General features: G+C 44.4%; 10 protein-coding genes across 17 annotated transcripts; 5 read left to right on the forward strand and 5 right to left on the reverse strand.

Annotated features, from left to right (window-relative positions):
* Positions 1–1,809: 1,809 nt before the first annotated feature.
* On the forward strand, positions 1,810–201,035 carry SYN3 (synapsin III). Of its 2 annotated transcripts, none has more exons than XM_072342582.1 (15): positions 1,810–1,825; positions 2,329–2,468; positions 21,997–22,488; positions 35,805–35,862; positions 45,852–45,943; positions 59,050–59,206; positions 64,944–65,033; positions 164,965–165,027; positions 174,041–174,183; positions 178,074–178,148; positions 181,013–181,115; positions 187,858–187,992; positions 192,991–193,075; positions 194,448–194,745; positions 196,391–201,035. In XM_072342582.1, exons 3-15 carry the CDS (start codon positions 22,172–22,174, stop codon positions 196,521–196,523), a joined length of 1,749 nt encoding a protein of 582 aa, XP_072198683.1. In that variant the 5' UTR covers positions 1,810–1,825; positions 2,329–2,468; positions 21,997–22,171; the 3' UTR covers positions 196,524–201,035. The 2 variants fall into 2 exon arrangements, with proteins under 2 accessions (XP_072198683.1, XP_072198692.1); XM_072342591.1 differs by lacking the exon at positions 1,810–1,825 and adding an exon at positions 1,829–1,863.
* Positions 67,114–104,564, reverse strand: TIMP3 (TIMP metallopeptidase inhibitor 3). Its single transcript, XM_072342618.1, has 5 exons — positions 104,189–104,564; positions 80,181–80,263; positions 73,290–73,401; positions 72,501–72,622; positions 67,114–71,852 (listed from the first exon to the last, which is right to left on the reverse strand). The coding sequence occupies exons 1-5, from the start codon at positions 104,310–104,312 to the stop codon at positions 71,655–71,657; spliced, it is 639 nt and encodes a 212-aa protein (XP_072198719.1). The 5' UTR covers positions 104,313–104,564; the 3' UTR covers positions 67,114–71,654.
* Positions 201,036–201,760: 725 nt separating the features above from the next.
* Positions 201,761–213,738, reverse strand: FBXO7 (F-box protein 7). Its single transcript, XM_072342603.1, has 9 exons — positions 213,456–213,738; positions 211,528–211,825; positions 209,899–210,126; positions 208,467–208,608; positions 207,195–207,278; positions 205,989–206,081; positions 203,815–203,991; positions 202,932–202,969; positions 201,761–202,720 (listed from the first exon to the last, which is right to left on the reverse strand). Exons 1-9 carry the CDS (start codon positions 213,575–213,577, stop codon positions 202,322–202,324), a joined length of 1,581 nt encoding a protein of 526 aa, XP_072198704.1. The 5' UTR covers positions 213,578–213,738; the 3' UTR covers positions 201,761–202,321.
* Positions 213,576–237,580, forward strand: LOC140249522 (bactericidal permeability-increasing protein-like). Its single transcript, XM_072331342.1, has 16 exons — positions 213,576–213,858; positions 219,880–220,005; positions 222,018–222,129; positions 224,005–224,133; positions 226,770–226,928; positions 227,649–227,712; positions 227,800–227,860; positions 228,891–228,982; positions 230,291–230,464; positions 231,543–231,596; positions 232,459–232,629; positions 233,248–233,315; positions 234,836–234,878; positions 235,914–235,977; positions 236,884–236,960; positions 237,512–237,580. Exons 1-16 carry the CDS (start codon positions 213,576–213,578, stop codon positions 237,578–237,580), a joined length of 1,746 nt encoding a protein of 581 aa, XP_072187443.1.
* A 6,478-nt stretch (positions 237,581–244,058) lies between these two features.
* On the forward strand, positions 244,059–255,606 carry LOC140247348 (BPI fold-containing family C protein-like). The gene is made up of 15 exons (XM_072326941.1): positions 244,059–244,164; positions 244,400–244,511; positions 245,356–245,484; positions 246,161–246,316; positions 247,113–247,176; positions 248,103–248,163; positions 248,848–248,936; positions 249,444–249,617; positions 250,308–250,361; positions 251,878–252,048; positions 252,506–252,573; positions 253,613–253,655; positions 254,224–254,287; positions 255,384–255,460; positions 255,565–255,606. The coding sequence occupies exons 1-15, from the start codon at positions 244,059–244,061 to the stop codon at positions 255,604–255,606; spliced, it is 1,410 nt and encodes a 469-aa protein (XP_072183042.1).
* Positions 255,607–255,953: 347 nt separating this feature from the next.
* On the forward strand, positions 255,954–266,829 carry RTCB (RNA 2',3'-cyclic phosphate and 5'-OH ligase). Its single transcript, XM_072333265.1, has 12 exons — positions 255,954–256,157; positions 256,239–256,317; positions 257,037–257,104; positions 258,356–258,455; positions 259,635–259,791; positions 259,988–260,144; positions 261,093–261,252; positions 262,063–262,238; positions 263,125–263,313; positions 263,612–263,722; positions 264,575–264,694; positions 265,745–266,829. The coding sequence occupies exons 1-12, from the start codon at positions 256,065–256,067 to the stop codon at positions 265,850–265,852; spliced, it is 1,518 nt and encodes a 505-aa protein (XP_072189366.1). The 5' UTR covers positions 255,954–256,064; the 3' UTR covers positions 265,853–266,829.
* Positions 266,830–283,215: 16,386 nt separating this feature from the next.
* ASCL4 (achaete-scute family bHLH transcription factor 4) lies at positions 283,216–283,782 on the reverse strand. The gene has a single exon (XM_072326851.1). It carries the CDS (start codon positions 283,780–283,782, stop codon positions 283,216–283,218), a length of 567 nt encoding a protein of 188 aa, XP_072182952.1.
* A 5,299-nt stretch (positions 283,783–289,081) lies between these two features.
* On the forward strand, positions 289,082–305,220 carry PRDM4 (PR/SET domain 4). Of its 3 annotated transcripts, none has more exons than XM_072334948.1 (11): positions 289,082–289,218; positions 290,371–290,504; positions 291,158–291,343; positions 293,749–294,549; positions 297,266–297,415; positions 298,649–298,788; positions 299,587–299,672; positions 300,390–300,517; positions 300,998–301,312; positions 302,446–302,614; positions 304,038–305,220. In XM_072334948.1, exons 1-11 carry the CDS (start codon positions 289,208–289,210, stop codon positions 304,342–304,344), a joined length of 2,427 nt encoding a protein of 808 aa, XP_072191049.1. In that variant the 5' UTR covers positions 289,082–289,207; the 3' UTR covers positions 304,345–305,220. The 3 variants fall into 3 exon arrangements, with proteins under 3 accessions (XP_072191049.1, XP_072191067.1, XP_072191058.1); XM_072334966.1 differs by having other exon boundaries at positions 298,670–298,788; XM_072334957.1 differs by lacking the exon at positions 289,082–289,218 and adding an exon at positions 289,567–289,638.
* A 504-nt stretch (positions 305,221–305,724) lies between these two features.
* Positions 305,725–319,161, reverse strand: PWP1 (PWP1 homolog, endonuclein). Of its 2 annotated transcripts, XM_072334978.1 has the most exons (15): positions 319,050–319,161; positions 318,903–318,961; positions 317,604–317,788; positions 317,129–317,214; positions 316,038–316,134; positions 315,400–315,510; positions 314,633–314,763; positions 313,737–313,810; positions 311,992–312,088; positions 311,032–311,093; positions 310,208–310,319; positions 309,633–309,723; positions 308,414–308,535; positions 307,851–307,956; positions 305,725–307,169 (listed from the first exon to the last, which is right to left on the reverse strand). In XM_072334978.1, the coding sequence occupies exons 1-15, from the start codon at positions 319,113–319,115 to the stop codon at positions 307,054–307,056; spliced, it is 1,515 nt and encodes a 504-aa protein (XP_072191079.1). In that variant the 5' UTR covers positions 319,116–319,161; the 3' UTR covers positions 305,725–307,053. The 2 variants fall into 2 exon arrangements, with proteins under 2 accessions (XP_072191079.1, XP_072191087.1); XM_072334986.1 differs by lacking the exon at positions 317,604–317,788 and having other exon boundaries at positions 319,050–319,140.
* A 5,628-nt stretch (positions 319,162–324,789) lies between these two features.
* Positions 324,790–499,944, reverse strand: ABTB3 (ankyrin repeat and BTB domain containing 3). Of its 4 annotated transcripts, XM_072328563.1 has the most exons (18): positions 498,771–499,944; positions 407,001–407,150; positions 393,928–394,132; positions 384,348–384,500; positions 371,059–371,224; positions 367,826–367,915; positions 364,531–364,632; positions 363,313–363,406; positions 363,068–363,203; positions 362,493–362,516; positions 361,154–361,374; positions 359,330–359,508; positions 348,241–348,346; positions 347,395–347,497; positions 345,874–345,955; positions 344,826–344,894; positions 341,586–341,699; positions 324,790–338,232 (listed from the first exon to the last, which is right to left on the reverse strand). In XM_072328563.1, exons 1-18 carry the CDS (start codon positions 499,744–499,746, stop codon positions 338,023–338,025), a joined length of 3,180 nt encoding a protein of 1,059 aa, XP_072184664.1. In that variant the 5' UTR covers positions 499,747–499,944; the 3' UTR covers positions 324,790–338,022. The 4 variants fall into 4 exon arrangements, with proteins under 4 accessions (XP_072184664.1, XP_072184681.1, XP_072184673.1 ...); XM_072328580.1 differs by lacking the exon at positions 364,531–364,632; XM_072328572.1 differs by lacking the exon at positions 362,493–362,516.
* Positions 499,945–556,015: the final 56,071 nt, after the last annotated feature.

The raw sequence follows: 556,015 nt of genomic DNA on the forward strand, positions 1-556,015 counted from the left end.
CCTCTTTAGCCAAAGCTTGTCTCCAGAATATTAAACCCTGTCAAGGAGGATTTGATGCTAGGAATTAACTTGAAAGAGATTTGATAACCAAGGGCCATACTCATAATGCAGAGCTTTCCATTGAAGAGCTTTCCCCCTCCTGAGCATCTTCTGAATTTTGAGCAGATTTTCTGGTTGCCATGGCAACAGCCTAATTTGCTCTCTTTTTGTGATTTAAGTAAGTATCATGTAAAAACTCTCCAATAAATGATGCTAAAACACCCCGAGTTTTGGTAGTGACATTGGGCATCTTGCCACGTGACTTAATCACTCTGAAGCTATCAGCAAGTGCATAATTCAAGACTTCATTTAGCGCAGGAGCTCTTAAAAGTTTGGAAGGGTGCAAGGGAAAGGGGGAGAAAACAGCAGCTGCCGTTCTTCGAAAGTATAGAATCTTCAGAAGCAGGAAAGCAGTTTTTTGGGAAAACCACTGGTCTGTCTATCTAGTGATCTGTGTTTGCAGCCAGGCTGGTTACCTGGGGGTAGCTTCATAGAGGTTGAGAATTGTGCTGCCTCTAGAGATAGAGCTGAGGGCTGTTCAGCCAGCCAGTCCTAACAGATGAGCCAGGAATAACAGCTGAATGAAGGGGTTTGGGTTTTGGTGCAAATCTGAACCTCATACTGTTGTGGTAGAATCACAGAATCATTAAGATTGGAAAAGATCTCTTAAGATCACCTAGTCCAACCATCAGCCCATCCCCACCATACCACTGACTGTGTCTCTTAGTGCCACATCCACACGGTACTGGAACACCTCCTGGGATGGTGTAGTGGGCAGATAGACACTTCTGGGCCAATGTTTACACTCACAGGGGAAGCTGAGTAAAAAGGATGCTCTTGGATGCCAATAGAGGTAAGCTCATGTAAGAAAAATAAAAAGGTTTCTTGGTCTCTTCATGTGGATGTTTCATTCCTGTAGGTGTTTAAGGCCAAGCTGGATGGAACCCTGAGCAATCTGATCTATTGCTTGATCTAGCAGTTGGCAACCCTGCCTGTGGCGGGGTTTGGAACCTGGTGATACCTGAGATCCCTTCCAACCCAAGCCATTTTATGATTCTGTGATTCACTGATTCATCCTGCCTGTTTAAATTAGAGTCAGAGAATATCCCGAGTTGGAAAGGACCAATAAGGATCATCAAGGTCCAGCTCCTCCGAGTCACAGTGCAATGATATGATTTGCAAGCACTGCACTTGTAGGCAAGTTATTAGCTGTAGCTTTCAACATTGCTGTGAATGGTGATTAAAAACACCTGTCTGCTTGGTCTGGCTGTGATAGTCCCACTTAGCTCCTCAGCTGCCAGTGTTGGTCCCACAACAAACCCTTCAGACGCATAAGGGGCTCTGATGCTTGACATAGAATGTAGTGTCTGTCACTGCAGGGGAAGCTGCAGTGCTTTGTAACTCTTAAAATAAAGCTTCATTTGTAGAGGACAGCATTCATTTGGGGGAAAACTGCTTCTCAGGAAAGAGATGTACTATTGGTTTCTGCTACGCTACAAATTTCTGTTCAGAAGAGTTAAAAAAAATAAAAATAAAAGAAACAGGAACAGAGCAGCTTAGTCATTTGTTCTGAGGGAAAACTGCCGCTTTGGTGGGTTGTTTTTTTTATGGTGTGAGGATGCAGACTCCCACCACTGGAGTGTGAAATCACAGTCCCTGAGCGATGCGTACATGAGCCTTTCAGGAACCACGTACTTGCATCCCTTGGGTGTCTGAGCAGATAGGATGACGGTGCGGTTGATGAACAGAGGATATCATGGAACAACGCGGTCTCTCCTATTTCCTTGTAATCTGCTTGTCTTGTCACTCCCTTCTGCAAAACAGGTTTTTGTTGTGTTTGTTTTTTTATTTCTTCTTTTCTTATGTCTTGCATTTAGAAGAGATGTGAAGTGACTGATGCTGTGTGTGGTACTGCTTTGCATGGGCAGAGATCTCTGCATCCACTGAGATCATGATGACCATTCACAGGGAAAATACAGTGTTGTGGGGTGATAGAACAACAATAAAAAAGGGAATTCTGTGGCTCTAGGGAGAGGAACACAAGTCAAGGCAAGAGAGGCAGACGGGGGACCGCAAGCAGGTAATGTGAGGTCTCCTTTTCAGCGGTGACAGATTCTGGTTTCTTTACCCACATCTCTGATAAGAGAAAAGCCTGCCAGGGGGTGTGAAACTTGTGATACCAGAGCCTGTGCACCCTTGTTGTTCAACTAAATTATTCATCCTGTTCCTGTGATAATATAGTTATAAGGAGGAGCCTAATTGAATTTACTGTCTGGCTTTGGCCAATAGGGCGATAAGGATCCAGCAGAACGGGATGACGGTGAATCCTGCCAGTGTGCTGTGAATGTGAAGCAGGAGAAACCAGCAGTTTGTGTGCAGAAGGGAAAGCGAACAGGTCCAGGGCCCCTGGATTACCAGCCCAGGGAAAGGTAAGGGGCGAGTGGGAACAGAGCTTGCTAGAATCCGACCCTGTGCCACTGGGTTTTTTTGTTTAGAGCAAAATACTCTGCAGGCAATGCTTTCCTGCAGGGGTTGGAGGGAATAGGAATGCATGTGGTAGCACTTGCTCAGCATGTGAAGTGTGTGCCTTTGTCTTTATATGTGCTGCAGGGCTTTATAATATCTCATGTTTGTTATGCATGTCTGTGCAGAGATGCCTGTGTTTTGTACGGATGCTGCAGCAACCCATGAAGCCTGTGCGTTATAAATGCAAGGAGAGAGTGAAAAAGAAATTACCTCATGGGTAGCCTGGAAAAAAACAGTAGTGCTTTCTGATTTGATTGAAAATGGAAATGCAGAAGCTCTTAGTGATCCGTTTGCAATCAGAAAAAGAGCAAGCGCGTGTGCATCTGTCTGTGCATGTATCGAATCTGCAGCGAGATGTGAAAACGGGAAAGAGGAGGTCAGACTGGAGTATTAGTCATGGCAGGTGGAGATAAATGGCAAGCAATCTGTGTAATCAGATTCTCAAACATGGAGAGAAAGTGCAAGTGAATGGGGAAGTGGATTAATCCTATCTGCGACGGAGCTAGCTACACCTGGAAAGTGAGACTGGGAGGCTCAGAGCAGGCTATCTGCCTGGCTGGGAGTACTGATGATCAAAACGTCCTGCCTGCTAGCTGCTCAAGTGATAACCCATTGCATTGTTTCCACTGATTTGCCATCTCCCTTTTCACCATACAAAGAGAGGGTGAGCAACTCCAAGGATCAGGTTGGAGGCTATGAATTAACATGATCTTGAAGAACAGGAGCACATCAAGCAAATTAGCCTCTGCTCTTCCTTTTGTTTTACTGCCATTGCTCTGATAACAAGTGTCTGCTTAATAGGAAGGGCAGGCTGCGGGAGTGACAAGTGTCACTAAGCCATGTATGATGATGCTACAGACACAGAATCATATAATCACCTGAATTGAAAGGGACCCCAAAGGTCATCTAATCCAACTCCCTCACAATGAACAGAGAGCTAGGAAGGTTGCTCAGAGCAGTCCCACTCTTGCAGCTTATATCTTTAACAGCAGGTGATGGTGAACCTTAACCCAGCCACTGATGAGATGGAATCTGCTGCAAGATGGTCACAGGTTTAGCTGCTTTATATATGTCTTAATCACCTTCTTCTTTTAAAGCCGGGTTCCAAAGGGAGGTGTTAAGCCAAAGAGTACTCAGTGTTGTGGATTTGTGGAGGTCTGATCTTGGATGGAAATAAACTATTAGGGTGAATGCTGAGGGGAGTAGGTTTTCCAGCTTCTTCAGAAAGGAATAGCCAGAGGGTTCCTCCAAATAGAGTAGCAAGGCAGGATGCCCCATAGGAGCAGCACACAAAATGGCTCATGTTGGATTAACTCAACCTGTTCACTCCAAGGAAGATCTAACCTTGAATAAGTTCTCATTCTGCCATGACACTAAATCTCTTACACTGGGGATTAGATTTGCCTGGCAAAAGTTCTTTGTCTTCTGAGGTTTTCCCAACTGGCCCATAGGTGGGAAAATTCATCCACAGTGGCTATTCCCACTGGGGAGAATCTTCCTGCTCATCTTGCTCCTATTTACAAGCCCCTGTGCTTTGATTCTGGAATGGTGGGCTCATCCTGAAGCTTGTGTGTACACCCCAGGTGGGAGTGAAGGAGATAAAAAGTGTGTACTGTCACTTCACACAGGTACAAAAAGGCTCCACCTCACAGATGATGTTTGTATTTGCTGATGTAAAATCCAGAGGGAGCATGCTGCAGCTTCTGGTAGGATGGAGTCATGCTCTCCCTCTCACCAGAAACAGCTTTCAGCAAAACAGGCCCAGGATACAATAAGTGCTGAAAGCTAGCTTTTATTTTATTTTATTTTATTTTTTTCTCTTGATTTTTCATGCCTCTTTCCCATCCTTCAGCTCCCTCAAGTCAACAAAAACATGGCAATTTTTGAGTTTGCCTCCAACTTGCAAAGCACAGGTAGCAACAGTGTGAGCTGGAAAAGGAAGAAAAACAAATCTGGCTATCTGGAAATAAATGCTTTGGGAAAGTCTTCTTTTCTTCCCTTTCCTCTGCCCCAGAAAAGGAGCAATAATAGCACATATATTCTCCTGCTTCAAAACGCTGTGGGGCCTGTAGGTGCAGAGCAGAGGGCTCTCCTACAAAAGGGGGCACGTACTCAGTGTGCCTGGAAAGCACACATGAGAGAAATGAACCTACCATAGGAAACTTGCTTTAGCAGGGGGTTGGACTTGATGATCTCCAGAGGTCCTTCCAGCCCTTATGATTCCACGATTCCTTGAAGCTGTGTACCTGCCTGTTTGCACCTGCATGTTTCAGGTTAACAGCACCTTCCCCAAGAGATGCACTCAGGGTTCAGCAGAGCAGCATCCCTCTGACACTGCAGTGGAAGCAGCCAGCATGTAGCGCTCAGTGCCGGTTGGGTGAGTGCATTGTTTGCCGCTGCCCTCAGAGTCAACAGTGAGGCTCAGAAACGGGCAGAATGCCAGCGTATTCCCAGGGAAACTGACGTCATTGCCAGCTCGCCAGTGCCAGACACAATGCTGGAAACCTGAGGTTGCTTTGGTCATTAATTGCCCAGATGATTAATTCATTCAATGATACCATTTTCCTGAGTGGAGGTTACAAGGTTTTGTACTCTAGTAATGAGGGGCACGATGGGATGCCGAACTTTGCTCTGTGTTGAGGTTAATGCTAATTACAAGAAGTCGGCCACAATATCCTCCGGATCATCCTTCCTCCACCAGAAAGGGAATCGTTTTTAATTGCTCTTCCTTCTTTCTCCTTGTGATTTATTTTTCTTTTAGTTTTGATGTGACGTGAGGAATTGTTTTTATGAGGTAAGCAGTACTGCAAATTCCACCTCATACACTTAGCTTTCAGAGCTCCTTCTTAAGAAGGTTTGTTGCTTTAAATTTAGCTCTTGTTTATGGCTTCTTCCACCTTGCAAGTCTCATTCCACCATCCAAGCATTCCTTGTATTTATGTCATTTATACTGCACAATCTGGCATACATGTACAGATGTACATATATAGATGTACATGTGTGATACAACAGGTTTGGATCTCAATGTGCAGTAGATATTATTCTGTTATGTGGCTTCCTCCCCTTGAAGGATGCTGCCCTGCCTATAGGGGTATGCAGTTGCTTTCTAATCAGTTTGGAAATTCTCCAGAACATTGGGTTTTGTGCTAAACTCTCCAGGACATTTTATTGTTTTACAACTTTTTAGGCTAAATATCTCCCTCCTGCCACATTAACAGCTAAGGAAATAAGCACGGAATTCCCAGGAGGACAATACAGATTGCGGCCTTGATACAGATACAGCTATTAGCTGATAAACCTGAGGTGACTTGATCTGATAATCTATCAGTAGGTGAAATTGTCAAATGTCGAAGGAAACACTCAGAGTATTTTCAGAGCTACTGTAAGCCATTGTATTTTCAGAGCTACTTTCAATCAACATCAGATCTCTGCTTCCTGTATCTCTCCCTCATTCACTCCAGCATTCCTGTTCTTCCCTCCTTCCTCTGTTTTCAGCTGGCTTTTGTTCCCAGAGGTATATAAAGCTCTGCATCCTAAGTTTTCAAACAGACTTGGTAAGATCAAATTGAAACCTTACAGTTTCTGGATAAGCTTGTTATCTGTGGGATAAAATGGTTTCCTTTCTCTCGAAGCAGTGGGTAAGCCATACTGTCTATTCTGGATAATTTTTCACTTCTTCCCATCTCTCATAGTTTGCTGTGGTATTCTCCTGACTCACTGAAATACTAGAAAATGTCAAGGAATTTTTCTGAAGCACTGACAAACAGTAGAATTCTGATTAGCTATTGTTGCCAGTTAGGCACTAGTGTATATTTACAATAGGGTTATCAAGGAAAATTAAGTAATTATGCAGATCTAACAATGTCTGTGTTAGTGGCTGTCAGGCTCCAGACTCATCTGTTGTCTGTTTAATGAGAAGTAAGTCTATGCTGGCTGCACAGATCAAACACCAGAGCAAGGGTGCAGCGTGACTTGCTAACATTAGCAGGCTACAGTGGCCACAGGACAGGTGGCCCAGGGCATGCACCTGCAATTGAGACCCTGCTCTTAAATAATGAGATGGTCTTAGTTTTAGTGAAGCAATAAAAAGTCTGTGATGCAGCCTTCAGGATGGAAATGATATTTTGTTTGGGTGACAGCTCTCTGTTGCAAAGAATTGAATTCTGCATTGCCACTACAACAGTCCAAAGGAGAAGGAAGAATCACTTGCATTCCATGGTGATCTGTGCACTTGTGGTGGGCTATCATGAGAGGAAACAAAGCATGAGGTGGGAAAGACCCCTTATTCAGGCTTACTGAAGCTATTGTGCTCAAATCATTTGTGCTAGAGCGGCAGACATTTTTAAAGGGAAATTCAATTTGCTGTAAACTGTCAGGCTGAAATATGAACAAGACAGACAGCTGTTCAATAATTCATCCCAAAGAACCATGACAGTGGTGTTGTCTTCCTATGGGCCACATGCAGAAGTCTGAGTTCAGTGTGAAAGGGAGAAGTAATGAAGGGCTGGAGAGAAGGGGGAAGAGCTATAGAAAGCAGGGAGGAAAAGTTGTCTTTTTTTTTTTTTTTTTCAAAGAAGAAAACTTCATTTTATGAAACATTTCAGCTTTTGTGCTGACTTATTTCCTGCTCTCAACAAGAACCACAGCCAGCATTTCTTCACTCTGTACCTCAGCTGGGAAGCTTAGAGAAGCCCTGATTTACTTATTTCATCTCACACACAAATGAGAGCATATAATAATTCCTTTCAAAGTATTAAGCCAATGTATTCCACAAGGTCTTCATCATTTGAAACAGTTATTTGTTCAGCTCCCTCAAGTGTAAAAAGAGGGTTAGCTCAGGCCTTACGTTTTCATTTCTAATTTTATTGTAATTGGCAATAGCACAAATGTAGAAGGAATATATATTTTTCATATATATATATGAATTATTTGTAGAAGGAATATATATTCCTTTTACAAATGTAGAAGGAATATATATTTCTTAATAATATATATATATATACAAGTATATATATATATATACAAGTGTATATATACAAGTATATATATATATATATTTGCTAATTCTAGTCCTTTAAAGACAGCAGTCTGCATAAGAAAAGATTCTAGGAAAGCACTTTTTTAATGGAGGTGACAGCTAAAATCAACATTATTCAGAGCAGAATAAGGATTCCACCAACACATCACTCCCATCCAAGTGAATAAAGAAAGTCACACTTCGCTGGGACCCAGGACACCCAGGACTTGTGCAAGGAAACAACCAGAGCTGCTTGCACCGTACTTCCTGTGTAGCCAATACAAGATACTTTTGATAAGGAAGGGCTGGAAGGCTCTCACCAACTGTGTGTGAACTTCATAAGTAAATGCAAGAATATTTACAGAGCTCTATTATAAAAGCAAAACCAAACACTGCAGAGCATTCAGCTCCAAGTTGAATCAAACCTTAAAAATTTGCCATTTAAAATATAGTGGCTCTCTCTGTCTTTTTTTTTTATTTTTTATTGTTTATTTTTTATTTTATTTTTTGGCACATTGTATTATTTTTAAGATAGGATATATTTGCCCTGCATGGTTGTACATCACAGTAAGCCCATCCACTACACTGCTGTCATCCTCCCCAGCTTTCATCTGTTTCTTGCTGGGCTTACAAGAAGGTTGAGCAGCCCTGTAGCACCTATAGGAAAATGTCAAAGACTTTCTTAGCACAGAAGCACTTTTGCTTGACATTGCAGAGTAAACTGGTAAATACCAGGGGAAGGTGTTAAAAAAACAGAGACTCCTTGGAGAAAGAAGTTGAGAAAAGCAGGTGTTTTCTCATTCATCTTAGCAGCACAGCACGGTTGGGATTACCCACAGCTGCGGAAAGTAGGAAAAAAAATGTGGGAATCTGGGAAAAAGAATGATCATGTGGGCCTGGAGGTGACAGACTGAACACACCACTGATGTTCTGTGCCTACCATAGAATCATAGAATCACAGAGTCATTAAGGTTGGAAAGGACTGCTAAGATTATCTAATCCAACTGTCAGCCCATCCCCACCATGCCCACTGACCACATCCCTCAGTGCCACATCCACATGGTTCTGGGACACCTCCAGGGATGGTGACTGCACCACCTCCCTGGGCAGCCTGTGCCACTGCAGCACATAGGGACCAAGTGCGCAATGCATATGGGTGGGGAAATGCACCCTACACCCTTTCTAAAGTGGGCCTCACAAAACCAAAAACTGAAGGACTGATGGGTTAGGAAGCATTTATTCTTTCTTAGCCCTGAAATATATGGTTTTGCTGCTTAAAGATGAGACTCAATGTCTGTATTTACTGTCTGTTTGATAAAGCATTAGAGCACTTTGGAGAGAGGTGTTGGATGAAATGCTGCACTCCCTCCAGCAGCTGAAGGCTGCCATATTTAGCTCAGTGCATCTATCTAAAATAGGCCATTGTGTATTTAGTTAATCTTGCAGGCAGGCTTTCTTCCTTCAGCAGCCTCGTGAAGCTTCTTTTAACAGCAGAGAGAGGAGTAGGCGAGGTATAGTGTGCTGTTTTATAATAAAACCAAAAAAGACTGTCAGGAATTAGCACTGTGGTTACTCTGTTTTACTCTTGGCAATCTTAACAATACAACAGAGCCTCTCAGCCAGGGCTTTCTCTTCTGGTCCCTGGGGGATAGTTTCATGTGTGAGAGTTTCTTTTCTTGAGAGCATTTAATGCTCCAGCTCCACAGAAATGTGAGGCATAGGAGAGGAGGGTGCCTATCAAGACCTCAAGCTGTCAGCCCCTATTAATGCACAGAGAGATTTTTCCAGGAAGATCCTTTGATGTCTCAAACTGCTGGTCACAGGTCATAGACCTCTGTCTTCTCATGCCGTACCTCTGCCTTGAGAGAAAGTGGCAGTTCTCATGCTGAGCCCTGCAAGCAGATGGCATCACTATCATCCCCTCCCTTGGAGCAGCCCACAGAGTGAGCAGGATGATGCTTTTGTTTACCCTCAGTGTTGACACATCTTCTGAAGTCACCAGGTGCCATCACCTGAACAAGCGATGCCAGCCATACAAAATCATCTGCCCTTCACTGTGATCAGAAGGGGAGAGGGATCAGATCTGAGCCTAAAACATTTAATGACTTTATTGAGAATCCTGTTCAAGCTGATGAGAATTTTGCTTGAGCTGGAAGAGAAAAAATGGACATTACCAGGGTTTAATCTGTAGTGTGACATCTATAATTGCAGCCTTCTCCAGAACTGCCTACACCTTGGACTAATAGAAGTAATACTTGGTTATTATGCTCTAAGAACAGTATATTTTCTTAGAGTACAGTGGAAAGACTCTAGGAGTTCTCCATAGTTGTTGAGCCTTCTGAGGGTACATTTTTGTGCTTAGTGAGTGATAGAGCATTGAGGGCAATAGGTGGGTAAGAAAATAATGGTCATTGCTACCAGCTGGGAGGAAGGTGGAAAAGCTGTCAGCAGGAAGATCTGTGAGTCAGGCTCTGACTGTCCTTGCAGATGATGCACAGGTAGCAGCTGCTACTCAAGGCCTAGCTGCCCAGGACACCGCTGCTACTTTACAGTATGAAGAACCTAGCTCTTCTGAGTTGCTCAGGGAATGTTCTTGCATTAGTTTACCATCAGATTACGTACTGCCCACTGAAATTTGGGGAGCATTACAGTCAGACAAAATGCTGTCTTCTTCACTTGAGCTTTCAGGGAGATGTTGCATTGCTTTTGCTGCGGTAGAAGTGGTTTGGCCTCAATACTGGTTTGGACCAAAGTGATGAATGGTTACAAACTAGAGATGGGGTTGGTTTGTGAATCAGGAGTTATAAACTCGTGGCAGGGATTATTGGGAGAAACCACACACACTGTGCTAAGTGGGAGGCCAAGCTGAATGATTTTTGCCTTCAGATCTGAATGATTTTTTACAAGTACTCTACAGTGTAATTGAAGAGATCCAGAACAATTATCCTCTTTCAGGATTGAGTTACTGATGATGGGGAGCTGAAGTGAAAAAAAAGTATGTGATTAAGCTCATAATAGTGAAGGGGTTTTATGTACTTGGTACTATGCAATATGCATTATTATTAATGCTCACGTGGCCCTCTCTTGCTCTGGCTTCACATGGAGATTCTCATATAAAATGAATCACAGAATCAGTCATAGAATCATTAAGACTGGAAAAGACTTCTAAAATCTTCCAGTCCAAAAATCAGCCCACCCCCTCTATGCCCACTAACCATGTCCCTCAGTGCCACATCCACACAGTTTTTGAACACCTCAAGGGACACTGACTCCACCACCACCCTGGGCAGCCTGTGCCACTGCAGCACCACTCTCTGAGATGGTTCCTAATATCCAACCTCCTCTGGTGCAAGTTAAAGCCATTACTAATTGGTTTAACCAGAGTTCTTCCTGCAGCTTTTAAGGAAAAGTACATGGATGTGCAGGTTCTATCACCAACTTGTGAGGGTGATTTTCATTTTCATGGAGTTTATTGATAGTACCAGGTTTACATAACCTCACTGCATCATGTTTAGATACTGTGTTTGTGTTGGAGCTGAGAGGAAAGGGGACAGAGAACCTTGTGTCTAACCTAGATTATTTATAAAAGGTCACTCGTACACCACCTTCTTACACAATTAACCTCTTCTGAGTATACAAAGTTTTTGCACTGACTGGCTCTGAAACTGAGTTAAAGTGACCTTAGCAGCTCACTGCTGAACTAAGAACTCTATATAATATTCTTGCATAGTAAAAAATAATAGAGTTTTCAGTTTTCAAGTAGAGTGAATTTAAAGCAGCTTCCATACTTGCTTTGTGTGTTATTGAACACCTCTGTAATCTGTATTTGTATCACTGTGCAACTCAGATTCTCTCAAATCTAAATAAACCATTTTAACATTTTCAAGCTTTATTTTAACAAAGAATGTCATTACACAGACAGGCAGACAAATACACAAAGCATGTTAGTGATCTGCTGAAAGCCAGAAAGTAAATCCATAGCAAAAAGAAAAAAAAAGAAAAAAAAGTACAGAAAAGGACCAGTTGGTCCTATTCCTATTCAAAGGAAAACCTATGATATTGGTTTTCCTTTCATGTGCAGTCTTGAAACAGAGAAGGATGTTTTGTATACGTTAACATGCTGATTGCTATACCGTTTCAGGATGGAGGATGAGGTCTGCACTGCACCTATGGAAAATGCTGTATATGCACGTGTAAGCACGAGCAGATTTGGCTGACTGTCCTAGTTGGAGGAAACTGGGCTCCAGGAGTGTGCAGTTCGGTGCAAAGCTGCAGAGAAGAAGCATACTTCCCCAGCCTGCTGTCGTTAGCACCCTGCCATCTATGCCAGCTACCAAATGCTTGATGCTAAGAAGTTGTGCCCCAGGGTTTGTTTTTTGTTTTTTGTCTTTTTAGCCTGCTCTGTGATGGCGTAGGGGTGACAAAGCAATGTAGCTGTTGCACGGTGGCCAGTTACAAAAGGCAAGCTTTTGAACCTAAGCTCAGACATTCCTCCTGGGGAGAGTGGAGTACAAACCCAGCAGAGCAGAATAGCTTTCCAGCTGTCTCTCAGAACATTATGGAGTTTGTTTTGGACTCTTCAGTTGATCTTAGAATATACTTTTGGTTGCATCTTTTTTTCTGCCAATACATGTCTGCAGTTAAAACAGCTTTAGTCAGTAGGGTACAGTCACATGCAACTGCATTGCTTGGCTCTTAACAAATTCGTAGAATTAAGGAATCATTTGAGTTGGAAGGGACCCTTAAAGACTAGTTAGCCTGACTCTCCTGTGATGAAAAGGGACACCCACAGCTAGGTCAGGGTGCTCAGAGCCCCTCCAGTATGACCTTGGATGTCTCTAGCAACAGGACACCCACTGCCTCTGGTTCCGGTGCCTCATCATTCTGTAGTCACAAGTAAATAGCTATGTTACTGGACCATCAACCAATCTGCTAGTCAGGACACTAATACAGAAGATGAGTTTGCAGAATGGCTCCCAGATAACTTCTGTCAGAGACTTGGAGATATTTTCATTGCAGTGCTCCCTGCCTTTGAAAGCTCTGGTGGTTGGATTCTTAAACGAGGCTGGCAAGTTTTGTTAACCTTAAAATCTCTATAATTCAGCTAACTGATCAGCAGGGGAATTAGAGCTCTTGGCTGGTCAAAGCTGCTCATGCGTGGTTTGTTGGTGCAGCAGGTGGGCATGCAAATTGATCCATACAGTGTCTCTGCATTTTAAAAACTCCTAAATGAGGAAATCAAGGCAGTGATGTCAAGTGACCTTTCCTCAAGCTGATGGCAGAGGATGCTATTAAAATCATGCTGTGCTTTATTTCCACTTCTGTGCCCAGCCCACTCGCCTACTGTCTCAGGATGTTTTGTGGGTACAGAACCTATTCCAGTACCCACACTAATGGATCATATTTTCTGGTGCTTTTTGCTTAAACATAGTTCTGAGTTTAGAGCCAATTATGAAGGGCTCCTATACTGTTCAGCATGAATTCAAAAACTGGATGGGTAATCAAACAGGAATCAGAGGAGAAGACATCTTGATATCAAGACAGCCGAGTGAAATGATTTAACATTAAGTTTTTGAGGCCATTTCCTAATTATTGTAGTAAACCTGAGTATACAACTCCGTGAATACAACATGCCTAACTTCATAAATGGCATCCAAAAGCTGACTAGATTCTTTACCACGAACTCGGAGCACCTGTCCCTGACTGTCCCAAACAGGATCCTGCTGGCACCATGAATATATCTGCCTTGCAACTCCAGCCTCCACCGAGACAGAGCAGGATCTCATGGATGTTTGTGGGCTGGAAAGCAGCAGCTGGCTGGGGTGCAAAGACTGGAATTATAAATCCAGGTCTGAGAAAGGGGGTTGTCACCCTTGTTGGGGTGTGAAGTTTGTGGGTATGCAGTAAAAAGGATGTACTTACACAAACCCACACAGCTTTTCACTTGTCCCCATGTGATCAGTAGTAATCACATGAAGAAGTAAAGAAAACATCTCCTGGAAGTACTCAGCACAGTTTGAGTTGGTTATTACAGAGCCTGAGTCAGACACAGCCAGCTGGTCTCCCACAGTGCTCCAGAAGCTCTACCAATCTCTACTTTCTCTGCTTCTTTTGGGGGATAGTCTAGGCAGACAGTTTCCTACCACTTCAGTATCTCATGGGTGGATTTGGCATGAAGCTATCTTACAGTTGTGCCAGAAATCTTCCCCAGAGGGCAGTAAAACATTACCTTTCCCTCCCATCCTTAAATCAGTAAATATGCTCAAATTCCCAGCTTATTTTTTTTTTTGTATTAAGTGCTGCTACATTAGATGGGCAAATATGCTTGGAAAGTAAACGAGCATCTTGCCACACAAAGGCAGTTTGTAGCCTTTTTTTTCTCCAGGTATCTTGTTACTCATATCATCCGGTCAAGTGCATCTCAAGTATCAAAAAGGGTTCCCATTCATGTGGGAGAAATCTGGAAAACTGTGGTATGGTGATGTCTGGAATGATGCAGGAGGTAGAAAAAGGGTGAAAGCAAATAGCAGCAAAACTTAGAAGGACTATACTTGTAGTAGTGATGATTTAGAGGACTTCATATATTTGAAGGAAGAGATTTTGACCTTCCAAGGCATAAAACATTTTGGGGAAAAAAAAGAAAACTTTTTTTAGAACAGTATAAAAAAATAATGTATTTTTTTGTGGCATTTTAAAAGGAACCAGAAGCACTAATGCCTGAATTGTAGGGTTGTGTTTAAAGATAAGTTACTTGAAAATATGTTATTCATTTCTGTCTTATAAGCCCATGAAAAGTAATAAAATGACTTCAGATATAAAATTCTTTTTACTACCACAAATTAATTAAAAATTATCTTCATTGCCTATTATTATCTTGCAGTGAACTGTTTCTTCCCTTTCACATCCTGAAGCTTTTTTTTCTCCAAGACATCTAGTTAGCTCTATAGTAGCTAAGTACTTTTTTTACCTGCAATTTGAATAAACAATATACTGAGGCAGAACCGAAATGCTCTGGAAAGAAAATGACGTAAGAATGAGGAAGTGTGGGTGATCATTACCAAGACCGGAGCTCCATTAGCTCTGGGAAGATTGCTTCAGTTTCCTCTGAGAATCTATGAGCTGTCAGTCCCTTAGGCACCTTCTATCTAGATGAACTCTAATGCATATTGGCATGATCTACATATTAAATACATCCAGCTTCTTGATTTTATTCAGATCAGCACTCTTCAAAGCAGTCTCTCAGCTGGAGGAAATCCCTGCTCTACTAATGTCATGCCTGATGCCACTTTCACTCTTCTCACCATGAAATCACAACTTGTATGGCTACTTCAGGAGACCTGGACACAAACACACAACATGAGCTGTGGTCATATCATGACTGGAAAGGAAAAAGATGGGCAACAGAGCCTTGCTTTCTTCTGTCCACTTAATATACAGACCTATAAATTCTTCAGTTTGTACTGCTGCTTCCTGTTTTTCTTTAATATAATCATGAGAAGCCCCTTTGGCATGTGTGTAAGCACTAGGTTTGATGGAGTGTCACTGTTGGTCAGGTTGGGGATGGCCATGATATCCCAGGGAAATGAGAAATGGAGGCAATATGCCAGTTAAACTGACATCAGATTAAAACCATAGAATATAATCTTAATATCCAGGTTTATTTTTCACTAGAAAATATGCTACTTTATTACTCATGGTTTTAGCCATCTTCCTTGGCAATCTACTTAAATGTCTGACAATCTTACAATGACATTTTGCTATTTTAAAGTCTTTTCAGTTCTTTCTTTTCTCACCTGACATTAAGAAATAACAGGGAAAAGAGGAGAAAAGGCAAATTCTTTTCTAAGCTGGGTGTAGACTTTTGTGCTCTGATGACTACATATCTATTATCTTCAGGCCCAGACAAAGCACATATTCTATGGTGAAAATGGTATACAGAAAACACTGACAGCTGCAGACTGAAAAAATAAGTAAGATTTGTGAAACCTAGACTTTTCCAGCTCAATAGCCACCCAAGAAGGTGGCAAGGTCTGCAAGAATGCAGCAATGGGACATGAGAGTTGTGCATTTGTATACATTGGTGGTTTCATGAAGCATGTTGGACAGTTTAAAGTGATCCATTTCTGACAAAGAAATTGCCTGGCATCTCTGAGGATGTCTCTGAGCAGATAAACAGGATGGATAAGACACTGCTTTCCTGTGAAAGTCCTTAGAGGAATCATTTCCAAAGGAAATCACTGCTGCTGTTGCAAGATGATAAAAAGTTTGTGAAGTAAGTGGAATTCTGATAAGCAACAGCCTAACACACAACAGGGATCTGACGCCCTGAGTAGCACCCTTGTCCATATGATGTGCCATCTCCAGTCCATTGCTCTGCCACCTCTGCCAGCTACAGCTTCCCACAACCTCCCCACAGAGGCTGAACAGCTCTGATGGTTTCATTCACAGCACACACATCATGTTGAGGAGGGCCCCTGGCACCAGGATGCGCAAAGCCTACTGGGTTCATGTGGAACTTGTGCTGTAATGTTGCATGCTTTGGAAAATTTCCACCAGTGTCTACATAGACTTGTACTGCATTGCTGGTATTTGGGAAAGCTCTAATTTTTTTTGTATGCATCATGCATTTTGGTGGGGTATTCTTTCCTTCCTCTTTCCTTTCCCTTTTTGTTTTCTTTTCCTTTATTCTTTTTATTTCCCTTTCCCCCCCTTTTCCATTTTTCTTTTCTTTTTCTTTTCTTTTATCTTCATTTATTCTTTCTTCCTTTTATTTTCCCTTTATCTTTTCCCTTTTTTCCTTTTTCTTTTCCCTTTTCCTCTTTTTCTTTTCTCTTATTCTTTTCCTTTTCACCCCTTTTTGTTTCCTTTTTCTTTTCTCTTACCTTTTTCCTTTTTTGCCTTTTTCCTGTTTCTTTTTTCTTTCTCTTTTCTTCTCTTCTCTTCTCTTTTTCCCCTTTTCCCTTTCCCTTTCCCTTTCCCTTTTTCCTTTCCTTTTTATCTTTTTTCTTTCATTTTTATCTTTTTTTCTTTCTTTTTTTTCTTTCTTTTTTATCTTTTTTCTTTTCTTTCTTTCTTTCTTTCTTTCTTTCTTTCTTTCTTTCTTTCTTTCTTTCTTTCTTTCTTTCTTTCTTTCTTTCTTTCTTTCTTTCTTTCTTTCTTTCTCCATTTTCATTCTTTTCTTTTTTCCTTCTAACACCTGTTGTTTTAATTTACTGCTTTATGGCATTTTGACTTTTATAGACAAATCCCAAGAAACGTCCAAACACGTTAACCTCTTGAGTCCTGTCACTGTGTCAGGTGACATAAAAACTTAGCAAAACTTTTTAATTCATTTCAGAACTACTTGTTTTACTCTGTTTTCAATTCCTACACTGCAACAAGTTTGGGAATGCTGATGCTGTTCAAGGCGAAACACTGAGAATCTGACTAGAACAACTAATCTCTTGCTTTCCTTTTTTTTTGGAAATTATGTGCAGAGAGCCATGCAGCTGGACTTAGAGATCCTTAGAATGGCTGTACCTCCACAGAAGCCTCCTCCCATGCTGTGCAATGCACACAAAGGCAGAAAAGGAAGCCTGGGAATATCTTACACTGAGCATGTATACTACAGGTTATCCACAAAGCAGATGTAAGAGTTGTTAGTTGGTGGCCATTTCCAGATGAGGAGCATCCCCTCATCTCTACATCCCCCCCTAAGGACACACTGTGGTAGGATGGGAGGATGATCTCCACCATTGATATCTACGTTGGATGTTCCATCTTGCTGCCCCTAGTTGTGCTGTCAGGAGCAGAATCAGATACCAACAGAGAAGGTTGCATTAGTTCATTACCTCATGGCATAAATAACAAACTCGGGGGAAATCTAAGCACACTTAAATATGTGCAATTGAGTTGGGTTCCCTCTGGAAGTGACTGCACATTAGAAGGTAATCCAGGGGGATGGCAAGAGGCTTAAGTGAACGTTTTGTTCTTGTTTTCAAACACGTCAACAATTTTTTGAGATAACTTGCATCTCTGTGGAGTATGCCCTTGGGAGAAAGCATCTAGGTGCTTTGGTGCTATCAGCATACTAAGGGAACAGATTGTTTTCCCTTCCCTGGCCTTCCAAAAATATCAGCCAGGAAGTTTAACTGCGTGTTAGTAAGGAGCTGATGGTGCCAGCCTCTTTGCTGTTGTTTCCAAGGTCAACTCTAATTGACCTTGCTCTAGCTTCATTTCGTTTCTCACATCATTTTCTTTTGATTCTCTGACTGTGCCCACATTGTTAGAATTTCCACATGCTCCTGTGTTGTGTTTTGGTTAAAATGATTCTTGTTCGCTTCCTCTCTTTCTGCTTGTGCCTTTTTGTCCTCCCTCCCTCTCCTGCTTTCTTTCTTTTTTCAGGACATACTCATTCTCCTACACCTTATTTATTATTCCCTAATCCCAAAATGCAGCCAATAGCCCCAACCTGCACCTCCATGGCCCAAATGCCCACTGTTTTCCCAGTGGCAGGTTATTCCTGCATGGTGGGAGGCAGCCCAGAGACCTTGGCAGGAGCTTCTGCCTTGCCTGGAAGCAGCCCATGGGTTGTATTTCAGCCGTGGGCTGTATTTTAGAACTTTCTATAAGCAGATTTGTGCTTGGAATGGCAGCAAGCTGCTGACTTATCTTCATGTGAGCCATAGGAAGACGGGTGTACACAGAAGCAAGGTACAACTTGGTGGTGTAGAGCCTGCATCCCTCCTACCTGTGGCTACAGAACAGAATATGACCTAGCAGCTCTGTCTTGTTTCTAAGAGACGTGTTGGCTCCTGGCTTTGTTGAAGTTACAGCCCATCTTGTCTACTAGAGTAGGAACTGTATGTACGCTGGGTGGATGCCGAGCTGCATGCTGTGAGAGCTATGCAGAGCCAGATTTGGTATGACGTGCTGAGCCCTCAGGATTTCCACAGGAGTTTCAAGCAGCGGGTGAATGAAGTCCTAACCTATTCAGACTGTGTCTGTAGGAAAAGTTCTGTTGCTGAAAGTTAATAACTAGCAAATGTGTGTGATGCAGAAGCAGATCAGGAGGTTTTCCAGTAAGCAAAAGAATCTGCTGGCTGATTGCACTACCCCTATTGCAACCATCCCGTGGTGACTGTGCTAGCGGCAATAAATTGATACAATGAAGCCAGTACTAAACTCATAAAAAAAAAAAAAAAAAAAAAAAAAAAAAAAAAAAAAAAAGTGAACATTTGTGAACATTTTGACTATATTACTCATCTCCTTAGGAAAAAAAGTTGTGTGATAAGGACAGCCTGTTCCATCTCTTCAGCAAGTCTAAAGTAAAAGTTCCTATTAAAGCCAAAGTTTGTTATCCCTATTCCAGTGCAGATCCAGGTGCCACTTTGCTGCAGCAGCAGCATCTTCCAGAATGTATCTGCCTCATGTTTTGCTGGAGGGAGATTTCCCCATGACATCAGTGTCTTGGGTTTCCTCTCCTTCCTTCCAGAGCCAAGGGCACGCAGCCCAGCCTTTGCAGCAAGCGGAGACAGTGCCAGCCCAGCACAGCATCCCAAACTCTCTGGACAAGAGAGTTTTATCATCCTGCAGTGTCTCCTGGGCAACATCTTCCACTACCAAACCCCCAGTGGAAAAAACGATGAGGCACTGTAAATATTGCTGTTTGAAAGAGTCCAGGAGGCAGGTGGTCATGGGATACTCTGGCCCCTATGCCAGCCCTATGATGCCCTATACCACACACTTTCATGCCCTTATCCTACAGGAGGTATTTTCCCATCACTTCACTTGCTGATGAATTGCAAGCAGCCCATGTTCTTTAGCAGACTGAAAACTTGCAGAGGAGGAAACAGCCAGGCGAGAACCTGGCAGTGGGAAGAAACAGTTCCAAGAGCATGCAAGACCTACTGGACCCTGTCCCAAGGCAACAAGCTAGTGAAATCAGCCTTCTACAGCCTGTATGGCTGGGGCCAGGTTCCCTCCTGTGGCTGAGAGCTGTCGCAGCAGGAACCAGCAGCTGGGGCAGTCTGGTGCTAAACTTCTTGTCCTGAAGCTGGTATTGAAATCTCATTTTTGTTCTACCTTTTGCGAGCTTATGCCAAGGTTCTCCAATAGAGCATACCTAATTGCTGTGCACAGTCACCAGATAATTATTTGAAGCCATTCTGATGACTTACAGGTATCTTGGATGCTCCTCCCGACCAGGACTGGAGCAACATTTAAATGGGCTGCTCTTAAAGTGAAGGGCTTGTTCTTACATGTTTTACACGAAGTAAAATACATGAGTTCCTGAAGAGAGAACAGCACAGCACGTTTTTATCTAGCCTGTAGTATATAAATGACCCAAAGTCTTTGTAGGACTTACCACTATGGTCATTCTGGACAGGTAACTGTGTATGTCTCTGTGCTAACACTTATTTACAAGAGTATGCCAAATGTGTATGGAAATATGTATGAGGTATCTGGATCATAATTCATGTTACCTTCTTTTTGGAACAATTGATGCATAAGCATAGAGGGCATGCTGGTGTGCATCTACTGATTTTGTGCAGTTGACGGGCACACCAGGATTGGGTGGGAAGTCAGCACAATGCTTTGAGATACATTATCAGCTGTAAATGTGGCAGGAAGTCATTAAAGATTTCCTTAGCTGTTCTCTGGGAAAAGACTACCCCCAGGCTCCAGCAAGCACAAAGGACTTGTACTGCCAGAGCTGAGAACCTAAAAGAAAAATTGCTCTAATAAGGTGACGTGTCAGCAGCTTCAGCAGAGAGCCCTCTGCTCCAGATGACTCCTGTGCCCATGAGCTCAGGAGGGTGATGGATGCCTACAGACTCAGAGGACAGTGCTAAGGAGCTATTTGTAGATCTCTTACTCCAGCCAGGCTCCTCTGAATGAGTTCCACTAAAGTTCTGGGGGACTAAGAGTACTATGGATGTAGACAGGACTGAAGCCTATGTCTTTAAAGCTTTGTAAATCCGTGTAGATGAAATTAAATGACATCTTATTCTAAAACTGGTTTGGTTCTTCATGAACTTTCGGACATAGCTCCATGAGGGACAATCTAAGTGTTGAGCTCTTTTGGATCAATTGGGAGGAAACAATTTCTTGCCATCTGGAGGTAGTTGGAGACTGGGACAGGAGTGCAAGCAGTGAAGGAGGCCACTGTGGGGAGGTCAAGGCAAGGAGTCCTCACATTTGTAGGGGATTGTTCAAAAGGATATGTTTTAATAGAGATACCAGAGATTCACTTGACTCAGCTCACTTGATGTATGAGGTACATTTCATGTCTGTTGTTGCAAATATGACTGTCTTGAAAAACATTCATATTTTACCAGAAATATCCTTCTATTCTTTGGTTGTGTTTTTTTTTTCCCTAAACCTCACCAACCAGCTTCTGGTCAACAAGACTCCAATGCTGTGTCAGCAGAGAAACAGTCTTGGGGAATTACTGTGGAAATCTCATTTCTGGACTGTGCACACAGGTGCAATAAGGAAAAAAAAAAAACTATCTGTACTAATTCTGTGGAATTATTTAACTGCTGAACAACTTAATGTTCTTGGTAAAAACAATGTCGTCATACTATGGTCAAGGGAAAAGAGCCAGATAGTTACATTCCACAGTGTTCCTTTTCTCTCTGGGAAAGATGAGCAGAGGAACAGACCCTTCCTCTTATAGAACAACACAAACAAGCAAACAAACAAACAAACAAAAAAAACCCTTCCAGGTTTGAGTACCTGTAAAGATCCCACTAGTAAAACTTGAAAGGTGGGTAGTTTGCTGCATTTGCCTATAAGGCACCAGTATGCTACTGGCTCTGCCTAATAATTTCAAATGCAGGGAGCAGCAGGGACAAAAAAGCGTATTTTGAAGATTCCATTGAACTTGATCAAGATGTGTGGGAGGATTTTTCCACTGCTTGTTTTTTTCATGCTATTTCAATGTAAGATGTTTGCTTCTTAATTGTGGAGCCTCACTAACAAGCCTGCCAAAGATGATACAATTCTCTATTCTGCTGGATCATTCTCTGGTTATTTCGTAATAAACATAGTATGCTTATTACACGTATTAGGACAATATCAGAAATAAACTGTCTCTCTTTTAACAACCATAATTTATAGTCAGGATTATGGGGAAAAAACCTTTAAGTATGCTGGGAGTTTTATTCCCATTTCTTCTGGATTGTTAATGCCTAAGCTGGTGTAAATTGGTCAGCCCCGACTAAAAAGTGTCTTAGGATAGGCAAGAAGCCCTGAAATCTATTTTGCCACACCTGCTTGTCTGTACCAACGCAGCATGCAACAGAGAAGCAAGCACTCCTTTACCCTCACACTGTTGATTAATGTACTCATTTAAAAGGCCAGGATAGTCTTCCTTATGTAAAATTCACGGTATGTATCCCACATGTATGTGTTTGACTCTCTTTCCACAGGAAAAGAAAGGAAACACAACTGAAAAACAAAGGCGTATTTCTCCAGCAGGATTTCAAGAAAGAAAACCTACCAGGACAACAACCAAGTTCCCTACACACACAAAAGTGTTTCTCCAGGACTGGTGATACCATCAGAGTCTTGTTCTTGCTGAGGTTTCCGCACAACACTTCAACAATGAATTTCCTCCGGAGACGTCTGTCAGACAGTAGTTTCGTGGCAAATTTGCCCAATGGCTACATGATGGACTTGCAGCGTCCCGACAACTCCACGAGCTCCCCAGTTTCTCCTGCCATGGAGAGAAAACACCCACAGCCACCGCAGCCCTCACAGTCTTCCTCTACTGGCACCAGCATCTTCAGCTCCATCTCCAGTGCCATGAAGCAAACCACACAAGCAGCTGCAGGACTGATTGATCATTCGACAAGTTCCACACCACCTGTGGCTCAGAAACCCAAGATCCTCCTGGTTATTGATGATGCACACACAGAGTGGTAAGTCATCATAGCTGTCCTTCTGCCTTCAGCTTCACCATGTTTGGGGGATGAGAGGGATCTAGGAGACACAGGGTATCTGTTGGGGAATATGTAAAACCTTTCACATCTAGGCCATCAGCTAGGTTGGATGGCCTCAGTGAACAGCAGACCAAGCTTTCCTCGAATATTGTTTAAAAAATGGCACTCATTGGCAAACTCCTTGACAGTTTCAATATATAGACACAGAGAGAGCATTCTTGGCTCAGCTGGCTTAGCTGAGCTGGCACATCAAGCATCAGCCCTAAGAGATTGTAGGATTGTAGCTGAAGGTGTTTTAATGACATGGTAAAGAAATTTGGTTTACTATCTGTGCCAGATCTAGAATTGAAAAGAGACTCCTCTCTCTAACTCTTTCTCTCTCTTTCTCAAGCTCTTCAATGGGTGCACATTTATTAATAAATTAACAAAACAATTCCAATCCTCCTACTACCAACAGTGATGACTAGAGCTTGTTGGTTGGTCAAGAGTCCTTCACCTGTTTATCATTGTGATTATGGGCAAAAGATTCTCAGGTTCACATTAGCATTGTTTGTCTTGATCCTGCAGGTCTTTGTTTACAGACAGAAGTTTGGAAGTAAGTTTTCTGTGATATTTGGTAACGGAGGACTCTTTTCAAAGGGAAGGACAGCTGAAGTCTTCTGAAATGTTGGAGGAATGTTTCAGTGGTTGCAGTGTGCTCCTTTTCAAAGTCAGCTGGTTTGAAAAGCTAGTGGAGGGACATACATTAGGGAAAATCCAGACCATGTGTTAAGGAGATTGATGCTCACTGTTTTGTCTGCTAGCTTATCTCAGCACAAGCTAACATAGGCAAGGGGACCAAGTGAAGACTTGGGAGTGAAAGAAAGAAGTTGGCTTACCAGGTCTTAACCAGGGGAGATTATTTAATTGTTCTTTTCACCCCACTCTACTCTTCAGGAATGTGGTCGCTTTTATTTTCCCAGGAGCAATAAGACAAGATGGGAGCTACCTCCCTGGAGGTATCTGCACAAAGTAAAAGTCCCACACTCTGCTTTGCTCCCTTCCCTTAGATAAAAGGGGCAGTGACTGAGCACAGCTAGCTCAGAATTCTTCAGACAGCTTGAATTAGAAAAGGGAAAACAGTGGGATTTTTCTCAAAGGAAAAGCAACTTTTTGAGTGAGTGGGAAAGTCCCAGATAAGACCAGAAATTGTATCAAAAGTTTCATCACATACTGTCTTTTATCACAGTAGCAACATGTTAATTCAGGATAGTGCAATCTGCAGCATCACTCCAGTTCAACTCTGATCTCTCTTTCCTGTGTGCACCTGTAAGTTTCCCAGCAGGTTCACTGACCTTCGTCTCTGCTCAGCCTTCTGCAGTTCCTTTAAGATACTGCCAGGTGGCAGTCACCTAACATAGCATCCTCCAGCTGGGGATGGGAGTGCCTGTAATGCACTGCTAAGGCAGCTGGAGTTTAGCCGGCACTGCTTAGTCCAAGCAGTGTAATCAGAGAGGAAAGCCCTAGCTCAAAGGCCAATCCAGTTTTTCCTTGAGATTAATGGTGCTGAAGGTAGTCTGGGCAGGGAAGATGATGGGGAGGGGCTGGACTCCCTTGCAATGTTTTCATGGTTTAACACACATTGCATTCAGTTCCCTAACTTTATATCTCCCAGCTGCTGGACTGTCATGCAGACTTTGTGCTCTGCAAACTGAGCTTGTCCAAGGAGCAGCAGCTGGGAATTATAAAGAAGAGGTATGGCTACCCATGCTGTCTTCACTCCTCCACTTGTATGTAAGCACTCCCTGCATCCTCCTGTCTTGGCTATCCCTCAGCTCTCTGTAACTCAGCAGTTTCTACATATGATTTCTACACCTTTTCAATGGCATAAACAGTGGGGTTGGATCCTCAGCAAGTTTTGCTGTTGACACTAAGTTGAGTGGTGCAGCTGACACAAAAGAAGGGATCAATGCCACCCAGAGGGACCTGGAAAAGCTCAAGAAGTGACCACATGAGAATTTAACAAAGTTTAATGAGGCCAGATATCTTAGATATGAGCATAGACTGGGAGAAGAACACCTTGAGAGCAGCCCTGTGGAGAAGGAGTTCTGAGGGACAGAAAGCTTCATGTGAGCTCTTGCAGCCTGGAAGGCCAGTAGCATCCTGGGCTGCATCAAAAGAGGGGTGTCCAGCAGGGAGAAGGAGGCAATTGTCCCCATCTGCTCTGCCCTCATGAGGCCCTCCGACCTAAGCCATTCTATGAGGATTCTGTGGTGGAGAATCCCATTCAGTCTTCCCAGTTCTCTGCCTCTATCCACAGACTTAGATATCAAACAGTGCTGCTTGAAAAGGCTCCCTGCTTTCACTCTCTGTCTAACATTGTGAGGACACTGACGTAAATAGGCTTGTGTATTCATCACACTCTTTGGCATATGCATGGCATGAGAACTATGAAAATACTACCAACCCTTGTCTACCATGGCTCTCTGTAATATGGACAAAAACACATGCTTAGCCTATAGACTTTCCCAGCCTAAATGTAACATGGTCCTTTCTGAATCAGAGTGCCAGTGCAGTCACCTCAGCAGACCACAAGGGTGATGCTAGCAGTTGATTCTCACCTCTCCAGGAAATTCAGAGAGCCCTTGACAGCAGTGAAGAGAAGTGGTTCTGCGGATGTTTATTCTTGGTAAAGTATGTCTGAGTAATGTCAATCATCTTGGTCTCAGCCATGGTGTTAGGTGAGCTCAAGCTGACCAGCCTGAGGTTAAAGGCAGCAGTGTTTACCTTGTGAGGGCACGTCCAAAGAAGCTGGTTATCTGGCGATTCTGGCTTGTCCACTCCACATCACTTATAGAAACACTTCAAGAATTCCAAGTGTGAACAACAACAACAACCTGTTGTTATTCCAGTGCTGGTGACTTGGGTTTTGGAAGAAGCATCATGTTTGCAATGCATTTCACTTCTGTTGGCTCTGATTCTTGTTACTTTTGAAACCTTTGTCTTCGGTTTTCAAGAAAGAGCCTTTTCCTTTGCTATTTTGAACTAGTTAACTAATCTAGAAAAGATCCCCACCCACCCAAAAAAAGAAAGAAAAGAAAGAAAGCTACTGAAGTGCTACCCTTATCTTAAGTGCAGGAGTCTTCCTCCCTTGCAGCAAGTCACACAGTTGACAACAAGGACTAGTTTGCTCAGAGACAGGAAGAGTGAGAGACAATGGAATCTGCCATTTGATTTATCTTTTCTAAATGAAAACACTTTCTTATAATTGGAGACTGTAGCAATATTGCCAAGCCAGACATTAATTTATCATCACTGTTTGTATTACAGCAGAGGGAAAGAGCTGCAATTAATGGATCGGGACGAGGTGTTGCACAAGTGCATGACGAAATGATCTAACAACCTCAATAGGCGTGTGCATGCTGAAGGCACTTTAAAATGACAAATGGCAATCCTTTCTATTTTTAAGGAGCTACTCTGTTCCTGATGGCACAGTATAGCACTCTGCATATCTTGGAGATCTGGAGGAAGTGAAAAGCACCCAAGAGAATTCATGGCCTGTCTTCCTCCATAAAATCCTTGCCACTCTTGACATGCAGCATGCTCTGGTTTATTCCAAAGACAAAGCACTATAAAAATAATGCGAGCTCCACAGAATATCATCAGCTGCTTTCTGCATTAGCAGCAGTCAAAGAAAGATACACACTATTAAAGGCAGGGGAACTCACCCAGCTTTCTGTTAAAGTGGCAATGTTTGGACAAATTTTCCATCCTTCTCCAAGACTCTGCTTGAGCACATCACAGGGAAGCACTCAGCTAATCTGCCCCATGCAGGATGTACGCAAGAGGAAAGCACTATCAGTGCAGCTCCTTCATGCTCTTGTCTGTGACAGACAGGGCTCAGGGGCACCACAGGAGTGACAGTATCCATGCATTGACTTATTAGAGGAAAGCTCTGTTTCTCCTCAGCCAGTAATAGGGCACAGCTCTTACTGGGTGCATCTCTCTAGAGAATGAAGCTGCTTCTTGTATGCCAGGCAAACAGTAACTGTGCTTTGGGAGGTTCCTGAAAATGTATCCGCAACCCACCCAGAGCAGCTGCTAGGAAAGGGGAGCTCAGACATGAATACACACATACACATGCAAACACACAGCTAAAAGCAGCAAGACCATGAAGGAGGAGGATGGCAGGACTCCATGTAACAGCAGAAGGGCCAACTCCAGCGGCCTGACCTCAGCCTGGAGGAAAGCATCCCGCCTCTGGCAACTTCCTCACTCAAAGTACCCTTAAGTAAAATCATGCTCTTGCCGGATTGAATGTCTCAGCAGATCAAGCAGTATTTAGCATTGTGAATTGTTAACCCACCTCCTCTGCGAAAGTGCTCAGCTTTTGAGTCTAATGCTTGGCATTTAAACAGATTATTTGGGAAGCGATCAAGCACAGCTAAGGCTTCCATTAACGACATGTGCTAAAAACATTGCTTTTTGGACCAGACAGCATAACAAAGTTGTTCTTGCTGCATTGGTTATATATCTTAGTTGTATTCATTAAATACCTCATGCCAATTGTAAAGCCAGTGGCATGTGTTGTCCAAATTTCAGGTTGTTTCAAGTGCTAAGAGTGGTTATGCTGTACTACAGAAAAGGCATGTGCCCTATGTGATGTTGTTTTGTGTGCTACGATTGTGCCATGTTTCACTGAAAACAAGCTGCTGAGGATATTTTAAGAGACACAAAGTTGAATTGATGTTTCCTATTTATTTTAAAGCCAAATCAGCCTAAACATATTGTCTCATAAAATTTAATTATGAAAGAAGGGAAAAACTATGATTAATACTGAATGAAATCCTCTTAATACATCTGAAATGACTCTTTGTAAAATAATAATGTCTCGACTCAGATCTAATTATGGGCTGACCTGACAGTATTGCTGTTTTTCACTGTATGAAGGAAATTATCAACATTTTTTCACTGAAATAAAGCTGTTTTTCCTTCTGATACTATATGATGATATTGAACCTTAAATATGTCATTTGCCCAAAAATGTAATGGTCAAATATAACAGCCCCATAGAACATTTTAGTTATTTGTGAATTTCCAAGGCCTTATTTTTTTGTAAAGAACTGCTTTTCAAAGATATTCCATGAGTGTCTTGCATGCCATGAGTCATTCCATGCTTTCAGTAGACTGAAGATGATATGTGAAAGCTCACACAGAGAGGAATGTTTCTGTACTTCACTGAGTGAAATACAACGGGAAGTCCAGGACTAGCTTTTAAATTTGGACTTCACTGTAATTTATCATTTCTATAACTCATTTATCATTGTTATAACTCAGAGTTGATACTTCAAGTTTGCTCTCACAAATCTGTGGGTTCAATTGCGAAAGTTGTTAGAATTTCCTGGTAAGAAACCCACAATCATCTGATATGGTGGTAACTGCCTATTAATTATGAATTTGCCTTTATTGCAGAGAGGTAACCTTCTGATGTTTCACAAGTTCTGTGCAACGACTCAGCTATAAATTGAACAACTACCTACTGAGATCTATGTTTTCCAAAACCTAGCTAGAAGCCTTACATTTGCATTATTTAATGATGTCTAAACCAGGACTGAATATTTCTGTTTCTATAACCCACACCAAGTGTGACTTGAGGGCAAAGTTCCATTTTAGGAACAGAGGAGGCATGTTTGTATTAAACCATGTGTGTGTATGTGTGTATGTATGCATGCTTGGAAGCAGCATGAAGATTTTCAGAATTAGAAATAGTCCTCAGCAGGCAGGCATAGGGGTGAAAAAGAGGTAAGGCTGTTGGAGGTATTCAATAAGTCACATTTATCACATTGCTTTTCAGTCTGTTTTAGGTACATCACCAGCATGTCTGCCTGTATTTTTGTCCTGCATATGCAAAGTGACTTGGGATCTAGTCCTCTTGCATGAAAGGTGATACAGAAATGTAAAGGATTAGTATCATTACAAAAATAGACACAAGGAATATGGAAAACATTCCCCACCAGGTTATAAATATGCTAATGCAAGTCAAATCTGAGACCTTAATTTCTTTACCAGAGATCCTATAAATGCATAGAATTTAACCTCAGAATGTCCTGCCTAGTTCTGTGCACATTGAAAAAATAAAACAACATTTCTCAGATGTGTTTCTCAAAGTTCGTGAGACAGATTTCTTCTGCTGGAAGCCAGGAGTCCTGTCTCTAAGTTGCACCAGTAAGCCTACATCCCCAACTCCTAACATTCAGAGAGGGCAAAAAAAGGTTTTATGTTCCAAGGAGGAACCAGGAAAAAGCATTGCACAATCCCCAACAAAATGATACCATTTGCAAACAGCTCCAAGCCATACTATCTAGATTTAGCAAGGCGGAAATGTGCTAACGGTGCACTGTTTTGAATACTATGCAAAACAGAAAAGTTGCCTCATGTTGTTCTTAAAGCACACCTCTCCAGTCCTGGCTCTTTGTTGCCAACAGAAATGTGAGCATGAGGGAGTGTACCCTTTGGAGTGTAGCCTGGGGGGGATCAGACCTACATCGAAGTGTCCTTCCTATCCTGGTGGCTTGAATACAAAAAGCCTTGCCCATAAGTAATCACGTCTCACTCACCAGTGCTTCTTCTCTTGGCCAATTGCTTTGATTACCCTCATGTCATGGGCATGAGGTGATACAGGAAGATGCTGGGGGGCCAGCATTGTGTGGGATTCTGCAGTTGAAGGAATAGAAAGAGTGCCTGAATAATGGTGTCTCTGATTGTTAAAAGTGATGTTTGTTTGCTGGCTCAGACCTCCCTGAAACCAGGCCTTTGGTTCCATTTGTCAACTCCTAGTCTTAAGTGAAAGGAGATGTAAAAAGCCCTTCTCCCTTCCTACCCCCACATTTCCCTTTCTGTACGTGTTCAAGCCAAGAACATACATCTGACCCTATATGGTGGGGTCTGGGACCTCACAAAGAATCACAGAATCATAGGGCTTGGAAGGAACACTTCTGGGGATCATCTAGTCCAACGCCAAAGGATGTCACCATGAGGACTTCCTTTGTCCAAAAAAGAACCAACCCCATAGAACCATCAGAGTCTGACATAAACTTCTTCAGGTGTGGGCACAGAGGTATTTCTTCCTGTGTAATCCCATAACTAGTAATGTCCTGGGGGTTGTTTGAATAACCAGAGCAGGCTGGGCTTGTGGTTGTTCCGAGAAGGTAACAGAGGAGCTCTGTTTCCATTGATTTGCCATCTGACCTTGAGCACTGAGGGCATCCCTGTAGTGCAGCAGGGCTGGCTCTGGATTAGGTGGCTCCAGGAAGCTAATTCCACCCCATGGAGCCCTGGGACTGGCTGTGGCAGCATTGCATCCCAAGCTGGGTCTGAAACTGCTGTGGAGCTCCTGGCAAGGTATCAGTGTATTTAGGGCTACCTTTTGTAGCATCCTAAATCTTCAGTGTGCCTCTTAGTCCCTTCCACCCTACCTGTAAAATGGGTTCCCCTTCTATTTATTTGTTCTTGGCTCTGGTCTGTTTAACCCGTCATTAAAACTTTGTAGTTCAAGATGCAAAACATACACCATGCTTTTCCATCATCTTCAGCATCCTGAACAACCCACTAGGAATTACTAGGTACCCTACCTAACAAATATTAACTGTGAACCAGCTGTTCAATGTGTAAATGTATCTGAGCTGTAGCAGATGTACACAAGAACTTGAGTAGGTTGCAAACCCCAGCACTCACTCCAGTGATTTTTCTCTTCCCTGTGCTCTGGGCAGTCAGGACTTGACTGTTTCAAAAGTCCTTGTTTGCAGCTGGGAATTGCTAAACCAGGCAGAAGTGGGGAATACGTTTAGGGCTGGTCCCTGAAACGAAAACTTCACTTGTTTTTACCCCTTAAGAAAAAAATGGCATAAATGCACCTCTTCTCCCTCCTCCCTCCCCACTGCTTTTACAGCCTGTTGGGGGCTGGGGGGGTCGGGGCATTCCAGCAGCTGCTGGCCAGTATCCTAGAAACTGCCTTCTTTTTCCCAGTCCCGGCCCCTTTTATGAAGGAGACAATGCGGACATACAGTGAGTGCCTTGTGCATCACTTGGGCCCCCAGGCCCTTTGACACAGGGATTTCGTACAGTGTCTAACCCCCAGCCTCTCTCCATGAGGTCCCCCCACACTCAATCCCGGGGACACCAGCTCAGCCTTTTCTAAGCTGCTCCTGAAAGAAATGCCATGCTTCATTTTCCCAAGGGCTTGAGAGAAATATCTGTGTTGCAATTTCAAGGGAAATAATTCAGATAATTCTAGAACATATCCACCCATCCATTTTGGCTTATTTACCCATGTCTCTTTCTCAGGACCTCTCTCCCTCTTTCTTGCTCCCACTCCCTCAAGCTCCAGGTAAGAAGTGGTCTCCACCCAAAGGGTGGCTTTCCTTCCTTTCTTTGTTGTGTCTTATCACAGAGGCACAAACCCCAGAGGGCTCAGAAAGAAGGGATTGTCCCACTCTACTCTGTGCTGATACTGCCTCACCTAGAGCACTGCACGCAGCTTTGGGCACCACAGTTCAAAACAACCATTATTCTAAATTCTATATATTCTATTATAAAATATCTATGATTTAATCTGTGGGAACAACTTTAAGCTTTTGAATCACTTTGCTCCTCCAGTCAGCTCTCATCTTTCCTGGCTGATTCTTATGTTGAGGCCAGTGCTATGTGCCTTTTCTTGCTCAGAATGCTGCTGTCTAGAGGCACTGTACCTGAGGAAGAGATTCTCAGGTAGCTTCTCCAGCTGATAGTTGATAGCTGTACCTCTCCTGTTCCTGTTCACCTGTGCAGAGCATTTTCCAGCCTGGCTGAAGTTACGCAGTACCCTGCTGCATCTCTAATGTTTCCCTTTCACAAAGATTCAGAGGAGAGTACTGAAGCAGCCCTCTGAATCAGCTTTGATGTGCTTCTTTGCACCAAAAGAAAGCAGAGGGAAGAGAGGAGAAATAACTCCAGGAGAGATGGCATTGAGCTCTATACAAGCAACACATCCACAATTCCTTTGCTCAGTGTGTGTAAATGGCATGGGTGCAGGGGGCACAGAGATTTGGGCACGCTCTCATAGCTGCAGTATAAGTCAGCCTGCTCACAGGTGGGTAGCATCAGAGGTGTTAACTCCACTGCTGAATATTTGAGTGCTTCACAAGTCTATTAGCAGCCTTGCATCAGTGCTTGCATCTCTTGTTCAGAAGGATGTTTCACAGGCATCTAAGTAGTAAAGTTATGGGTTTTCTGAGAATTTTCCCTCTGATGTATGTAATTCAAGGTAAATTGATCAAGCCATCAGTTGTTTTGTTTTTTCCCTGCTGCTATTCAGGATACACCCTGTATATAGCAGAAAAAAAAATGCATATATGCTTCCCACAGCCACAGTCACTGAGGAAAAGTGGGACTGTTTCATGGCAGCTCTGGAAAACAAGCTTTTATTCTTTCCAAATTACTTCATAAGAAGAGGCATCAGGTTTCCTGTGGTCCTGCTACCATTCCAGGCAGAAAGCAGAAGTAATGCTTGCCTGATGCCTTTGTGCCCAGAAAACTTATCCTTTTCCAGGGTATGCATCTTCCTTGTTGAGAGTTTCAAGGAAAGCTCTCCCCCTCACAGACAGAGCAAGCTTCAGCTGTTTATTACAGTGCTTCCTTTCTCCCGTCTCCTTATGTGAACACATCTAAATGCACTTCCTAGCACTGTGAATCCCACCCAAGAACTGCTCCTGAGTGCGGCCCAGCAGTTTTCATCAATCAAAACATGTTTACATGCTAATTTGCTGAAATCAACACAACTGTACCACCCCATCTGTGACCTGCATTGCCAAATTATAATGCTGTGTTCTAGAAGAGTAAACATCTGATGTGCTTTAAAACTAAGAGCTGGACAACTGATCATTGATCAACACTGAAGGCTCCCTGAGGTGGACTCATGGCCAGTGCTTGTCCCAAGCTGGTGGTGCTATGAGGCAGCCTCTACCCCAGGCAGTGAGCCAATCTGATTGCTGGTGGCTGGCTGTGATGGAGATGAAGTTAGACACTTCCAGGCTCCTTAGAAAGACTTCCGACTGGTCTTCTGGGTGAGGCTCACAGCTGCACTACAAGCTGCCTAGGTAACTCCAGAGGAAGTGAATTCCTGGGCAGAGGCCTGGAGGAGCCCATTACCTAGCAGCTCATGTTGATTTAGGAGAGACACTATTCACAGATGTTTTGCACACTGTCCCATCTGCAAGAAGTACCCATCTTTCTGCTGCATCCCCATCAGTCAGCATGCTCTTTCTTCCCACCATCCATTGCCTGCTGTACTCTTGAAGGGAACAGGTTGCCTAAAGTTGTATATTCTGCATCCTTGGAGGAGTTCTAGGCCTGGTTGAATGGGACCCTAGGCAACATGATCTGGTAGGTGGCAATGCTTTCCACAGCAGGGGTTTGGAACTGGATGATCTTTAAGTTCTCTTCAACCTAAGCCATTCTATAATTCTGTGATTCTATAATTTTATGATTCAGTGATTCTATGATTCTCTGACCAGAAGCCCTTTCATCATGTGCTGTGCAGTACTGACCAAAAAATACTCCCTCTTGCCATAGAGGAATCACGATGTTTCCACAACATCAGCAACAATTCCAGTTTACTTAAAAAATCAAGGACTTCAGGGCAAGGCTAAAGTCATTTATCATTTTGGCATGATAGCCATTACAGCCTGGGGCTCTGAAACACCAGGTGCAAATTGAAAACATCATCCATTTCAGAAATGTTTTCAGTAAGGTTTCATTCTTACCCTGGACTGTATCAAAATGGTGGCTTGACGTAACTATTTGTCTGCAAACTGTTCATCACCTGTAGTCTTCAGAGACAGTCAGAATAGGTTAACCCTCCTGAAAGCTATCTTTGAAAGAAAGTGATGTATTGTTCTGGTAACAGATACTGTCCTGAGAAAAGGGATGAGGCAACATGCATGGAAGGAGGGATAAGAAGGAGAAGAGGTTATTTGGTGTCTAATTTGATGTGCCTTGTCCTGCTCCAAGGAATCCTGGTGCTTAATGTGCCCTCTGTGTATCCATGAGCAGAGCCACTGTTAATGGGATCACAGAATCGTGCAGGTTGGAAAAGACCACTAAGATCACTCGGTCCAACCACCAGCCATCCCCACCATGCCCACTGACCACGTCCCTCAGTGCCACATCCACACGGTTCTGGAACACCTCCAGGGATGGTGACTGCACCACCTCTCTGGGCAGCCTGTTCCAATACCTCACCACAGGAGAAAACACTTTTTCACTGTGTGAAGGGTAATTTCTGGGAGTGGAAGTCTCTTAGCTCCATCTGTGTCGAGCTGAAGACCACAGCTAATCACACTTCATTACAAGCTGAAGCAAAGCAGCACCAAGGAGTCTGCAACCAGCTGGTCGGTAAAGTGGGGAGGCTATGGAGGGAGGAAGTGTGTCTCTTAAATGTGGGTAAGGAGCATATATTATGAGCGTGCTGGGAATAAAACAAGCTTGTACCAGTGAATAGCGTGCCTCAAATTTCAGACCAGTTCCTGTGGGCCCACTTAAATCTTATTCCAGTCTTTCAGAAGTTGCTGGTTCTAGCAATATCCTCTGTACTTAGGAGTTAGGAATGTTGCCAGACCCAGCCATACCTCTAGAAATACGATGGAATTATTGAGTGTATTTAGCATTCCTGTTTATTGTTAGAGGTGTGATGTATCAACTTGTCTGAGTGAGTTGCTGTTTTTCATGCAACACATAGACTCAAAAGAGGGTAAGAAGTGGCCAGAACTCTGCTAGTTACACTAGACAGGGATTGTTTAAACCACATTTAGCCACCTGGCTGTTACAGTCCCTTTATGTATGTCCATGCAGAGGTCTTATTAGGACCATACTGATGGATAGGCTGCCTGGGAAGGGGAGTGGGGTACAGCCCTCAGATGCCCTTGTTATAACCACATGGAAAACTTCTGACTTTTTTCATATCTATTCCTAATAAAACAAAAACTTGATTTGGTTTTGAGCCAGGATCGCAAACAAAGCATCTTTACATTTCTCGTTGCTGGAGGAGGGGAGAATTCAGTTCAAAACTGGTGCATTTCAGCCATGGGGGAAATTGCCTTCCTACTGTCTCTCCTTTTTTATTGGAACAAATAGACACATAGTAAAAATGTGAGCCAGATTCTTATTTTGCTAATACTATAAAATAGGGAGTAAAGCCGACTTCCCTTCATTTTCCTTTACTTTTTTATTCTGTCCTGTCTTTGCCAATTGGAAACAGAACTCAGAGAGTTACTTTGTCTCTGGAAACAAATCTTGCAGGGCTTAACTCCGTTTTCAGCACTTTCCAAACAGAAGAGCTTTTTGGAACCTACATGATCTTCCTGAAATTTTGGGGGGTCTGAGAAAATGATCTATGTTCATGTTTTCTTATGTGAAGCTTGTTTTATGAGGAGCAGAACCAGGGAGAAATAGAATCATAGAATTGTTTGGGTTGAAAGAGACACTTAAAGGTCATCTAGTCCAACTCCTCTGCAATGAACAGGGACATCTACAACTTGATCATAGTGCTTGGAGCCCCTCCAGCCTGACCTTGGATGTTGCCAAGGAAGGGACATTTACCTTCTCTGGGCAACCTGTTCAGCAAATATCCACAGGGGAAATTCTATTGGCAATTTCCCTGCTGACTGATCAACCTAACAAGCATCGTATACAATAAAAAGACTAAAACTTTCTGCCTTTTTCCTATGCTTTCTTCACCAGCACAACTGTCAGCCTTTTCGTCTCTGAAAGTGCACATTTATGACACTGTAGATGCATATACAATTTCTCTAAATTAGTAGTAGAAAGATAAATAGTGAGAAAGCAGCTCTTCGGTGAGTGAGCAAGAGAGAAAGCTTTACAGACTGTATTGATAAAGATCCTTGGCTAACATCAGGAAAAAAAAAATGGTTTGATGCCATGCCTTGCTTTGTTCTCCTTTTACAGAATAGATATTGGGTATTAAATGAGATTAGCGAGGAATCATTGATTAGCACTATTGCTCTGGAAAAGATTAGGAGAACATGTGGTTTTCAGTTTGAAAATAGAATGAAAAAGTCACAAGCCTTGCAGGAACTTTCCAATGTGGTTTTCATCTGGCTTTCATCTCCAGGTTTCTCCTGAAGAACAGAAGGCTGAAGAAGATGGGAATTAGGAAAACATGCCATGACCCGGATAAAAATGGAACTGCTGAAGCAAAATAGCATGCAACAAGAGCCACAAAGTCTCTTTAACCATGTCCATCTCTCTCATTTCTTCTGCAGGGCCAAGTATTTCCAGGGGAAGAAGGTGAATGGAGAATTTGATATCCGTGTTGAGCAGGTCAGTGACAGCTTACCTGTAAGAAATGTTTGTGGGCAGAGCTAAGGTCTCAACAACAGATAGCCTGTGGATTTTCTCCAAGAGAAGAGAGGAACTCGGGACAAGTTTTAACACTTGTCCATTTCAGACAATGATGCATGACCTAAGTGAAAATATCTTATCTTCTCTCCCTGCCTTTGCAGAATCAGTCACTAATTCAACTTAAAATTAAGTTTTCCATTTTGGTGGTGGAACTAGCATTTCTTCTGTTGGAAGAACCTCACAGTTCCATATCTGTGTCTGTAAAGAGGAAAAGCAAGTACACAGAAGTGCATCTTAGTGATGCTATATTCTACATGGGAGTTACTGAAGTCTTCCAACTTATTCTGATTTAAGTTTTTGTTCCCACATGCAATATAACTGCACACAGCATAATCTTTTCAGCATTGACTGATGTTCAGAGTGTGATTGTCACAGCAGAAATGACTGTTAATAACCATCTGCAGGTTTGAAAACAGGAATTACAATGTAGAACTGAGTCAGTGATTGTGAAGAAATCATGTGCTTAGCTTTTTTTCACTTTGGGACTATAAAACTCCTTGTATGGTTAAAGAAAGATGGTGAATACTTGAATGACAGGGTGTTTTCTGTCTTTGTAAACCTGGTGATTCTGTGTCATATATGTGGATGTGCATACAGGTTTATAAAGAAGTACTCATGAGGTGGTTTTGAAGACTTTCTCAAGATCCACTCTCCATGACACCTTATTCCTACTCTTTTCAAAGGGATATTGTCCAGTTGCCTAAGTCTGTGTATGTGGATACACAATCTGATCAAAATCTGTGTCTAGGACAAGAAGGTCAGCAGGTCGTCTTTTGCAATTGTGATATATGAATGCTTAGTTTTCCTCTTTTCATTTGATCTTGCTTCAGATACACACAGATCACTGCTTCAACCACAAATATAGTTTTTCTTAGAATTTTTTGTACATAATAGGAAGAAACTCTTGATTTGAAAAGCTAAACAACAAAACAGTTTGAGTGGGAGAAAAACATGAAGGGAAATATCCCGATGTTCAATAGTCTTGAAAAAAGATGGTATTGGGGAAAAAAGAACTACCCTATTTTTTTTTTTTCTGACAGAACTAATATTTTGCTGTTCTTCTAGAATGCTCAGTACTTGGTTTAAATTGAAGGAAGAATCTGCCTTTCTACTTTCCTTTTTCACCTCCATCTCTATCACATCTTTCTTCTATCTTAGCAAGCCATTTTGGAAGGTTGGGGTGTGGAGGAAGCAGAGAAGGAAAATAAGAGTATTTTTTTAAGTCAAAACACCACTTATTTATAGTGGAGTAGGAGCACTGAAAACTACACAGCCTCTCTCCCTCTCTGCAGTGGGAAGAGAGTTATCTAATCTGGTTAAACTCCCCTACCATCTCTCTGAGCTGCCTCTCCCCGTTGGCTGTTGTTCGAGGAATGCAAGACATATGTGATCATGCTGTCTCAATGTCTATCCCCCACACCCAAAGCTGTGGAAGACATTGGCTGATTTCTGCTGAATTTGAGAAACAGACAGAAGTTTCAAAATATTAAGTTTCAACAAGCTCCTTCAGCAGAGGTTCAGTTATATTAAACACTGGGTAACCTACAGGGAAGAGACTGTTAAATACCATCCAGCTGCTCAGGGAACTACTTCTAGAAGACTTGGCTTATATGAAAATAGGTTTTATGGACTCTTGAAGAGGGTTTTCTGTTTGTTCACTGCAGAAATGAACTGGATGACCTCAATGCCACCTCCAGGCCCTTGGTCTTCAGCTAACCACTAACTATTACCATGAAAAAGAGTCAGTATTTTCTCTGGCTCACCTGGTGCCAGTGAGCAGGAGAAGGAGCTGTCAGGGACACTGCAATCAATGTATATACTGTGTAGCCTCTACTTTCTTCTTCTATTCAATTGAAATGAATATGAGGGCTGACTTTTTTCCCATCTTTTCTTCTCCTCTTCTAATCTTCATTATAATGTCCAAAATGTATTTATTAATTTGCCTTAGAGGCTGCAGAATTTGTTATCACCCCTCCATTACTGAAACTCAGGGGCACAACTTCATTTTTAGATACATCATGCTGAGTACTGGGGTGCTGGGAAGCAACCACAGTCCTGGAAGGATGAAGGAGAAGATGAAACATAGGAAGCCAATATGTTAAGTGAAAGAGGAATCAAATGCCATTGGTAGTACAGGGGGATTTAGTCCTGGGCCTCAGAGAAGCAGTGGACATGAATGACTTTTATTGTCAACTATCAAGTGGAGACTGGGGGTAGTAACAGTTTAGTATTTTCAAGTAAAACTAGTGTTGGCACAAAGAAGGCTGATTGACATCACTAAATCATGTCTTCAGCACTAAACGTCAGATAGAAGTATAGTGCAGTTCTACAGCTTTCTCTCTTTAGCTCATCAATACATCTCCAGCCTATTCCTGCAATAATTTTTTCCCAAACAGAGAAGTAAATTTGATGTAAGTCCATTTAAGAGACCATTCAACAAAGCAGGTATGATGCATTTATAAGCAAAATATTTCCACTCAGAGAAACACATAACTTGATTTTGGCATAAAACTTAAGTTTGCACAAGATAAAACTTCCATGCAAATTCTCTCTTGAATTCAGACCCCATTTACTTTGGAGTCCATTTCCATTACACTGCCTTTATTTGGGTATTTTTTTCACTACACATCCTTTTGTAGCAACAGTAGTAATTCATGAGACTGAATGAAACACTGATCAATAAGTGAAAATCTCTTTGACCTATTCCCATTTAAATCCTGATGGTTTAAGTCATACTCAGTGTGGGTTTAAGCTTACTCAGTATAGCTGAGTCTAAAAATACTTTTGCTAGTTTATGCTTAAAATAAGATCATAAGATTTTGATCTATGCTATTGCTTTTACTTGCCTTATGATCTCTGGCTTTGGGAACTGCAGGGCATACATCTACAGCTCTTTCCCTCTAGAAATAGAACAGCTAGTGATTTTTTTTTAGAAATGAATGGTTTGATTATATAAAATGGATATATCGTTAATCTCAGCATTGAGAAGAAATTTAAAATGCCACGGGAGTTGACAATGCTGTTTTTAGTCTCTCTTGAAATTAATTTTGCTTTTTTCTTCTCAGACCATTTCCTTCCTTTACTGGCCAGAGGTCATGAGGTATTAGGAAATAGTCTACTCAGGAGGAGAAGGAATTGTACTTTACTTTTTCTGTACAAAAATTGTACTTATGCTCTTTCATTTTCCATCACTGAAGGCAACTGGTACTAATTTAGCACCTCTTCCACCACCTTCTCTGCCTTGTCCCAATGAAAACTAAACCATGCATTCTATAAGGATGTCATATGACCCTTGGGTTTCCCATATGGATCATAAAATGCCCTGGGTTGGGGATCTCCTTGTGAGTTATCCCTGCTCCGTGTGCAAAGAGGATGCTGTATGGCTGTGTGTCACCAGCAGAAGATGGGAGGGGAGCTGGAGCTGAGGCCTGGACAACCACAGCTCCATCGGCCAAACAGTGACACTGTGGGCATTGGTCACATCCCACATCTAGGATACAGATACCCACGAACAGGAGATGCGCAGAGTAAGAGATGTGCACAGGGATGACTGTACAGACCTGACTCATGACAGCAAACAGAATGAATTGAGCTTGTTTATCCTGACACAACGAATGGATGCTGGAGGAGACATGACTCCTTTTAATAAATGCACCAGTTTAAGAAATGATTTTGTGGCACGGTACTGACAACAGCAAGGGCTCAAAACCTGTGGATCTGGTGGTCTTTTTCAGCCCCACGTCCTACACTGACTGAAGAAAGTATATGAGGGGAAGAGGAGAGCACAAACCTAACTGGCAACAGCAAACAGCACTTCTCCCAATCTGAGTACCTTTCCTTTAGATATTTGCTAAAGGCATTTCAATGCATTCAGAAAAAGTATTTCCTGGAATTAGCTAACGGATGGTCTCTGATGAGGCCAAAAGTCTTATCTCAATTTTGATTCCTGTTGTCTGTCCACCCGTCTTCTTCCCACCATTTCCTGCTGTGACGAGGTGGGTCCGTCTCTCTGTCTGACATGCATTCTTCTCACACAGCTCATTCACTTGTTCCCACTGCCTGGTTTATTTTCAGGGAATGATTATTCAGTGAACTCCTATGTACATGCTTCTGGAAAAGTATTGTGGTATAGATTATGACTTCATTGGCAACACTGTCAGGAAAAAGTTGTGCTTGGCTCAGACAGAAGATAATTGCAATACAGATCATGTCCTCTATTTCCATTGTACCTCTCATACTAAAACAGTGTTTTAATGTGTGGCCATTTCAAAAGGTAGAGTTTGATAGGACCACGTGTGACAGTGTAAATTAGTCTCTCTTCAAACAACTGTATAATTTTTATTCATTACATATTTAAAGTTCTGGGTTGGGGGGGGGACTTTGTTTTGTTTTTTGTTTTATCCAACTGAAAGCCATCAAGCTGTTCAAGAACAGTAATAGCAGTTCTCATAACTTTGCCACATACAAGCATTCCTAAACCACAAATAAAGAGAACTGGAAAAAATAGGAAGAATGACTTGAAATCATTAAATAGTATCTTCAAGGGTACTTTTGTTGTTTTTATTTTTTATTTTTTTTTCATTTTCCAGTTGGTTTTGGATGGTTACAGAGTTCTTGCATTTGATCTGTATCCTGGGATCAAAAGGTTTAGAAACGTGTTTTTACTAACTAGGACTCCAATTATTTTCAAGCAGTCGCTTGATTTCTGAAAATAAAGTTTAAGAGGTGGTTCCAAGTACCATCAGGGTGAATGCTCCAAACTGCACTCACACAGATTGAGGCACTGGGGACCTTCACCACTATCTGTAGGTTAGGAGCACACATCCTGAATTTGAGCCTTGTCAGGAGTAGTTCCCCTTAGAGCTGCACAGGAACGTTCCCCCTCTCTGCTGGACCCTCTCCATCCTTTCCTCCCAGGTAAAAATCCCACTACTGGGGGCAGGGTCCACCCCAAGGGACAATGTCTCAGTGAAGAGATGTGTGGAATCAAGTGGTGACTAATCTCCAATTCTGCATGCATGCATGCACCAAGTACATACTGCCCTAGCTCTCCCCTCCCCCTACCCCCTCCCCTTTCCCTCGCTCACTTCCAGATGATCTGTTCGCTTTTCTGCCTGTGCAGGGATTAGGGACTGCTTACCTCCCCCGTGAAATGCTTGTAATGGTTCTAGTGAAATGTGCTGTTACTGGAATGCAGTCTGGCGTCTGCCAAAGTCTGTCTTCCCTTATGCATATTGGAAGGTCCACCAAAAAAAATGAAGTATAAAATCTGCTGAGGAATGTGTGTGATTCGATTAGATGTTAGTAATTCCTCATTCCAAGTGCCCAAGTTATTACACAAACTAGCCTGTCACTCTGACTGCATTTCATGTCACAGGGCAGGGGAAGAGAAAGAGATCCATAATGATAATTGGTGAGGAGGTTCAGGAGCAAGCCTAGGAAAGCAGAGAGCTTTGGTCAGAGGCTGTTTGTAGCACAGTTGTTTGAGATATGAGACAGACTGTCTCATATAGACTGGTCAAGAATCTCTGGGGAGATGGATGGTGATTTCCAGGTGGAGACCTGGCTGTAGAGGGAACAAAAAATATGGAACAGCAGTCATCTTGCTCAGACTGTGTCCCTTGTGATACTGCCTAGTATTTGATTAATACCACATTAATCAGCTCTCCTTGTCAGTTCATTTCCAGAGCTCCAGGCATCCAGTGACAGCAGGCTGGGAACAGGAAGTCCTCTGAAAAGGATATGGCAACATCCAGACTTGGATCTGAAGTGTGCAAGTGTGTATACACACAGCAGGGATAGCGTAGGAGAAAAGGAGCTCAGGCACACAGCTTGGGTGTGGATGCTGAGCATCTTGTCTCACTGACACAGGAATAGGACCAAGGAAACCAGCCTTCCCAGGCCTATTGGGAGGTGGACCATCATCAGTAAGTAGGCAAGAGCCTGAGGAGACTGGGGAACCAGGGATCAGTCAAGGAGTAGAGTGGCCTCCCAGAAGACCACTGCTCCCTTGAGGATGGCTGGGGTGTAACACTGTGCTGGAACATAAGAACAGGAGCCATTTCTGTAAGGCATTGATCAGGTCTCAGTTAAAACACCACGGCAAATTTGATCTGTCACAATCCAAGGACACTGTAGTCCCAACAGACAGGAACCCAGTGACTGCAACATTTACCACTGTGTTGCTAAACACCACCTACAAGAAAATCTTACAGGAATGAGGTTGTTCTGTCTACAAAATAAATAAATAAATAAATAAATAACCAAATAGATAAATAGATAAATTAAAGGGTAACTCTTCAAGCAGTAAGAATTGCTTCTGCAATGGGCTTAAGAAATCAAGAGAAATTTAGGTTAAACTTCAGGACAACTTCCCAAGGTTGTTAAAGCACAGATTGTCTGTAGAGGATCCTTATCCATGGAAGACACAGAACTTTTCTGCAACATCTGCCCACAATGGCAGAGGTAGAACTAATCCTGCCTTAGGAAGGAAAAGCAGTTTGCATGATACCTTGAAGTCCTTCCAACCCAATGTACTGCCATTCCATGAAAAATACTTTAAGTCTAGCCTGAACGTATGTATCCAAGGAATCTTGAAAATCTGTGGCCTCTTTGTTTTATTCTCAGCAAACAGAAACCCTAAAAAATCTCAACAGAAAGTTCTCTAGTATCTAGATAACACTAATAGGAGAAACTGAGATTAGCTTGAGTTCAAGTGAACTGGAGAGATCTGTGATTCCAAACACCTGAAATAGTAGGCATTTTTAATAGAATGGTCCTCTCAGATCTGGGTCTCACAAAGGTACAGATACACTCCCAGACCCACGGTCTGTATTACATTATCACTGCAATTAGGTTGTGTCACATTTGTCACACGTGGTTCGCTCTCTCTCTAAATGTTTTTGCAGCCACTGGCACCATTTGCAGAGCAAGTATAAAATACCATCTGGCTAATGTGTTGCTGCCTTATACTTGATGAGTCCTAGCACAAATGACTCTTCAAGGCAATGGAGAGCTGTGCTCTCATGTTCTGGGCACAGTTACCTGTCACTATCTGCATGGGCTGCTTTCAAAGGTCTCTTTGTCTGCAAGGTAAGAGCAGGCTGGGGATGATCTCAGACTTAAAATCCCAGCCAGGGGAAGTCATCAGGCTACAAAACCCACAAAGTTAAAAATACAGGGAGCATTGGAAAATCAACAGGAAACAATTTCTGCTGACTGAAATTTTCTGCCTTCTTCCAAACACCAGCTAGCAGCAGGCTGTCAGATGGGACAAAGAACAAGAGCAGCGGTGGTCCTTAACTTAGTCTGTTGAAACAGAAGTGGATGCCAGAGTAAGGTTAGGGCTCAGCTGTGTTGTATGTTGAAGATTTTTGAGGCTGGGGTTGTGCAGAGGCCTGCAGACCCTTTCTCTGCTCCTTAATCCTTGCCAGGGTGCCCAGTACAATGGTTGCCAAAGGGAATTTCTCCCTTTCTTCTGGCTCTTGACATAAACAGGCCTGAAATTGGTCCTGGCAGTTTGGTATGAAGTACTTACCAGCTCAGAGGATTCTCAAGCCTGTTTGGATGTCAGGTGTCTGAACGTGGCTTTGTTTGGTCTGACTGCCGTGGAACAACGCCTGTCAGGCTGACTTAGTTTGGCTGTATGTGCCAGACATCAACTGAGGAATGCCCATTTTCTCTCCTGGCAAATCCAAATGTTAAGTTCTTTAGAACAGTACCACTTTGGAAGAAGAGCATAAAAACTATGAAAACGCAGGCCCAAAACTTGCCTCTCTAGAGCTGGCTTTCATGAATGATGACATGTCCCTCAGCTGCATAAGCCAAAGGTGCAGAGTAACACTATGAGCGGGACATCTCTGAGACATACATAGCCACAGAGATGGGTAACACATCCTTTCCCCAGTTTACCAAGCCCGCATGTAAGCCAGCAAGCAGATGTGCTATGTTGCACTCTCATAGACACCCTGAGGACATTACTGATAGTACTGAAGGCATCTCCTCTCCTTGAATTTGTTCAAGGTGAACTCCCTAATCCCTATGTCTGTTGAGATTTTCAAGGATATTAAATGCAAGTATTTTCTTCTCTCTGATCCATTATAATCGCTGAAGATCAACTAACCTAAGTGGTGTGGCTGCAGTCAAAACAGAGGTCATGCAATCTCATGAGACAAGGCCAGCAAGTCACATAAACCCACTGCCCCTATGTGTTTGTGTGTGTGTGTGTATGTACGAAGTAAGATTTAATTCTTGGCAAGAGGAATTTTCCCCCTCCTTCCGTAATAACTGGGAGTTACAGTGATGTAAGACCATGTAAGGGCGTTGCTTTGAAAAGTTTACACAGGGCTGCAGACATGAAATTTCATTACATCATCGGGTCACCAATCTACAGTCACTGCTTTAAAATTGCACGGATTATAAAAAATGAAAGTTGGAAGTGATTTTTTCATTTATCGTCTGGCCTACAAATCTATACAGGTGCACGAGTTCTCCATCTACAAGCTTTTTCCATGAGGACGAAATGTGGGGTTTTTTTCTTCTTTTTTTTTTTTTATTATTTTTGGTGGGTTTTCTTCTGTGTGAAAGTTGTTCCTGGCACAGTCTTCCAGTTCCAACTAGCTGAAATTTCAGAAGAGTATTAAATACTGCAAGGATCTCAATAAAATCACAAGGATTAGCAACACCACGTTAGTGCTCTGTAGCAGCCACAGGTTAGAAAATGATTAACTGCTGCCCAGTCCCCACAATACTAATTCTGAAAGAAATGCATTATTGAGAAGGGGGAAAATATCTGTTAAAAGAGAAAAAAAATAAAAATAATAATAATCAAATACAAAGAAATACAGCTTTCTGTCTAGAAAACTGAAATCTGATTACTTGTATAAACAGGCAAACCTCAGCCTGAGCAGGAAAACACAGTAGTTCAACATAGGATTCTGGATCCATAAGGATGTGTTTGCATTGTGATGGAAAGCAAGACATTGTACGGTCCACCAGTGAGAACAATTAATGAATAGGTTGTGTAAGTCCAAAGTCTTGCTCACAAAGGACAAGTTTAGGGTCTGGAGCCCAAGTCTTGTGCAGAGCAGCTAAACCCAACATTCTTCTCTTGCTCCAAATGGTTTGAACCCCCCAGCCCTTGCTAGCACTCCTGCCTGCTGGGAGCATGGCCAGCTGCCACACCACAGGTCACCACGCCTCTCACCCCGTTAATCACTGTGATTTGTGTCTTAACTTCCACTGACACCCTCTGCAGTCAAAATCACCTGGTGCACATTTGCCTTTTGCTCCCCGAAGCTTAAATATTCCTTGCCAACCTTCCCAGACTTGTAAATTGCACCTCCTTTAGAAGATAAAGTGTTTCAATAACTGAGCAGCACCATTAACAGCCTACCTGGCTTTTCTAATCCTTTAAGAATTAGAATCTTGATAAATGAATTGCATCATGTGGGTGCATCTGCTTATCACTTCCCTACCGCATAATGAGGATTTTTAGCTATTTAAGGAGGTTCAAACCTTTTGTATTATGTTTGTGGCTGGCCAGCAGCGCAGCAGCCAGCCCAGACATAATTCTAAATGAATGTTTCCAAGTGGAAACTTGGAATTTGAATTCAAATGACCTTACCTCTTTTTACTATTGTTTTTATTCTTTCCAGTGTGTGTTTTTCATCTTGCTTATTCTTAATTCCTTCAGTACTTATTACTGCAATAAGCCTAATCTTGTAAACTTGCTCACCTCAAGTGTGGGGCCCATAAATATTTCTGCAGCTTCTCTGGGGTAAATCAGATGGAATTTGATCTCCCATTGCCTCGTGGGAGAAAAATTAAATAAAATAGACTATTCAGTGTTGATGAGTTTATGTCTCTGCTGCCCTTGAATAATGCTCTGTCCTTTTGTTCCACTCCAGGCTGAGTTCTCTGAGCTGAACCTTGCTGCTTATGTCACCGGTGGCTGCATGGTGGACATGCAGGTCATGAGGAATGGCACCAAGGTGGTAAGGTGAGGAGCATCAACTTTTCTTGAAAACCGGGTTTTCTGGAGAGATCTGGGAGCAAGCAGGATGATCTCAGGCTCTGGCTTAGTGTCTGAAGGAGAACAATGCAGTTATGATGATTTGGAGGTTTCCCAAAAGAGATGGAAAATTTGACTTGATACTGGTGGTTTTGTACCAGGTCTCAATTGCACATTATGCCATCTAGTCATTGCTTCCAGTCCAGATCCTTCATCCCTCATTTTCAGGTTATTTTTAGCCTTTCATCTCCTAATAGAGGGAGAGATTATTAACCTTTATTTCTGTTGATTTATGTCTCCTGTTCTGCCAACTGTCTTCCACTGTAAACAGTGCTTTGCACTCATTAGTCTACCTATGTTAGATCCTGACACTGGTAGACCATTATTGCAATAAACACAAAGCCCTTCTATGAATGTGTCTTCTTATCTCAGTTTGTCCCATAAATCTCACCTTTTATTTGCATGAGATCCCCCATACTTTAGCCTTACCCTGATGTATATCTCACAGGTAATACCTTATCATTTGGTGATGATTTTCCCTGCTAACATTACTTCATAATTTGCAGTCACTGCAAACAAAGACTCTTCCTGAGCAATGCTTTCCCAATCACAAGTCGAATTCATTTTCCTAAAGTAATATTTCTTTTCTTTTGGACACCAGGGTGCCTGCAGTTTTGACTCATTCTTACCGGTCCTATACAAAGAGCAGTGTGGGAAGTCATATTTGTGTTTGATGGAAAATTGCTCCTGTTTACAGAGCCTTGATATTACTTTCCACTTTATTATTCCCAAGCCTACATTTCTGTCATTAAAACTTTCAAATCTGTATTTCACTTTTGGACACAAAAGCTTTTCTGTATTTGATTGAAATCTCATTACCGTTCCCAATCCATTTTCCTAATCTCCCTAAATCTTTTTCTGCCTTTTCTTTTTTGCACTTTTTGGTGTATATTATATCTTGAAATTTAATAATGTTCTCACATTTAATCGACACTTTTGTTTACTTGATGCTTGTTCAGAAATAGGTATACAAATATCTCAGATATCATGCAGGGAGATTTTTGAAAGGGATTATTAGAGCATATGAAAAATGGTGATTCTGACAGTGCCGAGCTCAGTTTCATTTCTCAGGACATTTCCAAAACACTGTCACTGTCAGTTAGCTGTGACTGTGGTCCATGAATTCATTGCAGGCCTTGACATCTCTTAGAATGTCCACAAGTCTCCATTCTTTCTTTGGCACAGTTACAAGAGTGTCTGCAAAAAAACTGTAAATGTCAGGTCTGTTATATCCATTTGCTTTCTCTCAGCCCATGAATGTCTGTTTCTCAGTTAAAGACAGCACACATCCCGTGAACCTACCACTGGAGCATCCATCAGACGGTGCACAGCATTAATGTGCTCTTTTGTTCACTTGCTCACAAAGCTGGAAGGCTTCCCAAGAACCATTTCCTAGGCTGATCACATCTTCATTTTCATTCCCATGCTTTTCCTCCCAGAGCCATTCATATGTCTAGTAGAAAGTTCATCAGCTATTAAACTGAAACTGAAGACAAAATTTATTTCACAGGAGCATCTGAAGCATGGTGTTCATGTTTCTGCTCATGGTTAATGCACATACATAAAAACTAGCCTCATGTGGCTATTTATATATGAAGTATATATTTACATATATATAAAAATGTAAATTTTTTTGTGAGTGGCAGAAGTTCAGCTTTTTATGTTTACATCTGTGAGTGCCTATGGAAGAGGATTTGGCTCTGCTTATGTAGAGATGTGTATACCATTTCAACACATCAAGCTACTGTCGATGCTGTAACCTCTGGGAGCACAGAGAGGTGGCAGATTGGTCTAAAAATAGCAAATATGATACAAACCAGTGGATTTTAAATCAGTGAAAAAATAAACATTTTTGTTATTATTACTTATAATAGGAGTAATAATGATAATAATAATAATAATAAAGCAACTGCTTGGATTTCCTCTCCAGTTAATTGAACTCTTAGCCTACTCAATTGTGTCATATTGCATCAGATCTCCTAACTCCTCCTTTAAACAGGAAGCTTCCTATCATACGGTAAAATGAAAGCTCTTTCCTTGATGATCTCTTGAACGTTTCTGCCACTTTGGATTGAAGTCGTTCTCCTACACCTTGTACAAACTGACTTGAGCTGTGCAAGGAAAGGACTTTGGCTCTTTTACCTGGAAAATAAATCTTCTTTTGTTGAGAAGATATAAGCATTGTTGTCAATTACAGAGAGCAAGGAACTGGAAGTATGTGGACCTCCATGACTACTAGTCCACATATCCTTAAACAAGAAACTACTAGTAAGTTTGCAAACAACACAACTGAAGCAAGCATTACTTTCCTTGCTTAAATTTAGTAAAAATGTGACTCCCAGTGTTTAATTCTGCAATGATGAAACTCCTTTATCTGTCTATTAAGTTCTGCACGTCTGTAGTATAGAATGATTGATAGTCTCATTGAAATGTGGTGCTGGAGATAGGGGATATTACCTAACAAATCTGCAAAATTGCATGTGTTTCCCTGTGCCATTTCCACTACAGTACACAGTGCCTCCATCAGCACTCCATTCAGCAAGTTTTATTCACAGTTAGAAAACAAAGAGCTTGTGGTGGAACATCTCATGCATTTTCTACCATTTCCCTGTTTCAGTGTGTGACCTCCTGCCTCTTGTGTCTTGACTGGGGACAGAGCAGAGGGGTGAGCAGGGTACTTGGGGCTCAGTCAGAAGAAACTTCTATGTCTTGGTCCTTATTATCCCAGCACATGTTTGGGTACAGTTGGCATCAGAGATTCCCCACTGAAATCTCAAATATGGGAAACAGGAGATGGCACTTGTTCATCCCAGAAAATCTCTCACTGACTTAGAAAGAGTGACTCCTGCAACAGAGAAGGAGCCGTTCTGTGTGCAATGAATGGACCATTGTGGAGTAATTAAGCAGAGTGAAAAAAACCAAAAACAAAAACAACAACAACAACAAAAACAACCACTAAGCATGGGTGATGTCTGCTTTTAAATCGTTTGGGTGAATCCTTAATCTTCCTTTCACAGCCTCCTCAGCTTCCTGTTTTACAGATCTACAGACATAGATGCGCACACACACACACACACACACACTCATACTGAACTGTCTGGAGTTTAACGTACCTTAGAAAGCTCTTAGGCTGTCTCATCTCTGGTGAGTTTAGATGAAAAGAGTGGGATTTTTGTTTCCATTTGTTCTTCATTTCCCTGAAGGGCCTTTTTTACCAACATTTCCACAGTGCGAAAAGGCTGTCAGTGCTGGCACTGCACCCATTCTGAGGTGCATTTATACTTTCAGGATATTATAAAAGTGTCTCAGTATAAATGAGAATTTGAGCTGTCTCTGCTTCTGACAACACTTAGACTACTAAACTATGATCTCAGCCTCTGCATTAGATTAAACACAGTTCTGTGTTTGCCTTTTGGGCTTTACAAGGCTTCAGCTATTAATTCCAGTAGATGTGAGACTAAGGCAGGGAAATGCTGGAAATCTGGATGGTTTTCTTATATAGGGAATACTAATGTCTCTGAGAGCATTTCAGACTTTTAAGGATATAAATTAATCATGGGCTAGACTGCTCTCATCTCCTGTCTCCTCGTGGAGCTGGCTCTTTTGCCATTGGGGATGATCATCAAGGGCAAAAAGCACATTTTGGTATGTCTACATGGGACCTACCACTGTGATGCCCTGTTGCAGACCTCCTTGTAGCACCACAGTACAATGGCTGATGGACTAAGAGGTGCCCATCATCTAAAAGAAGAGGCCCTGTGTGGAGCAACAGCACTAGCAAGTGGAAAGGAGTGACAAAACTGACAGAGAAGCAGAGTGAAGCCAAGTATATGGGACAAACCCTTCCTATGGGAAAATCCCTGCGATGGGGTGGCATTTAATCTTTCAGGCCTTGCCTAAATGTGGCTACTCAGTGTAAAATGGGTTCCAATGAGATGCATCCCAGAATTCTGAAGGAATTAGCTGATGTAGTTGCCAAACCACTCAAGGTTATTTGAAAAGTCGTGGCAATCAGGCAAATTCCCTGGTGACTGGAAAAAAGTCAACATCACACCCTTTTTTAAGCATGGTAAAAAGGATGACCTCAGGAACTACTGACCTGTCAGTCTCACCTCCATAGTGGGAAAAAAGCAGATCCTCCTGGAATCTATGCTAAGGCACGTGGAAGAAAGGAATGTGGTACGGGAGAACCAGTATGGCTTCATCAAGGGCAAATCCTGCTTGACCTGCCTAGTGGCCTGTTTTGATAGTATGCTGCATTAATGGACAAAGGAAGAGCCACTGTTGTCATCTATCTGGACTTCAGTAAGGTCTTTGACATGGTACTCCTCAACATTCTTCTTTCCAAATCAGAAAGATATGGATTTGATGGGTCAACTGTTCAAGGGACAAAGAACTGTCTGCCAGATTGATCCCAGACAGTGATTGACAATGGCTCTAAGTCTGGGTGGAGATCAGCGATGAGTGATATCTCCCAGGGTTTCATGCTGGAACCAGTACTCTTTAATATCTTCATCAATGACACTGACAGTCAGGTTGAATGCACTCTCAGCAAGTTTGTTGATGACACCAAGCTGCGGGATGCAGTTGACATACCTGAGGGATGAATGCCATTCAGGGAGACCTAAACAGGCTTGAGCAGTGGACCCAGGTGAACCTCATGATATTCAACAAATCCAAGTGTGATGCCTTGCACCCAGGTTGAGGCAATATCCACTGCCAGTACACGCTGGGAGATGAAAGGGTTGAGTGCAGCCATGCTGAGAAAGACCTGGAGGTGCTGGTGGATGGAAAGATGGACACAAGCCACCAGTGTGTCCTCACAGCCCAAATTGCCAACCATATCCTGGGCTGTAACAAAAGAATAGTGGTCAGCAGGTTGAGGAAGGTGATCCTTGCACCTCTACTCTGCACTGATTATGACTCATATGGAGAACTGAGTCAAGATTTGGAGTCCTCAGTGCAGGAGAGATGAGGACCTGTTGGAGTGCATCCAGAGAAGGGCCACAAAAATGATCCATGGAATGGAACACCTCTCCTATGAAGACAGGCTGAGTGAGCTGGGGCTGTTCAGCACAGAGAAGAGAGGGCTGTAAGTGAAGAGAGTGTGGCCTTTCAGTACCTAAAAGGGAGCTACAGGAAAGAAGGGGACAGACTCTTTAGTGGGTCTGTAGTAATAGAACAAGGGGAAATGACTTCAGGCTTAGAGAGGGGAGATTTAGGTTGGATATGAGAAAAAAAGTTTTCTAAGTAAGGGTACTTAGGTCCTGGAACAGGTTGCCCAGTGTCATTGTTACTTTGTCCCTGGACACTTTCAAGGTGAGGTTGGATCAGGCTCTGGACGACCTGATCTAGCTGGGGTGACTCTGTTCTTTGAAGGTGAGTTGGAATAGATGACCTTTAATGGTCCCTTCCAACTTTAGGTCTTCTATGATTCTAAAAACCTGTGTGTGTTATCCACCTCACATCCTGGGTGCTGTGCCTTCATCACTGACAGCTGCAGTGGGGTCATGAATGCGTTGTTTTTTCTATTTGTTCTTTGAATTAGCACTGGCTTTCCCGTTGTTTTTAGGTACTCAGTGCTTATACTAAACTATGCTCACCTTCCTGATGCAACATTTCCCATTGCAGTGGGTTCACCTACTCCATCAGGCCAGTGATAAACTGCTCTCTGAAAGAGACATTTGAGTTTTCTGCTCTACAGAGACCATGCTTTCTCACTACACAGTAGCTTTTCAAGGTTCTGGACTGATTTGGCATAGTTCTGTGACTAATGAGGAGGGACCCATACCTCAAAAAAAGGGGATAGGGGAAGATAGGGAGATCAGCTCTCAGTCCATTTTATCTTTCCCTCTGAACAGAAAACAGAAACAGAATAAAGAGGTCTTTGGGAGCTGTAGTTCATCTCTTCTCTTCTGAGAGAAGGTCATGACGGTTGCTACTGATCCTGGTTGCTGGTGTAGGACATACACCAGTGGGTTGTAGGTTTCCACCCAGCTTCTTGCCTTCCAGGAATTTCGTGTCAAAAAAGAACTTTAGGCTCTGTGTGGACCCTGTGTTTTAAAATGTGACTGTGTCACAAGGTATAGGACAATATATGCTACCTATTTAACACTGAACAACATTTGGGAGATAATTCTGTATCACTGGCATGGCAATTTGTAATCTAATTGGGGAAGGGCGTGTAATCACACCTGAGCTTTTAGAAGTGTACTTAAGATAAAACACCGAAGTCCCACATGGCCATTTCCCTCACCAACATATTGTGAGGAGATCATGGGCTGGCACAAAGAAATAAGTAGACCCTGGCAAGTCACAGTCATGCATGAGTCAATTAAATCCCTCCAACAGATGTTTACAAATGGAAAATTGGTTCCTATGTCGGTGAGGATAATATCTTCTTGCTCCTCACCTGTCTGTCCCTCTTCTCTATTTTAAGCCGGAAATAACAAAGAGCAAAGAAGTTATGGCATGATTATTTATTTATTCTCAGTTGCCTCCATCTCAGCTCCTGCTGCTGACCAGCTGCTTGGAGGCCTGCTTCTCCCACTGAGGCTTACTGATCTCCCAGATGAATAATGTCCCCCTTCACCTCCCCAGCAGCTGGCACGCATCTGACATGCAAGCGGGATGCTGACAGATATTGGGAAAACATTTGGCCTGCAGACAGCTGCCAGAAAGCAAAAGTCACTCTGAGCAGACAGGGGTGGGGAGCATCTCCGAGACTAAACTGTTCCCTGGCCCCTTTCACATTTACAGCAATTCTTTCCAATAAGAAGTGTGTTGCCAGGGCCTAGAGTGCTCATTAATTAGTTAATCCTGGACTGGACACAGGAATGATTAGGAACTGTTGTAGATTTTTTCAGCCTTGATGAACTATTTTTTTTTCCATTTCTGCCTTGTTTTGTCTCCTTTCTGCATGGGTTTTTACTATGGCTTCATCTAGGAAAGGACAAATGGAGATGTTAAGGGCAAAGTCATGCTGCACCTGCACAATACTAGTCGAGTTGGAGCCTCGTTAACTATCTGTTGCTTGGACAGAGTGCAGCCTCAGCAAGCTTTTGGATGGCAGCAAGTTGGAGGGTGGGAAGTCCTCATGGGCTAACAAATCACTAGGCACTAGTGGTGAAGTATCCTAATGGCCCACCGGGCATTAGTAGCAAGAGTGTAGCTAATGAGACACTATTCACATCTGGAGTACTGTGTCCAGCTGTGAGCACCCTCTAGTCTAAAAAGGACACTGATAGACTAGGGTGATGATGACTGAAAGGTCATAAAGATGATTGGCCAAATACTGGAATAAGTGCTCAGGAATATTTAAAATTTGTCCAGAGAAGACCTTGATCAACCTTGTGTAACTTTAAATGTTGTCCTTCAGTGAGCAGAGTACTGGACTATATGATTACCAGAGTTTCTCTGACCTAAATTATGCTATAGCTTGAATGTGTGCTCTTGGAAAATGCCTGGATCTCTTCCTATGAACGCTTTGGATCGCAAGTGTTTTAAAGGCAAGCTCTTGCTGACAAATGTGGCTTTTATTTCCCTGAGTCATCAACAGGATCTACACACTTTTCTTTGTCAAGGTAAATCAGTATTGAAGTAAAATATGTAACAGACTTCAGAGATTGCAACAAAAAAGGTTGGAGAGTGCATGACATGATTTTATAGCTCATTAACTATTGGTCTGTTGCTGAGTAGTGAATCAGAGCCTCTTCCAAGGTGTCCTCATCTGTATAAAGACTGTATAAAGACCACGATTCCTGTTTCCTTCTGCTTTTTCTACACTGGTCTCTCCCATATCCTATGGCTTTCTCCAAGACATTTCTTGATCATATTGTCCCAAAAGACTCCATGTTCCTCTCCTTCAGCCCAGTAAAGTTGGGCCTTTCTCTATTCTGTGCTTTACTTCCTTGTTTCTTAAGAACCAACTCTGCCTACTCTTACATTCATTCTTTCTTTGAATAACCACAGCAAGGTTTACTTCTTTCTGTGGAAATTGATGTCATGAGGTTAAGACTGAAAGAGATTTTTTTTTATTAGCAAATTACCCATTGCACCATAACACCCAACATAACATCAACACGTAAGTAGGAAAAATGTCGTAGATTTCTTATTACTTTTCAGTAACTTAATACCATTAACACACAGGTAAAACAAAAATTAAAAAAATAAATGAAACACTTGCTCCTATTTATAAATGCCATTTTGATTAGCTCTCAGATACCTGAGGCGCTGCATATTTGGAGGGATTACTGCTCTTCTCAGGTAGTGGCAGTCCCTTCGTGTTGGACTTATGCCACCAAATCTTGCCTGAAGGCTCCATTAATTCCTAATAATGCAAAACTTATTGTATTGTATTGCATAATTACACACTTTTCTTCCTCTCCATGGCACACCAAGCTGATAGGAAGGCTGTAGGACTTAGTAAAAAATGTTTTCATTAGTAGGAAGTGTCAGCAAATTGCATAAAGTCTCTTTGAATAACAGAAACGGCAGACCCTGAATTAAGGATGTCCTTCATCAGTGTTCAAAGAAGATCTTTTCCTTTTGATATGAAGTGCCTTTTAAGACAGGAAATCTTAAAGGAGAGAGCAGGAGAGCGCATCCTTCTCCCAGAGCATAGGCAAAAGTTGCTCTGAATTCTTCATGGTGCTGAGGCGTCTGAGTTGGCTGCAGATGATTATTCACCATTGGAGATGGAAGGGATGCTTAAAGGGTATTTTGACAACATCATCTATTCTTGTACGTTCCTTCCTCATGCCCATGAAGCCTCTGTGCTTCAGAGACAATAGCTGAAGGGACAGGAAACATGCTGGATTCCTGTCTATAGTCAGAAATAAGAAATAGGAAATCTCTTTATGGCACAAAGTCTCCCAGCAGGATTTGCTGTCATCATCTCTTCTCTATCCATTCACAGTTGCTGAAGACTTGTTTTCTGCAGAGAAATGTCAGTGTTCAGAGCTGATTCTTTTCTTATTTTTCAAGAAGTTAGAGCCAGAGTCATCGGAATATCAACTCCTACTCCTGAGATGTTTAACATCCATAGTCATCATCAGTGATCTCTTAAATTATGTTCTTTCACTTGTGATGACACCATTATCAAGACAGCTAACACTGTCACAGATTTAAGAGTACATGAGTCCAACCTAAGAAATTATATTCTGTAGTCAGATCTCTTCCTTCCTGTAAAGCATTAGGCATTTTGGATCTGGGCTTTGTACTTGGATTGGTCACGGAAGTATAGTTTTACCACTAAGAAAGAAAGAAAACTTCGGAGTACACTGGAATGAGTTTTATAGAGAGTTTGTTAAATGAAACTAGCATCTTGCACAGCTGCATCAGAGTCCTGGCTCAGGATTGGCAGAACCAGCAACTCCCTCACAGAAACTCATCAGCATCCAAAGTGACTAACTTTGCTGGTCTGGTTTCAGTTACCAGGAGGAAAGGCAAGTTGAGTGGCTGCCATGGTCTATGGCTAGGTTCTGGGACAAGGAGGCAATCACTGTAAAGGGAGAAAGAGTCATGGACACCTCTAAGAATTGCTTCACCCAAGGGGTGGCTGATCCTGTTGTGCACCACTGACAGGCTTGTGCCATCCGTGGCTGTTCCATCCATCAGAGCCTGCAGCCACATGAATTGAAAGGATTTCTCCATTCCAGAGGAAAATAAAATCTGAGTAGTTATTTCCTAGAATCACTAAGGTTGGAAAAGGCTTCTAAAATCATCCAGTCCAACTGTCCATCTATCACCAATATTTCCCACTGAACCACGTCCCCTAGTACAACATCTAAACACTTCTTGAACACCTTCTGAGACAGTGACTCCACCAAATCCCCGGGCAGCTTGATCCAGCACCTGACTCTCTCGAAGAAGTATTTCCCAGTGTTCAACCTGAATCTCCCCTGGTACAACTTGAGGCCATTCCCTCCGGTCCTATTGCTGGTTACATAGGAGAAGAGGCCAACCTCCACCTCACTACAATCTCCCTTCAGGTCTTTGTAGAGAGCAATAAAATCTAGTGAAGACAAAGGGCTTGTGTTCCTCTTCTAGACCTGATGGGCTGGGGTGCTTAGGACCTCAGCACAGGAGGTGGTACTGAGTTTGGCTCTCACAGTGTTTTTGGCAGCAGTGTTTCAAATGTGGGACTTCTGCCTAACCCTTTTTCTGCCAAGGTTCTGAACTTTCTGTCGTGTGAGATACTATGGGCTTGGTTTGAACTAGCAAAAAAAAAACCAAAAAAACCACTTATGCTGTTGGTTGTTCCAAATCCAAGACTCACTATGTTGAAGATTTGCACATTGAGAATGAGGAGTAGCTTGCAAAAGTAACCTACAGAAGAGCATGAATCCTCTTGTGTGAAGCAATTAAGCCTTTTTCTCTTCATCTCATGTGTACTCCCATTACTCAGTTTTCACACTACCACTCCTACTGCGATTATTTATTTTCCTTTTACTGCCTCCTATCCTTCCTAGCCCCTCCTCACATATTTTGCCACTGGTTTCAGCTTCCACTTTACAGACATCTACAGGCTCCGGGCTCTCTGGCTGATGTTTATTCGCAGCTAGTCCCAGACCCTGCACTCCTCTGCCTTGTTCTCAGTATCCATGGGAACATCATCATTGTCCCATAGTGCAAAAGAGAGATTCAGCATCCACCTTCACTTTAGAGATTCACTCCTCATCTGCTATGTGAAAGACTGCCCTGCCTTCCTATACGATGCAGAGCTTGAGAACTGGCTTTTCTACTTCTATTCTGTATTCTTGTGTCCATCTTCTAAGCTGAAAAACTCTTTCTTTGCCAGGATCTGAAAAGACAAGAGCTTTTTTCTAAGCTTTTGGCTGGCAGAACTGAAGCTGCTAAAGGCAGCTTCCCAGCCGCTGTGTTCTCCCCTCAGCGGGTGACACTTCCTTGCAGGCTTCCTTCCCAACATGGCACCACGTGCGCAGTCTGGGATTCTGGGGAGATGTTTAAAGGCAAAACCAGGTTGGATGTTAGGAAAAACTCCTCCAAAAGTGTGGTGATGCATTGAAACAGGTTGCCTAGGAAGGTGATGGAGTCACTGTCCCTGGAGGTGTTCAATATCTCTATGAATGTGGCACTGACGGACATAGTGGGCATGGTTGGACTAGAAGATCTTAAAGGTCTTTTCCAACCTTAATGATTTCATGTTTCATGTGAGCAGTGCAGCAGCCTTGACCGTTACATGTGTGGCTAATGATAGCTAATGATAGAGTCAAGTCTGGGGAAAAGACTTGAGCCCCAACCAGGACTGGTTCCTTCCTCATCTGCTCTGTAAGCCAAATGAGCTAAGGGATGTGCCTGAGGCTCCTGATATAGGCACTACAGCTCTTTTAGCAGCTCGATGGAGACATTGAGTCTAGTTCATAGGAAGCTGATGAATCCCTCCTGAGGACCTGTGCCTGCCTCCAGGCTGCTTTCTACATGGCAAGTCCAGAAGAATGGAGTAGCCAAAGCTTTCCAAGATTTGGATTTGCTTGCTGTTTCTCAGCAGGGAGTCAATGCTTGCCTCAACCCCATTGACACCAGGGAGGTTCATAAATCAGCTGCACAGTGATAGCACAGCCCTCCTGATGCTCATTATGCATCTTGCTGCTGGAGGAAAGTACCACCTTTGGTGCCAAGTACATTAGGGAACATGCTGGGGCTTAAATACTCCACAGGAGGGAATCGCAACATTTCCAAAAGTTGGCCTCTTGCATCACAAAAGCAGAGCATGCTCCTTGCCATGCCTAGAGCAAGAACAAAAGCCCAAGGCCAACAAACAAAAAGAACAGCTCTAAAACAACAAAGCTGCACTGAGTTCTGTATACAAAGTTTGTTGCCACAATCTGGCCCAGACTTACCATCTCCAATTTTCCTGCCAAAATGATGGAAATATAAATAGGGACCATAAACCCAAAGTATTTCCAGCTCATATATCCAAAGGATTGAAATTATAGTCTCTTAGCAAGGAAAATGTTCGAGGGTAGTGAGGTAATGGGACCTGGTTAAAGAGCTCATTTCTCTGAAAAACTTTAATACAGAATGGAATTTTTTCCAATGTCCTTGATGCAACCTTTCTTAAAGTATAAAATAATCCCCCATTTCAGAGGCAAAGACCCTTCTATGCCTTCAAGAGTGAACCACTGAGCTCCATTTTGGAAACTGTTTCTTTCCAGTTGCTGAAATCCAGAGATTTCTGAACGGCTCCAAAGGCACAGTATTGACAAGGAATGAGATCTGATTGTTTGCAAGCAAATCTGTGTCATCTTGGCTTGCCTAGAAAGGGCCTTGCTTTTCTGTTGATTTGCTGAGAGCTGCTGCTGTTGAACCATAGGAGTCCTAACTCCAGACTTGCTAAATAATATTCTGGAAGTCCGCGCCATGAATCACAGTGCTGGATTCTGCTCTGGACTCTGCTCATTTGATTAATTACATTACCATGCCTGTGCTTTATTTATTGACTCACAGCCAAAAGAGCCTGGGATGTGCTGTGTATGTAGTCAACTGATTAAAGGGGGAATGTATGTTAATGCATGGACGTGTACAATAGCTTTTTGAAATCCCTCATGGTCTTCCCACCCACTGGGCATTGCTTCAATATCAAGTTCAATCATCAGGAAACAAATTTGCTCCCTCATCTGCGTAGCACATTGCAATGAGCTTGCCAAATATGGCCAAGCTTTTTGAAAGAAAAGAGAATCCCCCCACCAGTGAATTTATGACCCTTGGCTCCCACGTGTGCCTTGTTCCTGTGCATGCCTCAGCAACATGGAAACTGCAGCAGATCTGTTTGACCTCTTCCTACACTCTCATATTTGCGGCTATATTGAATTTTTGCTTTTTTTTCATTAATACTAGGATTTTTTAAAATTTGTTTTGTTACTTCCTAGCACAAGCAACACATGAGGAGAGGCCCAAAGATGACAACATACATTCATGAAAACTAGAGGGGAAAAATGGAGAGGAATCAGGGATAGGCTGGAAGTGTTGCTGAGTGTTAAAAGTAGTGTTATTCCTCTGCTCTCTTTCAGGTCCTTCAAGCCCGACTTTGTCCTTATCCGACAGCACGCCTACAGCATGGCATTAGGAGAAGACTTCCGCAGCCTCATCATTGGTCTCCAGTATGGTGGCATCCACGCAGTCAACTCCCTCTACTCTATCTACAACTTCTGCAGCAAACCGTGGGTGGTAAGTAATGACTCAACTCTGCTAGATGCCAGCACTGTGAAGTAGATATCTGGGACCAATAGAGCAGTGTAGTAGAAATGTCGAGTCACAGCTTGAAGCAGTGATTGAGCACTTGGTGGGAAGGCAGGGCCAACCCAGGGGAGCTCAGGTGCAGCCTGGTCTAGAGGGAGGTGTCCCTGTCTATAGCAGGGGGTTGGAAATGAGTGACCTTAACAGTACCTTCCAACCCAAACCATTCTGTGATGGTATCGTATGCTGTGAGCCTCCTTCACCTGTTGTTTAAATTTTGTCAAGTTCATGCAGAAATCTCAAGAAACATTAAAAAAAAAAATTCTAGAATTGGTGTATCTCAGCCCTGAAGTTTGCAATAATTCCCCAGATCTGTTTTATAACAAACTCAAAGTCATCAAGAACTGAAGGAGCAGGAGAGCCTGAGGAATAAGACTGGCTGTCATAGCACCTGCAAGAAAGATTAAGATACTGGTGCATTTCTTCAGTGCGTATTTGGGTCTTCCAAGCAATTTCATTCCAAAGTAGTCTCCCTGATCACTGCTGCTCCCAGAATGGGAAATTTTCCTGCACTCTTCTAGGTCTGAAGAAGGCAGATACAACCTATGCGGATGTGGCAAGGAGATGCTTCTTTCCAATGTACTCCCCCATAGAAATCTTTCAAATGTTTGTAGGGATTTCTGCTATTCATTGACCAAATATAGTTGGGGATGGGATTTAATTAGCTCATGCTGTAAACAGTGTCTTTCTCTTTACTTCAGACTTTTTGGTTCTTGTTTTCTTGCAATAAGAAGTCTATGAGCCTTCAGACCCATGGTTTAAGTCTAGGTGAGGTGTGTAATAAATCAGACTTTTCTTTCATAGTGTTGGGTTTAACCCAGTTTCTATCAAAAAATGGAACTGGTTTTATTCAAAGTCTTCTCAGCTTTCAACCTTTTGCAATATTTGGATATTTGCAATATTCATTGAGACAAAGGTAGGCTTCTGCCTTTTCTGAACCTGTTGTGGTGTAGTAATGCACTAGGTAACTTAGGTCCTCACATCCAGAGAAAAAATAGAATCATATGTTGTCAAGGTTGGAGAAGACCTCTGAGATTATTTAGTCCAACCACCAGCCCATCCCCACCATGCCCACTAACCGTGTCTCTCAGTGCCACATCAACACAGTTCTTGAACACCTCCAGGGATGGTGACTCCACCACCTCCATTTTACCTCTCACTTTTCCATCACTGCCCTCAGTCCCTATTTGAATCATGAGGGTTGTTGGGAAAGGAAAAGAGGGATCAGCAGTAGGTTCAATTCAAGGTGTTTTCTATAGTTAGTCTGACTCACTGTGAGCATGCTGACCCCAGTGACCAGACAAGAAGCCTGTGTGCTTTTGCTGAGAAGACAGTCACGTGGCCTATTCCATCTCATTTGTGGTTGGAGTCTGTCAGGTATCAGTCGACAGCTTTCAACTCATTCGTTGTAATTATGTTTCCTATGGCGTACAGGGGCCTCAAGCTGTGACAGGCCTATTTTTAAGAGTCTAAAATAAAACAAGCTCAGAACACTGAGAAAAAATAAAAACTAAAACTAAAAAAAAAAAAAAAAATGTAGAGCTGGCAAGGCAGTGTGGGATAAATTGGTTCTGCCAGTAACTCAGGTCTAAATATGCTCGCTCTGGTTGTGCTGTGCCATGCTTTCCTCACATGGAATACAGCTGGCTCAGACAACCATCCCAGAGAAGTCAGAGAAACCACTTCTAAACACTTAGGTTTACAGAATGCCTCCTTTATTTCTCCACTGCCCCCGTGCACGCATCACCCTCAAAGACAAATGATTGTAATGCTCTGCAGTAATCTAACACCTCAAATGGATCTGAGCTGGCATTTGGCACCACTGAAATTTTATCAGATTAAGGTTAGCCCAGGTAGAGGTTGCACTGGGCCATTTGAGGGCAGAAAGCCTCACTGGCTGGAGAGTCAGAAGATTCTGTGATAGCTGGGGAGTGTGAGATAGGGACAGAGCACTTTGGTGCACGTTCTACTTCGATTGCAAAACAGGCATCTTGAAATAAGGCATCCGCTTAACAGAGATTACTGGAAAAATTTTGGACGTAGCGGTTGAGACACATGAAGAAATGAAATTAAACCCCCTGGGAAAAATGTGCTTTTCACTCTCCCTTTTATTTTTCCAAAAACAGTTCCATTTCATAGAAATGTTTATGATTCTGTGGAGGGGGATGGAAGGGAGACTGCTTTTCCTTGGCAATTTGCAACAGTGTTTTCTCAGCAACTGTAATTACAATCAGCTGAGTTTGGCCTTGAGTTTACTCAAACACGCAGCCCTGCTTTTTAATGACAGTTTCCAGTACTACACTTTTCTTCAAAGGTTAAAATTTGCATTAAGCATAGGCACGGTTTGACATGCACGTTTCTGAAGGAAAAAAAAAGAAAAACACAGCAAGAATCAAACGCTGTGAGGGGACCTCACACAGCGAGAAAGATCTAAGCAATCTGAGTTTTAAGATGATCACAGAACTATGGAGAAATAATGCTCTACAATGCTTTAACCATTCATAAGAATAAAATAAAAATTGTTATAAAAGTCATGATACAAAATCCAGTGGGAACAATGCTCAAAGTGGCTGCCTTTGGCCTGCAGAAAGGTCTGTAACTGTAAGACGGCTTTTGCATCTATAAGATGTGGGTAATTAGAAGTCTTGATATCAGGCACCTATAGAGTCCAAGTAGACTCCTATTATGGGCTGCAGAGGGATATAGGCTCCCTGGTGACCTAAACATTTTAAAAATATACAAATGGACTTGAGATGTTCTGAATGGATCTTCTTATTTCTTTGGAGATTCCCTGCAAGTACCTTGAAACCAAGCAGCCAAGCAAAGTATTTCACTTTCTTGTCTGTTCCAAGTGCCTCAGACTCTGACTTTGCCATGTTGCCTTGCGCCGTGTTTTGCTCTGCAGACTTGGATGCAATCTCATTAAGATCAGTGGAGCAACAGGCAGTAAGAATTGACACCAAAATGTGTAAGGGGCATTTATTTCTAGTTAGATCGCTGATGAGAATATTCCTACCCACCTAAAATGAACTAGGAGTGGTGACTTGAGCTCTACCATCAGGTATCCGAGAGGCTCCTGTACCATGCAGCATGCACTTCTCTGCCAAGGTCTTGTCCAGTAAGCATCAAAAAGGAAAAAAGAAAGGAAGTGACTCATGAAGGTCAATACCAAAGGCAGAGATTTTGTATATCACTGAGACTCTCGCTTGCATGCATCAAAAGTAAGCCCAAGGAAGAAGTTAGGATGCCACCCATCAGCCACTCAGCTGCTCCGGTTATTATTCCTAATGTAACACAGATGTCACCTCAACATCACGGTGTCCGTAGTTCAGCAGGTCTGCATTCGCACACAGAAAAGGACATGTGCTGCTCCCAGCCTGGGTGTTTTTCTCCCTGTCTCTGTCACATTGTAAGTCCTGTTTCCTCACTTTACTTGTCAAAACAGAACTTTGTTTTTTCTTCTCTAAGATGTGCAGGTCTTGTACAAGTAAGGAGAAGAAAACTGTCCTCCATCCCCCAACATCAATACCCTTCTTGCCAACAATAATTATTCTACACAGGGAGTTTTTCTCTTATCTACTGATGCATATGAACGGGTGGTGGTGTTAGTGATGGGATATGCCAGCTCTTGATGTTTCCTGGGCTTTCTTAAATGCCATGTTTTGACACATGAGATTAGTGAAAGAATTCTTCCAATTTGTCTGCAAATCTGCTGGCAGCTGCTGCTTCAGCACGTAGCCTGGGTCTGGCACACACCCTGCAGCCAAAGTTCTGGTGTTTTTTTTTACGTGCTGGTTGCATTTTTGTTTCCTCACATAGATTGCCCTTTAACTCTCAAAGGAGGATTTCTTCTCACCTACCAAGACAAGTTCCAATTTCTTGTAGAGAATTGCTTTCGCTTAGACTAGCCCAGGAAGTGGGACAGGAGCCCTATCGCAGTAGCTCTATCTTTATCTGCAATCTAACCTTGAGTTTGAACCTGTATTTAGCCATTCCCCTGAAGTGCCTAGAATGTGTAAGATCAGGCAGCCCATGCTATTTGGAAGAAAGGGGGCTTTCTCTTCTCTTCCTTGTTCTCTAGATGTCTGTTCCACTAAAGTATGCCACCTTCCTCCACTGATAAAGGTGACACAAAGATTGCCTTCAAGATGAATACACCCCTAGCTTTAATGAGAAACTTGGAGGAACTTACATAAAGAACTTACAGTGAGACTTGGCCCAGGCCGAGGGCCTTTTGTTAACTTAACTCAATCTTACCACGTTTCAGGGGACTTGGAAACTTGATGCTGTTTCTAAATCACTTTGCAAATAGGACACTGATGAGGAGTGAGTTCACCCATGTCTACCAGCTCAGCAGGAGCCAAGATTCTCACTTCTTGTCGAGCAATCCCCCATCACTTTATTCTCTCAACATTCATGAAAATAATCAAGCTACTGTATTCAGCCTCATTCCTTTCCTGTAAGACTGGTCTTGCCACATCACTGACAGCACTACCAGTTCAGCACTGTCCATGGGAACAGGGCTGTATCTCTTCAGAGGGGGAGGGGTGTAGCTAGATGCGTGATTGTGAAGAATCCATGCATTTGCTTCTAAGATTTGTAAGGTTTCGAATATGTATGTCAATTCTTATTCCCTTATCTGTACTAACTCTCATACTATCTCAAGGTATCAGGTTTCTCTTAGACAGATCTGGTTGTTTTTTCCATCTGATCAATGACAGATTATGTAGGGAGGCTGCAGACAATGTATGGATTAGTCTGATTATACAGAAATCATCATTTTAGAGCAGGAACTCGCTGTGCTAAACTTCTGTTGGATCTCTGGAACATAACTAGAAATCAGAATACTCCTATTGTGGGAAACTTTCAATCTGGCTGGGCACAATCCTTAATAACAAACAGTTTATGAGGATGGTAATAATGGTGATAATGATGAAGCTCCAGCTGACAGGCTGGGACAGTGTCTACCTGGGACATGTAGGTGGGGCATGGCTAGGAGATGATGCCTCCTTTCTCCTGCTCTGCTTGGGTGGATGTTGGGAAACCCTCAGTGCATAATAAGTGCCAGTTATGATTGACAACAGTGTCAATCATGCTTCCTTGGTCTGGTGCTCAGACCTGGTGGTCTGCTTGTCATCTTTCTCTCTTAGCTATTTTCTCTCCCTTCACACCATGGGTAGATATGTCTTGCTTTATTTTGGCTGTGGGACAGAGATACAAAGAAAAGCTTTGGTTTTGTTTCTCTCTGCTCAGAAGTGTGGCACTGATTTCCTACCTGGTCATGCCTCTAAGCCCTTTCCTCTAACAAGAAGGGCACCAGCCTTTCCCCAGCCACCTCTGGGAATTTAATGCTTGTTCTTAGTAGATTTGTAACTAAACCCAAACCGACCCTCTTCTGGATCCTGAACTCCATCTCTTGGTCCAAGGTTGTGTATACTGTTCAGTTTGGCCCTGGGTAACTAGTGCAAGTTCTTACTTGCTGCTTTTCTCTTTATTCAAGAAAGCAAGGTGGGAAAGCCATAATAACATTTTTTCACTCTCTTCCTTCACCAGTATCAAAACACTTTGCAAGCTTTTACCTGTTGCACAATAAACCACTAATATCTACTCTCTCCATTTTGTTGTTTGTTGTTTGTTTTTTTTTTGGTCCCCCTCTGTCCCTCCCAAGTTTTCTCAGCTCATTAAAATCTTCAACTCGCTGGGTCCTGAGAAGTTCCCTCTCGTGGAGCAAACTTTCTTCCCAAGCCATAAGCAGATGGTGAGTACTTGTGCTTTCTTCTGATTCCAGCATGGGTGGGAGAGAAGCAATAAACGTGATTTGGGCATGAGAAAGTGGTAGGTATGATGGGAAGAGCCTCAATTTTTGCTTACAGAGAATTGCTAGCAAGAAAGCTCATCTCAGAGAGTACAGAGAATTACTTTGTTCAGATGAACTGTTTCCCCTCCTGTCAAACTAGAGTTGTTTACAATACATAAAAAATCTGGGATAGGGGCAGAAATAGTTGTTTGTCTCACGTTTGCTTGGTCTGTCATGAGGATGCCATCCATGAAATACTTATCAGCCTTACGGGGCAGTCAAAGAAAACTGGAGTTCCAAAAACAGAGGTTGTTCTCAGCTTGTAGTGTTTCCTTTGCCCTGTGGGTCTGGTCCTCCTACCAACACCTGGTGTGCCACATGGCTGCTGGGCACCATCCCAACCTCTTAGGGCACCTTCCAATGGGAGATGCAGAAATGCCCACTGCAAACTTGGTGTTAGTTTTTATTGCTGCTCTGATACTCCGTGCTCTCTAACTAACTGTGCTGTGGGGCCAACAGCTCTTTCATATTTCACATGTACATGGTGAAGGTAAGTACAGTCATACTGTGAAACTCTCAAGTATGGCAGTGATGAGAAATGCGTGAGCATTTAAGACAAAGAAATGGATGGTCCTTATGTACTGGGCAAGAGTTGGTTGCAGATCTTTAAGACAAAATAATCGATACATCCTGTTGCATTTAATCCTCATTATTTAAGAAGAGGGATTTGTGATATGCATACTGTTTTGGGGACAGTTGTGACTTTGGCCATCACTTCAGATATGATATTTTTGGAAGAGCTGATTAAGCTTCTCACTGCAAATGTGTTACCTGGCAATTTATCATTACTTTTTTTTTTTTGTCTCAAAATCTGATTCCTTTGCATGTAAACACATTTACAATCAGTATCGTAGTTTGGTTTAGTGAAGCACTGATCTTAATTAATTTCACTTATTTGTCATCTCTGTAACTTATCACCAGCTTGCAGATGCTGTTGCTTACTTCCCAAAGAATACAGGAACCTTTTAAAACTGTAGATAATATCATCTGAGCACGCACTGTTGTTGACGTGCAAGTTGAAGTAATCTGATTTAAATCAGTCACTTTCCAAACATTTACACAAGCAACAATCTGCTTGGTCAAATTACAACCTGCCCTTCCCAGATGTAGGGGTGGTTGGGAGGGGGGTCTGCTTCTTTCTTCTGCCTCGGGGAAAAATGGAATGAGTCTACATAACTTCCTAAGATCTTTCTAGTTGTGTTTTCAGTATCCAGAGCTGAGAGTGTAAGCACTTAAGGCAAGAAAGCTGTAGTCAGCACTCAAGCAAATGTATGTGAAACTTGCACACTGCTCATCAGCTTCTCGAGGTATCAGGAATGATAACAATATCCCTTCCATGGTCTTTCCTTTCCTTTCCTGGAGGTGTTTTCAAGTTATATGAGTTAACATGGGTGCTTTGGTTGCTGACCCTGGATTTGTATTTTAATTTAGTTGAAAATGCTTTCTCTCAAGCTTGCTTCTCATAACAAGAGGGCATTTTTACCCAGCCTTCAGCAGTAAATCTATAGAAAAGATGCACGGCTCTGATATTTCACAGGAGAAAAGATCTATGCAAGGAATCTCCAATTCCTTAGCTATGGGTGTGTACCTTTCAACAGTCCCCTGGCTTGCTAGAAATAAAAGCAATCAGGCAACTGTTCTTCTAAGGCCCTACTGGTGCTAAGTGACTTAGTCATTATGACAGCCCTGATCTGCAGTGACCCCCTATGGCCAATTAACAAGTAGGATACGTTAACTTCTAAAATGATTTCTTGCTCCTCCTGGGCTTATGACAAGTCATCAAGAGATCAACCTCTCAGAAAGAAGGTGGGATTACAGGGTGGTGTCTTCGCCAAAGAACAAGAATTGCCAGAGGTGGAATGTCTGCTTTGAGCCCAATAAATGGTATCAAGAAAGGGAAGGAAATGAATAAATCCACTTGCAAATCCATCTGTGTACATTTAAATGGGCAGAAACTAACATAAGTGAAGCAGAGACAGAATGTCTGTGATAGAAATAAAACCACTTTACTGTTTAGAATAAAAGGACACTATAAAAAGTGAACATTATGCAACATTACCTTAAAAGACAATATACATTCACTGAATATAAAATTTATAAATAACATGGAGGAAAACTGTAAACAGTGCTAGAAAATTTAGCAACAAATACATTCCTTCTGGACAAGATTTTTCACGCAGGTTTGGTTCCCTCCCCAAATTTCCATGGCTATCAGGAACAGCAGAGTGGCTCTGTGAAGGAAGGGTAGTGTCAGAGAGAATGGGAAACCAGTACAGGCAAAGCAGCAGTGCTTAGAGGAGTGGTAAGCTCGTTGGCAAGACTGGTAACACCAAAAGAAACTTATTCCAACTAAAAAAGGGTTCTGCAAAAGTTTTGCCCTGCCTTCCTAAGCTAGAACAGACATTTTCAATATCTTTTTCAAAGGCGTCTGAAAGAATGGAGGTTTGTTCCCATGGAGGCTTTTACTTCGAGTCCTTAGTGTGAAAAACACTGCAGTGTGTTTGCTGTTAATCACCCTGAGATAGTACTCCAACCAGCATGAATGGGATATGGTGATACGTTTAGGTTTCCAAATAGTCCTGTATAAAAGGCCATGAAGATTTTCAAAACATGAGAATTTTAGTCCTAAACTTGCAGTTCTGTCCTCCAGAGGGGTGAGGGAAGCCTACCACAGAGGGGGACCCCAAGTATCTCAGTGATCCCAAGAGGACTTCAGTCAAGGTACTCCAAACACAGATCTCTTCCTGTTCTCCATCTCTTCCCTTTTTGGAAAGGAAAACTATTCCCTAGGCTTCAATATAGTTTTCATACTTTTTATAATTTCTAAGGGGAAAACACTCTCAAGCAAAAAAAAAAAGGGAAAATATAAATAATTATAACTTTAAAAGGAAGAGAATTTCTAACGATGTTGGCATATAGAGTTGCCTTCATCCTACACGCGCCCGAAAATCATGCTCATATGAAATGGGCAGTTGATAGTTTCCATCTAACCTCTGACTGCAGGGTGAAGTGAGGAGCATGGGAGAGGTGACTTGTGTGAGCCACTATATGCTCCGGTACCCAGTATTTGGGGGGAGAACTTCATACCTGCCTCCTCACATCCCGTCTCTCAGTGCCCACATCCCTCATGGTGTGTTCTAACAATTGAGAACAATGATAGAATCACCAAGGTTGGAAAAGACCTCCACGATCATCTAGTCCAACCATCCATCTACCACCAATACTTCCCCACAAAACCATGTCCCTTAGTACAACATCTAAATGTTTCTTGATCACTTTGAGCTTTGTCTCACAATGGGAAGTAGTGACTTAGCGGGATAGGAGAAAGGAGAGCAGAGAGAGAAAGGAATAAGTCTTAGAGTCTGAGTTAAAGCCCATACAAGCCACGTTAAGAGCTCCCTTCTACTCCAAGGGAACCTTCAGGCAAGTCCTTAATGCAAGCACAAACTAAAGCTTAGCCCAAAAAGCACATGTCCCTGATAGCATGCACAGAAACAAAATTAAGTAGCTTCCCAAAAGAAATGTATTTTTACTGGATTCTTCCCCCTCCTTTTGGCTCCACGTTTTTAAAAGTCTTAACTACTGTTTCTTCACACAACAAGGGAAATGATTTGCTACCAAACCCCAACCCTTGCTGGTCTAGCTGTATGCATCTCAGAAATATTTTACCGTCTGCAATATAACATGTGAATTCAATTTGTTTTCTGGTAATGTGGTTGCTGTTTTGTTGTTTACAAAGCACATAGCTACGTTATATCCTACTTGGGGACACAAGCCCTCATAGCATTAGAATGAAAATATTTTCACAATAATTTGAGTGCAATACTGTGATGTCTCAGCTACAGCTACATGAATCAGTGACAGGTAAAATACGCAGAGCTGCAATTACATGAAAAATCAACACCTCACTGCTTTGAGGGGCATTCTCATTCAGCATCCGAAGCCATGATAAGTGGCTGCAGCTCAAAGAAACATCAGCTTTGCGAGGTCACTTTGAGCTTGAGGAGCATCTCCAGAACCGCTGACTCCACACAATGTGGACAGTGAGGGTGGAAGCATCCCTGCTGGCCAGGTTGGCTCCACTCTGCACTCAGAACTGAGATGGAGTCCTCGGAGATTTTGTTGGCAGCTCAAACAGAGGTTGCCCCACTGTGTCCAAAAGCCAGATCCCATACTCTGCTAAAAGGGGCAACGCTCTTGATCTGAACCTATGATGGATGCTATGAAGCACCCTACTCTCCCTCTCATCTCCAACCTATAATTTAGGAGTAGTCACAGGGAAGAGGACTTTTTGAAAAGCGTTCCGAGCCTGAATCACAGGAAAATCCAACAGATTTTCAGTGTGTTGAGTTCTGTATTGCCACTCAGCAGCTGGAAAAAAGAAATACACAGCAAACCTAGGTGCCTCCTATACCAGCTCTTTGCAAATGCCCTTTAAAGCTCATGCTGAAAACAAAGCTCTGACACTTTTTGCTGTAACAATTCATCTAGTGAGTGGGGCATTTCAAGGCACGTACATCTGTTGGAGCACTGGTAGCATAGAAGAGCCATAAAAATGCATCAGGATCGATCTTAGACATCCATTCCTTTCCATTTAGCAAAGAGGCCTCAAACAACTCTTCAATAGCTGAAAAGGTCACTGACTATAACATGCTGGATTGCCCTGGGCTGGGATCGCTGCAACACTTTCTCCTGCTGGTGGCAGCTCTGCTTTCTAAGTGGAATGAATTGAAGATATATGGAAACTTAAGATAAATAATCATAATAATACAAAAATGAAGTTAAGCATAATCTTCTCCCTGCCCAAACCCTCCCCATTCAAAACTCAGTCACCCATTTTGTCAGAACCCCTTCTTCACCATCATTAAAACTTAAAATACTTTTATTTGATAAGAAAAATTATATTATAGTTTTCTTAATAAAAAACAAAATAGAACAAAAAAACTTCTCCAGTCAACAGCAAAGCACAAGACAGTAAGGCTCCTCCTCCCACATCACTGCAGGACACAGTATGAGCACATGCACAGATCTATGCTTTACAGTGCCTAGAGGGGGAAAACAGCACTTGACACAGAAGGAATCCTCTGGGCAGCTGAAATGTTGTGATCCCAGCCAGCGCTTATTAGGAGACCACTCTTCCTTGCCTAGCTCCCCCCCCCCACATACTTCCTCTTGCCATATAAACAAACACAGCAAGTGTAGCTGCAGGGAGGAACTGTGGTGCTGGGGTACAGAGGAAACATTGACTGTAGCCGCTACTGCAGGTACACTGGAGCTTCAATATCTTAAGAACAACTCACTGACTCGGAATGTCAATATTTCTGTCTTTAAAACACAATCAAACCATTCTTTTGTTTCTAACACCAAAAAATTTCCACGTCCTGTCAAAAATAGCTTATGTCATTACGTGTATGTATTTACATCTTAGTTCAGCAAAACACTATTTTGGCAATAGATTTTTTTATAGTAAGAGCTCTAGCAAGTCTCCCCTTTCCCTCTCCCGTGTGATCGATTTACAGTTGGTATTTTTGCATGTTTGGCTTAAGGTGTTTACAAGCTGTTTGTGCTGTTGAAGCTGAGCTGCAAAGAGTTCAGGGACCGACACTGTTCAAAACAGGATGCCACAGTATTTTATCTGCTCTGCTGCAGGTGGATTTACCTCCCTGAACACAGGGGACGGGGCTTTTGTTTTTTAAACAACAAAAATACAAAACACTCTCTCCTTTGTTCTGGAGAAAGCCAGAGCTTTAAATGTGCTGTTGCAATCACGCTGTGACTGCATTAGATAGGACAGTCAGCCAACAATGCTTTTACCAGATGATGCGGTCAGACACACCAGGTGAATTTCTCCCACTGCTGGAGTCAATCACATTGCCAATCTCTTCCATAGAGGAGGATTTCTCTTGGATGTCATTTTTATCCAGAGTTTAAGCTGGGTTTCTTTTCAGTTTGCTTCATCTGCCAATCTGATTAATGAAACCTGTTCTCCTTTAAACAGATTTGTCTACGCATTTTCAGCATTTAGTGCATGAGGAGGGGCGAGGGGAAGCCAGCGCACAGAAGAATACAGTGCCTAATTGGCATAGTTTTTAGATTTTTGTTTTCCTAAAAAAATAGAGATTATATTGCTACAGCTAATGATACGAGTAAGAGAGCAAGAGCTCCTTGGTTTGTTTGTTTTTTTCCTCCATTTTTCCCTCTGGTGTGCAAAAGTAAGCTCCCAAACGTCATCTGACCAAAACGAGTGGTATCAAAAATGGAAAAGGTAACTACTACAAATTCAGTAAGGTAGCACAGACTTTTTTCTTTCCTTCTTTTCTTTTGTTTTTTTTTTTCTCTCTCTCTTTTTTTTTTTTTTCTTTTTTTTCTTTTTTTTTTTTTTTTTAAGTGTTCGAAGTGCTAGAATTTGCAAGAAAACAGGCACTAATTTCATTGTCATCATCATGATCGGGTAAGAGTTAGTGTCCAAAGGAAGATCAGCCACAAGTAAGGGAGAGGGAAGATAAAGAAGGTACAGCGTGCTCAGGGATCTGTGGCATTGATGATCGTTTTATCTGGAGGTGCCCATCCTCTATACCAGCTGCAGTAACCTTCCACCCTCTGGATGCAGGCATAGTGCTTTGCTTGGTGTCCTGAGTGGCCAAAGTTGGAGAGCATGTCTGTCCAAATGCACTCATTCTTGGAGGTGGCAAAGCAGGGCAAATAGTAGCAGGGCCGAATCTGCAATTGTAAAGAGCAAACCAGTGAGGCGACACAGAACTTCATATAAAATGCCTTTCTACCAGAAGCAAGGGATTAAAAATTCCTCTCCTTAGAACCTCGCTTACTAAATCAAAATTCAGCCTCAGTTTAGTAAGTATGTAAACATGTGCTTAACTTCACACACACAGGTAACTCCAGAGTCAAAGAGGCTTCTTGGGTATAGAAAAGTTGAGCTTTTTAGCTGTTCTTTTGCAGGTCTGGGGCCATGAGCAAAATCTTGGTACCACCACCAAGCTGCCAGGTTTTAACTATTCAACTTGTCTGTACAAGATAAAAAAAAAAAAAGGGAAAAAAAGCTGGCCATATCTTGCCAAACATTTGGTAACCTGATTTCATTCATCTGCAAACGATCCTGTGTGGCTTCTAAAAGGCTTCCCTAAGCCCAGTTAACCTCTAATGTGGAGTTACAAAGGTATAGACACAGCACTGTTATGTATCTCTTCTCTAGTCTCAAAACTAAAGCTGAGCTGTTCCATTTTCCTTGCAAAAAACGTTGTCCTTTATTTCCTTCGCTGGCTATTCACTATTATTGGTATTACCAGCTAGAGGAAACAAAACTCTAGGGTTCTAACATCTTAACACTACCTAAATAGAAACACCACTTACCTTGCATCCACAGCCCAGATGATAACGATGATTCAGTCCTTTACGCTGGGACAGAGTCAGTCGGTCCCATTTCTCATACCAGTTGCACAGGCCAGTGTAAACCTTCCCTTCGTACACACGGCCTTGAAAACAGACACACAGTCACAAGTTAGCACTTCTCAGCTCAAGCACTTTGCTCATTTCCTGAGACCGCTAATGCTCTCAACATGTTTGGCTTCAGTCCCTGCTCAACAACTGCTTTCTTTTTATTAACTGGCTCGGGAATTTCTGACCAGAAAGTTTACAGCACTTCTGTAAGTTAGGAGTGCTGTGCCAGCTGTAAGCACCAACATACAGGTGAGTAATACTGACTGACAAGTTTGTCTCAACAATAGAGCAAAACTAAGTGAATTGGCACCTTCAAAAGGACATGGCAACTATCATATCCCTTATCTCCTTGCATCTCTTATCTCAGCTGACTGTACTCAGAATAGGATGGGTTGGAAAGGACCTCTTGGAGATCATGTAGTCCAACCTCTTGCTAAAGCCTGTGGAGACACCACAACCTCTCTGGGCAGCCTCTTCCAGTGTTCCGTTACCCTCAAATTAAAGAAGTTTTTTCTCATATTCAGATGGAACTTTTCATGTTCCATATTGTGCCCATCAACCCTTGTCTTTTCACTCCAAGACACTGGTGAACACCTTAACATTTGGAAGGCTTTTAACAGAGCTGTGTACACAGCTGCCATGTCTTTAGCAGCCATATGTATAGAATGGAAGATTTTGATTACAAAGTACATTGTCCTTTACCTGTAATCAGATACTGGTACTTGTTGACCTCCAGTTTCACACCACAAAGACTTTCTGAGGCTTCTGTGTAGATGTACTGAACGTGTGGCATTATCTGGAAGCCCCTGTACATCTAGAGAAAGAATAAAAAGGCATTAAGTCATCCTAAGATAACAGCCTTTCACTCAGATTCTTTACAATCTATGCTTCTGGACTGTGGCAGCAAGCAGTGAATTTTACTGTTTAGGGTGAAGGACTGACAGCACTAGCTGGATTCCAAGGGAAGTCTCCCTAGCAATCTTCTCACAGGACAGAATACTCACCTGTACAACTCTACAGGGGGATCCCTTTCCCTGCTCTCATCAGTTCCAGTGGCACGAAGGGAGTAAAGAAGTATGAACGTTGCAAGCTCTGCCAACATCCTCAGCAAGTTTTTGGTTTTTTTTCCTTTATGTAGCTTATAATCAGGGAGAAATTGTTTCAAGTTTGGCTTCTTTCTCCTTCATGTGACTTAAACAATTTCTTGTGAACAAGGGGATTATTTTCTTTTAAACAATGATCTTGTTTTCCAGTATCAATGCTGTAAGAGCTTCAAGCTTTTGCTGCTTGATCCAAGTCATCAAGCCAGATGCCTACTTCTCAGATGCCTAGCACACACAACTCCTGCTGACCTCAGCAAGGATTTAATGTTTCTCTAACTAAATGAAAGCAGAAATAGAATTTTACTTAAAATTAGCCTGTTACTGATGGCTGCCATGAAAACAATATCATGTATACATAATTTCTCTATGCTTCTTCTCCTTTTTCATAATCGTTAAGTGGAAGCCAAGATGCAGTTCAATTTAATTGAAATACGAACCCACAGACACACTGGCAGTTGGAGTCAATCAGGAATTAGCACGTGTCCTTATCTGACTTGACCTTACCACTGCCATCTAGGGAAACTTATACATACCTGTTTAGTAGTATAAGGAGACTGTGCATGGCAAAGAGGTAACCATTACAAGCATACACTGAACCCAATAAATCATATCCTATTTTTGAAACATTGAGGATAATTTTCCTCCGAATTTCAGCTTTAGAATTTGAATATTTCAAATTATTCAGGCTCTTTTTCCTCCCCTCCCCCAAGCTGCATGAGTTGCCAACATTAAGAAGTTAAACAACAGAGGGCAGAGAGAATCACAATTTCACAGTCTTTCTTAACCTATCCTTTTCTCTGTTAGCTTTGTTGATAGAGAAGACTTTCATATTCATTTTAACTATTAACATTATAACGAGGCATAAGGGGAAAAAAATCCCAAACAGCCCCAGAGCTACAGATCCCTGCTGCTGATCCCCATCGAAGTGGTAGAATTCTCCTCCATGCTGTATTCTATTCCTTGCAGTCCCCTATTACCTCAGGGTATGAGTTCACTCCCATTTGCCCATCTATCACTACTCCTCTTTGCTTTATTTAAAAAGCAACCCTTTTTTCTTCCACATAATTCAACAGTGCTACTTTTTCTGGTTCTAGGTGCCTGACTCAAACCTCCGTGAAGTCAGTGAATAGCTCCCAGTAGATGCAAGGGATATTATGCTAGATCCAGGTACTGCGTATACAAACAAACAAACAAAAAGCTACCGTTTTTCCATGTGCATTTTTCCATCTCAAATCACCTCATGGTTATCCAGGGAGTATCCTTACTGACAGTACTCCAATCAGCCTTTTATGCAGTTATCACAGTTCAGTAACAGCACTGCTGTGTACAGTAAAACACATTCCAGAGGGTTTCTATTTTCCAGCCTGCCTTCTACGCCCAATAAATATGCAAGGAAAGCATTTTTTAAAAATTAATCATACCGTAAGAACAGAAGCTCACAGATCATGTTTGGAATAAAGCACTGTATTCTTAGGTCAGCAAAGCCTTACACTGAATATAGAAGAACTGAACCTTGCCTCATCTCTATTCCTGCAATTTTATTGGTACGGGATGATCTACTCAGATTTTCCAATCACCTCTGAGATAGCTGAAGATCTAAGTTCTGGCACAGGCATCCTATGTGTCCTTGGATGAGTTATTTAGTCTTCAGTGCATTTTCATTCCTCGTCTGCAAAACAGCTCTGCCTTGCTTCACAGGGGTAGTACTGTGGGGAAATGCATACTGACTGAAGATCGTGTGTTCAGACCCCAAGATAGTGATTGTCACAGCAAGAAGCTATGATTGCAGCATCTAAGCAGATAAGACTAGCTAAGATAATGGCTGGGGCTGCCCAGTCTTTCCCACCACTGAGAGCTGAAGGCCTGGCCTACGCAATACAAGTGACCGGTCACTCTGAGTGCTAACCTTCAAGGAGCATAGGGCTAATTAAGGATCTGAGCTACCTGCACAAGCACCTCTTGTGAAAGGGCTTACAACCTAGATTAATCATTCTTCAGAAGAACATCTCAGTCCCATCCTACAGGACCCCTGCAGTCCAACTCCTTGCATCTTCTGCACCAGCAAGCTCAAAATAATTGCCTCTGAGCTAACGCTGAAGTGGCATCTAGTTTTTTACTCCTGTGCTTAATTTCCTGTTCACATTAGCATCAGGGACAGCACTGCCAGGGTTGCTGAAGGCATCATGCTCAGCCTCCCACAAAGCCCTCAGCAACAACCACCATGCTAACAGGCCCGGGGCTGGGCCAGACAGGGCCTGCCTCACCCTCTGACAACTGGGAGGAAACAGAAAATTCCACAATCTTTTACAGATGTCCCCTTTCAAAACAAATAAAGCATTTTCTTTTTTGGACGAGCAAAATATCCTGGAAGTCCTATTAGGCCAGTCAGAAGAAAACCAACCACTAAACTAGCCTTTCTTCTAACTGCTACCCTCGGAGCCCTCCTGTCACCACAAATGTGTATTTTCGGAAACAAAATGACAGGGAACAAAGTATTAGCAAGTGTCACATGGTGATGCCTGCTAGTGCTGCTCTATTTCCAGCTGTGTCAGCATTCCCTTCACAGCCCCCATACTACCCAACACACATGCAAGTACTGTGGTGGCTACTGCTGCATGACTAACTTCTGCCTGTGATGTGATGGTTCTCTTCCATTCCTCCCATATGAGGTTGTGCTAGATGCCATAGCTTGGAGTCATCTTGCCAAAATTCAGCTGCCTAAAATTTAGGTGCTTCACAGGAATGAAACACCCTCTCTAGCCAAATGCCAAGCAGGTGCTTAGGGAAGTGGTGGAGTAACCATCCCCAGATGTGTTCAAGAACCACGTGGATGCGGCATTAAGGGATCTGGTTAGCGGGCATGGTGGGGATGGCTTGATGGTTGGACTAGGCAACCTTATAGGTCTTTTTCCAACCTAGTGATTCTATGAAAGGCAACTCCAGAACAACTCAGCCCATTGTAAAATAGTTGCCTACAACTGGTGGGCTAAATTACACTTTACTGGTTCCTATCTCTCTCCACTGACAACCATGAGAGCAGGGAAGTCTCAACATCTCATTTTAGTCCATCTAAAATCAAACAAAATGAATCCCACCCCACTTCTTCCCTCTTGTGACTATCAAACTTCACCCCCTTTGGCTAATTTTACAGATAAGCAACAAATCAAAGAAAGCCTCCTTGCTTCTGGCAGCTTGTGCTAAGTGCTGCCATGGTTAACCAGCACTGCGTGTGCACATGGAGAAGAAGGATCCTGTCTCCTTGTTTCCTTTGCCGTTTCCTGAAATAGCTATGGGACCATGCTTGGAATGCACTGCAGCAGCACAGAGCATACAAGGGTTAGATCAGTCCTGTACAGACTTCTGATATCTGATCTTGAAATATTCTTACATTATCTGAGAAAGTAATAAGAAGTAGGGAGTGCTAGAAAAAGCATAAGGCCCTTTCAGACAACAAGCCTGAACATTAGAAAGCCTGGCACTGTTTTAAGCCTGAGGGCTGACCTTGTGCTCCTGTCTAGGCCCCAATCTGATTTAATTATGAAATTCAGCAACGAGTTCAGCAGTGTTAGTGAGAGCAAGAATCAGTCATAGCAAACTCTAGGAAGCCGTGAAAGAAATATAGTTGATTTCCTTTTAAGGCATTCAGTGCTTTTCACAGGCAATTCAGTGCACACAACTAGGCTTAAAAGGCTTGTTTATTTTTCATCTGCAGGTGCAGGCAGGTTTATAGGTGGCCAAAAAAAAACCAAAAAAACACTAACATGTTAGTTTTCTCTTCATAATTGTTCCCATTCAGCTGCACAGAGCCATAGGCTGCCTTCATTTTCTTTTCAGCAGGAGGACAGACAGTTTTCACTGGGGCAAGCAAGAGATATTTGCTGCATAGTTCTCATGTGGTGCTAAATCCTTCTTCAAACTGAATCCTCTAAGCTCAGCAGAAAGACAGCAGGGTTTTGGAGAAGTCACTTGGTTTGTTTATCAAGAACAGTGTCCTTGGGACATTCCAGTTCTACTCAGCACTTCAACTGCTTCAGGTTCCTTTCTGCCAAAGGTCTGTGTAATGCAGCATCTCACCAGCCCATCATTAGTGTAGCAGGGCATAACATGGCAATAGAGGCAGCTTGCCCAGTACTCAATCTTCCCTTTAAAGTCACTCGTGTCCTTGCTGGACATGCAGCTTCCCAACAAAATGCTGTGGGACTTCTACTGCAAAAAGACAATTGTTCTCTTGTGGTCTTGGCATGAGGAAGTTACAGATTACTGCGGTATCTACTATAAACACCATAGTGCTGTGCCGCAGGCTTAATTCAAGGAAAACAGCCAGGACAGGCTCCCATGTTTTAAATAGTGACACAACAGTGTCTGTTGACAGTAGAGTGGCTGCTGCTCTGCTCACCTTGCCTGGGCTTGTGCTCTAACCCTTGTCAACAGAGACAAAGTTGCCTTTTTTATTCATTGCACTGACACCATTGCAAGCACCTAGGTAGATGAAAAGCACTTATTTAAGGCTGTTCGAGATATTTTTGACTGTCTGACAATAGGGTAGGCTGCATTGTTACCAGATGGAGCATCCTCCAGCTGGTTTCATCCTATGACAGTTTCCAAGGCTCACAGGAACATCAGTGTGCCTCTTACACAGTCAACTACATTACACAAAGATGGATCACCTTCTTTGTTCTGACAGTGGAACACCAACCACTTGGACTGAATTCTGAGGGAGTTATTAGCGTTACACCACCATCTTATGACAGATTTCCCAGAAAAATGTGTTGCACTTTTCTGAGCCATAATTATTTCCCTTCTTATATCTTGGCTGTCAAGATATCTTCATGAATGTCATCTGATGTCAAGGTCATGCTAACCTTGTTCCTTAGGTGAAGCTGGGAGGAAAACTAGTGGCTCTTTCTGGGTCAAGAAGAAACATTATTTTGTTCACAGTCTTGCAAAGCAAGTGCTTTACATCTGAAATTTTTGTGCTCAGGCAGAAGAGCAGTAATGATAAATAATTAAACTCTTAATAATAATTTTTAAAAAGAGGGTAATAACTCACTTCAGGACTATAGTTATTCTAGATCACCACTGGAGTTCCTCCATAGCCACATGTTAGAAATGAAGCACTGAACTGAGAAAGAGGGAGGGTAAGGGCGCTGGACAGATGAGGATGAAATCAGGAAAAGAACAGCTGATGAAGTCAATGCAACATAGTTTTGTGAAGTATACCAGTTGAGCTAGAGAGTAAAAGCTGGAAAAGAACAGCAGAGAGTGCTGCAAGCCTGGTAAAACCAGGGACAGCCATCAAAAAAACAGAGTGGCAGCACTGTCCTGCTGCTGCCAACATAACCTGTTGCTTTTATGATACTAATAAATAAAAACAAAGTTTATCAAATATATATTCCCTTTTGAATCTTAACAAGAAATTTTAAAGATAAAGAAAATAGTAAGCCCAGTACCTTGTGTCCTCTTAAGCAAAGTAGAGGCATTCCACTCTAGTGGAAGGGCTGTGCCAGAACCAGATTTGGCCACGTGTGCAGTTTTGCGATAGTTTATGCAACAGGCTTTGAGCCTCCTCCTCCCAGTTTTGTTGCTTAGCTATAAACTGCCTTATAAAGAGAGTTACTGTTATGAGGCAAGCAACTGTTTTTTCTGAACCTTTACTTTGTCTAATATGTTTCAGATTTCTTCAGAGTCTGCCAAGCTTTTCCTTTCCCTTTTTTTTTTTTTTCCTCCCCCTAAAGACATAAACCAGTCTTATGACTGGAATAGCACAGCCAAGAAAAACAACATAGAGCTGATTTTTAGCATTACATAACATGGGGGTCAATTTAAGAAAAAAAAATTCAAAGCAACAGGTTAAATGCAGTTTCTACACCAAAGGCATCAGGGCTCTGAAGACAGGAAGTAGAGAAAGCAGACAACTGGTGGAGGAGATCCACCTCTTTCCACTTACAGAGTCAAGAGCACTTCCAAGCTGATGATACTTGAGAGCAAAAATGTTTGCTTTAGCTTTACGTAAGAGATTTTGCTATGAGATTCCTTCACTCTGTAAGCGGAAAAAAATTGCCATTGTGGTAACTGGTGATCACAAAGAAAGCAAGGCAATAAGAGCACATTTCCAAGACCGGCAGACCCCCCAGCACCATATCTTGAGCTTAATAAAAAACACTGCACTAAAAAGCTTCTGTTTCCACAGTCGTACACTGTTGACATTGAACACAAACACGACTCCAGCAACTATCATCATCTACTACCAGATACATTAACAATAAAGGAGAAATACAGGTATGACTGTGTGTCAGAAGTGACCTCTCCCTGCTATTTTCCCACACCTCAGGCAAATTTCTGTCAGTTGCTGGTTAACTTCCATTCTGACTGACAAAAAGAAAGTTGAGGGGCTGTTTCCTTAAATACTCACACAACCTTATTCATTCTTACTTGTTACTTATAACCATTATTTTATCTCAGCACCCATGTGAAAAGTCTGCAAACATACCTTCATCTGCTTGACTGTGTATCGCATTGTTCCAAATGGTCCATCTTTCATGAGCTTCTTCCCCACAACTTTAGCACGGATCACTGTCATGAGAAAAGGGAAAAATACAACTGATAAGTAACTTTGCATTTAGATACAGAAACCCTCACAAGATTCAGGCTGGACCCTCCACTTCAAAAAAGCCACTCAGAGAAACTGTTTCGTAAAACAAAACTCCAGGCCAACATTCCTTTTAATTTATTCTAAAATTTCACATGCAACAGAGGCATGTAAAATGGGATGCCAAAGAAAGTATTTATTTAGAGGAAATCCAATTAAGTGTGAAGACTAAGAACAAGCATTATTTGTGTTGAAATCCCTCTCCAATTTGAAAAACAGATTATAGCTGGGACCAAGACAAGGTAAAATGTTTGCCCCAAGCCAGTGGGATTAGATTAATATTGAATGCCTTGTGTCTCAACATACAGAATTGCACGATAGGTGCCCCATGCAGCATCTGTTTCCCAATAGCCCAACAACCCAGTACAGCACACTGCAATGTCTCATATCTGGGGACTTCCTACAGCAGCTAGTCTCGAGGTATCACAAGACTCCCAATAAACAGCTCTCTCAAACAAACAGTTAAGGATTTTGAGGTCTGACAAACAGATCTAGCAGGTAGCTTACAGTCAGTGCTTAATGAAGCGCTCTCCCGCTTCTGTATTCTTTGGGCATACCACACAAACTACCGTTATATATATCCTCTTCTTTGAAATCACCTGATCATCACAGGAGGAAAACAAAGCTTAGTAACAGGGCAGGAATTATTCAGCTAAAACCCTCTACCATAGAACAATCACATTCTGTTATAAAACCACTAGAAGTGGCTTAACTTTTACAAGAGCTGCAAAAAATGAGATTTGAGAAGACTGGTCCTGAGAAGAGTCGCTGCTAGAAAACCTGTACCCCAAAAGCCACTCAAGCCAACAAAAACAAACAAATGAGGAACTCAAAACTCTATGAAGAGTAATATCAAAACTACAACATGCCCATGTAAATCCTGCCTCTGAAGTTATGCGTCTATTGGGCTTCTCACCATGAGGGCCATGAAAATTCTTCCAGTAGAGTAATCCAAATATTGCAACATGCTCACAATACTGTCTAATAAAAGATCATTTTTTCGTGGGAGGAGGTACCCAACGTTTTTGCATGAAGCTTATAGTGGTACAACACAATTGCAAACACATCCCTGCTGAAAATACAGCCCAGTGTTTCCAGGATACTGAAATCCTGCAACTAAAATGGACTACATATATCCCTCCTCCTGAGCCTACAAAGGTCCTGATCCTAACTCCCTGTGCAGGACAGAGGTATTCCTTTTACAGAGATTGTACTAATGCATCACAGACAACAATTCATAGAATCATAGAATGACCAAGGTTGGAAAAGACCTAAAACACCATCCAGTTCAACCGTTCACCTATTACTCTCACTAAACCATGTCCCTCAACACAACATCCAGTCGTTCCTTGAATACCACCAGGGTCGGAGGGCATTAAGAAGTAGGAAAGCATGGAAGAGGGATCAACAGGTGGAGCTGCTCCTTAGCAAGTAGGAAAACCCAACAAGCTATTATATGCATTACAGCCATATATGAAAGCAGTAACAAAGTTCACGGACGCATTTGCTAGGCATACGGGATATAAAACAAACACTTTGTTGGTTCTTGTAGGTTTCAGACAGCTGTAGAAGCACCTAGAGAAATGGTAAGAAGAGGAGCACTGAGTTTTGTTTGCTACCTCGATCAAATTAATGAAAGATTAGGAAACTGGTTTTCCTCACTCACCTAAAATGGTTCATTCTAAATAATGTGAAAAACAGATTTAAAGAGACAGATCTAGTTATATGCACCAGTCCCTGGAACTTGTTCCATGAGGATGGTGTGAAACGAAGACAAGTCCATTCTGATCCAATTTACATTCTGTGCTTTAGCCAGACTTCTCAAATAAACTTTAAATTCAGTAAGACAGTGCTGTTGGCTTTGATTCAAAGGTCCAACAAAACTTCTGTTTATTGAGTATCAAACTTCATTCTTTTTTTTTTCATGATTCTATTTTCCGATGGCAGTAAAAGCACACAAATTTGTACTATTTTGTTGATTCCACTATTTAACGAGCTGCTCAGAGTTCAATAGACTCCCTCCTTCAAAAACTTCATAGCTACACTGCAGATGTCCCCGAGGATTGAAAACAGCTTCATAAAAGGAGGTACTTCCCTTTGCTTCCCCCAACCACCACTGCAAGTGAAACTGCTGTAAGCAGACTGCCTAAGAGTCAATGAAAAAGAAGAGAATTTTGTTAATGCTCTGTGAATTCCTGGGTACTTCATTAGTAATACAGCCCATAGCAAGGGGTATGAAAGGTCTTATCTTCATCTGTTGCTTATCTAACACACCAAAACTGAAAAAAAAAAAAAAAAAAAAAACAAAAAACAAACAAAAAAAAAAACCCAAAACAACTAGTGTTTGCCTAACATAGGATTATTAAATTCAGATAACTAACTGACAATGGAAAGAAATATATTAAAATGCAATTTTGCAAAACCTTAACGTTGCCAAACCAGAGCATGGTTAGCATTAAAGATGACAGGCACATTCCCAGTTGCTGACAAAATACCTAAAAATCTGTTTTCTTCATGTACTTAACTGCTAGTTTGGCAGCCCTTTAACTTTCTGGTTAAAGTAGCACAGCCACTTCAGAAAGAAAGCAGCTTTGATTTACGGACTAATCAACAGCTTCACCACAGGACCAAAGATTCAAAACACACATCTTCACTACCACATAACAGCATCCTAGTTCCAACGCTGCTACCCTTACAGTCAGGTGGAAGGATCTGTGACTAGGTTAAGGTGGCCTCATCTCTTCAGATTATTACTCTCCAGTAAGGATAGAAAGGAGCAATCATACCAGCACATTCACCTAGTGAAAGCCATTAAGAACCTTAGCGTAGGCTGTCACTCCAAGACTCTAGCAAAGCGGGTCAAGTTGTGTGTACCTCAGAGAAGTTGTTTTTATCATCCAAACAGTAAGCTTTCAGATAAGTTCCTTCCTCTACCAAAAAGCTTGGAGGCAACAAGGAATTTGCCCTACCTCATTTTTCCCCATATTAAAGGAGAAATCAAGCTGTTAGCCAAGGAGCAAAGGATGCTCCAGTTTCCACCACTTGAGGATCAGACGCCTCTGAGTAAGAGGAAAACAATGTTTGATGGATGGGACTGCTCAGAGGCTGCTCTTACACATGCAGCTTCATCAGCCATGCATGAAAACAGACCACAAACCAGCCCAGAACAGGGCTCCAAGCTGCAGAACTGCAGCCATGTAAATGCTGCAGATTCAGTCCCTGTTACATTGGAGAAATCAACTGTTTGCTTCTGAGGACTCCTACTGTTTCATCAGAAAAAGGCAAAAGGTGCCGTGAGTGCTCCCCTGAACTCCTTTCTCCCTGAAGCTCTGTTAAAGTCCTGCTGTTACTGATGGGAAACTTTATCCCACACAAGTGGTCACCAAAATAGCTGCATATTTTTAAACCACAATTCCTTTGATGTACTGCCTATAAAAATACGCCGAGATTAATGTTTCTCAGTACTTGAGGGTTTTGGGTCAGGTCACTTTGTGGGACTGGAGCAGTTGGCAAGGTCTCACGAGTGATTTGTAATTGTTATGAAAAGTTAAATTAAATGGGGATATAAATCTTGATCAGATAAGCGTGGCTGCCATATAGTGATTCAGAGAGGAGAAACTGTATGGGCTGCTTGTCTAGCAATGATACAATTTTAAATAATGATGGGTAGCAGAGGGCGTTATGGTCACAATGTGAAGACTAGGACCACAAGTGAGAGAAGTGGGCACACTTCACACAACTATGAAGCCGTTTCATCCAGGCATAAACCACTACTACACATGTAGCAGGAGCTCTTCTTTCCCCAGCTGAAAAGCAAAGGCATATTTAGTTAATTCAAGCCTGTCTTTTATGAGGGTCAGCCACTAGATGGTGACACTATCACAAATCTCACATGAACGAGAGGGCAGCTGTACGTGGGGGAGCTAACACCCCGAATCCCAGTTGTATGTCCAGCCACACCATGAGAACCAGATGCGTCCATGCAAGCTGGCTTCTTTGTCATCCATAAACAGCAGCTTTCAGTGGAGGCATACTGCCTTCAGAGACCAGGATTTGCTCCAAACCCATCTCCCTTGTGACTAATGATTATGGAAGTCTCAGGAGAATAACACATGCTACAATTCTATTATTGTTTTCAGGATCTCTTACTGGCGTGCAATTGGGGTATTTTTAAGTGAGAAGTTTGGCTGAGCTGTACACTCATTACATTTAAGCAAATGAAGGATGTGGAGGATTCACGTTGTTTACTAATGAAGACATAGGGGAGAAATAATTCTCTCAGCCCATTCTTAGGCATCCAAATAGCAGCAAAATAACATATATGCAGAGCATCAATGTGACCAGGAGGCTGAGAAAGGCTGTCTGTCCTGAGGCCACTAGCTACCCCAGCAGCTGGGCTTAAGAACAACCCCTCAGCAGAAGGGTGTGCTTGGAAATGCTGTCTTGACACTAAAGGTGGGACATCATGTTGTGTTCCTTTCCCCCATATGACCTGTTAGCATTTATCACCAAGACTCCTTGCTTCCCTAATAACAGAGAGCCATAACTACAAGAGGATTGTGTCCTTTGGACTGGTAGTCTGGCCCAGCTGTATGCAACCTCTTGGGAACCTGTTAAATTGCCTGGTGGCTGTAAGCTTGTGTGAGAAGCAAGCGGGTGGGGATGCCCCTGGAATAAGAAAACACCATCTCACCCTTTTCTCCACTTCCACAGCACAGCAGAACCACAGGGAAGATGATGATGGCAGTGGGGGGGTTCATGAAAAGGCAAAAACAGATACAAATCCCTTGTCTGCCTGTAATTAAAGTCTTATCCTCCTACGTAACCAAAAGAGAATTATTAACATATTGAATTTGAAGGCTTCTTGCAAAGACTGAAGCTTAGAAGATGATACAATAGAGGAGCTTTCTCTTGCCTTGTTCCACCGCGACCTCCAGCCAAAGCCACATGAGCAAAGAAAACATTTTTGCATTGCCTTGGAATAAGCCAAGGCCAGCAGAGCTCCTGGAAAGCACTGCCAGAGAAGCTCATCAAGAAAGCAAAAAAATAACATAGAAAATAGCAAAGTAAGCAGTTTGCTGCTGGCTGCCTTCCTCTTATACCCCTCACCATTAAACTAGCGCCCAATTAGCCTTCCCAACTGGCAGGCTAAATCTCCATCTTCTGCCTTTTTGTAGTGCTCTAAGGAGCACTGACAGAGAAGGAACAACCCCTTGACCTCAGTCACCACCAATTATCAGACCATTGCAATGATAATACCACAGCAGAAAGAAACTCACACTTATTTCAGCAAATTAGCTGCCAAGTTTGTTGGAACATTTTGACTGACAAAAATCTAAACAAAAACAGGAAGGAAAACACCCAGATATCTATCGCTCCATTATTATTATTTTTTTAAACTAGAACTATGACGTTTACTTTTGGCTTTTGTTTAACAGATCAAAAAAGCCCTTTCCATGTTGAAAAGGTTTTAATTGCTGTTTGAAAGCCACCCCAAAAAGCAGAGGGCAATTAAGTGGCTTCACCCAGGCCCAAGCTATGCCTGAACCAATTGATCTTGACTGCAATTGCTAAACACTAACCAGGTTTCCTTTATACTCTGCAAAATTCCTAGCCTCTGAGATCCTGTTGGCACAACACACTGAATTTTCTCATTTCCAACACTGCAAAACAGGAGCGATGCACACTTTCATGCAAGATCAATTGCATCAGACCTCCCATCACTTCAGAAAACTATAAACTGCTCTAGAAGGGCTTTTCCTACTTGGGAAAAAAGCTAATCCTCCTAACAAGACCACAAATTAAGGTTGCAAGGTTGCATGAGACAAGCAGAACTTGGGTTGCACATGGCATTTCTCCTGTAGTTTATTCACTGGATATAAATTTTAACATGGCACCAGTAACAAGCACTTTATGCCCTCTCTGTATTGTGCCTCTCAGCTTATGCAAGTCTAAGCAGGATTGTCTTTGAAATACATCAAGATCAAAGAGGAAGAGAGGTCTCTCTTAAATAACAAACTGCAAGTTCAATTTTAGACCTTTCATTCAGATTCCTGTATCTGGTATTGTTGAAAACTCCTCAGCTACCCAGAACTACATTCAGCTCCTGCTACCTTTCTTGCTTTCCCATCATACCCAGGTAGCTTGTTAGGAGGACAGAGGAAAGATCGAAAGGAGGGGAAAGAAAGAAGAGATTTAAAATGCATTTCCATCCGAGTAGGATTCTTATGATCTATATGTGGATGGTATGTTTCGTGCCAAGTGAGACTAGTTTCAGGAAATACCTTGTGATAAACACAGAAAAACCAAAGTTGTGGGGGGAACAAAAAAAAAAGCCATTTTGTTTTACTAGCTGTTACACCTACTGAACTCAGAGAAGTCAAGCAGGACCAAGAAATTAGCTAGAACAGGCAGAGTATATCTAGTTGGGTCATAAAAGTTACATGCATCACTAGGTTAAACTCACAGCTTGCGTCAACACCATGTTCTAGGCTTGCTACAAATGTAAGCAAATAGCACTGCTGCAGGCTGCAGAATGAGTGTGTTTTACAGTTTCAGACTCTTTTGGCAAAATGAAATGAGGAACAAAACACGCCCTCGTGAACTAGCCTCTTTGCTGCCTCCTTTTTTTGGCATGCTTCTTCCTCCTGCCCCTCTTCTCCCCCCACCCCCTCTTCCACCTAACTATTTAAGTAGTTACTGACAGATGAATTTGGTCTAGGCAGTAGTTGAGTGACAGAATGAAGGAAGAAAGAGTGCTGTGAGTGGAAGAAATGAAAGAAGCCCCCCCATGAACACAGCACAGCACAGCAGCACCTTGCCATCCTCTGTAAGGGATGTTTTCAGCAGAATGCACTTTGCCTCATCTTCTGTCATCAACAGCTACCCAAGAAAGAACTGCTTTCAGCCAAGGTTGGCAGTGCTGGAAGGAAAATCAACATGCAAATACATTTCCAGAACCATCTTACAACAAAGGATAGAAATGACATGTATGTGACTCAAAGCTGGTCCACTCAAAACACCTTTTCCATTATATTTTCGTTTGCATGAGATTTGGGGAGTAAAATGTAACTCGGTCCTCATTTCTAGATCAAGTACTTCTAGACACAGTATATGAAGGGCAAGAGGAAGCTGAGTTGAGACAGGCAAGTCTCTGGCTTCTCAGAGCTCTTTGGAAGCATTCAAAGGAGCCATAAGTCTAAGTGTTCCACTCAGAGAATATGGCAAAGCTGAGGTGAGACCAATTAGGGGCAAATGGAAACCATATGTGGTTTTAATAAAACAAGGATCTGGAGTGCATGGCTTACTGCTGGAGGAACATTTACTGCCTGAAAGGAATGCGCATCTGGCATTGATCGTTTCCCAACCCATCAAGTGAGCTGTAACATGGAAAGCAAATTGGAGTGTATGAAGAAAGATTAATTGCCTGAAGAAGTACAGTTAGAGGAGCAGCCTTTGCAAGAAGGAAATGTGTCCTCTGGCTGTGATTTAGTGATATGGTTGCAAGTGAGACTGATCTTGCATTTCCACAGATCATGATCAGGAGAACAAACTACAAAGAACAATTGTTAGAGTGACTGAAGTGGATTGTGTGGTATTTGAAGAACCTACTATCATAGAAACCCCATTTCATGTCTCACAGAGTAGACTCTTATTCTCAAGGTAACGGACACTACTTAAAGAATAAAGTACTGCTGACCCTAGGCAAGGGTAACAGAGTCCTCAAATGGCATGTGAGTTGCTGAAGGGGAATGAGGTTGCTTTTACCTCAAAACACGTAGATGGGAGATTTGAGGCTAAGGAGGCAGTGCAGATATGCCCTTTTTTCCCTTTTTTTTTTTTTTTTGATGGCAAATTTCCTAAGACATTTCAATTCCGCCCTGAAAGAAAAGTCTTTGGCCTGCAAAGCTGCAGATAAGCTGCTCTGCTGGGATACAGTCACTTCTTTTGCAAGCTGTTGTGTTGCAGCTTGATATCTGGTTCTCAGAACCAAACCACTATCTTCAGCAAGCAGGCAAGAGACTACTCAACAGACATCAGAAGGCAAGAGAGAAAGAGAGATGCCCTCATCCAGCACTGAACCACGTATATAGTATTAAGTCTTCCTTAACCCACTGTGCAACCCAAGAATTCACTACAAGCTCTCAACGAAATAGACCAACTGGAGTAAGAGGAGGAGGAAGGAGAGTCCTGTAAAAAAAAAAAACAAACAAACAATAAAAGGACATCTGAAAGCAGTCTTCTTCTGCACACTGGAAATAAGGCAGCTCTGACAGCCCACGTAAAGCTTTCAAAACAGGGAGTACCAAAAGCCGCAGGCCTGGACACTCCCCACCGCAGTGACTTACTTCAGAGGACTTCTTCCTTCAGCACCTCGGCTGGCTGGGATGAGTGCCAGGCTCTGCAAGGAGGCCACACTCTGCTGATCACATGGTTTACACATGGTTTACCCTCTATTTTGCACGTAGAGCTAGGGAGGAAGAAGTGCTCGGGAACATGTATAGATTTCAAGGGTACTGGGTGGGCCTGCAAATTCCTTCCCACATTAGAAAACTTGCATTAAACTGATAGACTAAGCAGCTGTCCATGCCAAAGAGGTATACATATTTAACCAGGTCAGGTCTATAAGTGCTGCTCTGCTGTTCCTATTTGCACAGGACCTTACAGGACCTGCTAGTACTGAGCCTGCTGGATGCTGGGATTAAACCTGCATTCAGTTTCTTCTACCAGAAGCCACTATCTTTGCCCACCATTATAGTATAAACTGTTCAGAAGCTGACAGCCTCTGTAGACTGTTCACAGACACTGGACGTACCCGTGACACAGTTCTGGTTTATCATAACGCTTAAGAAATTTAATAATTACCCATCGTAAAAATGCATTATCCAACCACAGTCGTCTGACAGTATGGATTAAATCTCTGAGGATAGCTACGTTAAGAATTTCACCCTGAAGTTCCGACACCATTTAAAGACAGGGTGCAGCTCACAGGTCCTCATTCAATGTTCATTGTAACAAGTGAACTTCCTGTACTCTGAGTCAGCCCCTTGTGCCACAACTCCCATTTCAGCCATGGCCAGACCGGTCAAGGTCAGGACACTCCATGCTGGCCAGCTCACCCACCTGGCCAGGAACCATCCAGGATCCCATAGGGTACCTTGTGTTCCAGAACATCAAGTTTCAGTTTGATCCATCAGAGGGACACCAAGGGCCAAAGGGACTCAATGTTGATTTGTTGGGGAGTAAAGTAGTAAATAAGTAATAGGAGAGTGATAGAAGCCAGCTCATGAAAGAGGTAATGAGATGGCCTGGGAGTCTAACAACACCTGTAAGCAACAAGTGACTACATGAGTAACAATTAATGCATGCTGCATATCCTCTGGCTTTGAAGACACCAGATTTTACCTACACGCAGGTTTAGACTGCTGGCAGCAGGGAAAACAGGCAGACACCAGCCAGTTACCTTTTGTTTTTCAGAGCTCAGGAACTAGCTCACTGTCCTGACAGTCTGACCAGATTTGCTCCTTAGAGACCATGGCAGAGAGACACAGTATAGCCACCTGGTTCTTTTATTACTTTCTTCATCAAAGGGAACTTTAATCAAAATTTCAAGTTCGCAGACAGCCCAAAAGGCTCTCTGTCAAATAGATTTCCAGAAGTTATGTGCTACTACCCTCACACTCACATACAACCTGGTGTTCCCTATGAAATACTAATGAGACACAGCTTTTGGCTAGAATTCTGCAAGCACAGAGAACACCACTCAGTAGTTAGTAGTGCCTGCCCCGCCACCAATTGCTGTTGTTATTTATTTATGCATTTATTTATTGACACAAATTCAAGACTTACACGGTGTTTTATCCCTCGTCAGTATTGCTTATTGTTGCTTTTTACACGGAAATGCTCAAGTCTGACCATTCAAACCTGATGTGATTTAATGGAAGTTAACCTACCAGTCAGTTAGCTTGCAGTGCTACTGGAGTTTGAGAGCTCCATAGAAAGACTTAGGTTGGAAGTGATCTTAAAGATCCCTGAGTTGCAGCCCCCTGCCATGGGCAGAGTTGCCAATCACAAGATAAAGTATTCTGACCGAAATCTTTCATTAATCTCCGATTTAGGTGAGCTAAGTCTGCATTCCATTATCAGATCTTAAGTATTCGGGTATCTTCTTGGGAAAAAAAAGTGAAATGCCATAAGCCATGGATGGTCAACCCTTTCACAGCCACTCTGGCACAGTGATTGCTATTTCTGAAGGTTGTAAGGCCCATTAACTGTTTTGAGAGGCAGATGTTCTCTGGACACTGCCCTGCTGAATGTTTACAGATAAGGGTAATCATTTCCAGGGTACACACCAGGCCTGGCTGCTTCCTGCCTCTGCAGAGCTCTGAACTGTAAGCAGGCTCTACTGCAGTGCAGTCATGAACCTGAACTAACTGCCAAGGAGCCAGCTTGTAGAGTTTAGCTTAAGCTCACACCTGGAACACAGGTGTAAGCAACCTTAAGCATTTTGACAGGGAAATAACTGAGAAACAGAGGGGAAATGCCTCATCTCAGCTCACTGGCAGCAGCACGGCCACAAACTCCTTTGTTCATTAATACAGCAAACCCGAGGAGAGCTGTCTACTGCCAAGGAACAAAGTGAAAGGTGGGTACACGTGCACTAAAGAGAATGCTCAGCACTCAGGAAAAGCAAATTGTAAACCCAGAGGACCAATGACCCGGAATCCGTTCCGGCTGGAGGGGCAGCACGTAACCTGATCAGAATTTCCAGAAGGGAAGGCTGTTACTGTTAAGCCATCAGGGATAGGGCTGGTAGAAACGGTTCTGGAAACACTTTTTCCTGTCAGGAAATATGGTTTTACTTAAGTCACAAATTTATAAGGAAAAGGATCAACTTCAGAAAAAAATGTATATTATATATATATTTATCCTCAAAAATGACTGAAATCTATTTTCATCCTGAATCAGCATTTCTCTCCAATTTCACTTGACATCTAAATGTTAGCATGACAGCTCTGTTCAAAACAGATATCTTAAGTTAACCCTTCAAACCATTAGTTTCAGATGCATGAGAGGATCTCTTTTTTTTTCCCCTCAAAATTTCATTCTGAAGACTTCTGGTATTGTCATTTTTCATCTGGTTTCATTCTGAATAAAATTCTACCACTTCAAAATTCTCTATGGAACAGAAACCCTAACCCTCTCCAACACGTGCCTGGATTCCTCCTTCTCCCTATTAATCAGAGGTGACAGCAACAAGCTCTAATGACAGAAGCAAGAGTCCCTTCCATTTTTCCCCTCGTTTTTCAGAAGCAGCAAGTAACAAATTCATACCACTGAGAGCTGTGGGTGCTTCCTTTCAAGAAGTAAACCCACTACCCCTTATAATCGCATAGAGTATCTAAACTAAAATGAGCACCCAACATGAGAGATCAGTCCTTTAATAGAGCGCGCCAATAAAAGCCTGTCAACACTGCAGACAGTAAATGAATGCAGACATGCTAGAGCTGTCTTTAAAAAACCACACAGGACACCACAAACACGGTAATCTAACCTGTTCCTCAAGCAGAGCACTGAGCTGCTGAGTGCTTGTTCTTCGAGACTGCAGGCAAATCAACTCTGTGACAAATGTCTTCCTACTCTTTTTATGCTTCCTAGCTGTTCCCAACATTTTGGAGCAGTACTGTGTGATTGCTGCTTCCTGAAGCCTCTTGCTTCAACTGCCTGCTGGACCCAGCGGGAATCTTGCCTCCGATTTTAAGCAGAGCAGGATCAGGCCCTAAATAAGTAGTGGTGGAATCCCCAGACTTAGGGACTGAACAGCTGCATCTGCCCTTCCGAAAGAAGAGGGAAAAGTTATTCCTGCAGCTGTTTTCCCCTAAGTGCCTTCACTCCAAACTGTAACAGGGCTGGAGGGGGGGGGGGGGAAAGAAGGTGGAATTTTAATAACCCATTAAAAAGGAGAACGGGCCATTGCGCAGCAGCTCTTTCAGTTCTACTCAAGAAGGGTCAGTGCTGCCAGGCTCAGACAGCCCTAAGGGCACGGGAAAAGTCGTCTTCTTGTTTTCACATCTCATTCACAGAACGGATAATGAGGGGGAGGGAGGAATCAGCTTTTGGGTTAATTAGCACCATGAACAGACAGCTGCATTGTCATTAGAAGTTCAAGAAGTCATCGGGGTCACCACTGAACTGCAAGATGTACACACACGCACACGAGGCACACGTCTGAGCCTGGAGTTGTAGCAGCCTTGCGTGGCTCCGATTTTCCACTACTCCAAGGGAAACTCTTAAGTTCTAAGAACACTGAGCTGTTGTAGCTCTGAGGAGAAGCCAGAAGCACAAAAGCACTCCCTCTGAATGGTAGTTGTTCATCCCCCTTGGAACTGCTTGATTTCACACTTAATATACCAGCTAGGAATAGTTAAATGGCTTTTTCCCCCTGAGAAAAATCAGAGGCTGAGCTTACCAGAGCAGTTTCATCTCTACTTCCAATGTTCTGCGGGATAAGCAGACAAAACCAGGGTACCAATACACGTGATTTCCTTCCCCTGCTTCCTTCCACCAAGCAAAGAAGCTGAGGAAGTGCAAGTGCGTATTAGCAAAACCAGAAAACGAACATATATGGAAAATAATGAGAAGATAAAACCTCCAAAATGACATGGACTACCATTAACAAGATCTGGAGCACTGCTAGTCTCAGAGTCATGGTTTGGCTTAAAAACAAAACTAACAAATTATCCAACTATGCAAAACAGCCGCAGATTGCTTTCTCACTGCTTTAGCTGTCCAAGTAGCATTTTCTGGTAAGGGATCTCAGTGAAAACACACCAAGAGAAGAAAGTATTCCCCTCTCACTTTCTGAAATAGGATAAGAAGGGAACTTCAAACCTTGAGTAGCGGAAGCAGTAAGAGAAAGCAGGCTGGCATCACCTGGTCCTGTTAGCTGTAACTTTGCTGTCTACACTCTCAAGGCAAAAATGGGGCTGAAAATACTATCACTGCAGCTCCCCCTCACAAAAACATGGGTCTCCTTTACTTGGTGTAAAAGGAACACAGATCCTGTTTGCTGTGGCTATTATACTGGCAGACCAATCGGATGCATGTAGCTCATAAGTGTATAGTTCCATTCAGAGCTTGCTCATTGCCAAGGGAAATTACTCCAGGAACACAGAAACTAGACCATTATAGCTCTGTCAATTCCCAGGTACATGCACTGTTCATGGCACAAAACTTCAGTATGCTTATGGCCATAAAGCTTTTCTTGCACTTCAGCTGGAGATGTTCTCGGGAGGAAAAAACAGAATGAAGAGATATAGTCCAAAATTCCAGTTTGGAGGGGAAACAACAGTCATCAGCTTTTTGGTTCTAACTGCCTACATTAGGACAGCTGCTGGAAGCTCTGAAGGATTTATTTCATCACCAAAGCAAACCCAAGTGGTCTACATAGCAATCCTTATAATACCCCTTTGAGCACCTTCCCTTCCCTCCTGGACTCAGATTACTTTTAGGAACAAAAGCTGCCCTTTCTGTATTTGACTGTGGTGTTAACCTGTCAGTGTTCCCTTGTTGGTCCACATATGTGTAGAGGAATATATGCTGGAAGGAACTCTACTATGGATGGACTTAATGGTGGCTAGATGAACAAATAAGAGTCTGAAGAGAAACGTGACTGCATCAGGTATGCCAAGACAACCACCAGCCTTGGATCCTGTTCTGTTTGCTCTCTTGCCCTTCCATGAAGAAGACAGCCTAGCCAGGACACATGTAGGCAATGTTGTTGAGTTCAGCAAAGGGGAGCTTTGAACAGCACAAAGGACAAAGTTTACGTCAAAGGCCCAACCTGCCATACTGTGCAAAAGACAAACAGGAAAAGGTCTCTGTACAGTTTCTGGGGCTGGAGGAAAAGAAAGACCCAGCATTAGCACCAGAGGAAATCACTTTTAGAGAAGGGCATTCTGAAACAAACATGGAGAACCAGCATGGACAGGAAGGAACCTATTGGCTTGAAAACTTTCCGGTACTAGTGAAAGCTTTGTTTCCCATCCAGTCAAGCACACAGGTGCTGTCTGCTTTTATCAATCTAAACTATTTCTTCAACCAATTTAAGTATGAATGAAAGGCATGGGAAGAAAGGTCAGTAAGAACCAGCTTCCCACTTTGCTGTGCTGGTTTTTTTGGGGGGGGGTTGTTGTTGTTGTTGTTTTTTTATAGGAAGTCGCTCTTTTGGAAAGGAGAAACATCCTTGGCATCAAACGCATTTAGTCCAATACAGCCTTAGCTCAAATAAAGCCCTTCCCTGCTGCTGGATGCCTCAAGATAAGATAGTGTAAATGGCAAAAAGTTCCCTCAAACCTACAGTGTTACCTCTCTTAGAAAGGCTCAGCAGTTTTTCCTAACACTGTGAGCAGTATTCATGACTTCACATCTAGGGAGTAAGTGTGAAAAGCAAATGAGAATGACAAAAATAGCATTGCAGACCATGCAGCAATCCCTTGAGCCATTCTTCTGCCAGAGCACAGGCAACTGCACCCCTGCACCCCAGGAAACACACAGCCCCATGTCTTCAGGGCTCTGAATCATGCAACTCAGAACTTGCAGAACCATCCCTGCAGAATCCTGCTAAGACACACAAGAGATGTAAGGCTTTGCAAGCACAAGGACTTACTATTTCTAGCCTTGCAGATCCTTAATTATTTGATGTCAGAACAAAATTGAATAAACACATAACTCCCATCCTGTGGGCTAAAGAGAGCAAACCAGATTTCGCTGGGAATTTCAAGAGAGAGCTGCATCTTAGAGTGCACATGGAAGGTGGATTTGACATTCACACAGATAACAAAACAGACTCTCCAGAGTTAAAATAACAAATGCCTTGAAAGAGTTTTGAAAGGAGTTAAAAACCACAGGGTGTGAATCAATCTCTAACCACAGGGAATTAGTATGACAGAAGCAGGCTATGGGAAAGTCAAGACTATCCCACATCAGACTTCTGGGAGGTGGATTCTAACACCACTGGAAATCCAGACTAGATGGATGATGCCTCTGACTCACAACCACAGTCAGGTTCTGTTGCAGCACACTTGTTCTGAGGGGAAAGTATAAACTGCAACCTACTAAGAAGGGTCATCAGCTGTTTGCCACCAGGTCTACTTGAGATTCTCTCCAAATGGATAACATCCCATTCAAACCTTCCTGTGATCATTTGGGGTCTCTCTAAGTGCTGCCTAAGAATTCAGTCTGATGTTGTGGAATCCTCTATTTCTGTGCTTCTATGCAAAGCTAGAAACTGCCATACAGCGGAGAAAAGCAGGACAGCTGTTTAATTCTATTGCACATACACCGTCTGTAGAGAAATGGAAGCAGACTTATTGAAGTCTCCTTTTCATCTTGATCCTCTAAGGAAATAACCAACTAAATCCTTAATCCTCTGCTCCCTTGGGCACAACAAGAAAGAAAAAAAAAAAAAAAAAAAAAAAAAAGAAGAGATAGGTGCTACTCTTCATATTTACAAAAGTAAAACAAAGATCTTAAGAACTCATCTTGCCTTTATCCCCAGCACAATCCTTGCAATAGGAACTGCTGCCCTTGACTTCTCACACTTCTCGAGGTTGGTGATTTTGTCCCTGCAGGATGCTATGGTGAGGGGGCCTAGACTTTCTGGCTATGGCAGCACTGCACAGGATGGCCTCTTACATGCCCCAGAGTTCATGTGACTGCTTGCTTTCTTGTTAGACTGGCTCTCTTCACCACTGCATTTAAGGTACTCATTGATGCAAATGTGGTACTTTCCCATAGTGTGGTCTCTATGGTGGTATCACTTGTTCCTTCTTAAGTCTCTACTCCAAACCTTCCCTTCTCCCAATTACACGTTCCAGCTTTAAGCTTTGTGCCATATGCAGTTTATCACTTACTGCAATAAACCATGTACTCAGAAACAGGCCTGCATACCCTAGTCCAGAGGTGAGCGAGATAAACAAGAAGGCTGTGTCTGTCTTAAAGGTCTCCCTCCATCTGCCAAAAGAAATTCAAAGCAGACGATCCAACAACCCCACACGTGCCAAGGGCTGGGCTGCAGGCTGTTCTGTACCGTCACCTCAATCCCCTTTAATCTGCAGCGTGTGTATCCCTGGGCTGATGAAAGGCAGGAAGATATTTATAGCAGTGTCAGACCAGGCAGGAAGTAGGAAACTGGGGCGGGTGTTTGGAAAGCATATAAAGAGCCTCAAAGAGCAGGGCCAGCCTGGAACACCTTCCCCAGAAGGACACGGAGCTAAAGGAGAAGCATCAGGGGAACAGATATCCTCTGGCTCTCTCCTCCCCTACCTGTTGCCTTTCCAGCACCAGCCATTTCCCGTTTTTCAAAGTCAAGTGGAAGTTTTCCATTCTGTGGTTTTCCTGTCTTGGTACAAGTAAGCACTTTTTTGTTTTCCCTAAATATTTTTAACTGTTTGGAGACTATGTCCAAAACCGTTTTACTAGAGGAAGGAGGTTCCTATTTACAGTTGACCCCAAAAATCTGAGAGAGCTGATTAAACCTCAGGGGATTGAGACCCTTGCTTGTTCCTGCATCCCCTGAGCAGGAGGCATTGAACTTGCTGTCTGAGTAATTGCTCCAGTGCTCTTCCACAGAAATAAACGCTAACACAATGCCAGCAGGCCTCCCTGAAAGGCTGCACTGCAGTAACACCCATTACAGAGGGAAACAGTGAGAAAAGGAAACAGATGTTAGAGTCCCAGTACTGTAATTACAATACAGCACAAGGGAATTAAAACTCATGTCTCTCAGCCTAGGCCAGCAGGAGCTTTGGACATTTTGAACATGGCCCTGTGGAACAGAAGCATTCCCTTTTCCTATGTGCTGTTGTAGGATTATTTACTTTTATTTTTAAATGAAACACCCGAGAGCAATAAGTAATAATGCATTACCTTCACACTGCTGCACCTGGTATAGCTGCTGCTGTCTGCACAAGTATTGTGTAAACACAGCACAACTTATACCTGCTTTGCTGAAGTACCAGTGATCGTGCAGGTCAGGAAAAACCAATGCCTTTATATGTTAAAGTCAAGTAAGTAAGGAGGAAAAAAATCTATGGGAAAGTTTTTTGCAGCCTTAGACCTTTTCATATACCCTTACCTCTTGTATCAACTTGAAACCAGCAGGACTACAATACCCAGCCACTTTAACAATAGAGCAACTAAGGAAGATCGTGGATTTTTTATTAGCGTACATTTTTGTCCAGAATCCATAACTAACAGGTGCTAATCATAGCAGCGAGTTGGGCTGCTACTGCCTGTATATGAGAAGTATTTTTAGACAACATATTATGCTTGGGTCGATATATATATATATCGATATATATGCCTCTCCTAAAGTGTAATCTGTATCATTTTCAAACTATACTCTATTTTCCCTATAACTCACCTGGGGAAAAAACAAAACAACAAAAGACATACACTTTCTTACAGTTTTTTTTGGAAGGAGCTTTGCATTCTCCTACATGGAGACTTCTTGAAAGCCTAAGCCTTGCTCAACACCAAGAAACAAATGTGCTACAGGCTGTTAGAGCTCAATCAATAGACCACTGGGTTGTTTTACATAGGTTCTACTGCCTAATTTTTCAGTGAAGTCAGGTTAGCTAGCTTTCCAGCATTACTTCCATACAGTCCTTTCCCCTTCTCCAGTAATACTTCTCTCTAAGAGTACTTTTTGAAGGGTCTTCTGCTCCTTTGTCTCTTAAATACCTTTCCCATTACAAGTTCCCAGTTGAGCCTATTGCTGCAATCATCCTCCTCCCCCATCAGTAACAACGATAAACTTTTTTCAGACCCAAGCCCATGGACACAGACCATCATTTTCCCAGTAGCACAACCCAAGACCCAACCCCTGAGTTGACAACAGTCTCCCCAAGCACTGCTCTATGCTGGTTCCTGGTGGATTTCAGTCCCAGCAAAGATACCCCAGATCAACTCCTTTCTCCCTAATACAAAATTGCCAGTCTACATCTTAGGAAAACCAGTGCTGACATTTGAAGAGGTCTGATGGTATTTTTTGCATAAGCGTCTCTCTATTTAACTTGTTTTATTGTCTGTATACTGTTTCTAAGGGCTGAAATTGCCCTCTGGAAAGGTCTTGTATAAACACAAGAAGGAATTTGGACTATTCATAGTCAACATTTATTTTACCAGCATGAAACTCAAGAGACTTCTATCTTGTTTCCAAAAGACTCACAGAATCTTTTCAAGCTGGCAGAAACACTGAATAAATAGAATAATCAGGGTTGTGTAAAACTACTTGCATTTTTATGCTATTAGGCACTGTCAGTTAATGCACTATATCTTCAGTCTGGTCACTCAAGGGAACTACTTCACATTACAGTAGGAGGTTAACTATTGTGGTGGTGTTTTTTTTAATATAATAGCTTTATGCACTCCAGTGTTTATAACATTCCTCCTAGAAACTTGAAACCATCACCTGAAATCCAACTCTGATAAAAGCCACTGAAATGCTGCTGAGACCAGTGGCACTACACCTGCTTTCTATAAGTCGTAAGCATGATGTTGGCCCAGCATTCCTTTTCCATATCGACAACTGGGCCAGATTTAGAACTAGTATAAGAGGGTACAAATCCATTTAACCCGCATTGGTCTCACCTAATATGTTCAAACAGTAGAAATTTGAAATTCATATGCTTCATTTTTACTAGCTGTCACGTTAATCAACAAGTACACAGGTTAATAGCCTTTTCTCAAGTTATTCCAAAGCAAGACCAGTTTAACCCCACGTTTAAAGAAGCACTTATCCCACTAGGGCAAGATAACACTGGTAGCAGAGTCAGCAGTGGGCAGATAGATAGGCAATTTCAATACACTCTCTCAGACATCCATTTTAAAAAAGAATTCTTGGTTTTAATAATGCCTCAGCAGCAAGCAGCTCTCAGACACAGAGGGTTATTATAGAGGCTGGCCTTCAGCTCTGCTGTTGGCAGTAAATGCTCAGTGGCTCAACGCTAAGGAAAAGTTGGGATGGTCTTAAATAGTTCCCAATACAGTCAACTGCTTTTGTCAACTTTTCCTCATTGAGAAATCTACAGGAGGTGTAGTTAGCTTAAAAAGCAGTATCAATCCATTAAAGTTACATCAGTAAATTTCCACATATCACATGCAGAGGTTCTTTGGAGGTTTAGATGAGCTTTAAGTTCAACAAATTCTGTATTTGTTTAACTAATTTGTGCTTGAAGGCCCAATTATCTTCTCATATCTTTCATACTACTGTCCTTTCACCACTAACATTTGTTTCCAATCAATAACATCATGTGAAAAAGGAGAATCATACCCTTAGAGTCAAGAGTAAGGATACTCATCACTAAAAGGAAACTCAGACACATGCACCCCGGGCATTAATAGGGCTGAAATAGTTTAGTTTTGCTCAGAGCTAGCAAGCAGAGCATACCCAGCCTTGCCTGCTAACTCACACGAAACTGTCATCTCAAGTTTATTAGCTCTTATGAACTTCCATCCGGTGCAGCCAGTGGAAGTTTCATTTAATGACAAGACCTCCTGCACAGACCACATGGGCTCCTTTTCTCAGGGAGTGTGCTTGGTTGAGCTACATAAGAGCACCAGATGGTACTGGAGTTGTTTGGAAAAAGAAATATGACCTCAGTCAACATTGTTACAAGGAAAAACTAGGTTTTCCTCTTAGCCTTAACATCCAGTTATGGCCAAGGTGACTCACTAAGTGCTCCTCTTGAAGATTCTTGGTCCCACTGTGACTGTCAGAGGGATTACAGAGAGTACAGATACCCATTCCATCAGATGCCAATCCAGTTGGCATATCTAAGAGATTGAAAGGCCAGATCTAATCGCATTTGGTGTCTTGGAAAACATATTCTCAGCTTCACCAGTGGACTTAACAATTTGCGATCTTGAGCCACTTCTTCTGTGATCAAATGACCAAACCTCCACAACCTGAATCATATAGACATGAACAAGGCACACCCTTTCCCACCCCAGGTAAAAATCTTTGCTGGGCTAGAAAATGCTAGTGCTGTACATAATTGTACATAATTGTGTTCCCTCCAGCCTGCTTCTTCTTCTCAGAAAGGCTAGAGGAACAGTTGCCAGGTAGAGTTCTCTGGAACGGGTGGGAAATCAATGGAAATAAGAACTTAAAAGGCATCTGCATTAAGCAAGGTGCTGTAAGACTCAAGGTTGGAACATCTGGTTCTCAGGTCTTGGTGGAGTTACTTCCTGCAGGAAATCTGGAGTAAATACATGCAATAGTAACGAGAGACCAAAGGAACCTTATATAATATTCTGCACCGCAGCTTCCAAGCAGTGATTTCCACCACATATTTTGTTTTAACGTTTTGCATTTGTAGATGGGACTAGCTCCACATCCCAGAAGGTCATCTCTTTCCTCAAGCAGAGCAGGGTTTACTTTAACTGTAAGGAACCATACAAAACAGCAAATAAGAAACTTGCATTTCCATTTTTCCCATTTTCCAACAGGATCACCAGTTTACAATGGTGATCTTTCTGCCAGAAGACAAAACCAGGCACAAAGAACTCCATCTCTCACCATGTTTTTGAACGCAGACATTGGAATTCCATACAAGTTAAAACACTTCCTCAATTTCTTTAAGATCTCATCTATGATGAAGTTGTTCTGCATACCTCTTCTAGTTTTCTAACAAAAAGGCAGAATGATTGTAAAGAAAACCAGTGAAAGAAAAAGGGCTGGTTTTCAAGGGGTATGGCACAGTGGAGGTATGAATGGCATCCTTCACACCAAGGCAATCCAAGAGCTTGCCAACTCCAGCTTAACCAAGAGTGAGGCTATTTAGAAGGCAGAGGGACACTAATCACAGCTATCCTTGTTGAGACACTTCTTCCCCCAACCCAACCTACAGAAAAGAATGCTATTCCAAACTCCTTTGAACTTTTAAGAGACAGCCAGTACTGCCATAGCTCTTTCTGAAGTATATGCACAAGATGAAATTGAGATAAGCGTGGATTTCACATACTTTTCCTTTTTTTTTCTTTTGAAGGGGATGTTGGGGGGAAAGTTAGGGAGGAGGCGTTATTCCCAACCTGCGAATGCAACATTCAGCAGCCAAGCTGAAAAGTTCCTGCTGCTCCTGCAAAAAAAGAGGACAAACAAGCCCTTTTCATGTCAGCTATGTCCTGCTGGAAATGTCAGGGCTTTGTCACAATGGAACAAAGCATGCCTGGTGTCTGTTCTTTCAAAAGGTCTCTTAATTCAAACAAAAGAAAAATATTCACATCTGGAAGGGGTCGAAGGCAGGGGGTGGGAGGGGAGGAAGCAAAGTTCAGATGGCATGTCGTAGGATTGCTGTTTGTCTAATTACTGTACTGTCCTGGCACTTATCGATCCAGTTAAAGAAAGAAAGCCAGGAGTTAAAAAAAGCAATTTTTTTATTGACTGACCTCAAGGGGTCAGATGAGACACACCTCTTCACTTTTGCTCTCTTCATCGCTCTGCAACACACAGGCTGAGAAAAAAAATGGACCCTTTTAAATCAGTCTGGGAGTGGTTTCTCTTCTTTATTTTTTAGAGGAAGAAAGTAAAATCGTTGTGTATTTAGCCCAAGCTTGCTTTAGAAAGCTCACTTTGACATGCACAGGACATACATCCTAAAGGGCTGCCCTTTCCAATGGGTTTATTTGAGCATCTGTTCCTGCAAAGATTAAAGCCTTCTAATGACTGCAGAGCTGGGAGGCTGCATCAGAAAGGAGCCATGGGAAAATTGAAAACTAAGTGTCTAGTGATGTGAGATCAGAGGGGGAGAGAATAAACTTGAGAGCAAGACTTCACTGCCTAGGCTCAAAAAGCCAGCAGCGAGAGTTTGCATTACAGTGCTAGACTCTTTCTCCTTAGGCGTTCAGGGCTTCCAAAGATGAAAAGCCTCTCCAAGGCTGCCACCTAGCTAGTTAATTCCTTGTATTGTTTTAGGAGCTATTTTAAAATGCTCTTCTGCTCCAGCTCTTACAGCACTGACTCCTCCCTTCTGAGCTGGTATTTTGTCAGGAGTTTCAAGAGCGATAAAAACTTGCTGCCAAGTCCCTTTCTTCCTTGCAATGTGTTTTATAACCCAGCGTGTAGTTCAGCCTGTCCAAACAACTACACCAGTACACTGCCACCAGTTTCCATGGAAATGGTTAACTCCTTCACAGCCTGAAGGCTTTAACATGCATCTTGTCATGAAGAACATAACAGCGTGCACAAAAATCAACCTGCAGAAGCACTGCATTTTTCCAACAGTTACAGAAAATTTAGCTAAGGATTTACTTTTGCTTCAACCTATCACACCAAACTGCAGTCTTAACCAAAACCTGCATTTAAGTCACCCTATAACATGAGCTGCTCTCTTCCCACATGTATCTTGGCATTGCCATCGTGTCTGAAAGCACAATGAACCCACTGACATCAACTTTCTGAATGTCACACCTGGGGAAAAGCCAAGGCATGAGACACAAGAACTCCAGCACAGAGACAGGGGAGATGAAGGACGTGGCTTTGAACTCAACCAGAAATCAGAGCAGCAAACAGCAAAACTCCCTGCCCTAAAGTTTAGGAGCGCTGCTGCATGGAACTGTATAGTTAACTCTGCTCCTAGTTCATTACAAACTGACAAATATAAACTATGCATTCATAACAAAAACTTATTTAACATCATTTTTTCCCCAAAAATTAAGTTGACCGAAAACTACCTTTAATCTACTACAAGATGACCTAAACGGAGCACCAAAGGAGATCTCCCAAAACGCAGCAAATGAAGGCCACGTTATGTCAGCAGCTTTAGCTGTGGAAAAGTGGGTTCTCATCCTTACTGTCACAAAGGCTGTCACTCCCTGGCAGCTGCCCCTCGGGTGGCACGCCTGTTAACCCAAACTGAAAAACAGAGGCAGAAATATGGATATTCAGCAGAATTTTCAACCGCAGTTTCCTGGAAGGATTCCCCACTCTAAAACTATTCTATAAATATTTTCCAGGCTCTCATCGCTGAGCCTTCCCAGCGCTTTTAACATGTAATGTTTTCTTCTGGCATTCAGACACTCTACAGAAACGAGAACTGAACAACCAGACACAACCACAGCTTTTGTATAAGTTTGGCTACGAGCAAAGTCACTGGCAGGGAATGCAGCAAGAACTCTACTCTGTTTGACTTCCACAGCAGCCGCCTGGAGGGTTTCCTTGCAGACTCTGCTCGGTGACAAGTGGGAACCAGCAGCCCCCCCATACACCGCACTACTACAACAGCCAAAGGAGGTGCAAGAAAACTCCATGCACACACTGCGCTCACAGCTACCGAGGTGACAGCCCGTGCAGACTGTCAGGCGGACACGTGTCCGGCTGCAGCACAGAGGACACCACTGCTGGGTTTCGTACTTTTTGCCACTTAGCAAACAGCGACCGTATTTGGCTAAGCAGCCTCAGCTACAAACAAAATAGAGAACTTGGACGAAGAGGTAATGGAAACTCTAGTCCCGAGACAGTTTGGGTGTCCCCTATCTCACGTTCGTGCAGGGCTGATCGTAGGGATGCTCAACCCCACAACAAGGGGGGGCCGAGCGAAGAGTTCCAGCCTTCCAAAAACACACGTGTCCTCACGCTTATGAGATCGCCCCAAGAAGACGCAGCGTCCCAAAGGCGCGGTGACACCCGTCCCTGCCTCCCCAGCGCTCCCCGCTGCTGCTCCCGGCCGCCCCCTCCCCTCACCCCACGCAGACGGCGCCGTGCGGGACGCCCCACGGCGAGGCGCTCCCTCCCGCCCTGCAGCGGGCAGGTGGCAGCCCCGCAGCCCGGGGACGGAGCCACTCACCGATGTCGGAGTTGCAGAACGCGTCCTGCGGGTGGATGGGGACGCAAGTGCACGCCTCCGCCACCAGGTCCCGCAGGCTCCAGCTGCACAGGAACACGGCGAGGAAGCCGAGCCACGCCGTCATGCTGCCTGCTCCGGGGTGCGCTTCGAGCTGCAGCCGCTGTTCTAGTCGCCTAACTCGAGCCTCGCTACTCGCTCGCTCCCTCCTCACACCGCGTCTCTCTCGGCCTCGGCAGGGCAGCCCTCGCTCGGCAGCACGGAGCAAGCCCGAGTGCGCAGCGCGGTAAGACTGAGCGGGGCTGAAGCGAGCCGAGCTGTGCCGCGCTGCCCGGTGCGCAGAGTTATAGCCTCGATCGCGCCCTCTCCGGCTCCGGGGGCGCCGCCGCAGCCGACCAATAGGAGCCCCGCATTACCTCATCGGCGGGAGAGGCCAGCGGGACGGGGCGGGGCTGTGGCCGCGGCTTCAGCGCCTTATACGGAATAGAGCGGGGAGCGCCGTGCGCGGGCGGGCGCTGGGTTGGTGGTGCAGGTAGCGGCCCCTGAGGAGAAGTTCACCCCTTGGGAGAAGTCCCCTTGAGGAGAAGTCCCTCTGGGGCGAAGTGCTCAACTCGGCTTGGGCTGCGGCTCGTAAAAATGCAAACATTCGTGCCGGCTGCCTGCGCGGCTCTGTCCCACACAGCCCCGTCCGCCCCAGTGAGGCTCTGCCTGCCCTGACGAGGGGAGAAGAAAGAGGCACCTCAGACGGTCGTGGAGTTGCTGTTTGCTCTCAGAGCTCGGGGTGTTTCTCTCACAGCCATCTCAGTTGGCTGTAAACTGACTTTTGGCTGCGGGCGATGGAAGGAAACGGCACTGCGAAGGGTTTTCAGAAGCGAGCAGAAAGCAGCACCTCACCGCTTCTCCTCCTTCAGCGAGCAGCGAAAGGAGGATGGGGGAAAGGACAGGTCCCAGCTGAACCCCTTGCCATGATGTTGCCCTGTGGCCCTTCATCCTGCCCTAGTGCCCCTTCTGCCTCCCCACCACTCCCCCTTCTCGGGATGGCAGTCAGCAAGGGCTGGAGCTGGGGAAAGCAGTGTTACATCTACCCAGGCACACCCAGCATTTAATCTCAAAGTGTATTTTAGCAGAGCAGCTTTAGAGGAATTTATAGAAAAGTCCTGCTTGTTTTGTTTTCCCTTATCCCCTTTTGGAAGAGTACGTTTCTATCAGCCAGAGAAATGTAAATGTTATAGTAGAGCTGGGACAGCGAGGAAGGAGATTGCCAGCTGCAGGATGCAGACAGCCTTATTATCCTGCAGAGGGGACCGAGGGGTGATTAATCACTGTATCAAACCAGTGTATGTAATGTCAGAGTACTTTCCATGGGGTTTACAAGATTTAAGCATGTCTAGTTATAAATGATGCTGGTATTAAAGGCCAGGGACCAGCTGTCCTAAATTTCTAAATAGTCAGCTAAGTCTGTAGATTTACAGTTCTGTTCCATCTGGGTGAACCACAGTCTGCCTACACCTTTTCTTTAATCATACCACCCCTATAAAATTAAAGCATCCAGTTCGGTAGAAACACAGGCTCTCATTTAGGGCACAGGTGTACAAAAGCTTGAAGATGGGTGTTGCTAGCAGCTATCAAAATAACAAAGCAAACAGCGGAAGTCATAGAATAATAGAGCATCCTAAATTGGAAGGGACCCATAAGGAACATCAAATCCAGCTCCTGGCTCTACAGAAATGTAGGTCCCTCTCCTTGCTGTGTGGTGTTGAGGTGATAACAGGTTGTACAGGTATACACAAAGCAGGACATTAAACGGGACATTAGACGTAGGCATGCTAGTGTCAGAATCATTTGGATTCAAAGTGCAATATGAGAAACCCCATGCAAAAAGCTCCTTAGGTATTTGGGCTGTCAGCTCCATGTACTAGGGCTGAGGTTGAATCTGTCAGATCGGGCTGTCACTTCGATCTCACTGAGTGTAAACAAGGACTAATTCCACTGACCTCAGCAGAGAAACACGGAAGAAAAACGAGGTGTGTCTGGCACTTTCATTTTTTCTTTGTTGTTGTTAAAAAGTTTGATATCACCAACATCATGATGCACCTGATCTATCAGCATCTCAGATCAGTACCTGAGAGAAGCAGAGTTAGTCCATAATCTGACACTTATGTAAATAAGAGAGACTTTGGCCCACACACAACTAGATATAATCACAACTGCAGCACCACCTGTCCAAGTAGATCTTCTGAGAAGGTTTCTTCATGTCTATAATAACACCTTTCCGGTGCGTTCCGAGGACTAACAAGCTGAATACTTTATAACAAGCTTTGAAGATGCTGGGTGTTGTGTAAATGTTGAGTGCCTGTAATGCACAGACACGAGACACGTTCAGAGGAGGCTGAAAAACAAACCCTTCAGTCACCTTGCTTTCTGCAAGGGGAGAAGGAACAGGGCTAGAAGTTACTGAGATTCCTTCCTTCAGGCATGGCAGTAGCTCATTTACAATGGGACCGACCAAGCTTGTTAAACACCAAGTTTGTGTTGATTAAATGAACTAGTTAACCTTTCAGATGTAACCCAGAGAAGTAATCTGCAATTACCTGTCATGCTGAAAAGGAATGCTGCAGTCTGACCTAGTGGCAAGGCACAGCTCTTTGGAAGGGATGATGCTCGGGTTGTCTGTGTGTCATGATGAACCATTGTTTTCTCTGCTGCAATTTGATAGGTATGTACCTGTGTCTGAACAGGAAGGGCTTAACTGATTTGTCTGCTTTTTTGACACCTAGGCATTCCATTTCAACAAGTTCAACTTTCTTGTAGTAGTAAGGATGCAGGATTCTATGCAATAATAACAGCCCAGTAGGACTAGATATTGTGCAGTAACTGTATTTATTCGCCACTTAGCATACACAGAAATGAGAGTGCTTTATCTTTGTAAATCACAGGTAAACAGTACTCAGGAAAGCTCAGTCTGGCCCATGGCCTGCTAGGAGGCTTCTGTTCAATCATTTTACCTGCTTATACATTAGTTTCCTCAGAAATAGAGCTATTATGTATTATCCTCTGATTATATATATTAGACGTTCAATGTTAGCCTCTCCACCTTGAGCCCTGCCACTAAAATGTGCTCTAGAGTAGCCAGGAAAGAGTTCCGTTTGTTTATTTATATGAGAAAATTTTGATACGTGGTCAAAGTTACACAAAGTCAATTAAGGAACTGAATGGAAAACTCATTCTGGGTCCCTACCCTCTGCCCTGTCTGCGTGGGAGTAACTGCAGGGGGAAAAATAAAATTAACTAGCATTCAGCTCCTTTGGCTAGACAAAACTTTAAGCCTTATATGGCCATTAAAAACATAGCAAGAAAAGAAGGAGAAAATAAAGACCTTGATCTTCATATGAGAAAATTAGAGTTCACATTTGATTTATGTCACCAAATAAAGAAATCTATGTTATTTCAGTCCACCACCAAGAACACACTGTTGAACACAATTAAGGAACTCTCTGCTTTACTGGGCAGCCACACCACTTCATGCTGTGATCTTGTCGGATCCCACAAGCTAAGCATGACTGGGCTGGGTCAATAGTTGGTGTGAAATTTCCCAGGGAAAGCCATGTCCTGCAGGTGTTGGCTGAGTAAAGTGGCATTCTTCTCTCAGCCGTGCACGAATGTGTAGAGACAGTGCTAGGGGGCACTGCGCTGCAAGAGATGTTTGCAACTCACGTGGATGAAGTTAGGTTCCTTGCAGTATCTGAAGAATTCACTCTTCACAGAAGGAGCGATGTTAAGCTGAGTGTCTCGTTTAAGTGAGGAGAGAGAACTACATTTGCTTCCATGGGTACTCATTGAAGGATACATCAAGAGCATAACTAATATCATTTTCCTTCCACAAGTCCTGTTTGTGACTGGAAAGGATCAACCCAGAGCAAGGCATAGAGGCTGAGATAAAAGCACTTTGGGATGGTCCTTCAAGAGGCATAAGGTGTTGATGTAAATGAACTAAAGGTGTATTCTCTTCCATTCTGATCACCTTTCACGATGAGCTGTGAGGGTTTTCCAGACACTGGCAGAAAGCTACTTCTGAACTGACAAAAGCATCTGAATGTAATTAGTACAGAAAGGCTAAATCAAACTACAGGAAATTTGGGAAAAAAAAAAAAAAAAAAAAAAAAAAAAAGAACAAAATGAACAAACAAACAGGAGAAATACACACTCACTACCACCAACTTCAAAAACTCTGAAGACAACCCAACTCCTCCCAGAGCTCAGCTGGCTTAAACCAAGCAGAGCACAGATTAAGCCAGGAGAGTTCAGCCTGCAGTTCAAACAATCCTGCCACCTGCATGAACAGCACATCAATTTTAAATGTTACTGAACTGTGGGCATTTTTTCATTTTAGATTGCCCATAGTAACTTGACTAGATTCATGGCTGTAGAGCCCTTCCATCAGCACTCCAAATTGTCTAGCTGCCAAGTTGCCTCATCTTGTCCTGAAAACCTTTCTTGAAATTAATGACCCTTATATCCTTTACATCAGCTCAGCATCACACCCTCTAGAAGATGTCACTGCTCTTCTGCTTTTATATAGCAGGTAGGAAGGGACTTTTTACACATCTGATGTCCTCTTTGACAGCACACCCACACTATGTCATAGAATTGTAGAATCATAGAATGGCCTGGATTGGAAGGGACCTCAAGGATGATCAGGTTCCAACCCACCTGCCACGGGCAGGGCTGCCAACTGTTAGATCAAGTACAAGACCAGATTGTCCAGGCCCCATCCAACCTGACCTTGAAAACCTCCAATGATGAGGCATCCACAACTTTTCTGGGCAATCTTTTCCAGCGCCTCACTACTCTCCGTAGAAAACTTCCCCCTGGCATCTAACCTAAATCTCCCCTCCTTTAGTTTGAAAACATTCCATGTTGTCCTAGCACTATCCACCTGTGTAAGAAGTTGATTTTATAATCTCCCTTTAAATATTGGAAGGCCACAATGAAGTCTCACCGCAGCCTTCTCCAAGCTAAACAAGTCCAACTCCTTCAGCCTGTCCTCACTGGAGAGGTGCTCCAGCCTCCTGATCATCTTTGTGGCCCTCCTCTGGACCCTCTCCAACAGCTCCACATCCTTCCTGAGTTGGAGGCCCCAAGCCTGCACACAGTAATGCAGATAGTGCCTCACAAGGGCAGAGTACAAAGAGATAATCACCTCTTCTGATGCAGCTCAGGATACCGTTGGCCTTCCAGGCTGCAAGCGCACACTACTGGCTCACGTATTGTTTTTCATCTACCCCTAAGTCCTTCTTGGCAGGGCTACTTTTAAGGAATTCTTCTCCCAGTCTGTATACATATCTGGGATTACCTTGACCAAAGTGCAGAACTTTGGTGCACTTTGTTTTGTTGAACCTCATTAGGTTCACATAGGCCCACCTTTTGAATTTGTCTAGGTCCTTCTGGATGGCATCCCTTCTTTCAGCCCTATCAACTGTACCAGTCAGCTTGGTGTCATTAGAAAACTTGCTGAGGATGCACTTGATCCCATCATCTGTGTCAGTGATGAAGAAGTTAAAGAAAACCAGACCCAAGACAAACCCCTGGGGGACACCACTCGTCACCAAACTCCACCTGGATGTAGAGCCATTGACCACGACCCTCTGGCTGCGACCTTCCAACCAATTCTTTATCCACCAAATAGTCTGCCCTTCAAATCCATATCTCTCAAATACAGAGATAAGGGTGTGGGAGGGGCCTGTGGGAGGGGCCTTGATATGTCATAGGCAGTCCTACTGAAATGGTCACACACTGCATTAGCAAAAGATGCTTTTGTTTCCTAATTATCTTTTTCAGCAGGTTTGTTGTTGGTTGGGTGTGGGGTTTTTTTCAGACACTTTCCTTTGAGAAGACTTTAATTTGTGTATAAAAAAGGTTGAAAACAGAACTTCTCTATTAATAACTTTTGTATCAATAGACTTCATCTGCTACTTAAAATGACTCTTTATTCAGAAATGCCTTTGATTCTATTTATACACATGAATTTTTTTATTTGATCTCTTTCTCTGAGGTCACAGAGGAATTATGTCACCTTCCTGCCTGCAAGCCAGATGCAGGTAACACTATCCCATTCCCAAGCTTTTAATTAGAGATACACCATTAAACTTCCATCAGCTCTAACAGTTCTGTGTTGTATTTAATCTTTATGGATCCTTCGCAGATTGTGCTTGCAGAGAGCACCCAGTCTGGAAGCAGAACACAGGCACTGTGTGCCACCAACAGCATCGCATTGTAAGGGACTGTTAAATATGAAATCACCCTCTCGGTAAAGTGGGGATCCTCCGGTCAGGCTGTGATGTGGCATCAGCTGCAGAAAGGTGACCAGGAAATATCTTCTAACAGCCTTTATCGAGTTGAAAATGTTTCATGCACATGACTCCGCACTTTGGCCCCAATCCAGCAAAACACGAAGGCACGTGTTCAACTTTAAGCACACAAGATGGTCCACTGAAGTCAACAGGACCATTTATATGCACAAAGTTAAATATAAGCTTAAGTGCATTTCTGGATTCGGGCCAAAGGGCTCAGTACCATACAGGGTTCAAGCCAGGAGGCTGTGATTAGATGGCCTGACAGAGTCGGGGGCGGGGAGCAGGACGTGATTTGCTTGGCTCTACCTGCCTATGCCTCATTCCAAAGCAATTAATTTTCCCTCATTTTTGTTTAAAATAAGTTGGTTTTGTTTTTTGTTGGTTTTTTTTTCCATTTTTCTTGCTTTGCTTTCATGCTGCTGTAGCTATTTCCAAATTGAAGTTTTGTTTTGCTTTTAAACCCCTTCGAAACAGCATCAATAGCTTTAAGTGACTGAACAAAGAGATTTCAAATAGATGAGGTGCTTCAAATGGTAATAAGAGCTGGTGTTCACAGAGCTTTGGAGGCTGGCACTGAGAGGAGAGAGAGAGCAACTAAAATCACTTTTCAGTCGTTCCTTTGTATGAACAATTTTCTGGCTTATGCAATGCACAGTAATTAAAATGATTGAAATGCCTCACATTTTTAAGAGAGCTTTAAGGCAGCTCTGTGGCGCTGTGTCCAGCAGAGTTCACGAGCTGTAGATTTGTGACTGTAATCAAGGTTTGATGTTTCTATCAGTGTAACTCGAAGAAGACAGTATCTCTGTAGAGGCCTAGGAGGGGAGCTTGAGGAAGAAGCAGTAACATCTGGTCTCTTCACAGTTGCATGAACACCTATTGAGCAAGCTTTCCTTGCTGTGAAATGAGAGCCTGAAGGTTTGTCTGAACGTCAGAGATCCCATTGCTTTCATTCACTGCAGCCTTCTGTCCTGTCCAACTTCAAGAGTGGAACAGCACTTCCACAACCCTATCCTAATGACAAGTACTCATCTGCCCCCTCCAATGTGCTATACATTTCCAGGAGGGAGGGTACTGGCCACTGCAGTTGTTCGATGAATTTGTGGAGGGCCAAATAACTCCCCAGTGTGAGCAAGGCAGACAGACAGGTCTCTCTGCTCACAACCCCCATTCTTGTGCTACTTGACACAGATAAGGGAAAATCTTGTTGATTTTTGGTCCCCTTGGGAAGCGATGTGGGGGGAAGCCATGACATCCCTTGCCTTCTCTCAAGGGTTGGCCTGACTGCTGGCAGGTATGAACAGCCATGGAGAAACAGGGGAGCTGAGCCCAGTCTCTCTTGGGATGGGAGATAGGACCTTTTTGTCATGCTGAGCATCAAGGTCCTTCTCCTCTCTCTGCCTCTTACCAGCCTTCTGAGGACACCTACTGAACTCCCTCCTCTCCCAGCATAGTCTTTCTCCCCTTTTCCTACACATCAGAGACACTGAGTATGATACAGTGGTCTCCACAATACTGTGGTAAGGTAGGAGACAAAGATCCCAGTCAGGAAATAGTGGCTCTCTATCTTGTACATTACCCTGAGTGTCATTTGAGGTTAGCAGAGCTGCAGTACCCCCACACCTAATAGGCCAACCAGTCCCTAGGATGTACCACTGGTTCTAAAGAATGTTGGAGTCCTTTGAAATCACTGTACACATGAAAAGCAGAAAGTTGAGCACCAAGGAGCTGGCGTTCCTCTTTTTGTTACATTAATGAGCCAGGAGACAATGTCAGGCTGTTGGGTCTGAAAGAAGTGCCTCGTCTTTATCTGCATAACAGGTGCAGCTGCAGGAAAAGTTTACTGTCTTGCTCTCTTGCATAACCTACAAAGACTTCCCACAAATATAAGCCAAATCGCTTCATCCCCATAGTCCAGCTAGTTTCTTACTTGAAGTTGCAAACAGAGGTGTTAGTTGCAAGGACGGTCTCTAATGATGGGACAGTGTCCCAGAAGGGATCAAAGTCAGCAATTCCTGTTTGTGTCTGTCAGTGAATAGGTGTCAAAAGTGAGAAGTTCCTCTGTGTGTAGGTCCCAATGGAGATCGTTTCCTCAGGGTAGGACTTTTTAAAACCCAAATTGACTTTTTTCAGTGCTTTTGTCCATGTATTCCCAAATTACTGATGTAGTGTAACAGTAAGCAACAGCCTCACTTACGACACATCTCTCCCACACAGACTCACCATCCAAAGCACAAAAAGCTGGGGATTTCTGATGTGAAACATCAAGGACAGACCTACTTCTTCTCTGGAGCAAAAGGCAGCACTTCTGTTTCCTCATTGTACTGGAATTTTGCTCCATAAATCTTGGCACACAGTGTGAGACAAAAGATAAGGAGATGGTAGGTCTGCAGCCGGGAATGAGGAGGATTCTGTCATTTGTTTATTGTCCTACTCTTCCTGAGTGACAAATAATGCACTCATCAAAGGACCCTTTCAGATCTGCAGTGTAAGTTCCACACCTCAAATATTAATGCTGGCAGTGAAGAGATCAGTGTTTGATTTAGCACAGTTTGAAAATAATATTCTTTCTCCGCTGAAGAAAGCAAGAGAAGTCTACCGTCCTCATTCTCCTTTATGCAAAGAGCTTGAGCAGACCCCCGGTTGAGTACGAAAGCACCTTGGTTTCCATTGTGACTGGTAATGGTCATTGTATGCTAAGAGTTAATCTGTAACCAGATGCAGCACAACTGGAGGTGAAGCCAAGAAAGAGGAACAGAGCAAACTTCCTCTGTTTTTCCTTCACACTGAACAAAAGTATCTTTACCAGGAACCACAGAACTAGGATTACAATATCTTTCATTACTAGCATAAGCTCAAAGAAACAGTGTTCTATACTTGCAGAGTTCAACTCTTAATTTAAACTTAGTTTGTAGCAAGAGCAACAGGTAGACACTGGGTGCAGGGTGCTCATTGAAGGGGAAGCACATAGTATGGATGAATGTTCTTTCACCCCACTGGTACTGCCCAGAAAGAAGGACTTCAAATGTGTATCAGAAGCAGCAGTGACAACCACCCAGAGCAGTCAGGATTCATAGAATCCTAGAATCACAGAATCATAAAATGGCCTGTGTTGAAAAGGACCACAGTGATAAACCAGTTTCAACCCCCCTGCCATGGGCAGGGTCGCCAACCACTAGACCAGGCTGCCCAGAGCCACATCCAGCCTGGGAATGAGGCACGAAGGTGTTGAATTCATGTATAGTTTCCACAGCAGGAGCAAAGCTATGAGGGTATCACAGCTTGAACATGTATCCTGAGCATGAAAATACCTCTCTGTATCTCTGTTCCACCAAACCTTGCTCAGAGTGTTGGCCAGGAGTGCAGTGTTAAACCAAGTGCCTGACTGTGGGAATCTGGGCTGCTCTAGTGCAGTGGTTCATCAGAAGTGCTACAAAGCTGGAGAGATACATTACTGGTGGTTACGGATGTCACCTCTGTCCTCCTCTCTCTTCTCCCATCCTCCCTAGTGCTCCACAGCACAGCTTCCATTCTTCCATTCTCCCAGTATATGCAGCAGTGATTTGAAGCAATGCTTAAAGCTCTCCCTAGACACCCAGCTGAGGACTGGGAGGAAAGGGCTCTCAGTGTAAAGTTTTGCACTGCACAGGGGGGATCTACAGAGAGATCTACTCATTGAATAACCCATAGAAAAGGGCAGTGTGAGCAGTAACAGGTTCTGCCAACTGAGAAGTGGCTCTCCATGAATCTTTTCTTAGCACTAGAAAGTATGAAAGTTAGATAGACAAGGATTTTAGGCTTTTTCATTTAAACTGTACCTTCATGTTGCGTGGATTTCAACCAAGCATTCTTTAACTGAAATCTTGCTCCAGTTCAAGGTCAGCAGAACCACCACCTCAGTGAGTGGAAAGGGGAAGGAGGGACTGAAGGTCTTACTAGTGCAGAGAAATCCTTACTATGGTCAGAATATAAGGCAGTAGTTTGATATGCCATATCTCACAGCATAGCTATAGGGATATCTTCCAAAGGCACTGCAATTCTCTCTCTCAGTTTTCAGATGAAATGATCTATTGCAGCATCAAAAAAAGCACAGACTTGCCTCACAGAGGAGGAAGGAACAGGCTAGAAAGGGAAATTTTTACTTCATCTGAAATTGCTTGCCCCATCCGGAATAAATCTTCACACTGAAAATCATATATAATTGTGACTTAGCCTAGAGGGGCTAGGATAGCGTTAGCTTACAGCATGGCTGTAAGCAAATAGCACCACAGAGAGTTGGCTGGAGGAAGTAAAATCTTATTCCCAGTGAATGCAAGAGCTTTTCCTTCTCCTTCCTGCAGAGACAGAACCTAGCTCCTCAAATTAGACAATATCTCCAACTCCCCTGAGGTGTTTCCACAAATGTCAATGTGATTAAACAGTTTTTACTTCCTTGAAGCTACAGTCTGAAAGCAGACATAGCCATTCAGGTTTATTTTGAGATAAGTCTTCTGAGAATAAGAAAGTGAAGGAGGGAGAAGCTGGTGCTGCAAAACTCTTATTCTGTCAGTCATTAGTGGGAAGGAGGAGGGAGGGCAGCAGTAAAGGCATGCTTATGGCTGCATGGAAGGGAGAGTTCTCAAAGGATTCCTTTAATCAGATTCTGCAGAAGATAGGCTCTCTCTGTAATTCACTCCACGTCTTATTCAAAGGCCATATGCTCTGGTCATGTGGAGATTTACAGTCTCCAATTTACTGGCCTCAGAGAATCTAAAAGAATTATGCATGAAATCATGTTCTGTGATAACTGAGGCTTCACACAGCCATGCTTTCTAAAGGCTGCTTCTAGCTCAAGATAAGACCCCTTAAGGGCTTTGGAGCCCTTTCGGGGAAGAGGGTAGAGGAGAAAAAGGGGGAGCTGCTAACCATTGCCATATGTGAGAAGCATCCCTGTCTGCACATGGGTGTGACGTTCATGTTATCATAGAGACTGAGCTCCAAATAGGCCCCCCGTTTCCTGTTTCCAGTCAGCAACTTGCTGCTGGAGCAGGAATCCCATGTCGCACTGTACTGCAGTTACAAAAGAGGAAAACGATGGCCAGTGGAGAGAGAAAGGGTGGGGGAAATCCTCTAAAATAACAGGGATGTGAGCCAGAAGTCCTGAGAGGCAGCAGAATAAGTGGGAGTTTAGCAAACAACCATTTTATTTCTTTGACTAGCGTTCCTCAGAGACCAAAGTACTCCAGTTCTCAGAGTTAATTTTAGCTATTTGTGGTTGGCCCGTTCCTAATGTCCCTTTCCTATCTCTCACACACACTGAACCTTGGGATACTCTCTGTGGGCTGACAGATGACGTGAAAACCTCTAATCTGCGGGTCAAATATCAGAAATGAAGTGGGATCAGGAAACTGGAAGCACAATTTGTTTTCTTCCAAATAAGGGAGATACATTCATATTAGAAGTTCTTAGCATACCAAGTTCGTGGGTTTTTTTGTTGTTTTTTTTTTTAAAGAAGTGTATGAGAGGAATGACTTATTCATGAAATTTTTATGGTAACCACCAAAGATGTTATCATCCCATGGACATCCCATGGCCTTTCCTATGCAGACGATGACAGACATGCATTTATTACTTCCAGGCTCTTCTGCAGGAAAACCAAAACCACGCTGTCCCAAGTACTGTACTCAGATGCAACAGGCAGAGTACGTCCCTGCCAAAGGGCACTGAGTACACATTAGAGAGAGTTCAAAACGAACACAGTGACAATAAAGCTGTGGTGCCAGGAATTAACAAGTTTGCTATATGTAGTATTCATACCGTAGGTGAGTGATGTTAACAGAAGTCTGCGCCTTACCTGTGCTGATGGGCTGCCTTACCTGTGCTGATGTGCTTCCAGTGTTTTATGGTTCACCAAATTTGCCCTACAGCCTGTGATGAATCTGATGACCAGAGGCACCACAGGATGCAGAAGCAAGTTAAAAGGTTTGAGATGATGCCTCCCATCTCAGCCAGTGTTTCCCATAAACTTCAGCAACAGCTGGGTCTGTTCCTTGCTCTGAATCTCCCATCCTTTGCCCATAGAAATCTGTAGAGGATGCTTTGCTCTTTATCTTCTCAGAGTGATATATGTGTGGAATTGAGGACAGTAAAAAGTCATATGGTCCCCTAAGGAATCTGGAAGAGAAGTTGGCTCTATAAGAAAATTAAGTTCAGGGCTAAGAAATCAGCTCAGGCCCCTTACTGTCAGTTGATAGATTTAAGGCTTTGAGTCAGGTGAAGAACGTGAAGGTCTCTCATATAAAAGACCTTGGCCCCAAGAATCTGTCTGGGAGGAGGAGAAGGTAGTTGCTATTCTCCTCAAGAGTGGAAGCTCTTCCACTCAGTAGTCCCTGAGCTGACAGAGAGCAGATTTCTGTTATGACTTGGCCAGACTGCACTGGTTTTGATTTGGACCAGAAACAAAAGACTTACTAGGACATCTTAGAGAAGGATGCCTGTAGCTCTCTGTGCTGGCTGGCAGGACATGGTCTGTCTGCATAAAAAAGAAACCAAGTGAGATGCTAGTGTCTCTTTTTGATGCACTGCAGGTATTTCTCAGGTGAGCTTATGCTACTCAGGTAGCTATTTTCCACTATACAGAGATGCAGCAGGACTCTGGCAGCTGTAACCAGCACTGCTGGCAGCAGACACACAGCACAGCTAAGCTTTTTGGAGAAATCTGGCAGTGAACAGAGCACATGTGGGGGCACAGGAGGCATCCCAGATTGACTTTGGCTTCCCACGGACTTCCTGGAAGACCTACAGATGTCTGAAGGTCTCCTTCATTTTTTAAGAGCAAAGCTGGCAGCTTGTTTCCGTTTCAGAAGGAGAGGCTAGTAGGGACTCATCTGCTGGATAGGAAGATCTGTGGAAAAGGAACTGGGTGTCCTGGTGGGCAACAGGTTGGCCATGAGCCAGCAGCGTGCCCTTGATAACCCAGAATGCATTACAAAGAGCATGACCAGCAGGTTGAGGGAGGTGATTCTCCCCCTCTGCTCTGCCCTGCTGAGGACACATCTGGAGTGCTGTGTCCAGGGCTGGGCTCCCCAGTTCAAGAAAGACAGGGAACTTCTAGAGAGAGCCCAGCGGAGGGACTCCAAGATGATGGGGGTCTGGAGCACCTCCCTCATGAGGAAAGGCTGAGAGCCCTGGGACTGTTCAGCCTGAGGAAGAGAAGGCTGAGAGGGGATCTTATCAATGCTGTGTCAAGTGGATGGGGCCAGGCTCCATCTTCTCAGTGTTGCTCAGCGACAAAACAAGGGGCAACAGACTCACACTGGAGCAGAGGAAGTTCCATCGAAATATGAGAAAGAACTTTACCTTGAGGGTGAAAGAGCTCAGGAACAGGCTGCCCAGACAGGTTGTAAAGTCTCCTTCTCTGGAGATGTTCAAAACCTACTTGGACACTTTCCTGTGTAACTTACTGTAGGTATCCTGATTTAGCAGGGGGATTGTCCCTTCCAGCTCTAATGATTCTGTGATTTTGTGATTCTGTATGTCCTGTCCAAACCAAAGGAATGAATAGTGGGCAGCTCCCTCCCAAAAACATCTACAGGTTTTCCTAATAATGCCTGGACAGATGGACAGTCATGTGAGTCCTTGAAACTGTATTCACTTTGGAGCAGTCCCGGGTGTGGTGCAGTGGACGCAGCCCTTTACAGACAAGCCCTCTGTCTTGCAAAGACTGAATATCAACAAAATCCTTCCGGTGGGGACTTCCAGCTCTGCCTAAGCCAGCTGTAAATTCCTTTGAGGCTAAAGACTAAGAAAACTGGAATCCTGGGAGGACCTTGGTTACAATCCCAAAACCATTTCCACTGAACCTTCCCAAAACTATGGTTTCTCTGACCCAGGAATGCAAGCTCTGTAACAATGGCAAAGCTGAAGTCCTAGACCATTGGCATTAACTAGTATTAGCTCATTATTTCTGTGCACTCCGTCTGCCTCAGCTAATATGAAAATCATTCATGTGATTTTGAGATATGTCTCCCTCTGGGAAACAGACTCTTTGTTGTGCTATTGTGCAGCACCTGGCATGATGAGGTTGCTATTTTTTTAGTGGGATGCCACCTCCACATAAACAAATAACAAAGCTTGTGGGACCCCTGGCTTCTCTGTCTACTGCTTTCTTTTTGAGGTAGTTATTATGAAGTAATTATAAAGCATCTGAGTTAGCATAGCAAAGCTAACAGCTGTTCCAGCAAGAAAATGGCTGAGAAGGGATGACAGCAGGAACAGAAGCCATGAACTGATGCAGTGGCTGAAGCAGTCAGAAAGGTATCTCCATATGCAGAGAGCCCCTCAGTCGGTTTCAGCAAAGCTGAAAGAAAACTACATTTGCTCTAGGGCAGGTGAGGGCACAATCCTTCAAACCCAGGAAAGCCAAACAGCCTGACCACAGGACCAGCTGCTGCTTCACTTGCCAGACCTCCAGTTTCTGTGCTCTGTTCCCCACTACCTTCATTCTCATATGGGAGTGGTGCCCACCAGTTGTCACCCTCTGCACGAACCAGTTGAAAAGTTTGACTTCCCTTCTGTGGCAGGTTTCCTGCACGATTTGGGTTTTTTTATGTTTCCTTCCTCGACACACTTTCTTTTCTGAACGTTTGTAGGTCTCGCCCTTTACATGCAGAAATTCTGAAGGGATTTACCACCTCTTGGAGGGAATGCATTCTCCAAAAGTCTTCCCCGCTATGTTGTGGCCCCACTTGTCAACACTCTTCTCTCCAAGGAAGGAGAATGCAATCCAGGCCTCCCTCCCCTGCCTGTGGTGTCTTCAAAACAGCAAACTCTCCAGCAAGCAGCCTTTCAGAATTGCCACCAGCATGCAGGGAAGGGCATGTTAAGGTTGGGAAGGAAGAGTGGCTACACCACATTGTGTTTCAGGCACGTTTTGTTGGCTGATGGTCCCCAAGGGACTATTAGATGCTGGTGTGTGTAAAGGCAGCTTCTGGGCTACTTGCACTCACACTGCTGATGGAGTTAAGGCAAAACGAGGCAGCTGAAGATGGCTCTGAGGATCTCTCTTATTTCTCAGTGCTTGTCAGCAAAGCCTGATCAGAGCAGAGTACCCAGACCCACATCACACCATACACACGCCAACTTCTCAGCCTCCTCTTCCCACCTGTCAAAGGAGCAGGGTGGGTGTTTCAATAAAATCTTCCACCCAGGGTAAGAAAAACAGCAGATGAGGAACAGCCAAGCGGTGTGCTGTACTCACACACTTCCTTGTGCCCCAGACTGGACCCATAGTCTCACATGCATGATCTTACACTTGCTCACATGAAATACCGAAGCACTGAAGGGAAGAAGGCTACGAGGCCTGATTCCAGCTCCAGAACATCCCTTTGATAGGACTGGACTTTTCTTTTCAATTTTATTATTTTATTTTATTATTTTTTCTTTCAAAAAGAGAGGATGGACAACACCACCACTAAACTCACCTCCACCCCCAAGCAGCTGTTTTGCCAAAGGGTGGAGAAGCAGACCTCCTGATTGAGGGTGGAGCAGTTTGAAGGAGAGGAAAGCAGTGACTTCACTGTATATTAAGTAACAGCAGAGCAGGGCGTGCGTCATTCTGAAAAACAAGATTTTGGGTGGGGGCAAAGGCTCTCTGCAGCATCTTGCACATGAAGCCTTCCCCTTTGTGGGAAATAAGCAGAACATGCTGTTCTGAATGGGGGAGCTCAGAAAGCTGTACATGCGGTAGGCTAGACACCTTATAATCTCATTTAAGGGGATCCAGCAAAAAGGGCACATAATGGCATAGAGGAGATTGCTCTAGACTTTCTTCTGTGAGGGACAGAGGAGCGTGGCTATAGATCAAGTCCATGTGAATGGAATGGCATGGGAATAGATTCAGGTCTATCTAAATAAAATGAGAGCTGAGTGAGTGGGCTGGATGCAGTAGTGTGTCCAGCCTTCAACCAGGGCAAGGCAGGGCAGGGCAGCACCAGGGTTAGCTGTCTTCTTGCCATGGGAGCTGGTCAGCCTTGGCATGAGCACTAGTAACACTGCAGCTCAGAACACCCTGTAGTCCCCTCGTACTCATCTCTGTAAGGGTTCTGTAACTCCCAAAGTGTTTCTGTCTTGTCTCTTCCTTGCTGCCTACACATAAACTACTATGCAAATGGAGCAGAGCTGGCAGATTTGATTCTAGTGAGGCTTCCTGCCCTGGATAGGGAGTTCTGTGTCAACATCACTGAGCTCCCACAGAAGTATACAGCAGTCAGCATCTGTGGGAGCAGAGGGCACTGGGCTGCAGGTGCAAATACCAAGCAGGGTGATGACAAAGTAGGTAACAGAGTCCTTCACACAGCCTCTTCTCAGCCCTGTGCTAGTGGACAGGTATTGAAAGAGGCCGGATGCCTTCTCCCCCATAACCCCCAAGCAGTCCTTTGCTTGCAGCTGAGTCCTGCAGGGCTGTAGGGTGAGCTCAGGCCAGTCCATACCTGAATATGCTGTGCCAGGATCCAGTGGGATTCTGCTTATCCTGATTATGACTGAAGGAGTTTCTCAGGCTTAAGGGCACTCTGATACATTAGGGCCCATTTCAGGCTGTTTTCACCTTCACAAGTTTTAAAAGCAGTCTTAAGACTCCAAGGAAGGCAAACGTAACACACATTTTTTACACTGCTTATACTGTTTGTACTGCTCTGGGAGCACAGTCCTGAGAGGGGCCATAGGAACAGTAGCTTTTTCACAAGTGGCCATGGGCTGGCAGAAAAAAGCCTTCCTGCTGGCTCTGGGCAATGTTGATGGTACCATCACAGCATACCTCCACCCCCATTTGCAGGGGGAACATAACCGCAACCACTTCCTTCCTCAGTCATCCCAGGTGAAACTCAAAACACTCAGAACACTATCCTCCAGGGACAAGACAATGTCATGGGGACACGGCTCACCTAATATTTCTCTAGCTAGCCCAGGTAACAAAGTGCAGTGCCTTGGTGCTGGTGTGTGCTTCTCCTGCTGGAAATTTACCCAGGATCTCATCAGTGCTCTTTTGACCTATACTGAAGTCCAGGCCACAGATTTTGTACTTGTGCTATTGAGTTTGCTCTTCAGGATCTCCTGGCCACCTTTGTGTCCCATATCCCCAGAGGTTTTACTTGGTCAGTATCCCCTGGGGAGAAAACATTCCTGTGCCTTTATATGCAGAATAATGTGTTTTCCCATAGACAACACTGTCTGGTCTACAGCATGAATATCCAACAGTACAGTGAATACATGGAATAAAATCAAGCAAGATGTTATGAGTTGGACCTAGACAGGCAGACAGTTGGGCAGAGAGGAACCGGATGAGGTTCAAGCAGGGAAAGTGCAGAGTCCTGCACCTGGGGAGGAGTGATCACATGTATCAGTACAGGTGAGGGACTGACCTGCTGGAAGGGAACTCTGTGGAGAAGGACCTGGGTGTCCTGGTGGGCAACAGGTTGGCCATAAGCCAGTAGTGTGCCCTTGTAGCCCAGAAGGCCAGTGGTATCTTGGGGTGCATTACAAAGAGCATGGACTGCAGGTTGAGGAGGTGATTCTCCCCCTCTGCTCTGCCCTGCTGAGTGGAGTGCTGTGTCCAGGTCTGGGCTCCCCTGTTCAAGAAAGACAGGGAACTTCTAGAGAGTGCCCAGTGGAGAGCCATTGAAATGGTGAGGGGCCTGGAGCATCTCCCTTATGAGGAAAGGCTGAGGGCTCTGGGACTGTTCCGCATGGGGAAGAGAAGGCCAAGGGAAGATTTTATCAATGCTAATATCTAATGGAGGTATGTCAAGTGGATGGGGCCAAGCTCCATCTTCTTGGTGGTGCTCAGTGACAGGACAAGGAGCAACAAAGTCATACCAGGGCAGAGAAAGATCCATCAGAATATGAGAAACAACTTTACCTTGAGGATAACAGAGCACAGGAACAGGTTGCCCAGAGAGGCTGTGGAGTCTCCTCTGGAGATGTTCAGAACCTGCCTGGGCACTTACCTGTGTAACCTACTGTAAGGATCCTGATTTAGCAGTGGGTTGAACTGGATGATCTCCAGAGGTCCCTTCCAAGCCCTGTCACTCTGTGACTTGATATCTGGTTCCTACACACTTTCACATACTGATACCACACTTGGTAAGCATGCCTCAGATGCAGAGAACTCAGACCCTGTTTAGCAAAGGTGTAAAAAGCTGCTAGACTGTTAGATGTTCAGGCCTTTTATCTATCTCTTTTTGTTGTATATAAAAACCGAACCCCCATTTCTGTGGTACGAAGGGAAAAAAAATGAAGGAAGGAAGAAGTGAATTCTTTCATCTGGACCTCGACAGAGGCAGAGTTCCATTTCTAAGGGTCACTAATAACCAGAATTTTGTGTTCCCTCTCCCCATCTGAGAAAATTAAAGCGCATTCACAGAGCTCTGCTTCCTTGCCCACAAATCATAAACGGTTTAACAGAACAGCATTGAAGAAAAATGGGAAAAGGACAGAGGAGCATATACAAAATAACCAGTATGGATACACATTCCTACAGCAGGGGGGTACTTAGCAAAGCCATCTCTCATTGCCTTCTGAAGTGTCACTACAGCAGACTATCACTCCTGTAAGCTCTGGAAACTCTCTGCACAGCTGACAGTTTGGGGCCCCCACCACTCATCCACTGGGCAGCAGTGGGTTCTCCTGAGCTGCAGCTGAGCTGGAGTGGGAGCCACTGACTGATCTTTGCAGCTTGCTGCTTTCTATAGCTGTTGTGGCTCCACTAGCTGCTCCTCTTGGTGGTCCCAGCTGAGCATGTCCCATCGCTTGCAGTTCCTGGCTTTTGGCTGCTTAAAAATAAGTTCTTAAACAAACTTAGCTGGCCTTCTAGTTTGCTGTATTTCTGCCTCTCGAGACTGCAAACAATTGCTTGAAGCTAAGGATGGTCACCTACAATGGACACAGCTAATCCCAGTTTTTCACACTTAGTGAAAATTGTATTATCCACATTTTTATGGTGAAAATATTATTGTTTTCTTATACAAAATTCTCTCACTTACAGTGACATGTGAAAAACAAAATGTATGCTTATTAGGTCTGGCTCTTTCAGCTCCTTTTATTCAGAGAGAAAGCCAAGCAGAGCAATCTTCCTCTTCCAGCTCTCCACCTCTCTGGGCCTCCTTGCTGGCAGCCCAAAGAAAGATGAAGGAACGGGTGGTGTTCAAAGTCAGTTCTTTGCATCTTGCAGTCAGCTTAAGCATCTCAATAGGATTCACCAAAAAATAACAGTTATCTTATATAAGCCTCAAGACAGTCCCCTGTTTATAACAATTTAACAACTTGCTGTTGTTTCTGTGCTACAGGTGAGTGAACTCAGACAGGTCAAGAGATGCCAAGGAGTTTGTGACCTGTTCCCAAACTGTTTGGCTCTTCCCTGTTTTCTTAGAGCAGGCAACACCACCTCCTCAGAACAGGGCATTGCATTAGTAACACTAATGACGGGATGTATCATCTCTGCATGCTCAGCATGATTCACAAAGTCAATATGTCCCCAGCAGCTGAAAAGAACAATGCGGTGTGTTCTCAGTTACTCCTTTTGGCTACACCATCACCGGAGCCCAGAACAAGGGCAGTGATGTCATGTCCATAGGCTTAATGTGTGAGTAACATATACAATGCTACAAGCTCTCTGTGATCTATTACTTCCACACTAATACAGCTTAGGGCATATATACACAATCAGTTGCCAGAGCCAAGAATAAGTCATTTGGAAGAAATTATTTTATTTTAGGCTTTTAACAGGAATAATTCTCAGTCCCAACAGGCTAGTTCTGGAAAGGGAGTACCTAGCTAAACGTGGAGCTATATAATTTAGCCAAGAACTCAGCTTTAAAGACAAAAGTTTGGAATGTAGAAATGGGCAGACCAGAATCCCACTGAGAAATAGCTTACATTTCTTTCTGAGAATTAGCCATTGTTGGAAGTATTTACATAAAAAGAAGAAGGAAAAAAAAAAGATTAAGAAAAAGCTCTGAAGCAAAGAAAGAAATTATTCCCAGCCATTTTCAAGAAAATGACTTTGGAGCCTTTTCGTGCACTTGTGTTTGAACAAAGCTTTTCTCCATTTAGCCTCTGAGTGGAGGGAGGGCATTATTCTTTCCTTTTAAAAATGTGTTATATGTATTCAATGGTCTGCCAAAAGAGCCAGCACAGAAGAGGGCTCAGGGGCTAAGTGTACAGCGACACTGCAACCAGAGGCCAGTCCATGGGTCAGGCAGACAAGTTCATACTGGCTATAAACTCCATGGTGAGTGTGCTGATAACCGCAGCCATGGAGCTCATGGTAAGCTCTTAGCCAGCATACTGCCCTAGATGCTGGTGATATCTTGTTCAGGTAGCCCCAAGCCAGAACCCAGCTGCTATGTGCTTTCACTGTGGATAGATGCCCCAGGGGTGACTCTCCCTGCCTTATAAAACCCTTCCCTCATGCACTGCCAGGTGGTTTGCAGGAACCTCAGATGACAAGGCCTGCTTGTGTCCTCTGTTTTGGGTCCCTTCCATCATTTGCTGGGTTAAGCCAGGATTCCTCTGGCCAGCAAAACAGGGGAAGCCCTGAGAATGCATAACACAAAATCTTATCTCAAGGGGAAATAAACAGAGGCTTGTGTGTAGAGGCTTGTTGAACTGCACATTCCTGTAATAGTTTCCCAACGGTGCGTACGGATGGGACAGTCACAGGCTTTGCTATGTGTTCCCAACAGGCTGGAAGCTTTATCTCCTGGGCAGGCTGGGGCTGGAGCACTGCCAGCCTCCCCAGGGACTGCTTTGGCCCTGTAGATGCCTGTGCCTCCGCAGTGGGCTGTGGATTGGCGGAAGCTGGTGCAAAGCTGCCTGTCCGATTAAATTTGTTGTTCTGCAAAAGGATTTAGCTTTGTTTGCTGGTTATTACCGAGGAAAAAATCCTAAGCTGCTGCTTTAACCTGTGTTAAAACCTCTCAGGGGGTGAAAGAACCTGGCTCCTTTCCTTCAAAGTTGTAAACGAGGAGGAGAAAGCTAAGAGGAGGCACAGAAAACAAGCCCTAAATAAATAAACGAATAAAGTTTAAAATGCTATCTTGATGACAATCAAAAACATTTCTAGATTTCCTGTGCGAGGGGGCTGCCACATCAGAAGCATAACTGAACTTATCTTCTGAAAATAAAAGCCAGTGATGGGTCATCCGCCACCATCTCGAGTGCACTCCAGCTCCCACACATACCTGCTGTCTCCCAGGGACGTGCTCCAAGCCCATCCAGAAGGGTCTGCACAATATTAAGCCGAAGAGAGATGTCTGAGGTTCTCGTATTTCGTCATTCAGTCCTGCACAAACAAACCAAAGGCGGCCAAATCAAATAAGTAACTTATTCCAAAACAAGATATCTGTACACAAGGCTTGCTCCGGTTTAATTGAGTTCATGGCTCACTACTACTACTTAAAACAATAAAATGATAGCTGTAGATATCTAATGCATTTTAGGTCGGCAAGCTACAAAAGATGATTGTGAATGTATAGTCCAACACTGAGCTAAAATACTACCATATGTCCAGAGCCAGGAAGGGCCACGGGAAGCACCCTTACACTGCCACTGAAGTTTTAATTTCCCTTGTTCTAGCCCTGCAACATAGACAATTGTTTTTAAAGGATTCCTGCCTCATTTCTGCAGTTAACAAATTAGTGTTTCATGCTTTGCTTTATCCTTCTGCTTAGTGGGTAGACACAGATCATCTCTAGCACTCAGGATTTAAACCATGCTCTGAGAACAGAATGACTGAAAGCCCTCTTGAGTTCAAGGCTTTCAGCAAGATATCGTTATCTAGCTGCTTCAGGAACATCACAGCACTGCATTAGCTATAATGGATCTTGTACATGAGAGGTTGCCTACTGAAAACTGTAGAGTCAAAAGACTTTGAATACCTTACAAAACTAGGACTTGGGTTTTCACAGTGTCTAGCACACTGCTGCACTTTGTATTCAAAGCATGAAACCAAGATGCAGTTGCGAAGGCTCAGTCCTTTTGCAAGCTGGCTGCAGTTCAACTATCCAGAGGTTCCAGCTGCAACACCAGCTGCAACACAAGGGCTTGCACCCCTGCCCTGCATTCATCTCTTTGTGGGGCTGGTCTGTAGACGGAACCAGAGAAGCAATTCTTATTAAAAATAACAGTTACTTCTGGAAAACTGTCTCAAACCACTGGGTGAGGCATCCAGAAAACAAGAAGCAGCCATGTCACAATCACCTGCAGGAATTCTGGCACAGGGTAACCTGCCCCACAGAGCTGCGTGGCTGTGTCAGGGTGCCAGCTCTGCGGGGCAGCAGCCCGTGGCCTGAGTCCCACAGTGACTGCAGTTCTACCTTCAGTCCCCTACCTCACTCGGTGCCCACCTACTTTCTGCAACACTTCAGGCTAATGCAGAAAGCAGTTCTGATGCTTTCGCAGCCCTAGAGCAGTTCCCTCCTGCTTGTGGAGCCAGGGAGTGCCTGGAGGAAACTACAGTCTGTAGACCTTGAAATGAAGTCTGCATCATAACCCATCTGCACAGACGTTGCCTGGGTAACTTTAGCCCCGGATTTCCTAAGTTTTTTGAGCACTTGAGTCCATAGTTTTCATGCAGGCTTTTTGTGTGTGAAATATGTCCTTATTTAAAGAAAGCTAGAGTACACAAAGAAAAAGCAAGAGGGGAGATAACTATCTGGGCTATGCCAAGGATCAGAACAAATGTTTTTTCCTTGCTCTTTAAACTAGATTATTTGGAGATAAAAGAATTCAGAACAATTGCCATCCGGGGCTTGCTGCTCTCAGAAGCTGCTCGTTGTTGTTAACTGCAGAGTTGAACGATATCCTTCCCCATGCAAAGAGATAGTTTGTATGGGCGTGAGGTGTCTGCTCTGAAGTTCAACCCGGGAAATAGGACCACTGCAAACACCAGAATTGGTGACTGTCTCATAGCATGTGTGATGGGATTTGCTCCATAATGCTGCTGAGCAAATTCTTTTTCTCCTGTAAGCAGAAAGATACAGCAAAGGTAACAGTTTTTCTTTAGTTGTTACTATCTCTGGGGTGACATGGGAGATGCCATTACTGACCCCTACACAGGACCACTTAGCTCCCTTCAGTAGGGCTCAGTCCCGGGCATAATCTAGAGAAGCCTCAAGGCCATTCTGACAGCTGTCATGATATGTGGGATATCTTTGTTCCTCCTCACTGAGACCATTTTAGCAGAGGTTGGGACAGCAACGCTGGAAGATTTGCTTTGCCTACATGCCCCAAAGTAGTTCATCACCAGCTCACTGTGTCGCTTTTAGTTCAGGTTTTCATGACTGGAGCAGCATAGGGGCCAACTCCTGGCACAGAAAGACTAGCTATTGTGAAGTGCACTAAAATAACAGGCTTATATTACATCTGGCTTCCTTTCTTTCACTGCATCAGACCCAAGCTTCTTGACGTTAGTTTTTAAGATTAGAAAATCTGTGTCTTCCTACTCAGAGTACTAGTCCTTTGTTTTTTAGTACTACCTTTGTTTTTTACATACTCCCTCTCTGGCTTACTGTTTTCTTTGTCCTGTGCTGATTACCCATCTACAGTTCCACAGAGCAGACTCATCTGTGGCCAACCGGCTAAATGAAGGCTCCCACCCAGCAGAAAATAATTGGGAAGCACACTGTATTGAAGCAAAGTGACAGCAACCTACATTGTGGAAGATTATCTACCATTAGCAGAAATTGTGCATATCCAGGCTAATCAAGCAGCAAACCAATCCTACCTGTTCTGAGCCATGCCCCTTCCTGTAGAGTACCAACTGCAATTGTAGGGTGGCACAGCTGATAGTCCTTTCCCTCAGACAAATTCCTGCTGGGTGGCAGCCACAGTAACAAAGATCTATCACACACGGGAGATTGTTCATACCTGAAACAGCTAGCTTTTACTTCCCATGAAATATGCACCCTTCTCATTTCTTTAAAAGCCTTGACCGAGATTCCTATGCTGCTTATAGGTTTGATGTGACCTGCCCTCCACCTGGATTTTCTTATCGTATCTATGCTGACAGTCTGCAAGATACTGAAAGGCAAGCTTGATATGTACCTTTCCTCTAATGATCTCTCCATAAACATTTCAGTGTTAGTGACAGTAATAACCATAAAGATAATAATGATAATGGCAGGAATAATGATTGCTATAAGGTGTGTGATAGAATTACTCTTGAAATCATCCTTCTATTTGAAGAAAATGTAGTAATATCCCTTCTGGAGAAACCAGAAGCACTCTCCTTTTGCTGGATGAAAGGAGATGAGGAATGTTGGTTGGCACTGCATCCCCATCCTCTTGGGCCTTTAATGGGTTTCCTGCTCCCACAGGTTCAAAGAGCAATTACAGTCTCCAGCGAAAGTACAGCAAATGGAAAACAGATTCTTTGGCTCTCACTAAAATGCCAAGAGAATAAGTAACCAAAGATGAAGGACCTGAAGCCACTTCACTGCAGTAGCTTATTGAGCTGAAGGGAAATTTTCCTCCCTGTACTTGTGTGGCCAGAGAAAGCCCCTAACGCAAAAGGTGGGTGATGGCAAGCTGATGAGAGAACCGTGTTCACACCCACCTCCTTCGAGATACTCAGAGTGGAGTGGAGGGAAGGTCTGCAGCACTCTGGGACTGCACAGCACGATGCCCAGGGGGTCCAGTTCCTTCACCTCTCTGTTGTCTCGTGCCTTTGAATTGGCCATCAGAGAGGAATGAATGCAAGCACTGAAGGAAGCAAGGGCAGGGCAGTTTCCTTCTTGACAGCAAATCATTATAAGGGTCTGTGGAGGTACATATCCAGAACAGAGAAGCAGAATAAGCAGATGGTGGCTGAGGAATCAGCCTTGGGTATCTCCAGCCTGAGAGCGGTGATGCTTCCTAATGCACCAAGGGATGACATCCCCATGCTCTTTGCAGAGAAGGAAAACTTTGAAGAGAAGGGAAAAAGAAGGGCCCAGGTCATTCAGACCCGGGATAATCCTCTCAGAGAGCTGCTGGATGTATGTACAACAGTGAGTTAATGCTCAGGAATTTCATCAGGAGGGACCAGCAGGCACAAGCACTGTGAGCTGCATACTAATCTCCTGTGAAGACCTGCATAGGCCACACAAGATGGCCTCCAACAGGGCAACACCGCCCAAGCAGTTCCACAGGGGTCTGCACAGTCAAGCACTAAAGATTAAAAATGAAATCCACAGGAAAAGCAGGACTGGATTTAGGACCAGAATAGCACGTGTGGTTGTTTTGTTTTGTTTTGTTTTGTTTTTCCGGATCTGGGCTTTGATATAATATTTTTTCCTTTTTTTAAATGGAGGAATTAATTAATTAATGGAAGACACTGAAAATACATTGTCTGTATAAAAGACAACCTTGCACTATTGTCATCGCCTACACCTGGTGCTGGGAAATGCTTTCATGTGATCAGCAACACCTGCAGTATGAACACATCACAGCACTGGCATGTAGCGAGTGAGGTTTCTCTTCCATCTCTGAAAAGAGTTGTCACTTGACCAGCACGTTTCTGATTTGGTATTCAGGAAGCTGTGTCATACATGGGAAAGTAAATAAGCCGGTCTGAAGCAGAAAGCCCTTTGGGTTGCTTTGCATTGTGTTTCATTTCCACCTCAGATTACTTGAGATTATATCCTATCACCGACAGCAGAGAGAAATAACTAATAAAGCAGTACATCAGCAATAATACCAACTTTGTGCTCAAACAAGGATACTCAGTGTCCAGCGACAAGTAGGTCACCTGGCCAGCTTAGCAAGCAGAGAAACTTCTCCCTTAGAACTTACGTCTGGCACCATTCAGTTGTACAGCACAAAGATGGGATGCAGCTCAACACTGCAGCTTCTCAGGTGAAGAGGGGAAACTGTATACTCATAATTACACAACTGTGATGTAATAATTGCTAAGGATTTCCTTGGCAATCTTGTATTACAAATTGATGCTTCCTCTGGTTTTCCTTACTGACTATAGAGGGAGAAGGCATCCATTCTCTCTTTACCATATGGATGTGTAATTCCCCTTAAGCTAACAGGAAGCAAAAAGAAATTGAACCCTAATGAGGAAGGGTGCAAAGACGCGAATGAATAGAAGAATTCTTCTTAAAAGCTCTGATCTGGACCTATGGGGTGGTTTTCATTTCTGACCTCCTGCTGAGAGGTGTGGACTACAGGCATAGAATTTGGATATGAAAACTCTAAGTCCAGAGCCATGCACATTTAGACAGAAAACATTTCTCATTTGGCCTTGTCTTTTCCACCCATTAAGCATTTGCAGCCGATGCAAAAAAATAAAGACATTGATTTAATTTGTTCACCCTTTGAAATTCATCCAGTCTACCTGGGATGGTGGGGAGAAGGCTGTTGTAATTAAATGTTTTGAAGGAATGCCAAATATTTTTCTCCTAATAGAGGATCTTTTGAGTTGACAGGTTTGGACAATACAAGGTGAAAGTGATTTTTCCCTACTGCAGTTTGACTGGGTTTCTAGATGCAAGTTATCAATATCAGCTTCTCCATTTTTCCACACCAAGTTTCATCCCCTCTCCTTAAGCTACAAAATTAACCTGAATTTCAGTTTCTGTTGGTAAGGAAAGGAACAAAGGTAGAATAAGATGGGAAAAACAGCAGCTCTGGAGCTTCCATGACAAGACACAGCCACCTTGTCCTCCAAGAGTGCATAATTTTAGTTTGAACATTGTCTTTCCCTTATCAATCCCATACTGTCGCGTAGCATTCTTTTTCTGATGAATCAATATGAATGCATTCAGGAAAGTTCCTTCAGTACTACTTCAGCAGCGATAATGATCTACTGCCTTCAGGACTCTTCACTGCCAAAGCTAGAACAAGGAACTTCTAGATGAGTAGAAAATAAGCTAGACCACCAAGCTGAAAGGGTAACAACAAGCAACACCTCAGCACCTGCTCACAGCCAAAAACAAATGGTGTACTCCAGAGACTGACCCTGCAGCCCATACAGTTCAGTCTTCATAACTAACCTAGATAACATAAAAATGCACCCTCAGCATATCTCAGGAAGGTGCAATCTTATGACAGCTGACTGACACATACATATAACATTCAAATGAGAAGGAACTCATGCAACTAAGTTCTGTGCCACTGAAATTTCACAAAGACCAAAGTTCTGCACATGAACTAGAATAACACACTACAGCCCTGCAAGCTGAGAGCCAACTGGCTTACAACCCTGAAAAGGATCAGGAAGTTACAGTGGATGCCAGCCTGAATGAACTGACAGGGCATTGTAAGGCTACTGTGTACTATGCCACACTAGGAGGAGCGTGGCTGGCAGAAAATAATTTTCCCTGCTGCCTGACACTGGTGAGATTGTATTTGGCTGTCCAGCCTGAAGCTCCTCCATTGCTGAGGGATGTAAAGAAGCTGAAGATTGGCCAGCTGAAGACTACCTCTGACTACAATGGTCAGAGGTCTGGAGCACATCATCAGCAAGGATGTGTAGAGAGATCATGTCTTGTTTAGGCAAGTAAAAGGAAGACTAATAGCCTTCAGCTACCTTAAGGGTAATTATAGACAGACCCACATTCTTCTCTGTAGTATCAAATGATATAGCGGAGAATAACAGCCACCAATTGCCACCTGAGACATTACAAAAAAGATTTTCTTTAAGGGCAGCGCAGCACTGGAACACACTGGTCATGGATTATTCCATTTAGGAGGCATTCAAGACAACGATTCAAAAGTTAGCACTGACCTATCCTGTGGTAACTGTACTTCAGCAAACAGGTGTCTGGACTAGATGACTTCTACAGCTGCTTCAACCAAGATGTTTATTCTGAATTTTTTTACAGCCAGTAGATTTGTCAAGGATTTATCAAAATACACTGCCCAGTTAGAAGCGTGTCCTAGCAAAGTCTATTATCCTTGCATGCCTAACAGCCATTTTTCCTCTAAAATATGGCAAGTAGCATTAGAGTTATGTTTCCTCATGCTCACCACTGTGATTCCCACATCTTTTTTTCTGTCTATATGGTTGTCCATTGGTCATGTTTAGGTAAAACTTGAGGTTGAAATGTGGGCTTATTGGAAATAATACTGGCATCAGTCACACAGTCAACATTTCTCTAACTGTTCTTGGTCAAAGGTAGCCTCACTAGGCAGAAAGGCAAGATTTTAACAGCTTACACTTAACAAGTCAAGTCTTGTGGCCAAGCTAAGATGTATTCCTTATGAACAGAGATGCCTTTTGGATTTTACCCTTGGTTCTGAGAATATATAAAGACATTTCCAGAGGTATCCAGCCAGGCAGAATGAAGAGGTGCTGCTCCCAAAGATCCCAAATGCCAGCTGGCTTTAAACATTTTACCATCTAAAATGTCTCCAGAGACCTTTGCCTTCCTTCCGTGTCTATAAGACAAAGTTAATTTTTTCAGCTGTCAGGAACAGGAGAGCCATTCCTTCATTCTGGCATCTAACATGCTAAAGCTATGATTTTCTCTTTTTCCCAGTCTATTTATCATAGAGTATCCTGTGAGAATCCCAGCTATGTACACAGAACAATGACAGCCAACTATCTCTAAATCTGGGAAGAGCCAAATCACAGCCCACATTTCAGTCAGTGACCTCTTAGCTGAGTGGTACCAAAGAAAAACCCAAACCCAAAGTGTTACATCTTCACAAAGAATGCAATGGTTTTACTCCGCTGTTCATGACTAATGAGTCACAAGGATTCAGTGAACCAGCAGATAATTTGTAATAATATTTGTGAAACAGAAGAGGGACAGCTCTTGTGGTTAAGGCTGGACTGACACGCAGGATGTCTGGGTGCAGTTCCTAGTCTAGCACAGATTTTCCTTTGTAAGCACTGGCAGGCTGCTCAAACTGCCATCTTCAGTTCCTTGCCTATAAAATTTTTCCTTTCTTTGAGTTTTTTACTCTGATCTCTTTTAGTTCTGATGTATCTCTGTAGTTTCTGGCATCCAGGTATGTAGAGAATATAATACAACTTGTGCTATGATCTGCAAGTAGCTCAAAACAGCCCATGGGCTAAATGTATTCACTTCAGCCACCTAACAAATGTATTTAAAGAAACTAGCCTGGACAAGTGAATGGTTAGCAAACAGGCTACACTCAGAAGTAAGTGTTTATAATGAATTTTGTTAAATGCCCGCTGCTGCTCCTACTGTTCAATCAAATACCAGCACAGTCATCTCTGCTACCATTTAATGCCAACCCAGTTTAAGGGATGGCATGGGTTTTCACTGATGTTTATATTATCTTGCAACAACAGAAAGGGAAGGAAAGGGAAGGGAATAGGAAAGAAAAGGGAAGGAAAATGGAAGGAAAAGGGAAAGGAAGGGAAGGAAGGAAAAGGGAAGGAAAAGGGAAAGGAAGGGAAAAGAAGGGAAAGGAAGGAAACCATACAATCTTTTCAAACTACAAAATGTGAGGCAGGAATTTTATGTCTGACATACTAAAATATTTTTTTCGAATTGCAACATTCAAAAGCCTATCAGTAATGTCTCCCAGGACTGATAACTTTCAACTTTCAACACAAAATAGTTTTAAAATTGAGCTTACTACTGATTAGGTTGCTTTCTAGCCTGCCATTTTCAGAGCATGATTAAAATGTCAAGATACAAATACAAATATGGACACAATTATCTCTATCTTGCTGCTGAATTTCAGAAGAACCGCCTTGGCACCAATAGGTCTATATTGAAAGAAATAAAATCAAGTATAACCAGGTTACATTTTAATCATTTGACTCTTTGGACTCTTGACTGGAAACACATGGATTAAAGAGTATCAAAACTAAAAAAAAAAAATCTTCTACCATCAGAGTTTTATATCCTTGTAAACATGCTAAGAATTGTTCTAAAAAAGTTAATACACAAGAGGGATTTAGTTCATAAAAAATGCCAGACTCATGAACACACTAGAATTAGAACGTGGGTATCAATGGAAGGGGGCAACTCTGAGAGAAAAGGTAGAAGGCTGACAGTAAGGGCTTCTGGATTCCAATAAGGTTTGCAATAATAAGGGGAAAATCCATGATGCAGAGCATATAAGTTTTCACACTAAGCAAGCAAAGTAATATGGTCCACTAAGTCCAGCAGTCCAGTCAGATGTACCAACTTTTTCCCCTCATTGGGAAGGCAATCGTTGTACAAGCTGTAGATCCTTCATTCTCAACTGGGTGAAACTGTGGGTTGGAGTTCATGGGATATTGTGCCCATTCTGGAAAACAGAAAGAGCTAGAAAGGTCTTGAACTGTAGAAAAAGACAACCAAAGAACCCAATGGAGCTTTGCCCTCCACAGAAGATAATAATGACTGAATGGAAAATAGCTGCATATGCATTAGCTCTGCCTGCAACACTGAAAACAATTCTGTGGTGTGCACTTGTCATAATACTGGTCATTGTGCCCAGTAAATTGCAGCTCTTCATTATATTCAGCTTTGAATGCAGTATTACTACCAAGTTCAAGGGTCTGCTTTTCATGTAGTTCTGTGTCTACTTACAAAAACAAATCCTGAGAGACAAAGGATCGAGCCCTCAGGGAATTTTTCAGACTTAGTGGTGGGAGGTGATGGATTCAATGAGTTAAAACTTGATGTGCACTCTGAAGTCTGATGAAAACTAGAGATAAGCCTTGACCATTTGCCAGATTTTACCGGTATCTGAGAGGTCCTCTCTGCTGGCTGTTCAACATTCTAGGAGTTGATGAGGACTTTTTTCTCCAAAGTCATTATCACGGTAAATATACCTTAAAAGTACCCATCTTCCCCTTGTCATGGTTTAATTCTACTCAGAAATAAAGCATATTCTCAGTGCAAAAAACATCTGAAGAGAAGTTATGGTTGCATAGCCATCCTTCATGACTTCGGGCTGGCATCAAAATGGTACAGCTCAATTTCTAAGGCTGTAACAAACACCAGCTGAATCTCCCACCTAGGAACATGGAAGAACTACAATGGGCTAATGATGGGCTAGTCTGAGAGCTCAGCCTCCCCTCCATCATATGGTAAATCTAGTGACTTACCAAAACAGCACATTGACAAAGAAATGGAAGATAACAAAACCGAACAGAATAGCATAAGGGGCAGGTTAATTAATTACCCCTTTCCTACAGCACAACCATCATTTCAAGCCTTCTGTTTTTGGTGAAACAGATGCTGGAGCTGCTTTGCTGTTAACTGTTTGCAGGTTCTGATTCCTGGTGTTTGTCAAAGCTGAGTATCGAGGGCTATTTCAGCCAACCACATACTGTTCCAGGACACTTCAGCCAGTCATTCCTAGCCTTTTCCCATCCCTGCCATTACTGCAGCTGGCCACCAGCCTTGACTTTGAAGGCTATTTCTACTCTTCAGTAACACCTATGCTTCAACAATGTAGACAGCTTACAGGCATATATATAATCCATTCTGCCCACAGTAATGTGTTTTTAAACAAGCTATTCTGATCCATTTCCTGGACTGGAATGTACACCACTGCTCACTGCACTTACACATTTCTGTGCTTGCACCAACTTTTGGAGACCACTTATCAAGGATGGCTTCAAACATAACACTTTCCTCCCTCCCTTTCTAGACTGACCATTTTTGCTCCCCAGCTGATTTTTAATCCGACTCTTCAGGTATCAGAACATTATCAGAAGATAACCAAGTACAAAGGACCAAGATGGGGATCAACCTCACCCAGCTAGTGATTCGCAATCTGAAATGAGACTGTCAGAGCAGCGTTGTTTTGTCTTGGGCCCTGAGGCAGACAGTGTGGCAGTCTGGTAGTGGTAGACACTCATCCTGCCTCATATGTAAACATGCACCAGGCTTCTTTTTACCACATTTTGGGAAGCATCAACAGCTCTTGGCAAGAAACAGGAAAGAGATTACTAAGAGGCTGCTGGCATGCTCCTTGAGTTGATGTCATCTTACAGCCCGACTGGTGCTGGGTGCACACACAGTCATGCATACACACAGCTACCAGTCACCAAACTTTTGTTATGGCTGAAAAAATTAAATTAGTTATTGTTGGCTGGAGAGTTCTCCCTCCCCCTCACCCTTATTACAGCTGCTTTCTGTCTCCTGCTGGCAAGGCAGTCTCCCCTTTTGGAGTACCTGACATCCAAACTCCAGGATATATCTGTCAGGGGGCACCAAGAGCTGGACTGCTCCTTAAAGGGAGGTGAGCCAAGAACCATGATGGAGCCTTGCCAGCCAGGTCTCAGTCCCAGAGTGCCAGAGAAAAGTGAGCAGGACAGACTCTGAGGCCAGGTCCAACCAAGAGTTCAGATCAAAAGGCAGTATCATTGTGATGAGACAAATCAGAGGACAGGGAGTCAACATGTAGGTCAGAGGTAGGATCAGGTCCAGTGATCACCAGGCAGGTCCACAGTGACAAAGCAGGGAGAAAAATAAGCCAGTCTATAGGTTGACGTCCAGATCAAGCAGCTCCATAGCCAGAGAGCATGGCTGTGCTTATAGTGGAGATCAGCAGTCCGCCATTATAGCATATGTAAGGAGAGAAGGCCCAGGGCTGAGCTTAAATAGAGCTCCTGGGCCCCATGGGTGTGGGCCCTGGGTGAGGCTCATCAGGGTCATTAGTGCACTGTATTTGTCAGGGCTCTGACAAATTTAGAGGCTCCATGAAGTCTGGGATTGTTTTGTATTTACACACTGCCTCCCAGTCATTAACTCTTTACCCGCATGGGAACTGACACCTCTCCTTCAGCTTGAGCCATTCTTCTTACTGTACCTCCTGTCCTACCTGCACTGAGACATTTTTCCTCTTTAAATCCAGATGTGGAAATCACATTGGCTTCTCCTTCCACCATTTTTCTGTCTTCCTCTGTCACTGAGATTAGATTTGCCAGTGATCGGGAATAAGTTGCTGATTTTTCCTAGCATGGTCTCAAAGGTGATACACATGAATTAATGTCAAGCTACAGTTACATACTTTACCATACTGCGTTTTCTTTTCTGTGTCCTATGGAGGGCATATCAACTAATAAACTGAGGAGCACAGACAGAGAACTCAAGGTTGCTTTGGAAATGCCAGGATCAGGGTGGATTGTTCAACTTTATGTATCTACACGTCAGTCCTTGGTTACTGGATCATATTCTGTGGTTTGTATTGTGTTTGCTGTTGTAGTTTCATTTAGTTTTGTTTTATAGTTTTCCCCACAAGACTTCTGCCTTATTTAATACCTAGCCCTTACTAAGTTAGTTGTTATCTCCTCAAATATTTTGTCCGCTATTCTCACGCTACTCAAGTGCTATCCTGTAGGGAGAATTACTCTTCTACCCTTGAGCATTTCAGTAGCTTGCATCACTGAAGTTTCACAAACGATAATCAATGCCTACTCAAAACATCTTTTCCAGATAAGGGGAGAATTTCAGCCTCATTTTCTAGACAGAAAATTGAGCTTGTAAGAGATTAAGTTCAAAAGTGTCTTACGTGAGATACCTAAGACCCTATTTTGTTCTGTCTGTGTAGCAGTATTTCATATTTTATATAATCATACAGAAGTTTTCCACTGACTTCAGCTGCAACCATGACTGCCTGGCACTTGAGTTAGTAAAGATAAGGGCTGTTAGGTCACAGTCTGGCTTCCTGGATTTTATAGACCTTTATACACATTTCACTCAGCTCTATAATTAGTGCAATAATTCAGGATCAACCTAAGTGAAAGGCAAGTAGTCCAGGGAAGCAGCTAGTCTCAGTTTAATGACCTCATGAGATAAAGAGATGATGCTGTGCTAGGGCTGATTTTTCTATTAATTCTCCTCACAGTTAAAGCTTAAGGTGGAATTCCACATCTGAATCTGCCTGGTTTAAACTCACAGACAGAGATTCTTGTTTCACTTTTCTCACTGCATTAAAGATTCTTTATATACCCGGTATTTACTCCTCAGTAAGGTATTTGTAACCTGTATCCAAGTCACTTGCCAAAAGTTCAGAAGGGATCTCTTTGACAGATATGTTCTTCAGCTCTTCAGTAGTTTCAATTGCTCTTTTCCACTCCATCTCCAATTTTAAAATATTTCTTCTCTTTTACATATATATATGTATAAACAGCAGACCAAGATGTCATTTTCAGGGTTTAACCGTAGCAGGATATAAAAATTGCAAATCAGTTTCCAGTGTTTCAAACTGAGAAGGCCGAGAATTGAGGAGCAAAAAATTACTGCCTACAGAGAAGTGCGATTTAAGTGATTTTCTCAGCATTTCACATGGATCTTTAGGCACAGTTAGGGACAGAATCCGATTCACTAAGATGCCTTTCAGCTGCCTTAATCCTCAAAGTACCCTTTCTTCTCCTACTATTCCCTGACTCATAATTTATGCATTTTCTGACTTTTGGAAGAAATGAAGCAGGGGTCCTGCAAACAACCTCCTCCTTAAGTCCAGATTTAGCCTCAGAACAGGTTCACCTGACGGACCCTTCTGTAGGAGATCTGTGGAAAAAATAACCCATGGTCATATAATTAAAGACTGATTCATAATGTTTGTGTACAAGTAAAGAAAATTAAGGCTGCATTTCCTAACTTTTGGGTGCTTGACTTTTCGACCTTAGTAAGGTTCTTTTCACATGACATATTGGGCATGACAATTCTTGCGTTTACCACAAAGTAAACTGAATTAAAAAAACACATATTCTTTCTGGCAGGCATAAATTGGCACTTGCGTGACTTACCAAGACTGGTACTTTGACCTGCACTGCATGAAGAGAAGGCATATGTTTGTATTCATTTCCTGTGGTCATACAGACAGCTTTGCAAATATTAGGAGAGAATTTTTTTCTGAAGGGAAAAGGCCACAGTGGAGACAGAATTTCCTCCCCTGTTCCATCCAGTTCATTTGTATCTCCCTTCTGGGTCTGTTCTTCTCCTTAGCTATGTCCCATTCTCCTCACACAGCTGGCTTTAATGTATGCCCCTTGTTTTGTTCTTCCTTGTCACAAACATCTTGACTATACAGTTGTCATATTTACCACCAGTTTTGGTCTGGTGAGTTTATCCCTGTATGGTTATTCATACTGCCTCCCCTTCTTGCAAATATTCTGCCTTCAACCTGATTTTCTCTATTGGACTCCTTCCCCATGTGCTGGGCTCATTCAGAGCATACTCTCTCTTCAACTGGTCAGTTATCTATCTGCGCTTTGATGCAGATTTGTTCTACCGTTCCCCATAGATTCAGCTCTTGGCTCCCATCTAACCCACCCAAACTTAGCATAGAATCAGAGAATGGGCAGGGCTGCCACCCACCAGCTCGGCCTGCCCAGGGCCCCATCCAAACTGGCCTTGAATGCCTCTAGGGATGGGGCACCATCTTTCTTGTGCTCAGGGCCCCAGGCTTGGATGCAGTATTCCAGTTGGGACCTCAGAGGGCAGAGTCGAGGAGGGCAATCCCCACCTTCTCCCTGCTGGCCACCCCTCTTTTGACGCAGCCCATGCCCTGTCAACTTCCTGGGCTCCAAGAGCACACTGTTAGCACACATCCAGCTTTTCATCCACCAGGAGCCTCAGGTCCTTCTCAGCAGTGCTGCTCTCAATGAGTTCTTTCAGTCTATACTCATATCTGGAAATGCCCCAACCTAAGTTGAACCTCACTAGGTTTCATGAGCCCAGGTTTCAAGTTTGTCAAGCTTCCTTTGGATGGCATCCCTTCCTTCTGCCATAACAACTTAACCACTCAGAAACTTGCTGAGGGTACACTCAAACCCTCTGTCTATGTCACTAATAAAGATGTTGAAGAACAAAGGTCCCAGGACTGACCTCCAGGTGACATCACTCATGACCAGCTTCTGCCTGGATTTATTGAGCACAACCCTCTAGTTGTGACCATCCAGCCAATTCTTTATCCACTGAATAGTCTAGCTTTCAAATCCATATCTCTCCAATTTAGAGATAAGATGTGGTGTGGGATCATGTCAAGGGCCTTGCACAAGTCCAGGTAGATGATATCAGTTGCCCTTCCTCTGTCCACCAATGTCATCACTCCATTATAGGCCACCAGATCAGTCAGGCACTATCTGCCCTTGGAAAAGCTATGCTGTCTGTTTCAGATCACCTCATCACATTGCATGTGCCTTAACATAGCTTCCAGGATGATCTAGTCCATGATCTTCCCAGGCACAGACATCATGCTCACCAGCCCGTAGTTCCCTGGATCCTCCTTTCTCCCTTTCTTAAAAATGGGGGTGATGTTTCTCTTTTTCCATTCACAAGGGACTTCACCTGACAGACACAATTTCTCAAATATGACTGAGAGTAGCCTGACAGCCACATCAGCCAGCTCCTTCAGGACCCTGGGTCCTTTCTCATCCATGCTGGTTTCCTGTCTCCTCTGCTTGATTTCTTTTGCTGGATGGTGGAGAGCTATTATTCTCACAGAAAGTTGTTGTTAAAGAGGTGCCTGTTCTGTTCCATTCCTATATCCCTAAGGACAGTATCCCAGGGGATCCCATCCAATACTTCCTTAAATAGTTGACTTTAAGTTCACAAGTTCACTCTTCTGAAGTTCAGATTCCTGACTCTGCCCTTTGCCAAGCCCATGTTCCTCAGGATCAGGAACAAAACCAGGACATGGTCACTATAGCTTGGACTGCCTCCAATATTAACCTCTTTAATGATCTCCTCTGCATTAGTGAGCATCAGGTCTAGCAACACTTCACTTCTGGTTGGTTTGTCTAATATCTGGACTAGGAAGTTGACCTCAGTTCACTCCAGCAGTCTCCTGGATTGCCAGCAGGCATCCGAGTGGTTGAATTCTCCCACCAGGATGAGAGCCTGTGATCTGACACCTCCTGTAGCAGATCAGAGAAAGCCTCAGCAGCAGCTTCCGCCAGTCAGGTGACTGTGGTAGACCCCGACCACCAGATGTCATTTATTGGTTATAAATTAATTAATTTTAACCCATGAGCTCTTGTCCTGATCATGGTTGGTTTTTAGAAGCAGCTCTTTGCAATCTATGCACTTCTTAACATGGAGGACAACTCTTGCCTTGTCTGTTCCTTCTGGAAAGCCTGTAGTCTTCAATCCATAGTATTCCACCACATTTCTGTGATAGCAGTTAGGTCACAGATTTCTACTTTCATCGTTCATTTCCCTTGCTGTGTGCACTGGTCTAGAGACCATTCAGCTGGGCTATTGGCTGTGCCACTTTCTTAGAAAAGCCCTCACAAATTCCTTTGGGAAAACGTGAGGTTTCTCCCTTTTGCTTCCTAAAGACTTGTTTATCTCTCTCATAGCAGGCCTTCAGTCCCAGTGTTACCACCCAGGTTTCATTTATCTCTGTCTCTGTCCAGAGATGGTTCTTGTTTGTTTCTGTGTTTGAACTGCAGGTCCTGACTCTGGCCCAGCACAGTTAGTGTGAAGTGCACACTGGAAAAGATAAGCACACAAAAATGTCACCAAGTAATATCACGTCTCATCAGCTTTCCATGACCATAAATAGGTATCTGCCTGAGTGAAGATCTACCATGCCCTGAATTATCCCCCAGACTATACAGGAGTAACTGCTGCCTATCAGTTCATACAAAGACATTTGTTTTCCTATGTTTGTTCATGTTTCAGTGCTCACGGATTCCTTTTTGTCAGTTCAGTACTTACAGTACCTACCACTTGAAACTGCAGGGAAAAATCTTGGTGAGCATCTGCCCTTCAGCATCTAACAGAGTGCACATAGGTACTTTCATGGCCTTGGGATAGATTTCCCCTTCTTTCCTGTGGCTCCCCTTTAGATACTGACATTCGTCTGACAATGCTGCCATGTTACAGGCCAGCATGATGGGTCACAGAGACCTGATGGCAAGTGTGCATGAAAGTTGCACATAGAATATGTCGTCAAACATATGTACTATTCAAAGCATATATATTCACACTGTGCAGTCGGCTGGAAACAAAGAACAGTCTGTCAGTACATCCATGCAATTTCCAACAGAAACACTTGTGATCTAAAATAACAGCAACAATAATAGAATATGATGATAATAATATTATGCCTGAACATTAAATACTTTATGTTTATGCAAGCTCAGCTCTGTTTTCAAACATACAATTTAGACAAACTAATATATGTTAGCTTAATATAAAGCTGGGCTGAGTGATAGGAAACACATGTTATTCGATACTTGTGGTTGCACAATGACACACACACAAAAAAGAGTCCTAACATTCTATAGGCCTCTGGACAATTCTGCTATTGATGTGATGTGAGTCACCACAAATAGGCCATCCTATGTCTCTGAATCACTTCCTGCTCCAGGGGTTCCTCTGCTTCTTCCAGAGATTGTGTGCTGGGGAGGAATTCACTAAGCTAAATCCATGGAGACCTGTTCTAAATGCTTTCCCTTTCCCATCCTTCTCTGTGCAGCTGAATGACTCAGAGAGGGGGTGACACCTTGAACTGATGTCACCATTCCCTTGATGGGATGGGAGAACCCTATGGGGAGTCCAGAAGGAAATTTAATTTTCATGATTTATTTTAAGGAGATCCTTCTTCCTTTGTTTTTTTTTGTTTTTTTTTTTTTTTTCTTTATATTCTGCTGTTTTGAGGTTTATAAGGGTTGGGGAAGAAGGTGTTTCAAAATTAGAACCTGTCTAATTAGAACCTGTCCTTTATAAAATAAGGAATGTTTCCCCTATTTGCAGTACCACTGCAATGCTTTGCCTCTCGGTCTCAAACAGTTGTTAAGACCTATACCACAGAAAGAGGAGTTACAGGTGTAAGTACCTCTGAATCCTCATTAACTTTACAATTACTAGTGCTTCCCACCACCTGTACTGAGGTTCCTGGAACAGTCACACTTTCCTCACATAAATCCATGCAGTTGAATTGATGGTGTTCCAACAACATGAGCGATTGCAATCCCAGCAGAAGACAGCGAGTAGATCGTTACAAAATTCAAAGCTTTGCATGATTTGAATGTCCCAGTAGTACTGCTTTGCATAAAAAGAAATGTCGATAGAATATTTTAATGTATTTCCACTGGAAAAGAAATCGGCGCATAAGGAAAATTAAATGTTCTTTTGCTATTCAAAATGCTCCTGCTTTCATTTGACATTTCCACTGGAAAACACTGGCTTGCTGGCATTTTTCACAAGAAAGCTAAGCCATTGTGAAATGCAGAAACTTTCTGGTTTGTTTTTCCCAGGTTAGACCAGATGATCCTCTGGTAAACCACTGTTGTGATGAAAGCACAATCAGTTTCTGAGTAATTCCAAAATTATTTTGACTTTAAGAGATACTTATCCGGAATGCCAGCTGATGCAGTACTTTCTCCCTAACTGATGGTGAATAGTCTTTCTGAATGACCCCTGCCTGGAGTTCAGAAGTCTCTGCAATGAGGCGTGATCTTCTCCTATCCATTAATGTATAACATCAGCCTGTGATTAAGGCGTCCCTGCTGCCCTGTAATTTTGGAAATCCTCTTGAAAGTTCAGTTTTCCATATGCATCTTCATGAGCAGCAATCTAGCATAGAAAGCCAGACACATGTAAGCAGCTCAATAGCTAATATTCAGTCTGTTTCTGAAGTACCCTGTGGAGTTGTAGGGACCTGTCCTAACCCCAAATCAGCACAAAACCACCCACAATTACTGATGAGCACCTCTAAATTTCTTGTGCTATAATCTAGGCCGCAGGTGCCTCACCTAGCTCCAGTCATCCTGTGCTTGAGACCTTCCCAAGCAAAATAACTGACCTTGTGTTCTTCATTTCTCTGTCCCTAATGAAAATTAGAGAAGCCACTTCAGGTTTTTAGAGATCAAATGTCTGTTTGTAGAGGTATCCTCATGAATTCAAGGCTGCTGCTCCAGATCTCACTCCTACTTGCAACTGTTCTTTTTTCTTTTTGCATGGATCATCATCTTGGCTTTCGTGTAGGAGTAGATGCTTCTATGACCTTGCACCTTAGTTCTTAAAGGTTTCTTTTACCTCATCTGCTTCTCTGTAGATGTGCCAGGCTTTGGTGTCATCAATTTCTAACACTTCAGGTATTCTCACTTCTTCAGATTTTTGCTGAAGGAAATCTTAATAGCCGTCAAACCACTCATCTTCTGTGCAGTCCTATAATTTAAGAATGCTAAAAGCAGGTCACAGTCAACCTCCTTACTCCTTTCCAGTGGGTGGTTACTTATTTAGATATTGCTTTCTACCAACCTGTTGTACTGAGTGTAAATTTGGATCAGCAGTAAAATGTCTCATACTGCGCGTCACCACTAGCTGCCTAAATTCATGCCCACTAAACTGTAGGGCATTTTTAGCTATTATGTGTTCCAAGTGGCTAGATCTAGAGAAAATGGATGCAGTCCCCTTTGGGACTGTTTAGTAAGGCTACCTCTGAAATAAATACTCATTTCTTCGACATAATGTAATTTATGCCAGACTTCATCAGCCAACCAACTGTTTCCATTCCATGGGAGTTTTTTACTTGACTGGCCTGTACTTTCCATGTACATGACAAGTCTTAACAGGTTCCTTTTCCCTTGGAAGATATCCTCAAACTCTTTTTCAATTGTTTTGATCTTCTGCTTCTTTGGTGAGTTACCTCTTTATTATGAGATGAAGGGAGTGGCGTGTTTTTATTCATGGATAATTTTTTCCCCTTGGTGTGATTATAAATTATGCTTCTTCCAATTTGCTAATCGCCCATGAATTTAGTCACAACTCTGATTGGAATTAGCTCACCACAATGCGTCCTGAGCTTCACCTATTTATGGCCAATTGTCTGTGGCTTTGCTCTCCATGCTAATATCCCTGCTCCTAGCAGCATATCAGCTTGTGCCAAAGTCCACTTCCAAGGCACAGATACTCAATTTGATTCTGAGATGATAATGCTTTAATCCTCCTGCAGCGCTGCTCACCGGTCTCATAAAGAGTCATCCGAGGACATGGTGCTATTGTCCTCTTTGTCCATGCTGAGGAAACTCTTGGAAAGTGATAGGAATTACTGTGGTTCTCGAAGGCTTTTCCAAATACCAGCCATTGTCCTTGTGTTGTTGTAGATCTGTGCGCCTCTTTTATGAGGACAGCAGCTCCGTGCCCAGTGTACCATTCTGCTTCCAGTTTCTTTTCTGGTAAAAGCCTACGTCCTCTGCAGTGTGATAGCAGTGTTTATCTTCTGTAGGTTTCAGCCTGAATTAGGCAATTTCCTATGGCTGGCAAATTCAGGTTGCATTGCCAAAGAATAATTTTGGCTGCTCCAGTAGATTTTCACAGCTTTGTCTGAGGTCCCAGCCACATTTGCACTCTTACTGAAGTCTCAGCTCCTCATAATCAAGGAGACTGGCTCTTCAACCCCTTGACAACCACAAGCTCTGTTGTATTTTTGCCTGCTTATTGTACTGTTTAATGACATACAGTTCACATGTTGTCTTTTTATGTGGGAGCCAGTATTCTTCAGATTGCTGTGATACAGTGTCCTGGTGAGCCTCAGATGTCAAGTCTAATTCAGAACTATTAGAAGCATCCAGGATTTCAGCACCAGCTATTGTCAAAAATAAAACTACCTCTGACTGTTATAGAAGCATTCCACTGAAAAGTCACTTAGTAATGTTTCCTAGTGTCACCAAGGGTCACATACAAAGAGTGGATGGACATCACTGTAGACCACTGCTCAGCACCTCAGGGTGAACCAGGCTCCTTCTTTTCTTTGGCGCATGGTACCAGCTAGCAGAAAACAGTAGAATACAGATGCATGTGTTAAATTTCCTCAAGTTACCCTCCATACTCCCAGAGAGCATCAGGTCCAGTAAGGTGAGGCTTTCAGTACCTCCAGTCTTCCAGTCAGAGCATTTTATAAGATTTTTTTTATTCTTTTTTCTTTTTTTCTCCCACCTCTGGATACCAGGGTGCTGCTCACAGTCAGTTACGCTGAAATCTAGGCTTCACCTAACAGAATGCAGACGTGTCCTATAGATGTGTTTTATGCAGGCATGTATGTTTGCTCTAGTCACCAGTATTGCCTTTGCCATCAGTAGGAAGAAAACCAAGCATTGCTGGGGAGCAGCTATTCTCAGCCTGAGATGCCTTAGTCAGATAGTTTTGACAAATAGTCTACTCTGTGCTGATGAGACCTCACCTGGAGTACTGGGTCCAGGTGTGGAGTTCACAATACAGGAAAGACCTGTTATAGTGTGTCCAGAGGAGGGCCACAAAAACGATCCAAGGGATGGAACACCTCTACTATGAGGACAGGCTGAGAGAACTGGGGCTGTTCAGCCTGGAGAAGAGAAGGTTTTGGAGAGACCTAAGAGTGACCTTTTGGTGTCTAAAGGGGGCCTGTAAGAAGGAAGGGAACAGACTTTATCAGGTTCTCTTGTGACAGGACAAGGGGAAATGGTTTCAGACTAAAGAAGGAGAGATTTAGGTTGGACATAAGGAAGAAATCTTTTACAGTAAGGATATTGAGACACTGGAACAGGTTGTCCAGAGAGGTGATCGAAGACCCATCCATGGATACATCCAAAGCTGGGCTGAATCAAGCTCTGAGCACCCTGCTCTAGCTGTAGGTATCTCTTTTCATTGCAGATGAGTTACACAAGATGGCCTTCAAGGGTTCCTTCCAATTCAATGAAATAAGGCTCTGAAAACCCAATTTCTCTCCACAGTTTGTAAAGTTTGTCCAGACTGGCTGCTACAGATGTAGCTGAGATCTAGATGTGTCTGATATTAACTGAGAAGCATCTCATTGGAGAAGTCTGACAGAAGTCTGCTTCACTGATGTCTCTGTTTTCCAATTTTTCAGCAGCAAACAACATAAACTGGGGCACAGGAGTGGGATCAATCCTCGCATGCCATTTGCAAGGCATAGCCCTTCTGAATGACACTGCTCCTGACTGGCATCTACTCACCAAAACAGGGTACTACTGCCGAAGCCTATCCACATAATGACCATGAAATGGAGCCTTTGCTTTGAAAGGTTTTCAAGCTTCAAAGAAAAGTAGGGTGGAGCAGGAGTGGTGTGTCAGGTGTAGGCCTTGGAAGGATGCAGCCTCTAGGTTCCAGATTGCCAAAGTTCTGCCTCAAACTGCTATTATGGACATAACTCTGGGTACATTACATCAGGTATCTCTAACATTTTCCTGACACTCCTCACAGACAAAAAAATAAAATAAAAATAAAAATAAAAAGCATACATTTTACTCATGAAAATCAAAATTGGGCTTGTGTAGCACAGAAAGAGAGAATTGTGCCTTTTAAGCTCTGTAGACAAAAGCCAGGATGTTGCCAAACTGTCAAGTTTCACTTTAACTGCAGGAAAAGAAATGCTGAAAAGACTCCAAGACCATAAGAGCTGATCTACCTACCAACACACAGTAGGCAGGTTTGCAGTTCAGCACATGATTTAGACTGACCAGGAGATGCCCGGTCCCCGTGGCACAGCACCAAGCTCCAGCTGATGTGCTGTCAGCAGGGGCAGTCACTCCAGGCACAGCACGGTGCTGCCTCAGACAGTGGTATTACTGGGAGCTGGGAGCATGCAGCATGCACACACATGGCTGGGCTTGCTCCATGCAATACAAGAGTGATCACCACAAGAGCTGTCGCCTTTTGACCTTCTCCATGGATCTGGGCTGACCAGGGCTGCACAGCCCTTGACTGGTATGCAGCCCTTGCTGAATAATCTCATGTTTCCTCGTGAATGCCATCCCCATTGATCAGTTTCCAGCTGGCTTATATAGATGTAGACTAATTCAATGCAAGTGTTTTGCGTGTAGAAAAGGCTCCGTGAATGTTCCCATGAGGTCTAAATTGGTTCCTCTCTCTTTTCTTTCTCTTTAAATCCTATTGTCACTTATGTGTAGCTTTCCTGCACTCAGTACATGCCTATTCCTGGGGGGAACAATTGGTAGGGGCTTAATTTTAGAGAGGAATGCTCACTCTGCTGTCTGGGAATGAAGCCTGGCGTAGTCAGCTTCAAAGAGCAGACAGATTTGTAGAGCTTAAAAGACATCTTCCCCTTGAGTGGGATTTGCTATTGTATCTCCTAGGCTCTCATCTCCCTTTTCAGTGCTTGGGAGGGATCAGGTGCTATCCAGACTCCTTCCATCTTCGGACTCTTCCGAATGCAGATAATAAGAGCTAGCAAATCCTCAGCTCTGCCTCCTGCACAATGAACATCATTTAGCAGACTAAGGATGTGGCAGATTTGACAGGATCTGTGCTTAAGGTTCCCAGCATTTGGCTCTTCTGTGTACGCAGAGCCCTGGCGTTCAGACAGTACAGACCTAAAAGAAGGATTGTTTTTAATCCCAATAAACCAGCACAGAAGGAGAGGGTTCTTTGCCTTCTTCCTTCGCATGGCATCGCATCATGATTTTAGTCCTAACAAAGGACTTCACACCAAATATAATAAAGCACAACGCTATTTTTCCTTCATGTCTGTTATTTTTCTGACAGACATATGTGTTTGTTTATTTTTAGATTACAGAATGCAATTATTGCGTTCTCTGAAGTACCCATGAAAAATTAAAAACACGTTGTGTCAACTTGCTGCTTAATTTATGTTAATTAAACTGTTCAGTGGGAAGGATGTTCCTGGTTAGGTTGTTTTAGTAGGATCTGGATCTCATTCTTGGTTCTGCCAGAAACTGCTTTCTTGATTCATGGCAAATCACTTAATCTCACAGTGTTACAGTTCTCCATTCTCAAAATGAAGGCAATAATTAACCTACATCTTGTCCGCATTGACAGCAAGTGCTTAAAGCGGGGTTTGTTTGCACTGCGTTTAGCATGAGTTTCATTTGTATTTGTATACATTGATAACTGACCGTCTTCTCTCCAGGAAAAACAAGACCTCTGCAAGTCACATCCTGATGCACAGATTTTGCAGACATAAATTTTCCATCCCACTCAGAAAGGCAGCCAGGCTGAGCTTTGTCAGATCACACTCAAAACTGGGTTTTCACCAGGGTAAATAAGCTGAGTTCAGGTTTCTAAACACTGCCATTTTATTCTGGAAGTTGTGAATTCTTCTTCAAGGAGAGCTTAGTTCCCTCAATGCATTCCTCAACTTCTCTCTGGGAGAGTTTTACTACAGATCAGGTCCAGGCCTGCAGGTTAGGTAAGACAGAAATTCTGGCTTGGGCACAATTGGCCAATGCACCTGGGAACACTTTCTGTTGTGTGAGTGGCAGAAGGACCTGCTTGGCCATGATGCTTTCTCATCTTTCTGTGCATCAAATAATCAATCTCAGAGTAGGCTCCGTTGGGTGAGTAGAATCGGATCCTGATTAGCCTGCTACCTACATAGCAGCAGTGATGGTTTTCTGTCAGAAGTTAATGTGTTCTTGTTTGTCCTCCTTGCAACACCAGAGGCCCAGGTTCAAATCCCCCCTGTGGCGCAAGTGGTAGAAGTGCCACTCCGCTACACAGAGGGCTCGAATCCTGGGAGTTGGACTCGATGATCTCTAAGGTCCCTTCCAACTCACATGATACTGTGATACTATGATCTTCTGGTTTTTTCCACCAGTCATGTTTTGTTGGGATTTTGCCTTGTGGTTTTGTACAATGCTAGTGCACTCAGGCCTTCAGCCAGATGCTGGCATTGCTGAACTACCCATTATTGGAGGCAGTGTAATCTATTTTCAAGTCAGTGTTGGGTTTACATAAATCATTTTCTCAAAATGATCATCTCTACTGAACTCCAGATTTAAGCACTTGTTTTCCTAAATCTGGGGAATCAGATTACATCTGCAGTAAGGAGGGTGAGCAGGAGATAAAGCATGATGGGAATACACTGTTACTTTAGCTAATTATTTCTACCTGACAGCATTCAGAGTGCTTTTCAGTGTAATCTACAGCCAGTATAAACCCCTCATTATGAAGAGGTAAGGTATCTGGGGGGCTTCCTTTCTTCCTACTGCCTGCATCTGCTCTAGAGCACAACGTAGGCGCACTTCTATCAGCTTCCTCCTTCACTTGACATACATAGCACCACTTCCCAAGTATAACTCTGACCTATCAGACAAGAGCTTCACTGAATGGCCAATGCTTTATATGACCAGGTGGGCCTGGACTGCCATGTCACCAAAGAGGAAGAGTCCCAGCCTTGCACTGCTACATGTTTGGGCCTCACACTCCACACTGCCCATATTCAAGTTTGTGGTATGACCCACGCTTAAAGTATGACCCAAAATGCTGGAGTACCACGTCCCCAGTCCAATCACGTGTGCAGAGAGGTATGCTAGAACAGCTTAATGTTGTTCGGAGTCAGTATAAACTCCTCTCATTATAAACATTTCATGCAGTTTACATCTGTCCCTCTTCTTGCTGGATACATTTGCCCAACAGCATTGCAAGCTCCATGATGCAGACTATCCTGTTCTTGAACACGATTGTGCAATAGACTTGTTTGGCGGGCTATCCCTTGAGAGGAAAGTTCTGGCTACCAACTGACACTCCCCAAAATAATAAGTCTGAAATAGAGGTCATTGAAATTCAGTTTGCACCTATGTGTTTAATTTTTAATGCCTCTGATTCCCATTAATAAGCTGTAAGCAAAGAAGAGCGTTCAGGAAATGGGAGTGGTAGGAGCCAAGGATTGGGGTATCCATAAGCATCTGCCTCCCATAACATTCACATTGAATTAAAGCAAATAGCCTCTGCTTCACCTCATTTAGTAAACTCATTTACAATTCACACCTATCCCCTACAATGATTTCCTTTTTCATTTCTTCCCCACAATTCACTGAAAAATTCTCCCTCACTCTCTCCATAAACTCAGCAGCCTGTCTTCTGCTGAAGTTGCGAGTCAGATGTTAGCTTAGGCAGTGATTAATGCAGCTCTTGAAAAGGTCAGCTTTGAATCTTATTGCCAAGTTCACCCACCTCTTTGGGCAACTCCTTATACCTCCTCTCTTCCCTTTATAACATATTTGCAGTGGAAAATAATTAAAACTGTTATGCTGCTTTACAACTTGAAAGCACGTTAGTTGTTATCTTTCTCTTGGGTATTGGGAAATGTTTTGAAGCTGTGATTCAAGAAGCAGGATCTGTTTAATCCATCTCTCGCACGGGTTGTTTGAAGCTAGATATGAGATCTCCAGTTGTCCATCGAGCTCTAAGTACCACCTAGCCACCTCTCAAAACAGCCTGGTGGTTCTGACAACAGTATAATTGTTGTCATCTATTGGCAGGGACACAGAAGAATCACATCAGTATTTGCAAATAAACTGAAGGGTCCTCATTCTCCCTCACACCTAAGCCAGTCTTTTTAAGTTTGAACAAGTAGACTGCATTAAGGATTAAGGTTGGATTTGTCGTATAATGTACTGCTTATGTTGTGCCCATTCTGGGTATTTACACGTACAGTGTCACCAAGGAAGCTCTGTTCTGCATCAACAGAGTCAAAATAATCCTTTGATAGGTAATATTTTAGGAAATTTGATCTCAAAGCCTCTCACATGGAGAAATACAGCGAAGAGCAAACAGATTTTTGCTGTGCGTGTTTTTGTTTTCTTGTTCCTTTTGAAGTAAAAGAGAAAATGTGGGAACCATTTCTAAATTACCCATGCACCAGAGTGACAGAAGAAACCCAGAAACAGATAAAGACCAACAGCTGGAACATATTGTAGTACAAGGAAGCAATTAGCTTATAGCATAAAAGAATGAAATCACATATAGAAATGATTCGTGTCTCCTACTGTTACCTTGGCAATGTGAAAACTTTGGGTCAGACTAGGCTCACGGCTGCAGGCCAGTGTTGGTGTAGTACAGGCACATGCCTCCATAAAGGCAACAGTCACAGCCTTTCCCCAACAGCTCCTGTGCCCTCATTGTGCATCTGGCACCACTTGACGGAGAGGGTCATGCTTGGGAGAGAAGGGAATGCAAGGAGCAGGGCACATTTCTGAGAACTGTGGAAGAAGCAGGCTCCACATCCCTCAAAAGCTTTTATCCAGGCTCTTTGATCAGTGAGTGTGTTATAGAACATGGAAGCTGGCTGAGAGGCCTACTCGACCTTGTGAGGTCCATCCCTGTACACACGCCAACACTATTGCTCCCCTCCAAGAGGAAATCATAGCGCATTTGGTTGAGATCTCACGCAAGAATCATAGAATCATCATAGCATGATAGAATGGCTTAAGTTGGAGGGGGCCTTAGAGATCATCCAATTGCAACCCCCTGCCATGGGCAGGGCTGCCAACCCCAGCTCGGGCTGTCCAGGGCCCCATCCAACCTGACCCTGAGTGCGTCCAGGGATGGGGCACCACAGCTTCTCTGAGCAGCTGTGCCAGCGCCTCACTACCCTCCGAGTAAAGAATTTCTTCCTAACATCTAACCTAAATCCTCAGAACCTTCTCCAAGCTAAATAAGCCCAATTCCCTCAACTTTTCTTCATAGGAGAAGAGAAAGACTACATGGTCCATCCCCACTTTCTGAGCTTGCTCAGTGCTGCTCCATGTTCACAGAGGAACTTGCTTCTCTTTGCCACTGGGGTGCCTCGAGGCAGCCATGACCCACATCCCCCTGGGACCTCACATCAGGAGTGGCTGACAACAGCATCTCAGCAGCCCTCCTACTCTCAGTCAGCCTCAACTTTTGGCACAAAAGGCCACCCTCAAAGGGTTGCTTAAAAGTTTCGCCATCAAGCAATAAAACAGTGAAAATATCTCAGGGAGAGAAGAATTTGAGATAAACAATCTTTACCAAACATTGCAAAAGAAACCATAGTCTTACTGAAATGAATAAGCTAACTCCCAGCTAACTCCCATTGCCTTCAGTGAGGCCCGGGTTTCAGTCTTTACGTGTGAGATGCCACGCTGCCATAGAGATGAGGTCAGGATAACATAAGCCACATGATGTCAGATGGCTGGATTGATAGACATAATCAAATTTCCTACCTCATTACAGTTTTACTGTGCAAAGTCTCAATTTAATCAGCAGTCGTACTCTCAGTGGGATTTGTTTCAGGAGGGACCACCTTTACCACTCCCAGATTCTGAGAGCTGGTTAATCCTTTCACGGGGCAGGGTTTGCGTATCATGCCTCATAAACTCCCTCTGTGAGGGTTTAGGAAGAAAGGGCAGGATTTTTCATCAGTGCTCCGTGAGCACGTCTTCACAGCAGGCACAGAGATACCCAACCAGATGGTTTTGCACCATTAACTTCTCACAGGTGGAGGCCAAGGTGCAAAAACAGGCAGGCACTCAGACCCATGTGTGCTAACCCCTGTCCCCCTCCCTAGAAAGGTCTGGGAACAGAACTGACTGAGCTGTCCCTTCATAAGCCACCTACATGTGGCTTTTTTGCCACATTCATCCAACCGTAAGTTTCCCAGCTCCATACTGGTGAGTTTGCATCACAATGTGCATCATGAGCCAATCAGCCCAGAGGATCTCCATGCAGTGCCCCACTGTGTGGAGCAGGTGTTCCAGCTGTGCTTCAGTTGAGGTTACTGAAAAATTCACTACGTACAAAAGGGGCACAGCAGCATTCATGCTTTGGGGAACCCTTCCTACCAAGGTCCATCACTAGCCCTGTGTGCAGTAGGATCAATTTAAAATAACTTCACTCAGAGCCCTTGGTGGAAATCCTCTGCCAGTCACCCTCCTCACGTGCTTCTTGTTCTGAGAACCAAAAGCCCTCAGAAAGCAGCCTCAGAAGGGGCCACATCTGTACAGAATTTGCTTTCATCCCCACAAGGCTTCCCAGACAATGCCAGCGCTAGCCGGAGGTTTGCTGAATGGTACGAGAACCAAAGGCTTCCTTTGCTTTCTCTTTATCCATTAAAACCTCGTGAGTCAAAATTAGGAGTGCAGGAGTGGAAGCTTTTGGAAGCTGCGGCTTCTCACAAATACCTGAAGCTAAGTACTAATGAGAATGTTAAAGTCTCCAACCCATCACCACAGCAATATCACAATTAGAGACAAATGCAGTCTGTTCTGCTTTACATTTACAATGCAGACAAACTAACTTAGCTAATTAGGGCTGTCTGCAAAATTCTTGTGAAATGGTACCCTGTCCTCAAGGTCCGGTACCACAGAGTCGTTATCGAAGTCCAGAAGTGCACACATGCACTCGGACCACCTGCTGCTCTCATTGAGTCACCTCTGCATGGGAAGTTTGAACACCTCCATTGTCCTACCCACAACTGATGGGTAAAAGCCCATCAACTGAGAAGACCAGCAGGATCCATGTAGAAAAAAGAAACAACTCTCTTTGACTTCAGAGTTTCAGAAACAAAATCAAGAACAAAGTGAAAAGCCCATTTGGCTTCTGCCACCTGGGACTAGTTTTTATCTCGTGGGTTCTGAGTAGTCCACACAGTCTGAGGTATGATTTAGCTTCTTTGAGTGAGCAAGTATTTTTTTTTCTTTGTGAGTTACAAAGGCTTTTCTTTTTCCTTCTCTGTTTGAAAGGAGCTCCCACTCCCCTGAAGTTTTGTCTATACATTTCAATAGCAACTGTTCTTTCAGCATGGTGATCGGAGTTCAACTGCTGCATTTCTGAGGTGCTGGCACTACATCCATGAGAAACGAAACAAGAACCACCATGAAAGACTTCAGCAGCCAGTTTGGAGAAATAATGTAATGGCGTGAAGTCTGATGGGAAGAAAAGAGGTAGAATTGTAACAGGAAAACGAGTATCCATCTTTCAGGACTAGTCCTGGGCTTTGCTCTAAGTGAGCTCCAGGATGGTGCAGCAATGCAATAGCAGGCAGGGACAGCAGTGGAGGTGAGCAGTGAGCCTGTTCCTTTTTATTCTCGTACTTGTCCCTGTCTTCAGCTGGCCAAATGCCCTTCTTTTGAGCACATGCCCATGCACCTCCATGTTGGCTCCTGCCCACATTCCAAAATCCTACCTGTATCCCATGACAGCCTGGGAAAGAAACAAATACCTTCCTTCGCTAGGCGTGGACCAGCTCACTCACATCTGCCTCATTTATCCCGGAGAAGTGGAGATATTGCCTCACAGATGGAATCAGCTCAGGTCTCCACCTCTTTTTCCAGTAAAGGGTGAAGCCTTTCTCTCCAGACAAAACAGAAGGAGTGGGCTCATGGAGACCACAGCATCCTTTGCCGCTCCAGGCTTGCCCAGGCTAAAGAAGAGGGTCTGTGTGTTACTGCGAATGGAATTTCTCTGCTTCCTGCTGCTCACTGTTCCTGGCCGCTGCAGCCTGCCATACATCAATGTGTGTGCTCAGCTGGGAAAAAAAACACTGCTGACCGAGGTGGTGGCTGTGAGATGAAAAAGGCTGACCCACACAGTGGTTTCTTCTGTTTCCTCTGAGTGCATTTGCTTGAGGAGCCCCTTTCTCATTACAGCTGGGAAGGATGTCAACAGCAGCCAGTCCCGGCTGAAAATAACCCTGCCCATGTCCAATGTGCAGCCTGCTCAGCTCCTTGGCCCCTTTTTTACTCAAAATGGCAAACTGGGTTTCCTCTTACTGCTGAGGTGTAGCCAAAGTCTGCATGCAGGGTAATCACACAGAACACCCCCATAATGTCTTTCTTCCACTTCATTGAAAGCTCTGATGTCTTTTTAGGAAATAGATGTAGCAGGATCTTGTCTTATCTTGTGGAAGGAGCCACGAGAGGGAGACAAATGCCCACACGGTGCCATTCTGGGCCTACGCCCTTACAGCCTGGGTAGAAGGTTTCTTTGGCTCTAGAGAGGTTTCAAAGCTTCCCTAACCCAACGTCAAAAATCCTCACGAATGAAAGATGCAGCAATAAACTGCACATTGGAAATACTTTCCTCTTACAGGTTGGAAGCATTTCATTTCCCCGTTGGACTAAAAATGTTGATTGGTGTTCATTCACAGAACCACTGAAACGTGAAACTTTCTGCTACAAAATTGGCATTTAGAACCATTTTTTTTTGTTTGTTTGTTTTTCTCCAGATAATTTGGAGAGTTGGTGGAATGGTTCCCTTCCTACATTTTTTGGCTCCTACCAAAAACTTGTCATTTGAAAGACCCTAAGTATTCTCAAGCGACACAGAGCTAACTCAGTCATAGATTACAGCGGCTGCCTTTCATGCCCTCAGTGTCTATGCCATAAGGCAAAAAATTAGTCTGGAGAAAGCTACAAGATTGTTATCTGAAGAAAGAGTCTTGAAACTATGAAGCACGAGAATGAGAATATGGAAAAAACAAAGCTCACACTTGGCCTCCATCTGCTGTAGGTGCCTACAAAAGATGTTTAGAAGTTCAGGACTCTGAAGAGTTGCTACCAGGGTTCATTAAACCATGTGCAGTCCACGAAGGAGATGTGTCCGTGGAATATGCCTTTGAAGATCTTTACTTGCCACTTTTAAGACCCAGGGAGCCAGAATGACCACAAAACACAGGGCATGTGTATCTCACTGCCAGGCCGCTTGGTAAAGTATTTGGATTCCTGCATAAGCCTAAGGGCTCAAAATGCTTAAAATAAGATCTGGCTGTAGAATAGGACAAGCTGGGCCTGTGGCATAAACATTTCTCATGTGAGGTAATACTTGACTTTCCAGGTCAGTGGACAAAAGAAATGAGGACTAAAGAAATGCAATATAAATATTTGTGGTTGCAGGTAAAAAAAAATGAAGCCACTGTGAATTCAGTATGAAAAAGGTAACCTGTGAAAATTATCATGTGGACAGTATGTTGTATTGCAGCTTAAATATACTGGGCACATGATAGACCTTTCATCTGTACAACCAAAATAGAAAACGAATGTGGGAGCATACACAGATAATGCATAATGTGAGATAAAAACTATTCTGCTGCACAGCCCTGTGTGACAGACATATGCTGTGTTGACTGTAGCAAATCATTCAGTGCCAGGGCAGCTCAGGCATGGTCTGGCCACAGTTGTACTATCAAAACTCCAAAATATCCTGCAGAAAAAGGCTGCAGACACGTGCTGGTTTCCATGTTGTGCTTGGGAATTGTTTGGGGATTTATCCCTATGGGCAATTCAATGTCATTGTCCTTGCTATGGCATTGCTTAATTTATTGGTACAGGTGTAGCTTGAAATACCAGTTGCAGGGTGACACTTCCCATCTTCCTCATTCTTTTCTATGCCCAAAGTCTTTTGTGCTCTGGAGCCTTAGTTAAGGCAATCTGATCTAGCACTTGATCTAGTGGTTGGCAATCCCACCTGTGGCAGGGAGGCTGGAACTTGATGACCCTTGAGGTCCCTTCCAACCCAAGTCATTCTATGATTCTGTGATTACTTGGAGGGATGTGATTCCCTGAGCATTGCCATCAGGGTATGTGGCTTTACTTGGTGTGAGAAGTGGGAAAGCACCTGCATTGCCTTTTGGAGGCATCTGCAACTGGACACCATCTGAGGTTAGAGGCCCATGCTAGTGGGTGAGCCATCAGCTCCAGCAAGGCCTCCTTGCTACATAAGGCCTTTTCCTGAAGGGATTTTCCATTGTGGAGACCGTGGAAGTTTTGTTCTCACCAAAGAAACCCCATCCTGGTCATTATGAAATCAGTGAGAAATCAGAGCTTGCTCCAAAAAAGGGTCAGGTTTCTGAGTGAAGGAAGAGATCCGTTGGCCAGCATCTCCTGATCCCCAAGGGTTCTTGGTTGAGGGATGGCTTTGAAGACTCCACCGTAATTTCATAAAGCATTTTCATCCCTCTACTTCCTTTCTGCAGCTTCTACCACACTTGAAGCACTGCAGTTTTCCCAAAGGTAACTCATCAAAAGCAGACTCCTAGATAGTTCTCCACCTTGTCAGCAGCTGGTGCTCACCATTTCTCCCCGTGCAAGACAGTGATGTGGGGAAAGGAAATTTCTGGTTTGAGAAAAACAAGGCAATAATACCCAGTTCAGGTCTGGGTAAGGGAGACAAGGGAGAGTTTCCTCCCAGCCTTCATTTTTTTCTGTTCCCACTGCATCTAGCAAAAAAACATTGACAATTTTTTTTTTTTTTAACATCAGAATGCATTCACTCTCCTAGCAAAAGAGGAAACACGAGAGGCTTCCTTAATGGCAGCAGTGACAAACAGAGGATAAACAAACCCCAAACATTAAGCAACTACAATTTCCATGTACTCCTAATGACCTTTACAAACCCGCCTGTATTCCTCTCAGAGGCAATGGGGATGTATTGAGCAGAACCGCTAGATATGTGTGCATGTAAAAGCACACATAAATAAATATGCTACATTTTTATTTTTTTTTTGCTGAGCATCTGTTTGTCTGGCCTTGTGCATAAAATTCTCACACTGGAAGCACCAAGGGAATGAGAATAATATAACATGCTCACGCTCTTCATCCTCCAAAATGCTGAGAGGGACCAATGGGAACCCAAAGGCATCCTGTCTCAGCTAGAAGAGAAGTTACAGTAACATTAGAGGTAGCATTAATGCAAAAAGGTTCCGTGTTGTGTTTAACCCTTTCCATCTGCTTCTAACCACAGTAAGCATTACGAGCCCCAAAACACTGGTCTGTGGTCAGTTCTCTTAAGAATGTGGGGACTAAGTCATGCTGCTGTTAGGTTTTCTTTTTGTGTGTGCTGTGCTTTTTAGAAGTAATGCTAGGATCAAAGGACAGGTTTTTACCACTATGAAGGGTCTTCTCAAACCAAGGCACTGCTGACCTCACCTCATAATGCATGCTGAATACTGCCATACCTCCCTCTAGTTACTCGGCACATTCATTCTATTTGAAGCTAGTGGTCTTGGCTCCAGCACTAAATGAAATGAGCAGAAGTCCATCCATTTAAAGCATCTTAGATCTAACCCTTTGCTTTTCACTTGTTCCTGGTCCTCAGTCCTGTAGCAGTGATGTCCCCACCAAATTAGTGAATGTTTTTTCTCCTTTCAACCTCGTTATTAGCAACCTCATTCTTGCCTATTCTTTGCGACACCTCCAAAACCTTACACTTGCTTGCTAAAATGCTGGTCTCTGGCCTCGCAGTGCTTTGTGCCATGTCTTAGTTTATTCCCATTTGATCCTATGAGCTTCCCTTCCAGACTTCCCAAAGTATTTCCAAATCATCCACCTTGCCCATAGCACTGATTTCATCACCTCAGCTCAGTAAAGCTCTGCAAAACTTACCCCATCCTAAGAGGCAGTGCTGTCTCCCCTTATACTATAAGCTACTGCCTTCCAATCTACCAACCCCCCGTAGTGCTTTGGCCCCTACCTTGCACAGTGCTTCTTGAATATGAATATGAATAAAGTCCTTCTATCACAAGTATCTCAGCACTTATTCTTCCTCAGGGTTTAATTCAGCTGGTATGGAAGCAAAGGGCCTCTTTCCCTAGCTAATGATTTTTTATTCATTGGGCTGCAATTATTATACAGTAATGAAAACACACGTGTGTGCTTTGAAGGAATCTGTATCACGTGTCTTTAATAGAGCACAGATGTGAATGCTGGCAGCTCTTATTGCTCAATATGTTCTCCTATTGTTGCTCAGTTTTTCTCACACTGTTCCTGATCTGGCAAACAGCGGAGGACTTGTCTGTCATACATTGGTCTCCACAAACCTCCATGGGGCCAAAGTGTTAATCCACTGAGTCAGCCATTCTGCATGGATTTGGTGATTATATGAGTGAGCAAAGGAATAACAGGGAGCAGTAATTCTCCTCCTCCATATTTCACTGCACAGCCCTGACGCTGCCACATCTGGCAAGGCCAACATGCAATCAGTGTTGATCTTTAGCTTAGACCTTCAGTAAGATAGTTCCATAAACACAATGACATCATGTCATGACATCATTACTTTCCTCTGTGTTTGAATCAGCTTGAGTGCTTTTACAGAAAATCATATACATTCATTGCTCCTCCAACTTAATTGACACCAGGGAAGTGCCACACACATTACTTTCAACATTCAGCTCTCAAGGACATGAGCAACATTCCCATAACCCATTAGGTACCCGCCCAGAGCAGACTTTGTCATCCTACAAGTAAAGACAGCTAAATAAACAGAAAAGTCAGTTTCATAGTGTAAAAGCTTAAAATAAAATAAAATTAAATGAAATAAAATGAAATGAAATAAAATAAAATAAAATAAAATAAAATAAAATAAAATAAAATAAAATAAAATAAAATAAATAAAAAAGAATCCCAGGATTATGTCTGGGGGAAGGGTGAAGGAAAAAAATTTGCAGTACCTTGTGCATTGAGACTGCAGGCCTGATTTGAAAACACTGTATGCTTATGGTGATGCCATACTGGTGCCAAGAGACTAAAGCTTTGATGCCCCATTTCCCACCTGCCCCAGACCTTTCCCATTATGAACCATGATGCTACTGCTCCATGGGGTATTAACATTAGCGTTGATTGGAAAGTCTCTTCAGTAGAATAACCCCTGGAAACTAGAAGTGGTACGTTGTATGATATGGATAATGTGAACTAATGCACGAAACTGAGCATGGCTGAAGGATTCAGCATTGTTTATGGACAGGACAGTATATTAAACCACAGACCTATGGACAGCATCTCTTGAGAGCCTCAGTGAAGGAAAAGACTTGAAAATAATGTACTTACACAATAGATCAGGTTTTGTCTATGGTGTCCTCCTGAAGGATGGTTTATATCCATCTCTCTTCTGCGTCTCCACCAGAAATAAATTCAGAAGACAACTGTACACTTACAAGAAGTACTGAAAACCCCATTATTTGTTGGAAAGGAGGGGCAGAGAGTAAAGGGGAAAGTGTCATAGTTTACAGCCATGTGTTTTCAAATAGGGGCTAATGCATGCATACCGGCACTCAGTTTCACACATCATTGCCAAAATACTGATTAACTGCAGAGTTATCTTTGCGGTGACACTACACAAAGAGCACAGCCCATAAAATCAGGTGCTACAATGACTTGCTTTAAGCCATCGAAGTCCTCCATCCATGTCTCCCCAACCAAAGTCCCTAATTTAGGATTTGGACTCCTGCTTGAATCTATACACTGAGTTCTGCACACACCTGTAAACATCGCCATCTCAAAGCTTTTGTGTGACAGCATCTAGGAATGCATTTATAGGATTTTAATGCAGTAATTCAGCGGGTTGAGTTGTGCGTATGAAGTGACGCTTCCATGCCTGATTGCTGAGCTAGGCTCACCCCAAAACCCACAGGCATCCTCTATCCCAGCCTGTCAATGATACATGCACATTTTAGAAGCATCAAAGCTTTTTTTTCCCCCACTTCTCCAAGAAAAAGAGCCATTACAAAGCATAAACATAAACACATAGAAAGACACAGACATTTATTTGCATCTTTCTTTTAAAAAACACATGCCTTTCTTATTAAACTCTGGTGTTATCTTTCGATTATAAGCATCTCCCTTCCCAGGAAATCTATGACTATGTGTGTGTAAACCCACGTCTCAGGGGTCTGCTCTTGTGGCAGTTGTGGCCACCCCCAAAACTTCTCACTGGGTCTGTGTATGCACCGTATTCACACATGTAATACATCCTCTCTTCCTTCAGCTTCCCTATCCATCCACATGCTTGCCAAGTATTCTGGCTGGCCACCTCATTACAACAGAAATCCCAACCAGGATGTGGTGGAGGCTCACAATATCTCCACTGATTGGTCTTGCCCACATCACTTCCACCACTTAGAGTCACAGAATTGTTTGAGTTGGAAGGGACCTTCAAAGGTCATCCAGTCTAACTGCCCTGCAATGAGCAGGGACACCTACAGCTAGATCAGGGTGCTCAGAGCTTGGTCCAGCACCTAACCAGCAGCATCCTAACTCTCATATCAGGTGGCTGTGGATTCTGGCTTATTTAGTCCCATGGATTATTGAGAGCATTTGTTCACACTTAACTTCAGCGTGGTCTAAGGGTGCTCCATTATCACTAGATAAACTCTGTGAAGTCCAGCCAAATGCATACGCTCACTTCTCTCTTTGCTTTCCCATAAGGCAGGTTCACATACACAGAAATTATACCAGTGTGGGATTTCAGTGATGGAAATAAATTTCCAGCAAGCCCTGTGCTGACATTCCCCCAGAGCTGCAGCTTTCCTGGTGAGGCTGCCACGTGTTTGCAGCCCCACTCCCTGGCACCACAGTCAGCCCAAGCAGCTTGAGGCTCCAGCCTGCTCCAGCACCAGCTGGGATGAGGCAAAGCCTTACCAAGAAAGCTGACATCACGCTTCCAAGAAGCAAAGAGAGAGACTTGAGCAGAGCTTTTCTATTGCCTGTGGTTTCTCCCAGGCTAGCATGAAATTAGGGTTGTTTATTGGATTCCAAACTCTCTTTGCATGTACACAGGAAAACAGATGCTTCCCACTCCCAGGCCCTGTGCTCAATCCAGGCTCCCTAAGCAGAAGCTGCAGGTAGGGCACACAGCCGGGACAGCAGGGACAAGGCTTCCTGCCTCACTGCTTGGACCTGACAATACTGCGTTATCTATCTCGTGCACTTATTCATCCCCTTGCCAGGGGCACAAAACTTGTGGCCTGCTTTTCCTGCATGCTGGGAACAGCCATCGCCTTTGGCTCAAGCAGTGTGCACGGGGCACAGATGACAGAGCTGGGAAAAAAGCCAGATCTCCCTAAGTCCAAACAGGCAGGTGCCCTGGCTGCTGGGCTCCCTTTCATCTTCCAGAGCTAAAAGGCTGTCACGGTTCACCCATAGTCCTATCCTCAGGTGCAGCCCTCTGAGTCACAGGTGCCAGCAGCTAATGAAGTTTCAAGCTCTTACAATAAATTAGAGAGGCAAAGGAGAAACAGAGCGTAAACTCATGTGACTGGATGTATGCTTATCTTAACTGTGGGGCGGTAGGAAGGCTTCCTGTCAGGGTCTGTTGTCACAGGACTGCTGGCCTGTTCCAGCACTATGGCATGTTGCTGCTGAGGGTTCCTTTCATTCATGAACTGGAGTAGAATCATAGAATCATTAAGGCTGAAAAGACCACTCATATTACTTAGTCCAACCACCAATCCATCCCCACCATGCCCACTGACCACAGTGCCACATCCACGCAGTTCCTGAACACCTCCAGGGACGGTGACTGCACCACCTCCCTGGGCAGCCTGTGCCACTGCAACACCGCTCCTTCTGAGAAGAAATTTTTCGTAACATCCAACTTGAGGCCACTTCTCCTCATCCTATCGCTGTTATCTGGGAGAAGATGTAGTGAGAGGCACAACACTGAATACGGCACTTGAGGTGCAGCCTCACCAAGTCCTTCAGCTTTCCGCCTGAAGAATGTCTCCACGAGTGCCACAGGTTGTCTGGGAGTACGATGCACTCACTGTTCCCCTTTCCCATGACATTTCTTTACACAGGCAGCTGAACAGCAAAACATCGGCGCTGGTTACTAATTTTGTTATTTATAGCAGGCTGTCGCAGATGGAGACAGCAGCACCATTCTATCTTTAGGGCGTAGTGCCTGCCTGTCCATACAGACAATTGGTAATTAGCACAAGAACAGTTTGTTTATCTGTTCTCAAATAAATAGGAGAGCCATTTATCTGAGTCAAAACTCAACTCCGGATCTCCAGGTTAACTGCTTGATGAATAGAGCTCAGTGCTTCAGGTATTTAGGTAGACAGAAGTTCCTTTTAGAGCACTTCCCAAGAAAGCAAATAAAAATATGCAATAAAAATGAATGTGTTATGTACCAAAGGGATAGTAGATAGATCAGATAGACCTGGTCACTCTCCTGGTATGGGCACTTCCTACGTGGCTGTGCAGCCCAACTCACAGCCAATCCCTACAAGTGAATCCCTGCAGGAGCTGAGGAACGGGAGGCAGAAAGGATAGTTCTGCTCTCTCCAAGTAAAATCCCACATGTACATTAAGATGCACTTGCATGGCTCAGATGGCAGGACCCTACCCAATGTAAACACCACAAGAGCCAGAGCGAAGACATGACATAATTTTTTTCTATTTTTATTGCTGATCCCAACCCTTCTTTGTTCCCTTTTATTCCCTACACCCACCCCTACGCTAGAGGAGAAAGGGAGAGGCTTTATGAATAGATGGACTTTGTGAGTCGTACCCAAGGGCTGGCCCCTGTTCCCCTCTCCTTCCCCTACCACTGCTGGAAGGAGGGGAACGGGAGCTGCAGAGGGACTGCTCACACTCATGCTAAAGGCCAAAGCGGTCTGTGTGAAAAGAGAAACAGCCCTCACCCTTCTTAGAATTCAGATATTTTCAGGGTCTGGAAGTGTCTGTGTATTCACGCTGGCAGGTTGAGTTTTTTTACATGCATGCACACATACATGCATATCCACACGTACACAGTGGGGGAGAAAAAACAGTTCTAGAGGTTACGGTTATCAGGCAGCAAAAGAGGGTCAGATCTGAAGAGTTTTGCCTGTCCTCTGTTTCCGACCATGTGCGTCCCAGCAAAGAGCCACTTGCTTATTGTGTTGCCACCTGGGCAGTCTTTATTGGACCTGTTTATCTTCCCATCAGCATCTAGGCAGGGGATAAAAGCTACCGAATGAAAGTAAACTATTTCAAATACAATGGCTGGAAATAAAGACTAATGAGTTCCTTCTTCTGTCTTTCAGCTCACAACTCCGAATTTCCCTGTAGTGGTGAAGCTGGGACACGCTCACGCCGGAATGGGGAAGGTAAGTAAAGGAAAAAATACATGTAGTCCAGGAAAGAGATATCTGTGTGGCACGGCCTCCTTGCGTGCGACCAGCCAGCAGGGAGTTAAACCTTCCCACAGCCTATCTGGGTGGCACTGGCTGTTCCTGTGGGAGAAAAGGCCTCCTGCTGCTGTCACGCACAGAGACAGGCAGTGGTGTTGGGCTGAAGGCTGCCAGGGTGTGGGAGGGGGTTCAGAAGGGTGGGTGGAAGGCTGGCTGGGCAGGAGCCATTCAACTTGTCTTTTATACATTTTCTGCTATCCCGAAAGTAGTGGTGTTGTTTATTCAAGCACCTGCAATATGCAGCTACACCCCATGGCTCGCACAATGAGGCACAGCAGCGCTGGTCCTTCTGAGTGCATGACGATGACCTTATTCAATGAAGTGGGAGCCCTTCAGCTATTTTTTTCCTCCTTGCAAGGAAGAACAAGACCTTACAAAGCAGAGTGGCTGGTTGCCTGCCAAGGAATCCTGAAAAACAGTTCGCTCTGCAGAAGGACCTGTTTGTTTTTCCCAGGCTCGCTGGGATCTTTATTCCCCCAGTGAATTGCCAGCCCCTGTTTCTGGGAGTGCCTGAGCTCCATTTTCGGCGAGCTATCACCAGTATGTCCCTGCTTCACTTTCGCCTCCTCTTTCTTTCATAAACCACTTTTAAAAAGCATCCCCTGCCTGTTAAAAACATGATCTGCTCAGAGTTAGGGAATTCTGGTGCATCATCTCTGAATCCAAATGGGGTGGCACGTGAACTTTGTTAACTGATATCCCTGTCACAGCACTTCCCTAGAGCAGTCCGTTCTTCTCCCTGCCTCACACTATTTGCCTGAGAAGTATACATAGGTACAACATACCTAAGCCTAGTACAGCCTGTTTGCTTGCAATCCATAAACAAAAGTGCTTTCTAGCCTCCTGGATCACACACAGAATCTCTCGTGATCATCCTTGCTTTGGTTGCATCGTTCCTTGTGTGGATGGTAGCTGCTGGAGCGGAAGTGGGCTCAGATCCCTGGGCAAGTGGTGGAGGTGGCTGTCAGCATCAAAGAGCAAACATTTAAATAAGCAGGAAAAGTTTATTAAAATATTGGTGTTTCGTATTTTAAACAGGCAGAGGTGTCACTGAATTAGACTACTCTCACGCAGACAGCTTTGAGCTGCTTGCAGTGCAAGCTGCTGAACATGTCCCCAAGAAGGATTTCATTAGCAAACTCCTAACAGGATAGAACAGGGGGAAGAAGACTCTCCCTGATGAAAGGCTTCAAGTTCTTTGAGGCCCTGTGGGGCTTCTTAGTCCTGCTGCAATTCTGGGTCTCTCTGACCACTACGCAATTTCATCTGTAATGTAAGGAGGGATTCATGTCTCTCTCTTTGCAACACAGACCCTTGGGTGACTACAGCTATGAGGAAAGAATCAAAGGAAAGCATCCCACCCTGAGCAGTGTATGCAGACAAAACAGTCCACAGAAGCTGTTGTCTTCTGCACCACTGCAGATCTTCTTCTACCTCTCACTTTCTCTTCCATTTTACTCTTCTTAGTACTTGCTGTCACAAGATATATTCAAATTAAGATATATTCAAGATATATTCAAAGTGCGGGCACAATTATATGCAGTGGTACAAGGGAGTTACATAGGAAGTTATTCCAGATGCAGATTTGTTGAGACCCAGCATCCTAGAAGAAAGAACTGGTCTGAGGCCAAGTTTACTTTAGTCCGTTACGAAATGTAGGGACCAGCAGAGTGTGGATGTGACACTGGGCACTTCTCTCTTTAGTTAATGGGGAAGGAAGGTAGGAAGGAAGGTACAGGAAGGAAGTGCTGTTGACCTTATGGTTTTAGTTTGGGCTCTTCTCCAGCTGCAAACAGCCTGAAGGTAAGTTGAGGCTGATTAAATTAGATTTCTTGAAGTCCTGTTTCATTTCATTGCATTAAGAAAAAAAAAAAAAAAAAGAGAAGAGAGAAAGTGAAAATAAAGAACAAGTCAGTTGGTTTAGAATACAAGTAACAGGAATTTGTTTTGTTTTGTTTTTAAGACAATAGAGTTCAAGATGGGGCTGACAGGAAAAAAAAACAAACAAACAAAAATGTCAGAAATACAGATAAGCAGAGCTATGGGCTGACTGGAAAAGTAGCACCTAGAGGTAAAAATATAGAGAAATAAATAAGAATAATCAAATGTCAGTGTCATCTTAAGTAACTCAGAAGAGAAATGCTCCCTGGAGTCATGATGATTTTAACCATCATAACATAAGAGTAAGAATCGGTGATGATAAGGAGATTATAGAGGTTAATAGAGAAATTAGAGAGAGATACAAGATTTCTTGGTCTTCAGAAATAAAGTGACAAAAAGAAATAGCAGGTCATTATCTCTGAAATATATGTAGGGAGAAAAGAGAGAGGTTTGCTCTTGGTTTGGATGAGAGTAAGAAAGTGAAAGTTAATAAAGCATCAGCATCGGGTCATGTTTTGTGTAAAAGCAGTGACCGAAGAAACAAAGGATAAAGTAACCAACCTATTAGCCAAAGCAGCACACATTTGTACATTAAAAATAGTACTTACTGTAGCAAATGATGCCAAGATAGAGAGCCATGTACCCGTACCTGTAATGATGTAAATCATGCCCATAAGGCTCATAGCACCCTAAGAAGAACTGACTGTTTATTATGTTGTCATAATGTCTAGAAAGAGTGTAATTGTAACAGTCAGACTTTCACTTTCAAATATCCTGTGTTTTCATAACATATGTTATAAATTCATTCACCTCGTTTTTTAGTGAAAGAGTTGAGCAGGGAATCCTTAAACTTAAAATGGAAAATGGCTGCTTTAGGACTTGTAAGAAACAGGCTCCGATCGTTTCATCTTGGAAGAGGAACAGTCAGTATTCAAAGTCAGAACTAAGAGGGCTATACCAGCACTGACAGAGCTGCTCTTGCCAAGTGGTGTGTGCATGTAAGGTGTGGGTTGGAGATGAAGAAAATAAAACCAGAATAAAAGGCATTCCTTGTAATTTCTATTGAGAAATGCAGAAACAACAACCTCTGTGTTGACTTGAGCAGAGGCACCAGGAATAGCCTTCACCAAGAGAGAAGAAAGGACCCCAGGCAGTTTATTTATCTAGAAGCCGGATACATGCTCCTCAGCCCCTTGCATGACTATGATTAACCCCCTTCCAAAACTTGAAGTCACCCCTTATCTTATGGGCACTGGAAAATTGTAGCAAGTATTCTGTTCTGTTAGTCCAATACCGTATTAATAGAGATGCAATATCAGAAATATTACATAGGTGATGGTTTACAATGGAGTCAGCAAACAGCTCTCTCAAGCTGTATTTAAGCTCCTCAGCAGTACCCGAGGTCTTTTCCAGGGAAATCACAGATGGGTGCTGGGAGCAGTGCTTCCTCATGTTGCACTGAACTGTTATTCACCCAGCAATTCACAAGAGGTCAAGGCATTTTGAAGCATCCTGCAGTTTGAGCCTATCTACCCTAGATGTGGTTGGGGGGGTCTCTGTTGAGTAGGGTGAGTGCTACAGTGAGAAAGAAGCAGTACTTCTTCCTGACTCCAGATCTTGTAATGCCAGAGGCCACTGGAAGAAATAAAGCTCTGAGTGTGTTAATATCTGGCATTTGTATGCTAACATGACCCCAAAGTGCCCTAGGAACAGAGCCCAGCATTGCAAAGTCACTCAAAGAGCCTCTTCACCTCTTCCTGATCAGATCATGAGAAAGAGACAACCGCCAGATCTGCAAAGAGAGGAAAAACAGTTTCTATTCACGTGGCTTTACGTATATTTATATGAATTTAATAAACATATGCATATATTGCTACTCCTGTTTTATTTTTAGATCTCTCTAATTAGACCAGTTCAAGAGTCACCTCCTCTCTATGCCTGCCCCGTAATTACGAAAGCACCTCCTCCAGTACAAATCCTGGCTCAGATGAATTTATTACACTAGAGAAGAAAAACTTGTTGCTCATAATAATGTGGTCAGAGTTATTTTCTCTCTTACTGGATGGGAGAGACTTCTCTTTTTTTTCTTTCTTTCTTTTCTTTTTTTTTTTTTTTTTTTTCTTTCTTTTTTTCTGGTATAAATATAGCGCCCACTAAACAGAGCCACTATGTAATGTAAAAATACCACAAGCTTTTTATCAGGAAGGACAGCTCATCACCTCGTCTCTCTCGGGACTGGAAATAGAATGTTCTAAAAGTGAAAGCTTTGAAAATCCAATGCACTAAAGAGGAGAGGAAGGGGAAAAGGCTGCCTTGGTTTGTCAAGGAACAAATATTTTCTTTCACAGAGGGCAAATACAACATGTAACATTCAGAACAGAGAAGCCCAATCAATGTGTTCCCACTGACTCATGAGCGAGGAGGTACCACCCGTCTTGAAAATAGCAAGAGCATCCTCCTCATTTCTTGCACAGCAGTCTGCAACCTTTTGCTGGGCACAGAAAGCAGTGACTGAGCCAGGATACTGGGGTGCAGAGCTGCCAAGGCCTGTGGTTGAGAGCAGCTATTCACTGGGAAGTTAATAGGGATTGTAATGTGGTAGAGACAGTGTAATATTCTGAAAGCTTCACTTTGAGGATAATAAGGAAGTGAAGACTTTAGTACATCTTTATTATTTTGAAATGGTTCAAAGAGCAAACCGCATTTGGTTAGGCCTAAACTGAATGTGTGTCAGCTGCTTGAGTATCTGTGGAGAGGGGGGGTGTGACATGGGGAAGAGGGAAGCAGAGAGGCAGGAAGCCCTCTGTGCAGAGCCAGCTGTCCCAAAATGGCACCGTCACTGCAGAAAGGTAACGTGCAGGTCAAGGTGGATGAAAACTCCCAAGCTCCATAAGGCCAGGCCAGCTCCTATGAAGGAAAGCAGTCAGAGGTTGCATTTGCACAAGCCTATTAAGGCTCGGTTAAACCCCACAGATCCAAATCCAGCCCTGACTCAGTTTAGGACATTCACCTTGCAGCCGAACCTGCTTCTAACTCCAGTTTGGATGGAGAAACTGCATCTGCAAGCCATGTCCCAAGTAGTGTGGGTTTAACCAGTGAGGCTGAGCAAACTCTGGATGGCACTTGGCAAGGCAAGGCAAGGGCAGCCCTTGCAGAATACTGTAATTCTGACACTTCAGCCAACTGACTGTTATTTTTTCATGTGGCCACATCACTAATGAAAACAAAAGGGCACAGTGAGGCAATACATGCAGTGCTTAGGTTGAAGAGAAAAGGAAGGCCACAGCCCTGGCATCATGGTGTGCAGGAAGATGTGAGGTACACGAGAGGCAGGGAGGAGATTTGGGGCCTGGGAGACTGAGGCAGTAGAAGTTTAGAAGGCTTTCAGTACCTAAATGGGGGCTGTAAGATGGAAGGAGACAGACTCTTTCTCAGGGTTTCTTGTGATAGAAAATGGGTTCAAACCAGAAGAGGAGAGATTTAGGTTGGATACAAAAAAAGAAAAAAAAAAAAAAAGGTTTTATTATAAGGATAGTGAACTGAACAGGTTGACCAGGAGTGTGGTGGAAGCTCCATCCCTGGTGACATCCAGGGTCAGACTGGAGTGGCTCTGAGCACCCTGCTCTATCTGTAGGTGTCCCTGTTCATTGCAGGGTAGTTGGACGTGATGGCCTTTAAGGGTTCCTTCCAACTTAAACAATTCTGTGCATCCGTGAAGTTTCTACCCAGTTCTGCTCAGGAAAAGCTAGATCAGTATCTGTTGGGAAAGCTGCAGATGGGAATGGGCACAGTATCTTCTTCTGAAGTGCCACCGCTAGTAAGAGGGTACGGAACACCTATGTGAGTGTATCCCTGGGGATCCAGGTCACTCTCCTCTGCAACCAGAAAAGTGTGATGGGGCACTGCTGGCACCCACATGGAAGAAGAGAGCCAGAAGGGAAGTGGGGACTCTCCCGGGGAGATTTCTTGCTCAGAAAAGGCATTTGTCAGCACACTGCCCCAAGCTCTTCACAACAGGTCACTAAAACGCTACAGCAAACAGCAGCTGATGGCTCCAGAATGAGCCTATTGCTGCTCAAACAGCCAGCACAGCTAAGCAAACACGCTGGCAGGGCAGGGGCTGTATTTGCACATGCTGTTTGCACTCCTCTGCGCAGCTAATGGGATATTGCGTCTATCCTAAGAAGGATGCAAAAAAAAGTGAGAGAGAAAGAGAAAATAGCTTCTTGCTGATTTCTTTCCAACTTCTTTTCTCACTTCCACACTGTGGCCAGCCTGTCATTTTAGAAAGCAGATTTATTCCCTACTAGGTAAATCGATAGCTATTTGATCAATAATCATTTCTAACAGTCCCATTTTAAATGATGCCCTCTGACGTCACGCTACTTACATTCTGCCTTTGGTTATCTTCCATGGGTTTTTTCCTCTCATTAGAAGAATGGATATTTTATCAGTGTGTAAAACAGTTACAAGTCCGGAGGAAATGAATTATAAAAAATGTAAAAGCAGAAAGCTAATAAAATGGCGGACTTGATAGATAAGGCAGGAAAAATAAATCTAATTTGACTGTAACTGGAGTGCTTCCTGTTTATGAAGTAATAACCGCATCCAGGCCTAAGCCAGCATTAACCCAGGACACAGTTGTTATTCTGTCAGATTTGGCTGGCTCTAACAATTAACAAGGGGCAGCTCAGATTTCAGCTTTGGTGTGGTGATTATTTTGATGCCCAGTGGGAAACAGGGGCTTGGCCTCCCAGAAGGGGACCTGGCAAGGTACTTTCTCTGAAAAGCCCATGGGAATGTCTGCGGCACATACATAATGACACAAACTAAAAGACAGGAGGTTGGATATAAGAAAAAAAGGTGTTTGTTTTTGTTTTTGTTTTTTTATGATAAGGGTAGTGAAGCACTGGCACAGGTTAGCCATAGAGGTGGTGGATGCCCCATCCCTGGAGACACTCAAGGTCAGGCTGGCGGGGGTCTGAGCACCCTGATCTAGCTGTAGGTGCCCCTGTTCATTGCAGGGGATCTGGGTTAGATGGCCTTTAAAGGCTCCTTCTAACTCAAACTATTCTGTGGTTCCGTGGTTCTATAATGGCTTTTGTCTTTCCTCATTACTAAAGTGTTCTAGAAGAGTGTGGCAACCCCCTGCTTTATCCGCTCCTCTGGTCCCTCCTGCCATCATCTTCTTGGGGTGGCACTCTCCCTTTGATGTCACACATCCTAGCCGTTCTTATCTGTATAGCAAAAGCATCTGGCACTGCCCAGCCTGTATGCCTCCCTTCCTCAGGATTCTGCAAGCTGTGCCCAGCCTTGGGGCTCCCTTGGCCTGAAGTGCTTCCCATCAAGACATAAGAGGCAAAAGCCCAGCCCAGAGCAAGGCACCTTTTCTGTACAAAATACAAAGGTTTACACTGACTCTTTCAGTTTTTTATTCCCTTTTTTCTTAGTTTTCCCCCATTCTTCCATATGGCGGTAGTCTTCCTCTACTCCATTTCTCATTCAGCCCTGAATAGCAGGAGCCCAACCCTTGCCACAGAAAAAGGGAAGAGGACAAGGAATATTCTGCATTCAGCCAGAGGAAAATCAGACATCAGACCTTTTTTTCTCTTTGTTCAGGATTCTAGAAATATCAAGGATAAGACTAGTTGTGATTTTTACCTTCCCCACAACCTGTGCAGTTCTCAAGAGCTTCTCTACACCAGAATGTGGAGGCATCTTTGGCTTCTGGTACTGGAGCTTGCCCAAAGCTGTTCAAACAGTACAACAGGTTAGCCACAAGCTTGTTCTCTGTTCTCTAGTGAAGATGGCTCCTGCCCTCTCATGGCTGAAGGCAGATATGTATAACAACTTGTTTGTTCTTCACAAAGAAAAACCAAATACCACTGTATGTGTTTCCTTCATCCGGCTCCACACAGTCTGGCATCTCCCTTCTTTAACATACACATTGACGCAACTGGGGTGCTCTTCTGGGGCAGAGACCATCTGCTTGCTGCAAGCAAGCACTCAGCAATGCTGGGCTGCAATCCCCAGTTGTGATATCAAGATGTTACCAAACTGCAAAGGATGGGTAATATCTAAAGAGATGTACTCCCTCATTCACCTTTTCCACATGGTGTTGCTTTTTTTCTTCCACTTAATCCACCTTTCCTGCATTTCTCCTGGTCTGAGGAAGAAGAATTGCATGGGTTTCTCTGATGCACAAAGCCTATTTTTACCAATACACTAAAGATTATGATTGGTGATGTGAATGAGGTGAAGTTGTCCATCATGTCCAGCTTGTTCAGTGCTCCTCTCCAAAACCACATATCATTAGATATGATATAGATATTAGATAGATTAGATATTGTACTGTTTTGGTTCTTCCTTTTTTCTCTTTTTCTTTGTTTTTGGATAAAGTTCAGAGTGTTTCTCATCAGTGAACACAAACCCATGAAAACTGAGCTTCTCAGAATATCGCTACTTCATAGGCTCTTGCCATCTCATCTCCAAGTGTGACTCAAGCCCAACGCCCCACCAGCTGCCCTGCGCACACCCATGCCACGCTGCTCTCACAGGTCTCTCCAGGCACCAGGGCTTCCCCATAGACCCCCTTTTCCTTCAGAGCTTGCTTCCAGCCAGGAGACCTGCACCACTCCTCAAAGACAGTCAAGAAGGGGCAATGTGAAATGCCAGAAAACTGAAGCCTGGAAGTGGCAGACAACCAACTCTCTTGATTTCTTGGCACCGATTGTGATTTCCTGGCCACCCAAAATGCTCAGTTTTCCTCCATCTCGACATGGGAAATAGCCGTTCTGATGTCTAAATGAAGTAATGCCCCTTAAGAGATGAAATATTTTTTTTGAAGCATCATAAAAGCAATGGGCATTATTAGCAAGAGCCATCTGGGCAAAACTCAAGCTCTCTCCATGATGCCAGCTTCACTTTCCCTCTTCGTTCTTAATTCTGTCTGTGCTGACTGACATTGTGTGATTCAGGCATGGAATTTCCACTTACCAAATACTCTTGTTCTTTTTGTCATGTTTCTGCTGAACTTCTGGTAATCAAGGTCAAGGTTGAGAACCAGTATGACTTCCGTGACATAGCCAGCATCATCGCCATGGCAAAGACCTACGCCACCTCTGAGCCATTCATTGACTCCAAGTATGACATCCGAATCCAGAAAATTGGCAACAATTACAAAGCTTACATGTGAGTGTGTGGCTATGTTGGGGTGATATGTGGGGAGACATTGCCGGGAATGCAAATCATTCAGTATCTGGGCAGGAACAGGAGGCTGACTCTGAACCCCGACCCCGCTGCCACTTGTTACCCACCATCATCGTCATTGGAAAATAAACCTTTCTCTATCTGTTGCTGAGCTTCAGTTCGTTTCCACTATAAAAACCATGTTCTACCACCACCTCCCACCTCCACCTTTCCTTGCAAAAGGGGTCATCATATCCGGCCATTTAGTAAACCCCTCCATCTCCCTATGTCTTCCTGTGGGAGCCAAACCCACCATCTTCCCAGCTGGAGACACAATAAAAAAGGGGAATCAATAAAACAAGAGGGGTGTCCCAACAGCACCGGGGAGCTGAAAAGTTTATTAGAGTTGGTTGCCCCTTATGGAGTCCTGCAGTGTCCAACCTATAGCAATGCCCTGTCCTCTCCCAAGCCAGTGGTCGTGGCACCATGCTCACAAGAGGGCATGAAGAGCAAGCAGCTCCAGGTAAGGATGGTCTCAACTGTCTGGAATGCAGGGTTTCCATCAGCATTTTGCATGATTGCTCCCTGTGGCATACAAAGGAGGGGAAGGAGGAGGACAGACACTGCTGCAGGTGCCCCACAGCTCCTCCCTGCTCTGCAGGGTAATAAGGGAGTGGCACGAAAGCAACACTCAACACTGGTGTGTCTGAAAATATTAAAAAGTGCTCGGCCAAATTTCAGTAGTCGTCAAGTCAAGCTCAATTAAAGATGTAACCACATGACTCAACAAAACACCTGTTTCCTTTTACTGCAAACCAGTAGACAAGCAGAGCCAAATAGCTCCTCCAGCAATACTACTCCTTACCCAGCTGCAGAATTGGGGATAAGTGGGCAGCTCCAGCAGTGCATTCTTCAGATCCCCAGGTACATTTCATGTGTTACCTAAGACCTGCAACACTGTGAGTTGCAGGCCATATAGCTCTGGTGCAAACATAGTTAAGTAAGATAATCAAAAGCATGTGCTCACACATTTTTCAGTTCGAGCTGCCTGGTTGGATTCCTAGCACAGAGGTATTTAAATAAGCTAGATAATGACTGTGTTCTTCTTGGGAAGGACCTGTGGGACACTCAGCTACTTCTTATGAACCCAGAGAGAGAAATGTTTTAAGTCTGATCAGGTCGACAACAGTTCAAATTGGCCAAAGGAAATAAAGTATTAAATGTCCATTAAAATTCTCTGTTCCTGCCAACCTACTCAGCCTTGGGTACTGAGTCTGCTCCCAGCCCATCCCTGTGTGAAATAAGGACCCAGTTAGGCTGACATGCCCTGTCCCTGTTTATTATTCGCACCCACCACACTCTCATCCAGGCAGTGATCAGAAATAGTAATTGGGATAATTGAGGAATGAAAGCAGTCACACTAAAAGCTAATCTCACTGGGGAATATAGCTGTGCAAGTAATTGGTTGCTAAATGAGATATGTTTCCATACAAAAACAGCCACGAACAAGAAACACCTTAATGAGAAATTAAGCTTCTTCACAAAGAAAGCAAAAACAGCCAAATTCACCAAGTGACTTGCTTACCCAGAGTATTTATTTAAATTTAGAGAGCCATTTATGGAAGTTAGATTGGGAGGTAGGTATAACCAGTCTGATCGTGGACTCTTCCTTCTGGGCATCAGAATGAATAGATTATTTCTATGGCATAAATAAGTCCCTGTGATGTCAGAGGGCAGAGGTAAAAGCACCTAAAATATCAGAACTCTCACTGGTGTCTCAAAATCGTTAGTTACGATAGCAAATCTCAGCCTCAAAGGCAATACAGCATGTGTCAGACTAAGTGAATTCCTTTGATCTGTGAGCCATGGAATCTACCCAGGATTTCTATACCTACACCCACACATATGAGCTTTAAAAACTGCTTCCTTCTGACAACAGACAGCGTACCAAAACTTCTGCATATTATGTTTACTTTGCACCAAGCATCTGCCAGAGGGAGGATGCTGAGGGTGACTCATGCATTCCTTCCCGCCCCAGATGTTCAATGCACTTCCTTCCAGCCCATGACCCAAGGCTTGAGTTCAGTTTCCCATTGACTTCAGTGCAATGACTCCAGATTTACACTACTAACAAACACCTACTTAGCTCATGCCTCGGGCCAGCCGCAAAACAGCAGATAAGCAGCATGTGATACGTGCCTAAAATTCCACTAAATGTATTTGACTGACATTGTAATACTGGTGAAGAGAAAACGTGAATACTTCTTACGTGGCAGCAGAAGCTGGGGAAGAAATTATACACTCACCTCTTCCCTCAGCTGAGGGTCAAGGGATCATCCCCAGTTAAGATGTCAAATTTCCTTGTAAAACTATAGAGCTATGGTTTGGTTTTCTCACCAGTGAATCAGCTGCTTACATTTGGTACACCAGCTACATTTTCTGAGCAGTCATATCCAGTCATCTCGTTACTAAAAACACCCCAGGAGTTCTCAGTAATAATAGAATTCTGGATGCCACCTGCCACTGCAGGGAAACATGTATGATAGTAAAGAATGGCTCTTCCCATTACAGAACTGAAGAACAAAATCAAAGACTCACATGTCAATAGAAAAGGAGAGGCTGAGGGGTGAACAAAAGTCATCAAAGGACTCATAATGATCAAAGCTGAAGGAGAAATCTGTATTTTAGCTTAGAATGTAGTGTAGGGAGATGGATGTTGGATGAAGGTAACAAAAGGCAAGAGCTAACAGTATAAAAACACGATTATTCAAGAGTAATTTTTGCCCCCCTCCCTCTCTTTTAAAATATGGGTTAAAAAGACCATTTAAATTTCACAGCAACTGTACATACCACTTCAGAAGAGAAATGGAAAAAGACACCAGGCAGCCTCTCAACAGAGTAAAGGAAAGCCCTAGGTAGCCAACTATAATGGTTTACTACCTACTATGGAGCAGAACATCAGTATTACAACTGCTCTATATAATCTTACAAGTTCAAAGTCTTTTCTACATCATGTTACAAAGGTGAGAACACTGGGAGAGAGGGTTTCCAAAACCACATGTCGAAAGTGCTGGATCACACAGCACACCCCTCTCCTAAATCTCATTCATTGTGGAGATTCTCCCTGGGTGTATCTGTCAGCTTGTTGATTTGTTCTAGCATGTGATTCTGCCAGGGTTATCTGCACAGTGTTGTCACAGCAGGTGTGCCCTGTGCCTGAGGTCAAGGAAAGGAAAATTGTCACCCTCTGATGGATGATGGTGAAACCCAGCAACGCTACATTTTCTTTGGAAATTAACCATCAGTTGCAGCTGTAAATGAGCTGTAACCATTTTGCAATTAGAGATTCTCCAAGACTAGAACATAGTAAGCCGCAGAAAGGTCAATGAAAAGTCAGTGGAAAAAGAGCGTATAATCGTATTTTCTATGACACCAGTACAACTGAAGTCAAATTTACGGAGACCCAAAGTGTTAGAGCTGGCATTTGTGGAACTGCTTAGTCAGATGTTTGCATGGAGTGCTGTTCTTCCACAGATGGAGGATGCTGCCATTGCAGAACACAAGGGCAATTGTCCCAGAGACCTTCTCCTGACATTTCAGCTCTCCTAGGCCTGAGGTGTAAAGAAAGTATTCACAGAGCTTGATGTGTGCTCAAGATTCCTTGGAGATTTCCTTGCCTAATTCCTCATTCGGTCTTTCATGAGTTTGAACAACGCATCCTGTATGGAGTGTTGCTGAGGAAGGATTTGGAAAGATTTCCACAAGGAAGAACCTCACCTCATCCCCTCCTGTACAAGCACTAAGTCAAGAATGGGAACTGCAGCATGAGGGAGGATGGGGCAGGAATGTATGCATTTTCATGTTCTGGTTATGTTTCTGGTTTGTTTTTCTAGGAGGACATCTATCTCTGGAAACTGGAAGGCAAACACAGGTTCTGCAATGCTGGAACAAATTGCAATGACAGAGAGGTAAGGAAGAGGGTTTCAAGACAGTTCAAACTATTCTTGGCTTAGAAGGGAGGAATTGTATTTTAGACCTCAGTTAATTGAGAGAACTGGTAAGTGCGGTCTCCTGGGAGGCTGGATAAAGGGGTTGAAAAGACCAAGTATTTCCTTAAAAAAATACTAAGGGCACAAAGGCAAAGTGTCCTATTTTGGAGAAGGGACTGGAAGGACAGCTAGAGATCAGTGTTGATAGGTCATTAGACCTTTGGTGAATTTAGCCACAGGAAACAAGACCAGCACAGTAAGGTCAAGCGCACAAGTACAAACATGTAGGTACAAAATCAGCAAGGTCACAGCACAAAACAAGAAGTAACAAGAAGTTATTCTAAGCACATTACAAATGAGAGGCAGACATGGAAAAAGTGGGTTTTTTCCATCCAACAGAAGGAAAAATCTGTCAGTTCGAGTGTTGAAAGGGTTAGTCTCTCAAAAGCGGACACTGTTTTAGTGAAATCCTCACTGCTCAACAGAAGGAATTGCCTCATGCATCTTGTACGCTAAACTTTGCAGATGGTACTTCCATATATTCAAATCACTGCGATACTTACTAATATTGAAACTGCGTGATATTGTTGACTCATGGTAACTTTTGCTTTGATGTATTTTCCATATGCTTTCCTATAAAACTGCTTCCAAGTTACTTGTTCTCCGTCTTGCTTTTTAATGTAGGTTATTCATAGATTTAAAGAGTCCATAGAATATGCGTGCTCAATCAGGCCTACTCCACAAGCTGAACAATGCTTCATTCTAGAGGATAAAAATTAAAAAGCATAAGGTCTTGAAATATATAAAAGGCATTAGCCACCTTTATATTGCTAGTGCAATGTTGTAAGAAATGATAGGCTTACCCTACAGCAGAAAAGGTTCACTTGGGCTTTGTAAATATTTCCTAATAGTAAGGATAACAGCGCAGAAATGAATTACCTGGAGGGGATACGGAACCTCTGTCCTCTTTCAGACCAGATTAGAGAAATGCCTCCTCTTTAGACAAGAGTTGTGCAGGTGATCATATAAGGTCCCTTCTGCAGCTTTAGTTCTGTGAAACAGGGAAACGAAACCAAGCTCCTAATTTGATGCCAAAAGTGATCCTTCAAGACCCTACGATGACTGTGGGAGCTGGACATTAGTACTGGACATTAGTACGTATCCTGGCTGTTTACAACACAATAGAAGCCAGAGAGATGAAGGGCAGACATTTCCTAATTGCACCTGATCTGCTTGTCTGCTTTAGTGGTTGGCAACCCTGCCCACAGCATGGGGTTGGAACTAGATGACTTGAGGTCGCTTCCAACCCAAGCTGTTCTGTGACTGCAGTCTGTGATTCTCATTCTAAAGCCCAGTTTCCGGCCAACAGACCATGCTGAATTTTGAAGATTCAGTCTATAGAGGTAGTACCCCAACTCAATGAGCCTTATCTAGCCAGAAATGCATCAAATCCCATTGAAAATCTGATTTATCAGTGCATACAACAAGGCAGAGGCATGCTGAAATGCTTTGCCAAGTAGAAGCAATCGGAAGTACATACTGTACTCAACAGTAGCCCAAAGGACTGACATGTCCAAGTCAGACTGGGCAAAATCATAGTGAAACTCTGCAAATGCTGGTGATGATGTGTAGGCATAAAATGCTCCCCTGCCCCATGGCTATGCTTGCAGTGCTTCAGGGCTCAGAGGATGTGCAGCTCCTTCTCCTCCTCATACCAGTTAGTGCTTCTCAAGCTCTGCTCTCCTCACAGGGATTGGGATGAACATGTTTGGTCTCCTCATTAGGAGCCATTTTCCCGCAGACGTTGCGTTCACACAAGTTGATCATTATGTTGTCAAGCCATGGGGACTCTGGCTGGCTTCAAGGATATAAACTTGATCTTTGGCCAAAACAGCTCTTTTCCCAGTCCCCTCAGGGCCTGCAAAATGTCAGTGTATTCAGGAGACCGTGGCCTCCCCTCCCCGCATCTTGTCACAGTCCTGCTTACAGATCTGCTTCTTCTGAGATTATTATTTTTATTGAAATGCTCAGGACTGCAAAGCAGCTGCACAGGAAATAAAACCAGGCCGCCTCGTTCCCTCCTCATTTCCACAGCAGGGGGGGGATGCAGTCCACTCATAATATGCCTCTTGTCATTCCCTCTCCTCCTCTGACACCAGGACAGCTAAAGGGACAACCACCAAACCTGGCTTCAGCTCAGAGCAGCTGATAGTCCTGTTCTGGGATGGACAGAGAAAGGGACTGCAGCCTGGTCTGTGTGATGGGACCGCCTGGCCAAGAGCAGTGCCCCAGGAGTGGGAGGGAGGTGAGGAGCTGTGGAAGGATGGCATTGAAAGAGTGAACTGGAAAAAGAGGAGCCACTGGGTAACATAGCACAGAGGGGATGGCTACTCTGCAAAGTTCTGCTCTCACTTTCCCATCTTATTGAAGCCCCAGTGTCCTGAATGTCTTATCAGGAGAAAAGTTCTCTGCATAATGGAGGGCTTTCAGGCAAAGCCAGTACAAATTCTAAGGAGCCAAATCTTCTGGGAGATTAAATGAGCTAAATATTTATAACTTGGCAAAATGACAACCGACTGGAGATCTGATGTAAATACCAGGGAGGGAAAGAAATGTTTTAAGGTGGCTTTGAGGGCAGAATTGAAGCAATCTGAACTAACAGGGAACTTCAGACAAAATTCTCTTGGTTTTCTTTGGTTCAAAAAAAGAGGGCAAAGCATATCAAGAATGCCTTATGATTAAAGGGGCTCCAGGATCTCTTTGTGCAAGCATTGGGATGGGTAACTGTATTGGTGGATCGCCAAGGCAGCTAATCCTAGACCATGCCTCTGTGCTTTCTGCAGGTACAGACTGTGGGTGGATGCCTGTGCGGAAATGTTTGGAGGTCTTGATATTTGTGCTGTCAAAGCTGTCCACAGCAAAGATGGAAAAGACTATATCATTGAGGTGAGAGCAAGGGGAACCTTGGGGAACTGTATCTGCAAACACTTTCCCTCAGAATTTATATGCACCAATATGCTCACTTACACTAACATGCGAGGTCCAGCAGTCACTGCTCTGGGGTGCCTACCTGTGTCCTCCAAGCTCTGGCTCACTGATAAGCAAGAGTCTAATTCACCACCCCAGGCAAACTGACTGACTGGTGAGACCTCACCTGGAGTACTGAGTCCAGATGTAGAGTCTTCAGTAAAGGAGAGACATGGACCTGTTGGAGTGCATCCAGAGAAGGGCCACAGAAATGAACCCAAGGGATGGAACAGCTCTCCTACAAAGACAGGCTGAGAGAGCTGGGGCTGTTTAGCCCGGAGAAGAGAAGGTTCCAGAGAGACATGAGAATGGCCTTCCAATATCTAACGGGGGGCTGTAAGAAAGAAGGGGACAGACTCTTTAACAGGGCCAGTTGTGATAAAAGAAGGGGAGATGGTTTCAAATTGATAGAGGGAGATTTAGACTGGATATAAGAAAAAAGTTTTCTACCCTAATGGTAGTGAGGCAGTGGAACAGGCTGCCCAAAGATGAAGTGGATGCCCCATCCCTGGAGACAGCCAGTGTTAGGCTGGAGGAGCTTTGAGCAACCTGAAGTAGCTGTAGATGTTGGACTAGATGGCTCTTAAGGGCTCCTTCCTACTCAAATGATTCTATGGTTCTATAACGTATATGCAGCAGGGGATCAGAACTAAAGTGCCTTCAGTTCTCAGTCTGGGCTGTGAAGAGAATTGGGAGAGCTGCAGACTGCTCAGCCCCCCCCAGCTTTCCAGATAATCAGTACCCACCATGTGGTAACATACCAGCATGGGACAGATGTGAAGCTGCCTTCTTCTTAAGCACACAGTAGCCTGGAAGTGTTGCTGTCAGCATCCAAAGTATGGCATGCCTTGCTGCACCAGTGTCCTGGCACCATTCTTCCTAGGCTGAACATTAGCAAAGCCAGCACAACTCTGATAGCTGGTAGTAGGGATTGATAGCATCATGAGAAAAGATACTTAGATTCAGCCCAACCTGAATCCAGCTGCCACATAGCAATATTAACTGTTACCTTCCACCCATTACCCACCAATTCAGGTCCAGGCGGTGATTTGGTTCACTAAAAATCTGTTTCCAAAGGAACATGTCTTTCTCCAATCACTTTAAAGGGTACTAAAATAACAAAGCTCCTTGCTGCATCTTATTTGGTTGGATGATCCTAGTGGTCCTTTCCAACCTCAATGATTCTATGAGTCTATGATTTAAGAGAGTAGAATAAATGGTGAGAGTGTAGCATAAAGATCCATAAGCAACAGGAACAGGTTAATTAAAAAACAAGTGCATTTTCCAAAATCTTTTGCCTGGACATCATTCACTAGAATAACAGAACAGCAAGGCAGAGCCCTACAGGAGTACAACGGGCAGCATCAACTACAGACATCTGTGTTCAGAGCCCCATTAATTGCACAAACTGTGGCTCTGGGAGCTAAGGATCAGTGCACTCCTCAGCAGACCAGAGGCAGAGATGGGAACGGGTATAGGATGCTCAGGTCATTTGAACAGGGCAGGGGGTGGAAAAAACTGGCCAGAAAATCCAAATGGAAACTTAAGAGATGCCCCGGGGGAGAGAAAATGTGGCAAGTAAGCAAGTGCCTCTGTCACTATGTGATTCAAGGAGGCACAGCATCTGACCTGCTGTAAACTCCGCCAACACAGGCCAGCTGAGGAAGATGAGCAGAGCCAGCCTACAGCTTCATGAAGGGGTGCTGACACACTGGAAAGATATGTGTGGGAGAGCAGTCCCACCCGCTGAGGGTTGGGATGCTGATGAGAACCACATGAGCCCTCCAGCGACTGCACATTCCAGCATTATGTATCTGCTCACTGGGGAGAAGCGACCTGTCAAAGGGCATGTGATCCAAGCACCGTTGCCAGCAATGAAACGCTGGCGAGCCTCTGTCTTTGCAGTAGTGATGAGTCTGCTCCTGTGTGCAATTCATCAGCACCTAGAGGAGCATCCCCCAGAGCAAACTGCCTCTCTGCTCTGCACTTGTATATCTCTATGCACACGTAGCTGAGAAAGGAAGTGCAAGAAAGCAGCCCTGCTAAAAACAAGCATAAGGACATTTGGACTGTGTCCATACATGGTCAGATGCGAGATGTGGTTATCGTATCCCCTCATCTATTCCTGCACATAAGCCTATGTACGTGCACACATGGATAATTCTGTGCTTAAGGATTATACGCTTCTGCCTGGATATACCTCTGGTTTTTCACATCTGTCTGTGTCTGCGAGTGGCTGCATGAAAAGCACAGCCACCCACTGACAGCCATCACCACACACAGAGAAATGCATGCTAACACTCCCCTCCGAGACCAGGGTAAAAAGCAACAGATTCAATACAGCACAAATTAGAAGAAATGCATCAGCTTCAGATGGGTCACACTGAATTATCCCACCAGAAAACCTGACTGAGCAGCTCCAATGTACCAACACTGGCATTCAGGTGCCAGGCTGATGGACACTGTTGGGAAAGGAGTAGAGCAGTGCAATACAAATAGCAGAACAAAGCCAAACAGGCATCTTTTCTACTTTATGCAGATCTGAGAGAGACGTTGACAAGTAACTAATTTCCTCCAGCCCATTTCCTGGGGTACTTTTCTTGGTCTGAAACTGATCCTTTATTTTGCTTTTTTCTTTCGATAGTGGGGGAAAGAAAAGGAGTTTTTTGACAGTGTGACAGTTGTATTTTTCTTGGTGAGAAGGAGCAGTATGCTGTGACTTGGTACAAGAAAGCATGCCTAAATGGCCTGAACAAATACGGAATTTGCACAATGCAATTGCAGGCAGCAATTAATTTTCACAGTGCAAAGCTGTTCTCCAGGAAAGAATTGCAGAAGCAGTGATAAGCAAGTCTATGAAATGCAGTTTATCACAGTGGCTCGTTGCAAACAGAATCAGATTGAAAGAGATGAGTTATTGGTAGAGGATAAGAATAATCTTTCACTCATGGTATTTGCTGCCACTTGAACTTCACCTTCCTTTCCTTTCCTGTGGCAGATACCGGGACCTATTGCCCTTCTGCCCTTTAAAGCAACAACTCACATGGTCAGTGGGCATGGTCGGGATGGGCTGATGATTAGACTAAATGTTCTTAGTTGCCTTTTTCAACTTTAATGATTCTATGTTTCTATAAGTTCCATTTCTGTATGCAAAAGGAAATCTACTGATTTCTTCAAAGTTTCATTCTATTAAAACAGCTGTGAATATGATGGCAAATGCTGATTCTTCCTTTCCCTCTGATTTAAAGAACTTTATCACTTTAAAAGAGTACTCAGCATGAACATTCAGAAGGCCAAACCCTCAAAACAGCACCAGTTAGGTACCGCTGTTAGCAGACACATTCTCAAAAGAGCTCAGCAGTATGTATGGTCTACTAATCTCTCCCCCCTCCTTTTTTGGCAGTCTAACCCTTTTCCACATCTCTGCCGTACTGACAAATATGGAGCAGGTGAAGGACAAGTAAAATGATCCACTTGATGTGTTCTTCCTCCTGGATTAACTAAGCTTTACCTGCCCTGGAGCCAAACTGTGTGACCAGAGACATGCTCCATGCTGACCCTGCCCATCCCTTCACCGCCACCTTATCAGTCCTTTTGAAATGCTTAATCATGTGTCCTTCCTTCCTTCCCTAAAAAATCCCCTAACAGCCCGCTCTTGCACACCAGAGCACAGAAGAGCATGGCCATTCTTTAGGCCTCAGCATCACAGAAGGGCAGGAGGAGGAGTAGGACAGGGTTTTCCTCAGCCTCTTCTTTGCTCTGCTGCTTTCCATTCCCCCACGTCCCTTATCAGGCAGCAGCAGCTGCCTCGGGAGCAGACACTGACCTTGGGCAGCTACAAAGGCCAGGACCATATGTGTCAACATCTTCTTGTTTTGCTCAGCTGCTGCTCTGTGTTTTTCTCAGCATGAGTGCAATCTATCTGTGATTCTGATATTCATAGAAACATAGAAACATTAAAGTTGGAAGAGATCACCAAGATCACGTAGTCCAACCGTCAGCCTATCTCCCAGCATGCCCACTAACCGTGACTCTCAGTGCCACATCCATACAGCTCTTGACCACCTCCAGGGATGGTTATTCCACCACTTTTTTGGGATGCCTTCCAGTTTGTTTATTTCAGCAGTGATGTTGGTGTCTGCCCAGCTGCAGGGCAACTCGTCTTTCCCAGAGGACACACAAAGTGACATCTCATGCTCCTTTCCACTCAAGTGACAGCCAACTGTGTCATTTTGCTCACCCAAATCACTGCCATTCTCACAGGCCTTCCCCTACGTGTGTGACTGCTCATGCCCCATATTAGCAGCCTCCTACAGCTCATGCTCCCCTGCCAGACACCAGACAGACACACTGCAGGTACCCTGATCTCCTTCTATCCCACAGCATTCTCCGGGAGAAACTAGCAGCCCATGGCTTGGACAGGTCATACTCTCCACTGGGTAAAGAATTGGCTGGATTGCAGGGCCCAGAGAGTGTTGGTGAATGGAGTTAAACCCAACTGGTGACTGGTCATGAGTGGTGCTCTCCAGGGATCAATGCTGGGGCTTGTTCTATTCCATATCTTTATTGATGACCTGAACAAGGGGATCAAGTGCACTCTCAGTTACTGGGAATGGTTGGTGGTTTTACTAGGTGATCTTAGAGGTCTTATCCAACCTTTACAATCTCTCAGGTGGGACCTGCTCCATGGTTCATTCCTCTAGCACTTCTGCTTTATAAAATAGCAACTTCCCCTTCTGCTCCAGCCACTGCTGCCACAGAAATAAGGAAAAGCATTCTCAACATGGGGAAATTAGGAGTTTTATTTGAGTTGGTTGTTTCAAACAGAATTTTATCACTGGGAGGGTTAGGGGTTAGGGTTAGGCTGGTCTGTCAGCAGAATAATGGCATCATCTAGTGGTCAGATGAGGCCCTCACACGGTGCCTTGCATGGAGTTCTTTGTACGCATGAACTGCAATTGCCAAACGAGATGGGAATGCTTTTAATGAGGGAGTTGTGGGGAGGAAAGCTGCAGATAAACCTGCTGAAGGACTCCCAGGAGCAGTGAGACTCAGGGGGATGTTGGCCAGTCCCTGCCATCATGGATTTTACACTGCCAGGGAGACATATTTTCCCATCTCCCTTTTTTGCAGAGAAACAGACTGGACAGTGGAAAGAAAAGTCACTTTGTGTATTGGCTGAACATTTCTATCAGATCTTCTGCCTTCTTTCTTTCACACCAAGGTCAAGCAGCCAGGGATATAAACACCAACTCCTACTATAAACCTCCTGGGTAGCTTCTCTAGAGTTTGTACGAGCCACCAATAGAAACGAATGCAAATTAATAGCTCTTCCTCAAGAGCTGAGTAGCATACAAACTCAGTGAACTCACCTCACTGATTTCCCCTCATTTAACTCTAAAAATAATATGTGCAAAACCTTCCATTTCACTCACAGCCTTGCAGCCTTGCCAAAGTGGATTGCATGTCCAGTTGTTATCTGAGCATGAGTCAGTGCCTCTCTGGAGCAAAACAGCCTTTAACTCTGCATTTCCAAGGTTTTTAACGTTTGGTTTAAAAATAAAAGCAAAAACAAAATAAACTCTTCCAACCCTGATATTTGGGTACAACTATATTTAATCCAGCTGAATCTTAACTTGATCACAGCGCAGCTCTTCCTGTGGGATTTAGCTAATGTTTGTGAAGAGCTTGATTTAGAATGAACTGTTGAAAATGATGTTTAGGGCTGCTATGCACCTGAGGTTCTGCTGTGTTGTCATTGCTATTGTTGTACTCAGACCATCTCTTACCTCAGTGACCCTTTGACGGCTCTCTTTACCCCACATCCACAGTTTTAAGTCCCAGCTTTCTCCAGTGCAGTTCTGGTGCTTGTTGGGAATCAGTTGTTTCATGACAGTATCAAGAAGAAAAGCAGAGAATAAGTTTACTTTTTTTCATTAGACGCTGTCATTCATTACGTATCTGTGGAGTTTATCTCCCTTCTCAGGGTGCAGTGTTTTGTGTTTATTAACCACAAATGTTTCCTGATTTCCACCAGTACCTGTTACTTTCATCTCCTCAACCTTCAGTACACTGTGCTTCCATACTCCTGTGCCTGCATGTGGCCCTTTCTGCGGCAATCTCCCAAATGCTGTGGCACGATGTCAGAGAAACCCCATCCATGAGAGTCATCTCCTCAGGAGATGTGAAAAAGCAAGTTTGTGTTTACTTGATGTAGAAAGCCTGCAGACACCAAAAGACTTGTCTTGGCTTTCAAATTGTTAAAGGATGGAAGATGGGGTGTAGTGGAAGCGCTGGAAGGCACTGGCACAGGTTGCTCTGATGGGTGGACGATTCTCCATCCCTGGAGACATCCAAGATCAGGCTGGAGGGGCTCTGAGCGCCCTGGTCTAGCTGTGGGTGTCCGTGTTCATTGCAGGGGAGTTGGACCAGATGGCTTTCAAGGGTCCAACTCAAACAATTCTATGAAGTATGTGTCATTTCCAAAAATGCCAAAGTGAAATCCCATCCAAATATGTTTTAGCATGAAGGGCACTGATGACTAGAGGTGTTTGTAAGAATGTCAGGGACATGAAGCAAGTTAGTATGATAGGTGAGCTTAAACATGCATCCGCTACCAGGAACTCTCCTTATTAACTGCTGCTTTTCCCTCTCTTGGCAGGTAATGGACAGTTCGATGCCCCTGATTGGGGAGCATGTGGAAGAGGACAGACAGCTGATAGCCGATCTGGTTGTTTCCAAAATGACTCAGCTTGTCAGCACTGCTGGATCTACCCCATCACCACTGAGGCCTTGGGTATGAGAGAATAGAGACCTTTCGGTCAAGCTGTTTCCTCAAACTCTTTTGTTCTCTCTTCTTCTTATGTTTGTGAGGTAATCAGAAGTCTCATGGAGCTGAACAGTCCCACATGAGAGTGTGTTGGATAGATTGACTCCTGCCCTTCCAAAGAAGTCTCTTGCAGATAGTTTGCATTGCGTGCCCCTAAGAAATGGTTTGCTCTCCCTTACTCCCCTTCTGCATAGCTGTGGTACCACGGTGGTACTATGGGCCATGCATATGCATACGCGTTCTGGCCTTTTAAATTCATATTGAAGACAACATTTTTAGAGTTGCTTGCAACTCTCTGGTTCACCTCCATCCAACACCCAGTTCTTAGGATAGATTTCACTCCAGTTTTTGCATTCCTGATGAAAATCTGTGTTTTCCAAAGAGGTGAATGGGGATTTCCACCAAGACTTGTTTCATTTCTCACTGCAGCATTGTTTCTTTGGAGATGCCCTTCAGCCCTTCATCAGTAGGAGGATTAACTAATGCTGAATCCATGTAAGAATATGTTAGTGTTGCACTTAATGTGCCTCATGGCACATTCAGTCTAAAGGTGGATGTGCTGCATTTCTTGCAGCATCTAGCAGGGAGCCAAGAACAAAGGACAGGGGACAACAGAAAACTGTACAAAAGAAAGAATAGGAAGAGTAAGCAGGATGAGGGATAACACTGACTGCAACACACTGGATTCTGTGGCTTTCTTCCTCTGTCATACAACAGCTCACTCCCTGCTAAACCAGGTCCCAACCTGCAGTGTACTCAGGGTAACTCCCAAACAGATTTTAGCTAGAGTGGAGAGGGTAAACATTAAATAGACACTAAAAATGGTTTGGGATAGGGAAAGTGATACAGACGGGATAGAATTTACTCTGGCCAAAATGGAATCAACAAATGCCATCTGAAATAACAAAGATATAGAGTGTATAAATGAAAAGCAAAGGGGAGGCCTGCAGAAACTGAGAAGAAAATGGACAGATGCATCTGTTGTCTATGTCTGTAATATACTGGTATAAGATTGGATTGGATTACAACAGACCTAAAATAGGACTAAAACAAAAACAAAACAAATGGTCTTGGAAGGATAAGATGTCAAATAGAGTATTTAAATAAGCATCCTCATTAAGAATACAACCTACAAATAATCTGTACGCAAGATCAAGAAAATTAAAATCACAAATGTTTTAACTACTGTTTTACTGTAGAAAAAAACCTTGGTACAACAAACACTGCAGAAACTGCACAAACTACAATTGCCATCACAATGTCATAACACATAGTTAAAAACTGAAAGATATGATTGAATGCAAGGCAGGTGAGATGCAGAAATGGAGATACAGTTGTAGAATTCCACAGAATCAAGGGAAAAAAGCCAATTCTTAATACAAGGAGAGCAGTATTAAATACATAGAAATATTAACTCTTGGATATCCAATGTGTATGCATAAAACAGCTACACGTATTATTGTGGCTATCTGTACAAGTTTCTGGATCAAGAAAAAAAGTGAGAGATTATTAAAGTGAGACTACAGCTATCGAGAAGCAGTTCCAATAACATGGTGTAACAGAGAGAGTTTCCCATCCTTTTAGGTAACTTCTTCTTGGAAGTGCAAAATTCAAGGGCGATAGGAAAGAACAGCTTGACCATTCACAATTCTATGATTCTATGTTTCTAAGATCCCTAGCCTTCTGAATCAGCCAGATAGAAATTCAGGAAGTGAACATGTAGTCCATGTTCCAGTTCAGAAAGTGAACATTGATGTCCCAAGAGCAGATGTGGTATCAAAAAGTAACAATGTGGCACAGACAGATAGAAATGGTGATTTAAGTAAAATTAAGAAGTTAATCAAAAGCTCCCTAGTATTATAAGGAACTCTTTATGGATGTTATTTAAGAGAGCACTGTTTTCCTGAATGCATATATACATTGCTGATCTGCACCTGAATGAGGAATGCAAGAAATAAACTCCTAGACCTAAGTGGCAAATCAGAAGGAGACATTCAAGATGATAGACAAAAAAAATCTTCCAGATTTGGAAATATGACATTTACAAAGACCTTTACATACAATACATGCAAGTAACAGAAGGAAACTGCGAAGGGATAGAATTTGATTCTAAAGATTAGATAGAAAGAAGATAAAACAACTTCTCTGAGTTCCTCAGAAGATGGAACCCTACCAAAAGATTGGCGGGCTCTGTGGATCTTCCAGCGTTCAGGGAGGAAAAGAAGACAACACAGAGTGTGGCTCTACTAAATGCAATTGTTGGAAGTGGAGAACTTCTTAAACTATACATAGATTTTCCTGATAAGAAAGACACAGCAGAGAGCAAACTCAGTGATTAAATTAGTGATGATCGATATTTTTAAACATTATTAAACCCCCGATCCAGCTGGCCACATCCAGTGAAACAAATTTAGGAAGTGACTCAGCTGCCAAAAAAGTGCTATTTCATTAGAAACAGTTGTTGCTCCAGAGGATTGGTGTACAACACAAAATCTATGTTTAAAAAGGCTTTAAGAGTAATGTAGAAATATGTACGTAAGGAAGCCATAGACCTTAAAAATGATCTCAATAGCTAATTTTGAAATTAATACAGAAGACTTAGAAACCAACAGAACTGTGGCTTAAGAGCATTCACCACAAAATCTTTCTGAAGAAAAATGATCCATTCATTTTCCTTTGATATTCATAAAGTGGTAGATAGCAGAAGGTCAGTCAAAATAATGTAGCTACACTGTCCCAAAGCCAAAGGCAAGGTATCAGATGTGCTATTAAAGAAAGCAAGGAGAGAGAGGGACTAAAAGGCAAAGTTTCTCTGTGGAACAGGATCTGGCCTCGGAGACATAGATCTGAAAGACTTTAAATCTTGCACATAGTTAGCAAAGTGGAAATTAAAGGATACTGAACATGGTCCTGACACATTAATAACTAGTTATTAATCGAGTTGATTGAGCACAGGACTTCATAGAATTGTTGGGTTGGAAGGGACACTTAGCGGCCATCTAGTCCAACCCAACTGCAGAAAGCAGGTACGCCTACAGCTTAACCAAGTTGCTCAGAGCCTGATCCAGCCTGACCTTGTAAGTTGTTCAGAGCAACCATTTTTTTCATGGCAACCATATGATACGCAGTTTTGTGGTCACAGCTGCAGCTCTCTCATGGCTCTCTGCCTCACTTCCACTGTTTCCCCTCTTTGTTTTCTTTCCAGTGGCTGAAGGACCTTGGTTTACCCTCACCTCTTCACCTCTCTGCCCCAAAATGCTGTTTTGCCTTCAGCTTTTAGGAGCCTTGGGTTGGGTGCAGGTAAACGCTGTAGAGGTCAATATGATTTCCTTTCTCTGGCCAGTCTAATCAGGATGTCTTATGGGATTAGGACAGTGCACTTCCACCAAATCGAGACAAGGTTCAGTGCCTCAAGCTATGCAGGACTAGAAGCTATGAAATGGAAAATTTCCTTTGTTTTCCCCCACCACTTTTTGGCATGCCCTAGATAAATAGTGCACAAGATGGGCTGGCAACCTCATCACATTTATGCTAGTCAGTTGAAACTCATTTCACTGCTTCCAGCTATGAAACATTTCTTCCCATTTCCAGAATCACTTAGCTCATTCTCCTGACCTTCCAGGATCTTCGACAACCCCTTTATCATTGTGTTCCCCATGTAAATAATCCGGCACATACCAGTCTATCTGTCTCCAACTTCCCGTGTTCTTTCATAAACAATTTTATGCAATAGGCTTACACAGACTTTTGTTAACCTTGGACCAAGCTCTATGTGCAACAATTCTGTGTTGCTTAATCTATTTATTAAAATATCTGTCAGAAAGAGTAAACAGTGAGAGGGAAGAAAGTGCAGATGGCACCAACTTATTTGGGTTAGTCAGAACCAAGGATGGTAGCGAAGAACTTCTGACAGGGCTGTGTATGTTAAGTCACCACAATAGTAAACTGTGCCGGAGACTGAAAAGTAAGCTGAACTAGGGGTAAAGAGAGGGAGAATATAAACAGTAGGTACACCTTGCGAGTCCCACTAACGGTGCCACTTGAGAAGGACATCGTAGCAAACAGACTAATGAAAACCATTACTCAGACCAGGGCTGCGTTGGCATGGGAGAAGCAAGGAATTTGGATGCAAAAGTAATGAGTCGGTGACATATACAGACAATCAAGATACTGCTTCATCTGGAATAATGCAAGCAGACCTGCTTCTGGCATCTGCAGGAAGGACTGCAAAGCCAGAAAAGAGAAGTGTGTGATGAAAATGATTAGGAGCCTGGAAACATTCCCATGGAGGGACCGAAGGGATTCAGCCAGTTGGCTTTAGAAAGGACATAAATCAGAGAGAGGGCAGTAAAAGTCGACAAAATAATGAATGGCCTAGCAAAGGTAGGCTGTGAGAGCTATTCTCAAAGTAATGGAGCTGAGAAGTGAGGAAGGTAGTGAGGTTGAGAGTGGAATAAATTTCAAAGGGTCCGGGTGTCGATGTTAGAACAGAATATCTGGAATGGTCGCAAAGATTTTGTGGAGGAGATAGTAAGCTTCGTGTTTCATGGTTTATGCTGGTTCTTATTTACTAGCAATCAAGATAAGACCCCTTAGGGTAAGGATGTGATTACTGCATGGAGGTTTCCACGGTTCATCCCTCTTTCCTTTGGAGCATCTGGTGCTGGCAACTGTCCAAAGTAGGAAATGGGACTAAGAGACCCCACAGGCCTGATAAAACTGGCAATTCCTGATCGCCTAAAAAACATTATAAAGTGTAACTTCACTGCTATTCCCTGTGAGCAAACAACTTATGCGCTCTTTATTACTCAGCTCTCTCTTTCAGTCCCTTGAAATTTTACCAGCCAGATGCTGTGTGTATATACTTAAGGAACACTTCAGGATCCCACTGTTCCTATAATACCTCCGGGCTCCTCTCTGGGGACTCTATATTAACAGGAATGGCTTTTTTTTATTTCCCCCTAGCCTCCACAAGTTCAGCCTCAGACAGTGAAAACTCAGCCTGGACCTCAGCTTGCACAACTGTCTCAGCCACGGCCTCCTCCCCAAGGTACAGTTGTTTGGGGACACTGCGATCGCATGGACTGTGAGACATCAGCTTGCCTTTTAAATAAAAGCTCTCAAGATAAAGGTCTCACTCATTGTTCCAATTCACTGATAAGCAGGCAGCAGATTCTGTGAGCTGTTAAAGGAGCTACTGTAATACTCTGCGGTAGCTCAGAAAGTGGGCTGAAAGTCTAGTACTGTCAGGCCTGGAATAGATACTAAGATGGTGACACCGAGATCCTTGATCCATCTATACACACGTTGCCCTGTCACCAAGGAAGAGTACACCCTCAGCTTCTCTTGACAGCAGAAACAGGCTTGACTTGTGGCTTGGCCAGAACAACACATTTGGTTTACTGTCTAGATTTAGCCTGAGGTGTTGAGGAATGTGTCTGCCCTATAGGTATGTCACACTACAACAAACATTCAGTTCACAACCAGACCATCCTTTTTGGCCACCTTTGTCCCTTTCTCCCTTTGCAATCTCCTCCCAAATAAAATGACACCTCTAATTACCTTTTCCTCGTCAGTTCCAGTTTTGCTATTTCTAAAATGTTGCATTCCTGATAGCAAATATATTGACAGTCTTACCAATATGATGACTTAGGAATCACTGGCCTTGCAGGATACTTCTTTCCTGAACGTGCCCAGCATCCCCCTCCAATTCTCTGTGATGTTTTTTTTTTCCTCACAGCTCCCACTTTGACCACATGTGAAATCCAGCCTCACAGCACTAACTTTTGCCAGCTTTCCACACTGCTGTGTCATATCCAGCAATTTCTCTGAGCCAAAGCTGCCTCAGTAGCCTGGTCTTTGTTCGTGGCTTTAATGACTAGGATTGAGCTGCATGCAGTTAATTTCCAATTAGCAGAAGTCAGTGGTGACCAAAATAATCAAGTTCAGACTCTGTTTTGAGGATCTGCTACCAATATGGCTGAAGCCACCTGCTGGTAACGCTAGAACAAACCCATAGATAATGATATGGTGTACAGTTTTGCATCAAAATGTTGGCCCCACGAAGAGACTGTTGACCCAAACCAATCTTCCTTCCCAATGCAAGTGCTTGCCAAGAACAAGAAAAATTAGTTATGTGGAAAAGTACAGCACATTGAAGCAATTTCCTTTGGGTAGAATGGCAAAACTTCTTTAATTTTTAAAGAAATAAAGAAACGGACTACAAAAGCTCTAGATCCATGGGCATGACACTGGTGCTAGGTTTTTATTTATGTATTTATTTAGTCATAGAGGATTTTCCTTGTTCTTTTGCATGAAACTGCTCTGAATAGTTTCTCCTCTTAGCAATTATCCATATAGATGCTGCTTGCTTGTTTTCCATATGACCTTCCTGTTGCTTATTATCTACGTGACCCTTCCAGGTGGACCACGCCAGCCTCAGGCATCTCAGCCTCCACGGACAAATGCACCTCCACAGCAACGGCTCTCTCCTCAAGGACAGCAGCCTCAGAGTCCCCTGTCCACCTCACCTCAGCAGCAAAGGTCACCTGGATCTCCACAGCAAGTCCGATCAGCAACTGGGTCCTCTCCAGTCCAAGCTTCCAAGGCAGGCGTGTTCCCACCACAGCAGCCCAGACCTCCTGCTCAAGGCCGGGCTCCAAGCCAGCCAAGCCCCACGGAAACTAACAAGCAGCAAGCCACTCCACACCCACATCTGAAGTAGGTGCTCTGTTAAACCACTGATAACTGCAGATACTAAAATAAGGCTATCAAGAAACAGTATTCTGACCTGTTGTCAGGCAGCAGTCCCCCCCCCCCCAGGGACAAAGGCCTGTGTAACTGCAAGTGACTTCAGAGGTACAAATGCCAGGCACAATTCAGGTCACCAGTGAGCTGCTATCAGGAAGAACCAGTTGTACTTTACATCTATCAAGACTTCACATTCATCCTCTTGTTCATGTGCTTACTGTTAAATGTGTGCTCTATCCTGACCTTATCAGTACGCTACTACCTTTCCAGCAGGGTATGTAATCTTTACCATTACAGGCTAGGCAGCACATTATCGTAGAATCACAGAATGGTTTGAGTTGGAAGGGATCTCAAAGATCATCTAACTCCAACCCCTTTTCTGTAGGCAGGGTTGCCAGCCACTAGATCAAGTACTGGATCAAGTTACCGAGGGCCTCGTCCAACCTGGCCTTGAATGCCTCTATGGAAGAGGCATCCACAGCTTCTCTGGGCAGCCTGTGGCAGCATCTCACCTCCTTCTCAGTGAAAAACTTCCCCCTTACATCTAACCTAAACCTCCCCTCCTTTAATTTAAAAACATTCCCCCTTGTCCTGTCACTATCTACCTGTGTGCAAAGTTGATTTCCCTCCTGTTTATAATCTCCCTGAAAATACTGGAAGGCTGTAATGATGTATCTCCATAGCTTTCTCGTTTCCAAGCTAAACAAGCCCAGCTGCCTCAACCTGTCTTTAAAGGAGAGGTGCTTCAGCCCTCTGATCATCTTTGTGATCACCCTCCTCAGGACCCACTCCAACATCTCCACATCTTTCCTGAGTTGGAGGCCTCAGATCTGCATGCAGTACTGCAGATGGTGCCTCACAAGGGCAGAGCAGAGAGGGACTATCTCCCTGCTGGCCATCCCTCTGCTGATGCAGACCAGGACACTGTTGGCCTTCCAAGCTGTAAGGATACACTGCTGGCTCATGCTAAGTTTTTCATTTAGCAAGTCCTATTCAGCAGGGCAACTCTCAAGGAGTTCTTCTCCCAGTCTGTACACATACCTTGGATTGCCCCAGTTCAAATGCAACACCTTGCACTTGGCCTTGTTGAACCTCACTAGGTTTACATGGGCTCTGCTTCTGAGTTTCTGAACCATCCACCCAGTGGGGCCAACCAAAAGACGGCACACACAGCAGAGTAGACATGGCAAGGAGACTAAACAGCAGCACACTTGGCATGGGACATGGCTACCACTTTGTCTAGTCCCAAAAAGGATCACCAGTCATGGTGTGGCTGGTGAAAGAAAGATGATCTTCAGTATAAATCCATTTGCCTGTATTAACAGTTACATGATTTCAGTATTCGTTGGAAGAGTAGCACCCAATGGCAATTGCAAGTTTATAATCACATGCCTTCATAAACAGTTAAGAGTTCTGGACTGTGATATTGGAGCCACCCATCCCCTACTCCCCCATTCTCCCTTGTTCTTGGTTGTCTTAATATATAAAGATTCTCCTTGCTTACTTCTTTTTTTCCTGAAGTGTCTCTGCAATGGGGAACAAAGCATCCATAACCAGCTCTAAAAAAGCACCTTCTCCTGCTGATTCTGAGTTCCAATTCTGCTTTCCATTTCAGCAAATCGCAGTCCCTGACAAACACCTTCAGCATATCTGAATCACCTCAGAGGGGAAATGCCAACGAAGATGAAGCAAAAGCCGAGACCATCCGCAACCTGAGGAAATCATTTGCTAGCCTGTTTTCCGATTAACAGCCCTGCAGCTGGATTTGTGCTTCGGCCAGCCCTCACTCTTCATATAGCCAGTGTCATCTTGGAATATACTGAGTGGTTCCCAGTAATTTACAGCCGATACCTGGGTAAAAGGAACTGAGAAAACTACAGTTGCTTTAATACAAAGAAGGTATTCTAATAACGGCCTGAAAGGTGACTGTATAAAAGTGGCATCGTTTCATTGTTTTTTGTGCATAATCAGAACTACGTCTGTTCAAGTGACTGAGCTGTAAATCAAATTTTATTCCAGCTAACCCCTGTGGAGACTACAGTCATGACATTGAAAACTAGGTTTTGTTTTGGTTTGTATATAGTCCATCCAATCGCTGACTTCCAATTACAGAATCCTTGTTGAGCCTGAGCTAAAAAAGAATGTAAGATTATCTCAGAAACAGATGTGCAAGAAACAGCAGCGAGTATTCATAGACTGATAAAGACTGAGTATGGAAATACAGTGAACCATGGAACTTCATGATACCAACTTTGCTTAAAGTCATTTTTCAGAGTAAACTACATTCAAGTAAGAGACAGTGCCACGCATCGGTAACTGCCAAAGATCACGTGAGCAGGTCATCCAGATGGACTGCTGGTTTGTTCCAGATCACTCTGCTCATAGCAGTTAAAATGTCCTTTTCATGTCTTGCATTTATGTCCCCAGCATGTGATTCCCAAGTTCTGAGAGAAAAATGTCACATTCAAAGCCTGTAGCATCAGCTCAAAAGTAACCTGAGAAATGGCCTTTCCAAACACACACACACATACACACACACATACAGAAAACAACTTCTTTCCTTGCCCCTGGAAAACACTGTAGTTTAAATCCATAATCCATACAAATCCAAGCACTTTGGTGGCTTGATTACATCTGGCTATGTCTGTCCCCTGGGAACTTATTTAATTACTAGCAGAGCTGATGAAGTGCACATAGTTGGGCGCTGAGTGTTCCATAATACAGATTGGATAGAGAGATGGAGTGAAATCCTGTCTCACTCCTTGAACTCCCATTGACTGGGTGAGTGCAAAACTAACCAAGGTGACAGACCTGTGACGGAACAGGAAAACTGTCATCTAGAAATAAGATGAACTGGGGTCCATCCAGAGACACCAAGCAATGGGAAGGCATGTATTTGACTGCCCCAAGCAGGTAATGACCTTCTGGAGAAGACAGACATGGATCTTTGCTGGCTGTGCTTTTCTTAAGCATGTAATATAGAATGAAGCTGTAGACAAACACACATGCTGCAACTAGGACATGGCAAAGACAGGAATGACACAAACCACGTTCGTAACTGAAAAAAAACAGTGTGTAAGTCAGTCTCATTATGGCTACTTCTACCAGCTGAGAGCCCACCCAATACACCTGATGAAAGCACCAGCCTCCATCCCATCACCTGACATATACAAAGCAGGGCTCCAGGAGGAAGCAGGCAAGCCTCTTGCATTTTCCTGTCAAGTATTTGCGCCACAAATCCATATACACAGCTGCAAGGCCAGCCTTCTGCCTTTATGTTTCCTTTTGCAGCTTCGCATCAGTTACACTTAGGAATACCAATGGTGGAAAGGAGATCAGTAAGTCAGTTACAAACATCTGATCTTAGCAGTCACTTAAAAAGAGGTCCCCAGGTCAGAAAAACCAACAGCAGTATTTGCCATCTTGGATCTCATGATTCATGGATGGGAATGAAGCCAAATGAGCAATTCCTTCACACACAGCACCTGTAATGAGCTTCTAGATCCAGTGCAGTCATCCGGACCCAACATGACCAACCCGAACATACCTCTACAAATATAATTGCTTTTGTGACCTGTGCACCTTCAGGCAAGTAACTGCATGGCTTTTCCAGCTTGGAAGGCTCTCGAGAGACTCATCTGGACCAATGATTTATATCTCAAGTTCAGAATTAAAGAACCACTCAATTCCCTCCTGATTTATTTTTTTTTTCTTTTCTTTTTCTTTTTTTTCCAGCTCTGTTTTGTCCTTCCAGGTTTGCTAAGCAGCTTACAATGTAGCATCATAAACACATGTCATTGCCTGAGAAAGAAAACAGACCCTGCTGTTTCTCAGTCTCCAGGAGCAATAAAAGAGTGACAAATGACTCTGAGCACTGTTCCACTGGCAACAACAATAGCAGATTAACAAGCTCCACTATATGGAGAAGAGGTAATACAGCTCTGGTGGAAGAGCATTTCCTTCCATACCGCTTCCCTCAGCATGGCTCAGCAGACCCTTCTAAGTGGTCACCAGAAATGCAAAGACAAACACAGCAGTTTACTGACAGAATCCTCAATTGTTCTACCCTCCACATCTTTGCGTATCTCTCTTACCAATACATCCTACACAGACACACACACGCAAAATAAGTAAATAAATAAACAGATAGGGTACTACTAACTGGTAAGGTATGGCTCCTTCAAGTTGACTCCAGTTAATTACTGATATCACAGCAGTTGGATCATTTGCTGATGCTGCCCTTGAAACGCAGCAGGACCGTCCAGCTGACTACTGCAACAGGACAGCACTGCTGACCTGACAGCCAGCAGGAACTCAGACCTCTTCATCTGCCTTCAGCTTCCAGTGTGCACCTTTCAAGGGACAAGCAAACAGAACAGGCCCTCCCCTTCATCCAGCCTCCAAAAATGCATAATAGCAACAGGCACTATCAGCTTATCTTTCCTATTCCTATTGTTGCTGAAAAGCATTTTCGTTCTGTTCACAAGTGCTTTAATGAACACGCTGAGCTGATGTCCTGAATTACAGAGATGAAACTTGGTACCATACCCTATAAATGTTCCAACAGCACAACTATGACACATACTAGACGTTGTGGCTAGCAGCAGATTCACCACCTTTGATGCTGGGCTTCTATTCCAAAAGCCCTACACTCCAGCAAAGCAATAGACAGAGGTAATAGAAGGGGTATATTCTTTTTATGAATGGTGAACTAAGGTGTATCTAAGCATTATTTAGGCACCTAAATGTAGCAGTTTGAGTAAAAGGAAGTTTAGAAGGCAACAGAAAAGATGGTAACTGGAAGTTACATTGAAATCACAGCACAGACATGGCCCACAGCATGCCCTGGGGGTCTTCCTGAACACCTGTTCAGAGCATGCTTTCGTTTTCTTCACATGGAAACCAGGAAACATGAATAGACGCGTGCGTTTGGAATCAGCCCGAGATGGAGCTGGGACACAGCTAAGACACCCACCCATAGTCACCACCTGGAAAATGAATTTACGTTCTGCTGTTTAGACACAGACTGAAAAAACATCTTGTCTTTCTTGTAATATCTAGGTGTGGTATTTCAAGAGGAATGTAACTCGTGTTCTCATGCAATTAAACATCTTGTACAAAGCTAAGGCTCAGAATAGCACTCCTGCTCCAATGACTGCAGCTGTACTTCCTTTTCTTTCACTTCTCACAGATGGGTATGTAAGACCTTACACCCTGCATATAACTAGGTTATTCAATACCGTCTTCTTAAGTTCCACAAATAAGGTAAAGCAAAATAATAAAGAGTAACAGTTCCCAATTTCCAAGCGACTGTTAGCAGCAGTGCATGCGAATGAACAGTACAGGTAAGGAATGATGGCCACACTCAAGCATTTCACCTTCGTGTCTCTTCTGTAGAGCTTGCAAACAGCAGTGACACGTATGCCTGCCTCGGAAGCTGGTAAATAACCAAGTGGCTGGTTTTCAAGTATTTCCTTTGTTCTGCCATGTCATTTTATACTGTCGGTCCTGATATATTCACATTGTATTTCATATACTGTCCTATGAATTAAGGAAATTCCCCTGTAGGAAACTCAACAGTTTGGGATAAGGAAGGTTCCTCTATCTTTGGCTCACAATGCCTTCCCTACAGTGCAAAAGAAAAGGAAGGAACGCCTTCAGGTCACTCATCGGTGTATCTGTAATGATGCCCAATTTATTCTTAAACAAACGTCCCAGTGACAATATCCATGATAAACAGAATCCATTACAGTTGTGTGACCTTGCCTTAGTATTATGGATGCATTTCTGAAGGGCACACCACAAGGGCAAAATGGTGCAAGACACACACAGAGTAGACTTCCATTTCCCTCTGAAGAATCACTGTTAGCTCCACAACGCCTGACTACACACTTAAATGAAAATTCCATTGGAACAAGGCAATTCAACCACACTAGGAAAAAGTTAAGGCTCATTTTGATATTGAATGGGAACCACTGCCCTCAGGCTCTATTGATACTTTTGTGTGATCAATAATGGCAGGATTTGCACTGGTTTGCTGTTGCTCTGAAGTGGGAAATAGAGAGAAACAAGAAATACAGCTTTTGAGAGCAAAAATCAAACAAGCAAAAAAGCATTATTTTACTCCCCTAGAATTAACAGGAGAACTTCCTGACCCAACCGAAGTCAGCTGATGTGTAAAACAAAAAGATGAATCACTGAAACATCACCTGAAAAAGCACAGAAGTATTACTGATGAAACAGCTTGTATTTAATAGGAAACGTAATTCACTGCCAGTGTTTGAATTCCAAAAGGATTGTAGAAAGCAATTATCAGCTGTCACAACACTCATCGGTGCCATTTACGTTTTCAGAAACACCGAGATCAAACCATCTTAAAAAGAAGGAAAATAAGAAATGAAAAGTTCTAGCAAAGTTTAGTTATTCCAGTCTTTCTTTAATTGAGCTTCAGTATGACACTGCAGATCTCATCAGGAAACTGTAACAGCGATGTTGTTAGTTGTTCATTAGTTAACAAGACAACACTTGAAAAGCTCTAACATGCCACAGCATGTTTTCTTCCGTCGAGATAACTTTTGATACTGCTCTAATGAAATTAAACAGAATTTACTGAAGTACGAATTGGTTCTGTTTCTCCTGCTGTGATCCCACATCCACTGCAATCGGGTCAACCTGTTTAATTCCTTAAATAGTTAGGCAGACAGAAAAAACTTATTTTTGCATCCATTTTAGTTCACACACAGTAAATGCGGCCATGTACTATAGCTACTTATTTGTTAAGTCAACCTGTTCAAACAAGGAAAAAGACAAAAGGTTTTGCTGCTGGTTCTTTGTAAAATTGCTCTGCTTCTGTTCCGGCTTTGAGTTGCCCTGCAAGCATGGGTTCACTCAGCTGTTTGCAAAATGAACTGATTTGCGTGCTAATTTTTTCCACTAAAAACAAAAAGTCCCTTCCTTGTATTCTTTGTGTATTAAGTAACAACATAAAAATGCTTTTTACCTAACAAAAAAAAAAGGGAAATGTTGTTTCTGAAAAAGATCTATGAAAACACATCTACCATAGCAGTGGTAGGATCCCATTCTACGTGGGATGTGGTAGAGTTTTGTTAAAGAAAAATTACTAGCCAGGTAGATTTGAAACGAAATACTTTTTTTCCTGGCAAATCAATAAAACTCTTCAAATAAGACAGAAAAAGATAGATAGGATTTGTATTTAAAGTGCTCTTTATCTGATGAAGCAAATACTTAGCCAGTATCCTTCTAGTCTCTAAGTAGCACTTCACAGGTGATTAAAGAGGAGAGGTGGGAGGGGAACAACATGTATTGTTCTAAGTCACAGCCCATCTTGAAAGAGACCTTAGTGCCAGGTACCGCACTATTACCAGAACACAAACAAACCCTAACTCTGGGGTCAAAACATTACCATGCAAACAAGTTCTTGCCACAATCTGGAGAGAAGGCAGATGTTAGTGCCTGGTTTTACAAGGTCCTGCAGTTAGAAAGCAAGCTCAGGAACCAGAAAATCCACTGAGGGAGAAAGCAGCAATCAAATGAACGCACGGCGAACGTCCGTGGGGCGGCCCCGGCTGGGTCTAGGTGGAAACCTGTCATTGGGACCAGCTCGTCCTGGAAGCGTAGGGTTTGCTCCAGGCAAGGAACCAATGGGATCAAAATGTGGTCTGAATGGAGGAAACTGGCCTGGTGCTTCCCCCGGGCCAGGAATGAGTGAATTAATTGGGTCTCCAATATACAGAAGCGTTGGTCTCTCAACATATTCTCCAATGACCATGGGGGGATAGATTGGGTTCGATGGGAATGGGTTGGGAGGAAAGGGACTTGGATAAAATGGGTTGGGATGAAAGGGAATTGGATGAGGTGTAGGGGGCAGAAACATGTGCCTCCATCTCAAGGCCTCCTTCTTCTGTTTCAACTTTTTCTTGTATAGCTGCAGACAGAAACAAAAGTATTTTAAGGTTCGCCGAGTCTCTTGTTGATGTTCATCTTCTCCTACTCCAACCAAACTCAACTCGTGTTCACAGAATACCACTTTTAAACTAAAATTTAACTCAAAACTACAGCCTCCCAAAGTCTGTTTTAGCCCTGAATTTTTCCCATGTAGACTAATCTCAGTGAGATTATATAGAGAAGCCACCTACTTCTTTCCAGTCAGTGTCACGAGGCCTTGCAATGGGATCTACGAGAGAAGCACAAAATCAAAATGAGCAACCTCTTTTAAGTAGCATTTATGCCAAGGATTTGTGGGAATAAGCAGATGGAGATGAAAAAAAAAACATCTCTGGTCAATAAATCTTCCATAGAAATAATGTGTTTTAAAAAAAATACAAAGCTGTAGGACTATTCAGTATGTAATCTATTCATATTGTGTGCTCCCAGTGGCGCAGTGGTATAAACTGCTGCTTGCGGCACCGAAGGGCCCGGGTTCGAACCCCCCTGTGGGGCAGGGGGTAGAAGTGCCGCTTCGCTACACAGAGGGCTCGAAACCCGGGAGTTGGACTCGATCTCTAAGGTCCCTTCCAACTCGCACGATACTATGATACTATGATGATGATATTCTATATAAAATACTGTCTCCAAAACTCCTAGGAAATCCCAGGAATATTATTCCCATCTTTGATTTGTAACAGCACTTCTCTTTACCACCTTTTTCTTCAGTCTCTTGTGAGGAATTCTAGCAGGAATATCCCTTCTCTCCACTCCCAAATAGCTGCAATAGCAAGTACATCTAAGTAGCAAGAGAAACAGATGCAAACAACCGAAGTTCTACCACATGATGGGCAGAACTATATGGCCCATGAGAAATGGCTCAGATAACTATTACTATTTTTCATGACAGAAAACAGAATACCCACCTGAATTACATCTAGTCCACTGTACTGAGCACTATCACTAATGACTCTATTTGATGCCAGTATTTAAAAACCAAGACTGCTTACCTGAGAAACCTCTTATCAAAATGTAAGACCTAATAATCCCTGTTCACGTGAGAATGAAATTGAAGAAAACGTGTATCACCGTTACCTCTGAAATCTCGCAGATACATAAACCTCCACAGAAGCTGATCGTTTGAAGCTGCATAAAGATCACGGCAAACAGCAGACAGAGAGATGAGGGAACGGACATCCAGAAGTCTAAAAATCCGAAGCTTCAGCTCAAGAGGAAGGACCACTAACCCAAAGACATCTGGCAAGTTCAGAGCTACAAAGTGGAGGACACAGAAGAATTACCTAAATGGTGCAAAGCTGATGACCCTGAAGAAAAGAAAGACATCATAACCTTGCCCTTAGATCATTCCCCTTTGATTCTTAAGTTAAACAACTGTTCTCCAAAGGCACCATGACACGGCTTCTTAGAATGCTGATCTCTTCCACCTTGCAGTATGTTTATGAGTTCATGAAATAGGCCAAATGGTACTTTATACTGAACACCAATGACTGCTGTTAACCTAAGAAACATGCTGCATGCCTATGCGTACAGGCTACAGAACAAAGGCTAAAGGAAAAAGGTCTGCCTGATTACAAGAGTCCATAAAAAAAACATATCAAATGCACAGCACGTGTTTCACATAAAACCCGCCCGCGCTGAAGTCTACGAATTCCACTGTGTCTTCAGCATACTAAGCTGAACTCTTCTACAGCAGTACCTATACACAGAAAGCCTGATTTCCTACTGCTGAGATAGGTCTTAGAAAAGTCTAGTAAAGAGACACAATCAATATCTGGTTGCAATTTTACACATTCCATGTGAAAATTCACAGGTAATGTGTTTGTGTCAATTGAAAACAGGAAAATGGCAAACATGAAAAAAATTGATGACCCTCAAACTCCTTTATCAAAACAGAAAACTGCAAATATGTCACTGTTCACAGGACAGTTTAGCACCAAAAGGCTTAAAATTATTTGCCATAACTTCAATTAGCACTGCACTGTGCCCACTGTGTCTTGGTTTCAGCTTAGTGTCTGATGTTTGGCTCTTACTGAGAGATGAGTACATGCCCAGGGCTGGGCCGAGCCGCATGCATAACAGGGAAGAGCCTGCCATGATGATGTAGAGTAGGGGGTGGCTGCAGTATGAGCTGTGCCAGGCTGCATTCAGCAGGTGGGTTGGACATGCCTGCAGTTCTACTGTTGAACTTTCTGCTGAACCAGTTCTACAGGCTGAGCTTTCCCACCAATCTTCTGTTACATGCTGTTGCTTTGCAACAGATGGCAGCAGAGGGACAGTCTGACAAAATGGTATCTGACACGGAAGTGTGTTACGAAGCAAAGGTGTGGTACTGAGATCTTCCATGCAGAAAAAAAACTGCACCCACTGACATTCATCAACGTTTGCTGAATGTTTATGGAGACAAAATATTAGGTGCAAGTACAGTGAGGCAACAGCTGTGATGTGAAAGACAAGCCATGTTCTGCATGGCCACACACGGCTGTCACATAATGAAATGAAGAGTGTCTTTATCAGCTCATCCATGCGAATCAGTGGATTACACCCAGGGACCAATGTACAGAGCTGAGTGTCACCTTCAAGTAGTTAGAAAAGATGGTCGCAACACTGGAATATTGAGACATTTGTGTCAGGTGGGCCCCTCCAAGGCTCACACAGGAATAGAAATAACAATTTATACAAGTATGTGAGGACCCATTGCACCAATACCACGCTGACAGTGACAGCCTCCTGTTCCATTCTCAGTCATAAGATGTGGTGTCAGCACTACGAGACAGAGTCAAAACAGCAGTACACAGAGCAGTGATACACGAATTTCACATTAAAAAAAAAGTTCAAGGTGCAGCCCTCAGTGGGCAAAGTGAGGAAAGGGATGATCCTCCTGGACATGGACAAACCATCAATGCCGACTGCTACATCATGATGCTAACTAAGCTGAAGGCTCCAACTTGCAGAGTCAGGACAGCAAAGACAACCATACATTGTCTGCCTTGGCTGCACGGTCCTACCACACCTATCATACAGTTTGGATTTGGTGCCCTCTGACTTTTGATGGGAAATTATCATTATATTAACTTCTTTTAAAATACAAAGATTAATCTAATTTCTTTAGAATGTCCATTTTTTTCTTACTCTCAACATACCCACCACTGAGCAGCTGTCTGAACTGTTTCTAAAGCTTCTCCCTCAAGACTCTGCATATACTCCCTCCCTTTCTTCCATCCGCAAAAATTAAGTACCATCTCTCTCACCTTGTCGGGCAGCAGCCAGAAGAGAATAAACCAGCTGGTCTTTAAAGAGACGAGATAATTTCTGAAGGTCTCTGTAAACACCCGCAACCTTTTCTATCAAATTAGAGAGATAAAAAAGCTTAATTTCAAGAGGTTATAGTGCAATGATTATGCAAGAGCAGAAAAACCATGGCTTTCTTATAAACAGAACCGTGATCTGCTTGTCATCTTGGTGAGTCCAGGTCTGCAGCTAGTGTGTAACAATCGTGGAATAAGCAATTTTTCGAGAAACTACAGCCTACTTCCATGGTAAGGCTAGGCTACCCAATGGCCTTAAGAAGCACCAATATGAGAAATACATGAGTTCTCCAAAAACCAACTGGCTCTCAAGCTGTCAGACCTACTTTGATCAGATTTCAAAGCTCAGGTGGCACACACCTATGCTGTAAATGTCTGTAACATTCATTTTTCTGACAAGAGTGCTTCTCCATTCTGTTCTCCTAGGAAAGAGGAGTCAGAAGACTCTACCACTATCTTGGACACGTCAGTGCTCAGTTATTCCTCTACAGCCTTTTGACTAGCTTCTTACATCAGTGACTGGAGATCTGAGAGACACAGTGTAGGACACCAAGTCATCCTCAACTGGCAACAAAGAGGTTCATTAATGCGTTGTAAAACAAAAGGCTAGTCAGTCCTCTGCTGGCAAAGGATCCACATCCATCTGTCCCTCTCCTCCCCCACCTTAGTACTTCTCTAATTTTGTCATTCTGGAGAGAGTTATGTGGTTGGCACCTATTTTATAACACAGATAACAGTTACGGTGTCACAGTAAGAGTATAGGTATCACCAGCCTCTAAAGTCCTGAGCCAGCAGGGACAAAAAAAGAGGGTCTAATCCAGCACTGCTTCCTCAGAAATTTACACTGACATTTAGGACCTCATAAATAACAGGCATTTGGGACAAAGCATGAGTCAGTCTTTGCAAAATCCTTTCTTTATTCAGTTAATCAAAGAAATTCAAATTATTTTAGCAGCAAAATACAAGTAAATGGCTATACTCTGAATTCCTTTTACCATAAAGCAATAGCCCATCTAAACAGTGGTCGCATTTTTATTCTTTCTTCCTATTTTTTTGCCTATTTAGTCCTCCACTTACTATCCCTACCTGCTATTGCATCACTTGCCTACTTCCCAGTTGGCTATTATCAGAATTATAGCTCACGCATACCTGGTTCCTGAAAGCAAACAAAGGATGCTGGCAGCAGCTGTATTCTCTTCACACCTTTAATCTCTTTGTTGATTTTTAATGTCGCTGCAAACATAAGGAGAAAAAAAAATGATATTCCAAAATTGAAAACATACTGAGAGACAGCCAAGATCACTTCATCACTGCCTTACTCTCAGAGGTGCTTTACTATTCTCCCTTACCAGCCCTGTTAAGGAAAATACCAATGACAGCTGGCAGTTACATAAATGGAAATTCCAGAAAAAATAAAAACTGAACTCCTAATAGCAAAGAATAACCAAAGATACCGGTGACAAAAACTGAGCACTGTCTTTAACAATTCTATCACATGGAAAGCGATCTCACACAGCTAGGAGTGGTACATATGGAGCCATTATTGCAAACCAGTCATTAAAGACGTATCAATTCAAATATTAGAAACACTAGGAAAAGGCTCAGCAATCTTACTATATGAATGTTATATGCATGGCATGCATGGTAGTTCCAAAACAATCTTAAATCTAACCTGACTTGGTTAAAACATTTGATTATAATTTCAGAAAGCAAATTCTGCACACATTCTGAGAAAATACAATTGCTTATGCCAATTTGTGCAAGCACATATGTCTACAAGTATTAATCAAAGAAACCTTGAAATTAGAATGGAATTCCAATTTAATATCTGTTCTATAATACAGAATTGCTCAAATGCTAAATCAAACATGAAAAAGCAACTAAAAAAAAAACAAACCAATCAAAAGTTACCAATTGATATGGAAGTTGCTTCAAAATAAACAGACTTCTCTTAATTTTCTGAGTTCAATGGCTTTTTGAGACCACAGTGAGAATGTTCATGTGTTTCAGTAAGGACAAAAAAGAACACACGCTAGTACAGAGAAATATGTAGTCTAGAAATGGTTTAAGTCTTGCAAAGAGTGTGAGACTAAATAAAATGGATGAAATCTCTCTCTTTTTAGTATTTACTCATGTATATCACAGTTCCTAGGAAATAAAACCCGTATTTTTACAACACTGTAATAAAAATGCTAACTTGACTTCCCCGAACATTACTCCATTCTCATTAGAGAGAAGGAAAAAGCTGATACTGAGGCAAGAAATGTCAAGAATTTTCAGCATCAGCAAGTGTCATCTCTTGCACCTCATCAACCTGGATAATGAAACTGTGATTCCGAAGAAGCTTATGTAGGTCTTCTCTTGCTAAGCAATGGTGATATTTAGCAACCTATATCCAAGATAAAAACTTTACTAATTTACCATTAATAGCAACAAGATCTCCCAAAGGCACACAAGTCAAACCAGCAGAACCCTCTTCGCAAAGGGGATGCGTGTACTGTAGCTTGTAAACACCATTCCCTCTCCATTTCTCTGGCATAGACACTGCCTTGGCTTCTGTCCCCTGAAAATACACAGATAATACCATCATATCTTCAAATGGAAAAAGAGGACTAGAACCTTGAAAATGCCAAAACTGTGTTGGAATTCAAATCTTTAGTTTAGTCCCAATCTGCATTATGATACAGACTATAACTGCGTGATCACATACTTTTTTCCTCAATACTAATAGCAAATCTAAGGAGAAATTTAGCAATTTCTGTCTTGCGCCAGTCTCTGGGGAGGTTATTCAGCGTGCAGACTTATACTCACTGTGTAAGTCTGTACTTCACTCTGCCATTCACTCCAGCATCCTGAAAACTCCTGAATATATGTTAATTTTCTGCATTTAAAACGTCATATTGCACCTTTTCTGTGATCTCTGACAGGACTTGAAGGTCATAGCTTGAAAATAATTTGAAAATCTCAGTGGATTAACAGTGTTCCTTTCAATTTCAATATGAGAATTCTCAGATGGAATCTCACAGAGAGATGCAACATAACCACAAGGACAAGCAGGGTCTCTTTTTCTTTCCTCTTAAACTTGCACGAAAATCACGTTCCCTCTTTCCAAGTCCACAAATTGACATAAACAAATTCTGCTCCCTATGGGAATGTATTCATTGGATAGTACTTCAGCCTATGGGAACGCTGTTAACAGCTTTATTAAACTGGTATTGGCCAAACAGAACTAAGCTAATTCCATGTGTTTTTATCACCACAAGGAAAACAGGACACTAGTCACATAATAATAAACATGTAATGCAAGTTACATGAAAACCTAAACGGACAAGATGAACTCACTGGACAGAGACAAAACCGCAGGTGCTCAAGTATGAGCTAGATGCTTCTGGTCATTAGTGAAACTAAAGCCTAACTGAACCCTGCTGAAGATGATGTAAGTTAATACTTAGGCAGGCCTAGACCTTATTAGCCACCATCTGAACTGTATCCTACTGAGATGACACTTATGTTGAGGAAAGCACTATAACAAAGCGTCACAATCCAAGCTCATCTACACAAGCTTAGCAGTAAAAAGCAGAAATGTCAGGTTATCAGGTGAGTTCCAGTTGAGGACTGAGAGGAACATGGAGGCAAGCCTCTCTTTTTACCCCTAAAACTGCTCTAGAGTTTAGCCTTAAGACATACTCGCCAGTCAAGTTAGAGATGCTGACACTCCAACAGACTGGGCTGCTTACAGTACACACACAGCCTGATGCAGACCTCTAGAGGCATCTTGCATTACAGGTTCTTATAATATTCTACAACTCACTTGCACTGACCAAGACATTTCCTTTTTTGGTTGTAAACTTACCTGAGGTACATAGCCTGTCTCCATCATGAGAAGATGTAGTAGGACAATCAAGGCATCAGTGGCACTGGTACACTCAGCAGAAAGGTAGAGCACCTCTAAGGAATGCGGAATCTCTCCATCAGCAGCTTCACTGCACAGCATAGGTTCGGAAGGATAGGAACCTGTACCTTCTTCTAGATCAACATCTTCTGGGACTAATCCAGAAGGAAATTCTAGGCTGGATCCTGCCTTCAAGAGATAACAAAAGATACATGCAGAAAATTATAGCATCACAATTGCTGGTATGTCTGCCAGTCTTCGTGGGCACCAAGTCTACGCTACAGATCTCCCATGTAACTTCTACAGACCAAATTCATCTCTGTTTTCTAGTATCCCAGTTGGAGACTGGGATAATATACACAGCCTTTGTATTATATACGCAGACTTTTCAATATTTGTAATGCAATTCTTTCATTAAAAAAGTCTGTCATTTTCTTGCAAATTGATAATAAATTATTAAACATTTGTCAGAATTCTTGCAACACTTAAAGGAACGATTGCTGTGGTACTTCAACGTGCATAGCAAGAAACCAACATGATTTACTCAGACTCCTTAGAAATGCAATAGGCTTAAATAGCTAAAATAATCATTAACAGAAAACATTTGCTGATGCTTCAGGAAGATTGTGGCTGTATTGTCGTTTCCTTTCTTGCATGGGCTTGCATGCCCACAGCACCAATGTACTAGTGGCACTTTGCTCCTGGCGAGAATCAATGGGACAACGGTCCAACTGCATTCTCCTTCACTACTCAGAATTCTTTGGATCCTAGACCTTAATTCCTGTATTTTGAAATAATACTCTATACATGTTTAGCAACATTTCTCATAAAAATGTCATAGTGACCTTTTTTGTATTCAACAATTAACCCAAAATCAAAGAACAAATAAGCAGCTTTTCAAGCTCCTGTCTAGGAAGGGACAAAATCAAATAATGAGACAGGCACCAAGCAGCATGGCACCTAGGGTCTCTTCTAGAAAGACTACTTTCACCACACAACTCAGTAGCTGGTAGTTGTCTGCTTAACTGCTCTATCTACAGTCACAAACAAATCACTGAATAATGTGCAAAAGACGTGCCCATTAACTGGAAACAGGTATGCGGCTTCATACAAATGTACACTTCTGAACTACCTTAGCATTGTTTAACTTCATGCATAAGACAGACAGATCTCTCATTCCAAGCAGGCCATCTGAATCCTAGAGAACAGCTATAACCACGAGAAAGGAATCACACACTCAACTTGAGAGTGGTATTTCAGTATCTGCTGCATTTGCGTGATACCTCATGTAATTTTTTTTGAGGTAGCACTGAGGCACTACAACTCATAACTTCCTTAAACAAAGTGCATGTTCCAGCAAAAAACATGCAACCCTGTAAAAATGTAAAACCCAAAATATCTCAGGATAGCTCTTGGAACCAGGACATAACAAGTAATGATGGAGATAGTTTTCCATCCAAATAACTGGTTACATTATCAGACAGTCATAAGGAGTCAAATATTCTGAAGAGATTCTTTGATATGCAGTTCATCACCTGATGTAAGATACTTCATTTTTTGTCTTTGTCAAGCCAATTCTCACGTGCTTACCCTACTGTCACTCTTCTGAGCTTCCACTTGAGATTTCTGGTTGTCAGACTCTTCATTCTGCCTTTCTTCTTTTGGACCGTCAGCCTGACTTTTGGGAGTTACGGTGGATGTCTCACAACCATTCTGAAGTGAGGGAGGATTAGAAGATGAGGGAGGAGGTAGGCTGGATTTGGCATCTGTTTCTTCTAGTAATAAACATATCAAATCACCAGGAACAATCCCATATGAAACTAAAGTCTTCTCATCTTCTGTAAGAGCATCCTTCCCATTCAACGTTATTGAAAACTCTGTATCAGAACTGCAAAATAACAGAATAAGGAAATATGGTTAGCTGCATTTGAGTAGCTGTACACGGAGGTACAGTTAGAAAAGCATACTGTGTTCTACAAATTTTATTCCTTTGGGTTCTAATCTATCAGTAAGGTTCAACAAGGGCAAGCATAGAGTCCTACACCTGGGAAGGAATAACTGCATGCACTGGAACAGGTGAGGGGCTGACCTACTGGAAAAGAGCTCTGCAGCAGAAGGAACTGGGTGTCCTGGTGGGCAACACATTGGCCATGAGCCAGCAGTGTGCCCTTGTGGCCCAAAGGCCAGTGGCATCCTAGGTGGCATTGCAAAGAGCACAGCAAGTCAAAGGAGGTCATCCTCTCTCTCTTCTCTGACCTGCTGAGGCTACATCTGGAGTGCTGTGTTCTGGGCAGCCCAGTTCAAGAAAGTCAGGGAACTTCTAAGAGTGTCCAGCAGAGTGCCACTGAGAAGATAAAAGGCATGGAGCATCTCCCATATGAGGAAAGGCTGAGAGCCTTGAGACTGTTCCACCTGGAGAAGTCTTGAGGGGGAAATCTTATCAATGCTGATAAACATCTAATGGGAGAGAGTCAAATGGATGGGGCCAGGCTCCTTTCAGTGGTGCTCTGCATCAGAACAAGGGGCAACAGACACAAACTGGAATGTAGGAAATTCCACATGAACATGGGGAAAAACTTCTTTACCGTGAGAACAACAGAGCAGTGGAATGAGCTGTCCAGAAAGGCTGCGGAGTACCTCCTTCTCTGGAGATACCCAAAACCCACCCAATTGCTTTCCTGTATATGTTATTGTAGGGAACATGCTTTAGCAGGGCACTGGATTAGATGATTTCCAGAAGTCCCCACCACAGCCTACAGAATGTCAAACCCTCCAATTCTGTCATTCTGTAATACTCAGCAATACACTACAGCAAGAAGTAACTACAGTTTGAAGTCTCCCCCCAGTCTGCTCTCCAGGTACACTTTAGGTAACAGCAGCTGTTTGGTAGGTACTACAACTGCCCACAAAAGAACTACAAAGGAAAGCAAAGGGTCACTGAACTTGAGCCTTTCAGCTGCCTCAGGAATGGGCCACTTCTGCAGGCATTTATCAGCTGAGGCAACAGGTTTGTCCACGGAGACAGCCCGAAGTGCCTCACTCCTAAAACCTTCAGTGCTATCTGAACCCAGCCTGTCCCACTCTGTACTATGTGAAACAGACACCCTGCCGAACCCTCCGTGAGACGAAGGCCACACGGCAGCGCTCGGCCAGCTCTAACAGATTCACAACCCGTACTCCGTTAGTGAGCACTCTCCGCGGTACACCTTCCTTTCCCGTTCTGCTGCTGACAACCACGGAGCAAAACTTTTTGGAAGTTTTTATTAAGTTTCGCCTCACAACCGTTCGGACTGCGCACCCGCGCGACGGACGACGCCTCGCCCAACGCGGGCCCAGGCCTCGCACAGCTCCCACACTCCTACGGACCTCACCCCGCAGGGGGCGGCAGCGCCACGTCTCGGGCAGGGGTGTGGAGGAGAGGAGAAATGGGCCGCCCCGACCCCACCCTGCGTGGTTCGGCCCCGCTCCCCGGCCGCCCCCCCCGCCACCGCCGCGGGATGGTTCGCTCCGCGCGCTACCTGTAGCCCCAGGCGGGAAGCAGGGCCCGGCGGAGCTGCGCGCGCAACTCCCCCAGCGTTGGCTCCGCCCCCTCCAGCTCCAGCGGCGCCGTTCGTTTCTGCAGCCGCACGCGAAGCTTCATGGCGGCGGGGCCGGCGGGGCCGCGCTTCCGCCCGCTTGACGTTCCGAGCGGGCCCCCGCCGGCTAACGATGGTGGCGGGCAGCGGGCGCAAGGGCTGCCGGGGCGTGGCGGTGTTTGGGTTGGCGCGGCGCCGCCTCTGCCCCCGGCCGGCTCCGCCTCCGGCCGGCCCCGCCCCCACTGCCCGAGGAGCGGTTGCTCGGTGTGTCAAGATGGCCGCCGCCGGTGGTGCGAGCGCGGGATGCTGCTGCGCATGCGCACGGTTGGCGCGCCGTGGCGGGGAGGTATGAGGTGGGAAGGCGGCTGTCAGCGCCGTGCCGACTGAGCCGTGTCCAGCAAAGGCAGGGAAAGAGTGCAGTGAGAGGGCAAGGCGAGCACCGTGCCCGTCAGGAACCGCTTTCCTGACGTTTGGAGAAGGTTGGCTCTGGAGCGTATCGTACCTCTTCAGCATTGTGACCATTTCTGCAATGGCCATGGTCATACTGCTTTACTTTTCAGTGTTAATCCTCTCACAGCCGCCTCCCATGTTTCCACTGTGAGAAACAGATGTTCATTGCTTTATTTTCAGCAGAAGCACCACATGAGTCACGTGCACAAGCTGAAGAAGTGTGAAGTGAGATGCTTCTGTTCCTCAGGACCTGGCTGTGCTAACTGATCCTTGTTAGTTAACCAGCTAATAAGCATTTCTGCTGCTGTTCTGCCAGTTTTTCCTTTCAGTTTTATAAGTCGTGCCTCAGGTTCTGCCCACAGCTCTAAATATTAAACAGGAAAAACTGAGAAAGAAAAGGCTGAAATGGTTTGCAGAGCTCCCATGTTGGCCTGTGCCCATTTCAGATGGCCCCATCCAACCCGGCCTTGAATGCCTCCAGTCATGGGGCACCCACAGATCTTTGGGCAGCACTGCCTACTGAGTAAAGAATTGTTTCCTAACATCTAACCTATATCTTCCTTCTTTAAAGCCATTTCCCCCTGTCCTGTAAGAAGTCGCTCTCCTTCCTGTTTATAGCCTCCCTTCAAATATGAGAAGGCTGCATTGAGTTTGCCCTGCAAGCTGAACAAGCCTAACTCCCTCAACCTTTCTTTGCAGAAAAGGTACTCCAGCCCTCAACTTCACCGAAGAAGTAAAACTATTGGGAGCACTCATGGTAAAATTTATCTTGAGAAACTTGAAATTTAATATAGCTGTAGTCCTGTTGACCTGCAGTCAAATTCCCATGGCAGAAGAGGACTATAAAAAGTTAAGGTCTCTTTGGATCATTTACATACCTTATGGAATATCTTTTTTTTTCCTGAAAGCTGAGTGCAGTTATAGTGAACCAGCAAACCTTTTCCATTGTTTTTCTTTCTGCACTTAACGTTGCAAAGAGTGCGTTTTATAAAGTATAAAAATGTGTATGTGTATATACATTCAGCCGTAGGGTTCTGATATGACTAAGATCACACCAAAAGATGACAGAAATGGTTGGATGGAGATGGCAGTATAATCAGGAGATCTGTTAAAATCCAGGGTGCCATTCTGAGTGTGACACTGGCAGGGATGTTCAAATCCAAGCCAGTGGAAAGAACCTCCTAGCTTCTTGCAGCTTGATGGTGGTCAGCTTTACTCCTAGAATGTATTTAAAATCCTTTATCCTAGTGTTGTATAGCTAATACCTTTAGCGAGGCTCTGCTTTACAACATCTCAGGTTGGCTGCTGGCCCTTACGCAGCATCCTACATTTAGAATCATGGAATCATAGAATTACTCAGGTTGGAAAAGACCTTGAAGATCATCAAGTCCAACCGCAGCCTAACCAGTAGCCTATCTCTTAAAGCAACACCACAACAACAAACCTCTGCTAAATCATATCCCTGAGTACCACATCCAAACAGCTCTTAAACACATCCAGGGATGGCGATTCAACCACCTCCCTGGGGAGCCCATTCCAGTACCTAACCACCTTTTCTGTAAAGAAGTTCTTTCTAATATCCAACCTAAACTTGCCCTGGCGCAACTTGAGGCCATTTCCCCTTGTCCTGTCACATGTCACTAGTGAGAAGAGACCTGCCCCACTCTCACTGTAAGAACCTTTCAGACGGCAATAAGGTCTCCCCTCAGCCTTCTCTTCCTCAGACTAAACAGCCCCAGCTTCCTTAGCCTCTCCTCATAGGGCTGATTCTCCAAGCCCTTAACAAGCCTCGTTGCCCTCGTTGGAGTGGATTCCACTCCATTGACCACAACTCTCTGGGCCCGGTCATCCAACCAGTTCTTCACCCAGCGGAGCGTGTGCCCATCCAAACCACGGGCAGCCAGCTTCTCTACCAGAATGTTATGGGGGACAGTGTCAAAGGCCTTACTGAAGTCCAGGTAGACCACGTCGACAGCCTTTCCTTCATCTACTAAGCGGGTCACCTTGTCATAGAATGAAATCAGGTTAGTCAGGCAGGATCTACCATTCATAAATCCACGCTGACTAGGTCTGATCCCTTGGCTGACCTTTAGTTCATCCATGAACTAAACATCCAATTTCTTTATGTGGCTCTTAACTGCTCTACTCCTGATGAAAATATGTGCTCCATATGGAGCACAGGACCTTTCAGTGGACTTTCAAGGGTTTGACACATTACTTTTTTCATTTTGCTGTTAGTAGGTAACTCCATGCCAGATCTGGTATCCAGGATTCTACTCATGGGAAATCTGTGTACTGTGTTGTATAATTTCTATTGCTTTCCTTCATCATTCTTGACCAAAGATCAAAGTACTTGTCTACTGGAGGCTGTGAAAAAAATGACAGAGGTGTCTGACTCAGGAATGTCCTTCAGAACATCCTTCAGGGCCAATTGGCTTCTATGCTGTCTTTTCTCCAGTGCTGTCAGCTATGATGTGAGAACCTCAGATTGGAGAGGAACTTGAATCGCAGAATATATGATCTTAGATATCTTTGGCAATCTTGTCCTGTATAAGATTTTATAAGTTTATCAAGGAAATCTTAAGGCCCATGTAGATCAAACTATGTCTCACAAGCACCTTAATACTTTAGTTCTTTATATATTCCTTTTCACTATGAACTACTGAGAGCTATGTGCAGAGCAAAATTCTTTGAAGAGAAGAAACAGAGTTTGGTATCTCTGCATTAGCAGCACCTTTGCAACTCTTAGCTGTGAGGCCAGTGTGCAGTGTGAGAGCACCGACTTGTTAAATGAACTTTGTTAAAAGTGAATCAATTAATCCTGGTTCAGATACTAGGACAGGACAGTTACAGAGGACAGGAATGCAAACTAAATGGGTTAGAACAGTGGAAATTGTGTATTTGTTTACCATCAGCTCATCAGACAGCTGCCTTTCAACATAATTATCCATCATCAACATGTTCTGTGTAGGCACAGCAGCTATGGATGTTGGGTTTTTTTTGTGTTTTTTTTTTCATGGCCCAGCACAGATTAGTAGCCCTCTGGCAGCTACACTCCAAAGCTTTCCAGTGGCAGTAGAGAGCAGATCACCTGCTTTTATGTCCTTCAGCAAACTTCTGTCTATATCATTTGTTGGATACTTTAAACATTCCAGGCAATATCTCCCTCCCGCTAACCATATAAACGTTGTATTCCTTTTCCCTTGAGTGATTTTCCATATGGAATATCATTGTATAGGAAGGGTTAAAAGCATGAAGCTATTGAGTCGTTTTGATTTGATATTGCAGAGTGAGCTGTGGAAAGCATACCTATTGCTGAGCGTGCTGCTGGGTAACTAGAAGAAACGGAGCAAGGAAGAAACTGAAAAAGTCTAATCCCAGTTCTGCGCTCACAGCAAAGAGACTGTGAAACTAAATGCTCTTTCTGGTATCCAGGTTGGATTTATACTATTTTTTATTGCTGCATTTGAGAACTGTTTTTCTCGTGTTTCTTAACTATTGAGTTTTATTCCCTGAAGCTTTAGGAGTGAAAAAAATTCTGTGGGCAGCAACTGAGAAGTTTGTGCAGGGCCAAGACAAAGACATTGACAGCATTCTTTCTCATGGATATTCTAAAGGTTGATCCATTTAAGATACTGTGTTTTATGGCTGTGTTAAATCTGTATGAGACAATCATAGTGACTCTTTTTTTGTTATTGTTGGGGTGGTTTTTTGTATCAAAAGCTTTGATTCTCAGTCAGGCTTCAGCTGTTACCTTTACTGCAAGTTTTATTTAAATGTTTTTGCAGGCTTCACAAGGGAGAACTCTAATGTTTGCATTCCGGGGAGCAGTGTACTTCATTAGGGTGAGACAAGTACGCAGACTGAAGCAAAACAGTTTTTCATCTTTTTTCTTTATATAAGATACTTGAAGACTCTATCTCTGAAAAGACAAAAGCATTAAGAGAATTATTTATACAAAGGATTTGCCTGATATGTGCTCAGTTACCGAAGATAAAAATCAGAGCAATTTATCTATCATCTATTGTCATCAGCAGTGAAAATGACAGTTCTGATTTAGATTATCAGGCAGCTGGCATCTTCCATCTCCTCAGTTCTGTCTGTTGTGGTCATCTGACTAAGCTTGTACGATCAACCCTGGCATATGATAGAGGCTTTGGTCTTTGATGAAATCGAGAATATCAGCTTTGGAGTGTGAAAGTAAAGCTTGTTGATTAGAGAAAACAGTATGTGATGATACCGTCTTCTAGCACCATGGAAGTTCAGTTTGTTCTTTCAGCTTCACACTTGGAATACATTTAAGAGCCTAACAATAGCATGTAACTTCAAAGCAAAGTAGTTAACTAAGGTTGCTGTTTTCTGTTCCTCAATGGGAGTGAATTTCGATGACGGTGAGTGCTGCCGGCAATCCTTTTAGATAAATTAGGTAAATATCTCATACATGTCTGTGTTATTTAATGATAGAGAAATCTGTCTTTTTGGTTTTAGATTTATTTTTAATTGAATCCATAGAATTAGGCTGGAAAAGGTGACATTTGCAAAAAAAGCTAAGACTTTTTCTTTGGAAAAATGTTAAGGTCTGTGACTCCAGCTGGCTGTTTTATGTAACACTGCTACCTTAAATTAATTCTTCACGTTGTGTTGATTACAACAGAGAAAATCAAAGAAGCATAAAAACTAGAGACGGAAAGATCACTTAAAGAGGAATTTTCCAAATCTGTCAGAATTTGGATTATATTTTCAGATTTATTCTTTGTTTTTTTTCCTGAAGCCATCTTTTCCTGCATAGAATTTCTGGGGTGATTTATATGATATTCTATTATTTTTATCTATGATTTCTATGATTTTTAAGGATTTCTTCAGAAAACTACTATCAGAACAATACTTATAAAGCATCTTGTCTAATTTACAGCTCAGAAGTCCCGTGAAGAGCAGTATTTTATGAGCTGCTGGGTAGATACTGGATTTGTAGCTGTTCGAAGTCTGGCCTCATCAGTATTAATTCCAACAAAGAAGTAAAACTATCAAAGGTTTGGAGGTAGGGAGTTGTGTGTTTCTTTGTTTTGTTATACATTTGTATATTTTCTGGTTTTTTACATAGGCAGATACTACTGTCACAGTCTTACATGTTGGAAAAGTGTGATCTAGTCTCCTCAGTGTTAAGGCCAGTGTAAAATCACTACAGACCCCTAATAAAAATTCCACTTAGAACTTGGGATACTTGAGTTGTCATGAGAAACAACATCCAATTTCTAGGGAATTGAACAGTGCTTATCACTGGTAGTGAAAAACATGATGAATGCAAGCTTTGAATGAAGAAACCTTACTTCTGCAAGTGTAAAATTAAAATAAAAACTAATTTGTCACTGCTCTTTTGAAGCTGTGTTTTGTGTTTGTGTCCCACCACGTAGTGGCTTACTTGCTTTGCATTCAGACACACTCGCTATACTGTAGTCTGCCATGTGATCACTTGTACACGTTTTGAATTAACCATTGCATTCCCCTCTTATGAGCTGATTTGATCAGAATTTGGATTAAGTCAGAAGTTTGTCTATGTATGTAAAAACAGTGTTGGCTTTTATTAGGACAGACGTTTCTCAGCTGGTATTGCTCTGTCATGTTAACTCTGCATGAGCTAGAATATAGTAAAATAAACCGTCCGAAACATGGGTGGGAGGAAAGCATAGAGTAGTGGAGCAGAACCATGCAACCTCACCAATAGGTGATGCCTACTGAAGTGCTATCCAGTTAATCACTGCTTCCACAATGACCACTTTGTGCAATAAAATCATCAGCTAAATCTCTCGTGGTCATCCACCCTTGTCCTCGTTTCTTTGAGGAAACAATGACAGATTTTTTTGTGACTCATGGTATGCATCATTTACAATCACATTTGCATCATAAACGTTGTTGACAGGTCCCAGTGACAAAGGTGAGAAGACGCGAAAGATGTGGTATTGTTTCCTGCCATGTTTGCTGTTTTTACAACTTGAAGCTAATCCTGGTCTGAAAGTGAGAATTACTCAGAAAGGGCTGGACTACGGTATGTCTGAGATTACCAGAAGTTAATTTAAAATAAGTATTCTATGTACAGAATATAGTTCTTTAAAGAGGTGCAGAGTACAAGCCCAGTCCTTAAATATTGCAACAGAATCTATTCTTTTTGTCACCTCATAGCAGAACACCCTTTGTCCCTTCTCTCTCTTTGTCTCTTTTTTGGACTCGGGGTACAAATTTATCCTTGAATTTGGGGCTGCATGCTCCTGCAATCCAACCATGTTTCTATCCCGCTTCTTATATTTATCTACTGTCTTAGAACTAGAACGAGATGGTCATATAATTGTTTCTTTTCAAAAAGTGCTAAAATCTTGATTGTAAGTGCGATATTTAATTGAAGATAATTAACATATAATAAGAAAAAAAAAGGGGGGGGGGGCTGCTTAGAATCTTGGAATGGACATGTAACTGCACACTTTTACTGTCATTCTTCTATTTGAGGTGAGATAGAATCTGCATGTGCTGTTCTTTACAGCAACCATCTGCTGTAATTTTGACCCTTAACAGAACATCAGCGATTTTGTACATGGCACTCCTAACCTCTACAGTGTATTTTCCTTACTCTTTCTATTCAGGCCTAGCTCTCCCTGCCTCCTGCTGAAGGTGTAGTACGTGGGTGTGGAGGGCACTCAGTACAACTTCAATTGTTTACAGAATTAATATTAATAATAAAGGTTAACAAGGTACAGATTCAACAAAGGCTGGGTCACGCTAAGGATTAATCATTCATTTATGTACTCAACACACTGACAGCTAGACAATGGACTTGTGAGATGAAAAGTAGAAGCTTGGAGCTTATGAGTTTGAGATGAAAGAGAGGATCAGGTCTACTTATTTCTGTGCATGAACATTGTTTTTAAGGCTTTTGAGGAGTTCAGTGCAGGACAAACATCAGTTATCCAACTGTTCTTTGTATCTTTTTATGAAATGCTAGTGAAAGCACTTCCTAGGCATCTCTGTTGCCTTTAGAAATGAAAATTCAGCCTGCTATTTCTTAATATGAGTCCAGCAGTAGTTGTGGCATTCAGCGTGGTTTTCAAGTGCCAGAGTTACAGACTTACCCTGTGTTAGCCATCGGGAATAAGAACAGATATTGACAGTAACTCTGCCAATGGTATTTCTTGTATTTGAAAAGTGTGGTACCTGTCATAGAATCACAGAACCATAGAATTGCTCAGGTTGGAAAAGACCTTAAAGATAATCAAGCCTAACCTACTCTAACAACCCTCCACTAAATCATGTATTTAACATAAGATTTTAAGGCTGAGTCAATAGATCCTCCCCGCTCACTCATTTTGCCAGAACCATTTGAGGTCACTGGCTGCTCTCATTTAGAACCATAAGTGAGCTTTAGCGTATTTCTGTCAGACAGAGTTTGTGTTTTCACTTTTGAAGAGGGATTTTCCAGGGAATCATAATGAGTTATCATTTACTGTAATTGTTTGCTTTTTTAACTTACTGAATTCTGGAAAAGGAAAAAGTATATATGTATATATATATATTTATTCAGCAGCTGTGAGGCTCTAAAGCTAAAGAAACTCCTGTAAAAATGTGTTTGACATACCAACACTTCATATGCATATGTTCACACTTCTCACCTAAGTAAGGACTATGCATGTTGGCCATCTTGTCACTTCTTAACAGGCCTCTTCATTCAACAGGTGTAAGACAGTCTGAGAGAAATGTGATGAGCAAGTATTTGCAAGGTTATCCACACTGTGTGTGAACTGAAGGAAATATAACAGTTTCAAAAAATGGGTAAGAGTTCTAGAATGTAAAATGCAAGTCGAGATCATCATGATCTTGAATTAAATGATTCACATGGGGGCAACAGATGCAGACATGTAAGTAGTTGGAAAGAGGTCTAGGTAAGGGCTTAAGAGCAGGAGAGTTTTCAGAACTATGTTAAAAGTGATTGAATTATTTGTCAGTATATCTGGACCTTTGTATGCCGTAATCTGGCCTGTAGGGTATCTGATTTCCTCTGTCCCACTGCAGGGAGGAAGATTGGGATAGAACTACTGAAGCAAAGAGTATTGAAAGAGACCTTCCCTAGCTGGAGTGGGCAGGAGAATTTCTTAGTTGTGAAGGTGAATTATACAATCTCAAGGTAAGTGAAGGAAATGCATTTCAAAGTTTTAGGATGAAACAGCTCCATAGTAATAATGATGCAGCCTTTTTTGTTGTTGTTCAGTACAAAACCTTAATGGTTCATCTAACTGCTGAAATGAGTTTCATGAGGGAAAAGCCATCATGAAAGAGTAAGAGGAAAATGTGTGTATGGGGATGGTGTATCTGAGTTGATGGAACGGGAAGATGACTTTTGCAGAATCTTTTTGGGTAGATTTACAATGGCTAAAATAGCATTTGCATTAGGTAAGGCTCTACTTTTATTTCCTGCTGAGGAACGTTGTGTACTGGGAACAGCCTGTAAAGTAAAAGGCCTGTGGAGGTTTCTACAATATTCCTAAATGAGGAAATAATAGAAAAGCATGTTGTTTTACAGCCTTCATTCCCATCTTTCTGTTTAAGCTTTTTCAATATACTGTAACAAAAACAAACAAACAAATAAAAACAGTAACTTCTGACCTTTTAATACTACTTCCAAGTAAAGTTCTGCTGCCCAATAGTATTTTACTTCATTTTTTCTTCATGTCATTTTTATTTACTTATAAATTACCCAGAGCAAGAAATAACAATCTGGGAGACTTCATATACTTTTTGCTGGACAGGGCCCGCATCCTCTATTAACATCGAATATTTTAGTAATGTTCTAATATATTAATATATTGCTTATATTCATTGTATTATAGTATCCTGGAGACCTTAACTTTTGCACACCTGAGAAAGCTGGATTTGGACAGCCTGAATAAGAAAAAACTATGGGGGGTGTTGGGATGTCTTACTGTACATCTTTTGCTGTCTACTGGGTGTTGACTATGGAGAATGTGGAGCCAGTGAAGAGATGCTGGGCAGCAGGCACAAGTTACATCAAGAAAATCTCCAATTAGAAGTTAAGAAAATTGCTGAGGAGAAGCAGAGCAAGAACAGAGGCTGGGAAATCTCCATCCTTGGAGATGTTCAAGACTCAAAAGAACAGGGCCTTTACTTGTCCTGGCTTGGATCAAGGACATGATCCAAAAGATCTTACAGTTCCTTCCGAACTAATTTGGAGTGATCTTCAAAATCACAATTCGTTCTCCCAATGAGTTATTCCCTTCCCAACACACAGTCTGATTTCACCTCACTGAAAACAGGATTTATAATTAATGTAGCCCGAGCTGTTTTTGGAAAACTATGTTCTTTTTCACTAAAACTAGCCGGTTTCCCAGGGAAAGTAGATGAAAGTCAGTTGTTTCAGAGATCTCTGCCAGATAGCAGGAAACAATGAGGAATGTTAAGTATATGATAAGATTGCAGCTGATACCTTTACAATGTGCAGCTCAGTTCAACACACCCATTTCCAACACAATGTCTTTGAATATCAGGAAAAATCATTTTCGTGGGGAAGTCTTTAAGTAAGACTTGATTTTGAAAAACTGAACCGCTCCAGGACCTTTTGCTGAGATGAGGAAAGGGATATAGAAGGGAAAGGAAAAACTTTGGTCTTCCTCAGCAAACACTAGCATTCACATGGCCTAGGCTTTTTGTTGTTGTTTCTTTTTATTGATGAAGCATCTAGGTGTAATAGACAGACTTATTTTCCCTCAGTAAGTAAATTTCACTTCAAGGACTTTGTTTTTCTCCCAGTGGGAGGTTTTTGTTTTGACTGGGCATCCTTTTTGCCTAGCAATGTATTGAGGATGTTTTTTGCAAGGATGCTACTCGGTATAATGGTACAGATACCTTTCTTTTCTAAACTTTCTGAGAAATTCCTTTAACAAATCATAGACTTTGCCTTTGGTAGCAGAAGAATTCAATCATCAATATTTCTTCTTAACTTTTTAGCATGCAGTCTAATATCCTGCTTCCTTTTTTTCTGTAGGTTCAAAGTTGATGCTGTAGATATACCAGAAACTTCTGCTTCCTTTATTCCTGGCACTGGTGTTAGTCTATCAGTGGCACATGCTTCTGCTACAATCAATGCAGACTGGAGAGTGAAAGCATGGCTACTGTAAGTACTGTGCAGTGCAATTGGAGTTGGGAGACAGTTCTGGGAGTGGAATTAGAATTGTAAATCAGAAATTTAGTTGCTACCTATCATTTTTTTAAGTCTGATATAAGCATTTAAAAAACAGTGTGCATGAAGGGAAGCATTCCCTGCAACAAATGCAGGTATGTCTCTTTGGGAGTCATCGAGTCAGACAGCTGTTAGCATGCACAGCTTGTCCAGATGGTATGATTTGTATATGCGGGACCACAGTATTTTAAATGGCAACAATTATTTTTTTTTGATAGAGTATAACCAATAGTTTGACTCCATAGTTAATTATCTGTTTGCTGCTACAGTGTATATTGTCTTCCATAGTGATCATTTTAATAAGGAGAGTACTGTCACAATGCCAAACATCCAGAAGTTAGACTACAATTCAGGTCATTGTGGATAAATGACTTGGCTTCGTAAGCCTGTACAGTATGAGATTATCTTCAATCACACCATCACATTCAAATTTTTCCACTTTTCTATCTCAGCATTTCTTTAAGACAATATATTTTTTTTCCTTTCCTTCTTTGAAGAGGGGGAGGGAGGGCTAAAACATCTGGGATATCAGAAAAGGTTTCAAGGTGCTAATCTCTACAATTGGGGTTAATGGAATACCTGGTAACAGCAGTAGGCATTGCTCTGTTTGCAAGCCAGATAGCACAGCAAGATGGATCACCAGGCTGCACATTTCACAGTATGTCCTGACTTCAAAGGAGCACGTACACACAGTTTTGCATTCAGTTTTAGTACTGGTAGCTGGAAAGCACTGCCACTGTGGTCACAATCTGTGTGTAGTTGTCATAGTGGCATTGTGAGGAAAAGGATACTGTGTTCAGCAGAGCAGATCAGCTGTTCCCAAATACTAATTTACCTCTCCCTCTTGCCAAGGGTGAGGACTGGGGCATGATCTAAAGAACACACCAGAAATATAAAACTCTGAGGACTTCACCAACTGCAAAGGAGATGAGGAACTGGCATGCAGGATTTGGGGGAGGGAGTCAAAGCCAGCTTTGGTGAAGTGCATGGCTATGGAGGGAATTTCTTTCCTTTTTGAGAGATGGAGGGAACAATCTATTCTGTTGTGTTCCATATTATGTTTTGTACATAGCTGTAAGTTTAAGCAAATCCTGAACATGCCTTACTCTTCAACCCCTCCACCCCCTTATCCTAATACACTGCTTTCAGCTTAAAATGAGAGATCCCAACTGAAAGTCAGCTTTTCAAGGGAGACCCTTGAAAACCCAGACCTACCTGGCTGTTTCTAGGGTCAGTAAGATGGGTTTTATCCCAGCTTTTTCAGTATTATTCCTCAGTTCCCAAATCTCACCGTAGTCTTCTTCTCTTTCCACTGTGTCCCAGTGTATTCTGTGACTCCCAGAATCTCATGGCAGGCACTTTGCTCCCAAAAGCCTAGAACCAATGAATTCAGATTCTTCCTAAGGAAGAACAGAGTTAGGGATGCAGCAAGAGATCTAAGTAGCTAAACTTTTCCCCATCTCTCAAGCAGCCCAAAAAGGCAGAAGGTCCAAGATCCTTTTACAATGATCTCTATCACTGACATATGGGTAAGGCTAGTTTGGAAGCTCTAGAGGTCATTTTGTTCAGCTCAGAACAGATTGGTCAACACATTGGATGAGCTATGCACTGCTGATATTCAGGCAAGGATGATGATACCGTTACCTCTTCACATCATTTCTGCCAGCGCTGAATTACTCTCCTTGTGAAATTATTTTTCCTAACAGCTTGTAGGGAAAATGAGGGTATGAAGGATGGTGTTTCCTCCAGATAGTCACTTAATGCACATATACGGATTGAGAAATGTGTTTGAAAATGGTAGTGGTGGTAGGAGGGATTTTATGACAGGGAATGGTACTCACTGGTCTGGTCACAGGTAGCCTGTGCTTTGGAGCTGCATTGAGATTATTCTCTCAGCATGACAATGTGTTTTCCCAGAATTGTTCTTAGCTTGAAAAATAGAGAAGAAAGCTGAAAGACTCACGGTTAGTGCTTCCTATTGGGCTGGGCTCTTTCTCCATAGTAGTAATAATACCTAAATTTGCTAGAAATTGTGAATAAGGAAATTGGTGAGGGGTGTATGTCATAGCAGGGATTTTTACAGAAAGGAGAAAGAACAAGCATGTTTGAAGAAAGAATAACAGGGACGAGCATATACATTAGAAAGGATTACTGAAATTTTTGACAGGAAAACGAGAATCAGAACAATTACACAGTTGAGATCCACTGGGTTATATTTTTGTTAGCTAACTGACTTCTAGTGCTGCAGTCCCAAAGGCCTTCAGGATGATCTGTCATGAGGGACTGAAAGATCTTCCGTCACTGTGAAATTCTGACATTTTTGCAAACTCTTCAAATTCTGCATATGTCAAATTCATGTCCTGAAGACTCATGCATATAACCTGTCTTAAATGCAATACATGTGCCTGTTTGACTTTAATCACTAAAGAAAAACATAATTCATTCTTGATGATAGGAGCCAGTAGTCCTTTCAAAACTGATTTACAGGTAGTATCTTAAATTATTCCGTTAGAGGACATGATTCCCTGACTGAGATTCGTTCCTATTTTATTTTGTTTTGTTTTTCTAAGTAGCAAAGACCAAGGAGGATTTACCCTGTCCGTCTCAGAACTGTTCATTGCAGTTGTCTTCAAAGTATCACGGGACAGCACAGGCCACTTGTCTGTGTTGCTGCACAGTTGCCAGTTGAGCATTGGTAGTGTAAAAGTCACATTAAATGAAGGATTTAGGTATGTATGCTAGGTATGTATTGAAGATTTTCTAATTACTCTGGGGGAAGTAACAGAGTTTGTCACATAAGGGCCACTTTTCAAATTGTGCTGTTCAGAGATCCAAGTAACTACTGAAGGATCAAATTAGACTTTTAAAGGTCTGTTTGTTGTAAGCAGTCTCCCTTGCTGAGTGTGTGAAGGGTGGCTAATCTGCATTTCTTTGTGCAAACACCAAAAAATGAGCTGACTAGACGTCCTGCATTTGAAAAATTTGACACTTTCCTACATTAAATGGTACAAGATGGCAAATGGAAATTTGCAGGAAGGGATCTGGATTCATTATGCATTTTGACAAGCTGACCTACAATTTAACTACAAAACTTGATATTTAAAAAAAATATATGACATAATTTTTGTAGTTCTCCTTGTTTTGATTTTCTAGAGAGCCTTTTATATTTAAAATGTGGCTGTTATCAGCATGTTAACATTAATATTCACAGCTTTGCAGATGATTGCCTTCTAAATAGCTCCAACAAGACCCAGAACTCATAGCATTAGTACCGTCTACCAATATTGGTAATTGGTTTTCATTAATCTAAATGACTCTACCAATATTGGTAATTGGTTTTCATTAATCTAAATGACATTGATGCCCTAGCCTGGAAGATTCTATGGTTTTATGTTTCAGAGACTTCAGTCTGTGGTAAAAAGTGTTTGTGTTCATTTCCTTTTCTTCAGCTGGATCTATAGCTTCCTATCTGGTTATCTTGAGAAGGCCATTCATTCCAAACTGAATGAAAATGTAAGTTTGAAAAGATTATTTCAGCTACTGAAGGGAGGAGTTCAAAGACAGCCCTTACATTGCTGACTTCTCTCTCTTTTCCTATAGATATGCCTAAATATCAAATACAAAATACAAATGATGGATGCACAGCTTAGAAAGCAGAAGGGTGAGCTGCTGATTTGAACTTTTTGAGTCATTTTCACTGTTTGTAGTGTTTTTATCACTTGCCAATCCACCCCTGTGTTCACAGTACAAAAACAAAACAAAACAAAACAAAAAAGCAAAGAGATAAAGACTGAGCCATTGTCCTCTATGTTAATCCATTTCAGATTCTTAGAAATCTCCTTCAAGAACCTTATAGACAATATTCAGATTTCTTCTGTGCCCATAGCAGGTCACCTGTAATCTTTCAGTTTGTTGTAGCTGACCCATATTATTTCCTTTGATTTTCAAGATGAACATTTTCCCACTGATCCTTTATGCTCTCGCTACAGTGGACATAAGAAAATCTGAGTTAGCAGTAATCCACTAAAAAGCTAACAAACATCCAGTCATGCACTGCAGTCCTGCAGGATCTCACAAACTAAGCCCATCGTGTTTTAAACTTGAGGTCAGTGAGATAATGAACTGATGCAGGAAGACAGAGTCACCCTAAGCATATTTCTCCTCACCGCAGTAACGAGTTCATAATCTCTGTGTGAACTCACCATTTCTCTTTCAAACCATCTAATTATTTACACAGTGTGAATTTTCCAATAATAATAAAAAAAAAAAAAAGTCAGGCTGAAGTTGTAAACACAAAACAATCATAGAATCACAAGGTTGGAAAGGACCTACGAGATCATCTAGTCCAACCGTCCTCCCATTACCATTGCTACCACAAGCTACTAAACCATATCTCATATCTCAAGGGGATCTTGCCCTAGATACTGCAGTGTGTGAGAGCAGATTTCCGAGTAGTCGGTTCAGTTGTGAAACAAGAGAAGTAGGTCTATAACTGGAGGAACTGGTGACTTTCCCAGAAAGTGGTCTCACTTTTTCTCTTACTGCAAGTTTTTATTTTCTTCTTCCTTCTCCCACTATTCCCCTTCATCAGATTCATCATTTCTAGAACGCCTTTGCCTTTAACTAAATAAAAGCTGCTATGATGCTCTTGTAATAATGCCCATTTCGTTTTTGTCTGTTATTTTTTCTAGTCTTAAGCCAAATAGATGCCTTTGCACAAATAGACTATTCTCTAGTTAGTTCTCCTGCAGTCTTCAAATCACACATTAACTTGGATTTGAAGGTAATTCGCCATTAATATCTCTGTGCTCTCAAAGTCTCTTCTGATCCTCTTCTGCCTTTATTCTTTTCTTTTTTTTCACTACAGTCTTGCTCAGACCCTTCACTGTTGAGTTAGAAAAGCAAGAAGGATTTGGAATGTTTTTGGTAGGGGCTGTTTTGGAAACAAGACACAAGTTTATTTAATATAGTAACTACATTGGTTAATTCGCCAAAATAAATGATTTCAGTTGAATCCCTTCAGAGATGCTTTATAATGAGTGATACATAATTTACGATCCCTACCAATGTAATTACAATCCAAAGTGATTGTTTTGGGATGGGTCCATGTCTTGTATATGAACAGGTCACATCAAAAAGACTTCTCACAGATAGCATACAGCAGTTCCTTTCTCACTAATTTTTCACCTTTTCTGGCAAGAGATATCCCAGAAGCTTCAATCATCCTTGTAATGTAGAGCATCCCTATTGCTCTCAACACTGGCTTCAGTTTAGAAAGACATGCTAGAATAACAGCTGAAACTCTCTGCTTATTTTATTCAAGAAACACCATCCACAGGGAAAAAAAAAAATAAAATAAAATAAAAAGAAAAAAGAAAAAGAAAAAAAGAAACACACCAAACTTCCCTGCAGACCTTCTTCAAAGATGATATACACAGATTAAAAGTATTTAGCAATACTGTTAATTCTTCAGCTATAGTTAGTTCAGATTTACAAGCTAAACTTTAACATGCTGACACCCATTACGAGATTACAGATAAATCAGGAAAAGAAGTGATTGGTCTTCAGTGTTCCCTGGAACAAGATGATCCTTGATGGTTTTAAGTTGCCATTTTCCAACTCTCAATCTTTTTTTATCAGAGTTAGGTGTTTCCATTGTGTCAACCTCTTACACTTCTTTTATTGCTTTTCAGGAGGTAGGGAGGAGTTCCTGAGGAATCTCCTTAAAAGTCACTCTTAGATTAAGTCAACAACTGTATCTTTGCAGCAGAAGAAAACTGTGGTCTAGAGGATTTTTATTGTGACGGGTGGTGGCAGTTCAGAACATTCATTTCAGTGCTCAAATTCAGACTTGGAAAGTGTGGAGGCCAGGTTCTCTATGATTCCTGTTTGTTTTTTCCAAAAGAACTTCAATTTGCTGATTTTCAGGGCATACAAGAAATTCTTGCTTGCTTCAGGTTTTACTTACTGTCAATTTTATCTTCAAGTTAATAAGATAGAATAAGAATTCCCTCTGTTCAACCACTACTAATGCATTCTGACAAATACAAATGCTTAACAAGTATAAGTACGTGTTAATAACTCTTTGCAGGGCACAGTCTATCCAGTAGGAAATCACACAGACCCTCCATTTGTGCCTGCTCCATTTGGTCTCCCAAACAAAAGTGATTCCATGCTCTACTTCGGAGTCTCCAATTATTTTCTTAAGTCTGCTACACTGGCTTACTACAGAGCAGGGGTCTTTAACATCACCATCTCCAAAGACGTGAGTATAATTTGTATATAGTAGAATTACAAATACCAGAAGCACGAATGGTCAGCAGAGGAGATTAATTCTTTACAGGCTGCCCAGGGAAGTGATGGAATCACCATCACTGGAGGTGCTCAGGAAATGTATGAATGTGGCACTGAGGGTCGTGGTCAGTGGGTATAGCGGGGATGGGTAGACAGTTGGACTGGGTGATCTCAGTGGTCTTTTCCAATCTTAATGATTCTGTGATACTGTGGTTATGTTTTCCATGTCACACAGATCCAGATCAGAATTCTACCACTTCTAAGACTGAACTGGGACATTTTTTCTTCATTTCATCATTTTAGATAGTCAGAGTCTCCCTCAGACCTGAACTTACTGGCAGCTCTAGGCAGTAGATGGCAGAGATGAATGTCACAGAGCTGGTGCGCAACGCGTGCATGAAATAACCAAAGAAAGCTTTCCTCTGCATGAGTTCCAGCGGAAAAGGCAAGATAGGAAAAAGAATACTTAGTCCACTGTCCGCTGCATAGAGGCCCACAACATAGGTATTGGCTGTGCTGAAAGCAGCAAAATAAGGCAAAAAGCAGGTACAGGGGAAGTAAGCTTTCAGCTGTGGGTGAAGAACATATAAAACTTGTCCCAGAAATGCTGTTTCCACAACATTAGTAGACACAGATTCCAAGAAGTTTTGCTAGCTGAACATTGCTAAGAGGGTCTGGCACTGGCAAACATCAACACAGCGGTCAGCAGAAAAAGGGCAAATAAGATTTTTGAGTCCTATCTGACAGATTCATTGTATTCCATCTAAGAAAGTCCCAAAGGCAGGAAGAAAGCAGGATGCCAGGTCTGTTCTTCTAAAGTACTCACTGTCTGGTAGGAGCCTCTGAGATAGATCCATTAGAAAGAAATCTTTCTCTCCTCTATTCCGTAGAGTATTGTGGCTCCCCTAGGAATCATTCTGTGCAAAGGAAATACTAAATGTAAACATGGATTACCCAGAGTCAAAGCAAATAGAGTCAAAGTGTTTTTTTCAAGGAAGCCCTTATTTTTAAGCTCATATAAAGACCTGATTGATTTCATTTGTTTACAGCTTGCTACTGCTTTTAACCTAACTACTGCCACACTGAAAGATTTTCTTCCTGAGGTAGGTACTTCTGCTCGTACAGATCTTTTAAGAATGAGCAGTAGTTGATGTCTGCTGTGGATATTATCTGTGTCACATATTTGCAAAAGTCTGGAGAAGACAAGGAGGCTGAGCTGCTTTACAAGTAGTGGAAGATTCAAACATACATGTTTTCTCCTCATAACTCATTGTCCTTCCTAAGTATATCATTCTACTCTGAAGTCATTCTTTGTCCCCATGAATACCAAATTCACTCTCAGTCTCTGAAACAGTTGTAAAGACTATGTGGTGTACATCTTCTCCAAGATCAGTCTCCTTTTATTCCTGTTGAAGTAAAGGCATCTCTGTTGTGCTAGGCTGAGTCCTCTATGTTAAGATACCTTCTGGCTGCAGGAAATTGTATACAATGGGAAGTAATAGTCATGAGCATATATATATATATATATATATATATATATATAAATGACTCTTCTGGAAGGCTGCTCTTCCAGTGTTTTTGTGTGTTGTCATATTGTCAGAGTCATCACTTTTTGTGTGCAGGGAGGGGGGTGGAAATTGCTCATTTCCCTCATTGCCTCACTTCTTTAGCATGTGTTACTGGTCTCCTCCTTTTGAAGTGCTTTAAATTATTATGTTCAATATTAGTGGGTCTAAAGCTTCTTCATTCGCTTTGCGGTCTCTGCAACTCAGAATATATGCCATGCTAATTTCAACATTTAAAGCGGTGTGATAAAAATTGAGTATTTCGAAGTTACTCTTGAGTTTAACAAGAGTTTTGTTATATGTTGTGAGGTAGCCATGGAAACTGTAGTTAAAAAAAAACCAAAACAACTTAAGCTGCAGGAACTCCACATTCAACCTTTTTCTCTCTGAAATCCCACAGATTGCTCTGCATTGCCTAACAGCGTGCCCATTGCTTCTGAAGCTGATGGCTACATCACCACCTGTTGTCAGTTTGCAGTCAGATACATGCAGACTATGGATCACTGGGTCTGTACAGGTGTTTGCTGTTCTGCCAAATTCAACCATCCAGTACATCTTTACGGGGAATCTAGTAAGTAGCATGAACTAGAAGATAACATTCAGTGCTGAGGCTGAACAAATGATGCAGTAATCTTTCAAGTCCTTCAAAAATCAGAGATCAGCTTAATATACCATATACAAGCCTGACACAAATGTACGTACTATTCCATTGCATTTCACAGGGAAGAAATGTGCACTACATACTGTAGAATTTAATATGCAGGTACAATATGCAATTTATGAATCCCATTTTTCCCATGTGGGAGGTTAAGTGATTATTTGAGAATAAAATGTAATATATACAAATGGGATTATCTGACATTCCTAACTTGTTCTCTCTTGTTCAGTGTATCCCCAGACATCTTTTTATTAGGTTGAAAGTAATCCAGTTAAGTCAGCCATGCAGGGATTTAAATGATACTAATGATAAGGAAGCAATCAGGGCAGTATTATCACTTCACTCAGGTAATCCCTGCTGCACTCAGAAAGCAGCAAATTGACAAATGATTTCACTATTTATACATACTGACTAAATATAATGTTTAGGCGCTGTGCTTCCAATGACAAAAAGATATTGCGTTTGTGTCTGTAGCTCAGACAGTATCTACATATACAGTCACAGAAGATGGTTTTGTTTTTTTCCCCACAGACAACGAGTACCAGAAGCAACTTGGCAGTAATCAAACAGAAGCTGATAATCTCATTATTTCTGAAGAGGTAATTAAGGAAAATTCAGAAAGCAACATTAATGATTCAAACACTAGGACCCACCAGAACGTCTTTCTGTCTATCCAACAACACTTGTTTCACCATGAGAAAAAGAGCAAAAAAAACCTTCTTTCTCACAGGGGCTCTAAAATACTTTTGACTATTTAATCTATACTGTGAAGATAAAATATAATAATTTTGGGGAATAACCACGTCTCCTGTACAACATGATATTACCCCTTTCTCAAGGTTAAACACCCCTCCAAATGAATGTTCAACATATTCAGTATCTTAAAGTCACCTGTTTTAGTCTGTGCTGATGCTAGAGAATGAGTTTTGGTTGTTTATTCTAAGCCCTTTACATGTTGCTGCCTTGCCATGTCTGAACATCATTAACAGATGCCATTGTGAAAACACTTTACAAGAGCAGTGCAGCAAGCTCTCTGTACGCCTTTACATGTAGGGAAGGGAACAGTGACACTACGTAGCTGATGCTACAACATGCTGTCAAACAAATGAGACTAGAAGTGTCTCTAATTTGAAACAATGCTCAGAACTTTTTAGATCCTGCTTAGATCTTGCTGGTTTTCTGGTTACCTACAGGTTGTGTGTTTTCAGCTGGCTTTCAGCAAATTTTATTCACACTTCAAACTCAGTGATGTTCTAGAGCCACTTTATCCCTAAATATGTAATTGTATAGAATTGCAGACTTTCAGGAATATCCATGTTTCTTCTTGGTAGCTGTGTTCTGCAAGCTGGATCAGAATTCCAGAGTATATTGTATTTTTTAATCTATTACATTTCCATTAGAGAAAAATGTAGGCAGCCTTTTTTGAGTTTTGGTCACTGGTCCCTTTTAACAGAAAAAGAGGACTTGGAATGATCAGAGCCTGACAGTATGAGTTCAAGAAAGAATCCTGCCACACAAAACTTTTGACATGAGACTGTTCTTCTGCTCATCAGGACAATGTGTTTGTTTGTTGTGGGTTTTTTTCCCCCAGAATTATGTTTACAGTTATCTGGGTGTGTATCACAGACATCAGCAAAAGAAGTTAGACTGGGCTGGGACTGGGTAGCAGCTCATCCAAATCATGTTGAGGAAAGTGTAGTTCAGCCACTGCAGGAAATGGCAATTCCAGAGAGATTTCTCCTTACAAATCTTGTAGTTGTCGCCCAAGACTACAGATGACTGTAGAAGTAGGTTGATTTCAGAAAGATCTCATTAATTCTAGAACAAGCGAATAGTCGTCTGTTTGATAAAATGCTGTGAAGAATCAGGCAAAATTAAATACGTTAATCAGCATGAAATCAAGAAGAAGTTTGACAAATGAAATGTAAAAGGAAATGCCAATTGTCACTGCCTGCTATGCTTCTGGATTCAATTGTTGTACACACATTCTGCAGCAACTTAAGAAAAAAAAAATACATATATTCTTTTTTCTGGAGAGTGTTTCTTCAAGAATGTTCACTTCAAGCAACGACTGTGTCAAACCACTGTTGCTGAATCCTTTTTTACTTCTTCCATTTAGGCTCCAGTTCTCCCTGCTGCACTCTGCTGTTGGCTTCTCTCAGGTAAGTTAACAATTTCAGTGCCTAAAACAGGTAGCTGAGCCCTTCAGAGTTAAAAGCAGTTCAGCCAAACTTGTTGCTGGACATTTCTCCATCTGCCTTGGAGATCATCTGCCACTGCTCTTTCTGCATTCAAATACATTGCCTGTTTTGTTTGTTTGTTCCTTTCTGGTAAGAGGAGGTAACTCCTGGGGTGTTTCTTTTGTCAACAGAGACAGCAAATATCATAATTACCATGCAACATTAATTGAAACAGGGAGAAGTGTCTGCCTAGCCTGCATGACCTAGTCTGCCATCACAATTGATTTTACTGGCTTCTGCATCCAGCAGGACAAAGGCAGGCATGGGGCTACCATTTCTAGCTGTTTCTGACAGCCAGCCTGAATTCACAGCTGGAATAAGTAGACATAACATTAGGAATGAGTACAATGTCCAACTTAAGCTCAGCTTCAGGAATTATCTTGAAACACTCCAAGCAAATAAAAGGAGAGTACAAAACAGGGAGTAAAAGAAACAGCATGCCACTGGATAGATCATTCATCATACACTGAGAATTGGTCAGGGTAACTCTACAGCAGCTCAACTCAACCTGCACCTTTAAGTGAAAACACCAAGCACAGCAGGATAAGACAGAGCACGAGAGGGGGCAGATATTGCCACCCAGAACACAGTTCATTTCTGAGAATTTAGACTTGAAATCTGAAATGGAATTAAACAGATTGCATTCCTGCAGTTAAGGTTGAGTTCAGATACTTAACACACAGAAACAAAAAATAGGATTGCAAGAAAAATAAACACTGCATTGCCTTGTATATTCACATCATCCAGGTGCTATTTAAAACAACAACAAAAAAGCATCTTTCTTTTTTTTTATTATTATTTTTGTAACCTGAGATTTTCTTCACCATTTTTCTTTCTTTGCAATGAAAGATCTTGTTTCTGATCTTTTGCAGTTCTAACCCTCACTTTCCATCCTCATGCTGCAGTCCCCTGGGTATCATGCAATAATCACCAAATGTATTTCCCCCTTTACTGCAGGTCTCACTGGTGGAGAATTTTCTGTCTTACACTTTACGGAGGGTAGTAATCCCAGTAATCAATGGTAAGGATTGTGACCAGTTCCTGAGCACAGTTGGTGAGAAAGCGAGACTGAAACCATTAAAGAGAGTGCACAGCTTCGAAGGCTGGAACAGAGCAAGTCTCATCTCCTTTCCAAACAATGTGCATGAGTTTCCTTCTCACTGAAAGAAGTGCAGCAGCAGAGGGCATGCAGGCTTGAGTCTCATCACAACAGAGTCAAGCCATAACCAGAGAATGACCCAGACCTGGGAAGCTCAGAAGCACATCTGCGTCTTGTGGCTTTGGGATAGTGTGATATTATCACTCCCCTCTGTATATGCACTCTGCCTGCTGCCCCAGGCAGAACAAAGTAGAAAATCAGCTCAGTGAGATGTAGAGAGTGAGGGATAATGATTAAAGAGGTGCAAGTAGAAAGAAACATATGGAAGAGTATAGAAGGTGCCTGGGGGGATAAACGAGCAAGTTGTTTATCTTGCTGAGGAAAGAGGTGAGACACTGAGGAGGGAAAAGGAGGGATGCAAAAGTCAGATGGTTGGAAAAGCAAGTAGGACTAAATCTGGGGCTTCACCCAGGAAAGTAGGAATGGATGAAAATAAGAGGGACCCACAGGCTTAGATGGACATATTGAGAATATAATGAAAGGAAGTTGGCAAATAAGCCAGTGGGAAACAGCAGAAACCACATCCCATGGAGTAGATGTCTGAGAAGGAACAAAGGCAGACTGCAGTGTCAGACAGCTGAGAAATTTTGAGAGGTCTGTCCACTACTTTTTCATGGGAATTGTTGCTTCTTTGCAAACAGAAGCATCACAGATACAGTGGTGACTGATTAAAAGGAGATCTTAAAACTAATTGAGTTCCTACTGAAAAATGCTTCTGAAGTATTTTATTATTATTTACAGATATATTTATATTTGTCCTTCTTTAAGATAAATTAGGAAAAGGATTTCCTCTTCCTAACTTGGCCTACACCAGCCTGGTTGGACCTGTAATAAAAATGAATCAGGTGAGAAGCCTCACTTTTAGTTAAATAATATTGATTCTTTTTTAGGTCTGTAAATGTGTGCATATTGCTGTGTTGGGTCATTCTAAAGATAGCTGATAGTAAAGCTTTAACCATTCAGTAGATTGAAAATCCACACTCTGGATGAAAAATGTACACACACACACCCCACCAGACCAGAATGCTTTGAGCAGTTGTATGATTGTGAAGGGACCTCTAGCCTTTTGGGGGAATCCCAGCAAAGTGGAAACGCCACAGAGGCAGCTGTGCTGTCCCCAGCAGGTCTTAGGAGCATTGAATGAGCTCTCGCTACTATGACCTTTCCATAGTACTGGAAAGCTGAGATGCAACCTTGTGGTTAGCATTACCCAGCATTCTGGGGGACTGTGTTAACTAACATCAGATCCTATCTGTACCCTGAAGTCAACTGCATTTCAGGAAGCACAAAGCCATGCTTGTCTACTGCACTGCTGAGGGTCTAATCGTCAAATCTACTAACTCCAAACATGTCCATCTGAAATTTAAGGTCATTTTACATGTTCTTGTTTCCTCAGGGTCATCTTGTGATTTTCACTGATGTTCACTACAAACATGAGCAAGGGGAAGATGAGGACCTTCACTGACACCCCTAATGCCCCTTTTCTTTCAAACAACAATAGAGAAAAAAAGAGGTCTTCCTTCTTCTGGCTTGCATGGAGTAGATGCTATAACATTAGAAACATGGATCTTGGTTGCTATTTTTTGCTGTTTCTTCCCTTTTCATGAACCAAATCTGTTGGTTTTTAGTATAGTGGGTATAGCTGACTTTTATTGATGCGTTAGAAAACTTGTTGCAGTATGATGGGAAGGAGTGGCTGGGTCTTCTTGTGTTAGGAACACCAAGTTTTATTAATTTCAGGAACCAGTTATTGCATTATTCAACTTATCTCCATTAGTGTTAGCAACATTGTATGTATAGAGTGAGATCTTAGTTTTTGTAATATTTTCACAGCTTGTCCCTTTGTAACTGGATGCCGTGAGTGGGAACAGATTCATGAAATATAGTGAATTATCATAGAATCACAGAACTGAAATTGACGTTGAAGTAACCTCCAACGGCCATCTAGTCCAGAGATCACCTTAGAACAGGACTAATTAAATCATGTTGCTGCAGGCTGCGCCCATGTGAGTTTTGAACCTCTCCAAGGACAGAAATTCCACAACCTTCTGGGTAACATTTTAACATTTATTTAACCAGCTTCAGAGTAAATTTATTTTCCTGTTATCAAATCAGAGTTTCCCATGTTCCAACTTGTGTCCACTGCCTTTTTTCTATATACTGTGCACTTCCAAGAAGAGCCCAGCTCCATCTTCTCTGTATCCTCAGATCAGAAAGTTGTAGAAAAGAAAAAGGTCTTGGCAGGCTCTCTTTCCCAAGCTAAGCATACTTCATCTCTCATACTGTCCCAGTAGATTGTGTTCTCCAGCCTCATAACCTTTTTCATGATATCTGCTAGACTTGATCCAGGATGTCAATATCATTCTTGTAGTGGGGAGCCCAAATTGGACACACTAATTCAAACAGTCTTGCTAGTGCCAAATAGAAAGGAAGAAACACTTACCTTCGCATGCAGCTCTATGTTCAACCTCGCTGTCCACTAACATTCACAGATTCTTTTCTGCATAGTTTGTTTCTAAAGATCCCCTAGCCTGGACTGATGCAGGGCATTACTCCCTCCCAGACGCGAGGAGTGTATTGATTGCTCCACACTGGTTGGTGTCATGCACAAAGTTGCCAAGAGTGTACAGTCCCATCATTCACACCAGAAGTGGAAGAATTAAGCAGTGCTGATCGCAATGTTGATTCCCATGGGACACCCACTAGTTGCCAGTCAACACCTGGACGGTCAACATTTTGTTGATCGCAACTCTGATTCTGGGCCACACAGCCAATTTTTTACCTTCCTTCTCCACCCTGTAAATCACCAGCTTGATGAGAATAATAGAGACTGTTTCAAAGACATTAATCTAGCTAAAGTGATAAAGGATAATCAGGGTATAACATATCCACTGCCCTTCCCTTGTCCACAGCACCAGTCAGTTCATCACAGAAAGCAATGAAGCTGGTCAGGTGTGATATGCCTCTAGAATACCCGTGCTGGCTGCTCCCAGTTACATTATCCTTCCTGTGCTTTAGAAATGGCTTCTAAGATACTTTACTCCATATCCATCCCAGGGTCTGACATGAGACTGACCATCTTGTATTTTGCTGTGTCATTCTCCTTGCCTTTCTTGAAGGCAGGTGTGATGTCTGCCTTTATTTCCAGTCACAAGGAACTTCTGACTGCCATGACTTTGACAGAGAGCAGCTTATTTCTGTGATCAGTCAGCCAGCACCTTTGGGTGCTTTCTGTCTGGTCCCATGGATTTGTGTCCATCCATGTGGGTTAAGTGATCCCAAACACTGCCTTTCTCTGCTGTGGGTTATACCTTGTTTCCATAGGCTTTGCAAAGAGCTCAGAGACCTGTGAGTCCTGATGACAGATCTTACTAGTGAAGACATCTTTTTCTACATCTCTTGTCACAAGTCCCTGGCCTCCTAAGCAATGGACCCATACTCTCCTTAGACTTAATTTTGCTATTGATGTATTTAGAGCCCTTCGCCTCCCACAACTGCTTCAGCTCCAAGTGAGTTTTGGCTTTCCTGACTTCATTCTACATGTACAAGCAATGTCTTTGCACTCCTTTTAAGTAGCTGGTCCCAGTTTCCATCTCCTGTATGCTTCCTTTTCATGTCTGAGCTCACTTAAGAGCTCCGTGTTCATCCACTCTGGCCTTTTGCCACAGTTGCTCAACCATCTGAACATTGTTCTTGTGCTCTGAGGAGGTTGTCCTTGAAGATTAGCCAGCCCTGGGCCTTTGCTCTGCAGGGTATTTTCCCACAGATCTTGCCAAGCAGGCTCCTGGATTCTTCACATCTTAAGCCTACAGCTGTAATTCTGTATTTTTTCATCTTGCTCACTCCTCTCAGGATCTGAAACTCCACAGACTTGTGCTCACTGCAACTAAGACTGTCCTGTCCTTGATCGCCATCCAGCAGTTTTGCCTTGTCTGTGGGTAGCTGCAGTTCTTTGAGGGGACTGAGCTCCACAGAATTCTATAACACTGTAACTCAGATTTCTGGAACTGAAGAGCTTGTTTTTCCCTGTGTCGTTGTCACCACAGAGGAGACACTGAATGTACATGAAAAAGGAAAAATGCCTACAAATGTTACAGTACAGAAAGTTCTGTTCCATCTTGGGGCAGAAATGTGGCTTGGGGTTGATTTCTTTCTGAATCCATACATGCATCTACCTGACCAATGCTCCTTTTCTTAATTAAAAAAAAAAATCATCCTGAAACCAAAGAGAAGTAAATCACTGCAGGGCTTCCAACTCATTGTATTATACAGTGGGAGAAGAGCGACTAGAAAATGGACAGAAGAGCTCAAAAGAAATAGTTTGATATCCCTCATTGATAGTACTCCAGGCACTTCTTTCTGCCTATTTGGGAAGGAGAATTCATGGGATAAGGGAAAAAGAGAATGAAAGCCCTGCTGCCCATCTCTCTTCCAATGAGACGTGCTCCAGTACCAGCCAACAAGTGCCATGGCTGGATAGGCCTTTCCAAACCAAAGCCATGCCTTGGTGTGATGTTGCCCCTGAAGCCCCAGACTGTTGTTAACAAAGTGACAAAGCAATTGTTTCTTTGATGACTAAAGAGGATGCCGTATATACCAGCTGTTCCCCTGTATCATCCTATTTTTTCTATTAGGCACAACACCATTTTTGATCTGGTATTCTTAACTGACAGAATAAGTGATACCTATGCCTCAGCATGCTGCAGACTAAAGAGCGCAGAGAAAGGGGAGAATTAGGGAAGCAGGGAAAGGGAGCACCAAGCTACAGGCAGTGACTGGCATTGTGCAAACCAAAGTGATCTGCAGAGAGACAGCAACAAGTCTTCACTGATTGCTATACTGCTAAGTTCATTTTGTTTCCTGTATACTGGGTAAAAAGGATTGCAATCTGTATCCCCATTAGCATTTAGACTGAAGCAAAATTTGTGTTGCTCAGTAAGAATATCAAATTAAAACATTCCTTTTAGAAACTCTTTCTAATACGTCGAAGGGCATAATGTTACAAAGTAGAAACAATTTGCAGAGTATGTTTATATGCTATCTGCGTGCATCTGTAAGCAGATATCTGGCTTTTACAGGGATATTTGTAGAAAGAAATGATGAAGCCGTTCTGGAAGTGTTATTTACTCTATGCTGTGTTTTGCTGAAAGTTTTCCTTAAATTGGTGGTACTTCTTTAGAAGAACCATAAAATATTAGAGGGCTACGATGAGCATAAGATGAGATAGTTTTTGGACCGTTCTGTTGTTTGTAGATCTTGGAAACTTACGTGGTTGGAAACAATGACACTTTTCCCTTGCTCTGAAGGAACAGCAGCACTTGTGTAAAAAGAAGTGTAAGGAGAGGTTTACATACACGAGGATGTGAATTTTATTCATCTTCAGTAGCCAGAGGTATAAATAATGGTATGGTTACGCACGTGAGTACCTGTGGTGAGTGTTAGATCTGTATACAGCATGAGTATTTGTTGTCTGACAAGTGTTTTTACCCTTTTCTATTTGGGATTGCACAACGAAGTGACTCAGATTGTCCGGCTAGAAGTGCTCCATGCCTGAGGGAATACACACAAGCTAATTGATTAAATCACCTCTTTCATAAGTCATGTAGTACTGGTCAGCTGAAGGACAAGCAAGCAGAAGAAACAGAAAATACTGACTGCAAGTACTTGACACTATATTAGTATATACACCACAATAGTATATATACACAATTTCAGAACAGATGGGCCTAGACAGTTGTTTTCCATTTGTTCTTCCTAGCAGCTATGCATTTCTTTCTTTCTTTCACAGTACTCATTTGGTTATGAACGTTAGTCCTGTGCAACTAATGGAATATATTCTCCATTGGGTATCTTGTATCTGAAAAGCCAGTGCTACAAATGGAGCAACCACTGTGAGCTCAGCATCCCGGTGCCTGAGGACCTCCACCTACAGTTTATGCTGCCCTCTGCTTAGTCTCTAAATTAAATTAGAGTGATAGTTTTAACCTATGACACTCAAAATAGTTCAGGGCATGGTTATCTGAGAGGCCACTCCCTGTGTGATACTGCTGAAGGTGGCAGCAATTGGCTGTATTCAAGCTCTCAGCTCCTTCCTTTAAAAGACAGGGCCGTGGCTGCAGAGGGTTTTCTTGCAGCGTCCTCAACCCTGTGGTGTGGTACAGCAAGACACCTCATTCAGCCCTCAGAGGAGAGGTATGGTAACAAATACTTTGTGACTGTTCTTCATTGTGGAGTGTGTTGTTGGGAAGGGATAGATGTAGATAACACTGGCAAGATTTGGGGATTTTGAATTATGAGAACTGCGCCTGCATAGAAAACACATTTCCTTCCAGCATTTTGTTATACTCATGCATGAGAAAGATATGTTTCATTTACCTCTCAGCTTCTGACAGTGAAAATTAAAAAGAAAACACTAGTTTTACCAAAAGGCAAAGGTGTTCTGTGGGATTATTTAAAACCTTACAGCAAAACTAAGCCAATGTAATACCGTAATTTTGCAGCTTGCTTAAATTGTGATCATGACAAATTCTTCAGAGTTTTGAGATATGTTATTATCTCTAATAGGCGAATAAATAGCCAGTAAAAGATAGAGCAACATCTAAACTATTTTTCAGGTTTTAGGAGACAGTGCAGTCTTCCCCTAACAGATGGTTTCATCCCAGCTCTGCAATAGCCCTGTGGTAACTAAAGGGATTTTTTTGCATAAATGTAATGCTAGGAAAGATATGCTAATATTTTCAGCTGTCCATAATGTGGCATAGTAGCAGGGATTAAGGAAAATCATCACAATATGACCCACATATCACTCATGTTTGGTACCTCAGACAACAGCTGACTCCATAGAGTATTCTTCCTAGCTCTAGGGGAAAACAAACAAACAAACAAACATTTCCTGGTTTTGCCTATTAATCTTCCATCAGGGTGGCTTCTCCCACTCTCTCTGGAGACTTTGCTGGCAGTAATAGCTTCTGGCTATCACACAACATCCAGCTTAGGGTTCATGCAGCATAGCTCCATCTGAATTTGAACCCAATCACAGAATCCCCTGGAATGGGAGTTTGCTTTACTTGATCACTGCCCTGCTGTAAATCACTTAACCAGGCGTTAAGTATATAACTAGTATAAGTTCAGGTTAACTACCTCAACCTCCTCAGAGGTAGACTTTGAAGCCTGTAAGCACAGGAGGATTATAAGCATTCCCCACAGAGCAATTCGTTCTAAGATAGGTGGGCTATGTTCCTCTTCACTATAAATGTGGCTGTTGTAAATGAGAGCCTTAGCATTTGAATGGTTGTAATTGAATAAGACCTGTCCCACCCAAGTGTACTGAGGAAGGACAACCTGTGAATAGTAAATGATTGTTTATCCCGGGCTGTATCACTGCCCCCAGCTATAAGTATCTCCTTAGCATTTTCTGAGAGAAGATAATGGAAGAATAGAGTCTATTGCTGATTACCCCAAACAAGGGAAACAAGTGACAGCCAGTAATATATAAATCTTTATTAAAAGCATTTATTTTGCCATTATTAATGTGGTTATATAAAGTACTTTCAACACTGATGTCCCTCTCTGTGAATGGAGAAACTAGATAGAGTGTGCTTTGGACAAAAGGCTGGAAACCTCAGGTGCACCTAAACAATGGCATACATAGGCACAACAGGAAAAAAAAAAAGGGAAAAACGTGATAAAATACCCACTTTGAGAAGCTTGGTCATGATGCTTAACCTTACTAAAGAAAAAATGGTGGAATAACTAATATAACAGATTAATTAGAAGTGGTCCATTTGTTTCAACACAGTTTCCCAACAGGCACCAAAAGAATCCTGTGGAGGGTAAGAAATGCAACTCTATTCCAGACAAAGGAGTTGTTTAACAGGAATGAAAAGCACACTTGTACAACTGTCTGAAATGTTTCTTAACAGATCCCTTAAAAAACAAAGACGATGGTGAAGATTTGCTGTTCTTTCCTCCTGTTATGCTTGCTCAGTGTGCAGCTAAAAGCCAACCCTGGACTCAAAGTGAGGATCACCCAGAAGGCCTTGGAGTATGGTAGGTGTGCTGAAGCATGTGGTGATATTGCACTGAATCCTGAAATGACAGACATCTTCAATAGCGAGGGCAGTGGGAGGAAATGAGCTAGTCACAGGCTGTGGAGCAAAGGAAGGGTTAAGAGCACAATAATTCATCCATATCCATCCCATCAGCAGGCAGAACCTGAAAGCACATAAATACAAACCCACTGGCACTATCAAAGGCAACTGAGCCAATCCTTCTCTTCCTGCAGCCCAGGAGGTTGGACTGGAGATCCTGAAGAAGAATATGGAGAAGGAGCAATTCCCCGATTTGACTGGCTATGAGAGATTTGGGCTTGGAAATGTCAACTACAACATCTCAAGGTAAGTAACAATCCTAGAAAAATAGTTCTGGTAATATGCTGCTGTTCTATTTAGTTCTGTGCATGGATTAAATGGGAGCGTTGATGTGTTTTACAGTAATTTTCACTTAAAGTAGGACACGTGCGGCTTACATTCAAAGCCTGATGAAGTCGAAGCAAAAACTCTCTATTAACTTCTGTTTGGATAAAGTTATCTGATCTAATTTAGTCAGCTAAGCCCTTGCTATGATCAGTGGAGAAAGATTTACATACCCAGGAGGCAGTCACACCTATGACTTAAACACCTGCTTTAGAATGACTTTAAACAACCTCTTTAGGTGTCAGTGTTTCTCCAGTGACCACAGGGGGGGAGCCCAGAGGAGCAGCTTTCCCATTTCCAGGTGGCTGGAGTGGATCAAAGCAGAAGCTAGATGAGAATTAGCTGCAGACCATGGATACATATGTGAGAATGGATTTTAAAATGCTGCACAATGTAATACGGCCCTGGTGCACAAATCAAGCAGAAATATTGCATGTTTTCAAATACTGAAATGGACAAAACTGCAAAATGTGGGGTCTTCATGCATAGACACACAGGTCAGTGTATAGATATAACACTTTTAGGTGTTTAGCTTGCAGTGCTATTAAGTTCATTGGGTGCCTTGTTGGTTGCTCAGCACTCAACAAATATGCCTTAGTGACTTATCTGTGCGATGTAAATGTAAAACTAAATGATAGCCTAAGAGTGGAGTGGCAGTTATTGTAGCCTAAGAGTGCAAGCAGGACAAATCAAGTAAGATTTAAAGTTACTTGAAATACTCATCTTTATTTTTGTTTTTCTCACCTTTATCTTTCTCATGCTCTAGAATAAGAGTCACTGCTGTTGAATTCCCCAGCGTTTCCATCTCCCTCGTGCCAAGGAGTGGGGTAAAACTAGTGATTAGAAATGCTTCTCTCACCATCGATATGAACTGGAGCATAAGGACCTGGATGTTGTACGTGTAGCCTCGTGTGTTGTGGGATTTTTCTTGATGAAGAATATAAGAAAGCAAAGAGTAGTTTGTCCTGTGGGCTCTTCATGGCCAGGGTGCTCTTTAACAGCTCAGTGCAGAAACCCAGTAACAGTCTGGTCCTCACCGACAGGAGGGGTAGCAGGTCTACCTACAACATAGCTCAAGCAAAGGCATGAGCTTCAGTGCAGCTCACAGAGGATAGAGACCCTCACTGAGGCTTTTCACATCTCTTTCTCACAACCAGGCTATGAAGTTTGATCAAAAATCCCATAGCTTCACCACATTGGAGCTGCTCTTGAGCGTGGGCTGCCAAACTGCTGGGATGGTGATGGGGAGGAGGGCACTCCAGGCCCTGAAATAGGTTTGCTCTTTAACAGACATAATCCAGACGCCTCTGATGTGGGCATGTATTGTAACAATACACAAACTACTTTAGAACAGAGAGTTACCTGTTTTTTTCCTAATTCAGCACATTTCAAAACTCCTCGCATGGAAATGTGTGTAGAACACATGATTTGTTTTCTCTATGAGCAATACAATGGAAAGTATTCAGATAAACATCTTCATCTTCGGTGAACAGCAAGAGTCCATTTAAGCCTTAGAAAGCCTTCAATGTTCACTAAAATAGGTATTTCAGTTGTTTATGTACTTCATGCAGCAAAGACGGTGGAAGAAGCACAGTGCATATTTCCAAGGTGTTTGTTACTGCAATGTTTTCAACACCCCTGGATAGAATGGGTCATACTTCAATACCACTTATCAGCTGTCATACGACTTCTGGTGATACAGACATCAAATTGAATGGAAAAAGTGGGTAAGTGCAAGAGATCTGTGTACAAGCTGGGAGAAAATAATTGTCAGTGAGTGGCACAAAGACAGCTTTGCAAAATAGGACAACTAGAATTGCTTTTGGGTGTCTATAAACAACACAGGTGAGAATCAGGGCCCTAATCCTAGTGCTCAAGTAGCCAACATTAGCCTCTGTTCTTGTACTTGCGCACTGTCGTTTGAGTAGAGGATAGATACAGCAACTTCTGTCAAATCAAATATTCCCTTGTGCTTCTTCAACACATAATTCTTTCCAAATACAGCTCTGGTCATCAACTCTAGGTAGAAGCTACATGTTTGTACTATGCTTTATGTACTTCAGATTAGAAAGCTATAAAACTTAAAAGAACCAGAGTGCTGTCTGTCATTTCTCTGGATATAGACCCATGCAATGTGATTTAATTGTTTTCTTGTATTTCTCTCACTGTCTGAATATAGCTCTTGTTACCTGGTTTTGTTTTTCTGTTTGTTTGTGGTTCGTTTTTACTTGCACTGGAAGTTCTTAGTGCACAGACTGTTTATTTTGTGTCTATACATACACAATGGCGCTAATATAAAGCAATTATCATTTATATTGATGAACCCAGTCTAACCATTGGGTAAATCATCCCCTTTTCAGTGGTAGCTCCCTGATTGCTTTTGAATTTCAGAAAGCTCCCATGTATAGAAGTACATCACACTTTGAGACCATTGAAGTCATGTTCCACAGAGATATCCGATTTCCTGTTAATGACTGTAGTACTTGACCCATGAATTGTGTGTTTTTTTTTCTTTTCCTGTAGCTTCCTGCATGATTTCTTTATCAAATATCTGAAGAAACCCATTCACAGGAGCTTGGCCACTAACGTAAGCCTTTCACATTGTGTAAGGGAGCATTTAAGGAATATCACATGTCAGCACTGCGAACTTGGCAAAGGATGAACTAGAAGAATTACAGTTTGGTTCTGGCCTGATCTGCACAGTTATTGCTTTGCCAGACAGAAAAATTTCCAGATAAAATGTTGAGTTTGTGGCTGATATTAACTGATCCAGAGATAGGTGAGGTTCAACCAGACCCAGAATGTGCAGTTATTCTCCCATTCCAATGCAGAACAGGACTGTGCCTGTGCACATCCTGGTTGTTGGATAATGTTCATACTCAGCAGGTAAAGTGTACAGTGTGACACATGGATTTCATGATGCACCATCTGACAGTATGACTTATTTAAACCTCATGGTTTCAAAGAGATGAGCAGTTGTGACAACGTCCTGCCTATCACCTCTAAGAAGGTAAATCTAGAGGTGGATGTGATTCTGTTCCAGGACAGGGATCTGCACTGAGATCAATGTGAGATCTCCTTCTCACACTTCTTAAACTGTGGATTTGTCACAACCATCAGGCTGCCTTCAGCAACTTCTCATTTTGTTACTTAAATGCAGCTCTGACATGGGACATGATTACACTGCACAGAATAGACAACCGTAGAGTCATAGAATCATTTAGGTTGGAAAAGATGACTAGGATCATCTAGTCCAACCAAATAAGATGCAGCAAGGAGCACTATTATTGGAGTTCTCTTTAAAGTGACTGGAGAAAGACATGTTCCTTCAGAAATGGGTTTTTAGTGCATTGAATCTCCTCCTGCACCTGGTAGCTGAAGAAAAATAAACGTAGGTGTTTTGACAACTGCTGAAATTGTAACATAAGGAGACAGATTTGCTAGCACACAGGTGTAAGAGGTGTATACAGTTCCATGATGGTCATGCTGTAACTTGAGTATGCTTTTATGCAGTCTTGTCCCAACATCAGATCTGGGATCCAGTTGATAGCTAAGGACCTCCAATCACTGAACGGTGAGTTGCCTGTGATATCTTTTCTTTCTGTCTCTGACCTTCTGTCCAGTGGAATTCTGTAGTTTCCTTAACAGCAACTGGATAGCAAAGCCTCCAGGAGCTGTATCAGACCCCACGTTGTCTGCTCCTTTACTTAGAAGACCACAGGTAAATAAAAGGACTGAAACTTGGACAAGTAAAGGACATTCCTGAGAAGCCAAGAACTTGGGAACTATTCTTAAGTTGCACTTTTGATGCAACTTGGAGGTCACGCAGCATTTATTATCAGTGCTATGTGACCTCTAAGGACTCTTATGCTCAGTTCTGCACAGCTAGCGTTTTACAGCCTGAAGCCTGCCCTCTTAGCCTGCCTGGAAGTTTAGACCTTACTTGCATATTTATTGAACTTCCCAAAAACAGAAGAAAACTTACGAGTTCCTTTTAGATACATCTTTTTGAAAAGAAAGGGGAGAAAAAAGTTTATGTTAACCATTTTAGTTTAGACTTGCAGGAAGCAGGCAAACTGCTGGGTGGAAACAATCTGTAAAACACAAATGCCTGAATAGACCAGGCACAGGTTGTTTTTCCCTACCCTTTTGAACATTTGTCATTTTCTTTCAGATGCTGATTTAGTTTTAATGCACATAAAATTCACTCTGTGGTTGTATAATATTGGGTATTTTGCCTTATTTATCACATATACAGTGCCAGTGCGGATTGATGATTTGGCTGAAATTGACTACTCCTTAAACAGCTTGGAAGTATTCAGACCACACATTGACATGGACTTAAAGGTAACTGCTGTAGCATTATTTGCCAGGATTGCAAGAGACAACAGAAAAATAAGTATTAGATATGCAAGTCTTGGGTAATGTCACTGATACTGCAAAAGATAACGTGAGTGATTTTAGGATTGTCTGACTTAACTTTTTTCTCTCGTGCATTCTTTCATCTGCACACATTACTTGCTGATTTTTTTTTACCTCAGTCATTTTAAAGATCCATCTTGTAACTGAGACCCTTGGCTGGCTCTGGGCAACAGTTTATAAATCTCTAAAGTCTTGGAAATGGGGAAAAGAGATAGTGAAGCTTTTCAAAGTCATTCAGTACATAAGTCCTTCATATGAGGTGGTAAAATGTTTTCAGTAGGTGAAGCACCAGAGCTCCAGGGTGTAGTATAAGTCCTATGTGCTTATACAACAGATGCATAGCTTAAGCAAAGGGAAAAAAAGTCTGCAGTCACTTCAAAGTCATGTTTTGATTCTGACTTTTTGTGTTAAATCTCTGAATCTACATTTCAGGGGATAGTCTACCCAGCTGGAAATTATACTGGCCCTCCCTATGTGGCAACTCCCTTTGCTATCCCAGACCAAAATGACTCCATGCTCTACCTTGCCTTCTCCGAGTATTTCTTTCAGACATTCTTATTTTCTTACTACACAGCAGGGGCCTTCAACATCACCATTGCAAAGGAGGTGAGTAGGACACAAGAATGGGGTCAGAGTGACTCAGTCATTCAATGTGAAGCCTTGACCTGTCAATTGTCAGTATGCAATAGATTCACTGCTAGTTGGGCTGTGAAGTCCTGAGACAGTAGATCACAAATGCTAGGGTATTGCAATGCTCTTGTTTTATGCCCTGTACAGACTACTCAGTCCATGGTCAGAGATGCCTAGTTCCACTGTGTAAAGTACTTGGCTACACAAAAGAAATTTTTTATAGACCTGTGGAATAGTCAAGAGATGGTCTCATGATTTACTCTGGGCAATTTAGCTGCCTTAGTGGCTTTTTCCCGAGGGGTCTTTACAGAGGAAAAAATGCTACAGGGATGATGGAAGCAAAGCATAAGACAAAACACAACAGCTGTGGCTTGGAGATAGGCAACCTTGGCTATATAGTCTAAAGGAGGTTCACTCAGTCCCTATTCCTATGGACTGCCACCCAGACTAAGATAGAATGAAGCATTTGCTTTCCCAGGAAGTACCTTTACATGAGTTACTGGGAATAAGCTTTAAGTATATTGAGCCTCTTAAGAATATTTCTGAGAACAAAAGGTACAAAACCAAAGATCCACTGAAATGACAGTAATAATGTGTTAAAGAAAAGCTAAGAATGAATGTCAAACCTGGTGAACTCATTTCTTTTATCTATTTTTTTCCCCCCAGACTTGCAGATATTTAAATATAAGCACTGAGATGTTTGGTAGTATCATCCCCGAGGTGAGTGTCATTACTTTCACAGAGTTAGAAAACTGCCCAGTGTGAGTGTTGGACACCTCAATACTGGTGTGCCCCAAAGGCTTTGTAGGTGCAGTGGGGCTCCTGCACTGGAGAAATGGGTATATGCATGCATGGTAGCAGCAGAGCAGATGCACCTTGTCATCTCCCATCCCCACAATAAATTGAATGAGTATCATTGCCAGACTTGGCCATAATCTTGTGCATCAGTCTTTACTCTGGGCACTGTTTCAAGCTTACAGCTGTTCCCACATCAAACTAGTCTTAAACAGGGAAAAGCTCCCAGTCTAAGTCCTGATTTGGGAGACCTTTGCCAGAGTCTCCAGTCAGAAATAACTTACTTCTTCTGCCCAAATGTGCATAATTGCTGCTGCTTCACTGCTAGCCTGTGACTGACTAGCGGAAAGCAATACAATGAAGAACTGGGAAGGGTCTGTAGTGCCCACATGCAGTAAAGTGAGCTAACAGATGGGCAGAAAACATTACATCCATTGAAAAGACAAGGCAGATGTACAGGATTTCCATTTATTTTAGGCAGAAGAGAAGGATATAACAGAAGAGATATAAGGGGTGTAAGCATGCATGGCTTCTACCAGCATTCTCAAACAGAACGAGAAACCAAAATGAGCGTAAGAGAGCCCAGCCCTTGAATGCCTAGAAGGGATAATTCTGGACTCACACTTCTAAGAATCATAGAATCACTAAGATTGGAAAAGACCAGTAAGATCACCTGGTTCAACCATCAGCCCATGCCCACCATGCCCACTGACCTCAGTGCCACATCCACACGGTTCTGGAACACTCCAGGGACGGTGACTGCACCACCTCCCTGGGCAGCCTGTGCCACTGCAGCACCGCTCCTTCTGAGAATACTTTTTTCTTAATATGCAACCTGAAAGAACTTCATACCTTTGTCTGCTTCCTGTATGATACCAGGTTCCTTCCTCAGGAATCTAAGATTGTTTCAAGAACTGTCATGTGGTCTTCTTATTAAAATGCCATGAGCATGGACACTAATATTCTACCTTCCTATTCTAATGAACTTGTGAACCTATGTACTCTTTAGGCAATGGGGAGTCTGAGGCCCCTCAGAGGACAATCTGCAGTAGGTACCTGTCTTATGAGATAGATTAATCTCAAAGTGATTGTCCTCTGAGCTCCTTTATTATTACTTAAGTGTCACATTTTGTTCCATTTCTTTCCTGTATTCACAGACTAATACTAAATATAATTTCTCTAAAAGTGATGCAGAGGAAGTAATATTTCTAGGGTAGAAAGAACTTACCGTTGCATTCCTGATTTAGCCAAGATTGGCGATTTATCACCGCTGAGAATTTATACTTCCAGCTTGTATTAAAGAATTTGATGTTAGCAGCTGTTCTTAACCTCATCTTAAAGAACCGATAGCTTTGGGAAAGAGAAAATGTAGTATTCTGACTTCTTCTATAAGAAGAGCATTTCTCTGACTTTTTTTGATTTTTGCCTTGGAATCCTGCAGATAGCCAAGTACTCAGTTATACCGTATCCAGTTATGATGAAGCTCATGGCCACTGAAATACCTCTCGTCAGCTTGCAGCAGGATTCTTTTACTCTAGAGATTCTGGAATCCATGGAGGTGTTTGCTGTTCTGCCAGACTCAGCCACTCAGTCGTTGTTCACAGTGAATGTAGTAAGTACAGTAGACAAGGTAACATTTAACTCAGGGCAAAGTATACCTGCTCTCTCCTGCTGTTAAAATTCTCTTTAGCAAAGTACCATATTTTTAGCATTTAAACATGCAGGTTCCCTTTAGTCATTGGTGATGCTGTGTGGCCCCACTTTAACCTACAGGAAGGGGAAGATAAATGAGAATCCAAATAAACTGACACTGATTAACCAAAGATTTGTTCTCTGGAATGACTTTTATAAGCATGAGCCGTGTCCCATGAATCTTGTTCTTCTAACTGAAAATGGCCTTGATTAGTGAAATCTCATTATCCACATTTCACCTCACTGTGAGGAAACCCCATATACACAAAATAGCTCCTGTACACAACCAGGAAGATGGTGCTTCTGCATTTGTGACTAATTCTCAGCAAGGGTTCTGTTTTCTGTGTCTGGAAGCCCATGGTTTCTCTCTTCTGCAGGCAGCCAACACCAGCGTTGCTCTGAATGTCTTTGACCAGAAACTCACTGGCTCACTATGTCTGAACAGGTAATTCAACAAGGTTGGCCTGAGCCCATCTGGAAAACGCTAGCAATCTCAGCATTGCAGTTTTGACATGTGATCAGCTAACCATAATTTACTCTCTCCTCTGAGCTAGGTATGCAGGGCAGTTATAATGATCATGAATAATTTGAAAGCTTTCCTCATTCCTTTCCTGCTAGTTAAGATACATCCACTTCCTAGTCTTCCTGCGTGGCGGTCCAGGACACAGAAAAGAACACAGATACCTGCAGTTTTCCCTATGTTGAGATAGGGAGAGATGCACTGCACTGTCTAGACTTAAGAAGACCAGAGCAGAGAGGCTTGAACATTAAAAAAATCTATCATATCTCATATTAAAGAGAGAGCCAGAGGCTCTGTAAACCACAACCTCATAGCTGAGATCAGGTCCCTTATGTCACAAAAGACTCCTTGGGAAGAGAAAGAATGTGCAAACTCTTTCAGGACACAGTTGCGTTAGGAATGTAAAGAGGACGGCATTGATAGTATTTGTGGTTTTGTTTTTTCTCCCAGCAAAATTAAGAGGAAAAAAAATCTGAATCATGCAAGTAATTGGATACTTGAATATATATATATATATACATACATATATATGGAAAAGTTGAAATAGGAAACATTGACATCAGCACTTCAGCCAGCAGCAGCAGCAGCATACTGTGAAGAGTTATTCTTCCCATCCCTGGAATGGCTCACATCAAAGTATTGTGCTTATGTTCCAAAATCCTTGCAAATGTTCTGAGTGTGTGCACATCCTTAATGATGGCCCTAGTAACATCAAATGCTGATTGGATTTCCAAGACACAGCACAGAAGTGCACTCACATCCCTGGCTACAGCCCTTCTAGGATATTTCTGCGTTCATGCTTAACTATGCCCTAAAAGTATAATAATCACATCTTTCTCAAGCAAAAGTTATTGCTTCAAATCTCCTTACAGATGTTTCATATTGCCTAGAGCTCTGAAGCAGTGACATCTAGAATAGTATGTGTTTGTCCTTTCTAGTGACTCATTTTATTTCTTTCCCTAAGGCTCCAGTTCTCCCTCATTCATTCCAATGTTGGCTCTTTTGAGGTAAGCAGATAGTTTAAGCACATAAGAAATACAAACCAGGACTATCAGTGATATCAAGCTAAAGTGTAAGCAGCTAAAACTTACCTGTATTCCTAACTAATTTGGCTTCATTCCTGGATGTCTCTTTTCCTGTCTTCTAGCAGACACCTCTCTCCTGTTGACTAAATAATTTAAAAAATAGAAGTTTATTCTTTGGGGCAAGTTAGTGTTCTGAAAACTAGATATTCTGAAGCTTTCCTGACTAATGTATCATACTTGTATCAGTAACTAGAGAGATGTCTCAAATCACAGCCATGGAATGCACAGCAGCAATCTGAACTCCAGCAGTAGGTGGAGCAGTGTGCTGCTATCTGAGCAATGACATGTATGAGTGAGCCGTTTGCATTTTGCATCTCACTTCTGCATCAAAGACTTAATATCCAAAGGCTACTTTAGCTTATGGCTCTCTGGAGCTAAATGAAAGCCAAAAGCTGAATGAAAGCCTACAGACCTCACCCAGAATGTGGGAATTATGATTCTGCCACTATCAGAAAATGATGCCTAACTCAATGTTTTTTGTTTGTGACAGATCTCATTTCTGGAGAACGTCCTGTCTTATATTTTACAGACTGAAGTAATTCCATTAGCCAATGGTAAGGCTATAACACCAAGCTGTATCATGTGGTTGAAACACCTGAGGGATGGGATGCTATTCAGAGAAATCCAGACAGGCTTGAGAAGTGGGCACGGGAGAACGTCATGAGGTTCAGCAAATCTAAATGTGAGGCCTTGCACCTGGGTTGTGGCATCCCCCGCTATCTTCCAAGCTTGGGGATGAAAGGATGGAGCACGGCCTTACTGAGAAGGACTTGGAGGTATTGGTGCATGGCAGCTGGATGTGAGCAAGCTATGTGCCCTCACAGCCCAGAAAACCAACTGTGTCCCAGGCTGCATCCAAAGCAGCAGGGCAAGGGAGGGGATCCTGCCCCTCTGCCCTCTCTGATGAGACCTCACCTGGAGTACTGTGCCCAGATGTGGAGTCCTCAGTTCAGGAGAGACACGGAACACGTCTAGAGGAAGGCCACAAAAATGGCCTGTCCAAGGGAACACCTTTCCTCTGAGGACAGGTTGAGAGAGCCGGGGCTGTTCAGCCTGGAGAAAAGAAGGGTCCAGGGAGACATGAGAGTGGCCTTCCAGTATCTAAGAAGAAGCTGTAAGAAGGAATGAGACAGACTCTTTAGCAGAGTCTGTTATCCTATCAGACAAGGAGGAATGGTTTCAAGCTAAAAGAGGGGAGATACAAGAAAAATACAATCATAGTTATAGCAGTGAAGTAGTGAAGCACTGGAACAGGTTGTCTCCAGATCCTTGGAGATACCCAAGGTCAGGTTGGTGGGGCTCTTAGCAGCCTGCTCTAGCTGTAGGTGTCTCTATTCATTGCAGGGGAGTTGGACTAGATGGCCTTTAAAGGTCACTTCAAACGATTCATTCAATTCTATGATTCTTTTCTTCTAAAATTCAGCTGAAGGCTTTCAGCAGAGTGGGTGATTCTAGGAAATGTGACTTTCTGCTGAAGTTACAGGTTCCTGTTGACTCAGGTGGAACGTCGCCATCATCCAGTAAGCAGTAAAACAGGAAGGCAGATTGGTAGGGTTCTAATTTCTGAATAAACAGGAGGTTGCTGAAGAGCAGACATTTATTATCTTTCTAATTCAACCCTAAGTCACCGTGTTTTGTCTTTTCCCTAAGCTAAACTATCCAAAGGATTCCCTCTTCCCAATTTGGCCAATGTTACCTTGACAAGACCTCACATCACCATTGCACAGGTGAGATTTTAACATCCTTATGGAAACGGTTTGGGTTTTGTTGTGGGTGGGTTTTTTTTTCTCCAGCAGCAGGAGGAGCATTTCTGTGACTGCTCTCCCCACAGGGATACGTCTTGATTTCTACCGATGCCCACTACAAACACTGAAGGAGGAAGAATAAACCTCTTGTGAAGTGTGAAGCTCAAATTAATAACGGGACTGATGAAATAAAGCCTTGCCTACACACTGCTTGTGTCTATGCGCTTCCTGAAAGGTGCCGCCGCCTCTCACAAGAAGTACATTGTGAGTACAGCTCTATGCATAGGCCAGGTTAGGGCCTGCTGAGGAGCACGGCGCTCGGAGGGAGTGTGGCAGCACGGCCTCAGCGGCCCGGCTTGCTGCACACAGCCGTGCCCCGAGCCCCTCAGCGCATCTCCCGGTCCCAACGAGCTGAGGAAGGCCCGGCCGCTCCGCCAGGGGGCGTACGCGGGCGGAGGAGGTTTGTCCCTCCACGGCTGCCGTCCGCCTTCCTCCTCCGCTGAGGTGTCGTGGCCCGCGGCGGCCGCCGTCGTGTGTCGCTGTTGGTCGGTGCCGGCTGCGGGGGTTCAGGGCGAGCGGAGTCACCATGAGCCGCAGCTACAACGATGAGCTGCAGTACCTGGACAAGATCGACAAGAACTGCTGGCGGATCAAGAAGGGCTTCGTGCCCAACATGCACGTGCGTGGGGAAAGGGGGCTGGGGAGGGGGAGAAGAGAAGGAAGGGAGCTGGCCGGGCCTCTCTGACCGCTCTCCCTGCAGGTGGAGGGCGTGTTCTACGTGAACGACCCGCTGGAGAAGCTGATGTTCGAGGAGCTGCGCAACGCCTGCCGCGGCGGAGGTGCGTCCGTGGGGAGCGAGGCCCTCACGCCTGAGGGCTGGGCTGGGCTGGCAGCGCCTTGCTTTCCCTACAGCTTTCTCTTATCCAGGCCAAACAAGCTCAGCTCCCTCCGCCTGTCTTCATGGGAGAGGTGCTCCAGCCCTCTGTGCGTCTTCATGGCCCTCTGGAACTGCTCCAGCAGCTCTACATCAGTTCTGTGCTGGGGGCTCCAGGCCTGGTCGCGGTGCTGCGGATGGGGCCTCATGAGTGCGGAGGACAGACCCCTCCTCCTCTCCCTGCTGCCACCACTCCTCTGATGCAGCTCAGGATACAGTTGGTTTCTGACCTACATCACATGCTGGTGGCTCACATTAAACTTCTCACCTATCAGGACCCCAAAGCCCTTGGCAAGGCTGCACTCAATGAGTCCTTCTCCCTGTCTGTACAGTCATCTGGCATTGCCTTGACCCAAGTGCATCACTGTGCGCTTGGCCTTATTGCACCTCATCAGGTTCACATTGAACCAATTTCCAAGCCTGTGCGGTCCCTCTGAATAGCTTCCCTTCCTTCTGTCATATCCACATAACAATATGTCAGATCCTGCTTAATGCTGACCAGATTTGAGCCCTTGCTTGTGATTTCTGGTGAGCTGGTATTTTGAGCACGCCTTTCAGAAAGTACCTCCTTGTGATTGCCATCTGATTACTGGCATGTTTTGTTTCTCTTCTTTTGGTTTTAAGGTGCGGGTGGATTTTTGCCTGCTATGAAACAGATTGGGAATGTGGCTGCATTGCCTGGAATTGTTCATGTGAGTAATTGCTCTGAAAAGTTGCTTTGTGTTCCTGCTTGTCATTGATGATGGGAATACTGCTGCGAGGAGGTGTTTGGATCAGAGATCTCTCTAGGACAGTTGGTGTGTTAGGAAGCTGGCTCTGAGTGTTTGCAAGGACAGGCTGTGAAACTGTCAGAAAGGGGAGTAATCCCCTTATTTCATTGACTACCTTTTGACATGAAGCCTTGTTGGCTTTGCTTTATGCTATTCCAGTTGCTTTAGCTGCTGTTTTTCCACTGTCTGTTGTTTTTTAATCCTCTCTGCTGACCTGCAATGCATGAAGAAGAGAGGAGGGAGCAGGAGGTGATGCTGTTATTTGCGTTACTGTTGCTGCCCTCACATCTTCACTCTTTTTAATAAGATTTCTTGTTGATGGTAAGGGAAGGGGAAAGAAGCATATAAGCCCTGAAAAACAGTTCTCCTTTTCATGTATAGCAACAGTTTAACACGTTCAGTGGGTTTCAGAAAACAGACAATGTTTTGAGTCCTGTTTGCAGTGTCACAATCTGAAGAGCTGTGTAGATGCACACTGTTTCTTTAATTGGCAGTAATGTGATAGGTTCAATTAAAAGTAATTCTGTTATGAATTGACTCAGCTCCTAACTTACCGTGTTGCATTGAAAGAATGATTTTTTTCTGCCTAGAGCACACAGTTTTAGGCCAACATTCAGTGATGTAGCTAAGAAAGGAAAGTGCTGACTGTTGCATGGTCTTATTCCATTGCACTGACTTCCTTCTTTGTTAAGTTTGCAGCATTTAGGTATTGCTGATGGCATGCAACAGGGACAAACTCATCTTCACTCTTATGTCTCTGCTCTGTGCCATTCATAGTTATTCCCTCAAAGATGTCAGTGCAAAGGCTCTTTAGTTCAGGTATAAACTAGATTTCAGTTTGCCATCATAGTTCCTATGTTTGGTTGTTTGTTTTTTTGTTAGTTTTCTTGAGACTGGGCCAGTCTCAGGAGGGGCTGCTCAGCTGACTCGCCTCTAGAGCTTGCTTCAGGGTGAGATGAACTGCTCTCTGCTTTCTTTGATGGTCTCTCCTATAAACTGTAGGAGTTTATATACCTGAATTCTGATGTCTGCTCCATCAGAACATCCTTTCTCTGTCTGCTGTATTGGTCTGTATATGTGACAATCTCTAACACAAGGCAGAGCATAACCAAGATGCCTCTTAGTGCAGTACAAAGCTTGCAGAACTTTGAAATTTCCTTTGTTTTCTTTCAGAGATCCATAGGCCTGCCAGATGTCCACTCTGGCTATGGCTTTGCCATTGGCAACATGGCAGCTTTTGATATGAATGATCCTGAAGCAGTGGTGTCACCAGGTGAGGTTACTTCAAGACTGACTTAGTCTGCACTGAGAAAGGTCTGTGTTGGCTTAAAAATATGTGGCAAAATGGCAGATCTTTACAATACTTTACATGCAGAATAAAGACAAAAGATATCTGGGTTACACAGGTTTAAAAGACACTTAAATTTCTGTGCTCAGAACCTTTATTCTTCATGAAGTGAATGGTTATTCTGTGGGCATTTAAACAATACAGAAAAAAAATTACCATTATGTTATTGGCTTGGGCTTGTATCCCTCAGACTTGAAGAGAGAGCACGAGGCTTTGGACTTGGGTTTCACCATGTTGATAAAGAACTGACTCTTCTCTTTGAGCAAGATTTGAAGCCCCTTTTTATGAACATTTCTATATTGTTAAAAACGTAACATTCCTGTATTTCTGACTTTTTAATATACACCTTGGTCTGCAGTAATTGATGGTCTACAGGTGCTTTTGTGGTTGTATCTGAGATTCGTGTTTTAGGCCTTGCTGTACTCAAATCATGTGTTCCCGGTGGACTCAAACTGAAGCTCTCCTTGTCTAGTGTCCCATCTCTGACACAAGTAAAGGTGGCACGATTGGTCTTTCACACTCAGCCTTGCTCTGTGGTGTTTATTTATATTAAATACTAAGAATTAAGCAAGACTAAAGTTTCATACTGCTTTTAAATATTTATTGTTTATTGTAGTATTTATTCCAGAGAAGGTTCAAAAACAGTTTGCTTTCAGGAACTTGCTTTTGGGGACTATGCTAAGATTTTCATCTGTCACTTTCCTTGTGTCCTGTGGCAGGTGAATGTCCTCTTCAGTTTCTGTATATATATTTAATTAAAGCAGTATCTACTTGCTGGAACAACTAGCAGATGCATAGGGCATGTATTTGAGATGGAAAAGCTGCTGTGGGTGGGGTTTTCAAGAGTGGTCAGGTTTGTCTTTGCAAAACTATTTGGCTCTCTTGAAATCTATGGCTTCTTGTAAATCTATTAAAATGAAACTTAATACAGTTCCTGATATTTTCTTAGAAAGAAGATGTAAGATCATATCATTTGGTACGTGCTCCCTGTTAGCAAGGATGTTGATTTAAGATTAATGTTAATCTCATTTTTATTATCTTAATATTTGGCAAACGCTCACCATCAGCGCACTATTAACCGTATGGCTCTTCTTACACTGCCAGGTGGTGTCGGATTTGACATCAACTGTGGTGTCCGCTTACTGCGAACAAATTTGGATGAAAGTGATGTGCAGCCTGTGAAGGAGCAGCTTGCCCAGGCTATGTTTGACCACATTCCTGTTGGTGTCGGTTCAAAGGGTGTCATCCCCATGAACGCCAAGTAAGAGAACAACTTTGTGTGCACGTCACTGCAGTAGTCATCTATCAATTTTATGAAAGATTCAAGGGTGGGAGACTTATCCTTTCTGCATGTGTGCTTCTCCAAGAGGAGAAACATTGGGTTTCTCAGGACCATACCTAGTTGAGTTTTGAGTATTTCCAAGAATAACACGCATGTATGTGTTTGCTAATTGCAGGGATTTGGAAGAGGCTCTGGAGATGGGTGTAGACTGGTCTCTCCGGGAAGGCTATGCCTGGGCAGAGGACAAGGAACACTGTGAGGAGTATGGAAGAATGCTGCAGGCCGATCCCAATAAAGTCTCTTCGAGAGCAAAGAAGAGGGGGCTGCCTCAGGTAAAGCTGTGTTTCAAGAAGGTTTTGAGTGTTCCCAGGGTTCAAAGTGAAAGATAGTGGGTTTCCAGACTTTGCCTTTCCTTGAACCTTTGCCTAATGGTTCTTGGCAGGTGAAAAGGTGAGATGGTGGTGCTATTTCTTATGAATTCTTGGCAGAGTTTGAACACAGGGAAACATGATAAATGTTGGGCATACCCAAAGTCCCTGGGGTCATCAGGTTTTCACCAGTTAACACTCAGTACCTGGGATTCGTGTTTGCTGGCATTTCTCTGTCCAGACGTCGTTTTGTTGAGAGACAGACAAGCTGTTCTGTAACTTTTCTCCTTGTTTGTATAGCAAGTTAATAGAAAGGGAAGGAAAGATACCACAATAAATGTGACTAACTCAGAACTTTGAATTACGGTTCAAGGGTTGGATTTCATTTCTATGTGTAGTACGTCATTGTCATTGCTCTGAGTGGAATGCTTTTGAGATAACTATAATAATGCTCTGTTTACTGAAACTTCATTTGAGTTTTTTTTTGAGTTTTGCTTTAATCTGCTGAAAAGGTTTAATAATGTAGTTAATAGGATATTTTAGCTTCCTCATGGGGTTAGAAGCAAGTGTAAGGCAATGTCTGGCTTGTCTCTAAGAACAGGATGGATTCTCAATACTCTCCCTGTCTTTCGACTAGACCTAAGTAAGTTGCAAAACAAAGTGGCTGCACAGACTGCAGATTCTTGTCCTTTTGTTTAATCCTGGTCTTGTTCAAACAGTAGAAGTTGTTATGAATCTGAACAAAGAGGGCTATGATAATGCTACAGTGTTCTGCTTCCTTTTAGTTTACGTTTGTTTGTTTTCCCTGGAAGAACTACTAAAACTAAAACCTTTGTAGCAATTTGCCCTTCTGCCCGTATTCCCATGGCTGCCTTACTAAGCACTTTCTGATCTTTGTGTTGCGATTGGCAGCTGGGGACCCTGGGAGCAGGAAATCATTATGCTGAGATCCAGGTTGTGGATGACATTTACAATGAATATGCTGCCAGGAAGATGGGCATCGACCACAAAGGACAGGTTTGCGTCATGATCCATAGCGGCAGCAGAGGTTTGGGCCACCAAGTTGCTACAGGTATGGTCTGACTGGCATGGGTACCTGGAGTAAAGCAAACTGGTCAGCATGTTCTTACCACTGGCTTGTAAACTCCAACACCATAAAGCTTTTCTTATGGGCGTAATTGTCAGTCTATTCTGAGTTACCTTGGCGGGGGTTGTCTCCCTATGTTCTCCCTTTCCTCAAATGCTGGAAAAGCTTGCTTACAGAAGTTGTAGAACCACTATCTTTGGAGATATTCAGAACTTGACTCGGTCCCTGAGCAGCCTTGTCCAGCTGGAGCTGCTCTAAGCAAGTCATAGAACTAAGTAAGTCCCAGAAATCCCTTCCAAACTTAGTTCTTGTATGATTGAGAGTGGAAGGAGATTTTCACTGAATCCATTGTCTGGTTCAGGGGCTCTCTTCAAACGTATTTGCATAGGATTGTGAAGACTTAATATTTGATGTAACAAAGGCAGACATTCTTGTGGCAGAAAAAGACTAAATTATTGGGTCACAAAAAGGTTTTACCGCTGCATTTATTGTTGTGAACGTAAGTGAAGTGCTTAGATTATTACCATGTATCAACAGGCTGAACTGCATTTGTCTAAGCAGAGAATTCTTTCTGGTACACCTCAGACCCTTAACTGGTCTTTCTAAAATAAGTCTTAGGGAATGCTGTTTGCAAACAACAATATTCTGCCACAAAAGTACTGTTTGAGGGGAAGCTGTAGGTCTGACCACTGGACAGATGCGTTCAGTTTTAGAATATAAATTGTGGACACTTGTGTTAATCCCATAGACTGAAACAAAATGAAGAAGTCACATAGAAATCCGCTTATTTCCTAGATGCATTGGTAGCTATGGAGAAAGCTATGAAACGGGACAAAATCATAGTGAACGATCGCCAGCTAGCGTGTGCCAGGATTGCCTCTGTGGAGGGACAGGATTACTTGAAGGGAATGGCAGCTGCTGGAAACTACGCGTGGGTCAACCGCTCTTCTATGACTTTTCTAACAAGACAGGTATGAGCAGAGTTGCCTCTGCGGTACATATTGTGGTACGCATCATGCTTTATCCTAGGCATATGGAATACACAGTAGCTGCATCATAGAATCACTGAGGTTGGAAAAGACTGGCAAGGTTATCCAGTCCAACTGTCCACCTGTCACCAGTATTTCCTCACTAAACCATGCCCCTTGGTACAACGTCTAAATGTTTCTTGAGCACCTCCAGGGATGGTGACTCAGCCACCTCTCTGGGCAGCCTGTACCAGCACCCGGTCACTCTTTCAGAGAAGAAATTTTTCCTAATATGTGACTTTCAATTTTGTGCTTCTTAAGTCTGTCCAGAAAAAGCAGCTTACACAGAGTTGTAATCAAAGCAGTCTGTGTAAATAATAGAATGGCTTGGGTTGGAAGGGGCCCCAAGGATCATCAAGCTCCAACCCACCATCATACACAGAGCCACCAACCTCCAGATCTGCTAATAGATCTGGTAAAACTTTTCAGCATCACTGAGAAGCCGTTTAAGCAGTGTTTTCTAAAATGCCTCAAACTGGAAGAAGAGGATGCAAGAAGATTCTCCTTTTAAACTACCGAAACCATCTTTCTCTGAGTTGCCAGAATTTGTCTGGCTGATAATAGATTGAATTCTAATGTTAAAACTGTTGATGGGCAGATGAGTCTAGACTGTCCATTTCTGTCACACTCGGCACTGTTGTACTCAATCATGGCTGAATTTGACCGAGGGTTCTTACCTGCCATACCAAGTGTGTAGGTCACTGACTTACCATTAAGAAACATTTTCAAGCAAATCTGTTGCTTTTATTTCTAGAAGTATTGTTTAGCCTCTGCGTGTACACTGCAGTTCTCCTCTTGTATTCCGTGTCATGGTTTGTTCTCATTTTAGGCTTTTGCCAAAGTCTTCAACACAACCCCAGATGACCTCGATATGCACGTTATCTACGATGTGTCTCACAACATTGCCAAAGTGGAGCAACACGTAGTGGATGGGAAGGAACGGACTCTGCTGGTGCACAGAAAAGGATCAACCAGAGCCTTCCCTCCTCACCATCCTCTTATTGCTGTTGATTATCAAGTAAGTTTGCACTCCACAACTGCAATGGCTGAAAGATCATTAAAGTTTTATACCTATGGCAGGCTGCAGTCATTTGCCTTGTCTGTCTATTGGACCTAAGCCTTTTTGATATACATCTTTCAGTGCATTTTGGTATCCAGAATCCTTGATACCAGGCACCTGAGGCTGAGGGAGGCAGTTCTCTGAGGGAATGTAAATCTAGCCTCTTTTCTTGGAGATGTAGTTCCTCTCAGACGTTTATTAAGAATGATTTGTTTAGGCTTTTTCTTGGTGGATTAAGACTTGTTTGTATCCACAGCTGACTGGACAGCCTGTTCTGATTGGTGGGACTATGGGCACATGTAGCTATGTCCTTACTGGCACAGAGCAAGGCATGACTGAGACGTTTGGAACTACTTGCCACGGAGCTGTAAGTGGAAAATCATTCCAGGAAGATGTTTGAATGGGAATTTCATCCAATGAACAGGGTTGTTAAAGGGCCATTTGGAGTCAGATTCATTTGTTGGTAATACAGGTGGCCTTACCACTGTAGTTCAAGTCCAGGAGGATTGCAGGCTGGAAGTCCTCTTTATCTCTTACTGAGTGGTTTTGACTACTCCTACAGAAAATTTAGGGGGTGCTCCTTTATACGAAGCAAAGGTTAATACAACTGTATTGAGAATGATCTCCTCCTTCAAAATCCTGATATCTGAGCTAGCAAGAATTCATGATGCTGAGGCTGTTCATACAAAACTCCTCAGTAGCTGGAAGAAGATAATTTTTCCCTTTGTATTTTATGTTGTGAGACAGGGATGACTGAGGAAAAGAAAGTCTCCAGTAAAACTGAATCGTGAGCACTGTCTGACATGGTTTGGACGAAAAGGCTAGTGTGTTTTACATACAGAACTTTCCTAGCCATAGTACCAGGTGTATGATTATGCAGAAGCTTGTCATCTGAGATCTAAATTCATTTCCCATTTTGTGGCTTACTCTGGTCTGTGTCATCAGCTATTCTATTGGCGAGTATGTAATGACTAGAGAGTATATTTTGGATATAGCACCAGATGTCAAACTTCACCCAATAGTATTCCAGGGGGTCTGGCCTAGAAGTCTGCTTCCTTGTCAGCAGTTACAACCAAAAGGTCTTTTGTTCAAAGCAGTTAGAAATGGAGCTTAGTTTTCTTGTGTGTATCCGTTGATTTCTTTTTCATGTAGTAAGAAAAGAGTGCTGTTTTTCCAAACTACCACAAAAAAATACAGAACTAACTAATCTACTTTCTAGGGCCGTGCACTGTCTCGAGCCAAATCTCGACGTAACTTGGACTTCCAGGATGTACTGGACAAGTTGGCTGACATGGGCATTGCCATCCGTGTTGCTTCTCCCAAACTGGTCATGGAAGAAGTAAGTTTAATACTTTGTTAGCTGAGAGGGGAGAAGAGAATCTTGCTCCTTGGCTGAATGACCCTCTGTCACGTGGTTTTTGACAGTGCTGAGTAGTCACTACTTGAATATATGTACAGCTTCTGCAATTTCTGATAGGCATATCCACTTTTTCTGGAAAATAATATGAAGTTTTCTCTGTCCCCAAAGTCCTGCCAGAAGGAGATTATTAGGCAGGTTCGAGAAGTATGTTTTTTTCCCCTCTTTTTCCTGCCTGACAATAGAGGTAGTAACAATCTGCACTGAAAAATCTTTATGGGACCATCACAGAAGTTGTTACCTTTTATGGGTTCTCTTCCTTCTACATGATGTTCTCCCAGTTTTGCATTTAGTGTATACTGTAGTTGTTATGTAGATTCATAGCGGTGTATGAGAGGTCTGCCTTTTAAGACAAATTCCTCTTATTGATTAAGAAGAGGGGAACTTTGGCTAGAGAACTTTGATTGTTAGGACTTCAGTTATGATTTCTTATGATTAACATGTCTCTTGTAAACACAGCTTCATTAGTGCAAGCATGTCAGTCATTTATAACTGTGCTTTTATGGGTGTTAGTGCTGTACAAACCTGCTGATCTTATTAAAATCTCCAAGGATGGCTTCCTAATAAAATGCTGGGGAGGAGCTCAGGAGCTCAGCCCTGTTTCTTGTCACTGAGAGGCAGTGAAGATAAATCCAAAAGGAAGGAGGAAGTTGGAATGACTTCCTGCCAAATGCTGAGTTCCAGAATCACTGGCTGCTGGTGTATTGCATTATCTGAGAACATGAGGAAAACTGAACCAAAACAGCTAGTATCTTATCTGGAACGTGGTAAAAGTTTAGTTGTAAAACTGAATAGATCTTAGATTTTGCATGTCTAAAATGTCTAGATTTTGAATATCTTCACCTCCTTTTACAGCCTCAATGCAAATGATTCAGATTTTGTGAAGAAAGGAAGGGATATCCAAAGCCTGCATCCAGCTACCTGGGACTGTGCTGTTTACAATGTTTTCTTTTTCTCTCTTTCCCCCTCCAGGCACCAGAGTCTTATAAGAATGTGACAGATGTTGTTAATACCTGCCATGCAGCTGGCATCAGCAAGAAAGCCATTAAGTTGAGACCTATTGCTGTTATAAAAGGCTAGGAACTGACGAGGCAACAGAAAACCACCAACGTCTTCAGGCCTTCTGCAAAACTTCTGCAAAATCATCATCTTCCCATACCTTAGAACTCAATAATCTACTCAGATATTACATCACTGTTATGGAAACACAGCAGTTGAGGACACCCCTATTTTTAACCACGTGTAGGCATAAGTAATAGTTCCACCACCTTGTTATATGGTGTTTGTTTCTTATGGAAACAGTAAAGGAATCAGTCTTGTTTTGTTTTCTATGCAGTTTCTCCCTCAATTTGGCTGGTTGTTCCAAAGGCAGAACTTCTGACTTTGCTGAGTTATCACTAATTACTGTGCTGTAAGACCACCTCCATCAGCAAAGGTGACACACAAACCAGACCTCCCATCTCTGCACCTGAGTGCCTGGAGCTCTTTCCGTGTACAGAAGTACCCTGATAGGCAGGATATAGCACCTCTGGGCAGGGAGAGGTCTCTCTGTTTGCAGATATCAATACTGTTGCATGTTTTCTGGCAGTTGGGTAAAAAATACAGAGTTGGGAGTGGTCTCCCACTTAGTTTGAGAGGGACTAGCTAGGCTTGAGGCGCAGTCTTCTCCTCTCCCCCCCTCTCTACCACGTACCACAGCACCTGATGTGCTTGTCTGTGCCCAAGCAGGAGTCTGCAGTATAGTGTAAATGCCAGTAGAAACTGGCAAGTTATTTAGAAAGACTTAGTTTGCCTAATAAGAGTTGTGACTTTGCAACTTGGAAATGCACTAATCCAATGTTTTGAAAAGTCCTAAGCATGTGAAAGTTGGATTGGATAGTGCTGTTCACCGTGTCCAGTGACTGATTGAAATGAGTCCGGCTGCGGGGTCATGCCCAGTAGGATAAGACTGCTTTCAGCTGATGTTGTTTCTTTAATGAAATAAGGCTGGAGTGGGTGCTGACCATCCCCACTAGATCATATTGGATATTATAAATAAAATGGGAAGATGGACACCGCAGTGTGTCTGTGTCATGTTTATTCTGTGGCTGTTGTCCACTTCTAAGTGTATATATCAGCATGGAACCCAGGACATTTTGTGACTTCAGCTGATGGACCTTGCAAAGAAATGTGCAGGTGGCAGATATTATTGCAGGATGCAGAGGAAGCCTGTAAGCCTGTATGCAGACACAAGAGGGCAGCAGGAGGAGTGTAAAACAAAGCCAGAAGGGAGCTATCCCTGCCAGAGATTTGTGTTAAAGGAACAAATAGGGACGTGTGGACTTGACTGCCTTTTGAGGAAGCATTTAGGTTTAGGTTGATGTCAGGAGACATAACAGCATTTTGTTGCCTTAATCATTACGTTTAGCAGTGTCTTAAGCTTCAGTATTTGTATTTAAAAACGAAGCATTTCTCAAACACTTCTTTCCTACCATTTCAGATTTACCTACCTTGGCAGCTGAAACAAGCGTCAGTTTCTTACAAGCACGAATGCTCTGTACCATGTAGGTGCTTTCTCATACCTCTGCCTTAAGCCTCTTCTGATCATCAGCATCCATGCATTAGCCTTCAAGAAATCAAGAAGTGGGGGCAATTTAGGTTTCCTGTTGCAAAGCTACTATCAATTTTGGTTGTGTGTTGTTCTGTTGCTTTCCTAACCACCTGAAAAGTAAAAGATGAGAGATGTCTCCCAGTCAGGTCGCTCGTATTTAAGCCTGGATGCTGTTCTGTTTAAAGGCTGTCTTTTTCTCACAGACAGAGCTGCCCACAGCTCCTTTTTGCAATATGCATTAAAAATAAAGGAGAAAAAAGCTAAAATAGAGTTGAATCAGCAGAAGCATCTCTGCAACACCGCATGCCCACATGATTATTCAACTAACTCTGCCTCAGTTAAAGGCTACAGCGAGCTCAGAAGCATCTGTTTATGTGTGATCATATGATGTGCTTCCATCCCTTCCCCCAGAAGACTGATAAACCTTTGGTGAGCTACTGGAGGTCTTTTCTTCTTTTGATGGGAAGCAGTAGGTAGGAGATCTGGGTCTGTCTTATACTGCTGGAGCTGCCTAACGTCACTCACGCATCCAGTGCCTAACTGGTTGATTCAGTCATTCAGTTGATTCAGTATGATGACCTTGCTGTTTTTGCTGGCCCTTGGGGCTTAACTTACAAATGGACTTAGCAAAGCAGTGCTACTTCTGCCTCTAGGATGTGGCGGGTATCATTTCTGGTGACAGCACCTTCCCGCAGTCTGCTTGCAGGGGTTGCTGCAGGGCCAGTGCTAGGCAACATGGGCTGTACAGCTTCCTCCCTTGCCAGGAACCCTGCTGCTCGTGGTGCACTCAGAGCTTTGTGCAGGTGCTGTTCCTGCACCGTTAGTGCAGCGCTAAGCAGCAAACAGAAAACTACTTTGTGTTATTTGGTGACTGAAAGAGTCTCATACCAGGACCCACCAAGGTACAGACTTGTGCTGTGTTTGCTCTGCATCCCACACCAGCTGCTTGGGAAACTGGCATCTAACCAGCGTCACTTTTATCCCCATCTCGAGCCCTTGGGGAGGTTTTCCTGCTATCTCTCTGCACTCCCCGCTTTACACGCTGCTCCTCGCACGCTCCGCTTCCTCCTCCCCCGGTGGTCCTGGGCTGGTGGCCTGGCCCAGGAGGAACAAGTGATCTCTGACACATCTCTGGCACGGGCCTCTTCTCCGCTCTCCTTTGTTCCTCCCAAACATAAACACACTTAACTGGCCTCTTCTCCCTTCTCTCTCCCTCCCTTCAGCCTTCAAAGCAGGCAGACACAGCGATATCCCTCCCGCAGCAAGTGCCAGCATGCTCCCTTCTTGCAGAGGGAAGGCTTCAATTACACTCAGGCCCTGCCCGGAGCTGGCATTTGCTTTGCTCTGAGCACTGTCCTTGCTTGAGTGGTTCTGATTGCCACTGCCTCACAGTCTTCTGGGAGGTTTTTCTTTTGCCTCTTTTGGGAGGTTTGGGGCAGATAAGGGGAAAGGCTGTGATGCTGAAGGCACCTGCAGCAGGTGCTTCGTGCTCAGTGCTGCAGGAAGTGGTGGGAACCCAGCCCTGCTTTCTGCTTGGCTTTGCCTAGCACAGGTCTGGAGGGACAGAAGCATTTTCTTCCTTCCTCTCCTCCAGGGAAACCAGGAGGAAACCTTCCTCTCCTCCATGGAGAAAACCAGGCCTCCAGCAGCTGTGAAGGTACACGCTGGAGAGGACATGGTATTTTTGTAATGAGTTTGAAAGGCAAAGGAGGGAGACTGAAGTGTTTGAAATAACCTCACTGAGTCTGCAGGTAACAATAAGCTGGAGGAAGAGTTAATCTGCCTGAGGATATGAAAGCTCTACAGAGGGATCTGGAAAGCCAGATCAATGGACTGAGGCCAATTGTGTGGGCTTCAACAAGACCAAGTGCTGGGTCCTGCGCCGTAATCACAACAACTACATGCAGCGCTGCAGGTTTGGGACAGAGTGGCTGGAAATATACATGGAGGAAAAGGATATGGGGCTTTAGCTGGCAGCTGACTGTACATAAACCAGCAGTGTGTTCAGGTGGCCAAGAAGACCAACAGCATCCTGGTTTGTATCAGAAATAGCGCAGACAGTAGGAACAGGGAGGTGTACTTAGCACTGGTGAGGTCATACCTCAAGTGTTCAGTTTTGGACCCTACACTGCAAGAAGACTTGGAGGCCCTACAGTGCATCCAGAGAAGGGCAGTGGAGCTGGGGGGGGGTCTGGAGCACAAATCTGATGGGGAGAGGCTGAGGGAACTGGGGTTGGTCAGTCTGGAGAAGAGAAGATTAGGGGAGACCTTATTGCTCTCTACAATGACCTGTAAGGAGGTTGTGGTGAGGTAGGGGTTGACATCTTCCCCCAGATAACAGCGATAGGATGAGAGGGAATGGCTTCAAGCTGTGCTGGGGGAGGTTCAGCTTGGATATTAGAACAAATTTCTTCTCAGAAAGAGCAGTGCTGCAGTGGCACAGGCTGCCCAGGGAGGTGGTGCAGTCACCGTCCCTGGAGGTGTTCCAGAGCCGTGTGGATGTGGCACTGAGGGATGTGGTCAGTGGGCATGGTGGGGATGGGCTGATTGTATGACTAGATGGTTTTAGAGGTCTTTTCCAGTCTTAATGACTCTATGATACTTTAATGGAGGATTCAGATCTCTGAATCCTTCCTTGCCTGGAGTAAATGAGGGACTGCATAAAGCCTGGCCTCTATTCTTCTATGTTAACACTAGCACCAGAGCATGCTTCTGTCCCAAGCTTTCACTCTCTGTCTTAGTGTGTAGTCACTTGGGTGCACAAGGCCATGGGTACCACACACTGTGCTCACAGTAAAGGCAGTGGCAGTGCAGGCTCCTGGCCCAAGGATGTGCCCTTAGCAGAGACTGAGAGCTGCTCTTGCGCAGTGGTACGACTCAGACCAGAATCACAGAATGGCCCAGGTTGAGAGGACCTCAAGGATCATGAAGCTCCAACCCCCCCACGCAGGCAGGGCCACCAACACCAGCCTCCAAACCCTTTTCACTCTGCATCTTCTCTTCCAACACTCCGAACAAGAGCAGAGATCTCTGGAAACCTGTGGGCAGCTACGTCCCTGCTGGGAAGCAATTGGGAGTGCTTTGGGTTACGGCACTCAGGTCTCGGAGTACCAGTGCTGAGTACATTACTCACACAGTCCCCAGGCAGCAGGCGCCGTGCTGTACTGCCAGAGATAGTTACATCCCATAACTCTTTATTGCCCTTTTTACAGTTTCAGGCAGAAGGAAAGGTGGGTTTCCTGGCTGGAAGAACACCTTGCCAATAAATCACTCCGTTACCCCATCGCCTGGCTTTTAAGAACTGTAACCTGTTTGCACTTTAATCTTTAAGAAAAAAAGAAAGAAAGAAAGATGGTTGTTTTAGTTTTGACTAATGCTTATTATTGTAGGGTTATAAATCTGTAGCATTCACAGGCAAGTTATCAAGCTTTAAAATCACAGATGGACTGATCAGTTCCTCCACTGTTTTCCTGCCAAATCCTTATCCACTTCTTGGATGAGGAAGAAAAAACATCACTGTAAATTATTTCTTCCCCAGAGGGTATTTATATTGTAGCTGTTGCCAAAGGGATTTTCTACACCCGCCTCTCATGGGAGTCTTCTTTTAATCAGGTAGATAGAAAAAGGGCTGGGTTGTGCACTTTCTTCCCCATTTTGAGCCTAGCCCATCAATAACTGTGTCTGTCCCTTTCCCATTATATGCCTGTGCATGTCCATTGTGGAGCACTGAGCTCTACAGAGGAGCAGATGCCTCTTTGTCCAGCCAGAGTCCAGGACGTGGGGCTGTGCTGACAGAAGGCCACTTTTGGGTGTACTGGGCACCCCCATGGCACAGAAACACTTGGGATGCCAGGGCTTGTCCCTCCTGTCCCTGCTCAGCCCCAGGGCCTCCAAAAGGCCTCCAAAATCAGCCTGTTTCATAGAAGACGCAGGCTTCTGGCCGCTCCTCCTGCCAGACCCTACAAGCTCTTCCATTAATGGTCAGTGGATGAGGCAAAAGTTTTATCTTGATTGAGAAACACGAAGCTTCGTTTGTGAGACAAATACTTGTTTCCTTGTCTCCTGGGCGGGAATTCAGAATATTTGATGATTATCAATAGCAGGCACGAGCATCGTTGCTGTATTCTTTCTTCTCCATTCCTCTGGCTGAAAGTTAACCTTCCATCACAGACCAGTTCCTGGAGAGGAGATTTTGGCGTAAGGCATTTGGGTACATCTCCAGAGAACAGCTTTTGGTGCTCTGAGCCACCATGCACTTGCCCAGCCCATGCCAAGTAATTTCATCTGATTGTGTCTTGGTGCTGTGTTGACCAATGGTCTTCTATGTTTTTTTGCCATTAAGGAAACAAACTCTGACGTGGGGGCCGTTGCCATATATATCTATGGTCACTGCCAAGTATGAAAATACTTCTCTGCAGACCCCAGACCCAGCAGCCTTTGCTCAATGTCAGTATAGCAGGCATGTGGTGGCCCTGAGAGCCCATTTTCTCCCTGGCTTCTGGCACTGCTAGAGGGACAGCATCATTCCAGATGACTTTGAGACATTGGAGTGTGTCCAGAGCCTAAATGAAGCCTATTTGACTATTTGATTCCCATCCAGTTCATCAGGTTGCTTTGTCTGGAAAGCGAGAAAGGAGAGTGAAGTAGACAAAGGGACAGCACTTGGCTGACGTTTTCAGCAGGAAGCATTTCAGCAATGCATTTCAGTGTATGGGGATTTGCTTCAGTTTATTTCATAGAATCATGGAATCACAGAATGGCTTAGGTTGGAAGGGACCTTAAAGCCCACCCAGTTCCAACCCCAACTGTGAACAGAGCTGCCACCCAGCAGCTCAGGCTGCCCAGGGCCCCATCCAACCTGGCCTTGAACCTCCAGAGGTAGGGCACCCACAGCTCTCTGGGAAGAGAACTTTGTGGAATGCTTAAAAAACCCTGAGATCAAATCAAGACACTGCACATCGCGGGAAGGCAATGCAAGTGAGGCCTTTGATTTGGGAAGGGAAATAAAACACAAATGCACTGTACTCAACCAAATGAGATTTTCTTCCTCAGCTTCTTGTGTCTGTCAGGGAATCAAGGAATGGGCCATGAGGGGTGAAGATGCCACAGGGTGTCCCCATATTGCACCTAATGGCTGCCCCAGTGCATGGGGCATCCTGAGAGATGCTGCAGTGAGGCCCCTTTTGCTGGTGCCTCTTGTTGTCTCTCACATATCCACTTTCCTCCCAGCATGAGAAAGCTCCAGACTCCAGACCAGGGGATGAGGGGCTGGATTGGGCTTTTTCATGTTTAGTTCGTGTTTCACAACACCATCTTTTCAACAGGCCCACCTCCCCCTCCCTGCCTGTGGTGACTCATCCCAGGAATTTTAATCTCCATTCTCTGTCTGTAGTTGTAAAATATAATACCAGCAAAGTTGGGCTTATTTATCCCGAAGCCATGAAACTGTTGTCAGAAGAAATTGATACGCACTACTGAGGGGAGGAAAAGGGCTGCTGGTGCTGGGGAGGATTTGACTTGAACAGGGCTTTGAATTCTCAGCACTTCAAATGGAAATTTCCCTTTTTGAAGTGGATCCATTTTCATCTCTATTCCTTTCTTGTTTTTCAGACTACCTGAGCGAGGACTTAGAGGGTTTGTTTGTGGGAGCATTAGTTCCTGCCGCAGCTCTTGTCTGCAAGAGGTTTCCACCACCACGCCATGTCTTATGGGGAGCAGCTGAGGGAACTGGGGTTGTTCAGTCTGGAGGAGTTTCAGGGGAGACCCTATCGCTGTCTACAGTGGTTTGAAAGGAGGTTGTAGTGACAGGAGGTTGGCCTCTTCTCCCAGCTAACAGTGATAGGATGAGAGGAAATGGCCTTACATTGTGCCAGGGAAGGTTCCCATTAGGAATAATTTCTTCTCAGTAAGAGTGGTGCTGCAGTGGCACAGGCTGCCCAGGGAGGTGGTGCAGTCACCATCCCTGGAGGTGTTCCAGAGCCGTGTGGATGTGGCACTGAGATATGTGGTCAGTGAGCATGGTGGGGATGGGCTGGAGGTTGGATCAGGTGATCTTAATGATCCTTTCTAGCTTTAATGATTATATGATCCAGTCAGTGCCTCACCTTTCACAGGAACCCTGGAGGAAGGTCCTCCTGCCAAGTGCAGCTGATCAGCCTGGCCTGAGACTGTCAATGCAGCAGGCCTTTCCCTGAAGCTGTGGCTCTGGAGGACCAGGAACAATATAGCAGAGGTTCTGTCCTCCTGTGATGGTGACCTGAGCACTGCCTCCTGGGCCTTTACATTATCTTGATGTCTTTTAAAGCCAAGCTGTTCCAGAAGCTGCCGGTTTACCATCCTATGGATATGTTTCATCAGCCACGCTAAGTAGATCCCTCTAGGCCCTCAGCACCCAACTACTCTGGACAAAGATTTGCCTGTGTAAACACGAGCATATCCTAGGTGCTCCAGATCAAATCATAAGGTCTTCCCTTCACAGATATCTAAGGCCTAATGTCTAAAAAAAAAAGCAGATCAAACATGTAAATTTGAACAGGGATTAATTACACACTTGCAACTAAATAATAATAATAATAATAATAATAATAACAAAAGCCGTTTAGGTTTGTCTGCATTAACTATGCCCATGGGGCTGTTCCTTTGTATGTGATGATGCTCCATGAGATATTAGGTCTAGTTCCACCAGATCTCCTGAAAAGCCTTGAAGGCTGTGGGGAACTCTGCAAATGCATTTTAGGAGGAGGTAGACAGTGAGAAGGGAAGTGTCGGCATCTCTTCCTCAGAGCAGGGGAGAAGCCTTTGTTGAGTGGCCTGAGGCTAGTTCTCAGCTCCTGGATTTCAAACAGATGTAATTATCACTTGGATAAGGTTCAGGACTCGGAGGGAGCTGCCAAATCTTTCATGAGGTAGTGAGTATGTCCCATTGAATCTTGGATAAAAAAACAAGAAAGAGAGGAGGAATATGATTTAACTGCGTAGGTGTTGTCTTGCGTGTATGATATCCTAGGTAGGATATACTCCCAGCAGTGTGCTATAGCCTGTCTTATAAGCCCTTTTGTGGTTTGTTTGTTTGTTGCAGCATTTGTGATGTAATTTCATTGAACTGATTGTTTATTTATTGCATTTATTTGTGGCATTTATAATCTAGCTGAAACCAACTGGTACTGCAAATGTCTTCACAATACCTACCGTCCAAAGAGCTCTAGCCCAAGGAGTCTCAAAAAAAAAACACCAAATAGAATAGCTGATCTTCCAGGAATCCCACTGATTCTCCAAAGCTTTTGAGCTTTTTTACTCAGCCCTATAAGCACCCTTTCCTTAAAGCTTTCCAAGTAAATTCTATGTCCAATGGATTTCCATTCACACTTTTCATGGTGTCTACGTGCCTTCAGATCTGTCGAAGCTGCAAATCCCTTGTGTAATCATTGTGATAAAATCCCTACCAATATTTGAGTAGAAGCTTACGGCCTTTGCTCACTGAATTAAAAATCAAGGCCAGCTGGAAGAAGGAAATGCTTTCAGAAAAAATAATAATAATAATAATAAAATCAGAGAATCACAGAATGGGTTGTGTTGGAAGGGACATGAAAAACCATGTAATCCCAACTCCCTGCCATGAGCAAGGACACCTTCTATTAGTCCACTTTGCCCCAGACCCCATCCAGACTGGCCTTGAATGCATCCAGGAATGGCACATCAAGAGTTTCTCTTAAAAACATACTCCAGTATCTCAGCACCCTCATAGTAAAGAATTTCTTCCTAATGTCTAAGCTAAATCTGCCTCCTTTTAGTTTCAAGCCATTACCCCTTCTCCTATCACTTCACTCCCTGATACAAAGTCTTGTAGCCCCCTTTAGGTACTGGCAATTTAAAGCTGCGTTTGTTTTTCAGACATGGTTTAACACAAATCCATTTCTTACAGTATATCCAATTGCATTCTTTTGAACTGAAAGAATTACTCTTGTATACTCTTTATACTTTTTAGGCCTTAAAAAGAATACAACGATCACCATGCAGATGATTTCTGGATGTAGGTTGCTGCTGCCGTTGTCTCACTCAGGTAGCACTTCATACCAGGCACCAGATGCTTCAGTACCCTGTCTGACACTCCAAGTCCTTAGTTCTCAGACTGGAGCTTGCTGTAGTACGTGCTCAATGGCATTTGCTGCATTCACGTCTGTGCCCATACTTTTACGTCAGGCAATTGTTAAGCTGCTACTTCATCTCTTGTAATTAAGAATAAGTGAGCTTCCTAGACGTGCTCTTCTTAACCCATGCTTCAGCTAAGGGATACCCATCATTCCACATACACCATTAGTAGTTTTGTGGCATAAACGAGGTGATGGAACAGACCTAAGCTGTACCTTTTTACACAGAAGGTTCAAATACAAAACATGTTCTTTAAGACAGTGACCGCAAAACACAACGTTTAACAATCTCAAAGCCACCTCTGAAAATGTTGACTGTTCTCACCACAAAGAATGCAGCCATTGCATGGGCATTGCTGCTGTTTTTCCTGCTCTTTCAACACGAGCTCCCGCAGCACGTACAGAGACAACTTGGCACTCTCACCAAACTCACTTAACTAAAAATCGAGCCAGCTGCTAACTGAATGAGCTCCTCAGACAGGGTACTATAAACAACATTTAATATCCTTATGCTTTATGGGCTTGTTAACGTAAATGGAGCTTTTGAAGCTTTGATAGCGCTGAAAAATGCAAAGCAATAGAGCATGCAGCATGTAAACAGAGGCAAATGCCTTGTGCCAACACACTGCGTGGCTCAGCAAGCCCATTGGGATGAGCAGCTTCTGCAGGGCATCATTGCTCCCATGACACAGGGAGCAGCCTGGGTGATGTTGAAGGGCAGGTTTATCTACGCGCTCAAGGTTCCTCGGGGTGAAATGGCAGAAGGGCAGCCCAGTGATATTTTCTAGTGAGACACAGCAGGATCTGCTGGTGGTCATAACACAGTTACAAGAGGAGGGCTGCTCTGGAGCTGAAATGAAGGGGAAACCCAGGGCTGAAGTCACCTGGGCTTATCACTCAGTTCATCCTGGTGGCAGATGGGCTGAGCACAGCCTGCTTTGTGGTGGCTCAGAGCTTTGATAAGGAATGCATACAGAGATGCTTAGCAGTGATGAGCAAGAAGAATGAGGAGCAGCGGTGGGTAGATAGGGGTGATGTGTCTGAGTTTCAGGCAGACAGGCACACTGTCATGCAAATGCTGTGGTCTCAGCCATTTTTGCACAAGGACTGGTGGTGAAATTGTATTGCTTCTTCTTTGTTGATATTTTTATGTCATCTGGAGAAGCTTCCATTACAACCATCAGAACCTGCCTAGTCTACGGATCTGTGGTTCCTCTTTCCAAAGAGTGTATTGCTGTGCTGAGTTGGACATCCATGCTACAGGCATTGCATCTATTCCCTTACCCCCATTCAAACAGCCAGCACTTACTTTTTCCCCCATGATGGCCATCTCTTTTCTGTCCCATAACAGAGACAACAGTGGCCACACTCCATGGCCACACTTGCTATGGCTAGCATTTCTGCCATGCAAGACCACACAGCCTTTTTACATCTCCTCAGGCTTTATGCACAAATGTTTTCATTAATTAAGTTCTTTTTCTTCTTTTCTCTCTAGGAATTAATCCTCCCCAAAGGTGTCTTGTCTAATTTGCTCTTATTTCCCTGGTTTTGGCTATGCTGTTAATTTGATCTCAGTGTGCCACGCTTCAAAACAGCTATTTCTCCTCCCTCCCTCTACCATCCTCCCTCCTTCACTTGTGTGCAGACCCCACAGCACCATGTTTGTACACCTGCCTCATTTCATTTATACATTGCTTAGTTTATCATCTGTTTTATTCATTAAGCACCGGTGAGCTTTAACACCACTGATTGGATGGAAGTACAGATCAGCTCTGCAGGAGTGTTCCACTGGGATAAATGCTCTGTAGCCGAGTCTGGGACTTCTTCAGTGCTTCTTAAATTTAAAGAGCTACATCTAGAGAGGAGGATAGTATAGAATAATGCTGGCAGTAAAGGAAATCCATAAAAAGGCCTGAAAATTCCACTTATTTGAAACTACTTGCTCTCTTTGTGATCTTGGTGCAGATGGAAAAGCTTGGTTGGAATTAAGTGCCAGTGGTGGACAGCTCAGGAGCACAAAAATCTGCTATATATGTCCAGAATTGCACAGCATCAAGATAAAGCAATATATTTTTCCTAACATCTAATATCTAATACTCATATATCTTTTCATTTCCACCCCTGCAAAATCATAATCAATACAAACGGAGGTCTGCACTAACATAGATTTAACTCTTGGTGTTCGTCCAAATGCAGGCTCTAGCCAAAATGACAAGGTAGGTCCCATAACAGAGGCTTCAAAGTCAGATGAAAGCACAGTGAAATGGGTGAGAAGGAATTCAGAGTGAAATATCTAGCAGTTGGCAACCCCACCTACAGCAGGGGGTTGGAACTAGATGGCATTTAAGGTCCTTTCCTACCCTCATCATTCTGTAGTTCTGTGATTCTATGAGCTTGTTGGTTGCTACCTGCATCTGTAACCCACAATTCTGGGGGTACTGACGCTATCAGCCATATCTGACACTATCAGCCATATCTACAGACAGTGATAACAATGAACCAGGATCTTCAGCCACCCAGAGTTACAGATGGATGTACTGACCTTGGCAAAGCCCCTTGTTTACATGCATACAGCAAGTATGACTGGAGGTGGCTAAAAGTGTCTTCTGTGTCTGTTCCAGGAGCTGGGCTACGGTTAGCCTAGCATTTCCAGCTTTTATGCATGCAGCTTCTGAACCTTTCAGGAAAATGGTTCTTTTGTAAGCTAAGACAAATAAAAGGAAACCAATTAAACTTAGCTTTTCTTGTGTTTTTCCTTTGAAGTGCATCCAGTAGACCCAGCCTGGGCACATACCTGTACTTTCCATTTCTGAGCTGGGTTTTTGTTGTGATTCACTTATTTTTCAACTCCATTTGCAAACTAAGGAAAGATTTTTTTTTCTTCTTTGGCTGTACCACACTGCCAGGTGAGGCTCTGAGCCTTTACTCTCACCTCAGCACCAGCATGATAGAGGCAAGGATGCACCATTCATGTGCTCTGAGTAGATGTTGTGGTGTCGACTGTACCTTGCTTGTGTGTTGCACACTCAAGCTGTGAAAAGACAAGTTCTGGAAACAAAGGTGGTAGCCAAGCAGAGGTGGGCCACCAGGTAACTTTCTCATAGGGCTTCATCCAGCGAGAACAGCTCATTTGATCTCAGTAAGAGAGATCAAATGAGGGCTTGCTTTGTAAAGCCCTTGTGGAAAGACCCCAGTGGAGCTGAGTAACTTGTTTCTTCCCCCAGCCTATCAGGCTCTAGCACAGCACAACAGATGTCTGTGTTGTTCCCTGTTCACTTTCCAGGGTCTTGGCTCATTGGTTGTGGGGTTTTGTTGTTTGTTTTTTGGGGTTTTTATTTTTGAGTCAAATGAATTTTAGTCATAACATTTTCAGCCAGCTCTGGAGCATCTTCTGTGCAGTGTCACCTTGCCAAACTGCTGTGAATTGCAAACAAATGCTCTTGGGTTATTTCTCTAGTATCTTAGCCTGACTCCTCTCCATTTTTGATCCTCCACTGACTGTGGAGACCCACTGAGGTAACGGAGAGAGACATCCAACTTTAGAAATGCCTTCAGTCTGGATTGTTTTTCCAGCATGGCTGGTTTGCTCAGCTAAGAGAAGCTTTCTATCACTCTGCCAATAGATGTACTCACAGTGAGATAAAGAAAGCTGTGGAAAAATCACGTGGGAAATACATGAGTGAGCTCTTATAGGTTTTTGCCAGCAAGCATGCCTCTGGGTTATCAGTGTTCCCAGAACCGTGTGGATGTGGCACTGAGGGACATGGTCAGTGGGCATGGTGGGGGTGGGCTGATGGTTGGACTACACGATCCTATGGTCTTATCTAACTTGAATTATTGTATAATTCAATGACTGACCTTGGCCAACTGCAGCAGAGCTCTCCCCTGTTGGTACCACATCAAACATTTTATATATCTTTTTTCCTTCCTTCTGAGTATGCTGGCATTAAAGGTTTTCAAAAATACTTTGCTTTTGTGTGGCTGTTCCCTGTTCATTTATTCCAGTGTGATAAATTGGCCCTGATTGCTTTGCTGTCTGAACGCAATTTCTCTACAGCGCTTTCTGGTTTTCTTTGGCCACGTTATTGACACTGGTAATATAACATGAAAGGAGAGTGGATGGGCTTTCACAAAGAAATCAGCTAAATAGCTATTAGAGGATTAAAAGAAATCCCAGGGCCAGGATTACACATCTTTACAATGCTGATAATATCAAGGAGCAAATGGATTTGTAATGTAATGGCAGAAGACGGAAGACAACAGATGTGCGCTCTTTTTCACATTTGATAGAAAGATGAAAGCCTGCATTTGGTGTGCAGCACTTTGATAAAGCTGTAGCACGGTTGCTTAGCGATATCAGTGCTGGCTTTCTTGTAAATGGTGATTGTGCCACATGGAGAGAATTCTTCCGGTCACCATTTTTATTCAAACTTTAATTCTCAGGGAGACAAGTCGGATCATTGTCTGCCTTCAAAGTCTGGTAATGATACACTTTAGAAGCTTTGAAGAACAACTTTGTCTGCACAGAAACAGCTTAGGAAAGCTTTTGAAATGTAGCGTTCACTTGAAACTTCTGCTGACACAAATAAGAAGCACTGACCCACACTTGGAAAAAGTTTGGCTGACTCCTACTTCCTTGTGCTAGAAGAATACGAGATGTTTGCACGCCCATAAGAACTGGAAGAAATGAAGTGTCCAGCTTTCCTGGGAGCTGTTCAACCCGTCACAGATTTTTTTTTGCACAGAAATAATTTGATTTTCACCCAAAACTTCATTTTCCTATAGAATTAATTGGACTCCAGCTTTTACACCTGCAGAACTGAGGTTGGACCAAGAGGTACTTTAAGGACATCCTTCAGAGCTGTTAAAAGGAGTGAAATGTGCAATCTAAAATATACATACATGCATGTTTTTATTAGTATACAGGCTTTTTTGTCCATCTCCTTTACTTGAGATTCAGAGGTATTTCCAGCATGTTATTTCAGAAATACAGACACGGTTCTGAACAGAACATTAAGGACACACAAGAAATAAACCAGCCCCATCCAGATGTGCAGCTGTTCAGCCTGCAACTCACATGGGAAGGGTCACCCTACAGCAGTGTGGATCAAGTGCAGGCCCAGGACCAAAAAGAGGAGATGCTTTCCTCTGATGAGCCTCCCCTAGAGGTACATCCCACATGAGATGAAGCTGGCAAGGGGCAGATGGCTCGGTCTGTCTGTCTGATCACCAAGGAGGCACACTGTACCCTCTCTTCAGTATTTGAACCCACAGGATTACAACGCTTGGATGTGTCGCTGCAAGACTCAAACCTCTGTGAGAAGCACCTGATATAAAAATGTGTTTGGGGAGTTACCTGATGCCTCCCATCCAGACAGAAACAGGCATTCTGCTCATTTTGATTTCTAGTGGTTCGGTTTGATTTGGATACTTACTTTTCATTAAACGTGTGTTAAGTGCTTTTCATCTTCAAAGAGCTTTAGAAAGCGTTTCACAGAATTTGTCTCAGGTACACTGAATGCACGTTTTTCATAGATAAGAGAGATTTAATCTCTGCTTTAGGGGAGAAATGCAACCCAGGCTTACTCACAGAGTTACCACCAGTGCCACTCCATTTCCAGAAACATCAGAGCTGAGGCACAGAGACTTTGAGTCTATTGTCAGAATCCATACAGAGAAGAAGAAAACCCCAAAAGGAATGGATCCTAAGCAGCCATCATACCACTATGCTGCCCTTCTCCCCTTTCTTGGATAACAAATACGAACAGTGATGTATCCAAAAATCAGTGCCTAAGCTCTAGATCCTTAGCAAGAACTTTTCAGGTAACTGGAATTAAACATTTGGGGCCTGGAAAACAGAAACAAACTGAATTTAAATTGTCAGAAAAGGAACCTGGCTACCATTTAAAGAATAAACTACAAAGCTTGTGACTGCCATTGACATCTTTGAATGAATGTTCTGTCAGAAGCCACTTGGACAACACATTCAGGCCTTTATCCGTATCTGAGCTGTGTGCAATTTGCCTAAGTGTCTGCCTTTCAATACTATTGAGAAACACGTATGTGTCTTAAGAAGAAATAATTGATATATAATAATTGAGCTGTAGCAATAGCTCAACTCAAGTACTTCTACTGCAAGTACTTGAAAGCAGGCTTCCAGTAGCTAAAAGCGTACAGAGATCCATAGCAGTGTGCTAGAAATCAGCACAGTATCTTTATATCTAATAAATACTATCAGAAGCCAACAGTATAAACCTGCTAACTATCTAGATGTAGAAATCTAGGTTAAAAGTTGAGTTTCATAGGTAGCACTTTGTGTGCACTTCCTATGCTATTCATTATCCACTGGAAAACAAAAACAAAACCCCATAGCCTGGATGTATTGCATTTTTTATTTAAATGAAATTCACGGACGCATCTGAGGTATTTAATCAGTAAGCATTCTCATTTACACAGGTGTTCGGTCAGCACGCTGTGAAGGAAAGACAAAATGATACAAAACCATTTCACCACGGCAAGGCCAGAAAAGCAGAAGTTTGGAAGGTTTGTGCAAGACTTATGAGTGAGAAGGAGTTTACGTTGTGTTCAGAACAGGATTCAAGCTCATAGCTAAATGTTAATTAAGTCCGGCCTTGGGGAAAGGAAGATTTTTGAGCAATCTGGGGGGAAGTTTTCACTTTAAGCAGATATTGTCCAAATGAAAAGTATTTCATATACTTCAAGATATTCATTTGAAAAGATGTACTCTTTGAAAAAGTAATGCGATATTCTGATCAAAAGGAGAAATGCCTACACCTTCACACAGACGTAAACTGGTATATTTAATGTTACCCTTTCTGTACATACTACTACATAACCACCACAGGAGTCTATTTCTAAGTTCTGACCGGTCAAAAATACTCAGGACTATTTTGTGTACAAACTTAATTTTGAGTAAAGAAAGAAATAGGCTGGCAATGGTTTTTTTTTGGCATCAGAAGTGAAGCTGTGCCTTTTTAGGTGCACTTTTACCACTCTCTGCCTACCACTTTCTAGAACACATCGGAGTGAAAGTGTCAGACTTTCTTTTCCTGAAAATCATCCCTCCCATCATCACCGAACAGCCAGAATCCAATGCATGAGATGCTTCTTTTGCTTTAGAAGATGACATTAAAAAAAACATCACTCACAAGTTTATAACAACACCGTCTTTATCAGAAACAGGAGCATTTCTGGGAGTTTTCTAACCATTTTGGGGAAGTTGTGTTATCTAAATCTTACCTTTCCCAGTCGAAATGTTTGTAACCCGGGTTATTCCAAGTTAGCAAGCAGGAAAATAAAACCTAAAGGAGGGAGTGGGAGAAAGGGAAGGGGGGATTTCCTGAAATGGATTTATCTGGTTTTGTTCTCTTCTTGCGTGAAAGGCAAATGAAAATAGAACAAAAGCTGAATGATAAGTAGAATGCAAAGATTTGCTTCAGTTTTAACAATCCAAAGTTTAGTAACACATTTGGAACAAATGAAGCAAGGTCTGTGTGCTTGCAAATCATCTTTAAGTTCTGTGCAGACAACACAGTTGTCCTTTGAAAGAGTGAAAATACCTCTATCTTTTCTCCTAGCTGTTATCCTTTTTCCTGGTATTCATCTTAATCCGCAGAAAAATCCCAGGGGATTCAGTTCTGGCTTTCAGAAGGTCTTGAAGGCTTCTTTCTTCAGGGGGCCAATTCCTAGCTACTCACCTCCTCAAATTCACTGTAGGGGGATGAGGCTGAGGAGGCTTTCGACTCTCCATCACTGTTGCATTCCCGCAGAGGACTGGGGCTGGGAGCATTCTGGAGCTCCTTAGTGGTGAGCGTTTCCTTACTGCTGGACCCCAGGGGATGGCAGTCCAGCAAGCTCTGCAGGTGCTTGATGTAGCTTATGGCCGCCCTCAGAGTCTCCACTTTGCTGAGGCGCTTGTCAGCAAATTCCTTGGGCAGGTGCTCTCTCAGACGTGTGTAGCCCTCGTTCACACAGCGCACCCGCTGCCTTTCCCTCTCGTTCCTCTTCCGAATGAAGGCAGGCTCAAAGGAATAGTCATAGACGCCCACGTAGCCAGGGAATGGGACGTAGGAGATGCGACCTGTGTGCCCACCATAGGCTCGCTCCCAGTACGATGGGTCTAGGTGGATGGGAACCCCAAAGGGTTCTCTCAGCGGAACCCCGTGGGGATGGATGTGGCTGTTAGCCAGGGGCATCGATCCTGAAAATGCAATCCTGTTCAACAGTCCACCATCGTCTTTATTGCTGGCCATGCTTTGCCTTTTCTCACCAGCACAAAGTCAGCTCCCAAAATTGGCTTCCAAATCCTGTATCAATCCAAGCAAGAAGGAAACATCTGTATGGGCACTCTGCCCTGCGGGTGGCAATTTTCTCCCGTTGTGTAGAAACTCAGATCTCAAAGCACTGCTGATGACTCAGGAGGTCCACTCGTGCCTGGAAATCAGCTCTGAGCCTTGTCTATATAGATGCAGGATGCCAGCTAATTCATAGGCAGGTTTTGAAGACCATCACTCCACACTTTTAAACTTTCCTTTTCCTCTGATCTTCATATTTCAAAAGATAATAAGAGGGTTCCTGTGTATTCCTTTTCTCCCTTCTTGAAATTATGACCATACGAGTTAACGCCAAACATAAATAATCTTCCAGGCTCTAAACACTTCTCATGTATTGTAATCCACAATATCGTTTGATATAATTGTCTCCAAAAGCGCCGTAATTTGCAAAGTTTACAGGGATCTTCAAAGTTCTGGCAGAACTCCTCCCTTTCAGGAACCGAGGATCTTCTGTCATCTGAAAACTACCCAAAGGCTTTTCACAATGAAATCCAAAAGACAACGGCAAGCTTTGTTGTTTCGGCTGCTCTGGTCTAACTGAAACAGCTCTCAAGCAGTTTGCAAACTTATATGGCACGTCTCTAGCTTTCTGGAGAAGCAGAGAAATCTTCAAAGGAAAGAGTGCTCTCTTGTGGTTGCAAGTCATGTCAGATCAAGAATGCATACGTGCGAGCGATAAGAGGAAAACTGTTCCCTTCACCCGAAGAGAGGCTTTTTCAAGAAATATGAGTTTCACAAATTGAATGTGAACATTATCAAGAAAACCTGCAACATTTTGCTCGTTTCTACTCATTGAAGTCTCTTCTGGTCATCATTATAATCACCTTCCTCAGATAATGAAATACAGAAGTTATGCCCTGATTGCCCCTGTGTAGCTGTTACCAGATGTTTACATCAGTGTTGTCTTCCTAGATGCATCCTACAGAGTGCTTCAGCTGTGGAGCTGAAAATCCCTTTAAGCTGTGCCAGACCTGTGCATGCAGTACCCACCAGTTTGCCTGCACCCTGCCAAGAAGAGGTAGGCATAAAGAAGACAAGGACTTTTGGCAGCACCATGAAGTCATCCATGTGCTTCCTCTAAGAAATCTGCTGTGCTAAGAGCATCTTTTCCCATTTTGTTGTTCAAAAGCCCCATAGTTATAATGTTTGGGTTGTGGTTTTGTTTTTTTTTCCAGAAAAACAGCTTCACAGTTAACAGAATTGCCTTCTTTTTGTTACCATCATTTTGGTGGGTTGAACGTTTGGCCCAGGAGAGCAGTGGGAAAGGACAGACATGAAAAGGTACAAGCATGTGGGCTCTATTAAAACTGTTCTTTTGCTCAAAGTGAAAGTTTCCACCCTGTTTGGTCTTTCATGCCAAACAGTCTCAGAAGCGTGAGTAACTGAAACAACATCCTCTGCTCTGAGAAACACATCTGTGTCTCTGCTGAGTCAGAAACCAGCAGCAGTGATGCCAGCGCATGCTTTCAAGTCAGTATCGCTGCTGGCCTATTCCGCTGCTTCAAAAAACAATGGTAGAAGAAGAATCTAGATGGTAATCTTCAAAATACAGTGAACGTACAGGGAGACCCTTCCAGACAGATGTAAATGAGAACAATCCTGGTCTCTGGTTTATGCCAGCAGCTGGAAAAGCACCAAAATGACTTAAACGACAGGGCAAGTATCCATCCACTCTCACCTCCACCACCAGTGTTGCTGGTGATTCAAGCTGAAGGTTTTCAGCATTGCCTAATGGTTAGCTAATGCCCATCATGAGGAGCTGAGTCAAGTCACATCTAAATGCCTTTCTAAAACATCTACCAGAGCTCAGGTGGAAGGTATGAAGGAACATCCATGTTTTGGATCAAATAATCAAGAGCCCTTTCTGTCTTCTTTAAAAGTGCTGTAACGGTAGAACAACACTGGCATTTCAACGTCGCTAGACTTACAAATTTTGCTGTCAGAGTGAACTCCAGTAGAAACGTTTCCAGATCTGAACTCTGAAAATAACACATTTGCTGTAGCAATAAGGTAGGCAAGGACTTGACGCTTTCTTGAAGCAAGGAGCATGTTGGCCACTGAGCAAATATCTGAAGTAGGAAAAGGACATTTGATGTATGTTTTTTTTCTACTGAAAAATGCTGTTCTCTGTCATAATCTGCACAAGCAAAGACCTTCCCCAGTATCTACAATCTCTGTAGAACTATATAAGGAAATAGCAATGTACCTCCTGGGGCCCTCAGGTGCCAAAACTTTTTGCAGCCCTCCATGACCCCACCAGAAGTCCAGCTGAGTTCAAAAGCCATGGTTGTGTTTCAGTTCTGTCGTGCAAATGCCCTGCTCTTTGCTGCCAGAGCTCTTGTCCATGTTTACAGTAAATGCAGGTCACCTGCACATCCCAAAGGGTCAGAACCACACCTGTACCTGGGTGGTGGTGGTGGGGAAATAACAGTACATGTAAATGTGAATTGTTAACCTGCATAACTGAACTCATGTCAAAGTCTGCAAATTGTGTTTCTGAGCAAGAGAAGAAAACACACCATGAGCGCTTGCTGAATGTTGTATCTTGTTGACAAATCTAATATCGTGCTCACAGACAGGGCTTTGAACCCAGGCAGGGTGCCAGCACAAGGCAATACATTCTTGGTACCAATCCATGCAGCTGAGCATAGGGACAGCAACAGGACTGGGGCATCATAGTGTAATGAGTAGGTTGATCCATGAACAATATCCTTCCAAGAAAACCCACTGTTCTTAATTCTTACACTGTTTCTCAAATTGCCTCCCTTGTCCTGAACACAAGACTCTTCAAATGAAAGGAAGCAGAGGGCCCAGTTTGCCTTTGGTCGGTAGAAGTCAGATATTTATCACCGCTCTGTGGCAGAATCATCCTGCTTCAGAGCTGTTGCAAGAGAACATTCAGGCTATGAGGTTCTGGAAGCTGCACTGTTTCTATTTGAAACTTAGTTGTGGTTTTAATTGCATATATCCTAACAGTGTCTACAAGAATGTAATCTTTGTACAAAAGAACCCTCAGCCTGTTCGCACTCCCACAAGAATCATGAATAACACTACAGACATCCTTGTGTTACACCGTGATTGCTTTGAATTACTCTGAATTACTCAAAGCAACAGATTCTCCTTGACACCGCATCCCTCTGTGGCTGAAATGAAAGTCATCATTGGAAATACTATAGAAACTCAAGCACCAGCTGAACACGTGCATCTATTTCCCAACAGATGAGGTCTCAGCTATTTTATCTGTGAACATATTACTGAGGAGGAGGAGGAAGACAATACAATAGGAGTTAAAAAAGCACACTAACTGCATCTTTTTCCCTGTGATTCCACGAGCATCCCTTATTTTTCAGCATGTTTCCAGGGTATTAGTACAGCTTGAAAAATAGCCGTGTCATTTGCTCTCATGCAGCAAGCACCATGCAAGTCAACAAACTAAGCTTTCAGGGCACATCGTACACCTGCCTTAATGGAAACAACTCACAGATATTACAAATGCCACCTCTACAAACATCTTCTCTTTCAGAAGAGGAGACATTTCTGAAATGTATTTTACTGTAATAGTCCGGGCATGCAGAATGCATCTCTGTAGACATAGGTTAATTTCTCATCCAGTGACACTTCAGAGCTTTTCTGTTTTCCTTTGATACTGGTGCTTTAAGCTGGTAGTTAAACTATCACTTCTTCAAGGGTGTAAAGAGCCTACAAAAAAACCCTGGAATGTTGGAGGAGCCATGCTTGCCAGCAAGAGAAAACACTCTTATCTGCCTATGACTACTTCCAGTCTGACTCATAGGCTCAAAATATTACTTTCAGCTCAGATAGCGAGGATTTCAGCAACGGGATGGTCCTCCAGTAAGAGTGCATTATCAAAATTGGCATCGATTTCAGGTGGCGGTGTTTCAGGGCAGAATGGAGATGTATTGAGAGGAACGGTGAAGTTGTGAGGATAACAGTGTAAGGTCTCCAGTCATCTTCTATGTTTTAGGGAGTTCAGTATGATGAAAGTCTTTCAAGCTGGAGGGGTCAGGCTGGAGGGGCTCTGAGCACCTGATCTAGCTGCAGATATCCCTGTTCATTGCAGAGGAGGTGGACAAGATGGCCTTTAAGGTTCCTTCAAACTCAAATGCTTCTGTGATTCTATGAAGTAGCATATAAGATGTATGCAGCTCTCAGACTGCTAGAGCCAAATGAGAAGCTGTTTCCACCCCTACAAGAGCTGACAGCTGTGTATCAAACTGGAATGATCTTTTCAGATTGCACATTCAGTCATTTTGGATCAAAAGGCAGCAAGAAGACAAATGCTTTGAGTTTCCTCCCGTGCAGACACCCACTCAAGGCATTATGTGAGGCAACATTTACCCACAGAATGGAACACCTCTCCCATGAGGGCAGGCTGAGAGAGCTGGGGCTTCTTCAGCCCAGAGAGGAGATGGCTGTGAGATGAACTGAGAGTACCTAAAGGGGAGGTACAGGAAAGAAGCGGACAGACTCTCCAGCAGGGTCTGTGGTGACAGAACAAGGGGAAATGGTTTCAAGATCAAAGGGGGTAGATTTAGGTTAGATAAAAGGGGGGGAAAAAAAGCGTTTACAGTGAGGGTGGTGAAGCACTGGAACAGGTTACCTAGCAATGTGGTTGATGCCCCATCCCTGGAGACTTTCAAGGCAAGGCTGGGACAGGCCCCGGGCAACCTGCTCTAGCTGTGGTGTCCCTATTCATTGCAGGGGAGTTGGACTAGATGGCCTTCAGAGGTCTAAGAGGTCTACTAAGCATTCTATGATTTAAGTGCAGGCACGATCTGATGGCAGAAGCACATTACAGCATTTCAGGAAACAGCTGTTCGCCTCTGTACTTAGCGACTTGCAGATCTGAACAGCAAATGTGATTAATATGCACGTGCCACAGGTGACTACACGCCAAGAGGTTCCTTTGTAACACAGCCTTATCCGGAACAGTACGTTATCGAGCCACAAATCACAACCAACCAAGGAACGGCAGCTCCGGGCCTGCTTTGTAACCAACGCAAACGGGGCCCCGGCCATTCCAAGAGCGCAGCCCGCCCCGTCCCCACTCCTGGCGGGGCCGCTTCCTGGCTGTGGCGCCCGGCGGCGGAAGCGGCCCACGGCCCCCTCCCGTCGCCATCACCGCCTCCTCCTCCGCGCTCCCCCGCCCGCAGCCGGGCCCGCACCGCTCGGGGCCCCGCCCATGAGGCGGCGGCGGCGGCGGTTGCGGCCGGGGCAGGCGGCTGCCCGAGGGGCGGCGGCAGGCCGGGGCTGAGGGCCCTGATGCGGCTGCGGCCGCGGCCGCTCCGCCGCCGGGAGAGGCCCCGCCCCGCCGCCGGGCTCCATGTACCCCAGGTGAGCGGCGCCGGGGCTTAGGGGCCTGGGGAGGTGCGCGGGCGGCTCGGGCCTGGCTCAGGAGAGGGGAACGGGACTCCTTCATTCGGCTTCTCCCGCGGGCCTCACCCGGCCGGCCAGGATGCCAGCCGTGCAGCCCTGTGCCGCTGGGGGCTGTGGGACGGAGTGTCGCGCTGGAGCCGGGCTGAAGTGCGACGAATGTTGGCAGCCCTGCGTGCGGGGTCAGACCCGGGCCTGCGTGAGCTGCGGGTGTTCTTCCCCGCTTCCAGGCCTGCGATCCATCACCCTCGCATAGCTGTGCTCGGCCGCGCTGTTTGCTGAGCCCATGGGTGGGTGGCGTTGCAACGATGGGCAGAGCGAAGGTTCGTGGAGCTGCCCGCAGCTGGAGGCGACGACGGTGTCCCGTTGGCATCTCTTGAGGTCTGGTTCAGGCCACTTACGTGGTATCACACCTCGGGGTGTGCCGTGCGACGACTGACTTCTCCACAGCCTGGGGTTTGGGGTTGTTGGGCGGCCCCTGCCCTACAGCTGCTTAAGTGACTGGGGAGGTGCAGCTACTCGACCAGCGGTTGTGTCACCCGTGGTGCCAGTTTTCAATAAGACGAGAGCACGTACCATTTCAGAAGTAGGCTTTTAAAGCTCTGTAAAATGGCTATTCTGCAGAGGTGACTCTTGTCACCGTGGGCCAGGTTTGGACTGATGGTAAATTGTGGATTTTGTGTCCATTACAAATTTTAAGCCATCTTGGGTAATGTTGTCCAAATAAGTGTGACATTCAGCTTGCAGATTGACCTGCAATCACAATACTTTATTTACAGTGGTTTTGACTGGAAGAAATGAGGCTTTGTATTCCGGGTAGGAAGCAAGGTGCTATGCTCTTATTTGTCTTTTTGGTCTGGCTTTCTACTCTTGGTCATTGCTATCAAATGACGTTAGTACACTTCAGCCATGGCATAATCACAGTGTGAGTGGCTGATGTACTTTATGCTTTACTTTCTAAGACAGTCTTCTTACGTGTCAGTACTTGATTTTGAGTTAGTGTTTGTTCAGCCCTTCTTCCACACAGTCAGTACTCAGGAATGCTTCTGTTTCTGTTTTTCTTTCTCTCTCTTTTTTTTTTTTGACCTCCGCTCTCTATTCTGTGCCCTCTAGAATGAATGAAATGAACCTGAGTCCTGTAGGGATGGACCAGCTGACCTCGTCCACTGTCAGCAATGCCCTGCCTGTCTCAGGGAGTCATCTGGGATTGGCAGCATCACCCACTCACAACCCCATACCGGCACCAGGTAACGGGAGAAGCTCCCATTTAAGGGTATTGCAACTGATGCTCTCCATTTTATTGTCTTGTGAAAGTTCATAACTGGGTAGCAGTGCTTGCCTTGCTAGCAAGTCTCATCTTTTGCAGGTAATTAGGATATATAGGACTGTGGAAAGATAGACCATAAGCCAATTGCTTATGTGGGAGGACAAAAGGGATGTGTGCTTACTAGGTTTATGCCTTAGTGGGGGTCTCATTTTGTTCCAGTGGGGCTTTTTATATTATGGATTGGTGTGTGGCTGCAGAGTCCTTTGAAACATGACCTGTCACTGCAAATCTTCTGTTTCAGTCCATCTTTACTCAGGTGAATATAATGGTCTTTCATCCATAAAGCAAAGCCGTTTTCCTAGGTGTTCATCCAGGGGACTGAACAGTCAGAAGTCCATTACAATTGCAAAGTAGATCCTACCTAATGTGTTTAAAGGAAGATCTAGCCACATGTAGGCGTGTCTCTCAGTGCTATGATAACTGCGATCCTTTCTTTGAAGCCTGTCACCTTATGCTGACAGCACCATGTTTTACTTCTACAGCGAGCTGAGGAATTAGTAATCTCTTTGTTAGCTTGTTTGTCTGTAAGCTCCACTAGTTTCACTGAATTTAAATGGGCATTTTTCTTCACAGGTTTGCCTGTTGCAATTCCAAACTTGGGCCCCTCCTTGAGTTCCTTGCCCTCTGCTCTGTCTCTGATGCTCCCAATGGGTATTGGGGATCGAGGAGTGATGTGTGGTATACCAGAAAGAAACTACACCCTACCTCCACCGCCATACCCTCACCTGGAGAGCAGCTACTTCAGACACATTCTACCTGGTGAGTGGTCTGCTGCTAATGGATGGAAGCAAAGAGGAATTGTTTTAAGAGCCCCTTGGTTTCCACTGTGAAGTAGCTGAAACATTTTGCAGAGCATAAGTTTTTGTGCAGTCTGACATGATATTTACAGACCTTCACTTTCAGATCTCTGTTGTTGTATGTGCACATATGTATATGAAGGGAATTGTAGGAGGTAAACTACTTAAATTTATCTATAGATATTAGATATAGATAATAGAAGGAAGTTCTTCACACAGAGGGTGGTGATGCACTGGAGCAGGTTGCCCAAGGTGGTTGTGAATGCCCCATCCCTGGAGGCATTCAAGGCCAGGCTGGATATGGCTCTGGGCAGCCTGGTCTGGTGGTTGGCGACCCTGCACATAGCAGGGGGGGTTGAAACTAGATGATCATTATGGTCCTTTTCAACCCAGGCCATTCTATTATTCTAAACGGAACCTCTTACTGCTCCTGCTTTAAGATCGTCAGAATGCAAGGAATGCATTGTTTTGATGTCAAATATCTTGGTAGAGTTTGAAAATTGCTGCCATCTTGTTGTTGTTGCTGTTGTTCTGTAGTCTGAAATAGCACTTGCTACGCATGTAAAATGGTTACAGTACTTCAGTGCTCAAAAGGAGCAAGCCAACAGCTAAGGAGTATGATCTATTAACCCCCCCATATTTAGTCCATGTTGTAGTTTTTCTTCATTTTTGTTCAGGGTTGGTTGCCAAACATATTGATATGTATCTCAAATCCCTATTAGCATGCAGATTGGAGTAAAAATGTAGAATTTTACATGTTACTGTATCAAGACATGGAAATCTGAGCTGTAAATGTAGACCTTGTTTTGTTTTGTAGCTGAGATTGACAGGGTGGAAGGGGTTAGATAAACTTCAAGGTCACCCTGTGAATGTTGTTGGTTCAGCCTGGATGAGGAAACGAAATACAGCAGCCCAGGTCTTGTCCAGCTACCTGACAATTCACGTCTGTATTTGCCAGCTGCTTAGTAGTAACCTTCCCTAGTGTATTTACATGCCTGCCATTTTGTGGGCAAAGAGTAGAGGAGAAAGCAGCGCATCTGAGGGCCAGAGGTATTTGTCATTCTTCTGAGCTGGTATAATTCATACAGAAGTGTGTTCTGTTTTTTTTTTTAGCCTTTGTATTTTTCTAGTCTACTTGATGTTTAGTCTGATGTTTTATAGACCTATTCTGTCAGCCATCTTACTTCCTTCAGGAATCCTCCTTGTTTGGGCAACAGATCAGTGTCACTTGTGGAAATGTTTGATGCAGCTGATCAAATTAACCATCCATTTACTACTAATTTCTTCACTTAGCCATTTGTGGGGGGTTGTGTTGCAGAAAGAGTAACCATAATTGCATGCTTACAATACTGGACGTGTTAGAATGGTAAATCTTTACAGAACAAATGGCTCATAGGGTTCAAGGCTAAAAAGAAGCATGCTGATACTGATCTTGCACAATCTGCAAAATCTTTCTCTGTTTACACTTGAGGCACTGTTTATTTGATTGTGCCAATGAATTTCCTCCAGAGATTTGTCAGCTTTGGCTAACTGAAGGAGTTGATACTATGTAAATATAGTGATTTCTTTAGTGTTTCCTTGTATCTTAAGTCTGCAGGTTATTTGATGGTGAGGAGTTTTCCAGGACTACCAGAAAAGATGTTAGGATTTCTAATTTAAATTTAACCAGTCTATTGTTTATAAGGAAAAACAGCATATTTTCTTTCTAAGGAAAGAGAACGGGTGATGCGAGATAACTTTGAGAGATATTAGTCCTTCATAAATATGGTTGAAGAGCTCTGAAATGAACAGAGGTGTCATTTAGTTGTAGAGGAACAAAGTAGTTATCATTACAACTTAAATACTTGAGCTGGATGTATCTTGGAGAACTGTTTCTACTTCTAGCAAAGGCGAACCTGGGTTTAATCAAGTATTAGATTCCATTAGAAATCCTTCATTGCTTCTGGGCTGGTCCTTAAGAATGAGAAATTATGGCTAAAATGTGAAGAGCCTTTTCTGATTTGATCCGTGTACTGAGTAGTCTAGACTAAATGCAGCCAGACGCGTGGCTCTGACAGATAGCTAAGAGACAAATCAGTTAAGTTTAACAGATAACCAGAGACTTACCTTGTTGGATGGAGGCTTTGTTTTTTTTGTTGTTGTTAAAAGATATTCTGACAAGGAGTGTCAGGTTGGCATATGTTTGTGAGGCAGGTTTTTAACTGGGCATAATATAAAGAGCGTGTCTCCTCGTATTGGCAGGAGCTGAGCTAGAGCACACCAGTAGGGATTTAGGTCTTAATGTACTACACTGCAATGACTGGGTTTTTTTGCTTCAGATTTGAAAACTGATGACGTCTCATTTCTTCTCCCTTCTCTTTCTACCAGGTATCTTATCATACTTGGCTGACAGACCTCCGCCTCAGTACATCCATCCCAACACTATCAATGTTGATAGCAATCCAGCATTGTCAGTGCCCAGCAATCCCTCAGCCCTAGACCCCTACCAGCCCAGTGGAACTGTGGGGCTGGAACCAGGGATTGTGCCCATGGACTCCCGTACAGTCAACGCACATGGTGCTCAAAACATGCATCCTAGTGACAGCCACGAGGTAGCTCTGGATAGTACAATCACTATGGAGAGTGTTTCGAGGGTAACCAGCCCCATCTCTACAGATGGGATGACAGAGGAGCTTACAATGGACGATGTAGCCGGGGAACATTCGCAGATGCCAAATGGCTCCCGGAGCCATGAACCTTTGGCCGTGGACACAGTGGGAAGTAACTTGACACCAGACGCAGTGGGGCACGGCGGTGTCATCCCCATTCACAGTAGCACTTTGGAACTCCCTGTCCCTGTTGTCATGGAGCCCGACCACATCGCTGGGCGGGTGGCAGGGATGTCGGACAGCACACTAAATGACTCCATTCATACCGTGGCCATGAGCACCAACTCTGTGAGCGTGGCACTCTCTACCTCACACAACCTCGCTTCCCTGGACTCGGTAGCCTTGCACGAAGTGGGCCTCAGCCTTGAGCCAGTGGCAGTGTCTTCCATAAATCAGGAAGTAGCCATGGGGCCGGGTCACGTGGATGTGTCCGCAGACAATCTTGCCTTCGTACCGTCCTCTCTGCAAATGGAAGACTCCAATTCGAACAAGGAGAACATGGCAACCTTGTTTACCATATGTGAGTGTGAATTTGCTGCTTTCTTTGGGTGGGAATTGTTTTGTAGCTGTTGTTGGGAGGGATAGCATAACTCCCATTGTCAGTGTTACGGATTTCTGGTGGAAGAAACATAGCTATCTAACAAGTCCTCCAAAATTGGAACATTGACAGCGGTGGATTAACCTCTAACTGGTAGACACAGTAGAGTGTTTTAGCATTGTTCCCTTTGAATCACTTTCCCATGCTGCCTTGAGGTTGGAAGTTTAGCTCCTTACGATCATGCCTTTTGTGGGTACGCTGATGCTGTCCTTTGCAAATGATACTCTCGTTTCTCAAAGTCGCATCACAAATGACTCATTTTTCTCTTCTTGAAGAAGAAAACCAACAATATGAGCTGTGCATTTCACCAAGCGGTACAGCTGTTGAGTTTGATGTTGTGTCATTTCCTAAAATTGTTATTAAACTTTGAGCAGCCACCGAGGAAATGTTCTCAACAGGAACTATTGGGAAAAAAAGACCAAGAAGAGGGAGGGAAGTTTTTAATATTTCTAATTATTCTCATCAAAGGATTTCAGTACACAGGCTAGTAGATATTTTAGGAAAGGAGAAGCAGTGGACATTGCACTCTCTTAATCCTCTCATAGTTAAAGGAGTTGTGTGTGAGAACTGTCAAGTTCTCATTCATGGGGATAGAGATTTGAGCTCCTACCCGCAACATATCTGGCTTCCTGCCCCTGAAGTGTAAGGCCAGTGGCATTTATGTTCAGTTCTACCAACTGTGGTAGCATTGCTGACCACTGCTCTTGCACCTGAAGTGGACTTGCTGCTGCATGTCTTCTGACAAGATTTGCTTATGGAAAGTTTTTAAGGAATTGAAAGAAATGGTGCCTGATCAGCAATGGGAGAGGTGCAGTTTAATGTGTAGTCTCTCCCAGGTCTAGTCAGGCACTTGAATTAAAACTTTTGTTCTTTGTAATAAGCTCTAACTTAAATTCAGATGGCTCTAGACCGTGATAAAGCTGTAACTCCTAGATGAGAAGTTTGGCCATCAATGCAGTCAGGATTTCCTGCTAACATCTGTTGCCTATTGAAGACAAAATGATCCAAATGCTGTCATATGCAACGTGCTCGTGATGAAGTCACTTACTTACACTGCTGAGAATCTTGTTATCACTCTTGAGACCTAAGCTGTTTCCCAGCTGGTGTTCCTCATTGGTAGGATGTTAGAATGGCTACTGCATGCCATGTGATTTCATGTCATTTGAAATACATTTGGCTTGGGAAGGTTTGCATTGTAACCTGTTGTTCTTCTGTAGCTTTTCTTAAATAAAACGTGGCTTTGTGTCCAGGCAAGTGACAGTAAGGAAGAAGAATCAGAACCTCTTGATGGCTTTTCGTCACTGAGAAGGCAGAAATCAGGGCGTTTTTCAGAAAACTTTTTACACTGCTCCTAAGTGGGAAGAAAAAGGTGTGCATTTTCTACAGGTCTAAGTGATTGTGAAATGAAGGACTTCTTTAAAATTAGTGCTACATGGTAGGCAAGGCTTTAAAAACTAGTATTACAAATAGTATTGTTACTTGGGTTGGGTGTAGCCGCTGTATTCTTACATGTCATCTGAATATATGAAGCCATTCTATATGAGCTCTACTTGATGATTTCCTGAGTGCCTTCGTAGCTGTAACTGTATAGTTGCTCAAACTGTACTTGATACGGAGTCAGATTCTGGTATGCTAACATCTCTCTCCCAAAATCCTCTTCTAAAGACTAAATAATGGATGTGTTGTTTATACGTACTGAAGACTATTTCTGTGATAAGGTATTTTAAACTGCATTTGGGCTGTCGAGGGACTGAAGAAGGACTTTGTGGAGATCTGGCTTTATCAGCTGAGCATCTTTATTTAAGAAATAAGTGATTTATCAGGAGTGTGCTTACTGAGGCTGTTCCATTCATGGAGAATTAAATTGACAGCCTTTTTTGAGGTGAGAGCATTTTATGATGTGCTTTTTCCCGAAGTTACTGGACTAAGGACTTTCAGTGCTTTTCTTTTTGGCATTCTGTGTACCAAATGATGGACTGGGAAGGGGGAGATGCTGACTCTTCTTGGACACTTCATTTGTTCCATTCAGTACCGTCTTGTAAAGGTGGTCTCTGTGAGTGTATTGCAGTGGGTCCTTCAAAGGAAACAGTGCACTGTCTGAATTGAAACAGAAATAAGGGGGGTTATAGATTCAATTCAGAAAAACTTGAGGAAGAAAACCTTACTGCCCCTCTTCTTGAATATCCATGAGGTTCTGCACGCCATAAAATTCTTGTGCTTCTGGTAAATTCAGAAACCACGCTCAGTTAGAAAGCTGGTGGCCTGGCTTTTCCTGCCTTCCATTAAAGGTTATGTCCCTTCTGATCAGAGCGAACGTGGCTCTTCTCCCATGAACCTTACTGCCAGCTCTGGGGAAAACACCCTCAGTTTTGTTGTAGTTCGGTGAGGAGGAAGGCAGGTGGGGATCTGCATGTTTGATCTGAATTTGATAGGAACAGTGATATGTATGTTGGTGCCCACCTGACTGTAATAGAATTGCACATAGTATTTTGAGCAAAAGCTCCCAAAGCTTCTGAGTTAAGCAAGATAAAAGCGGCCTTTGGCAGAAGCTGATCTATAACGCATTGATAGGGAACTGGTTGCAGTTCAGGGGCTGTGGCATCTTTTTAATGCTTGTTGTCCTTCCCTCTCTCTGCAGGGTGCACACTGTGTGACAAGGCATATCCATCAGACTGCCCTGACCATGGACCTGTCACTTTTGTCCCGGACACCCCAATAGAGAGCCGAGCCAGGCTTTCTCTCCCTAAGCAGCTTGTCCTACGGCAGTCTCTCATGGGAGCTGAAGTGGGTAAGAATCAGATTACTGCGTGCTTCTCTGCAGCAGTTTAAAATATGCTCACTGCCTGAAATGCAAAACTGTAGGGATTTTAATGTGGGGAAAGGAACACCGCGAGAGAGAAATGGTTCCCTCTTCTATAGTCACCCTGGCTTCTGTCTGTTGTTTTTGAATGTATGAGAACTTCTTGTCCCTTGGTTACTTTTTAAACTTCAGCTAGGCTGCAGGGGTGCTGCCACACAGCATTACTGTAACATTTGATAAGGTCAAGTGCAAGCAAGGTATGATGTTTATTTTTATCATGTGCTAAATCTTCTGGGCACAGCTTTGATAAGAAAAAAAACACAGCAATTGCAGCTTGGGGGAAGATAACAAGTAGAAATAATGGAAGGTATTTCTGCCTGCTTGTTTATCAGCTTGGTTTGCTACCTGTGGGTCTCCTGGATGCTCTCATTGGAGAATTGATCAAGAGTGCCTCTTTTTTTTTTTTTTCCCCCCCTTCATCTACATTTGGCACGTAGACTGACCTTGTCATTGGATGTGGACCTTGTAACTGTATTACACACCATTGTCACCTGGAAATCGAAGAATACAGTGCAATACCCTAAGGATCTGAAGGCTAGAGAAGAATGTGATTATTGGCTTGCTTAGTGTTGCTGCTTGTTGGGAGTAGATTACATCTGTTGTTTGTTGTTTTTTTTTTTTTCAAGCTCCACTAGTTTCCAGTTTATTCCTGAAAGCTGTTCAGTGTATTCGTGTAGATCTCTATATATGGATGTTTAATAATAAATAATATACATGCAGGAATCCCTCTGCCCATGACAGAAATACAGCTGCCTCTGGGGAGAAATGCAGAAGCTGCTTAACAATGCCCAGCAACAGTTCTGGAAATTCCTGGGGATTAGGTAGGCAAAATGTAGTTACTGAAACTAGAATTTTCTGCTTCTGCAGAAAGTGCCATGAAAACTTTAATTGGTACAAGTGGCTAGGATCTTAGTTTTGTAGCTTACTAAAAAGTGAATTACTTGCTTTTGGCAAACACGTGAAGATTTGCAATTATAACAAAGCGGCTCCAATAGTGTCATGTGGTGGTGGTGGTTCTTGTCTCTGCATTAGGTGTGCTCTACATGTGAAATAGAAGCTTTGATGATCTTACGCCTAGATATTATCCTCGGAGCATTATCTCCTAAGTCTCCCACCTTTTTGTTAAGCATTCTTAGTTGTTTAAATCGTTGATTTCTGCAGATGTTGGTCTTCTACTGATAGGTGTGTGGACACGAGAAACCATTCCTGTAAGGACTTGTTTTGGACCTCTGATTGGGCAGCAGAGCCATTCTCTGGAGGTGGCTGACTGGACAGACAAAGCAGCTAGTCACATCTGGAAGGTCAGTGGGTGCCTGGCTTGCAGACTGCTGCGTGCCTTTCTCTGATGAAGGACACCACATGACACAGCAGCTTGTACATTATCAGCCTTGCCAAAACCTGAAACTAATGCAGTTTGATTGCTTAACACTTAGTATCAGCATATCACAGCTCTGTGTCATGTAGTATTCTGGTAATCAGTCCTGACAACAGAGCTTCTTTAATGCCTTTTCTTTTACAGGGCTGCGTGTGGTTTCCCGTATTTATGTGAAGTGCCAGCAGAGATTGTATATTCCTAGGCAGCAGTTGTTTGTTTTGTATTGTTGTTTATTGCCTGTGGAGACTTTCAATAAATCATTTGTTGTAGGAAAGCTGCTTCAAAGCTTTCTTTGCCACACCATTTCATACTGAGAAAATAAAATCGATCTTTATAAATAAAGCAGGTATTGTTTGCCCAGTATTATTCACAAGAGTATTTTATTAGTATCTGCCCAGTATTATTCACAAGATTTGGCTCGTAGGAAAAATAACCACATGCATTTCTGCTGGGAGCTGAAGGCGTTGAGTGGGAAAGATGCTGATAAATAATTTTTCTAGTCTCCTGGATAGCAGAGATGTCAAGATTTCTGTGTGAAGGGGAAATAAGGAATAAAAACAGGGCTGTGGCCTTGACAGCGGCAATAGAGACCTCCTGGCATGCTCTAGGTAAACATATCCTCTCTTAGAGAAAGAAGCTCTTTCACTGTGTTGTTTGCTGTGTTTTATCCTAAGATTGCCTTTGTGTTTTTTTTCTGTTTTTTTGTTGGTTTTTTTTCTGATAGATCTATCACAATGGTGTCCTGGAGTTCTGCATCATTACAACTGATGAAACTGAATGTAATTGGATGATGTTTGTACGCAAAGCCAGGTGAGAGTTGACTGTACCATGCTAAGTGTCTTGGAATTTGGGCTTATAGGAGGCTGTGCTGGAGATCACACAGCCTGTCGTGTTGACTGCCCAGGTAGGTCATGAACTCAGGATCAGGGGACATGCAGGAAGCATCTAGGGATCTTGGACTAGGTGAAGAACAGTGAATCAAAGTACCCAATGGAGAATGTTCTGGGGAAGCCAATACACATGCTGTAGTAAAACATTGTTCTAATGCTTTAAACCACATTCTTTTTTTATATTAGTTTGCTGTGTATTAGCTAGTCTTCCCGTTGGCCCATTCCTTTTGGATGTATTTGTGAAGACAGTGTTGATTTATTTATTTCTTTTCATGGAATCAAAGAATGACTTAGGTTTGAAGGGACCTTAAAGCCCACCCAATTCTAACCCCCTGCTATGGGCAGAGTTGCTACCCACCAGAATGGGCTACCTGGGGCTCCATCCAGCTAGGTGTTCTAGGGATCACTAGAGCCCTAGGGGTGGCTCCCTTCTTTAAGCAACCTGTTCCAGTTCTTCGCCACTCTCTGAATAAATAATTTCCTTCTAACATCTAATGTACGAATGAATGAAGAGACGGACTTTTTTTATGTGCTGGCAAGTGCTGAGGTTTCCTCATTATTTATTTATAGGAATTTCCTTTATTTTTCTGAGTATCCCTGGAGCACTTATTTTCCATAACTCTCCATGTTGCTGTAGGAACCGGGAAGAGCAGAATCTGGTGGCTTACCCTCATGATGGAAAAATTTACTTTTGCACCTCTCGGGACATCCCACCTGAGCACGAGCTTTGCTTTTATTACAGTCGGGACTACGCACGACAGCTTGGTAAGTAAGCACTCACCTTCATTGGCTTTGCAGGGACTACCCAACATAAATTCCTTTTAGTGCCACCTCTGGGTACTGTGACTTGGGAGTGCTTAATGTTCCTTGTCAGTGATGCACATCATAGTTTCCATTTCATTACGAAGGGAGTGTCATCACTTAAAAGAAATACTTAAGTATCTAATTCCACTGATCAGGAGCACAAGATTGGAGATTTGTAGGAAAAGGGCTGATTTTCTTCTGTTCTTCTGTCTGCTGTTGAGAGAGTCTTGTTCACTGAAAGGTGTTCCTGCTCTCCCCATTTAGTTGTGTTAATTTAGGCTTATATAAAAAGAGCTGGAAAGCAAACATCAGAGCTGAAGGGAGCTGGAGTGAAAACCTCTTCAGCTGGTTTTCCTACCATAATGTGTTAATGTGGATCGTGTTCATTGTCCAATTAGGCCTTGCTGTGCCTCACTAAAAGTACTGTTTTTGTGCCCAAAGGTGTCCCTGAACATCCAGACGTGCACATCTGCCACTGTGGAAAGGAATGTGCTTCCTATGCGGACTTCAAGGCCCATTTGAGCAGCCATATTCACAGCCACCTCCCCAGCCAGGGCCACAGCAGTAGCCACGGGCCAGGCCATGGCAAGGAAAGGAAATGGAAGTGCTCCATGTGCCCCCAGGCTTTTATCTCCCCTTCCAAGCTCCACGTCCACTTCATGGGGCACATGGGCATGAAGCCACACAAGTGTGATTTCTGTAGCAAAGCTTTCAGTGATCCCAGCAACTTACGCACGCACCTCAAGATACACACAGGTGAGGGCTGTGGGGACTTTATGGGTATTCTCTGAAGGGGAAACACTGAGGAAGGACCTGTTCTCTGATCCCTGGGCCAGCTCACAGGGTGTAGCTCATGTCCGTAAAGCCAAGCTCTTGCCCCCTTTCTAAGATTAGCAGCATCCTGGCTGTTAGTAGGAATGATCTCTGGTCTGTCCTGAGCCCAGCTAATGACTGGGCATCATCTAAGAGTGCTGACCAGTGTGGGATAGGACTGAGGTGGATTCAGTGCTTGTAGGACAGTATTTAGCCCCGTGTTCTGCTTGATTGTGCCATGCTTAAATGAGCATTTGATGAACTGCAGTGCATTACAGTTGGGAAGAACTGTAAGGCTTCATTTGCAAGACAGAAACCTCTTGTTCCCTCACAGTGGCTCTGCGGTTGGCAGCTATGATAGAACAAGTGTTCCCTTCTGCTCATGAGGAAAAAGCCAACTGGGTTTAAGAGCTTGTAATATGGACAGTTTCCCACTTAAACGTGGGGTTGAGATGTTTCCCCTCATTCTTACTCATTTGAAGCAAATGGCACAAGACTGAAATTGGTGACTATGGGGTCAGACTGAAGTGGCTAAGGCTCAGCTCTTTCACTCATCAGAACTCACCAAGTCTGAACATGCTGATGGCCTCTGTGTCATCTTTGCAGGAAAATGTCCTAGTATATTGGTGACGCTTTAATGCCTAAACCAGGGAGGTGGGGTTGGTGCAAACAAGCAGTGGAAAGAGAGTCCTGCAGGAGAGACTGAATGGCTGCAAGCACTGCAAGAACAGGATTATGGCTATTATAATTAGAGTGCAGTGCCCCACACCACAGGAAGGATTCAGTGCTTGGAAACAGAAGCATGAAGTGCATTTTTTTTTGACTTGGGCTGGAAGGTGAAATGCTTTGGGAATGATGAAGTGAAGTCAGGTTTCTGTTTTGCATAGCTAAACAGTGATTGTAATTGGTGAGGTCTTGATGCATAGCCTGAAAGAACTGCAGGAGGGAAAACAAGCTCTGTTCACAAAGAATCTGCCTTCCTTCGGGGTGAAACTTTGCTTTTCAGGAGTGGCTGGGACTGATTGCTTACTGTTCTTCTTGGCATGCTGACTGTGGGTATATGCGTGTGGTTGTAGGTCAGAAGAATTATCGGTGTACCCTCTGTGACAAGTCGTTCACCCAGAAGGCTCACTTGGAGTCACACATGGTCATCCACACGGGGGAGAAGAATCTGAAGTGTGATTACTGTGAAAAGCTGTTCATGCGGAGGCAGGACCTCAAGCAGCACGTACTTACCCACACACAGTAAGTGAGCTCTGGGGATGTGCTGGGCTGCAGTCAGTAATGAAGCTTAATGACCTGAGAATTCAGTGTGCAAATACTTTGGCCTAGGGAGCACAGGTTCACCTATAAAATAAGGGAGAAATCTGTCTGGACAAATGCCTCGTTACTGGCCTGCTGCTGCTGCTGGGACTATTCTGGTGTTTGTTTGGAATTTCCTTTGTCATTAAAAAATTACAGGCATGCATCCTGTCTTGTGAAATAGCATTCTGGAGCGCTCATCACTACAGCTGATTTATGTTTAGTTCTCTGCTGAGAACTGTTTCCAAGTCACAACATGAGTCCTTAATAATGTCATTCTTATGTTTTAGTTAATTCTCTTAGTCAGTTTGCACCTGGGGAGTGCGTTTGTTCCCAGCTGTTTCTCTCCACCCACCCTTTCCACCCTCAACTCTCATTCACACACTTGACTCTTCTGTGCAGGGAGATGGCACCCCCAGGCCCTCCTCCATTTATCTGGAAGTCTCACCCAGTCCTTCAGCCCTGCCAGGCCGGATCTTTCCCTTTGCTCTGCGAATTTACTCCATCCTGTTTGGAATTACTCCCAGTCCCAAGTCCCTCCCTTAAAGGCTGCTTTCCCAAAACTAATCCCTCTGAATGTTTCATTTTCAGCATCTGGTTCTTGTATGCACTTGGAATCAGATTGCTGCTGCTTTCCTGCTGCCTAGGAGACAGAATAGTGCAGCAAGCATGAGAGAGACTAAGAGATTTGCTTTGCTTGTTCTTACAGCCAGAGCTAGGAGCATTGCAGGTGGGAGGTATTTTGCAGAGTCATGTGCAATTTGACTGTTGCAGTCTGGTAAGCCTCAGCTTAGCATTTACATCTGAGGTTTGTTAACACTCAGCAGCTTTATTATTTTTTTCTTTTTCGTTCCTTCCCTTCCTGTTTATGCAGGATAGAAAGAAGGGGGGGGGGGGGGGGGGGGGTGACGACTTACCCTTACACCATGGCAACACCTTTGTCCTGCCAAAACATGGAGCTTAACCAGAGTTCAGTCTCACTTAAAAGGCAAAGAAACAACCAAAAAACTTGTAGAATTCTTGTGGGTTTTTTTTGTTGGTGGTGTTGTTTTTTTTTCCCCTCTGATTTACCATCAGGAAATATAACTGGTTGGGTGCAGGCGAGGAGTTGAGCCAAAAAGTTTGACTTCTGCCAGGAGCATGAGGGGGGAGCAGAGAACGGCTGCGTGAACATGCTGCTTTTTGAGAGAAAACAGCACTTACGTGTCAGTGTTGTGGTACTTCTGTTATTTCTGCTTCAGATGTGTTGGAACCAAGATTTAGGAACAAGAGTGACTCTGCCACTTGCACTGTCACCCACCTCCCTACGATTTAATACATCAGCTGCCTTTCTGCAGAAGCAAACTTAAACCTTTTTCTCTTGCAGAGAACGGCAGATCAAGTGCCCCAAGTGTGACAAGCTGTTTCTGAGGACAAATCATCTGAAGAAGCACCTCAACTCACATGAAGGAAAGAGGGACTATATCTGTGAAAAATGCACCAAGGCTTATCTAACCAAATATCACCTCACTCGCCACTTAAAAATATGTAAAGGCCCCACATCCAGTCTGTCGACCCCAGAGGAGGAAGAGGAGGATTCAGAAGAGGAATTAATAGACTCAATGAGGACTGAGGACTGTAGGATTAACAATGGAATCTACTCAACTGGTGATGCCCTCGCTGGACACAAATGAAGAAAAGGAAGAGGGAAACTTTTGTGGATATTAAAATGGGGGAAGGAAAAAAACACAGAACTCTTCCTTGTTTCCCCAGCCAACAACAGCATTATGTCAGATGAGGAGTATTCCTTTCATTCTGGTCTCCCCACTACGACCACTTAATAAACTCTGTAGCCAAAACACTGAATGAGAACGGTGCGCTTAAGAGTGAACAGTTGCTAGAAAGGAAATATGAGGAACAGAGATTTTTCACACATGCTGTGCATACTCAGATAACCCACCCAGTGCTAGGATACGTAACACACCTTGCATTGTCCTTTGAGGGAAGAGCCACAACCCAGAGATGTAGCTGAGTAATGGCTATGACCTGTAAGCCATCTTGTCCTTAACTGCCACAGCCCTGACAGCAAGAAAAACAAACAAGACAAAAAAAAATGGTGGTAGCAGTTAGTTGTATTTATCTTTTCTAATACTTGTTAACTGAAGGATGTGGTTTGGCACAGAGCAAAGAATGTCAGCGCTCAGGGCTCCTTCTATAGAAACTACAATAATGCTTTGGTCTGGAGGCAGTGGAATCAACAGTTGTAGATAGATAAAGCAATTATCCCACTACAGCAGTGTTCAGAAAACCAAAAGTTGGCTATCAGTTATTACCTTCTCTCACTCTGGTTCACGAGAGCACGTTGTGAAGAGGTAAGGACTGTACAGGTCAGTAAGGAAGAAGCTTACAGGTGAGCAGGCAGCGTTTACAGCCTTTGTGTGCTGTAAACCTTTTACCACTTAAAAGTGATGGGAGGGTTTGCTGCTAATACTATTTATGGAATGAAAATGTATTTCATTCACTTGTTTTCTTTTTGGGAAAAAAAAAAATTAAAAATGTGGCTCTTTTCTAATGTTCTTCTTAAATATTTAAGCAGTCTGGAAAAAAAACAGCACTTTCTTTTCCATCATCTGCCTCTCCCAAGTGTTCCTGGGACAAGGCAGGAGCAGGAATGCCTCTATGAAGACAGAAGATGATGACTAACAACTCATCTCTAAACCTTGTAGGTTGGTTTTGTGGCTTGTCTCTCTCTGCTGTAAGTGGGAGGACAGTGAGCTGAGCTCTTCCCTGACAAGGTACCCGGGGTTCTCCCTGTTAGGTTTTTGCCATAAACAGCCTCATTTCTGTTGTACCTCTCCCTTGACATTGTATTGCCTTGTTTCTTAAGCTTCAAATCCAAAAGTATACTGTGCTTGCACTCAGAGATCAGTGAGGGAGACAGGGTGAGAGATGATGATGTTTGCTCAAGGGACAACTGGGAGAAGAGGTGCAGATTTGTAGGGCCATGATTTCTCACTTGAACAAAAAGCAGCTGCTACAACCAGTAATTACAGAGGCAAAGAAACAACTACCCTCAAGGAGTTTAACATGAAGCATTTATTTCAAATGAAAGCTTGGAAAAGCTTGCAGCTTTTCAGTGCAGAGCACATGACCAGAGGTGGCTGTGGTGCTTTCACCTTCTTCAGATTCATAAGCCCATTCACTGGGGCCTGGCAGAATGGGGCAGAAATGTTTGTTGGTTCCTGCAGAGCCATTCTGAACACATGGCACCAGCCTGGGAACAGCTGAACTGGAATCATAGACTCATTTATGTCGGAAAGAGCCTGCTGAAGCTGGAGTTAGAAGCAGGCACTTATTTCAAGGGTTGGGACAGAAACCTATAGCCCTACCTCCTTCCCAGGGCAGTCCATGTCAATCATTTGTCTGCTAATGGCCAGAGGAAGTTACAATGAGCTGGGGTGGAAAGCAGCACTAGCAGCTTGTAAACCGTGTGCACTGACCCCACTGTCTGTGGGCACACTTGTTTTAATACCAAGGGGTTTTGCAGCAGTAATGCCTTAATAAACACCTTGAATAAACACCTTCCAATACATGGCAAGGGAAGCGCCTCACAGGGGTTAAGAGTATCCATTTAACTTCCTCTGGCCTACAGTAAGGCAGCTGGTGCTCATTTTTAAATGTGAGGAGCCTTAATGAGGTTCCTGCTGCTATGAATCAACTGAGTGTCAACCTAACCGCTGACTTAAAGAGAACCAGGGGATAGAAACCCTCGGTCATGGTGGGACAGAGCAGAGACGTTTGTGGTTTAATTTTGGTGATCTCAAGTGATACATTTCAGGATTCTGCTCAGGGACTCAAATTTACTACCCAAGAAATATTCTTCAGATTTGAGAAAAAAAAAACAAACAACGACTTAAATATAAAAAAAGCTAAAAATCTGTATTAGAATTTTAGTCAATCCAGTCTCAAATTAAGCAGACGTTATCTGACTATTTACAGCTGCCATTTCAGCCAGCATCTGTCTGACGCTACGCAACTGCTGGCTGAAGTGTTGTTCCTTAACACCATTCGGAGATATTCACCTTCTTTGCAGTATTGGACAAACCTCTGACAGCAGCAGAATGTTTTTCTGGTGACCATTTCATCTTGTATATCAACTCCGCACCCAGCAGCCCCTAATTCAAGGATCGTAAACTCAAGCATATGGAAGTGATTTGGTCTTTTGAAGCTGGTGAGAGAGGCAGAACTCGCAGCCTTTTATGTCCATGTTTCTTTGAGATAAAGAAGCCTGCAGTCTGCACAACATGAGTCACTCCCACGAACAGTCTCCAAAGAGGGGAACTGCTAGAATATACCTGAGCTGTAGTCCCTTCAGTTACTTTGACTTTGTGAGGTTCGGTCCATCATGATTCCATTGCCGTCTCTGAACTGTTGCTGCTACTACCAGCCAAGGAGCTGCAAGTCGCAGAGTTTGCGCCAGCCAGAACAAGTCTCTCTCTGTTTCCAAAAACTTCATTCACTGCAACACAGGTAAGGGATTGCCTACATGTTACTTCCCCAGAGACAAAAGCACTGCAGCAAGTACAGCAAGGCAAATACAACAGAATGCAAATCCTCACCTGATGCAGTTTCAAAGCCTTCCCCATTACCCAGAGCAGGGAGCTGTAAGCTTATATGTCAGAACAATCTGTTTCCCCGTGTACGATAATTGAATTACAAGTCACGGTATTTCTCCCCCGGTGAATCTCTAGATGTTTCCCTGTGTGTAATTTCCTTACTGAAGCACTGTGAAATGGATGAGTTTTGTAGAGCAAAACAGTTTAAATTATTTATTACTGGTTTTCGTCCCTCTGGGTTTTATCGAGCTCTCATAAGCCTCAAAAAATTCACACCATTTAGCTACATGCAACTGAGACAACTGATCAAAACCAGCCCTTACTTCTGTGCAGTGCTTGTTTACAGCAGGAACATTAAGAAAAAAGGAAGACTGTGAGAAATGAGGTATTGTATTTCAGTTGCAAGAAAATAAGCTGTGGCAAATACAGCTCTCCAAGATGAAAGAAAAAGAAGATATGTTTAAGCTGGTAGTGTGAAAACGTTCAGTCTTTGGGTATTTGTTTAAACATGTCACACTCCGAGCTGAATATACAGATACACCCTGGGGGCAGAGCCTCAAGATCCCAGAAAATGAGCATGTTACCTGCAGAAATGCTGCTTATATCCCAGACACGCAGACCTTCTCGCTCTCCTCCAAAGGCAAAAACAAATGGGAAGTCAGGGCAACAAGCTGCGCAGAAGAGAACACCCTGGGAAGGAGGGAGAAAGTGTCTTTTGGTGTTTTTCTTTCCCTTAAATATCATCTTAAAATGATTTTATCATCTAAAAATACTTTTGCCAGGCAAGTTATAACAAATGTAAGCTCTTTGTTTCTTGGAACTTGACTTTGCGTCCCTACAAAATCATTGGAAGAGCTGTTAATCACATTTAGGAAGTCATATTCATTCTGAAGCTCAAAGACGCATGCTGGAGAACTAATCGTTCTACTGCAGAACACTTGATCTGACATCCAGGCTTCAAGGCAGCCTGCCAACTATATCTTGAACTGAATATTGTAATGAGGAACGTTTTACCCAGAGTACACAGATGTGGGTTTTTTGTTGTTGTTTCTTAAAGACATCCCACAGAACAAGACTTAAATTAGAAAACAGATTCAGCAGTTTTATATACACCTTCTTGGAAGCAAGAAATGTAATCAAAGATTACCATTTTCATATCCCTGGAATGGATTAGACTTGGTTTGCCTCCCAGGATATCCCAGATTTTCACGTGTTTGTCAGCAGATGATGTCACGAGGCACCCTTTGACCTGACTGCTTAGTTGTAGCCCTGGAAGATACGAACGCATCATTGTAAGAGCATCAATCTATCACCATTTCAGAGATAAGAATACACTTAGAGTGAAAGCAGAACAAACCTAATATTCCTCGCACACTAAACTCAGTTCCAACAAAACAAAGCAAAAAGTTAATGACAGCTTTGCGCTACCACCGCTCCCTACAGCGACAGAAGAGCCTTTTGAGAGCAAACTTCATGTAGGCCTATTTTGTCTATCAGTGTAATGACAGTAACAGCAACCGCAGAGCTGCAGTTGTGCTTCTCACTTGACATAATCAATTCGGCTTCCCCAGATAGTTTTCTTCATTCAACTCCATCTCTTCAGTGATCTGCAATGACGGGACATACTGACATCTCATTCTGAGCACATAATCAGGTGCTTCCTTTAAGTTGCTTTTTAGAAGTTTCTAGGCTGGTCAAATAATTTAAGGAGTCTAAAGCAAAGCGTGAAAACCTTCCCATGTGCCGTATCTAAGTCACCATCAGAGTGAAGTGCCAGCATAAAATATTACAGATACAGAAGTTCTAGTTGATAGTCCCGGACCAGATTCCATAGTTTTTGTCCTTTCTCACCCCAAAAAGCAAAGGGAACATATCCTAGATGAACAAGCCTGTTTTGAAATGCTTATTTTTCATGATATTCACTGAGACGAGTTCACTGTTGTTAAAATACTTTGCTTACAATGGTTTTAAACAAAAAGAGTGGAGATTTAGATATTAGGAATTGTATCATTCAGAGGGCGGTGAGGCACTGGCACAGGATACCCAGAGAAGCTGTGGGTGCCCCATCCCTGGAGGTTCAAGCCCAGGTTGGATGGGGCCCTGGGCAGCCTGAGCTGGGGGGTGGCAGCCCTGCCCATGGCACGGGGTAGGACTGGGTGGGCTTTAAGGTTTCCTACAACTCAAGCCATCCCGGGATTCTGTGGTTCTCAGCAGAGACTGTTTCATGGATCAGCTACTTACTATTACTATGCACTAGTTTATCTTTTCGTTAAGCAAGGAATCACCACCACCTCAGCCATATCAGCTGAAGATATCTTCCAGATAAGCCCTACCAGCGGGGCAAACACAACACATGCGTCATTTACCTGATACTTCTTCGTCATGAGCCTTCAGAGTAAACAGTGGCTTATCAGAGCGAGCATCCAGGCAGTACACAAAGCCATCCTCTGTGCTTGCCTAAGGAAACCACAATACTTTGAAAACAAACCGCCATAGTCATTTGTTTAAAAATGTTCTATGGAGTAACACCCATTCTCTATCAAACCCCTGTCATCTGAGACAGACTCAAACTGCTTCTTATCTAGACACGTTCCCCTGTACACATTTCTTCACCTCCAAAGTCAGACTTCATACATCTGTAGCTTGAATTATTCCGTGTATATATGCTACGCTGCAGTGACATGTGTGGAAATCTTAACTGTATACAGATTTCTTTAACTGCATTTTGTATTGACTATGGCTGCACTACTGAGCTCAGACATTATGCTCAGCACTAAAACACTGAGTTTCTCGTCTCTAAACTTGGTGCAAACTTTGGAGCTGTTTAACAGCTGCCTCACAGACCTACACAAAGTTAAGTGTAATCATACTGTGAGAAAATACAAAAGCACGGGTTAAATGAAGCAGCCAACAGGCCAAGAAGAGAAAAGCATATACTCACTAAGAAATTACAAGGTGAAAAATGATTCCAAGTTACTCTTTCAACCTGACCACTAAACCGCCAGATTCGATGGTTATCTTGTGGGCTTCTGCAGTCGTACAGCACAGCTGATCTATGGCAGAACAGACGGGAAAGGAAAAAATAAGCAAAATCATAACAGAACTCTGTGAAGTTCATTTTACCACTGGCACCTACAGAAGGTCCCTGGATGCTTTACAGGAGGAATCCACAAAGGCCATCTGCTGGTCTACAGATAGTGCACTGGTATGCAGGTGTCCAGGGAATCAAGGGGATTGCTAACAAGGGATCAGGATGCTGGTCTGAGTGACTGGATGCTTTTTTCTTGTTTTTACAGAAGGATTACGGGGGAGGAAAGTGGGCAGAATCCAGCTCCCAACAACATGGGGTTTTTCTTCACCAACGTGGCAAGTATGTAACAAAAGCCAGACAACATAAAGCCCAGCCTAGTCTTATAGCTTGGAAAAGCCCAGAGGTGTTTACACAGAGATGAGCAGAGGTACATTTCTACTGCAGAAAAGACATAAAGACAAATGAAGAAGTAAATTCAGTTTGGAGCAGATGCCTGGCACAGAAAATTTCAGTCCAGATGGTTAAAATATTTGGCTAAGCTGAGAAAGACGGAAGGAAAGCTGTATTTTGGCCATGTACAAACCTGGCTAATTTACTGGAAAGAAATAACAACTTTACTCAAATCCGGCACTCTTAAAAGCAAATTAAAAGAAAACCTCAGGCAAATTAATGGGCTAAAGTTGGGCATTAATACTGGGCTAAGCATGGCATTTAAAAAAGTCACCGTGACATACTTATCGTAAGATCCAGAAATGAGGGTCTGGGTTTCAAAGGGATGAAACTGCAACGTCTGGACCTAGGTGACAGGAGATTTTATTAAAGAATAAGCATTGAGATAGAATCAGGGAATCACCAAGGTTGGAAAAGACCTCTAAGATCATCCAGCCCAATTATCTACCTATCTCCGGTACCTCCCACTAAACCACATCCCTCAGTACAACATCTAAACGTTTTCTGAAGACAGAACACATACACAGGGACTGCCTTTGGATAAACACTGCACACAATAAAAGCCCCAAAACAAACAAAAACCCAACAACACCTCCCCCTAACAACTCCTATGAAGTGTTCCGATATTCAGATGTCTCTTAAGTGAACTGAATCACATACCTCCATTCTGCCCCAAGTGTTAAAAATGTAAGATGAAGAAGTAAAAGAACAACACAATCATGAGTTTGTCAAAGGCACTGACTTTGCTAAAAGCAAAACAAAGTTATAGCTATGAAGAACTAACTTCCACATTCTAATTACAAGATTAATTCATTTCCCAATTATCCATCACTATGGAATTTTGGTACTGCTTACTTTAAACCTTTCTTACCTAGAACAAACTATAGGCAATACTCATTGTTTCGTTAAGCAAAGCTTAGTTTGATCTATGCTCAGAGACCTGTTTTTTGAAGCTTCATAGCAGCACTATTAGATCCCCAACCTCCTGGGCTTTTACACAACAACAAAACCAGGAAACTGCTATAGGTCTCCCATGATTTTCTAATGGATAAGTTAATTAACACTTTGAAACCAGTGTTGTCTGCAAAAACAACCGATTCAGAAACATAAAGAATTCTGCACAGTTGGTTGGAAAACCACAGAGCTGCTGCTGTAAAGTGTTCAGCGCTGAGCAGCTACACAGAAACTGCAGTGTTTTCTTCTCTGTGCTTTACACTGAAATAAACACATTCATTATTACGTACCTTGTCTGTGTGCAGTGTCAGGCTGGCTGCCGGTTTGCCCACAGACATATCCCACAAAATCACAGTGCTGTCAGCAGAAGCACTTGCCAAAACATTCCTGATAATAAGCCAAAAGATCAGGTTTAAAAAAAAAAAAGTCTTAGAGACAAAACCTAATAATGGTCAGAAATCCTACACATGCAGAAAATCTGATGTGGAGATCAAGTATCATAGAATCACGAATGGCTTGGGCTGAAAGGGACCTCAAAGCCCACCTGGTGTCAACCCCTTGCCAAGGACAGGGCTGCCCCCCATTAGCTCAGGCTGCCCAGGGCCCCATCCAACCTGGCCTTGAGCATCTCCAGGGATGGGGCACTCACAAGTACACTGGTCTATAGAGTTACAAGTAAAGATCTGCTAGCATTTTCTCCCCACAACGCTTAAAAATATAATTTACCAGAAGGCTTCCTGAGCAAAACAGTGAGAAAGGCTTGGAGCACTTCCCTCTGTTTGACGTGAAGATGGTATTTTTCAGCATTAATGCAACTTCAGTCTGTAGGCATATGCTTGCAGCCAAGAGCCAGACAAATCTATTCTTAACAAAAAACCCAGCTCTCCAGTATCTGAGCGTTTATACAACTAACAAAGACCCAACACCATACAGCCTTTATTTCCTGAAAACCAGCATCACAGAGTTCATAACCCAGCATATTACTGCACTGTACACTGAAGACACTTTAACTCTTGTAGCTGTAATTTTGTGACTTATCTCTATCACAAGACAATCGCCTCTAAGTAATATGAAAGTTACGTCTGAGTCAGACTGATGGAACGATACCACACTGTGCGTGTGCATCATTCAAGATCAACAGACAACACACTGCGAGAGCACAACTTCTGCATGTTTATTGAATATCTATGAGGGTGCTTCCTCCTTGGGTGCCTAGATAACAAGGAGCTTTAAGTAAAGGCTGACACCTGCTGATCAGAGAATGCAGAACTGATTGCGTGAGTCTTCAGAGAATTTGACAGCAGGAAAAATAAAAATAAATACATAAATCTATCACTGGGACAGTTTCAAGGCCCATCCTAAGGATCCTTTAATAGTTGATTCATTATAAGCAATACCGAGTGGCTTCTTTATTCCAGCCTGCACATCATCCTTAACCTCTCCCCTTAGATGTGCCCACTTTGTGTTCCTTCAACAGCACTACTTTCTTGCTAACTCATTCAGGCAACAGTAATTCCCTCAGGTCAGAGGTGTGTCTACAGCGGTGCTATGAGGGCTTTTACAGTCTTTTCTCTTCACAGCTCTAGGGCAAAAGCCAAAGGAAAATAATACACAGCAAGGACTACCTTCAATGAAGAAGTAGTCCTCTATCTGCTCAGATGCTGTTTTAGGTCACTGACAGACTGGCCCAGACTTTGTGCTATTCCAGTTTGTCTGTCTGACTTAAATGCAGCTGCTTTATTGAATGGCTTGGAACCACCTTAGTTGTCCTGACCTCATCTGGACAACTTGGAAATAGAAGCTATCTGCAGCAGTATATAAACACTTATTTTAAAAAGTAAAGAAGAAATCTGGTGTCCCAATTTGGTTTGTCTTTTTATTTTTTACAGGGCAAACATTTTTGAGAACTGATTCATTTCAGAACTGCTTTCAAGTTCAGCACTACGCCTCAGAAGGCTCTGAATTAGTGAGTAAAGCATGCCTAAATAACTGTGCCAATGTGTACCCAAGCACTGTTGTTCAAATAGTCCTTTACCTGCTTTGTTTATTCCATGAGAGATCCATCACAGCATCAGTGTGTCCTTCCACTGCCCCTTCCTGAGATGAACCCTGCACAGGCAGATACAGCACAGACTTCAGAACATTACAGCTTCAATGGAAATCAAACAGCACAACACACTATTACGAACTCTTCAGTGCCTTCACAGACAGCTGCACTTATTAAATCATTCTTACTAGCTGCAACGAGGCTTCTGGTAGCACTTCCTCTTACCCCAGCTCTCAGACTGCTCCATCCACAGCAGGAGAGCTCACAGAACCAGGTATTTCCTTCAGGCTACAGAAGAAGAAATTTCATTTCCACCACCTAACGTGCAGCTTTTTCAGCTTCTCCCTAAACTCTCCTGGCACTTCCATCTTTTCCCCACCAACTGCACTTCTGCTCCTTTAATGACCAGCTCCTACAAATCCTAATTTTAAATGGTTAAGCTTTGAAGGCAGAGCAATGAGTGTTTCAAGCTGAAGCAGCATTTCCAAATGGGTTATCTTTAATAGCAATTCTGATACCTCAGTCACTCTCTGGACGTGCCTCTATGTACACATGCTGTATTATCTCGATGACTACTTTAAACATGCTTCAGTTTCAGATGGATAAAGCTGACAGAGGTGAATCCAAACTAGCTGTGTTTTATTAGAGTAAACCTTGTCCTTTATTGCTCAACGCCTTTTCAACTCCCTGAGTCACAGGCAAATAGCAGTTTCAGCCCCCTGTATACAACCAGGACATTATCTTCTATAACCCGTCTAGACATCATCCTTCAACACAACAGAGGGGATTAAACCTGACTACCTACACTTTCATTTTTTCCATTGCAGGACAGCAGTAAGAATATTATCCTTGCTCAAAGTTTCCTCCATTCAATCAACACTTACTTTCTTTCCTTTCTTTTTCTTCTTTTTCTCCTTTTTGCTCCCAAGAGAAAAGACAGGTTCTAAGCAGTCCACTATATCAAGGTCCCAGATATCAATAACTGGGGTCATGTTACCCACTGCAACATAATTTCCTGCACACACACAAGACAAACCAATAACAAACGCAATCACGTTCAGAGTTATAAAACAGCACCTTTGGCACCCAGCTGCTGCGTATTTCTTTAAGTAAAGTTTCTGTTTATGCACCAGAATTTTCTATCAGAACACTTTTTGGTTATTATAACTGACAAGGAGGAGTTTAGAACAGCTGAAAGCAGGCACTGCCAGAGAAATAACTGATGTGCTCTTAAGTGCACTTCCCCTTCAGTATGTGCCGCTGTTTAAATGAGCCCTATTAAAGCACCACAGGAAAAAACGTTCCTAAAAACATAAACATATATAAATGTTGCAACCGTGCTGTGCCATAGTGACTCTGAAACCCTTCACTTGCAAACGTCAAAAAACAGATTAGAGTTTGCTTTGTTCCGCTAATTAACAATAACTTCATTATTTCTCATTAAGCCAATATCTTAGTTGCACCGCTTGTTAAGCCAGCATCACTAAGGACACTTATCAAAAAGGAAAGATATTCAGTTTTTCTCTCTTAACATCTTGGGCTTATTTCTTAAGTTTCAGTGGATGGAATTACTCAGTAACGACATCATATTTACATGCTTTTCAAGTACAAACAGTTCTATTGGACAATTACAGTATCCTTTGTCGTTTACCTGATGACTCCTCAGGGTTAGGATCAAAATTCAACCACTCCAAACTCAGAGGATAAGCGGGCAAGATGATATCGTGATGTACATAAAATGAGTCTTCTTCGTGATTATAAACTGAAAAAGATGTATGTGACATCAGCGAAGAGGAAAAGCAAGCAACCAAAGTCAGCTCATCTCTGCAGAAAGAAGACATGGCACTAAATTCCAAAGGAGACCTGGAACGCCAACTTCCAATATGTTCAGAGCTCCCAAGTAGAAGCCACAGCCTCAAAGTACTAATGTTACAGCTTACAAAATCCTACAGAAGTAACTGACTCTCTCCTGTGTAATTCAGATACCAAGTGAAATATTAGCAAAATTCAGACGTTACAATGTCTTTGTTTAAAGAACCGCTCCAATATAATTGCTCTGTACCCACAATCACCATTTCCTACACGTGGGGACAGTAACGAAGGTTGAAACATTCATTTCATAGAATCAGTAAATCCAGATTCAGTAACATGGGAAATTAGGTAACAGATGAACAGTTTTCGCTTTGGAGGAAGCTGAAGACTCCAAAAAACAACCTCATCTTCTACACAGCCACATGGAAAAAAAAAACAGGAGGTTTCTCTGTAAGGCACAAATCCCACATTACTTACCATGGACCTCCAAACTACAGTAGTCTTTATCAACTCTGCCACAAAGGACCAGATTGTCGTTGGGCTTAATCAAAAAGTCCTCCTGTTCGTATTGATCCTGAACAGCAAAAAGGAGAGGCCAACACATGTTAAGCAAAGAGCGCACACGCACAACTGCACGAGTTCTAAAGGCTGAATCTGTTACAGTAAACAACCAGCGCCCTACAGCCCACCCACCCAAAAGCATCATACAGTGGTAAGTGCAGAAAGGCAGAACCAGGTTCTGTCATGGGGAGGCTGAATGTAGCTCTGAATGCTACAGAGACGGCGTTTACGTGGACGTAGTTGGATTTAGAGGAAGGTTTCATTACCACACATGAAACCACCTTTTGAGCTAAACAAGATGCAACCCATCACCGAAAAGAAAATCACCGGCAGAATCCCACTTTTGTAGCTTCATTTCCCTTTGCCTCTTCTCATGCCACGACACCCTGCACAGTGAGTACACTGAGGTGCAGCTCCTCACACTGCAGGAAGCAATTCCCGGAACATTAATACATTGTCCACATACTGGAAAATAGCTGCAGAGAAGTACTGCCTGCAGCTATACTGGCATTCAGCTGCACCAGGACAGATGTAGCCTCCATCCAGTTCTCATTGTTACTGAGGAATGGAAGGCATGCAGGGAATTTTTGTTAACGGAAAACTAGGAACTGCATATTAAAGTCAGTAGCCTTACACAGACTGCCATCCTTCATATAAACAACGCATAGGAGACCTTTAGGGCACCGCGCAGCAAGCTTTCAATAATTCCTTTTTCATTCACTCCAAGTATTTTTTGATATTTGCATTCTGTTGAGTATTGCAACTCTCTGAACGGGTCCAATTAATGCTGTACAGTACTTAACTCTTCGACAGTGATGGCAGTAAACACCAAGAACAACAACATGGCTGTATTTCTTCAAGCCACAATGCTGATTCGACACGATTACTTTGCATTTTAGTTGTTTTCTAAACTAGCCTGGGTTCATCTGTCTGGAAGGAACACTAAAATCTAACTGAATTCTGAGTTTCTGCCGTTTCAGATATTTAACATCTTTTACAGTACTTACGGTGTTTTTCAGAGTGATATAAGGATCCTGATCGTTGCTCCCATACACTGCCAGACCAGCCAAAGTCTCTCCAAGTTTGGTATCACCTACGTGGGAATTTCAGAATATTCCTCATCCGTGTCAATGATCACCCAGTCAGAAACTCCAGCACTGCCCCACGCGTGGTAAAATACCAGGATTGGGCTACATCAGCTTCATGCAGCTCCACTGCTCAGTGCTGCTCTGCTCCAATGCAGCAGCAGAGGGAGCAACAGCCCTTTTCCAACACGACCCAGTGCTGGCAGCAAGGTGCAGGACATGGAGTTATTTCACCCATTAAATCACTTTCTAAATTCAGACAAGCAAAGAATTCAAAATGTGAATTTCCAGCACTTTAAACTAAGCGCTACATGGCTTTAACGCGCTTATGTCCTAAGCACAAAAAGAAGTGAAGAAATAGCTTACAACACGTATCTGATGTTTCAGTTTCTCTTACCTCCATCTTCCTCTTCATCATACTTGTCTAAATCATACTCAGCCAGCTCATCATCAGTCAGCTTTTCAGCGCTTTCCTCCTGCTCTTCATTGTCAGGAGGCGACTCAGCCCTGTCAGCAATGGCAACATCCATGCCATCCGCTGGCTGGCCCTGATCTTCTTCATCACTGCCATCAGAGCCCTCCCTGTTTAAAGACACATCCCCTGAGCAACCCAGACAGAACGCTTCTGGGAGACCACTCAGCAGCCTGCCAGCAAGGCTTCAGCACACAGAGCCCTGGCTGCTCACACAGACTGTATTACAACCTTTATGCCAGTCACTTGGAAATCTATGCACTCCCTTCCTACCTCCCCCTGAAATACAAGTCACTGTTCTCTCAGGCTGCCTGAGAATTGTGATGAAGTCTTTTTCTTGTATATTTTCCTGACAACTATTAGCAAGCATCAAGAGGATCAAGCATCAAGAGGAGTTCTGACAAAGATGGTGAAGGGTCTGTAGGACAAGGTGTGTGAGGAGCGGCTCAGGGTGTTGGGTTAGCTCAGCACAGAGCAGAGGAGCTGATGGAGGCCTGATGGTGGCTGCAGCTCCTCACAGGGAGCGGAGGGGCAGCGCTGAGCTCTGCTCTGTGTGACAGCGACAGGGCCCGAGGGAACGGCATGGAGCTGTGCCAGGGGAGGGGCAGCTGGGGGGCAGGGACAGGGGCTGCACCACAGGGCGGTGGGCATGGCCCCAAGTGCTGGAGTTCAAGGAGTGTCTGGACAGTGCTCTCAGACGTTGGGTTTGGCTGTTGTGTGGTGCCATTTGGAGACAGGATCTGGATTCTAGCGGTTCTTACTGTCCCTTCCAACTCAGGATATTCTGTTATTCTGTAACAATGTGTGACTCCAAAAGAGTTCCTCCAAAAAATATATATATATATAAGTAAGTGTGTCTAAATCATTTCTCTCATCCTCTTCTTGTGAACAGAATTATTTCTACCTGTACTCTGTACATCTGTACGTGTCTAATTTCTCCCTTCCCTTCTTCTCCATAAGAGCGGTGCTGCAGTGGCACAGGCTGCCCAGGGAGGTGGTGCAGTCACCGTCCCTGGAGCTGTTCCAGAGCCGTGTGGATGTGGCACTGAGGGACGTGGTCAGTGGGCATGGTGGGGATGGGCCGATGTTTGGATTAAGCTGGAGGTCTTCTCCAATCTTAACAGCTCTCCCGAACACTTAAGGTGATTCCACCTCCTTCCGTCCCCCCCAGCACCCCGGGCTGCCCGCCTCCCGGCCGCCCCCCGTCCCGAGCTCCCCGCTCACTGCAGCCTGCCGCGGGCCTCCCCGACGAGCCGCCTCAACTCCTCCCGGCTGAGCTGCACCTGCGGGCGGACACACGGCGCCGTGAGGAGGGGGGAGGACCGAGGATCCCTCAGGGGGTCCCTCAGCCCCACCCCATCCCACCCCCACCTTGTCCGGCGTCTCCTTGGCAACGCCGCGGTGCACCCAAGCGGCGCACGTCACCGGGCAGCTCATGGCGGCAACACGTGCGTAGGGTTGCGGCCCACCGAGTGGGCGCACATCGAGTGACGTCAGGGGGAGGGGCTGCGCCTGCAGAGCCAGTGGGAAGAGGGAAGAGGCGGGGATTCGTGTGTGACGTCACATTTAAGTGCCGGAACTGGATGGAAGGGGGGGTTGGATGGGGTAATGGTGGTAGTTTGCTGGGGGGTCCTTTGGGGTCGAATGAAGAAGAGGCTGAATGCTGCGCATGTAAACACTTGCGTGGCCAGCTGTAATGTGGCTTTCATGTAGCTGTCGCCAATATTGAAACACAGCGCTGCACTCATATCCACTGTTTGGTCTCCGTCAGTGTTAGCGATCATCAATGAATATCAGCGGGTGCTGTTTTTCCATAGGGAATCAAACATGGAATGGTTTGGGTTGGAAGGGACATTTAAGATCATGTAGGTCCAACCCCTGCTATAGGCAGGGACACCCCCCTCTACACCAGGATGCTCACAGCCCCATCCAGCCTGGCCTTGAGTGCCTCAAGGGTGGGGGCATCCACAGCCTCACGGGGCAACCCATGCCAGTGTCCAGGTACCCAGGGTTGGGGAAATGAGCATTGCATGTGGTAAGGCTCGAGAACTTGGCATCTGAATTGCAGCTTGGCAGGTAGAGTGGCCACGTCTCCTAACCCATGCCCCTAGACAGCACCACTGTCACTTTTCCTTCAGTTTGATTCTTCTATGGCTCTGGCATGAGAGAAAAATAATTACCAAAATATTGCTGTGCGCTGTGGTTCGTGTCACCCATTTGCTGTATTACTTTGTCTTGACGCAGAAACAAAATATATCGAGGCAATAGCTGTACCTGACTGTCAGTCCCTCATACCGTGTGCATCCTCATCCAGCCTGGAGTCTGTGGTAGGGGCTGACAGATCCACATACACAGATCCACATACACAGACACACATACACAGATACTGACCAGCCTTGAATTTTGGTATGCTTTTTTTTTTATTTGTTTCTTATTTCTTTTTCTTTTTTTTCTCATTTTTTTCCTGTTATTATTTGTTTTGCTAGTCAAGTCTTAACAGTGTCCAAGATATCCTCCTTGTCCTCCTACACGTGGCTTGGCTACAGTTTCACTGTCAGTCTTCTGGATTCTGAGGCACAAGCCAGTGGTATTCCCAAAGGACAGGCAGAGGGAAGTGCTAAGCAGCCAAAGAAGAAAGGTTACTTTCAGTGAATGTGGCTCCTGGATATGTATTACTGCAGATACGTTCATTTACGCCATGCACAGTTGCACAGCAAACCCTCGAGCCAGACCTGTTTTTACCAAAGCAGTACCCAGAGGGGGCACACATGCTCCATCTTCCCTCTCAAGCACAAACGTAATTACAAAACAGCAGTATTCTGTGGTGATATTTAGCAATGGAAGTATCAGAAAAGAGATCTAAAGATGGAGGTGGGGAGGAAAATAGGTAACAAATCTGTACGTGGATAACAGATAACAAAACTACAATTAATAGTAAGGAATTTTTCTTATTTGAGAGACAGTCCATAAAAACTGAACGATTCCAACGCTTCCATCCATAACGTGGTTACTGGAGATGTGGAGCTGGTCCTCCATCTTCTTAAGAATAGAAAGACCAGCGGGCTGGTTTTTGCATGCATCATTGTTTCACAGTGCCTTGGCAATTACAGAGGTGGAGTTGAAAGTGCGCTGTTCCAGGCAGAAAGCTCCCTGCAGTCACTTGGGACAGTGACTGAGCTCTAGTGCAATATAGCACACAGACCCCAAAGAAGCAGCCGGGATGTCTCAGGTTGTAACACTCCAGTGAAATTGGCCTTCTTGTTGTCTAGTGCCCAAAGATGGCTTGGCCACAGAGGTGTGAGGCTTAAGGGAGAAAGCAGATGTTTATTTGTTAAGTTTGGATGGAATTCTGGCACAACCATTGGGGGAACTTGGGGCTGAATGTAAAAGGTTGTCTCAACTAGGAAGAATGATCCATAGCTGTCAGAAGTCTGAATTGCTGCTGGGTGCAGGAAGCGGCCTTGAAGTTTGGTACATACAACAGGAGACAAGGGCTCCAATGGCTGTCCTGGGAAGCATGCAAGGACCAAGTTCAGGTCCCATGTCAATGAGAGCACTCTAACAAGAAAGTTCACCAAACATTCCTATGTTACAGTGTGTCCTGGACTGAGCTTTCCTAAACCTGAGCTTCTAAAAGGCTTCCCCCTACAACAGTGATCAATCAGACATGGCAGTATGTCTCCCCCAGAGCAGGTTTGTACCTGAAATCTGTCTTAGACCCATTTGTTAGCCTTGCATGAGCAGAGCTGAGTTTCATTTTCTCTCGAGGGATCTCTGCAAAGGAAGACGAGACTTCATAGCGATGAGTTGCACTGTCTCAGTTTAGTCACCTCTTCTGGTGTCGGCACCTCCTGCCTGTCTGAAAAAAGCACTAAAGCACTGTCCCTATTTCTGGATCTGCTTATGCAGAATTTGAGGCATTTGACCCACTCCAACCTTCTGCTTTTCATCTGAGGGGGGAAAGTGCCAGATAGTTCCCATCAATAGGAAATGTGTTTGTGTCTCGTTCCAGGTGGCATCAAAAACATTCAGCAAAGTTCAGCTGGGTGATGGAACCCAGCTAAGCAGAAGGACCTTTTGTTCTGGCATGGATTTACCAGGTCAAGAAAAATGGTATCGGTCAGGAAAATCAATGGGTCCTCTGAAGGGAAGTGACAGCCTCTTTTGGGGGGGGACGTGTCAAGGAGCCCAGAGAGCTACAGTATTTTCTTCACACTAAGTAAGGGTGAGGAGAGAAGAGAGCTGATTGGCAAAGAAGTGATGCAGAAGCCACTGGTGCCAGCAGGCTTTCCAGGAGTGATTTAAGTCCAGTGTCCAAGAATGTTCAAAGGTCTTGGAATGTCTTGAATTGTGAAACTTCCAGAGACACCGTAAGCATTTCTAATATGACAGCTGGAAGGTACTACGAGGCCATGAAATGGTGTTTTCTTGCAGGCTGAGAGCAATAAAACAAAGGGAATTTTCTATGTTTTGAGAATCTATGCTGTAGGCTGTGGTTCAGCTGACCTCTTCAGATGAGAAGAGGGTAAAGGGACCGATACACTAAGCATGCCACCTCATTCAGGAAAAAAATCTCTTTTCTCAAATGAGCTGCAAAATACGTGTTGCAGTCCCAGGTATGATGAACAGCTAAAAGCAAAGTCTCAACATCAAGAAATGCTCTAACTTGAGACAGACATAAAGAACTACTTACAAGTGGCTTTGAAACACCAAGGGTAGCCACAAAAGTCCTCAAGGTTACCTTTTGATTCTCTATTTGCATTCCCTGGGTGTTTCCGTGAGTTAAAGAGCATGAATTTGGAGGAAACCAAAGGAAGATCAGATCTCAGTAGGGCAGCGTCTTGTCAGGGGAGACAAGTACACTGCTTGCACATGGCAGCATAGCCTGGAGGGAAAAACTCTTGAAGTGATAGCTAGGCGTAAAGTTTTCAGGTAGTTGAAACAGAGCTGCTCTGTTGGGCTTGTGGGTTTTTTTTCATTCACCATCTCCTCAAAGAGTTGTCTGGGAGATCACCAACCTCCTCATATTAGATGATAAAGCATTCTTAGTGCAAGCTTTATTCTCCCAAATCTTAGATTTGCTTACCTTTATGAAGTAAACTGGTTCCGTTCCTTATCAGTTAACTAATGTCTAGCAATAAGTATGATCTCAGTGTGAGCCAGATACATATAGAAGACATTAAAAGCTTATTGGAACAGTGAGTATTTTATATGAGAAGGATTGCTTATGGAGCATCTGTTTTCCCAAATTGTGTGCTGAGAGTTTAGAGGTAAGAATCCCGTAATCCCAGCAATAACTGCTGTAAGATACTGCTGGAGTCATCATGAAGAGAGAAATGCAGTCAGTGCTCCCTCAGCAAGCTCGGGGTAGGCATGCAGGCTGTGGAGAACAGTCATGTTTGCCATCCAGTTGAGGACAATGGTAGAAATCCAGTAGGGAGGAAAAGATGCGTGTGGGAGAGGAAGAACCGAGAAGTAGAGGAAGGTGTACACAGCCAAGGCATGCTATTCTTGAGCAACTCACAGAGAATGAGGAATTCTGAAAATAAGGATAGAAGGATACAACGTGCTAAGGATTCATTAGTAAATGAAAGTCAGCAAAACTATGGGTATGGGAAAACCCAACTGGCAGTGCTCCAAGTGCTGAGGCTCTGCCGAGTTTTGCAAGTTTTACTCTATAATTGTTCTCTTAGACCGTGGGGAGCAGGGCCTGCATGTCTTTGTTTCAGTGTACATGTGAGTGAGCACTTGGCAAGGAAGGGGCACATGTGAGCATGTCCAGATGTCACATCTCCACAGGCAGATGCTCCTGTGAGCACACAGACTCCCACCTCTCCAGCTGTGCTGCACCTTGGCAGCAATGGCACATATGGGACAAGCGTTTGTCTCTGTGGTTGAACACCCTACTTCGGCATCTAAGTACATGTCATTACTGGTTGCTTCAAATACCCATGCTTTCAGAAAGAGATCCCAGCTCCTTCACAAACCTCTGGGCTTGTAGAGCAGGTGGGCTAAGAAGCTCTAGAGAGGCAGTGGGGCTGTGCTATGTACGGCAGCTTCCTGAGCTCCACTGTGTTCATGGACATGGTTTGTCTTGCAGGCCTAGATCTTCGTAACAAAGCTCAGATAGCCAGCCCAAACTTGTATTCTGTAACATCTCCCTTGAAGCATGCATTAGAAAAAATGAAAGTCATTGCAAAAGCTTTCACTGAAGTATAAAGCTCTGTTGACACGGAAATGTTTGGCTGATACTGTTACACACCTAGAAATATGCCTGTACAAGCCACTGTGCAGACTTTTAGGACCGTGTTGTCTGAGTAGTTCAGATGTTACAGTCTGAATGATCTAATTTAAACTACTTAAACTGAGACAGATAGCGAGCTTTTTATTTATTTGTTTATCTATTTATTTATTTTGAAGTTACACAGAGGCCTTTACTGCTGATGCCACTTGTAGGCCTCCAGCAGTCACTTCAGACAGCGGTCTCTTGTTTGGACTACACCTGAAGCTCCTCTCGGGTAAGCCCCAGTATTCAGTTCTTTGCTATGAGAGTGGTGAGGTGTTGGAACAGGCTGCCCAGAGAGGTTGTGGATGCCCATCCCTGGAGGTGTTCAAGGACACTTTGGATGGGGCCCTGGGCAGCCTGCTCTAGTATTAAATGTGGAAATTGGTGGCAGGTGGGTTGGAGATTAGTGATCCTTGAGGTCCCTTTCAACTCCAGCCATTCTGTGATTCTGTGATGTAGCATCGGTGGTCTAAGACATTGCTGCCTACTTCTGCCTTGTAGAGGTGGAAACGTGGCTGTGGGCAAGACAGTCCTAAACCTCAATCAGTTCTGTGAGTGCTTGCCAAAGCCCTCCGCTTCTATGAGTTATGATTGCCCACAAACAAGAGGGGTATAGCCTCTGTCACTTCTTCACAAGCACTGCGGCCATGCTAACAGAAGTGAGTGGGAGCACCAAATCTTCCAGATGGGAAACACTGAACACAGGCGGTTTCTGGGAGGGAGATGTTTCCTTGGGGGAGCCCCGTTCTGCTGTCTGAAGCACATGGAGAAACACCTGAGCAGGAGAAGGAACAACAAAAACACTCACAGAAGCCATCGCCTCGGCTAGAAAACAATGGGATTTTTATTGAACAGAGATGGCTCATTATCACACTCCAGAGAATTCCACCTGCTGCTCAGCAATATTTGTTGCCATCTGATAATAACCTATGGGGGTAGCTGTATAAAATAGGAATAAAATACCAAATCGCTATATTCATTAATAAGTTTGCCTTCCAAATACAGAACCATGTGTAATTTAAAGTCTAAAAATAGACTACAGTTGTTAGCGTTTAAACCAAACCTTTATGATAACAAATATACAAAAAGGCAGTCAATATATTAAACATTTAAATCAACAGCATACATTTCTCAGAGGTAAACACTGAGCAGACAAAGCCACCGGTGACGTTCAGAAGGCAGGTAGAAGTTTTAAGGTCAAGCTCCAAATGCTGTTGCTTTCCTAAAGCCGTGGTGGTATTACACTTTTATCTAGCCCCTACACTGAAAACTACGTAGCACGGACATTTGAAACTATTATAACATTTGCTATCCAACAGGAAATTGGAAGTTTCTTTGTTCCTCGTTGTACCTCACTGTATGTATATTAAAGCACCTGCAGAGGCAGAGGGCAGTAGGAATTAAGCACTTTGCTTTGCTAGACTGGGGTTTTACTTCTGTTAAAGGTGAGGGCAACAGCATCCTCCTGCTGACACAAACTCCAGCACTGACAAAAGAGAAGTCTTGGCCTGACAGACAGGCCTTGCGAATAATCAGCCTTGCAACAGCCATGAACAGCATGGGATTTGCATACCTGCCTATTTACTGTAAGTCTGTACTATATCTACTGCACAGAGAAGTCTCCTTCGGTAGTTGATCTAATGCCTGAGTTTGAAAGCTCGGGATGCATACATACGCTCAAAAATAATGTGACAAATTTACTATCAATAAAAACATGTTTTAATGCCAACAACTAATAAAAGTTCATATTGCAATACTGCTCACAACATAAATGTACAATTTGCACAAAACATTGCTCTTCAACATGAATATTTTGCAAGCTACAATATATATATATAATATGTATAACTTCTTTTCTTAAAGAATTATATGCTGGAGTGCATGCAAAGAATTTCAAAGCAGTAACACAACAGGAGCAATCACTTGTTTACAGGTTACTGAAACCATTCAATACAGAAACACCGGGATATTAGATAGACAGACAGACAGATAGGTAGATGTATGTACACACTGCTTTTTTGTGGACATTCCTTTCCGTGCTACACAAGCAGTGTGAGTTCCATACAAGCCCAGGTCTCTACAAAAGACTGATTCAAACAGGGCTCTGAATGTTCTCCACACCATAAATCACTTCTGCTGGAGCTGATGGCAAAGGAAGCACTTGTCCTTTAGCCAGGAGCGAAGGCAAGCAATCTTCTCCATAGCCATAGCCTGTTCCGATCCTACTCCTACGTTCACAAGCAGTGAGTGGTGAGCATCTATCCATCCTGTGTTTTGGCTGGTTCCAAGCAGTCTCCTGCAGCCTTTACAATTGGAAACCCAAGAAGGGAGAACTTGGATCTCCTAAACAGCGGTGCACAGCACTGCCCCTGTTCTAGTCAGGTATGTACAAGGAATGATACGTCTCCTCTGGTTAAAAATTTACATAGAATATATACAAATAAAGCTATTCTATCAAGGTGCAAGTTCAGTATTCTCTGGTGTGTTCTAGTGAAGATTTCTTACAAACCTTTATACAAACTCATCAGAAGAGTTTACACAAAGTTGACACTCTGTCATTGCTTGCTACGTAGGCTTTGTTCTGCAGGCTTTGGAATGGAAACTCCCCTTACTTTCCCTTGGAGTTCTCCCTATGCACAAGTCTGCAGTTGGTAGACTACAGTCACATCTAATATATATTTTTTGTCCTCAGTACATTTTAGACAGGATGAATTGGCTGCATGTGTTGTTGGTTTTTTTTCTCCAGGAAGTCATTAATCTCTATGAAATGAGGCAGGATGGAAATGAAGCAACTGGACATCACAGGAGTTGCAGTTCACGTGCCCAGTTCAGCTCTCCTTGCTTTGGATGGGACTATTTGTAGCGTGTGAAGCTACGCAGTTTGGCCCCAAGGGCATGTTTTTAAGTCCTTGGCACTATTTTACACCAAGCCGATGGCAGGCAATGCCCTCAAAGAAACGTTTAAAAAATACTAATAACAAAGAAAGTAAAATGTAATTGACTGCACACAAAGCAGTAAGCATCAGACTGATCCACTAAGCAGATGGATACGGAATGCCAATTGTCTGAAATTAGAATGGTTGATGTTTACTCAGGCAGGTCTCAATTTGTAAAAATCTTTCCCACCGTACAAAGGCCTCGATCTGCACCATGTAAATATAAGATGCTTCTAATCAAGTCACTGGAAATGCAAAGATCATGATCAATGAGCACAAGGAAAGCCTACCCTCTCCCATTTCTGTTCAGCAGAAACCTCAAAGCTGTGCAGCTAACGAGTGTAACTGAAGTACACGCCTGTGATCCCTGCTGAAGTAGGGCTGTTCTGTGGCAGCAGGATTTGGCCTTCAGTCTTCATGGTGTACCAAGCACAACTGTGTAGGTGACTGGGTGGGAAATTCTATCCACCAGCACATTCAAAAGCCTTGCAACCTTGCTGTATTCCCACTGACTTCATGAGAGAGTTTGCCAAGTGTGCGTTCAGCACCGCTGGAGGTAAGCTTTTCAAAGATCTTCTCCTAACACCATCTCCCTCCATTTTGTGGCTCAATTTTAACAAGACATTCAAAGCAGAGGCTTTGCACATGTACTCTGAAGCTACAGGGAGCATTTTACACTAGAAGCAAAGATCTGATTAGTTTTTCTCTTTTCTTTTTTTTTTCCATAGTAATACAATAACAAAAAAGAACTTGCTACTTTCATCCGCCTTCCTGCAGTTGTGCAGCATTAACCAAATGACATTCGGCAATGACAAATGAATCTTAATCTCATTGGAGATTTTAAAAGGATTAGCATCAGACCAAATGGGGTTTAAAAGAACATGAGGTGGACAAAAACACTCCTTCGGAGTTTTTCCAACATTTATGCTGAAGACCATATTACGTGATAGACCGTGTAAAGCTTTCTGATCCAGCTGACTGAATGCATTACGCTCAAGGGACAAACACGTTTGTATTAGAATAAAAATAATAATAATAAAAAAAATCAAGAGAAATATAACAATAAAAACAATTTAAAGCAACGCTGAAGTTGTGGACATGGCGGACAAAACTATTCCAAGTTACGGCTGAGCTCCTCTGTTTTTCCACATTTCCTCCTGCCTTGTTTCCAAGTGCCCTACGTTTTCAGTGGAACAGTTTGCTCAGGAGCATCAGTGGTGCCAAGCAGGGGATTTTCAGAAGCATCCAGCAGACTTCAGAGACTGACATCTTTGAATGAGCTACAGATGTCTGTCTGTCTTTTTGCGGTGAAATGTTTGGTTCCAGGAACATTTTTCTTAGCTAAAGTCTTGGTCTACTGACAAACATCTGCCATCTGACTTCTACCCTCTCTGACTCTGTGGCGTTTTGGAAGTTGAACATGCAGAAAAGGATACGGAAAGGGAAGGAGAGTTTCACCTGTGCTGTTAGTTGTAGATGACCTCAGGCACGTCTGTGAAGCCACAAGCCAGTGATCAAGCTGCATTTGTGGGCTGGAGGACAGTAGCTTTTTGTTGGCAGTTACTGTTGGGTTGTGTGATCTTTCATTTGTTTCTCAACAGAAAGTGAAGAGAAACCTTCCCATAAAACCCCAACAATGGCTGGCAGCAAACAAAACTACTCTGCTGAGATTAAAAGGAAAAGAAACACCACAAAACCCAACAACACTCATAACAATCATAACAAATGCAAAGCAATCATAACCATTCCTGGTTTTTATATTACACAAATTAAGAGTCTTCCCAGCAGCTGTATATAAAAAATAATAATAAATAAACCAAGATTCACTTGATGGTTCTGAACCATTCCAGAAGCCGTCTTATTTCTAGCACATCCGTTCCTCTGGCTTTCATCTTTCTCTTCTATCTTTAACATCAAAGACATCTCAGAGGCAAGTGGGAGTGGATGTGAGGAGGGATGAAGGAAGCAAAGAGTTGTCACAGGGATGGTGCTAGCTCTTCTGTCTTTTCAGGATGGTTGCACCAGGATTTTCCCACTCAGTTGTTGTTTTCAATGGTAAACAGAAAGACACAAAACCAGTCCTTCAGAATTGGATGATGGAGGAAGGACCTCTTCCTCATTTAAGGATCTAATTACGGGTATGTATTTGGCTTGGGAAGCATGAGATGCAAGAAGACTTCAAAGGTGACACAGTATGAAAGAGATGGAAAACAGACCTAATCCACAGACTAAAAAAAAAGTCAATGAAAAGACTTCCAGCAATTTTAATGGGGCAAATTTCATCACGCTTTCATGTTTGGTTTGTGAATGAGGTTATAGTAGAATCTTAACTTGCATTTTCCCTAGAACATTCATATATCCTTCATTTAACATGTAAATTACTTTCTGAACCTTGTATCAAATATTTATAAATGCTAAACAAGGTAAAATGTGAAACCCTTTTGGGAAAGTGGAGTGGAGGGAGGTTTAGCCGCACTAATGGATATTGCATTAATGCTTAGCATCAAGGAAGCCTGACTGCCATTAACAAGAAATCTCATTACAAATATGATTTCACGCCTCATAACATATCCTGTGGATCTATTTACTGTCCATCTCTCTCTCTCCTGAACATACAAGCACATGAAGATAACTATGGATGAAATGTCCAAAATATATTTCATATCCTTAACCCTTTTTTTCCCCACACAGCAATAAATGAATTAGGATCGCAGCAGAAAATTCACAGCTTGGACAATATAGAACAAATTCGTTTACACTACCACAGGAAGTGTGGGATAGATGAGTCAACAGTGGGGTAGATTCAGAACTGGCTGATTGGAATTGCTCAGAGGGTTATGGCCAGTGGTGCAGAGTCTAGCTGCAGGTCTGTAGCTAGCAGTGTTCCCATAGGGCTGATACAGAGTATGTTCTTGTTCAACATCTTCATCAATGACCTGGACAGCGCACCCTCAGCAAGTCTGATTCTGAAACGAAGCTGGGAGGAGTGGCTGACACAGTAGTAGGCTGTGCTACCATTCAGCAAGAGCTGGACAGGATGGAGAGATGAGCAGAGAAGAACCTGATGAGGTTCAACAAGAGCAAGTGTAGAGTCCTACACCTGGGGAGGAATAACCACATACATCAGTACAGGTGAGGGGCTGACCTGCAGGAAAGGAGCTCTGTGGAGAAGGACCTGGGTATCCTGGTGGGCAACAGGTTGGCCATGAGCCAGCAGTGTGCCCTTGTGGCCCAGAAGGCCAGTGGGATCCTGGGGTGCATTGCTAAGACTGTGGCCAGCAGGTCAAGGGAGGTGATCATCCACTCTGCTCTGCCCTGCTGAGGCCACATCTGGAGTGTTGTGTCCAGGCCTGGGCTCCCCAGTTCACAAAAGAGATCTAGAGAGCCCAGCAAAGAGCCACCAAGGTGATGAGGAGCTTGGAGCCCTGGGACTGTTCAGCTTTGATAGGAGAAGGCTGAGAGGGGATATTAGCAATGCTTATAAATATCTAATGGAGGGGAGTCAAGTGGATGGCCAGGCTCTTTTCACCACTGCCCAGTGACAGAACAAGAGGCAATGGGCAAAAATTGGAATATAGGAAGTTCTATACAAACATGAGGAAGAACCTTCAAACTTTGAGGGTGACAAAGCACTGGAACGGGCTGCCCAGAGAGGCTGTGGAGTCTCCTTCTCTGGAGATATTCAAAACCCACCTGGATGTTTTCTTGTGTAATCTACTGTCTGTAAAGAACCAACTTTTAGCAGGGGTTAGATTTCCAACCCCTATGATTCCGTCATTCTGCACGACTCAATGGATAGCCATGAATTCACATCTCAAAGAAGACTGAGCACTTTACCATGTCGCCATGGATCATATCAGTCACTGATGCAATAATCAAAAGCCAGAGATAGTTTCCAAAGCTACTGAACCAACTCTACCAAGCTTCTTTATTGGTAGTTTACCCAGATTTGATCGGGTCAAGAAAGATGCCTGATCGGGTGAACACTGACAGTAGGGAAGTAGCTTGCACTGTGAGGAGGCCTTGGGGACTTCCCACCACTCCTACCTCCTGCCACTTCAGCCCACAGACGTGCTGTGGGCTCTCCAAAAGCCACAAAGCACAGTGAACCAGACTTCTGAAAGTCTCATTTGAAAGCAACTCACGCAGTACACCACAAGGCAGTCAATTTGTCCACTGCTGGGAAGGGGAAAGGGCAAGGCGGTTTGGCTTGAACCTGCAGCTTGAACAAGTCCAGATGTTTTGAATCTCAGTAATCCATCCCTGCCAAAATATCAGAGGTGTGAAGGCTGTGACCTTCATTAATTGAAATGACCTCCTAACGGACTGGCTTTTCTAATGTGTCCGTCTTTTTGTTTTCTTTTTTCCCCTCCCCTCCCCCCCCTTTTTTTTTGTCTGAGCATCTCCATTTTCGAATGTAGCTTATTTTAAACCATGAATGATTTCTGATTGGCTATTTCAGGGAGTTTTTCTCCCTTCCTTTGTTTGCTACAGAAAGGCAGTAAGAAAGAAGATTGCTTCTCGCTGCGCCAGGCAAAGCCGGGTAATGGAAGTTTTAATGAAAACACAGCAGCAGAGATGATGGGAAGTGGGAAGACCAAAGTTAACCACACGCGAAAGAGTGCAGGCAAATTCACTCCTGCAGCTGCAGCAGTGGAGATATTTATAAGGCCAAAAAAACAAACCACCAAGCAATACCAATTGCTAGAGCTCCACAGCCTCATCTGAGCAGTGTGACTGAGTAAACGCTGAGCACTGAAAAGACCAGAGCCAAAGCTGTTGGCTGAGAATACTCGGTGAGGGATTGGAGATGGGGCTGCTTTCCCCTCTCCTCCCGTCCTCTGCTTTCCTCTCCCCTTTGACTGCATGGAAATTCTGAGCTTGGAAACCAAATGAAGCAGGACAGAGAGATCTCCATACCTTGAAAACTCAAGGCAAAGACCAGGGGTTAGGCATTTAAATTCTTGGACCCCATCCTTTTCCCTTACTGAGACCTTTTCATTAGCATGCCATCCAACCCAGACAGAAACCTGCGCCTGCTCTAAGCACACCTACTCACACAGCACCATCACCTGCACAGGACGAGAGGTCAAAAAATAAACCTATGAGCCCAAAGAAGTAAGAAAAATGCCTCCCAAAGGAAAACAAACACTCAAACTGCTGTTCCAGCACTTCACGTACAATCGGGTGGACAGATGAAGACAACTAAGCAGCACAGCCCACAAAGCTGCAAGATGTTCATAGAAAATACCATCGAGTCATTGCAACCCCTCCTGCAAGTTTTTGCCATGTTTCCCAGCTGTTTCAATGACAAGCAACCCCCGCAAAGCACAGAAACCAATCAAGGCTACACCAACCTGAGGAAAACAGGAGCTGCCACATTTAGAACCCTCTGTATGAAACAGTGCAAGATAATCCAGGCCATCCATGGCTGATCCACACAAGAAGTCTCAAACCAACCCAAAAGCATGACAGTTTAAAGGCAACAACAAAATCCAGTTTCTCCCGCTGCAAAGCTTACTCCTCCAGCTTTTAAGCTCACTGGAGACAGCTGACAAATGCTTCTTATCTTCAGCACATTTCCAGGTTTTCCTTCAGCTTTGGGCACTGTATTCATAGTGCTTTCAGCAGTGGTCTCACAGCTCATCGGCTCTCAGCCCAAGACTCAGCTTCACTACTTTTTGCCCTTGGAGGGCAGTTAGAGGCTGTAGGTCAGGTGTGAGTCTATTGAAACGAGGGAACTAGCTCAGAGCTGGCAGCCCACTTGAGCCCACTGAAGACAATGAAACTCGCCTCATAATAGGATGTTAACAAATTAGCAGCGTTTGTTATGTGTGGAAGACATGACTGGAAGTGCTAGGAGTTAGAGATACAGAAGTGCTTATAGGCAAGCATCTAAAATTAGCGGTGTTCCATCGATGGGGTTTCAGATATTATTTGACTGCTGTTTCAAAGCGAACTTCCTGAAAGCTGGTTTATTAAATATTAGGACAAATCCCAAGCAGACTCTTTAATGCTTATGTATCTCAACAGACCTACATCTCTGGGCTAGGGGATGAAAGCAACGTCAGGCACTTCATTTCTGCAAAGCGCCTGCTTCCTCACATGAAAGACGCTTTGTCAAACAAACAAACTTCAAGTCTTTGACTTCAGGTAACTGCTGTTCATCAAAAGAAGAAATCATCCACTGACTTCAGAGCAGCCCTAGTGAATGCGGGCTTCAGGATGTCACCTTTCTGGAACGGTTTATAAAAGCAGAGCCAGCTCCTGAGGGGCAGCAAATACCCGCAGCTGACTTCCAGGAGCTTTGCAGGACCTCTGCTGCTTCTGGGACTTAGCCCATGGACAACGGGATTAGGAACAGCCTTTTTGATAAGATGGCTGAGTCTTGCCTTGAGGATGTAGATATGTGAGCTCCAACACCTCTATTTCTTTTGAATGTTAAAAAGATAAAAGCCCTTAAATAGCATTCCGCACACCTGAGTCCCCGTAGGCTTAGAGGCAATCTGCAATAGCAGAACCTCCCTCTGACATGGGGAGGGTCTGGGATGAAGAAGAGGTTCCCATTCTTTCTTCTCCCCATACTGACTTACTGCAGCACAAAACGAGGACTTTTTTTCCTTTCAGTTTTCACAAGGCAGCCCAGCGTGTCCCCCAAAGCCTCCAGCAGATCACGCTGCACACATACACCACTGGGTATGGAGCTGGTGGCCAGTGGCTATGCAGTATAGGAAGCTCAGTGTCAAAAGCAGCACGCGGATGTTCAGCAAGCAGCTCTCACTGCGCCAATAGCAGACTGGCTACTAAGCTCCCACACCTCTTTAAGAATGTTTCCTCTGTCTTTTAACAGGCGTTTGCACAAATCTACACAGAAACTGAGTCCAGGCAGGCAAAGCTTTAGCTGGGAAAAAGTCTTTGTCGTTACAAAGCTGGCCCTGCTCCAGGATGGAGAGCATCTGGCCGCCAGCTGTGCTAAGAGGACAGCGGGCTTAAGGAACAGAGCAGGGAAAAAATGAGAATGGAGCAGACAGTGCTGAAATCTGTACCAAAAAGAATATCATCTCTCTGATGTCCAAAACCTTTGCCCTCATACATTCCCTGTCCTCTTCCCAGCTCTGAAGCTTACTCTTGGGAAATAGCCCATTCGGGAGTACGCAGCTAACATCTCTGGGCTTGGGAAGGGATCCAGCGGGGCTCCAGAGTAACAGACTGGGAAGTCTGGAAACTGGCAGCACGCGAGGCAAAGCGAGGAAGTTCTGGAAGCAAAAGGAGGACCTTGTGGAGAGGGAGAAGGAGAGATGTGCAGTGAGGCAGGGGCAGGATGCCTGCAAGGCTTGAAAAATACAGCGTGGGGCTTGTATAAAAAAGGCACACGGAAAGAACCAAAACAGCCCTTCGCCGCCTGTAGGCTGGGAAATTATTATTAAAAAAGGAAAAAATCTCAAGTTTTTCTAAGGATTTTGTATTTTTTTTTTCCCCCCACTTTACCTAGAGAGGCTGGAGAAGATTCGAGGCCACATTTTCTCCTCCAGATTTGGAAATCATAGCAACTTGGGCAAAGACTAAAGAAGCAGAAGGCTATTTATTTTCTAAAGTGATAGTACCATCTCTCTAAGAATTCCTAATAAAACTCTGCTGGAAAGAGCCGTATCTGATAGGGATGGTGGTCACAGGCACCTGCTGCAACTCACACTGCTTGTTAGGTTACATTTACAATAGAGCCCTTCACCCAGCCCCAGATTAATGGGGTGGAGAATCCATGCATGAAGCCACATAGCACAAAAGAGGGAGATTATGAGGCCAGGAGATGGGATCAGAATTGAAATTGATTTTGATGAACTGGGGAAATTGCCTCAATTAAACCAGAACAAATTTAATAAAGACAAGTTGGAAGTGTTAAAACTTTGGGAGGTGGAGGAAACAGACTGCACGCATTAAAATGGGAACTCCTGGGACTGCTGCTGTAAGTCACCCAGGAATTGTAATGCAAGGTAGGTTAGATGAGAGTCAGCCACAGGATGTAGAAAATATTCTGGGATATATTTGCTGATATGCTCTATGTAAAACTCATGAGACAGTCACTGAGCATCGTTTGTTGCTGTATAAATCCCCCACGGGAGCAGAACATTCTGGGAAGCTGGGAAGACGTGAGGGGAAAGAAAGCAACAATCAGAGGCTTAGAAAATATTACTGAAAGGCCTAAGGAAGACTTAAACTAGTGAGGGAGGTTTGATAATTCCTCTCATACGCATTGTATAAAAAGGCCGTGGATTATCCATTCTTCCTGTTGACTGAGGCTGGAAGGAAAAGTGTTTTGATTTACAGCAAAGAATTTCTGGAAGTCTATTGGGAAACCTTTCTGATGATGGGTTTGGTGGAGATGGTGGATCCTGTAACAGCTCTGAACGACAGGTTATTATAAAGGGATCTTTTGCTCCTAGTGTTTGCTACAGATCAGCAAAGCAGATCTGATGGTGACAGCAGGTGCCATGCTTTCTGTCATACCCCAGACTCACAAGCCCGCAGAGGAGCACAGGGACACAGCAACATGTGGAGCAGCAGCGCTGCACACAGACACTGCAGCGTGTGCCTGGAGATGGGCACTCTGCTGCTACAGCAAAACCTCTTACTTTCCCTTGGAGGACCCGAACACGATCACCATGCAGTACATGTACAGGTACCAAAGAACATAGTAAGCCCTTCATCTCTAAAAGAGAAAACAGTGAATATTACCACAGATATTCTCGATTCAACTTATCAGGAGAACAACTAGCACAGTTATCAGTATTCCCTTTCTGGTAAGTGCAAGGCAGGCTCCTACTCACACTCAAAACCCATCACCTTCCAGGAGCAGTTATGCACACAGGACTCTATCCCCTTACCAAACACTAAGATTATTTGAGCTGGAAACAGAGGCACGACACTTCTGGCTGCCATTATAACATCCAATACCAGACTGCCTATCCAAAGGTACACCTATGTGCTTGTTTCCCAGAAAAAGACATTCTGCCTATGGATATGTGTGTGCGCAACTCTTGATGACTTCATTGGACGCTACACATGTACCCAAGGGAAAAGATTTTAATATCATGATTATTGTCTGAAAAACTTAGCTACTTTAAAGCATGAAGCTGCAGGATGAGGTCTGCTCCTGCCTGGCTATCATTAGCACAAAGGATGGCTTTCCTTGGATGAGGAGGCACAGTGAATGACAACAAACACCCTGCGTGTTGTTGCTCCATCAGCCACAGTCATGTTTCTCCACGATCACAACATTCACAAAAAGCTGTTGTTACCTGAATGTTCATGACAACATCCTGTGTGAACATTTGCTAGGCAGGAAAACAAAAGGTCTGACTGACTGCCATGCCATGCCTCTAAGACATTAGCATCAGTGAAGACATTTCTGTACTGTCTTGCAGAAGCTGCATAGGCATTAAAAGACCGAGCACATGGGACGCTTCACACCTCGAGTCATAAAACAGCTTCCTACCATGTGGATAACTAAAACCAAAACTGTGTTCTCTGAGCATGCCCAAAACTGCCAACATGGAAGAGCACCCAACACAGATAATTCAACAGAAGAACAAGAGGCTACCATGCACCATCGGAATAAAACTTCTAGAGTCTGTGAGCTGGGCACAGTTTCTGAACAGCATGCTAGAAAATAAATTCATCAATGTCACTCTGCCACAGAAAAGGCAATAGCGTTGCTTGCATCTCGCTGCGGTCTTCTCCATGTTTTAAATCAAACGATTCATGAAAAGCATTATTTGAAGACAGAGCATCAGGAATGTTGTGGCACGTCGCAGATCTGCTTTGCTAACAACAGGCTGCAAAACAAATGAAGTTCGGACATTAAATCGCACCCCCCGTCCCACCCCACCCAAACCCTGCACTGTAGATAACCTATACGTTCTCAGGATACAGTGAGAAATCATTCTATAGTACATATTTAATTATAATTTATAAAAGTCTAGCTCGGACACAATCTCTGGTCAGTAGCAAAGTATCGACACATCACAAGAGGAAAGATCTGTTATTATCCCTTCGCTGTAACAAACAGAAATCAGCATCTCGAGAAGGTCTCTGGGGGTATCATATCACAACCAACTGCACTGAGTAAAATAATATGCTGATTTTACAAATGGAGTTTGACAAGAAGTAACATTGCATCTGTCTTGGCAAAACGAAGCACAAACAAAACATTTCACTGGTACAGTTACCATGCAAATGCATGTTGAGTTCGTCATTGTTTTAAACCCCAAATCACAAGAAGCATGCAGTTTTCCTGCCCCCCCCCCCAACTACTGTATTAGAGATAGTCTGGGTAATGTACCTCTTTGGTGTAACCATAGCCTGTCAGCCAAGATTATACCACTTTAGGAAAGAATACAAGCAAAACTCGATCATATGTGTGTTTACACAATGTACATTTTAACCGTTTAAAAAACAAAACATGTTACATAGATTCTCAAACACAGCTCTGTCGAAAATTAAACCGTAAGCTTAAGAAATAGTTTTTAAACTACAAGGCCACCCCATTATTTTTATGAACAATTTAAAAAGTTCCCACCCCTAAAAATCTGCCAGTACGTCTACTTCCTCGGTTGTAACAGTCTTACCCACTCTCTTAACACGACTGATTTTTGCTCAACGGCAACAACAGTTCTTACATTTTTTAAGTGTATGAGATAATGGACTCCGGGATAGGTATAGTTCTTAAATGTGAAACGATGGAACATTTCGCCTTAAATGTGTAATTGGTCAATTCGGGTGTTTCATGGCACCGCCGCTCAGGCAGGGGCTGCTGCTGTTCACTGATGTGAGTTCTGGCTTTTGTTGGCATCTAGCTCCACGACCACACTTTTGTGTTCAGAACTTGGGTACAACACCGATGCACCGGACGCTCTGGTAGGCCTGCTGCTCAGAAGCATACAGGAGCTATGTTTTCCATATTCCCTCATCCAAACGAGGCGGAGGCCTCAGCGCAGCACCTTTGGCCAACACGGAACTATTTGGATGTGAAGTAGAATCTATTTTGTGTGTATTCGTTTAAGCAACTGCAACAGGAGACTTAACTTGCAGGGTCTTTATTAGAGTGTTACCGTCTTCCTCAGCTTTATACAATGGAGCCCTTTGAAGAAGACAAATGAATTGACTGAATCCTTGTGGCCAACGTCCTCTGTAAGTCCTGTAGTACATTCTGACCAGACGTTTCTCCGTTCTTGTCATACAACAGCTGCTTGAAAGCTTCGTTTTCAATGAGGACCATCATATTTTTTAGGAAGTATCCTTCGCAATAGGAAGATAGTTCTGTGACTCCGAGAAACTACAAGAAGTGAAATTAGAGAAAGATAATCATTCTGATAAAACCTGGTCGGCAAGAGCAGTGCCTAAGAGCTGTACACAAACAAAAGCACAAGCTGAGCCTTTCAGACTGGCCCCGTTAACACTTACAGATACACATATTGCAGGGGCACGAGTTAATCAAACAGTATTTTATACCAATGATTCTGGTAACAAGTTCAATGTTAAGGGGCTGAAGCTGTGGTCCCTTGGAAACTGCTAGGAATTTTACCACTGAGTTTGCTAGACCCATGATTTCATTCTAGTAGCCAAGTCCTAAGCCTGTAAGTTTGGGAAGAACTGCAAGAGACCTTCAAGTTTCATGGACTCCATCCTTAGCAAGAGTGGGATTCTTGACTGCAGAAGCCTGTCATGCAAAGTAACAGCTTTGAGGGATCTCCGGAAGAGGAATGAAGGCTAACTGTGAGCAACCCTTGGATGTGTGAGCTCAACTGTGTGAGCAAACCAAAATGACCCATACTGGCCATTTGATGGGTGACTCATAGTGGTCATCACCCACTGGTTAGCTCCTGCAGTCACGCAAGCAGTACAGCCGTGATACATAGGAATTTAAGCTACGTAAGCGTACAGAGCAGAGCTCAGCACATCCTCCTGTGCAGGTAAGATCCTGCTGAGTCTGAGCTCTGAGAAAAGCATGAATCTTTGGCTCTGCAGTGCATCTGTGAGGCTAGGACTGCTGGGAGATTTCATAACTTTGGGTCCAGAATGTAACAACTGCACAGCACTTTTACCCTACACCATCTTAACGTTATGTTTGGAGCTAAGAATGGAAACTGCTAAAAAATATGACGATGAATACATATTAGGACAAGGCAGGTTCTATCTTCCAGGGGAAAATTCAATTTCAAACCATGCAGGTTTTCAACAAATTATGAGTGCGTTACTTTGCACCTGGGTATGACAGCATATGTTTGAATCTGTATTCTTCTCCAAAACACCATTCATCTCTATTCATTATTTTAATATATCCACAGTATTGAGAAAGTGCTGGGTTGGTTTTTTTTTGCCAGGCTTGTTCTGAGGCTCAGCTTGCAAGCTGTGCAAGCATGGAGTGTTTTAGACAAGTACTTGACTCTTCAATTGATTTTGCTGGAACTTTGAGTAAAAAACAACTGGTATCTGGTGGTAACTGATCAGTCACCATTATAAATCCTATTTGCCTGACGACTTCATCTTTTTCTGGAGGAAAGATGTAAATGAAGCCCTGAAAGTGATGCTGATCAAAAGACAGTTGCAATCCTATGAACAGAAGACCACGGATGATTTAATATTTTCCATTCAGTTTTAAACTGCAAGTGAGACAAAGTCCACATTCTCTCACCTTCCTAGCAGTACTTCACCTCCTTAACCCACAGCCCTAAACTCTTGTTCCTACAGTTCTCCACCCTGATAAACACTCCTCTCCTATAACTTATCCCCCTACCATGAACAGTGCTCCAAATCTGTGCTCACTTCATCCTATGCTTCCACCAAATTAGGTCTTAATTGTGATGAGGAAGACTGTGCACCCTGTGTCCGGGTCAGCTTGCTTGCACAGTAGCAAGGACTAGAAATGGTACCTACAGAATGGAAAGGCAGACTGTTTGCTGGCAAGCTGTGTCTGAGCTGCCTGTGTGCTCCCCTGGCTCATGAGGACATCTGGTCTCTTCTGCTGTGTGCCATTCACATAAACAAGAAATGAAGCTGCAGTGTGATGGGAGCACTCTGAGCAGAGTGAACTGGGCTCAGCTTAGTAAGCTGCGCAACACAAAGACTAGAAGCAAATAGATGGAGGTCTACTCTTCAGACAGCATGGCAGAGAGGTATTTGAACTAGCTTTAGAATGTGTTCACATTCTGAAAACCTAGCTATAGCACTGTGAAGCTTAGCCCTGCTAATTTACTGGAAGCAGGGTCAATTAGCCCATGAAGAGCTCTGAAGTGATGTAGTTTAACCAATTCTGGAAGTCAGGATTTCACTCCCAGCATCACTCCCACATCTCTGTAATGTGCTACATGTCAATGCAAACATGACCCTGGCCTTAAAAACCTCTCAAGTAAACCATCTGCACTGACTCTACAGAGAGGTGACGGCACAGGAAACTTGCAGGCTGAAGCCCTTACTGGCAGACAAGGAACCAGAATTAACCAAGAACACTGGGTACCTTCAGTCCCAGCATTGGTGGTGTATTAGTCCCTCAGATGAGTCTAAAGCTTGGTATACGAATGTTACAACCGTATTTCACAATCCAAAGAAAGCATGTGATTTTAAAACAAAATTGTTCAATTTACTTTTGGTAACAGTAATGTAAATTGGAAAGTTCCCACATGAACTTGAAGATAAATGAAGTATTTTTCAAGAGTGCTGCACTGGTGATTTTATTTCCTATTACAATAAATGGTCCTGCAAATACACCTCATTTTTTATTCATTTTAAGTGGAACTTTATGCCATATCAAACATTGATTGCATAGTATCCGTACATCGAGATCTAACATTACTACTCAATGTAGGAAATACCTGATTGGAATGGAGGTCAGATCTGCACAGGCTTGGAGCAATCTGCAGGATTACTCTGTTCAGTCAAACCTCAGTATACCACAACACTTTTATGTGGTCTGTGTGAGGAAAATCATTCAATAATTGCTTTAAAAATTATTTTTTGCAACTATTTTTGTATCATTTCCATCTTCCAAGACTTAGTAGTTAGCAAATGAGGAAGGGAAAAACTGAACCATGTCCATGTGGCTATGACCTTCATCACCTAAAATAGGTTTTCTAGGTCAAAACATGCTACGCTTTTATGCCTGATGGCCTCCACACAAGCTAAGTAAATGATTTAATTCTAGTCTCTCCTCTCCAAGACATACAGTTCTCACTACTGTGCTTGCACGGCTGTGAGACACTACACTTTGACAATATGGCATTTTCATATATTGAAAAGCTGACACCAGCACTGCGGGGTTTAGGCAGGAGGCAAAAGGACCACTAATAGGAAAATGCAGCTTGGAAGGTGAAAAAGAGATATCTTATTCAGTTAGGTGATTCCTGTTGAGTAACTTAGCAATTTGGGTCACTGTGATAAGATACAGATCTGCCGCAAGTAGAGACTGAACCATAGGAGAATAGTAGGAGGGTGAGAAGTTGCCACAGACGTTCTTAGACGTGATTAAGGACTGTCACTCTCCCAGGTACCTTTTTTAGTACCAGTATGTGAATGACAAATGTTAAACATGCAACAAACATACTAAGCACACGACATATGCATTACTACTTATCACCAAAGTGATCTACGAGTAGGAGGACAGACAAGTAACACACGTGTAGTCATTTTTACCTTGGCATGATTATAAATATCCACGCAGTTTTCTGTATTAATGCTTTTTGCACAAATGATCTCACAGTGTCGTTGCAAAGCTTCAAGCTGGAAAAATTTAGCAGCAGAGAGAAGCTAAAAAAAAAAAAAAAAATAGGAAAGAAAGGAAAAATAAATAGTCAAAATGGTGAACAGTACACATTCAGAGCTTGATTCTTTACTGCTTATCATTTTTCTCTGCCCCTGCTGCAGTCTGAGTTAAAGCACTGTCCCCTGACAGTCAGTCACAATGAGAGGGTTGCTGTAGTCTCCTCTAGATCACACTGTGGGAAGGTGGAGATGGAAGGACCGCCACAGCCTGTTCAGGTCCATACGCTGGCCTTAAGACAGGTATCTGTGTATCAAGAAGTGGCAGACTGGAGAGTCCCTGGTCACTTTGCAAACATGCAAGGAGGGATCTGAAGCCACATTCCAGGAAAAGAAGGTTTGGATTCAACTGTTCCTCAAGATCTGTCTGAAACACAACACCTGGGTTTGATGTGCGGATGTCAGCAGAAAGGCCAGGACCATGAGTATAGAAGAATTCAAACCAGATGATGCTAACCACCCTAGGTAGTCTTAAAAACCTAGAGAGACAATAAACTTCAAACCTCTCACCTCAGCAGGCTCAAGGAAGCGGAGTCAGGTCTCCACATGCTCCTTGCTCTATCTCAGCAGCAGCAGTAAGGTTATGTCGAGGCCACAGGCACTGAAATGCTGCCTGGTTCCAAATGACTGTGAACCAGATTGATGTGAAGCAGCACCTAGCACAACTAACATGAGGGTAATGCATCCACACTGCTGCACTAACAGCTCTTGTGCCATCAGGACTCACACTGACCTCTCACTCTGGTCCCGTACCAACCCAGGATAGGCAGCCTGGACTAGCACTGCTCTGGAGATCTCTGTATAACACCATGAACAGTAAACGTAACCTGAAGCCTGCAGCATGAAAACCTGGCTTAATTTGTGCCTTTTCCTGCTGATTTCAATACTGCTTGGATTGCCTCTATTACTCCTTTTCTGTCCTTTTCAGCTGGGGGAGTGAGCTTCATTTTCTGCCTTTCCACAGTCCATCATCACCTCTGGCTCTTTGCCCTGGTTTAGAAAGCAGACTGAGGTTTTTCACTGCTTTGCACCTTGCTCTAACCCAGGAAGGTTCCTTCAGGCTGAGCTGGTCACATGCTCTGGCATTTATAAGAGCCTTATCAACACAGACTTCAGGATAGAGAGTCTTCTGATGATTCCCAAAACAGCCCTTATGCTACTAGATAGGAGCACTTGGGAACAAAACCCTGAAGCTGCCCTAACATTATTCTGACTTCTCCTATGCCGTCCGCTCAAGTTCTGCTTTAGTCCCATAAATAAATCCAAGTGCTGGAAATCTGCAGCGCTGATGTGATAGCAGCCAGCTGGCCTCAATTATGAATTGCAGCAAAGATTTCTGTGGAGTATTTCTGGTGCTTCTTGTTATCATATTTGTAATAAGGCGAGTTGCTAAATGCAGTTTTGAAAGATAAAGCTAAATCCTATTCCAGCTGCCTCTGTGGCTCAAGCAGTCACGTGCTGGTTTGTAATTACTTTAAACTGTGAGGAACCGTAGCCAGATCTGTTATCAACAGATCAATCAATCAGCCATACATTCTGGAGTCACAGAAGTTTTGAGCTGCCACAAAAGTAGAGCAAGCAGCCAGCTGAACTGCGGCACAAACTTTTTAACAACCTAGGTGATGACGTATGCGTTACTACAAAGCCACTGTGCTGTTTAGTCTGAAACTTTCAGAAAGTGTTAGGAACTTCAGGAGCTTATTTTCATATCTGTGAATGAGAGAACCAGTGACCTCTCCTGTAAAACTCAAAAAGCCAGTGTGGGTCCACCATATGCAATGGACAGGGATGATCTCAGTCCTAGTTCCATCCCCTGGTTGCCAGCAGGATTCATACAGATGCCCCTGTACCCATCAAAATTGCTACATTTTGGTGCTCTGGACAGCAGTGCAATAGAGAGATCTGGGGCTCTTCAACCTGGAAAAGAGAAGGCTCTGGGGAGATCTGATAGCAGCCATCCAGTACCTGAAGGGGACTTACAGGAAAGCTGGGGAGGGACTTTTTATAAGGGCACATAGTGATAGGATGAGGGGAAATGGTTTTAAACCAAGGTCAGATTTAGACTAGATATTAGGAAGAAATTCTCTACTGTGAGGGTGGCGAAACAATAGTGGTGGCTGCCCAGCAAGGCTGTGGATGTCCCCACCCTTAAGGCATTCAAGGCCAGGCTGGATGGGGCCATTCTATGATTCTATGATAGGGACAGATTAACTGATATAGGCAACAATAAAAGATCATGGGTGCAGTAGCTCTTATTTTAGCATTTATTGTCCTGTGTTCCTTTTGGCTACTATTAGTTGTCAACAGGAAAGCTCCTGAGTGACTATCACAGATTTATTCTAATGTATCTTAGTTCTGTTGAATTGGTTGAATTAGGTTGATCAAAGACGGTAATGACAGCGCACAATATCTGGAAGAGAAGGACCTAACATCCATATAGGATGTGTGACTATGCTGAAGGTTCCACCAGTTCCAGAGAGCTTGGTGTGGCCACTGCAAATGGGCACAATGGCAATGGACTTCAACACCCAGTAAGAAAGTGGCAAATAATTATCTCAGGGAGCAACTTAAGGTTTTATTCAGAAGATGAGACAGTCATATGCTTGAAATTGAACTGAACTCCAGCAGGATTTCTTCTGCGATTAAAGTCAGTTGCATGCCCAAAAATTCTCTGGAGTGATTGAACCAAATCAGATGCTTTAAAGCTGCTGAGAAAGGTACAGACACATAAGCCTGGGCTAATAAGCCAAAAGTAAGAGTGCTGTAGAAAAGCTCACTGGCCCAACTCAACAGAGCACCTCAACTACCGGGCTGAGAGACAGAGAAGACAACGTACTATGCAGCTGGGAATTGTTTCCAGACACTGGTAACACCTGCTTTGCATTTCCTTGAAAGAGCATCACAAATCATCTCAGCAGATATTTTTATTTCAGACAAACTATTTTGTTTGGTGATCATGACTATTCTACCTGGGCACTCTGGGCACTCAGCGGGAGGCAGTGATGTCTCTTATGGGAGTGCTCATGACTTGCCCAGTTGTCATGAACACTTGGGTGAATGGTAAAGAGACCATTTAGCACTGTTCCCCCTGAAATTAACATAAACGTATCTTACCTCCATAATTTCATTATTTTTAATCAAGAGTGACTCTGCACCTCCATAGTAAAGATACTGCATAACCAGCTGTAAGAAAACAAAGGGAGTGTTTATAAAAAACAGTCAAAGGGACGAAGGAAATGGTGAAATTGCAGATTTTACCAGAGGCTCTTCAGCATCAAGGATTTGTAGATAAAACTGGCCAAATCCTCTTAATTTCAAGATATATTTGGTTATTCTCTCTCTGCACAGTTTGACAGTTCTTTCTCATGGGTAGTCCTAACCTCGCCAGCCATGTTGTCCATGCTTTCCCTTGATGCCCAAACATTGTGCAGGAAGCTGATTAATTCATTCTGAGTTGTCTATGTCTTTCCCAATACAGTGCATCACTTATTAAGGACAATATAGCATATATAATAGTTATTCCTTTACTCCGCCTTTGGTATTGAGACCAACACCTCCACTCAGCTGTGTGAGGGCATGCATGGATGACAATAAATAATTGTGGAGGCTTTGCACTGTAATACAAGACAACTAAGATGTCTCTGCAGTGAGCTTCCAGCAAGTTTAAAGTCACTGTAATGAGCTGGGAAATATCTTCATCTATAACAGTCAACACATGAAACTGCCTGGGCTCTGACTCAAGGGAAGGGAAGCATATGCAAGTATATGCTACAGAAAATACTCTGTATTTTCATGGCAAAAAAAAAAAAAAAAAACTGATTGAAGAACATTGCTAAAGAAGCAAATGAACTGTGTCTGGGAGCCTGTCCATTAAATACAGAAAAAGTCAGCAAGAGAAAAAGGAATCAAGTACTTCCCAGTGACATGCTCTGCCTTATCTGCATACTCTGTATAAGTGAAATGTATGCTATTGAATCTGGTTGGGCATGACATTTGCAATCAATAGCACTATGCAGCTTAGTGTATGCAAGGAGATGGATTCTGTGCTCATGAAACCGCTGCTCTGAGCTATATGCTTATCAAATACACATGTATTCGTTTGGACAGGGCATGTACAATGTTTCTATGTTCCATTCAAATTCAATGTGAGAACTGACTTTACCTGAAAGATGGGGTACTTCACATAGTTGATCTCAATACAAGTACTATCAGTTGAGGGCTTGCTAGACAGCAATGCTTTAAACCTAAATAGAAAGGAGCAAGATTGAAATACCAGCCCAATTATCTATGTGGAAAACTATGGTAACGTGGAAGGACAGCATCAGCTCTTGCAAAAACAGTACACTGAAATGAATGGATTTGTCACTGAAATGCATCAGGATTCAGACAGTTACACAAAATAAAGTTCAAATTGAAAGGAAGAAGCCTCTCTTTTAGGAGATTTCAATTTGAAATGTTGGGAAAATACCTCTGATACCACAATAAGAAAAATACACAGGGGAGATTCAGATACCGGAAAGATGCTTATCAAACTTGTTTTGGTTTGGGTTTGTTTTTTTTTTTGCTTGAAGGAAATGTGGTTGTTTAGGAAGTTTCAATATTTCAAAACTGTGCACTTACTGTATTTGAAGATCAATTTCTAGTCTATTTCTATTATGCTGCCGCAAAAATGTTTTGAACAAAGCATTAAAACCACACTAAGGTTACTACTTCTACAAAGTCTTGATACAGTTGTATAAGAAGAGATAAGAGAGAAAACTGGGTATGCTACTTTCTCTGATTATCAAAACCTGAAATTCAGACATAGGTTTCAAGATAAACACTCTTAAAGTTAATTATTGCTAGATATTCTCATTTGATTAGAAGGTGAGTGCACCATCAGAAACATCTGCCCTTCTCTTGTCAATAATTCATCTGACCTTCTTGAGGAAGCGCAAAGCTTAGTTTATCTATCGAGACCAGCATTTGCTGGATGGTAACCTCTTCCATACCATGACTGCATTTTAATATGGGTAACAACTGATTTGATCTTATTAGTGTCAAACTCTATTTTGAGGGCAGTTTAATAAGCTTAGAGCTGAAGTTTGGATTGTGCTTGCACATCTTGAATTATAAAGTTGTGTACAAATACCATTTGTGATCATGACGTGCAGAATACTCTTGAAGGCTGAGTTGAGCTGGGTGACCCACACCCAACCTTCCGAGCACAGGGAAGAAACCGTAAGTACTGCCTTTTGATACAGCGTGATGTTTCATATGCATCTAATTTTATTTAGAAAATGTAAACTACCCAGTGAATTGAGTGATAGTTACTCGTTCCTCCTAGAGACTGTGTACATGGATGCAAGACAAGATTTAGCTGCTCACGGGATAAATGACTATTAAGAAGCAAACTGTTAAGCCTACTCTATGTTTAAGGCCTGGATGCAGCAATGAGCTCAATGCAAATGTGCCTTGGTGGAATGAAGTCAGCTGTATGGCTAGAAGCATGGAGCATTTACAGAGTGGGAATCTAGTGATGGGAGCACTTGTTAATCAGAAATAGGCTGCTGAGAGTTGCTGCTTAGGAAAAACTTGAAGATTGAGCCATTAACCCTTGAAGAATCTTAACAATAACAAAAAGACAAAAACACAAAATCAATTTCTATTTCTGCTAAGAAACAGAACCATCTCTACGTCTTACCGTGGTGATGCAGTAAAGAGCAGCACTCTATGTGCATAAAATGGTCTTCCTTCCACCAGAAATGTAACATCTGACATCTCTTTGTTGTTAAGAAAATGGGGATCTAGAATTATAGAAAAGGGAAAAAAAAAAAAGAAATAAACCACCAATAAATTTGGTTTGGAAGAGATCATGAACGTACATAATATCTTCCTGTTTTGACAAAAGAAGACAATGGTGTAAAAGGATATTGTTTATAATGAGTAGAGCCTGTCAAGCTATTTTGGACAGTCTGAAACAGGAGACCCACAGACAGGCACATGGAGTTCAGACTAAGGAAATTCAAAGCTTTGAAGTCTGTGTCGACCTTCACTGAGATGATCGCCAGCCAGCCCTGCCACACGGAGCTGGCACAGCTTGCCAGCTCTGTTCCCCAAAGCAAACTGCAGAGAAATACCCTCCCCCTGGGCAGGGAAGCCTTTGTGCCAAGGGGAAAAGAATCCTGGAAATTGGCTCACTTCTTCTCTAGGTCACATTAAGCAGGGCTGGGAGAGCCATGCCATCACAATGTCACTTGCAGCCAACCACAGTGGTTTGAGATACAGACAGACAGTTGGCGCTGGGCTCTAGTCTGTGATTTCAGCCTCATTAGCAACTCAGATCTTTTCAGATTTACAGTCCCGCTCCAGTATCTGATGGTCCTACTGATTTCAGTGGGAGCTTAGGACAGGCAAAGTTCAGGGCCTCTCATTTTTCTAGTCCTGCCTTCCAAGTTCACATTTTCTTTGACTTGTACACTCAGCCTGCAATGCAGATTTCCCATAGCTCTCCTTAAAGAACCAAAGAGCATCTTCAAGTCGTTCTTACCTAAGCGAGAGGTCTGCTTGCGCTTAATTTCAACAAGCTTTGGAATAGGGTAGGGTCCGTAGCAATGAGTGAAAATGACAGATAGCTGCTGACTTATCACTTCATTCTAAGCAAAAGGAAACAAACACAAGCAACATAAACTCAGTATTCAAAGAAAGACATTATGTTATTCTCAAGAGCTGTTTGTTTTGAAGCTGAAAAATGTGACTGCTGCAACTTTATTAAGAACCAGAACTTCAGTGTTTGTTATAAACGACCGTTTGTTATATCTCCTGTAGGAAGCAGGCAAAATGGAACGTCCTCTCCTTGGGCCTTATTTTCCCAACAAACTCAACAGCCACCATCCCTTCCAAATAAGGAGAGCCATTTCACTTCATTTTCAGACTTACTTCAATGTAAAATACCTTTTTGTTGCTCTTTGGAAAATGGTTATTGCTCATGTTTTAGGAAACTGGGGTTACCAAACAGACAGAGCTGTACAGCCAGCATACATTTCTAAGCACGACATCCTCACAAACAGAATGACAGAAGCATCACAGAATGCTACTGAGGCTTCTCATGTAGCCCCAAGCATGTCATTAATATGATCTTATGCCCCTGGCATTGGTTTTGGCACCACTTCTCTGAAGAGACCACCAGAACCTCACAGAGCCAGATCCTTGGGTCTTCCCAGACTAACCTTCAATGATAATGAAATGAACTTAGTGCTGAGTCACATCTGAAAGCAGGATTGAAGAGTTTTTGCAGGTTTTATTCCAGTCTTTGCTGGTAACTGGAACGTCTCATATTCAATGGAGACACACAGCTAATTCCTGCAAATGAAGTATCTTGACTTTCAGCTACCATGTTGGTTGCCAATTCCCTTCCATACTGGGAAACCATGAAAAAATGAGATGCTTAGACGGTCCAAGGCCAAGGAAGTAAGCAGGTATGGGGGTAAAATAATAACAATATAAACAATGGAGGAGTTTAGCTGTTATACTAAAAATACCTTCAGGCTTATTAAGCAGAAATTGAAGTCTTCCTTCTCTGAGCACATTTCAGCTCAGTTCTAAAAGTAGAAATTCCTTAAATCCCACAAGGGATGAGGAGGAGTGGCAGAGATACTGTAATAACTCTTGCACCGTATCTAATTAAACAGGGTGGGAAAAGGAAACGAGCTGTGCCTTCATAGGCACACGCTGATGTCAAAGGAAATTACATGCACTCGCCTGCAGGCAGAAGTTGGCTCCTATTACTACATCAGACATAATACTGAAAGAAATATTGGGATAAGAGAGATACTAAGAAATACTGATAACAAGAGAGACCATTCAGCACGGCATAGAATCAGCCACCAGTGAGGGCTCACTGTTGTGGCTCCAGGACAACGCGGATGCAGTGCCCCAGGAGCATCTCTGTTCAGCGTCGGCAAAGCTGGAGCTCTGCAAATCACTTCACAAAGGGAGTGAATCACAGGGCAAAAAGAAAAGGAAGATTTAAAGCCAGATTTACAGAAGGAAGTGACTCAGCCATTGGGAGGGATGGGGGGAAAGCTCCAGACAGACAGGGCAGAGAGAGCAATTGCTCCTCTGCTCGGAAGGGCTGTGCCGAAGCCGTGCCGGCTGAGTCAGCCAGGGAGGAGCATGTCCGGGGGGATGCTCCTACCAGCAGGGTAGCACTGAGCTGGAGGCGGCAGACACTAAGATGTCAATAAATACAACACAGGATGAGTCTAATACCATATTCTGGAGAGGATGGAAGCTTCTGGAGAGGAGAGGTATAAGAACAGTGCCTACCTACACATACACATACGTCAAAAAAGACAAAGCATCTCCTCCCTCGGGTGCCTGTGGGAATGCACTGATAATAAAATAGGTATCAACCTCCCACTGCCTCGTTAGGAGCCAGAGGTCTTGCCCACTGCAGACCAGGAAGTCCAGGTGCACTGAGACTGGGTAGGAACGAGCCAGCCACAGCCACACAGGGGTGGGAAGAGGATCCACACTTGTAATTTGAAATGGCATGATGGACAAGTCACATGCCAACAAGCCTGGGAAGCCTGTCAGTTTCCTCAGCATGAAATGGGTGGTGAGCCCTGCCACAGCATATGGACCTCAGTCCACTATACAGCCAACTTGCCACTGACTGCATACCACCCCACCGAAAATTGGTGTAGACTGAACTCTAATTAACTCAAAGTGGGATTCACTCACATAAAAGAGGCTTTAGAACACTATGGTGCAGAACAAAGATGGGACAAAGGGAAAAATGACAAAAGAAAGGGAGACTTTAGGACCAAAGAGTCAAAGAAAGCGCAGCTATCAAGCAGACAGAGACACTAAGCATCATGGACCTTCAGAGCTCTCATGCGGGACACTGCTTTCATTTGGCAGACAGGAGGTTGGAGACCTTTGGCTTCTGTTGATAGCTTTAAGAAATGCGCTCAGCTAGAAAGACAAAGCATTTAGAGTCATCACCAACAAAATATACCAAGTTTTCTTCCAAAAAGACATGGAAAGAAAAAAAGAACAACTGCTCCCCATGCAAATCTGCACATAGCCAAGCCTTCCAGGGGCCTGGCCATGGCCCTGCTTCCCGCAGCCTACTGGCATCTCCAATAAGGCAGGCAGAAAGAAGCAGCAAAGAGGAGAGATAAAAGGGATGCTTAGTCAAAGGTACAGTCTGCAGCTGGATTGCTGGGGGAAAAAAAATCTTGCTTTTTCAGCCCAGTGTTTCTCTTGGAGCAAGTTGAGCTTGGCTGCCTGTGAAGCAACTGGAAACAACTACAGGAGACCACAACCTGGTACATCAGAATTGCTTCAGCAAAGAAGACGACATTCCACCGTATATGCACCAGTGTCAAGAAGCTCCAAATCTGCCTTAGTTACCACATCCAACCCACTTCAGCTCTGAGCATTATTCTTTCCTGCTTATCCATCACCCTACCAGCTGACTGTGTAAGAACAGCTGTAGGAGCTCTCTGCAGCAGTTGTTGGGGGTGATATCAGCACCAGAGAAGCAAACCTGTTTGTTTTCTTGCCACAGTTTGAAGCTGGAAAACATTTTGCCTTGATGCTTAATTCTGAGATCCAGATCAAGGCCAGCTTCTTCTCAGATATGAGCGTTCATTTGCCGTCAAAGGGAGCTCCATGTGCATCTGCTTGAACGGGCGAAGGAAGAAAGCCTGGCATAGGATATAATGAAAATATTTACCTAGCCACGGGGTAGTTTACAAATAGGCTAAAGGGAACAGGGAACAACAGTGAATCTTCTTAAGGAGATGATGCTTCCTGCAGAGGGTTGGTCGGTGAGCAAGCAACTTTGCTTTGTAGATACATGCGGCCTCCTGACTTAAAAGCATTCTTCAGAGAAGATCTAACGGAATTCCCCACACTTGAACTGTGAAAGGAATTCATAATTTCTTTTGAAGCAAAGCTGAAGGTTTTCAAGTTGCCAGAGCAGAGATGAGTGAATGATCTGAGTGGAGGTGAAGAACTGGGTGGGGTATCTTTTCCTGAAAGCCTTTCTGATGATGAAGGTCTGCAGCACAACTCAGGAAAGGCTCCTCAAGATTGAGGCACAACCCAGGGGAGAGTCTGCTTCATTTCTTCTGACTGGGTTCAACCTGGTCCAGCCATTCTGGAATGTCCTACAAGGTACTGGACACAGCTGGGACATACCAAGCCAGTTTTCTCCAGTGTATGTGGAAGATAAGTGTCATCTTGGTGGCTCATGCTCCAAAATCTCAAGAAGAAAACCTAGGCTGGATTCAGAAGTTAGGCTAAGGTCTTGCCCTTTGCTTTTCCAGCGAGATCACACTGTTTTAGTTGCCTTCTCTTCACAGGTTTCCTCACTGACTGGATCACTCAAACCCCAGGGGACAGAATTCTGACTGGTCTAAGATACCTTGCCACCTCTGCCTCATTGCCTTCTACAGTGGTAACAATTTAGGTGGCTTTTCTTTGCTAACTTGGCCCTGGAGTGCCAGGCCCTTGAATTCCTCTACCACACAGCCACAAAAATAAACACAGTGTTAAGAAGAAAAATAACACCATCATTCTGGGTTCAGTGTTTGCCATTTAAGACATAACCGCCCTGCAAGCAGAGAAACCATGCTGCTCAGGGCACAGGGCTGCTGGCTTTTCTCTCTCTAGTTCTGAGGATGCTGGGAGGACCCAGCTCTCTGCTAAACACAGAGAAGAAGCGCTGCTTCCAGTCTCCTGTTCTGCATGTGGTCCCCAGATACTGTTCCAGCAGTGAAGTCTGCCTCAGATCCACTGAGGAGTCATGCATGAACTTCCTTCCATAACGGGCTGGGATGCCTTTGAGTTATTCCTCTACTTATCCTCCCCTCTTCCTGTAAAGAGTCAATAAGAGCTAAGGCAATGGAGAGGGCTTTTCATAGACCTCCCAAGCTCAAGCACTCAAACTCTGCTATGAGACTTTCTTTTCCATCTCTCTGAATCTTTGTCATCCTTCCCTTATGTTTCTGCAATAATCCTCGAGCAAAATTCATTTTTTACCAGCTGCATCCAAACTGATTAAATGCCGCTTTACAGGGTCACTCCTAGATGATTAAGCAGCACACACATAATTCATATTAGTCAACAGTTGCAAAGGTAGGGAAGCCCCAGAGGTTGAAGACACAGTTAGTGGCAGTGAACTGCATAACAAAATGGGTTTTGTTAGTGCCGGGCTCAAGTCATTCCACTGCAAATACAAACGGAAAGGAATTAATCACAGGTAAGGCACAAATGGGCCCTTCAGCTAGCTCTGGGAAAGCTGCCAAGTCTTCCTTTCAAAAGACTCTTTATATCACAGCTGTGCATTGTATGTAAAAAGCTGAGATCCCCGGGCACGGTCTAATCCCTGGGTGAGAGCCCATAAAAGGGCAGGTGTCACATCCATGGCAGTTATTTATTGTCAGTGAAGAAACGGCTCCTGCCTCTGGCAGGGAAACATTTTAGAAGGCAGACGGAGTAGAAAAACAAATATCAAACCTGTGTTAGTATGAAGAATTTGTGTTATGAAAACACAATACACGGTTAATAGTTGGTTATTAAAATGCCACTTGGTACCTGGCGTTCACATCTCACACGGAGAATGCATGACGTACACGTGTGGATAACTTGCGTCCTGGTTATTCTGAACTGTTTAGACACAGAAGTACTACAAATGACAATGGGCAACATTACAGACCACTGCAAATTTTCAGTGAAACTTGCTTCAAGAAATCAAAGTCTCAGCCAGAAGATCAATCACTGAGCTCAGGCTGAGCATTAGCTAACACACGGGAGGGTATCAGCCACTCCATGGAACCTGTAAGCAGGCATTTTAGGATCGTGGAGGTCTTCAGGGCTATTCCTACTACTGGTTTTGGTGTGTCTGTCTTTCCCGTGTGAAGTCTGCATTTTTCTTCACTTAAAGTATTCCAACTGTTGGCCAAAATATTCAATTTCCAGATTTTATTTTTTCAAGAAAAGCGAAACATCACCTGGAGAACAAATACACTAAAGGGTACCTCTCCCCTGTAACCTAAGCCCTTCCTGCAGAAGAGGACAGTCTGACTTCATATGGCAAAACCAATTTCATTAAGCCCACCTTAATTAATAGTCATTTCAACCCACTGTGACACAAGAAACACAAAGGAGAATTTCCTAGCTCCTTTATTTTCCAATGCCATGTTACAGGTCATGTGTAGGCCTACAGGGAAAGATGATGTTTGCTGACCACTGTGCCTGGACTTTGTAGAACAAAAGCACAAACCGAGTCTGCTGATGTTCCTCTGAGAAACCTTTTCTGATGTTTGTTTTAGAGGAACTAAAACTAGAAAGACCACATCAATAAAGAAACAGGACACCCATCCAAAGCTTCAGCTTCTAAACATTCAGCTGCAACAGAACAGGCAGGTGTTGTAGACTTTCCTTCTGCTTTTTCTTTGCTGGAGCCATCAACATTTTTTTTTTTCCCCAACAGTTAATGCACTTGTGACAGAGTCTACACATTGCTATTTCTGAAAGGATATATTAAATAAACACTTAATCTTCTAGGAGATTCTGGATTACATGGAGCAAAGTCACTGCCTAGAGATTACTATGGCTTTTAAATTAAACAGGCCAAAGCTTCTCAAGATACCTACATGCCCGAATCCTTTTGGAATTGTAAAAAACTGGCTATTGTTTTAAACTGTTATTTATTCTAACTAACTGTCAACGTGGTATTGATGGCTGTTTTTCCAGCAGTTCAACTTCCCAAATAACTCTGTGCATTCCCGCGGGTTTCTTCAGCTGCCTACAGATGCGTATGGAGCGTGTGTGAAACCCAGCAGGAATTTTAAATCCTGAGGAAACACCTTTGCAAACGGTTTCCTGCAACCTTTCATCAAGTCTTAATGCACAGCGTAATCAACACCTCACTAATGGGCTATTTTTCAAAGTAAACTACTGACAGAACCTGATGGGAAGGATGAAGGCTACAAAGAAAGGGCAGTGAAGGACCTCCCATGATTCTTCAAGTTGGTTTTGCCATGGGCAATACACTAGCAGTAATACTCAAAGTCCTGAGCTAAGGTTTCTTGGTGCAAAGCACTTCCAGAGCCAGGCAGGGCTTCAAACAACATTTCAGCACATGCACTTAACATACAGTTAACAAACTTTGCCAATACGTTCCCCCAGAGTATATGAAGAAATTGCAAATAACAGCTCCATGCCCGTTACACGGGTGGGAGGGAGAAAGCTGTGCTAGAGATTACTTGAAATTAAAAGATTCTTTTCTTCCTCCAAGAACTAGGCCATAGACAATCTGATCTAAATTGCTGCATACAGAAAAAGCAGTGGACAAAACTGGCTCACCACCCAGTACTGCTGGTGACGGAGCTGGCCCATCTGCATGGATGGAGCTGGCGGATTGTAATGACAATGCAAGCTCACGCTGAGCTGAGCCTCAGAATGGAAATGTAAAACCAACCTCTTCCAAATGCTAATGGTTAGACTAGATGATCTGAGAAATCTTTTCCAACCTTAGTTATTCTATGATTCTGTATGCATGTGGACATGCTCAGGACAGCTGCAGGTTTTCTTCCCTTTGACTTTTGCCCACCATCATACCGGAATGGCTACTAGCTGTTATCACATGTAGTTAGCCTACTCTGTGCCTGAGGGTAAGGCCTGAGATCCCTGTGCTTGTTCTTCCTGATGGCTGCAGCTGAACTGCCAGTCCCACCTCAGGTACTACAAGTCCATAAATCTGTGTGCTTCCTCCCCCAGACTCTTAAATTCTCGTTTGAGGGGCCCAAACTCGGTGTTGCCTCCAGTCCACAATTACAGTCACTAGTCAAGCAGATATGGGGCACAATGACATGGGGCAAGATGTCAATTCAGATCAGAGACAACCTCAGGCAATGCAAACATCAGCCTTGGCTATAGACAAACTAGGGCCCAGTAAGAAGTTTGGAGGGATTCCACAGGCCATGAAGAACGTGACACAGATACTGACAGGCAGCAATTCAGTTGCATCTTCTTGTTTTCTTCTTTCACAAGATCTCCAATGTCATCTTATCTTTGAGGCAATCAAACCCTGCCCTGTAGAGCAAGCAGCCCAAGTTTAGCTCAGGGCTACTTGCTCCCGGAAGTGTCTCTCCAGCTTTTGTCACATGCAACCCTGTCCAAACTACTTTAAGCAGACCGTCTGTGAGCTCATCTACCTCAGTGATTTGGTCAGTCCCCAAATGAGAGAGCCTTTCCTCCTCATCCGGTGGTCCAAATCCCCTTTGTGAACCACACAGCTTCACTGGAAGTTTCAGGTCTGAATTTTGCCTTCTCTTAGGGAAGTGCCCTAAACAATGCTCTCCATGTCCCTTCCATCACCACTGCCTCCTCCGGAGCAACTCATCTAGTCTCTGGTTTGGCAGGGATCTGGGCTGACTGCAGGACAGCAGTGGGGGCAAAGCCATCTGCCTGTTGTTGTAGCTTTGCCTCAGCTGCATGGAAATACTTCATTCCTCCATTCTCAATTCAATTCTGAGCAGTGCAGCTGATAAAAACATTTAAAAGGCATGAAAGGAAATGAAAGTGCTCAGTCCTACTGGCAGCCACCAGGAGGCTGGGAACCAAATCCTCATTTGTGCCTTTGGAAGTCTTTCCCCAGGGCTTGAGTGCAGCGGTGATTGACCAAAATGCAATTTATTAACTGTTCTTCCCCTCCTATTTCACAGCTTTAGGAGAGGCAGTAACTCTAGGAACTACAGCTCAGGCAGTTTTGCCTGATTTGCTAATTCTCGTTACCACTCTGTGTTCCAGTATTGTCATTGTCATACAAATGCCAACCTAGTGGGCTCCGGGACACTCACATCAGTGGTGGTGGCAGAGCTCATACAAGCTCTCACATTAGGACCCTGAGACCCTCAAGGTATGGGTGTTTAAAAAAAAAAAAGGAAAAATCTGTTAGAAAAAGGCATTCCTTCTATCATGTCCTTGTAGACAGTACTTGCTTTTTCTTTAGTCTTTTCATTCTTACAGTACCTGCCCTTTCTGCATATCCTGGGAACCAGTGACAACATTGTGTCCTACAGTGCAAGTTGGAGTTGGGGTAGAAGGCCCATTTCCTATTCAGAGATCTGATCTACGTTTCTGTGCAATTTCTGTAGAGAGTCTCTCAAGACAATTATTCAAATAATAAACTTATGTCTGTCTTAGCCAAGTTGTCACAGCTTCTGAAGCTGAGATTGCAACTCTGTAAGGCACTGAAAATCTGCCTGTTTAATTACCTTCGTTTCCTTGTTCGGAAAAGGAGGCTAAGATCTTCTTCCATATCTCAACTCATTAATATTTGTAAATTGTTCTGAGACTGCAGGATAGTTGGGACTACTTATAGGACTGCAAAATGCCATTTCAATTAGGTACAAGTTGCCATGCAATTAAAATATACTGAGCATCACAATATGTAGCAAATGGGACATCTTGTTTTACATCACCCGAGGAGCACTAAGTGGCTTTGTGCTTTTGAGTTGCCTATTTTATACTCTTTGCCCTGCAAAACTCATTAAGGAAATGTATTGGGACAGACTGCAATGTTCAGTGCGAGTTGTTATCTCTCTTAAAGTTCCCAGCCCATGGGAAAAAGGACATCCATGTAGACAAATCAAACTCCTCTCCTGACAACTCCACAAAATGCAGAAACAGAGGGACATGAACCACAGCTACAGCCCTTCCGTACCTCTGCAAGGAGATTTCTTTCCATTCTGTGGATATATACAAAGAACAGTATCTGCTCTCAGCATTCCTAGGGAAGCGGATCCTTAGAATCTCAGCTTTCCTTGTCTGAACTCACATGGAGTGACCAGGGAGAACTATCAGTCTCTAAGAGCTTTGTGGAAGACTGTTTGGGCAAGACTGTGGCAAGAATTTATGCCATTTGGAGACAACCTGTAAGCCCTTACAGTGTCCCAGAATGATTCCTTATTTTTCTAAGAATATGAAGCGCTGTATGTGCATAGAATTACCCAGGTTGGAAAAGACCTTGAAGATCATCAAGTCCAAAGCATGTGGTTGTGAATATGCATGCTCATGAGAAGTGAAGACGGGCAGCTCCTCTAGGCCCAGAGGCGGAAACAAAGATCAGCACAGATTTTTTTATCATACTTTTTCTGTGTGTGTAAGATATATCAGTTGCTTTACTCCTCCTACTCCTCCACATTAGCTTTTAAGTGAACCCAAAGCAGGAGGTAGAAGTCTCATTGGCTGCCCTGTCTCCTAGAGGACACTCCAGATGGCCCAGTCAAACATCTCCAAAAGGTATGATCCTATGTAAATAACTTATTCTAACGACAATCATCTATAAACCAATTGGCTTTGGCTTCAGCCACCCGGGAGAACCGCAGATAAAGCCATCCCTCATCCTAGATTACAGAGCCTAAACTTAATCTCCATTAAGTTTTCCAATATGATTAGTTTTATATCAGCTTTCAAAACAAACAGCACCTTGCTGTTAGTTATTGGATGAACATGTATTAACCCAAGGCAGTTCAGACTACAAATCTGAGGATTTAGAATGATTTCCTGAAAGATATCTCTAAATACTCTCCATAAATACCCACGCAATACAAATCAACACCAAACTATCCCCAGAGGAAAAATTCATGGGAGCAGCAATCAGAACAATTGCTGGGATAAATGTTCAGCACTTGGTCAGGACTGTACTCCAAGCCCTCTTTTGCATCGGTATACACTAAATCCATGTAGGCTTTCACTAACTATACTGTGCCTGGTATTGTTTAGTAGTGTGTGTTTGTACCAGAACTCTCTTCATATTATTTAGGTTATTGCTGTAGGTGCTAAAAATACTTGCTCCTTGCTGTTGTGTGTGGAGTTGGGTGAGAAATGTTACTTCCCAGTTCAACAAAGAAAACTGTACCAGCATGTACTGTTAACACATAAGAAAAAAAACAACCTTCACTCTCCTTCCTGCTCAGTGATCATCTCCTCTTCACTGTTTTACTCACATACCTAATGGCATCTCCCTCCCTCAAAAGGTTTTGTTAGTCTGATGTATCTGGCTAAGACTATGTCAACTGAAAGAACAAACCTGGGGAGGCTGCAAGTAGAAACACACACAGGATTTTAAAACATCACTCTGCATGTGTTCTCGTAGAAACCAATCTCCTCACAAGTTTAGAAGTCACAATCCCACATGAAGGGAAGAGAAAATCATGTGAGGGGTTAAATAAATCCAAAGCAAACATGAGCATCAGCTTTGCTGCACAGTGCTGCAACACAAGCTGGGTAAAGTCAGTCTCTGGTTGGTTTGGTTATCAGCATTTCTTGTTGTGCTACAGTGACCCTTGTGATTTTAATTTTGCCACTATGCATTAGCTCCTGTTGTCTCCTCAGTTAGCATCAGTATTAAGCTGTTGTAGCGGGAGATGTAATTAGCTTGTGTGTTTTTAACCCATGATTCCACAGTAAAGAAAAATGAGATACACAATACAAAAGTAATAATCCTATACAGCTCTAAAGCAGCTTTGGGGCCACTGTGCAAAAACATTATAGCAGTTTCTGTTGTACAGGATCAGAATGAGTCTGATTTCTTTAGAATACATAATTTATCCTACCTTGCTGGCTTTTAGTATCTCAAACATCAGAGGCAACCCCTGTGTGATGAGCTCTTCTGTGTACTCTTCCTCTTGAATGGACTTGAATTCCTTTAGCAAGCACTGGATGAGGGGTCGTCTGTGCTGCTGGAAGGATGTTCGCAAGGACTCCAGCCATGTGTGCAGTGTCCAGGGAACACCTATAGACAGAGGACAGAGCTCACTCCCAGCTCCAGAGAAAAGATGTGCCCTTCTGTAATTTCCATCTTCACTTGTATTAATCCTCAGATTTTAAGCAAAAGCTGCCAAATAACTCTAGAAATAAAATTCCTATTTACCCACAGCTGAGAAGGCGGGTGGTTATCAAGACGTCCCAGACCTAATACACAGAGGCTCTCCTCCAAGTGCTAAGGGAAGATTGTGGTCTCTTTGCTCATCTAGCCCTCAGCTTCTCTGCTGAGATTGCCAATTTGAGGTAACTGTCGTGGTGCTCTGCAATGCAAAAACCTTTTGGAAACTAGATTTACATGAGTTCATTTGTTTGAATGTGGCCCTGGAGAGCCACTGAATGGAAAACAAAGATTTTGGTCACTACCTAGCTGTATTCAAACTGGTGGTCTTCAGACTACAACTTTTAGTTGTAAGCCCTACCCCGTGTCCTCTGCTGATCATTACTATTTCCCCTACACAGCACTGGGTGAGTTAAGGAGCCTTTTCAAGTAGCTGTTTGTCATGGCAGAACCACTCTCTAGGAACTTAAAGGGAAATGTTCCCCTGCACTGAATGAGAAAACACACAAAGTTAATATAGTACTCCAAACATTAGGCTGGACGTGACCTAGTTTCTGTTCTTGCAGAATAGAGTGGGAGGAAACAGAAGGCTGGGATTTGGCAACAAAAGGACTTTCCTTCTATTTCAGCAAATGACCAGCACCTTGAGAGCAGCTCTGGTTTTCTCCTCTCACTCAGCACCAAGAGCTCTGCCTGCCCAGTGCACCTGGCAAACCAAGAATGGACACCCTGACACACGCAAGAGGTCCTCAGAGCTGGAGTGCTGCACAGCATGAAGGCACACCAGGAGCGCTGACCCCTCTCTGGGGAAAAATTAATGGAGATCAGGCACAGAACAATGGACACACAGTCCAAATTTATTCCCTCCTGTGCTCCTGACCACTCTTGCCATGAGAAGAAGCAGACTCCAAACAGGCTGCTACAATGCTCAAGCCCCATGCTGGCACAGTTAGCACACTGAAAAGCCAGTTCACTGCTCTTCTCCTCAGAGGCTCATAAACCTTGGAAAAAAAAGATGTTTAAACCGTGGACTGCAAAATGGCAGAGTGTAGAAGAGAAGCTGTTGGAAGCAGCAGACAAACACTGCCCCAGAGATTTAGCTAACGCTCTGCCAAGCAGCAGTGAAGATGGCTGCTGGTAGAAACTACGCTGTCCTGAAGAGCAGAATATGCTGTGGAGCTAAAATGGCCCCGGAACCTGCGGGATCCCCTATCACGTTCCAGATGAGGGATGGAAAATAAGAGATTGCTCTTAGAGTGTGTCTAGCACACACAATTTGACATAAAAAGCAGCCTGCCCTATTTTGCAGTTGCTTAGGCAGCAGGAATCTTAACTGAGTTTAGAGAAGCTCTGAGAGCCTTGGCTTTAAGCCTGGGCTGATTTGAACTTACCTTCCCCATCCTCACCCACAAACCCGCTGGGAAACCCCCTGCAATTACCACCGCCACAGAAGTTCAGGCACAGCTGCGGTCAGTTTAAGCAGCAGCACATGAAAGACACATGTCTTAAAGCGGTATCTCTGATGAGGCAGAGAAGCAAGGGCGCCAGCACTGACCTATACTCCGTATGTCAATGGTCACATCCACATATCCATGCTCAGCACTGTGGTACATGGCCTCCTTCAGGGCTTTCAGTTTGGCCTTGCTGTTGCGGCTGGCACAAAGCGGAGCTGCTGCAGAGTCAGGTAGGTCAGTCCCCTCGGCCAGTATCTCCTCCAGAGACAAGATATCACTCTTCTCCTTCTCTGGCTGAGCAAGTAGCTTACGGAAGACATTCCTGGCAATTACAGCATGACACAGAGAAGGAGGCAGGGAAAGAGAGAGCAGGAGAGTAGTCAGTGGTGATGATACTTCGTGCAGGACACCTATCCAGCAAGCAGGTCAGAAATTACTCCAATTAACAGAATAGTTTACAGCAGACCTAAAGCAAGCACCACTCCTGTTAGCCCACCTGTTAGCCCACCAGACCACAACTGCAAGATGCTGCTGTAATGACAGCAACTGTACAGATGTCAAACAAATGGTAGGAAATTTGTGGGAACATAAACCCATGAGCTAAACGTGACTCTCACGTGTCTCATGACTTCTGGCACCTGGCCCACCATCGGGTTAACGTTAGATTGCCTTTGGACAAGCACTCAGGACTTTCACAAAGGAGGCCACTCGAGAAGGGAGCTGTCTGGAGCTACCGAAAGCACCAGCACTGGATTAACACTCAAAGCAGTTTGGGAAAGCTAGAGCAACTAGACATTCAACAAGGCCAGTCAGGGCAGGTTCAAGCACATCAGGGACTGCTCTGGCTGGGCGATCAAATCTGGGCCATCACACACCAAGCCCAAATTCAGCCAGAGACTTGGTATCTTCAGGTTCATACCAGCGTAAGCTCATCAGTCTCAAAGGAGTTGCTCTTGGTTTCCACAACTATAAGAAGAGAAGCCGGGCTGGCCACCATGCCACCTCCATCATACTCTGACATCCTCCCCACACCTGCTCAGAACCTGGCATGGGATGACAGCAGGCCATGGGGTGTCCCAAACGAGTGGTTTGGGGAGAGAGGGAAAGAGAAGGGAGCCTGTGTGGGCAGTGTAGAGGTAGGAGTGTAAGAGCCAGTTCTCAGAAGTAAGTTGTGGGTCTGTGATGTAAACAGGCAGCAGCCAAGCCTCAGAGAGCCTCAAGTCCTCCTCAGGCATGTGGCTCTCACTCAGACCAGCTGGCACCAAGGCCTGAGTAGTAAATGTAAGAATCCAGCAACAAGTCGTCCTGTCTGTCCTCCCAGAGATCCCTCGCAGGCTCCAGATGGGCAGTGTTGTTTGAACCCACCCTGACATGCCATGAGCATGTTGTTACACTGGCAGCTCTTCTCTAAGCAAACAGACGGTAGATACTGTCTCTAACCTGTATCTATGTTCCTCTGGATGGCTACAATCAGAAAAGCAGGAACGTGAAGATCATAATACTAATCCATTGCACTGCAGTAAACTCCTGAATGTTGCAACATCATGCATGCCAGGTGCTTCATTTCATTACTTTCTTTTAAAAATTGCAGCAAACATCCAACATTAAAGCAGACAGGACTTTACAGTAAACACAGATGCAGGAACTCTGTTTAGTGACAGCGAAGGCTGCAGCAGTACAGACACAATTCACCCCAAACCTCAGAAATACGTCAACAAGGAATTCAGAAGGAATGTCTCTGGCATTCCTTCCCACCATCACATCAGCTACCATTTAACAAACATCACATTGCAACACACCACGAGGAGTATCCTTCCTCTTCTTTCAATCGGATAGAAAGAGCAGGTTGTACCACCAACTGGTTTAATTCACATGCTAGCAAAAAGCCTTACATCTCCGCTCAGTTGGTGGCTTGTTTGATTGTTCATGCAGAACTTTCACCCATCTGCTCAAACCAGACTCCCAGGAAAAATACAACCATGTGAAGGATGCCACTAGACTTGTTCCCACTCTACCTGTGTCCATGCGCAGCGGCCTGACTGAAAGAGTTCATGTCACCTTGTGGAGTCATGGAAATGCCGTTCCTGTACATAGTTCCTATCATGGGGTCAGCTCCTCGCTCCAACAGCAAACTGACCAGTTCGAAATTTCCTGCAAGTCAAGAGATGCACTTTTACTTCTTCTAAAATCCACTGTTTGCTCATCCAAATCACAGATCTCAACTGAAGAATTTATAACAGAGGGAGGAGAAAGTCCTTACCAGCAGCTGCTGCCAACTGCAAAGGAGTTTCAGAGTAGTTTTCTTCTCCATGCTCCAAGGAACCTTCTACTTTTGCTCCAGCATCCAACAACAACTAGAAAGAAAATTCGCCATTTAGAGCAACTGGGGGTACCACAGTGTTCAAGAGTTCATGAACAGTGACGAATGAGAGTCTAATGCTTCTTGTTATCTGCAAACCAGATACAATGGAGACAAGTGACATGCAAGTTCTGCTCATTATTTTACAGAGGCAAATTGATTCCTTTTTTCGCTCATTTTACATTGCCAGACACCAGGAGCGCTAGTGTCCAAGGCTCAGAGCCAAAAAAGTGTAACCCAGTGTTTTTGAATGGGAAATGCGAATAAGGTTGGTGTTAGGAAGCAATGCACTGAAGATGGAAATACTGAGTATCAGCCCAACAAGCATCCTTCCTTTATGGTCTTCTAGAAGCCCAGGACCAACTTATAATGGAACAGATTTCAATTGCCTCCATCTTTTTTTATAAAGACATGGCCAAAGAAAGGCAATCATTAAGAACAAATCGCAGCAATGAATCCAAAAGCTGTGGTTTCCATCGGGTACACGTCCACATGAATAGTGACAATGCTGAAAACAAAAGTGGCCAAGGAGAGCAGGATGGAGCCTGCCCTCTAGCCCCTCTTGGCCCTTTATGTCTTTAGGCTTTCAAAGTTTTAACAAAGCTTGGTTACATGTGCAATAGACACAGCTGTTTTGAAGAATAAACCTTCTTGACTTTTGAGATGCCAAAGCAGAGAACCAGCATATCCCACGCGACGCCTTGCTCGGGTAAGGAGACTGAGAGCTTCTCTCCCTTTGGGACAGAGCGATGGCTGTGGCTGTCTGTCTCTCCCCACCAAGGCAGCCGTCTGGTATTTGTTAGAGTATTATAGCATAAGAAAGTGTAATGAATGAATAAACAAACACACAAAACAAGTGGTCAGGAAGGAGCACAAGGAGTTGTCAGACTTTCTTTGGTGCAAGTTTGCTTTAAAATTGTCCTATTTAAGCCTCATATTGGTTAAGGTTTGAACACCATATTTGTTATATAATAGGTCTATTATATATCAGTACACTCTAGAAGAAGCAGAAGTAACCAATATGAGTATGACAAGAGGATACTGGTTTGAGATGTGTGTAACTGGAACTAAAGAGGAGAAACAAAAGAATGAGATGCAGGTAGGGAAATACAATAATACCTGAACTACAGGAATATGTCCATGCAACACAGCAAATGTCAGAGCTGTCCAATGGCGGGTCTCAGGGTGGACGGATGGGTATTTATGAGCAGTACTGACAACCTACAAACAAATTAAAGTTATTTTTTTTTTCAAGTGTAATAAAATCAACCTGCCTGAAAGCCAGGCATGTGAGGGAGTAAGTGAAATAGAAAACCTGGGAAAGGTGCTTTATAAAATGATTGGTATCACTTTTTTCCAGCAAAAAATTTTCTTAAGACTAAAACTGTTCATGCTGATTTGACAGCTTGAATAGCGCAATACCAAATGAAGTCTTTTTACCAACTACTGTAGCTCCATCTAAACCACTGGCCACCACTTTTGCACAAGGTCAAAACATCCACAGTTGTTTACAGCAGCACACGCTGGGGGAGCAGGGATGGATCAGGACCCTTATGGCTAAGGACCATCTGACTTCTGCAGATCCCTACAGCTCCAGCTCTTGGGATTGCTTCAGGCCCAAAGGAATTCTCTCCACATAAATTGGTATGACTTTTGTCGTTGACATCAAGGAAGACACATCACAGTCCCTGCCCTGGAGTTTTCCAGCAGTGCTTCCAGGCTCCTCCTCTTCCACCGGAGGAAAAATGACAGCTGAGGACTGATGGGGCAGAGTGACATTTCACAGATATTTTAAGAAAAGTCATTTTTATTGCCTTCTCCTGTCTGAATCGAGTTAGAACAGAGCAGAGTGGCTTCAGTTAAAAGAGATGCAAACTTTATTCTCAGAAAAAGCGGCATTTTTTTACATTGCTCCTTCAATTTTCTATGTTTTTGTTCCTGGTTCCTCTAATGTAGACACTGGGAAAGATGAATAACCAGTCTCTGCTTCAGTTTCCCTGTCTTAAAGATGGGGATATTAATATTGATGAGGTTCACAGAGATGGAAATATCTAATGAACATTTGCAATCTGAGCTCGCACTCTCAGATGGAGTGTGATACTAAAATTCAAAATCTTATTATTCAGCTTAGAATAAGGACTAAGATCAGAGTAAAAGATGCACCACCTCTCTGTCTTATCAGCCAACTATGCTATCACTAACTTGTCTGACATAGTTTTATCCATGTAAGGAAGCGAGGCCAGTTATTAAATGCTTAGTTGCATGAGCAGATAGCATTTCCAAGCACCGCATGCAGCGTTTTGTTAAAAGCATCTAACCAAGCCCTTGATTCTGAGAACAAGGGATGAGGACAAAATCTGAAGAGTCTGTACAGATCCCACAATTAGAGTGGATCTGCACCAGAGCCTGGTTGCATCACTCAGATTTGCCAAAGAGAGGGGGGGTTGAAGTGCCCTTCTCTCTTTTACAGCCCAGTAAGGACCAGCACACTACAAGCTCTGGTGCAATTGGAGAAGCCTGCTGGTGTCTGAGCACAGGTACAGGGATTCTTCAGGTCCAGGTTTTCTCAGAGGGAAGAGTTCAAACAATCTGAGCTGAGGGATTTAGGCTGGGGAGCAAGAGTGGCAGAGGGTGAGGATGGGCATCATGGTTCAGTGAGATCAGTGTCCAGCATCTCCTCTTCCAGCATGGACTCCCACTGCTGTCTGGGGCAGCCCGTGGCAAGCGGCAAAGAAAATGAAGTCATTTAAACTCCTTTGCTCCTTTTTGATTACAATTCTCTTCTGTTCATATGGTGTCTACAAAAGACCTGTGGCTGATAGGGCTTTTAAAGCCTCAACTGAGATTTGCTGTGCATCTACAGGTCCCACTGACTCCAAAGAGTATTGCAGCTCCTCAGCACATCTGGAGATGAGTCCATTTTCGATAAACATGGGCAATCAAAAATGGAGGCACCCAGCATTTGAGGCTACTTTTGGAAATATACATATATATAACTGATTTGCAAAGTGAAATAAGAAAAATGATGCAGGCACCTGACAGGGTATTTATTTTCGTTCATGGTTGATTTGCCTTTTTTTGCTGTAATTGCCCAATTTGCACAGTTGGTTGTGGTGTGCACAAATCATCTTCTAATTGCACACCATAATTATTCATAGTTCTTGTCCCAGAGTGTTTTCATTTGATTTGAGAGCAAACACTCTACAGAAATGAATCAGGGAGGTTCAAATTTCTCACTGGAGTTGTTTTTTTCAGATGTCAGCAGTTTCAGGAAGACAAAACTGTTTAAATTTGCATTTGGTTCGAGTCTGGAAGATTACTGGCCCAAATGGAAGGGCCAGGATTTCTGCTCTTAATGATAACCAAATAATGCTCTGAGCTGTGGGATCAGAGCAGCAGGAGAGATCAGCCCGTGCTCATCCATTCTTTGGTCTGTCTACAGTGCTAACAAGAGTTCAAGTGCTCAGTTATTGCTGGCTCCGAGGGCAGCTCACTTGAATTGTGGGAAGGAAGAGGCGAGAGTGGATTCCATAAGGAATCATCAGCTGATTTCACACAAGACACAAAGAGCAATAAGATAGTAACAACTATCAGTCTCATACAGGTGACATCTATTTCTGCTTTTAAATTCAATGTTTTACAAGTGCAAAATGTCTGGCTGAAAGCAGCACCTACAATTTATCAGCTCATTCAAATCCAAACAGAACAGATGGAACACAGATAAGTGAAGCAGACAGCTTAATTTACTCATGACCTCCACAAACTGAAACTGGAATCATTAACAAATAATTCTCTCATGGATTTTCAAACAGCTCTTTAAAAATGTACATACCTGCATTGCACGGAGCCGGACCACAATCTGTTTGGTGGACAGATTGTAAGTTTTTGATGTGCATTCATCAAAGAGATGTTAATATTCTGGAAACTTCAAGCTCCTCATCCAACAGTTTTCAGACCAAAGCATTTCATAAAACAAAGCAGGGGAACGTACACTGCACTTGTGTGCTGGGGATGCTTAGACGGAACATCCCAAGACGTACAAATGCACAAGCTGTAGCAGGCTATCAGACAGACATTTCTTTTACCCTCTTCATTTTTACTCAGCTGAGATTCCGGGAGTCCTCCAATTACTATCAGAGCGGTGCTAATGCTAAAGCCCGTCTTCATTTGCAGTATGCAAACACGACTAAAAATTACCTGTGGGGTAAGTCTGATGACTTGACCCTTTCTGAGAAGTGAATCCAAATGTTAACCTAATGCAGTCTGATTTCACCATTCATTTCAAGTGGTGTCGTCCAGGACAAGATAATTTTATCTTTATTTCTTGGGATTTTCCCTCCGCTACTGTTTCAGGAGGTAGTTTAAGATGTCAACAAACAACAGAACAAAGATACAACCAACAAAAAGTCCTCACCTCAGCATTCAGATCTGCTCCAGCATCTAGCAGCATCTGCACCATAGCCTCATCACCCCTGACACAAGCATACATCAGTGGAGTCATGCCCTAGTCATTTTTTGGAGTTAAAAAACAAAGGAATTGACAAATTTAACACAGAACTCTTCTGATTTTTTAAAAATAGTTAAGTATATATCATTAAAACTAACAGTATGTATTTAATGAAATCCATTACCTCTGTTACAGTCATGCCCCTCAGACCAGCAAAAGCAAACCATTTCGTAAAATCTCCATTTTCATTGTCACTTTGGCAGTTTTGTTTCCGTGTTACCCTTCACATTCTCAATACAGCCACTGAATCTGGGTCTGTAAGCCTCACCTCCATGTTTGTGTTCAAAACTCTGCAGCTTTGCCTTTTCTGCAGGATCCCGTGGAGAAATGTTCTTATCAAAACAACCACATACCCACTGATAGTTTGTAAAAATGATAATCTTATTCAGTTTTCTACGATCACTGTTTCTTAAATTCTAACTTCTCAATTACTGACAGAGCCTTTAAAAACATCCAAAGCTCCTCTGATGACAAAGTAGATTTGGGCACAGCTTTTTTCCATATGGATACCATAAGGGGCTGGAGATCCAAATGCTTTGTATTGCACTCTCTGGTAAACAAAGATTTAACTTTAAGTGAAATGTTAAACAGTTGCTGTCTCTAGGAAAGAATGTCCCTGTTTAAAGGAGAACTAGATTAACTGACCCCTCACTACAGAATGACCACTATACAACTTGTATTAGTCTGAAATACCTGCAGTGCCTGATCACCGTTCCCCTTGAGATATGTATTATTGTGGTTGTGGTAATGTATCTAGATGAAACCATGAAAAAAAATCATTATATCTACCATAAATTATAATAGAAAAGGCTGCTTATTAAATACCATAGGTGGCGTTGACCAACAGCCAACAGTTGTTTTGCAGTACATTTACTGTGGCTACCTCTGATGTGTGTTTGTAGCCTCCCTCAAGGTTCCCTGGTAAAATTCCAGTCAGATGGCAGCGGGTTTGCTGTTTAATCTGAGAGCTGCCACCCAATGAAATTATTTTCAGAGGCACAGGGGGTGCCCAGCATGGCCAGACACAGAGCCATGCCACTGCTCTTCCTGGCCTGAGCCTAATACCACGGCTTTTGTTGAACTACCCATTCTTCCTGCTTGCATGCTGGGTTGAAGGTAGTGGGCACGTACATGTGGAAGAGTCGGAGAGAAAATAAAAGTTATGGTTTGTCCCTGCAAGGTAGACACAGCTCCCTTTAAATGCATGGAGCAGAACACTTTTGGAGATACAGCAAAAGGGAACAGGAATTTGGGCCTCGTGCTATTATTAAGAAACAACTTCACCCCAGGCAAGTACAGGTGTGGGTGACTTGAAGTGACTTTCAAGGAGAATTTGAAATGACTTTAGCTACAGCCAGTGGCAAAATATTTCTTTTGGCAGTTAATAAACAGTACCAGAGCAAATGAGTCCACCAGAACTGCAAAAAAACAGTGCTTGGGCCTTGAAACACAGTGACTGGATGGCAGCTTAAAATTAAGGTGACTTAAACAAGCTATTATTTCAGATTCTTTAAATGGTGTCAGTTGATGATTAAATCAAGAGTTTAGCACATGACTTTGAAAACCTGCATGGCCCAGCAATTGCATAACCAGGAGACCCATGGCAACTCTGGCACCTTGGCGTATGCAAAGGAGCTGCCTGTGTGCTACACATAGCTTCTGGACCAACAGCAAGAGAGACTTACTGTTGACAAAAAGGGGCCCTGAATGTCATGCTGTGACATCAGGGTTTACAGGGTTTCCAAACTCCTGTCCCCTTGCATTGCTGTCCCTCTGCCTATCCCCTGGCTTGCTCTGCAGCTCAGCCTTGAAGCATCCCTCAAACCCCTCTCTTTGCACGTGGGAGGAATGGGATTTTAATGAGCCCATCATTACTGCTTTACACACAGGAACACGGTAACAACATGAAAAATCAACACCCAGGGCATTGGGGCTTTGGCAAAATAAAAATGACTCTTTGCCTTGTATGACTTCCGGGTCTGCCCTGCAAGACGTGGGATGTCTGGTTCAGGGAAGCATTTAAGAACTTTCACTCAAATGGGATGTAAGCATGTGTTCAGAGTTAAGCATATGATTAAGTACTTTGATTCATCAAGGCAGAGCGTTCCCAGCTTTCAGCCTGGAGGACTGGAGGAAATATGCTGCAAAAAGTTTCCAGATTCAGACTAAGTTAAAATAATAATGATTTTTTAAAGTATAATGTTTGAACATTAGAATGGGCCCTCCATTACAATCTTTTTTTTTGCAGAGTACTGCCCTCTTCTAAAGCTTCTCTCAAACAAATCCACAATACTGACCCAAACTGAAGCTTCTGAACTGAACATAACTCACACCCCTAGAGCAGCTTTCCTTCCAGAGGACCTAAACCAACTCACAACCAAACCATGACTTTCATCTGGGGGCATCAGAAAATTCAGGGAAATTCCCTTTTAAAGGAAACCATAGTATCTGTGTCGCCCTCATGGGAATGGGAAGGGACCTCTTGAGCATCACAGTCCAATGGACTGCTGCTGGCAGGCAACTGCAGATGCAGGTTTATCCCTTGACACAACCACTGGCCTACTGGAGAAGTAACTCCAAAGAAATCTAAGTTCCTCAGTAGGTGGATATTGGCCACGAAGTCTAATGGAGTGGTAATGTTGCCAAGAGGCTTTCCCATCTGGAAGACCAGTTCAAACAGGGCTCAACTCAGGGTGCCAGCAGGAGAATTAACCTTCTCGTGCTGTGGGGGGGTTGGTGGTGTATTTGAAACATGTTGCAAATCCCAGGGCAGTTTCTCTTGGAAGATGTTCACCTCACGAAACTCTGCCACACATTAAAACGGCTTTAAGTATTCAGAACAAGACTAAGCCCTCTTCTGATCTCCTGGCTTCAACTGATTCACTTTTCTGTTAAGAAGATACCAGGAGACATATTCATTCTCATGCTGAGTTACCTCAATTCTAAATAATCAGTATGACCTGATATGATCAAATATCGTTTAGTTGTTTGCCTGGTGGGGCTTTAACTCAATGCAAAATAACACAGGGAAAGCACTAAGGTCCTGACTATATTTAGTTGGCAATTGGGCTCATTTGCTTTGATAAACAGAAAAAAACCCCCTCACATTTCATTTCTTCTTTACATTTCTGTCTCGTTACCTGTTCACTCATGCTGTTAATCCCATCCGGCCCCAGCAAGGCTATGGCCTGTTTAACCAGATCCGTTCGGCCACAGTTGAGCATCCGGAAGCCGAGGTCCTGCTTGAACTTTGCTTCAGTGGCAACTGCATCCAGTTTCCGAGATGCACAAAAACAGTCGTCGATTCTGTGAACGTGAGAAATAAAGTCCCTCAGAGGACAGCCAGAGGACGGACCTTACTGCCCTTAGGAAAATAATACCTTGCCCTATCTTTGAAGGATGTAGGTCATGCACACATTCACTCTCCTTTGACCTGTATGCTCAAGGAAAGTGTTGAATGGGAAGTGCTAATGTATACTAATGGAGACTGCCCTTGGTCTATCTTTCACGGAACAAATTACATATTTTATTTTTTTTTAATGGGAAAAAAAAGAGAGCTTTCACTTGATTTTTTTTCCCCCTATGAAAGTAACACACAGCGCATTCTCACCACAAGTTCTCCCTCTGCATGGCGAGGTGATCCAGACCCCTCAGTTTCTGAAAAGTTTCAGTGGCTTCAGTTAGCTTTGAACTAACATCAAATGGCTGTGTCATCATTGACAATACAACAAAGAGAAAATCATTCCAAACACCTTCAAGTGTCTTACCAGCACAGCCCCGGCAACAGAGGAGCCTCTGCACTGCAGAAAGCACAAGTCCCATAGACAAGTAGGGCACCGTGCAATCAGGGAAGAGAAAAGCATTTCTGCCGGGTAACTGTGGCAAAGTATCATGCATCCTTACTGGCTGTGCATAATAAACAGGATATCATTCTTTTAAGATCTTATTCAAAAGATCCACAAAGTGTAAGCTGCTCAAGATCTCCATTTCAAATGGTTGAAGGGCTGGGGGTTATTTAGCCAAGATGTGAATCTACAGCTCCAGAGAGAGCAGGCGATTCAAATCTGATGTTTACTTAACTCGGTTTCATCTTATTAAAAGACAGATTTGCTTTTCTTTCATGCTGAAGAGTGTCTGGGTACAGGGTGGAGTCCAAATCCACAGTGCTTTTGGTGTGAAGTTGGATAAAGAACTGGAAAAACAACACTTTGATTCTCCAATGACACCAGGTCAGAAAACAAGGGGGCTACTTATGAATGAAAAACAAAATCAAGATCAAAAGTGAAAACTGCAAATAGACAGCGAGTACTTGTTTTCTATTTCAAATGGAGAAAAAAAAAAATGGAGCGAACAAAAAAGTATATAAACAGAACATCATTATCATTTAATTTTCTTCTTCAAAGTGCTGTATCAGTGCTTTATAAAATATATAACACTGCTTAATATTTAACAGCAATATGCAAATAATACCCTGTTTATATAGAAGCACTGGTATGTAGTAACAGGTACTGCTCTTCCTCTTTCAGCAAAGAAAACTGAACTGGAAATACAAAGCATTTTGATCAAAGCTTCTGCAGGACTCAGTACTGAAGCTGGCATCTGAGCCTGAGCTTGCTCTCTGCCTTGCTGGGTTGTGACTGGACTGGAAGCCAGCAGATATTTTGGTGGTGTTCATTCTACACATTCAGTTTTGGGTTTGTCTGCTGAAAAGTCCGTGTCCTACAAATGCAAACGAAGCAAGCTTAGAGTACCATTATTTGGGGGCAAAAACAGAAAGACACTTCATCACAGCAGCATGCCATACAACACACAGCCACAAGAAATCACAGAATCATAGCCTGGGTTGAAAAGGACCACAATGATCACCTGGTTTCAATCCCCCTGCTATGTGCAGAGTCACCAACCACCAGACCAGGCTGCCCAGAGCCATATCCAGCCTGGCCTTGAATGCCTGCAGGGATGGGGCATCCACAGCCTCCTTGGGCTGTGTAAATACACTGTAACAGCAGCAACTGGAGCTGCAGAAGAAATATGCCCACAAAGGAGATGAATAAAGAAAACATAACAACGCTGTTTGTTGCACAGATGTTTCTGAGCAATTTTAAGGAAAAAGAAAAAACAGTGCAGATATACAGGGCTGAGCTCGATAACACAGAGATCCACAGGAGCAATTGCTGCTTTTACACGTTCACACCGTACGGCACATTTCTGGCACAAGAGCTACAGCAACATTTGGTACTTGCTACCCCCATAGCATAGGATGCTAGAGATCATCTGTGCCCTCCTTTAATGTACAACAAAGACAAAGCATTCTCACAAGTAGGTGCTGGGATTTTCACTGCCCAGAGGGAGCGCCTGGGCCTCCCAGCTCCAGCTGGCCATTTCCAGATGACTATGGGCTGAAAACAAGGTGGTTCCTCAGTGAAGCAGGGCTCTGGAAAGATCTAGACATCCTCTGAGGACTGCAGAGGTGTCTGCCACTATGAATCATTGATTGTGTCAAGCCACTGCTTCATCATTTGTACTGAGATATAAAACATACACTGAATAAAATGGGTCAAAATCAGTGCTAGCAGACACAGGGAGAGCTTTACTGACGTCAGCCAGATTTGGTGCGTGCAGAATGCCAGTTGATGATCTTCTCTTCCCCAAAAATATGATTTTGACCTGAGTTACACACCCACACAAGGAAGGAAGAAGGAACAAGGGCCTATCTTACTTATTTTGTATGGGCTGCCCAGAGTTCTGCTCTGGCATGAGTTCAGGCAGCACCTACCGCTCTGGAAGTGACTCCTCTGAGGGCACATCAGTTCACCTGCTCAGAGCCTACGAAGGGGAACTTTTTACCACTCATTCTGGGTATCATCAAATCAGTACTCCTCGATCAGTTGGGGGGAATAAGTCTTGGTTCGAGGCTATGGCTGTGGGAGCAGCTGTGTAAACACTGCAACAATCTGGATTCAGAGCAGTGTCTGAGTTGCAAAGCTGCTGGATAGCACGGAATATATGCCATCTAGACCAAGTACCCATGAAGCAAGAAGCCACAACTCACCCTGTTATCAGTGTCAACAACCCCAAAAGGGTCCATCACAAGTGGGTTATAGTTCTGATTTATGGAACAAAGGCAAAACTGGACCAGATCGTTGCTGCTGCCACCATAATCATATATTGACTAATAAAATGGCTAATGATCAAACCAGGGAGTTCAGTAAAACAGGAAGGGAATGGAATGGAGAATGCTTGAGAACAGAATGCATAGCAGCATCTGAAAAAGCCAGAGAGATGAGAGAGTTAAGGAAAGGAGACATGTACAGATAGAAAGCAGTGAGGAGACAGATCAAAAATGATCAGGAACTACAAGTACAGAATAGGAGAATACAGCATCATTTTTAACACTGGAAAAAGCCAACTGGGACGATGGCACAGCAGACAGAGCGAGCAGCCACACTGCAGAATGAAAATGAAAGAAACTGAAAAAAAAACCCAAAGCCATCAAAAATGAGCCCTAAGCCAACCCAGCACTGCATTTGCTCCCAGATCCTCTTTCTCACCAGGAACTGTGCAATGCCAATTCCAATGGTGAAGTATAAGCAGGGGTCTCTGCTCCATATTATGCTAACGGATGCTCTCCCATCGCAGACAACATAAAGATACACAAGCATGAAAGAATGCAAGATAAAAGGAGGAAGAGAGCAGGCACCAAAGCCTGATGCATTCCGACTTCCCATCTTTGTAATGTAATGAATATACTGACAAGCTACCAAGAGGTAGGGAAAGGATGGGAAAGAAGCTTGAAAAATCAGGTTGACTAAGGTCAGCTAAACATACAGGGTCACTCTTCAGAGTTGTGAAGCTGTGCCTACAAAGAAATGGAGCTGGAAATGTCCCTGGCTGCACAGTCAGTTTGCAGCCCTTTTGCCAAGAAGTATTTGTGATCTTTCCAGTCGCACAGGATGCTGACACCGGCTTGACAGCTGGATGTCTCCTCCAAGGCCACCTCAGTTTACTGCCAGATCTGCCGACTGCCAGCGCTCATAGTTTGTCCTTTTTCAAGTCCTCACCCTGCTAAAAAGGTGCTTCTTCATCAACAGGACAGCTACAGGGGCAGCAGTTTGAGAGGGCAGTGCTCTCCCTCCCTCTTCTTACTGGGGACAGTGTAGGATGGCTCTGGGAGATGATGAAGTCACAAGGCCTACGAGCACACTATCCTAAATCAAGCAAAGCATTGCCTTTTTTAAGTAAAAGAAAAATTAGAAGGTAAAATCTTCTCAATTGTATTTTTATAGCTCAGCTGCAACCATGTTTTTGGAATATTTTTTTTAAAAGGGATTTGCTCCCAAACGTCTTTTAATTCCTCACAAATATTTCTTCTACAGCAGTTATCTTCAAGATCACTACAGTGTCGCCACCGCACATAATTAACTTCACTGTGGCATCATATGGGCAATGCCATGGTAACGTTAATTATTTCTGAATGGCCACTGTCAGATTCTGCGCGGCGCCCGTGACATTCTATCCTAATCCAAAATACTCACACCTCTGACAGGAGTCAAAGGTAATCTTCCTCATTTATAATGGCTCCTAACAGCAGGGCAAATTGTTTTTATCTTTTCCCAAACTCACATTTATGACGACGGAATGCAGCTTTTCTACAGCAGCTGCTACATTTACAAATGTTAAGTTTCCTCATTCTCATTTGGACTGGCCAAGAAAGGGTCTGTGCTGCTCTTCAGTAAGTTACTCACGGATTGAATACATTTGGGAAAACAGATGATTCAAAGTGTTTCCATCGTAACTGGTAGACGCAGCAGTTCTCTTATTACATCGCTTTTTAATTATTTGTTCTCTTGGAGGGGATTACTGCCATAGTCAGTAGTGGACAATTAAAAAACGCAATGCTCTGTAAATGTTATAAAAAGGAGAATAGAAAATAAAATAATAATAAAAAAAAGAACATCCTAATTATGTTCTAAGCTATACATGCCAGCATCACAAGCGAATAGTTAATTTAAAAGAAATGGAAAGCTGAATGTGATGAGCAGCAGGACAAATGCTTCCCTCTGGTAAAAGGAACAAATCATCATCGCGATATCCAAGCACCAAAACCTTGTTTGTCCACTTGGGACCCAATCACCAGCTCTTTCAATTAAAAGAATGATAATCTATTAATTAAGTCCATCCCTTCAGCTCTGTTGAGTTTATTCACTATGCCTCCGTCCTAAGTCTGAATGAGGTCTCATGTCAGAAATTATAGTTCAGCTGGTTGCAAGTCTGGAAGGAGTCATATTTTAGCTAGCAATATGCATGCATTTGCAATGCTTAATTTCTTGGGGTCAAGGATCACAGTTTTGATCTGGGTATGCACAGCCCATAGCACAAAAGGGTCCTGTTCCTTGCCTGGGGCTCTTCAGTGAGACTACAGACACAACAGCAGCAGGAGGAGTGGTAGACGGTTTGATTTAAATTTGTAAGCAGTCTTTATTTTTTCAATGACATGCTTTAAAAGGGAAGACACAGCTGATATTAATAGGACTGCAGTATAAATACTATATTGAGACAATCATTTGCATTTGCCGTTTGGAGAAAGCGAAACATAAGCGCAAACATTGATCAAAGTGATCAAGAGTGCTACTTTTTCACATGGACATAAAGTATCTCTGTTTACTTTAATCGGGAGCCAAATTAGGCAAGAAAATAAAAACCGGTCTCTTATTCTTGTCAAAGGCTTGAAAATAGATTTGTTACAGATACTGGAAAACAGACTTAAAAAGTGATGTAACTATAAAATCAAGACCAAAATCTATATTTCAAGGCACTTTTAGCATTACAGTCCCACGTATCTAGGCCAGAAACCCTACTCAAAACTGAATCTGACTTCAGATTTTGAATAAGGCCAATGTAGAAGAGGAAAGATTGAGTACAAATTAATCTTCCATACAGATAGACAAGTCCTCACTAGTTAGTGGAAGACAATATGCTATCTGTGTCCTGATGACTGTAATCAGGAACATACATAGAAAAGAAGTATATGAAACCCCAACAAAAAAAGACTGTATTCTTAAGCTCATAAAAATACAAGTGTGTTCTACTGTGGAACTGAAGGAGAACACAAGGAGAAGGTTCTCCTGATCAATATTTTTTGTTCATTACAGTTGCCTTCCAACAGCCGGTTGGCAGCACAGGTTGTGATTCACCTCAAGAAACCCATGCCCTATCTTTTAAGTAATAAAATCTCCTTCATTCACCGACACCATCTGCCCCAAGGGACTGCTGGATTTTGTCAAGCAGCTTGTTTGGAACCGCTTGCTCGTTTGGCATTTTTGTGCCTAATTACGGCGATAGACATGGCTGGTGTTAAAGGATTAGTGAAAATTTGTGGGAGAACAAGGACATTCAAGGAGGTAGGCAAACACCAACCGTTTCTACTTAACTGCAGCTGTAATCTAATTAAATAGTGGATTTTCTTAGCAATTTTTTACTCTCTCTCTCCAGAACCTCAGCCCCTTACTCTGCATTTTAAGAGAGAGCAAAAAAAAAGCAGTAGAAATATTTTTGTGCTTCCAAATCTCTATTTATTAAGTCTATTTATATTTTCACGCTCTAGTACGAGCACAGGATTTCCATAAATAAAATATTAAATGCAACTCTTCCTATTTCACCTCTAAGTAAGAAGAGTATATGCGCAATATAGTATTTAGATGACAAGGCAAATGGCAGTGACTGCTCTGAAAGAAGAAAATAGCACATCTTGCCTTCACATTGCGTCCTTCCTTTTCCATGGTGCTCAGAAAACTCTGTACAGTGAGCTAAGGATGTCCTCACACTAAATGAGCTTCATTCCTGCGTTTGATAATCCTATTTTCCTAGAGAACCTTCATTAAGAAGGATGGTCCCAGACAGAAAAGCAGACTTTGTGTTCTTGGTTCAAGGCACATTGGAAATTAGGAGTGATTTTCAATTAAAAACAGATTTTCAAAGGCATTCAGATACTGAAACAGCTCAGAGACCTTTCCGGATCAGAGCTGTAAAGGCAGAGCAGGGTGAGGCTGGGATGGGGTAGCCACTGCAGAAGAATACAAGACTGAAGCGTTAATAATCCCTGCCTCTTTCTGCAGCAAGGCTTGAACCCATCTGCACTTTCAGCTTAAACTTGCTCACGATCTGCTAATATCCACATAGTTCTGTGTCCGCAGTGCCCTTTAGCAGAGCGTTTTCCCTTCCGTGGTGTTTACTCCTGACGTATGTGTAGAAAATAGCCACACGTTCCCTCAGCAGTCACCTTGCTCAGCTACACGAGACCAATTCCCCCAGCCTTCCTCTAAAACATTTTGACAAAACCCCAATCACCCAAGCCCATTCTCTCTGCCAGGTCCAATGTGACTATTTTCTCCACATGGACATGGTATTTGGTATTCCACATCACTTCCTACCAGTCCCACCCAGAGAAGCACCAGTATTTTCCAACTTGTACAGCCCTTTGTGCATCCTCAGATTGCACTGTTGTTTCTTTTTCCACAGCGAAGGAAAAAGTCGCTAGCATGGTTTGCAATCATTCTGTGATTGATTACTGCACTATAGTCTTCACTGGCCCCATTTGAATACTCAGTTATCAATACAGAATATATCACATTGTATATACAGTGTGTAAGTTACATGCACACCATTGTATGTATTGTTTTTTAACCAAGCTGTATGTGTTTGCCTTACAGTTGTGGAAAACTGCATTTCATCTCATTGCTGTTGTCCCAGCCCTCAAGGTCATCCACTTTTTCCTGGATGATTTCCCAAACTTCCTCTGTTTGGACAATGCCTCTCAACACCATGGCATCAGCAAATTTTAACATCATGAGCACGCTGCTAATATTTGTGCCAAAGTCCTTTCTGAGAATTAAAAAAGGAGCAGCTCTTACAGCAGAGAGCTGAATAACTCTGGTTGTAACCTCACTGCAGCCAATCCATCCCTTGTCACCTCTCTCTAAGCCAGGCTCTGCTCGCTTCCCAGTTCCTTCACTAATCCCAAGCTTGTCTGCCTTAACTGAAGGCTCCCTGCATGGACTGCATCAAATAGCTCACACGAGTCCAAATTTCCTTGGGGTAGAAAATCACTTATGGAGAAGTTATTAGATTAGTCTGGCAAGCTCTATCTTTAGAAAATCTGTGTCACATTTTATCCCATTTTCCCCTCAACAACCTCCTTAATTAGTCTTTGCTTCTAAAACCATCCTAAAGCCTTGCATATTATTGACGTTACACTAAGGGGCTGGAATTTTCCTCGGATCCTTGTTCAAATATCGGGCACCGCTATTATTAATCCTTACAGTAATGGTACCACTCTGGGCTTTGTAAAATATATTTCTCTCTGACCTTCTGATTTCATGATGCAGCTCTTTCTTGTCTCTGGGACAGAGATGAATGCACAATTTTGAGTGCATTAAGCTGCCTACTTCACTCCCTTTCTGATGGCTGTTTTTCCATTTTCATAACCCTGTTGTTATTATTTACTTTTCTTTCTCCGCCAGAATTTTCTTCCTGAAAACAAAGTATTATTGGGTGATGGCATCTGTTAGCACTGCTGCACACCTTTCCAGGTGTCTTCTCGAGGCTGGGACAGAAATCTACCAGTTTCCTCTCTGCGCTGCAGGAAGAGAGAAGAAAAATGGGTATGCCCATGGTCAGGAGCAGAGATAGGACCCAGGTTCTCAGCCAGACAGAGCAGAAAGGAGTATTTACTGCCACCATTGGAGGCAAGCCCAGAAACCTGAGAGAACAGCATTGAAACAAGCAGCAGCGATGCTGTCACCTACAATGGTATTTGACTACAAATATGGGGAGCTCCGTGCTCTGCACATCAAGATGGGATAGGGCAGTAAGAAACCAACTCCTTTGGAACTCATCCATGCCAGTGCCCACTTCTGTCATTTGAATCAGGAAGTCATAGGATATCCTGAGTTGGAATGGACCCACAAGGATCAATGAGTCCAACCCCTTTCTCAACACAGCACCACCAAAAGATCCGACCATACATCTGAGAGCATTATCCAGATGCCTCTTAAACAGTGGGTCATGCCTGCTGCCCTGAGATGCCTGTTCTAGTGAATAACTTTCCTAACACCCAAGCTGACCCTCCCCTGACGCAGCTCCACGCTGTTCCCTCTGGTTCTACTTCAGGGAGAGTTTTGGTTGGTTGGTTACAATCACCCAAATGGAGTTCAGATCTGCTTAAAGAATTGCTCTGTGATCCTCCTGCCAAGACCTGCCTCCAGTGAAGCAGCTGTTACCTGCGCTAGACAGACATGCATGTTGCAGAAAACTATCTTGCTTCTCTAGCATTCAAATAAAGACGCGAGCCCTTGGGACAAGCAGAAACCATTCACTACACAAGGTTACCAAATTCTGCTTCTCTCCCTAAGGCCAGCTAGGAGTGTCACAGCCTTCCACTGACTTGATCAAGGGGACAGGGCACTGATGATTGTGAGAGGGCTTTCAGACACTGCTGCAGCCACAAGAGAAATGCTTAGCCTGATAAAGAACTGACTTTTCATTGCTTTTGGACATCAGAATGAACGTACACACCCACACATGCACTTGCACCCCAGACTATAGCTTTCTTTTAACTTCTGACTGTCCAGAAAGTAGAGCTTCATTCAGTCATGTGCGAGACTGACCATGTAACAGTCTCTTGCATGACACTACCACCTCTCTCCGGTCCGTTTGTTCCAGTATCTTTGCATCCTCCTGGATTGCTGTAATATACTGCAAGCAGAAATAAAACTAGTGAGAAAACACACGGCAGCCTTTGTGCTGAACGATACAGGATGTTTCCTCCTTTGCTCTGTTTCCCTGCCTTCAGACCTCGTATGCAGTCATCCATTGGGAATTCTCCCCAGCACATCCAACACATGGGGTTGTTTTTTTTTTTTATTTAACAATCGCCCTACAAAATGGAGGAAGGAAAGAGATGTGTGAAGAGCTGCATGTATTTAGGTTGAGCAAAGGGAAGGTAAGGTACATTTTGCTGATGCAATGAAGAGGAGCAGCCAAAGGCAGGCATCTGTTCACAGCCACACAGACCCAGAGCAGTTTGAGAACAATGCTGCCTTACTGCAGCACAGGAGCAGGTCCAACACAAATGATACCACCACACCCTTTTGACAACAAATTTCCTTCATCCCTGATGCCTTCACTAACCAAAGGTCCAGTGCTGGGGGCAGAACACCCACCTTCACCAGATTTATGCCAACAGAGAGCTGTTTGGCATGTGAGTCTCTACTGGCTACATCCAGCTGCTTTAAGGGGCACAACATGGCCTGGGAACAGGAAGGATGTTATTTAGGTCTGATCTCCCACTATGACAAAGTATGTCTTGGGCACAGCTTGTGCTTCAGTCTCAGCTAGCTGTTGTACATCCAGCAGTCATCCCATCTGTGAAACCTACCTCCATGCAAGAGGTGAAGACAACTCTATTTAAAGCTCCCACTCCTGGGGGAAGGTAGAACATTTATATCCTCGTTCATTTCCAAAAGCTGGGAAAGGGAAGAAACTTTCTGGCATGTCTGGTGCTGTAAAATGAAAAGAGACTGGGAAGGAGACAGAAAACTTCTGCTGATTCCAACCTTCTTCAGTCCTGTGCACACAGAAAAAGCAGCCCCTCTTTCAGGAGATTGCGAGAAATTAAGGAGATGGATTTTTAAAGATCAGAAGAGGGAGGAAAGAGAGGAAGTACTGGAGTGAAAGGCAGGAAGAGAGCAGAGATGATTTACAAACACATATCAGAAACCTCACTGCTGGAGTATGTGATTGCACCAGGAGGTGTCACATGGCTCCGCTGGGAGACCATGCTGTAGTCCAGATAAGACACTGAACATTTGTTTTTTATCTGAACTTCATAGCCTTTGAGATTCTGCCAGAGCTCTCCTTCTCTCCATAAGCACATTTTTCCAGCGTGGAGGCTGATTTTGCTTTATGTGTTAGCAATGACAGGTTGTGAATCAACACCACGGAACGATGCAGTTGCACACAGCGCAGGACATGGGCCATGGGACGTAACACATGGTGAGTTTTTTGGTTTGGGTTTCTGTATTTAAGGGATGAAAGAATAATGCTAAGAAAAGTCTAGAAACTGAATGGATCTCAAGGTTCTACTTACTCAGACATCTTTATAAAAGTCACAAAAATATATCAAGCTCGCTGCATTTAAAATCCTTTGGCTGCCATCCGTCACACAGCTTATTTGTAAAGCCATTCCCTGCAAAGCTGCTGTGTCCTCTCCCAGTGTTTACATCAGTGCTTGCTGAGGAAAGGACATTTGGGAACACTCCCTCCCTTACGGGGAGGCATGGAAGGTTGTCACTTGGCTTGATGGCAGTGAGAAGCAGAGAGGGTTGGTACCAAATATAAAAACCAATACGTGCAAGATTTCAAATTAATGTCCTGACACTTCACGTTATTGCTCAGAATAGCACAGCCCTCCCCTGCATCTCAGGATTACAGGCACACAGGGGCCTGAGACCCCGCTGCACAAACAGCCTCCACCATGGATGGACCTTGACACAAACATGAGTGCCCCAAAACTCATCTGCAGATCTCCGCAGCGGGGAGAGATTCTCACTTTGAGACATCAGTGGGTGAATGAGGCCCCTAGGGTCAAACAAGAGCACACTGCAATGTCTGGTCTCTCTGAACTCCAGTGACTGTCTCCAAAATGATTTAGTTTTTCATTCCCACCTGATTAATTCTGGGCTGTGCTCTTCAGGCTCCATCCTGCCTGTGAGACAGGCAGGACAACAGCTACTGCTTCCATTCATTATGAAATGAATTCTTGATGTCAGCTTTAAACTAAACGCTGATTTGTTCCTCATCAGTAATATATTTTCCTTGGGCATATTGCAACTCTCCTCAACTTTAAGTGATTTTGAAACTTATGGAAAATCATCTAACAAGTTATTTAGAGAATCACAGAATGGTTGGGTTGGAAGGGACCTTTCAAAACCTATCCAGTTCCAACCCCTTGCTGTGGGCAGGGCTACCACTCACCAGATCAGGCTGCCCGTGGCCCCATCCAATCCAGCTTCTATGTATGTACACACACATACATACACACACTTACAAACCTGAAGAACGGTACGTAGCCTTTTTTTAGGTACACAAATATTTAACCATCTACCTCCCTTTTTAAGACAGAATACTTACAGCGCAAACATTATTGCCTTATTTGCAATCCTACCTAAGTACCAAAACAGGAATTTAATTTATGGTGCCTTTTAGAAACCAAGCACTTGGTCCTCAGAAAGCACATTGTGCCTATGAGTCCTGACATTTCAGTAGGGATGCAGAATGCTGCACTTCTGGAAATGAGGGTCAAGATGTTCACACTGAAGGGAAGCAATTACAGTCAATATCTGAAATATGAAACGCTCCAGATTTAGCTTTTGAAATTCAACATATTTCTTCAATTAAATATTCAGTGCCTTCAACTATAAAAATCTCATGCAGATCACAAAGTAAAGTATTATGCTCTCCGGTGAAAGAGCATGTCAAGGCCAGAGTCAACACAACCCAGCTGCTCCGATGCAGGTTGTCACAGCTAATCATGTAGCTCGTTGCTCTGCCTTCTGCGTTGCAGGAAGGAATGCACCTAGTGCTGTAGGAGAGGCAGACTGCTGAAAAATGGTGGGTGTTTTTTTTTTAACATACAAATTCATAAAGTAGTTATCAGTGAGTAATTTCTGCTTTGGCAGATTCATAATGCCTTTTGGTATGAAAATCGAAACCAACTACATTCTCGACTACAGCACAGCCCTACATCATGCTTTTATACATGTACATAACAATGAAGCGAAACAGACACTAAAAACATTCTGGCAATAAATACTTTAGGACTTCATTAGAAAACCAAAAGGTCACATCTGATACATGAAAAAGTCAAATTATCCAGGCTGACATTTACAACTAATTTGAACTGACATTAGCATGAAAAATACAATTTTACCATGAGAAGTAGTCTTACCTATAAGTTTAAATCTGTCCTTTAACCATTAATGCTGAAAACAAAGCACTGAAAATATCTGCAGCCTTGCCAGTTCTATCTCAGTATTCTAGGGCAAAGCAATGTGAAGCAGACAATTAGCAGAAAATTTCAGCCCCTCATTACCAAGCAGAAGCTAACAGTAAGAGAAAAAAGCCAGGCGAGCAGATTACGGGCTCGGTCCAGCTGTGAGATATTCAGGCACCCATTACCGTGCAACCGGCTTATCCACGGATGTGAGCAAATCCCAGAGCCGATTTTGCAGCGCACACAGCGACGAGCCCGAGCATCCGTGCACCTCTCTGGGAAATGAGAGAGCCCTCTGCCTGCCTGCTAATTCACCGTCACTGGGAGAGAGAGAGAGACACGTTTTGCACAAAGCATCCGATCTTTCTGTGGACTTACTTTAGCTGTCGAGGTTCACAGTCAACTCCTGGCAGCAAGAGCCTGGCTGCCTGCCGTACGTCATCACTGTCCACCGAGAAGCTGCGACGGTGCCCGGCGTGAGCCACGGCGACCCGAATCCACTCCATCAGGGGCGGCAGCACGATGAACGGCCTGGGGGAGCACACAGACATCAGTGCTACGGTACAGAAAGCAAAACAACAGCTGTAGGGTGATATCTTGGGGGGGTGAGCGCATGGATGCATTTGCAATATACGGAAAGGATACAGAACACACGGAGAGAGAAGGAAAGACACAAAATGAAACCACAGAAGAGCAAACTAGCTCAGCAAATTTCATACGGGTCTAAATCAAGATGTCTCACCCTGTCTCTGGAGCAGGATTAGTCAAAATGTCAGATTTAGGAGCCACGCTCATCTATGGGGCCCCTGTGAGATCAGTGCACCCACATGCAAAGTCCTCCCCCACCTCTGCACCATGTGTCCCAGAAGAAGGCAGAAGCCAGCATAAGATGAAATCCTGCTCTGGGTGATGCACTGGGGCTGGGCACACTCCTTATTGCTCCACAAGGGTGGAGAGAGGGGACCCTGACCCCAAGTGCTGGGCACACGGAGGCAGTGGGCAAGGACATCTCCAGCATCTCCACTGATGCAATGTGCACCTCACCACAAAGTGGGACCTTGACAACTGCTCCCACTGGCATAATTTAAAAGCATCAGCAATCTGACTGGATCATCTCACTTTTATACCTATTGCTGTCTGTATCAAGTTGCTCTGTTCTGTTCTGCCACGTGAGCAAAACTACTGTCCCCAAAAGGCACAGTGGAACTTGGTCGCAGCCCCCATTCTGTCACTGCCAGTGTGTGGCCCCTGCCAGAGACACAGCCCTTCATTCCACCGCACCTGGCAGCCCCGTGTTCTAGCAGGAGCAGTCCATGCCTTACAAGTAGCACACAGAATGTAAAAAATAAAGCTGAACATCTTGGAAGGTCACTGCCCGGGAGATCACAGTGAACAAAACCTAGAGAGCAATGCAAGTCACACCAGTAGCTCTCCCATCCCAAATGGCTTTTGTGGACATCCCAGCACTGATGGAATCCTCTGTGGTGCATAAAAAAAGCAAAGCCTAAATGGAGAAGGGCTGAGGGAGGGTAGAAGGTATAGTGTAAAATTCTAAAATTATGAAATAATAATAATAAAAAAAATAAGTCTGCCCCAAAGCTACATGTGAGCTATGCTGAAAGTTCTGTACTTAGATACAACAGCTGAAAACTACGTAGACATAGTAAGATCATTCTGTCCAACCTGCAAAGAAGATACCACAGCTAAGAGATGTCAACAGAGATTGTTATAATAGATTAAAAAAAAAAGAAACAGAAAGAGAGAGATGAAGCTTGTAAATGACTGCTAAAGGAATGCCTGCAATTAACATGCTTCTACCTTCTCCTCCTGAACCTTCTACCTTTTATCATCCTTCCTCTGTGGCTCCTTTCTCCTGCTTAGCCATACATTCTGTGTTTATTAGCTCAGTAGCTCATTTTGTTAGTAGCATCATCACCTACTTCTGCTTCCTTCCTTTCTCCTTTTTATCTGATACTGCTTTGCCTGACTTGTCTTGCCTTCCGTGGTCCCTTCCAACAGAGGGAAACAAAAAAAGGCTGCATTAGGTACCCTGAGGACAAAAACTTTGCATTTGAAATACCTAACTTTACCCAAAACTAATCTACCCTGAGAAAAATGATTTAATCAAATGTTGATTCTGGAATGTCCTTTTCCTATTTATAGCTTTTTATGCCATTTATTTTTCTTTCTAAGAACCAACTTTCCAGAGCTCTGATATTAATATCCTTAAGGAGGGATGAGATATTTCAAAGGTGCTGAAGGACGCAGAAGCCCTAAGGCCACTGACTTTCCCTAGGACACCGGGTTCCCAATTCACATGGGTACGTAAACGAATAACCGCCTTCTGAAATATGACAACTTTTGCTGACTTGACACTTCCATTATTATTACATTCAAATGCATTTCCATCACCTCGGGACCAGGCTGCATTTCTTTCCCAACCTTCCCTTTCTCCAGACCAGCCAGTGCCATGGAAGGAGGCTGATAAGAAGAGAACAAACTCCCACAACCACTGTGATCAGATTTCCAGAACCGAGATGGATCACAGTGATGGCAGTGGTCAGAGGATGGAGAGGATGTGCTATTTCACCCTAAGGGGAATGAAGGACAAAAAAGAAGAGAATTCTGCTGCATGCTGCTCCAGGAGGCTGGCAGCAAAGGGCTCGGCAAGGCAGCTCCCTGCAGCCTGGACTGCTGGGAACAACTGATCGGTGGGAGTTGCTTTCATCACTCACGGAGCAAACAGAAAAGCAGTGCAAATCGTGCTGGAAGTGTAAAAATGCATATAATTACACACAGACCTTGTGCATTGGAAACAGTTAACAGGAAACTAAATTCTAGGCTATGGTTCGCCCTCCTGTAAAAGAGGCATCTCGGGCGCTCATTTATTCTCCCCTCTTGTGCAGGGCAGAAGTTCACCCAGCAGCAGATTTGCCCCACTGAGGTACTCAGGGCAAATAAAACTATTTACAGGAACTGAATCAACTCTGCTGCAAGATGTCATGTTTTCTCTCCTGATCTTGCAAGCTTCAGCAGAGAAATAGAAATGAATTTATTTGGTGCAATAAATCCTGAAAGGGAAGAGAAGCAGTGTTATAGGGAAGCTGCGGGATTTTCTCTAAAGGCCGGTTTTACTCTGCATGGGAGAATGTGGGATTCACTCAGAATATATTACATTCTTCTTTCCAAGGCAAAAAGCCCTGCCACTGCCTATCTGAGCATGTCAGGGAATTTGTGTTTTGAGAGGAGAACCAAATATGGTTGAGAGCAATAGGTTAAAAATACCCTTCAGGAGTCCATGCATCATGTGAAGTTGGTTGGCTTTTTTGTTGTTTTTTTTTGAATGCTATTTGTGTGCCAAAGGAGAAAGAAGATCACAAAGTTATAGGAAGGCGGCAATCCACAAGATAGCATGACATCAGCAAGTAATGTATCACTTTCCTTCCAAATGACACTCTGCAAAAACAGATCAAGCGAATGCATCGCATCATTTTATCACTCACAACTGATTTATCTCTGCTGCACAAAGGCAGACAGCAACAAGGAGATCCAGAGCAGAGAAGCAGGGATGTCACTGACCTCCTCCTCCAGCCTCTCTGCACCTGCGCTCAGCGGTAAGGGCACCCACCAGGCAACTTCCATGCACTGCTGGGAAGCTAAACATGATCTTAAGTCATGTCCTGCAAATGAATGGATTTTGGCATAAGCTTTGACATTTTTCTGAACTAAGGGAAAAACCGTCCCAGATGGGGATGCAGAGAGAGGTCTCTGTGCAGAGGCAGCCCTGGTCCCATGCAGAAAAGCTGCAGGGAGAGGAGAATAAAGAGCTCCCAAGGGGCCAGATTCTTCTCAGCACTGTCCCCAGTCCTTGGCATGGGGGCAGACAGATGATCCTCGAGCATGCCCTCACTGAGCTCCTGATTAAACTGAAGAGCATTATCAGGGCTGCTCTCACCACATTAGGACACCTATTCCTACAGGAGCAGCATCTCAGGCCTCCTTTCTCTTCCACACCTATTTCGGGCTCATGGGACACACTGGGGAGGTGACAGCACATACTCCGCTGCAACTGTGAAGGCCAAACTCTGACCTCATTGGCATTCCCTACTTCCCTGCTGCAGCCCCACACTACACTTCTCTCACAGCTATTTTGGGACAGTTCAGGACTCATGAGCTCCTCTGCCTTGCAGATAACTGCAGGCACAACCATCCTATCTTGGTCTCAGATGCTTCTTGCTGTCCCTCTCTCAGTTTCAGCAGATAGAAAGTGGCCACAGTTGTACAGACCTGACCTCGCTTTACCTTAAACACAGGTCACTGCTGGCATTTACAATTTTAAAAGCAGCAAGTGAGAGTGAGCAGTACTTCCACCAACAGAGTCACAGAACAGCCTGAATTCAAAGAGAGCACAAAGATCATGGAGTCCAACCCCCAGCTCCGCAAAGCACCACCCAGGAATCAGACCATATGTGTGACAGCAGTGTACCGTGCACCTTGAACTCCAGTAGTCTGAAGCCATGCCCACTCTCTGGTGCAGCCCCTGTCCCTGACCCCCAGCTGTCCCTCCCCTGGCACATCTCCATGCCATTCCCTCGGGCCCTGTTGCTGTCACACAGAGCAGAGCTCAGCGCTGCCCTTCTACTCCTGGTGAGGAGCTGCAGCCTCCATCAGGCCTCCATCAGCTCCTCTGTGCTGAGCAAATCAGGGTCCTCAGCTGCTCCTCACACACCTTGCCCTCCAGCGGAGAAGGGAAGGCTGTATCTTTACAAGTAAAGCATATTCAGACAAAGATGGAGAGATGTTTCTGCTTGCCGATATGAGTCAGCAAATTTAAAATGATGAAAAGATCTTTTCATTTGTTTGTCCCTAGCGTTTATATTTTCTTGCGTGTTGCTGAAAGAAAATCCCAAAAGCATTCTTGACTCTTACAGTCTTCTTTTAGAAAACACGATAAAATCATACATACAATGCTAGCCCATCTTTGGAGCTTATTGGAGACCAGAAAAGTACACTTTCCACAGTCCTTAGCAGACATTTTGGATGGGTTTCTGGGCTTCAAAACATGCATTTTATATTTAAGCCACAAACTTCTTGTCTTCCTTGAGAGCCAGCGATTCCCGTTGCGCTGCAGAGGTGCTGCACAGGGAGCCGGCTGCTCAACCCCTCTGTGACTCCAAAAGCTTCGCTAAGCACGGTCCAAGCCTCTGACAATGGCAGTTCTACATTTCACTCAGGCTGAAGGATCTGCCTAAGCAGAGGGAGCCATTCACCCATATGCTTTATGCACCCAGCCTGCAGCGCTTGGGTCTGCACCAAGTCTGCAAGTCACGGGCCTTCGGCTCACACCCAGGGGTTGGGCACGCAGTCCCTGTTGCCTCTCCTGCATGAGAGCATTTCTGGGCAAGACCTGAAACACAACCAAGTCAGAGTGATGACTTGTCCGGCAGCGACAGCAAGGAGATATTTCCCAAGCAGTTGTGACATCGGATGTGACACGCCTGGCTGCGACAGAAGTCCCTGGAAAGAAGCCAGCCGCAGGAGCGCTGACGGGAGCGCGGCGCAGAGCAGCCTCGGTGCTGTGCTCCTCTCAGCGCTGTGCAGAGTTTTCTCTATTTAACAAATCCTATAGCGATCACACGGACAGCTTAAGCCTCGCTTGATAAATTAGATTTAGAGTACGTCCCCAGCACCGCAAGGAGATGGTGTCTGACAGCCGAGCTACAAATGCTGTCTGTGCTGCTTTGTGTGCCATGTGCAATCCAGCACGCTGCAGGCAGCTGCCAATACCAATCCTGAAGCGATTTTTAACAAGTGGGAAGTTTGATACTTAGGATGCAAATGAAGGGGATGAACGAAGATGAATTTGGGATTCCCCTTCAGTGGCTCCCAGAGAAATAAGCAATGGCGATAACTTCTGAGTTTGGTGAGGCCATGGTTTTACCATGGGGTTAATACAAGGTTACGCCATATCAGCACGCCAAGCACGTGTAATATCTTCTGCAAACACACTGCAGGGTAAACCAGCTCCATAGCAGGACTTTCCCATTCTAATTTCTCCCAGAGGTGTAATGTTTGTGCTTTCTCCCCTCTCAGCAGCCACTCCTGAGGGGTCGCTCTGCGTTCTGATGGCCTCTGCCGCAGCCAGCTCCACAGAATGATTTAAAGCAGGGCCACATCTTCCTGGTTATGTTCTTAGTGAAATGGTTTTATGGCTATTCTATGGACACAGCTGTACCGAGTGCTGAAGGAACTGAGGAACTGCTGGGGAAGGCGCTTTGCTGCCTTGTGAGCAGAATTAATGGGTGGCCCTGGACAGGCTGAGTGCTGAGCCTCCACTTCTCAATGAGTTGTTAATGGGGAACATGGAGAGTTAGGAAGTCATGAGGACTTTGTCAATACAGCTGTGGGTAGAAGTGGGTAAGGAACCACTTAAGGAAAAAGCATCATACAAATCTGCAACTACAGATTCTGTGCTTTCCGGTACTTAAGAAATTACTTGCAATAATTTTGGAAGCCTAGAAGCAAAACACAACCACGGGACAGATCCTTTTATTAAACTAGAAGCAGCAAGCTAGAAAGAAATCTTGGCAACAGTGGTCTAATTGATAAACCCTTCCTTTTTTAATTCCCAGGAAAGAAGAAGAATTAACAAACCTAAATAATCCGCAGACACCCACAGGTGAGGGCACTGGAGGAATGATGGTTTCACAGACAATAAATGGCACAAGACAGTCATCTCCATTGCATCCTAGCTGGAAGAACAGTGGGCTCACAACAGATCCAAATCCCCTCATGTACTTTCACACCTGCTGAAATAGCCATCTACATGGTACCCAGGGCCATGAGATAATCCATCCCAGCAGGACTGGCTTGTGGTAGTGCCAACAAGACACAGGGTTTATTCAACTATGATCAAACTGAAAGGAAGATATGAATTTGGAGGTGGGGGGGACTGTCACACATCTGTCTTCTGGTTGGGTTTGCTGGAGCTTGGGAAGCAGGGAGTATTTTCCTGATCTTCTGAGAAATCCTAGCCACTTTACTACTCTCCCAGCCTCATTATTGCATAATATTTTTTCCCTTTCATTTTATGTGAAGACAACCATTATTATAAATAGACTGCATTCTTATTCCTTTACCTCCGTGAAGAGCAAACACAGAGAAACACTCCCTAGAAAATACTCCCTAGAAGCAAAGTGTTGGATTTATTCAAAGGTAAACATCCAATTTTATGCATCCCTTGAGACTTCAGAGGAGGTGTTGCTTTTTGTGCTAGAAAGTGCTAACCCAGGCAGGACTACAGTAATACTGGTTGCAGGAATTAGGCTCCAGCTTCCCTTCCACACCAGCTGCTGCAGAAGAACAAGCAGGGCATTTGCAGTTTTGTAACTCAACCCAATTCAACTGTGGTTGAGAGCCCAAGCCCAAGTGGACTAGAGATGGGTGAGAAGGAGTAAAAGCTCCCACGGGGCCACTGATCCCTGTGAGAACTTGGGGAGTTCTCTGACCACATCTCATAACGCTCTCCCCATCCTGTGCATGCATGGTCAGGAAAGAGGGCCAAAACAGTAGCCAGGTTGTCTTCAAATGAGCCAAGGACAACCCTCGCTCCAAGAAAATACTGTCTGTGGCCAGATCCACTCAGTTTCTGGCTTCTCTGCACCAGCCAGGACCCAGAGAGGCCAGGGAAGGGGGAAATTGCCTGGATCTCCTTCCTTCTCTCTCTGTGCTTCTTCCAACATAAAAGTCATTGTCACAGCCGAAGGAAAAGAGACGGAATAAGGAACAGAGATAAGGCTTCAAGCCTGCAAATATTGTGCATATAAAAATGTCATGTTTAACAAACCCACTTCCTCATAATGCATAAAAACCCACCACGGAAACTGAAAACACTAGAAATAAGTCATGGACCATAAAGCACGCCTGCATATAGCACTGATATGTCTTTGACTGGAAATATGAAGGGAGGGTTCTCACTAAATAGAAATCAGCTGAACAGGATTACTTGCTGGGCAGTCCAAGATACTTGCATCCAGCTGGTGCTGGTGAGACATGCTACACAGCGCATCCAGTGGAAATATCTCGGCACGTGCTTACCCCTGCATCACTTCCACTTGTGTTTTCCAGCACTAAGTACAAACGCATGTTTGATTGGGCAATAGAAGGAATATCTGTTCCTTCCAAAATTGACCACATACTCTTGGCAGTAACATTGAGTACTTACTTTGGCCCTAACCGCACACCACAGTTGTTAAACCGGTCTTCCAAAGGAAGACATTTTGCCAAACGGAATACTCGTAATATAGCAAAGAAGAGAAATTGCATCTGGCTTTATATAATCAGCATTTCAATTGCTCTAACAAAGAGAAGATATATTAAGACTACCTCAGGAAAAAGAAAACCTATTAAAGCAAATGCTTAATGAGATTCTACAAATATTCCTTCCCCTTTCACCTTCCACAGGAAAGTCTTTAGAAATTTTACAAAACCAGAGGCTCACTATTACTTACCTTTAGAGTTCCACTGGTCCTGATGGCATTACTGCCACGGATGGTGACTACAGATCAGGTGAGAATATATTCTTATTTCAGTCACCACTTTTAGCACAGCGCTAACCACGAGAGCTCTTGCTCATGAGTTAGGCCTTCTGCAAGAGCTAGGTTGGCTAACAATTCATGTAATAAAACTATTTTAGAAAGATATAAAAATACTGGGTTCTTTTAGCTTCCCTTCTGTTTTCTTTCATACGTGAGAATCAATAGAGTAAAAACCAAAGACCACTTTAACTGAGTGACCCAAACTTGGAAAGAAACAAAATGCCACCCAAAGGAAAATGGCAAAGTTCCCAGTAGCATCACTAATGCCAGAGTTTCATCATGTCTGATTTTCTACGAATCAATATAAAAATATTTCAATGAAGATATTATATAGCACTTACGGTTACATATATAATGACATTCTCAAACACTGCTTTTGGGATGCAAACTTCATATTAAAACAATAACCAAGCCCCATACATGCAACTGTCAGTGCACATGTGCATCAGTTTGGCTCACACATACAGCATGATGCATCAGGACATGAATGTGGAGTTCAGCTTGCATTTGCACCACCATGATACACCACCCTAAGCATGAATATCCATCTCTTTTCAAGCACTGGTCACTCCTCTCATCTCCTCAGTGACAACTCCTGGTTCAGGAAAGTGAAATAACAGAACATGCCTCAGACCACAAGTGGAGGCAGAGCTTGGCTCTTGTTACTAGAGAGGCTGCTGTGTTTTTGTTGAGATGACTTTATTTACATTTCCTTTCTTTATAAATATTCTGAGTCAGGACTGAGTCTTGAACTTGCTCCTTCTGCCCTGGTTGATACTAAAGGATGGATGAAGGCGGGAGAGCTGGATGCAGCCATATCCCCAGCAGGACACCCCACAGACTGGGCAGGAGCTCACAGCCCCCAAGTTCCTCTTGTGCTGAGTATATAACATACCCCCACACCTTGCTCAACTGGGGCTCTGCGTCTTTAACAACCCCTCCTTGCTACACACTACTCTACTCATTTTCCACTTCCCAAATCACAGCTGTCAAATCCTATTAATGTATAGAAAGACACATTTAAACCCAGACCTGCTATGCCAGAAATAGAAGTTCTCATTTTCTTTTCCAAAACATAGAATAGCTGAGCAACAAAGAAAGAAAACGGAAATCTCTACCAAGTGCACATCTGGAACCAATTTGCTGAATGTAGCCACTGGGTGTCACTTTTGATATATATTGGGTCAGCCATGGAGCACTTCAGCAAGAGAAACGGGATTTCAAAAAGGTGATCCCAAACCGAAACAGACTGCTCTGCAGCCTCCTATGCACAAGCTGCAATTAGCAATTAGCCAGCAACGCTGATTTATCAGCAAAATGTCTTCACAAAGATATTAAACAAACTCTAAGGTGGCTCTTACCTCTCAGTCTGCAGCGTAACTTTTGATGGTTCCACATTTGGGTTTTCCCACTCCATCTGTGGGCAGTGCATGAAGTAGCAGAGAGTGTACAAAGCCTCCGGCTCCCAGTAGAGTGATCCCTGCTTCTGGTGCATCGGTGTGCCATTCCCGTGCTGCTTGGCATTCAGTGGCTGGAGGTGATGCATGGCTCGGGATACGAGGTCACCTGGAAAGCAAGACATGGGTGAACACTGGGATTTTACCTCTCTCTCTTTCCCTTGTGCTACTGTATTTCCCCCTAGTTTTCAAACCAATAGGTGCATCGGGTTGTTTTCCCTTGCCACTTAATTTTGGTGAACCTAAACAGTAACAGGTAGAATCTGTGCAATATTAATCACCAGACTTGGTTGTTTACACAGTGTGGTGACATATCTGGGCTGCAGATGAGCCCCTAAAGGGATGTGTGAATACATTGTGCTCAGTGAGCATAAGCAGTGTCAGGCTGGCCCATGTCAACACTGCCACAAGAGCCAATCCACTGGGGCCAGGGACAACAGCCCTTGGAGAATGCCAAACTCCTGCTTCCAAAAGTTACAGAATCACAAAATGACTGAGATTCAAAGGGACCTCTGGATCCATCTGCTCCAGTCCCAGCTCAAGTAGGGATACCCGCAGGCCCTGGTCTGGGTATGCTCAGTCACTATCACACTATTACAGTATTTCCTGTCTCCTGTGTTTGTTTGTGCCCACTGCCTCTTGTTCTGATAACACTGCAAAGAGTCCTCTTGAATCCTCCCTTCATATATTCGCACAAAGTGATGAGATCCCCCGAACTTCCTCCTCTCCAGACTGAACAACCCCTCCTCTCTCAGACTCTCCTTATACAGGAGGATTTAATTGGACACTCTCTAAGTAAGTTGTATGTCCCTTCTATACTGGAGAGCCCAGAACTGCACCCAGCATTCCAGGTGTGAACTTGGCAGGGTAAATGAGAGAGGAAGGATCACCTCCTACACCTGCTGGCAATACTCTTCTTAATGCAGCCCAGGATACCATTAGCCTTCTCTGTAGCAAGGGAACATTGCTAGCTTCAACTTGGTGCCCACTGGGACCCCTACATCCTTTTCATACTAAGCTGCTTTCCAGCAAAGTGTCCATGCTCCATGCACTTCCGCTTGTTGAACAGCATGAGGTTCTTGTCAGCCCACCTCTCCAGCCTGTCTATGGATGGCAGAATAACCTTTGGTACATCAGCAGCCACTACTCCCAGTTTTCTTATAAACAAGTCTGCAAACTTGCTGTGGGTAAACTGCCTGGAATCCAGATCATTAATGAAGATGTTGAAGAGGACTGGACCTACTGCCAGGCCCAGAGGACATGGCGTGTGAATAGCCTCCCTTTGGACATTGTGTCATCTTCCCAAAATCCAGTCCCTTAGCCCCACAGGGGCGGTTGCTGCCCAAAAAACAAGGAGGACTTACACTATGGGCCTGTGAGCAGACTCAACTCCATGGCTCTGGAAAACAAGGCCTAAGTCACATCAGAAATGTGCAACTGCAATAACAATTTCTAAGTCCAAGTTGGACTGGGAAACTTCACGTTTGTTGAACAGGAAGTCAGAGAATTGGGCTCACCTGAGCTATTCAGGAGATAAGAGAATGGAAAATGGCTGATTAGAAAGATGCCTGTTGTCTCCCTCTATGATTATGTGATTCTGAAAGTTTCCTTGCATTACAGGTATGGGAAATAAGCCACAATCCGCTAACCTATGATTATGTTAGCAGGCAAATATACAGGCAGGAGTATTGACTCTCTAAGCACTGTGCTGATTGTAACTAATTAACTAAATCATCTCCCTCTGAGGCAGTAGATTTTATGACATTAGCTGTCTAGTGACCACTATATAAAAGACAGCAAAACAATTTTGGTTATAAACTGCCTGTTTTTACATCTTCAAATCATTCTGAAAGTTCTTTGGGGGGAAACAATGATCTCTGATCAAATCGGAAGGATTGTTTTAAATGAAAATCTGAGCAAAAGCCCTTTGGGTCATCCTTGAGCTACGCATAAGCAAGTGATGGGGTAAAGAGAGCATAATTTTCTGATGCTAAGAGAAAGAAACACAGGTTTTCTCATTTTTGGTTTTCCTAAATGACCACAGAGAAGTTGGAAACATACACCGAGGTAGGAACATAACACAAAATTTGAATACAAACAAAAAAGCTGAATAATGAACCCAAGGGCAAACTTTTAGCACCATTTTGTTTGTGTGCAAGGCAAAGCAGAAGTTCTCTTTTGTTTTCTTTTGCGAAGCCCCGCTCCTCTTACCACATCACAGTGCATTGTCTCTCCCCAGCCTGACTTGCACAGGGAATGCTGCTGCTGAGATAATGTGCACCAGGAAGGATGGATACATCTCATCTAAAAACATTCAGCCCAATTCTCCAAAAACAGAGTCTTAAAGTCATGAACAGAAGGAAACCGCTGGCATGAGAAAACTGCCGAGTCCATGATTTCAGGGTTTTGACACAATTTTTGCTGCACTCTGCAATATTCTTCTGATTCAAAGCTTTCATTTAAAAATAGTTTCTGCCTTTTCCCACCGCCAGGAAATAGTCACGATAGGACCAGTCTTTCAGTCCTGCATATACATAATCTTCAAGAGAAGCTGTGCGTGTAGAATACCTGTAGAATCAGGCCCACCAGTGAAACAGATGTGCTTGAAGTCATGACTGAGGACTGTATCAATCCTGCTCCAACTCATCTATAGGCAAACAGTGGCAAAGTTTGGGACACTTCACTCACCCCACTCTGTCACAGGATGCTAGCCAAGATCACTGGGAGCAGAAGCCAATTCTTCTTCTCCAAAAGGAAAAGATAAAAAGATGTTGTAGATGTGCTAAGTACAACATCCAGCTTTAGCAATAGTAGCAAGCAGAAAAAAGATTCACTAAATGCAGTCTTTTCAGACCCAAGCAACCGAGGTGCTGCTGCATGTGGTTACAGCTAGACACATGAACAGTCAGAGTTAAATGGATTGAGACGGTATGCATCAGAGAACCCCTCTGGTTTCTGTACCAAAAGATAAATAAAATCAGGATACAGTTTAGGCCAAGACTCAGTCAGCAACATTACTTCACCCACATTCCTCAGAGTCCCAAGGCGATGCGACTTGTATGACACATCCAGCACTGAAGGGAATGGCACGCTGAGTAAGGAGAAGCAGCAGCAGAAGGAATGACGAGTGCAGGGCAGCCAGCTCAGCATCACTGCTGATGCAAGGCTGGAGAAACTCAAGCCTTACTGGGATTGATGGCAAAACTCCAATCAATTTCAACATGACCAGGAGTTCATCCTTTTATTCTGTATTTCCTCAGTTGCTTCTTAAGAAACCTAAACCAATTCAAGCCATTAAAGCTGAATTAATGCTTCTTATGCATAAAGTATCATTTAATTACATTATACCAAGAATTGATTAGCTTAGATCTTGCTTTACCCTTTGCTATGTTATCTCTGGCTACACTTTAAATAAATGCTGTACTAACAATTATTATAACATTCCTCTATCAGACACAACTCAGGGCTTTAATAATCAATACATATAAAGCACTGAGCTTCACAGAGGGCATTAAGTAAGCATAGAAAGCCATATTATGAGCTTGCTGTCTAGTGGGCCAAACACTGGAAGCAGGACAGGAATCTCTGGTTTCAGTTTTATTCCGCTGTGTAACCTTGGAGCAGCCACCACACCCCCAGTGCCCTTCTCTATTCCAGCCACATCAAGCTAAAGTGCCAAATCTTCAGGGCAGAGACAGTGTCTGAGCACATCAGGGCTGAGGAGGGACCTGGCAGGCATGCACACTGTACAGCAGTACTTAATACGTACTCTGTAAAATGTGGAGTAGTGTAACAGCTGGTTTGAGATGCACGTGCACACTTTCAGTCCCTGCGACATTTTGCTTTGTCTGTTCTTCCTCACTAAGATGCTACTGCTTCTCTATTTGCTTCCAACAGAGAATGCATCACATTCAGTAGCTTTATTCACTGATCTTGAAACTCTTCCTGGCTCCAGCCCACACAGTCCATGCACATGCAGCTCCCTGGTGGGACTCCCTGCTCTGGCCTTCAGCAGTCCCTCAGCCAGCTCAAGTCTCAGTGCAGAGCCCAGCCTCACCTCCATGCTGAAGCAGGCTCTCCTTGCCAGCTGTAAGAGCCACATCGAGGGCAACCTTGAATTTGAGGCCAATTATAGAGAGGGAAACTCCCTGTTCATCACTGTGTCAGCCAGCTCTGCTCTTCAGAGCTACAGCAATGCTGTGTAAGGTGAACTCACCTGCTCACAGCATTGCTGGCTCTTGTGTGCTTGTACAGCTTGCAGTTTTGCATGCTTTCCCTTCACTCCTGATGGGTACATGTGAGAATCCCAGCTTCTGGCCCTCAGAATACATCTCAAACATATGAGCTGAGTGTATCCAAAAAGCCAATAAACCCCAAGTGCGACACTGCCAAAAAAACTAAAATAAATCCCAGACTGGAGTTGTTCTTATAAGCCACTGATGCTGCTCCTGATGGCTGTGGTGTCATGATGCAGGGGGCTGGGCAGGCATCCACACCCCATATCCCCTGCACTCCCTCCTGCCCCTGTGCCATGGGCTGCAACCCATCTGCGGAGCAGACCGCGGAACTGAGCTGCCTGATGAAAAACCTTGCCAACATGACTTTGTTTTTAATTTAAACCAAATAAACACTTCCACAATTTATGCAACGCGAGCCAAATGAGCCGCCACACCAACTGTTGTGCTGGCAGAACTGGGGAAAGGAAGACATCACATCGTGTGGGACAGACAAGAAACGAGCAGCGAAGTGGGGGGACGTGCGGGCGTGCTTGTGTTTTGAAGCTAGGAAGCCAGAACTGGAGGGAAGGCTCCTGGAGCACAGCAAAGGCAGTGGCAGTCCCAGGATGAGCTTGGCAGCCCTGAGGAGAAACCCAGGTTAGGCCTGCCTGCCAGCAAACGGACACAGAAAGTGGGGCTACATCCACCAGCACTACGGCCTTCCTACGACTGCGAGAAAGGCCCCTCAGTGCTTTTTATGAACTTAAGACCCACATGCATACATTTAATTTGAAGATTCAGAATGTTATGTAACATGCGTGCCGTGACACGGGCCTGGTTTAAGGCCATACTGAATATTTAAGGAATAGCTTCACTGACTGCAAGTTGGAGATGTGATGTGACAGGGAAGGTTAGGCTGCATGGGGGTGCTACGTTCAGCAACCCGCAGCACGCAACTGGAATGTACCAGCCCTCTCTACAGGGACCAGCTAAACATTTTTTGATGATGAATGCCTTCAGAAAAACCCGTTACCATCTCTTTTTATTTTAGACCCCAGTGCTTACAAAATAACGTGTCTATTTTGCATTGTTCAACAGAGAATAGGAGAAAAAAAAGCAGAAAAACAACAAGAGGAAGAAGGAGGAAATGACAGATGCCCAATATTCCTCTTCTGACAAGCATCCTACAGGATTTTATGGTCTGACATGCTGGACCTGATCTTACAAGCCCACTTGCTTAGGAACAGGCTCAGGGATAGAGCTGTGCATCCTAAAATGTTCAGTTGGGTGTGTGCTTGCACAGCCAGGCCCAACTGGTGAATGATGCTGGGCTGATCCTTGCTGAGCCGCTCCCAATGACACTAGTCTCAAGTTTTTCTTGTTCCAAGAGCAACTCAGAAACAATATTTCTACACCCGGTTGTTCAACCCATGTCATTCCTTCAAAGCTCAGGGAAGGATCTCTGGTGCCACCACAGATTTCTTCAGGCGTGAGCCTAGGGCACTGAGCAGTAGGCCGTATTTATTATAGAGCACATGTGAGAACATACTGCAAGCAGAACCTGTTGGTTCATCAACAGTGGTCTGATCACCCCTCTGGTTCTTCATCACTCCAGTGTGTGTGCTGACCTGCTCTGGAGAGTCATGTCCTGCAGTGGGGCTTATGGAGAGCAGGCATTGCTGCTTCACACTGTTCCCTGGGTGAACATGTTCTCCTGAAAGAATGGGACAGAGCCATAAGCTGCAGTTCTGTCCATCCTTCAGAGCTGTCCGCATGATCAGGAGAAGTTTGGGATTGAGAGCTGCACTTCAGATACCAAATTCCATAGCACGGCCAGCAGTTTCCAAAGTTTGCCCCCTTACAATCACACGACTCAGGTTCCAATTCCCTTTCTTGATATGGATTCATCTCACAGCTCAGCGTTAAGGCCCTGGATCTACAGCTTTTGCTCAGGGCCAGCTCTAGAGAGACTGTGTTGAAAACATGAATTATAACCCTGATAAAAAAATTGAGAACTATCCAGTTAGATTGCTATCTGGTAGCCATGGCATCCTGCATCCTCCCTATACTGTAGCGAAGTCTCTCTCCCTTCCTGCCTGCCTGTTGCATCTGGTTTCTGCATCAAAGTGATGTATTGCTACAGCTCACCCAGGCGTGTGCCTGTGAGCGCATGAATGCAGGTGAATACAAGCAGTTTAACAGCGCCTCTTGTATGACAGCAGAGTGCCTGCAGTCATCTGCTCAGTCAGCTGCCCAAAGCATCCACACATTGATGATTCCAGCTGCACTGCTCCTACACGTTTGCTCAGTCTCTGAAGTCCATCCATCTGTATGTCTCAAAAATCAGCTAAGCAAAAACTGCTTGAGCAAAACTTTCCCTCAGATGATTTACTGGAGGTCTTCATTGCTAACTCCCATCTGTACTAGGAAAGGAGTCTGCAGAAAGCTGGGGTGGGGGCACACAAGAAGGTGTCTATCACATTACTGTTTGCACACATCACCTATATTCTAAAATGGAGCTATGCTATTCTTGGCATACAGTATACTCCAAATCCAAAAGCCAGCCTCCTGGGGCTATGGGTGCACTTAGGGTGGCATAACACACAGTCACTGGAATACCCTGCCTGCTGCAGAATCATCACCAAGCTCACCTTGCAGTAATCTCCTCATTTCTGTCATATCGGCTTGTCTACGGCACCAGCGTTGTGCCTCAGTGTGAAATTGCTCCCTGCAATCCCAGGTAATTTTTTGTTTTCCTAACAGCCACTTATCTCTCCTATAGAAAAGCAGGGGAAGCTCTGAATTTGGTACCAAAAGATGGGACCAGCCAATTTCAGCTCTACTGTGCCCCCCAGCAGATCATTTAACCTTTTATCTCGTCTTATCCCACCATCACAAGAAGGTTCTATTTATATGACAGAGTACGTGTTTGTGTGCAATTTAGTGTTTGTAAAGCCTTTGAAGATAGAAAAAGGATTGAATATATCCCATTAAAAAGCCACAATAATGAATAAACCTTTTCAACTTTACATACCCATTAGAATAATATTCTTACTTTCAAAATCTCTTATCCAACGAGACAAGCACAATGTTTACATTTGACTCCCCTCATACAATGTCAGCTCCAAACAAAACAGCCTTTGACTGAGAAGTTCATCTCTTAACCTAAGGCAGAGCCCTTCACTCTGCCTTTCTGGACCACCATAACTGGATTTTTCTCGGACCTGATGTGGACCCATTCACTGAATTATGAGCCCCACGTGCCTGAGCAGGCCAGGACAAGCATATTCACTCTGCCCCAGCTGACTGCCTGTGGTCTGCACAGCACAAGCTGGGATGGTAGCAAACTCAAAGAAAGGAAAATGCTGCGTTAAGAGTTTGTACCTCAAAGGTGATTTTTGCAGGGGTGTCCTGAGCTGATTTGTTGGGTTTTCAGGGGAGAGTGGTGGAGGGCTGGAGTTCCAGAATCCCCCCATCCAACAAGATGATGACTGTACTGTCAGCAGTGACAGCCGTATTGTCACATCTAGGGGGTATCCACTAAAGCTGTCAGCTCTGTGGTCAAACTCCACACTGAAGGGAGCACTGCTGTATGAATTTCAGCATTCAGCCAGTATCTCTGCTTAGCTCTGCACTGCACTGAGAGAACTGTTCATCAAAAAAAAAAAGCTCTGGTCTTTCTCTACAGTGCTGCTTAGTCTAAGAAAAATATCTGACAAACAGTGCTTTTGTTCTGGCAGTAAATAAGCACAGCACTTACAACAATTCTCCTTCAGATGCCAACCTTCCAGCGATCACTTTTATCCCAGCATTTCCTTAAGCCTGGACTTTACCTCTTACTTACAATATAGGAATAAATTTGTATGGCTCCTGCTGCCCTCCTCCCTGTTAGTTGTACAGGATTGAGGCTAGATGAAAAGACAAGGGAGGGGATGCTGACTTTCATCATCTCTTTGGCTGGGGCTGAGAGCAGAAATGAAAAACAGTGTTGGTATGTACAAGCACATTTCTACTAACACTGGAGCAGTAAAACTTCCTTTCATCCCTAGAGTGTGCCAAGATCTACTAGGAGTCTGTTATTTTGGAAATGCATACATTCAGCACTGTGGAGGCACAGAGAGGATGATGGGGAAGGGCAGCGTTTTTCCAATGGTGAAAAGGAAAACCTCAGTGAGACCTGAGTGGTGATGTGGAGGAAATACCAGCTTGAACATCAAAGTTGGAAGCTGTTTAAGTTAAACATAATTCAGAGACTATGAAGTGCTGAGATCAGCAGGGTTTAGTTACATCTTCACCTTCAGATTACCCCAGTTTAAAAGAAAAACACCTACTCATCCCAGTTAACGCTCAAGAGTAACACCTCCCCATTATCAATCACCGTGGTTTGCACAAGGCTGGATAGCCAACTTCTTACCGGCCAGAGAGACCTGGCCATCCCTGGACCCAAAGCAGGCCTCAAGCAGAGATCTGCTTCTGTCTAAAGAGGAGGGAGATTACAGAGAAAAACAAAATCCAGAAGAATTCTCCTAGTCTGGAAATATTTTCTCTAAGAATAAACAGTGAAATACTGTCAAGCTGCTCTTTTAAATCCTATTATTTTAGCTGTGCTTCAGTTCTTCCCAATGTTCTCTATATAATAAGCATTTCAAATGAAATGACATTATTTTAAAACACACTGTAGTAGGCAATTACAATTCCTGAATACTAAAATGCCAATATAACATAGGCAAAATTTACTGTTGTTCCTTAACTTTCTGCCATGTTCATTATATTTTAATGAATAAGGTTTCACATTAATTTTTCAAGCCTTTTCCTCAGAATCACATATTACCTCAGTAATTGCGTTACAGAATTAGGTCTCTATTTACATTCTCCTCTTGAATCCTAAAGACAAAACCTTGCTTTGGTTTTCCATAGGTCAGCAGTATTACTTCTTCCTATTTTCAGAAGAGCATCACAGAGCTAGCAGCACTGCTCTGCCGTGCTGGGACGTCCCAGAGATGATACATGCCCATGCCATTGCATGCAACCTGCTGACTCCATGAGATGACAGCAGAGGTAATGCCACACTGTAGTGGCAAGTGGGATCTGTGGGCACCAGAACAGCATCTGTAAGTTTGGATACACCTGAGGACACCTCACTGAAGGTCAGACTTCTCTGCAGTGGATTGTGTTAGCATTCCACTACAGTTGTGCTTCCCAGCCCACCATTTCCCACTTTCTCTCCTACCTCTGTCACCCTTGGGGAGACACAGTTCACCTAAATGGCCTTTTCTAATGTGCTAACAGCAAAAATGAATAAATGCTAATATCATAGTCCAGATGACCATGAACTTCACCCACAGGTATCACCACTGACGGATACTGAAGTTTCCAGGCAAGGGCAGGAAGGAAAGGAAATTTTGGATACCTCCCACCCACCCTGTATCCCCCTTGGTGGATGACCATGCCCAGTGTCATGGATGGGCACACTGCAGCACAGAGATCCCATCAGCGTGCTCTACAGATCTGGGGCTGAAAGGCTGCTGGTTGATACCACCAGCAGATCCTGACAAACGGCGCCAATCCAGGTGTGCCAGCTTCAGGAAACGTGAAGCTGGCGGAGAGATAAAGAAGTTCAGTTGTCCCCAAAAATGTCCTCAAAAGCCCTTACCACAGCATCCTAAGAAGCAGTTCCTCATTGGCATGACAGTAGATATAGTACTCGTCTGCCACAGCAGACAATTTCTGCATTACTTAAAGGAATGACACAGCCAGACCAAGTAGCTTAAACTGCTGTAAGTGACACCAGTCATTCATTTCATGCTGCAGCCAAAAGGTGAAAATTTTCCCCCAGCATATCTTCAGCCCTCCCCTGCATAACAAGCTGTCAGCCCTTGACAGAAAAGGAAGAGGAAAGAAAAAGGGAGTAAGATGGGCAGGAGATAACATGAAGGTAGCAGCCCAGAAGGTACCACACACAGGAGAAGGTGGGGATACCGCACTATGCAATGCTTTTCATTTGTGATTAAGTATCTCCATTTTCCACCTGGGACAAAACTGAGAAGGCCTGAGCAGAAGAAATACAGATGCTGGCCAATAAGCAGGCCCCGCTTGCCAGCTGTCATCTTCAAAGGGATAGATTTGATTTCCTGTTCTCCATGTCTCTGGCAGCTGGTCACACTGCTACATGTGAGCACGCTGGGCAGAACCAAGGGTCAGGGATGTCATTCCTCTAATGATATGTGTTAAATCTAGTAATTCTGTATGCTCTCAGTGCTTTAATTGTTAATGTTGATAAACTATAGGAACTCTCATTCCATTAGAATCACCTTTTTATTTTTCTACCTGTGAGACAGACGTTTCTCTATTGAATGATCACTCTGCCCTTGTTTCTCGTGCAGTTATGGACAACACAAATTAAATCCTGAGTCCTGGGACACTGCAGGCCATGGGATGTTACAGACACACACTTGGGTTCTGCTGCTCTGTTACCACAGCAGGTCAAGCTTCCATCCTCACCACTCACCCCTGGTTTCATCCTATTCCTCTCTTCACAGCTACTATGCTCTTAATTCCCTTCTGTTTCAAAGTTGTGCCCATTCACTTTATACATCCCCACAAGAGCAGGGGCTTTTACATATGTAACGCTTCCCTCACATCCCACTTTCTCCATGCCAGAACTTGCTATATCCCCTTTTCATACCACAGCGCCAATTTTAAGGCTCTACAACCCTTACCACACACCATGACAATCAGATATCCACCTCCACTTCCCCAGTCCTGCTGATACTCTGTGATGCCCAGGTGTTCCCCATGGCTCTGCCCTGCTGCTGCTTCCCCAGCCTCCCTCCAGGGCCATGGCTTGCTGTAACCTCCAAATCACAGCCAGCACTGATTCCAGAGGCAGACACACAAATGCTGAACAGACAGGCCGCAGTACCTCTTCTATCCCCACATTTCCATCTGTTCAATGATTTTCCACCACGCTCTGCTCACTGATACCCAGCACTTCCCTCGATGCTTCAGAATTAAGTTTTGAACTCTGCACCAGCATCGCTCCACAACACAGATTCCTATCCGCTTGAACAGAAAGCCTTGCAAGCTTTGCCAGCTACCACGACTCCTACGATTTCTTCCACGACATGCATCTGCTTGCAGAGGATGGGGAGGTGCCCTCATTGTTGTCCAGAGGGCTTTCTGGAGTGCTGTCAGCCTGCTGTGTGCCAAGCTCTCTCTGACAGCTGCATCTAACCCCCACTGAGGCGTTGTTGTGTTCTTCAAGTTGGCCACCCTGAAGAGTGCTTTGCCTGCGTTTGGAGTCAACAATGCGTACAGAGCTAACCGTATTCACCAGAGTAAGGGGGGATCTTAAAGATTCTGGGTCTTGTGTATAGAGATACAAAATAGCCCAAAATGGAAAAAAAGAGAAACCTTCTGAAATATCCGCAGATCACATACTTATTAAAATACAACCATACGTATTTTAAGAGAGGGAAAAGTATCATGAATAATTTAGTTGGCACACGGAAAGTACTGTTGTGTATTTCATATGTGTGAAATAAATAAGCAGAAATTACTTCATTTGAATAACACTGAACACCTGATTCCAGAGACTGAGCAACACTTCACGCTAAGGCATGTAAGAGCTCTTGGCTTGTTGACATTTCACCAGAACAGAGGAAAATTAGCAAGTTGAAAACAGAAATTTATATTGCGGCTTGCAAATAAACATTCAAAGTGCATCCACTGGGCTCGTAAACAGCACCTAAACTGAGCCCTGATATTATGAAATGGCTGCATTTCATTGCTCCTGTTGCTACAAAAAAGGCTGAGAAACTGCACCTGAGCTGACAATGTGTATTTGGTGTCGATCACGCAGAATCCAACATTGAGAACAGTAAGTTGAGCTGCTACAGTTTCTCCCCAGAATTGCAAAGTGGAGCTCAGGAAAACAAAAAACATCTGGTTTCCCACCCATTACTCGGTCTCTCTATACCACAAGTGTGACCGGAAGGCTCCTTTACTAATAAAAAATCCCAAGAAGGCTCTTTTGCTAACTGTAAGCTCCATGTTGCATGAAGATTAACATGGCATTTGCCTCCTGCCATCAGAGCAGCCAGGTAGCATTCAGAAAACCGTAAATAATTTATCTGTGCTGTAATCGAAGCTTTCAGATATAATAATTAGGCACATTTCTCCGCAAGTGTTTTGATTAATAACAAATTATTTGTCTTCCAGGTGCTAATTGCTCTGCTTCAGGTTTGAGAGGTGTTTTTTCTTTTCCTCTGCTCAAACTAGAGCAAGACAGGAAGAGCAAGGGATCTCTCCTGTAACACAGATGGATGTAGCTCTGCTTCAGACTGTGACTATTGCCTTAATGTATTACAGCCTCCATCTTTTTGCCTGCCCATTTCAAAACAGGACATCATTATGTCAGATATTTGCAAGCGTAGCAAAGCTGTGAGGTACTCTCAAGCATAATATAAAGAAGATGAAATAAAAATATAGAATCACAGGATCATTCAGGTTGGAAAAGACCTCTAAGATGATCCAGTCCAACCATCCACCTGCCACCAATATTGCCCACTAGGCCATGTCCCTAAGTGCTACATCTACCTTTTCTTTAAACAACCTCAAGGATGTCTCACCTTCAAAAACAGCTCCAGCTTCAAGTTTCATGTGTGCCCCTGTCTTCTTGCTGCACAGCCAGACAATGCAGGTGGCTTTGTTTTATTTTGAGGAGAGAAATCCAAGCACTATAAACAGTGTTGTACTTACTGAGCTCGGCAATGCTCCCCACACGCGTAGCCAGTAAAGACTGCTCGATGGTCCTTAGCTCGGACTGGCTGAACATCTGCACTTCCCCAGGCTTGTTTGACCGCTGCTGGTCTTTGTGAAGGTTCAAGCTGTCCGGCAGGCAGAGAACACCTACAGTGGATAAAAAAACAACAAAAGAAATTCCATGTAATTTCAGTCACTACTGCTGTCACCACCTCGTATTCTTGGGACATTCTAAGGCCCATGTGAGTAGAGCCCAAAGACAATAAGCATTTGTAACTCAGTGTCACAGATGACTCATGTTCTCAGAAGTGGCCCTCATTAACTCTTCTGAATATCCTCAAGTCACTGGTGATGTCACTAAGGGATAATGCTTACAGAAAATCCCTTGTAATTGCCCGTGCTGGAGGTCAAGAGAACCCTTCCAAAGAAGCCTTCTAGAAATTACTCCAAAACCACGGTATCTCAGCAACGGAATCCTTCAAGACTGACTTTAAAATTATACACAAGAAGGCTGATACATTTACAGGACTTTCCTGTATGGGGAATTCCACTGACAGTTGCCAAAATAATGGGCAGCATCAAGATGCCTGCTGTGCCATTGATGAGTTTATTGGATTTCTTTTGTAAACACAGCTCCTGACAACTGAACTGCATAGATTTCAAAAGCCCATCACTCAGAAGCCCTCTAAGCAGCCAACTTTTATGGGGAGGCAAAAACGAGGTACTGACGTGAAAAAAAATTGACAATACACATCCATGCAGGCACAAAAGTCACTTTCTGCCACAATATCTATACCCTCAGACAGAGGGCACCTGTTTGTTAATCAAAATTACCATCATGCTACAAAACAGAACTTATGTAGAACAGCAAATGCTTCATTACCAACCTTGAGTAACAGATAATGGAAGCTCAGCCTGGACAATAAGCTCTCCTCCCTTCCTGAGGTCGGAAAACAAGCAACTATGGCCACGCTTGCTTATCCATAGTATTGCCTTCCAGATCCCTCTGGGACCACACAAGTGGACATCCCTGGTGGTTGTACCTCTTCATGGCAATTAAATCCCATCCTATCTCTGACTGTGGGATTTGCAACAATTTGCTTTGAAAATAAGATAAAAGTAGGAAATGTATTTTTTTAAATTAGCTTGTACTCTTTGTTCCATTTAAGGACAGGGGAGAAATTCCCCCTTAAGGACCAAGAAAACACTTTACAAAACGCCGTAAGAAAAAGGGACGTATCTCATGTCTTCAGAAGGGAGAACACAGGAAGTAACTGGTAACTAACTCTATTAATCAGTAATTCTGTTAGTATCATAGAATTAAAGAATGGCTTAGACTGGAAGGGACCTCAGAGCCCACCCAGCTCCAACCTCGTGCCACAGGCAGGGCTGTCACCCACCAGATCAAGCTGCCCAGGGCTCCATTCAGCCTGGCCTTAAATGCATGACGGTGGATGGGTCATCCACAATTTCTCTGGGTAACCAGTAGGTACACAACATTCTGAGTCCCTTGCTGAATTACTACCCTAACCCCTTGTTTATTTTCATATTTAAACAACCTACCAAACATCACTGCTTTGAAGCACCTCAAGGCCAGGCAATCCGTGCTCCTGGAAAAGGACGTTTCTCAGACACTTTGTTAGCTCCACCAGCTTCACGTCCATTCTCCTCTCTGCCTGTAAACAGTCTGGTCTAAGTTCTACTTGTGGCACAGACCTGAAAACACCCATCTTGAGAGAAGAGAGGTGGTGAAGGCTCAGTGAGCACATCCTATGAGAAACGCAGGTGGCGCACATTGGAAAAAGCAGAACCAAAGGCCTCAGATCCCACAGCTGTAGGCTGGCAGACTGAACCTGGCTCCCCATCCCCACACAACAGCAAGACCAGATCAAATGCCTTAACGGCCTGTTTGAGCACTGGGAATAGAAAAACAGAAGCAGCCATTAATCCCAGTCCTGACTGCAGGCCCAGGGTTGTGGCCACCATAGTCAAACCACGTGCATATGGAGGAGAGCTGTGGGCAAGGATACAAAGCATCTGACAAACAACAGGGTCTGAATAATTAAAAGCACTGAGGTAAGGGGTAAAAAGGGGCAGCAATGAAAAAACATTGAACAAGCAATCCAAAATTACCAAACAAGCTTTCCAAATTCACTGCTGATCACTTAAGTGTTTGCCTTGAATCAACTCTTAGCGTGACACTTTTATTCTGTAGATGCACAGATCTTGAGATGTTCAACACCTGGATTTAGAACGCAGACTTGCCTGCATACTTTAATAAGTATTCTCTCCCCGAAACACTGCTCATTTATTTAGATTGCTTTTCATAATTTTAATGGATAGAAATTAAGACAAAATTGGAAGTCTTCCCTGCAGAAAACAGATGTGTAACATCGAATGCCCTACTCTAAAAGACCTCTAAAAACAAGAAATAGTACAAATAACTTTATGTCATCTTTAAAAGGAAAAGAACACCCAACGAGAAAATAATTAGTCAAAATACATGTTAAAGCATGGGGGGAAAAAAACAACAACACTATTTTAAGGTACCTTTATGAACAGAATTGAAATGGTTTAACATCCTAAGACGCAAAGGAAAGCGGTCTCTGAGCGATGAGCGATGGCATACAGATATTTTATTCTCAGTTTTGTCTCTGCCTGTTCCCACAGCCGTGCTTTCCCTTACAAACAGCCCTGATGATTAATTACTCTGTTCCGTAGCGAGGGGAGTATATTCTTAGGTTTTCAGATGAAAAGTGCAAATGAAATGCAAAATGTACCATTGTTAGAAAACTTAGCAAATTATAGGATATGTCACGCCAAAGGGTTTTTTCACTTGAGTGTGACATGATTAAAGCCATGCGGTAGCCAAACATCTGATACTTACACGCCAGCTTCACAACTATAATTGACCACAGCGGGTGACCAGTGGTGTGCTGGAAGATTTTTTATAACTCTCATCATTTTGCTGGAGAGCATTTCTTTTCTTTTGCCAGAATGGAGAGAGGGAATTCTATGCTGGAACACACAGCTCTGCCCCTTTCCTAGTTTCACCTGCTTTCCCCCAGAATAATTAAAGAAAAGTTACTAAAATGCTTTCTGGCAGAAAAACTTGCTCTATTTTATCAGTGTTTCACGTAAAGCTCAAACGTGCTGATGAATGACTATGGATGGAAATTGCTCCCTAGCAAGAAGGGAGCATGCCGAATTGAAGAGGAATGCAAAAGTAAAGGTAAAATCTTTGTGATTATAAATGCCTTCGTTATATAAATAGAAACATTTAAATAGCCATCACCTGCTTTCGCTGGCTTGGCTACAGTTCAGCCTCCTCATGTTAATTCCCTGCTGACTGGCATTATTCACTTGCTTTGTCAGCCACGACTTCAGCCCCACTGCGCTATACTTGACGCACAGGTAAGGATCTCATGTTTCCAGCAGCCTGAAAGACAGGGCATTTTCCCTTGCTTTTTTTGCTCTCTTGACTGTTGATGCTGACGCTGCCATTCCAAGCCAAAGATTTCTGTTCTGTATCTTCAGAAATAACTACAATATCTGTCTTTTCTCTCTGCTGGCATTGCTAAATGTCCTTCCTTTCTGCATGGTTACTCAGCCCTGCGCTCTTCTTTGCCTGTTACTTTATTCCTCATCTTCCTTCCAATTCACTAGAGTAGAAATCAAGCAGTCTGTTGTAGCAGGACGAATGTGGGGCCACACGCAACATGCCCCTGGCTGCTCCATGCCCGTGGTGATGTACGGCAGCCATACGCTGCATTTATGACTGCTATGAATCACTGGAGCAACAAGGAATTACCAAAGCCCTCCTGTGTGTTTGGCTTTTGTCACCTCTTGTCATGCTTGGCCATAAGATCCTTGGGCAGGTATCTGTCTAAAGCATCCAGAATGAGTCAAACCCAAAGTTTGCTTTATAAGCTGCTGTTTTTGATTTGCCCTTGGCCTCAGCTTGCCTTGCAGACTTTATGTACAAGATCGCAGAGAAACAACAAAAATACTTTAAAATCAGCAGCATGCCAAAAAAACTCACAGCAACAAGCTCCTAGTGCTCTTCTCCCAAATCCCAGGGAGAAAAATACAACCATCATAGGGAGGATTCGATGCACAATACACTCTACATTTTTCCTGCCCCCTGGGCTGAGTGGAAACATAAGCCTGAGCTCAAATCCCAAACCAAAGAAGTATTGCACTGAATGACATTGAAGATGCCTGAACTTGTAGAAGCACCAAGTCTTTCAAACCTCATGGAGGTACCTGGTAGATCCTTTCTGGTTTCCCCATGCAAGTTCCCACTTCTTGTGCTAGGAAGGCAGATTTTGGCACAAGTACATGCACATTCCTGCATGGAGCTGTGGGTACAGTCCTTGCAGCATGGCAGAGGTGTGCGCATACCCCACTAACATCCCACATGCGTTGCCGCACAGCAGCCCTTGGCAGAAATTGTCCCAGGGCTCAGAGCAGCTCTAACACTGAACACAACAGAGCTGGGAAACCTCCTCAGCTTTCAGGGCAGGAGAAGCATGGTTTTGTAACCCAAATTTCACCTAAACACAAAGAAGTCATCAAAAAAACTTTCAGCCTCCTTCACTGTTCCTCTATTTAGACAGGTATCAGCATTTACTTATCTGCCAGCTGTTGCAAGTGTTGCAAAACAGTTGATTCCTGGAGCGCTGGCACCTACAGTGTCCATATGTCAGAACTGGCAATAGGATTTCATATCCACTTCAACACTGGAGCCTGAAGGCTTCCCATGGTCTGCTGTTGTCACCACCCAGCTATTTTCACAGGGCAAAGGCAGATCAAAGGGCACAACAGTAAAAAACTGGTACACACAGTCTTCTGTACACAGCACACCACCATGAATGGGAGAAGTAAAAAAATGGCAAGTCTGTTTATTTGGAATGGAAAGCAGTTTTTTGGGTAAAGCCATGTTACATCCTTAAGCATTTTGTAGTTTGGTCCCATACCAGCTTCCCCTGCTAAAGAAACAGTTCAAGCACTGAGTCCATCTTAGAAGAATGAGAGACTGAGAGATTTAGACCAGATATAACGATTGTTAATAAAGGTGGTGAGGCATTGAAACAGATTGCTCAGAGAGGTGGTGGGTGCCCTGTCCTTGGAGACATCCAAGGTCCCTTCATGGTCCCTTTCAACTGAAACCATCCTATGATTCCAAACAGAACCGAAAGGTGAAGTTCTAGTTAGTGCAGGCCTGAAGCTTCTGTTCAGTCCCTCCTCTTCTTCCCCACCTAACGTAATCTCCTTTCTGAAGGTCACAGTTGTATTTCAGGGAGTCCAGAGGCATTTGATCAAGCTATTACTTAAGCATACAGAAAATCAACCCTGTATGATCGTAAGAGGATGCAGGTACCACTGAATTCCATTTGCTATATATACATATACACAAAGGGACAAATCAAAGGTTGCCTGTTTATCAGATTCTTTGTCTTCTCTCTCCTTCAGATCCCATGGTCTAAACCAAAACAAACTTCCAATAGCACTAAATTAATATAAATGCCCACTAGACAATGCAATTCAAATGAAGAACGCAGAGGTATCTAGCAGGAACCTAACACTAGTTTGTTTTTACTAATAACATAAGCATTTGTTTTGTCTAAAAACATAAGCATTGTAAAGACTAAACCAGTTTTTTGCACATTGTTATCCTTTTCATTTGAGAATACTGCTAGATTTTTCCCTACATGTCAATCTAAAGTCTAGATAGAAGATGGAAGGTTTTGCTGATACTCTTTTTTACTTCTTTAATTAAGGGCTCCCACTTTTAGTAGAAAATATTTCAAAGCATCTTTGATATCTCTATCTCTTACATCTTAAACAAACATACATATCTGGAAGACTTCTTATACTCCCACTTCATGGATTCTTCCATAAGTTTATAGAGATTAAGAGTGCTGGGAAGGTACTGGGCAAATTACTCTGTAAAATGAGCCTGAAAATGGTAGTTAACCCTCAACTGCTCCCAAAACTCAGTGCTGCTCACTGCTCCAGTGAATGCCATTCTCGAGTCCAACTCCACGAGATGGCGAATTCTAACTCATTCCAACTATGCAGAAACTCCCTCCAACTTGAGTTGCCAGCAGCAGGCAACCTGCACCATGACTCCTAAGCTCAGCCTGTCAAACTGACAGGCAAGTCAGATGGAAAACATCTTGACTTCTCCTTACAGAAATGAGACTATGGGGAAAACCTTAATGCTTATCATATCAACCAGCGCTTTCAGTTAACCGAAGGCGTGGAAAGTATTCAAGGCAAGGAGTGCAAAGTGTCTTCTTTCCACGCATTCCAGCCTGGTTAAATAACAGGGAGTGGCTCCTCGTGGAGAAAATGCAAAGCACTTGGGAAAGCCAGAAGGTGATAAAAAGTTTCCAGAATCAAAGTCGCAGAGGAGGCAAAGCAGCCCAAATGAGGGAAGGTGGGACAGGCGCAGGAATCAGATGCAAGTCAGGAAAGTAACGCTGCTTTGTGCGTCTTTAACACCTACTACCCAAAGCCATTAAGAAGCATTACCAGCTCTCCACTTAGCCTCCAGGAACTGGTGCTAAGCAGCTATAATAATATGCACGTCCAATTTGTATGTGAAATGAAAGTAAAGCACTGCAGAGCTTAGTAGCTAATTCAAGGTGAAATAAGAAATGTCAGAGAAAAGCAGGAAGAGAGCATAAGGCCTCTAGTTATGCTGTTTAACCACAAGAGATCAGCCTTTCTCTCCTGGAAAAAATCAGTAGAAGAGCAAATGAAAAATGCTTAAAATGAACAGGGGATCCTAATAAATCTGCCACAAAGTGATCAACGGCAGCAACCACTGATGAACGACAAACAGAAGTTGTGCAAAGCGTAGGGGCTGGGATCCTACCAGAACAACTGCAATCATCTGAGCCGTGCGAGTGCAGCTTCGTTATTTCATTTGGCCAAGTGCGGAGGTTTCGTCTTAGCAATTTAGTCTCTGGCTCCTTGCAACTGGAAATTTCAGCAACTGTTTGCATATCTGGAGAGCAGTTTCTTCCAAAGCTGTGTGATCGTTTTCAGGGCAGTACCCCAGCTGGGCTGGATCTGATTTCATCAGAAGCCAGAATGGATGATCGTTATCCAAAGCAGAATACCTCTGTGAGTTATTAGAACAGATGTTATAGGAAGATGAGATAATAGAATTATATTGCTACGCACGGCTGTGACATCTTTTCTTATAAGGAGTTTGTTAGCACAACACATTCTACTTAATTGGGACATTCTCCTTATTAGGAGCCTTCAAAGGCAATCGCTTTACCCTAATGATAATGAGTGGCAATCACTGCTGCTTTAAGTGGCATTGAAGTAACAACAATTCAACTAAATTAGGATATATTCTGCTGGTACCAAGCGGTTAAGTGGTGCACAACCAAGTGGAACACAGGACGGATTTGACTGTTTAGGTTATAAATTACAAAAGAAAGAAGAATCAGGAGATTAGATCCCTCTCAACACAGAAACTAAACTCCCAGATCAGCAGCAAGAGCTTTACATTTATTTTTATTAAGATATAAAGATAGCAAAACTTTGGTCCCATCAAAATCCATTGCAGAACTTCTAAATACTCAAAACCACCACTGAAGGAAAAGAAGAGCAAACACAAAGCAAGCCTGTCTCTAAACAAGAGAAGTAATGGAGATCCATCTCCTTGTGCTTTTCCCCAGGTATCTATCAGCTCCTCCTGTTGGGCATGAGATGGCCCTCATGGCCCTTTGTTGGGCATGAAGCAGCCAATGCTGCTCAATGTTATGCAGCCATGGCTGGACAGCCAGCACCTACCAACGGCACAGTGAGCAGCACCCAATGTGAAGCCACATTCCCTCCTTTTCCACAGGAAGGAGACTAATGTGCCTTTACCTACCCATGATTTTCAACATGTCTCTCCCTGTTGACCATGAAGTGGCATTTTGTGGACTTCACAACAGGAAGCTGCTCAGCAGCACGCTGTGATCAGCCAGGCTATTCCATTGTCACAGTAGTCATAAAAGCTCCAGTGCAAGCTGGGATTCTTTTGGCACAGAGATGTTTGAGCTGACACAGTGCATTTACTTCACACAGAGCACCCATCGACTCGAGATTACCCGGGTCTGAGCTATGCTGCCCTGGAAATAGCAAAGTGGAGGAGGCTTTCTATCACACTCTTTGATAGGAGGCATCAAGGTAAATAAATAATAATAAAAATTACAGCTGTCATCTTTCTTCTCTGCTACATGCAAATAAATACAATACATGCTGCCCTCAGTGTCTCTACACCAGCTAGAACTTGATAGATTGTGGGAAATTTGCAGGCAGAAAAGAGAATGATGAATGTGTTGGCAGTACTGGCTGGGGTGGAGACTTAGGGATAAATCTGGATTTTGCAACACGCAGCCTGACCACGAGATGCCTCTTCCAGGCCCAGGCAGCACTCAAAGTGCAGGGCACATACAGGGGGAAGGGATGTACTCTGGAATAAATATGGACTTAGGGAATGCACTGCAGTACTAACTCATGCAAGGATGTGTCTGGCTAAAAACAGGCAAAATCCCCCTTTAGGCTGAGAGTTCATAGAAGGTCCAAGCCTTTGAGTCACTGAAAATGACCAAGAATGCATTAGCAGTTTTTTATTTCCCAGAAAAAGACCCATCACCTGATAGCAGCAGAACAAGAGGATTCAGTGATTCAATGCATAATACGCTTTCCTAGAGCCCGTAATTTCCACCACTCATTACCACCAGCCTTCCGAAATGCCCAGCCATGACGGACGACTTCCTGCTCAGCGACCGGAATGCATGCACGGCACGGAAGCCCAGCTGTGCCGATAAGGCATCTTTCCTAGCCCAGCCCAGCCGGGGCTCATCCATTATGTGATAAACAAAACACCAGCAGCTCATCAGGTATCATCACAGACGGCTGTGTCCAAGTCTGGTTTTTAGGAGCTACAAGTTTCTCGTAACATGCTGTGGTTACGATGCACCTCTTGAGCACAGAGGCTGAGTATTTAAATTACGAATGAATAACCCCATGCAAGCACATAATCCCCCATTTTTGTGAGACCTACTATCCAAACAAACTCCTACACCAGGTTCTGCAGCTACAGAATGGCAGTGCAAAATGCTTGATGCAACAGAGCATTTTTTTCCACCGCTTTCTCTGTATACCTCCATTCACTTGGCACAGTCACTAAGCATTGGATCCCTTCAAGGCTTGGCCCCATCATTTCAAAAACACCAATGTGCTTGCAATTTCTGAGCAGTTCCACTGAGTACTATACAATACACTTGGCAAGAAGATTTAGAATACCTTAAAAAAACACCTCCCCCATTTGCTTCAATATTTGTAAAGATCAGTACGCCTTTTACAGAAGGGATTGTTTGCTAGAATGCCTCCCTTCACCTCAAAACATCATCAGCTTGTACAAAAGCCATGAATAATACATAATGGCAAAGACATTTAGTGTTCGGACTGAATACGGGGCATTCCCATACCAGATACCAACCAAATCCCTAATGCTTCACATGCGGGCACGGTGTCAGCAGCCAATAACGGGACAAAGAAATGTGGGACAGAGCTCCCGTGCTCTGTGTGCAGTTGCTGCTCTACAATTGCATGCACATCTTTATGTAGATGCCCATACATGAAAAGCAGTCATGCATCCGCCCTTACCTGGGGTAGTTGGCTGACTGGAAGGTGACACGTTTCTGTGGAGCTGGGCCCACCAAAGTGCTGGGCCCTCTCCTGGAGAATGCTCAGGTATTATCAAGTAGTGCAACAATGATCATACTTCAATGGGGGAGATAAATCATCAGCCCTCAGCACTTCCAGGAGGGTACAAGAACATGTGATTGAGTACAGTAATAAATGAGCAAAACCCACAGTTGTTAGGGCACAGAGCTGTGCTTTGGGGGGAAATTCAGGCAGCTCAGGCAGAACTTACAGACTTTGTCAAGGTTGGGTTTTATCCCTGAGCAATGAGTTCTGGGTAAACTGGAGCGTGAGGAGCCCACAGCAAAGGTTGAGTAATTAGAATTTCCTTTCAACCGCATGTGCAGATGACTATCAGATCAGCCACTCCACCCTCCCCAGGAAAGCCCACGCTTAATGAAAGCAGAGCTGTTTTAAGAAACACGCGCAGCTATTTACTGGCCCTAGGGCAGTATCCCATCACTCTGAACACTGACCACACTCCCGCCCACCTGGCAAAGGGCAGCGCTGAGCAAACTGAATGAAAACCGCCCACTCCCGAAGGCAAAGGGCATAGGACCACCGCCATCTCATTAGCAGTCATAACCTCAGGGCAAGATGTGCCCTACAGCCCCCTGTCAGCCACCGGCCCATGCTGGCTGCATGATTTGGGGGTTTTCTAGCTGATAAGCTCCTTTAGCTCGAGCAGGGATGGCTGTGAGCTGTGTGGGTCTGGGGTATCCTCCTCCCCACAACCTCAGTAGAAGAATAAGGCTCTGCCTTCGGTACATGCTTCAAGGGGGTTTTGCCATGTATTTAAAACCAATTACTTGCCTAAAAACTTCACTGACTGGAAAGCCTGGATGGCGGCCAGGGGACAGTCCTTTCTAAAAGTAACCTTTACGTTCTTCAAAAATTCCACTTGGCTTACTGCGTAGACATGGCTTGTCATTAGCACGTGTTTTGGCATCCAGCCCTTTGATATAGATACCTACAGCAATAAATCAGTTCTGACCAGTAAAGGTTAGCCTAGATGTACGTATATATATATATATGGTAAAATCATTACAGACAATGAATAAAATTTACGAGAAGAGACATTAGCCTACATCTCTGGCAGACTTTTATGACTGGTTGCCCCACAGATTGGCTGGCTGACCCCATTTCAAATAATTCCAGTTTTACAGAGCTGACAGACGCCTTCTTCCCCCACCCAGCTATAATAAAGCTGTGTTCAGGTGCATGAACTCATTACGGGGCTACCACATTAACTGGAGAAAGACTTCTGAAAATTATTTAACGGGAGTTAATTTTTTTTTGCCTTTGATCCCCCACAGGGTATCAATTTGTGCATTCAGAGTTTTATGACACCAAGATATACAGTCTTACTCCTAAAATACCTATTTTGGTTTTTTGAAATGATGCCCTCTATTACTTTTCCCAGACAGACAAAGCTGTGCATTTATTCTCAGAGCAGTTAAAGGTCAAAATCTGTTCTCGCTCTATGCATAATCTTCAGATTTGAACCTCTGCATTATTCATTTCCTCCACTTCTTCACCCAGACGTTCACATACAAATTCACAAGCACCAAAAACCCTATAGTAAAGGCATACGAGCATCTCCCTATCAGACCCTTCTGTGGTGCACCGATTAGCCAGTAGATAAGGAATAAACGGATATTCAATATTATATCCTTCTGCTTCAGTGCAGTCTGTGGCACGACCGCATCTCATTCATTCTCTGCTTTGAGTAAAGCACAACGCTGCTCCTCATGGGCTCACCTCTTCCCATACTGCCCTCAGAGGGACAGAGCTGCAGCATCCATGGCAGTGCCTGGGCTGCCCCTTGGATCTGCCTAGTCTTCGAGGCCTTCTGTAGCACACCAGCACCACAGCTAGAAGGGAGAACAAACTATGGGGCAGCGAGGGCCCTGATTCTGCCCCCACTGCATCCTCCTTGGAAATGGCTGAGCTAACTCTGCTGGAATGGTTCCAAACATATATATATTTAAATCAGTCGTGAGGGGGGACATCTGCCCTAGAAAATGGAAAATGCAGTTGGAACGTATTACAGCAACCCAAATCAGGGGCATGTAATGATAATCAGCAGGTAGCCGTAACAGCAGGCCATGCTAACTGCCTCACCTCATACATCTCATCTCTTAGCTTTATTCAGCCTTTCCTCTTCAAAGCAGACTGAAAGAATCCTACTGATATTTTGAAACTTCCAGACTTGGCTGCAGTGGGCTGCATTACTTAACAGGCAGGCTGACTAAGGAGCAGCACGTGCTCTAGTGGACATTGGAGCTGAAGATGAATCTAGTCTAAATAAACTTACTCCAACCACATTCTTAAAGAGTACTGACATGTCACACTTTCAAGTGTTGCACTTATTCCAGTCTCTGTGGACGGCACAACACAGTGCTCCCTGGTTTATATCTTCTAATGTTAACAGTGATATAAACCATGGGGAATTATATAAGTTAGGGAATGATGAAGATCATAATACCCGAACAAGGCATGGATTCAGAGAGAACTGCGACTTTATAGCACAGAAACACGCCACAAAATGACAACTGCACTGCAAAACCTACAGGAATTACGAGCAAGTTTTGATTGCCTCAACTGCACATTGCAAGGAAAACTAACAAAAATAGATTCCACTTCTAGTTCTAAAATAATGTTAGAATTAGTTATTTTAATTCCATTCTAGTGAAAAGGCTGAGCTCACAGTTTAAATCATTTCTGGATTCATGGCCTCCAGCCATGAGTGGACTACACACTGCCACTGACCTTAGCCACAGAGCGTGCCAAGTGAGCTATGAGCTTCATTAAGGAATTACAGTTCATGTGTATATATATATATATGTGTGTGTGTGTGTGTGGACAAAAATACATCCTATTTCTATCTATAGACCATTTGTAGGCACAGCTAAACTGTTCATTTAAGTGGGAAAAGGTATCATTTTCCCTTGCATCATTATATATACAGACACAGTACTTGAAATACGTTGCATGTGGGTCATCTTTTCTGACATGAGGTTTGCATAAAGAACGCAGACAGTTCTTCTGGCCCTTACTCCTCACGTTAATCATGTCTCTAGGTGGCTAACGATGGGTTTAGAGGATGCTCGAAATGGTTGGTTGAGTAAAAACGTTTCTCTCAGACCTGGAACCGATCTCCCTTCTCCCCATCTCCTGCAGTGGAAGGGAATTTTGCCACTACAGTAATGGCAAACAGCAAAATAGGCACATTAACCACAAGCACAGCTGCAGAAGGCAAAGCCTTCTGTGTGAGAACTAAAAGATCACGTCTAATGAAGAGGAACTTTGAGAAAAAGAAGTGAGCCACTTTGGTGATTTCTTTTGTTGGGTTTTGGGGCTTTTGTTTGTTTGTTTGTTTTTCTGCATGTGGGAATTATTATTCTTGGTGTTTCCAGAAATGTGAAACCTTTTTCATTTAACATACCCTGTAAGGGCTTTCCTCAGGCAGTTTCGACTTTGTTCGGCACTCAGGTGGTAATTCTTTATACATGACACAGAGCCAGGCAATTTGACACGTCTGCCTCGATCATGAAATGGTAGAATTGACTGGAAATTTTGAGACAGGCTTTTCTTATTTCACGTGGAGCCGGGAAGAGAAACTGGAAACTGTCCTTCAGGTCGATAATGAACTGATCGTATGGCTGCCACTTGCAAAGTCTACCCAATGGACTATTTAAGCAAGAAGTGTTTCAGAAGTGACCTGACTCAGAAAGAGCAAGTCTAGCAGTGTGGCTTTCCCCAGCATGCTCTGTGATAGGGAAATGGCTGCAGGTGCAGTCAGATGCCCTCCTGAAGCACCCAGAACTTGGCTTTTAGGATCCACAGCCTCGATCTTTTGAAAAACTCAACCTGGATTGTTCCTAGAAGCTAAAAACACGTTTCAGTGTCTGCAAATCTTGGGAGAAGAACAAAGGAAAAATATGACTGCTAGACTCTCTCTTCTTAGACTTGCGACTCTAAGGAGAAAAGTGGTGAAATATTTTTGGGATGACTTCAGAATCATGGGAAATATGCAGGATGAAGCAATGGCTTTCACATGCAAGTGGAACTGTGATTGAAACGTCCTGAAGGTGCATAGTTAGTAAAGAGTTAGTAAAGAGAAGTACGACGTAGAGAAGAGAGAGAAGGAGCTTGGGAACTGTGGTTTATCAGTACGACACACGAGATTAATGCAAGCACCTACAGAGAGGGAAAACAAAAACATAAATGATGGAAAATAATCCTCACACTTTGCCACTGTGCAAAGATCTGACAGCTGAGTGTGCAATAATATTTGTGCCATCTGCCATCCTCCTACTTTTTACAAGCTAATACTAACAAGTTGCTATGAATAGCAGTAATATATGAGGACAGCTCTGTAGAAGCAAACACCAGTTTGCACCTAATCTTAAGTATATTGAAAACATTAATTTCAGTGCTTTCAAAACAGGCTGATCAAGAAACAAATTTGAAGCAAGGCAAGGAGAGACATTCAAAATATGTAATACTGATGCAGGGAAAGATGAAATCTTGGTGGCAGTAAGAACGTGCCAGTCTTCAGCAAGTGCAAACAGTGGCCAGGGCAACATCTTGTCAAAAGAAACGGATTATTACAGATGAACCTAGACTAAGTGGAGGAAAATAGACTTCTTCTGTCAATCAGCTGGACAACAGCAGTTCCTGATCGCAAAGCCTTCGAGCCCTGGCAAACCCTGGCTCATGACAAAGTGCTGCAGCCACACAGGCTCCTGCAGGCTGCTAAGCCATCACTTCCTTAGACCTAGAGCTCCATGGCATTCCACTGCCCTGCAGTCCACATACAGGGCACCTTTACTGAGTTAGTATCCCATATGGGTGTCAAACGGTGCAGGACACCCATGCACATCCCATTCCCTTTAGTTGGTTCAGGTCAGAATAACCCCAGAAGCCTGAAAGCTGAAGATTTAGCTTTAAAAAGCTACAGGTGGGTCAGCAGGACAGGCTGGAAAAGTGCTGAAGAGCAGAGCGGGCATGTTTGGATGTGGAAAGTGACTTCCATTGGCAAGTGAAATGCTTGCTGTGCTAGGGCTTGGCTAGTGGAAAATCCTAGTGAACTGGCCGCCCGTGGAAATCCTGTTCCAGTGCTGACTCCCCACTGGGATGTGTGTATGTTTGCCAACACCCGCTCTTACTTGATCCTCTCTGTTGGTTTATTTTGGCTGCCAACCAAACACTGTAAACTACAGACTGGAGTGTGAGTGTGGCAAAAAAGAGCCTGGTGGCCAATGGCACTGCTGTGGGGTTGCGGGGTTGAACAGATCAGAAGCACAGGAAAACCAGTGCTGCCACCACTGTGCTAGGACAATTCCCCCAAGCTCTGGCACAGCAGAAGGGGACGGCCCTGCAGCAACATAGGCCCTGCAGAGCTCATGAGAAGGGACCAGCCTCTTCTGCAGAGCTGTGGGAGGCTGCAGGAATGTACGTGACATTTCAGGTGCTGTGGTTTGCAGGTTGTGGTCAGCAGCATATGCAGAAGGAGGCCCAAGTGCCTACCAGTGCTCGTGCTTTGCAGCGCGTGTGCAATGCCTGCTCCAGTGTGCTCACTGGAGAGCATCCGCTTTGTGCGGCTTTGTGGGGTCACGAGTGTACACCAAACCCTTACCAGCATTGCTCCGGAAGGCATGTGGCCAGGTTTGCTTTATTAACGTCAGCTAAATGCTGTGCAGATGATTATGATAACGTGAGACACATTGCTGTAATAAAGGAAATAATATTTACCAAGGTACTTAGAAGTTATTTTCGATATATATCTTCAAAGCAATTAACAAATATTAAGGCATTAATTTATTTTTTTTTTGCAGGCAAGTAAGGTTGGGGCTGCCTTACTGGCATGTTTAATACACAGTGCTTTAAATCTGCTGCCTTGAATGTGAGCAGAGATATCTGCACCTCTGACAAAACCAGGGTTGGGAAGCCTGAACCAACAGACTGAGCCTCCTTCTCTGTGGTAGATGAATGAGTTGGCAGCGGGACGTGGATCCAGTCCTTGAAGGGAACCTATAAGCAGAATGGGGACGCACTTTTTACACCATCTAATAGCGACAGGGCAGGAGTAAATGGCTTTGAACTAAAAGAGGGGAGACTTAGGTTAGATGTTAGGAGGAAATTCTTTACTCAGAGGGCAGTGAGGTGCTGGCACAGCTGCCCAGAGAAGCTGTGGTGCCCCATCCCTGGAGGTGCTCAAGGCCAGGTTGAACGGGGCCCTGGGCAGCCTGAGCTGGGGGTGGTAGCCCTGCCCATGGCAGGGGGTGTGACTAGGTGGGTTCTGAAGTCCCTTTCAACCCAAGCTATTTTGTGATTCTATGATTCCATGAGCCAGGAATGGTTCATTAAAATCAACAACAATAACAGACACTGCATCCTGATGTCACGCAGTGTGGTTTCACCCCATTGTACATACATGGGTACTGCTCCTTACATACACCGCATACACAGCCGCAACTTCAAGCCCAAAACAGTCTTCACCACACAAAAATGGGGAAATCTGGAGGAGCACACTGCACAGGAACAGTGTGGAGAGAGAGGAGCATCTCTCCCAACACACCCCTCTGTCCGTGCCCCATGGCCTGGGCACCAGGGCCTACCGCTCTGCCATTGGCACTGCAGGGCCTCCAACAAGCCCCACCATACTCTGTTAGACTGGTGATGGCTGGGCACATTGTTTGGCTAAAAATGCCCTGTGGAACGTGCTGTGCTACACAGTTGGCTCCCTGGGAGGTCTCTTAATGAACTAATTCTCCCAAGGAGCAGTGAATATAGAAAATGGAGCATCACGGTGACGTATTTAAACAGCCGCAGAGGATGCAGCCCAGCAAACAGAAATGAGTGCGCTTCAGTGCCAGCTCTGCTATGTGGAGGTGAAAACGAAGTATGCTTAAAAAATTACTTCCCTCATCCAACACAGTGGACTTTAATAAATCCAGATGTCTACAATTTCAATTCTTAAAACTGTGCCTTGTAAAAGAAAAAAGAAAGGTCAACAGAAAAAAAATGCAAGGAGGAGAGCACATTTTATATCCATTACAGCCCTGCACAGCCTACCTGGGAGAGTCGACGGAAAGGGAGAAAAAATGCCAACCACAGACGTTTTGAATCAAACAGAACAAATATTCAAGGGCAGTGAAATGCTATGAAGTAGCTTAGTAGAACTGTTTAACAGTCTCAAAGATACTTTTAAACATTTCGTTATCAGGAAATCCAAATGTCAAAAAAAAAGTCCTGCAACTGGCTTAAAAATAAATACATTTACATGAGTTAAACTGCCGTCCTTTCACTTGCTGCTTTATTTTCCCAGCTCAGCTCTAGTCATGTTGTCAAACTTATCTCCTCAGACAAGAAAAACAGAAATTACATTTTTCTGCATGTCAGAAGACCAACTCTTGCAAAAGCAGAGCAACCCAAGAACTGGAGCTTTGGGAAAGCCATCGAACGCAGAGACTTGTACTGACCAGCTCATCCATGCTTCTTAACGGGATCCTCACTGGCATCTCAGTCATTCAGCAAGAGATTTTAAGCAGCAACTTTCATTGATTTACAGGCAATGAATCTATCAAAGCCTTCTACTTTTCTTTCATCTTTAGTGGAAAAACAAAAGAAAAAAAGAAAAAGAAGGATAAAAAAGAATACAAAAAAAGCCCAAACCCAACTCATGCAGTTTGCCAGAGAAAGAGGAGAAAGAGAACACAGTAAAAATAAGTCAGTGCTAGGAAAAAGAGCCTGTACTGTTAAAAACATAAAACAGTCCAAATACAATGCAACAGTCCCAGGACAGGAGGTCACTTTTGTAAGCTGTCATTCTGACCTTATATTTCTTTCCTAAATCATCCCAGCAGCTTGAGCTCTGCTACGACTAACACTGAGCTCAGCCTGCCCTTTGGGTTTGGGGCCAGAGGGACAGCACCAGGGCTGGGTTGCAGAATGAAATGCCCCTATCAAGATCACTCTTTGAATGCAAACACGATGCAAGGGATTAAACAGGAATGAACATCCATGTGAAAGATGGCCATTTTGAAACTAAAACACGGCATCCCAGTGTGAAATTTTGGGCTTTCATTGCCAACATTTCTTTGGTTTCCATTAGTTTTCTAAACCTGACACCCTTTTACAGTAGAAGACCTGTCCTATCATTCTTAAGAGAAAGTTTAATGAAAATGCCAAGGGACAGTGATAAATGACTTCAAATCGGCCAGGGATTTAGAAAAATATTCTTAGCCAGACAAAGCCCATAAGAAACAGGTTTGAAACAAGGCAAAACTCGCACTGATTTCATTGTGAGTGTGGTGAAGATCAAAGATGGCACAACTATTTTATCTGCCCGCTCATCTGCTTTTTGTTTTCTCAACCCACCATAAAGATAACGGACCCGATCAACCTCTCCATCACCGCAGTGAAAAACAAGGAGCAGTGACAGCACAGTCACCGAGGCTGCCACCGAGCAAAACACTCTGAAACACAAATCAGTCCTCCCTCTCTGTTTTGGGTGGAAGTTGACCTCACCAGGGGGTTACTAACTGCTTACTTCCCAACCCAGGGGAAAATCACAGATGGTAAGGGGGCCGGCTGGCAGGCCTGCAGCCCACAAAAACAGGACCTCTCACTCTCCAGCAGAACACGCTTATCTCTGCAAAGCCTTTGTTTTAAAAATCCCAGCTGAAAACACATGTGGATGACAATCGTTTACAAGTCATTTAACCTAACTCGTCATGGAGTTTGTTAGCCTGTGCTGGAAGCAAAGTTTGGCACCCACCCCGAGCCCCTGCAGCCTTCAGCAGTGGGCACTCCCAACAACACCATGCAGAGCCTGGCAACAAGGTACACGGCAAGCATTAATGCATTTAGGACGTTATTTTTCCTAAGGTGTTTTTCTCCCTCATTTTATGAGGAACTTGGGTTTACTGAACTCAAGGAAATAATGTCAGCATTAATTAAAAAAAAGAAAAAGAAAAAAAATACCCATAAAAATCAAAAAGAAAAAGAGTGAACAATATGACCCAAAAGCTCATGTGTTGACCAGATTTTCACTCTAAGACTAATCACCAAAGAAAGCACAGAATGGCAAAATTCACTCATCATAAACTTCAGAGATTTCAAGAAAGTACTTGACAGATTCCATCACCGTTCACTCTGGAACATCTTGAAGCGTTAAGCTTGCCAACAAAAATAATTACATCATCAAGTCTTTATACCAAGCTGCAGATTGAATACTTAAAGCAAATGCAGATTTAATTCGTGGTTCAACATAAAGGCTGGTGTCAGATCAGCGAGAATTTACTCGCTGCTGTAGCTGGGCACCGCAGTGACTCTACTGGGACAAGTAAAAATGGTAACAATCAGAGAATCATAGAATGGACTGGGTTGAGAAAGACATCAAAGTTCATCTCGTTTCAACCCCCATGCCACAGGCAGGGTCACCAACAACTAGACCAGGCTTCCCAGAGCCACATATATGTGTAGCACACAATATATGGTTTAACAGAAAGTATGGCATTCCCAAAGTCCCTAAGTCTTCCAGGTGCAACTTAGCCAACACACACACCTGAAGAAGGACAACTGACCCCAGAACTTGCAGCTGGTTCCAGAGGAAGAACTGTAATTAAAACACAACTTCCACCTCACAAGAAGTGATACAGTTTGTAGAATAATTGGCTGTAACTCACAGCCAATTGGGATAATGTCACCAACTGAAAAGATGGCATTTGTGCTTTGCATTTCAATAACATTCAGCCGTTAAAAAAAATTATCTGCAGCTCAAACTCTTAACAGACTGCAAGTCTACAGCTCAAAATGTTATTCTTGCTGTGAAATACAGACAAGAAAGTTGTACACTGTTAAAGGGTACCTACAGGCAAATGCTGTTAGAAGCAAGTGTATAAGGAAACTGCATGAAACGAAAAGAAATGCAAGTTTTTGCTCCAAGGCTGTCTTGTCTGTAGGACGACTCAGAAAAAGGGGTGGAAGCATCTGGCAAGAATGGTAGAGATGCAACTAGAGCAGAAGATGAGGTAAAGAAACCTGGGAAAGGTGGAAGTGATATCAGATGTTTTGCAAGCCCAGGTGCCTTTTTTGGGGGTAGTTTCTGCTTCAGCTGATATGAGTCAATAAAACACCGTGTCATTAAAACCAGGCTGAAGCAATACAGCCACCAAAAACAGTCATTTTGCTGGGTTCTGGGCTTTTGCTGGCAAGGCTGTGGCAGACACAGCAGGACTCTGCCGACCCCATGCCAGCTGGGCTGAGCAGCAGGATCACGCAAACAAGCAGCCCAACCTTGTGCCATACGTACAGCAAAACTACCTGCGAGCAAGCAGTTGGGGAGTGATCATAAACCTGTCGCACTCTATAGCTTCAGTCTTCACTGACTTAAATGTTTTATGAGTTGTGCTAGAAAATAAGGTATTCAAAAGGGCCACAAGAATGATCCAGGGGATGAAATACCTTTCCTACGAGGACAGGCTGAGAGAGCTGGGGCTGTTCAGCCTGGAGAAAAGAAAAATCCAGGGAGACCTGAGAGTGACCTGAGAGAGCATCTAAAGGAAGAAGGAAGGGGACAGACCCTTTAACAGGGTCTGTTGGGATAGGACAAGGAGAAATGGTTTCAAACTACAAGAGGAGACTTAGATTGGATATAAGGGAGTTCTTTACAATAGGAGTGGTGAGGCACTGGAACAGGTTGTGTAGAGAGGTGGTGTATGCTCCATCCCTGAAGACATCCAAGGATGAGCTGTAAGGGCTCTGAGCATCCTGATTTAGCTCTGTGTGTTCCTGTTCATTGCAGGAGAGTTGGACTAGATGGCCCCTAAGGGTCACTTCCAACTCAACAATTCTACGGTATTTAAAAGCCATTGCTTAAGAGAAGAGGACATTGGCAACTGGAGATGAGATGTTACATGAAGGAATTCCTTCTTTCCATTCTTACAATCTTAATGTTTCTATAAATGTCTTTACATACACATGATGCCTTTCTTCACTGTAAATTTGTAAACTACGAAGGCTGATCTTAGGAAAGAGTGACTGCATAAAGCAATGTCAGTCCACCCAAATGGCAAATGCAATCACCTCTCATCTAACATACATTTTGTAACACACTGGATCTACTAGCATAACACTACACTAATGTTTAAGTGACCAGTGTGGGCATGACCTGGAATAAAATTAGACCTCGTGGGCCAATATTACAGGTGACAAAAACTGCATGTATTGTAATGTAAGCACTAAATAAATACCTAAGAACCATGAAAAGAAACGCACGGGAAAAGAACAACAAGATGCATGCAAAAATATGGTTGCACTACAGATATCAAAATATAGAGACAAATAAATACCTTGCGTTGATGGTTTTTATGTTAGAGCATGTTCTGCACGTGATGTAATCAGAAAATGTAATGTTTCTGAACAACATGGTTGAGTGTGTGCCTAAACCACACTAAAGGGAGGTTAAGGTCACAAAGTCAAGCATTCTTAAAATTAGAAAATGCCAGATTAAATTTACTAGTGCAGTAATTTTATTCTCTTACGCATGCGCACTACCACACACCATTTTATCCCATGACTGCATATGAGTTTTCTTCAGAAAACTGACAGGAGACCAGCAAAAACTACAGCAAAGCTGGAAGGAAAGCAGAAATAACAGGAGACTGTGGTGATTAGTCCATGATTCTAGGGGAAAAATAGTAACAAAGAGAGAAAAAGAAAACCCAGGCACCCACTGTGTGAGCATGCCCTTGTGTCATTGAGATGGATGGTTCAAAATCCACATGCTAGGTTTCCTAGCATAGCCAGCCATCTTTTCATTGACTGAACATCTACAGAGTGAAAACTTCCACTGGGATAAAAATATATATATATAGATCTCCCATCTGTAACAGGTAATAATCCAGGGAATATAGAAACGTGGCACCAATGTGTTATTTGTGAAATACTGCTCAGCAACACCAGAGGTTCATTCATCTTAAGTAGAACGGTTGAATACCCAGTAAAACCCAGAAAGGAAGCATCTGAAACTAGATCTCACCCTTTATTTGCTTGGCTTTAGAAATGATAACCTCTCATTAGAGGAACATCTCATTAAATGGCCCATCTGGGTCATCGTGCAGGATCTCTGCTTGAGCAGGCAGCACAAAGCCCCAGAGATCTGTTGATGTCCAAGAGCCTTTATTTTCTCTCTTTTTTTTTTTTTTGCTGCACTAAGCAAAGATTTGCCTGGTGTCTCTAAGGACCCTGACGGCAAGGGTGGAAGCCTTCAGTTTGTTCTCTGTATCATTAAATCTCCAATGGAAAGCACAGTCTTTCATTATCCCAATCATTAGCACTCCCTATCCACTATAAATTCAGGCCCTTCAATCACCTGTCTCAGCTCTACTGCTGAAATCCTTCTGACTTCTGCAAATTCCAGGTAAAAACGCTTGCATTATAATGAGTTATTTAACAAAAACTTCATGAAGCACAAAAAGCACACATTTCAAGGGCGAGGTTCACTAACAGCATGGAGTGGTGAGCACTGTTGTCACTGCTGCACAGTCCATTTTTAAACACCTAAAGGACTGCCTGAAGGCCCACATACCCCAAATCTCATACCATTTAATTGATGTCACAAGTGGGGAGTAATAAAAGTACACCATGATTTGTATCCTCAGTGGCATCTATCCCTGCACGACGATCCTCTCTGAAATAACAGATGGACAAATCAAGAAGAGGAAGTGCAGGACATGAAACAAAGTGTCCCAATGGCATTTATTTTCTTGAACACCACAAATAGTCTGTGCAGAGAACGGGGCCCCATTTTTGGTCCCAGAAGGCAACAGATACTAAACTGCACTTCTGATCATCGTCCATGTGTCACACCTATTTGCAACCTCAGATACTCGTAGATAACACTGAAAATAAGCCAACTGATAACTTAGATTCATAACCTTAGGATAGTAAATGCTTCAGGACCAAAACCAGGTGTGCTCACGCTGCTCCTGGCACAACAGACCCTCATTGATGTTACCTGAGCTGGTCTATAGCAAACGAACAGCCCAAATGTCTGAAAAACAGTTGATATGAGGCAAGAAATACAAAGAGTGAGCAGCTTCTAGGAGGAAAACCAGCAGGCTGCTGCTACAGTGCCAGCACACCTGAATTGGGATATCAAAAAGCCAAAGCTGACACCCACAGCTTTGAAAGCAGGAACAAAGCAACACCTTGCTTAAGTAGGCAAGGAAGTGGAACTTAAATTCCAGCTTGAGACTCAAAGCATCTTAATAAGGCAGTGCCCACACATGAAAAAGCAAAATGTTTTAAGCCTTTAGAGGAAGCGCCCCTTTGAAAACACTGTTTTGCTTACAAGAAGATGCACTTTTACTCTTGTGTTTCATGCCACTTCACTTCCATTTGCTGTTTACTAATACACTCAAAGCAAACAGAAAGGGATTTAGGGAGCACAGATAGGGAGAAAACCACCACACTGCGGTTATTTTAGCACATCTGAGGGAGTGCAGATCCTCCTGTAGCTCCAGCTGTTTTCCCCAAAATCTCACCCATGCCAACCTGCCCAGCAGAGCCACCCAGCCACCAAAATGGTTGCGTTCTGTTAACCGAGCAGCCTGGGGATGAGGCCAACAGCTCTGCAGGGCCTGTGACATCCAGCAAGGTGCCGTGGCAGCACCAGCAGAGGCCAGGACCTCAGCCAAGGGCTTAACCCCACTAGTAGATGACAGTCACACCTGGCTGTGCATAGACCTGGGCAGACATTTGCTCCTGAGTACATGCATTGTAATGATGGGATGCAATTGGCTTGCAGTACCTGTGCCTCATTAACGTCCAAAGCAAGAGCTATCCAGAAACACTAAGTGCTGCTGTCAGGAGAAATCCTCCAAGTATTTTTCTCCTCTCACAGGAACGGAGGAGACCATTCATTAGCTGCAGTCCGCACCCATTAGCTTTGAAATCTGTGATACGCTGCTGAATACTCACATTAGCAAGAAGTCTTAATGAGGGTAAATGCATGGAGCATGCCTCTAGAAAACAAATTTTCTCTCTTAATTTGGACAAGGTGAACCACATGAGATGACACTGCAGCCACGTTTACTTTGCTGTCTGAACTCAGGGCAGACAGAGGTTGCTGGCTTCCATCTTAGGGTCCCTCTGATAGCAGCAGCAGCCGCTCCAGAGGTCTCACCCTTTCTGCTGCTCATCAGTCTCTCCAACAGAGGTTGGGAAAAGGATGAGGATACCCCAAGGTGCAACCCCACACCCAGCACTCTGCTAGGCAGGTGTGCAAGCAGCTTACAGAAATGGGCTCTCCCTGATGGTTAGGACAATTGCAATTCACTAAAGAGCTGTTCTGCTTCATTTCTCTTTCTTCTTCTCACCTCAAGCAAAACCTGATGATAGACATCATTTGCATTGTTATCTGCACCTGCGCATGGGGCTACTGCTGAGATTTATCCAGCCACAGTCTGTACAAGACACGAAGTTGAAAGATATAGCAATTTTAGCATAAAATGCAAACACCGCAAGCCAGAATGGAGTCACAGAATCATATAAAGTAGGAAAAGATCACTGATATCATCAAGTCCAACTGCCAGCCCATCCCCACCATGCCCACTGACCACGTCCCTCAGTGCCACATCCACACGGTTCTGGAACACCTCCAGGGACAGTGACTGCACCACCTCCCTGGGCAGCCTGTGCCACTGCAGCACCAGCTGTACGGAGCTTTGAGGAGTATGGTCCTGTTTATATCCAAGTGCTGCCCATCACAAACTTTGTTACTGCCCTTTCTTTCTCCTTTATGTACTGAAGCAACTTACACTCAGTATTCTCTCTATCAACAAACACGGACTGTGTTCTCAACTTGAATAAACCCCAAACTTGCAAAATGACCTCAGGAGGAACACACGGGCTTTGGTCCTGCCAATGTATGCATGTGTACATCCTTCCTTAATTGAACCGTTACTCATACATATAGATGTTCGCTGAGCAGGGGCCTCCACCTCTTTGTGTTCGAGCTGCTTGAAAAGTAAAATGCAAATGAGGCAATGTGCTGCAAATGCAAATTATGCATTATTGATAAAAAAGTTGCAATTCAACACAGATGATTTAAAGAGAAATTACTGAGGCCTGTGCTGAAGGAAAGGAGAGGAAAAATGGGAAACATACTGAAGGGAAAGCGGATTGTTTCATTTTTCAAAGGAACATGTTTCACATTTTCTATTTATTCTATTTATTTCTACCCGTTAAAGATGTTTTTTTGGTATTTATTATCCCTCAAAGTGGGGCACCTTGCCTTGTCTGCCAGCTTCAAACTGCACACAGATGCTGAGACAGACCCAGGGAAGAAACCGAGACACAATTCTGCCTATCAAGACACAGGTTTCGCTACTTTAAAGAATTCCCAGAGCCGGCACCAAAACAGGGCGATAGCGAGGAGGTGAGAGGCAAGAGAGACGGCTGTGCTGAAAAGCCCTGTTGTGTTCAGCCACATATTTTTCTCATTTGTTTAGTCTGAAATTCCTCCTTCACTGACTCTGGAATTGTTACCTTTTCGGAAGGCACCGGGAACATCTGGGCTCCATATGGCTCGTGCCTCCTCTGTGCCAAATGAAGCTATATTCTGTTTCTATACCCTTGATTTCTCCGAGCATTGCCACTGATGAGGTTTTAAATATCTCCACACCGGACTAAAGCGTAACCTTAGAATCACTGCGTTTGTTGACACAAAGTTGATGGCAGTGCATCGATGTGGCTGGATTAGCCAGCATTTTCTGCCTCGTCCTCTTCCTTTTTCTTCATTCTTTCTGTTTGTTTTTTTAAGATTGGGGCGATGCAAATAGGAAGGCACGTACGCTGAGAAAGCAGTCAGCAGCAATCTCACCTCTGCTCTAGGAAGCTATCCTCACCCACCCATTGACAAGATGCAAAAAGGAAATGGCTTATTCTGATGGTTCATGTCTAGGTAATAGCCTTTTCCTTTGCTCTCCAGCTTTCCCAGCTCCTGTTATCTCCAAGGATCTACAATGAGTTTTACTCCAAGAGGGGAAGGATAGCTCAAATACTGGGGAGATAAATGGCACAACCTTGTTAAGTGTTTTCCTCTCCTTTCACTACAGAAGAAATACTGCACTTATTTGCTCCCCACCAGACGTTTCTGTGTGGCAGCCTCTGCCCTGGGTCTCTGCTGTTACAACCACTGCTGTGCAGCTGCTCCCATTGGAGAGACCCAAGGGCTGCACTGAGCTTTCTGCCACCTGAACCCACTCTTGCAAAGGTTTGTTCCACTCCGAATCTCGCCAGAGCACTGATTTGCCGCTTCTCTCTCTGCAGGAGGGAAGCAGAGACCCAGAAGCACTCCGCTGATTATCTGGACGCCGTCACCAATTCCAAAGAGGATTTGAAATGTTGCCTCCATTCTAGGATAATTTACAAGCAGCAATCTGTGTATTTTTTCCTGCTGTACACCGGGTTGATTCGCAGGTATTAATCTTACCAGGGAACATGCTGAGGTTCTTTACACTCAATAAAATATCAAGCCCTGGCTCCCAACAACCATTACTTTGCACCTGTCAGCATCGCAGACACCATGCTTTTTCCTGAGTCATTCTTTTTCACATTGCCATTAATAATGGCAATCTCAGTGTTCAGCACTGCACTGAAACAAGGAAGATGAGGCTTCATTTCTGCAGACTCCTAATGGGGCCCTAGATGAGGCACTTATGTGAACCTCCCATCTCCAGCCTACTCCCTGTGCTCTGGGCTCACAAAGCACTGGGCTCGCAGGGAGAGAAGCTGAAAAGAAAAAAAGCATCTGCCACAATGCAGCTGGAGCTTCTGGATAACATCACAATAAATTAGATTTGATGCTGGAGAGATTTTTCACTCAGAGGGCAGCGAGGCGCTGGCAGAGGCTGCCCAGAGGAGCTGTGGGTGCCCCATCCCTGGAGGTTCAAGGCCAGGTTGGATGGGGCCCTGGGCAACCTGAGCTGGTGCGGGCAGCCCTGCCTACAAACCAGGTGGACTTTGAGGTCCCTTCCAACCCAAGCCATTCTATAATTTGTGGTTCTATGTAAATGAGCAATAGCCCATGATAGCACCTCAGTTCAGTTGGTAAATGGGCTGTTTTTCAGCATTATTCCCCAAGTACAGGTCAAAACACTAAGAATTCATCTCAGCATCCCAAAGATGGATGGTTCAGGTGATGTGCTACCGCCATGACCTGCAACAGCGTATCTTACTCTTTCCAAACACAGAACCTTGCGGCAGGACTATCTAAATTCTGCAGTAATCTATGCAGGAATCAGAGAATGACTTAGGTTGGAAGGGACCTTAAAGATTACCTAGTTCCAACCCCAACATTGACCAAGGCACCTGCAGTGGTATTAACTTCCCTGCCCATTAAAGACCTCTGCTGCAGGTGCTGAGTAATCAGGCTCCTGGTCACACTAATGCTTAAGGCGCTTCCTTGGCTTTGCTGGGGCAGTGCTGCAACTCTGAAACCAGAGATCCCTCCTTAGCATGGTCCCCACAAAAACAAGTAACATGCCCTTCCCTCCTGCTCATGCATACCCACCCCCTCCCATCCCCTCCACAGCACACAGCAGAACAAAGAGCTCCCTGCATGCAAACATCCCCGAGAGGGGGAACCACATGTGGCAGATGCTGCTGCATCACTTAATGCATCATTTAAAGCCTTTCGGGGACTGTATGGCAGCGATGAGTAATTTGGCTGGAATATTGTCCACAGACAGCACTGTGTGGATTAGGGCACTTTGAAGGTCATCAGCTGGGTCAGAAGCAAGAAAGCAATGCTTAAAACAGAGCTTTCCATCAGCATACATCTTGCAAAGAGAATGAGAGCATAAAAGGGCCCTACAAAGCCAAAACATTTATTTATTTTACTGCTAAACCAGCTTTTTACATTTTCTATATGTAATAAGCAGCAGATCTGCCTGTCTTAAAGCAGAATATGGCAGCACATCATTTGTAGTGGTGCCTGAAATCAAGAATCTGCCCTAAGTATCTCAGCCAGTGGTCTGAGTACCAACTGAGAGGCTAGGACTAGGTGATCTTTGAGGTGCCTTCCAACCCAAGCCATTCTATGAGTCTTCACATTCAGATACAAGTATGTGAGCAAGCAGATACCGAGACTTCACCACCAGCACCTTTGCAGTCCAGTGGGGGAAACGCGTCAGATCTGACAATGTGATGAAACAGTCTTGCCTGTCTTTAAGAAAGTCTTTCAGGTCACGAGAGACTGAGAGTGTCAAAGTGCTCTCTGGATTAACACAGCTGCAAACTCCGGCCACAGATGAAGCCACGCAGAAAGGCAAGTTCATGAATTATGAACAAATACTGTGTGCCAAAACACATCAATCATTATCTGTCACGAACAAGCCAAGCGCCATCAAGTCATAATGTTGACATTTGCACAAAACTTACACAAAACAATCAATAGAATTGCATGGATCGCTGAAAAAGGAGATGCTGTTTTTATATAATTTAACACTAGGCTTTTCACTGAATACAAAATGCTGAAAGGCCTCAAAATAAAATAGCTGGAGAGCTGGTGCTCTAACAAAAAGTCGGATGAGCAGCTTCTGCCCACTTCAGATGTCTCACTCGTGCCTGAAAGAGAGATGGATTTACCTGTTCTTCTCTTCAGAAATGGAAGCAAAGTCAGCTGCCAGCTAAACAAGTGAAAAGCTGTACAGTCTTTTTACCCAGCAGAAAATGGACACTACTCTCCCTGGAGCGTGATATAAAAAGGCTGTGATTGCCAGACTTTTCAGCAAGGTAAAGCACAACAAGACTACGATAGCTGGACTCATGTTCCTTGTGGGTCCCTTGCAATTCAGGATATTCTGTGGCTGTATAAATGAAACAAGGAATCAGAAGTTGCAAGCTGGCTAAAAAGTAACAGAACTGAGAGTACGTCAGGTCTTTCAGAAAAGACTTTGCTTATTGGCGTGTCATCTTTAAATTGCTATTGACAGCTGCTCAACGTTATTCAGCCTCTCAATTTCCTTTATTTTAGGACTATGGATTGTTCTAGTAGTGGTGTGTAAAATTATCCAGCGTCACACTTTCTGAAGTAGAGTATATAAATGGAGAGCGCGGCATCATGGCTGTGCACTGCAGGGCTTCCAGCACCCTTTGTTTCTAAGGCAGGAACACCTACTTCCTGCAAACATGCTTTGGGCAGATAGCACTGAAAGAAGAGGAAACTTCTGTGGTTTTCTTTCTCAACTGCCACGCAAAAGACTGCCTTGTGTTTGAAACAAAAGGGAGCACACACCTTCCAGACACAAGAGCAGCCCTTGCTATAAGCACAAGGTGAATGCAACTCTTGTTCCAGAGGCTGGACAGTTACCGATAACAGTTTTTCTTGAAGGGTTTGTTGTTCGTTGGCTGGAAGGCTTTTGCTCTTCGCTCACACCTGTCACTGCAGCACACACTGCCCTTTATGTCACTTCAGGGCACAAAAGCTGAAAAATGGCACTCTGCTGCTGGTACACTCAGCCAGGCATTGCTACAGCAAGTATACCCACATAGGCGCAGGTACATGGGTGTAAAGCCTTGCCCTGATGAGACTGGAGAGCATCTGCAGTATCTACCCTTCAGCTGGTACTCCCCTCCCCACACATACTTCAGACATCAGGTGCCGGCTCAGTCAAGCAAGAAGGCAAGCACTTATAATCAGTGTTTGCCACCTGAAATTCACACTATAATTATGATTGCTGTTGTTAAGGGTAAGCACAGGATTGAATGCAGCGCTTTGCTGAATCAATGTCTTGATCTCATTTTACTTTTATCTAACCCTACATCTAAGCCAGGCCACAAGCTCTTGAGCACAGAGAGATTAAGCACTGTTCTACACCTCGAAAGGCTGACAAGCATGACAGGCAGATGACAAAAGGGTTCACTACTTATGTAACATGGGGTACAATGTAAAGTTTCACTTCACACTTGAACAAGGTTCAGAGCAACTCCAAAGGAAAAAGAACAACCCTACAACCTAAAAACCACCAGAAATTCTACCTGTGCCTGTAGGCATGGGTGAGAGGGACATCCACGCTGGTAGGAGCCACACAGCGCTGTGGTTTATCAGAGATTAGGCCAAGCCCCTGGCAGGCTCCCAGTTCTCAAACCCAATCTCACTCACTGCCACCCAGCCCCAGCTCTCAGCTCCCCACAGGCCTCTGCCATCAGGGCTGTGCCTATGAACATCTCGGTTCAAGCATCCCACTTTGTCTCTCAGCTGGCATTTTTGCACGACAAACAAGACACAAATTTCAGCCGACAGCGTGTCCAAGGCTTTCATTTTCCCCCGGGACACAGGACTCGTGTGCGTGAACATCTGTGAGAGCAGAGCCCATCCTTCCTCCATCTTTGTGCACAATACTGAATCACAGAAAGGCCTGGGTTGAAAAGGACCACAATGATCATCCAGTTTCAACCCCTCTGCTATGTGCAGGGTCACCAACCACCAGACCAGGCTGCCCAGAGCCACATCCAGCCTGGCCTTGAATGCCTCCAGGGATGGGGCATCCACAGCCTCCTTGGGCAACCTGTTCCAGTGTGTTACCACCCTCTGAGTGAAAAACTTCCTCCTAATCTCTAATCTAAACCTCAGTAAAGTTTTCATGATTACATTTACTCGTTCTAATGCAGTTGTTCATACAAAGTACTTACAAGCCAAACCTGCTGAAATCCACAAGCACCTTTTTGCACCACCCCAAGGCAGGAGAAGAATTCTCTAAAAAGATGAAATCTCCCTGTTGTATTCAATCAGCAGACAGCCAATTTTCCTGCCTGGTGCTGAGCAGAGCCAGAGCATCCCTGCTGCTCACTGCTTTGTGTATCCCAAGCAGCATTAATGCCTCGGATGTGTCCTACTAGAAATATACCCCGAGATGCTGCTGTGAAAAGATGCAGGTTGAGCCCACAGCTGCAATCATTAAGAGATTTGTTCTCCAAAGGCTTCTAAAGCGAGCTGTTATTTTATCTGAGATTACAGACATTAGATTATTATTAAGTAAATCTGTTCATTGCCAGTCCTGAAGAAGTCAGAAAGCATCACTTGAGCTCTCTATCTGGGTCAAGTTTGTCTCGGTTTAACAAAGTACATAAAAGCCTAACAATGCTATCAAATACAGATATGAAGCTTAGCAAACTTTGAGATTCTCAGATCAATTATTATCTCCCTGTAAGCTGACATCCATGGGATCACTCCTAGGCCTTTTAATTTACCATGTCTTCTAATTAAAGAAGATTAGGTATACTTCAAACAACTGTTCTTCCTTCCTCTGTCAGACTCAGACCTCTGCATTCCTCCTAGTCCACCTGGGAGGATGGGCTACCAGGAAAACACATCCACTCCAGCCCCTCTCCCACCTAATGCCCGAACTCCTTTCTTCTTGTGGAGTGGGAGGTTGGAAATTCAATTCCTGCTTCCAAAGCTCTGGTCAGGTGCCTGAACTTAAATGGGATGCATCCTGGCATTGGTGCCTGAAACCACGCAGACAGCTGGGCCTGAAGTCATAACCAACTACTAGTCCCAGCACCCCGCTCAAGCCCAGGGCCTTGCTCATGCTGGGCGCCTCTTCAGTGCCCCTGACCCCCAGCTCAGCTTCCACCAAGGTTTTTCATGCACGCAGCTCCAACTGTCAGCAGCACCTACCTCTGTTCAGGGCCTGAACAACAGGTAAAAAGCCTGTCTGCTAGAAGCTGGTCCTAAGACCCAAGAAACTAGCTGTGCTGGCAGGGGGTCTGCAGACCACACACACAAATACACAACCACAGCCACTCAAGAGTAATCATGAGAGCCCTGTGCTAAAACAGAGCTGGGAAAAGTATCCTTTAACCTTATCCATCTCACTGAGGGAAGAAATATGGTGTTAAGCAAGACTCTGGTGCAGTAAGGAAAAGCCATCCCTCCCATGGCCCTGGCAGAAATGCCGCTCCTGCTAATTTCCCCTGGCACTGGATTTCCACCACTTCCCCAGCACGCTGCCCCTCAATTAAGCTGCTGGGGACAGCTGGAGCTAACAGCAGCCACCCCAGAAAGGGTCTGCTGAAAGTTCCACCCTCGGAAATACCACATGAAAAGGCAATCCCATTGGTATACGTAGTATGAAAAGGATAAAACACCTTCTCCCCACAAAGAGAAAGTATTTGAAACTTCCCTAATAGCCAGTGTATCTCTTATAGATGGAGTGCACAGGGAGAGAAGACCTTCTGCACTTCAGGAATTATGCTTCCTTGTCAAGCACAAAGATGAAAGATAACCCGGCTGTACACAGAGAGCTGCATTACACCTGCATGCAGCTCCTGCACAGAGCTACTCTGCTATTTGCTGAGCTTGTTTTTATGTCATGCTTGGGAAAGGTTTACTGGACATTGCTCTACCTTCTGCCAGCACTCAGACTTACTCATCTGGTGTGTTTAGGGGAAATTCAGAGAATAGGCCAGGAGGGCTACATAAAACAAGAGTTCTCAATGCAGTAGCCTGTAGCAGAGTGTAGACACACTCCTCCACTCCACTCTGCATCCCTTCATGCATCAGCCTCCACACCTGCAGATTGTGTGGCTTTGCTGCTCCTGATAGTTGCTGCTTTTTCCCCCAAGCTACCGAAGTGCTGTGAGCACATCTTGCTAGGACATCTTGCCACTACCCATGCATCTTTCTGGCAGGATTCTGTCCCACTCAGTTCTTCAATGAGGCTGCTCCTCATTCATCGAGAGATTGACTTCCTCTTCAGGAAGCACAAAGAGCTGGGGAGGATGCAGCAAAGAAGGGTTTGGGAAATCTAATGACAAACAAGGAGCTGGAGCTGTGAAACAGCTGTGTGCCCTGACCAGATGTTCACACCCATATGTGGTATGAATGCAGCAGCTAAACGAGCTGCTCTATGCACTATGTTAGCAGGCTTGCTCCTAACCCTGACATGCTGCATTGTAAACTACACGCAAACATGCAGGTCAGCCTCAGTTCATGGCAGTGCAAGGTCCCAGCACCAGCACCTGCTGGCACCACTACACTTTGGGGACACTGGGGCTCCCTTGGGCCCTAATGGACTCTAAGGGACAGGTGCCAACCAGTTACAGAATATGCTGAGTTGGAAGGAACCCTCAAGGACCACCCAACTCTGCATGACTTCTGGTCTTCAGCTTTCTGAAAGCAATAATAAGCCAAAACCAAAGCATATTCATAATTCTTTGTTCATACATCTGACCACTGGAATAGTCTGGGAATAACGATTCTCCCAGTAGAAGGAACTTCAGCAATCATCCCACTCTGTTATATCAGGTTTGATAGCCAAAACAATAACTAACAGTGCTCAGAGCAACAGACCAAAGACTTATTCTCATTAAAACTCATCAAAATGAGCAATATGCCCATTCCGTGCATTCAAGAGCATTTGATACTGGACAGTTCTTTAATTTCTCAATCAAACAAACACTCGGTCCCTCACTCCCAGAATCAGAGAACAGCTTTATGAAACACCTCTCCTGCAGGTTGGTTTTGCAAAAGCAGAGTGGGCGCATGTAAAATCTGTTGCAGATAAACTTGCTTGTTGTGGGTCTCATATTTGCAGATGCATTAAAGGCTTCCTTTTCCCTGTCATCCACCAGGCTTTCTTCCCTTCCCATTTAAAATTACAGTGTTTGCTATGGTGACATCATGTCATGACTGCAAGGAGCAAACGTGGCGTGACATATGTAACTCCTGGGCAATGCAAACCCTAAGTCATAGCAGTAACAAAGGTGGGCAGTGAATCACTCCTGTCCTGTGTGAAACAAGGTTGCATCTCTCCTTTTTTTCCTTCTCCACCCATCACTGTGAAAGCAACAACCTCCAGGAGCGCATGCCAGGCTCAGCAGCTCTGGTGCTGGCACAGCCAGTCCTTAAACAGGATTAAGCTTACCTCAAAATGATACCCTGCAAAAGAAAAGTTTCTTCACAAGAGTCCAAAATTTGCCTTTCTGAGAAGTCTCACAGCAAAAGTACGAGCCTTCTGCACGTGGGAAAACAGCACTATGGCATTTTAATTAAGGGCTGAGTCATGTTCCAGCTTGTGTAGTAACAGCGTGTGAAATAATCCCATTAAAGAACTGCTTGAGGAACTCACACCAGCGTAGCAATGTGACAGGGCCTGCTGCCACCATCCCCATGCTGAGAACAGGCAAAAAGCCACTACGATCCCATACCTACAGTCAGTGCTACCTTTCTCCTCTGCTGTGTCTCCATCACAAAGCCGCATCTTTGGGCCAGCACATGGTCTTGAGCCCTAAGGCCAGAGACCAAAAGATGGGGTATTTGTGTTGCTCAGAGCTGTAGCTTTCATCACCTTATAATGAAATGGTGACTCGAGCTGGTCAATGCTGTTCAGCTTCATGCCCCACAAAGGTTGACAGAGCACATAATCCTCAAACACAGTTCCTTTACTTTTGATGTTTCTTCTTGCAGTACATGCTTTATCACAGCCTCCTCTGAGCAGCTGTAGAAAAGGGATGTATTTGGCTGTGCATCCCCATAAAGACCCAAATCTATGATTGCACTGACTTTCTGCTTCCTTCAGGGCTGAGCATCAAGGGCACAGCAGCTGCGCTTGTGGCCCAGGGCTTGTCATGAAGATGGCCATTAAGGCTGAAGCATGAAAGAAATGACAGCTCGGAGCAATGCATAGCTTAGTCAGAGGCCAGAGGGGAAGCTGGGGAGCACTGGGAAAGGCAGAGGGATGGGAAGAGATAGGAAAGAGAGAAGAAGGGCATCCAAGGACAAAGAAGGTAGGAGAGTTACATGAAGAGCAACTGAATGTCTATTTGCTCTGACTTGCTCTCTCCACCACTCACCCCACATGGCATCACTGCATGGAGAGGAGGAACCTCTGCCCATTCTTTTACTTTGACCACATCCCTCACCGTTGCACAGCCCTGCCTTGCTCTCTGCAGGCAGGGTGCAGCTGGGATGCTCCCACCCGCTGCTGGTGGCTTAAGCAGCACATAGGAGTGCCTGACAGCTTGGCATGCTATGTTTGTGACAGCACTTCACTCTTTAGGGACAGGGAAATCTCACTTAAAATACAGCACTCTCATTGTGCAATGCCAGGTGTGACTATGACATTTAACACTGAGGAAATCTGAGATCGTTTAAAGTGAAAATATTCTGTTTTACCCTACAGGCACAGAACTAGGAAGGGCAGGCAAGCCTGCTCCAGCCAAAGCAGAGTAAGCGTGACCACCAGCAGCATCACCTGCAGTTGTGCTGGCCAATCTTAAGCTCAGTCCTTTGGGTATTTCTTAAAGGAGGAAAAAAAGAACAAAAAAAATACTTGTCTTACCTTGCACTACATATGGCAAGTGCCTGTGCTACAGAGCTTGGGGCCTTCATCACCCATGTGGTAAAACTGATGAATTCACACGTACAGGGCACTTTTCACCTTCCTACCAGAACTCTGCTCTGGGCAGAATGACTTCTCCTCTCTACCCTTCAGCAACTCCTGTTCTCCAAGGCCTGATCCAACCTGATCTTTTCCCTTTATAACAGTTTTGGAAGCTTTTGGACTAAAAGAACAAAAGAAGCAGCTGACAGAACTGAAAACAGAAACGTGGAACCTTGTTAATCAATACCAAGAGTTCTCAAACATGAAGAAACCTTGACAAGAGAACTTCTAGAAACTGCAGTACGCAGCCTCCGACCCCACATACACACCCATAGATGTGGAGACCCCCTATCAACTACTGTTTCTCTTCACTGGCTCTTTTTTCTACCTATTTGAACACACAAGCCCAGGGGAAAATGACAGATTTATAAAGCTTTGCAGTGGAAATCCATCCTTGAATCAGAGTAATCTCCCAACGCTCTGCTTTACTTGTTCTTACTTGTAGCAAGACCAAAACACTGCCAAATAAAGATCTAAAATCCTAAAGCGGGACAAGGGCAAAGGCCCCAACAAAGGCTTCTGCAAACTTCATCTAAACAGGCCTTTTGTTCTGTACCGCACACAGCCTCGTCATCCATCGGCCAGCAACGACGCCGCTGCTCTCCTCAGAAACTTGCCCCAGTCTGAGAACTGTAAAATTGCAAAATCCTTTTCTGTTCTGAATCTAACTGAATCCAGCTAAGTTCCACCATGAGGTTCAATCCATTAGCTGATTAAAGCGCTGCCTTCAACACATTCAGGCCATTATGAATAAGTCCTGTCAGAAAAGCTTCCAGCACAACCAGTATCTGTGAAATTGCTATGGCTACAGTTAATAAAACTTCTTGTTCAGTCTTTCTTCAAGTCTGCAATATACCAACAGGCAAGTAAAAAAAAGTGGTATTCTTCAAAATGACATACTTAAAAGTGAGTTACAGGTACAGCATTATTAATCCCCAAACAAAAAAAAGCTCCCCAAATGAATAGCAAATATGTTACTGCATGCCAGTGTTTGCTTATGAAAATTGTACAAAAAGTAGCCCTGATGGCTTTCAGCTCCAGTTTGCAGATTAGCTTTCTATGGACTAAACAGACCTTTGAAGTTTCTCTACAGAGAACTTTCTTCGTACCCATCTGTTTGCTCCCATTCCTTCTGAAAACCAGCAAAGAAAGCACCCTCTGAGCAACACATCCAACTATTATCAACTAATACTGAAAGCCGTGCAGTCCCCAACACTAGGATTCAAAATTAAATATATATATACATAGAGAGAGAGAGAGATTCCAAGGCTTGTAACTAAGCTGAGCAATTAAATTATGAGGAACGTGACGGGTTTTTTGAATTTCCCTAAGCTTTGCTTGAGTACCACCTCTAACACGAATTCTGTCTTGACAAGGAAAAGAAGAACTCAGGTCTCCTCTCATTTCTGTCAGCTGAAAACTCAGTCCTTATAAATGAGCCCTATAATGTTTCCTGGATGTGCCACTGCCTTTTTATTAGTGTCACTACGAGACCCCTATTACAGGTGATTCATAATGCTTCACAGAGGCTCAGCAAACGTTCCCAGTCTTTAAAACTCTGTACAATAAATAAGTCAGGATTTTTCATTTAAATATCATTACAATGATATTTAAGCCCTTGCCTTTCAGAAGAGTAGAAACTAAATCTTGTCAAATTGCTATTTGCGCATTATTTACCTAAATGATTTATCTTTATATGCTTCAAATGATCTTCAAGAAGGCTGTAAAAGTTTCCAGTGTGTTCAGCATTCACAACTATGAAACAAATAGCTTATGCAAATACGTTTAGCTCGCCGTTCATTTAGCAGCTAGTTACCGTGTCCCCATCCCAAGCTCACTGAAGGCAAAGAAGAGACTCTGCGATTATTTATGACTCCTCGTTCACCTGCAATTCTGCAGGAACGGTTTACCTGTGAAGATTTGCAAATGTTCTATGACCCCATGAATTATTTGATTGTACGATTAAGGAAGGCCACCTTTCAAAGTGCCAGGGAATCGTTTACAACCTGCGCTAGTTTCACTTGGTGCTTGCACATGGTCTTACTGAAATACGTTTGTTCTTTGAACCCTACAAAACATTCATGGACTTCCTACTGCATTTAATGAGCAGGCAACAATAAAGGTGATCAGATCTTAATCTTCCTGAGCATCAAGAACTTAAATATTTGCAGCTATTCTCCTTGACAGATGAAATCAAATGTGCTTTTTCTGCTGAAGAATGAAGGAAGCACTCCTATGGGAAAGGGGCTTGCAGCCCAGTGACACTGTATGAATAGCATTTATTTACTTTAGAAAAGGGAGGGTCTCTTGGGCAACAGGAAGAGTGGTTTTAACCCTTTTTCACTATGCAATTCCTAAAAGCTTTCTAGTGAAACCACAGGCGCACATTTCAGTTGCGTGACAGTCAGCTCGCTTTTCTTTTCCTAGCTGTGTTTTTGCAGACAGCTCGAAGTTAATCCATTGCAAACTGCTGAACACATCTGAAAACTATGGGGCGAGGAAGTAAAGCTGCCATAGAAACAAAACTTTTAGGGGAGAGGTCAAGCAGTGCCTAACTGCCACAGACATTAAAGTACAACCCGGATTGTACTGGTCTGTGCCATTTCTGACATTGAGACTTTTCGCCCACACCTATGATTTTTATGTATTTTACTGTGTTATGTCCTTGCTGGTCACCTGCTGCCATCTGAAATTGGAAAGACAACATACCATTTATCTCAAAGGGAAACAAAAGAGAGCGCTAGTACTCCTCGAGGTTTCACCCTTCTAAAATAAACGCTACATTTAGTGTAGGAAGACTGAAATAAGGACATAAGAAATTACCAGAATAGCAACTAGACCGATGGTACCAAGTCTGCAGGGGAAAGTTTTCAAGACTCACAAACTCCTTTGGTCAACCAAACATGTACCTTCACTGCACTTGTGTATCTATCTGTGTCATCCGTACTTGGAACAAAAAAAATGGGGTGGCTGAAGGAAATGCTTTGACTAGGATAAAAATAATCAAAGGACTGTACCTGCAAAAAGAGATTGAAGAGAACAGAATTGTTCAGAGATCTGCAAATTCATAAAGGTTGCTGCAAATAGCAATGAACTGATTTGTTCTCCACAATGACAGTGACCAGAACAAGAACACATGGGTTGAAAGTGCAGCAAGAAAGATTTAATTCAAGCATTGGGGAGAGCTTTTTCCACTGGTAAAGACAACCTTGGAGAGGTCTGTTGGAGGATGCTGTAAATCTCCCATAGCGAAGACGCTTACCTAAGCCAATAGGAAAATTCTGCCTCCAAAATGGCAAAGATATCTCAGCAAGGGCAAGAACTGTTCTTATAAGTGATAGATTCCTAATTCTCCTGAGATAGTAAATGCCATTATTACAGGTACTGAATAAGAGCTCCTCACGCCTGTGGGCAATGACAGGAGGAAGGATGAGTGGAAGGCTGCCATTTGTCTTCAAAACTCCTGTTGGCTGGTATAGCTCAGACTCATTAATGACTGTGTTGCTCCACAGAGGGTTATCCACAACACATGCACTGCTTGTTTAGCGCTAAACACAGACATATTAGAGGTGAAAGAGCAAGAACACAATTTTGACAAACTGACATATAACAAAACATACATCCTTCCATCTCAGACCTCAAAGCACTTCAACAAACCAGGAGCTGGCATTGCTGCTTTACACAGAGAACTGACTTGGTTTTCTGCAGGCAGACAGAATGGTGACAGGAGGTATGGACACACCAGGCAAAGCATTCACGATCCTCTCACCCTGAGATTTCCAGCTGATCTAAATCCACTGACCTCTCAGTGACTATCTAAGGGCACTTCCCCAAACTGATATACAGCAGGAGGATTGATAAGTAACTCACTGGGAAAAAAAGCAGGTATGAAAGCATCTGACAAAGACCCGAATTTCTATTGCTAATCCTAAAATTACAAGTATGCTTCCAGCTGAAAGGAATGACAGTGTAGTTACCTTTGGAGCAGCATCTGCTCCAAGCAGTCGCTCATGTTTGCCATCCCTATGAGAAAGACAATACTGATCCAGTGCAAACAGGGGTTTGAGAGAGGAGCTATCAGCCCAAACCACCATTCCTCATGCTTATTAAAGTGCTGGTACAGACTTGATAAATGAGCTATTGAGAGTCCAGCAGTGGTCAAAAGAGAAAATTATTCTGTGAGTTTCATTTCTGAGGTTATGAAATGTGTTAGACTAAAATTGCTTGTCACACACCAGGAGCTTCAGAAGGCCTTTTGGGATCCAGTTGCCCCAAACAGCCAGGGTCGTTCACTGTCAGCTGCGGCTCAGCAAAGCCAGCCAGGCGTGAGCCTCCTCACCAGCAGCTTCATTTCAACAGCACAGAGGAAACCACACCAACATATTTCGTTTCTCAAAGTGACAGAGACTCAGCAGCGTACAATGCATGGCTTGTGCAACAGCACTCGGCTCCCAGCTGGATGAAGGATATTGCTTTGCTCATGCAGGGTGTCTGCCACATGACATCAAGCGCTCAGCAGCCAGTCCACCCAGGGCCCCATGCATGGCCACATCCTTGCTTTTGGGGGCCACCTTTCTGGGTGCAGCCCGCACAGATGCATGAGGAGGGCTCTCAAACAAGCACAGATCATAGCTCAGTTTTCATCCTCGGGGTTCAGCCTTTGATATCTCACCTTGTAAGCATGCATGCTATGTCTTCAGATAAGCGCAGAGCTAAAAGCCCCGCTATACTTTCCAGTCACTGTATAACCCACCAAGCTGTTGTGCTCCTACCTGACTTTCAGCTGCTGGAGTAATCTTACAACACATTTTACCTACAACCTCCTCCATTCTAGAAAAGGCTTCACTGCATGCTGCGTTCAGTACAATACAGACATGAAACATGGGCTTCTCTTAGATATTAACATCAGATCTTCTGACCCAGAGGATCATTCCCGCCATCATGAAAAAAGACATTCCTCTGTCAGGTCTCTATACATGCAGACTTCAATATTACTCTTCAGGGCAGCCCCCAGGTTCCAGAACAGCCCAAGAAAGAGCAGCTGTTCTGTAGAGATGTTGGGTTTTATTGTTGTTTTTTTCCCCCCAGGATAAAACACTTTTTCTAGCTAAGAATTATATTTAATTTACCTTTCTGGATTTTCCTCTGTCTAATAAGCTGGAAGCTTTACAGACTCAATTAACAACAGAGAAACTCAGCAGGAACATGAGAGCACGAACAGGTCAGATTTTCTATTCCCATCCCCTTCCCCTCCCTTCCTCACCCCAACACACCTCTCCTGCCACCTCCTTGGGAGTGATGGGGGTGGTGGTATATGAGAGGTTCAGCTTGGATCTTGGAATCTTCCAGCTAATAAGAAATCAAAACATCTCTACAAAATGGCTCAGTTTCAGCTAAGCAGCATCATTTATAATTTACAGGAAAAGTGCCAAAAATATCTCAATTAGATTCAGTCCTATTATCTTCTTGCAGCTGTCCTTGTTGGGGAACTTCCAGAGCTTTTTACCTTGTGTACCTGAGATCTTACAGCTTTTCTAAAGGAAAACAAGTAATAATAACTACCTGAGTGTCTGTCTGAAAACTGCTGCTTTGGGCCAGCTACATAGACATGTTACTTTGAGCCCAGTGGCCCAACGCTTCCTCTCACCTCAGTATATACTGAATCCAAGACATTTCTGTACACATTTGTCTTCTATCATTCTTGCTCATCTTCCTGATGATGCTACTGCTATATGTGATGATTTCAGACAGCAGTTCGATATTAAAGAACAGTATGCTGATAAATAATGAACTAAATTAGTTTTCAAATCACACACTCATAAATGATGGATGGGACCAGGTTTCCAAGTCCGATTTACAGCGGACTGCACCTTAAGCCTATTCCTACATCCACAAAAAGCCATATTACAATCATGACAACATTAATACCAAACCCAGTCTATTGAAACTGAAGGGCGCTACCAGTGAAGAAAGCATCTAGGAGCTATGGGACAACATATAATCATCTTTGGCATTCATCTAAATAGTTAAACTACCTCTGCTGTAGAGACATGCAAGCTTTGTTCTGCTTAGTCCATCAGCTACCAAACTTAACGCACTGAAACAGGTTGCCCAAGGAGGCTGTGGATGCCCCATCCCTGGAGGCATTCAAGGCCAGGCTGGATGTGGCTCTGGGCAGCCTGGTCTGGTGGTTGGCAACCCTGCACATAGCAGGGGGGTTAAACTGGATGATCATTTTCAACACAGGCCATTCTATGATTCTATGATCCATTCAGAATTTCAATTAGCAATAAAGATTAGGTGAGAAACGGTTAAACTTTTTATGTATTTACGTATAATTAATTGTCATACTAAATGGTAACAGATAAAATAATGGCCCGTGTGAATGTCTCTTTTCCACTGCCTTCATGGCACTGCACCTTGCCTTTTACTTACCTAATAAAACATCACTGAACACACATGCAACCACTTACTTATTCTGAATGCAATCAAAACTAAGATGATATCTAACCACACATGTTAAACATCCATTTGAAGATCTCCTCTCCCACACCTCTGGATCTGAAGTAGTTCGCATGAAGTACTGGATGGTCTTTCTGTGACATTTTGAGAAACCCAACCAGCACCTTCAGCATCAAGAGATTGGCAGCGCACCCCAGACAACATCCTACTCCAGCTTCCATGGTCTGAAGAATTATATCCATCCTCAAAACATTTTACTATAAGGAGATATCGCCAGGTACTTTACTAGCAGCTACATTCCTGGTAAGCACAGCTACAGCACCATCCCCTAAAGCTCTTCCTATCGGGCATCAGATATTTATACACACTTAGGCATCAGTTCTGGAAAACAAACTACAAGCTTCTATGTGCCAGTGGGGAAAAGGCTGAGTAGAATGCATACATATTTGAAACCCCATATTTTCCTGTCTTAGAAAGAGAAACTGCCATAGAGAATTCACTTCTCCATTCAGCTCTCATAGTCACAACCTTCCTGCCCATGTTCCCACTACCCAGCTGCTGTACCACAGGACAGCTTCTTGCCCCATGCCAGCCTGCAGAGATGAGCTCAGCTGCTCCTGGCTGCCTTCCTCTCCTCTGGTCCCAGGCTATCAATCACCCCTTGTGGGAAAATGCCTTTCCAAGCTCCTCCTGCTCAGAATGCCTTTGGGATGGGTTCTTTGGCTACAGACCACAGCAGCTCCCCTTTGTACCTCTTCCCCATCATGTGCACTAGAAAAGCTGTCCCCACAGACTCTTTAATAAGAACAAGCAATAACTCACTGAATTAAAGCATTCTTAGTCCTAGTGGCTACATATTTAGCACAGAACCGCAGAGCTTTTTGCTGAGCTTCAGCGTGCCCTTGATTTTTACCCAGCCTCGCAGACAAGCAGAGCTCCAAGGGCAGAGGCACTGCCCCTGGACCCAGGTCAGTGCCACAGTGCTCAGCTGCTCTGCTCCTCCAGGCTAACACTGCCATTTCCACATCACACCAGAATCCCCTCTGCGGCCACTTCCCCAGCAAATTTGATTAGATGTCCTCATATCCTCGAAATAAAGAGAGGCTTATTCATACCACAGTTGCTCTTCCACACATTTGTTTACTCAACTACTTACATTGGCAAGTGGTCACCCTTGTAACTATTACAGACTGTTTGCAAGACCAAAACAGCACGTCCTGAAAACGGCCTGCTCGTAGCCTTGCAATAACTGGCTTTTTGCACACTCTCATTTAGGCTGTCATTTCTCCTCTCCAGCAGTTTCATTAGCCCAGCCATTAGCCAGCAAGCCCATCTTCCCTTGAAAGAAACTCTGGCTCCTTGATTGCCTTGCTTCTTTGTCCACCTCTGGCCAGGCAAGCGCTCAGACTCCCTGAGGCCACATAAACCCTACTAGTGGTTCAGGTTCTGTGGTGACGGATCCCCACCAGCACAGGACAGCTGTAGAGCTGAATGGGGCATTCAGGACAGCAGGAGTGGGGTGTAGGGAGGGCTTTGGACAACCCAACTCAAACCCAGTGATACTATGACTCGAATGGTCCTGCCCCATCTGACCGCTGCACTGTGCACAGCATACAGAGATGAACACAGTGCAGGTAAGTCAACACGAAACAAGCCATTGTGCGTGTACTCCAAAGAGAAACCCCAGAAGTTACACTGCTAGCCTTTACTGTCTTAAAAGTATTGGTTACAGCTGCTACATGTGCTTTTATATACTTGTAGACGGCATCCTCACCATCACCCCTGACTGTTCCTGTGCCTGAACTTCCTGGACTAAATCTAAGGGGTTTTAATGAGCATCCACTCTACTCCAGTGATTAAATTACTGAGGTGCTCTTCCCGAGGCGCATTGTACCAGACTTGCTCTTTGCTTGAGCCCTGCTCCAATCAGTTGAGAAATCAACAGAGACAGCTTTTGGATCAAGGAATTACTTAGGCAAACAGAAAGGACAAAAAAGACCTGAGATTCAACCTTAATCGCTCTTCTGATTCTGCGACGATAAGGGGCTTATTTGCACCTTGGAAGGCTGAACTGTTCTCAGCCCTTTTCAGAAACAAAGCAGAAACGGTGAAACAAAGAGCGTCAAAACCAGGTAGGAAATGTCACCACAGAAATATAAAACAGTTATGTGCAGATAAGCCAATGGAAAATACAGCGCTAACAGATGTGTGGTGGGAAGGGGACTGCTTTGTTAGTACTGCCAAGGAAAGCAATTAAAACCATCCAATGTCCCAACCACTTTCCATGGGCTGTTCTGTCTGATTCTTTTTTAAAACCCTGGCAGGGCTGCAATGCATTCTGCCCATGTTCCAAACAAGTTTTTGCCATGCTCACAGCACTTCCCCAGTGGTGGAGGACAGCAGGTCACTCAGCGTTGCATTCTCCTACCACCTAGAGATGAGGTGCAGCACAGATTTCCCCTAGATAATCTGAGGCTTCTTGGGGAAGCCCATGCATTATTCACTAAAGATTTTAACACCCGTTAAATTATTGCTAAAGGTCAACATTTAATACTTCCCGTGAGAAGGGATTTGGTTTGTTGCCCTTTAGAATAAATGTTTACAGTAATGTTTCTCTGAGCACCAGTTCTTCCCCAAAGAGCAGGGGAAGTGAGAACCAGCCCCTTCTATTACTTATTATTAAACTGCAACGTTTTAACCCAGCCATCAGCATTTCTGGTTGTAAAGCAAGTCTTCAAAATGCCAGCAGTAGTGTGACTCAATGGGAACTCTCAGTTCACTTTACTCAGAAGGGAAGATTGACACCTTTGAGATGTCAAAGAAAGGTTGGAGACACCAGCTTTCACAACCCATATTACCAGATGGAGAAGTCACTCTCATTTCTCATCTGCCATCATAGGATCTAGACCAGCAATGGCACTGACTTCAAATGCAGTGAAGACAAGTGCACCAGGGTTGGTCTTTTCTGAAGTTATTTATTTCATTGCTCCTCTTCTGGAAGCACCAGGAGAGAGGTCCCAGGGATAGCAGCAGGGTAAGGCACATCTAAAGGGTCACATCAAAGCCCCCCAGTGCTCCCCTAGCCCAGCTCAGCCCCACCCCTGCAGCTCTCATTGGGCACCAAGACAGCAAGCAGGCAGTGGGGCAGGCGCATGCTAGAGGACGAGCCAGAATTTCTCCTTTTCCATTGCTTTTTTTCCAAGGTTCTTTCCCAAAGCTATACTTATGTCTGCAACTTACACAGGGAGGAGGCAGCCTCCAGACTGCACTGATATACTTTTTAATGGGGACAGCTTGCATTTCCACATACAAACCCATCCTACAGCCCGCTGAGAAGCACTTGCCATCCTTGGGCGCACATGACAGATGGATGGGTACCCTGGGCTGCTGGGCAAGGCAAGCTGCAGAGAGAGAACCCATGCCATGTCTTCAGGCAACACCAAGCACATGAAGCTACAAGCAGCCTCGGTCCCAAGTCTCAGCCCCTGTATGCTGTAATATCCCTATTATGAGCTTCTACTATGAGCTTCTCAGCTACATGGTTCTTCTCAAGATCTCTGTTTTGTGGGGTTGTTTTTTTTCCACTCAGCGAAGGGCACTGCAGAGATTCAGCATCCTTGCCCCAAGCATTCCTTCCCATGGAGCAGCAGAAGAAATACCTGTGACTCCCAGGGGAAGAAATTAAGCTAGTCTCTCACTACCAGCACCCTTCAAGGTGATGCTGACAGCAGCGTCTGCTGTTAATGTGGCTGCAGGAGTTTATGTATCAGTGCGGGCCTCCAGCTGGAAATGTTCAGAAGGATCGATCCCATACGCCCCAATACTGGCATCAAAACTGATGGCCAGGCTGCATCCCAGTCATCAGCATCCACACGTTGCCCACCTGAGACATGAGTATTTGCCATCACCCCCTTCTCATTTATTCTTGTGCCTGCAAAAGCAGTTCATCAAGTCAGTGGGATCTATGCAGCATATTTTCAGTATCTACTTCTCCCTGTTGGTAATGTCTATAAATTACTTGGAGAAACCAGCTGTAAAATTGCTAAATTGCTGATGACATGAAACTGAAGGGAGTAGTAAATACAAAGCAACCACAAGAGAGATCCATAGGGATTCAGATCACTTATGTAACTAGGCCAGTACACTGAAAATTAAATTTACTGTGGAGCAAAAGTAAACTATTGCTCAGTTATTGGAAAACTGCATGATAAAAAAAAACAATCAAAAAACTAAAATGCAAGAGGAAAGGAGCATGAAATAGCAGCAGACACCTATCAAAAACTCTCCTGAAGGGAGAAAATTAATCCAGCAAAGCCGCCGTGGTGATGGGATCTGCGGGAGCTGGGGTGGGCAGGGCCCTGGCAGGGGGCTGTGCAGTTTGCTGATCAGACTCCACTCTGTCTCTCAGTAGCAGGACACAAACCTCCATCAAAACAATCTTCCAAGACTTAAACTGTTCAGGCGGTTCAGCACCCAGCCTGCTTTCACCACTGTGAGATCTATCAGCACCGCGCTGCCTTCTGGTTGGCCTTGTGCTACCTTCTTGCCCTCCTCTTCATTCCCGTGCACCCTTCGTCTTGTTTCAGCCCCTGTTCACCCTTCTCCCACCCTCCTCTCTCCCCGGGCATCATCCTTGCTCACGTAGATGCACTGGGAATAAGCAGTGATACCAAGAACCAGTCTGTCCCCAGTCTCAAATAAGGCTGCAGTCTGGAGGGTAGCATACATATTCTGAAAACCACAATTATACAAAAAACAGAAAATATCGGGCAGGTGTTAGAGCAGACTCACGGGCACGTACAGGAAATGTTACAAGAGAAGGCTGCAAAAAGACACCACAGCTTCTTAGAGGGTATGGCTGCAGTTGCAAGCCTTGGCGAGGGCGAGGCTTGCTGCTCAGAGCCGTGCCTGCAGTAGCTGGAAGGCACCCTGCATACCTAAGCCCACTGAAATGTGAACTAAGAAAGGACACTGAGACATGACACTACACGAAGAGGCTTTGGATATAAAGAACAGCTCCCCAGATTATCTAAATATGGACTAAATTGCCTCAAAAATGCATGCAAAATCCCCTGGGTGTTACTTTATTCACCTACTAAAACCCATGGTATGCTGGAGGCTGGAGCTGAGGGAATAGGAGCGCAATGCAGCAGGCTGCTCATCCTATCAGGGCAGCTCTGCTGTCACTGCATCACCCCGCAGCCAACACCAGACACAGCACTGTGGCAGCAAGGGCTGCTCCAAATGGGGATGGCAACACCACAGGAAAGAAAATGTTTCATCCTTGGAGATATCCAAGGTCAGGATAGAGGAGCTCTGAGCAACCAAATGTAGCCGTATTTGTCCCTGTTCGTTGCAGAGGAGGTGAACTAGACAGCCTTTAAGGGTCCCTTCCAACTCAAAGGATTCTGTGTTGATGTGGGGAGAAGGCAGCAGCCACATGCTCTCCTGGTTGTGACATCTTCCACAGTTCTGCACATCTCCTCAGCATGCAGATACTCACAAGAATGTGCCTGGCACAGGGCAGCTCCTCTGCTGGACCACAACCCTCTGCTCCCAAAATACCTCACCTATGTCACACCGTGTATTTCCCCCTAACACTGCTTTCAGAAACATCTGAACTTTTGGGGCAGAAACTCCCTCCCGCTCCAGAATTAGAATAAACAAACACATTGCTTTTGCTGACCTTCTTGGGAAATCTCAGCACAGTGATTTATAATTTGGCGCCATCACGAGCAGCCAATTAAGTCCCAAAGTACAAGTCAGTCAAGCTCCTTGATTTATGGAGTTATGCTGCCTGCTTTGCCTCTTACACAGGCTCTTGGAGAAGCAGATCCCCATTGTAAAACAGTGAAGAGCTGCATCAGAGATGCAGAAGCATATGCTTCTCTTGAATGCAGAGCTCAGCGGGTCAGGAAGTTCGATATTCCTGCCTCCAGCAGTGAGCAAGCCCTGGTGCTCCAGTAGAAGGTGAAAGCCTCAGGCTTCAGTGCTGCAGGACCCTGACCAGTGTTGCCAGTTGTTGAAGGCCCCCACCTGCAGAGCGTGCTGGCCACCATGGGACCACAGTCTGGCAGCCGTGCAATGCGGCAAACCATCTCTCCAGGTCTCCAGAGAAGCAGCTATAACCCGAAGCATGAAATTTGTTTAGCTCTATTTTCATATGCATAACCGAGTATCTGACATAAAATTATATAATCCCTAAAAAATAAATAATAAATAATAAAAGAAATGATCTGTTTTGATACTTGACTCAGCAGCACCTAACAGGCATGAGGAAACAGAGGGAACGTAAGGAAAAGATTAATTTTTCAAGTGGAAAACACAGGATGGCCTCAAAAAGTAAAAAGCCATTATGATAACGAACAATATCGAAAAGGTAATTAAAAAAAGTTATTAGATGTAATTTCAGGTGAACAGAAAATGAAAAATAATCAGCGTCGATAAGCCGAATCTCCCGTTCTTAGATGTTCTTTCACACATGAAATTTCAGCGTTCATAAATCTGCATTATGCTTTGCAATACAGGACGGAAAGCTCTCAAGTTGCTTTTTATTTTATTCTTTATTTTCCATTTTCTTGGCAGCAGACGTAATAGGATTATAGCTGGCTGTTAGCTCCCTCACTGCCTTTCCACCCAAGGAGAAGCCTCGCAGACATCCTTGCCATCCCCTCCAGGGCAGGGAGGCTCACTCAGCCTGCTGAGGCTTCTCCGGCTGCCTCTGCACCCACCAGCAGCTCTCACATCTACCTGACAGAGGGAGCGAGGTTCTCAAAACGTGGAGTCCCTGAGGAGCCCACCTTGATGAGCAAGGGGTAGGCAGGCAAAGCACAGTGAGGAGGATGGGAAGGGGCTTGCAGGAGCCTAGGGACGTGGGGACAGATGGGGTACTGGAAGCTCGCATGGGGATTTGGGATTCTTGGGGTTGGATGACACAAATCCACCAAGAAAGCCGCTTTTAATAGCTCCTTCTTAATAGTTATTTAATCACAACTAACTCGCTTTACATCTGAGGCTGTGCTGTTTTTCTTCTCCTGTCTGATTTTATCTCCCAGTTCCACAATGCACTAAAGCTTCTGCTCTAGGACCCTGCTGAATCACATTTCTAAATAAGGCAGTCTCCCAAAACACTTTTTTGCCTTGCAGTGCCTATTGCAGGATTTCTACCCACAGCACCAAGTGGAGATAAACAACCCAGTACACAAATAAAGAAACAAATGTGTTTTCTTCCTTCCCCCCCCCCGATGAGAATTCAAAACAGGCATCACTTCATGAATATATATATATATATATAAATGTTGTTTTGCTTTTGTTTCTAAGATAACAAAATCTTGTGAATTTCTAGTGCCAAAGAAAATAGGTACAGAAGAAGAAGAAATGAAAGCAGTGTGGACTCTAAAAGGGAAATTTCCCTGAGCTCCAGTGCCTCTAGGCTACAATTGCATCTCCTATGCGTTCGCAGAGGGAACGCCTGAGCCTTCCTGAGCGTCCATGTGCGTAACTAATTCACACCAAAGTCAATGGGACAAAGTCACATGATTAAGTGTTTTGCTAAATTTGAACAGTTCAGACCCTTAAGGGCTGTAACACAGTCCTAGGCCTCCTTTCAGAGCACCCAGATCCTCTTTATTTCACAGGGACGCTGCGTATGAGCTGCAGGCTGCCAGGAGCTTGAAGGACAAGCCAGGCAGGAGTAGCTTGCTGCATGCCACATTCCTCACCCTATTCTCAGCCAAGGGATGGGAAAGGGGGACTCGCAACTCCCCCGGAACCTAGGGATGATTTCAGCTCTGCAGAAAGCCTTGGGCTGATGGCACCGGGCTCTTTCACAAGCTCCCTCAGCTGGCCACACTCTCATCTGCCCTGGCTGGGTGCGTGTCCCTCTTCTAAACCCTACTGTTGGGCTCAGTACAACACAGGCTTCACGTCTTCCTATGTCCCATTCTGCCAAAGCTGGAGTGCATCAAAATTAAATCAAAGCACAATCATAGGACCATGAAATCTTTTACACAAATGCAGCAGCTGACTGGAATTTAAAGGATCTGCAGAGAAGGAACAAAAAGATGGCAGGAGGGGGTTAACACTTGTAGAAAGGCTTGAAATGTGACAACCAGAATAACTGCATTTGGATGAGAAATGCTAAAGATTACAGACTGGGCCTCCTGCAAGGGTGTTTGCTTTGCGTGCAATGCATGTAATTGAGTCTCAGTTCCTTGTAGCCTACAACGAAATGAATAAAAGGTGATATAGACGGTAATTACCACAGGTAAAATGACTAGTGTGGCTGTGAATGTGGTGAGTCAACACTGATAAACACACTGACCTATATGGTTTCTGACATGATGCTCTCTGCTCATGTGTTTGCTGAAGATGGATGACTACCACCACTCAAGACATCTGTGTGTTCTCCACCCAGAAGCAGCAGCACGCAGAGGGACACCTGAGCACTTTGGGTTTGTGCAAACATATGTGGCCATGCATCCATATTCAGAAGGCAAGAGCACCTGAATACAAGCTCTTCACTCCTGCAGAGCTCCAAATCCAACCCACGGCAATGTAAATACATCTTCTCCACCAATAAACTTTGCTTTTAGCCTGGTGGGTACCAAGAAAATAGCAAGCTTACACCAACAAGCGAATCTGCCTTCAGTATGTTAGCTAAAAGCTTTTCAGACCTGATGTCTGCTTAAACCGTCCTTACCAAAACCTGACTGTACCAGCCCTGAATGCATACATCTTCAAGGGAAGCCAATGCCTGCCTCACTGAGTCTGATGCAACTTCAGTTTGGTAGCATTAAAGGTGCCTGTGTTTTCCCACTGAAGAGGAAAGTGCCTTGTGGGAAGGGTGGTGGCCAGGTTTCTGAGGAAGCAACACTGATTTCTATAAGCAGACTGTGCTTCCAAAAAAGTAACACTCCAAAAATGGCTCCTACCTCTGCTCTCAAGCCCATAAAGACTTCTTTAAAACGATGGCCCATCTGTGGGAGACATGCTCACAGAAGCAAAAAGTCTCAAATGGTATACATGGAACCATTAATTTTTTTCTATTACTAGCGCTACGCTCACCACCAACTAAATCAACATCCTGTTAACTCTTTACACTCTCAGCACTCCAAGGATTAATTCCAGAGGCATCACGAATAACTTACACCCCATTGAAAACTACTCCTGTTCCTCCACTGACCCATACGTCAGTCCAGCTTGAGGGTCTGCAAAGACACAGCCCCTGAGCTGAAACTAACAGCCTGCATTACAGCTTTAGTGACCATTGGAAATGCTTTCTTAAGTGCCCTGGGCTACAATAACCATTTAAAAATTCAATTTGAGATGATCTAGACTTGCACAAGCTGAAGAGTTCCATTTCTGTAAGATATAAAACAACACTGGGGCCGTGACTCAGGAAAGCACACCCAACATACTGCTGAAACCATCACACGTCACAGCAAGTGCATGCCCAAGCACTTTCTCAATACAGAGGCCTGGGCTGAAAATAGTTTCCCTTTGCTCTCTTTGTCCTCCTACAGCATCCACTCCTCTATTTTTAATCCCCCCCAGCAGTAGGGTGCTCAGCAGAGCACTGGGTGTCATTGGGGCGGGCTTTGCCATTGCTGTCAAGGCGGCCGCAGCCACCTGCAGGGGAGTGGACCCATGAGGGCCCAGCCACCCACACAAATAGCACAAGTCCCAGGGCCTTTACTAAAGCAGCCTTCATCTTCTTCCCATCTATTCTGCTGTTTCTTCTCTCTGCTGCAGTCTAAATTCATCCCTATTTACATCCCAGCTGCCTGCAGAGAATTGATCCCTGTCCGCCTTGAAACTGTTCTGTATGTATTTATAGATGGGCCTCTCAGTCTCTTTTCTGCATGGGGCTGATCCTAAGCCTTTTCTGTCACAAGTCCTCTCCTTCCCAATCTCTTCTTGTTGCTGATCCACTTTGAGTACTCAATTTAGACTGACAATGGTACCCCAAAACTAAATACAGCAAGCGAAGCAGTAATGGCTGCAAGCAGAGTACAGTAAACTTGCCCAGTTGGAACCTGAAGTCTCTGCTGCTGGTGGCCAAAGGACTCACTAACAAGTGATTTTGGGTACGAGCTCTGAGGGAATGTAGGGAAACTTGTCTTTCAAAGAGCACAATACATCTTCTCTTTGTAGTACAAGGAGGTGGGTTTCCCTTAATCAGAAGTACCCAGTATCAAGAACTGCTCTGAAAAAAAAAAAACAGCTGGATATTTTTAACAGATCTCACAGCTGGAGCGGCAGGTTCAAACCTCAGCCCGGCCTGTGCCCTCTCTGAGCACTGCCCCATGGAAATGCCCACACAACCCACTTGGCTCTTCTCTGGGATGCCAGCTCCACACATAACATGCCCTTGTGTTTGGTATATTTAAATATTCCCTCCTGCCTGAAACACTGCACGTATGCTCACTCTTCCTCCACAAGCTTTAAGCCATTTGTTTGAGCATTCTGTATCTGACTTCACTGCAAACAAAACCAATGAACCGCATGCCTACTGTCCACGAACAAGCAGTACACAACGCGTGCACAGTATGCTGCATGCATTCAATGCAACTTCTCCTACATGCTCTGCTTAGATGGTCTCCAGATCATCAAAAGATGGTCTTAATGGTCATCAAGAGATGTCTCCAAGCATCAGGATATGCCCAGGAGTGCAAGCTTGATACAAGTATCACACAGACTTGCTATTGCTTGGAGGCTCTGGAGGACCTCAGTAGAACACAAAGCCCTGTAGGAACCAAGACTAGGGTACATGCCAGTCATCTCTCTCTCTGTCCACCCACACAAGATCCTATCAATGGATACTATGCATAATCATATCCAGAAAGCCACATTCACCCATCTATCCCAAACCAGTGTCACTGTATCTACTTCTAGTCATCTGATCCCAAGAAGTGGTCCTTCTTTCATTTCTCCAACTCATCAAATCCGTCCCCTTTTTAATGCTATGTTTGAACTACATTCTTCTATAGAACCTTTATTGCCCAAAATACATTTGTTCTGTAACTTCCTATATTTTTAGTATTCGTGACAGGTAGAAAGCGCTTACTTTTCTTGGAAGACTCATCTTGACATTTTTACCACCAAGAGTCACACTTGTTTTTAAGTAAGGACAAGCCTCAGGTAAAAGCACTGAATTATAGAGCTGAATGGCATTCTGGTATCTTGTACAATTCTTGTATTCACAGACTCCAGTTCCTATAGTAGGTATCCAGATAACAAACATATTTTATATCTTTGATTATTGGGTACTACTGCTTCTTACTTCATAAGAATTTAGGAGGAAAAAAGCGGTCTACAACAAATGCATCTACCGACACCAAGAACATCAAGCTATGTTTTGACATTTCCAATAGGACTTAAGTACATAAGAGGAATCAGGAGGTCTCAGGAAGCATGAATGTAACAATAGTGAATGTGGGGGTTGATGGGGATCAAGTCTTCAGGTGCTGCAGACAAAGAAAGCTTCTGCACCGTTCTAGTCCTGGACCTGCTGAAGCCAGACACGTCTTGATGGCCTCTCCAACTTAAGACCACCCACCCAAAACCTGCTCAGCAGTCAGAGCCATTTCCCTTAGTGTATTTTTTCAACAATCTTCAAGACCCACTTGGGTAAACCAGATGATGTTCCAGCATGTCTTTGATTAGTTTATCCCTAAGAAAGCTTACATTTTAAGGACAGGAAGTGGCAAAAGCATCAGGATATGAAGGCCAATTATTTAAATAGAAAAACATTTAAACTCCACTTATAGCAAACTGTAAAGTTCACGTTAATGTTATCTAACACCTTTCCAAACGTGCTGTACTTGCCTGTCTAGACACAGTTCCTGTGACACAAATAAGCCGTACATGGGGTAAGGTGCTCAGACCATTCAACCACAGATATTTGAAATTCATCTGTCTGCTGCCCTCTTCCCCCCTGACGTGACTCTTAAAAAGCCCAACGTATATGTTTTCAAACCATAATTCTTTTTATTTGCTGTCAAGCTGCTGAGTCTCTGGAGTATACGTGCTGCATATTTTCGAGCCTCTTTGTGCAGCCACAGCATGAAGAAACTGATGTGCTGTGGTGGGTGTGGATTTGGAGAGAAGGAAGAAAGCTAAATGAATGCAGCAATTCTCCTGAAGTGTTCTTGCAGTGGATGGGGCTTTAAAGACAATAAGGAAACAGTCCCTGAAATACAAGCAGTAAGATCACAGAAGCTGAATGTAGCAATTTAGACTAGATATCAGGAATAAATTCTTTACTGTGAGGGTGGTGAGTCGCTGGCACGGGTTGCCCAGTGAGGTTGTGGATGCCCTCTCCCCAGAGGCATTCAAGGCCAGGCTGGATGGGGCTTCGAGCAACCTGGTCTAGAGGGAGGTGTTCCTGCTTATAGCAGGGGGTTGGAACTACGTGATTCTATTCATGATGCCCAACAGCACCAACACCCGGACCTCAGCTAACTTCAGCGCTGCTTTTCTTTGCCAAAAAGAAAAGTGAGTTTGAAACCCACAGTCAAAGATGGACTTTGTGGTCACCTTTTAAATCACACCGGTTCTGTCCCAAACACCCCCTGAGCTGATATGAACCAGAACACTGTTAATCTCTTCTATTTGTCATGCCATTGCTTCTTACTCCAAACCGCCAGACTCCCTGGAGAGGCCAGGAGTAACCAGTTAATCAAAGACAACCTATAGTTTGGGATAAAACAAAGCTAGCACCAATGTTTTTAATGCATCTAGCATTCCTACTTGCAATCTACAATAGCCGCAGCTCACTTACATGACAGTATCACCCTGCTTTGGGTGGATGAAGAATTCCTATTTTCCTTTTTACATTAAAGTTAACGGCTGATATTCCAGTAATAATAACAAAGTATTTAAATGCTTCCTACCCTATTATTTCTAAACACTGCTACATTAGGTTGCACTACTCATCAAGCAGTTCCCAACTAATCACTACTTTCCTCTGACAAATTGTTTTTTTCCAGTTGCTTTGGAAGACAAACACTCAAGTAACAGCTCTTCAGCTTAACGCTGTTTTTGAGAGAAGTTGTTTTGAGGAACCAGATTAATAAGGTTGCAAATGTTTAACTTAAAATTTTCATGAGAAAATCATTTGCATTCGTCCATTGTTGAAGACTGATGGAAGATATGGAACAATTTCTCTTTTAGAGCTGCTGAATATGCAGGAGTTGATTATGTATCTATTTATATTTATGCAAAACTTAATATGAACGTATCTTTGCCTGAAAGGCAATAATCTATTCCCTACATACATACTTTATTCTGTTACTATCTCCCATAAAGAATATCTGACTTGCAACAATTAATTTTTTTAATAGCATTCTGGAATACTCTAAGGCCATTATTAACCAGAGATGTTATTCCTTACATACCACGTGCTGGCACACACAAGCGTTGTGAAGTAAACTTCGACAGGTCAAATAACCACAAAACACTTGGTAAAATATTTCATTGGCAAATGCCTTCCTGACCCCTCTCAGCAACGTATTTCAGTACTTCCACAACCTTCATGTAAAGAAGAAAGCAAACAATTCGTTCAGGAAAAAAAAACAAACAGGGAATTTTATACCCAGTTCTCCTTACTTTAAAGAGTCTCCACCTATTTAATGCCAGGAAAAACTCAAGACGCACCTTGCAGAGATAACACTCAAGTAGCAGCTAACACCTTTCCATGTGGATTTAGATACAAATGAGCACGAACATATTTGCTCTTGAATCGTAACTCCCATCTTCTATTTTTCTTCTTCCTTTAGATTGCCTTCTCACCTCCATTCTCCGCGCTCCAATCTTCTTTCAGCTGCTCTCACCAAATCACCAGCCACTCATTGAAATTCTGTCATGGCATTTTGACAGTTAACATCCAAACAGAATAAGCAATCACTCAGAGAGAAAGCAAACCTTCGGTCCTCCACCCTCTCAGCAGTTAAGCGGAAAATAGGGACGAACCCAGCAGGCAATCACAGAGATGCATTAATTTCCAGCACTGCCCAGCTGTAGGTTTCCCAGGCAATACCCAAGGCTACTTAGTGCCCAGGTGCTGCATCTGTACAGCACATTATGAAGAGCTACCTACTTCAAAAGGTTGTTACACAGCTGAGAGTAACACCTTTGGTGATGAAAGGCACCAAGTGTTTTATAAAGGTCAATAATGCCACAGTGCCTGGGGTGAAATGAGCTATTTGCATGGGCTTCCTCCAGTGCACCATCCACGTAGATCTGTCTGGCTTTCTGGGGTACTGCATGAGTGACAGGCGATTTAGGAAGTGTGTGTTTAACTGTGTGGGCTCTTTTCCTGAGCTCCACAAACAAGATGGAGTGCCTGTTCTCCTATGAAGTACAACTACCTCTGAACGCACTCCCAGTGCCAGCAGAAAGCCATTACAGGCAAAGTGACTGATGTAGAAAGAGTTCTGCTGAGCGATCTCACGTGAGGAGCTCTGTCCTACGGGCTATAATTTAAAATAAATTAGCCTCCCTCTGGAAACCTGTTCTGGTCACAGACGCCTCTAACTTCACTGGAAACTCTACCACGTGCCTTGAAAAGCAAAAATTCCAGCTGAAGGGACGCACTTGCTTTTGAGCTGCATTTGCATCTGTGTCTGCAGTGCTAGCAGCAGGCGTGGAAACTGGGGCACATGCTTATTTTAAGGCAACACAGGCTGTCCTGTACACACTACAACATTTTCAGGGTCTGTACTTTCAGCCAGGGATGTCTCAAGCCACCCTACCTGCCCACCAAGTGAATCCCAACTGCCACACTGCAACTCCACTAGCACTCGTGTCCACCTCCAGAGTGTTTCCCAAATGCTTACCCAGTGCCTCCAAAAAGGAGATACCTGTGTTAGCCCCAAATTACTGAAGCCAAAGAAGAGAGCTTGAACATTCAAAGGGACCAGAAGGCATTGAGGGTGGCACAGAGCTGCCCTCAATACCCAGGTTTCCAGAAACCAGTGGTTCTGGGGTTTCTGAAGGGTCAGCACGCAGCCGGAGCCAGCCAGCAGGTAACACCAGCATGCACATGGGTGAAATTAAGTATCCAAGCAGCCCTGGACATCTAATTCCCACCACATTTTGACATTCCTTTGGGCTCCTTGGGAAATCAAATCACTGGAGATGGCATCGTGGTGATACAAGGAAGGAAATTCCAAAGCTCCACACTGTCACATATTAAATATACCATGGAGCTGGCCTCCATGGGACAGGCACAAGGGCAGAGATCAAACAGCCAGGCAAGCATCTTTACAAACTCATACCAATAACTGTGAGTTTGCACTATGAGTTTCTAGCTTGCATTTCTTCAGGATTTGAACAAAAGCAAGACTGTTAGAGTAATTCCCATAGCACGAACAACTCACATAAAATAACCAAAACAAGAGGTTCTGGTGGTTGGCGACCCTGCACATAGCACGGGGCGTTGAAACTAGATGATTACTGTGGTGCTTTTCCACCCAGGCCATTCTATGATTCTATTCTATGATTCTATTCTATGATTCTATTCTATGATTCTATTCTATGATTCTATATGGGTTATAAATGTATTTGCTGAGCAGAAACACAGGTTCTTGTTATTTCTGCTTACCTCCCTCAACTGGTCAGCCCTTGAGCAATGGTGACCTAAATTTCAAGTTGGTTCTTCCTCGAGCCAGGTGTGAGATGAGCTGCTCTCCATCAGCCTGCTCCAACCTCAGCTCTGCTGTGACTGTAATGCTACTGCGCTGTGACACTTTAGCCACAGGTGAGGACTGAAACGCTGTGGATCATGCATTAGTTCGTAGCCCACTCCTCCCTTCACAATCCTTTCTGGTCATGCACTACTGAGCCTAGTATTCCCCTTGCAGCTGCTGTAGGGAGCTGCTCATTCAGGTGACTGCAGCAAGGGGACTGCATCTGAAGTTAATCTAGGTATTATAATGGCTGTCGTAATTAAATTGCTGCTCGGTGACAAGCTAGTAAAATGATGTGTTTTACATGCTAACCAAAGCATATGTGCACACAAACTGAAGGAGCTGGAATCATTTCAGAAAACGTGGACTCACAAGCAGGCAGCAGACTGACAGCATACAGCCAGCGGGAAGGAAAAAGCAGCCAGTACAGAGGAGGAAGGAAAATATGTGGGCAAAAGAGAAAAAAAAAAAGGAGAATGAAGCAAGCTGCAGAGTGAAGCTCCTGGTGAAACTAGTCAGGCTCTCCTCTATCTGAGGAATTGTCCATGCTAGGGCTGAAACACAAATATTGGCAAGGTGGTGCTAAGAGCAAAGCAGCTCGAGCAGTTGGTGCTTTGCCAGGACACAGATGCTGACAAAGCTGTTTCTGGAGCACCCAAGTAGCATCTTTTCTCATTATTGCCTGAAGTGCTTCTACAAATATTTAAACTCCTGCACCCAGCATTCAGAAGGCCTCGTGATGAGCACAATATACTAGTTTCTGCAGCAAAGAAAGGAAAAGTTAACGAGATCAGTGGTCCTTTTCACTCTAACCTCTTCCTCACACTGTGCTCAGTGCTGCCAGCATGTACAAATTCAGCACACGTGGAAGATTTACAGAAACAAGTTTTCTCTTCTCCTGCATTAGCTACTTCCAAGCAGCCTCCGAGCATGGTGACACTTAAGAGTTCTCGTATTCTCCTATAACAGACAACACTGTGGGAAGACACCCCTTACTACTAGGTACTTAAATACAGACAATGCGGAACAATTACTACGCCGTACAACGTTATAGAAGAAGAACTACTCAAGTCTTTTGGTACAACTCCATAAACGACACTGCTCTTTCTGCCTTCATACACTAATCGCACTGAAACTGCATCCAATGAGCCCATGAATTTTTAATCAGGTCTGGGGCTCCTGCACACACGGCTATTGCACGTGGTGGTATCAGCCAGAACCATCAATTATTAAGTTTGCCAACTAAACTTCTGCTAAACAGTTTCGGGTTGGTGGCACATTATTTGACTGAAGTGATGCTTGCTTTGCCTATCTCTTTATCATTAATATTCTTCCCAGCTTTCCTGCAGCACCGAAGTGCCAGAAAGGGTCACAGCTCGGTTCGAGATGATGCCCCCAGGGAGGATGTGGTGCCTCAAACAGACTGTATTATATGCCACTGCTCAATTTTTTCCTTAGCAAATGCTTCCTCTTGGGTCGTGTCTAATCTCATCGCTAATTATACCTTTTTGTTAAGGCCAAAGAACATATCTGGTAGTCATCTTTATTAGGCAAAGATTAATAAACAGACACGGTCTTGCTTTTCAGTCTTCCTAGTAATATAAAAAGCATGGCTAAGTGCTAAGAAAAAGCATTGGAAGAAAAAGATTGAAAAGCAAATTCAGCCCTTCTGTCCACTAAATTAATCCATGTCTCCACAGGGCTCCGCTCATTAAACAAAACGAGCTGTGACAGACCCACTTTACTCCAGGTACCTCTCATCATGCTACCACCAACCCATTACCAGCAGTGCGTATCAGTCAGCAGCAGCAGAACGCACTGCACGCAGGCTGAGCAACGAGGCATCATGTGCCTGTTCAGTGGGGTCAGGCTTTAGGTTACAAACTTTCCGCATCTGTGGTCACCTCCTGATATGCTTCACTCTGCAGAGAGCATAACAGATCTCTGCTGATGCTTGCAAGGGATACAACAAAGCAAATATTGACAAGCAGCCACATGCAAGGAGAGGTACTACCCACAAGTTATTGCGCAAGTGATGAGGAGCAGTCATCAAGCTCCCCCTCTTCTAGCTTCCTCACACTTTCCATTAGGGATCAGCAGAGCTAAGTGGTCAACTCCATTGATTGTACAATTGTACTCTTCCCCAGTTGCTTCAGGATTTATTCCAGGCCAGCCTGCAACTGCATGCATTCTGAGATTCTTGACACATATGCATCGCAGAAATGCAAACTATCATTAATGATTACTAATGCCATTAATAATCAATTTATTATTATTCACTAGCATGAAATTCTCCCCATGGTAGGTGCAAAACATTCATCTTCAGCTGTCAGCCTGCACTGCACTTTATGGAGCTGAGTGTAGCAGGCATCTGCTTACCAGGGATTTTTCCTGACAGCAAGGCACTACGTTATTACAGCAAGGCTCTCACACTTAGAATTACAGAGCAATAGACCTTGGAGAGAAAAATGGAAATTACAAACCTAGAACAAGGTGCAGATTGTATAGAGACCAATGTTTGCTAAGGTGCATAGAGTAAAGCTGTATATAGGACAACTCGATGTTGCTGTTACTCCCACATCCAGGTAATCCCACTGACCCTGGTGGGAGCCCCACACAGAAGCCCCACCAGCCCAACTCTGAACCCCAGAAGAAGCCCCATGCATGGTGCCCCATGAGCCACTGCACACAGACACAATCCACCTATAGATCACAGCAGAGGCTGAGCAAGAAGGAGCACAAAACCACACTTGTGGCACATAACAGCCTGAAGAAGCAGATCTATCAATTAGCACTATGGTGACAGCTTGCATCAGGATGTCTTTTTTCCTCAACAGCAGCAGAGGCCATTCACCAGCTCTCACAGAAGCCGAACAAGGAAACTCACGTTACTTGCCACTCACAAACCATATTGCATCAAAGAGCCAAAACATCATAGAAACACAGAACACCCTGAGTTGGAAGGGACCACAAGGAACATGGAGTCCAACTCCTGGCTCCACACGGCACCACCCAAAAGTCAGAACTGAAAGTACGATTGGTTTCATTTTCATATACAGTCTCACAATCATGGAGTCTCCCACCTCGGGAACTTGGTGAAAAGTGACTCTGAATCTGTTTGTGTGGTTTATGAGGTCACCAGAATGCCCAGCACAATTACATCCTTCTGTTGAAGCTACTCATTATTTTAACACACCACAGTTTCTTTTCTTTTGGCTTCTGAGTGCCACTATTTTAAAAGGTCCAGAACTATGCTGCTACTTTGACAGCTTTGGAGAATGCAAAAAAAGAAAGGAGGAAAAAAAAAACAAAACCAAGAGAGAGAAGAGAAGGATGCTCATTCACCCAGCTGGCTTATCTCCGCAATACACGCTGCAACACAGGAATCAGTTTCTGCCCTGACAGTAGAAACAAGGAAACTCTAAGAGGTAAGGATGAAAACTTGGTTCAAAGCACGACCACTGTTTGAAAGAGAATGGTTGAACTCAAATACGTAGCGAGCTCACCCTGCAAAAACCTTACCCTGAGGTTTTTGTTCAGGCAAATGCCCATGGATTTTATATAAGTGCAAACTTCATGATCTGGCCAAAACACAGCTTACGAAGAGATTACAAGGTTTGATTTGAGAGCGTAACAGCAGCAGCATGGCTCAAGCTTACTTAATTTAGGAAAACAGGAACGAGTCTATCCCCACAAGACCAAAAGGCTGAAACACTAAACCTACATAGGAAAATGTACTGCAACTGGGCAAGACAGGAAGAAAATGGAGAAATCATTTATGGTTACTTCAGATATGTGTAACTACTTTCCACTATTGTCAAAGGGCTGTGAAACCACAGCAGGGAGAAGCCAACCGGATAGGTGGGGCAAAACCATGGTCCAAAGAGCATGCATGTACACCAGACAAGCTGCAGAACAACATGCCTCCTAAGCTGCTGCTTCGGTTTCAATTCACTATTTACAGCTGCTGAACACAGTACAGTAAAATCTGGGCTCCCCCAAGACAGGAAGGGGGGTGGGAAGATGAAGGTGGAGGAGCAGAGAGGTGGATTGTTTTATTACAGCTGAGAAAGAGGCAAAGGGAAGCTGTATTGGCAGTGACAACCAAATGCTGCACAAAAATAGACAAATAGCTATTTACAAAAAAAAAAATAATTAAAGTTGATGCGCTTTGCTCATGGCCACAAAATCCACTGCACTCAGCATATTTATGGCATGTGTGTTAGTTTTCCACATTAAGATGACTGTCCGTGCCTTCCAGGGCTCTGAAAACTTAGAACTCTCACTGGAACCCAACTTCTGTTGATCTATGTTAGCATCATCTAACCTCTGTGAACCTACACTGGTATCAATGACTGACCTGCTGTGCGATAGGATTGTATCACTTCTAGCATGAGCAATACATGTAAATATTGGGCTCAGTTTCCACAGTAGTATAGCCAAAAAAAGAGCTAGCCCTTCTTTCAAACAGTTGGAACTCACAGTATCTCACACACAACTGATTCTCCCTACCTGGGCCCTTCTATCTTAACTTCTAACTGACTTTCCCAATGGGACGTGGCTGAGCTCATCTCCAGCACCATCACATTTCACATTGGGATGGAGGGAGCAGTTGGTTGTGTACCTTCTGCTCCTGTGCTATTTTGGTAGCCTTTCCATTGAATGGGAAAGGCACTATATATGGCAGTATCTACCAATGCATTAAAGTCTTCCAGCCTATAAGAAGCAATCTGATCTCACCCCACGGCACCAGAAGACAGTAAATGCAACTCCTGTTACAACAGCTGACAGACTAAAGCACACCAGGCAACGGGATCCCCGGCAGGTGCTCTCCTCTGCCAGCTGTTGCAGGAAGGGTAGGAATGTTTCCCTGGCCCCAAGGCACTGCTGGTGAGAAAATACTTCCTGTCACCCTAAGGAATGAAGAGTGCAACATATCATTTCAACATAGAAATTAAATCCCGTCCCTCTCCGCAGGCAAGCATCCCCACAGAGTCTCAAAGTGCAGGTCCAAAGAAGTCCCCAGGAGCTTCTCCAGTGATGTACCACAAGAGACCGGGAACACTGTCCTGAAAGACTGCAGGAGCAGGATAACCATTTGGTGATCAGCTGTGTACATCCAGAATCAAGCATTAACTCGATACACGGAGAGAGCCTTCCACAAGCAGGCAAAACATGCTCAGCATATTCATTCTAACAACTACACTTTGGTTTCAGTTACTGCTGAGAGGCAGGTAAAATGTAATACAGCATATTAAGTAAAAATAAAACAATCTTTCCTTCAGATGCCCGCTTAGTAAAATTTTCCTGTAAAGTGGAAGGAAGTTATTTTTCACTTCATGTGGGAATTATAAAGACACGTAGATTAACCCTTCTACTCTGTTTTCTCACGAAAGCTGCCATTTCTCTAAAGCCGTATTAAACCCTACGCTCTGAAGTTTAGAAGATGGTGCTGCTTGCCACTGTGAAAGCAATAAGATGTGAGTATAGCCATGCAGCATCCACTGCCCTGCTGGAGCTAAGCAAATTATAACCTTCACTTCTTCCAGAGGAACGGTCCCAGCTGCGGAGAAATGATTCCTTCAAATGACAATATAAAATGATACAGTCAAGCTGCCTGATCTTATTCCCTGAAAAGAGATTTTCTCTTGGGATGCAATCTGGTTCGAGTGGAGGGAGTTAATCTGAACGCTGCATCAGGATACAGAAGATATAGATGTTGGTAGCCTCTTGCAGAAAGCATTCCTTAATATAAGTAGAAACACACACACAACAACTGAAAAGAAACTGAGTCATCCCAAATATGTCTTCTGTGTCCCAGTGGGCTCCCTGGGTTCACTCATTTTCTGCTGCTGTCACTGCAGCAAGCTCCAAGGACAGGACTTAGACTCGGGGTATGGGCTGCACCACGAGCAACACAGCCTCACTCCCAGCAGACAGTATTTGAGCCCTGAGTAATTCAAGGTGACTGCTCCATCACCACGACATCCTTGAAGGTGTGGTCCCCCAGCCCTGTCTCTATGGCTTAAACCACAGAAAAGTGCTCTGCAAGTGAGTCAGGCCTCTGTTATCATAGTGAAATACTCACATGGAAACATTTCCACATAGCTGGGATGCCACATCCTGGGCTTGCCTAGAAGATGAGACCGAGGGGCTCAGAAAAATGACAGCAGATAAGAAATATTCATGGCAACCAGAGAAAATGCTTGGGAAGCAACGCAGTGCAGAAAGTGCAGGTGGAAGAACACAGAGCCCAGCACCAGGCTAACCTGAATGAGTTTGCAGGTGCTGGACAATAACTGCTCAGCGACGAAGCCTGTCTTGCAGGGAATAAATAAATAAATCACATTGTTTGAAGAAATTTTGTGGCTGCTATTATTCTGATTTGCCCCAGCAGCACAGCGTCACCTGGCAGCCCAGCACACAGCAAGCAAGGGCAGATGTCAGGTGGATGCATTTTGTAGGTTGCTGTAGGCACACCACACCCTGGCTGGAACACTGGGCTTAGGAGGCACAGGGAAAGGGAGGCAGCACATCTGCCTCAGACAAGTGGAGGTTATGCTGGACTGAGGAAGTGGAAGAAAGCAATGCTGTTCCCCTATTAAATTCCAAAGTGTTGCAGCCCACAGACTGGCAAGTGCTCAGAGAGCAGTGCTGGTGGGACAGGCTGATCACAGAGAACACAAGGCACATTGCTGAGCATGGCTCACCTGTCGCTATGCATGTATGCACATGCATTAGACTGCATTCAGAATAAAGAAACTCCTTCCAGTTTGCTCTCTCAAAAGCCTAAGGATAATTGCAGAACAACAAAACAGCAGTGTCACAGTCATTTACTAATACCTCCACTGACATTCACATAAAACATTTGGCAATATCAAAGGGGAAAGGGCAAAAAAGCAACAACACACAATCAGCCTGCGTGAATGGGAGTCTCTGAAAATGCAAGGCTGACTTCCAGTTACCAATACAGGACATGAACCAGAACTCCAGGGGACTGGGCTGCAGCACAGCGTGACTGAAATTAAGGTAAACTTACCTGTTCAGCAAGCATGAGAAAATAAACACTACCAAATCAGAAGCCTACAGACTCTGTTAACCCATGTTTAGCTGGAAACAACTGACTAGGCAAACTCTTCTTCATAAAGAGCTCACTTCACCTTCACCAACTGCGAGCTCATGGAGATGGGGATATATGACTTTCATAGGATACAAGCAGAAAGGAGCTACTGAAGGAGCACAGATAGGCAGAAATTACCAGAAATGCACCTGAAATTGAAGGTAGTTTGAAAAGCAAACAGCACATCTTTAGTGGCAGCCTGGCCACAACCCCCTAACACCACACCTTCAATTTTTAACACCCATCTCTTAATGCTGTTGTTGAGCAGATTAAAAGGCCTTTTAGGTTTTTTGCCACGCGATCATAGTGGTGAAAAGAAGGGCAGCTACCCTCCTAGGCCAGCCAGGCAATGCAAACAGTGAGAATTAACTCATGACAGCTGTGCTAACGGGTTGAGAAAAGGTCGTTTAGAGTTGGGAGCACACCCAACACCAAAGCAATGGACCAATAGGCTGCTCCTTCAGCCGAGAAACGAGAAATCTCCACTATTTCCTCCTGCACTTTCCCAGAACCTTTGAAAAATGGTATTAAATGAAGAAAAATACCACTGCCAAAGCGATTTCAGTTTTAAGCCGCCTGCATGACAGACAAATGTACAATGCGTTTAAGTGTGACTTCCAGCCACAGCTAGTTCCTGCTGGCAGATCCCACCATCAAGAAAGAAATCAAGGACCCTTCTTATTCCCCCCAGTACAAACCAGCTTATGCTACGCCAGCTCACAGGAATGCTAAGTAGGTACACTTCAGAATGCATTATTTGCTCTCAGACATAGACTCTTGTAGTCCTGGAAGGCGAATAACATTTGCTTTCTGCAACACATCAAACTGAATACTCACATGTGATTAGCGAGTTATGTGAGGTATCCTCAGGCCTTCCCTGCTCCTCTGCATTTTAATAATCTCCTTCTAATTTCTAGCTGATAGTATTTTCACCCCCAAGTGTATTAATGTCTCCACACACCTATGCTAATTCCAGCGCCATGAGCAGCTGCCCATTTGTCTTAGCTCTCTGCTGCTGCTGTGTGAAAAGCATGCCCAATGTGCCCTCTTCATGGAACTGGGTATTGCACAGCTTACATCTGCTTCAGCCAGGCCGCTTGTAATGCACAGTAAACTTTGTGGAGACAGCATCTGTATTCTTTAACACCTCACGGCCTCGTTGTAAGACACTGTTCGTAGCTTGAGCTCAGATCTGCCCAAACCAATCCATCAGTGCCATGTGAAAACTGATTTTTTTAATCTTTTTTTCTTCCTTTCGTTTTTTTTCAGACTGAAAATACCACGTTACGCTGGAAATAAAATCATGATTTGTAGTTTAATTTTTTAAGTCTGTGAGCATTTCTCCCAGATTTTGCTTTAAGCCCCCCGCTGGTGCCTGCAATTCTTTGAAGCATTCTTATACATCACCATATGAAAATAAACTGCATTTATCCCCCACAGAGTCAATCTGCGCACCAATAATAAACACCCTGAGCCTGCCTCTTTTAATGCATGGAACACTGACCCCACATGTATATGTAAGGTTGCCACCGGCTTTAATGAAGACAGAAAAGTACATTTAAGGGGGAAATTTGGAAAACAGTCTAGTTTTTCCTCAGTATTCCATACAAGCACTCCATCAGATTCCTCGGGGCCTTTTTACCCAGCCTCTGTAATGTGCTTTTGTGAGCTACACCTCTCAGTCAGTAAACCCCTTTTCCCCTTGACTTGAAATTTCAGAAACCTTAATTTAATTCAGAATATAAACAGAAACTCCAGAGAGCATTTCTAATCATACCATGTATCCTTTTGATACCGCTTCACAGCGCACCACTCTTGCATAGAGCCGCCTCGAATGCTTGCTGTGGCATGCTGAAAACAACCCCGGTGGGGCAACAGGCTCTCCGTGGGGCAATCACATAGGAAAGGCATGGGCCACATGCCAAAGTCACGGCTGAAGGAGGGATTTTGGCTTTTAGAAGAAGACTTAGGAACCTTTGGCTCCTATGGAGAACAGGGCAGCTCCCCACCTCACCAGGCCTACTCACTGCATGGGGCTCACCTAATAGATAAGCATCGCTCCTGAATTTTGCCACCAGCAAGCAGGTGCTGGTTGCTATAGTCCTTAACATATGGAAATTAATTCATCGATGCCAGATCTGCAAAGGAAAAATTTAAAAAAAAAAAAAAGCAAACAAACCAAAATATTTAGAGCCTTATTAAGTGGTGTCACTCTCTAAGAGGCTCCTCCGGAAGCAGCACTGCTAGATTTACATTCTTTCATAAACCAAATCCACTTTAAAACCTTACTGGGTCTAATTCCACCACTGTGCTGAATGATCCATTTAAAAACTAAGCCTGAGCACGAACCATAGATAATGAAAACAATGCGGAGCTTCCTCTCACAGGCATTAGCTTAGGCTCAGCCCATGGGCAGTAAGAGCAGAGATCCTGGCTGTGGGGAGACAGCCCCTCTTTGGGTCCCCTCTGCCTGTAATGCAGAGATTACTTCATTTCACCAGCTTGCAGGGCAATGGCAAGGAGGCCATTCAGTCCACCCAGCAGCAGGGACTAAGGAAAGCCCCTGGCCTTGTCTCATACACCAGGCACAGACAGCCACATGCTGCTTCAGCTCCCAGGCTCAGGGACAGCAGAGGGACTTCAGGTTTTGCACATGCCTGCTGCTAAGAAAGCACTTCTATTGTGCAGAGGGTTGGGACTTTGAGTAAGCCCTTCCTCATCCCAGCGCATCTTTGCACTGCCTCCCTGCTTTCTGGGTTGAAGGCTCTCTAGATATACACTAGGTTTCATGACACTGTAATTTATGACAGTGAAGTCACAGAAAAAGAAATGTTTTTTGTTTCTTCCAGCTCCCCACGATTTCCATAAGGCACATAAAAATTCAGACAGCACAAGCATTTTCAATTCAAATGCTTCCGCTCTGCCCTCACCAGGACAACTGTCCCCGGGGACAAGCTTTGCTACAGCCTGACCTGTGACTGATAATGACAGAGCAAACACCAAACCGCTACCCCCCCTTCAAGTGTTCAGCCAGATAGATGGTTACCTGAAAAATAAAAAGCAAACAACATGCAAAATTCCACCATCTTTTCCCAAAACACTTGCAACCTTTCCATCTGACTCTGTACGTATTCTCTGATACGAACGTTCCCAGAATGGTTTGCAAGTGTGCAGGTTATCTCTGGTGCCGGTTGTAGGGGTTAAAAATAGCAGCTGATAACATGACACAACACTCCTGACCAGCGCTCAAAAAACAGAAGTGACAGACAAGGTGAGAGAAGATGAGGAAAGTGCATGAAGTACAACATGAGGTTTCACATCTTGTTACGAAGACAAAGTCCAAACCTACATTCAAACATATACCATTCAAACCTATATTCAAATACATGCAAGGGGGGAAAATAAAAGCAGGAGGGAAGATTTAAGTTGGATATCAGGAGGAAGTTCTTTACTATGAGAGTGGTGAGGAGCTGGAACACGCTACCTGGAGAGCTTGTGGATACCCTGTCCCTGGAGGTCTTCAAAGCTAGGTTGGATGGGACTGTAGGCAGCCTGGTGTAGTGGGGCCTGCTCTAGTGGCCCTGCCTGAGGAGGGGGGGGTTGGAGCTTCATGATCCTTGAGGTCCCTTCCAACCCCAGCCATTCCATGATTCTATGATTCAAATCCTAGGAACCACCTGAAGGTAGAAGGGCAATCCCAGACCCGGGGCACTGCCCACTGACTCCAACACTAACATGGCTTCCATGAGAGCTGTGAGACCCCATGGGATCCTGAGCAGCTGCCCTGTTCAGGTATGAATACGCTCATGCCCAGCCAGGGCTGGTGATGTCTAAATTGAGGCCCTCATTAAGATGACACAAGAAGTCACTCAGACTGATTACCAACTCAATACATAACTACTACTCCATGTTTTCAGCGTTTTCTGAAGCAGCCACAGTGATGATATTTGAACTTGAACCAACACTTTAAACCAAACACAACCTGCAAACCTGCTGGGTTTCAGGAGAAGTCTCACCTGGCATTTGGCAGCCTGCTGGACTGAACAGCAGCAGTGCCACGACAGCACTGGGATCTCAAACCTCATCCCACCTCTCAACAGTGACCTCCCATGCTGACCTCTGGCTCATCATTTAGACTGCTTTCCTGAGCTTTTCCATCTATAAAATGGGAATAATCACATTTAATTTCCTTGCAGAGCTGTCATTAGGGTTAATTAGCTAATGTTTGTACACTGCTTTGAAAAATGTAGGAGCGCTCTCCTCTCTCTCTCACTCTCCCTATATAAATATATGATGTCCTATTATCATAACCATCTGTGCCAGTGGGAAGTTTTAATTGCTGAGCCAGCTCTTGGGAAAGACCTGACATTCTATAATATATAGGTCAGAGGACCTTGTGAACTGTGAAGGTAATGATAACACGTTTCAACAGGGAATGCAACGAGACATGAGGTAATGCTAAATCTGGTGCTAACTGGGAGGCATTTACTAAAAGCCTAGAAGACAAATCTTGGTGTCCCTTCCGCATGAACTGAGTACTAAGAAAGGTATTTTCCATCTCTCTTCAGGAAAACAAGCTTATCTTCTATAAAAAATAAAACACTGAGAAAACAGCATTTAAAAATGCACAGAATAGAGTATCCTAAAGGCTAAGCTGGAGGAAATACACATGAAAATAATTTCAGTGCTGAAGAGAACCAAGTGGGTCAAAATAAGTGGCTCCTCTGGCTCTTGGCATGAAGTGAGCTCATTCCTTAAGTGAGACCAAAAAGAAACTAAAACGAGAGAGGAAACAGAAAAGTTACAAAAGTCTGAATATAAGCTGGAGGTAAAATACTGTAAGGTATAAAGTTAAGGAAACAAACAGTAAGGTTTTTGTTTTGCTTTAAGCTTGAAAGAGTAATGAGAAACAAGTATATGTTTTTATAAATATAACCAAAGAAAATACAGGGGAGAGAATGGGTCTATTGTTGAGCCAGGCAGGGGATCACATAACAAGAATTCAGACGGATAAAGCACTCAGTAGTCATTTCTCTTATGGGTAATGTACAAAGCACACAGAAATAATTAGGCAGGAGATAAAATTCATGATCTAGATAAACCTGAAAAAGAAAAAGAAGACATGTGAAAGTATACCCATTTAATCTATGTGCCAAACTCTATAGCAAACATCCACTGACGTTAGCGGCATTAAACAAGGGATAAATGTAGCCCACATTTTATAACTCAGTAAGACCAAATGGGATGCACAGAAGGGATCTAAAGAAGCCATATAGACACACAGACCATAAAACTGCTGTTGAGCGGTCTTGAAACTCATGTGGAACTGGCAAGACACCAGCAGTGTGCAGCAAAACAGTCTGTAGAAAATAGGTACAACAACCAGGATGGGGTAAGATGTAACATTAGGAAATTCCAATCAATTGTTTTATTAGAAGAAGTAAAGTACGCAGCATAAAACAGCATGATGAGAAAAAGAGAGCTTCAATAAAGAATGATTCTGCCCGGAGAAATCGCACTGCCTTCCAAACATGCAGCTCTTGATGGAATGAATTCTAGATTAATTAAACAGTCTTTACTGCAGGACTACAAACATCCATGACAGAGTGTGATCTCGGGAACAGCCCCACAAAACCAGAGAAGAATGGGTATGTATGTCCCAGGTCATCGTCTGAGCTCATCTCCCCTGGTAAGAATGACTAATGGGAATGTGCCCAGAGAAATTCACTCAGCTACATGAACCAAACAGCCACATCTTCTGCTGGTGTGGCCACCATGAGCTTAAAGCACTTGTATCTAAAACGGAGGCAAACCAGGCAATTGGCACTCTTTAAAAAATGTATGTGTGCGCATACACAATTTTAACCATATTTTAATTGAAAATTTTGCCTGCAGAACCTCTATATCTCCCACTGCCATCACATTACAAATGCTGTATCACTGCTTTTACCTAAATGTCTTGAAGACCAGAAGTAGCACGTAAATATCTCGATCACATTTACAGATGGCACCGACCGGCATCTGATCACAGGAAGAGGGCTGATATGCATCTGCTCCAGCCCTTCACTTAAGGCCTAATAAGAAAATGTATTTCGCTTTGATTTGTGCTGAGGATGTTACCAGGCAGAAGAGCACGACCAGCACAGTAGAAGATTGAGAGCGACCACATAGCAACCTTGCAGCCCAGAGGCAACATGCACACTCATGTCTTCATTTGGACAAAACGTACAGTAATAGAGATGAAACTCACACCCAGCAGAAACACAAAACAGAAAACCCTCCCTTAAGGATCCAAAAGGCAGAAGGGGCAATTGCAAGGGGCTTGCAGGGCCCTGCAGCTGCAAGACTGGGGCTCTGGCAGCAGCTCCCCACAGCTGCCTGCAGAGTGCTTGCTGTCGGAGTGATCCTGCCTGCCCGAGGCATGGGGAGGTCGCAGAGGCACTGGGAGGGGGCACGGGGGTAGGGGGGGGGGGATAGAGGGGGGAGAGACACAGCTGGAGAGGCTGCCAAAATGATCTGCAGATCGAGGAGGCTTGAAGGCTTTGAGGAAATTAGTTCAGGGAAGGAAGAGGAAGTGGAGACAATTTAGGTATAATTGAAAAATAGCAGTACGTGGCAGTGAGGATGGATAGTGTGCAAAAGATGGAAACTCGTGAGCAGCTCAGAAGAAGCAGCTTGTGCAGGTGGCTGTAAGCCAGCAGCAGACTGAGCAGCCATGGTGTGGGCTCCCTGCCTCCTACCCGAACAGCTCTGCCCCGGCATTACACTGCAAAATCACTATTTACTGCATATCCCTCGTAATGTCCAGTACTCTGTACTGCTGTCCCTCGCATGGAAGGAGTGAGCAGCAGATCTGGCACTGAGATGACACATCCACTCAGGGGAGCAACTGTGCTTCACAGCCAACACGCGCGGCCTGGAACACATCCCAGCACCATCCTGATCCTATGCTTTGGGATGGGATGGGTGTGAGTGCCAGGCCTTGCCATTGGACATCACAGGGCATTTAAACACCCAGCCAGGCCTGCTGCCACAGCTGTAGATCAAAAGGCCCACAGCAGGTGATTCCTGCTTCTTGGAACAGATGCTGGGAGTTTCTCTTACATGCTTGTTTTTGGAGACAGTTCACCTTGTCAAGACAGGAACAGAAGAACAAGTTTATTCAGGCTCACTCAGCCTGTCTGCAGTTCATGGCCCTCGTGAAAATACCATTTTCTTTTGCTCTCACCAATCAGAGGTGGCAGGCATTTCCAGACAGGGTTTCCAGGATATCTGCATTTAACCTGACTTTCAATCTGTGTCTCTCCTGAAACTGTGTGTGGTGTAGTAACAGCACTGCCATGAAGGCTCACTGTAGTGCCAGTACAAGCTGACAAATGAAATGCCAGGTCTATGCATTTCTGACTGACCCTCCCAGCGTTCAGTTCTCAATGATGGATTCGTCACCTAAAAGTAAACAGCACTTCAAGACCTACTGTCATCCCTGTTTGGCTTGTGACAAAATTGGTCACTTTTTGGCTGCCAACACAAACTCACCCCCCATCTCCCAGGCATCCCTGCAGTGCCCACACCCCGGTGACTCCCCACCAGCAGGACACAGCCTGGGCTGCTTGGGAAGCCCTGCAGAAAGGCAACTGATTTCCAACTGCTGTATCAGCAGCTTGGCGGATAAGCCTGGTGCCAGGTGGCTTAGCCAGAGATTATCACAAGCTGTCTGGCTCCCCATGTCTCTCTTAAGCTACCTTTCTCTTTCCTTGCTGAGCCTCCTTGTCCAGAAGCAGAGCATCCTTTCCTGGAAAACCAGGCTTGAACATCTATGCCAGGCTTCACACCAGGAAACGCTGGTCACACTACAGGCTTCTGCAGACTTCACTGAACAATGCCACAAGGGCCGGTCCTTTAGTAGCAGTAAGCCTTGCCACTGGCCATGCTATCAGCAGTGCACCAAAGGAACCACAGGCCGCAGGCAGCACCTCACCATGACTCAGTATTTGCAGTTTCCCTGTGTACCAAAGTGCCAGTGGGTCTTGGAGGCCATCGAGCTGGGAAAGCAGAGTGCTGAGATGAAGGGAAAGACTTTGGAAACACGGTTTTAAGAGCTTCGGGCCTGTATCAGTATCTTCTAGTGGCAGTACATGGACTTAGTCAAGACGATCACTGTAGATTTCCCTTAATATTCTCTTAGTCACCTGCATGGTCTGATGTTCGGAAGTAACTTGGTAAACAACACATCTTTGACAACCACAAAGCACAGAATTAAGTCAAGGAGACCAAAATGCAAATCCTAGGATGTTTGCGTCTCCTCCACTAGCAACACAGTGACAATTCACTTTGTCCCTTAATCCACCTGTGCAAGTAGGATGTTAATACATGTTAGCAGTTTACATCTAACTGATACAGCCATGCTCAGCAGATCCAGCTCACTTGATGAAGTTTTGTAGCACCCATTAGGAAAGAAATTTGGAGGCTCCTCTGCTGATCCCAGCACAACACAAGCTTCAGCCCATCTGGAACTTGAGATAGAGCAGTTCCCGTGAGAAAACTGAACCAACTTGGCCATCAGAAGCCGAACTGTGAAAGCTAAAAGCTGCAAAACACTACAGACAAATTTCATGCCATTCTAAAGTGGCAGAACCGATAGCATTTAACAAGCATCACTGATAGGAACTCAGAATTTAAAATACCAGGTCCATCCACTTGGTTGGCTTGTCCATATGGCTAAGGCAATTATCTCCACTCATTTCACCTCTCTGCTCAACAAAAAAAAAGGACAGATTTGGAAAGAATGATGGAAAATTCTGTTTACAGAAGTGCAACACTTCTTCCACAGTCTATAAAAATGTTTATGTTATCACAAAAGGGTATAAGACAGTATGACCATAGGCCGTGCTAAACTGTTCCATCTCATAATAGAAAATCACCACAGCACAGAACCTGTACAGACTATATATATCAATTGCCCAGTGGGGTACTGGAGACATCAGAGTGTTCTGAGGCACCATGGCACACTGGGGACAGGCTGCTGCAGCAATTTCAGAGAACTTCAGAGGTTTAAAAGAAAAACTATATGACTAAATGCTCCCTTTCCTATTGCTGTTTGCATATTGCTAAGGGGACAGTTCAATTTTTAAAGCGCTTTGCAGGTCACCCTTAGGAATTCATCATGTATTCCCACACTTGCTTTCTATTTCCTAGCCATCCTTTCAAGCTAAATAGGATTGTACTGCACGGCCTGGTGTTCCCAACTTTTCTTTGCATCAGGTCATGAATGACAGCAAGATCATCTATCCCTAATTCTCCACATCTCGCATTTTTAAAGCTAGGGAAGCCTGTAAGATTGGGGAAAATAGCAAGGGAGAGATGGATGTTCAGATCTAATTTGAAGTAACCACCACCCTCTGGCAGATGCCTAACCTACTGACAATACAGATGGAGAACCAGAGCCCACCAGCAGCATGACGCTTCCTAATTAGCAACAAACAGAACTGAGAATGTATGGAATGGGGCTGCCTGCGCCTGTACGCAATAATTAGTTACATGCTACATCATACGTGGTATGTGACATTGAGGCAGGAGGGAGATTATGCCTCCTGACAAAACACAGAGTGTAAGCTGTTAATTCCAAGGATGCCTTGTAGTGCTAACCAAAGAACGACAAAGCTGGATATCACGTCTGAGGCAAAAACCCCAAATCAGCCCCATTACTGCCAGCAGACAGTGTTTTAAATGAAACCTCACAGTTCCAATTTAGAAGTAAAGCAGAACTCTCACAAAGAAGCCTCTCCCTGGGGGTGCTGCTTTGTACGTTGTTATGAAGGTATCGAGTACAGATGCGGGCAGAAGGCCTTCTTGCAGCATGCCTTTGAGAAGTGCCAGCAAAAGGGACACTGCTAAGGGTGTGCTAAGAAACACAGCTGCTGGTAATCCTGCCAGCCAGAGGCACTGCAGATCTCCTGTTAGTGCAAAATAAATGAGAACACTTCTATATCCCATCTTCACCTGGTGTAACTTGGACATTGCTGTCGCCTCCACTACTTAAATGTTGAAGCAAATAGACTGGTGTTGGGAAGAACATTCACTCAGAGCACTCAGACTGTCTCTAAGAACCCACCTTTCTTATTTTTGTGTGGCATATGCATGGGTAAAAATAGGCAAACGACCTCAATAGCAGCTAAAACACTGCTAATTTAACTGAGCAGATTTGCTGCAATCTTCCTGGGCACTGTGTAAAAAGGATCCTTCCCTCTAGGCACCCATGACAGGAGTGGGAGGAGAGCTATGGTTTGAACTATTGCACTCTAGAGTGATCACATCACAGAATCACAGAATCACTAGAGTTGGAAGGGACTCTTAAAGGCCACCTAGACCAACTCCCCTGCAGTGAATGCAGGTGCCTGCAGCTCAGCCAGGGTGCTCAGAGCCATTATAAATGGGCAGAAGAGTTCTTGTCCACCCTCCTTCTGTGTTTCAGTCTCAAAATCCACCTAGGCATTAGTTTACTGATAAGAACAGGAGGAGTGAATGAGGTTGCCTTCCTTCACAGGGAGGGCAGAGTAGATCAATTGCCCAGTGGGGTTCCCTATCATTCAGTGGATTGCAGCTGCAGACACTTCTAGCCAGCCCGACATCATCACAGTAAGAAATATGGAACGCTGAGACTCGAGGTTTGGCCCCTACTTGAGGAGGAGTGAGACAGAGGAAAGCTTTGCTTTCCAGCCTTGCCACAGCACATGCCCGCTGAGCTCAGTCAGTGCTGGGTCACAGATGTGGAGAACTAAAGGTGGCTTCAGAGCTCAGTGCATGAATTCAGCAAGTGCTGCAGTCACAGGTACATTATTTGCTCTTCCCTGCTTCCTCTTCCTTACAGATTACAAACCCAGTGGACATCTATGATAATTAAAAAAGCAATTACACCACTGAAATGCTGCAGCAACAGAATTACTCCCGACTCATAGCAGACCCTAACCCCTTGCTGATGACTGCATTTGCTACAGGCTTGGATCTCCTTGTTCCTGCTGAACAGAGCACACGCTGAAAGGTGCTGGAGAGGCAACGGCGCCTCGGGTTCCACCAACACCTTGCAAACCATGCAGGCAGATGCTGAGCCAGGTTTTCAAACGTGGGCAGCCCAGACAGAGCCAGACTTGTGCAACTAACTGCCACACACATTTCTTTGAGGCGTATCAACAGCTGGCCGTGCTGAAGGCGTGATGCCTGACATGTGCTTCCTGCATTTTGAGGGGATTCTGGAAGCTACTCTCTATGTTGTTCCTCAGCAATCGGAACTAAAACTGAATTTGGCTGGTCACTCAGTTCTCTGAGTTCTCACAAGGCTCCTGGTTGGATACGTTCTCTCTTCCTTACACGTGTGCAATTCCAGCTGCTTTGCCTCACAGCAGACAGCAATCAAACAAATGCGTTCATTGAAATCTCAGGCAAATTCAACTCGATACAGTGCAAACACACACACTCCGTACAGACATGCACTTTCCAGCAACTTTAATGATCCTCTCGAGGAGAAGAATGTTTCTTTGGTTTTGCTTGTTTCAGAAGCAACAAACAAACAGGCACTGATCCTGATGCTCAAATGGTGTTTTCTCAGGAGAGCAAAGTTATTCCCGTGCCTGTCTTTTTTCTGAATACATCTTGACCAGCAACACCGAACAGCTCGTGGAAATTCAATGCAGAAACAGAGCAGGCAATGTGCCGTTTTCCCACAGTAAGGCAGTCGCTATTCCTGCAGGGATCTGTCCTTCTTTGCCACTTCCTTTAAGCATTTCCTCCTCTCTAGAAGCTGCCTCAGGGAGGTGCAACACAGCACACAAACATTTCCCCCATTTCCAGCGAGTTTACACATTTACTTCTCACAAGTCAGAGAACATTTCAGGCTTCTTACTGTTCTTATTTAAGAGCCTGGAGAACAACATAAATCCCTCCTTCCTTTTCTGGAGGAGCCAACAGCACTCGTTAAGCCTTCTAGTTCCCTCTGCTGCCATAAAAAGGTGTGGAGTTTCTGAGCGCAATCAGCTGCTGTGCAGAGGCTCTGCTGTGGTCCTGGAAACAATTCAGCCCTCAAGTACCTCCCCGAGGAGCCTCCCAGGGCTGCTGAGCCAAGGTGGGAGCCGGCAGCAGCGCGGCAGGTCACCCTAAGAAGGCTGCCAGAGCCCCTCTGCTTTGGCTCTGGCTCTCTGGAAACTGCAAGGCTTTGTAGCTGACTGCTTCATAGCATGCTGGTAGGAAAGGAGGATCAAGCAGTCAAAGCACTTAAGACTTTCCCCTGCACTCTGAGAATGCTCTCCCTGCATACTTTAGAGCTGGGCATCCTGCTAACCGACAGAAATGAAACACCAACCAGAGCATCCCAGCTGAGCAAAGAAGAGTTTCCAGCAACAGGAGCTGCCTGAAGTTGGACGCTGCCTCCAGGCACATCAGCCTCCTGAGGCAGGCTCCCAGCTAAAGAAAGGGCAGCAAACAGATCACAGCTACACAGACACGGCACACCTTCCACCCGGCAGGGACCAGGGGTGGAGTGGGGCAGGGAGCCAGGCTGGGCATGCCAGGAGACGTGGCATTTCCATATGTAAAGACAGCACCCACTCCTGCTTTACATCTCTTTTAGCTCAGTCTGAGGCACAGCTGTGCTGCACCGGTTCCAGCGCTCACAGCCTGGGATTCCCCATCCCTTCCAGCTTCCCCACAGTCAAGGAAAAGAGCTCCCCAAGTCAGGCAGCTGAAGCGACACTAGAATGCAGGCACCATATGTATTAGTGCCACAACTGCCTACAGCTGCACCTACCTGAGAGTGTTCTCTTGCTTTAAGCAAGGTGACTGCAAACCTCAACATCCTCAGAATAAAGCGCACGTTACAAGTACAGGATTCGTTTGTGTGCGCTCAAGGGAGCTGGTTCTTCCCAGTGCTACATTTATGCATGTAAAACAGAAACAAGCTCTGGGCTAGCTGACAGCTTACCCAGTACCCCCAGGCAGCAGGGCCGAATCACGTGCATCAGGAAACCAGACGGCAACAGGCTATGGCATATCTGCTACATCTGGATCGCATCCTTGAAGCTGCCTTCACAAGCAGGTGACGCGCCAAAGCTGTGGCAGAATAAGCACTAACATCTCATGTCAGACATTCATTTCGTGGTGGCTGAAGTGTGTGCCTTCTGAGGCCGCCTCCATTAGCAGCAGCGTTTGAAACATAAAGGCCAGTATCGCTGAGAATTGTTTAAGAGGAGGGAAGTGCTACATGAAAGCTCAAGTATGAAAAGATGATGGTTTTTTTTTGCCAACAAGCGTGCTCTGGTAATAGAAACCGCAGTAAAACACTGTGATTTACAGAAGGATGGATGGATGTTTTCTGGGTCAGCACTCGGTAACCGGTGGAGATACAAGCTCACCGAGTCATTCGTTGCATTGTTGTTGGGTGTTTTTGTTTGTTTGTTTCACTGACTTCAGGGGAGCTTTTCCATTCCCAAAGCACCAGAAGACCTGCCTGATAATACATCTGACCTAAATGGAACCGAAGTAGCTTTCCTTTACAATAACGAGGAAGATCATAAGGAAGATCATCGGATATGAGGAAGCAGAAGTTTAAGGAAAGACTTGAGGCCACGAAACCAAATTATGATTTCATTACAAACTGCTGAGTTTTAAGCTTGGACCTACAGCTTGAAATCTATGGACTGGGGAAGGGAGAAATCAGCAAGTATTTCCACGCTCCTCTGTAATTTGAAACCACTGAGACATATCTCAGGGTATAAATCATACGGCTCTAAAAATAACATAAATTATGTTTTTGTACTCTTCAGAAGGAAGCTGACATCAAATTAATGTAGCAAATGCAAGAAAAAAATAAGCATGGCTTATTCCGATGGCCAAGCACATCAGAAGCTCTTCCTTGTTCTAAGGGAGGAAAGTGCCACCAGTTGGCTGTGCCCTTTGGGTCTCATGGCTACAGGTAGCCTATAATAAGCCAAATGTCTGTCTACATCTTCAGGTAATGAGGGAAATGTTTATTAACAGAAAGTGCCACCAGCAAAGTTCCAAAGAACTCTCACTTACTTAATTACACGGGGAATTTCCCAGCAAGTCCCAATCCCACGTTCTCATCACACGGACATCTCTGACTGCCTCTCTGTGCTACATAAAAGGAAACGAAGCGTCCTACTTTTAAATGCACACTGTCGCTTCTGTGAACTGAAGTTATGACCTCTCTCTGACACAGTCTTTTTAAAACAAAGCTGCTACATACATGTGAAAAAGCAGACATAACAGCTACCAGAAAATACCTAGCTTTGTATAAATAAGTTATCCACTGCGGCAAAAAGATCAGATAAACACAGTGTTGAAAGTGAGTGGTTATGAAATGACTGAATGTATCACTTCGTCTCTTTTGAAACAAACTAAAAGATAAAACTGAATAATTCTTTCGTTTCATAATAGGAAAAAGGAAACTTCATCTAGCAGACAACTGTCACTTAAAATCTCACCAGAAACATACTGTTCGGTTTCAAAGCTGGGACAAGGGTACACTATAAAGTGCTTTAAGAAATGTATTCCCTCCTATTCTGTATCTCCCCTTTCAATAATACACAGCAAAGAAATCAGGACACATCTCTGAGCCAGCTGATACAAAAACAGTGAAAGCTCTGTCTGCCAAAGGTATCGAGATCCTTAGGGGTGCTTTCAACCACTGCTTGGAGCCTGAGCTGCAGCTGTAATTCTCCATCTTCTGTACGTGACATGAGCACGACTGCTCAGTAAGTCTACAAGAAACACAGATGAGCACATGAAGACCGTTTCTCAAAAACCTTGCAAAATGGGAAGTTGCATTTCTTACACAGTTACTAAGAAAATGAGATTTCTGCAGTTCTTTGTGCCTGCCGGTCCCTCCATCACCCCCAGCAGCCTTCCATATCACTCACAGGCGGCTTTCACCCAACTCTTGCCAAGCACAATGACCCCAAAGATGGCCACTGACAACCGTGTTTCTGCAAAGAGTATGAAAACCGAAGATCCAGAAGAGACTGTGACATTTTCTCCCATACACCATAATGCTGATGGCGAGCCGAAGCTTCATCAAGGATCAGAGAAGCGACACAAGGATGACACAAAGATGGGTAAAATCTTTCATTGGTGTAAGCCAGATGCAGAGCTCTCCTTGACCCTCCACCCCTGGGTTTTGGCCACAACAACAAATAACTCACAGAACAAAACAGAGTTTACCCACTGTCTCAAAAGGGCCACTGTGATCTAGTGGAGAGATGCTGTCTCACTTCTCAGAGGGCACAGCACTTGGGTAGGCACCAGCTAGCAGTGCTGGTGGAGGTCTGTTATCTTCCTGCCAAGACTTCTCACAACACCCACAGTCCCACTAGGGAAAAAAGGTGAAAAGACTTGGAACTGCAAAATCATGAAGGTTTGAAAAACCTTTAAGATCACCCGGTCCAACCGCCAGCCCATCCCCACCATGCCCACTGACCACGTCCCTCAGTGCCACATCCATACGGTTCTGGAACACCTCCAGGGACGGTGACTGCACCACCTCCCTGGGCAGCACAATTGAGGCCATTACCTCTTGCTCTATTCAAGTCTGCAGGAAGGCACAAAGCAGAGGCCTGAAAAAGCAGAGCACCAGCCAACCTGTACCCAATGAACAGAGAAATCCACTCCCATCATTTTCAATTAATGAGCCATACTTTTATTTTCCTGCAGATGGTCCCAATGGTACTGGGTAAAGGCACGAGCCTCCTTGTTGGATTGGTTAAGCTTGAATGCCCTGCATCCACTTTTAACAGAAACTGTTTGCAGCACTAAATTCCAAGAAAGCCACAATTAATTGTGCTACAGCATCACTGAACACACTAGTTACACCATTAGAGCCCATTATTTTTCCTCTAAGACATTACAGTGCTGCATTATTGATGCAACAGTCTGGTGTAATGAAGCGGTACTCTGCGTGCCTCCCACTGATGGCTGAGCTCACTGTGCCGCAGCGCTGGTGCCAGATTTAGGGAGGATTTCTTTTTCCAGCAGGTCAAAAATTCCAGAAACAACATAAAAACAGCTGCGCAGAAGTGAAACACCTGTCCCCAATCAAACGCAAACGCTTGGGTTTCTATTTGATGTAACTCAGAATTGCATCTATTTCTAAATTCTGCTTGTACAACATCAGTTGGACAGACTATTTGCAGAAAGACATTCTAGAGAGATTAAGCTGGAATGCAGTAGATTAGCAAGATGCATACGTGGATACTTCTGTGATGTTAAGGGAAAAAAACAAGTATATCTAGAGGGTTGACAGCAGATACTTGCAATGCAGAGATCACATATGAAGGCCAGCGTGCAAACTAAAGAAGAAAGCCTACAGAAGCTATCAGACAGATGTAACAAGCCCAGAATGGTAGATCATCCAATTCTGCATCTCTTACTCATCCATGGAACTACTGAAATGAATGAAGTCGTAGCTCTGAGTCTGTTTGCAGAGTGCCTAGTCAGCAGTGAATGGTTACACAGCACAGAGGAAGGCCAGGAACGCCTGCCATGTGTTGTGCAATGCCTGGGAAGGCCGTCCAAGTGAAGCCTGGTCTAAAACGTTAAATAGTACTTCCTCTGCAATATGAGCAAATATTAATATCTTTAGAAATATCCTCCTTCACTTGCATAATCCCAGCCAATTGTTTCCTAGTCCCTTCCTGCAGCACTCAGTTCCTCAAAGCCCCACTATGTTGCTGAAAGGAGGGGGCTCTTTATAGTTATTTTAAATTTACTCTCGGTTTCATTTAATCTTCTCGCATTCTGCCTCTCTGCAAAATATTAAGCTGTTGATCTGCTTCCGCTCTGCCACTCACTCTTTGCATGGTTCAATCACAGCTTCTCTTGGGTGCCTTCTTTCTGCACCAAATAATGCCACTCCAGTTGACTATCACCATACTGAAACACTCCCATTAGGCCCCCAGGCTTCCATTATCTTTTCTGCTGCTTCTCTATTTCTTTGCTTTCTGGAAATGAGGCTACTGAAACTGAACTAATTACTACAGGCTCAGAGGATGTTTTATGCAGGTGCTGAACTGTTCCCGTTTTTCCTCACGCCACAGACAATATTCGTGTACTTACTTCAGTATCTACAACTATTTCAGAGTATATCAGTGCAACACCAGCAGCGATGCAAACCTTTGCTGGTAACATCAGAACCCAAAAATGTATGTTTCCATTGAATCACAGAATCATGAAGGTTGGAAGAGACCCGAACATCACCCGGTCCAACCAGCAGCCCATGCCCACTGACCACGTCCCCCAGTGCCACATCCACACGGTTCTGGAACACCTCCAGGGTTGGTGGCTGCACCACCTCCCTGTGCAGCCTGTGCCACTGCAGCACCGCTCCTTCTGAGAATAAACAGCTGCTAATATCCAGCCTGAACCTCCCCTCATGCAACTTGAGGCCATTATCTCCCATCCTATCACTGGTACCTGCGAGAAGACCCCTCACAGCTCCATTGCTGTTCTCAGGACATGCTCCAGGGCCTTGATGTCTTTCTTATAGTGAGGGGCCCAAAACTGAACACAGTAATTGAGGTGTGGCCTCACCAGTGCTGAGTACAGAGGGATGATGGCCTCCCTAGTCCTGCTCATCATGTTATTTCCATCCACCTCAGAGCCTGTCAGACAAAAAAACTGGCATGAGAAGCAACTATTAAGCAGGCAGCAGCGCTCCAGTGAAACTTCAGGCAGCCTCAGAGCATAGCCCTAGGTTGGGCAAATTGGTGTCATCTAATCTCAAGGTGACAGTAATGGTGTTGGAGAAGCTCACCACGGCTCCACTTCCCGGGTTACCTGCAATAATGGCCAGTGCCTGAGCATTCAGGGCCAGCCAAAACCTTAGAAAACCTTGTGACTCACCATCTCCTTTATCACACAGGCACAATCTGTAATTAAAGGTGTCTCAGTAGGACGGCACACACCCATCTGATAACGTCCCTCCAGGACCACATGCCCAGCCACTGGTGGTTCCATCCCAGGCATGTCTTTCCTGTGACATCCCAGCTCAGCAGAGAGGGGCAGGGCCAGCAGACATCAACCTTTCCATCACCACAATCCATCATCACTCCTTGCAAAACCCACCGATTATCCCATGCACACACAGAACCAAAGAGAGGCGACAGCCTACATCATTCCTGAAAATCAACTTGACTGCCTGTATTCTTAAGGAGGGTACGCAAACCATTTGGCCCCCACAGCTAACTGCTGACGTAAGCCAGGCAGGCAGCATCATCTACTTATCTACACCAGCTCTCAGCTGATGGCTGCAGAAGTTCACTGTCCTTTGCATGAGATGGGTGTGTATCTCATTCCCTAATTTAAACCTGTAAAATGTTTTGAAATGACTCCTGCTTCTTTTAACTCATTCACTCAGCCTGCAAGACTTTGAGCTGCTCAGAGCTATCTGGTGCAACAAAGAAGTGGTTAATAGGAAAAGCTCAACAGCAAAGCAACAGCGTGTCCCAGCTACTCAGAGGCAAGTTGTTTAGATCCTATTTTTTCCATGTTAAGGGCACGGGGTATTTTGAAAACCCTTCTCCTCACTGAGAGCCTGCCAGATAATTAAACTGAAGCTCTTATTTTTAAAATCTAATTTAGTTTTGAAAACATATGCTGCTGGAACTATTTTTAGGACGTTTCCTATGTGGGCCAGCAGAAATAGGCTATAGCCAGTGAGCATGGCGGGCTGCAGGCAGCTCCTGGCACTGCTCGCTTTGCAGCCTTCAAACTGAGCACAGTGAACCAGTAAAACAATGAAAAGCATTTCTCCTTTCAAGTTAAGAATAAATACCTACAGTCAGACACTGATACTGATCTTCAGTTTTGAAAAAGCTTATTTTTAGCCAAACGAAATCTGGGCCTACAGCTTTGACGTAAGAGTTCCTTTAATTTGTTAGCAAGTCACTGGAGCTGGCATCAGTGGGAGCTTTGCCCAGGAGAGTGCTACAGGATTGGGTTTGGGACTTCATCTGGGGCATCTTCCATCCTGTACTGCTCCACACCAAACATGACCTACAGAAATGAAACACCTGCAGCACAAGGGTGACTTTTAAGTACTGAGTTTTGCAACTGCTGTTTTATATGCATCAAGCAGCCGAGGCTCCTGACTCTATCCCTACCATCTTCGTTCACTATACTGCAGCTATGCACCGTGAAACAATCCATGTACAAAGCCTTCAACCAGAATCGTTCACTCTAATGATTCAGTGAAACTCATTTCTGTGATATGCTGGTACACTACAATATAGAATCATGGAATCATGAAGGTTGAAAAGACCACTAGGATCACTAGTCCAACCACCAGCCCATCCCCACCATGCCCACTGACCATGTCCCACAGTGCCACACATGCTCCCGTATTACAGAAATCTTCCCTGTGACCTCCTTTTGGTGGGTACTCATTGAGAGAAACCAGCAGCATCCGTCCTTACCCTCCTTGTGCTCCTCACTCACTCCCCATCATGTCTAAACTCTGCAGCCCCAACACTCCCCATGCAGCCAAGCACAATATATTAGTGAAGGCAATACAACCCAGCAGTGTTTATTCAAGACTACCACGGGGCCAGCAAAACTAGAAAACACTGCGGGACGCAAAGTTTCCTCCAATTATTTGACCATCTTGAAAATGCAAACACATTCTCCATACCTCCGCTGCAACTCCACCTGGGAGCAGTATTTCATAGCACTGCAATTTAAAGGCAGGGTGGTTTTTATTAATTTTAAAGCCTCGGATTCTCACAGGTCCAGGTGCTACCCCACAGCGCTCGAGGACAGAAATCCGCTCCTTGAAGAGGCCTCTTTCTGTAACCTCCTTGGGTATTCCTGCTCATCCGCTCATTCATGAGACCTCCGTGGCTGTCTGGAGTCAATGTGCTGCTCACACGCGTGACCCCAGCAGCGTAGGGGCAGGGGATCAGGTTGTGCATGAGCTGACCCAGAGGTACTGCCTGTCCCTCCAGCTTAGCTGAACACAGCATAAGCTCCTATCTGCTGGCGAGCATCCCAACTCCCACAGGGCCGCAGCTCACACCCTCCCCACACTTTCACTTTCGGCTGCCTTACAACACCTGGGGAGCAAAGCTTCTGTCTCTTATGCTTCCACATCTGGGGATCATTCAACCCTTCTCCCCAGGTTTACTGGAAACGTTCATTACTGCCTTAAGCACAACTGCAGGACAAGTTCAGTCCTGGAGCATTACATCAGCAAAATTCCCACCAATCAAACCCATGGCCCACCAGCAACAGATAGCCACGTACCACCAAGCATATCTACACAAGGTCTTCTAGAGAGCAGCTGGGATCAGGAGCTGGCCCCAGCATACTGAACAAGTAGGGCATCACTGAACAGTATGGACCCAACTCAATACCTTCCTGCCCTGCCCACAATCAGTTCAGCAGGGTTCCATAACCTGTTCCAATGCCCACCCTTTGTATGAGCAGTATAATTTTCTCACTACTCCTTACTATGAATCCAGCATCATTTAACTCTAAATCAACTCTACATCAGACTTTTCCCCCTCCTTCCCAATGGATGGGTCAAGACAAAAGAGTCATATCTTCTTTAAGCTCAGTTCTGACGACAGGCAAGAGAAGAGAAAGACCATATGAACCCATCAGGAGCCATACCCGAGTATGTCTGCCCCAACAGAACTTCTCTTTGTATTTTTCTAGATTGGAAGATGGAAGCCCTTCTAGCTACCCCTGCAGAAACAAACTGTAAGCCATGCTGTGAAACTTCTGCACCACCCACAAACTGCTACGGGAAGGGATGTGACAATTCAAAAGCACCAGCTCAGCATTAGGGATTAAATTAATGAATCAAGACAAGTCTCTGCAGCCCTCGCAAGGCATCAGTGCAAGTGAGTGCAACTTGTCCATTCTGCTGAATGGATAAACACCAACGGTGGCTCACAGTCATGCAGTACTCTCAGAAACACATCTTTCATCCCTGCTATTGAAAGGAGACCATGTCATAGAACCACAGAACCAATAAGGCTGGAAAGACCTCGAAGATCATCCAGTCCAACCAGCAGCCCATCCCCACCATGCCCACTGACCACGTCCCTCAGTGCCACATCCACACGGCTCTGAACACCTCCAGGGACGGTGACTGCACCACCTCCCTGGGCAGCCTGTGCCACTGCAGCACCACTCTGAGAATTTTTCTTCCTAATATCCACTGATTCATTTCCCTTCAACAGAGGCCACGTCTCTTCTGATTTTAAAGAAGAGAGAGTTCTCTTCATGGAAAGCAAAATGAGCAACTGACCACCAGATGCTCTCTCTTCACAGCCGACTACAGAAGGATTGCTTTATCACCTTCCTGGAAAATAGGAAGCTTATTCACTGACAGAGAAACAGGCCCACACTGAGCTCACTGCTGGAAACTTTTTGTTGTAGGTAGTTCTGGAAGCAAGGAGAGATCGAGAGATGTGCATAAGATTCCAGCTGGCACATAAAAGGAGGTTGTAAGAAACAAGGGGACTGTCTCTACAGCAGGGTCTGCTGGGATAGAAGAAATGGAAATGGTTTCAAACTACTAGATGGGAGATTCAGACTGGATTTAAGGAAGAGTTTTATACAATAAATGTAGTGAGGCACTGGCAAAGGCTGCCTGGTGATGAAGTGGGTGCCCCATCCCTGGAGACCCAACCTACATCACGTCCAAGGTCAGGCTGGAGAGGCTCTGAGCACCCTGCTCTAGCTGTAGGTGTCCCCGTTCATTGCAGGGGGGTTGGACTTGATGGCCTTTAAGGGTCCCTTCCATCTGAAATGATTCTATGATTCTAAATTCCTCTGTAGTGCCTTCACTTTTCAGACTTCCCAATTGCACACCTCTGGCAAAGCAGCTCTAGGTTAAGCTGATGGCACAAACTCTGGGGTAAATTTGACTCCATCTTTAAAAATCTCTAAAATACTTATTGGGTGCATAAAGACTGTAATTACAGATTGACACAGAGATAGTGCAGAATATTGTTTTCAGTCAGGAAGAAAACAAGGTGAAGAGCAAAAAAAGAAGAAAGCCCCTACTGGTTCCTCACTCCTGCTGAATTCTCCTGGAAAACACCCTGCAGACAGCCCCACGAAGGAAATGCTGACATGGAGGGGCTGGTGCACAGCACTGGTGCCAGGGAAGGATGTGGCAGTGGCACGGTCCCACCAGGCAGACAGAGAGTGCAGAGGATGCTGAAACTGAGAAGGCAATGGGAAAGTGGCCAAGCACTGATGCAAGCCACAAAGATCATATGGGAGTTTCAGAGGGAGGTAACGTTGGAAGAATCCTGCCCGGGTGCCTTGCTAACAGCAGCAGTGCTGCAGCAAGACGGCACATCCTGGTGACAGGCATGCCCTCCTCCATCACCTCCTCACTGTTCTGTTCACCCTCTACTATACCAGCCACAGCTGTTTTGTGTGGAAGCTGCTGGTCTTGGGAAGCCATCTGAAGGAAGCCCCCCAGCTACCCCAGTGCCCTGTATTTTTCTGCTGCAGGCCAGAGGAAATCACTCCTAGCAGAGGAGTTAATTCTTGGCACCCACACGTAGGGATCAAGCTCTTTTCCTCTGTGACCTAGTGGAGCGCGGCTTTGCCCTTTTCCACTGCCACTGGGAGTAAGGCATGGGGAAAGCCATAAAGCTCTCTAGAAAAGAGAACCATTTCCCCTTCCAGGAGGAGGGAGAAAAGGCAGAGGCACGCTGCCCTTCAGCCAAAAAGTCAGGAAAGCACTGCTCTGCTCAAGGGACACTGTTATTCCCCTACCTTGGTTCTGCCTCACAACCCCGAAGCGCAATAGCTGCAGCCCTAAAACTCCCTGCTGCCAAGGTACTTTCCAGTACGATAAAGGGAATAATTACATCGGCATACATCATCTTTATGCTTTAGCACTAAGGTGTTTCTAGTATAATCATTTCTGTTGCGGTGTTGTTGTGTTGTTTTTTTTTCAAGCTGCTCTCATTACCGAAACAAATTACATGAATAAAAACATCCAGAGGGAAACAGCCCTTCATCAGGCAGTCAGTCAGCAGCCCCCCGCCGGGCCTCCACCTCCAGCCCCAACCCCGCTCCTCCCACAGCCTTAGAAGGCTGCACAGGAGGCTGTCAGTTAAGTAAAAACACATCTCATGCATTGCATCGCTACCGATGTCAGCTCCTGTGATCAGTTTTAGATGGGTTTCTGTATTACCCCTAGATCCATGATAGCGTCTCGCATGGTTCAATTACAGCAGAAAGATGTAAGCACCTGACACGGCATGCTCACTGATAAGAGAAGGGAACGGTCCCTGTACACACACGTGTGTATCAGAAGTGAAAAGCAGGAACTGACTTGGTTAAGCTGGGCTAATACATCGGTCTCTCCCATTTGCTTGAAGTCCTGCTAACTCCCCCGGATGAGGAGAGGCTGAGGTTAAACTGAGGTTAGCTGGTACATGTCAGCCAAGCCTGACCTAATCCTTGGTTTCTTCCGACTTGTTGTGACTTTCTCTCTAAATAATATTAAGAATGGGATGAAACCACAGCGCTACGGTTGTGTTCCAAACAACTATTTTTAGGAGCTGTACACAAACAGATGAGGGTTAGTTATGCACGCCGGCAGCCCCACAAAACCCTGCTCCCCTTACCCCAGCCCTCCCATCCCATCCCGTGGATGCACACGGATGTTCTGCACCAGCCCCAACCCAAACGCCTCCTTCAGATGCTGAGGTGGGAAGAACTGCTCAGTGAGATCTTTGCAGCAAATAATGACACCCCCCCAAAGACTTGGACAGAAACATTCTGTTTGCTAAACCCTTGCCCACAGTGGGGTGGTGGAGCTAGAGATCTTTGAGGTCCCGTCCAACCCAAGCCATTCTATGACTCTATGAATTTAGACTTTGCCTAATAGCTTTACCATACAGGGCAGATAACTTCAGCCAGTTGGACTGCCCCTCCAAGCTTTCCCATGGACTTAATCCTGTTCTTTGTGCTGGATCCAAGAGCTGGGGAAACCTCCCAACCTCCTCAAAGCAGCTCTGAGATCTGCCGTAAGAGTAGGGGTTTCAGGAGCAATAGAGAAAAAATAATAATGCAGCTTAAGTCACAGAGGTGCTACTTTTTACTCCGTTTATTGAGTATACAATATTTTGCTCCCACTATTTCAAGGCAAATAACGCTCCATGTGATTGCTATGGGATGTAAATGTGTACTCCGCTGTTCAGACGGAGCTCATAACTGAAACATTTGAGAGCCAATGAAATCCCAAGCGTAACGTTTTTAATTTTCATTCAAGCGTGGCGTTAAAATTCTGGTTGTGCAGGAAAAAGAAAATACTACCTCGGAGTGCTTTTGAGGTCTATTGCTTCTGATACAGTAACTAGGATAACTCAGAGGAGATGCCTGCAGCTTGCTCCTGGTGCTACTACCTAATCCCTTTCCCCACCCCTACTCCCATAGCACAGAAGAGTTTGCCAGAAGGCTTGTAAAGGAGATGGGAACTTGGCCTGCAATGCATTAATGAGTGCCATCACCTTCATCCACGTACCTCCAGCCGTGCATGAGAAACCACGACCACGCTGCACTGAGGGCATGGCTCATGCCAAGGCAGCTGCCAGAGCTCCACAGACGTACCCATGACAAACACAGCGGGCTGACGCACTTACCAAAAGGACATCCTTATCTGAAGGCGCATGACCTTCATTTATGGGAAGGAGAGGGTTATCTTGCAATACTGATCTTATTCAGCAGCTTCCAAGATGACTGGGTATGACACAAGGGTAAAAAAACCTCAGCTGTAACCACTAAGTGCTCGGCACAGCTGACTGGGAAACCCTGTAAGAACGGTTGCGTCTTTCAGATCCTCAGACCGCGGGCCCCGACATCCTCACTCACAGCCTGTTTTCAAGCAGACTCTGACTACTTCATGCTCCAACCATGTGCCTCCCATACTTGTATCCTGTGATCTTCACGAGCTGCCTGTTTCACAGTCCCGTCAGAATTCAAAGTGTTGAATTTAACCTAGAGATGTTTGTGTGGTTTGACATTAGTCTGGCAGAGATGGCACCACCTCTCCCCACCAAAGCGTCTGCTTTTGCCCTGTTTTCCTTTTACGCCCACTCAAAAAATATTGGCCATGGTACCTTTGGAAAAGACTCAACCTGTGACTGTCATCCATCCATGTCCAATGGACCAAAACTACTCATTCCAATGTTTGCACGCCCACATGCTACCCAATTCACCAACCCTTCATGGCACCAGGACCTGCCTCTTCCCTCTGGAACAGCCCACAGAGACACAAGGAGAAGCCTGCTACATGCTGTTGTATAGAACTGTGTCATCAATAAGGCTGGAGAAGACCTTGAAGACCACCCAGTCCAACCAGTCAGCCCACACCCACCATGCCCACGACCACATCCCTCAGTGTCACATCCACACAGTTCCTGAGCACCTCCAGGGATGCTGACCCCACCACCTCCCTGGGCAGCCTGTTTGTTGCAGTCTTTCAAGCACTGAGCATAGAGGAAGGATGAACAACTTGTGGTTATGCCACCATACGGAGACGTGTCTTCCAGCTCTTCTAGCAACCTACCACCGGTTTCCCAAGAGTTCTGAGCAGGTCAGATCATCTCTCCCATCGGACTTCCCCCTCCTTTCAAGTGCCTGGGAAGGAAGCATTCACAAGCAGCCACTGAACATTCAGACATCAGGATGGTGAGAGCTCGATAACCAGATGCCTTTCTCTCTGGGGAAGCAGCAGCACGATGTTTTTAATGACTTAGGCCTGTTTTAGCTGCCATGGAAATACTTGGGGGTATGCAGCACAGAATGTAAACAGCAATTTTAAAAAGGGCTTTTTTTAATAAGAAGGCCTGAATGTTATTTGCACCTGTAACTCCAAAGACACATAAGAGACCGTCAAATTGCATCTTATAAGGAGTTAAAATGGCATTACAGTTATACTGTATGGGAAACGTAAAGACACCAGGAGGGAAGCAAAACAAAATGGACAACTTGCTGGGGTCCAGCTCGAACACCTTCAACAAATGCCATTTGCTCAAGTCAGGGCTGAGATTTGTGCCAGGTAAAGCTGCAACAAAATGGAGACGAAAACTCTGAATCATGTCCCCGGAGGGAGACGGATGGGGGCAGGCTGAAGTTCGCGTCAATCCCCCAGGGCTGACACAGAGGGTGTCACAGCTCCGCAAACCAAAATGAACGGCTCAACGGGAGCCGTTCTGTGATAGGAACGTGCTCGATAGGAGCCAGCGCTGCAACGCCAGAGTGACAACGCCTGAAACCTGCGGGCACAGCACCGGGACGGGAGGGTAAGAGGTGCTCGGGGAGGGCTGCCCTCCTGCCTGCGGACACACCATCAAAGCACCGGGGGGTCCTGCGGCGAGCGCGTCCCGGGGGACGCTGGGCACGGCCCTGAGGAGGGAACCCTGGGGCAAACGCAGAGGGGAACGCCGCTATTTAGACCGAGGAGGGGGGGGGAGGAAGGGCGGGGATTCGCCCCTTTACTTTCACTCAGCATCCTCCCCCTGGGTCTGTGGGGAGGGAAGACAATGGCTATGGGCCACGCGGCCGCGCTCCGCCGGCACCCGGGCAGGGTTAACCAGCTCTGAGCTTCCAGTTCTCCTCGTTTTCCCGGTTTCTTTTGCTCTGACATTTGCATCTCGGCTTGACAGCTGTTTTGTATGGGAGACGATGTGCCCGTGCATGCAGATACGTAGGAGAACAACACCCGCTCCGACCGTGGCTCCCGAGCCGGCTGCGGGCTGTCGCCGCGCTCCCCCCTCACCGAGCAGCGGGAGGAACGTCAACTTTGCGGTCCTGCTTTACCGAACGGCACTCCTTCCAGACATCAGCCCCCCACCCCCTCCGCAACCTATTGCTTTGGAACAAAGATAAACACAGCAACCCCCGCGAAGTCGCTGCACCGCCGTGTCAAGCTCCGGCTAAACAAGCAGCAACACGCCGTAGGTGTGCAGAAAGCCTGCGTGCCAGCGCGCAGCGCCCGGCCAAACCGCTGCCTGCCGGGGGAGCAAACTTTGCTCACTCGGAGCGCTCCGCAGCGCTGCTGCCGTTTCCTGTGGAAAACTCCGAGCTCCCAACGCCGCCCGGCACGGAGTCGCGGCCGCAGACGGCACGGGGCCGCCGCGGTGCCGAGGAGCGGCTGACAGCGGGATGCAGAATGGAGGGGGGGGGGGGGGGGATGCGACGGCGGCCCCTCCCGGCCCTGCTCCCCGCCCCTACCCGGAGCAGCAGGTGGCCGCTCGCTCTCACTCACCGCTGGCGTTCTTCCCGCAGATGAGGTGCTGGTAGGGCTGCAGCAGCCCCCACAGCTCGGGGTCGTTGTTGACCGTCTGCTCCAGAGCCTCCAGCGTGAAGCGCGGCCCCTCGGCGCCCTCCTTCTCCCTCTCGGGCGGACCGGCGGCCGCGGCGGGGGTGGTGCGGCCGGGCGGCGGCAGCGGGGCGGAGGACCCGGCCCCGGCCAGCACCCGAGCGTGGATGTCGCGGAAGAGGCTCTCGGTGCCGGCCGTCAGGTAGATGGCGGCGTGCTCGTGGATGCGCAGGGCCACGCGGCTGTCCACCATCCAGCGGTAGAACTTGCCGACGGAGAAGGCCAGCCCGCACCGCGCCGACTTGCCGCGGCTGAAGCGGTCCCCTCCGCTGCCGCTCATGTTGTAGAGCGAGAGGGCTCCCAGAGCGGCCGCCGTGCAGCGGGCGGACAGCGTCCAGCCCAGCACGATCTCCATGGCGCTGCGCACCTCGTGCTTGGTGCACTTGGCGAAGCGCAGGCTGAGGCGCTGAGCCTCGCGGGCGATGCGCACCAAAGCGCGGCTCACCAGCGTGGACAGCCGCGCCGCCGCATCCCGCCCCGCCGCTCCGCCGCCGCCGCCGCCCGGCGCCCGCGGATCCCGGCGCGGCTGCGGCGGCTGCAGCAGCGCCTCCACCTCCTCCAGGCTCCAGGGGACCTCCTCAAGGTCGGGCAGGAGCCGAGAGCAGTGCTGCCCCGCGCAGTCCAGCACCTCGGAGTCTTCCGCTAGGACGGTGTTGACGGTGTCGAAGCTGTTGTGGCGACTGTGCATGGAGTCAGTTAGGTGCGGCCGGCAGCTTCCTCCATAGGGGTACGAAGGGTGCGAATCCGAGCAGCACAGCGACAAGTTGGACGAGCGCACCGAGTCCGCCGCGCCACCATAGCCGGAGTCCAGCGTCAGGTCTTCCAGCGTCCGCGCCGCCGTCTTACCCCGCCGTGCCATCATCGCCGCGCTTCATGCTGCACCCGCGGGACCCGGGCGGGGTGCGGCGGCCGGCGGGGACGAGGCGGAGCGCCGAGCCCTGCGGGGCAGCCCGCTGCCGTGCTCCCAGCGCCGCCAGCCCGCGGAGTGCTGCTGCTGCTGCTGCTGCCGGTGCTGCCCGCACACCGCTGACGGTCGGGCTCCTGCACTGCGCCGACGGCCGACCCGCACCGCAGCGCAGCGCCGGGCGGCGCGGGGGGGTTGGGGGGGGAGAAGGTGGGCGGGGACATGCAAAGCGCCGACGGTCTTCGGCCAATGGGACGGAGCGACGGGTGGGGGCATGCAAAGAGCCGCGCCCCGCGGCCAATGGGGCGGCGCCTCCGGCCTCCAGGTCCCGCCCCTCAGCTCTACCCCTCGCATCCGCGGGGTGCGGAGCCGCAGCGCGGTGCGGGGATGGGGCGCTGCCCGCGGGACGGGGCCGGCGGCAGCGCTGCTGTGGGACCGGGCGGGAGCAGCGCTCCTCTAGTTTGCGGGCTGTGCTGTCAACGCGCTAACGGGGTGGTCGAACCGCACGGGCACTGCTGCCGCAGCGTGACCCCTCTGCAGGACGGCACGGGCGGGGATGGCAGTGGCTCGGGCCGGGAGACCCCGCCGTGAGCAGAGCCCCGCCAGCGGAGCACCGGCACCTCGGGGCTGCCACCGCCAGCGCCCCGCAGCAGAGCCCTCTGCTGTCCGCAGCTCCGTAGCGCACTCCGCGCGGCCTCGAGCCGCTCCCGACGGTGCCTTTGGCCTGAGTGTGCCCCTGCGCTTTGCACAGCACTGTGCCCCTGCGCCCAGCCCGGAGTCCGACCCGTGGCTCCACACAGCACCACCCAAAATTCAAACCGTGTGTCTGATAGTGGTGTCCAAAACTTCTTGAGCTCCAGCACTCGGAGCCGTGCCCACAGCCCTGTGCATTCCGTTCCATGCCCACCGCCCTGTGGTGCAGCCCCTGTCCCTGCCCCCCAGCTGCCCCTCCCCTGACAGCTCCATGCCGTTCCCTCGGGCCCTGTTGCTGTCACACAGAGCAGAGCTCAGCGCTGCCCCTCCGCTCCCTGTCAGGAGCTGCAGCCACCATCAGGCCTCCATCAGCTCCTCTTCACCGTGCTGAGCAAACCCGGCACCCCCAGCCACTCCCCACGGTCTGGGTGTAGGCATTTATCTACCAGACACACCCAGCGCAGATAATGGCTCCATAAAGGCCAGGTAGGGGGTGGTGATTTTCCACTAGTTGGGGCCATGTGCATCAGTTATCCATGGACAGAGCAAGGAGCTCAGGCAGGAGCTGATGAAGTACCCGCGGGGGATGATAAGTGCCAGCATGAGCTCAGAAAGAAGTAAATTGAAGCACAGTTTAGGAAGGTGCTCATGGAAAATTGAAGCGAACAGGAAAGAGATGGTGTGGGGAGAGCAGTGAGGGGCACGGCTCTCGCCTTCCCCAACCTGTGAGCTCCCTGCACTGGGAGCTGGGGGAGCAACAGGGCAGGCCCCAGAGCAGGCCACCCTGTGCCACCACTGTGTGCCAGATTCCTTCTTTTTTTGTTGGAAACCAAAAGCTGAGCTGAATTCAGAGAAAGCTGACACATTCCTGCTGGCTAAGAGCGCTGCTAACTATTAAACGTGATGATGCACATGCGATCCTCAGCTCAGAAGGTTTCTCAACAGCTGTTTGCCAGAAGTGGGGAGGCGATGCCAAGGGAAAGAGTACTTTGTGGTCACTCGGTGCCTCGTGGTTCTGCAGCTGGTGGCTGCGAGAGCAGAGACAGTGCTGGGGATGGAGTAAAGGTCCACAAGGCAGCCCTTTGGTTTGAGCCCTTGGTTCTCACAAAGGCTCAGCCATGATCTCTGCATCCATCCTGACAGCTTTCAGTCTCTCCTCCTGCTGAACCCACGCTTGATGAAGACTAGAGCTTCCCTGCATGGTCTGTTTCATAGTCCAGTGCTGCCAGGAACAGCCCTCCCAGCATCTGGCCTAAGCTTTTTCTTTGATGCAAATGTAGAGAGCAAAAGGATGCTCCCAACCCTTGTTAGTGGCCTGGACCAACATCACTTCCCCTTAGGCAGCTCTGAAAGCAAATAGAGCCAAGCAGGATACACAGAGCTCTCCCCCAGCCAGTGGCTCCGGGTGCTTCTCACGACTCTCTACACCCCTCCTATAGAGCGTAACAGCGTTTGCATGCTTTGTGAGCAGTCAGTTCATACATACACGCTACGTTTTGATCAGAACTAAAGGAAACAGGAATAGCAGGCTTCCCTTGAGCATGGAGACGGAACAGCAGTGCTCTACCACTGGGAATTTCCATTCCCACCCAGTCACACCAAGACTGCAACAGGGATGAACAGGTAAGCGAAAAAACTGTTTAAAGATAAAACACAAAGCAACACACGTGCTGGAGATCAGCAGTGACTGCTGCATTGGTCTGTGGTAGAAAGGACAGAAATCAATAGTTTAACTCACTCTGCATTTTAAGTGATCATTTCTGCCCATCTATCCATCACCGCTTCTTAATATGTGGCAGTTCAGGACTGACAGAAAGGGGGAAAGCAGCCCCCAGGAGGTTACCTTGTGGGCAGGGGCTCCTTCTGGTTCTGGAGGGGCTCCGGAGCCCCCAGCTGCACAGAGCCATTGAGATCAGAAGCAGATGCCATGCCCTGGTACTAAGGGAAACTCGCTGTCTTGTAGGCAAACTGCAGGAGAAGCTCACAAAGAAGCCATTTGAATACGAAGAGGGTTTTTTTGCTCCAACAACTCATCCCTTAAATAAAGAAAACAAAACCCAGGCATGTTTGGCATAAGATAAGGTTTAAGGAACCGAGCAATATTGTGCTATTCCATTTTCTTTGTCCCTAATGCTTGCAATTCCTTTTGCATGTTTTCTTCGCGGTTTACTTAAAAACCTGATTACATCTTTTTTCTCTCATTTTTTTTTTTTTAACATTACAGCATTCTGTTCGTTCCTTGAGCAACCAAAGGCGCTGCTGAAATGACTGCAAATAAATCAGCCAACAACAACAAAAGACTCAAAACTAACAAGAACTGTCCCCAGCAAAGCTCATATTGCTTTCAGCGCTCTCCCTTGCAGAGGACTTACATCCCTGCAGTGCACCACTAGGCTCAACAACAAACCATGCCTGGACACATGGGATGGACGAGGGGGTGTTAAAAATGCATAGATATTCAAATGGTAAATATAACAATCTAACCTTTTTGTTTTTGAAGACTAAGAATTTTTCTTGGATTTTGTTTTTATGTATTTATTTGTTTATTTTAAGGTTAGCGGTAAGGAGCTCCATGCAGCAAGACCTGACGCTGCCCAGCTCTACCAGAGGTTGTGTCTCATCACACTATGGCACTGTGGAATGGCCATGTGGGAGCTCCATGCAGGAGCCGACATCTAACACAAACCCACTGCGGTTTCCAAACAGAGCCAGGCTGCTTTCAGGAGTCATACCGTCATTCATAGAATCATAGAATCATAGAATCATAGAATCATAGAATCATAGAATCATAGAATCATAGAATCATAGAATCATAGAATCATAGAATCATAGAATCATAGAATCATAGAATCATAGAATCATAGAATGGCCTGGGTTGAGAAGGACCACAATGATCATCTGGTTTCAACCCCCCTGCTGTGTGCAGGGTCGCCAACCACCAGACCAGGCTGCCCAGAGCCACATCCAGCCTGGCCTTGAATGCCTCCAGGGATGGGGCATCCACAACCTCCTTGGGCAACCTGTTCCAGTGCATCACCACCCTGTGTGTGAAAAACTTCCTTCTAATATCTAACCTAAACCTCCCCTGTCTCAGTTTCAAACCATTCCCCATTGTCCTATCACTATCCACTCACATAAATAACCATTCCCCCTCCTGTTTACATGCTCCCTTCAAGTACTGGAATGCCAGTGAGGTCTCTCTGGAGCCTTCTCTCCTCCAAGGTAAACAAGCCCAGTTCCCTCAACCTTTCCTCATAGGAGAAGTGCTCCAGCCCTCTGATCATCTTAGTGACCCTCCTCGTTGCTAACCCCTGACCTCACATACAGCGAAGGTGCAAGCAAAGCATCAAATATCTGTGGGAAATCACAGCCCCACTCATCATGAAACCACTTCTCCCTCTTCCCACTGCTGGCAGCAGACAAAATATTTACGGTCTGCACAGGGATTACATTTTATACACCTTGCCCAGCCGGTGACCTACTGGAATTTCATGTACTGTAAAAAATATGAGCTACCAACCTGCCTCTTCCCATTTTTATGATTTCAAGTATTTCTTGCATTTGCAGCTGCCTAACGGCTCTGCAAGCACAGGGGGGCCGGAAGTGGTGGTTACTTCACCTCACAAGCTCTCCGATGGCCTGTATTTCACTTTAAAACCTGCCAAAACACTTATCCCAACAAGCTCTCCTGCTGGATTCCTTGCTGTGCCTCGCGTGGGGCACATGCTGGTGCCAGGTGCAAAGGGATCAATGTCAGTACGTCCAGCATGGGAGACAGGGCTGAGACAGGCTCCAGGAGCCCACCCAGTCCTATACACACACAGGTTTATGGAGACAAGACACCTGTAGGCCCCAGGCAAGTCTTGGCGATGGGATTTCCCAAAATGGAAGGCAGCCAAGGGAGGGATGGCGTAGGCGCTTCCCTTTTGCACACACTGCTATGTGGCTCTTGGCCAAGCAACCGGGTTTGGAGACAAAGTGCTCCCCATGGTGTGGGCCTGGGGCTGCAGCAGCACTGTGCATCCCTGCGGGCATCCTGGGGTCACAGGACTCCTCACGGCCCTGTCCCATGGCAAACAGCATCTGCCAGAGCCCTGCACCGGGCCTGTGGGCAGTGGGATCCTCCTCCCTGCCCCATGGCTTCTACGGGGCTTGTGGAGGTGGGCAGAGCACTTTGAGTCTCTACACTTCTGTTTTCCAGCTGCAAAATGGCAGTGCTTATATTGGCCTGCCCTATAAAATGCCTTGTAAATGTGATGCAACAGCTAAATACTATCATGACTATGTGTAAAATAATCCATTATAGCCTCTGGATGCTGGAGAAGGAATGAATGGTGGCTGGAGTCCACATAAACACTGTGCTAGATCAATGCAGGCACTATGACAGTGTTGATCTGGTCTCTTAGTGCGTGTTCTCACAAATCCACATGGGGATGAAAAATCTAAACATGTCTCTTGGCTGACAGCTGACTAAAGCTGTGTTGCAGGGAGGAAGAAAACCTAACGCCACTGCACAAACCACACTACATATTTCCTGCTTTGATCACAGAAGGAAGAAAGGTTTCTTTGGCCGAGCTTTCAGCGTATGAGGAGAATTGTTTTCAGTTCCTTTTGGGGGTTATTTTTGCAGGTCAGACACCTGAGTTTGATATGAAAGAGGCACCCTACCAGATCATGTAAATGCTTAACACTCTGTCGAAGTGAGGAGCTTATCAGCTTTAAAATCTCTAGGAACAAACGCTCTGTCCTTTTTGCTGACAATGGGGAAGAAACCTCCTGACCAAACCTCCACACAAGCTCAAGCCAACTGTACTCCAGCTACTAGGCAAACCTGAGGTCTAACTTAAGGTTCTTCTATGAAGGCTCCCGAAGGAACTAGTTTAATTGCACTCTGCACTAAAAGCCAGCCCAAAGGCACTTAGCACTTTGTGGTCGAGGAACTGCCTGCTTCCAGCTCCCTCTTGACACCCTGCTCATCACCCAGCACTACTGACTAAATCATCAGAAGAGCTGCCCACAACAGCAAGACTCGCTTAGCGCAATCAGACTGAAACACGCTGATTTCATACAAGCACAGAATTATGAAGGTTGGAAAAGACCACGAAGATCACTTGGTCCAACCAGCAGCCCATCCCCACCATGCCCACTGACCATATCCCTCAGTGCCACATCCACACAGATCTGGAACACCTCCAGGGACGGTGACTGCACCACCTCCCTGGGCAGCCTGTGCCACTGCAGTGCTGCTCTTACTAAGAAGAAATTGTCCCTAATGTTCAACCTTTCTTTCCTGCATTGCCACAACCTGTACATTTGTATAACGAGGAAAAGCAGCAGGGATGCTTCTCTCACTCATGAGATAGCCTCCGCCTATCTTCCATCTGCAGACACAGAGCTGCGGGGACTGTAGGTGCTACCCTGCCTTTTCCAGAGTCACACAGATAGGAAGGGAACAGGCTTATGCAGAGATTTTTTTCTATAGAGACTACTAAAGAAGATGGCTGCACAGCCTCCATGGCTGCATGATGCTGTGTCCCCTGCACTCTGCTGCTGGTAGGGGCATCTGGGCAAACACGGAGGAGATGGACCCCACAGGGCCATTATCAATATGGTTCTTCAAGAGTAGTGCTGCCCAGGGCATTGCAGTGTCTGAGAGATGTTTTCTGAGTGGAGGCTTTCCCTGGTGGTGTTCAAGAACCGTGTGGATGTGACACGGAGGGCTACAGTTAGTGGGCATGGTGGGGATGGCTTGATGGTTGGACTTAATGGTCTTTTCCTACCTTAATGAATCTATGATCCTATGATTCTATTCTATGAGTGGCAGAGAACAGCACCTAGATTATCTCCTAATTAGAAACAGAAACTTCATTTTAACACGTTACCTTCCTTCCTTGTACACTAAATATGAAGCCACATGACATATCCCTTGAGGATATTTTCCTGGTACATTCACATTTTTCAAAGGAAAAATATTCTCCAGCAACATGCTAGCAAGTGGAAAAGCTTTACATCTAAACAAGGCTTGAGACTGCAATAAGCCACCGCTTCGTATAGAACAGGTACAGCCTGATCATCCTCCTGAACAACAGGGGGGTGGGAGGGAATAAAAGTCAAGGATTCAAATTTACAATGGTGTGGCCCAAAACCACCTGAGATTCTGTAAATATTTCTTTTCCCTTCGGGTCCGGGTATTCACATATTCCCCTTGATCTCAGCTGCTGCCTTAAGAATCCAGTTCCTCCAAGGGGGGAAGAAAGACGCACAGTATTGGGCGGTTAGAGTCTGCCGCTTAGCTGAGCAGCTCTGCATAACAAACGCTCTCAGCTCCCGCTCAGGATGTGGAGAGCTCATTTATAAATCTTTTGCCAGACTCCCATTTGCTTGTTTGAAAAAAGAGATGACATTTATTCAGTTGGTAAAATAATCCACCAGCACATAAAGTGTCCCTCGCAGTGCCTCTGGAAGAAAGCCCAATAGACACATTCTTACCGCTATAAAATCTTTGCAGCAGTCACTGGCAAAAGTATTTGGAAAGGATTTCAGAACGCCCGTATCAGCAAGATGCAAATGCAAGGGTTTTGTTTACATGGCCCGGACTGTGCAGGGTATCTATCGCATAACATAGTAGTGAGAAGGCCATTGGCTACATGGTGGAAAACAAATGTGTGAGCAGCAGTGCCAGAGAGCACTGCACATGGACGCGGCCTGGGAGGAGGGCAGGGAAACACCCACCAACCCTGTCCTGTTATCAAACACAGCCGGCAAAGTTGGAGATGCTATGGAAGAGGATTTCATTTCAAGGCTGGTTGGGGTTCAATACGTTTGTGAGCAGATAGGATAAACAGTGTAACTGTGTGTTCATTTTATAGGCCTGGACCTGACATTTCCAAATTTTAAAAGCCTGAGCACTCGCCTCGAGACAGCAAAGGAGAGCTGAATTTTTACACTTTCCTCAGCATCAAGGACCTTTTGGCTGGCCCCTCTGCAAATCATTTCATAGAATCATTAAGGCTGGAAGAGGCCTCTAGGTCCAACATCAGCCCATCCCCACCATGCCCACTGACCATATCCCTCAGTGCCACATCCACACAGCTCTGGAACACCTCCAGGGACGGTGACTGCACCACCTCCCTGGGCAGCCTGTGCCACTGCAGCACCGCTCCTTCAGAGAAGGAGTTTTTCCTCATATCCAACCTGAACCTCCCCTGGTGCAACTTAAGGCCATTCCCTCTCATTCTATCACTGTTCCCTGGGTGAAGAGGCCAACCCCCACCTTGCCACAACCTCCTTTCAAGGTGTTGTAGAGAGCAGTGAGGTCTGCTCTGAGTCTCCTTCCAAATGAATGCACGTGGAAGCCCAGAAGCAAGTGGTTTAAAAAATGGCTAAGTGATTTGCCCCAGCCCGGTAATGCTACAGGATTACTCCTAGTTTTGTGAGGTTTACAGGAATATTGTTCAGTCTCACCCTTCATTGAGGTTTTGCCTTTGTCCAATTTGTACTGAGGCAAGGAGCACTCAGGAAGGCTTTCTTCACCATCCACCATTTGATACTTTCCTCAGGTCCGGATTTCACACACTGATTGCCGTCTTCTACCAAAGTCTGCAGCACATTTTGCCTGCTATACAGATATATATATATTCCCCATTTTTCCATTGTCCTTTCCATGAGGAAACCAAACCAAATGCCATGTTCAAAGCAGCACTGATCTTCCCAGTGATTCCATCCTGCATTGCGACCAAGGGGCTGGTATACTTTTTCCTTCAGTACAGTGTCCCACCACCAACACACCTACCTTCAGCCCAGGAAGCTGCAGTTAATTCCCAACGCATCCACATGAGACAGCAGCAAATATTGCTCTTGACAAGGTTATTACTTTGTACTTAGGATGCCGAAACACTGAGAAAAAATTGTTCTAATTTCAGAGTTTATTCAGATGGTACAACATCACTGTTTGTCTTTAGTTACTCTGCTTACACAAGCAGTGCTGCATTCTGCCATTAATCTGCTATGACAGGGCTGCTCTGCTGCCCACGTTGAGAGCATCTGTACAAGAAGAGGAACAGATGATCAAACTGCACATAAACCGACTCCGGGGCTGAAATTCAGAGTAGTCCTTCCAATGAAACTTGAAAGGTTTGGAAATAGTTGACATGTTTATCATGTGCTAATGATAAGGCAAAAATCCCACAAAAGCTTCTCGGCGCGAGAGTATATGGAGGAATGCTGCAAGTCGTCCTACACTGCCCTTATAGAGCATCCATAAAAGGTCCAGCTGCTGAGAGCTGGGGTGCAGACAGAGAACTTTTTCTCCCTTTTCTGTTTAGCAAATGCTGTCTCCAGCTTATTGAGATGCTGAAGACAACCAGGGCAGGGCAAAAAATAGATCTTCAGTTTGATGCCAGTTCAAAAATAATAAGAAGGAGGAAGAGAATGAGGAGAGGATGGAGCAAACATTTTGCTCGGGCACAACATTTTGGCTTTGAGCCTTTTCAAACTTCCAAAATGAACCTGAAGCCTTTCAAAACAAAGCAGTGGCAAATCAGATGTCGGAAGGAGCGTTTCTGCTGCTTTGAAGTTCGGGTGCTTCTTTTCTCCATTTCTTTTTGCATACGAACAACTTGACTAAACTGACATTTCAGTTTCACAAAGTGACATTTTCTTTCCAAGAAAACTTTTGGCCAGAAAAAAAATGTCATCTCTCTGTGCAGAAAGCGGATACAAAGAGAAAGCTCTCTAATTGACATCCCTTAGAGCAGCTCCAGCACATCCCCAGAAGAAAAACGAGACGTGAAACCCCACAACCATAACTTGGGTCAAAGTTAAGCACGTGTAGCTCTTGTGAAGTAATGCAGATGGCTTTAGGAACTCATAGGAGCTTCTGACTTCCGGCACCTGCTTGCTGAGCTGGAGTGGATAACCACCATGCTGCAGAAGGGGAATTCAAAATAAAGCAATGTGAAGATGACTTTGTACAGCTCCTCCCTTTTGAGGCAGAAGCCGCTTATTGGAACCCCTCAGCGAGGAGGTTTGGCACCCAGACGGACACGACGGCTCCAAGGGTGGAATCTATCCCCAGCCATTCCTACCTGCTCTGCCCTCTGAACCTGGAAGAGCTGGGATGGGCTCACATGGCTGCACCTCACCTAATGGGAAAAGCCAGGGATGTCTCCACCAAGGAGAGCATCAAGGACCAGGAAGTGCAGGACTGTGTGGCTCCAGCTGTGGGCAGGGATGTGGTCCAGCCCCGGTGATGCTCCCAGGGCTGCCACAGTGTGCTGGTGACATGCTCTGCATTGTCTGTTTCCAGTGTAACAGCAATGAAAGCAGCCATGCGACTCTGTTTGAGACTAAAGAGGAAAGTGCAAGGCTTTGAAGTCAGGAGGTGTATAATGAATTCGACAAAACTTTGTGTTTCAAAGCCGGTTCTATTTGCAGAAGCCATCTGCCCAGAGAAAAGCTCGAACACGCACCTCTGACAGGAGTCAAAAGAGTGAGGGAAACAGATCTCGCCGAGGATGCTTCACATTACCTGTTCCCACAGTATCCAAAATGCCACTTTGTAGTGCAGCAGCTTCCATCCTTACATCAATTACAGCGTTCATTTCCAGCTCCCGGAGGTCACTGGCATTTGAAACCACTGTCCAGTTCAGTAGCTCCCAGCGCTTTCTAATGAGATATGCCAAGAAGACATCGCTGCTTGTCGCTCCTAATGATAACTACAAGCTCTCTGGATCTTCCCTGAAGTCACTGCCTTTTTTATCCCCTTATGGAGGTTTATTGATCTCCCTCTCTCCCTTTCCCTGCGCTCAGTTTCTAAACCATGTGCTGAACCACGGCCCCAGAGATGGATCCATCTAGGAGGACAGGATACAACACAGCATGGAGGGAGCAGCCGAGCCCAGGAGCCAGGTTATCACAGAGAGCAGTGAATGCATGCCCCCCATTGGGGCACCCAGCAGCCATACCACTCTGTGGTGTGCAGCGAGGGCTTGTGCTTCTGCAGTAAGGTGAGGAAACAGGCATCCTGAAAAGCTCAGGAAAAACTGTTTAAGAATTCCCTCTGATTTTACTGGCCTTTCATACGACTTGTAAGAGCCATCAGAACTCTGTCTGATAACTGCTTCCTGAGAGATGGGAGCTGGGCCATACCACAGCAGAGCCAGGCTCTACCAATAGTCCTCCCGGCATAAAACTCACCATTAAATAAGAAGCCTGGTTTTATTAGACATCAGCTTAAAAGCAGCCTCCTCTTATTCCTGAAATCTTATCTCTCTTGTATGGCTCAGGCGATATAGCCTGTGGTGAGTGGGCTTTTGGCCCACCTTTTTACACCACTGTGTCAGTACAAGAGGCTGTTTTGCTGTGTGCACGGACACAGGTCCTTCTGGCTGCAACCTTCTGAATGCTTTGAAGCCCCTGGGCCATGCAGACACATGGCGAGGTCCCAGACACATTTATAACACTGCAACAGAAATGAGATTGCTGGCGCTGGAACACAGCCTCATCTCTGATCTTACAAAGCTAATAATTAAAAGCAAAATCCCAATGTCTGCGCACAGAAAGATGTTCAGACTGGATCCTTCCTGCATTAGCACAGGAGCCCAGGCTGCACCTGAGCCACGCAGCACCTTCTCCAGCCAGCATGTGCCAGGGGAATTGTGCACACCAAGCACAGCCACACAGCCTGCACAGCCATCAGGCTGCTGGGGGGTGTAAGCAACCTGCTGTATTGCTGCTGACACCCACCGCTCTTACTGCAACCAGAAGAGTCTGCTTAATGTGGTGTCAACCCGTCCCTTTCAACTTCTAGTCTTTGGACGGTGCAATCTTTTTCTTCTCATTGTTATTTTTTGAGGCTAATTTACAATCTGGACACCTTCCCACAGCAGGTTACCTCCTGCCCACGTCCAGCCCAGCTGCCGCCTTCAGAGGCACCGTACAGCCAGATGGACAGACGCAGGCACACGTCTGTGCCCCAGCATTGCTCCCTGTGAAGGGTAAGGGAAGGATGTGGCCAATAGCAATGGCTGGGTTTTTCCACATTTTCTCTTTCAAATGGCAATATTACGCAATATTCCAAACTGAGCGGTTTTTTGTTCTTTTTCTTCTCAGAAGCAGACGGAAGAGGCTGGCGGAGCAAGCTGCTGCCTAAGCTGTCATTGCTTAGGTGAGTGGATTGCTAAGTTTCAACGCACTGAGTTTGGCACTAGACACAACCTGAAAAGAGATGCTTTCTGGCCCACAAAGTGTACATGGCAGGATGGGAGAGGGAATAGGAGTTGCAAGTTGGAACAATGTCCAGGCTTGGAATACAGCAGCAACCTGGGGCTCAATACTCTGAGCCCAGCCCGTGGCTGCAAAGGATACACAGAGAAGGTGCCTCACCATGACACAGCCCAAATTGTTGGATATGGAACCCAGGGTGAAACAACAGCCAAATTATTTGCATTCCAGCAGCCTACAACTGATGCATTAATATCCACCAGCAGTGCCTATGCATCAGCTTTTGGAAACTCAGACCGTTTCTCTATCACACCAAGAGGAGGAGGTCAGTACAGACAAACTCAGTCCAGGCTTGGCACTGCTCTGAGGGCTATTGCAGAGCTCAGCTCTCCCCTGCTCCAGGAGGTGAGGGGAAGCAGAAGCAGAGCTCTGCTCCAGCACAATCTGGCATTTAAATGGCACTGTACTTTAGAAGTGCCTGTGATAAAACAGCACCTTCTTGCTGAGAAGATGTGCTCCCAGCAAGGAGCAAGGTCGCATCTGCTGATTTTAATGACAGAAAATGAGCTTGTGACATATTACTGGTGCTATCATTGTAGCACTAATGTGGCCAAGAGATAATTAATGGAAGATGTGTGGTTGAGTCCCTCGTGCCTCTCTCAGAGGCTCAGCCTGTAATTGGTACATTGGCTCTCGTGAAACAAACTGCACTCCTGATACAGCTCAGAAATTGAAACACAGCACTCCAGAAGAGATGCTTTACTTTAGGAAGCGGCCTTCTAATAAAGTGATTTGAAAATGAAGAGCATTCTCTGTGTCTGGGTGCTGGCGCTGCTCCTCTCTTCAGTGCTTTGCTATAAGCCCCCCAATTTCCCTGCCGTGGTTTGGATTTATGCAGCTAGTGACTCCTGATGACACATTTTGATGCATTCAACCCAACCACACACCAGCATGAACCAGAGATCACCGTATTTCTGGCTGTAGAGCCAGAGCAAACATGGCCCTGTGCCTAGACAGTGCTGTCGGTGGCTGGAAAGCCAAGACTGGGTGTCTAACAAGAAACTGGGAAAAGTCTGTTCCACTGAAGGCATGGGGCAGGGGCCCTCTGCCACCACTAAGGGCATTCCCAGACCACCTTTTTGGTGTCAGGAGCAGGCCCTGCTCTTCCCCTTCCCTGGCTCTGTCCTATTCCTCACAGCCATTTGGGAGCCACGTCTGTGTTTCCTAGCTATGCACAAGTATCTAGCAGAGCTGATTAGGAATGAAGACGGTTGGTCTGATAGCCTCATGGCTCTGCTGCAGGCTCCCTGTGTGGCCTCATCAAGACGCATCTCAGTTTCTCCCCAGAAAATGACTAATAGAACTTCCTTACTTCCCAAGGGGGCAGGAGGATAAAAACAGCAACAACCATAATGTGCAAAGTTATTACAGACATCAGTCTGGGCAGACTGTCAGCTTTAGCACATAGCGTGCTATCATACATGGTTCTGATCATGTGCACCCTGTTGGGTGGAACCATGCGTAGCACAGTCCTCTAGAGAAGGTGCCTCTGGTCTCAGGGATGGACCACATACTGACCATTTCCTGCCTTCGGGGAGTAATCCCTTTTAACATATTTCTCTTCTCCTTTTAGGAAAAGGTGGCAGAGATGTCCTCTGGACCTCTGGAAATGGGGCACCAGCTCATGCCCTGCAGCGTGGCTGTCCCCTGATGAGAACTAAGAAGCCATACTTGGAGCCTCCAACCCCTCTGTCCTTGACAAAAGCAGAAACTTGGGTGTGGAAAGATGCTGTCAAACCCTGCACTACATCAGCTTTTGCCACAAGTGTTCCCTTGCCTCAAACCAATCTGGGAGGAAGCACAGCATAAACAGTCTGGTAAGATCTTCTCCAGACGCCTGCTGTGGCACATCAGGAGACTAACATATTAACTCTGAAAAAAACCACTAATTTTAAGGAGAACTCTGTACTTAAGGTGGCAGACGTTTTGCAGAGATCAGCAGAGCTTGTCTGGTGCTGAGAAACCAGGGAAACCTGTTAACAGCAGACTCTGAGGATAATTGAGAAATTAGTCAACACCGCTTTTAAAGGACTTTAGATTACAATATTGCAGGGGTTGGTAATAATTCGCTCTTAATCTTTTCAAATACACATTTTCATTGGTTTGTTTATCCCTTGCTTCTGACTTGCTGTCAAACAGGGGCTCTGCTCTTTTTGGGGCTCCAGTTGAGCCAAGTAGGTCACTATATGAAAAACCATTGAACAAAGGATATCCGTGCCATACAGGAGGGCATTATTTCTTCTTTGCACGTAACATAGCACACACAACCAGAAGTTGAAGTGTCACTTGATAAAAACAACAGCTCCCAATTATGCAAGATAAGGGTACCATAAGGGTGACGGATCATTCAAACAGGTTGCCCACAGAGGTTGTGGAGTCTCCTTCAATGGAGATATTCAGGACTCATCTGGATGCCTACCTCTGTGACCTACATAGGGAACCTGCTTTATCAGGGGGAGTTGGACTCAGTGATCTCTTGAGGCCAACCTTCCAACCCCTACAATTCTGTGAAAGGACATAAGACCAAGACCCCTGCCCATAGGCCAGCATGCAGAGAAGGTGGGAAATGAATGCTGGTAGCCATCATGATGGAAGAGACAAGTGTGCCGAAAGAATGGGGACTGGCCGGAGATGCCCATCCTGGAGCTCGGCAGACTTCCTGAAGCCAGCTTTATTTATTTTGTTGGCAATACTCCGTGCAAAAACAGCTTGGGGAAGGTAGGCTGGTGCCCCAGTTTCATCCCATCCCTTTCTTTCACCCTTATTTCACGAGGAAGGTATAGATTCCATTTCACATAAGCCCAGGCGTATGCAAGTGATTTCATGTGACCAGCTACATATAATTATTCTAGATGTAGGCCTATAAATGATTCATTAAGATCTGTATCAGCTGGTTATTTAATGTGTCCTGCTAATTAAAACTTTGTGATAAAGACAACTACAAGCTTTCTGTAATTATGCCTCTGGACAGCACAATGTGTTTCCAACCAGTATTTGCAGTTCCTGGGTATACACTGACACCTAAAGTAGGGTAGAAAAATATAGGCTAACTGCTGCTCTTAATAGCTCTTTGTTAATAAGGTTATTGTAGGATTTCATTGTACAACAGCTTGGGACTCTTCTGCATAGTACCACTTACATGCACTGTTAGGTGATGAAGCACATACACTGCATTATCATTTTGTATATATGAAGAGCATGGTAAAAACAAAAACCAACACAAAATTGCCCATTTCATCTACAGTAAGAAATGTGTCTGGCTCTGGACACTGCTCACTTGGGAAAAATAATAGAATAAAAATGCGGACCAAAGTTATGTTTGAGGAGACACAGCATGTTTCACCCTACAGGATCAGATGTGGAATTTCCTGCTCAAACCAGAGATCCTGTTTGGCTCAGTGCAAGCTCTCTCTAGTACAGTCCACAGATCCGAGATGACCATCAGATGTATATATCAATGCCAGCAGGAAAAAACACAATGACTTGGGAAGCACATCAGACAGTGCTTCACTGTTCTAAAAAACAATAACACTAAGTTTACATCAGTGTGACTAAGTAGGTCTAACATAGCTTGCCACCAGTCTTGTTCTCTCAAAAATATGTTTGGTTTCAAAGAGAACATTCCTATGTGTGAAACAGGTAGGAAGTGTAAAATGTTTTCTTGGGATGGCTATCAAGGCAATAAAACATCAATAACAAATGATAAATGCTAAGTAAAAGAAGCTTTTCCTAAGCAGCTTATGCTAAGAATATAAATCTTCCCTCAGTACCGAAAGACTACATGAAGTGTAGTCCTTCTAATCTCATTGGCAGCCTGCTATCACTGCTGGAGAAGATCGATAGTCCCGATGGCTCTTCCAAGCAGGCTCTGCCTGGTTAATCACGATGGGAGTTGACTGCCCTTCTGTTGACATTTGGCATCTCCTGTCATCAGTGGAGAAGGGCACGTTTCACCCAGAGGGATGACTCAGGTAAAACTTGTTGGTTCTTATTAGCCACAGAGCATTGCCTAAACCCTGAAGTCTGCATCCCATGGGAGCAGTGCAGTAAGCATTTTAATCTGTGGTTAATTTCTACAAACATCAGTTGGAGAGAAGACACAATGAAAGCTATAGAACAGCCTCTCAAATGAATTTGAGTCCCTCAGAGGTGTCCTCCGCCACTGTGGCCAGCATCAGTAGCTCACCAGTGTCGGTAAAGTAAACTCTATAACATGCCTGTCCTTTCTCTTTCCATCTTCTCATATCCATATGGTGTCACATCCTCAAAATGTAGTGCAAGACAGAGCTAGAATGCAATAGGTAAAGAAAGCCTTTACCAGGTGTTAACATTTTACAGACGAACTGACCTTGTAATAGCACAGAAATATCATCTGAAGTATTTCAATTATCTAGAAATCTTGGCCATATCAGAGAGACTCTCATACAAGAAAACACAGACCAGCTTCCTACAGATCTAATTCTCACACTATCTTAGAGTAGCTCCTCTATTTCTTCTTAGCTACTCTCATGATATAGTGGAAGCGATCGCTCCGTAGACACAACTTTTCCTAAGTGTGAGAGGTCTTACTTTCAAGTAAAATTCCTCAGTGCCCCATGGTAACAGCCACAGCCTTGTGCAGATTCCCTGACGGTTCATCAGGGGCACAGCCAGCACAGCCTTCTCCTCAATGGGAACATTACACGTGGTTTCTCTACCCAGTGATCTACTTTAATTAAACTGATAGGAACTTAACTGTGCTTGAAATTCCTGCTTAGAGGTTATCAAGAGTGATTCAGGCTGGTCAGCCTCAAATAAGGAGGTGCAGACCAAATGCATATTAAATTCTCAAATCTCTTATGGGACAAAGGAGTTTATGAAACAAGACTGTACATGCCAGCTCCAGCCTGTGATGGCTGAGATGGCACCAGCATGTTGTTGTTAGCTTGCTACTGTCCATGAGGACTGTGGGATGCCGTGCCTTCCTGCTTGTGTATGGTTTGGGTGCAGCAGCACTGCTGGAGAGGGCACCAATTCCCATTGAAGAAGCAATTTTACTGAATAGTAGAAGTGCCTGAGCAGAGGAAACACAGCTTCCCACTTGAGCTATGATAGTTTGTTGTGGTCTTTGGGTGATACCGTCCTGGCATCCCCCAACCAAAAGCAGGTTATAGACGTCGACTAATAGTAAGAAATGAATCCCTGAAAAGATATGAAAATGGAAAAGAATTAGATGTCTTACTTAAGGGCTGGAAGAAGAAAGGGGGTCAAATGCAGAATTAGAGGGAAGATGCTCAAACATCAGGCTCTGAGCTCTAGGTTTGTATGCTGCTTGGCACAGCATGGCCATGATCCTGCTGAGGTCCCCAGGCAGCATGGCAGTGTGCATCAGCATCAGCTTCTAATCCTAGTCAAAAGCCAAACCCAGTAGGCACCGCCTGGCTCACAGAAAGGATTAGCCAGCAGGTTGTAAACAATAGTTGCAGGAGTCGCCGTGCCTATTGTGCAAGCATTTTGTGCTGAGTATACAGAAATTCCTGAGAAATTGAGGATGTTTTGGTGAGAACATAACTGAGATTTTCAAACAGAAGTAATGGGGTATTCTCAGTCTTTACCCACAGGGATAATCCATCAATACCACTGCATACCATCCCTAACTCTGCATCAACCAGATTAGCAAGGACTGCAACTCACATGTGTACGATGAAGCAATAAAGACAAGCTACTTACAAGATGATCCTCTGAAGCATTCAGACTGTCTACCTTTTTCCCATGAATAGGCCCTACTTTCTTTCATCACAAAAGTGCTTCTATCACAAGGCAGAATATGTGGGAGAGTCAGCGGGTCCATGGGAAAAAAAATCAGCAGAAATTAGAAAAATTAACATTAACATTAGGAGAACGAACCAATTGGAGATCATTGAGATGTTTTTCTATTAAAACGCACACTCCTAAGCTAGACTCTAATTCCAGGAATAGCTGAGGGCTGGCATCTAGGATAAAGTCAGAATTGCTTGAGTTACTGTAACTCAAGAGGAGCTCGTTTTAGGACAACCAGCTTGGCTCCAGCAGCAGCAGCAGCCACATCACAGACCACACTCAGTCTAAATACTGCAGCTTCTCTGAGCTCGGGCTTCACCATTCACCTCCCAGTAGAGTTGTTTAAACCATTCCCAGTTCAAGCCAGAGATGGACAGAGAGAAGCCCGCTGTGGATAGTCTTCAGGTCAGGCTTCAAGTTAGTAAAGAAAATAAAAAGTGTGGATTTTTAATTATCAATTTCCTTTGGCATTCATCCTTATATAACCTGTGATGTCTTTATGTAATATGCTTCTAATTTCACCACCGTTTCCTTAAGAAAAATGAGATACACTCTAATAAGTCAGACCTAAAGCTTGCCAGTCTGGATGCGTTGGTAGAGGAGACAAAACAATCCCTCACAAAGACAAGTTATTGCTAACCTTGTCAGCAGGCATACAGAAAACCAAGGGGAGCTATGTGTGCTAATTGTGTTATCTTTCCGAGCTTTGTGATCTCAAAAACCCTCAGGGATTTTTTGAGTTGCTCCCTGCCTATCAGGTGCAAATAGGAAGCGTGCTGAGAGTGTGTTCCTCAGATACACAGCAGTAACAATGAACTCACAATTATGATAAATGACAAACAGTAATGAAATAACGGTAGAAGGAGTGTGAGCTCCCACTTGTCCACCTGCCTTCTGTGCACTACAATGGGCACCCATTTACCCTGGCAGGACCAAATCGTCTTTTTTTTGGACCAGAAAAGCACATGCTCACAGTGGAAGTCAAAGGACATTTGCTGCTGAATTCCTAAATGAAAGAGATTTCAGTGTGAGGGGCTGGGCCACGTCAAAGAGCCCTTTAAGCTTTGTGCTCTGGTGGAGCTGGTGGCAGCAAAGAGCACTTTGTTGGTCACGTATACAGCTGGGGCTATTGCCTTGCACAAGACTCCTCAGCAGCCTCTGATGTAGGGGAAACTCATAAACAACAAGGATATTAAACTACATGAGTACTGCCTCATCTGGTTTAATGCCAACGCATTAGAGGGAAAGGAGGACATCTGTGTCTTCTCTGTGAAAACTCCCCCATCACCCCTTGGAGCAAACCAATTTAACAAATGGGATGAGATATGGAATTGCAAATGCTGTTCACAGCTACAGTGTGTTGAAGTGAATATCCCTTTTGGAGGAAGAATTCAACTTACTCTTCTCTTTGAGGTCTAGTTTCCAGTTTGCCTGCATGTTCACAAGTCAGGCTTCATGTAGATATCTAGTCTTGGTGTTTTTCTAATCATAGGGGTTGAATATAAGAGAGGTGCATGTCAAGTTAGGGCCTATTATTTGTAATTAACTTGGCTTTTGCAGAACAGACAAAACAAATGGAGAAACTGGAAACTGGAGATCAAGTAGTTGTTGTTGGATCCAGTCACTGACTTTACTTGACCCAAGGCAAAGCCCACTCTCTGAGTCCAATGCAAACTCTCTCATCTACATACAAAAGAGGAGAGGATGCTGCTTGGGTGTAGTGCTGCATCTGACACAATGGGTGCTTTGATTGTGATCTTGAACACTGGAGCATCCTATAATGCACTGGTTTTCTAGGCAGCAGACCAGGAGGCTGTAACTGGTTGAGCAGCTAGTTATTCCCTTAACCCTCTTCCTTTCTCTGCATCTCATTTCTAGGTGGACAATAACCTAGATTATTTTTTAGGGTTACTAGAGTATTCTTTAAAAAAAACAATCAAACCAATCCATACCTATTCAGTAAAACAGAGGAAATCTTTAGAAACAAAGCAGGGCCTCTCTGGGGGGACAAGGCTAATGTTCAGCTCTGATCACAAGGCTGCAGAAAGAAAACAAAAAAGTGAAACGGAATTCCAAAAGACAGTTCTTGAGCAACACACAAGATCAAGACAAACCCAAAGGCTTTGCCAACTCACCACATGAGGAAATTCCTTCCTATCCTAAGCATAGCCAGCGATTCTGCAGTGTGTCCAGCAGCAAATATCATTAGGGCTGATCTAGCTTGTTTTTGTCCAGGCGCGACATTGGCACTCAAAAGAAGATGCTGGTTTTTGATCTTACTTTTCAACAATTACACAAGGAATCTCCCACGGCAAAAAAGAAATTCCAAACACTGATGAACCTTTCAGAGCAAAAGCCCGACTTTCCAAGTGTTTGATCTAAACTCAGTTAGTTTTTAATTTCCAGGAGTGGTATTTTGTCTTCCTGTCCTGAAGATCTCTCGAAGACATGTCATGTCAAATCCTACACAGAAATCTAAGGCCCACTAGGGGTTAATGCATTTAAGCTGTGAAAACATGTTTCTGTAAGTAAGTGGCGGCGCAGCTATGGAGAAATCTTGAATCTGCAGAAATTTCACATACAAGGAATGTCTTGTGGTTCTCAATGGAGTCAAGTTGCCCTTGTAGTTCCACCCCCAGGGTGGTGGCGGCTGCTGGCTGGGAGGGCAGGCAGCATGAGGCTGTACCCGAGGCACCTCGTGGGAAGGCGCCGAGCACACTGGGTTGTGAGGAGCACGACTGGTGTTGGGGATATTCAGCACCACAAAGGATCTGGCCTTTAAAATGTTCTTTGCTGCTGCAGGCCAGAATAATCAAAACATCAGAGCGTATCATGTTTATGTACCAATGTCTGGCATGTCCAGACACTTTATGCTAAGTCCTCATAACGACCATATAAGCTCATCTTAGTCTGATTTGGCAAGTCAGCCCAACGATTTCTGGTTCTGATTAAGTGTTGCCTTGTGGGATCCCTTCTCCAGTTAAGCCTTGGCACTGAAGCTGCAAACAGTGGGCCCAGGGGCTTGTTTGTAGACACCAAGCCCAGCCATCCAGCGGTGCACAGCACAGAAACACTTGAGCAGCAAGTAGCTCATGCTGCAGCCTGGCAGGGTTGCTCTGCATAGCGTAGCTCTTCTTGAAGGGAGCTGGTCCAAAACTGCATTCCGAGATAAAGCACTACAGAGGCTGCAGTTATCCAAAAAGCAAGCATAAGACGTTCAGAATGAAAGATGCACTGAGAAAAAATGTAAGCTCAGCTGAGCGTGGAAATAATTCTCACTGCAGTCAAAGCAACTTGCCTTTTCTTTAAGAGGATTCAATATCGCAACCATAAAACTAACATAAAAGTACAAGCATGTGAGTGTGATAAGACTGCTATAGTCTGGTTATCTTACAACAGTTTAAGACTTAAGTTGTAAAAATGATAAATGCGGAATCTGAATGTGAACCAGTAAGACAAAGTAACATTACCCTACAATAGCTCCTCAGGCCTGAGATAGTATATAAATACTTTTCCAGTTAAAGAATAAGATAACCTGGAGCAAGGTGGGAAGAGGCTGCACTCTGGTTAATCACAGAATGGCTTGGGTTGGAAGGGACTTTAAGCCCACCCATTTCCAACCCCGTGCCATGGGCAGGGCTGCCACCCAGCAGCTCAGGCTGCCCAGGGCTCCATCCAACCCGGCCTTGATCCCCCAGGGATGGGGCACCCACAGCTTCTCTGGGCAGCCTGTGCCAGCACCTCCCCACCCTTAAGGATTAAGGAGATCAAGAAAAGGGACAGGAGCAAGAGCAAGTCTGCTTCCTTGTGCCTTTTATTCTATTCTTGATCCTAGATTTAAGATCATGAACATTTTATGTGTCAGATCCCTCATCATCTGAACTAGCTAAAAAACATGGTGGGTGGAAAGCAGAGAACAAGACAGAGCCTCTGTATCTTACTTTAGGAGTAAAAAGTAGTGAGAGCTTTTGAGTGTTTGCAGTAGCCATCATACCTGCCAGAGCTGGCAGCAAGGAGGAAGCAATGAACAAAAAGCTGACCACGCATCTGTAACACCATGGTTCACTTTGGTGATACTGAATTATCCTGCTGCATGTCCACTTTGCTTCCCACGAGCGCTCCATGTCATATTTAGGTCACTGGCTAATTTCAGCTCAGCTTCTTTGTTTTCATTTTGAAAAGCAGTGAAATTGAAGATCTGGAGGTACAGCAGAGCTAACACACTGCAAAGAGCCTCCAGCAGCTTCCTGCATCACTGTGGCCCTGGAGCTCATCCACAGGACAAATCCTTCCTCACCTATGGGAATCATTTTTCCCAGTTCTGAGAGGGAAATGCACACAGCTGAGTGTTTCACCTGAACTTACATGCTGAAACATATGGGCAATGTTCTGACCCTCTACATGATCCAGATCTTGCAGACCTGTTTCCAGTGCAGCACCATCTGGTGCAGCACCTTCAGCCTCCCAAGGATGCAAAGCCCTCAGGTGTTTCCATACAGCTTAACTATCCAGGAGGCACCAGGTAGGACAGTAAACACTTTTAAACTCTTCCTAAATGAACTTATCTCCTCACAGATTGCAGCAAGGAGGTATGCAGCCATAGAGAGCAGGCACCTGAGTGCATCTCTGTTCCCCCTGCCCCAGATACCCATGCTGCCAGCTGTAGGGAATCTGCCTTTCCTATATAGAATGAGCATCAAACAAGTTGGTCCTTAATGCCTCAGGCTTTAAAATCTTCATTCTTTTAAGTTGAGACCGCAGCACAGCTTTCCATGTGCACTGTGTAAGAGCAGCTCCCAATCAAAGATGGATCCCCACAGGGCTCTGCCTGTTCCTGCTGTGGTTGCCCAGCTGGGAAGCACAGAGCATAGGCACTGAAAGCTCCAAGCTCTGGAAAAGCTTTGCAAAGGGCAAGTGAGTCTCCTGTTTATATTGTGAGCCAGTGTTTTGTGTAAGCTGTGGTGTTATAAAGTCAGGCACCCACAATACGATAAAGACATTTCTCCTTGCCCCTTTGTACGTAGCTTGACGGAAGCAAGACAGCGTTTGTGACAGATGCTGATGAAATGAGCGATCTGGTTACAGGGCTGAAATATTTGGGAAGGACGCGAGCTAGATCAGAATCTATTGCCTTTGTGGAAAGGAGATTTAATTTCTGAACTATCCACACGTGGCAAAGAACAACCTTGTCTCTGCCCTCTGGTGACAGCCAGCAGGCACCATGCAATTATGATTAAAGCCTTTCATTGTTTTTGTCCCAGATTAGATTAAGCTGGTATTTAAAGATACAATTTCCTCATTGCATTGTCATGCCGGGATAGAGACATGGCTGTCTATGCACTCACAGTGGGCAGCAAAAGGAAATCTGAACACTTAGAGGTGAGCACAGCTGGCAAAACCCCTGGTTTCCAGTTAGAGCTGGAGAAATCATCACAGTGCTGCTGGATTGTTTCTACTGATAATCTAGTCTATAGATTTGTATTTCTATTAATAAGGGGATCACAGAGTCACCGAGTCAGGCACTCTTTATCACGTAGAATCACAGAATCATTAAGGTTGAAGGAGACCTTTAAGATCATCCAGTCCAACTGTCCACCTATGACACCTCCTTGCAGTTCTGCTGCCCTTCTCTTGACACACTGCAGGGCCTCCATGTCTTTCTTGTAGTGAGGGGCCCAAAAGAGAACACAGCACCTGAGGTGCAGCCTCACCAATGCTAAGTACAGAGGGGACTATCACATAGAACAACATGCCAACTCTACTGTTAACTTCATTATGATTTTACACCAACAGTAGCTCACTCACTGGATACAAGGACAATACACACAGACACACAAGCCATGGTGGCTCAGTGACATTGTAGGAAAGTGGCCCACTGACACAGAGCAATCACCTTGCTGGCCAGAAGTATCCCCACATGACAATGTGACCTCGTGCTTAGGCATCACCAAACAGACCCTCATTTGTCTTGTGATGCTTTTAACCAGTCAACACTGGTCTCCGTCAAAACCTGCTTTCTTGCTGCTGGCTCCAACCCATCACTTGAAAGGTCAACATTAATTTATCTTACAAACCAATTTCACTAATCCCTTTACATTTTATATCAATCACCTCCGAGCAATGGTTTGCACATTTGTCTCTAGCAGCCATCAGGGAAGGCCATGCAGGTTCCTCTCTGGGGGCAGTGCCTTTCCCCCTCCCCCAGCATTGCTGTTCCTCACTGGACACCCCAGCTGAAGCAAAGGAACAGCAGAGCCACCTTGTGCAATCTGCTGTGCAGCCCTGGGTGCTTCCCCTTGTTACTGCCACACAGGGAGGCCTGAGGCAGGTGACTTCAGTTTTGACATCACAAATGACCTCACTTCAGATTTACCTTAGCTATGGGCCTGTCAGGAGCGGGACATGCCTACTTGTTCTGAATAAATGAACATTTCATTGATCCCCTTTAACAACACATCTGGAACTCTGGTTTAGGAAGCGGGTTTGTGACATTTTTAAACAGAAGAAATACTTGAGCTGCTCAAGAGATGCTGAGAGTATTGTAACATACGCAGGAAATCTTTCAAGTCCTCATAGAGGAGATGGGTAAATGTGGCTATGTGGATATGTTCTTTTTAATGCACTTAAAAGAACGTGGCTTTGTAACAGGCACAGCTGAGAATCTGCAGCTCTCGCAGAATGGAGTGGAAATGTGACTACAGTCAGCAATCTCAGAAGAGCCTCCCTGACATGCTTAAGAGATAAAGCCAACACAGACTCTTCAGAGTAATCCCCTTCAGCAATAGCCAGCCACAACCCTGTACTTCTGGTGGCACAAGCATGTGCAAGATGCTGAACAAGCAATGGCTGCTCTGAGCCACAAATGTGTTCTGCCTGGTGGACCCCTATCACTTCTTTGAGTCAATGAGTCTCTCTGTAAAATAAGCTTGGGGACTCCTAGGTCTCTCCCAGGTTCTGAGCCATTCAGCCACTGGGATGAACAGGGACCCCATCGAGGTGTTATTCCCAGCTCTCCTCTCTTGCTCATCTTCTCACAGCCCATTTTTTGTTCTCTTGACTTAATTGGGTGCGCTCCAGATGGCACACACCTGCACAGATCCCCGCTAATTACACTGCACAAATAAATGCCTCATGCAGAGAAAATAAAGGATGAAGAAATTAGCTAATCACCCTCCCCAGCTGTATTGCTGAGGTGTTTTACAAACACACAGCACACTCTATAAACCAACACCATACATTTACATCTGTCACCTTCCCTTCCCTTGTCCTCTCTTGGCAGGTGCTGCACCAGGAAGCTCTGGTCCTGGTACACACACCCTGAAGCACTTGGGATGCTCCAGCAAAACCCTCAGCTTCATCTAGAGTAGCTTCCTCCATGGGAAGACAGCCTCCCTGTTATCCAGGATGTGTCTAAAAGCCAGCCCTTGGATGAACTCCACACTTCACAGGCTGTCTGATGGATGTCTTATGGGGAGGGAACTGGGGTTGTTGAGTCTGGAGAAGACGAGGTTCAGTGGAGGCCTTACCACTCTCTACGATGACCTGAAAGTTGGTAGGGGTTGGCCTCTTCTCCTAGGTCATGGGGATAGGATGAGAAGTAATGGTTGCAAGTCTCAAGTTGCACGATGGGAGGGTCAGGTTGGATGTTTGGAAGAATTTCCTCCCAGAAGGAGCGGTGCTGCAGTGGCACAGGCTGCACAGGTAGGTGGTGGAGTCACCATCCCTGGGGATGTTCAGGAACCACGTGGATGTGGCGCTGAGGGTTTAGAGGGCAATACTGGCGGTAGGCAGACAGCTGGACTAGATGATCTTGCTGGTCTCTTCTAACTTCAATGATTCTATGTTTCAGTGTTAAGAGAAACCTGACAAAGATGCTTGTAGTTCACTCTACCCTAGGAAAGCAAACCCAGCTGCTTCTGGCATTCAGAGCTACCAGGCCCAGTGAAGGCTGCAGTATTGATGTCACGTGTCCTCTGCAGAGATATTACAAGGAGACCTGTGGAGGAAGGACAATGAAGTGTAAGCATGACGCAGTGCATCCAGTATTACTACTAGAATTCTAACTTCAGTTCTCACATTCATTCTGAGAAAAATAAAGAAATCAAAGTTTGCTTTCCAAGAGGGGAAAAGAAAAAGGTGCGTATTTTCAGCCATTGAGTTCAGGGCTCAACGCAAAGCCCCAAAATCATGGCACAAGTGAGGAATGGCAACAAAACCCATGAGAGCTCACAGAATTACAGAATTTTCAGGTTGGAAAAGACCTAGAAGATCATCTAGTCCAACCATCACCAATACTTCCCAGCTAAACCATATTCCTCAACGCAACATCCAAACATTTCTTGAACACTCCCATGGTCAGTGACTCCACCACCTCCCTGGGCAGTGCATTCCAATGCCTGACTACCCTTTCTGAGAAGAAATACTTCCTAATGTCCAGCCTGAACCTCCCCTGTCGCAGCTTGAAACCATTCTCTCTAGTTCTATCACTGTCTACACGAGACAAGAGGCCAACCCCCAGCTCACCACAACCTCCCTTCAGGAAGTTATAGAGAGCTATAAGGTCTCCCCTGAGCCTCCTCTTCTCCAGGCTGAACAATCCCAGTTCCCTCAGTCGCTCCTCATAAGGTCTGTGCTCCAGACCCCTCACCAGCTTTGTAGCCTTCCTCTGAGCACGTTCCAGGGCCTCAATGTCTTTTTTGCAGTGAGGGGCCCAAAACTGAACACAGTACTCAAGGTGCGGCCGCACCAATGCCGAGTACAGGGGGACAATTACCTCCCTGTTCCTGCTAGTAACACTGTTTTTGATGCAAGCCAGGATGCCGTTGGCCTTCTTGGCCACCCGGGCACACTGTCGGCTCATGTTCAGCCGTGCATCAATCAATACTCCCAGGTCTGTTTCCTCAACACAGTCCTCCAGCCACTCCGCCCCAAGCCTATAGCGCTGCCTGGGGTTGTTGTGGCCAAAGTGCAGGACCCGGCATTTGGTCTTGTTAAACCTCATCCCGTTGGCTTCGGCCCAGCTCTCCAGCCTATCCAGATCTCTCTGTAGGGTCTTGCTACCCTCAGGCCGATCGACACTCCTAGCCAATTTGGTTCATCTGCGAACTTGCTGAGGGAGCACTCAATGCCCTCATCCAAGTCATCAATAAAGATGTTGAAGAGGACAGGCCCTAGCACCGACCCCTGGGGGACACCACTCATGACTGGTCTCCAACTGGATTTAACTCCATTTAACACCACTCTCTGGGCCCGGCCCTCCAGCCAGCTCCTTACCCAGCTGAGAGTGTACCCATCCAAGCCACGGGCTGCCAGCTTTTGCAGGAGAATAGTATGGGAGACAGTGTAGTGGTAGCTCAGGCAGGGCGCGTGCGACACAGGGCACATGTCACAAACCTGCTTGCGCTGAAAAACCAGGACAGTGGTGCTGGCATAAGCTAAGGCATTTCTCCTTTCCAAGGGCACCTACTCTCCTGGCAGTGTCCAGTCCAGAGATGAAACAGGAGCAAAAATGAGGGGAATAAAAAGAAGAAAAAACAGTCTTGGTGGGTTTAGAGACAAAGCATGATTATGCACACACATACTTTAATTAGTTCATGCTCTGAAAGTGGGGAAAGACCTCACGCTCAGGAAGAAAACTCGCTTTAGAAAAAGTGAAGTGTTATTTATTGTCAGCTTTTTTTTCCTCCTGTGTTTCAAGGATGCCGTTGCTGTAGGACAGCCTCTGACTTTTCTGTCCCTCGCTGTCCTTGCCTTCCACAGCTGGGAGAGAAATCTAAGAGAGTTTAGATGTGATAGCCAAAAAAAAAAAAAAGGGCTTTGAAAGTAAGCGCTGAAGGAACACTCTGTGTTTGAACTCCACAAAGAAAATTAAAACCAAGGGAGAGTAGAGCTGAAACAGTAATACTCCGATTTTTTATATGTACGCATATATCTATATTTCAGTCATTAGATTTAATGTCTGACTGCTTTCAATGGGACTTTTGTTAGTGTAAAGGGCGAAGAACAGAGCTCTGTTTTACCACGGCTCTGTGCTCTGTCTGCTGTCTCCAGTCCCCAAATTCTGCTCTGGACAGGGACAGGATGCAGACCCCCCAGAAAGGGGGGGGTGACAAGAAATGACAGAAGGGCTGCAGCTCCTTTCTGCTCACACGGTGCCCCACAAATGGTCCCGATTCAGCAGGAAACAGCAGGCATGCTCTGCAGGTGTTGGCATCTCTACAGTCTACTCCTCCTATCTGCCCACAGCCTTAAAGCATGGCCCATGGCTGTATATTTGGGCATGAGAGGGCATGTGGGGCATGCTGCAGCCCTCGTGACACAGCCCCCTTTGGCATCAAGTAAAATAATTGACACGTAACAAGGCTGGGTCATGATTCAAAGGAACAGATGAAGCTTAACAGATAAACTCAGAAACAGAAAAGGCCAGTTCTTGCCCCTTTTACTACTGTGGTTTCTAGGGATAGCAAGGAACATCAGCAATCAGCAATCAGCATAGAATAACTCTGTGTTGGAAACAACCTTCAAGACAATCAGGTCCAACCATCAAGCTGACTGCAGATCCCCATCACTAAACCATGGCCAGGATAACTGGACTGAGTCTGTTTAAATTCACTTACCAACTAGAGAGCAGAGAAAATTGCCAGTGCTTCAGCCAGGGTCTGATGGCTTCCTCGATGCCACATGCTGGCCTCCAGGGATGGAGTTATGGTTGTGCAATCACAAGATGTGCTTTCTTCTCTTCCCATTTCTGCTCCAGAACTTCTCCAGCCTTGGACAAAACTCCCAAGGGCCTCTGTGCCTCAACTTCCCTGCTTGGGAATGGGGATGAGCACAGTTGCCCACCTGCATGAGCCACATCTCTGCTCACCAGTACGTTGTAGGTGTTCAGTCAGCTTGAGTACTTTTTTATCCCCTCTCCTTTTGTGAACTCTCCGGAATAAAAGCTAAGTGGGAGTGAGGGAGGCAGAGAGGGTAACTGTGCACACACACATCTGACTCTGTGTGCTAACACTGACCGAACACAGGTGAGAGGGACAGCAGAAATATCCAGGCAAACATTTAGCTCAAGAGGTTTACAAGAAGTGATGTGCGCAGAGGTGTTGTTTGCATGTCTGATGTTACTGAGATGAGCTTTTAAGGGACTTTTTCCCAGTTCATTTTTCTTGTCAGAAGAAATTCAAGGAAAGAGGGCAAGGCTGAAGGATACATCATACTCATATAAAGATGAGCAATTTTTCTTCCTTTTAACAACTGGCTTGTTCCACTTCTTACAAGGTATCAGTGCAGGAGAATGTATTTCTGACACTTAGAGCCAGCTTCTCAAGTTCCCCACATGTGTTCAGATCTCACCTGGTGCAAGCCAGCTCTGCTGGGTGTTTTGTACCTTTGTGGCTGGGCTTCTTTGAGACAGCAAGATGTAAATGTAGTTGTAGTCAATGGAGTTAAATCCAACTGGCAGACAGTCACGAGTGGTGTCCCCCAGAGCTTGGTACTGGGATCACTTTTATTTAACATCTTTATTAATTATCTTGATGAGGGGATTGAGTGCACAGTAAGCTTGCAGATGACAACAAGTTGGGAGGATGTGTTGATCTGCCTGAGGGGAGAAGGGCACTACAGAGGGACCTGGATAGACTCGCCAAGGTAGATAGATCGATGGGCCAAGGTTAATGGCATGAGTTTCAATAGGACCAAGTGTCGGGTCCTGCATTTTGGTCACAATAACCCCAGGCAACCCTACAGGCTTGGGGAAGTGTGGCTGGAAAGCTGCCTGATGGAAAGGGACCTTGGTGTGCTGATGGACAGTCGGCTGAATATGAGCCAGCAGTGTGCCCAGGTGGCCAAGAGGGCCAACGGCATCCTGGCTTGTATCAGGAATGGTGTGGTGAGCAGGACTAAGGAAGTCATCCTGCCCCTGTACTCAGCATTGGTGAGGCCTCACCTCGAGTACTGTGTCCAGTTTTGGGCACCTCAGCACAGAAAGAACATGGAGGTGCTGGAGCAGGTCCAGAGAAGGGCAACAAGGCTTGTGAAGGGCTTGGAGAATGTGCTCTATGAGGAGAGGCTAAGGAAGCTGGGGCTGTTCAGTCTGGGGAAAAGGAGGCTGAGGGGAGACCTTATAGCTCTCTTCCAGTATCTGAAAGGTGATTGCAGTGAGAGCAGGGCTGGTCTCTTCGCACTGGTGACAGGTGACAGGACGTGGGGAAATGGCCTCAAGTTGCACCAGGAGAGGTTTAAGTTGGATATCAGGAAAAACTTCCTTAGCGTTGTTAAGCACTGGAATAGGCTCCCAGGAGAGGTGGTTGAGTCACCAGCCCCGGATGTGTTTAACAACCATTTTGATGTTGTGCTCAGGGACATGATTTAGTGAAGGGTTGTTAGTTACAGTAGTATGGTTAGGTTGTGGTTGGACTCAATGATCTTACGGTCTTCTCCAACCTGAGTGATTCTATGATTCTAATATGTTGGGTTGGAAGGGACCATAAAGATTGAGCTCCAGCCCCCTTCCGAAGGCAGGGCTGCTCCCTACCAGATTAGGCTGCCCAGGACCTCATCCAACCTGGCCTTGAACATCTCCAGGAATTGGGCACTCACAGCTTCTCTCTGTCCAGCTGTGCCAGTGCCTCACCACCCTCTGAGTAAAAAAAATCTAACACTTAACTTAAATCTCACCTCCTTTAGTTTAAAGCCATTCTGCCTTGTCCTATCATTATTAGATCATGTAAAAAGTCAGTCCTCCTTCTGCTTTTAAGCTCCCTTTTCAAGTACTGGGAGGCCACGATTAAGTCTTCCTGAAGCCTTCTCTTCTCCAGGCTAAAGAAACCCAACTCCATTAACCCTTCTTCATAGGAAAGGTGCTCCAGCCCTCTGATCAGCCTTATGGCCCTCCTCTGGACCCACCTCATCCTTCCTGCACTGGGGGCCCCAAGCCTGGATGTAGTACTTCAGATGGAGCCTCAGAAGGGCAGAGCAGATGGGAACAATCACGTTCCTTGCCCTGCTGCCACTCCTCTTTTGATGCAGCCCAGGATGCTGTTGGCCTTCTGGGCTGCAAGCACACACTGCTGGCTCATGTCCAGCTTTTCATACACCAGAACCCCCAAGTCCTTCACAGCAGTGCTGCTCACAATGGGTTCTTCTCCCAGTTTGTGCTCGTATCTGGGACTGCCCTGACCCAAGTGCAATGCTTTGCAGTTGGCCTTGTTGAACTGCATTAGGATCTCACGGACCCACTCCGCAAGCCTGTCCAGGTCCCTCTGAATGGCATCCCTTCCACCTATTGTGTCAGCTGCACCACTCAGCTTGGTGTCGTCATAGGATGTTCACTGCTTCAGACTGGGCATTACTGTGAATTGAGGTGAAATCTGAAGGATGTGAGCAAGTTAAGTCTTTTCTTTAAGCAATAAAAATGTTTTTTTCTGTGTATTTATTTTGCACTAAGAATGTAAACCTCAGTTCAAACAGCCCCCTCAGCATGCTCTCTCCTGCTGTTACAGCACTGCATAAAAAGATGCAACAGGGAGCCTTAAATGAGCTAGAAGAAAATAGAACTTTCACTTTTCTCAACATAGATGAGACCTCAGTTAAATAAATAACACCATGACTGAGAAGCAGAGCATGATCCAAACCCAAAACTACCTCAGCATCACCACGTTAGGTCCTCACAAGGACACTTCGGCAGCCCCCAGACTGGGAGCCTCCAAGAAGGTGTAAAACACAGCAGCACCCTCACAGTTCTAGGAGCTGCTGCTGCAAGAAGGAAAGCACCAGCACATGCACACACACACACACACACACACAAAGACAGCTTGTGAGGTCATCACGTGCAGTGCTGTCTCTATTGGCCTTGTTGCAACTAATGGCAAGGCTGTCCAGTTTCATCTCCTGAGCTCGGCATGGATTCCAATCTTATTAAAGGAAAACAATCTTCTAAACATAAAATAAAAATACCCAGCCAACACACTGTTTTTCCGTTTAGCTCAAAATGAACACATAGATCATGTAAGAACTGAAGGGGCAAAGCAGAGAAACTGGCCTGCCTTCCATTCCTTGGAGAAGCTGGAAACTCATTTCATACTATATTCTAAAAGATCATTTTCAGAAGCATTTGATACCTTACTTGGAGGACCCTGGGATGGATGGGCCCCTTTTTCCCTGCAAAAAGCCTCTGTTTCCTTTCCTAGTACACTAGTGTAAATACCAAAATAGATCACTCTGAATTGGCCTGTTATCTATGATTTATTTAATGGCTAACCGCAGTGTCTGAGGCTACTGATAGACAATTTAAATATGTCACACAAACACAGCAATTTGTTTTCAACTCATTCCCCGCACACATTCAATAAATTGAGCATGGGAAAATAATAAGGCAAGCAAGGCATTGGTTATCAGTTCTGACAGGGTTCACAGTCCATCTAAACGAGTCTTTAACTCATTTCATCTCACATTTGAACATAATGCTCCTGACAGCCATGGCTCAAACTGAGCTTTTTTAAAGCCGAGAGAGCTTGGAAATAAATACTGGAAGCTGTTTGCTGGAAGATGAAGCAAGGCCTAGGTCCAGTGCTGCAACCATCATGGCTCCCTCAGCAGCACGGCTCCAAGTACAGCCCAGCACATTCACAGCAGGCTGGAGGTGCTCAGGATCTCCTTAAGAGCCAGGCTGAAGATCACCAGAGACCGCTGCATGGAAGACTGCCCCAGCCTAGACATTTGGTTTCTGGCATCCCCTGCTTGCTCATGTGGGGCTGGGCCGCAGCTGTGGGTTTGGGGCCTGCTGGCTCTCTGCACAGATGTGAATGGCCCTGCTGACCCTCCGAGCTGCAAAGAAATCCTTAGAAGTGATGGAATGGAGGTGGTACAGTCACCATCCCTGCAGGTTTTCAAGAACCGTGTGGATGTGGCACTGAAGGGCATGGTTAGTGGGCATGGTGGGGATGGGCTGCTGGTTGGACTGGATGATCTTAGTGGTCTCTTCCAACATTCATGACTCTATGTTTATATGCTCCTTGAGGGCCTTCCGGATCATTTTTATGGCACGCTGCTCTGCATGCTTTCTCTACCCATATTGAAGCTCATATTACTCTCATTTACACTTTCCTATTAGATCAATTCCACATCTCAATTAAAAACTATTCCAGCATGCAGTATTTAATGCACTTTAACATTTAAGGATACCGTATCTTGCTGCAGGAAGTCAGAACTTCAATGAAATTTGGTCTGCTTTGATTAATAATTGATGACATTTTTGCATAGGAAAGTCAAAAAAAAAAGTGACATACTTTCCATTGATCTGAGAACCTCAAGTAAATGAAACACGCTGCCTACATCTGTTAACTATTGATAGGACTGCATTGCAGAGAAGAGGCTATTTCACAATCATCTGTACAGATTTAAGGCTGAAAATAGAGAAAGGCTTAACCTGCACGGTGTTCAATTTCTTTGAAAATGTAATTTGATGTTGAACAGAGAACCTGTGTGTGTACAGACGATTCGAGGTTATGCCTACCTTCCCTGAACACTGCAGTGTTAATAAAGTAGAAGTAGTGGAGATTGAGCAGGCACTTCAATAACTTAAAGAGCTTTAAAGGGTTTAGGGTAGGTCTTGAGCTGGGGAAGAAACCATTTTGAAAGTACAGATCGTTAGTCTGACTTCTATCATATGCAGAGTTTTAAAGCAGGTATAGAAGGAAATAATAATTAAGATGCAGAAACAAATGGAGGTGAAATGCGACATGATCTCAGCATCCAGCTAAACTTGTCTTGATTAAGGAAAATCGGTATACCTTATCTACACAGGCTCCATAACATTGGCCAGGACCCGCATTCAGTGAAGATGGAGAAGCCACGTGGTTTTGTTTCATTTTCCTTCTGTTTCTTTCATGAATGCCATTGTACCAGTCCACCCCAACAGAAGACGGGTCTTTTCCTGACTTGAGTCACTTGCACTAAGCTTGCAGGGAGAATCTGAACACTAACAAAGAAAGAGTCCCTTCCCAGCAGTGGCTTCCCTTGATTGATAACAGACATGGGAACCTTAGCAGGACCTGGTTCCAAGCTTCATGAGAGCACACTGTTACCCTGAGCCCAGGGGAAATGCAGAGATGCTTGCCTGAGGAAGGAGCAGTGTTTTGCTGCACTTGATCTGCCGGAGGTGTTTCACAGCCAACGAGAGAGGATTATAACTAAATAGCAATGATGCACTAGGAGAGCGATTCCAAGTAAAGAATATTTAACTAGAAGAGCTGAGAGGCAGAGGAACTTTATAAAAGAAGACTGATGAGTCGTTAGCTGTCACTCTGTGCCTTCCTACGTATCAATATTTCTACTGGAAGTAGGCAGAATTAGAAGTAAAAAAAGAAAAAAATAAAATAAAAGAAAAGAACAGTGGAAATATTTCCATGAGATCATTTTCTCTTCCAGCACATTTAGCTGATGGCAAGTACCTTTGTTCTCCAGTGCTTCTGGTCCTCTTGCTTTTTTCCAGAGTCCCAGCTCCCCTTAGAGGCTGAACGATGACTTAGTGCACATGTACATTTATAAACACGTCCTCCTAAAGAAACATCATGGCACACATCTCCCTAGAGGCAACACAAAAAAGGAGTGATGGGCATTGGGTACCGCTGGTGTGAGGGAATATCAGTGCCCTCAAGGTGATGAGCAACAACAGCTGAAACTAGCCAGAATCACCCATCTCTTCGGGGCATTTGTTTCTTGTATTGCTATCTCACGCCTATTTGTCAATGGTAGAACACTTTGAGAGCTGCTGGGCTGTGCACTGGTTTTCTGGAATGCGTTGAGCCCATACCTGGTGATTTCTCATATGATTACAGTGAAGGAAATCAAACTAGACTGTGTCCATACTGGAACAGGTATAATCTGGGCATGCTTCACAGCCCTTGCCTCACTGCAAAATGTAGGCACAACTAATGAGTTAATCTAGAACCACTGAAGTCCATCAACAGTGTGCACTGACTTCAGTACAGACATGATCAGACTCCGTATCATCCTACTAGCTACAACCTACCTTACAAGATTAAGGGTAAAGGAAAATAAATCAGTGCAAAAAGCCTATCAGTAAGCCTATGGTGTGAAAAGCCAGCAGGATGGCTTCCTGGCTAGGAAGGGCAAAACAGAATTGTTTTTCACTCAGTAAGCAGTAGAAAAGCAGGACTTTCGGTGTGGCTGTTAGATGAACTCTTACAAGCTGAATGAACGATCAGATCAATATTTCTAGTTTTACACTCTCACATGTGCAATGCGATCAACCTTTCCGTATTCTGATCACAATATTTGATGGCTCAGCAACAAAGAGAGTGAACCAAAAGGAAGAAAAAAAAGAGGCACTTATAAATTTGGTGGGTGAAAGCTACAGAGGGTACACCCTGCTTTCAGATAGGAAATGCTTTTACTTAAGTGAGTTTAACAGAGTGAAATAAGTCATTGTGCAGGTTTGCAAGGCGCATTCATTGAGGTAGCACTTTCCTTGAAGCATCCCTTGATGTTCGTAGCAAAACCTTGTAGAGAAAAAACACAAGCTGGATGTACCCATATGGATTGGCATTCATAAAATTCATAAGAAGCAGGTGAATATGATTGTTCTTCCCTTTTTTCAGGTAAAAGGATATATATCATTAAGGCATTTACAAGAAGCTCACACTCAGAAAGGTACTTCCCACCTCACACATGAACTCTTGTGTGTCGAAGGGTGTCTGGGCTGGCTGGAACAAGCAAAACATGCAGTAGCCACAGGCCTGGAACTTTGCAGGAGAGCCACTATATCTTTGTGTTTCACAGCAGCTGAAAACTTGTCTCAAGGAGCAAGTGGCGCCACTGATACCATTCCTTGAGTTATTTCCAGGGAAAACTTAATTTTTAAGATACTGATTAAAAGCAGACTTTTGTTCCTAAAACTAACTCAGCCTAGACATCGGGAACAATGAAACAAACAAAACAATTGCCATAGATAGAAAACTCTGACAATGCTGTTGCAGAACAGAGAGAGTGTATGAGTGATTAAACAATCACTATTGGCTTCAGTTCCCGATAAGCGTGGGAAGCAGCAGTAAAACATCTTTCTGTGCTGCACAGCATGGAAACATCTTCAGCAGAACCACCCAAAGATTTGTACAGCGGGTACTCACATACTAATGTAAAATAAATACTGAGAGGCAGAAAGGGAATGGATCTATGCAGCAGTTCCTCCAAAACAAGACACCAGGACCCTTGCTGGTCATAGGAAGCAGAAATGAGTCGAAAGAGGAGCGCGCCCTCTTGAAGAGCTGCTGTGTTCATGAAGAGCTGTGGATTCTCTCAAGTACACACCAGTATTAGCAAATGGAGTAACCCTGGGTATTTACTTCCAGGTCCATGGGTCCCCTGAAGCTCTTCGAATTCATCCCTATCCTCCAGCTGATATTCCCAGCCTTCCCCAAAGGGTGACAAAGTTCCTTGCGTTGGTCAGTAGTGGTCAGAAATAAGTCAATTCAGATTTCTGCACTGAAATCCACCCAGCGCAGTCAGCAAACCTCTAGGGATCACCCACACCCAGGGTCATCCTTACCCGACACCCTGAAAAGCCATTTGAGATGACCAGGGGTACAGGGCAGCCTGGAGCACGGTTCCTTTCCCAGCTGCTCTGTCTTAGGCCTGGAACACAATATTCAGTTTGTGTGGCCCTGTTTCATATTTCTCAGGAAGATTTCTTCTGTCATATCACCATGCCACAGAGCCTCATGCTGCAGCAAAAGGAAAAGAGAAAACAGTAGATGAGATAGGTGTGAGCTGCAAAGGACTGAATGGAAAGGAGCAGGATAACACTGTTTCTTTCCCTCTTCTTAGATAAAGGGAAATGCACCGTTAAGGCATTTATAAGCAGCTCGTAGAGATGAAGGGAATGCGATCATTGTGAGCAGCTGGGGGAGGATAGTGTGACTGCTCCCAGCCCTGCAGAGCAGCCCTCCCTGCAGTTTTACAGACTCTGATCTCCAGCAGGCAGAGTGGGGACTTCAGCTTTGAAGGCTTTGACTCACAGCTCTCAGCCTCTGTCTGACCTCTGTCTCTTCCATGCTGCAGGTCTGCAGCATCCCAGCATAACATCCATCCTGCCAGGATCCTCTGACAATGGGCAAGCAGGAAACACCTTCCTCTTTACTGGGCTACACGTTATCATAGAATCATTTCAGTTGGAAGGGACTTTTAAAGGCCATCTAGACCAACTTTCTGCAATGAACAGGGGCACCCACAGCTACATTTGGGTGCTCAGAGCTCCTCCAGCCTGACCTGGGATGTCTCCAGGGATGGGGTATCCACCACTTCTCTGGGAAACCTGTGCCAGTGCCTCGCCACCCTTATTGTAAAAAACTTCTGCCTTGTATACAAATTTCACCTTTTAGTTTGAAAACATTCTCCCTTGTCTTATCACAAGGGACCCTTCTAGGGAGTCTGTCCCCATCTTTCTTGCAGCATTACAGGTTCATAAAGAAAAGGCAACACTTCAGAGCTGTGCAGAAGAGACTAAGCTGTAAGGACAAAGGATGAGATTTCCACACAGCTGCCTGGAATTCCCCACAGACAGATGCGCTGCCGGCCACTCCCCAAGCTCATTGTAAGACTAGCTCTGCCCCAAAGCCCATATGCTATGCCAAGAGGGATGGAAGCTTCCTCCACTTATGCCTCATGTTGCCCTGTTCCCCAGCTTGGTGTCTTTCCTCATGCAGCAGCAGTGAGGATGTGCTTGCCTTACAGCTCAGCAGAGAAGGTCTCATTGAGGATCCAGCATTTCCCTCCACATCAAAGAGCAACGGGCATTGCACTAGTGGATGCTGTGTGGTGACCCACAAAACCTCTATGGGGTAGGGCTGCTGGAGAGGTCTGAGTGATGAGACAGGGCTGGTTCCACCCAGGGGCCCCACATCACCCTGGGGGGACAGCAGGGCCTGCAGCAAGGAGGCACCAAACAATGACGGCCACTCCCTTTAGAGGCTGGGGAAATAAAGGCCTTGGAGTGAGGAGTTAATTACAGGTATTGTGTTCCATTTCCTACAATTAGGGGAGCCCATCTGTAGAGATTTTAATTAATGGAGATCTTATGAGGAGCCTCAGTTTGGCTGGAGGGTCTTAGTGGGTGTACTTTGTCTCCTCCAGTATTTTCTGTAGCTGCGCAATCATTACCATTTGCCATTAGAGATGGTGTTAGATGGCAGTAAATGAGGAATGAACAATATAATACCTTCCATACAGAGCAGTTGTAGGCATCTGCCTCTTCTCCTGACTCCCACCATCCTTTCCAAATTAATACTACAACTCCTGGCTACAAAATTCTCTTTCTTTTTTGTAAGGGTGATTGTGCATGAAGCCATGTTAACAGAATGGAATGAAGAGGTTTCACCCTGTGTACTGCCTCAAATATAAACAGACACAGGGTGGATATTGAAAGAAATAATCTAAATAAGTCCCTTTTCCATCTAAAGAATTTTCATTTCATTGTTTCTCTACGTGTCACAAGTAAGACTTACCAACATTGCTGTTGACCACTCTATTTTATTGCAGCTTTCTTTATCTACAGCCCCTTCTCTGGCTATGCTATCTTTTTTCTCAGTATAACCTACTGAGTGTTGTCTAAAAGTGCCTCAAAACCAACATTCCCAGATGAAAGTAAAAAGCTTAAATCACATATGTCATGTCTGCTATGTGCTGAAAATGCCCCAAAGCCTTGAGTTTGAGCAATGATGAGGACTGCATCACGCTGCCAGGGATCTTTTGGCTTTGGGGGGCTTTGTATGGAGCTGAACTCATTGATTTGCTCACAAAGTAGCTGCATGGATGCTCCTGGACCACCCTACCTGAAAGCCAAGGCACAAGCCAACTTGCATAGCCCAATCCAGCCAACTGGGCAAGGCTGACTCCAGAAATTGTTTCTAGGCCCTTCCATATTAAATGCTACAATTTAATGCTATTTAATGCTATTAAATGTGTGTTTGCCTGCTGCTCTAGGATCCTGATCTCTTTCTTAGGGCTAAGCCTCAGCTGCATGGATGGGGCTTCCATTGCAGGTCAGTCGTGGAGCCAGGACTGCCCAGCACTGTAAGCTGGAGACAGCTTCACACATCTCTGTAAGGGGTGTGAGATGACCCCAGAGATATAACCAGAGTGGTGCTTTTACTCATATGGGAGTGCTCTGAATCTCCTGCTGCCTGAATATCACTTCAGTTCTTTCCATTTACAGAAACCATTTTTCATTCACTGTCTTTAATGAGACATTCAGCTCCACAACAATATCTGACTCATCAATCTTCTCCCTTCAAGAGCACTTATATTGATCTTCTATTCTCTTCTATTATGTACAAAACTATACACACACGCGCATATACATAATGTGTGTACACTGTAGGTTCCTTTATTTTTGTCTTTCTGTTCTTTGCTATGCTTAAGTCAAGTTTATAACACTAGTATAATTACGGGACTGTTGATTACCTTATTGATTTATTGTGCCCCGAATGATCTCTCCTCCTCTTTGCAGCTGCTTTAAATTTCCCAGTTGCTCTTAAAGCTCTGTTTTTTAATACATTTCTCTCAGGAAAAGTATTAACCAGCTTCTGTGTCATGTCTTCTCCTGCTTGTTAGTTGCCTGATGAGATCTACCCACTCATACATAGTTTTCTGGTGAAATATGCTCTGCAGAAGTAAAGTGTATTTATCCTGACCTTCGGGGAGTCGATCTGACTCAAAGCTGAATTCTAACCAACTTCAGATTATCATTTAAGGCATTTTGCAATGTCTGCCCTCCTAGCTAGCTCCACCACGTTACCCAGCGCCCCAAGTGGCAGCTCTGCTTCCTCTCTTGTTCGTGCTCAGTCAGCTCCCAGAGCAATCACTCCCAAATTTCCGAAGTCAAAAGCTTTACATACTGTCTATTCTCTGTCTGGCCTGGAACAAGCCACAGCTGCCTTTGCTACTCAGTCAAGTATTACTGAAAATGTGGTAGATAGACAATATGCTACGCAAAGCAGCAAGCCTTTGGGAGCTTGGAGGCATTGAGTAATGCAGCTTCTCCTGTGGGAGTGGCGCAGAAAAACAAACCAGCTGTCTGGATTGAAATCACCAGCAATTAACAGCGGTTTCAATTACCCAGAGCAGAACTTAATAAATATTTGCAAATTACACCCTACCTATTTTCACACGAACAGTGAAAGCCCTGGAGAGCCCAGATCAGAGGGACACCGAAGGAGGGAATTCTGAAGGTCAAGAATTCAGCAGATATTTCAACATTTCTTAATTAGAAGAAGCAAAGCCTTCTCTGCTGTGTGGAGTCGGCTATGAGAGCTGCAGAGAGAAATGGAAGAGGATGATCAGAGAGAAATTCTGCCAGAGCGTTCTCTTCACAACACACGCCATGGAAGGAATCCCAACAGGAAGAGACCCCACCCATGCCCAGCCTTCAGAATGCAGCAGAGACACCGCAATTGCAGTTATAATCAGAGGAAAAAGGACCCATTCATATATACTTGTCTTGTGAGGAGAGGCTGTTCTGGAAATGAGTGTCGTTGCATACCAAAAAGTTTTCTTTGGGCTCAGTTTCCTTCTCGGAGCTGAAAGTAACTCAGGGTTCATAACTGCTGCCACGTTAAAGCACATCATGTCACGATAGCTGCAGAGACAGAAACCCACCTGTCATGGTTTTGTGCTGTTGCTGTCAATATTCTACATCATGACATCATGTGCAGTATGAATGTATTTGCTGTTATTGGCAAAATGGTGAACAGGTGCTGCTGCAGTCATCCTCCCTGCCAGGCTCAAGTCAGGACTCAGGCCCAAAGCGAAGGCCCATGGCACAGGCTGTGAGGGGACGAGGAGGCCCGATGGCTTTTGGGGAGGAGAGCAGAAGCAGAGGGCAGAGGAGCAGAGCTGCTGCCACCTGAGTCCATTGACCTCACTGGGCCTCCCAGGAGAGTGTGCATCTTTGTGGAAAAAAGCTGAGCTCAGAATGTGTGTTTTTAGCCAGGTTTCCTAAGGAAATGAAGAGTCTGTCACTTCTCATCTACCCATCTGTCCCCATCAACCTTTGATGGTGACTTGAAAGCGAGTTTGATGAAGCGTTGGAAGTCTGAACATCAGATTTCTAATTGTGAAAATGGGGAGCTGAGATGAGGAGTGCACGGAGATGCACAAACACCCTCTGACAGAGGGACAGACAGGAGGACCCAGCAGTGACCCCAGTTTGGAAGCTCCTCATCAGCCTCTGCAAGCAGTGTTTCTTTAGAGAACTCCCATAGGGAACGAGCTCAGGTAAATGAAGCAGAATCCGTGGCATAAAACTGAAAGACGTGGTTCTGTTCAGTGCGTGGAACAACTTATTTCATCCTCAGCCTCCTTCCTCTGACAAGCATACAGGAATCTTGTAAGAAAACATGAAAGAAAAGGAGGAGATCTGCCTTGCTGTGAAGATGGAAGTGCTTTACCTACCAGCCTTTTGTGCATGTATGCCAGCACATGTGCATGTGTGAGCCCTCGCTTGAAGCTCATTTAGCTATCAGAAAGCACTGATGTGCTTAACAGCTTCTTGCATGGAGTGGCTTCAAAAGCATACAGCCAACTCCATATGCCTACTGGTGTTAGAAAGGCTTTGCTCGTGTCATTTATTCCCTTTTCTCACCTTTCCTCTCTTCCACTTGGACTCAGTGTAAATGAATACAATCCTGCTGCCCCTGGGCAGGGTGGGAGTGAGAACTTTTGTAAATGTGGCTTGTTTGTTGGTCTGGGTTTGGTCTCTGCTGGAAAAGAACTCAGCCTTGACTCTTCAGAAGGCCCCCGCGGAAGAGCATGGTATTGTAATGGGATAACGAGTGTTGAACTATGAAAGTATTTCATTACCAGGATCCTCTCCCCATGCAGCCCCAACCTGCTGCAGCTACTGTGTGCTCCTGACAAGAAGGGTCGCCATGGGATCATCCTGCCTGTGAAAGAGAGCCATTGGGTGTGCTTCCACTGGAGACTCCTTGCTCCTGCCTGGACAGAAGGCATTCGTTTTCCCTCCTAAGCCCGTGGTGACATCCAGCTATGGAAGGTGATGGAGATGGCACTGATTCAGAGGCAGAACTGAACCATGAGATATCAGAGCTGCAGCTCCACATCTCACACCGTGGGCTGGGGAGTGCAGGTGCCTGTGCAGCCAGAGGGCAGCATCCACGTGTGGCAGCCTCAGCGCTTGAACTCCCAACAGAGCCAGCTAACCAAGGGCACACCAAGCCCCACAGGAAGCTTGTGTGATGCTGAAAGAGATACTTAATTCTCTCCCTGCACCCTTGCTTCAGCAGTGAGACTAATGAGTCTCTCCTTCTCTTTGTTTGCTTTGCATACAAGCCTTACAGGCTCCGGCACATCCTAGACACTGCAGGGATCCACAGTGCACTGGGGGCGAGAGTTCAGTCTTTGCATGGCTACTGCAAATCTGTTGTGTTACGGATTTTCCCAGAAGTCAGGCCTTTGTACAACAGCATCTCCAGCTCACACGTCAAGGAGCAGCTCGGTGGCTACTTTGTGTTCTGCGCAGTTTTACATTGCGTTTTATAGTTCAGAAAGTAGCTAAGCAATGTGTTTTAAACATAGCAGTTGTTATTCTCATGTTGTTAATTTACGTGCAAGGTATGACACGGGACACAGATACTGCTTTTGAATTCTGTAGCTTCTTTTATTACACACAGGGTACAGTTTTTTTAATTCACATCACACTGTGGTCTGGTGTCATTTGAAATGCTGGCCTGGCTTTTCTTGTTATGAGATCCGTCCCATAATCTCCCGCTTTCAGAATCTATGGTTTGATGACACTGAAGGCAGTGTAAGACCCTGGGACTTGACAAGGCTGGATTAGACCAGCCTTGTATTTAATGTTAAATCCAAGCATCTTTAACCACAGTCACTAGCCTTTCCAAATGCACAGGCGTTGTTGACTCCATTTATGTGATATCTTTGCTTGCTCTGATTTCTTACTTTCCTGTTTTAAGAACAGATGGGGAAAGTAACTTAGGCACTGAATTCCAGAAGATACCTGGAATAAAGTAAATTAAGGGAACACTAAGAGAGAACAAATGAAGGAGTTAAACCACAAACAGAAGATTCACAATTAAGAATTAACAGAGAATATAAACTTAGCCAAGCAACAGAAATCACTTGGCTCAGAGGGAGTCCTGCAGAGTGTAAGCAGTGCATTGACACTGCGGATATGTGGAGAAGCCAAAGTCAGAGAGGAGAGGAGACAAACTGCAGCAGGTAACACAATCTGTGATAATATCCACTGTGTGACCAAAAGCACAAGGAGAACAATGGGCTGCATTACACAGAATCAGGACCACAGAGTCATAGGTGTTCAATTCAACGTAATAAATGTTTTTATTACACAGAATACAACCAAGAGAGGGACGGGGACACCTGACAGGCATCTGAGAAGGCACAGGCCAGGGCTTAGAGCTACCAGGAAACAGCAGGACCAGGGCTGAAAGAATCGTAGAATCACAGAATCACTTGGGTTGAAAAATAAACCTTAAAGATCATCGAGTCAAACCACGACCTAACCATACTGCTCTAACTAACAGCCTTCCGCTAAGTCATGTCCCTGAGCATCCAAAAGGTTTTTAAACACATCCAGGGATGGTGACTCAACTACCCCCCTGGGGAGCCTGTTCCAGAGCTGAACCACCCTGTCTATAAAGAAGTTTGTCCCAATATCCAACCTAAAATGACCCTGGCACAACCTGAGGCCATTTCCCCTTGTCCTGTCACCTGTCACCAGCAAGAAGAGACCAACCCCGGGCTCGCTGCAATCACCCTTTGGGCATTGGAAGAGAGCAATGAGGTCTCCCCTCAGCCTCCTCTTCCCCAGACTAAACAGCCCCAGTTCCTTCGGTCACTCCTCATAGGACATATTCCCCAAGCCCTTCACGAGACCACAACTCTTTGGGCCTGGCCATCCAGCCAGTGTTTCACCCAGAAGAGAGTACACTCATCCAAACCATGGGCAGCCAGCTTCTCCACCAGGATGCTGATATGGAGGGGCAGTGCCTGGAAGGGGCACTGTGGTCACCCCAGACGCATGTACAAACACACGCATGTGAAGTGCTGCTGGGGCTACTGCTGTGGGGGCAGAAGGACAGCAGTGACATCACTGAGCCCCAGGCCGTGATGTCACAAAGAGATGCATTGTGACCGCAGCACCATCACTGTGTTTGGGTGCTGGCAGAGCCTGGCCCAGTCAGTCTCGAGCCTGGACTCCTACTGAGCGCTTGTGCGAGGTTGGAAGTGGAGCGAGAACTTCTCTTGGGTGTTGGGCTGTGCTTTGGGCACTGCTGGCAGCGGCTCTCGCTGCCCGTCCCTACAGCCAGCACCTGTATTTCCCTGGCCTGCCTGGTTCAGGCAGCCGGGGCCCCACAGGACACACTCATAGCAGCAGAGGTGAGCTGGGTGGGGACACGTCCCCCAGGGTAGAGACTGGGGGAGTGCTGGGACTTGGGGAGCTGCCAGGGCCAGGGCTGCAGCCTGAGAGACCTCTGAGGGCATGGAGCATAGCGTGGCCCTGGTGTAGGACCAGGAGTGTGTCCTGCTGAGGGACCTGGGCTTTTCTTCTGTCAGTCCATGGGATGGAGAATGACCGCGGCCTCTTTCCCTCTTGCAGTGCTCAACAGTCACCGCTGAGACTCTGGTGAAGAGGAGCAGTGCCTCATCCTCACTGCCAAGTGGGCCACAGCATAAGGACCATGGCAGCGGAGCAGGAATGGGTATGTCCCATCTGCCGTGATGCGCGCAAGGACATTGCCTACGCGGTGCCGTGCCATCATGGGTTCTGCCTCGGCTGCATCCTGCGCTGGGGCAAGCAGAACAAGAGCTGCCCGCTCTGCAGAAAGGACATGGAGGTGGTCAAGGTCGCTGCCTGGGATGATGACGAAGACCTCAACTTCATCATCTGGCCTCCAGCACCACCAGTACCCGCCTGCTTCAAGGAAGGCATTGCTCAGACATTCAGCTACAGCCCTTCGTCGTCCCCTTCGCTGTCTCCTCTGCCGTTCTCAGACGAGGAAGAGGATGAGGAGGCAGATGAGGAGGAAGGTGAGGAGGCTGATGAGGAGGAGGACGGCCTTCTCCTTACTGAGACCTGGGCACATCTGCTTCAGCAGTACCCAGAGATCCTGGCCCCTGTGCTGCCCTGGCTGCGACAAAGGCTGAGATCTGTCTTCGCCGCGTCCTGGTTCCCAGAAATGGCAGCAGACTGCTTCATCCAGAACACCCTGTGTGACATCGGGCCGGACACTGAGCGGCTGGCTGACCTGATACGGCCTGAGCTGGGGGATGAAGCCGAGCCGTTCATGCAGGAGCTCGTGGAAACCATCGTGCTCCAATGCAGCCAGGAGGCCCACAGAGTGCTGGCTCTGCAGGGCGCCCACGTGTCTGGGGGGCAGGAGGAGGGCCCTGCAGCCGGGGGGCAGGAGGACAGCCGTGTGGCCGCCCCTGGCCCCGCAGCCTCCCCACAGGTGACCCTCCCATCAGGTCCCGGACTCTTTGGACACTCCGCGCCATCCAGCAGAGAGGAGCAGCCCAGCACAGCAGGGGCTGACACTTGTGCGGAATACGAGGAGATGGAGCCGGCGGCAGCAGCAGCTCCGTCTGCCCAGGGCAGCAGCCCCTCCGATCCCGGACACTCGCCTGAGGGGGCCCGGCGGGCCCCGAAGAGAAGAGCCGACGGTGACGAGGACCCAGAGCCGCCCTGCAAGAGGCCACTCTTTCTACAGGGCGCCCACGTGTCAGGGGGGCAGGAGGAGGGCCCTGCAGCCCGGGGGCAGGAGGACAGCCGTGTGGCCGCCCCTGGCCCCGCAGCCTCCCCTCAGGTGACCCTCCCAGCAAGACCCGGACTCTTTGGCAGCCCCTCGACATCCAGCAGAGAGGAGCAGACCGGCACGGCAGGGGCTGACATTCGTGCGGGTCCCAGTCACGGCCCCGCCGCACACACGGCGAGGGAAGCGGAGCGGCCCCACGAGGAGATGGAGCCGGCGGCGGCAGCAGCTCCGTCTGCCCAGGGCAGCAGCCCCTCCGATCCCGGGCACTCGCCTGAGAGGGCCCGGCGGGCCCCGAAGAGGAGCGCCGACTGTGACCAAGACCCACAGCCGCCCTGCAAGAGGCCGCCCCCTCGGTGGGACTAGCAGGGCTGCGCTTCTCCTTCATTAGTAAATCAAACAGCTATGTCTTAGAATCACCCTTAAGATCATCAACTGCAGCCTGGATTTACTCATCTTCGAAGTGCAAGCCAAGGCAGTTAGTGGACAGGAGCTGTACATAACTAAGAAATAGTACAGAACGTAACACCCTAACAGCAATGGATACAGCATCAGCTTTGGGTATTGACAAGATTGCTTCAAAAAAGAAATAGACCGAAGATGTGTCTGTTATCATAGCATCTTAACAACGTTGCATGCAATTTTACCTAAGCTAACATAATTATAGCGAATATGTCATGCATGTAATATATTGCTATACGTTGCTATGATATGTACAAGCTGTTATGTCAATGCAATGGAAATAAATGTCTCTGAATTTATTAAAATCTTTGGTCTGTTGTTTTCATATATGACTCCATGAAAAGTAGAATATTATACGGTAGTGTATATTTTGCAGTACGCCCTGTCCTTAAAGTGGACGTGGGTCACAAGATCAATCTTTTCAACCTTTAACCATTGTTCTTCCAGTTGATTTCCCAACGCTATCTAGAAGATCTCTTCTTGCTCCCAAGTATGTGGTTGCTTTGAGTCAAGCACCCGTCATATTGCTAGAGAGTCCTCTGTGAAGTGGCGCTATGTTGAGAGTAAGCACCAGTTACCCATGGTTTTACACAAAGCCTCGTTGCTGGAAGTAACAAGGACATGCCTCAGAGTTGTACATCTGTTGGCGTGGATGTAGGGGGTTGCCAGCACTTTATGAGAGCAGAGGGACACCAGCAGCTGCGTGTTCACTTGAGATTGGCACCTCTGGCACACAGAGAGTTATGTGGTCATCCTGGATGGTCTTGCTTGGGACTGGGAGGCTGCCATTTTCCTGACAGGCAGCGGCTCCTGGCACTGCACTGAGAAAAGCAAAACCAGAGGAGAATCCTGTGCCATGCGTGTTTAAAAGATGGGAGGGCTGATGCTCTGCTCCTGGAAGTAAAGGAAATACGGTCGTGAAGAGCAGATGGGCAGGTTTTCAAGCTGTTGTTGCCTGTCATCTGTGCCCAGTAATACTTAGCTCTGTTACACCTGCACTGAGCCACTTGAACATGCATCAAAACAGTTCCTCTCTCTAGCTTCGATCCACGTTGTAATCGGGTTATCTAGATTTACCTGTGATAGAGGTAACCTGTGATAACTTTTGTAAATGTGGCTTGTTAGGTGGTCTGGGTTTGGTCTCTGCTGGAAAAGAACTCAACCTTGACTCTTCAGAAGGCCCCCGCGGAAGAGCATGGTATTGCAATGGGATAATGAGTGTTGAACTATGAAAGTATTTCATTACCAGGATCCTCTCCCCATGCAGCCCCAACCTGCTGCAGCTACCGTGTGCTCCTGACAAGAAAGGTCGCCATGGGATCATCCTGCCTGTGAAAGAGAGCCATTGGGTGTGCTTCCACTGGAGACTCCTTGCTCCTGCCTGGACAGAAGGCATTCGTTTTCCCTCCTAAGCCCGTGGTGACATCCAGCTATGGAAGGTGATGGAGATGGCACTGATTCAGAGGCAGAATTGAACCATGAGATATCAGAGCTGCAGCTCCACATCTCACACCGTGGGCTGGGGAGTGCAGGTGCCTGTGCAGCCAGGGGGCAGCATCCACGTGTGGCAGCCTCAGCGCTTGAACTCCCAACAGAGCCAGCTAACCAAGGGCACAGCAAGCCCCACAGGAAGCTTGTGTGATGCTGAAAGAGATACTTAATTCTCTCCCTGCACCCTTGCTTCAGCAGTGAGACTAATGAGTCTCTCCTTCTCTTTGTTTGCTTTGCATACAAGCCTTACAGGCTCCGGCACATCCTAGACACTGCAGGGATCCACAGTGCACTGGGGGCGAGAGTTCAGTCTTTGCATGGCTACTGTAAATCTGTTGTGTTATGAATGTTCCCAGAAGTCAGGCCTTTGTACAACAGCATCTCCAGATCACACGTCAAGGAGCAGCTCGGTGGCTACTTTGTGTTCTGCGCAGTTTTACATTGCGTTTTATAGTTCAGAAAGTAGCTAAGCAATGTGTTTTAAACATAGCAGTTGTTATTCTCATGTTGTTAATTTACGTGCAAGGTAGGACACGGGACACAGATACTGCTTTTGAATTCTGTAGCTTCTTTTATTACATACAGGGTACAGTTTTTTTAATTCACATCACACTGTGGTCTGGTGTCATTTGAAATGCTGGCCTGGCTTTTCTTGTTGTTCAGAGATCCTTCCCATAATATGCCGCTTTCAGAATCTATGGTTTGATGACACTGAAGGCAGTGTAAGACCCTGGGACTTGACAAGGCTGGATTAGACCAGCCTTGTATTTAATGTTAAATCCAAGCATCTTTAACCACAGTCACTAGCCTTTCCAAATGCACAGGCGTTGTTGACTCCATTTATGTGATATCTTTGCTTGCTCTGATTTCTTACTTTCCTGTTTTAAGAACAGATGGGGAAGGTAACTTAGGCACTGAATTCCAGAAGGTACCTGGAATAAAGTAAATTAAGGAAACACTACGAGAGAACAAATGAAGGAGTTAAACCACAAACAGAAGATTCACAATTAAGAATTAACAGAGAATATAAACTTAGCCAAGCAACAGAAATCACTTGGCTCAGAGGGAGTCCTGCAGAGTGTAAGCAGTGCATTGACACTGTGGATGTGTGGAGAAGCCAAAGTCAGAGAAGAGAGGAGACAAACTGCATCCAGCCAGTGTTTCACCCAGAAGAGAGTACACTCATCCAAACCATGGGCAGACAGCTTCTCCACCAGGATGCTGATATGGAGGGGCAGTGCCTGGAAGTGGCACTGTGGTCACCCCAGACGCATGTACAAATACACGCATGTGAAGTGCTGCTGGGGCTACTGCTGTGGGGGCAGAAGGACTGCAGTGACATCACTGAGCCCCAGGCCGTGATGTCACAAAGAGATGCACTGTGACCGCAGCACCATCACTGTGTTTGGGTGCAGGCAGAGCCTGGCCCAGTCAGTCTCGAGCCTGGACTCCTACTGAGCGCTTGTGCGAGGTTGGAAGTGGAGCGAGCATTTCTCTTGGGTGTTGGGCTGTGCTTTGGGCACTGCTGGCAGCGGCTCTCGCTGCCCGTCCCTATAGCCAGCACCTGTATTTCCCTGGCCTGCCTGGTTCAGGCAGCCGGGGCCCCACAGTGCACACTCATAGCAGCAGAGGTGAGCTGGGTAGGGACACGTCCCCCAGGGTAGAGACTGGGGGAGTGCTGGGACTTGGGGAGCTGCCAGGGCCAGGGCTGCAGCCTGAGAGACCTCTGAGGGCATGGAGCATAGCGTGGCCCTGGTGTAGGACCAGGAGTGTGTCCTGCTGAGGGACCTGGGCTTTTCTTCTGTCAGTCCATGGGATGGAGAATGACCGCGGCCTCTTTCCCTCTTGCAGTGCTCAACAGTCACCGCTGAGACTCTGGTGAAGAGGAGCAGCGCCTCATCCTCACTGCCAAGTGGGCCACAGCATAAGGACCATGGCAGCGGAGCAGGAATGGGTATGTCCCATCTGCCGTGATGCGCGCAAGGACATTGCCTACGCGGTGCCGTGCCATCATGGGTTCTGCCTCGGCTGCATCCTGCGCTGGGGCAAGCAGAACAAGAGCTGCCCGCTCTGCAGAAAGGACATGGAGGTGGTCAAGGTCGCTGCCTGGGATGATGACGAAGACCTCAACTTCATCATCTGGCCTCCAGCACCACCAGTACCCGCCTGCTTCAAGGAAGGCATTGCTCAGACATTCAGCTACAGCCCTTCGTCGTCCCCTTCGCTGTCTCCTCTGCCATTCTCAGATGAGGAAGAGGATGAGGAGGCAGATGAGGAGGAAGGTGAGGAGGCTGATGAGGAGGAGGACGACCTTCTCCTTACTGAGACCTGGGCACAGCTGCTTCAGCAGCACCCAGAGATCCTGGCCCCTGTGCTGCCCTGGCTGCGACAAAGGCTGAGATCTGTCTTCGCCGCGTCCTGGTTCCCAGAAATGGCAGCAGACTGCTTCATCCAGAACACCCTGTGTGACATCGGGCCGGACACTGAGCGGCTGGCAGACCTGATACGGCCTGAGCTGGGGGATGAAGCCGAGCCGTTCATGCAGGAGCTCGTGGAAACCATCGTGCTCCAATGCAGCCAGGAGGCCCACAGAGTGCTGGCTCTGCAGGGCGCCCACGGGTCTGGGGGGCAGGAGGAGGGCCCTGCAGCCGGGTGGCAGGAGGACAGCCGTGTGGCCGCCCCTGGCCCCGCAGCCTCCCCACAGGTGACCCTCCCATCAAATTCCGGACTCTTTGGACACTCCGCGCCATCCATCAGGGAGGAGCAGCCCAGCACAGCAGGGGCTGACACTTGTGCGGAATTTGAGGAGATGGAGCCGGAGGCAGCAGCAGCTCCGTCTGCCCAGGGCAGCAGCCCCTCCGATCCCGGACACTCGCCTGAGGGGGCCCGGCGGCCCCCGAAGAGAAGAGCCGACGGTGACGAGGACCCAGAGCCGCCCTGCAAGAGGCCGCCCCCTCTGCGGGGCGCCCACGTGTCTGAGGGGCAGGAGGAAGGCCCTGCAGCCCGGGGGCAGGAGGACAGCCGTGTGGCCGCCCCTGGCCCCGCAGCCTCCCCTCAGGTGACCCTCCCAACAAGGCCCGGACTCTTTGGCAGCCCCTCGACATCCAGCAGAGAGGAGCAGACCGGCACGGCAGGGGCTGACATTCGTGCGGGTCCCAGTCACGGCCCCGCCGCACACACGGCGAGGGAAGCGGAGCGGCCCCACGAGGAGATGGAGCCGGCGGCGGCAGCAGGTCCCTCTGCCCAGGGCAGCAGCCCCTCCGATCCCGGGCACTCGCCTGAGAGGGCCCGGCGGGCCCCGAAGAGGAGCGCCGACTGTGACCAAGACCCACAGCCGCCCTGCAAGAGGCCGCCCCCTCGGTGGGACTAGCGGGGCTGCGCTTCTCCTTCATTAGCAAATCAAACAGCTATGTCTTAGAATCACCCTTAAGATCATCGACTGCAGCCTGGATTTACTCATCTTCGAAGTGCAAGCCAAGGCAGTTAATGAACAGGAGCTGTACATGACTAAGAAATAGTACAGAACGTAACACCCTAACAGCAATGGCTTCAGCATCAGCTTTGGGTATTGACAGGATTGCTTCAAAAAAGAAATAGACCGAAGATGTGTCTGTTATCATAGCATCTTAACAACGTTGCATGCAATTTTACCTAAGCTAACATAATTATAGCAATTATGTCTTGCATATAATATATTGCTATACATTGCTATAAAATGTACAAGCTATTATGTCAAAGCATTGGAAATAAATGTCTCTGAATTTATTAAAATCTTTGGTCTGTTGTTTTCATATATGACTCCATGAAAAGTAGAATATTATACAGTAGTGTATATTTTGCAGTATGCCCTGTCCTTAAAGTGGACGTGGGTCACAAGATCAATCTTTTCAACCTTTAACCATTGTTCTTCCAGTTGATTTCCCAACGCTATCTAGAAGATCTCTTCTTGCTCCCAAGTATGTGGTTGCTTTGAGTCAAGCACCCGTCATATCGCTAGAGAGTCCTCTGTGAAGTGGCGCTATGTTGAGAGTAAGCACCAGTTACCCATGGTTTTACACAAAGCCTCGTTACTGGAAGTAACAAGGACATGCCTCAGAGTTGTACATCTGTTGGCGTGGATGTAGGGGGTTGCCAGCACTTTATGAGAGCAGTGGGACACCAGCAGCTGCGTGTTCACTTGAGATTGGCACCTCTGGCACACAGAGAGTTATGTGGTCATCCTGGATGGTCTTGCTTGGGACTGGGAGGCTGTCATTTTCCTGACAGGCAGCGGCTCCTGGCACTGCACTGAGAAAAGCAAAACCAGAGGAGAATTCTGAGCCATGCGTGTTTAAAAGATGGGAGGCCTGATCCTCAGCTCCTGGAAGTAAAGGAAATACAGTCGTGAAGAGCAGATGGGCAGATTTTCAAGCTGTTGTTGCCTGTCATCTGTGCCCAGTAATACTTAGCTCTGTTACACCTGCACTGAGCCACTTGAACATGCATCAAAAGAGTTCCTCTCTCTAGCTTCGATCCACGTTGTAATCGGGTTATCTAGATTTACCTGTGATAGAGGTAACCTGTGATAACTTTTGTAAATGTGGCTTGTTAGGTGTTCTGGGTTTGGTCTCTGCTGGAAAAGAACTCAGCCTTGACTCTTCAGAAGGCCCCCGCGGAAGAGCATGGTATTGCAATGGGATAATGAGTGTTGAACTATGAAAGTATTTCATTACCAGGATCCTCTCCCCATGCAGCCCCAACCTGCTGCAGCTATAGTGTGCTCCTGACAAGAAGGGTCACCATGGGATCATCCTGCCTGTGAAAGAGAGCCATTGGGTGTGCTTCCACTGGAGACTCCTTGCTCCTGCCTGGACAGAAGGCATTCGTTTTCCCTCCTAAGCCCGTGGTGACATCCAGCTATGGAAGGTGATGGAGATGGCACTGATTCAGAGGCAGAGTTGAACCATGAGATATCAGAGCTGCAGCTCCACATCTCACACCGTGGGCTGGGGAGTGCAGGTGCCTGTGCAGCCAGGGGGCAGCATCCACGTGTGGCAGCCTCAGCGCTTGAACTCCCAACAGAGCCAGCTAACCAAGGGCACAGCAAGCCCCACAGGAAGCTTGTGTGATGCTGAAAGAGATACTTAATTCTCTCCCTGCACCCTTGCTTCAGCAGTGAGACTAATGAGTCTCTCCTTCTCTTTGTTTGCTTTGCATACAAGCCCTATAGGCTCCGGCACATCCTAGACACTGCAGGGATCCACAGTGCACTGGGGGCGAGAGTTCAGGCTTTGCATGGCTACTGCAAATCTGTTGTCTTATGGATTTTCCCACAAGTCAGGCCTTTGTACAACAGCATCTCCAGCTCACACGTCAAGGAGCAGCTCGGTGGCTACTTTGTGTTCTGCGCAGTTTTACATTGCGTTTTATAGTTCAGAAAGTAGCTAAGCAATGTGTTTTAAACATAGCACTTGTTATTCTCATGTTGTTAACTTACGTGCAAGGTATGACACGGGACACAGATACTGCTTTTGAATTCTGTAGCTTCTTTTATTACATACAGGGTGCTGGTTTTTTAATTCACATCACACTGTGGTCTGGTGTCATTTGAAATGCTGGCCTGGCTTTTCTTGTTATGAGATCCTGCCCATAATATGCCGCTTTCAGAATCTATGGTTGATGACACTGAAGGCAGTGTAAGACCCTGGGACGTGACAAGGCTGGATTAGACCAGCCTTGTATTTAATGTTAAATCCAAGCATCTTTAACCACAGTCACTAGCCTTTCCAAATGCACAGGCGTTGTTGACTCCATTTATGTGATATCTTTGCTTGCTCTGATTTCTTACTTTCCTGTTTTAAGAACAGATGGGGAAAGTAACTTAGGCACTGAATTCCAGAAGGTACCTGGAATAAAGTAAATTAAGGGAACACTACGAGAGAACAAATGAAGGAGTTAAACCACAAACAGAAGATTCACAATTAAGAATTAACAGAGAATATAAACTTAGCCAAGCAACAGAAATCACTTGGCTCAGAGGGAGTCCTGCAGAGTGTAAGCAGTGCATTGACACTGCGGATGTGTGGAGAAGCCAAAGTCAGAGAAGAGAGGAGACAAACTGCAGCAGGTAACTCAAATTGTGATAATATCCACTGTATGACCAAAAGCACAAGGTGAACAATGGGCTGCGTTACACAGAATCAGGACCACAGAGTCATAGGTGTTCAATTCAACGTAATAAAATGTTTTTATTACACAGAATACAACCAAGAGAGGGACGGGGACACCTGACAGGCATCTGAGAAGGCACAGGCCAGGGCTTAGAGCTACCAGGAAACAGCAGGACCAGAGCTGAAAGAATCATAGAATAACAGAATCACTTGGGTTAGAAAAAAACCTTAAAGATCATCGAGTCAAACCACGACCGAACCATACTGCCCTAACTAACAGCCCTCCGCTAAGTCATGTCCCTGAGCATCCAAAAGGTTTTTAAACACATCCAGGGATGGTGACTCAACCTATTCCAGAGCTGAACCACCCTGTCTATAAAGAATTTTTTCCCAATATCCAACCTAAAATGACCCTGGCACAACCTGAGGCCATTTCCTCTCGTCCTGTCATCTGTCACCAGCAAGAAGAAACCAACCCCAGGCTCGTTGCAATCACCCTTTGGGCATTGGAAGAGAGCTATGAGGTCTCCCCTCAGCCTCCTCTTCCCCAGACTAAACAGCCCCCGTTCCTTCGGTCACTTCTCATAGGACATATTGTCCAAGCCCTTCACAAGACAACAACTCTTTGGGCCTGGCCATCCAGCCAGTGTCTCACCCAGAAGAGAGTACACTCATCCAAACCATGGGCAGCCAGCTTCTCCACCAGGACACTGATATGGAGGGGCAGTGCCTGGAAGTGGCACTGTGGTCACCCCAGACGCATGTACAAATACACGCATGTGAAGTGCTGCTGGGGCTACTGCTGTGGGGGCAGAAGGACTGCAGTGACATCACTGAGCCCCAGGCCGTGATGTCACAAAGAGATGCACTGTGACCGCAGCACCATCACTGCTCACCTTTGGGTGCAGGCAGAGCCTGGCCCAGTCAGTCTCGAGCCTGGACTCCTACTGAGCGCTTGTGCGAGGTTGGAAGTGGAGCGAGAATTTCTCTTGGGTGTTGGGCTGTGCTTTGGGCACTGCTGGCAGCGGCTCTCGCTGCCCGTCCCTATAGCCAGCACCTGTATTTCCCTGGCCTGCCTGGTTCAGGCAGCCGGGGCCCCACAGGGCACACTCATAGAAGCAGAGGTGAGCTGGGTAGGGACACGTCCCCCAGGGTAGAGACTGGGGGAGTGCTGGGACTTGGGGAGCTGCCAGGGCCAGGGCTGCAGCCTGAGAGACCTCTGAGGGCATGGAGCATAGCGTGGCCCTGGTGTAGGACCAGGAGTGTGTCCTGCTGAGGGACCTGGGCTTTTCTTCTGTCTGTCCATGGGATGGAGAATGACCGCGGCCTCTTTCCCTCTTGCAGTGCTCAACAGTCACCGCTGAGACTCTGGTGAAGAGGAGCAGTGCCTCATTCTCACTGCTAAGTGGGCCACAGAATAAGGACCATGGCAGCGGAGCAGGAATGGGTATGTCCCATCTGCCGTGATGCGCGCAAGGACATTGCCTACGCGGTGCCGTGCCATCATGGGTTCTGCCTCGGCTGCATCCTGCGCTGGGGCAAGCAGAACAAGAGCTGCCCGCTCTGCAGAAAGGACATGGAGGTGGTCAAGGTCGCCGAGTGGGATGATGACGAAGACCTCAACTTCATCATCTGGCCTCCAGCACCACCATTACCCGCCTGCTTCAAGGAAGGCATTGCTCAGACATTCAGCTACAGCCCTTCGTCGTCCCCTTTGCTGTCTCCTCTGCCATTCTCAGACGAGGAAGAGCATGAGGAGGCAGATGAGGAGGAAGGTGAGGAGGCTGAGGAGGACGGCCTTCTCCTTACTGAGACCTGGGCACAGCTGCTTCAGCAGCACCCAGAGATCCTGGCCCCTGTGCTGCCCTGGCTGCGACAAAGGCTGAGATCTGTCTTCGCCGCGTCCTGGTTCCCAGAAATGGCAGCAGACTGCTTCATCCAGAACACCCTGTGTGACATCGGGCCGGACACTGAGCGGCTGGCAGACCTGATACGGCCTGAGCTGGGGGATGAAGCCGAGCCGTTCATGCAGGAGCTCGTGGAAACCATCGTGCTCCAATGCAGCCAGGAGGCCCACAGAGTGCTGGCTCTGCAGGGCGCCCACGGGTCTGGGGGGCAGGAGGAGGGCCCTGCAGCCGGGGGGCAGGAGGACAGCCGTGTGGCCGCCCCTGGCCCCGCAGCCTCCCCACAGGTGACCCTCCCATCAGGTCCCGGACTCTTTGGACACTCCGCGCCATCCATCAGAGAGGAGCAGCCCGGCACAGCAGGGGCTGACATTCGCGCGGAATTTGAGGAGATGGAGCCGGCGGCAGCAGCAGCTCCGTCTGCCCAGGGCAGCAGCCCCTCTGATCCCGGGCACTCGCCTGAGAGGGCCCGGCGGGCCCCGAAGAGGAGCGCCGACTGTGACCAGGACCCACAGCCGCCCTGCAAGAGGCCGCCCCCTCGGTGGGACTAGCAGGGCTGCGCTTCTCCTTCATTAGCAAATCAAACAACTATGTCTTAGAATCACCCTTAAGATCATCGACTGCAGCC

Source organism: Excalfactoria chinensis, chromosome 1, assembly GCF_039878825.1.
Source record: "Excalfactoria chinensis isolate bCotChi1 chromosome 1, bCotChi1.hap2, whole genome shotgun sequence".
Taxonomy (NCBI): domain Eukaryota; kingdom Metazoa; phylum Chordata; class Aves; order Galliformes; family Phasianidae; genus Excalfactoria; species Excalfactoria chinensis.

What these genes read in the sequence shown, in the direction of transcription:
- SYN3 (XM_072342582.1), top strand. Translation starts at nt 22,172, where the DNA reads ATGAATTTCCTCCGGAGACGTCTGTCAGACAGTAGTTTCGTGGCAAAT. An exon ending in GATGATGCACACACAGAGTG is followed by an intron (nt 22,489 to 35,804) that starts GTAAGTCATCAT and finishes TTTCTTCTGCAG; the next exon opens with GGCCAAGTATTTCCAGGGGA. An exon ending in AATGGCACCAAGGTGGTAAG is followed by an intron (nt 45,944 to 59,049) that starts GTGAGGAGCATC and finishes GCTCTCTTTCAG; the next exon opens with GTCCTTCAAGCCCGACTTTG.
- TIMP3 (XM_072342618.1), bottom strand. Translation starts at nt 104,312, where the DNA reads ATGACGGCGTGGCTCGGCTTCCTCGCCGTGTTCCTGTGCAGCTGGAGC. An exon ending in GTTCTGCAACTCCGACATCG is followed by an intron (nt 80,264 to 104,188) that starts GTGAGTGGCTCC and finishes TTCTCATGACAG; the next exon opens with TGATCCGTGCTAAAGTTGTG. An exon ending in GTACCAGTATCTGATTACAG is followed by an intron (nt 72,623 to 73,289) that starts GTAAAGGACAAT and finishes TCTGTTTTCAAG; the next exon opens with GCCGTGTGTACGAAGGGAAG.
- LOC140249522 (XM_072331342.1), top strand. Translation starts at nt 213,576, where the DNA reads ATGGCGGCGGGGCCGGCGGGGCCGCGCTTCCGCCCGCTTGACGTTCCG. An exon ending in TCAGAAAGGGCTGGACTACG is followed by an intron (nt 220,006 to 222,017) that starts GTATGTCTGAGA and finishes GTCCCACTGCAG; the next exon opens with GGAGGAAGATTGGGATAGAA. An exon ending in ACAGCTTAGAAAGCAGAAGG is followed by an intron (nt 227,861 to 228,890) that starts GTGAGCTGCTGA and finishes TATTTTTTCTAG; the next exon opens with TCTTAAGCCAAATAGATGCC.
- FBXO7 (XM_072342603.1), bottom strand. Translation starts at nt 213,577, where the DNA reads ATGAAGCTTCGCGTGCGGCTGCAGAAACGAACGGCGCCGCTGGAGCTG. An exon ending in AGATCTTGTTGCTATTAATG is followed by an intron (nt 207,279 to 208,466) that starts GTAAATTAGTAA and finishes TTATGTTTGCAG; the next exon opens with CGACATTAAAAATCAACAAA. An exon ending in GTGACACTGACTGGAAAGAA is followed by an intron (nt 202,721 to 202,931) that starts GTAGGTGGCTTC and finishes TTCTGTCTGCAG; the next exon opens with CTATACAAGAAAAAGTTGAA.
- LOC140247348 (XM_072326941.1), top strand. Translation starts at nt 244,059, where the DNA reads ATGGTGAAGATTTGCTGTTCTTTCCTCCTGTTATGCTTGCTCAGTGTG. An exon ending in GTCAACTACAACATCTCAAG is followed by an intron (nt 244,512 to 245,355) that starts GTAAGTAACAAT and finishes CTCATGCTCTAG; the next exon opens with AATAAGAGTCACTGCTGTTG. An exon ending in ACATCACCATTGCAAAGGAG is followed by an intron (nt 249,618 to 250,307) that starts GTGAGTAGGACA and finishes TTTTCCCCCCAG; the next exon opens with ACTTGCAGATATTTAAATAT.
- RTCB (XM_072333265.1), top strand. Translation starts at nt 256,065, where the DNA reads ATGAGCCGCAGCTACAACGATGAGCTGCAGTACCTGGACAAGATCGAC. An exon ending in GTCATCCCCATGAACGCCAA is followed by an intron (nt 259,792 to 259,987) that starts GTAAGAGAACAA and finishes TGCTAATTGCAG; the next exon opens with GGATTTGGAAGAGGCTCTGG. An exon ending in GGGCCACCAAGTTGCTACAG is followed by an intron (nt 261,253 to 262,062) that starts GTATGGTCTGAC and finishes CTTATTTCCTAG; the next exon opens with ATGCATTGGTAGCTATGGAG.
- ASCL4 (XM_072326851.1), bottom strand. Translation starts at nt 283,782, where the DNA reads ATGGCCAGCAATAAAGACGATGGTGGACTGTTGAACAGGATTGCATTT.
- PRDM4 (XM_072334948.1), top strand. An exon ending in ATGTTTGTACGCAAAGCCAG is followed by an intron (nt 299,673 to 300,389) that starts GTGAGAGTTGAC and finishes ATGTTGCTGTAG; the next exon opens with GAACCGGGAAGAGCAGAATC. An exon ending in CACGTACTTACCCACACACA is followed by an intron (nt 302,615 to 304,037) that starts GTAAGTGAGCTC and finishes TTTCTCTTGCAG; the next exon opens with AGAACGGCAGATCAAGTGCC.
- PWP1 (XM_072334978.1), bottom strand. Translation starts at nt 319,115, where the DNA reads ATGAGCTGCCCGGTGACGTGCGCCGCTTGGGTGCACCGCGGCGTTGCC. An exon ending in TCATGGAATAAACAAAGCAG is followed by an intron (nt 312,089 to 313,736) that starts GTAAAGGACTAT and finishes GCTTATTATCAG; the next exon opens with GAATGTTTTGGCAAGTGCTT. An exon ending in TATAAGCAGCATTTCTGCAG is followed by an intron (nt 307,170 to 307,850) that starts GTAACATGCTCA and finishes CCTGTGTTGCAG; the next exon opens with TGAATGAAGTTTTTGGAAAC.
- ABTB3 (XM_072328563.1), bottom strand. Translation starts at nt 499,746, where the DNA reads ATGATGGCACGGCGGGGTAAGACGGCGGCGCGGACGCTGGAAGACCTG. An exon ending in GGGGAGCATTGCCGAGCTCA is followed by an intron (nt 394,133 to 407,000) that starts GTAAGTACAACA and finishes CTTGCTTTCCAG; the next exon opens with GTGACCTCGTATCCCGAGCC. An exon ending in CTCTTTACTGCATCACCACG is followed by an intron (nt 345,956 to 347,394) that starts GTAAGACGTAGA and finishes CTTTCTATTTAG; the next exon opens with GTTTAAAGCATTGCTGTCTA.